The 576,716-nt window shown below is 38.1% G+C and overlaps 1 protein-coding gene and 2 pseudogenes across 22 annotated transcripts; all 3 read left to right on the plus strand.

The window, feature by feature from the left end:
* Nucleotides 1-23,836: 23,836 nt before the first annotated feature.
* Nucleotides 23,837-463,512, plus strand: THRB (thyroid hormone receptor beta). 22 transcript variants are annotated; one of them, XM_077129984.1, is made up of 13 exons: nt 25,122-25,223; nt 144,338-144,445; nt 144,895-144,981; nt 170,543-170,648; nt 204,075-204,146; nt 331,487-331,553; nt 367,426-367,686; nt 422,176-422,276; nt 427,332-427,479; nt 430,346-430,551; nt 441,471-441,617; nt 450,224-450,482; nt 458,169-463,507. In XM_077129984.1, the coding sequence occupies exons 6-13, from the start codon at nt 331,532-331,534 to the stop codon at nt 458,408-458,410; spliced, it is 1,386 nt and encodes a 461-aa protein (XP_076986099.1). In that variant the 5' UTR covers nt 25,122-25,223; nt 144,338-144,445; nt 144,895-144,981; nt 170,543-170,648; nt 204,075-204,146; nt 331,487-331,531; the 3' UTR covers nt 458,411-463,507. The 22 variants fall into 22 exon arrangements, with proteins under 22 accessions (XP_076986107.1, XP_076986102.1, XP_076986101.1 ...); XM_077129999.1 differs by lacking the exon at nt 144,895-144,981 and adding an exon at nt 209,337-209,456; XM_077129987.1 differs by lacking the exons at nt 25,122-25,223; nt 144,895-144,981 and adding an exon at nt 23,843-23,927.
* LOC143657504 (cell growth regulator with RING finger domain protein 1 pseudogene) lies at nt 61,229-89,681 on the plus strand (annotated as a pseudogene).
* On the plus strand, nt 452,186-455,843 carry LOC143658018 (BCL2/adenovirus E1B 19 kDa protein-interacting protein 3-like pseudogene; annotated as a pseudogene).
* Nucleotides 463,513-576,716: the final 113,204 nt, after the last annotated feature.

The raw sequence follows: 576,716 nt of genomic DNA on the forward strand, positions 1-576,716 counted from the left end.
AGGGATTATCTTAAAGCACCACACTTTAAGAACCAAGAATCTACAGAATTTCCTCCTTTAGCTGCATGACTAGGGCATGAGGAATTCCTGGTAAGGGAATTTTCCATGTAAGTGAAGTTGAATTTAGATGTGAAAGTTGCTCATTTTAAATCATTTTTGATGGAAGCTTTTCTAAAATGTATTATTTTCCTTCTTCCTCTGTGAACAAGGGCTGTTAAAGAAAATGTAACTTTTAATTTGTGACTGACATCATCAAGAAATTCATCTTGATTTCAAAAGGGATAAGAAAATATGCCCTTCAACTTTTGATCTTAAATCAACCTGAACATTTCTAGAATGTATTCCTAAAGGGACAGTCATGGATCCCTAAAAGAGAAAATGATGAAACTTAGGAGTGAATGTGGGTTTCCTGAGAATAAGTTATCAGACTACCCTATATTCTTTATTGTTATGATTGTTAGATCAGAAAATTTGGGAACTGGTCCAGGCATAGATATTGCACAAGCCAGGTAGACCAGGAAATACCAAAGGACAGGTGTCAACCTGGGTAGATTGTTCTTTTAGTGTGCCAGAGGGTTCTCTCTTCAGCCCTATTTTATTCAAAGTTCCTCAGCTATTGGAACAAGAACATAGAAGGTGAGCTGAACCAGAATATAACACATTAGCACTCCCCACGCGTGTTAAGGCATGGGCAGGAAGACCTGTTGATGGGAATTACAGAGAAAGAGTGTGGAATCCTGGAAGGGGGTGGGAGTGAACTTCGAGGTCCCTATCTAATCCAGAACTCTGTAGTTCTTTGTTAGTTAAGGTACTGTCATATATTACCTAACATAGGTAGGTAATTTCCTTAGGGTTTTTTTTTTTTTTTATCTTCTTTGCTGCTAGAATACAAAGTAACTCTAATTCCCAAAAATACACTTCTTGCCACCCACCCAACTTTTAATCTTTCATGTATGTCACCTTTCCCCAATCTGCTCTTGGATTACTATTTCAACTCTACAAAAGCATGTAAAACTGTATAACCAAACTTGACAACAAATATAAATGTGACAAGCGTAAGGAGACCAGTGGAGAGCCTCGAGACCATGTATGTGGTTTGACGTTAGGGTCTCAAAGGGTATTTTCTCTCACATTTATGCAACAGAAGAATGAAACTGCCCAACATTTGGTCTCCAGAACTGTCAAGTGTTGCTATAATAGGACAACCATCTATTCAATTGTCATTCACATCTCAGAGCAAATTGAATTGACTTTATTAAATGGTGACTTACAAGAAGTTAACTTCAAAGGACTAGAAAATGAAATAGCTTATTGCAATATATTCACTTTGAATATATTCAATTGTTCAATTAAATACGGCTTCAAACTCAATGTTAAACTAACTGCCTTGTATTTATCTACAAACTTTAATCTCTCATTTGCTGTTTCCAAGAGGATAACTCATAATGACAGACGAGAAATTGTCGTAAATAGAAAGGAGTTCAGAGAAAACTAAAATAATAATTCTCATTTTATTTCAGTACTTTGTTCCCCATCTTCTTTCTTTGAGTAGCACCATATTATTGAGGATCCTTTTAACAGTACATCAATTTTATTTGATAAACCATTTGATTTACACTTATTTTCCATAAACAGTGAGTCTCTTTAGTCAAGCCTAGATTGAAGTCAAACAGGCTTTTCATCTATCACTCATAATGACCTACAAATGTTCCAGTGACTTCAGTTTTTATTTCTGAGGTAAACATTTTGCTAACTAGTCATAGGCCAGATAAGCATGTCAGCTCTGCTAATTTATAATCACTGGGCAACTAACCCCCTTTGGATAAGCCAGGTCCTTTTTGCACTTATGATTTCATGATGTTGGCAGCTATAGAAACTATGTGTTACTTCATCTCATCCACAACCTGGAAAGATCAACTTTCTTTTTTAGGGTCCTTTCATCTGGATGAAGTTATTTTACTGCTGATGTATTCTGAAAAGATGAATTTTTTTTTATGCTGCAATGTTTCCAATACCCAAGAGTATCATGTGAGGCAGAAGAAAGTACAGGCATATTTTGTTTTATTGGGTTTTGCTTTATTGTACTTTGTAGATATTGCACTTTATATAAGTTGAAGGTTTGTGTCAATTCTGTGTCATGCAAGACTATCAGCCCCATTTTCTCAACAGCATATGCTCATTTCATGTCTCTGTGTCACATTTTGGTAATTCTCTCAATATTTGAAACTTTTTCATTATTGTTATATCTATTATGGTCACCTGTGATCTTTGGTCTTTAAATTACTATTGAAATTGTTTGGGGCACCATTAACTGCACCCATATATGGCAGTAAATGTAATAAGCATCATATGTGTTCTGACTGCTATACTGACCAGCCATTCCCTCCTCTCTCTCCCTCTCCTCAGGCCTCCCTATTTTCTGGACACAACAATATTGAAGTTAGGCCAATTAATAACCCTATTGGCTTCTAAGTGTTCAAGTGAAAGGAAGAATGCTGCGGCTCTCACTTCAAATCAAAAGCTAAATGATCAAATTTACTGAGAAGGGCATTTCAGAAGCTGAGATAGGATGAAAGTGAGGCCTCTTGCACCAAACAGCCAAGTTTGAATGCAAAGGAAAAGTTCTTCAAGGAAATTAAAAGTGCTAGTCCAGTGAACACGAATGATAAGAAAGCAAAATAGCCTTATTGCTGATTTGGAGAAAGTTTTAGTAGTCTGGATACAAGATCAAGCCAGCCACAATATTCCCTTAGGCCAAAGCCTAATCCAGAGAGCCTAACTCTATTCAATTCTCTGAAAGTTGAGAAAGGTAAGGAATCTGCAGAAGAAAAGTTTGAACTGAGCAGAGGTTGGTTCATGAGGTTTAAGAAAAGAAGCCATTTCCATAACATAGAAGTTCAAGGTGAAGCAGCAGGTGCTGATGTAGAAGCTGAAGCAAGTTATCCAGAAGATCTTGCTAAGATAATTGATGAATAATAGATAATTCTGTTTTATCTATTTTAATGTAGATAACTGCTACATTAAACAGATTTTCAGTATAAATGACATAGCCTTCTACAGAAAGAAGATGCCATCTAGAATATTCAGAGCTAGAGAGAAGTCGTTGTCTGGCTTCAAAGGAAAGCTTGCTCTCATTAGGGGCTAATGTACCTGGTGCTTTAAGTTGAAACCAAAGCTCATTTACCATGCTGAAAATCCTGTGGCCCTTAAGAATTATGCTAAGTCTACTCTGTCTGTGCTCTATAAATGGAAAAACACAGTCTTGATGACAGCTTATCTGTTTACAAGATAGTTTTCTGAATATTTTAAGCTCACTGTTGAGACCTACAGCTCAGAAAAAAGATCGCTTTCAAAATATTACTGCTCATTGACAATGCACCCAAGAACTCTGACAGAAATGTACAATGAGATAAATGTTGTTTCATGCCTGCTGACACGACATCCATTCTATAGCCCATGGATCAAGGGATAAGTTTGATTTTCATGTCTTATTTTAAAAATGCATTTTGTAAGCTGTAGCTGCCATTGTTTGTGATTCTTCTGATGGATTGTACAGAGTAAACTGAAAATCTTCAGGAAAGGATTCCCCATTCTAGATGCCATTAAGAACATTTGTGATTCACTGGAAGAAGTAAAAATATCAGCATCCGCAGGAGTTTGTAAGAAGTTGATTCCAACCCTCATGGATGACTCAGATGTTCAAGACTTCAGTGGAGGATGTAATTGCAGATGTGGTGGAAATAGAAAGGAGAGTAGAATTAGAAGTGGAGCCTGAAGATATGACGGAGTTGTTGCAATCTATGATAAAACTTGAATGGATTAGGAGTTTCTTCTTATGGATGAGCAAATAGTGTTTTCTTGAGATGGAATCTGAAGATTCTATGAACATTGTTGAAATAACAATAAAGGATTTAGAATATTACATAAACTTAGTTGATAAAGCAGTGGCAGGGTTTGAGAGGATTGACTTCAATTTTGAAAGATGTTCTACACTGGATAAAATGCTACCAAACACCATTGTGTGCTACAGAGGAATCTTTCATGAAAGGAAATGTCAATTGATTGGCAAACTTCAGTGTTGTGTTATTTTAAGAAATTGCCACAGCCACCCCAAACTTCATCAACCACCACCCTGATCAATCAGGGGCCAATAACATCAAGGCAAGACTCTCCACCTGCAAAAAGATTAGAACTCGCTGAAGCTCAGATGACAGTTTGCACTTTTTAGCAATAATGTATTTTTAAATTAAGGTAAGCACATTGTCTTTTTAGATATATGCTATTGCACACTTAATAGACTACAGTATTGTATAAACCTAACTTTTATATACATTGGGAAACCAAAAATTCATGTGACTTGCTTTACTGCAGTGAACTGAGACCAAACCTGTTGTATCTCTGAGATACACCTGTATAGAATTACAAATTAGTTACACTGGCTCTGCATTCTGAGGAATACAGGAAACAAGGCAATATTATAAGAAATTCAAATATTTTCTGGGTGTGCTATGTATTTCCTACATCATTAATTTCCTTTGCTACATTTTGAGGGGCTAACTGCCAAAGAAAAGAATTTGCAGGTGATTCATAACTAGTGAATGTGTTTTTGTTTTTGTTTTTTAATTTTTGTGGGTTTCATTTTTGGCAGCAACATAGCTGTCTATTCTTTGAAAAGCATTTTATTTGAAATATCATGCTTGCAGATTTTCTTCTTTTCCTATATTGTGAGGAAAACACTCAGGTTCTTATTCAACAAGATTTTTTTAGAATATAAATGGACTAAACATTATTAAAAAGCTCAATATTTTTCTCTGTTCTCTATAAGGTGCTGAAATACGCAAGTTGGCAGTTTCCTAATCTAGAAAACCATTTAAGCAGCAGAAGGAAAATTCAAATTTTCTGACAATGAAAGGCAATGGCCTAGATCGATGGTTCTCAAGTAGGGGTGATTTGGCTTCCTAGGGGACATTTGGGAATGTCTGGAGACATTTGTTTATTATAACTGAGGGCAGAAGAGAGATGTGACTGGCATCAAAGGGATAGATACCAGGGATGTCACCCAACTTCCAATAATGTAAAAGGCAGCCCTTCACAATAAAGAATTAACCTAGCCCAAAATGCCAATGGTTCTAATACTGATAGACCCTCACCTTGTTTCAAGTACAAATATAAATGAAAAAGATTGAGACATTCTGAACTTTACATAATGCATGGTGGACCTTTTCAAAGGACAGAATGTAGCAACCATAAGAAAGGAAATCGACCTAGGATAAAGGAAGAGAGGGAACATTTGTGCTCCCCTTCTCATTAAGAAATACAAGTGCAGAAACCATTTAATCACAGTGAATCATGACTATTTGTACATTAGTTCCTACAATTCATCTTAATAGCTACTCCTAGTTTGAAGATACCACAGAATCAGCATATGGCACCACTACATAAGATGGAATTAGTTCTTCCCTTTCCTTATGGCACATTAGCTGATGGCTGAATGTGACTTTAGCTTGTGAACATAAATGCTTACCATCTTCTGCTTTTTATTCTGCATATAGAGCACAGACTTTAAAAGAGGGTAATAATTTAAACCAGATATTATTCTTTCTAGGAAGTTGTCCATTTCATCTACATTGTCTAGTTTATTAGCATAAAGTTGTTCATAGTATCCTCTCATTACTTCCTTTATTTCTGTGGGGACAGTGGTTATGTCTCCTCTTCCATTTCTGATTTTATTTATTTGCATCCTCTCTCTTCTTCTTTTTGTCAACCTCGGTCAGGGTCCATCAATCTTATTGATTTTTTCATAGAACCAGCTTCTGGTTTTGTTGATTTTCTTGATTGTTTTCTTGTTCTCAATTTCATTTATTTCTGCTCTAATCATCATTATTTCTTTTCTTTTGCTTGCTTTGGGGTTAATTTGCTGTTCTTTCTCTACTTCTTCTAAGTGGATAGTTAATTCCTTGATTTTTGCTCTTTCTTTTTTGATTTAGGCATTTAGGGCAATAAATTTCCCCCTTAGCACTGCCTTTGTTGCATACCATAAATTTTGATATGCTGTGTTTTCATTTTCATTTGCCTTGAGATGTTTACTGATTTCTTTTGTAATTTCTTCCTTGACCTACTGGTTGTTTAAGAGTGTGTTCTTGAGCCTCCGTATATTTATGAATTTTCTGGCACTCTGCCTATTATTGATTTCCAGCTTCATTCTTTTATGATCTGAGAAATGGTCTTGTATGATTTCAATCTTTTTAAATTTATTGAGACTTGCTTTGTGACCCAGCATATGGTCTATCCTTGAGAATGATCCATGAGCACTTGAGAAAAAGGTGTATCCTGCTGTTGTGGGGTATAATGTTCTATATATGTCTGTTAAGTCTAGCTCATTTATCGTATTATTCAAATTCTCTGTTTCTTTATTGATCCTTTGTCTAGATGTTCTGTCCATTGATGAGAGTGGGGAATTGAAGTCTCCAACTATTATGGTAGACGTATCTATTTCTTTTTTTCAGTGTTTGCCGCATGTATTTTGGAGCATTCTGGCTCAGTGCATAAATATTTATGATTGTTATGTCTTCTTGTTGAATTGTTCCTTTTATTAATATGTAGTGTCCTTCTTGTCTCTTTTAACTGTTTTACATTTGAAGTCTAATTTGTTGGATATTAGTACTGCTACTCCTGCTCTTTTCTGATTATTTGCATGGAATATCTTTTCCCAACCTTTCACTTTGAACCTATGTTTATCCTTGGGTCTAAGATGTGTTTCCTGTAGATAGCATATAGATGAGTCCTGTTTTTTAATCCATTCTGCCAGTCTATGTCTTTTGATTGGGGAATTTAATCCATTAACATTTAATGTTATTACTGTATGGGCAATACTTTCTTCTACAGTTTTGCCTTTTGGATTTTATATGTCATATCTAATTTTTCTGTTTTACCTTTACTGATAGTCTTCATTTCTACACTCTTCTCCAAACCTCTCTCCCCTGTCTTTTCTTATATGTCTCTGGTACTCCCTTTAGTATTTCTTGCAGAGCCAGTCTCTTGGTCACAAATTCTCTCAGTGAAGTTTTGTCTGCAAATGTTCTAATTTCCCCCTCATTTATGAAGAACAGTTTTGCTGGATATAGAATTCTTGGTTGGTAGTTTTTGTCTTTTAGTATCCTAAATATACCATCCCACTGTCTTCTCACCTCCATGGTTTCTGCTGAGAAATCTATGCATAGTCTTATGGGCTTCCCTTGTATGTGATGGATTGCTTTTCTCTTGCTGCTTTCAAGATTCTCTCTTTCTCTTTGACATATGACATTCTGATTAGTAAGTGTCTTGGAGTACATCTATTTGGATCTATTCTATTTGGGGTATGCTGCACTTCTTGGATCTGTAATTTTAAGTCTTTCATAAGAGTTTGGAAATTTTCAGGGATAATTTCCTCCATTAGTTTTTCTCCTCCTTTTCCTGTCTCTTCTCCTTCTGAGACACCCACAACACGTATATTTGTGTGCTTCATGTTGTCATTCAATTCCCTGAGTCCCTGCTCATATTTTTCCATTCTTTTCCCTATATTTTCTTTTGCTTGTCAGATTTCAAATGTCTCATCTTCCAGTTCACTAATCCTATCTTCTGCCTCTTGAAATCTGACATTGTAGGTTTCCATTGTTTTTTTCATCTCTTCTACTGTGCCTTTCATTCCCATAAGTTCTGTGATTTATTTTTTCAGACTTTTGATTTCTTCTTTTTGTTCATTCCTTGCTTTCTTTATATCCTCCCTCAATTCATTGATTTGATTTTTGATGAGATGTTCCATGTCTGTTTGAACATTCTGAATTAATTGCTTCAACTCCTGTATCTCATTTGAATTGTTTGTTTGTTCCTTTGTTTGGGCTGTTTCTTCAATTTTCCTAGTATCATTCATTATTTCTTGCTGGCATCTAGGCATTTAATTACCTTAATCAGTTTATTCTGGAGATTGTGTTCACTTTTTTTTTCCCCTAGGATTTTCTTGCTGGATGACTTTGTTGTCTGTCTATTCTTTGAAATTCAGTTCAGTTTATTCTAGTACTCTAGCTTAGGTTTTGTTTAATAGATCAGAATTTTTCAGTTCTTATGGTTTTGTTTCTTGCCCTGCCTGTATGGTGCCTTTCCCCCACCCCTTAGGAGGGTCTACTTAGGTATTATAGACCCCAATGAGATTTTCCCAGATCAAACTGGTCCCTCTCAGGAGGAAAGAGTCACCTGGATCAGTTTTCCCTGAGGGTGAGACCCAGCAGATTAAAAGGCTTTCCTGTGAAGTCTCTGGACTTTGCATTTTTCCTATCCTGCCCAGTATGTGGTGCTTTTCTGCTTTCAGGTCCCACCAGCATAAGGTGATGGGGTACCTTTAACTTCAGCAGACTCTTACTGCTGGGGGCTTGGTGGAGACAGAGGAGAGGTTGTGGGCTGGTTTTAATCACTTCACTTTTCCAGACCCTGGGGTCTGAATTCCTTGAGGGAGGGAATCCACCTGAGCTGGGCCCCACCCCTCTCCTGGGAAGGCAAAGGCTCCAGACAAGCTCTCAAACAAGCTCAATTCTGCCTATGCCTGGGGCAGTGGAGCCCGAGGAGCTCTGCACTGTATCCAAAGAGTAATCAATTCGTAGAAACACAGCCATAAAAGAGAAAAAGAAAAGTCCTTTTCAGAGCAGGACCCTGTTCCTCAGGTTTGCCAGTCAAGAGCCTAAGTTGGCACGTTGCTCTGTGTATCTCCCGGTTCTATGTGCCCCCTCCTTTCCTGCAGGACCCAGACCTTTTCAGATCCAAAAACCTCTGTTTTTTTTTTTTTTCCTTTTCCTGTCTGCCCTGCCCCCTCTGCACCAGGACAAAAACCAGTGACCTCTGCTTTTACTCTAGGTTCAGCTGAGCTGGGAGCCTATTTTTAGTAGTCAGAATTTTTTCATTAATTCCATGATTGGAGTTTTGTTGCGCTCAGCCCTGGCTGCTGGTGAAGTCCCTTTCCTTTCCCCTCTAAAACCAAATATTATTCTAAACTACTTTTTTTTGTTGTTCAAATTCAGCAATGTGACAAAACAAAACAAAATTAGGAGGCACTGATGAGGCTTCAGGATAAAGGGCTTTCTATATTTCTCAGTGATTTAGGTGTTCTCTTTATCAGGACACAGCTTAGTGTATTTTTTTGCATTATAACTCTCTCTTAACTGTTACTTTAGTTCACCCTTTCTTATTTGCTCCTGGTTTTACTTTCTGTTATATAATATAATCTTTTCTACTACGCCTGTACTTGTCTTTCCTGAACATTTCTTTACACTGGTGACTACATTTGTAAAAAGGCCTTTCTGCTAGCTTAATAGTTAGGGAAATTATCTTACATAAATTTTCATAGTTTCTTACAAGTGTGTTTCCTCATCTGTAAAATGGGAATAGTTGTATCATTCTAAGAGGGTTTTTGCGTGTACTAAGTGGTTATTTAGAAGTTGCCTGGCACATAGTAGATTCCCAATAAATACTAGCTATTATCCATTTTATTTTTACAATAAATATCTCAGAAGGATATTGAAAGCAGTATTTATCAAACATTTATCTCCTCTGTGCTCAGTACTATTCGAGGTGCTTGGGATATATTAGGGAACAATACAGACCCAAAAACCCTGCCCTTATGGAGCTTTCATTAATTTCACTTTTCTTCTGAGGGCCTTATGCTAACAACACACACACACACACACACACACACACACACACACACACACACACAGACTCACATGGTAATAATAAAAACATTCTCTGGCCCTTCCCTTACTATTTCAGAGTTTACATGAGAAGAGTACTCCTCACTCCCTACCTTCCCTAGAAAAGATTCAATTGTCCAAAATGACATGGTGAGAATAATTTATAAAATTCTAAAGGAAAATTTTTCTTTCAAATATAATTTCTTTCAGATTTTTAGAAAAATGAAGGCATTTTTCCAGAAAAACATGAAAACAGTCTGTCCTGAGAAGAAAATCAGACAAAATGGCAATAGGTACAAAGGTGTGGGAGAAGAATGCATTAACTAGATATTAAAAGCTCCAAAAATCATTGAAATAGAAATATGTCCAAAGAAGAATTATTTATTGCTTTTGAATATGAAAGTAAATAATTCATAGATTGCAAACAGATAAAGTGAATGACATTGTAACACAATTGCTAAAAAAAAAAAAGGAGGGGAATTGAAATTCGTCACAGAATGCATTAGCTTTTCATAAATTCTGGGCAGGGAACTTTATTCCTTGCCTCACAAGCATTTATTTCATTTGTTGTCCACTCTGCCTGAAATACTTAACTCACCTCCCTTTACCCGGCTAGCTCTTGCTCAGCCTGTGGCTCTTAGCAGAAATGTCACTTTCAAAGGGAGTGAAACCTACCAATGTATCTAAAGTTCATGCCTTCACCACCACATTCCTCATACTTCTCTCTCTCTTTTTTATCTATCTTTCTATCTATATTCATCTATCTATCTATCTAATTAATCCCCCCCTCTCTGTGTCTCTCTGGATAAATATTTAAATGTCTTTATATGTCATTTGACAAAACTCTACAAAGAAAGGGAGCATTTTACTTTACTCACCATGATCTTTCCAGAGACTGATGCCTGACCCCTACTTTGCAATCAACAAATGTTGTATGGTTGAGATAAAAGCTACCCACTCAATATATTGAATATCAAAATTGCTAAGGGGATCAAAGTGTGTTTCCTTCTGTTCTCTATGTTAGGGTGAATATACCTGCCTCATCACTGTTCTGTGTACAAATACTTTGTATTATTTGGCCTATTTTTCCCTGTGTAGGTGGCATAATGAGGAGGGCGAGCTCTAACCTGTCAGTACGTGACAGTTTTTACCAAGACCAGTTCACAATGCCATATACTTCAATGACTTTTGCTCTGGGGTTTTGGTGTTGATCTCTGAAGTGCTGTGAAGAAGGCTTGGCTGGCCTTGACACAGAAAAAATTCTGGTATGGTGATGAGTCCCTTAAAGCTGAGCAAGGAAACAAGAATATTTGAGGGCCCCGTCGAAGATGTTGCTCAATCTCAAAAGCAGAACGAAAGGGATCAATTATTGTTCTCTCTTAAGACTTTTAAGACTCAATTACATCCTAGCAATGTAATCCTGAAGATCCTCCCCATTAACAGGTAGAGTCTATTTTTCCATCTCTCCTATCTGGATTGTATGTGTGGCTTGCTTTGGCCAATACAACCTTAACAAACATGACATAAGCAGAGACTTGAAAATTGTTTGTATTTGGGGGCTTGCTCCCTTGATGGGCTTTAGGCCCAGAGACTACCATATGAAGAAGCCAAGGACAGCCTGCTAGAGGATGAAAGACTTTGAGGAGTAAAACTGAGCCATCCCAGTTAAGGACCTCCCAGCCCAACCAATCTGCTACCGCCAGACAAGTGATAAGATGATCATAGATTAATTATCCAGCCCCAACATAAAGCACTGCCCATCTGACCTGATGAATTGGGAAAAATAATAAACAATTTATGTTTTAAGTTTTTGGGGTGGTGTGTTATGCAGCAAAAGCTAACAGATACAGTCGCAGATGGTACGTTGATATCTGACTGGCTGAAGAGGTGGAGGAGTGTCAGATAGCTATAATTCGTCAGTTTGGCAGTTTGTCAAACTCACTAGTCTGCTAAGATTGCTCAAGATATAAAGAGAGGATTTATGGTTCAAAAGATTGGGAATGCCTGCATTCTAAAGCATTTTCCACTTAGAGATCTGCTGAACAAATTAGCAAATTAAATAGTCTGAGAAACCATACAGTAAAAGAAAATAAACCTCCTAAAAAAACTTTGAGACCCATTTTTCCAAAACTTTTATGACCTCATGTCATCACAGTCTTGGCAATATAGCCATTCCTGAGGCCCTATTCTGAATGTAATGGTAAGGAAACTGGATGAGAACTATGAGGTCTGGGTTCTGGTCCTACATATAGCATCTACAGACTGTAGTACCTTGAGCAAATTTACTAGGTAAACGTAGGTAGAATGAGAACTGTAATTCCTACACTGCACTTCATCTAGGTCATTGTCAATTTATCCATGTCACTTGGTGTTCTAATTTGCAAACTGCTGGAATGCAATATACCAGAAATGGAATGGCTTTTTAAAAGGGGAATTTTTAAGTTGCAAGTTTACAGTTTTAAGGCTGTGAAAATGTCCAAATTAATGCAAAGCTATAGAAATGTCCAAGTTAAGGCATCAGAGGAAAGATACCTTGGTTCAAGGAGGCCCATGAAGTTCAGGGTTTCTTTCTCAACTGGAAAGGCACAAGGTGAGCATGGTGACATGTCTGCTAGCTTTCTCTACAGCCTTCCTGTTTCATGACGCTCCCCTAGGGGCATTTTCCTTCTTCATATCCAAAGGTCTCTGGCTGCATGGGCTCGCATGGCTCTCATGGCTCTCTCACTTTTTCTGAAAAGTTTCCTCTTTTAAAGGGTTCCAGTAAACTAATCAAGACTCACCTAGAATGGGTGGAGTCATGGCTCCCTCTAATCAAAGGTTAATACCTACAAATGGGCGTGCCACATCTCCATGGAGGTAATCTAATAAATTTCCAACCTACTGCATAGGGATTAAAAGAAAAGGCTGCTTCAACAAGATTGGATCAGGATTAAAACATGGCTTTTCTAGGGAACATAATCCTTTCAAACCAGTATGCTTGGGGTACAACTTTAGGGGATGCATTGATACTTTATGTTCCATATTGTGTTCTGTTTCTGATGGATCGTGTCCACTCTAAAGGGACAAAATCGCTCATTCAGGAAATCTTTGTTGAGTGCCTGCTGTATGTCAGATACTATTTTGAGTGTTGTGATACATTAATGACCAAGTCTCTATCTTAGCATAGCTTTCTAGTAGAGGAGATGGACAATATCTGGAAAGAAATAAATAGTTGCTATGTCAGGTGGTAAGAAGAATTATGAAGCAAAACAAAATAAAGGGCTAGATCAGAAGCTCTTAAACTTCATCAGAATCACCAGGAGGGTTTGTCAAAATGTCAGATTGCTGACTCTATCCCCAGGGTTTGATTCAGCAGTTCTCAGGTGGGGACTGAGAATTTACATTTTTAACAAATTCCAAAGTGATGCTGTTCGAATGACCACGCTTTGAGAAAGTAGACTAGAGAATGATAACAGTTTGCTCTATTATTTGGGATGGTCAGGAAAAGCCTCATTAACCATCATCAGAGACCTCTCTGAAGTGAGGGAGAAAGCAATGCTAGGACTCTGGGAAGAGAGTTCTAGGTAAAAGGCACAGCAGGTGCAAAGGCCCTGAGACAGAAATGAGCTTGTGTGTTAAAGGAATAGCAAGGACTAATTTCCTAACACTCATTGACATGGTAGCAAGCTGTAGTTCTTGCCATCCATCCCAGAATGAATTATAGGAGGCAGTCTTTCACAGTGAACCTTGCAGGGTTCACTGGGGTCCAGCTTTCAACCAAATTATTTTCATGATGACTCATATTTAGAAATATTAATAGAAAAAGAGGAACTTTGGGAATTGAGGAGTGTTGGTCAGATTAAGGGCCAAAAGGCAAACAGAGGAAACTGCTCATCTGTCATGTTTCATTTGTAGAGGTCTGCTGGTTTCAGTTCTGATATCAGAACTGCATACCACTTAAATTCACAAAGTCCCCAAAGTCTTACCCCGTCGTGCAAAGGGGTCTGTGATTTCTCATGGCAAGTCATATTATTTCAGGGTGCTGTCTTTGTACCTGTAGATTTTCCCAGAGAAAATGCCTCATGTCTTTTAGAATGTTCTATACTTGACAGGCGGTTTTCATATCCCTTACTTCACTGACCCTCACAATTTAATTTCATGATGCAGGGGAGGCAGGAATTATTATCCCCATACTACAGATGAGAAAATGGAGGCTCAGAGAATTCAACTTAATTTAGGAATGTTTCTCTCTTTCTTTTCACATGGTCTTTCTTCTGATAGGGAAAGCTCTGACAAGTACACGGGAAGTAGTATATGGACAGGGAACTGGAGGTCAAGCTAATTGTGTTTCCACCACTGCCTCTTTTGAGAACACGTGGTCTTCTCTGTCTACCATTTATGTGCATTTTTATCCTTGTTATCACTCATAAAAATATGTGGCTTCACTCAAGGAAAATCACTTATGAGAAGAAAAGGAATACTAACCCTTACTGAGCACCCAAGGGCCAGGTACTTAACACATTTTAAGTGTGGTCTTAGTTCTTTCTTGTTGTGTATATGAAATGATATTAAAGATCGTGAATCCCAGAAATATTATAAACATGCTGGCCACAATTATGACTGTAAACCAATTGAGGAAAGCATGTTTTTGTAACAAGTGATAACCAGGCATTCATAGAAGGATATGATATGGACTAACTTGATGCCAGTCAAGACTGGCGCTCCTTGGATAAAAATATCGACACCCAGACCTCTGAGGCAAAACAAAACAAAACAAAACAAAACAAAAACCCAATGCAGCGGCCACTTGGGTGAGCATCATGCAGAGGCAGGCTGACACTTGTTTGTTCTGACTCCTGGCTCCAATGCCTGGCTGTGCTGCAAGGCTCCTTGCCTCACTTGCTGCACCACTACCAGCACCTCCTGTGTGGGCTGCAGACTCTCCACTGACACTATACCACGGACTGGCTCTGAGACCTCTCCCTAAATGTACCGAACTGCCTTCTATCTACCCTGGCTGATGCGTTTAGAGACTCTGGTATCCTTCACCTTTAAATGTATTATGTGCCCTTGACCTGGTTGTCGTATATTGGCTATGTCGGCAGTTTGCAATTAAGCAAGTAAATACATTGTGTAGAATTTGCTTTCAAGTGCTGAATTTACTTTCAATTGGATCTGCTTTTTGTTTGTTATTACAATTACATTTACAGGGCAATTCCCTTGGCAATGAGGATTTCCTCCATTTTGTAGGTGAAAAAACTGAGGCTCAGGGAAGTTAAGTGGTTTAAGGGCAATAATGTGGATGACTCAACATCATTTCTTGTTCCCATGTTTCCTTGAACTTCAGCAGTCACAAAACCTTCTTTCAAATAATTATATTTAAGGCTGGAGGAAGAACCAAGAAGTGAGTGTGCACCTGACATGAATGAGGCATTTCCTTGTTGAGACAATTTCATGCCAATTAATCCAACAGTTTTAATCAAGAGCATTTACTGGAAAGAAAGGAAGGTAGGAAGAAAGAAGAATGAAAGAAATAGATGGAGGTGGGAGAGTGAGAGAGAGAGCGCACATACCAAAAGTGATGGAAAATTCACTCTATAGTTTATCTATACAAGCAAAAACAAAAGTGTCCTGTCATTTGACTTAAATATTCAAAAGGAAATGCTATTTGAAAGATGGAATACAAAGAGGTTGCTTTCCTATCTTTCTAAAAGAAACTGCTGTCCTTGATGGAACTTAAGACCATTTTATTTTCACCTCATAAAGGGGAGAATAAGACCAGATTTCCTGTGTTAGAAAAGGTTCTTTATTTAGTTAATGAATGCAAAAATATTGTTAACAATGAATAATAGGGAGTCCTCCATAAGATAAAGGTCCTTCTCTGGACATTGAATAGGGATACAATTGCATAGGATTTAAAACTTACAATTTTGGTGTGGGGAGGCAGTGGATTTTGGAATCACTTAGTTCAGTCCCTTGTATCTGTTGATGAGGATGAAAGGACCAGAGGAGAATTGACTAGACCAAGAGCACACAACTAATTATGAGCAGGGCTCAGATCAGATCAGCTTCAAATATATATATATATATATATTTTTTTTTACATGGGCAGGCACCGGGAATCAAACCTGGATATCTGGCATGACAGGCGAGAACTCTTCCTGCTGAGCCACCGTGGCCCACCCCAAATCCTATATTTGAAGACATCTGAATGACTCTAGTCTCACCTGTATTGGAAGAAAATTCCAGACATTCTAGAAACTGGATGTGAGAGAAGACCTTCTAAATTAAGAGTTAGTAGCATCAGGAAATGCTATAGGAAAAATACTTGTCATTTTCACTAAATGATCCCAATTAAAAGCAAGAACTAGATCAGTAAAGGAGTCTGTTGTTAGAAGTTATTTCTACAAGTCTGAATTCAGTCATGTATTTGGGTTTGTGAGGAATCTTTGCCAAAGCTTCCTCTTTCAGTAATTTATATTCTTTTTAATGACATGTAAATGCCCCAGGGGAGGGATTTTGTCTGTCTTGCTCACTGTTCTTTCTCCAGAGCCTAGAACAGTGCCTGCCCAGGTACTTAATGAGTTATGTATATTGTTACACATATCTGCAAATATTTGTTGAGTGAATTTGGAAAACAGTATCTTTCAAGATAAAATTTCAGCCTTCCCCATGTTTTTCTATTTTTAACTAGCATAAATTAATTTCTTACAGAAATAATAATGACATAATATCATTGACCACCTACTATGTGCCAGGCACTATAACCAGCGTTAGCCATCTATCAGCACAGATATTCCTCTTACCATCTCTATCAAGTAGGCTCGATTATTTTCTCTTTTTTTATAGAGGAGGAAACCAAGGCATAGTGAGGACGACAACCAAAATTACCGACAAGAAAGGACACCAACCCAGAACTTAAACTCTTAGCCACCACAATATCTGGCGTGAACCACGGTGGAGGGTTTCTCTAAATCTGCATAAGTGGAAACCCAGTCCTTTCTGGTTTTCCCAACTAGCTCTAGATTTATTTGCCCTAAATGTATCATATTATAGGTATGGGAAATACACTCTGCAACTGTGTCTGGAGAAGCTCTGTGACTAATACTTTGTGCAGTGCTTTGTAAACTTGGGATGAGGTGAGTTTATTGTACAAGAGAGCTATAATACATGAAAATAAGAGGTATCAATAAGATGTACATTGCCCTCAAATTGAGACTTTCATTTAAACTGACAAAAGCAAGTAAATTTGAAGGTGTGATTGCCACTCCAGATATGACTCATTCATATCTATCTACACAGGGATTTTAAAGATCTGAAAATAGCCCATAATCATAAGCATCACATTATATGTGTCATTGTACCTGGATAAATTAGAGACTTTATTCCATGAAAAAGAGTAAGATTAACTCATCCCCTTCATAAATAGAAAGGATATTTTCACTGAATTTTTAAAAAATTGCATTTCCATTTTTGATAAAAAAAAAAAGAAGTACACTTAATTGACATGTTTTTGGGAAGATGCATCTTGCATCACTAGCTTTCTCCTGTGATTGACAAAAAAATTAAACAACCTACAGTAGTTTGTGTGATCACCTAGAACACAGGTATTATGGTCCAATTAGCAATTATTCAGCTCATCTTAACCTATCTTTCAGACAGCTGAAAATTAAGATTTAATTTAGGAATGCATCGGTATTTTTACTTTCCTCTCCCCCATTCACCTTTTCCTCAATACACTTTAATTCATCAACATCTCCATTTTTGCATAGACTTTTAGAAATGTTTTGTGACTACAAGAAGAGCTTGTAATTGTTACATAAGGCAATACTGGTTTTGAATATTGATTATTTTGAGAATGTTAATACTTGTTCTAATTTGTTAGCTGCCAGAATGCAATATACCAGAAATGGAATGGCTTTTAAAAAGGGGAATTTAGTAAGTTGCTAGTTTATAGTTCTAAGGCCATGAAAAAGTCCAAACTAAAGCAAGTCTATAAAAATGTCCAAATTTAAGGCACTAATAAGAGGAGTTCTAAGGCCATGGAAAAGTCCAAATTAAAGCATGTCTATAAAAATGTCCAAATTTAAGGCACTAATAAGAGGTTACCTTCACTCAAGAAAGGCCGATGAAATTCAGAGTTTCTCTCTCAACTGTAAAGGCACATGGCAAAAATGGCAACATCTGCTAGTTTCCTCTCCAGGCCTCTTGTTTCATGAAGGTTCCCTGGGGATGTATTTCTTCATTTCCGAAGGTCTCTGGCTGGTGGATTCTGTGGCTCTCTCACTGTTCTGAAGCTTTCTCCAAAATGCTTCCTCTTTTTTTTTTGCATGAGCAAACACCAGGAATCGAACTTGTCTCTGCCATGGCAGATGAGACCTCTGCCTGCTGAGCCGTTATGGCCTGCCGAATGCTTCCTCTTTTAAAGGATTCCAGTAAAGTACTCAAGACCTACCTGGCATGGGTGGAGTCACAGCTCCATCTAATCAAGTTAATACAATTGGGTGTGCCACATCTCCACGGAGATAACTTAATCAAGTTTCCAAACTACATTATTGAATAGGGATTAAGATGAATGGTTGCTCCCACAAGATTGCATCAGGATTAAAACATGGCTTCAAACTGGCACACTTGTGACACTGAGTAATATTTACTAGCTGAAGTTAGACTCTAGTTGACTTATTATTCGTGATAGCTGTATGAATGAGCAGAAGTCAGGCAGAGCTAGTTGACCATCTTCCTGTTGCTCATAATTGTTCTAGTTCCTCAGAAGGCTTTAATAGAATGGTTGAGATATGAATAATCACCAGCAATTCCATTCCCAAGAATATTCCCAAGAGATATGAGCACATGTATTCACAAAAAGACTTGTTCAAGAATGTCCATAACTGCCTTATTTGTAAAAATCTAAAACTAGAAACAACCCATCGATATAAGGCATGAACAAATTGTGATAGATTCATATAATGGAATAGCAAACATAAATTAAAAATAGAACAACCTTCTAATCCATGCAATAATGTGCATTTATCTAAAAAAAACCAAGCATTCCACTGAGTGAAAGAAACTAGATATAAAAGAGAACATGCTTTATGATCCCATTATATGAAGTTCAAGAAATGGAAGAATTAATCAAAATTAGAAGTCAAAATAGTGGTTACCAGTAGAAGGGGGATGGCTATCTACAGAGAAAAAGTATAAGGATACTTTCTATGTTGCTGGAAATGTTTTCTGTCTTGCTCTGGATGATGGTTATACTAAGGTATGCAAATACAAAAATCATCAAATTGAATACTTAAGATTTGCCTATATTATTATATGCAAATTACACTTCAATTAAAAACTACCACTCAGCATTTTTTTTTAACCTAACATTTTGTTTTGGAGCAATATCCAAATGACAAAATATTTTATTTTTGAGCAACCTACCCAGATCTATTTCCTTATTTTAACTGTATCTATTTAAAGAAAAAAATGATTTATACTCTGATGAAGTTTGGCCTGGCTCACAGGTGTGTTAGAATAGCACTGACTACTTCAGTGAATAAACCCTCATATTTCTGTGGCTTAACACAAAAGAAGTTGGTTTCTCAATCACTGTAACAGTTAAATGTAAGTGTTCAGTTCTCCTCCACATGGTGATTCAGTGACCCAGGCTCCTTCCAGCTTGTATTCTTGCCCAAGGGCCTCAAAATCTTCTACTTCTAGTTGGAAGACAAGGGAAGAGAATGTGATTATAGAATTTTCTGGAATTGAGGCCAGAAAATAATGGAATAGCAAGCATAAATTAAAAGTTGAATAACGGGCGGCCACAGTGGCTCAGCAGGCAGAGTTCTCACCTGCTATGCTGGAGACCCAGGTTCGGTTCCAGTGCCTGCTCATTTAAAAAAAAAAAAAAAAATGGAATAACCTTCTAATCCATGCAATAATGTGGACTCATCTGAAAAAAAAACATTCCATCCAGTGAAAGAAACTAGATATAAAAGAGAACATACTTTATGATCCCATTTATATGAAGTTCAAGAAATGGAAGAGTTAAGCAATGATGATGGAAGTCAAAATAGTGGTTACCAGTAGAAGAATGTCTATCTATAGGGAAAAAGTATAAGGATACTTTTTATGTTGCTGGGAATGTTTTCTATCTTTTCTGGGTGATGATTACATGAGTGTTTGCAAATATAAAAGTTCATCAAACTGAACACCTAGATGGAGCTAAGGGGATGAATCATGACTCCCAGAACAGGCTCACATTTTCCAGCCCCATGTACCTATCCATGACTCCCTCTCTTGCAAACAGGCAGCCTGGTGGGGTGGTTAAAAATGTAGTCTCTGCTACCAGTGCTGGACCTGAACTTAGGCAAATCATTTGCCATCCCCATGCCTTAGCTTCCCTATTTGGAAAATGGAAAGCATAATAATATTGCTTCATGGAGTTCTTGAGCAACTTTTAAAAGATGTGTGAAGTATAAGGACAGTACCTGGAATATGATACATTTTTAATAAATGTTAGCTAGGTTAGATACTCCATGCTATAACAAGCCAGAATATCTGCTACACCCTCAAACATGCTCTATGCTTTCCACGACCAACAAGCATCAAGTTCTTTCTCCAGGACCAGCTTCAGGGGTGTGCAACCTCCCAGTTGCTTGGGTACTCATGCTCAGAGGCATCCCCGTCTTTAGGGCTTGGCACTGGTTTAATGCTGTGCTATTACTGTCTTAAAATTCCTAATAATTTTAGTTTTGAATCTGTGTTTTGTAAGTGAAATCTGATGGGACAATGGAACATGAGTGTGAGCAGAGAAGATACACACAACAGGCGTGACCCCTGCCAGTCTTTGTGGCTGCCTCACATTGAACATTCTCAAAGGCTCATGTGCACAAAATTCCGGAGAACACCCCCTACACAGATGTTCAATGAGACTCAAATATAGTACTAGATAAACATGTTACATCTACAAGTGAGTAAGTACGGATGGGAGTGCTGACAACCCCAAGAGGCCATACTTTCTTTTCCAACCAGAACTTGTTCTGAATGCAGAAAGAAGGCAGCAACTAAGGAATCCTATTCATGTCCTTTCTTATTCATGTTACTTCCCTGCATTATCTAACGACATATTCTGAAAATGATGATATAGATAGAGAAATATAGGGCAAGCCATAGTTCCTTTTCCTTTCACTTTTTCCTTACTTATCAGTAAGCCAAAGGTAAAGTATTGGTAGAACTTGTGTGTATCAAGAAGTGAAATAAAAACAGTTGAGTTAGTATTGTGCAATGTTTCCACTGTTTTAGTAAGAACAAAATCTGTATGCATGCTTGAGCTGTGAAATACACATTGTGCAAGTGCACTGATTTCCATATGAGTCCAAAGCTCTTATATTTGTCCTTAAACCTGGCATTGAACAATATAAGAATTAAATTCATGCTATTAATATAAAAGTTTTATTTTTCTTTGCTTAAAATGACATTAAATATAAATAAAAAAAACATGATGACAAGACCAAAGACAGAATGCAGAAGAAAGGAGATAAGCCTTATATTTTAGAACCATTAATGGCACTTTTTTGCTGCATCTTGAATAAGGGGCCCTACATTTTCATTTTGCACTAGTCCTTGCAAATTATGTAGCCAGCTCTGACTTTCCCTGTCAGACTTCCTCTCTCCAAAGTTCTACCAAGCCACCTTATACAGGAAGTCTTATCCCATACCCCCCACTATTCCTGGTCTATCTTGGCCTCCTTGCCAACTCTCACACAACAATTTATATTTATAGCTTTCTCACCCTTAAATTAGAGTTGATTTAAAATATATCGTCTCTCCTAACAGCCTATCTTTTCCTAATGGACAGGGCAGACTTTGCATTCTTATCTGGCTGGCCAGAATCACTGGAACCTTCACAGCAAAATCAAATTCCAGGAATTAACAATAAGTAGATAGAATCAGCATCTTCAGGGTTGGGTCATTCGGCTGCACAGCCAGCTTGGGAAGTAGTTATTGAATGAATGAAAGAATGCCAGTGGTTCTTGTCCCCAGAATGGTATTTCCTCAAGTCCCAACACTTTTTGGTAAAATTTGGCTCATCCCTCATGGACTGTTTAAAGTGCTACCTCCAATGAAATCTTCCCTGATTTTTACCCTCGGCTCTCACCCACATCTGTAATTCCCTGACCTCAATTCTCTTATTGTATATTAAATGTCTTTGACAATGAGCAAATTCTAACTTGAATTTTCCTTCTCTGATTGTACTCCAGTAACAATGAGTTGCACAGGAGACTGGGGACTTGGGTGAAGCAGACACTTACCTCTGGTCCAAAATTTAAGGGATGTAAAAAACTCAGTAATCAAGAGGCATAATATTTTAATGCAATATTTTAAAAATGAAAATTAATGCAAAAATTATCCATGATGAACAAAATATCAACATTGTAAACAAAGACAAGATCCAACCCAGTACTTTACCAATTGGCCTCACTCACTTCAGCCTAATCCCAGCCCTATCAGAACCCGTGTTTTCTTCATCTTACCCCAGGAGTTATTGAATGAATGAATATATGAATGAATTGCTTCCTAGAATTGAGTCAGGAGGATAAAACTGATAAGACTGGTAATGAGGACGGCTTTGGAGGGATGTAAGCGTACATCATCAAAACAATCTTGGTGCTCCCTCTCGGGTTGGCTGGATTGAGTCTCAAGTTTGTGTCTGGACCTCATGAAATTCTTTACTAGGGTCTCTGATAGTACAACCAGAAAAATAAATGCCATGCTGTGTTCATAACCCTTCTTAACAGTCCTGCAGCCTGTAAGACTGTCCTCAAAGGGCCAATTCAAGTGGGATCCTAGTACTTCATGTTGTTTTAATAACACTGTATTAAAATTGCTCTTTCCCATTGTTATATGATATTGTTATAATGAGTCTCATGGATTGTTTGAATAAGTTATTTATTTAATATTTTAATTTACTCCTTATTTCAGAGATTTCTAGGCAAAAGGAGATCAGAAAGACAAAGCCATCTGAACAAAGGGAAGCAACAATTTTTATTATACTTCATTCTCTGCATGATGTTTCCTTCATACAGGGCTCCAAGTTATACTCAGGAAGAGGAAAAAGTAAAAAGTCCCAGCAGGCTTTAGGGCCTAATCATCCATCTTGCGTTGGCAAGATTTGCACACACTCCCACCCACCCCAATTCCGTGTTCTCTTATTACAAAATTGTGCACGTGGGTCTCTAACCCCTGCAAAAACCGTTGTCAACTGTTGTGGCCTACCTGAGCAAAGTTTTTTCCTCATTGACCAGCTTTTTCACCTAGTTAGCCACCAGGGGGCCGCAAGTTTGTAACAAGTGGTGCCGACTCCACAGCTTTTCTCCAAACCAACCAAAACATCCCGGGCAGCTTTTGGAGCAAAGCCCGGGAACTCCACCGTAAGAGACAACTCTCCGGCTACGGAAACCTGCGAGTCCTACGGTACAGCCTCGTTACGAGTGATGAATAAAGCACTGATTTATCGCCAAGGACCGAGTGGAAATAGGGTCTGCGAAGTCTGAGGGGGAAAAGCCCCTCCCTCTCGCCAGGAAGTCTTGGAATCGCGACTTTCTCTTTTGTGGCGCGCTGAATCACTGTGCAGGGAAGAGCTTCCGAATTCTTGACTTTGGCAGTTGTTACTGCTGTAGGTAGGGGTGGTGGTTTCTCACCTCCTTCCTCGAACACTCAGAAGAAGCCAGTCGAAAACGCGCATGTCACACCGGCTAGAATTCTAGAAAACTCTATAATAAATTATTTATACATTGTCCAGACAGTTGAGGATATAAAGTGTCACAACTCTATTACATTGTGTGTTCTATGAACAAATGTATCTATTAATAATTATATCAGGATTATTTTAATATTACATGAAAAAACAATTGTGCTGTGGCGACGTAGTTTTGTTGCAACTATAGCTTCACGTCTACTACATTTTAGCTTTTTGGGTTCTCGGTCATTTTCCCAGTATCCAGCCCAGACCGCAGTTGTCTACATCTTTATTTTTCATACAACCTGAAACCCTGGCCTTCAGGACTTGAGATGCGGAGCGTTTCAGGAATCCTACATTTGCCCAGGGCAGGACGCTTCAAGAATAGGAATCATTTTTGTCTTCCGGGTTTTATTTGTACCTTTCTAAGGCAAAGACTCATTATTGGCGCTGCCCTTTTTGGAACCCGCGGAGTGCCTCAACATCGCACATACCTCTCCAGGGTATGCATAATGGGGGGAGGGTGTCTTTTTAAGTGAAAACTAGATATTTCTCCTTCTTATATCCCCAGGACGAGGGCGGCGGTAGCAGTGGGGGTGGCAGGGGTGGTAAGAGAATTGCCAAACGGCGGGCCGGCTGAAGGCCCCAGTGGGAGTCAGAGCGTCTGGTTCTGCCGGACAGGCGCCACAAGTGGTTTGGAGGCAGAAGGAGGTGCGCGGCGGCTTGGGTTGCGCGGGACTGGCCCAGGACGGAAAGGGCAGTTCTCTGGGGTGTCACCCTTTCCTGTCCTGCCTGCCACTTGCCCCCCACTCCTTCCTCTTCTCCAACTAGAGGAATGACGCCCAAACTTGAGATCTCGTGCGCCCGGCAGCCGGGTGGGTGGACGCGCAGCCACAGAACCCACGACAACGCTGTCACCTCTGAGAGGGCATGCTCGGTGGAGGGCACAGCCGGCGCTGGGAACTGGGGAGGCGCCCGCACCTGGGGAGGCAGGTGTGGCGGCGGCTGGCCCGGGGGTGGGGGGTACGAAGGAAGCGGAGTAGGGGTCGGCAAGCGTGGGATGGGGCGCGTGGCAGTGCGGTCCCGGAGGCAGACAGGAACCGCGGGTGCTGGACGAAGCGGGCCGGTCCGGCAGCTCCGGGAGGCGGCGGCGGCGGTGGTTACGGCTGCGGCGGGGCGTGCAGCCGGGAGGCCATTTCCTCGCTGCGCCCCTGGCGGAGCCGGGTTTGCTTGCTCTTGGCAGCCGCCGCCGCCGCCGCCGCCGCCGCGCGAGTCGGACCGCCGGGAGGGCCGGAGGGGAAATCAGGTCACCGGTTCGCAGATGCGGCGCTGAGCGGGCGCTCCGGTCCTGAGTAAGGCAGCGCCCGGGAAGCGGACTGGGGCGGGCCGGGAGCGCGGGGGGTTGCGGGGAGGCGGGGACTCGGGCGCCCGGGCCATACTCGCTTCCTACGCCAATAAAAGTGGAGTGACCGGGGAGGGCCGGCGCGGCCCTGGCTGCGGCCGCCTCTGTTCGACCGAGGAGTTGACATTTTGCAAGACTCGCGCGACGCCCCGTCGCCTGCGCTCCCCGGGACCCCGCCGCCGGGAGAAGGGGGCGGAGGAGGGTGGAGACTGCGGGGCTTGGCCAAGGAAGGCGCACATCCTCGGGCGGGCGGCCGTGACGCGGCGGGGATTAACTTTACATGAATAATGTGAGTGCGCTTGGAAAGGAGACCTTCTGCTCCCCCTGCTCGGGGCAAGCGCCCGCAGGCTGCCTTCCCCGGGCAGCGGCGCTCGACCCAGCCGGCTCGAGGGCACTGGTAATTTGGCGAGAAGACCGCGCGGAGGGAGGAGGAAGGAGGGCACAGACGACAGTTCCAAGTGTCCAGAAGGGTGGGCGGGATGGTGGCGGGGGTGTCGCAGGAACCAGGAGGGGTGCCGGCGGCGAAGCTTAGCGCGCGTGGGAGGCCATGGGAGGAGGGGTGTCAACCGTCTTATTACCTGTCTCCGCGGGGTTTCTGTGCCCCGAGTCTGGCAGGGGGTGCCCTCTCGTGCCCGGGCACGGCTGCAGCAGTCAGGGAGCCACAGCGTGGGCCGTGGTGGAGCAGGGTGGCTGTCCCCCGCCCCCCCCCCCCCCAATGCATCGGCTCTTTTCCCCAAACCCCAAGCCAGCTGTTGACAGGCTCCTTGTGAAATGGAGTTTGGCATTCTCGGCGCCGAACCCAGTGGAAGTTTCCATGATGAGGAAGTTGTGTGACACGGGGGTTCGGAAAAGGTTGGCAGACACGGGGTGGGGAGTGGGAGGGGGACGATTTAAAGGGACTGTGGGTCCGTCATTCCCGTTTTTTTTTTTTTTTTAACTCCCGGCCCGGAACTCTGAGGTTTGGAAAGGAGAAATATCCTGAGTGTTGGCGTGCGCTCTTGCCAGTGCCTGGCGACTGGGCTTCTCCCCGCCTCCTCAGGGAATCTGTGGCGATTTCGCTCCTCTCCTGGGTCGCGCTCCTTTGCTTTGCTTCTCTTGACGCAGCATCCTCTTCTGAGGCGGGTTGAGTTGGTTCTGGTAACAGGGGTTGTGCTGGTTATGCGTCCCCCACTCCTCGTGGAAGAACTAATTTGGGGTAGTTTTCATTCCTAGTGGATTTCGTCTTTCTTAGCTACCATTGACATTTTGGAGGAGGATTTCCCAAGGATCATTGTAGAAGATTATTAGTGCCAACTTTTAAGCCTCAAGATTTAATTGGGAGGTGGGGTGGGGACTGGAATGGGGTGAGTTTTGTATTTTTAATTTATTAGAAGTTAAATGTAGAATTGTCTCCAAATGGAACATTTTAAAGGAAAGAGCTAGAAACATAATTTGTAAAATCGATCAAACGAGAAGAGTTTACCTGAACAGCCAACTTCAAACACAATGTCCTCCATTCTCCACGCACGTTTAGAATTTATGAAGATTCAAACACTGTGCCTGATCAGTAAATACATTTGAAATAAATCATCTTTCGTAGTGTTTTATTGATTTTAGGTACTAGTGAGATTCAGTTTTAAAAACCGGTTTCCAAGTTCAAGAAAGTAAGCTTCCTGGACACAGGACCTCAGCATCAGAGCACAGCAGTTCTTATAGTAAATGGATTAGGTAATATAGACCTGTTGGAAAATATCTTTACATTATTTGGCCTTGTTTTAGTTTAGTATGCTTATTAATAGAGTAATAACATATAGTTTGCGCTGCATTTCAAAAAAAATAAAAATTGCGTTTTGCACTGCATTTCAAAAGAATAAAAATTGCATTTTAGTCAAATGTTTCATGATTCATTCTGAACATTCTTAGTGACTGATCTGCTCCCTTATTCACTTCTGCTTGCCTCTCTTATTATTCCAGCAAAGACAGGGATTAGGAAACATGAACAGAAATGGTGTTTCAATGGCAAGTATTGTGAACCATGGATTTTTTAGGAAAATGTAATGCCGTGGATTTTTCAGGAAAGTGTCATGCTAAGTGTTTTTATTGGTGAACAGAAACTCAGTAGTAAGTGGCTTCTTTGGGGTATTACATGTGAAGGCATTGGCGAATTAAACAACTAGTTATTAGTTGTGATTGTTCAACAGACTGTTAAAATCTCATTTTAAATGAATTTCAAAGGTTTACTACATTTTGTAAATGGGACCACCAGCTAGTAAATACAATTTGGTTTTACACGAGTGAAAGTAAATGACACTGACTATAGCCACGGAACTATTTTTTTTTAATGAAGCTGCTTGCTGACATTATAGTGCAAAGAGATCATTTTATTGACACTGAAATATTGTTATATACAATAACCTATATTATAAGAGTAATAAATACTTCATTTCTCCCCTTTTGCTTCTTTGTAGTACATTCTGATATAATTAGAGATGAATTAAGATGACTTGTTTTTTTTAATCTAGCATCTTTGGGAAGAGGTGATTTCTTAAAACTATCTTTAGAACAGAGAAAGTTCGAGATTCATTTCCTTCCTAAGGGCTTTTGTAGTTGTTTGAAGCATGGGGTGTACAGAGCTACAAATGTGACTGTACATTCTTTTTTTAGTAAGCTCATCTTTTTTTGATGAAAGTCAATGAAGGTACTCATGCTTTTTTTTTTTTTAGCTCCTTCTCATTCTATTATAAGATTGTGTTACCTTCTTAGAAAGCCCTTCCTTGACCGCCCAAGCAATGGCAGTCACCTATTCCCTTTTAGAACCCTCAAAGTTTTTATTTTCCTTCCTTTTCTTCAAGCTGTTTATACCTGAAATCTGAATTCTTCATTTCACTGTTTACCTATTGATTATGTGTGTCTCATGTCTAGAGTGTGGACTCCGTGAAAGCAGGAGCCTTGCCTCCATCGCTTACTTTTGAATCTTAACTGTCTAGAATAGTATTTGGTGCCGAATAGCTACTGAGTAAATATTTGTTGAATAAATGAATGGTTGTACCCAAACATTGTGTTCCCCTTAATACCTGTCTAAGCCCTCTGATTGGGTGCCAAATGGGTATGCCAAGAGTTTTTCCAATGTGTGTGTCTCCCATGAGTATATGGTACTTTGTTCATTTTTATCTCTTTGTTTTGTTTTTTGAAACAAAAGCTGCACCAGCCCCCATCCGCCTCCAATTTGATATAGTCAATGCAGGGAGATTTTGCTGTCCTCTTGGAGGCATTTGCTTTGAGTACCTGGAAATCCTCAGCAACAGAGTTTGTCTTACAAGTTTCCTTGATTCCTTAAAGATACTGACCTTCAGCTCCCTGGGTTCCAGCAGAATTTTTATGAGTTCCAGAGGCATTGTCAGTGCTAAGAGTAAAATTCCAGGGCACAGACATCACCGGGTGATAGCAATGCCTTCTCACTCAGCAGGTTCTGACAGTGCCTCTTGCCCTGGCAACCCTGCAGATCGAGGGTGGTGTGATATAACTGGGACTCCAAAAAGTGGTGATGGGAGGAGGGCCGAAATGAAACTGTCAAGATCTAATACAAGATATGAAATAATTCTTTGTAATACATTTGGAAATGTCCTCATAGTTACCTTATGTTGTAAGTTAAGTCAGTCAGCCTCTTCACTTTTGTACTTTTTCATAAACAGATTCTGAAATAGGTGATTGTGGGATATTGCATTAGCTGAATTTTCAAGTGATCAGGGTGGAAAATACCCAGGGGGTCATCTTCAAATTAGTTATTCATGGAAAATTTTGTGAATTGGGAGAAAAATACATTTGATATTTATGGTAACAATTTTTTGTTTATAGAGTATGGATTTTAAAAAATGTATCTGTGTAAATGCATAGTAAATATCCCACAAGACAGTAACATTGATAAAACTGGGAGAAGAACAAAGATCAAGATTGTGTAGAGAAGGAAAATAAGCTAAAATCCTAAGTGCATACTGCTTTTGAGTATTTAATTTAGTTGTGAGCATCTTAGCAGTCAAGTTAATAGAAAAGATAGGAACTGGGGATGTCAGGTATTCATTGAAGTTGTAAGGATAGATCAGATAACATGTAAGTACTTATTAGGTGCTTGGAAAATAAGATATTCTCAATGTTTTTATTATAATAAAATTTCTCTAGGATTAAATTGAAAGATATGTTCTACAGATTCTCATCAGAAATACCAAATTGCATAATGGACACTACTTGAACTTCAATTCTACAGAAAATTAAGTAATGTTCTTTATATGGTCATGTCTTTTACCAACCCTCAAAGGGGGAAAAATGCATGAAGCTTAAAGATGTAAAGTAATCTGATGTGAGTTTATCTTTGCAGACTGAGCTCCCATGCTCCAGCCATGGAGAGTCTGGTGATTATCTTCAATGCAGAAATAGAGCTCAGAATAACCTAGGGGAATGAATGGTTAACATGTTCTTCGGACTACCTTTCTCAGATATCCACTGTCTCAGCTAGCTTTTGCCCAGAGCAATCTGAGAGGCCAGGGCAGCCAGGAACTTGAAAATGACCCTATGGCCCTAGACTTCTCTGAACAGACAGCCTTGATGTTTTGTGCTTTCCTTTGTCTACCTCTTATCATCCTGCAGGGCTGTTTACTTGTTTCTATTTCTGCCTCCCATGCTACATTGTGATGAAGGGCTGCAGATTTATTCATCTTTGAATCCCTAGCATCCCTAGAAGAGGTTTTGGCACAAAGTCTCAGAGAAAACACTTGTTTGATGAATGAATGGGAGGGAAACAAAGGGTGGTGGCTCTCTTTCACTTCTGGTGGTGCTATTAAGTGCTGTCTTCTGACTTAATATGGCCCAAATTGAATGTTTACATGGTTTCATCGTAGGTCCATATCGGTTTTGCTAGGAGGGCTTACTTTAGTTTCCAAGCTTGTTGAGTAGTAGATGGCAAGTTAACTCCTTGATTCATTTAAAGACATTTTGATTCTTTCATTTGATTGCTCATTCTGCTACAAATATTTGTGTATCTTGTGTGTGTTTGGCCCTGCTGGTCATTTTGTAGCCCAACATGCAGCCCAGTGGCCTGTGAGACAATATACATATGTTAAATAAATGGGATTCTGAGATGATCTCCATTCTGATGGGACTGATACGTCTATTGGGGTTCCTCATACTAGATGAAATAAACTTACTTTATTTTAGAGGAGATTATCTTTTTGTGGTTTCTGTTGCCCACAGGTATTAGTGTAAATTTCAGTGTGATTCATCCAGGATTCTTTTGGTATCTAACTATTGTGTGGTTGACTATTTGTAGACCAATGACTTTGTAATTAATAATGTTTACTCTTGACTTTAAATTTCCAAAGTTGCTAGTCAATTATGGCATTTAAGCAAGTGGGGGAAAAAAGTTTCCAAATCACAGAGTCACAGGTAATGTACTTCCAGATCTTCCTCTCAGGCATCTAGCCAGAGTTCAGTACTAATGTTGTTTGGTCCATACTGTCCTCATTTTAAGGGACTTTGGAGACTTTATGTACTGGCAGCTCTATTTGTGCAGTACTATTTTTATTGAGTGAGAAACTGAGCTCCACTGTGAGCTTAAGATTCTTTTCCAAATAGCAAGTCGGGAAATCCTAGAATTAGGACCCAGGAGCCTTGTCCGGAGAGCATATTGCAGTCCTTTCATCCTGACATTCAGACACTCTAACGAGATAACTCCCTGGGAGATGTTTCTGTTGAAATTGGATGTGTTGTATAGTAGTAATCATCTCTCCTGCCTTAGATGCACTTAATTTCTCCAGTATATGGATCTGCCCTTAACAAGCCAGAATACCTACATTTGAGGCTCTCCTCAGATAATATAACCTTGAACTGTATGCTGGACAATGCTCATCAAAAATAAAATATTATTCAGTGGTAGAATGTTCGCCTTTCATGTGGAAGAGACCTGGGTTTCATTCTGGACCATGTACCCGAAAAAATAAAAAAAAAGAGGAAATGCTATTTATGGAGGAGTGTTTGAATGATAGGAAACAGACAAATTCATGGTCCAACTTCTTACTGTGAAGAAGCTTCAGGCCTTCATACCTGAGCTCTGTTTCATCTTCCTGATTTGGATGTTTTATTCTAATTTTTATTTTCTCTAATCCTGCTATTAAAAATGTATTCATGTTTTACTCTTCATCATATATGTATGTATTTATCATTCACGAACTAGGAGAGGATTGATCTATACGAAGTTGCTCATTTGATTTCTCAGCTCTGAAAGAGGGTCTTCAGGTGTTGTGACTTCTCTTCTATGATAAGTAATTTAGAAATTTATTCATAAATTCATAATGATGGGTGATACACTGATTGAAGCATAGGCATGGACAAAGGAATAAAAATTGACAGCAGGCATTTATTCTTTATTTGAGAAATACACTACTTGACTTCTCTGGCAGCTTAAGAGTATTTGTGATAAGGAAAAACTTAAAAAATACTTGTAATTTGTGTGTGTGTGTGTGTGTGTGTGTGTGTGTGTGTGTGCGTATGTGTGGCCTAATGTATGATTATGACATTTGGGAACCTATTGAGCATTCTGGGTTTTGTGACATATGTCCACTGGTTCTGAAGATGGTTCAGATATTCCTTTTCCCCCTCTATTATGTGTTTCTATGTGGACTCTTTTCTCCCAGATTTCAGTAAACACAGAATAGGTAACCAAAAAAAAAAGGCTGATGCTAACAATCATGACATTCCTGGGGCTTGGTCATCTTTTTCGTATTTCTCTCCCACATGCATATATATCTCACCAATCTGCATGTCTGTACGTGCAGAATCTGTCTCTGTGACAAGTTTGTATCATGTTCTCATGTATAGAGTGAAAAAGGCAGAGACAAGCTGGGCTTCCTATGCCCAGTTTTGAAATTACAGTGAGAAATGCCATAGTAACGCTGCTGTCTCAAACCACAAATCCAGTCATCATTTTCAGTACGTCTGAGTCCCTTCTCTGTGTACCTGAACATGTTTGCAAATCCTGGTCTTGTTCTACAATTCTTTATTTTACTTTTTGGTCAATGATATTTGGAAAATCCTGAGTTTAGCAACTTAATTCAAGAGTTTCCAGACACTATTTTTGTGCTAGTGTGTATTTTGAATCTCTAAGAAGGGTAACAGCACATAGTAAAACTTGATTTAACCACCATATTCTTTGATTTTTTTTTTTTTTTTGTCTGTATGGAGAATCTCAGGTGGCTAAAGTTCAGTGGAAGCAGTTGTAAGGAGCCATGTTTCAAGTTATTACACTTAAAAAAAATCAGGCTCCTTCGTTTTTACCTCTAACTGTATTTCAAAATAAGTTATAACTCAGAGGAGCAGAATACAGCCCCAAAGGGGAACCTTTTGTTTTTTCACAAAAGATTCTAGCAGTTTTTATATAACACTGGTAATATTGCTGTTAAAGTGTTTTGAAATGATATTAAAAACCATGCTGCATTTCTTTTACTTTGAAAGTATTTATAATCATAAAATAGATCCTTAACTTTTTTCTGATATTTAATTATATTAACTACATAAGCCAGAAACTGGTTTATTTTTGCTATTTGGGCTGTTTACTTTATGGATTTCACCTAAGCTTTTCACTTCCAACTGGCCTAGAATAATAAATTTAATCTGAATTGTAGCTACAAAGGAGGAAGTATAAGGTTGTATTTATTTGCATTATTTTATTTTTAATTAAAAAAATGAAATTAGCGGACCCTTACACAGAAAATCTTTGTAAAAGCACTTTAAATTATGACCATTGTGGATGATGAAGAATCAATTTATTCTGTAGTATGAGAGTTTTAAGGGATTTGTGAAATGTCTTGTCCCCTGGAAAACCTCGTAAAAAATAAAAATCCCAGGCATTTGGCTTAATTTGATCTCATGCTCTGTAGGTTCATAAGCAAATTATTGCTGAGGAGAAGGCATGCTCTGAAATTTACTCTGTATGCATTCATTTACTGTTTATTAAGAATGCACAGATTTATTTTTGTTGAAGTTGCTACACAAACCCAGTTTTGTAGTAGGTTAACCTATTCTTTTTCTTCAGGAATTTGTTCATTTATCCATCTGTCCATCTGTCCGTCCATCCATCCATCCTTCCGTCCATCCGTCTATTCATTATATTTGCATTGGGCATTTGTTCAGTGCCAGGTACTGTGCTAGGTGCCAACATACCATGGAAAACATTTCAAAGTCCTCACTGTAGAGATAAACAATATCTCGTGGATGATCCAAAGGAAATATTTAGGACAAAGCAGTTTTTCTCTATCTCAGCACTCTTGACATGTTAGGCTGGATAGTTCTTTGCCATGGGGAGTTATCTTGTACATGGGGGAATGTTTAGCAGCATCGCTAGTCTCTACCCACTAAAGACCAGTAGTAACCACCCCTTCCCCACATTGTGGCAACCCAAAATGTTGTCAGATGTTCCTGGGAGGCAGACTCACCACCATTGCAAACCACTGGTTATAGAGGTTACAGGGCTGTGGAGTGGGAACGTGGGGATCCATAGCCTGCCTTCACCTGGATTTGTTGCATGTTCTCAGATTCTGCATCTGTAATATTTGAAGATTAAATGAACAATGCATTGCTTGGCCCACATTTGTGTGCTCCTAAATATTAGTTATTAGTAGTTAGTGGTGGTAGTAGTATTAGTACTTTAGTGGGCAGTTACAGTCAGTAATGCTGGAGTAAGCACAAGGTAGAGTGGAAAACACATAGTGGGATGGAAGAGTTCTAGACAGAAAGAACACCATACGCAAAGGTATTGAGTGAGGGGAAAATAGAAAGAGTTGAGCAAATTTCAAGGATCCCAGTCTGGCTGATGTTCAAAGAGGGCATAAATGAGACTGTTGGAGCAGGTAGGGACCAGATGGCAAAGGGTTTTTCTGGTCACAGTAAGAAAGATGGACGTTAGCTTGAGATCATGAAGACACTGAAGAATGTTCAGCAAGATCCAATATTTATTTTAGATAAGTTCTTTTGAGATAGGTTTTGAGTTGGGGAGAGACTCAAACTGATGAAACTCTTAGAATAATCCACTGAGAAATGATGGTGACAGAAACTGAGTCAGTTACATCTTGCTGCTTTGGGGAACAGATTTCATTTTGTCCAAGATGTGACAATTTTTTCTAATATAATGCTAATAATGAATATTTTTAGCAAGCTAAGGTTATGTCTGGGGGAATTTCAAGTTTAATTTCAAAGCAGATTACATGATAAATTCTCTTTAAAACATCTTCAAATGACGTTTAATTTGAAATAAAATGGCTTAATTTAAACACCATCACAGCCTATTATAGTTGAACGTAAGGGTTTCTGTATATCAAGACCTACAGTTTCCATGTCTAACAGAAACATATGTCCACGCAACTATATTGAAATAGTATTGATATTGTTGGGTTGAAATACAGTACTTAATGTTAAGTGTTGAATTTTCTAATTGAAGAGAATTTTATTTCTTTAATGACCAAAAGTAGGTATGGCAAGAGGATATAAATGAACGGATGAATGAAAGAGTGGCATTATGGAAATACCACCTAAATAAGAATTAAAATATTTTTGACAAATCTCTTGAATCACCAGAGCTTTAATTTCTTTAGTCATAAAAGGATAAGACTAGTTAAATTAGATAATCTCAATTCTATCCTTATCCCAGGGGTTGGCTAATTTTTTTTCTCTAACAGGCCATGTATTAAATATTTTCAGCTCTTCAACAGAGACTGTTGAAACTACTCAACTCTGCCATTGTAGTGTAAAAGCAGCCATAGGCAATATGTAAACAAATGGACATGATTGTGTTCCAGTAAAACTTTACTTAAAAAACAAATGGTGGGCTGTTGTTTGCTGATCCCTGCTTAGCCCAGCACTGTCCAATAGAAATATAATGCAACCCACAGATGCAATTTAAAATTTGCTAGAGCCCCATTAAAAATAAGTAAAAAGTAACCCATAATATTAATTTCAATAATATTATTTTATTTTACCCAATATATTTAAAATGTTAAATATTTAATAATATAAAATATTGATATATTTTGTATTCTTTTTCTGTACTAAATCTTCCATATTCGGTGTGTATTTTACACTCACAGCACATCTCAGGATTATCCACATACTAAGTGTTCAATAGCCATTTGTAGCAGTGGCTTTTATAATTAGCCTTAAAAGTCGATTGTTCTGTTAGAGCCCATGCACAAATAAATCACATGCATTGAGAACCTTTTTTTGTTGTTGTTGTTTAGGGAGACACTATCTGTAGTTAAAAACAAAATTAAAATGCACAATGGCTCAAATAAAATAATTTATTTTTTGCTGTGAAGCTGAAAATAACTGTTCCTAATTGATTGGTGGCTCCATTCTACAGGGGTCCAGATTCCTTTTGTCTTTGGTGTCTTCGTTTTTTGCACATGGCTTCCAAGGTCATATGCTCTTTGCATCTGACCACGAAAAGGGAATGAGAGTGGAGAAGCACACATGCTTCTTAACCATTTGGCTTGAAGTGACACAAATCATTTCTGCTCACATTGCACTTGTGAAACATAATCATGAGTCCCCACCTAAATGGAGGGGGGTGGAAAATAAAGTCCCTGACTGGTCATCTACTTTCCAGAGGACTCTCTCTAGTGTGGAAAGGGGAGAAAGAATTATTTGTTGGACAGTTAGCCATCTTTGCTACACTGTGCTACTGTGTTTTCTTTATTCTTATGTGGCTTCTATCACTATATCACTGCCTTGTTACTCTGGCATTGGCAAGTGATGGAAACATCTTTATAGCAATGAGGTAGCTGAGCTCTGTTTTATGCTGTAGTGCCACCCTCCTATCTGACCTAATTCTGTTTCCCCACTTCCTTCTCATTCTATGGGATCATCTATAATCTTGCTAAACCTGGTTCTTCCTCTCAGTGTTTGTCATATGGATTTCTGTGTGTGTCATAATATGCATGTAATACTGTAAGCTTGCTGATCAATCCTTGTATCATTATTAGCACATCATTAATATGCTGACTTTTTATAAAGAACTAAAGTTTAGTATCAGGGAACAGAGGCCAGGGCTGATTCTTGACATGTTGACAGAGTTATTGGAGCCATTTTCTTGGAATAATTTTACAGAGCTCTAGACTGTTCAAATAAATGACTCATAACATAATATCTTGACTAAAAATACCAATTTTTTCTAGTATTTGTCCTTCCCCAAATTGTTTACTATAAGGAAGGTTTCTCTCTCTTTTTTTTTTTTAGTCAAAAAGGATGTTTGCTGGTTTTCTTCCCAAATTAGAAATGTGCTTTATCAGTTAGTTAGTAAGCCAGGTCTAGAGAAATACCTCACACGAAGGAAACATAAAAGGAGCATGAATGATAAAGGTAAGGTAAATGAAAAGAGCAAAGAAGGCTTTCCTTCCAACTATGCATACTTTCCTTCTTTTTTTCTTTTTTTTCACATGGACAGGCACCAGGAATTGAACCCTGGTCTCCGGCTTGGCAAGCAAGAACTCTGCCTGCTGAGCCACCGAGGCCCACCCTAACTATGCATATTTTACTTTTCTGAAATTCTTACTGTTTAATTATCATAACATGTCTTATTCTAAGAAGTGAAACAGACATAAAGGGCACAAGCATTTTGGTTTATTAAGATATAAGACTAATCAGTGATAAGCATCATGCTGAGGATGTAAAATAAAACACAAATAATTATATACTTTCATATTAGCCTGGGTAAGGCTATCTTCTGTTTCTAAGTCTGTTTTTTTTGTAAAATATTTTACAATATTTTGAAAATTAAAATTCACAATGTTAAGAAGTTAATCCTGATAATGCCCTTCCAGGCACAGTATCTAGCTAATTATCAAGAAAAGAAACAAGGCTCTTAACCCCCAGTTTGCTTCTGGCTTTCTCTTTGGGGAATCAGGGGTTCGGGGTAACCCACGCTGTATGGAATCCAGTGATAACCACCTGTCATCACAGAGTAGGGTGGAGAGAAGCCCCTTCCCTACTGGCATGGTGTATTGTGAGGAGGATGGAATCTGGGGGTCCTACATCCTGAGTTGGTTGGGAGCAAGAGCATTAGAGAGTACAGGAGTGTGGTGCTAGAATGGCAGATTTCCATATAGGCATTGAAAGGCAGACAGGTTGGATGCCTGACTATCCTGCCTCCTAACTGTGGAATCCCTGGCAAGTTACAAAACCTCCTTGAACTTCAGCCACCCCATCTGTGTAATGGAGATAATGTTGTACTTACTTCACAGCATTATGAAGATTAAATGAAATAATGGTCATGAACCGCTTAGCTAGTATGTGGTGCCTAAAGAGTGCTTAAGCATTAAACACAAATTTACCATCATTTTATTATTACAAAAGTTGTAAAATGCATTATGTTAAGTACATAACATAAGGTATGGGGTGTTAGTGTCCAAAAGACAAGAAATCAGAAGGACCCACAAGTTAGTAAAATCAATTTACTTATTTTGTGTCATTAGTTATTCTTTATTTAGTTTTAAATTATTGTTATGTGTATTGGGAGTACTCTCTATTTTATAAATAGCCTAGCATTTTCAGCCTCAGAGAGGTGTTCCATGCTCAGTTGTCAAAGTTGGTGTACCATGAGTATTTGCAGAAAATAAGAATAATAGATGTTCAACTTCCTAATTAGGATTTCAGCATCTTGAACACAACTTTGGTTCTTCCACTGGTATTGAATCAGATGCTTAAGCCAATTACCTTACTTCCTGTTTTCAAAGCAGCTATTCCCCTCGCTTGTTCTTTATGCTTTTATACTTTCCATGCTGAATGATATTTTTCGCTGCTTCTTTCCCTCAGTCAAGCTTCCCAACATTCTTTGTTTCAAAAGTTCCAGAAATCTTGCCCAATTACAATTGAGATAAAAATTCTCCCTGGTTCTGCCCTGCTGAAACATGCCACTTCAATTATGTTTCCCACACTCGTTTGTCCATAGGAAATATTATATGTTTTGACTTGCTGCGTGCATTTCTTCACTGTTCAGTGTCCAAAACTTGTATTTGTCAATGAGATGAATACTTTGGTGCTAGATTTTAAGTTCCATGAGGGCCGGGGCTGTGTGTTAAACAAGTTGAATATAATCTAGAAGGCAAGCCCATCAGGTGGGTGCTGAGTAATGTTTCCCTGCTGTTTTGACCAGCCACACGTAAGCAGTTTTCAAGTAATTAGAGTGAATCTAATTTTAAAATGAGGAACCGTGTGTCCTTGAATGACCCAGAATATACACTCACAAGGCCCTGCTGTCCTGCGTTATAAATAAGGGAATAGGTTGTTCTACAAAAAAGGTTTGCCGTTCTTTTTCCTTATGGAAAAAAAAAAAAGCCATCCACATATAAGAACAAAGTAAGAAGATCTCATCTCCTGAAGGAAGTTGACAAGGAATCAGGGCCCCAAAGTTGAATGTTCTCTGCAAAGGTGAAACCCGGTGGAAATCCAGACTCCAAGAAGAGTGGCTTCTGAAGGTTTGCAAAGAAACTCCCTTAAGAATAGCTGGCTCTTAATAGACCCCAAGCTTGACCTGATTCCTCGACTTAGATAAAATAAAGGATTAATTCCTTAGGTGATGGGTTCATGGTTCTGCAACGACATCATTCAGAGACTCAGGCTTTTCTACATTTCCTTTTTGCCAGTGAGCACCTTGGGCCAAAGAGTTGTCACAGCTTCCTCAATTCCTAACTTTTTTGTGGACTTTTTATTTCTCTGTCAAGGTTTTCAACGTTTGAGGATTACCATTGCATGGAAGATGAGTGATTTAAGATTGCCTTGAGCGGGTTTACAACATGTTTCTCTTTTCTGTCTAGCAGTGTTTTGAAGTAACTGTTTTATTTTTGCTGTTTTGTGGTTTTACATCCCCACTGGTAATGCATTAAAGTTTGATTTGAACTATGACAGTCGTTGCTCTTCATCTTTGCCTCGTCCCAGCATGATAGTAAGACCCTTTTCTAGGAGTCAAGTGTTGTTCTTTATTAGCAGAAGTTTTGCTTTAGGGGCATTTGAAATGAATAGGAATTAGGTTTGTATTCTCCAAACCATTTGATCCTTGCCATCCTTGAGCAAACAATGTGTTTTTGCTTATTCTCTTAATGGGAGAGAGAGAGGAATGTGCCTGAAGTTGCATTTCTGCTGGTCTGAAAGAAGTGGGACCAAAGCCTGCTGTTCAGAGGAACCTCTGATGATTCTGTGCCCAGAACCTCAAAGATGGCAAAACTGGCCCATCTGTAGTGATCTTTGGATCCTTCCTGAGGGTGGGCTACTGTGAACTCAGAGAGTTGTTACATCCAGGGACTTGAGGATCAAGTGGCTTTCCAAATATTCCTTTGAAATGTTTGTCTTGTTAGTTTGGGTTTCCCAGAAGTGGAATCTGAGGTGAAAATTCAAGTACAAGTTATTCTTTTGGGAGATGAAGAAGACACCAGAAAGGGACTGAGGAAGGGATGTAGTGAAGGGATAGTGGTCAGTGAAGGCACCTACTCCTGTGAGCAACTGAGCTTGGGCACACTGGGGAGCTCTGGGAGACGATGTGGAGCACATGCCTCTTCTTATCCCACCTGATGGCAAGGGACCTGGGTATTTATTCCCCAGAACCTTTCAGGCATTGGTTGAGGTCTGCCTCCAGAAGTGGTTGATGATTCCCAGGCATTTCTGGGCTTCCTCTTGGACAGCGAAGAGCAAGCCTCCAGGCAAAAGAATGCAGGTATCGGCAGTTGAAGGACAAGCTGGTGGGCACTGAAATGGTGTCCAAAGGGGTATGCTCAGGGCACTGGCAGCATCTGTTACTCTCTATTCTGTTTTATTATTGGTAAATAGCCATGCAGTACAACATACAACTCCCTTTCCACCTGAGAATCCCTGGCCTCCTTTGGACTTTTGCTTGGATCTCTTGAGGGCCAGAATGTCCTCAGGTGGTGCAGTGGAGCTGACCTCATCAGCCCATCCCCTCCTCCACCCTGGAATCTCTGCTGTGGTCTCTATCTCTCTTATGTCTCTCTCTGCCAGGTCTCTCTGTGGCATCTGGCATCTCTCTCCTTCCCTCTTTCCCTCTCCTACTCCTCTTCTTCTCTCTTTCCTCTCTTTTCTCCCCATCTGCATTGTGTACAACTGTAAATTACAAAATGCCTCTTTTCATTTCTGCCTCCTTTTTTAAAGGCTCTTGCTCAACTCAATAAAGCAATACTGTAATGGGAAATCAGCTAATAAAATAATATATTTTTAAGAAATTATGCTCATCCATTCATGCTTTTATCATATGTTTATCAAGCACTCGATATGTGCCAGGTTCATGCTTGGCAGACAGCACACTCCCTGTCCCTCCAGATGTGTATACACGTGAGTGTAAAATGACAGCCTCATGGAATGCAAGAATATTTCTCTGTTATCTATACCTGTATCTCCTACATTCTGGAGGCTGAAAGTACAGAAACCCAGTATGTACCAGAAACAGTTGCAATCACTGACCCAATATTTTCTAAATTGGAGATTCTGAACATATAGTTTAGATTTATGAAATCGTGCTCTGCATTATGAGATTTACTTCGGTCACATTCAGAAGTATTTTAGGAGTCCAGTCCTCCCTGACAAGTGAGTTTCACGGTTTAACAGGTTCCTTAAATGAAATGTTAATAAATATCTCACACAGTTGTCTGTTGGCATCCTCTTTTGGTGGTTTTAAATAACCTGTTCCTGCTTTGCCTTATCTAGCGGTTGTCCACATTTTTAGGTAATACACTGCAAAGCTGCTTTCAAGAGATCTGAAACAGGGTTGTGTTACCTATTCTTTTGTGGCTGGGAGTAGGTTATGGAGAAGGAAAATTGGGTAAAAGATCACAGAAGAAGGATTATGGAGAGACTGATGTCACTGGGAGGTCCATGGAAGGATGTTTGTTGCAGTCTTTTGCCACATTGTGCCGTAGGGATCCAGTGGAAACCCTTGGAGGGTTCTTGGCCGTAGGGTAGAGGGGATTAGGCCCGTGGTTTAGGCAGCAGTAGCTGTTAGGTGGTGGCGTGGTCCACACAGTAACTGCTGTTCCTCCTGGGCTCCTCAGACTGACTTCTCCACACCCACTTCTCAGCCCCCAGCACCCCATCTTCTGGGAGCTAATTAGAAATGCAGTATCCAGCCCCCACCCCACCCCAGACCTGTTAAACCAGAATCTGTGTTCTAACAAGATCCCTAGGTGATTTTTATGCCCATTGAAGTCTGAGAAGCACGTTGGGTCTACTACTTTTTTCAATTTTATCAAGTAGAAATATGCAGAATCCGAAAGCCTTAAAGAGTCAATGTGGTAATCTTTTTGTACATCGAGGAGCCCCATTTGTGTATTGTTTTTCAAATGTGGTTATCAATGCATGAGTGGGTTCTGAAATCAACATATTGAGTCACAATCAACCAAATTTTAAGTGAAAAAAGGCTAGAATAGAATAGGATCAGAGTATATCATGTTTTGTTTTTTTTTGGATTTAGAAGGAGCAGTCCACTTTTATTTAGTAAATGGAGTACAAAGACACCGCTTATCCCATCCTCCCTCAGCCAACCCCGTGATTCAGTTGTATTTACCTGATAGAGGCCAAGGGAAACTAAATGGCCTTTGGGACAGGGTTTGTCTTGTGTTGAGCGTGGCTACAGTGAGGGAGCTTGTGGAGTGTTGCCGAATCTGGAGGATTCCTTCCGTCCCTCCCTTCAACACAACCTGCTCTTAAAACTGGTCTCTGATTTTCAGTCTGTGAATTCGTGTACCCCTGGCCCAATCTTTGCATTCATTCCTCCTACAGCATGCATTTTCGGAGTCCAGATGGATGAGGAAATCACTTACAAATTTTGTGTCAATAGAAAGTTCAAAGCATCAGCAGACTTTTTGAAAGACACACTTGACAATTGAATGTGCTTCAATTTTTGAAAGTTGGATTTCATTTCACAACTTGCTGTATACACATTTATAGAATTATAAGAAGCCTTTTTGGATTCATAAAGCATCTTTTTTAATAGACCCATTATTTAATGATTAAATAATATCTACGTTCAAAGTCCAGTCTTCACTTTACAGATAGATAGAAAACAAAGACTCAGAAAACTAATTTGTCCATGGTCAGTTAGGAGTAAATCTAAGTTTTTTAGCTCCTAATTTATCAATTTATATGCTAAATTACACTGCCTCATTAGCCCTCTGGGAACATAATCCTGGAACCCTGTATAAGCCAGATAGGTTCAAAATTACATTTTCACACAGAGAAATTAATTGGATAATTTATCAAGAGTGAACGTAACATTAGAATATTCTGCACAGCTGACCAAGAACTTTCAAATAAATCCACTATAAAAAAATACCCCCTTTCCAGGCAAAATAAATAAGATTAAAATTCAGCGTAACAGATTTACGAACATTTAAAACTAGCTTAAAGTTTTACTACATTCCAATTACAACACAAATGTCATAACTTTCCCAAAAGAGTTTAAGACAACTTGATTAAAGCTATCCAATCGGCTTTACAGTGAGATTTTTCAAGAGAAAGCAAAAATCTAAACAAGTCTCATTACGTTTGTATACCACGTTTTTGAAACATTTGTTTCAGCCAAAAAAAATTTGTGTAAACCTACACATGCACACACACGCATAGACACACGTACACCTTTATATGTATCTCTGGGGCTGCAATATAAAACAGAATCCTGACTTGGATTACAATTTTTAAAAAAATTGAGACCCATTGACGTACAGACCCTAATGTATCTCTTTTTATATATTAATTACGGTTTCAGTGTTTTAAAGATCATATGCATGCATTTGATTCTTACCTGAGATAAAAGAGTATATTTTCTAACTGAGATCCCTGAATAAGATGTCTAAATAGCATGTTAGCATGAATATTTAAATTACCTCTAACAATAATTTTACTTTTTCATTCAGTTTCAGAAAACAGTGCTCTGAGACAATATCTTAAAAATCCTGAAAAAGATACCTTTAAGGAAAAAACTCATCTTAAATCAAGGGAAAAAAAAATCCTGTAGGCTGCCCAAGAAACGTGCATTAACTTGAAGGGAGTAACTTTGAACCCCAAAGAAATCCCCCACCTTATGGATGGTACGGGGTATCCCAAATGTCCTGATGCAGTTTTGAGCTTTAATAATTTCAGAAGCATAAATACCACAAACTTTAAAAATTTTTTTTATTTATTTAGCTTTGTGGCTTTTGAAAGCTAAGGTTTACATTTTGAGTTACTGTTCAATATTTGTCATTCCCAACCAGAAGGACTAAAATTTAAAAAATTACAGTTAAAATTGTATTATTAAAAATTCACAAAACTGAATGAGTGTAGAAGAAACTTTTTTAATGGAACTTTCAAACGACATTCTTTTGTTAAGTTTGTAACATTACAAACTTCTGAACTTATTAAACACCCAGTAGAAGGAAGAAAATCTCTCTTCCAGCACCAGTCTGACAGAAGATGAGACCAGGAGGAAACTTAGCGAGTCAGGTTTCACCACATGTGGGAAAGAACTAATCTGGGGTAAAACCGAGGTGCTTTGTGAAGGAGGGTGCTAATGCCAGGATGAGACACAGCTCCAGGGAAGTGCTTTCGCCTTTGCTGGCAGTATCTGTGCCAGACAAGGAGCTGTCTTTGACCCAGAAGTGGCTGTTGGGAGAACCGAAGAGTTCATTCTAAGCTTCCTGCCAGTTCCTTCTAGGCCCTTTCCGAACTCCCCCTTGACCTGTGGGGCCTCAGATTTTGAAAAATGATTGTTTGCTAGAGCATTCCCTTAGAAAGATGCAAGTGAGTTATTTAAAACAATATTTTATTAAACATGAATTCAAATATGCTTTTTACTGTAAATGTGTCTTCTTTATTTTCCCCTATAATTAGTAATCAATTATATAGAATCTTTGCTCTGTTAAAAATTTGAAAAGTGATGGTATCCATATTTTTTTAAGACTGCTGTGGGTTTGAGAGAATTAAAAAAAATTTTTTTACATGATATGAATGGTAATTACCATTCCCCCTCAGGGGTCAGTGTTATGGTATTTTTTTTTTCTTTATCCCATTTCTGTCTTCCAAAGCAAATCAGTAATAGTGCCATCTTTTGCTAGGAGCCAATCCTTTGAGAATGGATATGTGTATAGTCACAGTGTCATGAATTTTCGTACCCCGTGCCTAAAAAAACAGTCCTTAAAAACATATCTTAAGGTTCTCTAGACACACACACATACACACACACACACAAGCATTTGAATTGTATCATTTGAATTTCAATATATTGAATTCATATAATATTAAATATTTCCTATGAATTCAATATATTGATATTCAAATTATACAATTTAGGAAATATTTAAATTAGGAAATCTGATTGAGAAAGAATATTGGAAAGGTGGCATGATGTCATCAAAGGTAGCATCTATGACATCTTGCATTTATTTATTTCTAGATGGAATAAATTACAGCTCTTCAATATTGTGGTTTGATTTCCACTTTTCTCATAGTTTTTATTTTACCAAATAAAATATTAATTTGAGTCATATCAACTTGTAGTTATTTATATTTGTTATAAAGCCATTTTAACAATTTTTTTCTTGTTTGAAAGAGAAATCCTCACTGTCTATTCTGGGCTCTCACTTCTTGTTGCATGGTGGATAGAGCTGTATAAAGTAGCTCTGTTGCCCTCAAGCCTAATGAGAACATGACAAAAGTTGAGACCCATGCCAAATAGAACATTTTGATTTTAGAACATTAGCTGTAGGAAACCATATATTAGTGAAGTGGATTTCTTTGTGATATAGACGTTATTCTTTCAGTTATAAGAAGTGCAGTTCATTGTATTAAGTCATTCTGTATACTTATTGTGTTGGATGGATTTCGTATATACTTTTCAAATTAATAAGAAAAGTTGATGTTTCAACATGTACCAATCTAAGTCCACACAGTTGAGTAAACTGTGCCCATCTTTAAATGTTTGAGACTTGAATTTAAACCTATACCTCTAGTTTCACAGCTAGCTCTATGTCACATGCATGATCTCCACCAGCTTACTGATCCACCAATAAATCAGGAATTTTTTTATGAAGATCAAAGCCATAATCTTGGCTGAAAAGATTATGCATTTGAATTATTGTAGCTTTTTTTCCCCTTTGCATATGAAATTTAAACCAAAATAGTTGCTATTAATCCCGCAAATTTCAATAGATCTATATCCTAAAGCCTATTCTGGCAAATAATTTTGTACCAATTCCAGTGGGTTTTGGTGGCTGTTAAGATTGAAATGTTTGAGAAGAATTTTAAAGCCAAATCTCTGGACTTAGCATGTAAGAGTGTTGTGATTGGCTAGTGATATCTGCTGCTGAAGAGGAATGGAGCAATAGTCCGAATGTCATGTATTTTCTTCCCTTGTGCCTCAGCCTAAAGGGGACTAAATCTGTAAGAATGTTTCTTTGGGCCCCTCATTATGCCATTTTCTTTATTACAAATTATCAAGTATTTGGCTGAATTAATACTGAAATTTATATTCAGCTAGAGAAGAATTTATGATGGGGTTTCAAATGCTTTTCAAGAAAGTTTTAAAAAATAATGCCAAAACTGGGTGAGATACAGCAGATAGCATGTCAAATGTCCCTATGACACAGATGTTCTATAAAATAAACTTTGAAAGTGTTGGCATTTTTTTAATGGCGATACTGTGGCTTTCGGAGTGAAGAGGGAGGTGTCAAATAATGTAAATAGATGCATTAAGATGAAGTATTGTTCCTTGATTATGCCTTTGACTTGAACTGCTTTGTGCTTTTGAAGAGAGACTATGCTTGTTCTACAGACTTGTCCATTTTCTATTCAATGATAAATCAGAAAATTAATTTGTAAATCAAGGGGAGTATGTAAGGATGTTTCCTGATTGGCAAATTTAGTGTAATATCACACATAAAGCATACCATGAACTTTTTTATTGTCACTTTTGGTTTTCTGAGTCCTGAGATGCTATACGTAGAGAGGCAACATTAAAAATATTTGAGAAATTGAAATGTCAGAATAGGTGCACTTTTTCAAGAATGTGCTAAGTTCTCAAAATAAAATTGAAGGCAGTATTTACTATTATACTTTAAAGTGGTAAAATTATATTTATTTGTGTAATTTATCATTTTGACTTCAGGGTCTGCTTTATTTTTTAGTTCTAATACTCATCTTTTCTGCAGCTTGGATCAGCCTCTTGACATAGGGAGCAAGAAGGGAAAAGAGTGCGTGTTAGAAAATAAAGTAGATGGGGTATCACAGACAAGCTCTTGCTTGGTCTAATGAGTAGGAAAGAAATTGGCAAAGAGGGCATGAGAGTGCAAACCTATAGTTTGAAAGTAGGCAGGGCCTATGTTTCTTGATTTGTTAAGAAGAACTGAGGCTTCTGTCAATCAATTTGATTGGACTCCCTTGACATCTGCCTGTGAGAAGGCTTATGATATGTTCCCTTCCATTATTATTCAACTGTCTGCCAAACTTGAAGGCTTGTAATTGCTTACATTACATCAAATGACTATAAGGTCTTCAGAAATTGAGGATGTGAAGAAAGAAATCTTTTGTACAGTTGGTTTGGTGCTCAGACCTTAGAGAGATGAATCACCTGCAACAAATCCAGGATTTGACTTTGCCAAGCCTGGCAGAGAGAACAGTAAAAGACAATTGACTTTGTGTTCAAGCCCCTTGCATAGTTGACTTTCCTTTTTAGGAGCTGTTAGTCTCCAGGATAAAATGAGTTAACTTCAGATGTGTCTGCATATGTTAGGGGATTCTTGTAGAAGAGACTGAGTGCTACATCTCTATAGATGCTTCAAGATGCTACCATTTAGATAGCTGAGGTCTGAGTTGTTTTGACTATCAATAATTGATAATTGAAGAGTGGGTTAATAGGGTCTCAAAGAGCCTGTAAACATCATCTTTATTTGTGCTGTAATATACAGCCACTGTAGTATTAATATAACATAGCAGGCAAAATGTGAACCTTGGTGGTATTGGTGTCCCCCAAAACTAGCTAATATGACCTTGAAAAAAAATTACTTAACTTCTCTGAGTTTCAATTTCCAGTTCTATAAAAATGAGAGTAATTTTGCCTAACACTTAAGACTAAGGTGAAGAGTAAGAATAACTGGAAAATAAATTGTTAGTGTAAAATTAAAAGTAACTGGTCTTAGCAGAGTTATACTTTGAGTCTGATGATTTTAAAGGTCTGCATGATTGGGGGAGGAGGAGGAGGAGAAGGAGGAGAAAGGAAGGAGCAAAGGGAAATTTAAGAATATTCATAGATTCTCTTCTCATAAGGATTTTGTTTTCATTTTATCCATGGTTTTCAAGTAAAGCAAGTCTCTCGGGGTGTCGTCTTGGACAAGAGAAATAGACTGATAATGGTTAGGTAAACTCACAAGTTGAAAATCATATGCATGGAATGTTTTCATGAATTAGCATGGATTAGCATCTGGAGGGAGATGATCTGCCAAAGACTTCTAGCCTCTGCCCAAGTCCTTTCTCTGGCTATTGTGGATGATACCACTGAAGACATGGTTGATATATTTAACAAATGTTCAGGGCCACTAAGTTCAAGGAGAGAGCCAATATGCCCCCAAAACAATGAGTTTTTAAAGGCACCTTGAAAGGTAAGAATAGTGGGACAAATCAGGAATGCCTGAAGGAGGATGTTAAAATCCTACATTACATTAAATCTATGTTGGAAATGTGAATTCTAGGAGACCACCAGTCACCAGGTTAGCATGAGCTGATGAGCAGTGTGGGTGCCTTAACCCTACTATGGCCTTAAGTTCCATTTAAACAGTGGTTGTCAATTGTTAGGTGCATAAGAATCACTGGTTAGGATCGTATACATCGGAGCTAGATAAACCTGAATTTGACTGATAGTTCTGCTACTCATATATATTTAAGAAACACACCTGTGGTGCTTAATAAGTACTGGACACTGTCCAAATACTTTATACATATTAATTCATTTAATCCTCCTAACAAACTTATAAAGTGGGTTCAGAGTGGTTGAGCAACTTTTCCAAGGCCACATAGGTAGCAAATATGGAACTAGATTCAAATCCAAGCTGTCACTTGGAGTCCATGTTCTTAAATACTATTTAACGTTTGCTGGCTGTATGATGTTAATAACACCCCCAACTTCCTGGTGATTCAGTCCCTTCATCTTAAAATAGGGACGATCTTTTTTTCCATAGGGTTATTTGAAGAATCAAAGAGATGGCATTTGTTAAGCTCCTAGGCTGTGTCTGTTGTGCAGACTTGTGTGAAACCCAACAGAATTAGGGACAGTGGGTACAGTTAGCATGGGTGTGTGGCTTGGGGTTAATAGGACCTAACTGTTAATTCTGAGGTCCAAGAACAGGCTCAAGGCCTCAGCTGTGGTTGTGATTCTTGGTCTCCAAGGGTCCCTCCATAAGGACAGTCCTGAATAGAATCCACACCTTGTAGAGAAGGCTGGACGACCTCCTATTCTCACTTAGGAATTCTCGACTATGTAAAACGTTGACTTCATTCATCTGAAGTGTCACTCTTCATCAGCTTATTCAGTTGTTTCCACTTTGCTTACTTGAAGATTCATGCAGATTCTAAAAGATTCTGCCTGTCCCAGTTAAGGCAGGTATAAAAATAGATTACCCAAACTCTTTTCCATCCTTTGCTCATACTTGCTCTTTACCCAGCATTGACATCAGTTCATAATTTGTTGCCCTTCAACATTTTCCCCTAAATAAGTTTATAAAATGTACTCTGATTTCCAGTAGCCAGCTCTTGCCTGTTTCCTTACGCTTCAGTTTTCCTTAGGAACAATGTATTTTGACTTTTGCATGTATCCGACACCATCATGCTTTTAAAGAAATAGTAATCATTTTCCGCGATATTTCATTATACACCTACCTAAGAAGTAGGTTGAACTTTTTCCCTCATTAGCATATTTCTGGTAAGGAAAATGGAGACATTTGAGGAGAAAAGCTTGTCTGTGTCCACTGATTTTGGGGGGAGTTGCACAGCCAGTGGTGAGGCTAACATTGATGACAAAGGCCTTTGACTTTGGAGTTTCCTTGAGCTGCTTTCCCAGCTCCTTCTTGTGTGGCTCCTGCAAGTAGGAGCAGCTCCCCTAGCTGGGATGCCTCAGGAATTAATTAGTAACTCATGAATTTAGTGAGCTTAATAATATGCTAGTAACTATGCCAAGAGCCAGGGAATCCAAGGTGTATAAGGCCATTCCTGTCCTGGTTTTTGAGGAGGATTGATGTGTAAACTAATAATTACTGGGTAAGGGGATACCACCTAAGATAGAGGGAAACTCTAGGATCTGTGAGATTTCTCAGTCTGGGTGACCACTGGGGAGAACGTAGAATACTTCCTAGAAGAAGTGCTTGATCGGTTTTGAAGAATACCTGGTAGTTAGCCTGACAACAGTGTGTGCGCGTGTGTGTGCAAGTAGGTGGTTGGCCTGAGGGTCTCCAGACCCAGTTGAGATTGGGGGGTGTACTGAGAACTAGAAATGGGCAGACGTGTATACTGGACCCTGAGACCCCCAGATCTCCTCCACTGGGTTTCCAGAGCCTTCTCACAGAAGCCTTCCCTCTCCGAGCCATAGTTTGAAATGACTGGGAAATCAGAACAGAGAAAAATTTCCCAGGAAGGAGGGGAAGAGGATGGAGATAGCAAATAGGCGAAAAAAAGACTAGATTGTTAAAGGATTTGTTCGAGAGACCCAACACATCTTAATAGAGAAGTGTCAGGAGGAGAAAAACTGAAAGAAATAGAGAGAAGGAACTCATTAACAAAATAATTCAGAAGGGTGCATATGTTTGGTGGGCAGGGAAAGAAATGAACTGTTTCTTCATCCTCCACAGGGGGGAGAAAATAGATACTGCCTAAAACTGAAATGCCACACGAGACAGTCATGTGTTCATGGACATGGAGGGGAAGCCCCCTTTCCCATAAGTAAATGAAGAGCTTTCAAGTGGTTGTCTCTAAGGAGGGGGAAAATGGGAGGGATGGGAGTTTTTCATAAGCCATTTTATAAAACTATTTAACACTTTAAAATATGTGCGTGTAGTATTTAGTAAAAATAAAAGGCTTGGTGAAAGAGCACCAGACCTAGATAAGGAAAATATACTGAAAAAATAACAGATTAAAGGAAAAATCTAAGTCTTCTGTGGGATAAGTAAAAACAAACCCACACTTAGACTAACCATAATGAGAATATAGCCAATCAAATGTGAAAGAAAAAATCTTCAGTGCTATCTGAAGGTGTCTGTGGATAACATTATTTGCAAAGAAATCACAATTAAACGGCTAATTAACTTCTCATCAGCAATAGCAGACACCAGCAAAATGCTGAGAAACATTGTCAACCCCAGATTCTATAGCTAGCTAAAGTATAATTCAGAACTGAAGGAGAAGTAAAAGCCTATTCAGATAAATAAAATTGAGGTAATTAATCACTCTCAGAACCTTGCAGAAAGAACCTCTAAAAGAGTTACTTGAACAGGAAGAGAATTGAACCAAAGAAGGTGTGCGATACAAGAAATGATTGTGAGCAAGGAAACTGTTAAACATAATTAGTCATCTAAATAAGCACTGTTGGTAAAACAACAATAATAGTAGCTATTTTTGATGGGCGTTAACAATAATACTGAACTAAATGACAATTCCACACACAGCAGGTGAGGAATGGAAATAATATTCTCTAGTCTTTATAGTATTCTAGAGGAGGTAGAGATAATGATTTTCTTTAGATTTTGGTTGGTATAGAAATTTGAGGGTAACAGCTATAAAAATATAATGTTTGACTTCCAAACCAGTGGCGGAGAATAAAGAAAAGTCAATCTATCACCTCAACGAAATGGCAGGAAAGAAGAAGAATAAAGCACCAAAGAAAAACCATGACAAATAGAAATAAAAATGGAAACAAATCCAAATACATAGTTAACCGCAGTAAAGGTAAAGAAACTAGGCCCTCAAGTTAGAAGACACCAATGGGCAGATTGCTTAAGAATATAAAATCCAACTACATACTGTTTACAAGAGTCATACCTAAAACATAGTGACTCAAGAAATTAAAAAATAATGGGTGGATATAGATATGTCAGTTAAATACTAATTAAAATGTTGCTAAAGTATCAATATTAGCATTAGATAAACTAAGGTATTAAAGTGAAACAAACAAAAAAGCATGATCGTTTATGCTAAGGTTTAATGACCTAGATGTATCTTTATCTGTGCATTTGTTTTGAAGTGCACCATATTTACCAGTTTAATGCAACCATTTCATGAGGGTGTTCTTAGGCATTTTTGAAGTGTCAAGACCTCTTTCATGAAGGGTAGCATTTAACAGATTATGGCATCAGTGTCCCAAACGGTGGCATTGTGACCTAATGAGTAGTCTTGCAACGATGTGTGCTCATTAACTCCTTACAGAAGAGCTGGCAACACTTGCTAACTGACAGCTTCCAAGTCTGTCTTCCCAGTTCCTGGGAAGCTGTTTCTCTACCATTGAGATTAGTTCCAAATCAAGAATACTTATGAAGCAATTTTATAATCACAACGAAAATTTCCCAAGCAGCATATTTTATTTTTAAACTTGTTTCATGTGGAAGTAACATGATTACCTGTACCTTTACAAAATGTAGTATCAGCAGGGTCTTTAAAGAGACTTGTATCAAATTTAGAAAGAAGGTAGTGTAAGTGGGCCCTTTCCCCCACTCCTCTAACACTTTCTAGTTATGAAGTTACTGAATACAGAGTTGTTAATCTGTTTAACATTCTGTTAAGGTTTCAGATGCTTCTTTCTCCCTTCTTAACTAGCCCTTCATTTCAGGAAACAGTACCATTTTCTTCTTATTAATCAGAACAAAACAGTCTCTTATCTTTATCAGTAGCAGAGCCCAAATAGATACTGTAAGATGAGTCTCCTGACTGTCCAGGAGGGAAACCAACTTATGTAGCCTTACAGCAGTGAGGGGGGCAATGTGGTGTGGGTGGGAAATTGTTCTTTCTTGCTCTCACTTAGAAGCAGATCAGCTTTTGGGTACTCGCTCCATTCAGTGGGTGCCTTGCCCAGAAAGGGGTGGGACTGGTAGCCTGAGAAACTAGATATTTTTCCCAGACTTCTGGGTCACTGCTGCCGCCACTAAGATGTTTAAAAAGCACCTCGAGGAAACTTCTCACTGGCAACTGAACCCATTAGTTCCAGGGGAAGAATCCCAGCAAGAGCAAAAGAATTTTCACCCCTCTGTATTTTGCAGGGCTCATGTAAAAGTAGGATTTAACATATTAATTTTAGACACAGAGCTAAAAGGTAGTAGTTTAAGACATGTTTTGTTTTATTTTGATCTCAAGGCTTCAAGTAACAAAATTTCCTTACTACTTATTACCATGAAACTGTTTTAATCATGTAGATATTTTCCTGCCATTTAATAATTTGGATTAGAGTTATGACTTCAGCAGTGCTTTGCTCCTGAAATGCTGCAAGTGATAGTTCCAGTTTAATTCGAAGGACTTCAACTCTGAAAATTTTCTTAAGAAAACCATCTCCTCTGAATCTCAGGACTGTGGCTATCAATTGTGTGATTTTTTTCCTTTATTGGTTTGTTTAGGTAAAGTACAATGTTACCCTGTTTTAAAGATACAATGTATGCTAAATTCTGCAGTTTGTTTGTGAGCCTATATGTACGTTGAGCTCCCTACCCATTTCAAATGATTTTTTCATTTTATCCTTTTTAATTATCAAAGTAACAGCATTATTATTATTATTAAAAAAATTCAACAATGCAGGAAATGTTGAAAATAAAAGAACCCTACCCCAGTGTCATACTAGCCCACTTACCCTTGTGGGCTAGTATGAAAGAAAAAAAAATTTCTACAGCATCTGGTCATAACATCTGGAATTGTAAAATATCAGAGTAGAGAAAACACATAAGGATCATTTATTCAAACCTTCTCAATTCTAAGGAGCAATATTTGGTCCAGAGGAGGGAAGGTAACTTGTCTGAGGTTATCATTTAAACATGTGCACGTCTTGGTATCAAAGCCAAGTCCCTGCCATCTAGGACTCTATCTAGGGTATCACACTGTCGATAGTTTTAACATTTTATTGACTCATTTTGGGGGAAAGTTTTACAAATGAGAAGTCACCCATTTCTTCATTCATTTTTTTCAGTGCCTTTTGTTATCATTCTGATCACAGAAGTAATAAATGCTCATTGTAGAGACTCACCAATCATCTCACCACCCACCACGTAAATGTTGATATATTTCCTTCCAGGCACTTTCCTGTACTCAGTTGTGTAAAAATGGGATCAGTTTACACAGAGCTTTGTTGACTGTATTTTTCACTTAATATATGATGAAAATTATTCCATGTCATCAAAGGCTGTTCCTTAAAATTAGTCTGAACAATTTCATGAGAGTCTGTTCTACAGATGTACCATAATTTATCTAAATCCCATGATAACCACTTGGGAAGGCACCAGCTTTTCACCAACACTAATGCTGCTGTTTGAGCATAAATGAACATAAATTCTTTTTTATTAGAGAAGTTGTAGGTTTAACAAAAAATCATGCATAAAACACAGGGATTCCATATACTACTCTAAAATAAACACCTTGCATTGGTGTGGTGTGTTAGTTAAACTTGTTGAAAGCGTATTTTTATAATTATGCTATTAGCCATAGACCGTGGTTTGACTTAGGTTTAAGCGTTTGTGGATTGCAGTTCCACTGTTTTAAAAAAATGTTTATTCTTTTACCATATATACAACCCAATACAACCTTTCAACCACCCCAGATATATATTTCAGTGCTGTTAAGTATGTTCAAAATACCATTCTACCATCACCACCTTCCATCACCAAAACTTTTTCATTGTCCCAAATAGAAACTCTCTATATTTTAAGCCTTAATTCTCTATTCCTTACCAGCACCCCATCCCCTTGTAACCTATTTTATAGATTCTGACTCTATGAGTTTATTATTCTAATTATTTCATATCAGTGAGATCATACAATATTTGTCCTTTCGTGTTTGGTTTATTTTATTCAGAATGATGTCTGGTTTATCTATATTGTCAAATGTATCAGCACTTCATTCCTTTTTTAATGCTGAATAATATTCCATTGTGTATATATACCACAGTTTGTCTATTCATCAATTGATGGACGCTTGTGTTGTGTCCCTCTTTTGACGGTTGTGAAAAATGCTGCTATGAACATTGCTGTACAAATATCTGTTCAAACCCCTGCTTTTAGTTCTTTTGGGTATATGCCTATAAGTGGGATTGCCAGATCATATGGTAAATCTATACATACTATCTGAGGAACTGCCCAACTGTCTTCCATAGTAGTTTTGCCATTTTGCATTCCCACCAGCAATGATTGAGTGTAACTATTTCTCCATATCCTCTCCAACACTTGTAATTTTTTGGTTTTTTAACTGTAGCCATTCTAGTGGATGTGAAATGGTATCTTGTTGTGGTTTAGATTTGTATTTCCCTAATGGCTAATGATGCTGAGCATCTTTTTAAATGCTTTTTGACCATTGTATATCTTCTTTGGAGAAATGTCTATTCAAGTGTTTTACCTTTTTTTTTTTTTTGCATAGGCAGGCCCCAGGAATCGAACCCAGGTCTCCAGCATGGCAGGCAAGGACTCTGCCTGCTGAGCCACTGTGTCCCACTCTCTTTTGACCATTTTTAATATTAGGTTATTTGTCTTTTTGTTGTTGAGTTGAAGGATTTCTTTATATATATATTCTAGATATTAAACCCTTGTTTGATATGTGGTTTCCAAATATTTTCTCCTATTGTATAGGTTGTTTGACTTTCAAGATGAAGACCTGTGAAGTGCAAAAGTTGTTAATTTTGATTAGGTCCCATTTATCTATTTTTTTCTTTTGTTGTTTATGTTTTGGGCATATAGCCTAAGAATCCTTTGCCTAACACAAGTTCCTGAGGATGCATCCCTACATTTTCTTTTAAGAGTTTGATAGTTCTGGTTCTTATATTTAGGTTTTTGATCCGTTTTGAGTTGACTTTTGCACACAGTGTGAAGTAGAAGGCCTCCTTTATTTTTCTCGTAAATGGAGATCCAGTTTTCCCTGCACCATTTGTGGCAGAGACTTTTTGTCCCTAATTGAGTGGATTTTGCCCCCTTGCCAGAAACAGTTGACCATAACTGTGTGAGTGTTAATATCCGAGCTCTCAATTTTATTCCATTGGTCTATATGTATATCTTTATGCCTGTACCATGCTGTTTTGATTACTGTGGTTTTGTAATAAATTTTAACATTGGAAAGTGTGAGTCCTCCAACTTTGTTATTCTGCACATAAATTTTTACTTATTTCACATTCTGGATGAAAACCCTTAAGTATAGAAATCATAGTTCTATAATTTGGGAACTTCTTGAAAGGTCAGGGATTCTTTAAATCCCAGAATTTATTTATTTTCACTAGATTAGATTCCCTAAAGTAAATAAAATCAGATCACTTTAGGGAGCAAACCTGCTTAATTCCATCGTGGTCAAAGATGGCTTAATCATTGAGTTAGTTAGCTACAGCACTGATTTATTAGCCCAGTTGCAAGAAGTGTTAATATAATCTGCCTATTACTTGGCAGATAAAGCCTGTCTGTTCAAAGTGTTATTTTATAATGCTAATAAAACAGATCATAATAATGGCAATAGCTACTATTTATTGAAAGTAGGCAGGGTGCCAAGCATTTGCCATTTCACTTAATCTTCACAATAGCCCCTTGAGGTAAACACTGGTTTTATCTCCAGAAAGGAACTTTAGTTCAGAGAGGTTAAGTAATTTGTCTGAGGTGGCACAGTGAGTGATAGTAAAATCCAGATTTAAAAGAAGACCTGCCTCACTCCCAAACCCAAGACTTGGGGCCAACTTCTCCGAAGTGATTCTGTTGATCTTTTTTTCTTTATGATTTAAATTTCTTTATTAGCAGTGGTTCTTAACATTTTGAGGGTTGCAGACCCATTTGATTTTCTGTACCATTGCCTAGAATATGATGTTTATGAAAACATGCACAGTTTTGAATCTAATTTCAGAAGATGCAAGCCCCCAGCCTGAAAACCTGTACAATTGAGCAATTTCCCTTGGGTCTTTACAGTTTTCCATTCTTATAGAACCTTCTGCTAAAATGCAAATAACACTTTAAGAGGAAACCGTGAAGTGTTTATCAACTAAAATTGTGGCATTTGAGCAGGGGTAGACTGTTAGTAAATAGAAATAAAGATGCCACGAGGCACTTATTACAAATTTTACTTAGTCCTCAGTCATTTCTAGGACCACCCAATTCTGGATGGGACTCCTAAAAATGTTAGTTCCTGACACTTAATCATAACTACAGAATAGTTCCTGAAATATTATCTCACAGCCAGATAATTAACTCTCAAGATATTTAATAATGACTTTGTGAATTATGAAGTAGAATTTTTATGTTCTTTCCCCTTAGGTTAGGATCGATTAAGGGACTGAGAGAAAATTATTAAACATCAGTCTGTACATGTGTTAAGAAGATAAATTTAAATTTGGTGCAAAATAAAAAATCACACATATTACAAAACCAGCATAAGTGGTTTGAAAATTTTCTATGCCACTACTCCCTTCACTAATGCATGTAATAGAGAGTAAATTGTTTTTCAGTACAAATTTTTCTGATCATCTCAGAATTCTTTGTTGCCTCTGATGGTGTTAGCTTTATAATTCAAACAAAGTGAGTCACTATCCCAGTATGGTATTAAACAAGAAAAGAAATAATAATTTCTGCTTAATTTTAAAAAGATAAGTTCCAGTTAGATAAGCCTGTCATTTTAACCTCTCTGTTTTGTTGTTCAAATGACAGAGTTCTCCAAGTAATACATTCTGAATTGCTACCAAGAAGATGTGCTAAATAAAATCTCCTTGAAGTGTATAGAATACTCTCTTAAGGGTTGGTGAGAGTAAATGAATGGGGATAGCAGATCACTGTTAGGCACTGCTGATCTATATGGTTTGAAATGATTTCTGTGAATTGAATGGCTAAAATTTAACTGTTCTGCTCTACTTATTGAAATCTATTGTGAAATTAAAAGTGTGGCACTGTCTCCCAAATAAATACATTCTTAATTAAAAATATTTACATGACAGATACTTATATGACAACTAGGTACCATGAATTTTCCCTTTAGATTATTTATAATATGTGACATATTTAAGGATGTAAAGCAACCTACATGGACATCTGATGATCTATCAAAACATTATCTTTCCTATTATGTTACTGTTGCTTTGCAGCTTGGTCTTTCTCTTGAATCGTATAGTCTAATTTTCCCAGGGCTTAAATCACTCCTCAGTAAGTTGGGTGTTCATGCAGAAACATTCAGCCTTTTATGCTGCTGATACACCATTTACTGCACTGTGGGGGAAGGAGGAGTCAATTTTACCATTTGTATAAGGTTTGGTGGAGGAAATTGAAACTAATAGTTAAATTATTAGCAGCTACGCATTAACTAGTAGCCTACTGAGGGGCCTGAAAGGGTTGAAAGTGTTGCACTTCCTGACAGGCAATGATGCTGCTGATGGGGAGAAAAAAGCCCTTAAAAAAAAAAAACAGCACAAAAACCTAAAGGCAATTATTCTGCCTACAGACCATGATTTCGGTCTTCTCTAAGGGTTTCAGTGATATCCTCAACTATTCTTTGATTAAAAGTCTGTTCCGTGGTCTTACTTGTTCCAGCATTATCCAATGTAGCAGAGTCTTGAGCTTACTCATAGACTCCAAAGAGAGTTTGTAAGCTAATCAACGAAATTTGGTTGGTTGGTCTTTAAGGAATGAGAGGTGATGCTGAAATAGTTTGTCTGGCAGGTATGACTAACACATAGTGACTACAGTTTTTACTCCCAAAGGGTGGTTTACCTTGCTTTATTTCTTTAGAGCGTCGCTATTTAGAGTGTGGACCGTGGCCAGTATGGTGAGCAGCCCCTGGGAACTTGTTAGGAATGCAGAATCTCAGGCCCCACTCCAGCTCTATTGCAACAGAACCTGCATTTTAACAAGATCCTAAGGTGATTCACTCATGTTTGGGAAGCTCTGTCACCATCGAGACCTGAACAGTTCATGTGGTTTTCAAATGTGCCTAACCTTTCTCTAAATGTGAATGTCCTCACTGGGAAATTTGACAATCTACTTTGCAGAATAGGACTAGAAAGAGAATGTCTTAGGTGCCCATCTATTTCTCTGGGTAGTTTGATACTTAAGTGAGTTATTAGATGACCTAGTGATGTTAAAAACAGCTCTATTTTTATTTTATAAAGATGAAAGAAATCCAAGAAAACACTTGCACAGTTATCAAAAATGTAATATTCTCAGCTGTGTTCTTTTAAACCCGTGATTTCTATCTTTATACCATTAGCTTGTTGCCTTTTGAGACTATGTCAGACAAGTCCATATTTTTGGTCAGCTGGTGTATCTGCATACATTAAAAAGTGGAGATCCGCATACATTTTCTTATTTAGGAAGATGGTTTAAAATTTTAGAAAGTAGTTTTCCAGATCAGACTCAGACTAGAAGATTTATTCAAATCTATCATTCACTCATTTATCCCTCCTAATCATCATCTCTGTGATTATTTTTTTGATAATTAAAAATTAATAACAAAGACCAAAAGCAAAAAAACAAAAATTAAAGCAGTGTGTATGGAGGGGGGCAGGGGCTGATTGTCCTTAAGGAATTTTTGATTCTTATTTCAAACTGAAGTTCAATGACTTTATTGTAGTTACGTAACTCAAGACAGCGCTGTCTGAGATCCTCAGATGCTAGGCTCATTTTGATGGTAGGAGGGATGGCTTAGCTCAGGATGATTCCTTGGGCAGAATGCCTTTTAGGAGGGAAGTGGATAAGGGAATTTAGTGAGCTGGCCCAGAAAAGATATTAAGGAATGGTAAGGGTAGCTGAACAGTGAGTGTCTAATCTAAATGGGGCAGATACATCTCAGAATTGATGCTCTGTGGGAATGCAGCCTTAGAGTGGCTACATCTTCTTGTGTTTTTCAAGTGAAAAGAAATAGAAATCTGGATTTCTATGTGAAATCTGAAGGTTTTTAAATATTGACAGTTAATTAATTCGAATCTTTGTGAATCCTTCCTCATACCCTCCCTCCTTTCCTAATAGTGTGTAGTCCATCAAAGCTTAACTAGGAACACAAGCTGATGAGGCCTCCCAGTTGTTGCCACTTAAAAAACCCAATCCTTCATTTTACACTGATTTTATCCTCTGTTTCCCCAAACTGTTTCTAGAATGATAAACAAATCCGAAATTGGATGGCGTCACAATTCATCTCCTTTGTCCCTTTACTCTTTACCTAGGATAGATGCTAACAAGTGTCAAATGAATAAAAACCTGAAAGAATCAATAAGCCTAGATAGTATACAAACTGGATACTGAATGATAGGAAGATGGTTAAACACACTTATCACTATCCTACACAAATCTCTGATCTGCTGCATGTCCAATAAAATAGAGAGAAAGCTGGTTTCTTTTTTAAGACAATTTCTATCCAGTGACAGCCAGACCAGATTGAATGAACTCATTCCTATAAGCTTTATAAACACTTTCAACTTATTTTTAAATGCCTTGCTCTGAGACTCTAAAAAGACCGTATGCTTGCTTTCTTACTGAATTATGTGAGAAGAATGGTTTGCAGAGAAATTCAGTGAAGCAGCTGATAAAATGCTTTAGATATATATTTCAGAGAGTAGAGCAATAATTATATGTCAAACAACATCTTCATGTTCCCCGGCTCACTTTTAAATCAGTGCTGGGCCCAGCCATGACCATTTCTCATCATCGACCAGATGAAACGGAGTAGTAAAAAATCAATCCTATATTTCATTGACTCACGATACTCTTCTCTCTTCTCTGTCTATTAATAAAATATACCCCTTGGAATAAAACGAGTATTCTTTTAGGAAGTTTATACTTACTGAAAAGGGTAGGAAAAGTTGGAGAATGGAGGTAGCCAAGGAATATAGAAGTAAAAAATTAACTTTTGGGGTCAAAATGCATATCTCCACAGAGTGACCAGTCCAATTATTTTTCAAAGTATTGTGTCAGTACCAGCGTTATATATTGAATCGTAAGTCATGATTTAACTGGAGTTATGCTTGCTTCATCAACTCTGGTCAGCACTAAGAAGCAAAGTCACTTTTTAATTTACATTTCTCGCTGATACTGACAGAAGGAGATGTGGGATCATTGAAGACTCAAAACTGAGTGAGATCCCTGAGGATCTCAAAACCAAGTATTTGATAGAGAATCAAAGGTGGGTCTGTTATGTAGTAGTGGAAGACAAATGTTTTGTTGGAAAGGTTGAAGAAAGAACGCACAATCAAATTCAACATCACATTTCTGATGCCTTCTGTCTCTACTTCTGAACTGGTCAATGGCGGTGACTGTTCCAAGGGTTTGATGTCTATGAAGAGCTAACAGTTGGGGTTAGAGACTCCAAACATAAACTTCCTAGTCTCTCATCTCCTTTTTTTTGACTGTGAGCCTTGGTTCCCACAGTGTGCTGCAGGCATTCAGTCAAGACTTATTGAAGGAATGAAATTAAAAAGTAATCACTGTGTGAACTTCATTCTTTTCGTAGTCTGAACAGAATTCCTTGTCTGTGCATGAGGCTTAGTTGTAGAAACCTTTGAGTTGGGACTGTATTGGAAAGTGTCATTCACTACTCTGTATTGTGTATGGTGCTGTTTAAACATCATAGAAAGCTTTGCTCTGAGAAGATCTGATTCTCATTTTCATTATCTGTATAATCCTGGGAAAGATGTTATTCTCTTTAGGTCTCAGATTCTTTACCTTTAAAGTCAGAAATGACATAATTTTATGTCCCTTCTTTTTCTAAAACCCTCTAACTCAGTCTGAGAATTTCAATCTGCCTCTCATAATAGTGAGAGATACAGAACTAGGAATTATGAGAAAGGAGGGAGAGCACAGCTTCTCTATGAAAAAGTTTCATCTAAAACTTATCTTCTCTGCTCAAAGATAGATTTATAGACAGCCTTCGGTTGAGCTATACCGGTCCTTATAAATGATTACCATGGGTCTAATACAGTAGAAACTATATTCCATTCTTTAAAAAACAAAAAAACAGGTGAGATACAATTGAATACCATACAAATTCACCAATTTAAAGTGTATAATTCAGGGGTTTTCAGTATCTTGGTAGAGTTGTACAACCACCACCAATATAATTTTAGAGCATTTTTGTCATCCCAAAAAGAAGAACCCTGTAACCTTTAGCATTCATTCCCAGGTTCTCCCAATGCCTTCTAACTCACACCTCCAGCCCAAGGCAACCATTAATTATTTTCTGCCTCTATAGATTTGCCTAGTCAGGGCATTTCATATAAATGAAAGCATACAATATGTGATAGCTGGCTTCTTTTGGTTAGCATGACTTTTTTGGCTTGTTTTTTTTTACTTTCGTTTTAAAAAAATATTTTTATTGAGAAATCTTCACACACACACAGTCTAACCATATTATACAATCAGTGACTTACAGTATCATCACATAGTTGTGTATTCATCATCATGATCATTTTTAGAACATTTGCATCCCTCCAGAAAAAGAAATAAAAAAGAAAAAGGAAAAACTCATACATCCCATATCCCTAACCCCTCCCTTTCATTGACTACCAGTATTTCAATCTACCCGATTTTTTTACTCTTTATCCCCCCCATTATTTATTTATTTTTTAATCCTTATTATAATTTTCTTTGTACTAATCTCACCATACCCTGGATAAAAGAAACATCAGACACAAGGTTTTCACAATAACACAGTCATGTTTTAAAAACTTCATGTTTTTATACAGTTTTCTTCAAGAATCAGGGCTTCTGGAACATAGTTCAACAGTTTTAGATATTTCCTTCTAGCTGCTCCAATACATCATAAGCTAAAAAGGGATATCTATATAATGCATATAGGATAACCTCTCAACTCCATTTGAAATCTCTCAGTCACTGAAACTTTATCTTGTCTCATATCTCTCTTCCCTCTTTTGATCAAGAAGGCATTCTTAATCCCTTGGTGCTAGGTCCCAGCTCATCTCCAAGAAGTCATGTCCCATGTATGAGGTATAAAGGGGAAGTTTACCTGCCAAGTTGGCTTAGAGAGAGAGGCCACATCTGAGCAATAAAAGAGGTTCTCTGTAGGTGACTCTTAGGGATAATTAATCAGTAGGCTCAGCCTCTCCTTTAGCATAAGGTTTTTGTGGTTCATTTATGTTGTAACATACATCAGGACTTCATTTCTTTTTATTACCTATAACATTCAATAGCATGGATACACCACATTTGACTTATCTATTCGCCAGTTGATGGACATTTGGGTTATTTTCACTTTTTTTGAATATCATGAATAATTCTGCTATGAACATTTCTGTATATGTTTTTGTGTTGATGTATGTTTTAATTTCTCTTGGGTATATACTTAGAAGTGGAATTGCTATGTCAACTGGTAAATTTATGTTTAACCTTTTGAGGAACTGCCATATTCTTTCCCAAAGCACTGCTCCACTTTCCATTTCCATAAGCAGTGTGTGAGGGTTCCAATTTCTCCACAGCCTTACCAACACTTATTATTATCTGTGTTTCACATTTCACCATTGTACTGGGTGTGGAGTGGTATCTTGTGGTTTTAATTTGCATTTCCCTATAACTAATGATGTTGAGCATCTTTGTGTGTGCTTTTTTGGCCGTTTATATATCTTCTTTGGAGAAATGTCTAGTCATATCCTTTGCTTATTTTTAATTGGGTTGACTTTTTATTATAGAGTTTTTATATATTCTAGATAAAAGTACCTAGTCAGGCACACTATTCGCAAAATTTTTCTCCCATTTTATATTCCGTTCTTGAATGTGTTTATTTTTTTAGTAGTACTGGAATCCTAAAGAATAGATGCCTCAATCTCAGAATCAAATTGAATTGCCTTCTATACAGAGACGTTAAAATTTTAAGTCTTTCTTCTTAAAACATTTGTGAATGGCAAGAGCACATAAAACCACATGAATGGTTGGTTCAGCTGTTTCTTTATGAGAGATTTCACACCAGTGAAAAATCAGTCTCCAACTAAGTTATGAAGAAAAATGAACTTCAAAAGATATGTGATCGAAATCACCCATAGCTTATCACTAACATTTATTTGTGCAACACCACCCTGTATTGGAATTAAATAAGAATTAAATAAGAACAGCTGAGGGTTTGATTCTTATTTTTGTGGGGTTGACAGTCACAATGAAAATACAAGAGCCTAAAAAAAAAGCTGGATACACTATAAGATTTTTTAAAAATCATTTTTCTTTAGAGCTTTATTGGTTATTTCCTTCTAGATATTTTCTAAATATTGAATATTTGGTTTAATAATTTTTTCACATGTTGGAAATAATACATACACATATATACATATATTTATGTATATATATGTACGTAAATACACATATATAAAGCATCTCTCATACTAATCAGTGATGTTAATTACTTGAGCAGCCTCTTCACTTGATTTGTGGAAGTCTTCAAAAGAGCTATCCCACCAAAGCTAAACAGCAATATTAGGAGGATATAAAGGGTATAGGATATTTTTATTTGGAAGAAATGAGAATATTCTCATCTTAACTGTAGTGGTTAATGCTTAACTATGCGATTATATCAAGAGCCATTGATTGATCACTTAGGATGGATTGTATGATATGTGAATAAAAATGTTAAAAAAAAAAAAAAGAAAAAGAACAGAGGGAGAAAGGCCATATGGGATGTTTTGGGTTTTCTTTTTTTGAAGTGATAAAAATATTCTAAAATCAATTGTGCTGATGAATACACAACTATGTGTATTGTAAACTTTGGATGGATTATATGGTGTGTAAATATATCTCAATAAAATTTCATTTTGAAAAAAAAAAGAGCTTATCTCAGGGTTAATTCTGAACGAATTGTCATTTCATCTCCTATGTCCCAGACTCTGACTTAGGGGCCAGTAGAAGCACGGTGGTAGATGAAACAGACCTTGATTTATCTCATGGAGCTTACAGAAAATAAACCGGCAAAAATACAAATAGACATACAGTTACCCGTTGTTCCATAGCTATGAAGGAAAAGAAGAAGGTGCTAAGAGAGAAAAACAAAGAGGCCTGTTTTAGGCTGTGGGGTCAGGAAAGGGATCTGAGATCTGTGGAAAGTTAGAAGGGACCAGGCAGAGTGGGGGAAGAGCATTCCAGGTAGAAGGAATAGTATGTGCAAGTCCAAGAGGTAGGAAAGAGTATGCTGGTCCAAGAATCAGCAAGAAGGCCAATGGGGTAGAGAGGAGGTAAGTGAAGTGGAGGAGGGTGGTAGATGACATCTGAGCATGCTACGTAAGTCAGTTTACATAGGACCTTTTAGACCATATTAAGGAATTTGGAGTCTATTAGAAAGCAGTTGCTTGCTTTTGAGGATTTTAAGTAGAGGAAACGATCTGATATAAACATTGAAAAGATCTTGCTGAAAGCTTCACAAAGATTGATGTGTAGAAAGGGTGTGTGTGAAAATAGAACCGAGGTGACTGTTTTAGGAGGCTTTTACAGTTACCTGGGTGGATGATGATGGTGGCTTGCATTACGATGGTGGCAGTGGAAAACCAGTAAAGTTGATGGATTTGGGATGTAATTTGGAGGTATGGTGTAATGGCTAAGAATGAATGCACTAAAGCCAAACTAAGTTGGAATACTAATTCCTTCTCTTACTACCTGTATGACTTTGGAAAATTATTTTCTCTATGCTTCCATTTCTTTAGTAGTCACATGGAAGTAATAATAGGATCCATCTCGTAGAATTGTTATGAAAACTAAATTTGTTAATAATGCTCTGTCTGTATGCATTAAAAGAGTGCCAGGCACAGAGTAAATGCCTTAGTAAATGTTGCTGTTACTGCTGTTATTATTATTTAAATGGACAGGTGGTGGTGATGGAATGGGAACGGGGAGGGAGTGTCAAAGACAACCGTTTCTGGCTTGAGTACCAGGGCAGTTGATGGTGCCAATTTCTGAGATGGAGGAAAGTAGAAAGAAGCAAGGCTTGAGGGGAAGATCCAGGCTCTGGTTTCAGCTATATTAGTTTTAGATGTGAATGAGACATCTAAGCAGAGATGTCAGGCTGTCAGGCAGTTGAAATCTCGTGCTCAGAGAAGCCTAGGCCAGAGAGCTTACATGCCAGATTAAACCAAAATGTTTAAAACAGTCAGGACTTGAAAATAATTGTCCTGGACTGGCCAGTGGGCTACCAAAAGTGTCCTTTGAGACTGACTTTCTCTGGAAAGGTGGCAGATATGACAGAGGAGTGCAGGTGTTGTCTATAAAACTGTTCTGCATTAGAACTTCCTTCAACCATTCATTAATTGTCTAACCATGGAGAGTTAGAGGTGTTGGCAAAAGATTCGATGGGGAAAAAGAGGAGGAATCAGGGACCATTCCCAGTTTACTGGCTTAAGTGCTAGATGGTTGATCGAGTCAGTTCCTAGGATGGAAGAAATCAGAAAGAAATAGGTTTCTTGCTACTTCAGCTTCCTCAGCTGGAGATCAGTATACCTTCCTCATACGTGAAGATCAGAGGCCTGTGCTGGCACACAGTAGGTGCTCAAAAATGGTGGCCATTTTTTTTCTTGGATGACTTTGGGCTCTTCTGCACTTCTTATCTCAGTTGTAAGCATCTCCACACTTTGCATAGATCTGCTTCCATTTTTAGATTAAGATGTAAGGTGGGAGCGGTAAGGTGACCAGTAGGGCAGGGCCAGCACCAGGGTGAGGGGTAAGGTACTAGCCTTGGGTGCAAAATTCAAGCAGGTGCCAAAAACTCAGTAACCAAGATAAATAATATTTTAATGCAATATTAAAAAAAATAATAAAAATGAAAGCCAAAAATTTCCCGATGAACAAAACATCAAAATTGTATTAAAGACCGAATAAGTACTGTGGATTTTTCCTTTTGCCTTGGGGCTGCTCTAATATTGCTCCATATGGCACTGTGACCTGATGAAAACAAAGCAAGAAAACTTCTCCTCCAGCCTCCAGGACTCTTTTTTCATCTCTCCCAGAGTCTGTAGCTAAGGTTCAGTCAGGAGTGAGGTCTAAATGCTAAAGAATTAAGAACGTGTTCTAACCTCCTGCTAGGCACACTTGGAACTGGGCCTCCAGACCTCCTAGTAGCCCAGGTCTGACCCTCTTCTGTCAGTTGCAACATGGGAGTTGGAACAAGCTCCAGGTTCACCCCACCCCAGTAGGCCCAGACCCTTGTGCCCTGGAACTGTTGAGCAAACTCAGAGTGAATAACCCAATGCTTTATTAAAGGCTGGGGTTTAAAGGTTAGCTCCATGCTTATCGGCTGCAAGTCTGATTCACTCCCTAAACGACTCTCAGGGAGTTTTTGTGCTTGCAGCATGGACTGAGAAGATGATCATTGCCGTTCAGAGTAGGGGGAAGATTTGCTTGGCGAGTTGCTGGCCCTGCCAATAGGAAAACAGCAAGTCAGGAGTAGGAGGTTGGTGGATGGAGTTCCCTGTGCCAGAAACACTTCCTTCTCATTGTTGACTTAAAAAGCTAAAGGTACATGTGTTGGCTTGTGGCTTTCAGCACTTCCCCTCACCCCCCCAAATCAGAAAATTTCCCATGGAAATTGCCAAACAAGTTGGCAATTTAAACATTTCAAGCAAGTGAATAATGAGCAGTTAAAGGACACTATAATGAGCAGTCATCACTCAGATCTATCATGAAGAATCCAGTGGAATTTTGAGCTTTGGGCCAGTTTACCTGCAAGAAAAACTGGGCATGGGGAGCCAAATATTAAAAATTTGTTATTATTTAAATATTTTATTTCAAAAGAAAATCTTAACTTTTTAGGATATTTAGCTGCAAATGGGCTATCATAAAGTACACTCATGAACTGTGTGGGGTAAAACAATAATGAGTAAAGAGAAATGGTCACATTGATTAATCTGACACTGCAGCTACACCAACTGCGTGTCAATGGCACTTTAAGATTGCAACATTCCTTTTGCTGACCTTCATACTGGTTGACTGCATGTACCTTAATCTCTCTCTCAAAAAAAGCTGAGCCTGCTATAGATTGGGACAGTTGTTGTTGTTTTAACTCAGTTTTTCATTTACTTACTGCTTTATAGCTCCTGGTTTAATTTGTACAAAAGTATGAAGTTCAGTATTACGTAACTCTGAAACCCATCTTTGAGTTTTTAGGAAAAATAAGTTGCAAGGGTTGTCATGAGTTGAGACTGAAAGAAACACTTCTTAGATATATTGTGGTACACTCCTCACTGATAATAAAAACTGCTTCAGAAAAATTGAAGGAAATGTACACAAATTCCCAAAGAGGAAGCAGATTCCATTTTGTGTAAGGAGGTATCTTCCAGACGTTGCAACTCATAACTTAAAATTCAGAATAAATGGCAGGGATAAATGCTGCTTTTGTGCCCGTCTAGAGCAATCTCTTCTTGAGTATTTAGGCCTTATTTCTTAAGAATTAGTACATCGAAATAATAAGTAAATATTGCATGGTACCTGAGCAGTCATTGTACGGTATATCCATTGAAATTATTTTTCTTAAAGAATTACACAGATTTTCACTTGTATAAAGTGGGGATGTTAAATAATTAAGTTGTGATGCCTTGTGGATCTAGTTTCCTTCCCTCCCTCCCTCTTTCCTTCCTAGCTAACTTCCCTCCTAGCCTTCTCCTCCCCTACTTCTCCTTTTTTCTCCCTTTCTCTCCCTTCTTTTCATTCTTCAGTCATTATTATGTCCAGTTGAATGCATAGATGTTAGATTACCTTATTTCTACCTTTATGGTCATTATTTTAAAAGCAAAGTAGTAAGTCCCACAAAGAACCTAAAAGCCAAGTCAATTAGTATATATTTAACCACCTACTGTTTATCTGAACTTTATCTTTTATTATTCCCCATTATTTCACTTATTACTAAAAACATCATTTATGCAGAAAGTCTTATCTTGCCTCTTTTGAGTTCAGCTATTTTCATATATATAGTATTTAGCTAAAACATAAGGCTAATATTCTTTGGACTGGCATTATTATTTTGAAAAATTTCACTTCTCTGAAATATTTTTTGAATATTCATGGAATTTGTAGACAAGCATTATGCAGAAAACCATTAACCTGACTTTCAGGTTTCAGGAAAGAAAGTGAAAAATTCCACTGCAAATTAGAGCTGTTGGACTAAATGTTGGTTTATTAATAAGCAGGGAGAACAATTTAGCTACTTTCCCTGCTGTGCTAAAATATAGTACTGCTGTCTTCTTTCTGGTAGTTTTCTCCAGCATGGATTACTTGGTCTAGGGAATTTCCTGTCAAAAATGTCCAGTTTTGCCAATCAGCCATTAGACCTTCCTGAGAACTGCTAATGTGACAGGGGCATGGCATATTGAGTTTTTCTCTGCAAGTGACCTGCCCTGATTTCAGAAATGGGCCAAAGCATATGTGAACCCTTGAAAAAAGGTTGGGAGCAGATTTAAAATAGGAAAATTCGCCATGCTTGTACTGAAATAAGCCTGTAAGTAGTTTGCATTCTATATTTTGAAATCATTTCTAAAGAACTTCTGAGTTCCCTTTGTCCTTTGTTTTTCACTGAACAACTTTTGCATCTTCTACCTTGTTGCCTTCTAAATAGCCCCATGGCTTCCCTTCGCCCCCTCTATCAAATTCAGAATTCTGCCTTTGTCTTCAAACTCAAGCCACTCCTACTTTGCTTCCTTCATTTTTGTGAATGTCCTTTGTCTTTAACCTCATTTTGGCTGGTTTGTTTGCCATTTTCCAAATTCGCATCTCCCGGGCCTGTCTTTGAGTGGGCTCTTTTGTCATTTATTTTTAACTGGCGGCACATCGTCCTTCATGGTCATCTGCTGAGTTGCATTCTCCTTTCCCTCCAAGCTCAGACAGATCTTCTCTGAAAGGAGCTTCCTAGTTCAAATTTAGTTTTTGTACCTGGAATCTGCCACCCTTGACCATTTTAATATATGTCTAGTCAAACAACCTGCATGTATTATAAACTTTCTAATACTAAGGTTTTACATTTTTGTATGTTTTGTAACTTAACAGGTGCTTAATGGGGTATGTCTTAGTTCAGGAAATGAACTTCCAGGTTGTGGCCCTAGCAAGACAGGCCAGTATACAAGTCTATCGTAAAAAAAAAACATATCTTAAAGCTGTTTCTCTATCTGATGGAACAAACCAGGGCATAGGCCTCTTATCTGCATATTTCAGCTTTCCTAATTGATGGCGATTGCCTCTGGCAAATTGCTTATTTATATAGGATGATCAATAATATTATCAAAATTGTAAATTTCATTCTGTTTTCTTCTTGAAGTAAAGCAATAACCATTTTTCTAGGAAAGCTTTTCTTTTTTTGAAATTTTCAACTGCATTTTGACCCCTGACTTGTATGTGGTTATTTTAATTACTTCATCTATGTAAGTATTTATTTTCTAGTTATTATTCTAGTGATTTGTATTGTTGATTATCACTAAATTAGATTGGTAGTATTCATTTGATTTTCCTTAAAATCTCAAGGTCCTAAGGCATTCACGATTTGTCATATATAGGCAAAGTTTATCTTTTATATTTTCTTATAGGAAAAGAGAAAGATTTTGTGAAAAAAGAAAATGCTGTTTCATCACCAAAATATTTATTGCATTAGTCACTTCCCAGAATTAGACACATTTTGGGCATTTGTAGAAATTAGAAATAGTATTTTAAAATATGCAAATGATAGTTTTCATTATTAAAGTAATCATTTTGCAAAACATTTGGAGAATGGCACTAGAAGTATCATTCATAATTCCACCTCCCAAATATAACTACTGTTGGAATTTTGGTGTCTTTCTGTCCAGACTTTCTTACATACATATATTTTTATTGCACAGTTTTAATCATGGTATATTCTAAACGCCTCTAATAATCTAAAATGGAAAAGCTGCAATAGAAATTAAGGTAGCTGCACAAAGAACATGATTACATGCTAGATGAATCAAAGGCACCTTGGGAAGCACTTTGAGAAAAGCAAAGGTAACCTGTGCTTTGACATCAACGTTTTCAAACTCCTTGAGGGAAAGTTTACAAAGTTCTGCTGTTCACGTGACCAGGATCAGCTGGGAGTAGGCATTACTGAGGTCTTTGATAAGGCTTCGATATGAGCCACACTGCAGTTGGCTGTATTTATAGAAAACATATTTTCAGGTGAAAAGAAAGAAGGTTTCAAAACATGGGCACACATGCTTGGTATATCCTGTTTTCAGCTCTTCTGTGGAATCCGAGGATCCTTTTCTGATTAGCTTTTTTTTTGCCTGGGCAGGCATTGGGAATTGAACCCGGGTCTGTGGCATGGCAGGCAAGAGCCATTGCCTTGCCTGCTGAGCCACCATGGCCTGCCTTCTAATTAGCTTTATAAAATTGGGCTTCTGTTTCTTGCCGCTGAAAGAGACCTAACTAATCCAGATTACTTTCAACCTGTATCTGTTCTGTTTGGATTGTCTGAATCTTTACTAATCTGATGCTGATGCTTATAGTTTTGACATATGGTACTTTAACTGACAATAAGGGTGACCACAGTCATTCATTCCAAAAGAAGGGGCCAGGATGTCATTGATGATATGCAGCGTAAGTAGAAGTAAAGATATCCCTTTGTCATATCGTTGTGTAACTGAAAACTGACAGCTGGTAATTGAATTTAGAATTAGTATATTAACAGAACAAGGTGATACTAAACACATTCCCTCTGGGATAAAACATTCCCTATTACTGCAGAGAAGGGCGTGGCCTGAGAAAGCTTTCTCTCTTGAGTTTACTACAGCCTTCACTTAGACCTGTGTGAGTTGCTGAGAACATTTTTTTATTAATATTATTCGTCTTTATTTTATTACTTATCTACCCATACATTGGATATGTAGTGTTTTTACAATCACAGGGTCACGCGGTCACATGATGAAAGCTGTGTGGTTATACAATCATTATCAGAGTCAAGGCTACTGAATTACAGTTCAACAAAATATTTCAGGTATTTCCTTCTAGCTATTCTAATACACTAGGGGACTAAAAAGAAATTTCTATATAATGAGTCAGTAGTCATAATCATTTGTTAATTCCTAATTTCTCAACTACACCTTCTCCTTCTCAATAGCATTCCCTCAGTCTTCATGGATAGCTGGTCAATGACCATTTTAACATCTTGTTGAGAACATTTTAAGTTCAGGAGTTGAATTATTATTTTCGTTAATGGATAAACTAGTTAATTGTTACCGAATGTTAGATTGTGTAGAATATTCAGTAGTACTTGAAAAGAGTTGATGGGTTTTTCTCATGGTGATGCATTTTAATTTATAACATTGATTAATTGCTTTAGATTTTTTCCTAGTTGAATTTTTTAAGTGAGTATATGGTTCTCTGAAATTTGATTAGTTTAGTTAAAGAGCAATTGGAAAAGGGAGGCTGTTATCTATTAATTTTCTAATTAAAACATGTTGCTAAAGGTTTCATCTATTATAAAATTAGTTAATTTCTTATAAAAAAATCAATATTTGCATAATTGTGGTACCAGTGATCATGGGAGATTGGAAAGTTGTAAAAAAAAGAGTACTTTGCAAGGAGAACAACTATATCAACCTTTTGCAGCTAGACTAGAATATAGCTTATATGCAATTGTTACTTATTCCCTTTGGGAAAATACAAATGTAGTTATTACCCAGTAATATGCAGTGACCAAAAGATCCAGCTGTAGCACCGCACTATCTTAGAAGTCAAATAAATACCATCCCTTCCAGGGACCGTCAAACACTCAGACTGTGTAAGCTGGGGAGAGCAGTGTTGTAGAGGAGAGAAAGAGGGTCATGGCAGTAAAGGAGGAGGCTCCAGGTGTGTGTGCTGAGTTACAGTAAGGGTGACTGTCCCTTCACTGCTTTAAAAGTTCATACTCTTCAGGAAGCTGTTTCGGATGATATAATGTAGGGACCCTTCATTATTATAGTCTGGGACAATCAGCTTAATCTTTCAAGAACAGTGTTTATCTATTTGTCAAATTAGATTTAAAAAATCCTCTGTCTTCCTTTTCAAATACCTTATTTCTTATGAAAGTACATCTTCATCAGCTGGAATATTGATTGTCAATATTGTCTCATTGACTGGACTATTAACTCTCTGAGGGTAGACACTACTGAAGAATAGCTTTTGATGGGTCTGCAGGGTATCACATGTAAATAAATATAGCTGCCCTCTAGGAAATTAGCTTCCTATTGGTGAGATAGGGAATACCTCAACTAATACCTGAGAGGGTAAGTGAAAACACAAGGCAGTATGTTTCATATGTCATGTAATTGATAGAATTTCTCAAAGTTTGTTTAGAGTTGTTTTTTAAACTTTAAGTAATTTAAAGAACGACTTCATCCCTATATCTCCAGGGCTTGGCACCTGGCACTAGCAGGCATGCAATGTAATAAATATTTGTTGTTGTTGATAATGTTGATGTAAAAAGGCATCTAAAAGGTTCATGGTCAAGTGTACATATGTCATTAGGGAACTCTAAAATTGTGGCATATCTTATAGGACTTACATTACCAGTAACAAATTTTGGGAAAATTTGGCATGAACAAGAAATGCCTTAATAGTGATAAATGTTCAGTAAGCCTCCATAGAAAGAGGCTTTATATTTCATTGATTCCTACTGTATTATTTTCCTATTGCTCATGTAACAAATTACCACAGATTTAAAACCATGTAAATTTATTATCTTACCATTCTGGAGGTCAGAAGTTCAAACTGGGTTGGTTGGTAGGGCTGTATTCCTTCTGAAGGCTCTGGAGGAGAGAGTTTCCTTGCCTTTTCCAGGTTATAAAGGCTGCCCCCATTCCTTGACTTGTGACCTTATGTCACTCCAGCCTCTGCTCCCATCATCACCTCTTTGACTCTCCTGTCTCCCTCTACCTTTGTAGGGACCCTTGATATAATATTGGGCCCAGTCAGATAGTGCAGGATAATTACGCATCTCAGAGTCCTTAACTTACTTACATTTGCAGAGACTCTTTGCCATATACAGTGGCACAGTCACATATTCCGAGGATTAGATGTGAACATCTTTGGGGGCCCTTGTTCTTCCTACCACACCCACGTTATATTTCCCAGAACCCTAGGGAGCGCCTGATAAATGTATTGAATATTGTGAGGTGTTGAATGAGATGGTTTTACTGAAGCTCCCTGAATTTTGCTGGTGAAAGAGTAATAAACTTCTGATGTCTTCATTACAATAGGCCTTACCAGAATTTTCAAAAGCATAGATATTTTGAGAAATATCTCTCTAGGGTGGATAGTGTTATGAAATGATAACTTAGCAGAGGCAGAATGCATTTCTGCAGAAAAACACATCATCTCCTTGATAATTACCCAATATGCTGACCTCCCTCCATTCCTGCTTCCTGTGCTGGAATTGTTTTGTTGTGGCCAGGTTTCAAGTGGGAGGAAAGTGGAGGTTGGCAGAGCTGAGCAGGAAGAGGTCATAGTAGAAAGAGTAGAGAGGGAACTTAATGGAAACATGGCTTCTGGGATGATTCCTTTAGAGGATGAGCTGGCTTATGGAACACCCATTCCAGTCATTTCCCTGGGAGATAGTGCGGTAAAATTAGAGACACGAAAGATGAAAGCCACTGGAATTGCTACATCCTCATTTCCTCAGAAGGTCATGTCTAGTGTGTCCCCCTCCTGTTTTCTTTTTGAATAATTGTTTTGATTTTAAAATAGAAAATGGATTTTATTCTGCTATTCACTGTGGAAAATTGAAATGACCTACTCTAATACTTGGAGATAGCCACTGTAACATTTCGGTATGTTTTCTTCCAAACTCCTTATTCTCTGTGTGCATAGTGACATTACAGAATCCGGATTATCTTCAAGATATAGTTTTGTATCCTACTTACATTAACTTGACTGGGAGAATTTCCTCATGGCATTCATTATTCTTCAAAGCATGATTATTTAATAACTGTATAATATTGCACTTTTGGATATACCTCTACAGTTGAATGTTTACATTGTCTCCTAGAATGAATGATGCAGCCTTGAATAGCCTTGCACTGCATCTTTTGCCACCTTCTTAATTACTTATATTAAACACTTATTGAAGGTGTAATCAAAGGGCATAGACATTTTTATGACTCTTCTTATACGTGATCAAAGAAGTTAGTAATTTAGAGTCCTACTGGCAGTATATGAGAATGTCTATCTTGCCTCTCACTCAGTAGCATTAGGTATTAATCAATTAAAAACTTTTTCCCAGTTTAAAAAAGTGAATATATTATTTAAGCTAATTTGCATTTTGCTCAAAGTGAGGCTGAACCTGTTTGAATACTTATTGGACTCTTATAGATCTTTTGTAACTTGTTGTTCATGTTTTTGGCTCATTTATCTATTGAGATGTTAATATTTTCCTTATGAACTGTCTGTTAAAGATTATTAGTGGGTCATACCTGTGGGAAATACTTTCCTACTTTGGTGTTTGCTGTTATTTTGAGTATTGGGCCATCTGATATATGAACATTTTTTATGTTTATGAGTATGTCCAAATCTGCTATCATTTTGTGATGTATTCTACTTCCGTTATATCTAGAAATTCAATTCTTTGCCCAAATTCTGACAAATATCCACCTCTTTTTTTTATAATTCTTTATGATTTTATTTTAAATATACTCTGTAACCCATCTGTAATTTATTTAGATATAAAGTATGAGGCAAGGATATAATTTTTTTAACTATTCAAATAATCCAACACCATTTAATGTGCAGCCCCTCTTTTCATCAGTGATTTGTGATTAACTCTCTTTAAATTTTGGTATATATGGTTCTGTATTTAGGCTCTCTATTCTGTTTCATTAATCATCCATTGATTATTATAGCAGAACTATATTCTTTTCAGTATTATAATTTGTATAGCACATTTCTACTTCTGATATGGCAAGCTCTGACCACATTATTATTCTGTATTTTAAATGTTTCTTAGCAATTATCATCTGAACATTCTTCAAGGTGAATGTTGGAATTAATTTTCAAGTTAAAAGAACCCTGTTGGATTATTTTATGAAATTACATACTACCTACATATTATTTTGGAAGAATTTACATTTTTATAATTTGCAGGTATCTCACAGTATCTCTGTTTTTAAAAATATCTTTTGGTAGAATTCTTGCCTGCCATCCAGGAGACCTGGATTTGATTCGCTGTCTATGCACTTTCCAAAAATTAAACAAACAAAAATTCAGCATGGTGCTATAATAACAGAGTACTCACGTGGAAAAATAATGAAATGTGACTCTGCCATATAGCATACAAAAAAAAAAATCTATAACATTTGATGTCATAGAAAAAATGTTTCTTCATAAAGGTCCAATGTATTTCTTATTAAGGCTATTCTTAGCTATTTTATATTTTTAATATATTTGGGATTTTTTTCTATTGATTTCTAATTGGTTATTATTATTTGCTTGGTTTTGAATTTATTTATTTATTTGTGCTAATCATTTTTTCAATTAATTCCCCAAAATTTTCTTGGTAGAAAATCATACTATATGCAAATAATGATTCTATTAACTTTCCAAATAATTTATCTCTTATTTAAGAATCATGTATTGTAGCATTGTCCAGAACTTCCACAGGCATGTTAAATATATTTACTGAAATTCTTGTATCTGATTTGAGCAGCTATTTAGTTTATGATAGCTTTTCCTAACCATGTTAAATAAATTTTGTTTCAATCCTAATATGCTGAGAGTATTTTTATTCAAACATAGGAATGTTATCAAATGTCTTTTTTCCTTTGGCATGGGCAGGCTACAGGAATCGAACCTGGGTCTCTGGCATGGCAGGCGAGAATTCTGCCACTGAGCCGCCACTGCACCACCCAAATATCTTTTTGATTACTTTGACCAAATATTGTTTGTGAGGGAAGCAAAGCATAGAAGCCAAAGCTTAGTGTAAGAAGCCATACATACCAGAGCTCAGATCCCATGTTCTGTCTCTTAGAACTGTATAGCACTGAGAAAGTTATTCATCCCCGACCAATCTCAGTTTCTTACTCTGGTAAGATGATAATAATATGAATATCTTGTAAGGATATAATGAGCATAAGATGGAATTTGTTTATAATGCATTTAGCTCCAAACTTGATGCAGAGTATCATATTTTCTTTTAATATGATTGTGTAATCTTTGCCATTGGTCTGCTAAAATGGTGTGTCATAGTCACAGATTTCCAAATATTTCATCATTGTTTTTTATCCTTGGAGTAAAGCCTACTTCATCATGATGAAATGTTCTCTTAACTCACTGCTATCTTCAATATTTGTTTCCAATTATTGCATCAATTATCATAATGAAGTTGGTCATTAGCTAAGTTTTAAGCTGTCATCAATTTTGATTTTAAAATTTTATCAATTTTGATATTAAAATTTTATCAATTTTCATATGATTCGAAAGTTCTTACCTTTCTCTGTGTTCTGGAGTAATGGAAACTATACTATCCTTGAGAATTTTAAAGATGTTTCCTGTGAAATTGTTTGAGCCTGGATTATTTTTTATGTCAGATAATGCTTTGACAATTATTTCAGATTTTTTGTTTGTTTCTGTTTGTTGTTTGTTTTCTCTAATCATTGGTCTTTTCGGTATTTCTGCTACTTCTTGTGTCAGTGTTCTTGTACCACTTTTCTTAATTCTTATTATGCTAAAAATTGTCCTTTTTGATAGGATTTTTAAAATAATAAGCTTGGAGTTGAACACAATATTCTCTTAAAATTTCTAAGAGTTTTATATCTGTGCCTCACTTTCTTTTTCTTGATTTATTATGTAATTCTTAGGTTAAGTTTATTAATTTTTAAGAACTACCTCTTGGATCTATTCATCCTGCTGATTTTGTGCCTCTCACTTCTGTATTATAATGTCATAGTGATCACTCCTCTATTTCCCTTTGTTAGACCTTAGTTTGGATATACTTCTGACTCTGCCATCTCTCAAGTAGTCATTGATAGTGATCACTTACTGAGTGCTTCAAAAGTCTGTTGCAAGAGTAGCTAGTGCTGTTTTGTTTCCTTGGCTGTGAACTATTGTGTCCAGTCTCCCTAGATTCACAGCCCAACTCCACCAACAACAACCAGCAGAACCTCGGTAAAGTTACTTCAACTTTCTATGCCACAGTCTTCTCATCTGATTGGGAGTCTATGAAACTCTGAGAACAGTGTCTGGCATATAGTAAGCAGCCTTTAGCTGTTATCATTACTATACTTAAGAACAGATTCCTGGCCCCGCAGGCTGGGCTGGGTAGCTGGAGACAGGCTCAGCCTAGAAGGGGACCTTGATGGCAGTGGTTTTTCTGGTGACGCTCCATGAGCACTCCCCGCTTTTCAGCATCCTGGTGGGATTTACCTGCTTCATTGTGACCACTGGCCTGTTCTGGGATGGTTTGGTTGGGATGTTCCAGTAATTCTGATAAACTCAGAAGATACCCAGTTCAGCACAGGAGTTTTCAAAAAGCAAATGAGACAAGTCAAGAATCCTTTTGGCTTGGAGATTGCTAATCCGTCTTCAGCTTCATTCACAACTGGCATAACTTGACAACCAGTTGCCTTGGAGAGAGCCTCCTTACATGCTACTGGGGGTACAGTGTTCAAAACGTACATGAAGCTCTGCAGAAGCACATTTATTGTTTCAGAATAAACATTCCCCAAGCATCAGAAGATGTTTTAAAATAGCAAGTATCTTAAGAACAGTGTTTTATTAAAAAGGACAGCGGAGAAGAAATATATTGCCAATTATCTAGAGATACCAAAATTGAAGACTTTGGTACAGTGCCCAGATCTACTGGTAGTGTTGTTGACCTTAGCTGATGAGGATGACTGAGATATTTATGGTATTATTTCAATGGTGTCAGTAATTCATATTCCTGATAAGACTCTAAACTTTCCTGCAGAATATTGTATTGATATTTTTTCCTGGCTCAAGGTCAATTTTATGATCTTAAGCAATATTTCATGTCTGCAAGTAATATTCCACTCCCTCAAGCAATTCTTCTCCAGAAGAAAAAGACACAGAAGGAGGTTTGTTGGAAAGTCTAGACTAGCTGAAAGTGGAGTCACCTCAGGAGAACAGTAAGGACTGTGTTGTTTACCAGTTGCAATGATGAACTTGGCACTATTGCTGTGTCACTTATGTGATGGCTGTGTTAAGTATTTTCAGTAGTGCCCAATATGCAGGCATTTTTTTCAGGAATCTTTTGCACTTGAAGTCAAAAAGAGCAAGATAAAGACAAACCAAAAACTCTTTCAGGATGTTGTTAAAACTCAAAAGTACACTTTCCACTGAAGAGGCAGAAATTTGTGTTCTTGGAGTTAATCGTAACATGGGATCTACAATATTGACCTTCAATGAAAATTATATTTTAACTTCATATTTGTACAGGACATGGAGGATAAAAATTAATTATTCCTTCCTGCTCAGTATGGTAAATACTGGATACCGTATATGTTAATCATAAAAATTAATTTGACTATTGAGATGAAACATTTGCTCTTCTATCAACTAAAGAATGCCATATAATATTGATTAGAGCAATCTTTCTGAAAATCCACCCCAAATTTTAGAAAGTAAAAGTGTTAAGATTGCTAGAAGTTTTCCCTTTGACATATTCTGGCGTACAAAAACTTAATTCTTCATAAGTATATGTTCCAACAGTTTACAAAGGAGTTGGAAAGAGCTCCTCAACTTCAATTCCTTTCTTAAAATATCTGTTTTTATAAATATCCATTTGTTTGGTTTCTAATTTCCCTTATCATCATAGTTATATAAACCCAAGTCTTGAGTTTTAAATATAAGTTCTTAAATCATAAATGCAAGATATAATGCTTGACTGTTGTCAGTCTATCATTGATTAAAGTGATACTTAGCTATAGGACGCAGATAGAAAATTTGAATTATAAAACTTCTTGTTAAATGTGATTACTTGGGCAGAATGGCACATCTTATAAAATGGACTGTGCTCTACCAATGAAGAACCCTTTTCTCTGTGAGACTCAGTGAATTACTTTAGATTTCCTCCTGTAGAGTGAGTCCATCCAAACTGCAGGGGGTTTAGAGCCAGAAAATTCACTCCAAAAAAAAAAAATCCATAGAAATAATTAACTTTTCTAGTATTTTATTCTTCCAAATAAACCCCATGCCCTTCTGAAAAGTAAATTATTTTGTTCCTCTGTCTTGATATCCATAGAGGAGTTCAGGCACCTGATAGACAAAAAAGACCCATCTCCCACTCCAAGATGATTAAAAAAAAAAAAAAAGAAAGAAATTGAACCAGAGCACCCTGTCTCTTCAGTAGACATTACCTTCAGTTCTCCAAGAAAGTAGGTTATGGCAAATAAACTGTGATATTTAGGGATAAAAAAAAAAAGAAAGAAGAAAACCCCATGGTGGTTCTCAGGGTGGCAGTGTTTAGACACAGTTATCAATGGAAACTCAGAGAAGCATGGAGCATGAAAGTATTTTTATATCCAGTGTTTTGATGATAATTCAGCCTTTTGGAGAACTGAACTCCCTGACTAAATGATACAAGAGGTATTTAAATAAAATAACCTACAAAATTATAGTTAATCTGTTCAAAATTCTCAGTGGTGGAAAAGCTGCAGTTCTCATCTGCTTATCCTATCTGTGTGGGTCTTCGCATATCTGTAGACATCTATCTGTATTCCACAAGTCAGAGAATAAGATGTTTTCTTGAGGGTGGTAGCAATTTATAGGAAAGGGGCTCATGTTTTTATATATTTAGTATTAGATGAGAGGTTTCTGTTTCAGGAGGATTCTTTAATGGCACAACATATTTTTGTTTTTTCCTGATTGACTTTGGCATGTGAAGGGCCCATTTACTTATAATGGCATTAGGGCAAGGTGTAGTTTTGCTTTCTTACAGAAGTCATGTTGGCAAGTGAAATGTGAGTTACATTTATTGTCTAGGTTCATTCATGTAAGTTTTGTGCTCCTGGATTCCTTTCTAAACCACTGCCACTTGCACCGTTTTTCCTGTACCTCCCCAAAGGTAGAGGTGTCCTTTAATAAATCTCCATTGCTTTCAGGATGAAGTTTAAATTTCACAGCAGGACTTTATGGGGCTCTTGAGAACCCTCTCCTGCTACCATTTCTCAGTATGCCTCAGCCATGTTAAGTCATTGTGGCAGATGGAACTCACAGGGCCACCAAGACTTCTTTCCCCTAGGCACACGCCCTGTATAATCTTTTCCCCTGGATGCAGATGGAGCCTTTGAATATGCTGGGATAGTCACTCCTTCATTACTTTTTATTCTATGAGACTCTTGCTTAGCAGGCTGAAGGGAGAGAGTCTGTTGCTGGCCTTCAAGAAGCAATCTGCCTTAATGCAGGGAGGACATGGCAGGGAATGGGGGTGACCTTTTGGTGTGCGGAACAGCCCCAGCCATCAAGAAAGTGACACCGCAGTCCTACAATTGCAAGGAACTGAATTCTGCCCACAACCTGTGAGCTTGAAACAGTTCTCTCAAGTTTAGCCTAAGGAGATGCTGAGCAAAGAGCCCAACTGTGTCTAGCTCCTGAGAGATAGTAAATAAAACTGTTGGATAGTAAATATATGTTGTTTTAAGCTGCTGAGTTTGTAGTAATTTGTTACACAGCAATAGATAACAAATACAGTCATTGAATGTTGCATTCTCCTATCACCACCATTCACCTCTGTTTTTCTTGGTTCAGTTGTATTCTGTGTGCCCCTGTCCAGGGCTTGCTTATTATCCCCTTGGCCCTCTCAAACATGTCATCCTCTTCACGTGGAAGAAAATAACCTTCTTATTCTAACATCATACTGTTCATTTAACCTTTGTTTCTTTGTCAGTGCATTTTTTATTTTTTATTTTTTTGGCATGGGCAGGCACCAGAAATTGAACCCGGATCTCCAACGTGGCAGGCGAGTGCTCTGCCTGCTGAGCCACCATGGCCCACCCCTAATCTTTGTCTCTTTGAATTGCTTTTATTCCTAAAACTAGTATCAGCGTCATATTCTATTTTTCTATTCTAATAAATGAATGTAACGGCAAATATTGTATAAACTGATGGTTTTTCATTCTTTAAAAATCACTATGCCAGAATACATATCTGAAGTAGTGAATTCATTGTCTGATTTAGACAGTGTCTTGGAAAAAGCATAGATTAACCCTTGGGAGCTTAACAGTGGCTCCTGGGAAGCAGCACCATTTGTTAACTATGAGGACCCACCCTTGGCCCTGTCAAGCTGTTGTTTTTTATCAATCATTTTGGTGAGTATGTAGATTTTATATCATCAAAGTTGTGGCTAACATGACATCTAGAAGCATAACACATATTTTGAATAGCAGAATTAGGACCCAAACAGAATTTTGGTTGAAACAATGAGTCAGATAAAAAAAAAAAAAGGTGAACTTTTAAATGAAAGTGTAAAGACCTACACTTTTACTTAGAAAAAATAAACATCAACCTGAAAACTGTGGATGGTGAGACAGACAGCACATGCAAAACTATTTAAATTAGTTGTTTACCAGTTCAGTATAATCAGTGGTGTAATGGGGATTATGGTAGCGCTCATTTGAGTAACAGCTAATTTTACACTGCATTAATTAAACTTATGTGACCATAACAAGAAAAATAATCCTCTTCTACTCCCCATGGGTCACACACTCCTGGAGGGTTGGGTAGTTCTGGGCATCTCCTTTAATGGAGTCATGGACAAACTGGATTTTCTCCATTGGGAAGGGACTAGTGGGTGCGCGGATTTGAAATCGTGTCCTATGTGGTAGGATAATCTGAGTTGTGGATATTGAGCTGTGGATGAGAAATTATCTAAGACGTAGGCTTCTTTTCTCGTGATTTTGATGAAAGACAATTACAGGAAAATAGATTCTTGTTAGTATTGAAGAAGTTACTAAGTCACAGTTAATAGCAAAATAGAATGAGTTGCTTTTTGGAGTTGTTAAAGACCACTGTTACTGAGATGTATCAATAGAAGCTTGGATGGAGGAAAACAGATATGGGACAAAGTGTTTTATATGGCTTGTCACAATGAGATGGTGATTGACCTAAAGACACCAACACACATAGTTAGGGGCTACAAAGTTTTTTAAAGGAAAAGAATACAGAAACTTATGTTTTAGTTTCTCAACTGCTAAAACAAATATCACAAAATGGGTTGACTTAACAACAGGAATTTATTGGTTCCTGGTTTCAGAGGCTTTAGAAGTCTTGCTTCCTTCCAGGCTTGGTATCTTCTGGCTAGCTGGTAATCTTTGGGGGTTCCTGGGCTTTTCTGTTATGTCAGTGTACATGGCAATGTCCTCTCCTTTCCCTTCCGGTTTCCTTGACTTTCAGGTTCTTACTTCTTCCATGGCTTCTCTTACAGTGTCCAAATTCTTCTGCTTACAAGTACTTCAGCCAAACTGTATTAAGGCCCACCCTCATTCACTTTGGGCACACTTTAAAAATAACATCTTCAAAAATCCTATTGACAAATGGGTTCACACCCACAGGCCCAGGGTTTAGGATCTGAACATGCCTTTTGTGGGGGGTATGATTCAATCCCCAACATTTATAGATATGGTTTTATAAAGTAGGAGATAACATGGCATGACCCCAGGCAGAGATTGGCTCTCCAAGTTCCCCACAGTTCTCCATGAGAGGGCATCCAGCTCTGAACTCCACCTATATAGAATCCAGCTCTCTCTAGGTGTGAGAAACTACCTGTAGCAGAAGCTGTTGGTGCGCCATATAGATCTTTTCCACTGGGCTAATGCACTGTCCTCCAGCTATAGTAGGGTTTGGCTGCTAACTTCTCATATCTGCACCTTCCCCTGGAGAATTATCCTTGACCGATGACCTCTGTCTTGCCCATAGATGACTGGGAGGTTGCATCCCCCATCCCATGGGTGGTGACTGGTTGATGTGGAAGTACAACAGCCCAGCCTACTTACTTCTGTGCAAGGCAACCCCTGAGAAGTAACTGACCCTGCAGAGTTCCCTTTGGGATCAGGTTAGACTTTTCCTGATACCACATCTTCATTTGCCTTTTCCCTTACCTTATCTTGCTTCCATTATTCCCTCATACATTTCCCCTCAGTCCCTCAACCTAATTTGCATGGGAATTATCATCTCAGGCTTTGGCTTCTTGGGAGGCTTATATAAAATAAAACACCACCTTTCCACCTTTCTTTTGGGGGGTTATTTCCTCCTGTTCCTTTACCTGGAAGGAGCTTCTGCCTTTGTGTCTGTCCTTTTACCCCGTGCCAATAACTGGGCCAAAATACCATTCTTCTATGTTCGGATTCTGGGACTGAGTGAATACAAGGTCCTTTCCCCAAGAACACCCCCCAGGTCAGGCATTCCAGCCAATCCAAGGACCTCCTCAACAATGCTGGAATAGATGCCCTCTGAGGCCCCTCCCCACTCCCACATCAGTGATCCTGCAGTTCTCATAATACACTTAATCCTTTAAAGTGCACGTGCATGCACACATCCCTTCTTTTTGTTTCCTCTGACAATGGTAATGCTACCTGACTCTTATGGGGATGAAAGGATTGGAGGCATCATGTATCTGGCAACAGTGTTCCAGGGACTTGGCAGATGAGAGAAACACAAAGACCAATTGGTGTTAGTCTCTGTTTCTCTCCTTAACTACCTTATGTTTCTACTGCTTTGAACTTCTCTCTAGACATCCGTCTCCTAAAGGGCCCCTGGCTGACCTTCAGCCATAAAAGGTGGCATGTGCAAGGGGAGATGAAGCGTGGTGGGGGTGGTGAGGCGTGAGGGGGGGGACACACAACATGCCTGGCTTGGGAGTGTGGATTGATGGGCTTAACTCCTGATTCTGGAATTAAGTCACTAAACCTTTCTTAACTTTTATTTCCTCACATATAGAACGAGAACAACCTGCCTACCCTGCCTAACTGACAAACTTTTGAATTGACAGACAAGTGAGATAGTGCAGCTGAGAGCACCTTATAAAGTGTAAAGCCCTTGAAAAACAGGCAATATTATTCAGATAAGCTATTTAGATGCAATTTTGTCTGTGATGAGCTTGCAAAATAGCAGGAGAGCTGAGCTATGAACATAAATAAAGCTATTTAAGGTGGAGTATAATCTGTGTGATTAGCGAGGTCGAGTTCCATTGGAGTTCAGAGGAGGATGAGCCCATTTCCTGCTAGCAGCATTTGTTCTTTGGGCTCAAAACCATGTTCATTTTCTTCCCTTTATCTCTTTTCTGGCTTGGCATGTAGGACCCTGTTATAAATCCATAAAAATAATGAAGATTTTCTGCCCCTTTTAACACTGAATGGGGAAAAGGGCCTGATCCGTACACATTTGATTGGTGTATGGACCGAATCCTGTCTTTAGAATCAACTCACTGCAATGAGATTTAAAGGAGTCTGTTTTCTAAGTGGTTTTCACGGCACCAGCCAGACATAAGAACTAGAAATATTTCTCTATCTGTCTATTTTTAGCATGTATGAGCTGATTCTTTGATCATGTGAGGAGGTTCACATCATTTTTTGACTCACACAGAGGAGAATCCTTTCTGGTAAATAGGAAGTACCCAGAGCAGCTCAAGGAAGCTGGATAGAGATGGAGCAAGATCTTTCAGGCCACCCAATTCAGGAAGACATAACGGATGCTCCCAGCACAGAAATGCACGTCCTAATCAGTGCTCAGCGGAGCACTGAAGAACTGGGAGGCTCTCCTGATAACTCGAATTGTCATTATTTTTGACAGCCAGGCCCAAAGTGAAACTGAAAAACACATATTTCTCTCATTAATCTTCACAACATACTCAAGCAGATAAATACTTTTTGAAACTTGAGAAATAGAAACCCGACCTATGAGTTCCATCTTCCTTAGCCTAGTCATGGGACCAGAGCTTGTCTTGTTTACTGCTATATGTTTATAAACTGTGCAGCCCCTTCCCGAAAGCCTTACAAAGACAACCTAGAGCTGGGTACAGAGTTTTTGTACTGCCAGCGCTGGGCCTTTTTCTCTGTGACTCAGTCTCTTTACATTTTCCTTCTTCTGTTCTGTCTTATTTTTTTCTCAGAAAAGCAGTCTCTCTTTTGATATTCTCTGCATATTTCTTATTACATGAGAAAAGCACAGTACCCTACACTTACCCTCAGATTGATAATGACATTGTCATTCCAATATTATTTTCCCCCCTCTCTTTCCTCAAATAGGAATCTTGTTGTTTTCTGACTCACCCTGGAATCTGTCAGATCCCCTTCTCAGTATGTATATTTGTAACTCTCTTCCAGTCCCCCATCTCTAGCCACTGCTCTTAAAGGGGGTATTTAATGATTGTTGTGTGGATAAGCATTTATGTGGTTTCTTTGATTTCTCTAGTCACGTAAGCGGCAATTAATTTCCACTTCTGTGAAAGAGAATTAATTATCCTGAGGCCTAATCGTCTGTTCTTCCTGTACCGTTTAGAGGGACTGAGGAGGAGGGCAGTGGAGCATCTGCTTGCGTGCATAGTGTTGCGTGCTTTGGTTTCACTCCTGGTCCCTCATTACTCACAGCTTCCTATCTAGTTTTCTTTCCTTAGTACTTTGGGGGACAGATTTGGTTTTAAGTTTTTGAGTGGTTGTGGCTAGTGACTGATTGCTGCCTTACGGCATCATAAGAATATGGAAAGCCTCCATTACCCTCAGCTCCAAGTAGCAAACACACCCAACTCACCCTACTTTGTGCAAAGCAGTATGCTAAGTGTTACAAGAGTCCTCAAAAAATAATGCGTCCATATGGGAAAGCAGAGCAGTGTTCACCTCCACGTGGGAATGCACAGGATCTTGGGACTTTACTGTGGCTCTGTGGTGTCTATTTCTGTCCTTGACATCCTGGTGCATTTGGCACAGCTGACCAGCAACTCCTCTCTGTCCATGTTTCCCCCATTTAGTTTCTCTGACATCACTTTTGAAAAATGTCTCTCTGTTCACATGTTTCCTAAGTCCTTCTTCCTTCTTGGCCTCACTTTGCCTAAATGACACTGTCCGCTATGGTTGGGTTCTGCTTTTCTCTTCTCCCTCCAGCTACCCTGCTTCCTCCATAGAGGAATCCATTGTTGTCAGTCTAGAACCTGTGGTCCCAAGCATTGTTCACTCTTCCTCCACTCGCTTTTCATGGCTTGGCCAGTGATGTCACCACATACCTAATCAGCCAAGCCTGGAGCATCCAACTTGTTGTAGACCTCTTCTCTCAAACATCTGGTTGATTTTCAGTGAAAGGTTGCTCTGGTTCTGTGCCTTCCTTCTATCAACATTACCACAACCACTATCCCAGACATAGACAGTCACGGCATCCTGGATACCTCTATCAGCTTTTTATTGTTTTATTGTCTAAAACCCAAATCTGAACATGCTGCATCTCTAACAACAGTTATCTCTGTGATTGTTGAACTCTAGAAGGTAAATTGAGATGTCAAGCATATCATGCTCAATCCTGCAGATGCTCGTCTAGTCTTATCTCCTCCTATTGTCTTTCCCTTCCCGACTGAATGCCAAACACACTGAACTCTTGCTGTTTTTAAAGGATAGTTCTCTAGCCTTTGCACAACTCATTCCTTCTCTAAGAAATGTCCTACCTGACTTTTCAAGCTAGCAAGGAATGATTCTTCTTTTGAGGCCACCTGGTGAAGTTTTCAGGATGTCCTCATATTAAGTTAATTGTCCCTTTGGTTGCCAGCAAAGTGTTGTCCATGTCTCTGTCAGAACATCTCACCCCACTGTGCTTGTTTGAAACTGTTGTATTAAGCAAAAAAGCCATGTTCTTCTAATCCAATCTTGTGGGAGCAGAACTACTGTTGGGTGGGACCTTTCGATTAGGTTGTTTCCATGGAGATATGACCCTGCCCATTCAAGGTGGGTCTTAATTAGTTTACTGGAGTCCTTTAAAGAGCTCACAGAGCAAGAGAGAGTTTGGAGCTGACACAGAGAGCAGAGACGTGAAACTAAGACATGGATGTTTGGAAAATGCTAAACTAAGAGATGAAACCCAGAGTCTGCCCTGGAGAAGCCAAATGAGGAATCACAGATGCTTAGAGTGAAAACCACTGTAAATAGGAACTGAGAGAGTCATTTGAAACCAGAAGCCAGGAGAGAAGGATAGTAGATGTTGCCATGTGCCTTCCTATTTGACAGAAGAGCCCTGGACATCATCACCCTTTCTTCAGAGTCAAGGTATCTGTCTCTGAATGCCTTAATTCGGACATTTTCATGCCCTTAGGACTGTAAATTTGTGATTTAATAAATCTCCTTTGAAAAAGCCAATCCATTTCTGGCATATTGCATTCCAGCAGCTTTAGCAAACTGAAACACCCACATTGAGTTAAAAAATAAGAATGTTTTGCATTTACAGCATAATTTATAGATGGAGAAGCTTTTTCACTGACTTTCCCTCCATGATGAGTTGGAGAAAGTAGAGACATGAAAGGAAATGTGTGTCCAATGGCCCTTTGATGTCTGTTCTATTTGGGTTGTGTTGTATCCTTGTGTACTGTTATCTACCTTAGCAACGAGGAAAGTGTATCAAATGCCTGCCACTTAGAGAGGATAACAACCTGGGCAGAACACTCAGGGAGGGTGGCCAGCTAGCTCTGCTCTTGAAAGCACTAGCCTTGAATGAAAGACAGAAGAAGCCAAGGGAAATCTATATGGACTCTTAGAGCCAGGATTTTTTTGCTAAAAACGTTACTTTTTAAATATCAAATACTATTATTAAGCATAAATTTAGGCTAAGAACCTCTTCCTTTTTGTTTTCATCATGGAATCAGAGCCTGCCTAGGTAATTAGTGCCCAATGCAAAGCTAACCTGGGGGTATTTGGTATAGCTAGAGAATTCATATACCCACTATACAGTAAACCAGAAGAGAGGGACAGAGGGCAGACTCAGCAAGCATTTATTGGTCTACTAAGTATGCATATAATCATTGAGTTTTGGAATTGAAACCATCCAGCCCCTAAATTGTAGCTGAGATACAGAGGGTTGGAGAAGTGAGGTGCCTGTCAGCATTCTCACAAATAATGGCTATGAACTATTGACTCCTATCCAGAGTGATTTCTCCTTCACTAATGTACATGAAGGTAAAACAATGGCTTATGTGGGAAAATAACTGAGGAAATACTTACACAGTTGACTGTGAGGTCGAGCCTTCATTTCAGGTCATTAAGAGGATGGTAAAAATAATTAATAAAAGTCAATAACTTTTGACTGGTTTAGCGCATTTGAGCCTTACAAAAACCGTATGAAATGGTGTATTCGTTTTGAATGGATGCTCCAACAAATCACCACAAACTTAGTGGCTTAAAACAGCACAGATGTATTCTCTTCTGGAGGTCAGAAGTGAGAAATTAGTTACACTGTGCTAAAGTCAAGATGTCAGCAGACCTAGTTTCTTCTGTAAACTCTAAGGAAAGAATCTGTCCCTTTGCCTTTTCCAGCTTCTAGTGGCCCCTCATATTCCTTGGCTTGTGCTCCTTTCCTCCATCTTCAAAGCACATTACTCCAACGTCTGCTTCTGTTACCACATCACCGTCACTTTTGCCTCTTCTCCTCCTGTGTCCCTCCTGAAGAAACTTTGTGATTCTAATGGCCCCACCAGATGAGCCAGGATAATCCCCCATCACAGAATCCTTCATTTGCAGAGTCCTTTTTGGATATAAGGTAACAATTTTCAGATTCCTTTTTGCCAGATAAGGTTTAAGATGTGGACATGTTTGGGACACTTATTCAGCCTTCCACAGATGAGTGCTGTTTTTATCCCCATTTATAGCTGAGGAAACTAAAGTTCAGAGAGATTAGGTAAACTTCATAAAGTTAAGCAGTTGTGGAGGAGCAGTCATTTATTCTTTACCACTATCTTTGAAATTAAGGTAGAAGGAATGAAAAATAAATGATATAACTGAATTCAAGGTAAATATAACATAGTATTATTGGACTTTTAAAAGCAAAATACACTAAACCTGTTGTCAGAATTATAAAAGATAATCCTTTATAAGGAGATTGGACATCTTAAGCATAAAAGAAAGAAAGAAAGAAAAAGAAAAGGATAATAGTTTTTAACAGTTCCAGGAAGTTCTTTGACTGTAACAGGCCATCATTGTCAAAAATCTCCAGTTAGTCATCCAGCTATCTGCTGTGAGCTGATATTTTAATTTTTGAAGCTCAACTCAGCCTCACTACATTTCTATCCATTGATAGTGGGTGGCCCTTCTACATGCAGAATAAAGCTAAGTTTTTTAAGGGCTTGACAGCATTTCTTTTTAATTTTTGAAATCAGCTATCACATTTCGCCTAAGTTTGATCTTCTCTGAGTTCGGTAGCTCAAGTTCAAGTTTACTTAACCATTCACATGAAATGTATTTTTGGCACCCCAGCATCTGCATTAACTTCTCCAAGAAGATCTCTGGTTTGTGCAACATTTCTTATAAAATATGGTTCTAATTATTGGACATGATATTGCACATGTAGTTCAAATAGTGTTGAGCACAGTGAGAAGTTCCCCTCCCTTATTTAGAAATAATACCTCTGTAACCTTGCCCTGTTGACCTGGAATTCGTGGGAAGTTGAGCAGGCCAGCCCATTTCCAGAGAGAACCAAATTTTGAGCTGTAGTTTAACTGAGAACATGTTTGAAGTCCAGGTGGTGATGGGAAACTTAAAAGGTACCATACTGGCATTGAACTATGAGAAACAATCACCATGAATAAGAGATGGTGCTTTTTTACTAATGCGCTATGAAATCTTTTGATATGTTCCTAGAGAAACAGGTGGTCTGTGACATAAGTGAACTATGGAATGGTAGAACAAGGCTCTAGAGGAAGGCAAAGAGCCTTGGACTGTGTCTCTTTTTCTTTTCCATACTTTGTTTTATTTAATATTGGATATTTTGGGGATTAGGAACCAATTCAAAGAAGTAGGATTTTAACAATAAAGTGGAATATATGGTGTTTTTTATCGCATCTTCCTTCCTCCCTGAGATTGCGAATTTTGTATTTATCATTAAGATTTAAATTTTTAGATCTATTGCACTTATTTAATTTTCTTGATTTATTTCATTTTAGATTTATTGCATGTGTGTATATCTCCCCAAATAATATCTATATTTTTTAGATTTTACTTGTCCTTTGGCCTTATAAAGATGGTAGCATACCATATATACTTTTCTGTAACTTGTTTTTCTCATTCATCATTACGTTTCTGAAATTTATGTATCAGTATATAAAAGCTAGGGTTTGCTCATTTATCACTGCTGTGTTGGGTGACTGTAACCCAACTTATTTATTTGGACTTTTGGTTTAGTTCCAGTTTAGGGGATTTATTTCCAGTGTTTTGCTTTTACAAACAATGTTTCTATGAACTTTTTTGCATGTATCTCTTCGTGCACATGAGTAAGAGTTTCACTAGTAGTAGAATTTTGCATCAGAAAATAAACGCATTCTTTACTAGATAATGCCAAATTATTTTTCAAATATTCCCTTTTGTAGTGTATTAGAATTCTTCTTGTTCCATATACTCACAGACATTTAGTAATGTCAGGCTCTTAAATTTTGTCCACCTAAAAAGGTGTCTCATTGAGGCATGAAAAAGCATTGTGCTGATTACTAATGAGGTTTAACATCTTTCCATGTTTATTTACCATCAGTGCTTCTTTTTCTTTTGAAATACTCTTTATATCTTTGCTCATTTTTCTCTGGATTCATAGTAGTTATATACATATGTGATGTTTATGCATGTGTGTATTTTGGAGTACTAACTCCAAATGTTGCAAATATCTCCTCCTGATTTGTGGCTTGCCATTTCACTTTGTTTATAATATTTTTTAACTCTAAGTTCTTACTTTTAATATAGTCAGATTTATCAATGTATTTTATTGATTTTTTGTATTTTGTTTAATAAATCATATCCTCCTTATTTTATATTTTCTTCTAAAAGTTTTGAAACTTTATCTTTACATTTAAATCTACAGTTCATATGGAATGGATTTTTGTGTTATATGGCATAAGGTAATCGAATTGTTTTTCCATATGACAAATAATGACACTAGAATAATTTCTTGAATAGCCAATTATTTCCCCTTTGATCTTCAGTGCCAACACTCTCATATATGAAGTTTTCATATTATATGAGATTGCTTTTGGTGTTTCTCTTCTATTTCTTTGGACAATTTTTCTATTCTGTGTCAATACTACATGTTTGCTCTGTTTTCTCTCTTTCTTTTCCCTTCCTCTAGAGCCTTGTTCTACCATTCCATAGTTCACTTATGTCACAGGCCACCTGTTTCTCTAGGAACATATCAAAAGATTTCATAGTGTATTAGTAATAAAAAGCACCATCTCTTATTCATGGTGATTGTTTCTCATAGTTCAATGCCAGTATGGTACCTTTTAAGTTTCCCATCACCACCTGGACAACCATGGCTAATATAGTGAAGGGGGCACATAATCTGTTCAGTTTCCCTTTTCTCTAAGATCTCACTGCAATTTATTTTTTTCAGATTTGTTACCATATTACTCTGTTGAGTCAATATTTTTCTTTTAAGTTACTATCATCCAGTTCTCCCCCACCCAACACCCTGCAATTCCTAATTATAATCTTTATTTTAAATATAGTATCCTAAATTTTTCTCTCTAAATTTCATCTGATTCATTTGACCCATTTGTTCAGATTAGGTTTGAATCATCATTGCATTATCTCAACTGTCTGCACACTATCAACTGTAATAATAATCATCCTCTGTCTACATCCAAATCAATAAAGTTTTTGATAGAGCTCAATAGCAACCTTCTAAATACCATCTTCTCAACTGACGCTGACTGGTTGGTTAATGAGTTTTCTATCCAACCATTCATTCTTTGTCATTTAAACCATAGTTTATCACTTTACCTACAAGGATATCTTGCAAGACTCTCAAGTACCTTGCTGCAAAATGCATATGATGCAATTGGTATGCTAAATATCACATCCTACATCATATATTTATTTATGTCTCCTCCCATACCCCAAGCTAGCTCTTATTAATTACCTCAATGCTTTCTTTTATTAGTACTCATAAAACATGTATTTAAATATAATTTCTGGAATTGTGGTCTTTATGGGTACAGTGTTGTTTCCCATATCTGCCTTTCTCACCCATTACCCCAGGCCCCTCTTTGATAATCAGGACAAAATTTACTTTTCTCATATTAAAAAAAAAAATGCTTAGGTGTTGCTTTCCTATTTGTTTCCCCTATTACTTCTGAAGATATAATGTTCCTCGGTCTGAGGACTTCAACACCATTAAAGTAGCTGGGTGCTCACTTTCAGTCTTCTCACTTTTTTCAATTTACTGCAAACTTTCACTATTTAGGGCTTTTCTTTGCAGTTTGAAGAGCATTCTTCTTGACGAAAACTACAAAAGCAGCACAGAGTTGTTTGTTTCCTCTTTGTCGTATGCTAACATTGCACCATCTGGTTCAAGCTGTGGGTCGAGCCCTTCCTGTTCTTTTTACCCTGTACAGAACCAAAAATGCTTTTTTGATATCCTCAGCATTTCCTTTGCAAGCTCCACTCCACCCTTTGCTCCATTTTAATTGATTTTATTCTTACATCTGATGAAGATGCTGAAAACCAAACTAGGGTGGGATAAGTGAAAATAAATTGCCAAGACCTACCTTGAACCTGAACCTTGAACGCTGATATTATTGGTGACACTGGCAAATAGTTCAAAAGGGAATTGGGGGTTAGGAGATGGAGTTGATCATCTGATTAGAAACAAATACCCATGGACTCTGAACAGATGCTGCTATCATAAGACAAAGAGCATCATTTACCTAGTATCTGTAGAATGACTCTGAAATAGCATCTGTGCTGAAAATAGCAATCCTGTCCACTGTGCTGATCTTCAGTGCCTAGCCCAATGCCAGGCACATAGTAGGTACTCAGTAAAAGTGTGTTCACTGACACAATGAGAACATTACCTATAGGGAAAGAAGGAAAAAGAAGATTAATTTAGTGAGGGACTAAAATGGATTTAATATTTTATATTATGTTTGGACTGATTTGACATTTGTGCTTTAAGATTTGGAGTACTTTATTCCATAGAATATCATTAGTAGTGAAAATATGGAATGTGCTTCATGGAAAATGTACATTATTTCAGTAGATTAAAGATGCATGCATAGACTAGAGGAAGTATGGAAATCTTTCTTGTTTGAATTAAAAGGAATAGAAGCAAAGGAAGGAATTAATGGAGATTTTCAAATCTAAGGCTCTTTTTGATACTTTTTGGAAAAACCTCTGGGAGTAAGATAAGAAGGAGAAAGACTGGAGATATTGTAATACTAATTATTCAAATTCACACATCCCAGGAAGATATCTAATATTTTCTCTTGAATATTAGTAATTAAATTTGTCTTAATACTCCACTAAATTTGCAGGAAGAGTTAAGATCTTTTTTTAATTGCATGATTATTAAAATAATTTTTTGCTTTTTCATAAGGGCCAGTCAGTATATGATGTAGGACAAGACTTTGCAGAAAATAATAGTTTAACAATTCCCTGCTGGTATTACATGTAATAGTATATAAGTTTGCTCAAGTCCTTTTGGAAGAAAGTGTGGCCTAAATGATAAGTAATAATCAAGTCCCTGATTATTTGTGCTAATTCTGTATCTTACTATTCACACATTCTAAATATCCATTCAAATCAAAGCCCTTTTTAAGTTATTAAAAGCAGACAATGATATGATCTTTATTAACTGGTTACTAGCTGGAAGGAAGAGGTTTTCCTCAGCCACAAATCCAGCTTCAATGCAGGGTTTGCTATTTTTAATCATAGAATTTAGAAGCTTAATTCAGTTAAAAAGGGAGGAAGTTGTCAAGGGAGGGTTGCTAAAAGTTCATGCTAAATTTGCTTAGAACCAGATTGTGTTCATTAATATTTATACATCTATGGTTGGGAAGGGGCGATTATGCTTCTTTAAAAACACTGGGTATTCATTTTCCATGTATCTCACAGCCTTCCGATTAGAGGAGGTGGGTTTTCATTGTACAATCAACGGATATACAGATGGAAACCATCTGGTGCCTCATCCCCTTTTTGTCAAAACCTTGTCTTGTCTCTCACATGTCAATGATGAATGGAAGGATTTCAATCTTTAACTGAACAATGCCGTTTGAATCCCTCAACTAGCCAAGGGGTTCTTGCCAAGCATTGATGGGCTTAATACTTTGAAGAAACCAGCAATCATTTTAATTCATTAGTTGAGGCCTGTTGTTCTGGGCAGTGTTTTTGATTTGTATTTTGGGCATTGGCTTTGTTTTTTATTCACAAGCATACTCCATATGGGTATATTTTCTTTTCATACAGTGTAAATCATGAGGACAAAAGTGGGAGTTTTATCTGATAAAATGACCAAAATACTGAGAGGTACTTTTAGTCATCTTCAATGTTAATTATGATTCATATTAAGATTTCAGACCCTCAATTTTCCTGTTAACTGATATAGAGTACAAATCAGAATAGACAGAATTTAGTTAATCCAAGTGTAGATGATGGATCTAAAAATGGACTGTTCTGCTTTGTGAGAGGAGGCTTAGCACAAACCTGTCTTAGTGCACCTTTGGTACAATACTTTTGTGGCCTGTCTGCAGAAGGTGAGATCTTATGGTGGAAGTAAGTCATCGATTACATGGTTAGTTTTGACAGAATCCATCCAACAAAAAACAGATAGGTATTCCTAACTCCATGGTTAGTAAAAGGAGGTGAATCACTAGAAAGCAAGTTGATGCCAGTGACTGATTCAGAAACTCATTTCCAGAACATGTTGTGGTGCTGGTAGAGATTCAGTCCAGTTTCATGCACCTGCCAAGGTTATGGTGGCCTCTCTAGCATTACGGTCACCTCCCACCTCCCTACTGTTGTTTATGTGGGACTGTAGTTAAGAGAGCACATTTAAAAAATTTAATTATAATGATGCTTGTGATAGCATATATCGCTTTTAAATGCCTTATATATATTTTTTCATTCATTTAATCTTTACAACACTCTAATAGACTCTGTTATTATCCCCATTCTACATATAAGAAAACTGAGGCCCAGAGAGATTAAGAACTTGCCCAAATTGCACAGCAATTAAATGATAGAGGAGCAATTCAAATCCAGATAAGTTTGGAAATTTATGTGCTTAACCATTGTCCTATACTGTCTCTCACAGCAACCATATGAGGTAGAAGTTATTTTTATTATTTATATTTTAGAGATGCAGAAGCTAAGGTGCTAAGAAGTTAAATTACTTGCCTCAGTCTAGGCAACAGAGCTGATACCCTGTAGGTTTGGTACTCAGACTTTCTGAATCCTGTTCTCTTTGCACAATGGAAAATGCAGGACAATCATGCTGATACACCACAATCTTCAGTTGCCAGAGAAGGACTAAATTTTGTTCAGTATGGTACAGTCCTAGAAAAGAAAAATATAGTGATTTTAAAAAAGATTTGCAATAGTATATTCTGATCAAATTATGTATTGTTTATTCTGTTAACAAGAAATTGAAATTAATCCACTCTGATTCTATTCAACTAAGTTTTTTTACTATATGTTTTTCTTGTCTCCAAGTGTTGGTGGAAAGGATCCTTAATGTATAAAGAGCTTTCCTAAATCAATAAATTGAATACTCACATTTTCCAAAACATGTACAAAGGATAAGAATAAAGAAGAATTATGAATGAACTATATACAATAACAATGACAAAAAGAGTTAACCTCATTAAAGAAGAACAATATGAACCATCCTCGTACTAAATTGAAAAAATTTAGCAAATTGAAAAAATAAAGCAAAATGATAATATAAAGCACTGACTGTGATGCAAATGTATTGTCCTCATCCACTTCCAAGGGTGCAGATTTTTTAGAGGACAATTTCTCAGTATGTATCAATAGCCTTAAAAGGTGCATGTAACTTGATCCAGCAATACCACATATAAGGAATGATTCCCAAGAATGGCATCAGGATGTGAACAAAGTTTTTTTGTGTGTGTATTTTTTTTTAATAATGGATAAAAACAAACAGTGATTTGAAACAACTACTAAAGGATTTATTAAATAAATTATGGCCTGTCCATATGATGAGATACAATGCAATTTTGAAATTATGATATGTAAAAATATTTAATATAATAGTAGGATGTAAAAGAAATGTTTAAAAAAATGTTGTGTTAAGTGAAAAAACTAATGAGGTTATAAAATTATGTACAATATTATTTTTTGTAAAAAGCGAATTTATATCAAGATGAATATGATATTTCAAAGTAGTGTTTTGATTGATTTTTCTTTGTGTTTTGCCTTTTTATTTTAAGACAATGAAAATGAATTAAAGAATCAGAAATAAAACAATATATTTTATTTTTTGAAATTTTGTCATTAGACTTTTACAATACTGTGAAAAAAATCAAGATAGTTTGGCAAGTGAAAGAAGCAGGGCTCCAGATTTGTGGAAATTCAATTCAATATTAGAAGAATGAAGAGACAAAGAGTTATGCCCTTTAATTTTTATCAGGTAACACAGGGGTTCTCAAACTGTAACCTGCAGCAGAATGGCCTAGAGGTAGGCCCCACTCCTAGACATTTTGATGCAGTAGGTCTTGGCAGGACCTGAGAATCTGCATCTCTAATAATTTCCCCAGGTATTGCTGCTGCCACTCACTTTGAGGACCATTGACAAGGAGCCTGAGGCTGGTTTCACCATTTGGACAAGACTATAAAACTAGCAAGTGGTTAAAATTAAAACCCAAGACTGGTTCCAAAGCCATATTCTCAATGCTACCTGCACCCTGGAATCACCTAGGGAGCAAAACAATACTCTATCCCAGAACAATTAAATCAAACTTCTGCAGCTAGAACTGGAAGGATTCCAATGGTTCTTCTAATGGTCAGGCAGGGTTGAGAAGCACTGCACTGTACCACATCATACTTTCAAACTACCCTTTAATACTGTATTAATTTCATTCTGTCTTATATTAACTGAACTGTAAATACTTTGAAGATGCTTAATAACCAAGCCAGATAGTTTTAATAAAATAATTTTCCATTGACATGCTTAATTTGTCCCTAGAAAGCACAAATACCTTGTCTTCTCTGGGTTGCAGGAATACTTCTGCCAAGAACCTTTTATTGTGAAAGGCTTTGAGTAGGTCATATATACCCTAGTATACAATTTTAAATAAACAAATTACCAAACAAAAAAGCATTGATTAACATAAAATTGCCACAACCGTGCTAAGATACAATCAAGTACACATGTAATTATATGTCAAAAATAATTTATCTTCTTGGAATTACCATTTTAGGCTAACCCTAAATTACATGTTTGCTTTACATACAGCAGACTAAAGCATTAGTCTGACACATAGGTAAACATTTATATTTACATCGTATGTAGGTCAGGGATGAGTGCTGACGTACACTGAATAAGTTACCAACCTCTGAACAAGTTGTGATTTCAAACGTGCCTTGTAGGGTAATTCTTTGGAATGCAGAATTTATTTACCTATAGAAATAATAAAGTTCCTTTTAAAAAAAACTCCCCACACTCTGGCCGTGGGAGCCAGGAGAAATTGGCAGCAGAGTAGGTTTTGCCCATCAATTCTTTCTAGCTTCACTTCAAAAGTATTCTTCCTTCTACTATAGATCACCTTTCTTTAGCTATTTCAGTTACTTATTGCTGTATAATGAACCATCCCAAAATTTAGTGACTTCAAATAACAGTGATTTATTATTTCTTATGACTCTCTGGGTCAGCCCCTCAGTAAGTGTTGGCTGGACAGCTCTGCTCCTTGTGGTACTGGTTGAGACCACTCTCTCAGTCTTATTCAGCTGGTGGCTGGGCTGTCCTAGAAGGTCCAAGGACGTTTTACTTAAATATCTGTTGTCCTGGCACTCATCCCATATTTAGTTTGAGCTTTCTCGCAGATGGTGGCTTGAGGGTAGTCAGAGTTCTCCCAAGAAACCTGGATTCCAAGAGGGAAGAAGCAGAAGCTGCCAGTCCTCTTAACCCTTGGACTAAGAAGTCCTGAGACCCAGGACATCACTTCTTCCACATTCCTTTGGTCAAAGCAAGTCACAAGGCTATCTTAGTTCCAAAGGAAGGAGAAATGACTCCATCTCTCCATGGGGGTTGGCTTATGTGTGTAGGGAAAGAAAGAATTAATGGGGGCTATCTCTGGGGACTGTCTTCTTGATTTCCCCTTCACTGTTGGATTCTGGAGGGGATGAAATAAAAAGGCCTAACTTTCAAACTATGACCCACCAATATTGTCACATCCAAATGTAAGTTAAGTGGAGGTCACAGAGGTGAAAAAGCTTCAGCAGCAGCTAAAAGATTGATAGATTCATGCACGTCCCTCTCTTAGCTACCATTTTGTCATTACAAAGTAAAAAATCTCAGTTTACATCTGAGGGGAAAATTGGAGCAAGTAGCTGTATTGGGCAGGATTAGATTCAGCTGCTTGTATTAGAAACCCAAAATAAAAGTGAATTATAAAGAAGTTTATTTGTTTCTCATATCAAGTCTAGAGGCAGGCAGGGCAGAACTGTCAAGCTTTCTTTCAGCTCACAATGCCACTTCCAAAGCAGAACTGGTAAATAGAAACTCATCTGTAATTATTGCATAGGTAAAACATATCCTATCTCCAGTTCAAAACATCACACATTCTTCATTAATGAGCCTTTTACTCTGGTTGATTCTCTATCCATGCCATGAAGTTTTCTAAATGTCTACATTTTTTTTTATGGAAACAATGATAGCACAGCATACAGATTTTGTGAACAATGTCAAAATTTATAAAATTTGCCAAGCTCCTTAAAGCTACAAAAATGTAAAATGAATTATTTATCCCCTTGTTCTATTTGCCTTTTTAATGGAAACCACTTTAAATTATTTGCATAATCATTGGTGGTTGAATGAGGCATTTATACTCAGAAACAGTAGAAACAACAGACACATAGAGTCTACTTTAACCATATTTTAGTTGATTGGGGTTGAAGGAATATTGGACTGGAAATCCAGCGAGTATGAGACTGGACATATCATTGGATGTCTTAGAATCTTAGTTTCTTTACCTATAAAATGGAGAGGATGACACATGCTCTATAGTCAGGGTGCTTTAGGGGAAGGGGTCACTGAATGACATAATGAATGTTAAAATGTTAGAAAACGAGTCACCTTTACAACCTTCAGATATTTTGCTTTCTTTAATTTTATTAATAGCATCATCATCATTTTATGTTGTAAAATAAACCACTTTGCTTAGGTCTGAATTGTCCAATAAAGTAACTGAGAATGAAGATTCTGCTCACTTTACAGCCTTTTCACTCACTGGCACAGATGCCATGGCACTGCCCTGAGCAGCAGTTTCTGGGGAGACTCTCACAGATATGATTATATTGAATTAGTGAATCCTGAAGGTTTAGGAGATGTGCTAGGGAAATTGACATTATAGCAACAGCAGACACTGTAGTCCTCATTGCCAGGCACTGGGCTAGTTCCTTTTCCTGCTTTCTGTCACTTAACCTACCCTGGGTTCTGTGAGGAAGGGCTGTTAGTACACTCATTTACAGCAGAGGAAACCAAGGCTTGAGAGATTGACAAAGGGTTATGGTGAGTAAGTAGGATTTGACGCCAACAAAGCTCTAAGCATGTGATTTTTTTAAATGTAATTTTGAGATATATATTCACTACATATCAACCAAATTGTTCAGTGGTTCACAGTATTATCATATAGCTGTGCTTTCATCAGCACAATCAATTTTTGTACATTTTCATTACTCAAAAATAAAAATAAAAGTAAAAAAGAACACCCAAAACATCCCTCCCCCTATTGTTTATTTATTTTTATCTTTTTGTTTTTTCTTACTCATCTGTCCATACACTGGATAAAGGGACTGTCAGTTACAAGGTATTCACAGTCACATGGTCACACCTTAAAAGCTCTATAGTTATTCACTCATCTCCAAGAATCAAGGCATTTAGGTTATAGTTCAGAAGTTTCAGGTATTTCCCTCTACTTACTCCAATACTCCCCAAACTTAAAAGGAATATCTATATGTTGTGTAAGAATAACCACCAGAATGACCGCTCAACTCTATTTGAAATCTCTCAGCCACTGAAACTTTATTTTGTTTCATTTCTCCTCCCCCTTTTGGTTAAGAAGTCTTTCTCAATCCCATGATGCCAAAGCCAAGCTCATTCCTGGGATCATATCCTGTGTTGCCAGGGAGATTTATGCACCTGGGGGTCGGGTCCCATGTAGCAGGGAGGGCAGTGAATTCACCTGTGGAATTGGCTTAGCAAGAGAGAGAGGCCGCATCTGAGCAACCAAAGAGGTTCTCTGGGGAGTGACCCTTAGGCATAATAATAATAATAAGTAGGCTTGCTTCTCCTTTGCAGGGATAAGTTTCATAATGGCAAGACCCAGGATTGAAGGCAGGCCCATCAACTCTGAGTCAGTGATTTTATTCCCCTATTTACCATAAACCTATAGCCTTGGCTAAGCAAGACCAAAGAGAAGATTGGAAAAGGTTTACCACAGAGTCTCATAGTGTGCCCCAAACTTGGTTTACTATTCCATTAGCACCCATTTTGAAATCCTTAATAATCTTTAAAGTAGGAGACCCACCTTTTCATTTTGCACTGGGTCTTACAAATTATGTAGCTGGTCCTGGAATACACTAAGGAGCAAGAAAGGAAGAAATAGAATAATATGTCTTCTTTCCACAAGGTGACACATATAAGGCAAAGAGGAGAGGGAGCTGACACTTATTGAGTACTTATTATATGCCAGACATGTACTTTTGACAATTTTATATCCAGTAACTAATGTCACCTCCATAACAACTCTATGAAGTGAATAGGTTCATCATTTTATAGATAAGGAAACATCAGGTAGATTAAGTAATTTGCACAACATTACGCTTCTGGTAACAGGTGGAGCTGGGATTCAAGGCCAGGTATGTCTGGCTTCTTATTCTTTCAACTCCTCTAGATTGGTTCATCATCAAGATGAAAAGTGCCTACTCCTCATGGATGTATTATTATGGTGTGATCTCCCACATTTGCAGAAATAGGTTAAATATTATTAAAGGTATATCATTTATAATATGGGGAGTTGCTGTCTGCAAAATTTATTCCTGGTTAAGCCTGTCCTAATGAGATGTTCTCAGAAATTATCAAAGCTCCTATGTAAATATGATCAAGATATATCATCACAAATACTGGACAAAGGAATATGTAGTGTTACTTTGTAAATTAATTGCTTTAGAGTTCTTAGATTAATGAAGAGCAGTAAAGTTGGAGTCCAGAAATCTGAGTTCTACTATTGACTTTAAATAACCTTGGGTAAGTCTTTTGACTTCTTGGAGACTCAACTGTGAATTGAAAGAGGAGAATCAGGCAGGTTTGGTAAAATGGTTTCATCATAATTAGAATCCCAAGCAGATTTTTTTTTTTTTAATCTCCAGGGCAGAAAGCCCTGAATCAGCTTCCCATTCAGAGGGGACCTTAAGTGAGGGGGAGAAAAGGAAAGGAAAAAGAGGAGGGATCCTCTTTCCTAGTACCCAGAAGCTTCCTTGATTGGGATGGCTTCCTCACCTGTCCTAGGGCCTTTGGCTTTGTCTGACTCCAGCAGCAACTGACTCCCAGTTGCTGGCCTGGGATAGCAACCACGCTGCCACCAAGCTGGGCGAGGTTTGCAGGGTGCTTGTAAAGGGGGGAAAAGGGAGGGAGGGGACCCTAAATTTGGCCAATATTTCTCAATCACTATTTAACTCTTTTGCTTTCTCTCTTTCTTTTTTAATTTATTAGAGAAGTTGTAGGTTTATAGAAAAGTCATGCAGAAGATACAGGTTTCCCATATACCCCCTCCCCATTATTAACATTTTCAGTTAGTGTGGCACCATTGTTACAGGTGATGAGAAAATATTATAATGAATTTTCATGTCAACAACAGTCATACGGCTGTTTTTTTTTTTAATTTATTTTATAATCTACAGACTTTGTTCATAGTTTGGAAATTTTTCACTAGAATTCTTTATCTGAACCAGAATTGATTCTAGAATCATCATCACATTTAGTTGTCATGTCTTTTTTAGTCTCCTATAATCTGTAACAGTTCTCCCCTCCCCCCCTTTTGTTTTGCATTTCATGACCTTAACACTCTTCACAGTACAGATCAGTTATTTTTGAAGAATCCTTCTAGGTTGTTTTGTTTTAAATTTTTATTATGGTGATGGATATACAATCTAGAAATCCCCTTTCAACCACATTCAAATATATAATTCAATTACCACCATCCATTACTGAAACTTTTCCATCATCCCAAACAAATTCTTCACCAATTAAGTATTTACCCTCTATTCCCTGCCCCTGACCTGGCTGCTGGTGAGCTCTATTCTAATTTCTAACACAATGAATTTACTTATTCTAAATATTTTATTTCAAGAAGATCGTACAATATTTGTCCTTTTGGGTCTGGTTTATTTCACTCAACATGATGTCTTCAAGGTTCATCCATGTTGTCGCTTAAATCAATACTTCTTTCCTTTTCATAGCTGAATAATATTCCATTGTATGAACATAACCGCATTCTGTTTAACCATTCATCTATTGGTGAACATGTGGGTTGCTTCCATCTTTTGACAATTGTGAATAATGCTGCTATAACATTGGTGCACAAATATATGCTCAAGTCCCTGATTTCATTTTTTGGGGGAGTGTGTACTTAGAAGTGGGATTGCTGAGCTATATAGTAATTCTATAATCAACTTTCTGAGGAACTACTAAACTATTTTCCACAGACGCTACACCATTTTACATTTCCATCAGCAATGAGGGAGTATTCCTATTTCTCTACATAATCTCCAACACTTGTTATTTTTCATTTTTTAAAATACTAGCTATTCTAGTGGGTATGAAATGATATCTTGTTATGGTTTTGATTGGTGTTCTCTAATGGCTAATGAAGTTGAGGAACTTCTCATCAGCTTTTTGGCTAATTGTAAATCTTTGGAAAAATGTTTATTCAAGCCTTTTGCCCATTTTTTATTGGATTGTGTGTCTTTTTTTTGTTGTTGTGTTGTAGAATTTCTTTATATAGATATTAACTTTTATTGTATATGTAGTTTCCAAATGTTTTTTTCCCATTTTGTAGGTTGCCTTTTTAAATTTTATGATGAAGTCCTTTGATGCACAAACATTTAAAATTTTGATGACCTCCCATTTACCTGTTTTTTGATGCTTGTGCTTTGGGTGTAAAGTCTAAGAAGCCATGGCCTAACACAAGAAACTGAAGATGCTTTCTTATGCTTTATTTCAAGAGTTTTATAGCCCTGGTTATTATATTTAGGCCTTTTATCCATTTTAAGTTCATTTTTCTATATGGTGTGAGGTAGGAGTACACCTTTATTCTTTTACTTATGGATATTGTTTTGCCTAGTACCATTTGTTGAGAACGCCATTTTTTCCCAACTGAGAGGCTCAGCACCCTTGTCAAAAAGCATTGGCCGGTTTGATTTCCAGTGCCTACCCATCTGAAAAAAAAAAGCATTGGACATAGATGTGAGGGTCTATTTCTGAGCTCTCAATTTGATTCCATTGGTCTATAAGTCTACTTTTGCCACTACCATGCTGTTTTGATCACTGTAACTTTCATATTAAATTTTAAAATTGAGAAGTGTGAGTACTTCAACTTTGTTCTTTTTAATAATGTTGTTGGTTATTCACATAAATTTGCTGTCTGGCTTTTGCATTTCTATAAAGAAGCTGCTGGAATTTTTATTGTGATTGCATTGAATCTGTAAATCATTTTGGGTAGAATTCACATCTTGACTATATTTACTATTCTAATCTGTGAACATGGAATGTATTTCCATTTATTTAGTTTTTTACTGTTTTCTTTTAGTAATGTTTCCATGTGTAAGTCCTTTACATTCTTGGTTAAATTTATCCGTAGTTATTTGATTCTTCCAGTTGCTATTGCAAATGGATTTTTTCCTTAATTTCCTCTTCAGATTATTAATTAGAAGTGTATAGAAACATTCCTGATTTTTGCATGCTGATCTTGTGGCTTGAGAAGTCCCCAAAATTGTTTATTAGCTCTGGTAGATTTGTTGTATATTTTCCAGAATTTTCTATATATTGGATTATATATCTGCAAATAGGAAAAGTTTTACTTCTTTCTTTCCAAATTGGATGCCTTTTAATTCCTTTTCTTGCCTAATTTCTCTGGCTAGAACCTCTAGTACAATGTTGAATAACAGTAGTAACATAAGGCATCTTTGTCCTGTTACCAATATTAAAGGGATATTGTTCAGTATTTCACTGTTGAGTATGAGGCTGTCTGTGGGTTTTTCATCTATGCCCTTTGCACATTGAGGATGGTTCCTTCTCATTCGTGTAAGGAACTAGTGTAAGAAAGGGATGTGCAATTTTGCCAAATGACTTTTCTGCCTCAGTTGAGGTGATCACATGAGTTTTTTTCCTTTGTTCTACTAATATGGTGTATTACCTGAATTGATTTCTTAATGTTGAGCAATCCTTGTCTGCTTGAATAAGTCCCACTTGATGTAATGTGCTGTTGGGATCTATTTGCTAATATTTTGGTGAGGATTTTTGCATCTATATTCATTAGGGGTGTTGGTCTGTTATTTTTTTTTCTAATGCTATATTTATCTGGCTCTGTTATTAGGGTGATGTTGAGCTCATAGAATAAGTTAGAGAGTCTTCCCTTTTCTTTAATTTTTTGGCGGAGTTTGAGCAGTATTTGTATTAATTTTTCTTGAAATGTTTGTTAAAATTCACTAGTGAAGCCCATAGTCTTGGGCTTTTCTTTGTTGGGAGGGATTAGATGATTGATTCAATCTCTTTACATGTAATTTGTCTTTTGAGATCTTCTGTTTCTTCTTGAGCCAGAAGAAGTAGTTTGTGTATTTCTATTAATTTGCCCATTTTATCAGGGTTCTCTAATTTGTTGGCATACAGCCATTCAAAATATTGTCTTGTAATCCTTTTTATTTCTGTGGACCAGTAGTAAAATGTCCCTCTTTTCATTTCTGATTTTAGTTATTTGTGATCTTTCTCGTTTTTTCTTAGTCAGTCTAGTTGAAAGTTTGTCAATTTCTTTGCTCTTTCCAAAGAAGCAACTTTTGGATTTGTTGATTCTCGCTATTGTTTTTTATTTTCTATTTCCTTCCTTCTTCTTGATTTGGGTTTATTTTCCTCTTCTTTTTATAGATCCACCAGTTGTGAGGTTATGTCTAGAATTCAAGATCTTTCTACTTTTTAAATGTAAGCATTTAGAGCTTTACATTTCCATCTTAGCTTTGAATTTCCATCCTTTGCTGTATCCCATAATTTTTGTTATTTGTCATTTTCATTTACTTCAAGATATTTCTTAATTTCCCTTATGATACCTTCTTTTACCCAGTGCTTGTTTAAGAGTATGTTGTTTAATTTCCTCATATTTGTGCATTTCCAGTTCTCCTTCTCTTGTTAATTACTAGCTTTATTCCACTGTGGTCAGAGAAGATACTTTGTATGATTTTCATATTTTAAAATTTATTGAGTGCCAGAGATCTGGGTTCAATTTCCAGTGCCTGCCTGTGCAAATATATATATATATATATATATATATATATATATATATATATATATATATATTAATTCAGACTCGATTTAGGACCTAATATATGGTCCATCCTGGAGAATAATCTACATGTACTAGAGAAGAATATATATTCTGTTGCTATTAGGTGAAGTGTTCTATATATACATGCTAGGTCTAGTTTTTTATAGTATCGCCCAAGTCTTCTATTTCATTATTGATCCTCTGTCTAGATGTTCTGTCTTATTATTGGAAGTGGTATTTTGAAGTCTCATACTATTAATGTAGAGCCATCCATTTCTCCCTTCAAACCTGTCAATGATTCCTTCATACATTTTAGGGTTCTGCCAAATGCATGATATTGATGGTGCCTTTAAATGTCCTTTAAATGTACTAGACATTCGTCTGCCAATTTGCTACATGGTCTTTGTAAATCTTATACTTTTTTGACCCTCAGTTCTTATATTATTGCCAATATTCATATTTATTTGATTGTATTGTACCATTTTGAGTCCCTTGTCATATCTTTCTCTGTTTATTTTTCATATATTTTCGATGTGGGTACCATGAAGCTTAAATTTAACATCCTAAATCTGTATCAGTCATGCTTGATTTGATATCAACTTAACTTCAAAAGCATGCACTTAGTTATTCCAATACCGCTTGATCCACCACCTCTTTTGTACTTGTCATAAATTATATCTTCAGACATCATATTTCCCAAACCATAGATTTATTTGGGAAAAAAACTAGTTTTTATTCGTTTGAATTTTAGAAGGTATAAGAAGTAAAAAGTGGTGTTACTTATGAAAAAAATATGCTACAGTATTGCTAGCATTTATAATTATCCATGTTGCTACCTTTATTGGAGGTTGTTATTTCTTTCTGCCTTTTGGATCCACTGTCTAGTGTCCTTTCTTTCCATTCTGAATAACTCCTGTTAGTATTGACTATAAGGCAGGTCTCATAGTGATAAACTCTCCCAGCTTTTGTGTTTCTGGCAATATCTTAATCTTTCCCTCATTTTTGAAAGGCTGTCCCATCGTATATAAAATTCTTGGTTGTTTTTTTTTTCTGTCCTCACTATAAATATTTCATCACACTTCCTTCTGCCTTCATGGTTTCTCATGGGAAATGAGAACTTAATTTTATTGGGAATCCCTTTACATAGCACATTACTTTTCTCTTGCTGCTTTCAGAGCTCTCTCCTTGTGCTTGGTATTTAATAGTTTGACTGCCATATGTCTGGGCATGTTTTGCTCCATGTTTATCCTGTTTGGGGTTTGTTTGGATTCTTTAATATTGATATTCATATCTTTTAATAAGTTTGAAATGTTTTCTTCCATTATTTCATTGACTATCCCTTCCACCCTTTTCTCTGTTTCTTCTCCTTCTGTAACATATAACTTGGTACACTTGATGGTGCCTAACAGGTCTCTTAGGCTGTGTTCACTTTTCAAAAAAACTTTTTCTTTCTACTCCTCAGCCTGGATATCAATTGTCTTCTCTTTGAGTGAACTCAAAGAATGTTTCTTTTTCTGCCCAGCTCAAATAATGCTTTTGAAACACTCTAGGGTATGTTTCATTTCAGTTATTGTCCTCTTCAACTCCAAACTTTCCGCCTGGTTCCTTTTTAAAATTGCTCTCTTTATTGAGATCCTCATATGGTTTATTCATTGTTTTCTTGATCTCCTTTAGTTTTTCTCTGTGTTTTCTTTTATCTCCCTGAGCAAATTGAGGATTATATTTTGGAAGTTTTTGTCTGGTATATATGAAGTCTTGTCTTCTTTATTGATAGTTTCTGGATTTTTATCTTGTTCTTTTTGATGGGCCATCATTTCTTGTTTTTCTGTTGTTTTTTGTAATCTTTTGTTGTATACTGTTCATTTTAATATTTTTAAGTATTGGTTCTGTGATTTAGTCCCTGGGCTGTCTGTTCCATAAATTTGTATCCAGCTCATATTATGACTATAGATTTCCTTGAGTGTTAATAGCTAAGAAAACCAAACAACCCACCACCTAAAACACCTTTCACAGCAAATTGGCTCTACATTAACCAGTGCTGTTCTTCAGAGGTTAGCCCTTCTATGAAAAAGCTCACCCTGAAGTAAATGTAAAATATAAGGTCCGTCTTGTCCTGGGCTTGTAAATTTTAGTGGCCTTGGAAATTCCCCATTTATAAGAATACAAATGCCCCCTCTATGCTCTGTGGTACAGACTTTCTCTCTTCCCCTGGTGCTCTATTTTATAACTTCAGGCAGGTAATCCTTTGCTTTAGTCTTCTTTGACTTATCATTTTCTTATACTGCTTCATCTGTCTGCAAGTTTCTTCTGCCTACAGGGCAAGTTCTGGGAGAGTGTGCCTGGAAAGTATTTCCTAGTTCAGTCTTTCATGCTGCCTCTTAATTGATTGGCACTGACCTACAGGCACTCCAGTATGCACATAGGGGCTACTCCTCTGCTCCTCTGGAGCAGTGATAGTTCTACAATAGAAGCATAAGCTGACTCCACACTGGGCTGGTAGGAGATGTGTAGTGGTCAGCAAGGCTGATGGGAGCTTCTCCTACTGATTTCAAAGCTGCATTTTTTTTGATGCAGCAGTTGGCCATTCCTGCATACCTTTAGCTATTTTCTGTAGCTTTGAGGAAGGATACTGTGTTTAAGACAACTTGCTGCTTTTGCCTAAGGGGGGTTGGAACAATGACCTCCCTCAAAGCAGCCCCCAGCAATCTGAAATATCTGATCAAAAGCAGTGATCAGTGATCAGACAAACATTCTTGGATTTTGGAGGGCTAGGTCTTTATATCACACCCTGGCACCAGAAAGCTGTATCATGAGTCAGGACTGCAGACCCCACTTCTGCCTGCCTCGAGGCTAGATGATAGAGGATAGTAGCTGCTGTACAGAGGATGAAATTCACTGGTATTTACCACAACTTACCAGCCTCTTCCTCTAGCTCTTCTTTGGATGCTGAACAGTGTTCCATTAGACTCGAGAGTTTCAAAATGGTTGATTCAGATAGTTCCTGCCTCTTCAATAATTGTTGTGGAGAGGGGATTGATTCCTGCAACTTCCTAAACTGCTACCTTCCCTGCAGACCTCCCCTCTCTCTATTTCAGTTCTCTGTTGCCAAGGCCATGCCCTAATTTTGCTGAGGGATTGATTGGGGTGGGGGGGGTTCCTAGTCATGAGTCTGTACTTAGCTGGCAGGAGTGCTATGATTGATAAATCATGTCTGTCCCGGGCACTGCACTGATGGAAGTGATGGATGTTCATATCCCACATATTAGAGATTTGTCCTTCCTAGCTCAAGGTAGGATTTCTAGAAATATTTCCTGGATAACTGAACAGCCACTGCTATCATCACTCAGTTTCTTGTACATTTGAGGAACATTCCAGAAGCTGGCTAAGAAGATGCTAGAGAGTTTAAGGCCTTGCTTTATGTAAGCAAAAAATTTGGACTCTCTCTAGATTCTTTAATAAATATTTCTTAGCATGTGGTTCACTGATAAACTGCATCAGTATCATCTAATGAGCATGTTTAATTTATGGATCCTTGGGCCCCCATCCAGACTTATTAAATTAGTAAATTTGGAGTCTGAGACATAGAACTCTGCATTGTAAACAAGTTTCCTCAGTGAATAGATATGTGTGTGTTGACATTGAAGAACCATTGCTTCATAAGATTGGATAAGAAGAATTGCATGTTTAAAATCAATATTTTTATTTAACATCATAATCTCAACTAAGAAACCATTTTGCATACAGTGCCAGAATTTAGTAGAGGGTCATAAAATGCAAAATTTGATTAAAGAAATTTTTCAGTTTTAATTAGCTAGTCATTGAAAAGAAAGGTGTGGGGGATTTAGAGAAATAAAACTGAAGGGCAGATAAAAGGTATTTTAAAAAACATCTCATAATCGCAGTTTACCCGACCAAGAAGACTAGGTGAGGTCACAGAAATATGGTCTTTATTTTTTTATTCCCATATCTTTGATGGGTGTGTTTGTGTGTGTGTGTGTGTGTGTGTGTGTATACACACAAATATGCAAACCATAGAAGGGAACAAGGTCACAGAAGACTACAAAAAAGGTTAAAGTGTGGAATCTAATTTAAGCAATGGACAACTTTGGGGAGATAATTAGGCAGCAATCAATCGGTGTGGGTGGGAGCAGGGAAGGATAGGGGAATATTAGGAAAAATGTTTAGATGTCCCCTAGAAAAGATACTTCAGCTCAAACAGTCACAGAGGAGCAGGACAGTATTGTTAACAGGACACAGGCTTTGGGCTAGTCAACCTGGACTTGAATCTGACTCTTCTTCTTAATCAGTTAGGTGATTACGGATAAATTACTTAATCCCTGATTCCTCATTTGTGAAACTGAATAATGGTAGAATCAACTCAGCAAGTGGCACAAGTGGAGGTAACAGTAAACAAAGAAAACATGCCTGAAATGCTGATGCAAAATAACACTCAAGTAATAGCATTTATAGAAGAGAAAGTTACATTGACTTTCTCTTTTGAAGTGTAGCTAATCGATATTGCTTTTTTAATGTGGAGTCATCTTCCTGTGAAGGCATGTTTTAAATTCACCAAGGCTCAATTGCTCATACCTGAAGAAAGCCTATAAGTAGGGCAAGGGGGTTCCATACTTGCATCATCAATCACTAGAAATAACTTGGAGTCCAGAGATTCTTCCAGAAGCGGAGTCATTATTTTATTTCTCTAAAATTGGATGTTCCCAAAGTGTGCCTTTAATTAATCAGTTAACTCATTTAAGAAATGCGTTTTGAGTCTGAGCCTGTCGTTATATGTCAGCTCATAGTCCTTGCCCTCTAGTTGCTCTCAAGCTTGTGGGCATTGTAAACCAGATGTCACGGGAACATAGACTAACGGGCAACTAACTGATCTCCAAAAGCAGGGGACTTTATTGAAGAGAAGATATCTGAGTTTGGTTTTGAAGGATGAAGAGTAGTTTTCAAACAGATTCCAGGTAGGGAAGGCATGTTAGGCAAAGGGAAGAGTGTTTTCACTTGTGTAAACTACAAACAACTGAGAGATAAGTAAGAAGAAGTAGGTTAATTTCTTGATGTTCGTCCATACTTGTAGACAATGGGCAGTTTGGTTTGTGGTGAATGTGCCAGCCAGGGCTTCTGGATTTTAGCTTAATTACAGCAGACCTATGGAGGGGAGGGGTGAATAACTTCTCTTTAGAGAGGGAAATGATTAAATTCCTGGTTTTGTACCTTGCAAATGCAACCCAATCCAATGGTGGAAATGTTCCCATGAACTTCTTATCTTCAACCATCTTTTCAAGTCAAGAAGTTAGGAGGATTAGGTACCTTTTCCAGGAGTCCCAAACCAGAGGCCAGACAGGAGCAATGCTTTGTGGCACTGACATTCTATTCTTCCTTATTTATTTTTACTTCATAGTGTGTTCTAATAGACGTACTTGCCTATATACATAATGGTAAGTACTTAATGAATCCATTCCATAAGCGGCTCTAGAAAGTGTGCCTTGTAAATAGGCCATAAACTGTTAACTTGATTAAAAAGCATTAAGTTTTTAGAGTTAATCATTCAAAATAAAAAAGGGGATAGATCCCTTAAGTTATTCTTTCCTGTGAAGAAGTGTAAACTTGCAAGCTTGTGGTTTGCTTACCACTGTTTCATGAATACTAGCAGACAATATGATACTTTCGGGTCAGAGATAAAGGAACATTTATTCCTCATGTTAATAACTGTAGCCAAAGTCTCATTATTTTCTTGTGCTGATTACTTGAGTGCTGATTCCCACAGGGTTATGCACAAATGGTGAGGTGACACCTGTATATGCAACGGATTGTGTTACCAGAAAGGAGCCTGAGTTTAGGGAATCCAAATCTTTTACAATGTACTGTAAGCATGCCTGCTTTTTACTGTAAGAGAGATAGTGTATCTGTCCTCTAAGTCTGTTCACTTTACAACATCCTTGAAAAGCTTGTCTGGAACAAAAGCAGTTAATGACTGCTCATGAGATGTGCAAAAACTCAAGATACCCATGGATAATTGTTTCCTGGTAATTACCTGGAATATATTTTGCTCTTGAACACATTTATTTGAGCCTTTCAGGAATAGATTTCTTCACTGGGTTCCATTTCATTTTTGACATGCTATTATATATAATAGTTTCATGGGAAATCACTCTTTCTGTAAAAAATGTATACCATTGATAGAGTCATTAGCAATACAGTGTTCCTAGAACTCTGTTTTTATATATTTTCCTCCTAATATAATGCATCCATATTTAGAATATAGCTGAAGAGATGCCTGTTTCTTATTTACCCTCTTTGCTGATAATTTAGTGTCAAAGAACTTATGGCTGCTATATGTTTAGTTATTTTCAAGGACAAAATTCAAAGCCAAATTAGATGAGGAACATCTAAGCCCATCCTGAAGCAGAAATGTTTTCATTTTTATGTGGTAGGCTGTAAACAGTAAGTGATATATTGTTGGTGATGTTTATTCTCATTTTCTATGCTAACAGTTATTATTTGCCTGTTGCAACATATAACACTAGGGGGCACTTCTATGTTCAAGCAAATGTAGCCTACTTGGAACATGTTTTAGTTTGCTAATGCTGCTAGAATGCAATATACCAGAAATGAGTTGGCTTTTATAAAAGAGATTTATTAAGCTACAAGTTTACAGTTCTAAGTCCACAAAAATGTCCAAACTAAGGCATCCGGAGAAAGGGACTTTGACTCAAGGAAGGCCTATGTTGGTCACATGGGAAGACACGTGGCTGGTGTCTGGTGGTCCTTATTCCTGGTTGCATTACTTCTAGCTTTTGATTCTAGTGACTTCCTCTATAAAGGTCTTTGGGTTCATCCTTAGCTGCTCCGGGGCAAAACTCTGGGTTTCACCTCTTAGCTTATCTCCTGGGGCCAGGAATTCCTTCTGTTCGGGTTCGGGCTATTTCTGTGAGTTCTTGTTTAGCACCTGGGCTATTTCATCCTTGATCTCCAAATGTCTCTGTCAGCACTCCAGGTATCTCCAAAATGTCTGTGTCTATGTCAACCCTAAAGCAACTCCAAAGTGTTTCCCTTTTAAAGTAATCCAGTAAACTAATCAAGATCCCACCCTGAATGGGCAAAGTCACATCTCCAACTAATCAAAAGGCCACACCCACAATTGAGTGGGTCGATTTCCATGGAAACAATCTAATCAAAGATCCCACCCTAAACAATAGATCTGGCCCCACAAGGTTGGATCAGGATTGAAAGAAAATGTTTTTTTCTGGGATACGTAACAGTTGCCAAAGGCCACCCGGTGGCAGGCACCTGTCCTAGAGATTTCATGTTCCTTCTGCTCTACCATGACACCTCCTTACATTTGTCAGAGAATCTGGAGTAGCTCTTTCTCAATCACCATTTATAAGTGCCTACACCTCTGCTCCATCTAGGGAATACTACATTGAACGTCATAAGCATGATTCTGCTCTCAGGTTGCTGGCCAGTTGGAAGACTTGTTGAACGTACTATGGAAGAGAATAGTAAGGGGATCCCTAAGAAGACTTCCCTATTAAGCTGAGCCTTAAATGAAAAGGAAATTGATAAGTAAAAAAAAGCAACAGAGCTAGATGATTTGTTAGTAAGAAAGAAAGGCAGATGTGAAGTCACTAAAATGGGAGGACCAAAGGAACTTGAAGTTGCTGAAAGGCTAGTGGGGCAGAAGCACAGAGAGAGATGAAGAGTGGCACAAGATGAGGCTAGAGCTGGGCAGGAACCAGGTCAGTCAGGACCTTCTGGGCCACATGCAGAAGATAGGAACTTTATCCAAAGGCTAGCTAGGAGTCTGAAAGATTTTCAGTAGACAAGAGACAAATGCATTCATTTTGTGTCTATGAATACTGGCTACAGAATGGAGAGGGGTGTGGGTGGAAGCGGGTAGATCAGTTAGGTAGTACAGGAGCTATCCAAACAAAGATGATAGTGGTGATGTGTGGTACTTCCTACCCAGAAAGGGGTGACTTTCTCTGGAGTATCAAGATAAGACAAGCTGCTTCCCAGCAGGATTGTTGCTCCTTTTAGTTCTCCCACCCCTTCTTTGCCTCTTCTGTCCATGCTTCTCTTAATTTTGAACTGAATCCAAATCAGGACTGGCCAAGTCCCCATTCTTGTGTGTAGCTACCCTTGCAGCTGAGCACCGTCAGTCCTTTGTCATCATCTTGCTCTTGTTTTCTCCAAGGGAGGTTCAACTACTTGTATGATTACAGGAATGTCAGGGTATAAAGCTAGGCAGCAAACAAATATGTTTCATACCATTTGATTTGCTTAGCAGAGCTTTGTTTTGTTAGGAGATTAATATTATCATTTCTTAAAATAAATTTTTTTTTTGGATAAAACAATACATGCTCATTATAGAAAAAGAAAAAATTCACTCCAAAGTCTACAACCCAAATAAAACAAACTCTTGTAATTTGGGGATTTCTAGTGGGTTTTTTTTCTATGCATATTTTAACCTGGGCTCTCACCCAGTATGAAAAATGTGTATTCTGTCTTTAGAAAAATATTGCTAGCATTTTTGAGTGCTTATTATGTGCAGGACTCTGAACAGAGTGCTTTGCCAAAATTAACCCAATTTTCACTTCACAACAACTCTATGAGGTGGGATCTACTATTATCCCCTTTTATAGATGAGTAAATGGAAGTGCAGAAAGATTAAGCAACTTTTTTTAACAGCTTTTGAGGGATAAATGGCGTACAGTAGACTTCAAACTTTTAAAGTATACAATTTGACAAGTTTTTATCCACGTTTATACCCCAAACTATATCCACAGTCAAGATGATGAACATAATTGTCACTCCAAAGTTTTCCCTTGCTGCTTTGTAATATCTCCCACCTGACTCCATAGCCTCCCATACCTAGCTGTAACCATAGAGCTGCTTTCTGCCATAGATTAATATGCATTTTCTAGAATATTATATAAATGCAATCATGTAGAATGTGCCTTTTTTGTGGTCTGGTTTCTTTCATTGAGATTCATCCACGTTGTTCCATGTATCAACATTGGTTTTTTATTATCAATTATAATATTTAATTTTTATTGCTCAATGGTTTTCATTGCATAGACACCAAAATTTGTTTATCCATTTACCTGTTGATAACCATTAGGATTTTCCTCAGTTTTAAGGCTTTACAAGTAAAGCTGCTATGAACATTAGTGTTCAAATCTTAATATAGGCGTATATTCTTATTTTTCTTGGGTAAATATCTGGGAGTGGAATGGCTGGGTGACATCATAGGTTTATCCAGAATACATAATGAACACTGAAAACTCAATAGTAAGAAAACAAACAATGCAAATATAATTATGCAAAAGATTCTAATACAAACTTCACCAAAGAACCTATACATATGCCAAATAAGCATATGGAAAGATGTTCAACGTTATTAGTCATTATAGAATTGTAAATTAAAGCCCATTACACTCCTGTTAGAATGGCTAAAATGAAAAAGACTGATGATATCAAGTGTTGGTGAAGATGTGGAGGTACTAAAACACTTGTGCTGCTTGTGAGAATGTAAAATTGTGCCACCCCTTTAGAACTGTTTGGCTGTTTCTTAAAAGGGTGAACACATATCTACCATGTGTTTCCTGTGACTTCTATAACAACTAATTAACTTGGTGGCTTGAAACAACAGGAATTTATTCCCTTACATTTCAGAGGTCCAAAGTCCGAAATTGAGGGTTGACCAGGTCACACTGCTTCCAGATACTCTAGAGGGGAATACGTTCCTTCCCTTTTTCCAATTGAGGTTACATCACAATCTCTTCCTCTATCTTCTCATTCACTTCTGTTCTTCTTTGAGTTTGTATCTACATTTCCTCTGCTAAGGATATGTTTCCTCTCTCTACTAAGAGATACATGTGCATTTAGGGCCCACCTTCTTCTCAAGATCTTTCATTTCATCATTTGCCATATAAGATAATATTTACAGATTCTAGGGATTAAAATGTGACCATACCTCCATGGGTATACCATAATAGTGGGGTTCACTATTAATCCTATGAGACCTACCATAAGCAACTTTTAACCTCATGTTATAACACAAGGATGCATCCATTTTATTAAAATTCTTTGTAAATATCTTTTAAAATTGTGATGCATCCATCAATGGATACATTACAATGGGCTATCATTTTCACTATTATTGGAAATTTAAGGGATTCAAAAGAAATTTTCTATTTAAAATAATACTACAGTAAATAAATATCTTGGGGTGAAAGCTGCTTTTTCCATATTCTGAGATCACCCCCACCTTTAATTTTCAGAAGTGAGTTCAATGGATCAAAGCTATGATTATAAAGTCCTTTGATGTGCGTCTTCCAGAAGGGATGTACCATGTTATAAGATGTACCTGTAATATGAAAAAGCCTTTTTAACTGGTCTTACTTACTTAAGAGTAAAACCTTTGCAAATTGAAAATAATATCTTAATTTCCTTTTGTTTAAGCACTGGTAATTTTTTCCATATGTTTTATACAAATCAGACTATTTTTCCATTTTAAAATTGTCTGTACCCTCTGCCCAATTATCTATTGGATAATGCTTTTTTAAAAAGAAATTTCTTGTCAGAATTCTATAATAAAAAATGATGACCCTTTAAATATTTATGAATGTTTTTATGAGTTTGTTGTTCACTTTTGATATTTGATAATTTGGAGCTTTGACAAACGGAAGTGAAAAATTCTTTTAAATAGGGACCTTCTATTGACTGTTCCTTTCTTATCTCTCCTACTGCATTTAATTTTAGAATATCACCCCATATTCAGGGACCAGACAAGCATTCATCTAGTTTCTTTCTAAATATTTTTGTAACTAATCCATCTGCATAGAAAGGTTAAGATCAAAACAGTTTCAAACAATTAAACTAATATCTTAAAATCATTTTTATTAATTTATATTTTGACTAGTGCATTTCCTAATCTAACTTATGTAGATAGCTTGGTTGAACACCATAAGTACGTGGAACCTTGGGTAGAACATGAGATTTTGTTGGTTTGTCCAGAGTGATGCCCCAATGAATACCAGAGTGACTTGATCAGTGAGTGGAAAAGTATTTGCAAAGTCCCCTTCAGGGAATGGTGAGAATGGGGGAAAATTCAGCCTCCCTAAGTTGAATTCTTGATAGTCTCACAAGCAGTGTGGACAACCAAAGCTATAGGCTGAGCCCCCAGTCTTGAGTTTGTTCATATGGAATTTAACCCCACAAAGGATAAGCTAAGCCTACTTAAAATAAGGTCTAAGAGTCACCCCCAAGAGAGCCTCTTTTGTTGCTTAGATGTGGCCTCTCTCTCCAGCCAACACAACAAGCAAACTCACCACCCTCCCCCTGTTTACGTGGGACATGACTCCCAGGGGTGTGGACCTTCCTGGCAACATGGGACAGAAATCCTAGAATAAGCTGAGACTCAGCATCAAGGGATTGAAAAAAATCCCTAGAATGAGCTGAGACTCAGCATCAACGGATTGAGAAATCCTTCTCGACCAAAAGGGGTAAGAGTGAAATGAGACAAAGTGTCAATGGTTGAGAGATTCCAAATAGAGTCAAGAGGTTATCCTGGAGGTTATTCTTATGCATTAAGTAGATATCACCTTGTTATTTAAGATGTAATGGAGAGGGTGGAGGGAACTGCGTGAAAATGTAGAGCTGTGTTCCAGTAGCCATGTTTCTTGATGATGATTGTATAATGATATAGCTTTCACAATGTGACTGTGTGATTGTGGGAAAAAAAATCATTTTTATTGAATAATTCACTTTACTTCTGACTTGTGATGGCTTCTTTGCATATATATATATATATTTTATGTGCTTATATAATCTGGGGTCTGTTTGCAGGATATGTATTCTTTTCCATTAGTTTGTCTATTTTATGCCAATACTGGAAATTAAAATTATGAAATTTTAAGATATGTTTTAATATATAGGCAAATCAGGTCATGAAGTTATCATTTGTCTCTAATCAGAGAAGCCTTTTGCTTAAATACACTGCTATCATTGTATATTACAAAAACACATTGGTTAGCATATATATTATCTTACCAGTAATTTATATTAGCTTATAGTGCTGTAAATTAACACCAATCTTCTTTTAAAAGACTCATTCTGATGGAGTATTCTCTACATATAATGCTTGAATTTTCCCCTCTCCTGCTCTTATCCTGTCACCAAACCCATTGCCAGATAATATATTGTATTTAGAAATGTCCTTGAAACTTTCAAACTATTTGACAAATGCTCTTTCAGCAAGCTAGTTTCATTTTTGTTTTGTTTTTTTACCCCTTAGCTAGCCATAGTTATGACCAAATGCTACTCATTCGATCAAATCCCTGTATTCTGATTTGGTTATTTAGATAAGGGTTTCTCAGCCATGGCTCTGTTGACATTTGGGATTGGATAATTCTTTCTTGGGATGTGTGTAGGTCTGCAGGATGTGTAGCAACCCCTAATAGATGCTGGTAGCAGCATACCCCCAGCTGACCCTCAATCCCACCACCCCTGCTGCCCAGTTGTGAATATCCAAAATGTCTCCAGATGTTGCCATATGTCCCTGGAAGGACAAAATTACTCCCATTCAGAACCACTGATTTATATCAAAGCAGACATCATGGAGCAGTATAAATTTATTTTAATGTTTATTCATTTATCATTTTTTATAATCTTAGTAATATAATCAGGCTGAACCTAGAGAAATCTAATTAATTGCAAAGTGGTCCACAATAACTGGGCTTAAAAATAATCAACCCCAGGGCTTTCTGCTTGGCCCTGCAATTTAAACATGTCTACAAAAATAATGTCATTATCATTGCTCAAAGTAGAACATTTCAGCTCTAATGATTCATTCTTCCCCATTTAGCCTGGGCTGATGGTAAATGTGAAAAGTTGTCAATTTGATAACCATATTAATACATGTGATGAAGTAGGTCCAGAATTTGAATATTACTTGGTTTTTGATATATATATTCGATATATAGAAAATGGTCCAAACTCTAAGTCCACAATTCTTTGAATCATCTTGACTTTGATTTTAACTATAACCATCACTGAGTGAGCCAGTTAGCTCAGAAGAGTTTTAAAGGATGAGAATGAGGCCAGTATTGCAATTTCAGTTAGCTTCATAGAGGAAAAAACAACTTCCCAGCAGCAGATTGAATGCTGACCCCCTACCACTGTCCTCAGTCACTGACTAAAAGGAAGATGAACATACAGAATATGACAACCCAGCACTTCCAACACCATCCAGCCTGGACAAGCAAAACCAGCATCTCTTTTGATCATGAGTGACCACCAGTGCTATATTCTTAGAGCAATTCACTGCAGAAACTTGGGGAAAAAAATAGTAATTCGGAGCTGCCTTTATAGCCAATGTAGATAATTGAGGCAAGGGCTTTTTAATTCTTTTTTTTTTTTTTTTTTGGAATTAATGAATAGGAGAGCTGCAGTTTAATGAAGTATTTAAGCAACTCTTATTTTTGTTTTTGAGTTAGCAATTTTAACCATATACTTCAAGTAAGTATATTTTATCTAGTCATGAAATTATTTTCTAATAGTTCACTTAGAGGGAGGGGTCATTATAAGTATAAATTTACCTGCCACTACATAAACATAATGGCTATGTTAGGCAATGTTCAATGTTCTTTATTAGAATAGGAAGACTTTTATTAATAAAGGTCAGAATTGAGATTAAATTTTAGTTGTATTTAATATGGCTTTGAATTGGCAAAGATGTATTAACAAGGATACCTGTGACAAACTTCCTTAATATTAATTTATGCTTTGTATGAAATGTAACTACCTGGAAACACTGCTTGTGCATCTTTCCTTTATACCAAAGATAGGACTTTTGTTTGCTTTTTGAATATCTGCATTCCTCCTGCTAAAATGCTTCAGTAGAATTTAATGGATGCAGGTAAAGCTAGGGTGGTTTGGTTTACAGCCTCAGTTTCAGCATTGAGACAAATTTTTTTCTTTGCACTTTCCTCTGATTTTTGAATTCTGATCAAACTCATCCAATCCCAGGCCATGTTTGCCCAGTGGGTTTTATTATGCAGCTTAGTATCATCTGTATAATGGGTTTCCTTTCTCAATGCTAGTTAAATTGTTCCTCTGGCTTACTAAGAAAGCCACAGCAATTTTCACCAACGTTGATGGTATAGTCTGGTGATGAGCAGATGTTCAATTTTGGGCTCTTCCATTTAAAATGCATTCTTCTAGATGCAATAATTTGAGGAGCCTATGGAGAAAATAGCTTTTAGAAATTGATATTTACCAGCCTCATCAAAGATCTGCTAAACATATTGAGGCGCAAATGAGTAACAGTAGACAAGGCAAACAAATTGAACCTCAAAAGCAAGAATACCTACAGATGTTTCCATGGATTGTTTCTTAATGAATGACTTCAGGAGCCTATGGAATCCTGTTCTTTTTAATTGGTTCTACAGTTGCAACTGCATGGGTACAGGTTTTCCCATTTGTCTCTCTGTTCCAATGAGTGCTATGCTCAGAATCTCTTGTTTCAAAATGCATAACGTTCTCCTCTTATTTAATGAGGACTTCTGTGAGCGCTATATGTCCAGCGCTGTGCTAAGTACTTTCATGGATTATTACATTTAATTTTTTACCACGCCCCTGTGACATACACTAGATACTATTATCCTTACTGTATAGCTGGGAAAACTCGGGGCAGGGGGCAGGGGTGGGGCGGAAAGGTAGTTGTAGTCAAGGGTCATACAGCTAGCACTTCACAAGCCAAAACTTGAATTAGCTGTGTCTAAATACAGAGCCCATTCTCTAATCACCTGCCTCCCAAGAAATTATCATCACAAAGACTTGAATGTTTACTTCCAGGAATCATAGTATGATTTTATTTCTATATCACAAATAAATATTTTTCATGACCTCCAAACCTAGATTCCTACAAGATCATTATCCTGTTCACACTAATTTAACCCAGAGCTGGCCCTTTATCTCTAATTTTCTCGGGTCTTCAATTTGTAATCAGAGGCCTGTTTGTGTTCTCAGTCATTATATTTCATTCACTGTGACATTTTAGATACTTGAAACTTGTTCTATGATGTTTTAAAGCATGCAGTTTACACCACTTCCTTTAGAAGACTATAAATAAAAAATGATAGAAAGTGTCAAGCCATAATTATAATGACAGTTTTAGTAACCTCATAAACCACAAGAATGAAACACCAAAAAAAAAATTTCTTTTCAACTGCCACCATCAAAGTCTCATTTGCTAACTCCATTTTTGCAGCATTGATGGAAGTAATCTAGTTAGGCTGACATTTTTATAGAGGATTAGTTTAATGTTCAAATAAGACCTGTGTTATTTCACCTTTTTTTTTTTAATGGAAAGGTTTTTTTTCTTCTGTCATGTTTGAACTGTGCTGTAAGTGAATTTAATTGTGTCTTCTTGGTTGGATTATGACTCCAGCAGCCACATTTTAGTTGATGTAAAGGTCTTTGCCATAACCACAGTTGATGTTTACAAATACACAATCTTTCTAATTTTTAATATTGTTGTATTTCTTAATGAATCTAATCACAGAAAATGTGTCAAACAGAAAGGGAAGCTTGGTCTCAAACATATGCTTGGCTTTCTGTTAGCAGAAGACAAATGTCCAAATGTGATTGCACACAGCTCACACACATGCTTATGCATGTGCTCACGCACACTCAAGCATGGATCTAAGTGTGAGCCTGATGACACCATGGCACTTAGATAGAATAGTAAGCATATGTTGAAATTTGGTGTGATCGCAACAGCAAGAGTACAATATTATTTCATTCAGTCTGGTGCATGAAGAGAAGCCAAATGACAGCAAATCATAAAACAAATGTCATTCCCTTCTCAGAAATGTTATGTCTGAATAATTGAGGGAAAAATACGACCACTTTGTTTCAGTGCGACTTTCTTGTCATTGGTAAATTGATGGATAAATTTCTGTTTTCCTATAAGAGAGAATAGGCTGGTAAAATTTTAATGGTTGAGATATGTTAGATGAAACTGCTGATTGTAGGCAGTTTCTGCCCTGTAGGTCAAAATATATCTATCATTCATCAAAAATGGTATCAACAAATTCATATGGTTCAGTCTAACAAAAAGTACTTGCTATAGTCTCTTTTCTCCGATTGCAATTTTCTTTGTATCTGTGTTTTTAGAGAACTGACATTTTAAATAATATTTAAAAAGCAGAACTTTAAAATGGACCTTACTGGTTCGAACAGTATGCTTATGGGTCAACTATTGTCAATATATTATTACCTATTTGTTGCCATTTGAGAGCCACAGTTAAAATCATTCATCACTAGCAGATTCCACCAAAGATGAGAATGAGAATCCTTAAAAAAAACAAAACAGATTTTATTGCGCTATATTCACATACCCTACAATTTATCCAAAGTATACAATCATTAGCTTTTAGTATATTCACAGTTGTGCATTCATCACCACAATCAATTTTAGAACATTTTCATTATCCGAAAAAGAAAAATCCCATGCCACTTTAGGAGTCACCTCTCAATCCTTGTATCCTTCCCCAGCCCCACATAACCACTAATTTATTTCTGTCTTTATAGATTTAATTATATTTATGTATTATATAAATGGGATCGTACAATATGTAGCACTTTTCTTTTCATACAATATATAGCATCTGGTTTCTTTCATGTGGTGTAATGTTTTCAAATTATTATTATTATTTTTTAATTAGAGAAATTGTAGGTTTACAGAAGTCATGTGAAAAATACAGGGTTTCATATACCCACCTATTGTTGACACTTTGCATTAGTATGGTACTTAGTTACAATTGATGAAAGAATATTAAAATAGTACTATTAACTATAGTCCACAGTTTACATTAGCTGTATTTTCCCCATATACCTTCCTATTATTAGCACCTTGCTAATACAAGTGTTGTAGATTTGTTATAATTCATGAAAGAACATTCTTATACTTGTATTATTAACCCCAGTCCCTTGTCCACAGCAAGGTTCACTGTGGCATACGGTCTCATGTATTATCTTCCAACTTTCAAACTAGTAACATACATGACCCAAAATGTTCCCCTTTCAATCATATTCACGTACATAATTCAGTACTGTTAATTACACTCACAGTAATATGCTCCCATCACCACCATCCATTTCCAAACCTTTACAATCAACCTCAGTAGAAATTCTGTACAAATTAATAATCAACTCCCCATGTTTTCCCCCCAGATTATCCCCTGGTAACCTATATTCTAGCACTGTGATTTTGCTTATTATAATTAGTTCAAATCAGTGAGATCATAATTTTGTCTTTGGTGTCTAGTTTATTTCATCAGCATAATGTCCTCAAGGTTCGTCCATGTTGTCATGTGCATCAAGACTTCATTCCTTTTTACAGCTGAATAATATCCATGTCAGTATTTACCACATTTTATTTATCCGTTGCTTCCATCTTTTGGCAATTGTGAATAATGCCTGTATGAACCTTGGTGTGCAAATATCTGTTCCAGACTCTGCTATCAATTCTTCTGGGTATATACTCAGACATAGTATATGTGGTTTATCAGGTATGTGGCTTCAAAGTATTTTTTCCCCTTGAGTAGGCTGTCTTAGACACCATTGCCTAACACAAGATCCTAAAGATGCTTCCCTACACTTTCTTCTAGGAATTTTATAGCCCTGGTTATTATATTTAGGTCTTTGATCATTTTGAGTTAATTTTTGCAAGAGATGTGAGATAGGGGTCCTCTTTCATTCTTTTGCATATGGATAGCCAGTTCTCTAAGCACCATTTGTTGAAGAGACTATTCTTTCCCAACTGAGTGGACTTGGCAGCCTTGTCAAAAGTCAATTGCCTAGGGACATGTAACGGTGGCCAAGTGGCAGAGTTCTTTGCTGTGGTGCTGGAGACCCGAGTTCGATTCCCCATGCCTGCCCATGCACAAAAAAGAAGAAAAAAAAGTCAATTCCCTATAGGTATGAGAGTCAGTTACTGAACTCTCGAAGTTGGTTGATATATCTTTCCTTGTGCTGGTAGCATGCTCTTTTAACTACTGTGGCTTTGTAATATGCTTTAAAATCAGGAAGTGTGTGACTTCCAATTTCATTCTTCTGTTTCAAGATGGTTTTGGCTATTCAGGGCCCCTTACCCTTCCAAATAAATTTGATTATTGGCTTTTCCATTTCTGCAAAGTAGGGTATTGGAATTTCAATTTGGATTGCATTGAATCTGTAAATCAATTTATGTAGAATTGACTTCTTATTGATATTTAATTTTCCATACCATAAACATGAAATATCCTTCCATTTATTTGGGTCTTTGATTTCTTTTAGCAATGTTTTGTAGTTTTTGTGTACAGGTCCTTTTACATCTTTGGGTAAATTTACATCCTTGGATAAATTTGTTCCTAGATATTTTATTCTTTTAGTTACTATTATAAATGGAATTATTTTCCTGATTTCCTCCTCAGCTTGCTTATTGTCATGTATAAAAACACTACTGATTTTTCCATGTTGAACTTGTTAGCCACCACTTTGCTGAATTTGTTCATGAGCTCTAGAAGCCTTGTTGCCAGTTTTGGGGATTTTCTATACATATTATCTTGTTATCTGCAAATAGTGAAAGTTTTATTTCTTTCTTTCCAGTTTGGATGCCTTTATTTCTTTTCCTTGCCTAATTGTCCTAGCTAGAATTTCCAGTACGATGTTGAATACCAGTGGTGACAGTGGACATCCTTGTCTTGTACCAGATCTTAGAGGGAAAGTTTCCAGTCTTTCCCCGTTGAGTACAATGTCAGCTCTGGATTTTTCATATATGCCCTTTATCATGTTGATAAAGTTTCTTTTTATTCCTGTTGTTCAAGGTGGTTTTATCAAGAAAGGATGCTTAATTTTTCAAAAGCCTTTTCTGTATCATACTCTTTTTCCTTTCATTTTGTTGATGTAGTATATTACATTAATCGATTTTCTTATGTTGACCCACACTTGCATACCTGGGATAAAACCCACTTGAGCATAGTCTATAAATCTTTTGATATGCTATTGGATTGGATTTGCTAGTTTTTTGTTGAGGATTTTTGCATCTATGTTAGTAAGATCAATTGGTCTAATTTTCTTTTCTTGTGATATCTTTATCTTTAGAGTGATATCAGCTTCATAAAATGAGTTAGAAAGTGTTCCCTCCTCTTCAATATTTTGGAAGAGTTTGAGCAGGGTTGGTATTATTTCTTCTGGGAATGACTGGTAGAATTAATCCATGAAGCCATCTTCTAGTCTTAGGTTTTTCTTTGTCGCTTGGTTTCTGATGACTCATTCAATCTCTTACTTGAAATTGTCTGTTGAGATCTTCTAATTCTTCTAGATTAGTGTACATTGTTGTGTTTCTAGGAATTTGTCCATTTCACCAAATTTGTCTAATTTCTTGGTATATGATTGTTCATAGTATCCTCTTATGGTCTTTTTATTTGTGTTGTATCAGTAGTAATGTCACCCCTCTCATTTCTGATTTTGTTTGCTTGTGTTTCTTTTTCTTTCTTGTCAGTCTAGGGATTTATCAACTTTATTGATCTTCTCAATGAACCAATTTTTGGTTTTGTTAATTTTCTCTATTGTTTTTTTTATTCTCAATTTAATTTATTTCTGCTCTAATCTTTGTTATTTATTTCCTTCTACTTGCTTTGGGATTAGTTTGCTGTTCATTTTCTAGTGTGTAAGATCTTTGATTTTAAGCTCTTTCTTCTTTTATAATGTTAGCATTTAGAGCTTTAACTTTCCCTCTCAGCACTGCCTTCACTGCATCCCATAAGTTTTATGTCATGTTCTCCTTTTCGTTTGTCCCAAGATATTTATTGATTTCACTTGAAATGTCACCATTAATTCCTGATTATTTAAGACGGTGCTATTTAACTTCCATATATTTGTGAATTTTCCAGTTCTCTGACTTTTATTGATTTTCAGCTTCATTTCATTTATGTACAGAGAAAATTATTTCAATCTTTCTAAATTTATTGAGACTTGTTTTGTGACCTCACATGTGGTCTATCCTGGAGAGTGATCCATGTGCACTTGAGAAGAATATGCATCCTGTTTTGGGATGCCATGTTCCATATATGTCTGTTAGGTCTATTTCATTTGTCATACTATTCCAGTTCTCTGTTTCCTTATTGATCTTCCATCTTGTGTTACAGCTGTTGATGAGAGTGATGTATCCAAGTCTCTAACTATTGTTGTAGAAACGGTTATTTCTCCCTTCAGTTTTGCCAGTGCTTGCCTTATGTATTTTGGGACACCTTGGTTAGATGCATAAATATTTATGATTCTTATTTCTTCTTGGTGGATTGCTCCTTTTATTAATATATAGTATCCTTCTTTGTCCCTTAAAACAACTTTTGACTTAAAGTCTGTTTTGTCCAATGTTAGTGTACCACCCCAGCTCTTTATTGGTTACAATTTGCATGGAATATCTTTTTCCATCCTTTCACTTTTAACCTATTATTGTCTTTGGGTCTAAGGTGAGTCTCTTGTAAACAACATATAGTTAGATCATGCTTTTTTTAATAGGTTTTGCCAACCTATATCTTTTGATTGGGAAGTTTAATCCATTAACATTCAATGTTATTACTATAAATGCGGTACTTGCAATGCAGTACTTTCAAAAGCTCAGCCATTTTTCTCTTTTGGTTTGTATTTGTCGTATTTTTTTTGTCTCCCTTTTCTTTTATCGCAAACCTCTTTTCTGTATATTTGATCTTTTGTGATGTATCTCACAAATTCCTTTCTTCTTTCTGTTATTCATATATATATATTATTATTATTGTTATTATTATTATTTTTTTGCATGGGCAGGCATCGGGAATTGAAACCTGGGTTTCAATACACCTTTTCTTGTTCAATTGTATTCTGATTCTTAAATGCATTAAGGAGGACAGTTGCATATTGAGGACACATTACTATAGGATTTTGCATTTACTCATTTACTTACCCTTACTGATGATCTCCATTTCTCAACACTACTCCAAGCCACTCTCTCCTGTCTTTTCCTTTCAACTTGCAGAACTCCCTTTAATAATTCTGGTGGGGCAGGCCTTTTGTTGACAAATTCTCCTATTTCTGTTTGTCTGTGAATATTTTAAACTATTCCTCATTTTTGAAGGGTAGTTTTCCCAGATAAAGAATTTTTGGCTGAAACAGTTTTTCTGTTTCAGTATCTTAAACATATCATACACTGCCTTCTTACCTCCATGGTTTCTGATGAGAAATCGGGACTTAGTCTTATTGAGGATCTTTGTATATAATGAATTGTTTTATTTTTTGCTTCTTTCAGAATTCTCTTTGACATTTGACATTCTGACTAGTATGTGTCTCAGAGTAAGTCCATTGGAATTTATTCTGTGTTTCTTGAACAAATTGTGTTTCTTGAACATGTATATTTATGTCTTTCTTAAGAGTTGGGAAATTTTTGGTCACTATTTCCTCATATATTCTTTTTGCCCCTTGTCTCTTCTCTTTTCCTTCTGGGACATCCATGACACATATGTTTGTGCTCTTCATTGTGTCACTCAGATTCTTGAGACACTGATTAAGTTTTTCAATTATTTTCTCCAGCTGTTTTTCTGACTTTCTGATTTTGATTGCCCTGTATTCTAGTTCACTGATTCTTTCTTCTTCCTGTCCAAATCTACTGATATATGCCTCTAGTGCATTTTTAATGTTACTGTTTTGCCTTTATCCCTATAGTTTCTGTTATGTTTTTTTTATACTTTCAAATTCTTCTTTATGCTTACACTTGTCTTCTTAATATTGTTTATCTGTTTGTGTATATCTTCCTTCATCTCCTTGAAGTGATTTGCAATATTTGTTTGAACATCTTTGATTAGTTGTTCCAAATTCTGATTCTCCTCCAAAGTTTTAATTTGTTCCTCTGACTGGGCCATATCTTCCAGCTTTTTAGTATGGCTTGTAATTTTTTGCTGATGTGTAGACATCTGATTTTCTTGATTAATTAACCCTAAAGATACATTTCTCCCTCTTATCTACGGTTTTATTGTTGATTAGGTTTGTGTTAAGGCTATTCTTTGATGTTTGGTCTAATTATTCTAGACATTTAGAATAGCCCATGTTTAACTGTTCAGATTTTTCTAGCTCTTTTTCATCTGATTCTTGCCCTGGATATTTGATGCAGTTTTTAAGATTGCACTTTTTATGTAACTGTTCCTCCTCTGGAAATAGCTTCCTTTCCTTTGTTCCTTCTCTGGGAGTCTTGGGTCTATTTATTTATTTCTATTTATTTCTTTCAGACTTTTCTTCCTAATTCCTGTGATTTGTTTAAATTCTCTCCCTCACTCAGTGTCTCATTACCTTATACTTTTCAATTCTGGGACCTGACCTATCTTACAGCAGTTCAGTTCCCCCCTACCATCTTTTTTTTTTTTTTTGGCGATTCTTTTCTTCCTCTGATTTCTTGTCCTTTACTGTGTCCCAACCTAGTGAACCAGATGTGGTCAAACCAGAAAGGTAGGCCACTTCAGAAAAGTCCATTTTGCCTTTAGGTGGTCCAGCCAGCTGAAACTGGATTGATTGAGGGCACAACAGTTCTTGCCAGCATTTCTATCACAGGCTTTCTCTTCCTCACCTCCCTGTCCCCCAGTGGCCCTTTTGTATGCAAACTCCTCAGCAGTTCAAGTTCTGCCCAAGATCTCTTCAAACTTAGATCCCTGTACCTGGATGTGCTTAGAATTCAGACTTATTGCTCTGAGTCATTCTGTAGTCTCTGTCTGCTGTTGGGAGGACCCAGGTTGTGCTGGCTTTATGTGACTCCCAAGCTGTGGGGGACTGAGTGAGGGAGAGGGGAGTGGGAACAAACCAGCATCCAGGATGAATCCTACCTTATATTTTTCAGTTTCTTTAATTCAGCATTTGTGGGTCCTTTTCCAGTCTCTGCACTCCTCCAGAGTTCTAAGCAAGTGGGATTTGTCCTTTTATTCACTCAATCACTGGGGAAGTTTTTTCAGGGAATGCCTTATGTTAGCATGTTGATGACATCACTCCTTGAGAATGAAAATTCTTTTAAATGTCTTTTGATACCTTTGGCTAATGAACAAAAGATAATCCCACAGAAAATAAATGGTGGTAAGATTATAACATTTTTAGGAAATCCTTCTTTACTGTGTTAGAAAGTTCCAGAATTTACAGTTGGGTGGAATAGCTCATAGACTTATGGAATGGAAAGGCCATTGCAACTATCCAGCAAAACAGTTCTTGGCTACTGTGATGGTCAGGTTCATGTGCAACTTGGCCAAGTGGTAGTGCCCAGTTGTCTGGTCGGGCAAGTGCTGGCCTGTCTGTTGCTATGAAGACATTTCATGGACTTGAATCATGACCACATTGGTGGCATCCACAGCTGATTACATTTGCAGTCACTTAACAGGAGTGTCTTTTGCAGTGAGTGATGCTTAATCTAATCACTGGAAGGCTTTTAAGAAGGATTCAGAAGAGACCATCATTCTTCCTGTTTCAGCCAGCCAGCTTCTTCTGAGAGTTCATTAAGGACCTTCATTGGAGCTGCCAGCTCATGGCCTGCCCCACAGATCTTGGACTCTTGCATCCCCACAGTTTCATGAGACACTTCTATAAATTTTGTAATTACAGATATCTCCTGCTGATTCTGTTTCTCTAGAGAACCCTAACTAATACAGCTACCTAATGAGAGTGTCCAGACACACATGGGTAGGTTGCCATGAGCAGGAAGGTATGTTCTCTATGATTTTTCAAATGCTGGACATACTGAAGTTATCAAATTATTCTCTTCTTTTGTAAATTAAAATGTATTTGAAATTTTCTCTCTATGACTTCTATACTAAATGGCATTCCAAGTCAGAAAAAAATGGGACTTCAGCTGGTGGGTCTGATATGCATACATGTCCTTTGGAGATGCCCAGGAGATGATGTTTCCTAGCCAAAAAAAAGAAAAGAAAATATTTGAGATCTGTAGATCTAGACACCTCCTGCAGCTGTCCCTCTGATCAGCAGACCTTTCTAAATTCATAAGCAGAAAGCTGATAGAGCATATGGAGTCAACAAAGGGCGGTGGTCTGGAGGCCTTTCTCCAGGGTACGGCAAGGCCTAGGGCAGTACCTCCTCTGCCAATAGAGAATGCATTTCTCATAACTGGATGCTTGTAGTTCATGGACTCTGTGCCTCTTTTCTGTGGAGAGTGCCTGACTCTCACTGCCAAAGCTTGTTTTTCTCTGAACTCAGTTTATCTAAAGTGGCCATGCTCTAGGAGTTGACCTTTTCTTTCTTCGGATGTGTTAATATCATAGATTAAGCTTCACAGTTGATCTCAATCCAGTGGCTATTCCCACAGACTTCGGAGAACTGTTCATTAGTTCAGTGCTTGGGGAAAACCCTGTTCCTTTATCTACAAATTTTTTAATGGGCCAGGGCACCTCCCTGTTGCCCTTCTTTACTAAGGGATTAAAGTCTAAATCTGATTCTGTTGTTGTTGCTGCTGTTTTTAACAGCAGCATTGTGGTATATATCTAGAATATTTAGTGGGGCAAATTTATACAACTCATCCTCATTACCTGAATTTTACATATCCCTCTTTTGTGACTTATGGTTTGTATGAATTTATAATCTTAACAGCTATAACTATTCTAGGGATAGGAAAATAGATGTGATATTTCCAATTTTTTTTGGTTTACAGTATAAGACAATCCTAATAAAAATGACACAGAACCCCTATAAATCAACATCATAGGTGGAAAAATTCCAAGTAAAATGACAGCACATTCAGTCTAGAAAATCTTAAAAATAATACCAAACCATGACCAACAGTGTTTGTTTTTAAGAACACAAGGATTTTTAGTATTAGAAAAATCTGTTATTATAATTCATCTTGTCAGTAAGGTAAATGGGAAATAGGTATAGAAACAAATGAAAATAGATTGCCCAGAATTAGTAATAGTTTTAACATACATTGCAGATGAAAGCTCTCAGTGAGCTAGACATAGAAAGCTAGATCCTTAAAATGATAAATATTATTTATCTGAAATAAAAGTTAGGTATCAAATTTAGTTATAAAATTTTATATGTATTTACATTAAAATGAGAAACAAGAAAATTGCCAATGTATTAATTATTTTTCTCAAAATTGTAATAGAATATAGTGACAAGAAAAAAAAACAGGTAATGGAATTAGAAAGGAGAAATCAAGAAATCCCCATTAGTTTATACATGAAATTTAAGCTAAACAACTGAAAATAATTATAAGAACTGTTGAGATCAATATGGTATCTACTTATAAAAATAAATACTTAAAAATAAAATGTGTTTATTAGCCATAACCAATTAGAAAACAAACAGGAGAAGAGACCCTCATATCATGATAACAACCCTAAAATAGAAAGTAAGTAGAAACAGACATAACAAGAAATGTATAACGCCACCTTGCAAATAACATTTAAAATTTGGGAAAAGATGAGTTTCAATGGGGAAACATTCTATGTTCATTGACAGGAAATATTAATATTTTAGAAATGTAATTTCTCCCTCTATATAATCCAAAGATTTACTACAACTAAAGATATAGGGATTCTTTCAGTAATGTGACAAAATAATTTTAAAATTTACATGGAAAAAATAAGAAGCGAAAATCTAATAAATTATTCAAAGGACCAATGCACTTTAAGAACACTTCTCTTAAAAGAAAAGATTTAAAGTTGTTGCAGAAAATATAAAACTCTATACAAGGAAAAAATTATGAAAAAATTAAAAGACTATAAATGCAATGGGGAAACATCTGCAAGGTAAGACAACTATGTAAAAACAGTTAACAAATGTGCAGAAAAGATATAGACATTCTTCTAGAAGCCACTAGATCAGTAGTGAACAAACTTTTTTCTGTGAAGGACAGATAGTAAATACTTTTGGCTTTCCAAGCCCCACAGTCTTTGCTGCAACTAATCAATTCTGCCTGGCAGCACAAAAGTAGGTATAGACAATGCATTAAAAAAATGGTGTAATTGTGTTCTAATAAAACTATCTTTACAAAAACAGACAGCTGGCCAAATTTGTCCCATGGACCATAGTGTGCAACCCGTTCAAGAGACCATCTATGATTTGTTCACTGCCCAATTCCAGCTATACCTAGAAGCATGTATGGCATATGCAAAATGCTCAAAAAATATGTGTTGGATGAAAGAGTACATAAGTGAATAGAAAGAGAATAATTCACAAAAGAAAAAACTTAAATCACCAGTAAACATAAATTTGTTCAAATTTATGTAATGAAAAGAGGCAAATTAAAATCAGGATATATAACATTCTTTTACTCTCAGATTCACAAAGTTTTTTTTTCCTTTAATAATCATATCATTCTTGAATTTGGTAAAGATATAAGTTTACGGATATCCCCACATGCTGCTGGTAGGCATGGCATTTTCACTCTTTTATTTCTAATTATATGCATAGAGAAAAGTGTAGAAAATAACGTGAGAATCTGTATATTCACTTCCCAGATCAACCGTTCTCAAATTTTTTGTCTCGTAAAAATAATTGAGGGTGATGCAATGGTGGCTCAGTGGCAGAATTCTCACCTGCCATGCCAGAGACCTGGGTTTGATTCCCAGAGCCTGCCCATGCCAAAAAAAAAGAAAAAATTGAGAATCCAAAGAGATTTATTTATATTTATGATAGTAACCATATTAGAAATTAAAAGAGGAACTTTAAAAATGTGTCAATTCATTTTAAAATAGCAAGAATAAACTCATTATATGTTAATATAAATAACATTTTAATGAAAATATCTAGATTTTTTCCAAAACAAAATTTTTGAGTGGCATTTTTTCCATTTTTGCCAGTCTCTTTACTATCTGACTTAATAGAAGTCAACTTGGGTTCTCATATCTGCTTCTTTTTTATTGATATAAATGAAGAAACTCCAGTCTCATGTCACTATGTAGTTGGAAAAGGGGAGAATATTCTTATAGCCTTTTCAGATCACTGTGGAAATTTTGCTTTGATATTTTACCAAAACTCAACAAGTGGTCATTTTCAAAAGGATAGCTGTAATGTGGAATCTGAAATCACTGAACTTTTTGTACTCTGTTACATTAAAATCCATCAATTTATCTTGCATTTTGAATGGATAGTCTACCCATGTATGATTTGTAACATCATGCATTCATTGATCATTTGAAAAATATTGGTTCACTGAATAACCAGTATTTTCAGATGTAGACACATTTCATTATACAATATTCATAATTCTATTGATTAAATCTCCATTGGTCTCAAAGAACCCTTTAACTATTGGGAATATGTCAAGCTCACAATGGTGGATATAATAGGTTTCTAAAATTCTAATTTTCACTTGAACATTTTATCTTTGGCAACAAATACTATCCATTGGTTTCCTTGAAGTGACAGACTCTTCAGTCACTTTTGAGAAAAAGTTGACCAAACACCCAAGTCTAAATAACCATAGATTGTCTCTCAGGCATTCTTTTAAGAAAAAAAAAAAAGATGTTCTGTGAAGAAAACAGCTAGCTCAGCTCCAGCTCAAACAATCACACAAGCGCTTTTCCTCAAGACGACTATTGTACCTTAATGTGCAACAGAAGTGCTTTATGAGTATTTGTCATTTTGTTACTTAGAATATTTTTTAAAAACAGTACTGCAGGGTTGAGATTTATTCAAATTACCTAAGCAGCTTCATCAAGGTCATTCTTAAGTGAAACTGCTTTTTTTGTTTGGTTTTGTTTGACTGCAAGTGCGCGGCAATGAAGATTGTGATGATTACAAATTTGGGTACCACTGCTTTGATTCACGCTAAGGGGCCACAGTTTACCCATCACTGTTTTTATACCAACAGGACAAATCGCCACACAGTGTCAGAGACAAATAATGTCTTAGAATTCTTATGAAAATTATTTTGGCCCCCAAGGGTCTTGGGCCCCCCTAGGAGTCCACAGACACACTTTTTTTACTTAGTTTCTTCAAGACAAAATATTCTGGAACCAACTGGTCTAGTTTGCTAGCTGCTGGAATGCAATATACCAGAAACAGAATGGCTTTTAAAAAGAGGAATTTAATAAGTTGCTAGTTTACAGTTCTAAGGCCAAGAAAATGTCCCAATTAAAACAAGTCTATAGAAATATCCAATCCAAGGCATCCATCCAGGGAAAAATACCTTGGTTCAAGAAGGCCGATGAAGTCCAGGGTTTCTCTTTGAGCTGGAAGGGCACATGGTGAACATGGCGTCATCTGCCAGCTTTCTGTCCTGGCTTCTGGTTTCATGACGCTCCCAGGGAGATGTTTTCCTTCTTCATCTCCGAAGGTTGCTGGCTCATGGACTCTCTGCTTTGTGGTGATGCTCTCTCTGAATCTCCCATTCTCCAAAATGTTTCCTCTTTTATAAGACTCCAGAAACTTCTGAAGACCCACCCAAATGGGTGGAGACATGTTGTCACCTAATCCAGTTTAACAACCACTCTTGATTAAATCACATCTCCAGGGAGATGATTTGATTACAGTTTCAAACATACAGAATTGAATAGGGATTATTCTGCCATTTTACAAAATAGGATTTTGATTAAAACATGGCTTTTCTAGGGTCCATACATTCTTTCAAACCAGTACACCAACTAACTAAACCTCTAAACTTCTCCCCAGGCTCCTTGTCCAGAGAATACCCCGATTTTGAAATAAGTATATCCTTTCTGTCCATGTATTTATACTTTCCTTATTTATGTAATTACTCAAAACTGTATATTTCTCCTTTATGTTTTTTAATTTATGTAAATGATTCTGTTCTGTAACTTTTACCAACATTTTTCATTCAACAACATGACATTGTGTTTTTGAGATGGATCAGTGGGGCTAGTTTAACTATTTTAACCACCATGTGATGGTCATCTCTTTGTTCCTAAATTGTTGGGTATAGAATTGTTTCCAACTTTTTACTGCAATGAATATTCCCTGAAACAAAAGTCACTCTGGGTACCATGATGAGGGGTTTCCAGGTCTAAAATTGTGCAGTCACCTTTACATATCTATATTGCCAAATTGTCTCCAACGTTGCTTTATCAGTTTATAACCTACCATAGTTCTTAATTGGTACACTCTTTCTGGGGGTAGTTAGGCACTATGCATCAAAAACTTCAAAGCAAGGAATAATTTTTGAGTCAGCAATTCCAACTTTTAAAGAATTGCCCATAAAATTCATTTGACTCTCTGGAATGAATGCAAAGATTTTTGTACAAAGTTGTTTATGTTTTATAAAATATTTTACTATTAATAAAAGTTGAAAACCTGAAATCCAGCTTTTAAATGTTTAACGATAGGTGACTGCTTAAATAAATTATGGTATCTGTTTATGAACTATTAGGTAGTCATTATGTACTCTAATTTTATTTACTCGATAGTTTATTTTTACATAATTTCTCAAAATGGGAGATAGGAATACAGAAAAACTATTTTTTTGTGTTTCCTTTATGTTTTTTAATTTATATATATTTATATTTACCAACATTTTTCATTCAATAATATGACAGTGTGTGTTTGTTAGAAGAAATGTATTATATATCATATACATATGTAATATATTATTACAAATTTTTTTTAAAAACGAAGGAAGGGTTGGAAGATATATTTTGAAACCTCATCTCAAACTAAGTGTTAAATTAGGCCAAAAAAGTAGAATAGGGTGGTGCAACGGTGTTTCAGTGGTAAGAATTCTCACCTGCCAAGTTGGAGACCAAGGCTCGATTCCTGGAGCCTGCCCATGTAAAAAAAAAAAAAAAGGTAAAACATTTCCCAAATTTGATTGTGGCTCAAAGTCTCTTGAGAGCTTGTTGCAACCCCCAGAGATTTTTGGAGTGGTGGAACTGAAGTTCGATGAGGTCCCAAAGTGCATGGGCCTCACATATTAAAAAATACGAACTTAGAAGGTATAGTTAATCAGATATGTCAGCACTAGTGAAAAGTATGGAGTTTTGTAATTTTCAATATTCAGTGGACAAAAGAGAAAAGCAATGGCTGGGGGAGATTCCTGTCGTGCATCTCGTGGTGGCCCGAAGCTGAGGGCGGGAGTCTCAGTAACCACATTCTTGGGCAAGGAAGGAAGTCTTCTTCCTGAAAAACTGGTAGACTTGATTTCTTGGCCTCAGCTTAACGTGATGCCTCAGATTTTGCTTTCTTCACCTTAGCTTTGGCGGCCTGCCCTTAAGCAGCAAGGGGAAACCTGCAGGTGGTGGCTCCAGATGTTTGTCCTCAGTTTTGTCCCATCCCTTCTTTCTCCCTTCTCCGGCACCTGGGTTACCTCTTCTGGCAAACAACCCTTTTCAAATTTCAGTATCAGAGTCTTGGCGTGAGCTTGTTCAAATACATATTCCTGCACTCACCCCCTTTCCTCCCAAATTTCTGATTCAGAAGGTATGGGGTAGGACCCAGGAATTTGCATTTTGCTACTGCTGGTCCATGGACCACACTCTGAGTAGCACTGACGTAGAGTAGATCAGACTCACTGGAGCAAGCCAGCCAGGGATGCAAGGAGGCTAAGCAACAAAGGTTTTTCCCTCGAATTCCTGTTTGAGGGTCATTTAGTGTGATAAGTCCACTAAACTTAAGGCTATATCCTCATAAGGAAGCTGGATATTGGAAGTTATTGTTAGATGGAAGCAACAGTAGTAATAGTATTATTAGTAATAATGATATTAATAAGAATAGCAATAGTACAAGTAATAGAAATAATAATATTAATAGTAAGTTTAATGATGAAATAAAAATAAATAACTAAGCACTATTTTTCTTTCCATGTTTTGGTAGAAACTACTGAACATGGTCTTGCCAGAACAGAGAGACATGATTTTGAATGCAAAAATGTCATGAAATCATGAATTTCAAAAGTATCTCTTTAAATGGATACTTTAAAAACATACCAGACCCTATGATCCAGAAAAGTCTGTTTCTTTTCCTCCTGCAGGGTGTTATTTATCCTCGCCTAATGGATTCAGCCAAACCATTTTTATAGCCTAACATGGTATCAAAGTGTTTTTATTGCTCAACCTTACTATTCCTTTTCTCAACCTATTGCATTAATCCTTCCTTTAGAGGCCAAGTGTAAACTGCAGTCTAAATAAAAGGGACTTTAAAAATACCCTTTGTGTTTTTCCTTTTTGTGTTAAATTATGAATACAGTAATTGGCAGTTAATGAGGTGTAAGTGCTGCAGCCTTAGACAGTTTGGGTTACTCAATGTCTCTGCATCATTTGCAACTGGCCTTCATTTTCCAAATACCAGACCTGTAATTATGCCAAAATTTGTTGGAGCCAGAGAATGTCTTTTTTTTTTTCTCATTACTACCTACAGAGCACAAAGCCCTGGAATGCATTAGACTTGCAAAACTAATTTCAACTCTCCAGTGAAAATTTGGGGGACAACTCAATAAGATAAAATTAAAGGTATATGAATTATGCAGTGTAAAGCTCAGAGAGATATCTAGAAGGCATCTGAATTAACCCTTTGACTTTAGTACCAACCCCATTTTGCTGATGAATTAGTTGAGGCTAACCAAAATGAAATATAAATGGAGTTGGAATTCAAACTGGACATCTCACTGTCCCTAAAGCTGATAGCCCCAAGTCTTGTTGAAGGGGGTTGGTGCTTGGCCCCTGTATTTATATTGTGTTTTCTTCAAGGAATTGTGCTACTGCTGGCCTACCTTGAACTCTTTCATCATCTGGTTGTGTGTTTTTTGTAAGCTTTTAAAGCTTCATTTGTATTTAATCTGTACAGATTAAATGACTCCTATATCCTGGCTGTAGCTATTTTGATATACTAAATTTGCACACCTGAATGAAGAAGATACGTGCATTTTGCTTCTATGCCTTATGTTTATGATAAAAATGTCAGTCTTTGTTTCTAGTTGAGTGCTAATCTTTCTAAAAATGTCCCTCACACTGAAGGACATCCAAAAGGCAGTAATTTATTAGAACCTTGGGTTCAGATTACAAATGCATTTGGCCTGCTCAGTGTTGAAGTTCAAATTATCTCGGAATTATTTTAAATATTTGTACAGGAAGACTGATTAGTTTACTAACGTGTTGCTGTCTCATAACCATCCACTAATAACCATTTGCTGTATGGTGGTTAACTCCACAGGTTCAAGCAAGCTCTTGGCAGAGGTAGTTTACTTCAGTGTTTGAAGCTGTCATGTGATGTTTTTACCCTATGAGTTGGAAGTGTTGCCTCAGAAAAGGCATTTGAAAACCAAGTTTTAAAATTATTTTATTCTGTGCAGCCGAAGACTTCAAAAGGAAGTCCGATGAGGTAATGTTCCCTCCCTCCCCTTTTTTGTAGTTAATATTTTCTGATGATCTGTACTTAAACTGGAGACCAGCAACATGGTTTAGGATAAAGAACATTGGTGTGGGAGTGCCGGGGATTTAGTTCTGGCTCTGTCATTCAACTCATGACCTTGGACAAGTCATTAATTTCTCTGGGCGGTGGATTCTATAAATGAGAAAATGAGACAAGGTAATTCCAAAGATGTTTTCCGCCTGAAAGATTCTGTAAATGTGTGCTTTCTGCCAAGAGAAGCTAAACTTAGAAGACAGCAAACCAGTGCATGGGCTAGACGGACCCTTGCCTCATTTTATTTCTTACCTTTTGACAGGGCTGGCCTCCCGGGCATGCTTTTTGTGCAGTCACACAGGACCCCACGCTCAGGAGGGCTTTTGTTCTTGGTTTAATGCTCTGCTGTTACTGTCCTGAGATTCTTAATAATTTTTATACAAGGGCTTTGCATTTTCATTTTGCCTTGGCCCAGGCAAATTATGTACCCGATCCTGCCTTTTACAGACACGTTCCTTACCAGTGTGTCTACCAGTTGAGAAAAGGAGCCATCATCTCAAATTGGTCACTTTTACCACAGTAGTATCTTTGGGATAAACTAAGGAAAGGCAAATTTTGGCAAAAATGTAAATGTAGATGTTTCTACCATTTTCAATTATCTGAGTTTTGGGGTGCTACATTTTCCTTCCTCTATATTTCCTTGCCCTACCTCAATCCTATTTTTTTTAAAAGCTATTTTCCACCAAGTATTTTTTCTCTGCCCCAATATCATTGTCTCCATTGCTAGTCAATTATAGTACAACATAGAGGGTATTTTTGGTTTTGAATTATCACCATAAAAATAAAAATGGTTATGCATTTTAATTTTTTGAAGAAGCTGCAATTACAACAGTTTGGCAGACACTGGAGGAGAATTCTTCTTTGGTTTTATGTCACCAGTAGAGGGTTCTGTCTCTGTAGATAATGTGGGCTATTTCCATCATCAGGTTTGTTCTGACTCAATGAGTACCTCATCCCCTTTGGGAATAGAATGGCCATCCAGGACTGTGAGGGGTAAATTCTGTATAAAAAGAGGTTTGCTAAATATGCTCAAAGGCGCGCTCATACAGAGGTCAGCTTGATTATGCATGTTAGCAATGATAGTTTACTCTGTGAAAGCAAGGAACGTATGCTTTCTTGTTTTCTACATTATTGCATGCCAAAGGACAAAAGAGCAAAAGAGATAGAGTGTTGCTATGGACCCACTCATGACTGAATAGGTTTTATATTATAAATCTGATTTCAGAAACTTGAAGCAAATCTTTAAACAACCGAACAGACAAATTACATATCGCACGTGACAAGAAATTGTTTTGATGGGCCACTCCAGGGTGACTATTTTTAGAGCATTGAGATTGCCAAACCCATACCTGAACACGTCCAGTGTTCATAATCTTCCAAAATTCTGTCATTTTGCCGAGTTCATAAAGTTTTATTCCATTTACTTAAAAATTGATAGTAGTTCATTTTTTTATATTCAAAATGTTTTTAATATACTGTTTCTAGATATTAAATTAGTTCTTTTCCTCCATGAACTTTAATTTAAATGACAATCTCTGTGTTGATTTCTAATTGCTGCCATGGCTCCTGACTTCTAGTTTGGGAAACATCATTTTTTGTTGTATTTTTAAAAGCAAAAGTGCTTTGATTTACAATTTCCCTTAAGAATAGGAAAGGAAAGATTGGCAAATTTTTAAAAGGGAAGCAACTGGTCACTCAGCAAAGTTTTATATCTGGCACTGATAACCAGCAAAATGTAGTCATAACCACTATCGGTGGTTCCTTGTATCCAATGCATTGAATTATTCCAACAATACTATAAAAGTGGTGAAACTGTTGGCTTTTCAGATGAAAATAGGCAAAGCAGAATTCCTCAACTAATTTGGTAAGTGATTTGAATCCATGTGTTTTGTTTCAGACTACTGTTTTTGATCACTACTTTACAAAGATTGCAATGTAAGAAAACAGAAGCCTGAACAGTTTACCTGTGAAGAGAGAGGAAATCAGAGGTTCAGGTTTCTTAGTGTCCACCAGTAGTGCCCAGTTCTCCTCCTCAGTGACCCATAGTAGACAAGGACACACTGCAGTGTTTTCTCATAAGTGTTGGTTTCACCTGGGCAGTGACCTTAAAGATGCCAATAACCCTCATAGAAACAATTTGTGTCAAGGGTCTGAAATAACTCTTCAGTCCACAGATATCACCCAATGGGGCATTAGGCATGAAACACCTATGGCGTGAAGTGACATTTTACTCCTTAAAAAAACAACTCAGTGTTTGCACCCATGGCTGAACATTGGAATTACCTGGGCAAGATTGCAAAAAATAGTAATTCTGGGTCCTACCCACAGAGATTCTGATGTAATTGGGCTAGGCTGTGGGCCAGGCATTGGAATTTGAGGGTTCTTCAGGTGTTTTGAGGGGCATCCAAAGCTAAGAAACACTGACTGTCTAGAGTGAGTTTTTTTTTTTTAATGTAGCAGCTTAATTGAGATGCAATTCATATGCCATACACTTCACCCATATAAAGTGTACAATTCGGTGGTTTTTAGTATATTCACAAAGTTGTGCAATAATCACCACAATCAATTTTAGAACATTTCATTGACCCCTGCCCCACAAAAAAAACCCTGTATTCATTAGCAGCTACTCCCCATTTCCCCAGCCCCTGGTAACCACTAATCTCCTTTCTGTCCCTATGGATTTACCAGTGCCAAACATGTCACATAAATGGAATCATACAGTATTTGACCTTTTGTGACTGGTTTCTTTTTTTTTTTTTAAACTTTTTTTTTATTATTAACTAAAAAAAATTAACTAACAAAACATTTAGAAATCATTCCATTCTACATATACAATCAGTAATTCTTAATATCATCACATAGTTGCATATTCATCATTTCTTAGTACATTTGTATCGATTTAGAAAAAGAAATAAAAAGACAACAGAAAAAGAAATAAAACGATAATAGGAGAAAAAAAAAAAAAACTATACATACCATACCCCTTACCCCTTGCCTTCACCTACCACTATTTCAAACTGAATTTATTTTAACATCTGTTCCCCCTATTATTTATTTTTATTCCATATGTTCTACTCGTCTGTTGATATAGTAGCTAAAAGGAGCATCAGACATAAGGTTTTCACATTCACAGAGTCTCATTGTGAAAGCTATATCATTGTTCAATCATCATCAGGAAACATGGCTACTGGAACACAGCACTACATTTTCAGGCAATTCCCTCCAGCCTCTCCACTACATCTTGAACAACAAGGTGATATCTACTTAATGCATAAGAATAACCTCCAGGATAACCTCTCAACTCTGTTTGGAATCTCTCAGCCATTGCCACTTTGCCTCATTTTACTCTTCCCCCTTTTGGTCGAGAAGGTTCTCTCAGTCTCTTGATGTTCATTCTCAGCTCATTCTAGGGTTTTTCTCAGTCCTTTGATGCTGAGTCTCAGCTCATTCCAGGATCTTTGTCCCACATTGCCAGGAAGGTCCACACCCCTGGGAGTCATGTCCCACACAGAGAGGGGGAGGGTGATGAGACTGCACATCATATTGGCTGGAGAGAGAGGCCACATCTGAGCAACAAAAGAGGCTCTCTTGGGGGTGATTCTTAGGCCTAAATTTTAAGTAGACCTGACCTATCTTTTGTGGGTTTAAGTTTCATGTGAACAAACCCCAAGACTGGGGGCTCAGCCTATAGCTTTGGTTGTCCACACTGCTTGTGAGAATATCAAGAATTCAACTTGGGGAGGTTGATGTGACTGGTTTCTTTACTTAGCACAATTTTTTCGGGGTTCATCCATACTGTGTTATGTATCAGTACTCCATTCCTTTTTTTGGGGGGGGGGGGTGCATGGTCCAGGAATTGAACCTGGGTCTCCTGCATGGAAGGCAGGCATTCTACCACTGAACAACCTGTGCACCCCTCCATTCCTTTTTATTGCCAAATAATATCCCATTGTATGGATATGCCACATTTTGTAAGTCATTTCACCACTTGATCAATATTGGGTTGTACTACTTTTGGGCTATTATGTGTAATGCTGCTATGAACTATTGTGGATAAGTCTTTCTGTGGACAAATGTTTTCATTTATTTGGAATATGTACCTAGGAGTGGGATTGCTCGGACAAATGCTAACTTTATATTTAACTTTTTGAAGAACTGTCAGACTGTTTTCTGAAGCAACTTTACCTTTGTCCATTCCCATCAGCAGTGTACAAGGGGAGAATTTCTCCGCATTCTTGCCAGCACTTGTTATTATCTATCCTTTTTAGTATAGCCACCAAATGGATGTGAAGTCATATCCCAATGAGGTTTGAACTTGCATTTCCATGATGGCTAATAATGTTAGCACTTTTTCATGAGCTTATTAATCTATTTGCATATCTTTTTTTGGAGAAATGTCTGATTAGATCATTTGCCTGTTTTTTAGTTGGATTGTCTCTTTATCATTGAGTTGGTAAGTTTTCTTTAAATGTTCTAGATACAAGATATAGAATATGCAGATATTTTCTTCCATTCTGTGGATTGACTTTTCACTTTCTTGCAGATGTCTATGAAACACAAAGCTTCTAATTTTTTTTTTTCTCTTTTTTTCACATGGACAGGCACCAGGAATCAAATCCGGGTCTCTGGCATGGCAGGCGAGAACTCTGCCTGCTGAGCCACTGTGGCCCACCCCAAAGCTTCTAATTTTTATTAAGTCCATGTTATCTATTTTTTATTGTATTGTTTGTACATTTGCTATCATAACTAAGAAGAGTTTGCTTAACTCAAGAACATGAAAATTTTCTCCCATATTTTCCTCTAAGAGTTTTATAGTTCTAACTCTTAAATTTAAGTCTATGATCCATCTGAGTTCATTTTTGTGTATGATGTGAGAAAAGGGTCCAACTTTTTTCTTTTGCGTGTAGATATCCTAGAAAGGATTTTTTTTAAAAAAATAGTCTCCTTACCATTGGTTAGTAAACATCTTGCTGAAAATCAGCTGTGTGATGACCTTACTGGAGCATGGGACACCTACACCAAAAACAAATTGTCAGACAGTTCCAGTTCGTTCTGCTCTTCCCCCAGGGAACCCATACACTGATTGAAAGTCTAAACGCAGACACCTGGAACTACTAAAGAATATGTTTACACAGCCTCTGGTCAGTAAGTTTAGGTCTGCATAAGGGGCCACTTAGGAATGAAGTGAAGAATAATATCAACCACTAAAGTCTTCTAGAGGAATTGAGTTCACTTTTCTACACTGATCCTCACAAACACAAACTAGAGTGTGAGGTATATCAGTCAGGGAGTGCTTGGATAAATGGTGTGGCGCTATTTGGTGATGCCTCATTGCACAAAGTTCTTGTCTTTTTGATTGAAAGAAGGTTTCTTCTTAAATATTGTGAGTCAGAAATGACTTCTGGGAAGGTTATGAAATAAAAGAAATCTTCTCTGAAGATGCTTAAATAAAAAAGCAGTTAAACCATTCCTCAAAAGGTCCTTGAGTGAAATGTGATTCAAAGTAAATGAGCGCTTTGTCCTAAAGTCTCTAGGGGTGGATTAGGAACAATTCCACCAACAAATGGGGAAACCCTCAATTAAATCACCAGGCTGAGAGCACAAGTTTAGGAAACAAGTTAGGGTCCTTCCTTCTTTTTAGTTCTAAAAGCTCTGATGCTTTTATAGGTAGGTTATCTTCCACAAATAGCTTCTGCATGCTTCTAAGGAGGGAACATGAATGACAAATGTCTTTCTGTACTGCTGAGCTTAAGGAGAGCACTCTAGTGTATGCTTTGAAGGAGCATATCAAAACTTCTGTCGCCTCCTATAACCCTCCCAGGCAAATGACTGTTTATCCCAAGGAAGCAGCAAAGAAAGCAGACATAGAATTTTACAAAGTTGGGTCCAAATCTTGGCTCCACCACACAATCTGGGTGATTTTCAGTGAATTACTTCTCTTTGAGCCTCATCTCCCTCTTCTATGTTATGGGGATATAAAAATATCTATTAAAGGTCATTGTTCAATAAACTGGCATAGCAAATTTCAGATCCTTGGCTCAAGTTGGGTGTTCAATATATTTTACCTCTCTTTCCCTTTCAATCAGAGATATAGTGGGCCCCACTTGCAAAACTCATACCCTGAATCCAAATAATTTTACAAAAACAGAAGTTGATTTATGATTGGTCACACCAGATCCCACGCCTGTATCATTCTGTTCCTTCTCTGGTCTTAAAGCCCTTTTTCCTTGGCAGGCATTAGGTCCTCACCTCATGGCCACCTTAAGAAAAATATTGCTTCTCTCCATGACTTTGGTGATCCATCAGCATCCCAGCAAGCTACCCAGCTGTTTGAAACAGCAGGTATTTATTTTCTTTGGTCTAACTATGCAAAGATGAAATACAAGTGCTTATCTTTGGAAACCTTTCTTTATCTATGCCATTTGACTAGGTTAAGCAGTAAAATGCATTGTGACCTTGGCCTATGCACTGGCCTCTCCCAGGTACCCTAGAACTTATTTGTGCAGATACTTATGGCCCATGAAGCTGAAACAAAGCACCAGCTTTCCGAAGACACTTTCCTTTGGGGGAATTGTTCAAGAGAAGTATTTATGCCATTTGGCTAAGTTAAGCAGTGAAATGCATTGTGACTTTGGTCTATGCACTGACCTCTCCCAGGTACCCTAGAACTTATTTGTAGGAGAGAACATTTTCCCGTGACATGTGTGATCCAGTACAGAAGAAGTTATTATCAGGAGGCGTGAGATCTGGCTTGGTTCTTTGAGTGACCTTGAGTATTTAATCCTCTCAAGGACTTGGAATGCCTCTCCATGATATGGAAATGCTGATGTTTTCTTCCATGGGCCTCCTGCATATAAGGACTTTACTCCAAAGACAAGGTATAGATTCATGTCGTGGCATTTGAATTATTTGTATTCCTATGTTTGTTTGTTTTTTCCCTACAAAAGCTTCTTTAATGAAAATATGTCAAAGACTGGGGGCTACAAATTTGAGAACTACTAATGAATAAGCATGAAGAGAAACACTAATTTAATAATGAAGCTAGCATTTATTTTGTTAGGCTAAATTATCATATATATCCTTTTAAAAAACTTTGTGGATATTAGTAGATAAAATTGGAAAAATTACTTATTCTCCATAACAAGACATTAGAACAGAGGTATAAATAAATTCCAAACGATACGTATTCCAAATTTCTTAAAATCCTTTCTGGAATTTGGCCTGATATATATAAATCTAAACATTTAAGTACAAATATTACTCATATAAGTATAATTATATAAATCCTTAAGTATTTGATTTTGAAATGCAGTCAGTTATAAATTAAGATATATTTAAATATGTTCCCTGTTTTCTGCTTGAGTTCAGTATATCCGCTTGAGAAATGTAGGACTTTGCTTTATAATGGGAAAAAAAATAGATTACTATGGATTGTAACTACTATGGATAGTAACTCGAGGACAATTTACCATTGAGTATAACTTTTTAGGTAGAAGAGTCCTTAGTGTTACTTTAGATTAAATCTAGAATTAATTCTTGATTAAATTTAGAATTTTCATCTGAACAAGATGACCTAAACCACAGTAAATTCAACAATAATAAAATGTTAAATATTTCCCCCTAGACTTGGAAGAAATAAAATGAGAGTCTTCAGTCTAAACAAGATCTTATGTACAGCTTTAGTTACAGGAATTTAATGAAAAGGTGCACATAAGGGTGCTTTGGAAATGGCAGCAGACTTATCACAGTATGTTGAGGAGCGATATAGTATGATAATAAAGATCATGGCTTTGGAGCAGATTGATGTTCTCCAATTTCAACATGGATGCTCTTGTGCAAATTATTTGACCTATTTGTGCCCTAGTATCACATCTGTAAAATAGAAAGCATCATAATTCTCATTACTATAATGAAGAGTAAATGACTCAGCACATGTAAAATTCTCAAGACAATGCCAGGCACATAGAAAGTGCTTAGTGCATGTTGGTGATGATGATAATGGTGAAGGTGATGATGATGATGCAGATGTCCTTGGGGAAAATAAGAATAAGAGGGTAAGAAGTATGTTTTGAAAAATAGAAAATGGACCAATTACCCAATCAGCTTGAAAAGGAATAAACAGGACACTAGAAACCAATTAGAGTGGACCAGAATTGAAAGGAAACACTAAGTTCATGAATATGTTCTAAGTTAAGATAATTATCTTGGCACCGGTAGAAATATTATCAGGGACATTAAAAAATTAAGAAATAAAATATTTTAAGCAATCTTTGCACATATAGTATGGAACCATGGAGATACTAGTTTAAAACAAAATTTAACAAGGAATCACTGTCTCTGAATTTAACAGTGATCATTGTAGAGATTATGAAATGATGAGGTGGGATAATAAAAGGTATTATTGCCACAAATATGGGATGACTGCATTATCAAGAATGCTGGACAAAGCAGCCCTACTCCAAGGGGAAAGAGACATCTCTTCCCAAGACATTTTCCAAATCTTTTTGGGCCTTTTTCCAAATAATTCTAGTTATTCTTTATGCCTTTGAGAATATTTTGTCACCCATTTCCTAAGACTTAATGGCTCAATATTCCATTCTGGGAAGCAAGAACTACCTTGGCTTTATCTTCTTACGTCTGTGATATGTATCCCTGCTCAGCCCTGTTGCTGTCCGTAGATGCTTCCTAAGATATCTGGCTCTTCCTGCCCCACCCTCCCCCACCCACTTCCCTCTTGCCTCTGCCCAGCTGGATATTGAAATTGAACTCTGCCTGGGCGCATCTTCCCTCATTGCTGCCACAGGTACAGACTGGGCAAGATATTTCCTGAAGAGATTCATCTTTGCTTCTCTAGCAGCTGAGGGAAATAGTCAGTGAGGCCATCTCAGATCTGCCAAACTTATTCCAGCAATGCTTGTCAAAAGCAGGCTGTGAGTTGTTCATGCTATAAATGGAGAATTGGGACCACTATTCTTGCTATAATTGTCTTAATTCTAAGAATTTAAAAATAATATATATATATATATATATATTCAGGAAAAGAAATGTTAAAACAGCTGGGCATCTAGGCTGAGAGTTGGATCAAAACAGCAGCTGTGTTGCTCTTTAGCCTGAGCTGGTTGCATAACCTCCGGCAGGTACTTTATTTCTTTGAACCTTGGGCCTGAAGATTCAGGACCATAAAATTGAGCTAACAAGTGTTAAGCTACCTGATTTCTTGTGAGATGCACAAAGTAGAGTTGATTGTTAGTAGTTTGCAAGTGGAATGTATTATAGAAATGCTTAAAATAATACAAGGCTAATTATAGCACTTTCCCAGGTTCTTATGGACTTACAGTACATGCAAGACCTATCATGTCTATCAAAGAGTTGGCAGGATGTCTACAAAAGTAAACACTTATATATGGTGATATCTCATATGCCAATCAACATAATAAGTCTAGCTGGATAGTTGCTTTAGTTTAAGATAAACAAAGCAAGCATGGGATTGTTTTAAAACCATTTATGCACAGGGGGCTATACTTAAAGGATGTTGCATCTGGAGGGTAAGGAGGTGTAGTGTTATGCCTGTTGGTTTCATCACAGCACCTTATGATCATAAAATGCTTAGAACTATACATGAAAAATAGCATGTCTTAGTTTCCCACCTGCTAAGTCAAATAGCACACAATGGATTGTCTTAACAACAGGAATTTATTGGCTCATGATTTCAGGAATTAGAAGACTTGCTTTCTTCTGGAGTCAGTGGCATTTTGGAAAGTTGGCTGTCATTGGGATTCCTTAGCTTTCTGTTTTATGGCAATGTCCTCTCCTTGCTCTTCCAGGTTCAGTTAACTTCCAGCTTCTATTCCTTTTATATTCAAAAAGCCTCCATTAATAGGATTAAGGCCCCTTTCAGTAGGGCCACACCTTAACTAAAAATAACTTCTTCAGAAGATCTCATTTACATTAGAGTCACACCCACAGGAATGGATTAAGATTAAGGATATATGCCTTCTCCTACTCAGATTCACAATTCAACCTACCACATAACAGCTGATCAGTAAATCATTTTTTCCTTTCCCCCTAGCATATTGTTATCAGTGGGGCATGGCATGGGCGGGGAGTGGGGGAGGAGGGGAAAGGGGACCTTTGTGTACCAAGAGCACACAGTCTAAATAAAATCAATGGGTTTGCTATACAAATGTTGTCTTGAGGCAATATCTCTGATTCTTCCTTCTCACCAAATTGTCATCTCTATGTTGCATCTATGAAGAAATTCTTGAACTGCCATTGGTTACCTTTTAGTCAGTGAGTGCTCCAAAAATAGCTGTTGATTCAACTGCATCTCTTATGGAGATTATAGCATTCCAAGATTATAATTCCCCTTAGTGAATGCCATTTAACAGATTCCCCCTTGTTGAGAATTGCTTATTGCCAAAATTATTTTTATAAATACTGCCAAGAGCCTTTAATCGTTTCTCAGTTGAATGTATCTTTTGGTTTATGTTTTGTTGTTGTTGTTACAATTAACCTTTTGTTACAATTAACTGCAGTAAGAGGGGTGAAGAGGAAAAGGGAATTGAGTTAGGAATCAGTTCGCAGAAGGATCTTTGGAAAAACCCTTTCCCCTGCATTACATTTTGCATTCTATTAGAGAATGAGGGAGGGATTAAAAACAAAGCACAAATCTGGCTGGGAACCTGAAAGGCAAGTTTCAGCATGAGTGAATTTTTAACAGCTTCAAAGGTGGGGTTAAAATGAAATTCTGACAACCTTAACTACACTTCTTTCTTAAAGTATTGCTATAATGATAAAAGGTGAAATGTCAGCAGTCACATATTCTATCTAACAATGGTTGATAATTTTCCTCTGTGGGATTACTTGCCCTTTTATAGTCTCAACTCAGCGTTTTGATTGACTGCTCAAGGACAGCAGTTATTTAAGCTGTTTACCTGCACATGGGCAGTGCATCCAGGGCCACCTCTGCATTGCTAGGCATTTGCTCTTGACTTCAGCCACACAAAGGAGTTCTGTGATACGGGCTTCTTATAGTCTCTGAGTTTTACATCACTCCAGTAACCTGAAGCTATATTCAGCCTTTAACCTTGAAACCATTCTAATGGTCTTGTCTGAAAAAGGGAGCCAGCTTCTTTTTCTGTGTCGAGAAAGCATCTTCATACATCTAATAGGTCATGCAGAGTCTTCCTCAGGATATTCTGGAAGAGTAGACACTGCTTATGGTGATAACAAAGAGTCAAAGAAGGTCTTCTATTTTTATTTTATTTGCTTAATAAGTATGCTTAGAACTTGGCTTCAGACAGCCAGGTTTCAAATCCAAGCTCCACCATTTCCTTGTCATCAAACTTTGAGAAGTCGCTAAATCTTTCTGAGACCCTCAGTTTCCTTATCTCTATACAAAGGAAGATGATAACATCAAAGGGTATGGTGAGAACTAAATGAGTTAAAGTATAGAAAGCACTTTAGACTCAGTCCTTAGCACTTAACCAGTTTCATATTAGCTATTAGCATTAATATTATCATCATCATCATTTTTATTATCTAGTTCCAGAAGACTATCCTGTACTTTCACCAACCTGGGCATCTTCTGAGAGAGAGCTACCAAAATGACTGCCACACAGAACCAGCCTACAAAGAGGTTTACCATTTTTGGGAAAAGTCAGATGAGAGATATAAATTATTGAGAGAAGTAGACTGACCAAAGAAGTAGCTTGCCCTGAGGTAAGGAACTAGAACCTGGGATCAGTTATAGCCCATCATCTCAGAATATCTTCAGGGGCCTGGCAGGTACAAGAAATGAATTGTGGACAATGGTAAGGACTGTGGCAAAGTGGAGTGGGTGGGTGCCATTAAAAAGGAGCACCATCCCTCAACTTCAGCTTTTGGTGGCATATGCTAATGCTGGCCCACTGAAAACAATTCTAGGGACCAAACTTGGCCTATGGGCCAATTGTTTTCCCGTCAAAGTTATAGCATGTCCTATCATTAAATTTCAAACCATCTTCATTATTGTTGGTTATTGCAGATTGAATTCCATGTGAAGCAGGTTTTAAAACAAAGTTTACCCTTCAGGAGGTTTATTGGCTAGAATTGTTGAGATCAACACCAAAGAAGGAAGCAGATTTGGATACAGGGAGAAGTTGACTATGATGCAGTCTCCATGGAGCCAGGCCTTTATACCTCTACATGGACCAGTCATTTGATGGTAAGTTGCCTCAAGAAGGGGCATGACTTTGGTGGTGCCACTCTCTTAAGCCAATGAAATCACCATTAGAGAAAAGCAGTCTTCCCACATCTAGGAAGTCCATCCTTCATTCCTGAAGGTGATTTGGATGGATCTGTGCATCACAACATCCATCACAGTGGTAGGTAGTACTCCCTGGATTTGCTGCCAGGACTCTATTGTCCCTAAAAACAAGGACTAGGTCTCTGTCATATGAACTGGTCTGATATCACACATTAGAAAAGACAGTTGTTCTCATATTGTTTTCCCCAGTTCTGTCCTTTCTCTGGGGCTTGTCTTCTTCCGTGCTTCTTACAGGCCTGTGTGCCTCCCACAGAAGCTATTGAAACAGAATTCCTGAACCCCTTGAGGAATTCTTAGCCCCTTGACCCAACCTCAGAGCTGTATTAGTGTGGCCTAGAAACCATATTTGGGGCATTTGTAAGGAGAAAGGTTCAACCTAAGTGCATGGAGATGTAATGGAATGTAATGACTCACTCATTTTTGCAACATGTGCATTTTGACGGTCTGCTCTATGCCATGTACTGAGCTACTTTTTTGAAACAAAACATGCTCCCTGCATGTAATAAGCTTAGCATTTAGGTGGTAATACAGATGCATAAGCAAGCAATTATAGTGTGGTGAGTGCTCTCATAGGGGTGGGCACAAATGTCTTGGGAGGCGACTTGGACTAAAAGCCTCTAATTAGGAACTGTTATAATAGTCTTGATGAACTATGGTGAAGGTCGGAAGCAAGGAGAGAGACTAGGTTATGAAACATGTTAAGGAGGCAGAATATGCAAGATTCAGTGACTATTAGTATATGTCAAGAGTAGAGGGGAGCAAGGACTCTGTGTTGTTTAGGTTGCAGGCTTAAGTGACTATGGACTAGGAAGATGTAGATGAACGAGGAGATAACCAAAGAGATAAATGCAAAGCACCAAGTACACACTGCTGATGACTAAGATCATGTCATCAGCAAACAAATTAATAACTTTATATAGTTTATTCCTCCCTGTGAAGTAAGGCAGACAGTCAATAATTATTGTATATGTCATATTTTAATAAATATTATAATTAGAGCCACAGACAGGGTACTGTAGAAGGGCAGAGGAGAAGTCATTAATTCCAATTGATGGGAGAACATAGTCTTCTTGAACTAGGTAATAATAATGGTGGTGATAATAATATTAATGCTAATAGCTAATATGACTCTTGTTAAATGCTAAGGACTGTGTTAAAGTGCTTTCTGTGCTTTAACTCATTTAGTTCTCACTACACCCTGTGATATGCATATTGTTTTCATCCCCCTGTATACAGATAAGGAAACAGAGGCTCTCAGGAAGATTTAGCAACTTCACCAAGGTTTGATGACAAGGAAATGGTGGAGCTTGGATTTGAACCCAGGTTTTCTAAAGCCAAGGTCTGGTGTTTAACCATAAAAGTATACTGTCTCCCATTTGAACTTGATCTTGGAATAAATATGGGAGAGGAGAGCATTCTAATGCTAAGCTCCCTTAACATTCTAAGGGAACTATTTTTGCAAAGGTAGGATGATATTTTGAGTTTAGGGGAAACACAGGAATTATAACCAAAATATACATTACAGGTGAGGGAACATGGTTTGAAGATTAGTTTGGAAAACTAAGCTGGGTCTTCTTATAGATTTCTGTTGCAGAAATTTTCAAAATATTTTATTCTCCCAAGAAGCAGGCTAATGCCCAGTTTTCTTTTTCTGATCATTAATAAAAATTCAGCATTTCAAATTACATCCTCATTCTCCAGCAGTTATTGCTGGATCTCCGTCGTTAGGACCTCTGAAAAATATCATTTGTAATAGAATTCTTTCTATACTGTAGATTTCTTATTGTACCTTAGGAACCCCACTCAGATTGTGCTATTTATCTTATTAAAAAATAGTCTCCTCAATGCAGGCTCCTCCAGCCTTGCAAAAAAAAAAAAGTTTCACATTGACTTAAATTTTGTTTTAATCAAGGTATATTCATGAAGAGCACAAATCATAAATGTATGGCTTAATGAATATTTACATATGCATATACCTGAGGAGCCACCAGCCAAATCAAGTGATAGAACATTTCCAACACCTAGAAGAGTTCTTCCCTCATGGCCTCTCAAACAGTAGATACCACTCCACAAAGATAATCTCTAGTCTGCCTGCTGTGACATTGGTCAGGGGTACATGTATTTTGAGTGCAATATTTCCATATCAATAAATTCTGAGTTATATTTACTGGAGTGGACCGAATAATTAGGAAGTACTGACTTCTTTCCAGAGGTCATGGGTAAGAGGAGCTCTTTATATTCAAGTGACTAATCCCTGGACTTTTGTAATCAGAAATTGTACACTCTAATTATACTAAAGGTGAATTTTACCAAGGCTGGAAATAATACTGAGTGATTTTATGTATTTCTTTAAAAGAGGTCATAGATTTTCACGGAATGAAATCCCACTAAATTTTCCCCTCACCTCACCATTTCCCCATCTCTAAGTGTGTTAAAGACATGGTCTAAAGAAGAATGTTTATTATAAGTATATGGAACACTTTAGAGTACTTCCGGGTTTATCTCAAACTCCAGGAGTTCTTGGAGTTGTGAATATCCAACCCATAAGAGTAGAGAATAGTGATAAATGGACGTACAAAATCATCCCTCTTATTTAAGAATTCAGGAAAGCTGAAAACTACAGAGGCTGCTTTCCTTCTGATATACAGGGCTCAGGGTCATATTCTAAGCCAGAGTTGCCCACATTTAAAAATCAAAGGTCACATTTAAAAATGAGAGGTCTGAGGCCCACTTCTTAATTAAATCTGATGAATGAAAGGAATAACGCAGCAGCAGGAATTGGCGTGGCCGGGAGCACAGTTCTTGATCCTGTTGCTGAGAGAATTTTGCAAACTAAAAAGGCAGCCCATAGGCACTTGTCCAGAGGGTACTGGCTGTTAGGTTAAGTATAAATAGGGATCAAGAGTGGTTGTTATTTAAAAAGAAAAGTCTCCAATTGTTAAGAACTTGCCTATCCCATGTGTTGCAGGAGCTGGTAGTTCCATAAAAGGAAAATGATCTAAGGTGAATTAGGTTAACGAGGTTTCTTTGTTCATTAATCAAAGTCAAAGGAATCTGTTTCCTAGACGTTGTTCCTTTCTGTAAAAAAGGCTGTAAAAATGTGACAATTTACTGGGGGAATTTTCTAACACCTCTAATGAAAAAAAAAGTGTGTGTTTGCATGAGTATACAAACACACATAAGAATGCTCATGAAAAGATCTATTTACTCTATGCTTGAAATAGAACTGCATTCAATTGGCACAAAAAGAGAACTGTGTTAGTATGCACGTCTTTTAGAATCAAAATAGAGTCCTCGTGGTGGGATATTGATAAACTGTCATTTACCTTGGTGGACTGAAGGATAAATTTTTAAAATACACTTGATCTCATGTCATCAATTTAAAAGGTAGTAGTTTTGTTGTGATAAATTATTTTTTAGTCATAAATTATTCAGTGTACATAGTAAAAATGCCAAGAAATACAAATATGTAAAATAAAAAATAAGCCTCCACTCTCCCCACCACCACTCCCATCCCATCCCTACCCACAACACCAGTTTCTGGAGATGAACCACAGGTGATAGTTTCTTGTAGATACATTTTTTTCAAGCTTACAGGGAACTTTATTTTAAAGTTTTTGAAGTTTTTATAGTGATCATACATTACTGTAACATAAACAAGCAAATATATAAATATTTGGTATTGCCCCCTCTACTATCTTAAAATGAGAATCATAGCTAATATAAATCAAAATACCTTTGTATTTTATAATACAGTAGTGTTTTATAATATAAAATATTATATATTTCAAAATGCAAGTCCTTTGATATGAGTATGCTAAAAGACATAAGGAAAAAGTCCTATTTCTGAACCCATATGTAGAATCCTGATGTGATTGTAATCTTTGAAAGATTAAGCAACTCTTGGTAAAGTTCTGAGTAAAATAAAGCACAATCGACAGTTGCATTCCTGGAAAATTTATTGTATATTTAAATTACACAAAAAAATGCTTGATGTAAGGAAAATGGGCTCTAAGCTTAAATAATTATTAACAGCTTTCTTACTTCCATGAAAATCTTGTAGGACAAGGGACATATCTTCATCTTGCAGGACCATCTCACACATTGTTGTTCTCTAACCTGCCTCAGGGACTCCCCTACTCAATTTTTTTTTCTGTCTCTACAGATTTATTTATATTTATATTTTATATAAGTGGAATCATACAATGTGTAGTACTCTGTGACTGGTTTCTTTTGTTTAGCATAATATTTTTAAAAATTAGTCTTTTTTTAAAGAAATTGTCGATTTACAGAAAAGTCATGTAAAAAATACCAAATTCCCATATACCTCCCTATCGTTGACACTTTGCATTAATGTGGTACCTTTGTAACAATTGATGAAACAATATTAAATAGTATTATTGACTATAGTTCATAGTGTGCATTAGGTATATTGTTTCCCATGTGCCAGCCCATTATTTACACTTTGTAATACTGTCATAGGTTTGTTATAATTCATGAAAGAACATTCTTATATTTCTACCACCAACCATAGTCCTTAGTCCACAACAAGGTTCACTATGTTATACAGTCACGTTTATCTTTTCTTCTAGTAACATACACGACCCAAAACTTCCCTTTACAACCAGATTGAAAAACAATTCAACACTGTTAATTACATTCACAGTAATGTGCTACCATCACTACTATCAATTTCTAAACATTTACAATAAACTTAAAGAGAAATTCTGCATAAATTAAGCATCAGCTCTCCATTCTCTAACCCCATTCTATCTCTTGGTAACCTATATTTTAGATTCTAGCTCTATGAGTTTACTTATTATAATTAGTTCATGTCATTAAGATTATAACAATATTTGTCCGTTTGTGTCTGGATTATTTCACTCAATAGAATGGCCTCAGGATTCACCCATGTTGTCTCATGCATCAGAACTTCATTCCTTCTTACAGCAGAATAATATTCCATCATATATATGGAATAAACTGAATAAACCACATTTTGTTTATCCATTCTTTGGCTGATGGACACTTGGGTTGCTTCCCTCTTTTGGCAATTGTGAATAATGCTGCTAAGAACATCTGTGTGGAAACGTCTATTCGAGTCCCTGCTTTCAGTTCTTCTGAGTATATACCTAGTAATGGGATTGCAGATCATATGGCAAAGCTATTCTTAGCTTTCTAAGGAGCTGCCAAACTGTCTACACAGCAGCTGCACCCTTTTACATTCCCACTAATACTGAATGTGAGTTTTCCTATTTCTCCATCCAATACTTATAGTTTTCTGTTTTTTTAAGGGCCCTTTGTAATGAGTGTGAGATGATATCTCGTTGTGGTTTTGATTTGCATTTCCCTAATAGCTAGTAATGTTGAGCATCTTTTCATGTGCTTTTTAGCCATTTCCTCCTTGGAAAAATGTCTACTAAAGTCTATTGCCCATTTTTAAATTGGATTATTTGTCTTTTTATTGTTGAGTTGTAGGATTTCTTTATATATTCTGGATATTGAAACCTTATATAAATTATGTGGTTTCCAAATATTTTATCCCATTGAATAGGTTGCCTTTTAACATTTTTGACAAAGTCATCTGAAACATAAAAGTTTTTAATTTTGAGGGGGACTCATTTATCTATTTTTTTCTGTTAATTGCTTGTGCTTAGGGTGTGAAGTCTAATAAACCATTGCTTAACACAAGGTCCTAAAAATGCTTCCCTACATTTTCTTCTAGGATTTTTATAATCTTGGTTATTAGATTTTATAATCTTGGTTTCTGATCCATTTTGAGTTGATTTTTGTATGAGATGGGGTCCTCTTACATTCTTTTTTAAAAAACATTTCTTACTGTGAAGTATAACAAGCATACAAAACAAAGAAAGAAAAACCAATAATTTTCAAAGCACACTTCAAAAAGTAGTTGCAGAACAGATCCCAGAATTTGTCATGGGCTATCATTTCACTATTTCAGATTCTTCCCTCCAGCTACTCCAAAACACTGGAGACTAGAAGGAATAATAATATGGTGATTCAGTAGTCAGACTCATATGTTAAATTCTATATTCTCTATTATACCTCTGCCTTCTCCCCTGATCCCTCTTTGAATCTGTAGAGATCTTAGTCATACTTAGAGATCTTAGAAATCATACCAATTTCTTCATGTTGAGATGGCATTTCAACACTAAAGGTTAGAGGATGTAATCAAGCAATAATCCTGGAGAGGCTGGTCCCTCTGGGTTTCAGGATTTATCTGGCCTAGAAACCTTCTAGAAAATATAGTTTCTAGGAAAGCAGACTTAGTGCATGAAACCTTTATAGAGTCTCAGTTCTAGCCCTAGGTGTTCTTTTTCTTAAAAAAAAAAAAACTTTTTATATTGTATAGTATAACATATATACAAAGCAAGGAAATAAAAAAGCAATGGTTTTCAAAGCACTCTTCAGCAAGTGGTTATAGGACAGATCCCAGAGTTTGTCATGGGCTACCATAGGTTCCTCTCATATTTTTCCCTCTAGCTGCTCCAGAATATAGGAGGCTAGAAGGGTTAAGTACTTTCTTATCATTGCAATCAACTTTTTTTCCTTCTTTTTTGTGAACAATAACCTATATACAAAAAAAGCTATGAATTTCAAAGCACAGCACCACAATTAGTTCTAGAACATATTTCAGGCTTTGACATGGGTTACAATTTCACAATTTTAGGTTTTTACTTCTAGTTGCTCTAAAGTACTGGTGACTAAAAGAGTTATCAATTTAATGATTCAGCATTCCTGTTCATTTGTTAAGTCCTATCTTCTATAATTCCACCATCACCTTTGATCTTTCCATACCTCTCTTTGCGGTTGTTTGGGCTATGGCAATTCTAAATTTTGATAATTGGAAGGGTCTGTCAGTAATGTGGGTAAGAAGATGGAAGTATCTGATGTTCTGGAGAGGCTGAGCTAGGTTTCAGGACTTATCTGAACCAGGAACCTGTCTGGAGGTTGTAGGTTTCTGGCAAGTTACTCTAGTGCCTGGAATCCTTGTGGAATCTTATAAATTGCCTTAGGTGTTCTTTAGGCTTGGCTGTAGTGGTCCTGATTGGGGGATGGCAGGTTATGATAGGTAGCAAGGTCTACCTGAAGCTTGCGTAAGAGTAACCTCCAGAGTAAGCTCTCGACTCTATTTGAACTCTCTCTGCCATGGATACTCTATTAATTACACTTCTTTTCCACCTTTTGGTCAGGATGTAACTGTTGATCCCACGGTGCCAGGTCTGGATTCATCCCTGGGAGTCCTCTCCTACATCACCAGGGAGACTTTCACCCCTGGATGTCATGTCCCACGTAGGGGAGAGGGCAATGATTTCACTTGCAGAGTTGGGCTTAGAGAGACTGAGGGCACTTCTTAGCAACAGCAGAGGTCCTCCAGAAGTAACTGTTAGGCATGCCTATAGGTAATCTAAGCTTCTCCTCCTATCTACTTAAGCTTCACAAGAGTAAGCCTCATGATTGAGGGCATGGCCTATTGATTTGGGTATCCCTAAGGTTTGACACAGTATCAGGGGATTCCCTGATGATAACATTTAATAGTTCCATAGTCTTTCTCCCCTCCCTCAGGGGACTTTGCCAATACTTTTTTGATTATGTGCTTAATATACTCTGGGATGTTTCCAGGCATTACGTCCTAGGTGTTCTTAAGAGTGATGTTGGTTGGGGTTTAGCAAACCATGGCAATTAGCACTAACTAACTGAAACTTGTAGAAGAGTAGCCTCCAGAGGCACACTTATCCACTGTTGGTGGGAATGTCAAATGGTGCAACCACTGTGGAAGGCAGTTTGGCAGTTCCTCAAAAAGCTGAATATAGAATTGCCATACGACCCAGCAATACCATTGCTAGGTATCTACTCAAAGGACTTAAGGGCAAAGACACAAATGGACATTTGCACACCAATGTTTATAGCAGCATTATTTACAATTGCAAAGAGATGGAAACAGCCAAAATGTCCATCAACAGACGAGTGGCTAAACAAACTGTGGTATATACATATGATGGAATATTTGCAGCTTTAAGACAGAATAAACTTATGAAACATGTAATAACATGGATGGACCTAGAGAACATTATGCTGAGTGAGACTAGCCAAAAACTAAAGGACAAATATTGTATGGTCCCACTGATGTGAACCGACATTAGAGAATAAACTTGGAATTATGTCATTGGTAACAGAGACCATCAGGAGTTAGAAATAGGGTAAGATAATGGGTAATTGGAGCTGAAGGGATACAGACTGTGCAGCAGGACTGGATACAAAAACTCAAAAATGGACAGCACAATACTACCTAATTGTAATGTAATTATGTTAAAACACTGAATGAAGCTGCATCTGAGCTATAGTTTTTTTTTGTTTGTTTGTTTTTTGTTTTGTTTTATATATTTTTTGTATTTTTTATTTTAATTTTTTTCTCTATATTATCACTTTATTTCTTTTTCTGTTGTCTTGCTATTTCTTTTTCTAAATTGATGCAAATATACTAAGAAATGATGATCATACATCTATGTGATGATATTAAGAATTACTGATTGCATATGTAGAGTGTAATGATTTCTAAATGTTGTGTTAGTTAATTTTTTTTAATTAATAAAAAAATAAAAAAATATTGAAAAAAAAAAAGAGAGTATGAAAAGTTCAGTGATATGGTTTCAGAATCTATCATTCAACTAACCTTTAAGAGACAGTTGCAGAATTTGAGTATAGCACCAAAGACAAAAATCCATAAATATCTGAAAAGGCTACTAAAATATTCTTCCCATTTCCAAGTACATATCTTTGAAAGGTTATTGTTTTGTTTTTTTTAACATACTTCAACCACAACAACCCATCTCAAAAGATTGAAGGCAGAAGCAGATATGAAAATCCAGCTGACTTCTATCAAGCCAGTCATTAAAGAGATTTGAAAAGATGTAAACAATGTACCCTCTCTCACTATAGATATTTGTTTTAGGAAATATAGTTATTTTCATAAAAATATGTTATGTATGTTAATATAAGAGTTTGCTACTTTTAAATGAATTAATAAATATGTCTAATTTCATAGTTTTCATTTCTAATGTGGTACATATCAATAAACATAGCCCATATATTAAAAAAAAAGAAAGAGTAGCCTCCAGAATAGTCTCTTGACTCTATTTCTCTCTCTTGGCAGTATATGCCTTATTTTACACCTCTTTTCCCCCTTTTGGTCCAGAAGGTATTGTGGATCCCATGGTGCCAGAGTCAGACTCATCCCCGGGAGTCATGGCCTGTGTTGTCAGGGAGATTTTCATCCCTGAATGGCTTGTACCATGTAGGGGGTGGAAGGCAACAATTTTCCTTGCAGAGTTGGGCTTAGAGAAAGAAAGAGGTCACATCTGAGCAACAACGAAGAGGCTTCCTGGAAGCAACTCTTAGGCCTTGCTATGGGTGGTCTTAGTTTCTCCCCTACAGAAATAAGTTTCATAAGGGCAAACCTCAAAATCAAGCCTTGGCCTGTTTTCTTGGGGGGAGTCAGTGCTTGAGAGAGTACCCGGGATTTCCCAGATGGAAAAGTTTAATTGTTCTATATATATATATGTACATATGTTTTAATATATATATAGATTATTCCTCTTTGTACCCAAAAGGGACTGTACCAATAATTTGTAATTATCAGCCCACCAGAGTCTGAGATGCATCCTGGTATTACATTAAGCTATACAGAATTATAAGACCTTGTTCTTGTTCTGGACTCCAGGAATTTGGGTTGTTTAAATGGCTATCCAGACAGGTTGATTTAGATTATGTGTTATAGAAAATTTACGTTCTAGACATAATAAACCTCTCTCTGCCTTTGGTCTCATACAGTAGGTGAAGGTCTAGAGTATATACACTATCATCCTTTATGCTGTTCTAATTTACCTTAGATCCAGCCAAATTGGCTTAGTTTTTAAGCCTAATTGAGGCCTGATCCCTTTTTCACTTTCTTTAACTGTTATTAAATATAGCTATGCTAACTTTCAGGGCTGTAGCATCCAGTTCTGGTTCTTAGGTGTCACAGAGTTATTCAAAAGTTCCAGGGAAATACCAGTTGATACACATGTAGCTCAGTGACTTAGAATCAAGGAAGATATTTACAACTTCAGATTAAGTATGGTGCTATAAGGTTTTGCAATCTAGGCTCCAATTTTCTCATAGGTATTTTCTGAAAGAGGCCTTAGCATATCTATTCTTTTGTTTCTGGCTTATTTTTCACAACACATCATCCCCAAGATTTATTCATTTCATTGTGTGCCTTTCAACGTCCTTCCTTTTTGTAGCCACACCATATTCTATCGTATAAATGTATCATCATATAAATGTATCATAGTTCACCATTCTGCTTCTCAGTCATTGTATCCTTCAGTTCCCTCAATCTGTTGAGCATTATGGATAAGGTCCAAAATAAGCAAGCCATGTCTTAAAGTATCCTCACTTGGTTGTACAATCAGCAGCACTCTCAATTTTAGACAGTATCATTGCTGTAATAGCAACGGGGAACATTCCATATATACTAGTGAAGAAAGTATATCCTGGTGTTTTGGGGTATTGTGGTAGTTAGATTCAGTTGTCAACTTGGACAGGTGAAGGTACCTAGTTCTGTTGCTGTGGACATGAGCCAATGGTATGTGAACCTCATCTGTTCCCCATTGTATCTGCAGTTGGCTAAGAGGCATGCCTGCTGCAATGAATGATGTATGATTGAATTGGCTGGTGCTTAAATGAGAGAGAACTCAACATAGCACAGCCCAAGCAGCTCAGCATACCTCATCTCAGCACTCGCAGCTCAGCCCAGGCCTTTAGAGATGCAGAAAGAAATCACCCCGGGGAAAGTTGTTGGAGCCCAGAGGCCTGGAGAGAAGGCCAGCAGAGATCGCCCTGTGCCTTCCCATGTAAGAAAGAACCTCAGTTGAAAGTTAGCTGCCTTTCCTCTGAAGAACTAATGAAATAAATCCCCTTTTGTTAAAAGCCAATCTGTCTCTGGTGTGTTGCATTCCGGCAGCTAGCAAACTGGAACAGGGTGTAATTATCTATGTATTTCTGTTAGGTCTAATTTGTTTATAATTTTGCTTACATTCTCTATTTTCTTGTTGATTCTCTGGTTGTTCTGTCTATAGTGGAGAGTGGTATATTGATGTCTCCCACTATTATTTCTGAAACGTCTATAATGCCCCTCAGTTTTGCCAATGTATTTGAAGCTCCTTGATTGGAAGCGTAAACATTTATGATTATTTCCTCTTGCTAAATTGTTCCTTTTATTAATTTATAGTTCCCTTCTTTGTCTCTTCTGATGTCTTTACATTTAAAGTCTATTTTATTTGATATTTATATAGTTACTCCTGCTTTCTTTTGGTTACGGCTTGTATAGAACATCTTTTTCCATCCTTTCACTTTCAATCTGTGTCCTTCAGTCTAAGATGTGTCTCCTGTAAAGAGCATACAGACAGATTAAACATCTTAATCCATTCTGCAAATTTATATATTTTAATTGATGGGTGTTCTAGTTTGCATGCTGCTGGAATGCTATATACTAGGACTGGAATGGCTTTTTTTTTTCTTTTTTTGCAAGGGTAAGCACTAGGAATTGAACCCAGGTTTCCAGCATGGTAGGTGAAAACTCTGCCTGCTGAGCCACCATGACCCAGCCTGGGATGGCTTTTTAGAAGTGAAATTTAATAAGTTACAGGTTTTTACAGTTCTAAGCCTATAGATGTGTCCAAACCAAGGCATCCAGAGAAAGATACCTTAATTCAAGGAAGGCCAATGGGCCTGGAACAGCTGTTAGCTGTGATGTCACGTGGCTGGCATCTGCTGGTCCCTTGCTCCTGGGCTCCGTGCTTTTAGCCTCTGTTCCTATGGGGGTTCCTCACTTTGTTTCTCTGGGGATGGCTTTCATCTCTTGTCTTCCTGTGGCTCTCTCCAGGTTCTGACTTGCTTAACATCTCATGGCATCATCTGCTAGGCTTGAAGCATCTCCAAACATCCATGTCTCTGTTCTCCAAGTTTCAGAATCTGTGTCCGCTCTGAGCTCTGTTGCCTCTAAGGTGACTGTTGTTTCTGGGTCTCTCAAATGTATTTTCTCTTTTAAAGGATTCCAGTAAACTTATCAAGACTCATCTAGAATGGGTGGAGTCACATCTCCATCTACTCAAACTTCACATGCCCAATTGGGTGTGTCACATCTCTGTGGAGATAATCTAATCAAAAGATACACTCACTTATTCTTCCTTTGGTGTCTTCTCCAAAGTTTTAATTTGTTCCTTTGGCTGGGCCATATCTTCCTGTTTCTTAGTATGACTCGTAATTTTTTGTTGATGTCTACACATCTGATTATCTTGATGAGTTTCTGAAGGTCAGTTTCTATCTCTTGCCTAGGTTTTTATTGTGATTGGCTTTGTGCTAAGACTCTTCTTTAACAGTCAGTTCAACTTATTTGAGACTTTTAGAATTGTCTGTGTTTAACTGATCAGATCTTTTTCAGCTCTTCTTCATCCTATTCTTGCCCTGCATTTACACTATTTTTATAATAGTTTTGTCCCCATGAGAAAGCTTCCTTTCCCCTGTTCCTTCTCCAGAATTTTTTATATGCTCTGTTTGTTTTCATCTTACCTCTATAGTTTGTTTGTTTGTTTTTTCTACAATTCTTTTGTTGCTTCTAGCTCCTTTTGCCTAGAGAGCAAATTCTGGAAGGGCAACCTGGAGAAGAGTTTCCCAAGTCAGTATTTCCCGTCTAAAACAGGGCCAGGGACCCATGAATTGGGCAGAGACTAGGTTCAAAGAGTCCTGGGAAGAGGGTCAGGAAAGTTGCCAAAAGCGTTTTTGATGACTCCCTGAAGCTGCGTTTTCCTGGCATGCCCAGCAGATGGTGCTCTTCAGCAGACTTTTCCCCCCAATCCTAAGGAGGCACTGTGTCTTTAAATCTCCACTGCCTCTGCCCTGTTTGGGGTGGGGTTGAAGCAATTGCCATGGCCATCCCTCTGCAGAGCAGACTAAAACAGCAGCTCAAAACTGGAAACTAGCAATCCAAATTCACCAATGAAAAGCTTTGATCACTGCTTGGTGGTGCCTGATCCCTCCCCTATTATTCTTGGGAAGGAGGACTTCCATATCCTTCTCTGTTCACAGCAGCCAGCCAGGGGCCAGACGCTGAGGCAGCCTGCCTTGAGACTGGGGGATGGGTGCCAGCAACTGCTTCAGAGTGAGCTACTCAGGCTCTTCCTCTACTCTTCCCTGGATGCTGTACAGTGCTTCCTTGGCTCTTATACAGCGCCCAGTACAGTTGTTTTAGATAGTTCCTCCTGTCCACTAGTTCTTTTGGAGGAATGTGTCTGGGAGCTCCCTACTCTGCCGTCTTCTCTGGAAATTCCCCTCTTGTAGATATTTTTATTGCAACTACAAGATACATGATGGATGTGCTAATTGGCAGATTGACAAATGGAGAGACAAAGAAAGAGATACATAAGGTGAAATGCATTCATTTATTTGGTTTCTGAGCCAGGTTCTTTGTTGGGGACTCAATGGTCCCCACCTTTCATGGAGAGTATAGTCTAACAGATGGGAATATGTATTAATCACACACATATTGATGTACATTTAATAAGTTAAGTGCCACAAAAAAAAGTATGTGAGTTTCTCTGGAGAGTGATGATTGTGTTGAAATTTGAAAGATGAAAGAAAACTATGTTGGGTTAGAGGGAAATGTTCCAGGCAGAGGCCAGTGCAAGAGGCTAAACCAGAAGGACCACAGCTTATTCAAGGACCTGAAGGTGCCCTGAGTAGCTAGATTGCAGACTGAACAGAAGAGGGAGGAGTACCATGTTGGATTCCAGTTAGGAAGCCATTGTAGAAGTTCAAGTGGAAGGATGAAGGAAGCTTGGGCTATCATGAAGGTTGCTTGGGCTAGCATGCCATTGGAGAAACATGGGTAGATTTGTGAGTCTTTTGGAAATAAAGTCTATATGATTTAGTGTGGGTCAGATGTAGCAGAAAGGGGGAAGGAAGTAAAATATGTTTCTTTTGTCTTCTGTTCCTTTCTTCTTTCTCTTCTTTCTTTCTTTTTTCCTTTCCTTTACCTTCTCTTTTCTTCCTTCCTTCCTTTCTTAATATATATGGAATTAGCCTACACTTACTGTTCTGTACCTTGCTTTTTTCTCTTGATAATATATTTTTATGTTTTCTCCATTTCAGTAATATCTTTTTAATGAATACACTGTATTTTAAGTTATAAATGTGCCACTGTTCTTTTAACCAGTGCCTTATTCATGAGGTATAGTAGGTTGCTTCTGTTTATTTGTATATATTTGGGGAAAGGGTAGTTTTTTAATTTCAAACAATAGTACAGTTAGTATACATATACTGTGGATTTGAAGATTTTAGCAAATTATCTTTATGATAAATTCCCATCGGTAATTGCTGGGTTGCAAAACTGGTACACTTAATATTTGATAAACGTCATCAAATGGGTGTAAAACAAGGTTGCAGCAATTTACATCATCACTGGTTATTTATGAGATTGCTTCTTTCTCCATGCCATCAATAATGAAGTTTGTAAATTATTTTGGCAATCTAATTGATACTAAATCTTTCTGTGATTTGCCTTCTTTTAAAATATGGGAATGTGTATGTGCATGTGTATGTTGGTATAATCAGCGATTTAAAATTCTTTTTAGAGTGCTCAGTTTATTTATGGATTCTTAATCTGAATCCATTTGTTTGTTGAGTTTTTCTGTATTTGTGAACAATTTTTGTTAAGGATTTTTTGATATCTAGATACTATAAATACCAAAAAAGCATTTGATAAAATTACCAACTATAACTCTTTCCTCCTAATTTATTTATTATTTCTCCAGAAGTATTATTTTGGTATTCCTTTTGTATCCTGAGCTCTGCAGTATCTCTTTCCAGTACATTCTACAATCTTCTCAACCTGATCTTTACTTTATTCTTTCATCAAGCTCATCCTTTTAAATATCTTTTATGGTGCAGAGTATTTTATGGGCCTTTTCTTGCTTTATGATGTCTTTTTTTTTTTTCAAAGACATCAGTCTTTGCTTGCTACCTTTCTCTCTCTCTCCTTCCTTCTCTCCTTTTTTTATTCCTGTTTTTTTTTTTTTTTGGCATAGTTGCTCTGTGATTCATTTTTGTCTTTCTCACATTTAGTGTGGCTTTACTGTCTATTTTCTGAGATATTATGTATAGGTGAATCAGACCTGATTGTCATCCCATTGTCTCTGAAACTAGTTTATCTTCTCCTAGAGCTTAAGTTTGAGGATTGGGTATTACTGGGATTTTACTTTTCTTGAGAATAGGGAGGGGAGAAATCAGCTGGATTAGTCATATTTGGTAAATCTGGGCTCAGCTTTTTTTTGTAGTTTTATTTAGCATGTCATTCTGGGAGTCGTTATTTTAAGACAAGGGGATTTTCCAGCTTATCAGTGGGAACTGTTGGGTTTCAGATCATGCTATAATTTAGAGAGAGTTTTGATACTTTTGCTTTTAATAGAGAGAATTCTATGCACTTAATTCTCCTGCCACAGCTTCCTATTCCCAGGCATCATTTTTTGCCTTAGTGAATCAGTGTGGTGATGGTGGGCCAGGACTTCTACTTTAAAGGCTTACACTGTAAAACATTCCCAGCTTACCCTGCCTACTTTCCGAATGTTCCCCTCTGAATTGTGGGGCATTTGTGAGATTGCTCCAAAATCTGTCCGATTCTCCTAGAATTTCTTTCCTCTCCTAGAACTGCTTTGGAGATAGAGATAAATTAATCTACATTATTATATCTCTTTATTATTTTATTTCTCATTTTCTGATCACCATTTTTCAAATATTATTTTACTAAATTGTATCTCTTCCATTATTATAATGTTGGCATATTTTGCTTAATGTTTGAAATATTTATTCATCTCATTTGGTGGAATTTGAAGTTAAAGTGTGATATGGGAGCTAGTAATTTTTTTACTTTGGGATGAATCTTTTGAGAAAAACTAATGATCCTTTCCGAATTTATTTATATTTCTATAAAGCCTAGTATTTAATCATTTCATTTTTTTGTCTTTTAAATGGGGCTATGGTCTGTATTGAAACAGCTTTAAAGTAGTGGGAAGAGAAATGGACTTGATGTTAGAAGATATGGGTTCAAATTCCAAAAAACCTCAACATTCCGGGGCTTGAGAGTATCTTCTGAAAAAGAGGATAAAGTCACCAACTTTTCAAGGTTGTTATGATAATGTTGACAAAACTTTTCTTGTGATTTTCTATCAGTAGTTGTTTGAGAGAGCAGGCAGATTTAGGTTTAAGTGGCATTTAAGCATGGTCCCTGAAGTTGCTTTCTTTCTTTTCTTTTTCCATAGTTAAATATAATAATTCTAAAATGTGTGAACATGAAGTGCTTCAGTATGACAAAGCAACCAAATCCAAAATTATTATTTAAAAGAAAAGCATAGTGTGCTACTTTAAAATATGGCTGTTAGCACTTGGCTTTGCCTTACAGAAATTTGCTTTTCTTTTATTTTTTTTTAATCCTTCAGTCACCAAATGAAAGTAATGCAGAAAAAAAAAAAGTGTGCCAAGGAATTAGTGTATTTGCGTTTTGTATCTTTAGTGTTTAACAGTTTTATAATCCAAGTTTATAACTTGTTGAGAACAATAGACTATTTTAAGCACGTTAAGCTTTGCAAAAGATTAACGTTTGATATGCCTGACAAGATTTAAATTTTGAGAGTAATAGAGAGGATTATTTACTATTGCTGTGTTCTGAATTTTTTAGTAAGACTCTTACACCTATCCTTAATGTATTACATTAATTTGCAGCCAACGTGATTCAATCACTTTTTCTTAGTGCATATGATCTTAATAAAAAGGGAAATAGGGAGGCCTTAATCTAAATGTTAATTTTCGCTTCACTTTACTTTTCAGTTTTGTGTTGATTTTATATCTTTATTAAAATCTATAGAAATATAAAATATCTAAGAATCCATATCCTAATATATAACAGTATTAGGACCTTGATTACACAAATGCTTTCGTTCGTTTTCTATGGTTTGAAAATTTTATAATTATTTCATTGCTTTTTAAATGATAGTTTCAAACTTAAAGGCTTTTTATTGCAGCAAGACATGATATAACATTTAAGTAGTCTGAAAATGGACGTTATAAATACACACATAAATACGCATATATTTAAATACTTTATATGTACATGCACATATTTAAATACTTTAACATATAGCAGGAACACGCCTATGTGGTCCCTTCTTATGTAATTTTCCATTATAGGTTCAAGATGTGAATTTGCTTTAAAAGTATGTGCTCGAGCATAGGCCTGCCTTGCCAATAACAATAAAATGTTGTCTCAGAAAATATTTAGCTTTTAATATTTATTCTGCACAGACCCTAAGCTGGCATAGTATAGTGCAAATTAAATCTACACCATTTGATTCAGTGTCTCCCCTGTGTCTTTCTATTCCACTTGAAATAGTTGATTGCTTTGGCTAATTAAGAAGACTTTTTCCCTTAGTTTTTAATCTGAAATCCATCATAAGGTGACTGCATGATTTTTAGGTCTGAAAACCTACTGTTTGTTTATGGTTAATCCTAATCACCTTGTCTGTTTTCGTGGCAGGCTTGTCAGAAGTCTTTGTGGCCTATGACAGAGTCACCCTGGCCAGTGTGGGAAGAGTGGTTACCTTTGTGCACCCTTTCAAGCAGCCAGGAATCGTGGCTGGCCTCCAAGGTGTCAGCTGAGGCCTGGGAGTGCTTGGGTTGTTTGGGAGGTCATATGATAGAAAAATCACCAGTGAGGTTGCCATACATAGCCCTAAAGCACCCACTTGTTTTCAGAAAGGATCAGACTAGGAATAAAGGAGCTGTATTGACTTGAGTTTATGCACCTTTCTCCTTTTCAGTGTGTTTGCACACACATTATCTTGCCAGATCGTGAGAATAAAGCAGTCAGAAGTCTCCATTTAAACAACCAATATCTCACACCAAGGAGCCTTGTTTGAAAATTAACCATCTAGACTTTGGTCTTTACTGGCATGTTCCAATTTACGTTTTTTCTTTGAAAGATATAGAACCCTTATTCAAAAGAAATCTTAATCTGACACCCAGTGTATAAGACAGTTGATTGCCCAGGTGCTTTAATTCACAGCTGAGTAGGGGGTACACAGTTTTATCCTTATGGGCCCTATTCCCCTCCTGTGTCCCTGAGGAGCCCCCCAAAATCCCCTGACGCTCCATGGAGAATAGTGCGGAAACCACAGCAAAAACAGAACTTGTAGGATATCTGTTGGCCCACAGCATTCTCAGTTCTGAAATTCTAGATTATTTTCAGGCATATCCTGAATTTTCAGAAGTGATGGAAAAAGCATCCTGGTACAGTAGCAAAGTACCACAGTCATGACTCAGTCATCTCTGGTCATGACTCCAGTTCTAATATATTATGTGACTTTTGGCATGAGGTTTAATTTCCTGGATCTCAGTGTTCCCTATCTGTAAACTGGGGGTGTCAGACAATCATGGAAAATGCCTGGGGATCTTTGATTAAAAGATACCATGTCAGTGGGTTTATACTGAGAGGAACTGTTGATGTCTGAGTCATCCCAGTATAAAGGCATATCCCTGAATATCCCCAGGGCCAGCTTTTCTGGCCCATTCAGTTGTGACCTGGGTAGGGGCATCAAACCTGGAGTATGTCAATGTATGCAGAGGAAATATCTATGGCTGATTTCATCAGAAGGAAACTGTATATTGCAATTACGTAGCATCTTAAGACTTCCTCTTCAGCACATCAGGTTAGGCACTTGTTTTAAATTAACACCATAAATGTTTAATTTAATAGAATATAAAGAACAATGGATTAGGAATTGAAAGATCCAGTAGCGTGTTAGAGCTAGCTTGCCCTGGCTCAAAAGAGCCAGTTTTGCATGTTACTTTTCAACTTTTCATGTAGTAACATCATGTTGGTAGTTTTGTTGTGTTTTGTTTTGTTTTAGGGACAAATTGATCATTCTTATTTTTATTTTTTCTTTAATTTTTTTAAATTGACAGGCCAAAACAACATATAAACATGAACATTCATATACAAGCATTCCATGTATGATGTACAATCAATGGCTCACAATATCATCACATAGTAGTATATTCATCACCATGATCATTTTTTTAGAACTCTTACATCACTCCAGAAAAAGAAATAAAAAGAAAAACTTACACATACCATACCTCTTACCCCTCCCTCTCATTGACCACTAATATTTCCATCTACCCAGTATATATTAACCTTTGGTCCCCCTAATTTTTCTCTATACCCCTTACTACTCTTTCATTGATCCCTAGTATTTCAGTCTACTCAATTTGTTTTAACATTTCTTCCCCCTGTTTATTAATTTTTAATCCATATTTTTTACTTATTTGTCCATACCATAGGTAAAAGGAGCATCAGACACAAGGTTTTCACAATCACAGAGTCACATTGCGAAAGCTGTATCAAGAGTACATCTTCAAGAAACATGGCTACTGGAACACAGCTCTACAGTTTCAGGCACTTCCCTCTAGCTTCTCTAATACCCCTCATGTTGGTAGTTTGAGATTGATTATGGTAGAATTATTTAACCTAGAAATCAGCAAATTCTAAAAATTGTAGCTCTCTCTCTCTTTTTTTTTGGAGATCTCTTTTACCAGCATACCACTAAGTTGAAAGACTTGAATTGTAGAAGAGGTTTAAACATTTTAAGCCTCAATTTTCTCATCTATTAAGTGTGCTAGGCAATACTTGTTCTGCCTGTCCCGCAGATTGGCCATGGAAATCCAAATGGATGTGAAAGACCTTTCAAAACCAAAACAAATGCCAGTGGAAGTTGGAGCATCATTATTTCCAGTGTTTATGGGAAGGAGAGAGAATAGCATAATGAACATGAATCGAACTTTTTTCCTTCATGAAACACCTAGAATGAATGTCACTCATACCAGATCTTACAAACACAAAACTATATATGCTTTTAAATAATATCAATTGTCGGTTGAACTACCTTGAAGCATATTTTAGAGCCAATCTTTAAAATGGAGTTGTAGCCTAACGTAGAAAAATGTCTTTGGTGCTTCTAAAGGTTGGGACCACTGGTTACTGGAGGGATTCTGATGAGCACCAGCTTCAGAAGTGCCCTGATTCCATCCTGGGGATGCTTCTCCTGATATTCCTGTGACACAACGCAGGTGAGGAGATGGGGCTGGATTTTTCCTTACTGAAGATGCTGGAAGCTAGACAATCTCTGACCGTGTGGGTAGCACTCATGACGCTGCAATCTGGATGGAAGCGTAACCCTGAGTAAATATATCACTGCTGGCAATTTCCACAGGGGCTTTCAAATTAAATCTGAACACCAAATTAAATCTAAACACCCAAATAAATCAGTCTACAGGCAAATGATTATTATTAATAAGATATACTCAGTTATAACCTCTCTCTTTTTAGTAGGCTAACTATGAATATTATCTAGGGCCTCTAGTATCCTTGATGGGAAAAATATCTTCTTGAGTGGTATAGATAGACAAGTCATACCCTTCATTTTGTCCTTTGCTCTCAAGCTAAATTGATCACTTTGGATGTTTACCTGTCTTGGATAGGATTTTTACCTTCTCTATTGCTCAGAATGGACTTAGGAATTACACAGAACTGTCTTGTAGCTCCAGCTCTGGGCATCTACTGGTCCTCTGCCCTTGTAGAATTACTTATCCTCCCTAAGCCTCTGTCTCTTTATCCATAAAATGAAGTTAAAAATAGTTCCTCTTTCCTAGGGCTGACTTGAGAATTAAATGTAAACAAAGCTCATTTAACCTCTTGTCATTTACCTTTTGAATGAGATGAATGGAGACTTGGCCTAAAAGCCGGTGCTGACTTCAGTTGGGATCTTGACCAGCAACACCATGAAGTGAAGCTGGAGCCAGAGTGGCTGGAACTACAATCAGGCAACCACCCAGCTCTGGGAGCCAGGGGCTAGTTTGAATTTGTCAGAGGTAAAAGGGGCATTGATAAGGAAGTAGTGATATAGTGCTTTGTTGCATTATGCCCCTGGGAGGTTCCCTAGCACTTCCGGTTATTTTCCAATTTTGGTTCAGGGGGCTTTCCCAGACCCATGTGGTCACTGGAGGATATTCTAGAAGATTGAGTGTTGCCCCTCCCAGGAAGTTATTCTATGGATTATTAGCTATGTGGAGAGGTGCCTTTGATGTTAGAGAATATTCTTCTCCTGCTCCTTTATTATACTTATGTGTACACATTCACACACCCCTGCCGTGATCATCTTGACATACCTCTGCAATAAAGCTAGTTGCAGTGGGACTGAAAGAGGTAATGTGCATGGTAGAAGGAAGAGTCATCCTTAATTTAAAAAAAAAATCAAAGTAAAGATTCCAGGGCAATCGCGTGCCAAGAGGCCATGAGGGCACACATTGTAGAGAACTTAAAAACAATAATAAAACCGATTAAAATGCAGTTGGCTTTTTGTTATCAAAATTCCTCATTCTAAACAGTCTCAGTAATAAAATATACCTGAAAAAAATTTTGTTGCTCTGAGTTCTAAATAATTGCTGCAATTACTGTTCAGTTTTAATAGTATGTATTTCATCTTTAAATTAGCACAATTTATCAGTTATCTTTTAATAAGCATTATATCACATATGAAAGTTAATTTGGAAACTCCCTGTTATCCAGTCAGCCCCAGAACATGTAAACACAGTTTCAAGAGTTAATTTCCAAAGGTTTGGGACAGTGTTCAGTGCTTTGGGTTTAGTTTGTGTCTCTGACCCTGGGGTATTTAAATAGATTCAAAATGAACAACTATAGTTCAGTGATTGTGCAGTCAAAGAAATAGATCATGAGTTACTTCAGCTCTGTCATACTGTATAACCCTTGGAATTTTTATTTGTGCTTTAAATTTAAAATAGTGAAACTGTGTTCAGGCTTGTGACATGAAATATTTTTGTTTGTTAAGTGCAAATTTTAGTTAGACATGAAACATATTTGTTTTAGTTTATGGTTATTGAAAAAAAAATTGTATAGCAGAGGAAATTGTTAAAAAGTGACTCATCCTGAGTGTAAAATACTGTTCCAGTGTTAGTTTCAGACAAATGGATAGACCTCTATCTTCTGAAGTCTTACAATGAAAGTTAACTTTTTTCTACTCATCCTCCCTTTCTTCAGCTCTTTTGAAGTACAAACTTCCCTGTTAAGAAAGCAGTGTGTACAATGAAAGCTCCGAAGCCATTAGTGACCTGAACTGAAATCTCAGCTCTGCTGGTGGGATCTGGGATCCCTATGTTCCTCTCCATTTCTTCTTTTGAGAGAAATCTCCTGGCAAGTCATTGTGATGATTAAACCTAGGGTAGTTTGGAAACAGACACCATAGTGTCTCACATGGTGGATATAACATGAATTTCCCTCTCCCTTTCCACCTTCTCCTTCTCTTTCCAGCACTGGCATTGTTCGTACCTGCCAGTGGTCTTATCATTATAGAATTATGGCTAGTTGAAGTAATATGTACATGACATTTACAACGCTTTATATGCTCAATAACTAAGGCATGGTCATGTTTATAACTGCCCCGCCCCACCCCTTCCTCTCTTGATTCCAATTTAAAAGGGTATTTCGTTTTGCTAAAGCTGCCAGAAGGCAATATGCCAGAAATGGATTGACTTTTGCAAAGGGGATTTTAAGGGTTACAAATTTACAGTTCTAAGGCCATGAAAATGTCTAAATTAAGGCATCAACAAGAGGATACCTTTACCTAAGAAAGGCCAATCATGTCTTCTGTCATGTGGAAAGGTACATGACAACATCTACGGGTCCTTCTCTCCTGGTTTGGTTTCCAGAACTCTCAGCTCCTGTGGGTCTTCTGGCTTCTGCTGGGGCAGTTTCTTTCTCTATGCATCCTTCACTTCATGCATCTCTGCTCTTGGTGTCAGTTCTGAACTCTCTCTCTGTTTTCTGCATTTTATTATTGTCTTGGTTTGTTAATGTTGCCAGAAATGCAATATACCAGAGATGGAAAGGCTTTGAAAAAGGGAATTTATTAAGTTACAAGTTTAAGTTCTAAGGCCATAAAAATGTTCAACTTAAGGCATCCAGGAAAAGATACCTTGACTCAAGAAAGGCTGATGGGTCCAGAACACCTCTCTCAGCTGGAAAAGCATGTGGCTTATGTCTGCTGGTCCTTTGGCTCCTGGTTTCAAAAGAGCTTCCTGTAGGGGCATTTTCTTTCTTTGGAAAAGGTCTCTGGCTATGTCAGCTCTGAAGTTTTTTCCAAAATGGTTCACTCTTAAAGGACTCCAGTAAGCAATCCACCTTAAATGAGTAAAGACACTTCACCATGAAAACCACCTGATCAGAAGGGGCCCCCACAATTGAGTGGGTCACATCTCCATGCAAACAACTTAATCAAAAAGATCCCACCAACAATATTGAATCAGGATTAAAGAACCTGGATTTTTGGGCTACACAACAGTTTTAAACCAACCCAGTTCTTTTCATAGAGGAGTCCAGCAAAAGGATTAAGACCCATCTTAAATTTGTTGGGTCATATCTCCATGGAAACAACCTAATCAAAAGGTCCCACCCACAATAGGTATGCAAGTACAAATGGATAAAAAGAGCATAGATTTTTTTGGAGTGCATAACAGTTTCAAATCAGCAAAAACGGAAGGTTAAATTAGGGAATTTCTGAGCTACATTCCAGTTCTAAAATGCTATGTGAATCTTGCCCTGATGAGTGAAGTCATAATTGCACATACAAAGTGGGAAGAGGGAGTGCTTGTGCATGGTGAGTTGAGGTATACATGAATTTTCTTATCTTCATGGCCATTGCCAAGGAAACAGTGTAGTTAAGGTGCCATCAACACTGTGCGGAATCACAGCTTTTATTGGTTTGTGCAGTGAAGGACACAGATACATGGAAGAAAGGACACAATTAAGCCAAAACAGATCATCTCATTTTTTAAGGATATTCATCTGATGCTAGTAGTGACATCCAAAATAACAGTGTCAACTTTTCTTCAACCTTTCTATCAAGTTGTAGCATTGTGTCTAATCTTCTTTGGTTTATACCTAACATTAATTTTTCTTATGTTGTATGAGTGGAACATTCTATCAGTCAGGCTAAAATCTATTTTGTCTTTTACTTTTGTCATAGGAATTGGGTAAAGATCACATTAGATAATATATAGGAAAGATTTTATAAACCATAAAGCAATTATATATGTGAATCATTGTTATTATCTTATATAAGGATTAGTAAACTATGGCCTAATGACCAAAGATGGCTCTCCACCTGTTTTTGTGCTAACCTGAGGCTACTCTAGCCCCTTTACAGATTTTGGCTTAATATAGTCATCTCATGTTTAACTCCACCACCAGTATTGAGCCCCAGGCTTAATGTTACTGGTCCCAAGGCTAATTCACTATTTGCTTCTATGGCAATCATAGCTTACCCATTTGCTTTCCACTTACTGTTCTTGTTTTAGTTCATTGTGCCCCTTAGAGATTTCCTTTGAGACCAGCAGTTCTTTGAAAGTTTTGCTTGTTGTAATCTAGCTGTATCACCATGGGAAGTCCTTTAGATTATCTACACTATCATACCGACAGAAGTAATCTTCAAAACATGTCCCATGCACTAATACTCAGTGTAGATGAGAAGGCAGGAACATCAAGCAACTTGTGCCTGTCTGTCAGCTCTAACAGGCAGAACAGGACTTGTACCCAGTCAGTCTGAGTCATGAACCCAAGGGCTCACCTGCTATACTCTTGTTATAGTAACCTGCTATGTAAAGCCTGAATGTTGATATGCACTCTTTGAGGAAATAGGCCCAAATAATCACTAATTCATGTCTCAGTGTGGTCCATAAAGATTGCAAATTCTTCTTCCCTGGCTGCACTTTCCAACCCAAAGAACTGTTCATCTTTGCTTGATATATGAAAGTGTTTTAACATTCCTTTGTCTGAGTTGACCAAAGTGTTAAATCATAGTCTGATTTTGAAGGCTTCCCTGACCTCTTCCCAAGTGTGATTGCTCACTTCCTTTTCAGTTTCTTCTTTGAGCTCTGTTGTTGCTTCCTCTAATTCATTCTGGATTCCATATCTTTACACCCAATAAGCCGAAAGTATTCTGAGAGTGAAAGATTCCATGCCTTTACTATCAAAAAGCTGAAAGTATTTTCAGTGTGACCCCTCAAACCACTCAATCAGCTCAATCCCCGGCAAACAACTGGTCCTTCAGTACACGTTTTTTTAATGTGTCATCAGTTCTGCAAATGTTAGTTAGCATAATTTGAAAAGGGACAGCTGTGGTTATAGTCACAAAGAAAATGAATATTAAACCAAAAGACCCAATGAGTGGCAGTATGAATAACTTACCTTCTGGATCCTTAGAAAGATCAGAATTCACATTCTTTAGGAAGGAGGGAGACTGCAAGGTTGGTGGATGAAAACATAGGTGAAGAAAGCAGGGGGCAGAGGTTGGGCCTTGGCCTCTCACTCCTGCCCATTACTGTCAATTGGCCTTGACTTTACCTAAGCACAGGGAGAAAACTGAGTAGAAGTGGAGCTCTGGTTTACCCTGGACTCACCCAGCCCTAATCTAGAATTGGCACTTCTGTTCAAGTCACCAGCAAGTAAGGCAATGTCTACATTTAGGCCAAGTGGAAGATGCTTGTTTTGTATGTAGTGAATCGACTTGACTCAACCATGGTTGATAGCAAGTATCATTGATGTATTGTATATATAATTGACTGCTGAAAACTAGAACTGGGTAAGGTTCTGGGTCTTCAGGGGATTTGAATATGAATAACATATCTGGATAAGAGTAAGACAATGGTTGTAATAATAATTTGATCTGATTTCCCAAAGACAGTTCCAATTTCAAACATTTCATCCCATTGTAGTTAAGTATGCCTATACTGGTCAGACGCATACTGCATTTTAGTTTGGGAATAGCAATTATGCTTTGATGTGCAAATAATTTGTACTTAGACCAACTGATTAATATTGGAAGTAGCCACGTGAGCCAAAGTAGGCGAATAATTCTAGCCTTCCAAATTCATTACACAGATATTTAGCCAAAAAATGTGGTTGAGGTCAAAATACCCTTGGTTAAAACTTATCATTTCCTTCTAAGTTTGTATATTGTGAAGTTTCTTTTATATTGCTTTGTCAATACATTGAAATAAAGAGAAAGATATATTCTAAAGGAATTGGTATTTCTCATGAGCTTCTAGAACCAATGTAGTGAGTGGTCACCAAGGAAAGAAAAATATTTTATTTTATGGGACTGCCCCGAAGTGATAGTACCATGCAACTTTTAAATTTCCAAGCTTTGCAAATGAACGTTTATGAGCAAATCAAATTAACTTTTCTAGCTGATAAAAACTTTGCATATGGCAATTGACAATCTTGCTCACAGGCACAGTATTTTCGTGTGTGTGTGTGTGATTCCCACTATTTACAATTATGAGTGTTAATGGATTTACCCTTTCCAAATTCTCTCTTATCTGCAGCCCAAAGTTTCCAAAGATTAAACTGCCCAGGACCTTAAAAAGGCAGCCATATTATTAAACTTGTTTAAGCCATTCTAGCTGGTCAAAAAAGATTTAGTTTATTTGTTTTTTTATAAACTCCAGTGATACCAAGTTGGCTCCAGTCTCTGCAGCATTAATCATTTCCTCTCTGCCATCTGTCAGTTTTCAAACATGGGCAGAGGGAGTACCTGCTCAGTCCCCTGCCTGTTCCTGTACACTCTTGAGCACTTGCTGATTTGTAGGAGGTAAACTTGCCCCTCAGTGGATTGGTACACTCTTTCAAGTAACTCTTGGTGACCGTGGTAGGAAATAATGCTCCGGGATACAAATGGTCAGGCTAATAATGTAGTAGGTATATGGTTTCTCTTTTAAATACAAGGCTTAGGAATGTTTTTAAATGAGGCAATTTACCTCAAACATGCAGGGATGAGGAATCCTTCCCTTTTGGTATATTCTGAGCATATTTGGAATTAAGATGTCAAAGTGAATAAGATCAGGAAAAAATAGGCATTCTAGTATGGAAAGTATAGAAATTTTTATATAGATATGTTCATGTCTATGAGCTGTCTTTTCACTGCAAAGGGATGTAATTTGCTTATTTTTATTTCTCTAAAATAAATTTTAGGGCGGGCCACGGTGGCTCAGCAGGCAAGAATGCTTGCCTGCCATGCCAGAGGACCCGGGTTCGATTCCCAGTGCCTGCCCATGTAAAAAAATAATAATAATAAATAAATAAATAAAATTTTAAAATATTAAAATAACCCCATCAAGACTTTTTGAAGCCTACTTTTCACCTTAATTTGTTTTGTATAAAAGGTATAACCTGTATAGACTGATTTCTTTTATTTATGTTTTTCATCTTTGTATTTTTTCCGTGTGACACACCATTGGTAGCACTTTCCCTAGAGAGCAGTATAAGTCATATCTAATTATTATTTCTTTCAGACAAGTGACAAAGCAGAAAGGTTTTGGTCTCCAAAATCAGAACTAGGTTTGAATTCTGATTCACTTATTAACCAGGTGATGTTGAACAAGTTGTTTAAACTTCTCAATTCTCAGTCTTCTCATCTGTAAAATGGAGACAATATCTATTTCATAGGCTATCGTAAAGGATTAAAAATAAGTTGTGGGAAGTTCTTTTTATGTTGTAGGCACTTATTGGATATTAGCTATTATAAAAATATAAAGTAACTGACATATAATAGGTCTTCAGAAAATGTGATTTCCTTCCATCTGGAATCGTTACATTATCTTACTGAGGTTGGTAAAATTGAGTTATCAATCCAGTAATATATCAGATCACTGAGAATAGTGATAGGAACACTTTATTGTAACTGATCTCTCTTACTAGTCTTGTACATTTTCTTCATACTCCTGTTACCATTTCTAAAAATATCCTCTCTCCCTTTTTCTTCCTGTTGCCATATACTTTTCAAATATTTGTTAGCCAAGTAGCCTGAATGCATTAAGAATGACAAGGGCTTTGTAATTGAACTCAGGATCTATTTATTGTCAATAAGGCTTGAATGGAATTTTAATGCTTGTAATTCATGATAGTAATTCTCTCTATCTATCCATCTTTAGTAATAGAGTACACAATTAGGGATGTATATAAGGAATGGAAAATAATATCAAATTTTTAAAAGTATTTTGGTATATTAGAAAGCAGAATGATAGTATATATTCCTGATTTCTTTGTTCTTAGCATAGAAGTTCAAACTTACCCTTTAGACAAATAACACACAAATGATTTTTCTGGAGATTCCAAAATTTATTACTTGAAATTAGTGAACTTTACATGCTAGGTCACTAGTTTATTTCTTGTCTTTAAATTGTACTAAGGGCCTTTAAAAGATCTCACCTCTCAAGCACATCACTTGGTTGCCAAGAGGTACTTCATGCTTTTTTTTTTTTTTTCAGGCATCTTTCAAAAGGTGTTTGAAAACATTTTTTGTGTGTCCACAGGAGATGTTGTAATCTTCTCTTCCTTGAACTTCGCTTTTTGGTTTGGCCAAACACCACGCCAGTGAATGCTTTATGTATTAAGCACTTTGATTCCCTGAAAGCCCAGGCTGGAGTAGATTGCTTAATATTTACCAAGTGCCCCCAATGTTTTAGGCACAGTTGCCAGTTCAGGCACTAGCACTTGGCATGAGTTGAAGTCTATCTGATTTATTCTGGGATGATGAAATGTTGGAATGTTCTTTAAAAATTGAGTTAATGAATTATCACTAAAAGCCTTTAAGAGTCTAGTGGAGTGGTAATTTCCTACAGTGTCTTTGGACTGTTAATTTACTGCATCTGGCTGTCATCGGGTAAAATTCTTAAAACAACTTAAGGACCAAATTGGCCTTTGACTTAGTTTCACCCGAGAAAATATATCTTGCTTGATTTATATACCATCATCATCAATTCTTCAGAACATTCATCTCCTCAATAAATGATCATCCAAAGATGGTATCAACTCCCCTAGAAATTACCTTAAACATAGGAAACAATCTCAGCTCACTTTGGAGTTTTTCCTTCATTTTCTCATGGGCTCCCAAGAATTGTTCTTAGCATAGACGTCCCAACCCTACCCAATATAGTTCCACTTCCAAATTCTAATTGTTGCATTTTTTCCCCTAGAAAGGCCAAGAAGTGTAAAAATAACAGCAAAGTGGGTCATGAATTGTTACAAGGTGAAGTCAGGTAGCCCTAGCTACATTTTTTCTCTAGCAATTTCTGTTCTGTGCTCTTGGGTAAATTTAATATCTCCAAACTTCACACCAAGCATATATTGAAACAGGATAATTATTGTACCTATCTTTAGGATTGTTGTAAAGATTAAATTCATTCATTTTTTTCTTCCTAAAAATATTTATCGAGTTACAGCTATGTGCCAGCATTGTTCTATATACTGGAATACCACAGTGACCAGAGCAGAAGAAACCTCCTGCCTTTATGAAGCTTACAGTCTGGTGGATGAGGCAGACAATAAAAAATAAATAGGCAAAGTATCGGATGTTATGGTGTAGCCACTGTGAAAATAAGTTTGGTATTTCCTCAGAAAGTTGAAAGTGGAATCACCATATAATCTGGCACTTCCACTTCTTGGTACATACCTAAAAGAATGGAAAGTAGGGACTCAAACAGGTATTTGTACACCACTGTTCAAAGCAGCATGACTCACAATAGCCAAAAGGTGAAAGTAGTCCAAGTTCCATCAACAGATGGATGGATAAACAAAATATGGTACATACATACAATAGACTGTTATTCAGCCATAAAAACGAATGACGTTCAGATGTATGTTATTACATGGATGAACCTTGAAGACATTGTGTTGAGAGAAATAAGCCAGATGCAAAAAATCAAGACACCAGAGTGGGTCATGAATTGTTGCAAGCTTGAAGTCAGGTAACCCTAGCTTTTCTCTCTAATGATGATCTTGCTTGGAAAGAATACCTAGAAGAAGGAATTTCATGAATATACATTATAAGAACTAGAGTTGAAGGGTAGAGTGGGTGGAGAGAAGAGAGAGTTATTGCTTAAGGGGTGCAGAGTTTCTGCTTGAGGTGATAAAAAAGTTGGAGTAATGGATATTAATATAATATCGTGAATATAATTACTATTACTGAATTGTATGCTTGAAAGTGGTTAAAATGGTTACTACAATAAAAAGTTTTAAAAAATTCTGGATATTAGAAGGTGATAAGTGCTACTGAGGGAATACAAGAAGAAAGGGGGATATGGGGACCAGGAGATGTAATGTCAAGCAGGCTTGTCAGAGAAGTCTCACTGAGAATTGAGTCTAGTGCGTATTAGGGAGCAGAGTTTTCTAACCCAGGCAGCAGCTAGTAACTGAAGGTTCATGAGGCTGGATGGGATGGATTGAGAGTGAGGAGAAGAGTAGGAGGTGAGGTTAGAGAGGAAATGAGTAGGGATGAGATATGGGCATTTGGAGGACATAGAGCTTTGCAGGCTGTGAAAGGGACGTTGTCTCTTATGCTGAGTGATTTGTGAGCCACAAAGGGGTTTTGAGGAGAGAAGATCAAGGATCTGACTCCTTTTTAAAAGAATCAGTATGGCCTTTGTGTTAAGAATAAACACGTAAGGTATTTAGGACAATGCATGACCCATGGTAAACATCTGGAAATTGATAACTGGTTTTATTATTGGTGGTGGTGATGTTCTCATTCTTATATTCATTATTATTATTATTTATTTTGATGTTGATACTGCATCCAGCTTCTTGATCATAGTGAGACCAATGTAAGGATGGAACTATGACTATTAGGTTTTTGACTTTTTACCATCTTGCACCCATGTTAAATCAGCAGGAGACATTGCTAACTGCAAATTCAGCACCTGAGGCGTATTGTTCAAAACATCTTCGGCTACTGGTTCAAGCCCCCAGTGTGCTTCAGTCACCCTGCTGCAGCTTTGCTAGAGTCAGGCAAAGCAAGTCCAGACTTGAGCCACCAAAACCAGAGGGAAAACTTTTATTCTGGGCATTGTGTTTCTTCTGCATATGTTTATTTCTGCTTCTAGCCTTCCTTCTTGGGTCTCTTTTCCTAGGATTTGCTTTGTCACTGAGTGGTACTTAGGAAGTGGGTGGAAATTATGACAATAATGCCTTGCTCTCAAGCAGTACCTTTCTTCCCAGAACCTCAAAATGCCTCCTACCTGCTCAATTATACATCCCTTGGTTCTGTTGGCACATCTAGGCATTGTACAGAACACAAAATAAGACACAGATTATTATTCTCCATAATTTCACAATCTTTAGTTTTGACTATATATTATGTGCATTGATGGAAACGATATAGTGACTCTTTTTAGAGCAGGGATGATTATTCAGTGATTATAGCATGTTTTTCCAAAGGCAGTGGTAATGAGCAGGCTTGAAAGGGTCTTGGACTCCAAAGCACATTCCTTAATGGGGTGCATGAGCGTCTCATTTTTCTTTACACACAGACACTAGCAGCCTGCTGGTATGATTTATTTTGCGCTGAGTTTTCTCAAAAATCTGAATTTGTTGTCAACATTCATTTTAAAATTCCAGGTTTAAGGTTCGTCTTCAAAAATCAGAACATTTGGCACTCCTCCACCCAAATTTCTCCATAGCAACAAATTTCTCCATAATATCTATAGGAGACAACCCAACATTTCTCAATCTTGACTACAGAATAGAATCACCTAAGGTATGTTTTTAAAATGCTAATACCTGAGTCCCACAGCAGATCAATTAAATCACTATTCTCAACAACAGCAATAGCAGCAAATGTTTACTGAGAGCATATTTTTTGCAAGAAACTCCCCAGAAAAGAGAGTTGACATGTAAAATAGATTCATGTTGGGGACATAAGACATGCATATAAATAATGAAAAACAACCATACGTGATATGAGAAGCATAGTTTCAAATGAATGATATAAAGCTATGGTTCATAGAATTTGATGCCTCTTGGAATCACCTGGGGAGCTTTGAAAAATCCAGATGCCCAGATTGTATGCCAAATCAATTAAATTAAGTATGGTGGGGAGTGGAGGGGATGCGGAGACTGACTCAGGCAAGAGTAATTTTTAAAAAGGTCTTCAGAGGAAATTGGAGTTTCAGTGATAAAGAGCAGTGCTCCTAAACTTCAATATGCATATGCTTCAATTGGGATTCTTTCTCAAATGCAGGTTCCATTTTCCAGGTCTGGGGTAGAGCCTGAGGCTCTGCATCTCTAATAACCTCCCAGGTGATACCTGGGTTCACCAAACACACCTTGTCTTGCAAGGGGGGACAGAGTTAGCTCAGCTGCATTTTGACTCTGACCCTTGGGCAATTCAGTTAATCTCTGTAAACATCAGTGTCCTCAGCTTCAAAATAGGCATAACAATCCCTCCCCTTGAAATGCTGTTAGGGTTAAATGTCATAATAAACATGTATGTAGTGCCTAGCACCCTAGATAGTCCATAAATGTTGCTAACACTGAAATTTGGAAGAGCAAGGTATGACTTTGGACTGAGATGATCTGAGAAGGTTCCCAAGAGAGTTACTGGAGTTACTTTTTAGGAGTCCTTGAAAGAAGGCCATGGATCAGTAGAACAGCCAGCTCTGGATGATTTTTGTAGTGAGTGGTTGAGTTTTGCAGTTAATCCTCAAAACATTCACTTTTGGTTTTAGTTTCCTTTCCACCTTTCATCAAAATTGCTGTTAAATAACCAATTTGAAAAAAAATAAGAGTTTACCTTCTCTTCCCCTAAAGGAGACAAAAGTAAGATGTTAAGTGGCCAGGTAGGGATAGCAGAATGAATGGACAGGTAAAGACAAAGTCATGCTGAGGGCAGTGGCTGCCCCTTTTGTACATGGATAAAAAATACAACTTGCCTGAAAATTTCTTTTTAAAGTTTAAATTTGTTCTGCTTCTGCATCATATCAATGTCACCAGTGGCAGAAATCAGGGAGGTAGAAGGACGATTGTCATAAAAGTCATAAGCTATTAGATGAGTGAGAAAATTGTCTGATTTTCTCCTTGTAGAAGGTATGGTGGTTTTAGAACATGGCCACAAGTTCTTTGACACTCTCCCATAGGGAGGTGGTGTATGTCCTCTCCCTTGAATTTGGTGGTCTTGGGAACATTTTGGTCAAGAGAGTACATCAAAAGAGACACTGTGACATCTGAAGCTGGATTATAAAAGCCCATGCGGTTTCCCCCTTGTTCCCTAGAATGCTTGCTCTTAGGGCCTGAGCCACCTGGTAAGAATTCTAACTGAGGTTGCCAGGCTAACGCGGTCTCCTCTGTATACCCCAGGAGATAGTCCCAGCTGAGCTCAGCCTTGCTGACAGCCAAGGTGTGGGGCATGTGGGAGAAGCTGGCTTTTATCTCTTGTCCAGCCCGGCCACCAGCTGACTATCACTGAATGAACTCACTTCATGCTCCGTGAAAGCAAAAGAACCACCCACCTAAGCCTTGCTTGAATTTCACAAAATTGTGAAATGTAATAAAATGGTTGCTGTTTTAACCCACTAAGTTTGGGAATGGTTTACTTCAGATGACTGAAGGTAGCTTATCCAGATACCTGGACCAGAGGCTTAGTTTCATTGTGCATATATGAATCATCTTAATTCTTCCCATTGAGGAAAGTTCAATTTTATCTGTATATGTCAAGTGGGGAGAACACAAAGAACAGTCAGGAATTAAGAGAGCTGGGTTCTTATACTGATATCATTATTTTATCAATTCATCTATAAAATAATCAATAAAATAGAGGAGATTTTGGAGAGAGGGATAATTGGTTCTGGGCTTCTAATGTTCTTATAGAAAAATAACCCTATGAAAAGGGAGTAAAGAGGAGGGCCCAGTCTTTGATGCTAAAATACATTATAAAGCAAAGGGAATTAAAATAAACTAGTACTGACACAGGAATAGATAGGTAGACAAGCAGTATAAAATAGGGCCATAAATATGGCTAAGTATTTGTGAGAATTTAGTATATGACAAGGATGGCATTCAGAATAGTGAGGGAGAGATGGATTATTCTTGAGATGATGTTGGATCAATTGGCTATTTGGGGAAAAAAATAACAAAGCTGCATTCATAGCCACTACTTATGCCAAAATAAATTCCAAATAAATCAAAGATTTCCAAATAAAAACAAACCATTAAAATATCAGCTAAAAATAAATATGAAGTACATAGGCCCTTTTAGGCAAGACATAAAACCCAAAAACTATAAAGAACAGCTATATTTGATTATTTAATAATGAAACATTTCTGCATGGCAAAAAAAAAAATCATGGATAAAGTCAAAATAACATACACCATACTGGAAAATATATTGGTAGCACAAATGACAGATGAAGCCGCATATAATTAATATGTAAAGAACTTTTACTAATCAATAAGAAAAAACCAATAATCCAGTAGTAAAATATGCACAGCAAGCATTCATCAAATATTTATTGAGTACCTATCAGGAGCCAGGCATTGTTCTTCATGCTAAAGATATAGGAAAAATAAAGTCCAGATCCCATGAAGCATCTGCTCTAGTGGGCAGATAGAAGAAATAAAAAATAAATAAGTACCTCACATTTCAGGTGATCATGCATATTGTGAAGGAAGCTAAAGCAGGACAAGGGAATAAAGAATTTGTGTGGCGCATTTGCTAATGTAAGACATTTTCAGAAAAAGAAACAAGGGACAGAAATGTACGAAAAGATGTGCATAGTTAAATATATCCAAACAGTACTGTAGTGCCTGTAATTTCAAAGATCCACAAACAACCTAAAAGTGTATCATTATGGGAATGGTTTCACAAGTTATAAAATGGAATAACTACTGTGTAACCCATTTAGAAGAAGGCTCTAGATTTGTATTTATTGAAATGAAGAGTTCAAATTAAGAGCCAAACAAGACGAACAGAATAGGTTTATAAAATGAACTCTCTTCTATGAAAAATATGTATCTATATAGGCCAAATAAGTCTTTGTTGGTTAATGGTGAACAATTCTTGGGAGATCCACTTTACATGGCATGCTCTTGTAAGCTTTTAGTATTTTAAAATATCACATGTTTTATTTCTATTCTAAAATAATACTTTTCAAAAAAAGACCGGGATTCCAGTCCTGGCGTAGGCAATGACTTGCAGTTTAAGCCTAAAAAAAGTTACCCCACCTTTCCACTCTTCCATTTTCCCAACTGTGAAAAGAGGAATTGAACTAGATCATCACTAAATGTTCTTTCCAGCTCTTAGGTTTTGAGCCTAAAATATAGATATTCTTTTATAAATTATTTTGTACTAAGATAAAAATACATAAAACCAACTAGGAGAGGGAAAGTATACAGAATTGAATTGTGGCTACCACCCCATTTTCATTGATTTTGATCTTTAGAAGAGGTACCTTCACATAAAGACCTTACATTTTGGTTGAACTTTTGGCAATAGATCACTGAGATTAGTGGCTAGGTATTGAAAAACATTTAAGTATAAACCTCTACATGTTTCCAAAGGGTAATTTATTCTACTTCTTTATAATAGATTGAGTTATGGAGCCCAGAAAAAAAAGTTCTTAATCTTAATTCCATTCCTCTGTGTATGAACCCATTGTAAATAGACGCTCTTGGAGATGATGTTTTTAGTTAAGGTGTGGCCAAATGAATCCGGAGAGGCCTTAACACTATGGCATGAGGGCCTAAAGTCAGAAATCAATGGGAGCCCAGAGGAGAAAGGAAAAAACATTGCCAAATGACTGGAAAACCAAGAAACAGCAAAGATTGCCAGCCCACTAGATGCAAATGGTCCCTGGAGGAAGCAAATCTTCCAGCCTCTGAAACCCTGAGAAGATACGTTCCTATTGTTTAAGCCAACCCATTGTGTGGAATTTGTCATAGCAGCTGGGAACAAACACAACTTTCTATTCTTCCATGAAGAAAAACAACTTCCTGTTTCTTCCAAGAAGGCCTTTCAGAATTGTGGCACCCAGAGCCAATCCTTTGGGTGAGGAGTCCGAAATCTTTCTGTTTGGCTGTTAGGAGATTATAGAAACTCCCGTAACACCCCCAGCTGTCCATGCCGTGTGCTCTGTGTACATCCTTTCTCTCCTAAAATGAACATATGAGTCTCTATCACTAGTTAGCCTCACTCTTTGGTAAGGCTGCAGAGGTATTCCAGGGTGAATAAAATGGTGTTTCTGTGCCAAAAACTTTCTGTCACCCACTTTGCCGGGGTTTTTTTGCCCTAATTCCTAAATGCTTCAGCATGTATTTCTGAAGAACCAGGATAGTCTCTTACATAACCACAGCACAGTTATCAAGACTGTATCAACGCTGGTACGATATGATTGTTAAACAACATTCTATATTCAAATCCTGTCGATTGTTCCATAATGTCTTTTTTAGTTTTTTCCCCCCAATCCAGTATCACATGTTGCATTTAGTTATGTCTCTTTAATTTGAAACAGTCCCTCAGTCTTGATGTTGACATTTTGAAGGGTGCAAGCCAATTATTTTGTAAAGCATCTCTCAGTATGGATTTCTGATATTTTCTCATGATTAGATTCGGATGACGCATTTTTGGTGGAAATAGCACAATAGTGATGTGCCTTTCTCAGTGCATCATATCAGGAAGCGCAGAATGTCAGTTTGTTCCACCACTACTGAGGTTCCCTTTGATTGCTTGGTTAAGGTGCTGTCTGCCAAGCTTTCCCACTTACTCTTTCCCTCTTTGTAATTAATATGCTATTTGGGGGGAAATACTTTGAGACTATACAAATATCTCTTTTCCTCCTAAAATTTTTACCCACTAGTTTTAGCATTCGTTGAAGGTTTTCTAACTTCATCATTCCTTCTCTATTTATTAGTTGGTATTCTGCTCTAAGAAAGAGTTTTCCCTTCTCCCATATCTATTTATTCATGTTCATTTGGACTTAGAGGAAACCTTTCACCCTTAGATCTTGAGATTTCTGTGATCTTTTCCCCCTGGAATCACTGAGAACTGGCCAAAGCCTCCTTGTAATGTCTTGGAGTTGCCTGGGGATGGGTGTGTGGAGGGTGAATATGCAGAAAAGACTTCACAGTTGTAGAGGATTCTTAATCTTATTTCCAAACCAAGTTCTTCATGTAGCCATTGGGCTTTCTTCACTTTTACTAATTAATAGGTTGACACTATAATCCTTTCTCTGAGAGCAGGAATCTAGACAGAACATAATCTCCATCCCTACTTGGCTTCCGATCAGGCTCCCTTCTCTTGGCTCATTGCACTCAATGACTCAGGTGTCAGTTCCAAAAGTCAGCAGCAAATATCTTAGCCTAAGGACTGGAAGATGTTCTAAAATGGTGTAAAAGTTTACCTTCTCATGATAGGCAAGAAAACCCAATAGGTAGGTCCTAGTGACTTTTTGTGCCTCATGTTATTTTTTTTCCAATATTAAACATGTTTCTGTCCAAGGAGGTAGATTATATTTGACTTGTTAAAAATGCAGAGTCTCAGACCCCATTCCAGACCTCCCAGGTCAGAATCTGCACTTTAACAAACATTTTCCCATTCAACTTGTGATAGTACTTGAAGTTCCTTTAAAAACCTTTACTTAGAAACTTTTCATTGAGAAGTTATGAATGGCATAACTACTTATGGCAAGGCGTAACTGCCATTTTATCCATCCAACTTACTGAAAAACTGCTAAAATTTTTAGTGGAGTTTAGCAGCGGATGAAGATGGCATTGTTGCCAAAGTCTCAGTCTATAAAATTTCCTACATGGACATGCTTTATTGGATTTTGCTTTGTTTTATTTAAAAGAAGAGATGAAAAGCAAATCTCTTAATTGAATAAGTGCTTGCTAATGACAAAATGTAATGGGAGTTTTAATTTTCTTTGTTTTTTTATACCATATGGAATTATCTGTCTTATACATAAAGTCAGAGACATGAATGATAAAATAGATTAGCCCGCTTTTTTCTTCCCTGCATCTGCCGGTGCAGCACTGAGCGTTTGGTGATATACTGTGCTAACTGGCATGGTTCAGTAAAGTGACAAGTCAACAAGAAAAATGAGGATGCTGCACCATGTGCTGGTGCCTGCTAAACTCACTGTGAATCTTCTATGGTCTTAGCTTGTATGCAGCAGCCTCATTTTTTGCAGTTTCCTTTTCAAATATCTATAGAGTTTATTCTGCTGCTCACTTTTGTTTGTGGTGAACTGGATGACCTTACCAGCTGTAGGACAGGGCAACTATGCCAAGGGATTCATGGGTATGTGTGACATTTCCATGCTTGTGTGAATTTTCATATAGAGGACATAACCCTTTAATGTTATTTATGAATTACAGGTTTTAGTTAGCCCACACATTCCATATGAAAAAAATAGGTAATAAAAAGAGGGTTGCTGGTAAGAGTTTTTGTTATATTTTTTTAACTGATTTTCCTTCATGCGAATATGTCCTCATGTTTCACTCTTATTTTGCATAGGATTCACTAATGCAGCCAGAGTTCCCATTCTTCATATTGAGTTGGAAATTTAACTTCTGAAGTATCATTAAAGAGAAAATGTACAAAGTTTAATCTAGAAATTTATGAATCAGTGAATGAGCAAACTAGACTTTATAAAGTACTGTATCATTATATATTTTAAAACAGCCCTTATTTATCTAGGCATAAAGGTCATCAATTCACAAGAGTAGGAATTTTGAACAATAAAGAAAAGAATAAAGAGGAAATTTTATATCCAGCAATAATTTCTCTAGCCAGTGTTTATAGCTCCTCTTAACATTTTGGAGTGTTTCTTCCAAATTTTTTTCTATGCATATGTAATATATATATATACACATGCTTTAAAAATGTGGTAATTCCCACTCCTAAGAATATACCCCCAAAGAATTAGAAACAGGGACCCAGACACTTGTAAAGCAGTGTTCACTGAAGCATTGTTCACAATAGCTAAAAGGTGGAAACATTCCAGGTGTCCAACCACAAATGAAAGGATAAACAAATTGTGGTACTTACTTACAGTGGAATATTATTCAGCCGTAAAAAGGAATGAAGTTCTGATATATATAATGTGGATAAACCTTGAAAATATGCTAAATGAAATAGGTCGGACATAAAGAGACAAATATTATGTGATTCCACTTATATGAAATGTCAACAATAATCCCACTGTTAGAGACAGAAAGTAGATTAGAGGTTACAGGGGCTGAGGAGAGGAAGAACTGGGGAGTCATTGCTTAATGGGAACAGAGTCTCTGGGGTAATGAAAAAGTTTTGGTAATGGAAGATGATGATGATGGTAACACAACATTATAAGTATAATCAATGTCACTGAATTGTACACTTAAATATGGTAAAAAATGGCAAATTTTGTTATATATTTTTTGCCATAAAATATATTTAAAAAATTTTTTTATATATGAAAAACATGGTTAAGTTCGTAATTTGTGCATGTCATTTTTCATCCTGCTTTTTTACTGTGGTTATCTCTTAGAAGCTGAATTTGCAAACATTATTTTTAATGGCTGCACAATCAATTTTTTTAAAACCATTTCCCAAGTTTTGAACTTGTAGACTACTTTTGGTTTGAGACTACTAAGACAAATGTTCCAGTAGATCTCTGTACATGTAAATGCTGGCCTGTTTTTTTCTGTTATTTCCTTGGGAGCATCCATGTCTAAAACAGAAACAAACCTTAGGATACATTTCCTTGGGAAGAGGTGATCCTTTCTAGCCCTGTTACATTCCTGCCATTTTTGACCCATTTTTGCTAAAGAAATTACCAGTTATATTCATTTCCCTTCTTTAGCCAACAGCCCTGCCCTCACAAGGACAGCCTGATCAATCAGTACCACCAAGCATAGCCCACAACACGTTTTCCTTTTTTTTGGGTGTTGATGATAAGCCAGGATGGCAATTGGCCCAAAAGTCATCAAAGAACCTTTTGTAAGGAACGTTTTGTTTGATAGAGACAGATGGAAGTTTTTTAAATAAAAGTTTTATTAAGGTGAAATTGTTCGTGTTTTGGGAAGAGCAGGTTTATTCTCACATGCCTGAACTAGCCCCTTCCAACATGTTTGCTAGCTCTCTTCTATTAGACAAACAATTTCAATGGACTGAGAAAGACTTTACACCCTGAAAAGAGAGATAAAGGAAACTCAAGACCACGAACTCCTTTATCACAGCAGTGCACACAGATGCTCACACCATTCTTTATTGTCAGTTGCAGAACTCTTTGTTCCCTTTTCAGAAAGTATCTTTGTGTTTCTCAGAATGAGCTGGCTCACTCTCTCCCATCTGTCGGAAATGTAGAACTTCATTGAAAGCTGTAGACGGTCCCCTCACTGTGAGTTTAGAGGTGAGTTCCAGTTACTTAGTCACAGTTGCCATCTGCTCTTCCTGTGCACTGGTGCTGCAGACATGGTAACAGACGTGGCACAGGAAGCATCTCTCTCACATGTGTTGAGCTTCCTGTCCGAGAGCACAGACCAATGCCTTGGGATGACCTCTTCTCTTGCAGCTCAGTCCTGACTAATTTACTCTGTATCTTTGAAAGTGATTTTTAAGAACTTGTTCTGGAAAAGGTGACTTATAAAGATATGTACACTGCAATAATGTAACATAAATTAGAACAAAAAAGGTGTGAAGGAAACAGAAAACAGTGGTAGACACTAACAGTGACCTGGGGATTGGGCTAATAGACAAAATGCGTACCATTATTCATTCAATAAATTTTTATTGAGGGTCTACTATGTGCCAGGAACTTTGGAAGACAATGTTTGCCCAACTCAAATGTAACATGAAACCATCTTAATGAGTGGTCACCATTTTTAATGGATATGGAGGAGGCTAGAATAGAAAATATCAAAGGACACTGCATGAAGTGAGAGTATTATTTCATAAAATGCATGCTTCAAATTTATGTGTGTTTATGTACTGGATCAGGATATAAAATTTATTTCCCTCTGTGACCATGGTAAAGAAAGTTTGAAAAATACTGGCCTGAGGATGTATGCCAATTTTAGGGCTAGTAGAAGTCAACGAGAAGAAGGAAAACTGATTAGTACACAGTTCTTGGCACTCGGCTCCTATGATTGTAAGCAAGAAGAAAAGTTCTACTGTTCTTCACAAAAAGAAACATGAGTAACATGCTGAACAGCCTCGTTTTAGAAAATATTGGTAAGTGAAGGTTGTTTCTTGTAGCCTCCTCCCTCTCCCACCCTATACAGGGTGACAACATCACTCCACATTTTACAAGATGCCTGAAATTTACCCTGATGTGTGTGCTTTAGGTCTATTACAGTTTCCTATCATGTATGTCTATGTCCTTATATCTAAGTTGGAAACACACATGATATTTCTTAAATAACTTATTTGTTGAATCAAAACATACACACAGAGAAGTATGTAAATCACTAACACACAGGTAATAGATTTTTACAAAGTGAATATACCCAGGTAATCACCAACCACATCACAAAATGGAAAATTGATAGAAAAATCCCCCTCGTGCCAAAAAGAGTCACCATCCTGATTCTAAAACTATAGATGATTTTCTTTCTTTTTGAAATCTATATAACAGATTTATATGGAATGTACTTTCTTTTATCTATCTTATTTGGCTCAATGTTATGTTTGTGAGACTATTCATCATTATGCATAGTATTCAATTGTATGCACAATCACAACTTTTTATCCATTCTGTTGATGAACATTTGAATTGTTTCCAGCTTTGGGATATTATGAAAAGTGCAGCTATAGACTGATTTGTATAGGTCATTTGTAATATGTACACATTTCTGTTGGGTTAGGGGTATATTCCATTTTAGTAGATATTGTAGAAAAGTTTTCCAAAATAATTGCACTCATACCAGCAGTGTATGAGAGTTCTACTTTCTCCATATCTTCCCCAACACCAGGTTTTGGTTGTTTTTTGTTTTTTTTTTTTTTGTTTTTTTTTTAGTCATTCTGATGGGTGCATAGATATATTTCCTTGGTCTTTTAAATTTTCATCCTCCTGATGAATAATGGGGTTGAGCATTTTTTCCTGTGCTCATATTGGCACTTGGATGTCCTTTTGTGTGAGGATATTCGTCTCTTGACCATTTCTCTACAGAGTTGTTATTTTCTTACTGCCTTGTAGAAAATACATATTCTACATATGATTCCTTTGTCAGTCATATTCATTGTATGTTACCTTTTTTGTATGCTCAAAAATCCACCTGGACTTTATTTGTCACTATGATGTTAATTAAGGTACAGTTTCTTTTTAATGTGGCTATCCAATTGACTGACCACCATTTATTCAAAACACTACCCTTTCTTCACAGCAATCAAGTGTCACCTTTGTCACAAGTAAAATGATAGTATATATGTGGGTGCATTTCTAGGCTCTCTTTTGGGTTCCTTTGATCTATTTGTCTATCCTTGGGTCAATAGCATACTGTCATAATAAGCATCGATTTATAATACTGCGGCTGTAGTTTAATCCTCTGACTTGTTCTTCATTGATGCCTTGACTGTTCTTTTTGTGACTTCTGGGTATGGATATTTAAGTCCTTGGAATTCAAAATTTCTTCTTTTGTAACAGCTGCATTTAAATGTACTAACTTCCTTTTGCATCTCACACATTTTGATAGTTAACATCATCTTCATCGTTCAGTTCACGACATTGTCTGTCTTCCATTGTGTTTAGTCTTTGGCTCGTGTATTATTTGGAAGTGTATTGCTTCATTTCCAAAATTTTGAGTAATTTTTTCATTACTATTTTATTATTGATTGCTACCTTCATTCCACTGTGGTCAAAGAACATATCTATATGATTTTGATCCTTGAAATTTGTTCAGACTTATTTATTGCCCAGCATGTGATACATTTTGGTAAATGTTCCACATGCATTCTGTGTGTTCTGTAGTTGTTGGCTGTAATATCCTAAATAGGCAAATTAGGTCAAACTCATTAATCATGTTGTTTAGGTTTTTATCCTTACTCATTTTTAATATCCTGTTCTACCAGTTACTGAAAGAGGTATATTAAAATCTCCCAATGATTGTGGATTTGCTTCTTTCTTCTTTTTCAGTTCTGACAATATTTGCTCTATATATTTTGAGGCCTGGTTATTAGATACATACATATCTAGAATTGTTATATCTTCTGGATTGATTCTTTTATTAACTACCCCCCTTTGTCTCTTGAACTATCTCTTGTCATTAACTCCACTGTGTCTGATATTTCTAGAATTTATATGGTTCATCCAATCCTTTTTCTTTTGACTTTTATGACTTTATCTATAAAGGGTATTTCATTTATGCAGCATATAACTGTTTAAAAAATAGTGTCTTTAAATTGAAGTGTTTAGTCCATTTATGTTTAATGCAATAACTGATCTTTTGGGGTTATAATCTATTACTATTTGTTTTTTTAATTTTCCCAGTGTTTCATGTTTCTTTTCTACTTCTTGTCTTATTTTGGATTGATGAAGTATCTTATCTCTATTGTCTTGTTAGTCATATATTATTTCAATCCTTTAGTTGTTACCTCAGGAATTACAAATTAATTAATAAATTATTGTTTAGTTTGTATTTTCACTTCTACCACTTCCCAGAAAATATGAGGAACTTAGAATACTTTAAATTCAAATTATCTCCCTACCTTTTTGTAATTATTGTCTTATATTCAATTTTATAGGTGTTTTAAATTCCACAAGATGTTGTACTTATTTTTAAACAGTTCATATTCATTTAAATTTAAATGTGCTCATCATTCTTTCCTGTATTTACAACCTTCCATCTCTGAACTTTTTCATCATGTATGAAGTACATCTTTTAATATTCATTTAGTATGGGTCTACTGGTGAGATTCTCTTATGGTTGCTTGACTGAAAAAAACTTTTATTTCATCTTTATTTTTTAACAGCCTTGTTGAGGTACAATTGATATGCAGCATACCACATATATTTAAATTATACAATTTGATAAATTTTGACATATCTATGCAATGTTAAACCATCCCCACAATCAATGAAATAGACATATTTGTCACCCCAAAAGTTTCCTCCTCACCCTTAGTTAATACTTTCCTTCCACCTATCCATCCCCTCCCCATTTGCAGACAACTACTGATGTGCTTTCTGTCATCATAATTACTTTGCATTATCTAGAATTTTATATAAATGGAATAATATGTAATCATATTTTGTCTGGCTTCACTCACTCAGTATGGTTATTTTTGTATTCATTCATGCTGTTGCATGTATCAATAGATTATTCTTTTTTTAGGTTATTCTTTTTGTTGCTGAGTGGTATTCCAATTTATGGATAAACTTTTTTATACATTTATGTTTTGATGCACATTTGGGTTATGTCCAGTTTTCAGTTATTATAAATAAAGCTGCTGTGAATATTTATGTACAGATCTTTTGTGGACGTATGCTTTCATTTCTCCCGGGTAAATATCTAGGAGTGGGACCGTAGCATGATGTAATGGGTATATATTTAACATCTTAAGAAACTGACAAATTGTTTTCCAAGGTGGTTGTACCATCTTACATTTCCACCAGCAGTGTATGAGCGTCCCAGTTGCTCCGACATCTTCACCAGCACTTGGTACGGTTAGTCTTTTTAAATTTAGCCATTTTTGTGAGTGTATTGTAGACTCTCATAGTGGGTTTAGTTTGCATTTCTTAATGACCAATGATTTTGAATGTCTTTTTGTGTATTTATTTTCTATCCACAACTCTTCAAATCTTTTGCTGATTTAAAAAAATTGGGTTGCTTCTTTTTGGGTAGTTCTTTCCCCACCTCAGATAGTTTCACATGTATGTGCTATATGTACTCAATTGCATAATAGAAAAGGATCCTCTGAAGTCCTCTCTCTGTCCAGTTTTCTTCACTTCTGTTCTGTGCCCTGCAGACTCTAGCTGCCTTGGTATCCTGGACACCAATGCTGTTTTCTTAACTGAGAGTCCACTGGATTCTGCCTTCCCTTCCCTTTCCTACAACCTAGAAACTTTCTCCATGCTGTGAGCTGTGGCAGTCACTGGGATCACCTTGCTTGTTTCCTTTCTCTAAGATGTCACTGTCCTTACTTTATTGATTTCATTGACCTGAGAACCATTTGTTTCATATATTTTGTCCAGTTTTTCAATAGTTTCAAATGGAAGGGTAATTCCTGTCCCTAATACTCCATTTTGAATAGAAGCAAATTTCTGGATCACCTTCATTTTTGGTGGATGTTTTAACTGGATATAGAAATCTAAGTTGTTAGTTGTTGCCTTTTAGCACATCATTTCATGTCTTCTGATTTCATTGTTCCTTTTGACAAATCAATGTTCAGTCATTTTGTTGCCCTTTTGAAGGTAATCTGAATTTTCCTCTGGCTCCTTTTGAGATTTTTCACTTTGATTTTGGTTTTCATCAGCTTGGCTATGAAATACCATGGTAAAATTTTCTCTGTATTACTCCTACTTAGACTTCTTGAATCTATGACTTGATTCCTTTCATTAATTATGTGACATTTTTTGGCTAATAGCTCATCAGATATCACTTCGGTTTCATTAACTTAATCTTCTCCTTACTGGAGTCTTATTATATATGTTAGACATTTTTATTCTTTCTCATTTGTTTCTTATACTCTTTTTTGTATTTCTGTCATTTCTTCTCTCTCTGCTTTAATTATTAAATTTTGTATTAACCTATCTTCCACTTCATAGAGTCTCACTTCTCCTATGTCTGATATCCTACTAAAACCACATTTGAATTATTAATATCAGTTATTATATTTTTGATTTTTATTAATTCCATTTTTTGGTGAAGTTCTCTGAGTTTTCATCTATGTTCTTGAACATATTGATCACAGTTACTTTAAGTCCATATATGATAACTCTGAAATCTGGATAATTTACATCTCTTTGTAGTATCTGTTTTTTTCCTGGTTTTAGTTTACTGACATGCCCAGTAATATTTATTAATAAAGGTTAGTATTTAATTGATTAAATGTTATCCTCATGTCAACTCTGTGAATTTGATATTGCTATTATCCCCTGTTACTATTAAGGCACCTACAGCATAGAGTAGTTAGGTAGACTCTGCATGCCTGAGAAGGGGACTGAGGCTCATCAAAAGTATGACTCAGAGTATGACCATAGACATGTATCCTTGGCCTTGCAGTCATCTTCCACTTGGAGATTAGCTCATGTCTTAGCATTGAGCCTAGTGCCTGGCCTGTGTATGTGCTTAAGATACGTTGTTTTCAATCTTATTTTAGAAAATTGGGGAATATAGATAAGTATATAGAATAAAATTCAAATCACTAATAATACAATCACCCCAAAGATCACCAATATTAACACTTCATTGAATCCCTTTCTAGCCTTTTTTCTATTATAAATAGCACCACATAAACATCCTAATCACTGAATCTTTGTGTATAGCTGTGGTCATTTATTTAAGATAAATTTCGAGAAGTAGAAATGCTGAATTAAAGAACATGAGACACTTAAGGCTTTCAATGCACTTAATAATCACTTACAAGTTTGATAGGCAGTGGCAGGTAGATGGGTATACAGTAAGCAGATGAATGGACGGAGGGGCAGATGTCAATGTACTAAATGAAAGGATATTCCAGTACCAGAGTGAAGATAAGAAAGCCACCAAGGGGTCTCAGACATGACGATTCTATGGTGTCTTTTTGTCCTCTTAAAAAAAGAGAAAATATAATACAGTTTTTTTTAAAATAAATAGCTTTGTTTTGGTAGAAACCACAGAATTTGGAGATATAGAGTCTTCCATGTTTTTGTATTTTTTTTTCTTTAATTGTGTTACTCCAATTCTAATTGTGTTCACTTAATCAAAAGAATCATTACAAAGCCTGTACTTGTTTGTAATCTTGATTTACAGCCGCAATCCCGGATTCTGCTGTTGTTTCTTTACGGGTAGTGGTTTCCCTGCCACGCTTTATGTGGAGATCCTCTGGCGGCATGCTCCAGAGTGGTGAATACCAGCCTTGTTTTAAGGGGTAGGGGGGGCAGAATAATCTAATTCTACCAAAGAGAGGAGACAATAAACCAATATTATGTTTCCACTGCTGTTGGAAAAAGAACAGTAAATGACAGCAAAGTTGAATAGCTTGATATTTGGGTGGTATAAATTACCCAGTGGAAGAGATGTGTTGGGAGGGAAAGTGAGGATTTGATCCCTGCCTTTCAGTTTTCAGTCATTGTCAACCACGAAGTACAAAAGTTGGCTCAGCAAACCTCGGCTTCATCCAGGATACTAGGGAGTTAGCCAAGAGCTCTTTTTTCCCCCTAAGTCGCACAGGATTGGTCTTTTGTGGAAAGGGTTACATTGGTGGATAAAATCAGAGGACTTTGGTCATTTGCTACAGTAGTGTTTTCTAATTGTGTAATGCACCCTATCAGGGAGTCATGAAATCAATTTATCAAGTGTTTAATAACTTTTTATAGACCATTTTCCAAATGTTATTTGTTTGGAATTCAACAGATCAAACTTCGCAGTTTGGTGGTACGGGGAAGGTCAACAGGTTGATAAAGATGGTCAAAATCTAAGTAAAATAAAATTTGGTTTATCTGAATCTATCTTCATTATCGTTTTTAAAGCAACTCTGATAATTATACCTCTTTTTTTAATGTCAGATGGTGTATTTCCCAAAGTCCTTAAACTAACATAACAACATTCAATGCAAACCTTGAAGGGAAAATATAGTAGTAACACTATATATCTACTTGTTAAGAAGAATTTACCAGACAGTGAACCCATTAGTAGTGATTGTGACAACATGCCAATTTTAAAACTTTATAATTTGATCATAGATTAAGTTTTTGTTTATGCAGAGTTTTCCCCCTAATTCAGCTAAATGCAAAATGGTGTTAATCCTCTGAATTAACATTATCTAGATTTAAGAACTTGGGTAAGATCTAGCTAGTGATCTGACTGTATGTAAATTGCCTTTTTTTTTTTTTACATGGGCAGGCACTGGATATCGAACCCAGGTCTCCAGCATGGCAGGCGAGAACTCTGCCTGCTGAGCCACTGTGGCCCTCCAACTATATATAAATAAGTCTCTCATATGAGAAATATACATAGAAATGCACATATACATACCATATTAATATGTAATACAGTCTACCAAATAAACTCAATCAGTCATTGGGTACTTTATCCTTATAAAACTAAAAAACAGTCATTGCAATAAATACAAATAGTAGCTCTAGGCAAAGTCTTAAAGCAGAAATAGTGTGTGAGTTTCATCTTAAATCGATTGGCAGTGGCTGCCCGGGGTGCTATTTGAGAAGAATTTTAAGGTTCCATTTGGACTCAGCAATTTAAAAATATGTTTTGATTGGTGATATCTGTTATGAACTTGGGCAGGGGGCAGTGGTAATATAACTGATGGTATTTCTCTTGGAAATTTTCACTTCAGTGGATCTATACAGGATCTTGGAAACATGAGTTGCTTCCTCCATTTTGTAGGTAAAGTGAAGGGAACAGCAGATGGATGTTGCCCACAGTTGAACCTTTCAGTGTCTCTTGCTCTTGTTTTATTTCTATTCCTTTTCATCTAGATTATTTGTATATTGCCTCATAAATGTTCATCTGTTTCCTCCTTTCCATCACCACTGCCACTTTTGATCCTCATTAAAGGAATTATAGATGCTCTCTAGCTGGTTTCCCCACTGACTAGTGCTTAAAGTTTTTCATGGGGTGTGAAGTCATGGACTCCACTGAAAACACGTGAAAGCTCTGCATCAGCTCTCAGAAAATTAAATGCTTACACACATTTCTGCAAATTATTTCAGGAGGCTTGTGAATTCCCTGAGAGCTCCACTTAATTAATAACTCCTGGTCCAGTTCCTTCCCTTCAGATCCAGCCCTCAAATTTCTGTCAGAGTTATATTCCCAGAGCACAGTTGGCTCATATTACCTTCTGCTCAGAACCATTTGCTTTTCCATTGCCTTCAGAACAAAGTCCAACCTGTCTGGATTGGAATCCAAAACTCTTTCAAGCTCTGGCTTTGTTCAGGCCTTTGTACCATCCTTACTTACTCTCCAGCGCTTGGTCCCCAGCCCAAATACACAACTCTCTAAGCCAAACCAGAATATTTCTATTCCCCCATATTTACTGCACTTTCACACCTCTGAGCTCTCACAGTCATTGCTGCCTGAACATTCTCTCTCTCCCAGTTTCACCTATTTGGTCCTTTTCCAATCTTTAAGACCAATATCTATTCTGATTCTTGGTTACTTTTATGGATGTGGCACTCAGTGCTTAGTAACACCTTGTGTTCTGTTGGGGTGTTTATCTGTCTGCCCTCTTTTTTTTTTTTAATAAGCTTTTATTTTTTTGGCATGGGCAGGCTCCAAGAATTGAAGCCGGGTCTATAGCTCAGCAGGCAAGAATTCTTGCCACTGAACCACCATTGCACCACCCCTCAAATCACCTTTTCCCTCTCCCCTGACCTGCCTGGTATCACTAGGGATTGCCCACAGAAGGATGTGCTGCCCAGGTTTCTGAGTAAATTGGCCTCCACCTGGGTTCAGCCACTGGTAAGTCCTGCAGGGAAAGTAGATGACTGAAGCAGAGGAGAAACCATAGTATTTCTTCCCCACTCTCTATGCCTCAGACAATATCTCTGACCATAGTCATGTCTCCTGCATGGTTTCATTCCTACTGGCGAGGCCCAGTGAAGTGTCAACTTCTGCTGGGCAACCGAGGCCTGGGTTCTGGTACCAACACCTCTTTTCTTTGTCCTTTTAGCTTAGGGATTTCCTGCTGTTTTTGACCTTTTTCTTGGGCTTCACATCTTTTCCTTCAGCTGTGTTTTCCTTCAATTCCCTGCATTAAAGTCCTTCTGTTTAAATATTTAGACTGTCTTATAGTTTCCTGGTTGAGCTTTGACCAATACAGCTGGCATTTGGTGGATAGTTACTGCAGTTACTGAATTTTATTGACTAATTTTAAACCAATTTCTATGTGAGCATCTCTCTTTTTTTTGAATGAATGAATTAGGGTAAGTCCTGTATCAATTATCTACCTCCCAGTAAATTACTTGGGGTTACCTGAGGTGTAACAAATGGCCCCAAAACTCAATAATTTAAAACAATTAGTGTTTAGTAGTTCATGAGTCTGATGGTCAGCCAAGTGTTTCTTCCAGTACCAGCTGGGCTCTCTCATGTGTCTGTGGTCAGCTTAAGGTTAGCTTGGTGGCTCTGCTCATCTTGGCTGGGCTCTCAAACAGTTATAGCTTGGCTGATGTCGGCTGGTCTAGGGTAGCCTTGGTGGAGATAACTAATATGAGTCAGCTGCACTCCATGCTTCTCACCCTGACAGGATAGTGCAGGCATAGTCTCTTGGCAATCTCAGAAAAAAAAATTTAAAGCATAAACATAAGAAATTTTTCAAACCATGACATACAGCATATCTGCTAACATTGCATTGGTCAAAGTAAGCCATATGGCCATAACCAGAATCAAAGGGCAGGAAAACAGACCTCAGCCTCTTTAGTGAGAAGAGTCTCATGACAAACTGATGGACACAGGTAGGGGTAAAGAAAGTAGGCCGTTGATGCAATACAATCAGTTTATCTCAGATTCTGTAACATTCGACAAGTGGCCAGAGACTTAAAAAATATAAATAAATAGATGCATAAACAATCATTTTTGTCATAAATTTACCCTATTATAACTAAAACTTTGCAACTAAATACACGTTATGTATTTGCTGGTTTGTTCCAAACAGTTTCATTTGTACTTAGTTAACTGTCAAAAGAAAAAAAAAAAAAAGACCAAGTAAAGAGCCATTTATAAATAACATATTAAACTAAACCAAGTTAAAGGGACTTTATTTTTCCTTTAACCTTCAATTTGCATTAATTGGAAATAGTCATGGGAAATTATGCCAACCTCACCTCAGGTCAGATGCCTTAACAAAATGAACTGTTTCATGCCCAGAAATAAATATATTCCAAATATAAATATGAATCAGTTACAAAACACATGCCTTTGAAACTACAAAATAACCACACTGTTAATATATTTGTACCCCAATTAAAAATTCGTAAAGAACACACATTCTAGGCTAAAGTTGTCTCAGGGAGCAATTCTCATTTTTTGCTTTGAATCTTGTACAAACACAACTGGGCAGTCTCCTCTGAGCTGTGAGCAAATTCAAAGCTCCCTGTTTTCTAAAGAAGAAATGGGTATGTTTAAGTTGGAGGGGTGGGCCATGACCTTGGTCCTTTACATTTCTTTCATCACTGGGAAATCATTTTGAGTTTGTCTACCTAGAGAACTCCTGATTTGTTTTGTTCTTGGTTTGAGGGATACTGTGAAAGAGGTATTGTGTGTTTATATTATATCAAAATTAGATAGCCACCTGAGTGGTACTGCTTTTCATCTTTAAAATCTGAGGCTTTTCTTGGTAATTCAGAACAAGGCTGGTGACATTTAACTGCCTGGGTAAAATTCCTGGCTTGCCTGTCCTTCACTGGTGTGACTTTGGGCAAAATCTTTAAAGTTTCTCTACCTGTCCATTCCTTATCTGGAAAATAGGATTATTAATAATACCTATTTTGTGATCATTTTGAGGATTGCAATATGTTAAATTAAGTAAAATATTAGCACAATGCAGCCCATAATGTGTGCTTAATGAATGTTATGCATAGTAGTACTTAACATTATTAACTGTTACTTGAGAAATTTTAAGTTGTTCTCACTGAATCAGGTTCAAATATGTTCTTCCAAGTTTCTATCAGAATTGTATTTTCAAAAATATTTCAAAACCCAGCATTGTTTTTATATATAAGATTCTGTTTGTTTTTAGATATGTGTGTCAGGGGTAGCAATGTATATTTAATCATAATCACCACAAAGCCATAACAACAATAACAAATGCAAGCATCTTCAGTCCTTGTTAGTTGTTGAGAAAACTTTTCGAGTGTATTTCTTCTTTTTTTTTTACAAGGGCAGGCATCAGGAATCGAACCTGGGTCCTCTGGCATCGCAGGCAAGCATTCCTGCCTGCTAAGCCACTGTGGCCCACCCTTGAGTATACTTCTTAAATGTCTTGTTCTTCAGCCTCTTACCATCAGAGTCGCCAACTATCTAGTGAGCAACGCGTTATTATTGATGTTCGGTGTTTGAATATTTATGGCAAGAGAAGAGGAGAGGGACTTCGAAGAAAATAAAAAATAAACACAACTTCAAAGTCTTCCTTAATATTGTCCAAAAAGAGAGGAAAATTAATTAGCAGATATGTTTTGCCTTTCAACATATTGAGTGCCCATGGTGCATGGAGTCATTAGTATGGAAAGGCCACTATGACAAGAAGACATGGAGACACTGAAGAAGTTCAGGGACAAGAAGCATAGAAAATTCACACACACACACACACACACACACACACACACACACACACACAACCAACAATCCCTTTAATGGCATAACAAATGCTTTTACGGTACCATAAACATTGGATGTTGGACAAAAAGACAATGACTAAGTATATTTATTCAATGTGGCACATTCTAGATCAACATGGTTAAAGCAGACATATAATTTTGAGCCAAAATTGTCTAAAAGTGTCTCTGCATATATGTACATAGATTCATATCGTATAGGTAAATTAAAAATGTATGAACACTATTATCATAGATGCCTATATATATATATATTTATGTATATGTAAATGTAAAAAAAAAAGTGTACTGGAAGGATACAAACGAAATTCATGGTCTGGGCTTGGAATGAGGTTGTCCAGGCGCTTATACGTATGCTCTTTTTTTAAAAATAGAATTAAAAAAAAAACACAAAATAGATATGACAAAATGTTTACAATGGTCCATTCTAGTCATGGGGACCCAAACATGATTTCTAAGTTCCCCACAACCAAAACAAAAATTGTGGAACCGCAGTTAATAGAAAAGCAGCTTCTGGCTCTTGATGCAGACAAACCTTGGAGATATTATCTGCTGCATGAACAGATGCTACAATCTGTTTGGCCACCTCCTTCGTCTTGTTTATACCTGTGAGAAGTGTTCCCAATATATTTGCCTTAAAAAAATCCAGACAGCGCCCTAGCTTCATGCTCAGATATATCTCTGATGAACTGCCGATTGTTTCATTACAGGTTCCATATGGTAATGCCCCTGCCACCTGCCACAGCACTGTTGCAACTTTCATTTGTTAAGACCTTTCCAAGGAACTGCCCACTGAAAGGCAACCAGACCCTCTTTAGGACAAAATATCTAGATAACTTTAATTCATGTTTGCCTTTTAGTCATCTTCCCAGGCTTGGAATCCAAAACTCCCAGTTCCTGTCCCTGAGACTCCACAGAAAAATAGGACTTTCGGAACTACAAGAGTTGTCCCATGCCTATAATGTATTATTAGAATCCTTGTGTTAAAGTTCCTTTCTATAAAACCATCTCCCATTTAGAATGAGATTTCATCTAAGTCTATTTGCAGCTATTCAAAATCAGAGAAAGCTCTGAAACCAGACCCTACTTAAACATAGAAAGAAAAGCAGTTGCAGATTAATCAAATCTTAGGGAACTTAAAAAACAGCAACAATTTATACTTATCTTCTTTTGTTTCCTTTTTTCCAGATCTACAGTTTCCCTCCCATTGGCCATCCTGCGTGGGTGCCAAGTTCCACACATGATTTAATGGATAAAAAGGTCAGATGTCAAGCTTGCCTTTTACTGTTTGCAGGCTCATGATCTTTGCCACTAATTGTCATCTTTTGTGTGTTATGGGAATTATCTTTTAATTTGTGGGATTGCTGCTATTGTTATTTAGCATAGTTTTAATCTTTATAGGAATCAAGATTTAATGTTTAATACAAAACATCAAATGGGCTAAAAACACAATGGAAAGAAGAAATGCTACGAATTTACTTGGCGGAATAAGAGTACAAATAGGACAGTGAAAGAAAGAAGCCTATTCTTTTACTCATTGTGTAGGAAAGTTGTGCTTGGTGAAGATCCAACAGTGCCTCTCCAGTCTTTTTTCCTGGAATACTATAAAAGTTATAAAAATTAGATAACCCGATAATTGAGCAAGGCAAATGGGATATAAGGACCTGTGGCAGCAAAGATCCATTTTCTTTACTGAGAAGCCCTCTGAATTCTCCCTTTAGTCACAAGGCATTTTGTAGTATCAAGCAGCCTGTTTGGAACACTGGGTCATAATTTGGAACCCAGTTTGTTGACATTTTTATAACAACACAGTTTCAGCTTGTCTCTGCAGTTAAGGTTGTGTCAGCACTTTCCTTTCTGTTTATTATTTTTAGCAGTTTAAAAGTTAACCATGAAAAAGCCTCTCTGGCTGTAATGTGACATTCAGGCTTGGCCAGGGTTAGGTGGAGTCTATAGAAAGGCTCTCTGGCTGCAGGAGCTGGGTCTTTTGAATGAAGTCTTTATGCCTCGCCTTCCCATGGCCTCTGGCCCATTGTTCAGGCGCCTCAGATTGGATGGTGCTATCTGATTGTAACTGTGCTAATATTACAGCCCTCAATGCTCGGCCCTCACTGGGTGGAGGTGGGGGTGGGGGTGGGGGTTTAGGGGGGGTGTTGGTCTGATTGCCTCTGTCTCCCAGCCTTCTCTTGGGGAGACCAATCACAGCTCTCATATCAGAAAACACTACTGTTGTAATTTATAGAATATTAAAGGAGAAAGGATCACCAAGAATCATCCACACCTTTTTAAAAATAAAGACCCCTCCCCTTTCCCCAGATGAAATCCTACAGTGAAACTCCATTTGTAAGAGTTGGAAAAATAGAGCTGTTTTGTTTGAGGTGAGAAGGGTAGCTATAAATCCTACACCTCAGCCTCTTCTACATCCCAACCCCAATGAAGGTGACTTCTGAGGCCCCCTCAGGAAAACTTGAGCTCCAGAAAATGCTTGCACACTATTCTTCAGTACAATCCCCTCAATTTACACACAAGGAAGCTAAGAGGAGATTTTAACAGATGCTCAAAAGTGAGACTTTAGGCACAAAGTGTGAGTACTCTATTAATCTACTTATATATATTTCCAGAAAAAGCAAAACTGATCTGTGGAAATAGAAATCACAACAATAGTCACTTTGGGGAGAAGACAGGATTGATTTGGAAAGGGCACAAGAAAACTTTCTGGAATGTTCTATATCTTTATAGACATGTAGGTTACACTGGTATGTGCATTTTTCAAAATTCACCTGTGTTTTTGACTGCATGCAAATTGCACCACAAACCAAGAGGGAAAATAAAACATAAATAAATTAGGTATTTAGTGAACAAAAACACTGTGATCAGAATTTGAGTTTTATCAACTTTTTCAAAGCTGTGTAGACTAGTTTTTGAGTTGATTCTAACTTCAATATACAGAGTTTTCGAAAGATAGATCATGCTTCTCTTCAACACTTTGTTTTGCTCAATAATCACCAAAACTATAATTCACAGAGAATTCTGGAAAATGGAACCACTACATATCCTTTGGGGTCTGCTAGCCTATAAAGTGGTTAAGATGTGAAACATTTAAGTACTGGGAGCGGAGATCCCAAGGACTATACTTGATTTCCCTGACCACGGAAGCTAAGAATTATTGCCCTCCTACTGGGTAGCAGATAGAGTGTAAAAGACCTGAAATATGAATCCTTTTCCAGATAGAGCCCTCTGAGTTTTAGAGGTTTTGAGAAGCCCCTTAAAAGCCTCTGTTAAAGGGGTGCTAATTGATAGAAAGAATCTGGGTCCCCCAACCAAGATACAGCTTGTGGGCTTCTGCTTCAAATTCCATGTATATAAAAGCTTCCACAAGTGAAAAAAACAGTATGATGAACATTACATACAACATACATACATTATGGCATATATTATTTATTTACACAATCAGCCAAATGACTTGGAATGCTACTCTTTTGACTGCCCTGGGATTTTAGCTCCTGAGATTGTGCTGGCAGATATGGATCTATGTTAAACATAGATCATTTAAGAACTTAGAACATTTAAGATTGTTCTTCAGGATTATACTAATAATTATTGGTGGCTTCAACCCCCCCCCCCAAAAAGGGTCCCTCTGAGCCCTTTTCCAGAATTTGACCCAATCACAAATATGGCGAGAAAAAGGGAAGATCAAAACAAGCTTGAAATACTTGGGAGGTGATCAGCTTATAAATGGTCATTGTAGGTTCAAAAGAAAAAGGTCTAGAAAATGACTCTCCTTGGGCTCTACATCAAGTGTCATATTGATCCTTACCTAGAGAAACAAGGGACTTTAGTGAGACCCCATCCTGCAAGAGATCCAGAAGACACAGTTCTTTAATTTGAGATTTTTATAGTGTTCTATGACCTCTGTTTCACAAATGTAAACTTTTCATTTCCGTCATGCATTATTTTAACATGTATTGTTAGTAATACTGGGGGAATCTGTCACACCAGTTTTTAATAGTTTGCTCATACTCATCTAAATGTTTTTCCAATAACCTATGAAATGCAAGATTCTTTCTCATATATCTTAGCTCAGTAGGACTTCTGGTGACTGAGGTTAGAAGAAAGGCCTCAAGTGACACCTATAAAGCTGGCTACTCATAGATTTGGTTTTTTTGCTTTGGGTATGTGTCAGGTACTATCAGATAATGAGCTTTGTAACTAAAACCCCATAATAAGGCATTTTTGACTCTCTAAAAAGCACTTTCTTCCCCTGAAATACTTTGATCCAGCCCTATTTGAATGTTTCTGTGTGTGATTTAGAAGTTGGGCAGGAAGGTGGAAAGTGAGTACTGTGGTTGAAGTGCAGCTAAGAATATAGACCAGGGCATCCAAGATTCAGTGGCCAAGTCACCTATTAGAATTTGGTGGGAAAACTGGGACTGGAAAGAGCAAGGAAAATGTTTTTAGAAAGGAATTGATGGCAGCGCTAGGAAATGGCATGAGAAGATCATGTGGAATTGGAGCAGGAAGGATTTGAAGATGCTCAAATGTTGCAGCTTTGAGGCTATATTAATTTTCTTCACAAAAGACAGACCATCTACTACTTGAATGATTTCCAACAAAGGGCCAAGGCCTACGTATTTGATGACACAAATGAACATTAACAAAAATTTACTTTCCTAATGGAACTATGGTAAAACTGAATCATCCATAAAAATAAAAATAACCAGGACTTTTTTAACCCACGCAAACTGTGCTTTGCCTGGACATGCACACTAATTTCCTAATCAAACCAAATTTAATTTAGCAAAAGATTTTTATCCAACAAGCTTAGTTTAATGTGCATGAGAGCAAAATGCAATTATACAATGTAAGAGTTCAAGCATAATTTTCTTCTTTGCATTTCTGTGCCCATTTGACAAGAAATGTTTCTTTAGTCATTAAAATTCAACTTATCCAGATGGAAATAACCAAGATAGAAAGTCTATGTGCTCTCCCTTCCAGTGACTTTGGGCAAGTGACTCTTATGGAGCCAATATTCTTGAAATTTATTTATGTATTTGTGTAATATGCATGTATGTAGGTATTCATCTATAAATCTAAATACCTATATATCAAATGGTGTTAAGAAAATGCAGTATCTATGTGCTGAGACTTTAATTATTCATAAGAACAAGAGTGATGATAAAATGTCAATAACTGAAGTCCAATCAATTGACTTTTTTTTATACCCATTGACTTTAAAATCAATAACTTGACACTTTTTAACTACTAACTTTTTGTAAGAGCTGGTAACAAGTGGGAAAAATATCCTGATTTGAGATTTATCACCTTATTCTTTCTCCAACTATTTTCCCCATTTAAAAAAAAATGAGCAGAGCAATCTAAAAGAGCTCAAAGTTTGTGTGGAGAAAAGAGCAAGATGGTTAGAACCTGATTATGGAAGCCCTCAACTGCCAGGCTAAGGAATTTGGTCTTGATTTTCTAAGAATTAATCTTAAACATATTCATTTGGATTAGATTTGCCTATCCATAACAGAAAACCCTAAATGACAGTGACTTAAACACAAGAGATGTGGTCTTTTTCCTCTCGAGGACAGATGACATGGTTCTATGATCATCAGGGACTCATCACCTTCTTTCTTTCTGCATTCATATTCTCAGCGTGTGGCTTGATCCTCAAGATTATCTCCTGGTCCCAGGTGTCTTCTGGAGCTCTAATACTCATACATAAATTCAAGGCAAGAAAAAAAAAAAGATGGAGTAGGGTGGAGGGCAAAAAAGCATCCATTACAAACTGTGTTTCCCCTCCTTGGTGGGTGTTGGGAATTGTTTTAGAATGGAGTTGTCAGATTAGATGGTAGGTAGAAGTTATTGGGTGGTTCTGGTAAGGCCCCATCTTTTAGTTTCCTAGCTGCTAAATCAGACACCACAGGATGGGTTGGCTTGAGCAACAGGAAATTTTTAGCTCATGGTTTTGAGGCAAGGAGAAGTCCAAAACTGAAGAATCAGCAAGGCAATGCTTTGTTCCCATAGACTGGTATTCTGGAGCTGGCTGCTGTTGATCCTTGGTCCTTGACTTGTCTGTCACATGGCAGTGCACATGGTGATATGTACCTTTCATTTCCAGGTTCCGCTGATTTCCAGTTTATTGCTCTTCTCACAGCTTCTCTTCTGTGTACAATTTCCTTCACTTATAAGGGCTCAGCTATATTGAATTCAGGCCCACCCTCATTCAGTCTGGACACGTTGTAACTAATAACAGCTCTAAAGGTCTTATTTAAAAATGCGTTCACACCCACAGAACCAAAGACTGAGACCTGAACACGTTTTTTGTGGGGAGCATGATTCAATCCCCAACAGAGATTGAATTATGTACCCCAGAAAACATGTTCTTAATCTTCACAGCGGAGGTATGAACTTTTTGTAAATAGGACCTTTTGATGTGGTTATTTTTAGTTAAACTGTGGCCAACTGAATCAGAATGAGTCTTAATCCTATTCCTGGAGACCTTGCAGAGAAAGCCACAGACAGAAGCAGGAAACTGGAGGTCAACAGAATCCAGGAGAGAAAGGAGAGGTATGTGCATCCCCATATGGTGGAAAAGCCAAGGAATCCCAAAGATTGCTGGCCAGCCAGAATGCTGCCAGCCCCAGGAGGAAGTAAGCCTTCTAGCCTCTGAAATCATGAGCTAATAAATTCTGTTGTTAAGCCATCCCTTTATATGGTATTTTTTTTTTAGCAACTAGGAAACTAAAACAAGGGGCCTTACCAGAATTTCTACCCACCAACTTCTACCTACAGTCTCATCTGCCAACTCCTATTTGCAAAGCAGACTAGGAGATGTTCCTTGGTACTCAGAATAAATTGGGATTTGATCATAAAGGAATACTGGAATTAGGTAGCCATCAGGGACTTTTTGTAGAGGAAAATGATCAGGATGATGTTTTAGAGGAACTAACCTTAAAGCTAAATGCATAATGGATAAAAAAAGGGAACAATAGAAGGTAGATTTGAGAACTCCAGCTTCTGGTTATAAGCGTTATATTAGTGAGGAGGCATTAGGGACAGATGGATATGATAGAATTTTTGAAGAATGAATTGACCCAGGAAAAAGTGTTAATTAATTAGATGTGCAATTTAAAAGTATTTTAACTTTTAAAATCAGCTATAGTTGAGTAAGCGTATTTGATTTTCTGATTTTAGCCTCCCACTGATTGCATTTTAAAAAGATGACATGAGGGTGCATTGGTGGTTCAGTGGTAGAATGCTCGCCTTCCATGTGGGAGACCCGGATTCAATTCCCTGACCATGCACCGCCCCCACCCCACCCCTCCCCCAAAAAGATGATGTGAGCCCCATTTCTCATTACCAAATGTTAGTGAGGGACAGGTTTGGTTGGTACTGGCTGCCTGATACTCCAGGTGTCTTCTCATGCAGCCTGCCAAGGCAAGTGTTATAATTTCTGCTGTAACCTTCTGGACAAAGTCCCTCATTAAAAAGTAAATGCCTATACACTTACGTGGTAAAAGTATAAAACATGCATTGGAAAAGCTCACCAACTGTAAAATAGTGGTTAGCTTGGTGAGAGAGGGAAGGAGGGAGAGGAAAAACACAGAGGGATAGGTCTTTAGTGTTTTATTATGTTTTATTTCTTATAAAGAGAGAGAGTGGAGAAAGCAAATCTGAATGGTGGCTACATGCATGTCTGTGATATTGTTTTATATACACTTTGAATATATGAAATGCTTCATAATTTATTTATTTATTTTTATTTTGTGCAAATGTCTATCAGATAGGCAAATTTGTTTGAGCCCCTGAAATGAGATCTTTGCTGTTAGTTTTAATTAGGCTAAATTAATGTTTCTTAAAGTTGAGTGTGCATCAGAATCATTTGGATGGCTTATTAAAATATAGTTTCCTGAGTTCCACCTCCAGAGTTTCTGATTCAGAAAATCAGGGGTGGAGCCTGAGAATGAGCATTTTAACGAGTTCACAAGGTGACAATGATGCACTCTTCCAAGAATCATACTTTGAAAACCACTGGCCTAAGAATATTCTTCATCAAGGAAACTAGAGTTTGGTTGGCTGCTCACTTTTTTCAGTCATTAACCAAGTGTTTGCTATATGAATATCTACCTACTCCAGCATTTGAACTACATCAGGTGTTGTGCATAGAGATAGAAAAGATGTTCTCTGTCTTTATGGAACTAAAATCTGGTGGGAAGAAGGCAAGACTGACATGTACAGTTATGTAGGTTGGACACTGTGTAAATGGTGCCCACGGAGTATTGTGGTACACAACCAGCTGTATGTGGTAACACTGGGAGTCAGAGAAACTATGTTGTTCACACAACAGTATAATACATGTCATGATTTAATATATACCATGTTCTTTGAGAGATAAGCAGGATCCCTTTACCCCGATATAAATTGGAGGCAGAGTCAGGCAAGACTTCCTAGAGGGTGTCACACCTCAGTTGAGTTTGAAAAGGTGGAGAGAAGTAATTTGGGGAAACAATAGGCATAGAGAGTACAGGCAATGGAAATAGCATGTGCAAAGACACAGAAACATGATCTGTATATTGTAAGTAGGTTGTTGTGCCTCGAGTAAAGAATATAGGCTGGGAGGACAAGAGAGCTGAATAGCAGGAGTCAGATTATGGAAATAATTAAGGTGTTTGAGTTTTAATCTGACAGCAATGGAAGTCATTTAAAAATGTATAAAAAGTTGTGGTTTGATATAGTTTTATGTTTTAGAAAGAGTCTTATTACATACATGGGACAGTTGGATTGGAGGTGCAAAAGCAACTAGGCCAGGTAAGAAATAAGTCTAGGTATAAAAAACTGAGGGCCGAACTAAGGCAATTTCAGTGTGAATAGACAGGACAGAATGAATTCCAGAAATATTAGAGAAGTACAAATGATGGAATATGGGAATTGATAGAACTCAGGAAGCTGCAGAGAAGTCATCAAGGATGATGTGTGAGTTTATGGCTTAAACAATTGGGCATATGTTGGTGCCGTTCACTGAATTAAGACAAGAGGAGGAGGAGATTTAGGGGTTGGGGTAAGGAGAAGAGAAGATGAGTTTGACTTTGGACATTAGGAATTTGTAGTGTTTACAGAATGTTCATGTGGAAACACCAAATACTCACGGATATATCCTGGGCTAGAGACTTCAGTTTGGGTAATATTTGGGTATTAATCACTTATATATCATTACAAACAATGCTGCATTAAATATACATTAATTTTGTCTTAATTTTGACTTGTTTCTGTAGAAAGGCTGTTGATAAATATAGTCAAATTATTTTAGCCAAAATTTCTGTCATTTTATGCTTCCATTAGCTATGTAGAAGAGTGGATATCTCACCACCTATTCACCAAATTATTTAATATTCACAAATTGGATATCCCCATAGTGAGTTTGCTTTAATCTGTAGTTTCCTGATTACTTGTAAAGGAGGATGTATTTCACTTTTTGTTGACCTGTGTCTAGGGATTACCTGTTTGTGTCATGTGCCTGTTTTCTATAGGGTATTAATGCTTTTTCTCACTGATTTCCTCTATTAAGGATATTATCTCTTTGCCTATCTCATGTATTGCAAATATTTTTTTCAAATTTGTCATTTGTCTTTGCTGTAGCTATAGGACCTTTGCTTTGGCAGTAAGAAGTGAGTCCCTTCATCTGAAACACTCTCTCCCAAGATACCCACTGATGTCATGCCCTCACCTCTCATTGAGGTCTAACCACTCTCTTTAATATTTCACACTCCCAATCAGAGTTACTCTACTTTTCTTTTTCCCGTAGCACTTTTCACACACTGTATGATTTATTTTGTTGACTGTTCGCCTCTATCTTCTAGAATATAAGATACTTGATAACAGGAACACAGGGCTTTTCTTCCTGTTTACTAAAGTATCCCAAGCACCTAGAATAATGCCTGCCACATAGTAGGGGCTCAATAAATATCTAAGGGAATATTGATTACTTTTCTTTCCTTTCTGATTTTTTTCCATTGTTTTCATATTTAAATATTTTCCCCTTTTAAATATTAATTAAATATTCAGCTGTTTTCTTATTTTTTGTTTCTTTAAAATAATTACTCTTTTAACCATCTGACATTCATTCCAGTGCATAGTTGTGATGAGGCTCTATCTGTATTATCCCCCATATTATCGATTTCTCTCATTTTTCAAACTGCTTCATCCCTCCCTCGTTAGTAAGACTACCTTTCTAAAATTTTGTATTAAATTTATATATTAGGATCTGATTTGAGCCTATGTAGTTTGTTTCATTGTCCATTGGTGAATTTTCAGACCCTTGCCATTCGGACTTGCCAACAGTTTTCATTGCAAGTCTTCGGTTGAACTAGAAACAAAATTCAAATTTCTTCATTTCTAAATATACCAGTAGGGGTGGGAAAATGGGAGATAATACGGTTTAAGGAAAACTGTTATCTCTTTTGCAAAACCTTAAACAAAATTTTTTGCAATTGTTGATTGCTGTGTTGCCATTTGAGATGACCCCATTAATGGACAGCTTTTTCTAGAAATGTGAGGAGATCATACCAGGAACCAACAATTTCTGGTTTGGGATTGTGCTTCCCATAAATGATACATGAACCAGCTAGTTACCAGCTCCCTTTGGACGAATATGTTATCAAAAATATGTATTTATTAAGCTTTTCTCCGTGCAAGGCACCACACAGTACCAATGGAAGATGCAAAAAGTGCAGTCATTTATTCTTCCCTGAAGAAACTGAAACTTAATTGGGGAATCAAGATACATATACAGGAAAAAGTAAATATTCTTTTTAATTATTCATCATTATTTATGTCTTTTGACAAATCCAAATGAATGGAGCAGATACTGCATATTCAAGATGCCAAGACAAGAAAGGGATAGCTGTGGGCTGGAGTGGCCTATGAAGCCTGTGCTGAGGGGGACCAAGTCTAGAGGATAAGCAGAATTTTACTTTTATAGAAGCAGAGAAAGGGGGAGGGTGGGTTTCTAGTCCTAAACCTGTTTTCAACATTAAACCGTGGTTTTTTTTCATTTTTGGTCGTGGTGGTAGTGGGGTTCTAGGCAATGAGTGGTTTCATTTCTGGTTCATTGCTATCTTATGATTTAATTCATGTCTGAACATTTTTTTATTTCTACTTTAAACAGTTGAGACAATAGCATAGCTTTAAAGTTAAAATTAATCAATAAGGAAAATCTAGCAAGGATGGTTATATTAGACAGATCACCAAAAGGCAGCAGCAAGCATGCTCCCTGCTATTTTAAAACTATTTGCAATTAAAGAAGGTGGAGTATCACTTTCTTTAAGTGCTGGTTTTCTTCCTTTGAGAGGAAGCATTTAATGTGGCAGATATCATGCCAATCATGACTTATCCATGTTAGCAGGGTCAGAAGGAGCAGTGCTGTGCTGCTTAATCTCATGTAATCCAGAAACCGCTGTACTATAAAGGGCTCAACCTTCTTCTCACAGAAAATGTTTTGTGAAAGTGATTAATAAATCATAGAATTCATTAACTAGACTATGTATTTGACTTCTTTCTCTTCTTTTCATTGTCTGTAAAAGGATCAAAGACAGACAGGAAGCAGGAAGAAATAGGAGCTTAATCTATATTCTAAAGAGTCAGATCCTGATTAAACAGGAGACTATTGCAATTATTAATTTTATTCATTTTATCTAGCTGTTACTATATAATCCAAAGTACTATCATACATATTTTGCATTTTCTATTTAACCTGAAATAGTATAGTACATATTTTGCAGCTAGATAGACACAGCATTGGAATATTCTTATTGTAAAAGCACGTGCCTGCTTAATTTTCTGGCAATCTGGAGTAAGAGACAGTAAGTTCAGCATAGTCCATTTAGCAGTCAACTGCATAGATCTTTAGCTTTCTAGTTTAAACTTGGCCTTGGTTCATTTATACCTTGGACCTGTGGCCTGCTGCTAGTTTTACAACAATGGCCATGTTACTAAATGGCATGTTTATATTTTTATTTATTAGATTGCTAATTAAAAACAAGTGTTTTCCCTAACATTCAAAGAGGAAAAGTTGAAGGCAAAAGTTAATGTGTCTATATTTTTCTGTGTATGTATTATATTCAGAATAAAATGAAGGTAAAGCAGAAGAAGTAGCTGTACCAAGATGGGCAAGTGATATCTAATAACAACTAGCAGCAGAATTCCTCTAAGTAAACACTAAGTATGTGTTTGTTTGGAAAAATGCCTCGACCGAAATGCTTAGAGGGAAGTTGCCAAGGGATTTGGATGAGAGTGAAACTGTTCTGCTGGAGACAAGAGGAGACTTTGGTACTGCGGGGCAGGGAGAAAGGGAAGGGAGACTTAAAATGAATGGGAATGAATGAATGAATGATAGAAGACAAAGCCCAGAGAGATGACAGAAGGCTATAATGTTAGTAAAGTGACTCCCCTCTATGACCTCTCAGGTCCCCAGTGAAGAAGCTGAGATGTTTGATGCTTGTAGATCTGTGGTGGAAAGGACCTACCTTTGACTTAGGTCAACATAGGATGAAACTGAAGCAGGTTCATGTGCCCACAGGAGTCGTGTCCCAGGGCGCCATAAGGAAGGGGGGTGGGGGGTGACCGAAATCGTTCAGAATGCTCTGGAATGTCTGAGGCCTTGGAATGGGGGTTCAGACCAAGGTAAAAGGTTCTTAATGGATAGATGCTGCCAACTGTGGTGGTTTAGAACAGTGCTTCTGGAGCTTTAATGATCATATAAATCACCTGGGAATCTTGGTTACAGCTGATTCTGAATCAAGAGGTCTCGGGTAGGCCCAAGATTCAGTATTCCTAGCCAGCTCCCGGGTCAAGCCCCTAATGCTGACCAACAGACCACACATTAGAAAGCAAGGTTGCTCCAGGGCCAGATTTCATGGTTCTGATTCTAGTGTTGCCACATAATCTCTTTGTGGCCATGAGGAAATGATTTAACTTGTCATTGCTTCAGTTTTCTCAGCCACAAAATAGAGACAATAACTTGTTGGGTTATTATGCAGGTTATGAAATGTGTTAAATACATAAAATACTTAGAGCAGTGCACGCTTGGCACATAAAAAAGCTATCTAAGGGTTAGATGCTGCTGCTATCATTATTTACTTCGAAATAAAGAAACCAATCCTGGGAAGAGTTGAGAATGTCTTGAGATGAGTCTATTGCAGCAGTAAAAGCTTGTACTGTGAAGTCCCACCTCCATGACCTTAACCTTTCTAAGATGTGTCAAGCATGGTCCTGGCACGGAAACCCATCCACTTCCTTCTGTTTTTGCTGTAAGTTAAAATTCCAAAACTTGCTGAAAAGTTATCTAGGTATGCATGCTTTTTTTTCCCCTTAAAATTTGAGACTACCTAAGGAAGCATTTCCTTAGAACCAAGAAGCCAAAAATACCACCCAGGTAGCGATCCAGTCCTGCCTCTGGGCTGCATAAATGTTCATGGATGTCTCTGTGATATTTGTAGCCCCTCATAAATACCAAGCCAATCTCCTCACCTGACTGGGACTGTGAACCAGGCCCAGGAAGAGGCAGGTGTCATTTACCTCCTTAGTCCTCACACCCACTGCCAGTTTGTGGCACATAGTGTGCACAAAGGTCTCCGTTCATATGGCACAAAACGAACTGCCTGTAGTTGGGAGAGATAGAAAAATCATATGTATAAAAGTTTATCTCTAAGATTAATTTTGGCTTCCACTTAGTATACCTTATCTTTTTTTTTTCTTTTTAGAATTTGCCTATGTCATGAAATCGAATACTGGCATCGAATATGTGGCAGTAGACATACTTACTTGGAATTGAAAAATGATTTATCTAATGGAAATGTAACCGAGATATTAGGATTAATACTAGGATAAGGGATGATTTTGATTACTGAATCGTTATATAGAAATTCCTTTCTGCTATCTGATGAATTGGAGTAGACAGAGGGGAATACCTGAAATCCCTAAACTATAATTCTGTCCTGCTATATGAAATTATTGTAAAGCCCTTATCTTGTGCCTTTGTGATTGTAAGAGCTGTTACCCCCTTTATCTGGTCATTTTCTTATAGTAAGTTGTAGGGCTAAGGCCCTAATGCTAATGAAGAACTTGAAGTCAGTCATTAACTTATTCTAGCCCCTTATATTTGTAAATTTTATCAGCTAGACTCTGCTATTGAAAAGATAACTGCTTCCCTTCCTTCTGCGTACACCTTTACTAGTGAAATGATAACTCTGCCTCCCCTCCTTTCCACTTACATTTTCCTATCGAAATGATAACACTATCTCCTTTTCTGCTTAGAACTTGTATTCTAGTTTGCTAGTTGCCAGAATGCAATATACCAGAAATGGAATGGCTTTTGAAAAGGGGAATTTAATAAGTTGCTCATTTACAGTTCTAAGTTCTATCAATGAGTACTTGTATTTTGACTCTAGATTTTTTTTAGTATTTCTTGTAATAGGAATATATGTATAAGGGGTACATGGGTAGTTCAGTGGTTAGAATGTCTGCCTTCCATCCTGGAGACCACGGTTCAATTCCTGGACCATGCACCCCCCCCCCAAAAAAAGAATATATGTATATATGTGCACACATCACTAATATGGATTTCTCTCATTGCAAAAAAATTAGCATCCTCTCAGAATTCTAGATAACACTAAATAGTAGAAATTACACAATTGTAAACATAGTTTTAGACAAACCATAAAAATATGTGTTCTAGTTTGCTAGCTACCAGAATGCAATATACCAGAAACAGAATGGCTTTTAAAAAGGGGAATTTAATCAGTTGCTAGTTTACAGTTCCAAGGCTGAGAAAATGTCCCAATTAAGTCTATAGAAATGTCCAATCTAAAGCATCCAGGGAACGATACCTTGGTTCAAGAAGGCTGATGAAGTCCAGGGTTTCTCTCTCAAGTGAGAAGGCATATGGTGAACACAGTCAGAGTTTCTCTCCCATCTCGAAAGGCACATGGTGAAACCAGTCAGGGTTCCTCTCTCATCTGGAAGGGTACATGGCGAACACAATGTCATCTGCTAGCTTCTTCTCTTGGCTTCCTTTTTCATGAAGCTCCCTGGGAGGCATTTTCCTTCTTCATCTCCAGCGGTTGCTGGCTTGTGGACTCTCTGCTTCTCATGGCTATGTTGTTCTTCTCTGCTCTCTCTGAATCTCTTTCTTTTTCCAAAAGTTTCCTCTTTTATAGGACTCCAGAAACTTATTAAGACCCACCCAAATGGGTGGAGACATGTTGTCACCTAATTCAGCTTAACAACCACTCTTGATTAAATCACATCTCCAGGGAGATGATCTGATTACAGTTTCAAACATACAGTATTGAATAGGGATTCTTCTACCTTTATGAAATGGGATTTTGGCTTTTCTAGGGTACATACATCCTTTCAAACCAGCACAACTTGCTATTTGACATTGTAATGACCTCATCTCCCCTTGCTAAAATCCATAAAAATCTGGAACTCCTAAACTCAGGGAGACAGATTTTGTTCCAATAGGCCATCTGCTCTCCTACTTACATGCCTAGTAATGAACTCTTTCTCTCTTTGAAACCCCAGTGTCTCAGGAATTGGTCACTGGGCATATTAAGGGAAAAAGAATCTACCACCTTTGTCTGGTAATAGAAAGGCCTGTGTTTTGTGTTTACTACTGTTAGAAATGCAGAATCGCAGGCCCAACCTCGGATCTAGTAAATCAGAATCTGCACTTTAATAGTATCTCCAGGTGATTCCTATGCAGAATCAAATTGGAGAAGAACTGAGTCCATCCTCATTGCTCCTGCAGCTCCACATTAGCTGACTGCATCAATGGTGTGATTGTTTATGTTGCTTCCCTAGAGAACATTCAGAAATGGAACAGAGCTGTCAACAGCTCCCAACTTGTCTTGGAGAGCAGTCGTCACTTTAGAGGATAGACACACTACGCTCAGAAAATAAAAGGAGAGCAGGATCCAAAAAATATGCTTAGGAACTCTGGTTGTCTAGGGACTGAGTTTGCCAGAGCAAGTCAACTGGTTGACAAAAACATGATGGTAATTGTGGGCTAGTTAAAGCTCATCTGAATGGCATCATTTTATGGAAACCCTGAATACCAGTAGAGCTACTTCTTAAAGTACTTTCAGGGATAGAAGTGAATGGGAGACAATAGACATGAATGCAGTGCTCATGAGAAAAATGTGTTTATGACTAAATTCACTCATGAGTTCTTCATCTGCACAACTTGGGACTGGTCTGTCAAAGGGCAACCAGACAATGCTTACATTGCCAAAGGTATCAGGATATTAGGGAGAGGAAATGAAGCTAAAGCGTTGATCTTTTTTTTAATAGATAAGATGCAGGGCTTTGCAAGGCTATGCAATAAAACAAATGTGAGACTATACTCACCCATTGTTCAGCCACAAAAGATACAAGCTCCTATAATAAGAAATGGCTTTCATTAGAATATTATTGCTGAGAAAGAACCTTGAAAGAAAGAGGGAAAAAAAATCACAATAATGAGTTAACTTTGTACCTGGGCAACTGTACCTGAAGCAGTCACTCTTAGGGTCAAAGGGAAAAGCTGAGGAGAGATTGTGAAGCAAAGACCCCAAAGGCAAAAGCTGCCTTTTTAAAGCTCCAGGCAAAGAAGAGAGCATCAAGAGTCTCTCTAAAAGACTTTATACCTTTAATTACCCCTGTGAGGGGTCATAAAACAAAGGTGGGAGCTGGGCCTGGTCCAAGACAAATACAATAAACACTTTGTTAGTTGGCGGATATAGATTAGATTAACAAACAAAATGATAGTTAGCCCATTTATCTACTTTTCCCAGGAACTTGAAACATTCTGATTTCTATCTCTGTCTGAACCCCTGGAATCTACAGTTTTGATTTTAGAAGATAAAAGAATTTAGACTTCTAGTGCTGTTTTTTCCTTGGCTAAATGCTAAATGGAAAAAGTGAAATTTATATTTACATCATTGTTTCTCTAAATCAGTATTTTTCAGAAGTACATTTTTTTTGCCAAATTCAAGTTTCTTACTTTATATATGTGCTTTAAAAATATATATATAATTGTAATTTCTTGTCAATTTCTGAGAGTATTTTAGTTTTCTTGACCTTTACTTTAACTGAGCACGTCCACTAGAAATATGTGAGCCACAAATGCACTGTATTACATATGTAATTATGTAATTTTCTTTTATTTTAATAATACATTTTATATAACTCAGCATCTAAAATGTCATTTCAACATGTGATCAGTCTAAGAATTATTTAGATATTTTACATTTTCTTTTTCACGTTAAGTTGTTGAAGTCTGAGTTTTTATACTTCCAGCACATCTCAGCATATGAAAACCTGATGGCAAATGTGGACTTTCCTTCCAGAAAAATTCCCATTAGCACAAAATTCTATGTAAAATTTCAGGGAATTCATGAACTCCTTTGAAGTCCATCTTGAATTTTATGCTGGGGTAAAATAAGCCCAAACACTGTGATTCCATCATCAGTCTCAGAATTTTACTTAATGTTGCTATTTGGATATAAAGGAATTAAATATAATTTTCTGTTTTTAAATTTTTAAATATCATTTATGTAAATGAAAAAATTCTGACTCTATGGGTTTGCTTATACCAATTATTTCATATCAGTAAGATCATACAATATTTGTTCTTTGTGTCTGGCTTATTTCATTCAACATGATGTCTTCAGGGTTCATCCATGTTGTCACATGTATCAGAATTTCATTCCTTTTTATAACTGAATAATATTCTACTATATGTGTATACCACATTTTGTTTATCCATTCATTGGTTGATGGACACCTGGGTTGTTTCCATCTATTGGCACTTGTGAAAAATGCTGCTATGAACATCTCTGTACAAATATCTGTTTGAGTCCCTGCTTTCAGTTCTTTTGGGTATATACTTAGAAGTGGGATTGCCAGGTCATATGGTAATTCTATACTTAACTTTATGAAGTACCACCAAACTGTCTTCCGCAGAAGCTGTATCATCTTACATTGCCACCAGCAATGAATGAGTGTTTCTATTTCTCCACATCCTCTCAAACTTTATGTGGCACTTTTTGCTCAGTATAGCATCTGTGATGTTCACCCATTTTATTACATTTAGCAGCATTTTGTTCTTTTTTAAGAAATAATTTTGATTATATGACTATACCAAGATTTGGTTATTCACTCTCTGTTGGTAGACATTTGTGTTGTGTCTGGTTTTGGGCTATTTTTGGTGGACATTTTTCTTTGATCTATAACTAACAATAGAATTGCTAGGTCATAGGATAAGTATATGTTTAATAGAAATTTCCAAACAGTCTTCAAAAATGGTTGTACAAACTTACACTGCAACTAGCAGTGTATGAGAGTTCCAGTTGCTCCATATCCTCTCCAACACTTGGCAATATCAGCCTTTTTATTTCAAGTCTTTCTTATGGGTGAGTAGTAGTATTCCACTGTGTCTTTAGTGTGTGTCTTCCTGGTAATCTTTACAACTAAAATAAGTTAGTCATAAAAATTACTGAAGTTTATCAAGAACCTTTAATTTTTGGCTCAGGCCACATGTACAATGGTTACTAGTCCCTTTAAAGAATCCTTACTATTTCTCCTTCCTGAGATGTGATACCTAATTGTACAACTATTCCAGCTCTTTCAGATGTGAAAATTCTGCAACTCCACCCCTTGTGTGGTATCCCCAGGGTATGATTCTGATGAATGGTGCAGAGATCCAGCATTGCTCCCATAGGAGGCACCTGGCAATTAGTTTGCCTCCACAGACACAGCACAGCCTCTGTGTTGGATAATTATCCAATGAGCATGCATTCAGCACCAACTTTGTTCCAGGCCCTATGCTAGGGACTGTGGAAGAAATGGGGAACTAGGCAGTGACTCTCTCTCTTCAAAGGTATGTAGTGAATATACACTTATAATGCAGTATGACAATTACTTTGAGAAATATGTATGTTTAGGTGCTTTGAGGACCAGAGTAGAAATGCTTGGAAAGAGCAAGGAAAGACTTCCCAGAAAAAGTAATAACCAGAGTGAATATTTCAGGAAGGAGATGGAGGGCATCATAAGTAAGAGAGCTGCAGATGCAAAGGCCTGGAGGTGAGCCTCTTTGACAGTTCTAAGGATTACCAGGATAGCTGGAGTATGGGGCATGGGACTGAAGGAAATTGGCAAGAGTTAGGCCAGAATGTATATAGGGCCAATCATGAAGGCTGTTCTTAGATGAAAATATATTTTGTTGAATTTCAGCATAAAGAATCTCTTCCTTGGTTTACCTACAAGCAAAAGGAATCAAGGTTATCCTTTGGCTATTGTCTCTGGATACTGAGTCTAAACTTCTCCTCATCTTTTGATGTTAAATTGCATGCTGCTAGACTTCTTCCTAACTTCTTTTCTGAATGCAAACACATCTTCTATTGAACAGTTTTAGACCCAGTGTGTAACTTCCCATATCTGATAGCCTGAGAACTGTATCTTCTTACCTAGATTTTTTTTCTTCTATGTCTATCAGACCCAACTCCCTAGCCCAAGCAACAGCCCTGCGTATGGTATAAGAGCCACTTCTAGTTTTCTTGTGAAATTGAGTTTTATACTTATTGTTAGATTATGTCCTTTTTGATCAGAGTAGTAAGGCAGATCCTACTAAAGGATCTGTTTATTTAAACCACCCAGTCCTGAAGAAGTAGTTATGTGGTATATTCGAATTGCCTCAATTTTATTTAGCAAACACTCATGCAGCATTTATGCCTTACATTTCCAAGGCATTATTCTCTCTGTATTACACGTAGCAACTCATTTAATCCTCAGAACCACCCTAAAGTTGAACAATATTATTATTTCCAAATATATGGGCCACTGAAAGGTTAAATAACTTGCTCAAAAACACAGAGCTGGGATTTGAAGCCAGACATTCATGGTTGTAATCACTATGCTATGATGCTTCTAAATACTTGTAAAATATCCAGGAGAGCAATAAGGTAAATGAATTACCCTTCAGTTCATTCAGTAAACATGTATTGAGCAACTGCCTGGTAGGTGAGTCAGCAACACCTTTGCCTCAGGAACTCTTAGCCTATTTGGGGAGACAGATAGAAATAAATGTTTGCAATACAATATTAGCCAAGGAGGAAAGTGACTAACTTGGCCTGAGGAGGTAAGGGAAGGGTTTGGTCCTTACAGGCAGGGTCATCCTTCCTTATAGAGGAGTAAACAGAAGGAACAGGACTCAGAGTTTTTTTTTTTTTTTCTTTTTTTTAACATGGGCAGGCACTGGGAATCGAACCCGGGTCCTCGGGCATGGCAGGCAAGCACTCTTACCTGCTGAGCCACCATGGCCCCATGGACTCAGAGTTTGATGGGGCAAGGTTTGTTTGAGAACTCAAGGGAGGTTGGGATGGAAGGTGTTAAGGTGTTCTGTGGTGAATGGCAGGAGATAAGTTTGGTGGGAGGGTGATAGTTGGGGCAGATTGGCTGAAAGTACCTAGGAAGAAGCCACTGTGGGTTGGATAAGTAGAGGAGAGAGGTGGTAAACCACCTTCTGGAAAGAGCATCCTGAGTGACATTGCAATAATCTAGGCAAGAGAAGATGAGTGTTAGTGCAAGGTACGTGGAGTCTAGGAGTATCAAGTGGGTTTTCAGTAAAATATAGAGTTTGCATCGTAGCATGTGGTGGGGGGAAACAGTCAGGTTAGAACAAGAGGGAGAGTGGGAGAAAGGAAGGGGAGAGAGAAAGGAAGTGAGAAATGTCTGTCAGAAGAAAGGAGAGGAAGAAAGAAGGGGAGGAGGAAGGGAAGGAGGGAGGAAAGGAGGAAAGAAAAGAAGATATACCAGTACCTTAGAAAATTCATGGTAAAATATTACAGGCAAAATACCCATATGATTCAGGCCTTTTAAAATACTTGCTCAGCCAGATTTTGTTTTGCTGGTTCACCAGCAGTTATTTTCATGGCTCTATAATAGCCCAATGAGATTACTTCTATCTGAAGATAATTTGTCAGTTTTATGTAAGACTTCATTTAGAGGCCATTGCCTTGGCATGCAGACAGCTTCCAGACTTTACACACCAGCAGAAATATGTTATCTGAAGAATGCTTGAAAGCAAATTAAAGTCGCTGCCAGGTGTTCCAGCAGCAAAGAAGTACTGCTACATGGAGAATTTTAGAATAATCTCTTACCCAAAAAGAAACACATTTGAAATGCATCCTTACAGTTATCAGACCTAAAGCTTGATGAGCTTCAAACCCAAGGAATCTTCAGAAATATTGGAATCATAAGCATTATTTTGGACCGGATTGTACCTGCCTTCTTTGCTAGTTACAAGCAGATGATTGGGGAGTGAACTATTTCACTCTGTAATTATTATCATCAGGATTGAAGTTGGGAGGGGAGGAGAAGTTATAAGAGTAACAGGGCCTGTAGACACGGATAAGGTGGCATGTCAGGTGTTAGCTGTCCAGGTAGCTCCTGATGTTGGAGGAGTCTCATTTCACTAGAGGTTTCAGTTACCAAAAGCTTTACTCATCATCCTGCTGCAATTCTCACTTCTGGTAGATGGCTGGGAGGCATGGGGTGGAATCCCTAGCTAGAAAGAGTGGCCTTGAGTTGTGAGCTTTTAGTCTGCGGGGTGCGTTATGTGGGAAAAGCTATCCAGTTCATGACGCCAGCGAAGCGTTAGTCAACACAGGCATCTAAGATGCATTAAAGTCCGTAATTGGGAGAGCTCAGCCACATAAGTGCAGGACATAGCTTTGGGTTCCAAGCAGTTTATTTGCTCGGAAAGTCTTCATTCTATCTGACTTGGACAGATACCAGGAGAAGCTCATGCTGAGAGTGTGGAGATTTCAGCAGATCCTGAAAGCCCCAAGGATGGCAGGGTAAGTGTGAATGCTGAAGGACCTTTCATTACAATTACTCTGTAGAAAAGATCTGTCCATGTTCAGGCCTTTCAATGGCCAACTTCTCCTAGAAATCTAGTATGTCATTGCTAAGGGTGGGATTACACAAATGTACTTTTCCAGTGATTCTCATATATCTTGAATTGAAGTTAAAGGACAAGGCAAAGGAACTGTAACTCCTGGGTCTATGGCCTTCTTTGATGGTAAAGGGGGAGAAGTGCAGGAGGGCGAGGATTATAATGCTGTGTTTTCTAAACTTCAAAATGTTTAAGGAGACTTGTAAACAGAAAATAAATTATCTCTCCTTTCTTAACATATTGAATAAATACATAAATAGAAAATTACATTCAGTCCCAAGTGGCATACTTTGAAGGACATTGAATGCTAGAGTATACTTCCATAGAAGGTCTCCATGGAGGCTAGGGGCTGCCCCATTCATACAAGAACAGTAAAAAGAACTTGGAATGCTCAATCCGGAGAAGAACAGACAGCAGAAGTGATGACAGCTATTTTAAAATATGTGAAGGACTGAAATATGGAATAAGGAGAATAGTTATCAGTATTTCCAAGGGAAAGGGGTTTCTTCTGTTGTTGGGAGGGTAGGGTCATAGCCTTTTGAGAATCTGACCAAAAACAAAACAAAAAAGAACCCTAGACCTTCTCCCCAGAAAAATGCATTTATATAAATGCAAATTTGGCACAATTTCAGGGATGTCATAGGACTCTCTGAAGTCCATGTAAAGAATTCATGTTCTGGATATGCTACTACAGGATTTTTCTTGGTTTAAGGAAGAACTCTCAAGATGTACTACAGGGCAGTGCAATGGTAGCTCAGTGACAGAATTCTCACCTGCCCTGCCAAAGACCCAGGTTCAATTTCCGGTGCCTACCCATGCAAAAAAAAAAAAAAAAAAAAGTGCTTACAGTGTCATTGGGTTTTTCTTAAGGTGATTCACTCCCCATCACTAGGGTCTGAATGAATTGTGTAAGGGAAATATTGTGGCTTTGTTGTCACAAAGGCCTGGATTTGGTGCAGATTGGTGCTACTTCTAGCTGTGTGTCTTTGGACAAATGACTTAATCTTGCTAATATCCATTTACTAAGCTGTAAAATGAAGGTAAATATCTATCACAAGATGATTGGGATAATTAAATGTCAGAGTGTATATAAAAACTAATCCCAGGGCGGGCAATGGTGGTGCGGTGGCAAGAGTTCTCGCCTGCCATGCCGGAGACCTGGGTTCAATTCCTAGTGCCTGCCCATGCCAAAAAACAAAATAAAACAACAACAACAAAAAACTAATCCCAGTGCTAGGGGTAGACTATTAAAAAATAAACTTTTCTAAGTAATTCTCAAAGGTGAAAAGTTGAAAGGTAAAACAAGAAAAAATCTCATTTCTGCCTCTGCACAAGTTCTTTATAATTATGTTCCCTTTTTGCTCTTTAAGAATGTTATAGCAGCAGTCTTATTTTGTGTAGGAAGTTACAATAAATGTCTATCTCCAAATATGCACTAGATGTATATGAAAAATCTTTTAAAAGGATCTGAAAGGTGATATTATGGTATCTTAAAGTTAAAAAAAACTTTCAAATCAAACTTGAATGAGCATTGTAGAAAATGAAATGTACTTGAAATAATTCAAGTGGTTTCAATGAGAAGAAACTTATCCTGGGTTTCTATTTGATAGGTGAGGAAATGAGGTTGCGTTTTTAAGTAATACTCAATAATAGGAAAGAAAAGTAACTATATATCAAGTGAAAAGGGATAATACTAAGTAATAATAGAGTTTATAATAGAAGTTAAATGCCAGTCTTTACGATTCTAGTTTTCAGGCTTTTGTAATGGGCTTTTAGAAGTGTCCAATTGGTTTATGAACGAAAGGATATGAACATTTAGTCTCGTGGGTGGCAGGGTATTCTTAGCAGCTGCCAGCTCCAGGAAACAGCTCCAGAGTATTTGCTGCATGTGAATCATATTTAATTCAACAAGCAGCAAGTTTATATGGAGCAGCCACTATGTCCAAGGTTCTCTCTCAGGTATTACTGGATATGAAGGGGAAGCCCTCACCTTCAAGGAACATAATCCTGGTGGGGGAGTTCAGCACGTACACGAAAAGATGAGTGGTACAGACAATGATTTCCCAAGATGTTAAGAGGAAAGAGAAAAGGTTCTAGGCTGGAGTTGATGACAGCCTTCATAGAGGAGTATTGAGTTGGGCTTTGAAAATTAGTAGGAGTTGCTGTCTTCTCATATCAGGTATCTAATTCATTCATCCAGGTGTCTGATCCAAAACCCAAAAATCAGACTTGATTCTTCTTTCCTTCACTCCCAAGCCCAAACTCTCAGCAGCTACCACATATTCTACCTCTAAAATATATGTGAAGTCTGCCAACCACACTGGCTTCCTATGAGTCTTTGTTCTATTTAGATTTTCAATAGAAAACAAATGAATGTGAACACTATTGAAGGCTATGATGGGAGATCACTTCTCAAAATTAGCAGGAAGCTTGTTTTTATGACAATACCACCAAATATGGGCATATAAATAGGAAGAATAGAGAGTGTACTTTGATTTCAAGGAGCCCCAGGAAGGCTCCTTCTGCATCTCAAAATATATCTCCCTCACAGCTTCATTAAATTTCTCCCCAGGATAATATATTTCATTAAATTCCCACCAAGAAACACAGGCAATATTTTACTGTCACCCAGGTACTGTACTAGGTACAGGAGCTATGAGAATTTGAAAACAAATAGACATGGGGGCCCTACAGTCTTAGTGCTTTCAGGCTACTGGAGAACACAGACAATTACAACAGAAGATAATTGCAATGTGGAGTTTTACAAGGTGCCATGAGAACACTTGGGTGGGATCCCAAACTCTAGCTAGGGAGGTCAAGGAAAGCTTCCCAGGGGGAGTGATATTTTGACTGATACCTAGAATAGTGGGGAGAAGAGCAGAAGGCAGGGGCAACGGTTCTAAACAGGGGAAAGAACACTGCACAGGGATGGTAGTAAGAGAGAGCATGGCATTTTCGTGGAACCCAGAGACATTCAGGATGGTTGCAAACTTAATAGGAAGGGGAGCAGGGTAGAGAGGAAAGAAAGAACGTATGAGAGGTAAGCAATGGCCTCAGTATGTAAAGCCTTATAAGCTGTCTTAAAGTCTTAGTAGCAAATGAAAGATTTTAAGCAATAGAAAAACATGATCTGATGCATGTTTTTGAGAGCTCACTTCGGACAGAGTATGAGAATGGGCAAGTCGTGAAGCTGGCAGACCAATTGAAAGGCTGTTCTGTAATCCAGGAGAGAAATGACATTGGTATGAAATAAAAAGTATGGAGAAAAATTAAGAAGAGAAAATTAGAAAATTAGAAAAAAGAACCTACAGAACTTGGAGATGGACTGGATGAGGTTGGGGTGAGGAGAAAAGAGCAATTCATAAGATACCACCATGTGCAATTTCTTCCAGGGTAACATTTACTAAGATAGGGTCTCACATATGAGGAAGGGGACAAAGGAAGAAATCACACCTGAAAGTGAGATACCTTTCTTTTTTTCTGAGAGAATTTGTGTGTGTGTGTGGCATGGGGTCTGGGAATTCTGAAAATAGATGGATGAAAAAGCCTGTGAAAGATGGGGAGTAGAGACCAGAGAGCACCTAAGAGAGTCATTGACTCCTCCTTAATTTTGGTTAAGCCCCGACCAAGATGCCAAGTAATTTCTTCTGCCATTAAAAAATAGCATTTAAAAGAAAGATTGAGCCTTAGGTAATAGCTTCGGTCCTTTCCAACTCCACTACTCTGTGGTACCTGTTATTTACATTTTCTACCATTGAGGTTATGTCCAGAATCCTGTCTGCTTTGGACATGGTGGTGCAATCCCTTGGGAAATTAAGGTGTTTCCTCATCCCAACTGCTTTCACGTCCCTCTTCAACCACACACAGGTCTCATTTACATTTTGGATGAGTAAATGTCTGGGCAACCTTAATGGACATGTGAATGTAGGAGAGACAGACAGACAAAGAAAGATGTCAGTAGATATCTCTTTGAGACACCACCCAATTAATTTAATTTCTGTGACATCATCCCACTTTAGTTGAAGGCTTCTGAAATGAGTGGCCATTTGTTTTTCAAACTCTTGTTAATAATGTGCTTACATGAGAGAGAGAGAGAGAGAGAGAGAGAGAGAGAGAGAGTTCCTTTAAAGTAGCATTTCTCATCCTCAGTACTATTGGCATTTTGGACAAGAAAATTCTTTGCTGTGGGGACTGTCCTGTGCCTTGTAAGATGTGTATCAACATCCCTGGACTCTACCTACTAAGTGCCAGTAGAACCACTACCACCCCCAATTCTTTATGTCAGCTATGTCTCCAGACATTACCCAATGCCCACTGGTAGGCAAATCACTACCAACTGAGAACCGCTGTCTCAGAGCTGTGATTGTCAAAATGCGCTTATACCTGCAACAGCAGCATCACCTGAAAACTTGTTAGAAATGCAAATTCTCTCTGAAGAAGAAACTCTGAGAATGGAACCCAGCAATCTGTGTTTTAACAAACCTTCAAGGTGATACTAATGCATGCTCAAGTTTGAAAACCAATACTCGAGAGCAAATAAATGGTCAAAGTTTCAAGAGGAATAGTTATTTATGTTAAAAATGATTTTGAGATGGGGGAGTTTTCTCTCTTTCCTTTTCTCTTCAAGAAAGGAAATGAAAGCACACCTTTTTATTTTGAAAAAGAAGACTATTGATCAATGGTTTCCCATTATGGAAAATTCTTATCAATAGACAAAAATTTAAGAGGCTCATGAAGCTTAGTCACTCTGAATAGAGTTTTTTTTACCTTAGTTCACAAAGATCGTATTGATTGGGTATGAGATTTACAGTGATAGATTTTAAATAAATACCTGGAAAAACTTTGTGTAAGTAGAAGGGATATGTGATAGACATATCCAGTATGAATACACAGATTTCATTCAGGTTAGGTGTCTGCTTTCCTGCCGCAGTACTCAGCAGCTTTGGGGGAGCAAGGTTAGATGTCTGTATAAGGGAAGTCTTTCCTTTGTTTTCTTCTTTTACTTCCTTTTTCACTTGTTTGATCACCCACTTCTTTTTCAGTCCCAAAACAGAACTAAATAAGAGAGGGGATTTTTCTGATTTATTTAAACAGCATTCTTAAAATGCATCCTACAAATGATGAAAATTTGGGTAAAATTTCTATTCTTGAAGTGTATTTTCAATTTCTGTGAATTGCTAAGCAATTCAATGATGCCGATATCTTCCATGAAATGCCTGATGAGTCCCTGAATGTTAGATTGGTTTCATTTAGAAGTGTTATGCATGTGAGAAAACCTGACCAAAAATTCAGCTTATCGTAACATGGAAAAAGCCATGAAAGCTATGATTTTGAAAAGGAGGAGGAAGTGCCGGAGAAAAGAAGGCAATAAATGTTCAGTCAATTCAGTTCATAAGAATCAGCAGTGGAAAACCATAGCAACAATATAAGAGCCATTCACACAGAGTGTTTATCTTAGAAAATCATTTTATTGGAAAAGGAAATGATATTCCATTGAAATCATTATTTTTACTTAGAAGTACAAGTATGCCAAAATAAGGAAAGTAAATTTAATAATAATTTGCTTCTTAATTTATTCTATTTTTATATGTATTAAGTCATTAAAAATATTTGTATTTAAAAATATAATATTTATTATCTACTATGTGCTAGTGATGAAGACATCTCTGACATCAAGGAGCTTACAATTTTGTGTATGTGGCAAGAAGCAGAGAGAAAACAAATAAGCCATTATTCCAAATTTTGAATTGTATGCTTTTAATGGGATATGAGATACATTCAGTGGATGACAACCAGCTTTTATGATTGTTTAATGAACAAATTAAAATAAAATGAAGAAGCCAGGGCCTATTTACACTGCTTAAATAGTTATTTCATCAAACTATTGCTTTAGTTGTATGTATGTGCGAGAGTATAAATCAATGTAAAATATTTTCCAGTATGACTCAAAAAAGTTTGAGAAATATTAAAATGTTTTAAATTCTGAAATAAATGAAATGACTTCAAATTGTAATGTATGCTGTAATAGAAATAATGGAGCTGAAATAGATATAATGGAAATGTCAAGTGCTGGGAGGCAGAACAAAATTTAGCTGTGTGATCAGAGATTCCCTTTGATGAAATAGCACTTCAGATAAGACCTGATGGAAGAGAGAGCCAGCAGGAGAAAGTAGGAAAGAGCCTTCCAGGCAGAGGGAAACCAAGTGCAAAGATTCTTGGTATTTAGAGTCTGAATACCAGGGGGCGACAAACTAAATGGCAGAGGAAATGGACAGGTCACTTAGGAAAGAAAATTCTCAAACTTTTGTTTGTCAGAAGCACAAAAATGAAAGGGAGGTATGAACCTATTCCTTAGATATTGATGGTTTCACTTCTAAGATATGAGAAATTCCCAATTCAAATAATTCACAGAAAGAAAACATCTATTTAATTACAATTCAGCAAATATATTTATTGAGTTTTCAGCTTGGCTAGCACTTTACTTTATGGGAAATTTACAAATGAACCAGAGTTTTAAGATGCATGTGTACACATGTACACAAAAGACCAAAGATTATAATTTTCCTGTTTACAAAACATTGGCTCTCCTCATCTTTACAAAGCCTATCCCACATGCCTAAAATTTGTTTTTTGTCTATTTGGCTTTATAACAAAGATTTTATTCACCCCAGAATAGTTTCTGACTAATTAGCTACCTGCCCTGAGCTTTATCTCAAAAGAGATGTTCTGAACCCACTGGTGATTTCACATTCTAGGAATTCAAACTAATCTTTGCAGAAAGACGTAGAACCTGCATAACACCATAATCAGGCACCCTAAAGCTTTCCTCTTCTTTCATTTAATCCTTTTCAAAAGGCAGGACTTTGGTAGTAGTTATGCCTATGTTTGTAACAAATTTATTATTATTGATGTAATTGTTATTATTTTAATGTACTCCTTGCTATCTCAGTAAGTTCACCTGCCTAGAGATCCTTTTACAATGCTAACAGCATCCTTCTCTCTACTTTTCTGCCAACTTAGAGACTTCGGCTTTTTCAAAACTCAACCTCTGGGGTGCGAAGGTAGTTCAATGGTAGATTTCTTGCCTGCCATTCAGGAGATCCAGGTTCAATTCCTGGCCCATACACTTCCCCAAAGAACAACAAAAAAACAAAAAATCCCAAACAAAAATTCAACAAATGGTGCTGCAATCACAGGATACTTACATGGAAAAATAATGAAATGTGACCTCCACCTTACAGCATACAAAATAAGTAAATTAAATAAATGAATAAATAAACAAACAAACTCAACCTCCCACCTTCTTTGCCAGGTAGGCAGAATTTACAGAGGCTACAGGGATGGCAACTAAAGCTGTTTCAGTGGATGTCAATATATATTTATAGTCCTAAATATAATGAACTGTACAACCTCAGACCATTAGCAGATGGTCTTGAAACTCTGGAGACAATTTGGAATACTTCGCTGAAGGGAACTGGAACCCAGTAAAAAATCTTTGAGTAGGGACAGCGCAAAGTCACGGGCATTCTTAAGGAATCCTTTAAGCAAACCATTTGGGATAGCAATTTGCAGTGGTATCATGAGCCTACCATATGTTCATATTCCTTGAAGCAGTAATTTTTTTTAATCTTCTGGAACACCTCTGAAAATTTTTCCCAAAAAAATAATCCAGAATTCAGAAATAGATTTAGGCACAGAAATATTATTTGCGGCATTAATTTTATTTGAAAATCAACCAAAAATCTTTCAATAGGACAATGTTAAATTTATAATATTATAGCCATATGGTAGACTATTGGCAGTCATTAAAAGTGCTGTTTATGAAGACAGCATAGCACTGGGAAATGGTTTAGTTATCCTGTTAGGTGGTAAAGGGTAGAATTGTCATTTATGATACAATTTCAATTATATATAAAGCAGATGCATAGAAAAACTAGGGAGGAAATAAGCTAACAGTTGAGAGATCTGGGTAGTTGCATTAGTCATCTATTTAATTTATACTTTTCTGTATTTTTAATTTTTCTAATGTGAGCACATATTCCTTTTTATGTTCTAAACAAACAAAGTTTACCTCAAACATTACCATGCTATTTCTCTTCAATGTATATTAAAATAATTCATGTTTCAAATCATATCCAGCATACATATGGCACTGTGTAGAATATCAAAATTAGCTTGCCAACATCAATAAATGTATACTTGTTCAGTTTAATCACAAACTATTGCCAGGAAATAAAGCCACACTAATATTTTATAACTTACCGTCAGTAAGTTATAAAAAAAAAAATTCAAGAACTTTTATAGGAAACTTCCATTCTCTAATATGAGGGAAAAGAGAGTGGACTTTAATTGTGGTTTGCTTTTAAAATGTGACATTTTTAAGAACCAGAAATAATAGGGTAATTAGTTGCCTCATAATAAGTAATGTGTCTCCCTAACTGATTACTAAATTTTGTCAATTAATTGTAGGAGAGTGAGGAGAAAACCACATACGTGCAAATAGGTTTTACCTCTTTTTAGAAGTTTCATCATGGTTAGAGGTTGTGAAGTTGCATAATATGACCTCCAGGCTAGAGTAATGTGCCTATTCAGAAACTTTGAACAATGGACTGGAAGCATAGGATTTGAACCTGCCATTTTTTTCCTTCACCCAACTGTCATATCACTTGCTATGCTTTAGAAAAATGAGGCCAGCCATCCTGATCATCTTGAAAAGTTGGTGCTGCAGCTGCTTCCTTCTCGAGAGCTCATTTAGTCAGTTACATGCAGGCAAATACAAAGAAAACCCATGCTTCTCTTCTTCAGGAGAATTTTCCCCATTCCTCATGCCCGTTTATAATTTCTGCTCTCAGAGAGTCTGTATTTATGACAACTCAATATCTTGACCTGTGGATTGCATCTCAGCGTAAGGAACCAGAGCTGTCTGTGGAAGGCAGCTTTAGAGGGAAACCACACTGTTGACAGATTCATGCCTTCTCCCAGTGGGTGGTCCGGGGTAGGGAAATTTGAGCTTTCCAGAGCACGTCTTCCATGTACCAGGAAATTTAAATTCAGGGAGCTGCTATCTATTATTGACATGAGCTGCCCGAAAACCAGAATTACAGGTAACTAATATTCCTTCTGCATGCCAAAGCAAACTCCAAACCCTTAATCTCCAAACGACAGGGTTATTAATATTCAAACGGTTTCTATTATATAGCATGTGTACCATGTGTTAGTCTCTGGGCCAAAGCAATAAAAACATCATTGAAGGGCTTTAACTTTGGGGTGAAAGTTAGCATGCAGTGGAAGGGGGAAGGATATGTTATCTATTGGAAGAGACCCTTTGGGAAGGATTTTGTCCATTAAAATAGGGGATAGATTCAAATTTCTTGAGAACCAACTCGGTTTTCAAAAAAAGTTGTAAGAGATTTAGTAGGAGCCAAGGCAGGATTAAAACAAGGCAAACCTCCATGGAATTGGTGTCCTTGGGCAAGTTCCTGAACTGTTCTGAGCCTTTCCTTCTTCATCTAAAAAATGGAACTAGCAATGACTAGTTCCTACTTTCCACAGTGGCAATGGTGGGGGGTGGGGGGTGGGGTGGAGAATGAGATGATGGATGTGCAGTGCCTGGCTCCTGTGCTGTGCATTTTATATACCTCTTTACTTATTCTTAAAGCATATTAAAATGCTTCCACACCCTTGGAACCAGTTTGATCTTACAACAAAAATGTATTTGTTCTCATTTGGTAATTAATTAGAATACAGCAATCTGCAAGTGCCCATGTCTGTCTTAGTTTTGGATCTATTACCACAAATTATCTCTATCACATGTAGCCAGATACTAAAGTAGATACCGGTACCATCTGCCTTGACCCTACGCAACAAATACAACTTCTTTTGCCAACTGAGACCTTTCTAATAGGGAGTCGAGGCTCAACTTATCTTCAGAAGCTACCATGTACAGTCCACACTATCATATAAAACCCATACTCCATCTGCTAATTCATACTTCCACACCTTTTTTCCCTCCATGGAAGTGATTTTCCAGGCAAAAAATAGGAGCACATGTCTGGATGTATCTATACATGAAAAAGATTTGTTATGCAAAACAATTATTCTGTGAGCAAAAGATTGTATGGAAAAGTTTTTGAAATATGTTTGGAAGAGGACTGTGATGTTAAGAAAAGAAAGGAAAGCAGGCAAAATTAGAAAGCATGTTCCCCAAAATGAAAGCGAATGGTCTTTTTTGTATAAAAAAGCATGCCCGCTTCATTGACAGCAGTGGTTGTCAGACTTCAGTATGTAATTAAATCACCCAGAGGACCTTAGATTCCTGGGTCCCCACCCCTACAGTTTCTGATTCAGTAGGTTCAGGGTAGGGCTTGAGAATTTGCATTTCTTTCATGTTCCTAGATGTAGCTGGTCCAAGGAACATGCTTTGAGAACCACTGGTCTATAAAATTTGTAAAATGAATTTCGGAGTTTTTCAGCTTTTCCTGTGGTCTGGAATAGTTTAAATAACCTTGAATCATCTGCTCTTTAAAAGTTAGATGGAACCCAGATGTGAAACAATTTTTCCCTGGTCCCATTTTTTCCCTTTTTAATGATAGACATTTAATCACCATTTTAATCTCATTTCATTATATTTTTCAACTTTTTCTTGGGTTAGTTCACTTCTACTTCATTTTTTATTTCCTTAGGTTTTAAAATCTGTGGCAATAGGGTTATAGGTCTTGCTTTTTATAATTATTTAATTCTTTTTTACATGTTTGTGATTATTTCTTTTTCTCACTCCTATCTTATGTATTTTCCTGTCTTTCTCTTCTTTTCTTAATCACGCTCTTGAAATAATTATATTTTATCAGTCTTTTCAGAGAATCAGCCTTTGAATTTATTTTGCTCTTCCTTTTATTTTAGTGTTCTGTTGTATTTATTTCAGTATTTGTCTTTATTAGTCCTTCTTCTTACTTAATTTAGGTTTATATTGTTGTTCTTTATGGTATTTCTTAAGATGAGAGCTATGTTCATTTATTGTTAGTCGTTCTAATAGCAAAGCTACTATTTATAAGCTATACATTTTTCTTCTGAGAACAGCTGTAGCTTTGTTCCATAAGCTATGGTAGGAAATATTCTCCTTTGCATTGTTTCTAGATGTTTTATCATTTCAATTTTGGTTTTCTCTTTGATTCTAGAATTATTTTGAAGGATGGCTCTAATTTTTCAAGTGGCTAAGATTTTCTCATTCTTGCTTTATTTTTAATATCCATTTTATTGGTTTATAATCTAAGATGATGGCCTATTAAAATCATTACTTTTTAAAATAAGGTGTTCATTTCAGTTCCAAGAAAAAACATAAATCTATTTCATTAATTCATATGATGCAAGTTCTGTGTTCAAATCTATTAGACTAAATTTGAGGGTTAAGTTATTCAAATCTTTATGTTCTTCCTTGTGTTTAGGTTCCTTCATCAATTCTGAAATCATTTTCTGAAGCCAGCATAGCATTCATTTCACTTATACGTAGAGGTAAAATTTTAAAATGAAATGTTATTGAATAAAATCCAGAGACATATCAGAAGAGTAATACATTGCAAGCAAGGACTCATTCCTAGAATATATATATTGTTAAAAATCAGAAAATCTATCAAAATAATTTGTCTCATCAATAAACTAATGGAGGAAAATATGATTGTGAAAATATTTGTAAAATTCAGGAGCCATTTTTAATAAATACTTTAATCACATTCTGCTTCTCGCTCTAAATGTGATAAGAGACTATCCACCAAAAACTAACAAACAATAAAATTTTGAGCAGTGACACTCAAGGCCATTTCTATTACAATCAGGCTTCATGAGTGTATCAGTTATCTACAGTTACAATAATGCTGCATAACAAACAACTACCAAACTAGCATGTAACAATAAACGTGAATGTAGCTCACAATCTGTGGGGATCAGGTGATCTGGGCTGGACTTGCTTTATGCATTTGTGATCAGGTGCAGTTCGCCTAGGCAGTTTTGTGATCTTGACTGGGCATACCCATTAATCTGGGGCTAGCTGGCTCTGGGCTCTTCTGGAATGACCTCTGCTGAACAACTGGGAAAATTTGACTCTTTTATAACATGTTCTTTTCTTCCAGCAGGCTATCCTGGCCGTGTTCTTATGGTAGACGTAGAGGAGCAAGAGTGAGAAAAGCACAGTCTTACAAGCACTTTTCGGGCCTTTGCTTGCATTATGTTTGCTAACCTCCCATTGACCAAAGCATTCACATGGCTAAATCCAGACTCAGAGTATGATGGTACTGCAGAGTTTTTTGGCAAAGGGCATGGACACATGGAGGACTAAAAACTTTGCAATCTTCTATAGCTGGAGATACCTGCTTCCGTATTATTCATCAATTGAATTATTCATCAATATTATTCATCATTGTCTAAGCATCTCTCATGAATTAAGTGGGACAAGAAAGAATTAGCATAATTAATGAAACCAAAGGAATAGAAGAGACAAAATCGTTGTTTTCATGGAGCTGACAGTCTAGTTGTGGGAAATGGAAAATAAACCACAAATAAGTAAATAATAAGTCAAATGATGATAATGCTAACGGGAAAAATATAAAGCAATAGAAGTTTAGTAAATATTTAGCATGTGGGGTAGACTCTGAGTGATGGATGGTGTTCCCTTTTCTATGGGAAAATCAGGGAAGCTTCACTAGTGATAATAAGTGAGCATCTGGCTGGAGACTTGAGGTCAGTGAGAAAGCATGCAAGGCCCATACTGGGACAAGCATGTTCCAAATAGCAGGAACCGAAGTTCAAAGGCCTTGAGACAGTCTTCTGTTTATAAGAGTTCTCAATTACTAATGGAGATTGAATTGTCACTGTAAAAATACACATTGTTAATTCTTAGGAATATACTTGAAAATAAATAATAATTTAAAGAACATAAAACAAAATCCATAAAATAAAACCAAGAAAACTATTTTAAAAACAAAAGAGAAAGGTGACTTGCCTTACCTGATATAAGGACATACTAAAGTGACCTGTGTCAAAATAACATGATATTGCAAAGGAATAAGCAAATCAATAAGGATATGAGATTGTAGAATCCATCTAGACTCACAATTGTATCTGACTTCCTAATTGTCTTAGATTGCCAGGCTGCTATGACAACTATCACACAATGAGCTGGCATAGCAGCAAGCATTTATCATCTCACGGTTTTGGAGGCTGGAAGTCGAAAATCAAGGCATTGGCAAGACCATCCTTCCACCCAGAAGTCTGTAGCATTCTGGTGCTGGCTTGTGTCTCTGCCTCCTGTCATGTGGTGACCTCTCCCTCCTTGTGTCTGCTCTTCTGGTTTCTGCTGACCTCCAGCTTCTCCCAGTGACCTTCACCCATAGGCCTCCAATAATACACATTAAAGTCCACCACAATTCAGTTGGGCCATACCTGAATAGGACTTTAGAAGACCCTATTCACAATTGAATCCACACCCTGACTCATATAGGTAACATATTCAAAGATACTATTTACAAATGGTTCCATACCTACAGGAGTTTGGGCTAAAATTAAGAACATATCCTTTCCTGTGGTACGTAATTCAGTCTTCCACACCAACATATTCAAAAGTAAATTATAGATGGAATTTTTTTAAAAATTAAACATTAAACACATTTTAGTTTTCTATTGCTGTTGTAACAAATTATCACTAACCTAGTGGCTTCAACAACACAACTTTGTTATCTTACAATTCTGTAGGTCAAAAGTCTATCACGGTACTAGACAATGAGTTAACAGTAGAGAGTAGAGGGGGAAAACTAAAATTGCATGCTATGGCCAGTAGTTAATAAGAAGACATCATCTTTACTACCAGGGGCAATTAATTGGGGGGACGAGTGATAAGGAGTTTTGATTTGATCTGATATTTGGTGAGACTGTGTTTGTCGGTTCTTTGTCTGTGTAGACTAATGAAAATTCTCTAAAACCGAGGGTTCTGCTGATTGTACAACCAAACAAGGATACTGTAAGACATGGTTTGTTTATTTCATACCTTATCCCTGCAGCCCATTAGACTGAGGGAGCTGTAGGGTACAATGACTGAGAAAAATAGTGAATGGTGATGTATTTACATGATGGAATTTGGTGTGGCTACAAAAAGGAAGGACGTTGAGAGGCATGCAACAAACTAAGTAAACCTTGGTGACAGTGTATTGTGCAAAATAAGCCAGAAACAAAAAAACAAATATGCTATCATCTCTTTCAGAAAATACTTATAAGAAAATTGGAGCCTAGATTGTAAGCCCTTATAGCACCACACTTAGGCTGAAGTAGTAAGTGTATTTCTAGATTCTGAGACACTGAGTTATATGTGTATCAACTGGTATTTCCCTAGAAGTTTGAGTAACTTTGTAACACCTAACACCCAGAAATGCAGTCCTGCAGCCCTGAGAGTTAGCATAGCTGTATCAGTTAAAATAACTGAAAAACAGATCAGGCCAAATAAAAACAAAGCCAGGGGAGTGCAAGGGTAGTTCAATGGTAGCATTATCACCTGCCATGCACGAGACCCAGGCTCAACTGCCAGCCCATGCACTTCCCAAACAAACAAGCAAGCACACAAATGAAAAATCAAACAAACAAAAATTCAGTAAATGGGGCTGCAATAAGGCAATACTCACATGGAAAAAAATGAACTGTGACCCCCGCCATATAGCATACAACAAACAAACAAACAAAAACAAAGCCAATGTGGCTGGGTCTAAGGTAAATCAGAATACAGGGTAAAACATGATGGTGTATGTACTCTAAACCTTCACCTACAGTATAAGACCAAAGGCTGAGAGGTTTTTTATGTATGAACCTAAATTTTTTGTAACTCACAATCTAAATCAACCTGCCTGGATGGCTCATTTAAACAACCCAAACTCCTGCAGTCTAGAATGAGAACGAGGCCTTGAAATTCTGTACAGCTTAATGTAATACCAGGATCCCACACTATGGTGAGTTTACAATAAAAAAGTATTGGTAGAGTCCCTTGAGGGTTGAAGGAAAAAAAAAAAGTGGATCTATTAAACTTTCCCTTCTGGAAAACCCTAGCTACCCTCTCAACCATTGGGGACTCCAGGACAATAGGCCAAGCCCTTGATTTTGAGACTTGCCCTTAGGAAACTTATTTCTGTAGTGAAGAAGCTAAGACTACCTAGAATGAGGCTTAAGAGTTGCTTCCAGGAAACCTCTTTTGTTGCTCAAATGTGACCTCTCTCTAAGATTAACTCTACAAATAAAGTCATTACCTCCTTCCAACCTTGGGACATGACATTCATGGGTGAAAGTCTCCCTGCCAATGTTGTGCCTGACTCCTGGGGATGAGTCTGGCCTTGGCACCGTGGGATAGAGAATGCCTTCCTGACAAAAAGGAGAAAAGAAGTGAAATAAAATAAGGCATCCGTGGCTAAGAGAGATCAAATAGAGTCAAGAGGCTATTCTGGAGGTTACTCTTGTGCAAGTTTCAGTTAGATAGTGCTAATTGCCTTGGTTTTCTAAACCCTAACCAACATCACTTGTATTAACTCTTAAAAACACCAAGGGCTCAAACTGAGACTCTATAAATGTATTAAATTTGCTTTCCTGGAACCTATGATTTCCAGAGAGTTCCTAGGGCAGATAAATCCTAAAACTCGGAGGGACCAGCCTCTCCAAGATTATCAACTAATTATATCCCCCTATCCTTTAGTGTCAACATCCCTTCTCAGTGTGAAAAGTCAGAATGGGCATTGCCTAAAGATGCAATCAAAGGAGAAGGAGGAGTTATAACAGAGAAAGCAGGATTTAACAAATGAGTATGACTACTGAATCACTATATTGATATTTCTTCTAGCCTCCAGTGTTTTGTAATAGATAGGAGGAAAAATCTGAAATGGTGAAATGGTAACCCATAACAAGCTCTGACATCTGTTCTGCACCTACATATGAAAGTATACTTTGAAATTTATTGATTTTTCTTTTTTTACTTTGTATATGTGTTATATATCACAATAAAAAACATAACAAAAAAAAAAAGTCCAACATGGGTCTCGTTAGACTAAAACCAAGGTGTCAACAGGGATGCAGTACTTTCTGGATACTCTTAGGGAGAATCTGGTTCCTTGTGATTCCCAACTTCTAGAAGCAGTCCATCTTCCTTGGCTTGTCATCCATTCCTCCATCTTCAAAGCCAGCAACATTGCATCTCTGTGACTATTCTTCTGTAGTCACATTTCCCTATGACCACAACTGGGAAAGGTCCTCCACTTTTAAGGAGTGGTGTGATTAGATTGGCCCATCTGGATAATCCAGGATATTCTCCCATCTCAATCACACCTGAAAACCCTCTTTTGCCAGGTAAAGGTGACATAGTTCCAGGCTCTGGGCATGAGGATGTGGAGTCCTTGGGGCCATCTTTGTGCCTACCACAATGAAATTTTAGAGAAAATGTAGGAGAATATTTTTATAATCCATATGTCCAGGAAAATGTTTATAATCAATAAGGACTTAAAAGAGATAAAAGAAAGGATGGGCATTCTGTATCAAGTGATTTAGTTTCCTAGGCTGCTTAAGTAAATACCATGAAATGGGTTGGGTTAAACAATGGGAATTTATTCACTTATAGTTTTGAGGCCAGGAAGATATTCAGATCAAGGCATTATCAAGGCAGTGTTTTTTTCCTGAAAACTGAGGCATTTGGGGACTGGCTTCCAGTGATCCTTAGTTCCTTTGTAACATGGCCCAAGGAGATGTCTCCTAGCCTTTTCCTTTTCTTCTGAGTTCCATTTCAGTTTCTTGCTTCCATGGCTTTCTCTCAGTGTCTGAATTTCATTCTTTTGTAAAGACTCTTGTAATAGTATTAAGAACCATCCTGATTGAGGTGGGACACACCTTAACTGAAGTAACCTCATCAAAAGTTCCTACTTACAACAGGTTCACACCCATAGGAATGGATTACATTTAAGAACATATTTTCCCGGGGTATATATCCTGGGGTATATATATAGCTACAAACCACCACACCATGTAATATTTTTTTAATTGTATGAGCAAATACGCCATAAACAAACTCAAAAGCTATAGGCTAGAGGTGTTACAACATGTGGCAGGCAGTGTTCATGTCTGTGTTTTTATAGAGATCTTAAGAATTGATAGAAAAAAACACCTTTGAAAAATGAGAGAAAGAGATGACTAGATATCTCACAGATAATCAAATGCAAATGGTCAATAAAACCATGTGAAAGTTATGCTCATATGCAAATAGTTTTCAGGGAAATACCAGTTTATGATAACAATAACACGTCAGTTTCCTAGGACTTCAGTAACTAAATACCATTAATTGAGTGGCTTAAAATAACAGAAATTTGTTGTCTCATATTTCTGGAGATGAGAACTCCAAAATCAAGGTGTCGGCAGGGCCATGCTCCCTCAGAAGGCTCTAGGGGAGAATCCTCCTTTGCCTCCTCCAGCCTCTGGTAACTCCAGACGTATTTTGGCTTGTGATTGTATAACTCTAATCCCTGCCTCCATCTTCGCATGACCTTCTCTTCTCCCTGCCTGCCTCTCCTCTGTGTGTTCCTTATAAGGACATTTGTCACTGAATTTAGAGCCCACCTAGATAATCTCATCTCAAGATCCTTCATGTCTGCAAAGACAATTTTTCCAAATAATGCCACATCCACGAATTCTAAGGACTAGGACATGGGCATATCTTTTTGGGAGCAACCATTCAACTCACCATGATGAGTTTGTATCTTTCCCATCAAACTGGTAAAAACGTTGAAAGAGTGATAACACCCACCACTCTAGTAAATGAAGAGATGGAAGGAAAGGAAATGTTTATATATTACTGTGGTCTCGTGAAATTTTGAAGAGCAATGTAACAGATTTTATTAATATAAACTACACAAATAATATATTATGTGACTAAGCTTCTGGGAAACTAACCTATAAAAATAAAAGCACCACTAGTGTCTGAGACTCTGTATATAAGAATTTTATTGTATCATTGTTATAGTGAGGGAAAGAAGAAACTGGAAACAAAGTGAGTGCCCAGCACCTGAGGAATAGTTTTTAAAAAATTATGGTGTACCTGAATTATCAATAAGTAAATATATTAGAGATTTGAGAAATATATGGAAGGATAAATATTGGAATTTATGATGTGCAGGGTGATCAGTAGAGCATGCCAGAATTCACATTTAGAGGTTCAAGAAGAAAAGATGGCTTTGTTTTGCGTCACAACACCTGGAATAGTGTATCTGTTTTGCCCCTAATTCTTGGTATCGCCGGACTAAGTCACGTGTAACCAGCCTGTGCCTCAAGTTGCTCAACTTCAGGTAAAGAGGTGGTACCTGCTGATCTCTTAAGTCCATCAGTTCTGTCAGTATATGCTCTAAGTCCCGAAATAGCTTAGTGTTTTGTTTCTGTCCTTCCTGAGAGATAATGAGAATCCTGTTTTATGACTTGACTGATCAGATCTAGAGAAGTAATCAGTGGACAGTGTTGTTGCTGAGTTAGTGAGAAACTTTCTGTTCAATTTATCCAGGAACTGAGAGTCAGTGATGGAGATATGCAGCTCAAAGATGTCTTTCTCCTGCTTCCTGTAATCCCCCCCAGAATAGTTTGAGCAATAGAAACACACTGAAAAAGGTACACAGCTTCCTCCTCCAGAGAAAACCACATGCGTTTAAAGGCATAAACTCTGGTATGTTTGCTTTAAAAAAAAAAAAAAAGCACACTTGCCCAGAAACCTCAGGGCTTCCTGGAATTTCTGTTAAGAATTCAGATGCATGGATGATAAATTTCTTATACCATAATTTCAGCCAGTACTACTAACAAGTAGAAATAAAGGGCAAGACTGTATTCTTTGATAATAGGATCTGTTTTAAAAGGTTGCAGAGAAATGTAGTTATACACAAAATCTGTGAAAGCCTGAAATCAGATACAGTTGTTGAGCCTTTCAAATTGTTTGCATACTATATGACATGGAGCATCAGATCTGTATCACCTCCAGAATACTTAGAATCATGTTACTCACCTAAAATCTCTTGAAAAGCATCCAAAGATCAAGTTACTCATTCTCCTTATCTCCATGAGAGGCTGGAGACTTTCACAGCCCGAATTCTTGAAGGTCTCTCTTATATTTTTGTTTTTTATTTTTTGGCTTTTAAGAAGGGGGATTTATTAAGTTGCACGTATATAGTTCTAAGGCCATGAAATTGTCCAAATTATGGCAATGTTATGAAAATATCCAAATTAAGGCATTCAGGGAAAGATACCTTCTTTCAAGAGGGCCCATGATGTTCAGGGTTTCTCTCTCAGCTGGAAAGGCACATGACAATGTCTGCTAGCTTTGTCTCCTCATTTCATAAGGCTTCCCTGGGGGGTGTTTTCCGTCTGCTCCAAAGGTTTCTGGCTCTGGGGGTTCTGTTGGTTCTGTTGGCTTTGGTCGCTCTTATTTTTAAAGAACTCTTGAGCATTATGCAAGAGTCTTAGTTTCTTCTTATTTTCATGCCATATATATATCATATACAACAAACTTCCTTTTCTAATCAGAAATATATTTAAAAGCTCATCTACATGATTTGAGAATTGCTGTATTTTTGGAAGTCGTTGTTAAAGAAAGAGCCAAGTTAGTTACAATTCATAATCAGAATTTCACACCATCAATGCCCAGAGACACTTTCTCACCCTGATATTTATGGGAGATTAAACTTTTAATTGGTTACAGACGGGAGAGAGCGTGCAGAACCGAGGGAAAGGCCTTTGCAGACAGAGGGACGTGAGGTCAAATCTTGGCAAGTCACTTCATCTCTAGACTCTGTTGCCTCATCTAAGTGGAGATGATGTTAATTCTTATCCTTGCAGAGTTGTTACAAAGCTTAGGGTTAATATTATAAAGTGTTCGAAAATTACATCCAGGAACTGCCAACATATAAAAACCTTGGACAATATTTCTTTCTGGTCTCATGTTCTTCTTCTTACATGTTTAAAATAACAACAAAGGAGCCAAACAAGAAGTATTAGGCCATTTGTTCTCAAAATACTGTTGACCTCTTAATTTCCTGTCAATGATTATTTGCATTCAAATAGGCCATTTACTGCCAATGTGATAATAGTGCAAAGAAATCTTGAAAAGGTAGAAAAGATGTTAGGAGGCCTAGTTGTAGCTGCCTTGGGGCATGCGTAGTGACTAGAAGGGAAGACTTCTGGGAATGGTTTTTGATTTGGGTGCTGATTACACAGTTTGTAATCATTCATCAAGGCATACACTTAAAATATGTGTGCATGTCTGTAAGTGTGTTACACTGCTATAAAAAGTTGAAAGAAAAAAAGAAGAGCTGCCTCAGAAAGTTAAAATGCTCTACAAAGTCTTTAATGGACTTCATTCTTTTATTTTAATCTTTCTCACATCTCATATGCACAAAATCAAAGGAGAAATAGAAATTCAGTGCTTTAGAACAGGGGTATTCAGTAAGGGGTGGGCATCAGACTGGTCTTGGGTTTTTAAAAAGAAAAGATGAGTATCCTCCTTCTAGAGATGATGATTTAGTAGATCTGGACTGGGGCCCAGAAATCTGTAGTTATTTCACCTCCACAATTGGAAACCCCTGCTCTGAAGTCTGAAACAATAGCTCTTAAGCTTTGTTGCATGTTGTAGTGACCTGAGGAGTTTAAAATATATACTACTGGAGCTGGTTCCACTTCAGAGCTTCTGATTTAATTGGTCTTGGACATGACCAGGGTAGCCAGATTTTTAAAAATTTCCTTGGGTAATTCTAAGGTGCAGCAATGTTTGTGAACAGCTGTCTAAAGCATTGAGGAGACTGGAGATCTCTTATTTACAGGTGCTTGCCACCAGCAGGTGAGAGCAGCAAGAAACTTTCTTGGCATCATCTAACTGCCTCAAGTCAAATCTGCCAGCACCCGACCATTTACTCTAGGCTGACTTCCACATAAGGCAAATATTTATTGTGTGTTTCTCTAATAAGTATTTATATGTTTATAAGGTCTTAATATCTTGTCTGGGTCATCATCCTCTTTTCAGCCTGTAAATTTCTAAATGGCAGAGGCAAGGGCTGGGTAACTGCTTGTACAAGCAATTTAATGCTGCAATTAAATGGATGATCACGATAATGCAGAACATTCTTTCTGCAGTTTGGCATAGAGACAAACTCCAGCATTTTGCATTTCATCTGCTCCAATGACTTCATTTTATGGAGAAGAAACACAGGAAAATAAACTACTTCAGGAGACTTCCTCTGTCTGACAGAAGTTACCATTAGACTCTCAGAAGTAAAGTAAATATTCCAAGATTCAGTCACTCCGGTGATAAAAAATATATATTATTCCATTTTGATGTGAAAATCAGTGCTCCAGATAACTGCACTCACCATTTCTACCACTTCCTAATTATTTGCTCCTTTTGAAACCAGAAATTCCACCTTGTATACAGTACCTTCGAGATACGTCTCCCTCGGATGCTCCTTATGATTTCCTATACTTTGTCCAAAAGGAGGAACTGGATGAGATCGGAAGGGGTAGGGCCTCTCTGCATTAATTAAGGAAATGGAAGTAGATACTTGAAATGAAGATTTAGAACCCAAAGATTGAACTGTTTTACCTATTTGAGAAATAGTATAGCTAACGGGTTGTTGAGTGAGAGGCAGTGTAGAGTGAAGTCAGCACTAATTTCTTGCTTTGTTCTCTGAAACTACTCTGTAAACTGTATTGACTGCCGATTCAACGGGCATCCCTGAAGAAGCTCTTTGATGTCTCTGTGCCTTTGTACAGGCCGTGCCTTCTGCCAGAAATATCCTGCCCATTCTTGACGCTTGAACACTCCTGATCACCCTTCACATGACACCTCCTTTCCAAAAACGTCCCCATGTCACCAGGCAGGGGTATGGAGATTTGCCGTCTCTATATTCTTTTAGCACAATTATTCCCATATCGACTATAGGATGTGTCACCATGCATTATAAAGATTTATTCTCTAACCAATCTCTCCTGCTAGACCTGGGCTTTTCCTGAAGTGAAGGGAAACGTACTCATATTCCAAGTCTCAGACCTTAGTCCTATGCCTTGGCACGTGGTGAGGATTGTACCATGTAACTGCCATAGACAATGTTTTGCAAATGAATTGCCCATCTTAACAATGTGGCCATATTTATTAACAGACTGGCTATAATTTGGACAGTAAATCTTCTAACTGAAGCTAACATTATCCTAAAATAGGAGGCCACATCAGTGCTGCCTTTTGACTTCATAAATGTCAGATCTCATTCTATGCGAATAGCTCCTGATTCTCCAACTGAACTCTAATGGAAGATCAAAGAGGCTCTTAAGACCTGGACCTTTTATCCATTTCAAGAAGAGGGTTAATGCTGCAAGCTCATTCTAAGCTCTTGATTCTAAGCTGGAATGGCAATGGAGATGTATCTAACCTTTAATTCTAAGTGAAATAAAAAGTGGAGAGTTGTCAGAGAGGTGAATGTAGAAAGAGAAAAGCAAGCTCAAATTGAAGGTAGGAGGGGCAAACCACATTTACATGGAAGGGACCTAGATCAACTATCTGTGCTGTCCAATATGGCAGCCACCTGTCCCATGTGGCTATTTAAATTAATAAAATTAAACAAAATTGAATATTCAGTGACTGGATAGTACTGGCCACATTTCAAGTACTTAAAAGGCCTCTTGTGGATGGTGCAGATATAAAACATTGCCATTATCACAGAAAGTTCTACTGGACACCACTGGATAAATCCCATTATTTTACAGACAGGGAACCTGAGAGCTTGAGAAGTTCAGTGATTTGCCCAAGGACATGCCATAAACCTAGGCCTGGGACCCAAACCTTAGGACTCCCAGGCTGGCTTCATAACACTACCAGGCTGTGGGATCTGCTCACTCTCACTGTATAATTTGTGAAGCTAAAGGAAGTGAGGGAAGCTAATGAGTTGCAATTGAACTTGAAAGCACAAAGTAGCCATTCAATGCTATTACATTAAGCGAACTCACTGAAATAAAATTTGTAAGTAAAAAAATCATGATATGGTAATTGTCTTAAATGGGAAACTTGACTTCTGGACAAAACTTGTCCTTGTAAGTTTTATAGCATAAGTCAAAAGACTAAGCTATGTTATCATAAAAGCACCATCCAATCAACTTAGCATTATCATCAATAACCTCAGATACACACCTGTAACTAGGTATCTCCCTGCTGTTGTGTAGTAGTTATGCATTAGTGTGTAATAAAATAGTTCTAAATGAAAAACGTCCATTTGTATCTTCTGAGACTAATTCTAAGCTCTTGACTCTAAGGTGGAATGACAATGGAGGTGCATCTGACCTTAATTCTAGGTGAATAGGCCAGTGTATAACCACTTCTGAGTGTATATGCTAGTGCTCAGTGTTGTTGTCATCCACTGATGTGACTGTCTCAGCTTTTCAAAATGCTTCTTATACTTAGATGAGTTCCAATCTGTTTCTTATATTTACATCTTGAGTTGACTTCAATAGCATAATGCTGTGCCCATGTTTGACCTCCTAGAAAAACACTGGCTTCCTTTCTACATTTAAAGTGAGGTTCTTGAAACCAAGGTGGTAAGTTTTCAGACATGGAACAGCATCTAAAATATGAGTATTTGAGGAATTTGAGTTGGTGTCATATTTACAGGCACATTTTTTGGACATGGTATTTCAGAAAGCAGATGAGGAATTTATTGGAATCACATAATTTATCTTCTTATATTTGAGTAAAGGCCTCCATGTCCTGTTTCTTTCAGCACCTGGAATGACTGTGCTGAGAGCCAGTTTGTTATTAGAAAGCTGTGTACAGCCAGTGTTGAGGGGAAGCTTCCTCTCTGTTCACTGGAATCACATAATGATAGTGTTTGACTTACATGAGTGTATCAGATAGAAGGCTTTTTGATTGAAAATTACAGAATCCAGACCAAAAATGACTTAAAGGTGTATTACCTCACAAAGCAATAATTCTAGAGGAAATTCATTTCAGTGTTTGTTAATCTGGTAGCACAACAGGGTTCTCCAGGTGTCTTCCCTCTGGTTGCCCTGCCATTCTCCCCATTTGCCTTTCATCCCCAGGCTGATCCCCTCAGCATCACATCTCTTGGCATCATGTCTTCACATAAGTGCATCCAAGGCTGGAAGGGAAACTGAGTTTCTCCTCACTTGTCTCCTCATTACCGGAAGAAAAACATCTTCGAGAAGCTCTTACCACCTGAACCTCTAGCAAAGTCATTGGCCGTAATTGGGCTACATTCTCATACCTTAGCTATAAGGGACGCTTGGCATTTCAGTGATTCAGGGATGTTTGATAAACCATCCCAAAACTTAGTGGATTTAAATAACAGTTTGTTACTCTCATGACTCTGCAACCTGGGCTGGATTCAGCCAGATGGTGTTTTCACTGCACATGCTATCCACTGGGGCTCCACCATCAAAGATAGCTTCTTCACTTGTATGTCATTTACCTCAGCCTGGATGTGGTAGAATACCGGGTGGTTGGCCATACATCTGTCTGTCTTCATATGGCCTTTCCTTGTCGCTAGCATGGTCTTCCTCACAGCATGCCTGCCTTAAAGTAGTCTGACTTCGTACATGGTAGCTGGCTTCCAAAAGGTGTGAAAGTGAAAGCTAAAAGGCCTCTTTAAGTCTAGTCTCAGAAGCCACACAGTGACACTCCTGTGTTCTGTTGATTGACGTAAACCACAGGGTCAACTCAGATTTAGAGGGAAGGGAAATAGACCACACCGCTTGAGGAAAAGAGTGGTAAAGTCACGTTGTAGAAGACAGGTAGGATGGGAGGAATTGTTGTAGTCATTTCTGGAAACAGTACCACCCTGGGAAAACAGGTATCTGGCAGACTCTACAGAGGGAAGTGACTGGATGGTGGCAAAGAGTCTGTATAGGGGGTAATTAGCAGTGGACCTACACTCAACTTGAAACAACCTTCCCTGTGCCATCTGCTTTGCTGCACTTGTCAGAGCCCAGACACAGTCCATTTCAATTAAGCCCTGCAGGTGGCCTTTGGGAACGCAGTGCCAGTCTTGGCAATCTCAGGAATGGATACCCACCGCCTGAATTCCATTTCAGAGACCTGAGCTAGCCCAGCTTTATTTTTTTCCCCTCTAAAAGTAGTTGGTAAAAGGGTAGATTACCATACATTTATAGTAAACAATAAAAATGTGCATGTGAATGATAAACACTAAATTTAGAGCTGTGGCAAAATGTTAAGGTTTTAATCAATTGAATTTGGTCCTTGGGTTTAGTTAGATTGTCCTCTATGCATTGCTGTATTTTGACATAGTATATGATTTTAAAGAGAAGTAGTAGAGTACCATAGTGAGCTCAGGTTTTCTTGGTGCAAAGGAGAAGGGCATTTCGAGTGATTTATATTGCTTTCTCTATGACCAGGAGTTCTGTATAATCGAAAGTTCTCTCTTCCCAAGGGCACAGCCAAGGTTGCATGACACTGTTGGGTGTGACTCCAAACTCTGTGGAAGGCTCTGTAACTAGATTAACAACACATCTCAACATTTTCAAATCCACTCAGGCGTAGGAGTGAAGTCATGATACTCTTTCAGATCACTATAAAATAATGATATAAGAGCAATGTACCTAAATTTGGCTGAAATCACCTACTATTTTGTACTTGATTCTGAGGCAAGCTAAAGTACAAAAGCAAACAAACAACAACATAAAACTTTGCAGCTGAGAAATTCCATCAAATGGTGTTTTTTTCTTTTCAAGAAAATTAGTAAAATTTACTTAATTTGAAATAAATTTAAAATGTTCACTTTGGCCATAGTTCTCCTTCTGCATTGACATGTCTCCATGTAGCTTGTGGAGTACCAGTGTTTCGTAGCCGCAGAACCCCTGACATAGATAATCAGTGAGAGGGCCAGGAAGCAGGAAGGAACTGGTCCATATTTGTAGCTAAAATCCCATGTTTATAGTATTCTGGAATTGTTTTGTTGGGGTGCACTTATGTCATTATTTACAAAACAAAATTAAACATAGTACCTGTTACCCCCAATGGGTCACCATTTGAATCTCCTTACAGATATTTTCTCTTTTAACCTTCACAGCCTCTCTATAAGATGGGACTACAATGTTTCTCGTTTTACTGATAAAGAAACTGAGGTTTAGTGAAGTTAAGTAAATTAACTGAGGTTGCATAGCTAATACATGAGAAAGTTGCATTTAAACCTAGGAATGTCCGACTTTAAAGCTGCGGCAAGATATTGCCTCTCAAACGGAGATCAAAGGAAGCCCCTTACTCTGGTTAGTTGGCACAGGTCTTCAGGAACTTTGAGCTACAAAGACATCTATTTTCCAGGGCATTCTACCGGCTGTCAGCTACGAGGGTAGTTAAGTTCTTTAGCTGATTAACCCTATGCTCTTGATTCCTCCCCCATCCCTGTCAAATCCTACAAAGGAAATAATTTAATAAATCTAAATGAGCATTCTGCCAAAATTCTTTTTCCAGAATTTCCAGAGAAACAGTTGGATTCCAACAAGCACAGTTTTAAATCCTAATGAAATACATGTTACAGGAGCAGTTATCTTTTAACACACGAGAGAGGGAAGGTTTTTCTTTCTTTCTTTCTTTCTTTTTTATATTTTTTTAGTCAATCCTTAGCAAACATTCTTAACATACAAACATTCTATACATGGTGTACAGTGGCTCACAATATCATCACATAGTTGTGTATTTATCACCATGATCATTTTTCTTTGAACATTTGCATCTCTCCAGCAAAAGAAATTAAAAAGAAAAAACTCATACATACCATGCCCCCTACCCCTCCCTCTCATTGACCACTAGTATTTCAATCTACTCAATTTATTTTTTTTAACTTTTTTTTATTGTGTAACATAACACATATACAAAGCAAAGCAAGAAAAAAGTAATAGTTTTCAAAGCAGTCCTCAACAAGTAGTTACAGGACAGATCCCAGAGTTTGTCATGGGCTACCATACCATCATCTCAGATTTTTCCTTCTAGCTGCTCCAGAATATAGGTACCTAGAAGGAATAAATATTTTTTTATCATCACAATTGACTTTTTTTCTTGTTTATGAAAAAATAACATACGTACAAAAAAGCAATACATTTCAAAGCACAGCACCACAATTAATTGTAGAACAGATTTCAGAGTTTGGTATGGGTTACAATTTCACAATTTTAGGTTTTTGCTTCTAGCTGCTCTAAGATATTGGAGACTAAAAGGAATATCAATTTAATGATTCAGCAGTCATACTCATTTGTTAAACCCTACCTTCTCTGTATAACGCCACCATCAGCTTTGATCTTTCTATACCATTCTTTAGGGGATTTGGGCTATGGCCATTCTACCTTTTTCATGTTGAAAGGGGCTGTCAACAATATGGGGTAGGGAGATGGAACTAGCTGATGTTCTGGAGAGTCTGGGCCCTCTAAGTTCTAGGACTTACCTGGTCCAGGAACCCATCTAGAGGTTGTAGGTTTCTGGAAAGTTACCCTTGTGCATGGAAACTTTGTAGAATCTTATAAATTGCCCTATGTGTTTTTAGGATTGACTGGAATGGTTTTGGTTGGGGGTTGGCAAGTTATGATAGATAGCAATGTCTAACTGAAGCATGCATAAGAGTAACCTCCAGAATAGCCTCTCAACTCTGTTTGAACTCTCTCAGCCACTGATACTGTATTAGTTACATTCCTTTTCCCCCTTTTGGTCAGGATGGAATTGTTGACCCCACAGTGTCAGGGCCAGAGTTATCCCTGGGAATCCTCTCCCATGCCGCCAGGGAGACTTTCACCCCTGGATGTCATGTCACACCTGGCTAGGGGAGACTGGGACAATGATTTCACCTGCAGAGCTGGACTTAGAGAGTGAGGCTGCATCTGAGCAACAAGAGAGGTACACCAGAGGTAACTCTTAGGCATGCCTATAGGTAGGCTAAGCTTCTCTACTACCTTCATAAGCTTCACAAGAGTAAGCCTCAAGATCAGGGGCTTGGCCTATTGATTTGGGTGTTCCTAATGTTTGACACAGTATCAGGGCATTCCCTGATGGTAAAGTTTAATAGTTCCATATTTTTTCTCCCATTCCTCAAGGGATTTTGCCAATACTTTTTATCTGCATAATATATTCTAGGATGTATCTAGGCATTACATTAAGCTATACAGGATTAAAGGCCCTCATTCTTATTCTGGGCCTCTTTGTTTCATTTGTTCCAATGAACTAGCCAGACAGGTTGAGTTAGATTATGTGCTACAGAAAATTTAGGTTCTGGACAAAATAAACCTTTCTTCCTTTGGTCTCAAAGAGTAGGTGCAGTTCTAAAATATAGACATTGTCTTCCTTACCCCTCTGTTCTGAATTACCTTACTCCCGACCTGATCATCTTTGTTCTTATCTCTAAATAGAGAGGGAAGGCTTTTAACAACTGGAGAATTATGAAGATAAGCAAGAGACTAAAAGTTTTCCAAAGAGTGGGTTCAAGGACCTCCAGCTCCTTTGGAACCTACTCCTGTATTCTGAATGTTTAGTCTGGGTGTGTTATCTTGGTTACTCTTACTAACTGCTTCAAAGCAAGGTGCTTACCCCCTTCCCATGTTGATTTTTGAAATCCAGCATTTAAGGATACCATGTAGAGTTGTCTTTGAAATGAAGCCACTGACTTCTTTATTCAGTGAGGTTGACTTTGTGTCCAATATTTGCCAGGGGCTGTACTAGAAACCAGGAATGCATTAATAAGGAGAAGATGGGTGTCCCCAAGCAGTAAGCTTACATTCCACCAGAGGGATGGGCAGGCGGCAAGGCCCATGCCATGCAATGCACTGTTTGGGGTCAGCATCTACCTCCCAGTCCGAGCTTCATTTCCATCCAAAGTGCAAGTATTTAGAATTAGGTATATCCCTAATGCCCTAGGGGCTGAAAGCCATAATCTTTATAGTTACTATATCCATGGAAATCTTTTAAAAATTCTTTTATTTTTGTATGCTGTGTGGCGGGGTCACATTTCATGACTTTCCATGTGAGTATCCCGTTATTGCAGCACTATTTGCTGAATTTTTGTTTGTTTTTTGTTTGTCTTCTTGTTTGCTTATGGGAAATATTTTAATTAAAGCAATTCATGCTTATGGTAAAAGAAAATAATTTTAAGTACTTCAGAAGGACACAAAATGAAATATGAAGCCCCATCCCCCAACCCTACCCCCTAAAGGTGAACAGTAGTAACATTTTTCTTGTGCGCTTTACCTGAAATTTTGTAAATGCAACATTTATATCATATGCATATATATACATCTGTATATTTTTTACACAGATGGGCTCAGACCCTATATTTTGTACTATCACTTATTTTTTTCCCTAAATTGCAAAACTTTGACACTTTTCCATACCTCTCTATATAACTTTATTTCACTCTATGTTACACTTATTTTTTTAAATAGTCACATATTAGTCCATTGGATGGTTAGATGTACCATAATTTATTAACTGGGTTTTCTGTTAATGGGCATTTAGGCTGTTTCCAAATTTTTGTAATTGTACACATGCCACAATGTCTGTGTACAGAAATGTGGAATAAATTGCAAGATATGGAATTGTAGATTCAAGGAGTAATGCATTTGAAATTTGACAGATATTGCCAAAATACTGGACTGATTTTCCTCACATTGACAGTGTGTAAGAGAGCCACAGTTTTCTTTTGCGGGAAATATTCTTTAGAATCACCAGTATGATCGTAGGGTGTATGATCATGAGTTTTGAAAGCAAGGAGAAGTTGGCACCTCATCTTTGAAATAGAGTTAAGTAAAGCCCTGAGTCGTTTATTAGTAAAAGAAAGTGGCAGAGGCCGGTATTCAAAGTGCCTCCGATTTTCAGTCTTCTAAAGTCTTTAAAATGCCCTGTCATGGGATTTTAGTTTCCTTGAACTTTGGGCTCATGTACAGCTTGGCTTCTAATGGGAGGAAAAGGGTAACAGGAGCTTTATTTTGTGTATCCCTCTAGTAGGTAAGACTCTCAAGAGGTTAAGTAAGGTGTGAGTGGTGACATTTAAAGAAAACAAGGGGTGATTTACTGCTGTCTTTTGCTTAATTAATCACATTGTCCAAATACAGTGCTGTTGGGTCCTAGAGTCTAGGCTTAGTTAAAAGTGAATCTGCCTGGACCACTCCTTTTTGATGTGAAATTTTGTGGAAACAGGACATCTTGGGTAACTTATGCGACCTCCCTACCACCAGATGAGTCAGAAAAATCTCAAGAATCATTTTATGATCTTTTATGCCATGCCTGGCTGCACATAGAAAAATACTGGTGGCTAGGACTAGATAAAGGTTTTGGGATCTCTGAGTGAAAGGTTTCAAGGCCAGTCATTACTATGCAGCTCTGCTTCTGTAACGATTTGAACACCAGCCCAGGATCAACAGTTGTTAGAAAAATCAGTCCCGTGTCAGAAAGAATGTTCTTTTCTAATTTCTCATTAATTAGAGTATTTAACCCCTTAATTGTGTATCTTGTCTTTTGGAGCAGAAACCGAATTCAGTTGTCAGAAAAATCACCCTTTTAATGGCTAAAATCCTTTGAATATATCTAAGGGAAAACTTTGATCCATAATCTGTCTGTTTCAAAATGTTGAATATAGTTTTTAAAGTTTACAGCAAACATGCCTAGGATATAGCTAACTCAGAAGAACATTTTGTTTAAAGGATGCCTTGTGTCGGTTCAGACATGTTAGAAGGACCCAGAGAGTGGCTCAGACTAGTGACCTCTGCAGTCATTTGCACAGCATGGCACACAGCACGCCAAGAATTGTGTGACTCATGGAGAGAGCAAATGAATTGTATTTAATTATAGTAACTTACTAACCTTTCTGGAATATTTCTTTCCTCTGCTCCATATCTGAGAGGAACCTTAACTAGGCATCAATATTTTTCTTTCTGCCAGTGTTTTGGGGTTTTTCTTGGCTCGTTTTTTCCAGCTCAGACATTCTGGAAAACTTTATTGCTTTTCAGACATATTTCTGGGCAGCTGAGGAAATACGAAGGAAGCACAGCCTAGTTCATTTCTTTTCTACAAGGAAATAATATGCAGAAGAGTAAATGCTTTCTGGCACAGTGAAAAATCAGGAGGGTGAAGCTAAGCATTGCTTTTGAAAATGAGGAACTTATTTATGAAACATGTTTAGGGTTTTGCTGGGAATGGGGGTGGGGAGAGATTTATAGGTATAGTTGGAGAAATTTTAGATGTCAGTGTCATTGTATTGGGAATAGCCCAGTATTCTGAGTTAGATTTATTTATTCTTAGAGGAAAGAATTTTTAGTCATGTCAGTAAGTAAGGATACTGACATCAGTCTCAGGATATATAAAATATTTTAGAGGGATTTCATTAAAAAAAAAGTAAGAGATTTTTCAGATGTTTTGCCTAGGCTGCATTTAATACCCACTAACCAAGAAATTACTTCCTCAATAATTGGGTTTTCTTTAAGTAGAACCTGAAATAAATAGCCAAACAATATTTTAAGTTTCATTTCTGAAAGACAACTTTTATTTTAATCTTTACCCCTCCCCCCAAAACTAGATAGCTACATGAATGGAAAGATGAATAGATAGGTAGATAAATAGATATACACTGACAAACTATCTTTTATACTTGAAGAAAAATTGGAATGCAATTTCTTTGAAGACATAACCGTATGAAATTGCCAATTTTGGAAGTTAAAATAGCCAGATCTTGGCAATTTTTTTGTATTTCAACCTGATAGGAATATACTTCTCCAGCCCACTTAAATTTTTGTTTGCATTTACTAACCATTCTGAAATTTGCGCAAATCGCCTAGTTTATGATAATCTTTCTTAAATTGAAGTTGCATACCTGGAGATCTTGCTGGCACTTTAAATATTGTGTTTGGTTTCTTTAAAAATTCCTTACTCTTCATGCAGCTAAATAAGCGCCGCAATAAAGTTCTCGTTTGTCCACTTGCCAACCCTCCCATTTGGCCAGCTAGACTCTGGCTTGAAACCCCACACTGGGCTCTTGTCCATTTTTTGTGGATCTCTGTGTCCCCTCCCTTTTCTTAGCTAGCTCTCTGGAAGACAGAATCAGAAGGGCTTTATTTCCTTAAGCAAGTCACTTCTTTCAGCGTTCCTGGAATTGTTTTAGTGCCGTGGCTTTCAAATGGTTGACCACAGCCCACAGTAAGAAATTCATTTTACATAACAACAATTAGTGTATGTCTGTAACTCAAGCAAAAGTTCCACAGAGCAATTCCTATGCTTCAAAGCAGTGAACGCTGATGCTTTTCACTCTGTTTGGTTTCATTCTCTAAAATGTGCTGCTTGCCATCCACTAAATTGATTTCACAACCCACTTATGGGTTGGGACCCACAGTTTGAAAAACACTGCCTTAGTTAACTTGATTAGGCCCAGGAATTTTAAGTCTTGGCGGCCAATCACAGGCTTGCTTTTATCAGCAGAAAAAAGCACAACTATTCCTTGCTAGGAATGTAGTGAAAACATCCTTCAGAAGCCTTCAGATGATTTTTTTTTAATAACAGTGGAAATAAGCAGGTATTAAATCTATTAATGGAGGAAGACCTCAGCCAAAGCATAACAAGGGGTTAAAAGAGAGCTGCCACAGTCTCAGAGGCAGATGCAATCCTACAGAGCCTAATTCTAGAATTTTCAGCTGATAACAAAAGAGGTTGGCCTTATTTTCCAGGCAGTAAGGAAATGTAAGTACTTCACATACAGGCAGTGGAGGAGAAAAATTGTGATGTTGTTTTAAAAAGCCTGACTCTATGACTGCAATCATGCTTGGTCTCCTGTTGGGGCCACAAACAGAACCTTCTCTGGATTTCCAGCCACCTGCTTTCTCCATCCATCTCCAGGCCGTCACCTGGCTTTCCTTTCAGGACCTAAGGCCACAACTTGTTCTACTCTGGCAAACTAAAAGATGCTCTTAAAACTTGAATGAAATCATGTATCAGTGTTCCTGATACCAAGATGCATTGAAGTACCAAATCAGAATCCTATAGTTTGGGGGCTGCAGCTTTTGTGAAAGGTATAAATGTAGAGAAAATCCAAGCCAAGTGCCACAGTAAATTCATGCTTGGTAGTTTTTATTGTTTGTATGAGTAAATGTAGCTCCTTTCTGCCTTTGGAAACTGATGTTTCCTTTAAGCTTATGCTAAGGTAGGATGGGAATTTGTCAGAAGTTGGATTCCGTGTAACCAGTCCTGTAGCCTAAATTTGCTTTGTTTCCTTACCATGAAAGGTCCAACTTAATTTCTAAAGTGTCCACAGCAGCTGTTCTGCTTCCTACTTTCCCATTTCCCATACCCTCCACAAATACTTAAAAAAGCCATCAAGGGAACTTTCTAGTGATAGAGATTCTTGGGCATTCTCGAAGATTGTAGAGAGAAGCTGGGGCATCCCTCCCATTGACAGTTCTCAAATCTCTTGAACAGTTCAGGAAGAGAATTGGACCAGAGTGTCGGAACCCCTGAGTATGACTCTCATTTCAGTCACACACTAGGAAAAAGGTTATGTTTTCCTCTTCTCTAGGCTAGGAAAACCACTTGGCACACATTGTTCATGGAGTAGATGTGAGGTTCAAATAAGATAACACACATGAAAATACTTTGAGAAGCATAATAGTCCAACTGCTAAGTGCCTTTTCTGTTTTCAGTCAGTCCAGACCTACTTTCCTACCCTATTGAGAACTAAGTGTTAGTGGGAAGGATGTCCCAGCTTCCCTCTGCAATCTTCAAGGATGCCCAAGTATCTTTACCATCAAGAAGTTCCCTTGATGGCCTTTTTAGTGTTATGTGGATGATGTGGGGAGCAGGAAAGAGGAGGCGCTTTCAAGTCCCATAGCTCTAGGAGGCTGGGATTTTTATGGTAAACATTCAAGGCTTAGATCTGAATAAAGAAGAGGGAGTTAAACCAAAAGCACTGGGTCAGGGAAAGCCAGGCAGAGGTCTTCAGTGCCAAAGAAGAGAAGATGGAAAGGAACCCTAAGGTGGCTGTGTGAGAATCCCCTCATTGCATATACAGGTCATACAAAATATTCCAGAAGCTCCTAGGAAGAGCCTGGATCTCCACCTTAAATTGTAGGGCCTTTAAAGAGATGCTTGACAGTGGGTATGACCAATTCCATAGGCTGAGACGCCAATCTTGGGGCTCATCCCTGTGAGGCTTATTCCTTTAGGGAAAGGCTAAGCATACTGATAGTTATGCCTAAGAGTCACCCCCCGGAGAGCCTCTTTTGTTGCTTAGATATGGCCTCTCTCTCTAAACCAACTTGGCAGGTGAACTCACTACCCTCCCCCCACCCCCGCGTGGGCCATAACTCTCAGGGGTGTAAATCTCCCTGGCAACGTGGGACTGACTCCCAGGGATGAGATGGGACCTAACTTCAGAATGAGAGGTCTTCTTGACCAAAAGGGGTAAGGGAGAAATGAGACAAAATAAAATCTCAGGGGCTGACAGATTTCCAACAAAGTTGAGAAATTATCCTGAAGGTTATTCTTACGCATTATATAGATATTCTTTTTTAATTTATGGTATATTGGAGTGGCTAGAGGAAAGTACCTGAAACTGTTGAATTGTGTTCCAGTAGCCTTGATTCTTGAAGAAGACTGGATAGCTATATAGCTTTTATAGTGTGACTATGTAGTTGTGAAAACCTTGTGTCTGATGCTCCTTTGTCTGGGGTCTGGTCAGATGAGTTAAAAAAAGAGAGAATCAATGGAGAATAAATAAATAATAGGGGAAAATTACGGGTACAAATTGTCAATTGAAATGGTGTGGGTCAATGAGGGGGAGAAGGAAGGGGTGCAGGATGTATGAGTTATTTTCTTTTTCTGGAGTGATGCAAATGTTCTAAAAATGATCATGGTGAAGAACACATGGCTGTGTGGTGATATTGTGAGTCACTGATTGTATAATATAGTTGGACGGTACGTGTGTGGCTATTTCTCAATAAAAATATTTTTTTTAAGTAAGAGAGAGATGCTTGAATACCTACTTCTGTTGAATGCTGAATTTACCTGCTTCAGCTTCCATCAAAATCGTCTTTAGCTTCTTAATTTACCAGAACACACTGAAATTGAAAATAAGGATACTTTTCAATTCGTATTCTTATCTTCCTCCTGGAGTCCTACAAACCATCCCACACTGGTTAGTGGAGAGAATAGGTAGAATATGTAATTCCTCATTGAAACATGCTTGTTTACCAATGTAAGAAAGGTTAAGAAACATGTCAAGAATAGTGTTTCCAGTAGAAGCCAGACATATTGCAATGAGGAAACTTTCTTCTAGTCACATTCAAGGCATTAAGCCTTGAAACGGTTTGGGTTTCAACATGAAAAATAATAATAATAATAAAAAAAAACTGCTGGTGAAGTACGCTGAAATCAGAATACATTTAACCTAAGAATGGATTGACATTCTTCAGCTGTATCTATATGTAATCTAGTTGTTTGTCCAAATGCAGATTTTTTTTAGATATTTAAAGAAGAGAAGCCTAACAGTTGAGATTTAAACATTAAACTATTAAGCCTACTGCACACAAAATTCCTCCCTCACCTCTTAGCTGATGATGGTGACAGAGTTGCTCAGTGAAGAGATAGATAACATCTGAGATTTATTTTTTTCTTTGTATCTATAGGCATCTTCTAGAATCAAGCTGAAAAATAGTATAAAATATAATGCTTTCTTTGGAGAGGTATATTTTCTAACAATGTGTTGGTATCAGTGAACCCTGTATTGCTGATACAGGCTTCTACATGAGAAAAAGAGGCATAACTCTCAAGGTGAACATTAGAAGGTGTTAAAAAGCTTTTACCAGGGGGTGCAGGGGTAGTTCAGTGGTAGAATTCTCACCTCCCATGCAGGAGACCCGGGTTCAATTCCTGGTCCATGCGCTTCCCAAAAAACAAGCAAAACAAACAAAAACTCAACAAATGATGCTGCAATAATGAGATATACTGACATGGAAAAACAATGAAATGTGACCCTGCCAAACAGCATACAAAAAAAAAAAAAAGAAGCTTCTACCCTCAGTGGTCAATGTAATGCAGAATTGCTTTTACTCTAGATCAAGGGAGTTATAATGTAACAATTGTTTATATGATAATAAAAGTACTGTTCTCTTGGGCATTTTAATTCCATTTGAGATGTAGAAAATAATCAGGCAGTTAAGATTAGATGGTCAATCTTTTGGCAAGAAAGTAAGATATGTGGCATAGGAAATTATTTCTACAGCTTATAAGGAAAATAAATAGCATCTTTCAGCCAAGGCAACCTGGCGTTTTTAACCTTGTTTGTGCCATGGACCCCTTTGACCAATGGACCCCTTCTCAGAAAAATGCCTTTAAATGTATGAAATAAAATATATAGGATTACAAAAGAAACTAATTATGCTAAAATAGAGTTTTATCCCTGTGCCCTTTGGGGAGGGGAAATTCATGGACCCCAGATTAAGGTCCCCACATATTTAAAGCCCAAAATATGGGTAAAGAAGGATGAAATTAAAACGTGAAAAGAAGCAACATTTTCAGTGTGTTATGATTATTGTCCTACAAGATAATGTAGGGATGAAATATGAAGTTCTGAATTAATCTAAAAGTAACACAAGAGCTTATCGTAATGCTTGGGAAGAGAGAGCTCCTAAAAATAGCCAACGCTGAAACTAGAGAACCTATAGCTTCTTTTGTTGATTCTCTTCTCTCCTCTTTCTTAAGAACTTTCTAAATGTTTTTCAAAACTAGAGTATTTTTTTTTTCAATTGAGCAAGTGGACATGCCCACTTTTCTTATTATAAGTATTTCCAGTTTACTACATTTGGAATCAAAGTACTATTCAAATAATGGTCTGTGAAGGTTGAAGGTTAAAATATAAATATAAAGAATGGAGGATGCATATTTATTTAGTGAGCATTTCTGAGTAACTGCCATATTGGGTGCTATGCAGGTTGCACTTTGCAATAAGGTCCGTGCCTTGAAGTAACATCTGAAGGGAGTGAGAGACAAGTAAAATGACAATTTTAGTACAGTGGGATTAGTGATTTATTTAAACTTGTTTTCCAGATGTTGTGACTTAGAGGTTTGTTATATACTGCGCCTCCCTTTTCCATAATTCTGGGTTCTTTTTAAATGAAAAATATGCCATCCTTCTGTATTGATTAAAGTAAAATATTATTTACCTATATGAGAAGCAGAAGTGGGCTTTTCTTGTAGGTAGCTGAGCAGAGGTTTAAAGGCCAAATCTTTTATCCCTTTGCCTTTGGTCAAGATGTTCTCAAACTTCACAAAGAGAATGAAATCTGAATTTTTATATCTTACACAACCTGTCTTAACAAGTCTTATCAATCTTAACAGTGCTCAAATTATGTCTCACTTCTCATCCAGTTTCTTTTTAAGATAGCTTGTGCCCATTTCATAGTTCTGACTATGGAGTTTGACTAGACACCATAATAGCTTGTATATGCTTTGTATATTTTATTGAGCGAGTGAATGCATATACCTGGAAGGCATTAAGAGCCTTTTCTTGATCGTTCTATTTAAGTCCAGTCCCTTTAATTTTTCTGCATATCGCCTGTTTCCCAACATCATTATGAATTCCTTGAACTCACTTTAAATCCCCAAATCCTTCTCAAGAAGAGAAGAATAGAACAAAATTTCTACAATTTGGAAAGAAAATGAAGTTTCATAAAAATATATCCATTCATGGTGCAAAAGCCTTAGCATAAAGATTGCTAACTGAATTCACTACTAATATCACCCCTTAATTGGAAACATTGATCATGTGGCAGATGCCTAATGCCTGACTTGTTGTCACAAACTTGAATTTTAGAGGAAGTGACAGTAATTCTTTGAATATGACATTGATTACTCCCGACCAAGAAAGCCATTGAGGGAAAAGATGTCCAAGAGGCAGCAGCTGAAGTTTGGTGTGGCACATTGAAGACTTACTTGTCAAATTTAATGACTAGCCTACTCCTACACATTTCTAAATCTACTTAAATGGCCCTTATTGTTAAGTAATCGTAAACATAACTTTGGTAACATTCTACTCAAAATTTTATATAAATGAAACAAATTCACATAGCTCATAGATTTTACATTTGAAAACCAATATAGAGGGTCTATACGCCACTGGTTCTCTGAGTGGAGTTCCCCTAACGGTAACATCAGTGTCCCCTGAAAACTTGTTAGAAATGCAGTTTCATAGGTCCCAGCAATGAATCAGAAACTCGAGAGTTGGGGCCCAGCAGTGTGGGTTTTAATAACCCTCTCAGGTGATTCTCGAACAAGCTGTAGTATGAAAATTATGATCTAGATTAACAGTATTGAAATCCTGACCAGTTATTCTTTGGTGTGGGGGGGGACTATACTGTGCTTTGTAGGATGTTTGGCAGCATCTCTGGCCTCTACCCACCAGATGCCTGTAGCATACTCCCCGCCCCTCCCATCTGGTGACAGATGTCTCCAGATATTACCAAACACCCTGGGAGGAGGAATATTGATCCCCCTGTCTAGACCAACTGTTTTAGTTTGCTAAGGCTAAAGAATACAGCATACCAGAGATGGATTGGCTTTTAATAAAAGGCAATTTATTTAGTTAAAAATGTATAGTTCTTCAGAGGAAAGGCAGCTAACTTTCATCTGAGGTTCTCTCTTACAAAGGAAGGCACAAGACAATTTCTGCTTGGCCTTCTTTCCAGGCTTCTGGGTTCCAGCAGCTTTCCCTGGGTGTTTCCTTTTTGAGCTACTTGGGCTGTGCTGCATTGGTGTCTCTCATTTAAGCATAAGGAGAATTAAATCAAACATAATTCGCTACAGCAGGCACTCCCCCTAGCCAACCGTAGATGTAATCAGCAACAGATGAGGTTCATATGCCATTGGCTCATGTCCACAGCAACAGAACTGGGCACCTTCACCTGGCCAAGTTGACACCTGAACCTAACTACCACACCAACCAATCCCCCAAGACTGCATTCTTGACTGTATGAGTTCTTCTCTTCTCTCTTTGGAAGTCATGGAATAGATAACTTATTCCCCCCAAAAAAGGTGATTACTGGAACCTCAAACATTTTGAATGTGTTTTATTTGAAAGTACCCATTTAATTTTTATAAATGGTTTGTATTTAATCTTACAAGAGAAAAATAAGAACGATTTTTCAAAGTGTGGTTAATTCTTCATCTTTCTTCAGAACACATTACTCCAATATCATATCATTCAGGCTTCCCTAAACACATGCAACTTTCCCTCTCCCACCTGCTCAGAATGGACAGTGAATCCACCAGTACTAATTACCCAAGTACTAATTACAATATTGGTGTTGGCCTACTTCCTTCTGCATTCTTAAATCATCTAACCTATCCATTTGTGCGTCTTCAGAACCTAGCCTCGTCACTTTGATAATTCCAATGGCTAGCATTTATCAAGCAGTCGTCATGTCTGAGGCACTATGCTAAATGTTTTAAAGTTCATTTTATCACACCTACCCCAAAGAGGAAAGTTCTGTTATTATTCCTGTTTCTAGATAAGGAACCTGAAATTTTAAAAATTAGATCTTCTGATCAAGGTCAAAAAGTTAAGAAATGTTGGAGTCCAGATTTGAGCACTGGGGATTTTGAACCCTGCACAATTGCATTGATACTGCAGTATTGTGTTGCTTCATAAAGGTTTGATGAATGCATTCACACTTAAGTAAAGGAAGGATGGATAAAGAAGGAATGAATAATTGACTATGTAGAGCTAATGGTGAATGCTTTCAGATGAGTTACCAAAAAGTTCATTCATCAACAATGTGATTGTCAATTATCATGTAATAACTGGCAACATTTGGAGGAATAGTTTGGGAACTGCCATTAACATTACTAGTAGTGGAGTCATATACAACTAAGATAGGTAAATTTGGCCTTGAGCCTTTCAGTGTGATGGTGACTTAACCTAGAAGGCTGGTGTCTAGAAGAGCATGGGGAGGAGCATAATCAAAGAAACAGAAGCATGTAGGGAGACTTCTCCAACTTCTTTCTACTCCTGCAGTTCTCTGGACATTTTGGTTTTGGCAAATATGGCAGTTTAGAGTGAGTACAAAGCCCCTTGTGTGTCTCGTTTCATTGGTCATTCAGCCTCTGCTATGATTCGGATTCACGTGGAGAGAACATTTTCAAAATGTAGAGGGGTGCAGGGAGGCACTGCTGGATTGAATGAGACTCTCACAGAGCATAGCCTCATCTTTCGGGTGGTGTTTGAAGTCCCTGGGTGACTCAGCTGCATGCCACAGGTTGAAAACCACTGCATTGTCTTCACCCAGGCAGTTCATAAAGCCAAAATGGGTCAGAAAAGAAGTCAGCAGGAGTCACCGAGTTAGATGTCTAAAAGGTCACTCTCAAAAACGCAAACAAAAACACACATTTCCATCCTGCTCCAGTCAGAGACAAATAGGAAACAGAAATGTGGGCAAAACAGTTTGACACGATGATGTCAGTACACCAGGCTGTCAGAATCATCACCTCAAATGTCACCAACTTTGCCATGGCTTCTCTTTTATAAGAGAAACCATCCGACAATAAAATTTTCAGTAACAGGTTAAGTAGAACAAAAAAGTGCCCAGCTAACACCTTTCAAAACATATATTGTGGGCGGGCCGCGGTGGCTCAGCGGGCAAGAGTGCTTGCCTGCCATGCCGGAGGACCTCGGTTCGATTCCCGGCCCCAGCCCATGTAACAAACAAAACAAACAAACAAAATATAATAAAACAAGAAAATGTTTAAAGATGTTTCCCTTTCTTCCATCCTTCCTTCCTTCTCTCTGTCTTTCCTTCCCTTCCTCCCTCTCTCTTTAAAAAAAAAAAAAAAAAAAAAAAAAAACATATATTGTTAGAATGAGCCAGAAGTGTCCTCAGAGATTATCCATTTCAGTTTCTTCATTTAGTAGCTTAAGAAGGTGAGATCCAATTTGCTGTGTTGTGCAACTTTAAAAGTTTCAGTTAAAAAAAAAAGTTTCAATAATTTGGAAGTCATTGTTACTGAATAATTTGGGAAAACCAGCAGAGCATTTTTTTTTCTTTTTTAATGGCAGCCACCAGGAATAGAACCCGGGTCTCTGGCATGGCAGCTGAAAATTTTGCCACTGAGCCACCATCACACCACACCTGGAAGAGCATTTTTAAACATAAAGTTTAATTTAAATTTTATTAGTCCGTGACTATACTTTTTGCGCAAGTAACAAAAAAAATGACATTCTATTTATCACTGTGTGAATTTAAAATTACTAATAACATGCTGTTTTCTATATTCCTTTTCCAAATAAATATTCATATTTGGGTGGAAATCTGAGGTGCGAAGTTTCAAAAATGTTTGCAGAGGAAAGTACCAGGCAGGAACTGGACAAGGCAAGGGAAGATATGTTCTCCAGTCACATTTTCTCATTTGGGCATATCACTTAGGCTCCTTGAGTCTTGGTTTACAAATCCATGAACAATAAATTATGTGAGTGCAAAAGAATACAGTTCTTTGAATTAACAATAAGTCTGGTATGAAAATTAAACTTTCCCAGACTAGAGAATATTAGTGTTATAAGCAATTTTAGTCCTTGGAGATTGTTCCTGCTGGCAAAAACAGAAATGTAGATCCCCTGGTTCAGGATGTTTAAACTATGGGTTGTGACCAACAGTAGGTCAAAAAACCAATATAGGGGGTCACATGCAGCCAGCTTTAATGAATAATAATAGACTAGAACAGAAAATATCAGGATATATCACTTACAGAAAGGTTAAATGTTGTTTCATAAAACTTTTGTTTTCAAGCATGCTTGTGTGTATGTGTCTGTGGAGTCATAATGCAAAATGTATTTCTTATTTTAGATCATACCTTCAGTTTACAGATAGAAAAAAGTGGTTCAAAATGGGCCAAAAGAGGTTGACTTGCCTAAAGCTACACAATTATTTAATATAAACTGAGAAAGGAAAATTTAAAAAATCAACTGATTTTTAAAACACAACTGTACCACATATATAAGTAATAATTATTCTAATAATTTGCAAACAATAACACAAATTTTTCTTAGAAGAAAGACCCAGAGCATATTGGAGGACCAACATGGTTTTATTGAGCTAGCTGAGCCAGGCCTTGTGTTAAGTGCTTTGCATGCATTACTATATTGTTAAATTCTTTCATATTAAGATAGGTACTCTATCTCCATTTTCAAATGAGTAAACTAAGGCTCAAAGAGATTGCAGCTACTCCATTGCTAAGTTAAAAAGTGTGAATCCAGAACCTACTTTTACTTGCTTGATTGCTCTTTCTCACTTCCTCATCAATCAATAATTGGATGGATAAAGAAAGATATAGAGAGATGTCTAAATTCTAATTTATATGCATATATTTAGAGCGTTGATATTGTACACTTTATAAATAGAACCCAGATCATGCAGACAGCATAGAAACCCTTTCTCTCAAAGAAAAAAAATGGAAAAGGAAACAGAATATTAAGTATTTGAGTGAAAGCTTTCAAGCAGGAAACTTTTCTGTTTGGTTCAGTGTTCCCTAAAATTTAATTAACCAAAAACCACTCTGGGAAAACAACAAAGTAGTATTTTTGCAATGGATTAAGTATGATGATCTTTGTTTCACTTTCCCTAGGCAGATAGCCTGTGAATTGTATGTCACAAATTGCAAGTAAATGCTTTTGATTATAATAATAAAAAAGAGAAATAGATGAGAGAGAGAGAAGAAAAAGGAGAAATTATTCATGAGTCAACGAAACTGCCATTATGAAGGCTTTTTACAAATTATTTATGCAGTTATATACTCCTAGTTTCTTGAGATAGTTTTTTTTTAATTAATGATAATATGTATGTATGTGTCCCACAAATAAATCTGGAGGAACTTAAAAATAATTAACACTAATTTGCTTCTCCAGTTAACTTTAATTGCTGATTCCTTTGCTTTTGCTCTGAAAGTTCTATAGTAGGTCCATATAAACGGAATTTCAGTATAGTATATACCATTAGGCTTGTGTACGAGTCATCAGATGCAGAGAATTAGAGATAAGGAAAAGCTGATTAGCTGTACTCTCAATTACTGAATGGAAATAAAAATAACATAAGACTGTGCTCCCTAATCACTCTTAGAAAAACGCTTTTTGAAATTACAGGGCAGAGAAGGATGGAGAAAATCTCCAAAGGTAATCTAGTCTACCTCATCCCTCCAGCCCGGCCTGAGACTCTGGCCGTCAGGGACACCAAAGCTATTCAAAGTGTGGTTCTTGGACCAGTTTTCAGCATCACCTGGAAGTTTGTTAAGATACATGGAATCTCAGATTCTACCCCAAAGCTATTGAGTCAAAATGTAAAATTTAACAAGATCTTTAGGTGATTAGTGTGCATCTTAGCGAAGCATTGTAGGAGGAAAAACATCCAAGGCTCCACAGGAAACATCGAGATCAAAGTATAACCACAGTACTTAAGTAGAAAAGAAAACAAACAAACAAAAAAATAAGATGTAATTTGGTTATCATTGTGGGATATGTGAAGTACTTGAAAGGAGGTTGGTGATCTATCTTTACAAGTCAGAATGAAAGGAAATTGAATTGTCTTGGGAGAGATGAAGGATAACAGGTAGATAGGAAGAAACTTAAAATGTTTTATACATGACCCATTTCAAGGATAGAACATGTGCTAGATACTCCAAGTAGCTGGTTAGGTAGTTTAGGTGAACCAACATATATTGTTCTCTTTCTACCACATTGATTTCTCAGTGACCTATTTATAGCAACTGATACTAGTTTTCCATTTACAGCAGTGATCTAAAGTTTTCTTTTTAAAGAAGTTTTTTTCTATTTTATAAGTGAACTACAATAATAGAATAATAGTGCTGTTGGATCAAGGATGCAATGTGAGTGACTGGGAAGCAGTTCTGAAAGACTAGGTTATATCACCCTGAACTTCACGTTTCACAGATAGGCATCATTTTTAAAAGGAAATAGAGAGGTAGAATTGTGGGAAAATGGCAGAATAGGAAGTTCCAGGAATCATTCCTGCCACCAGAACAGGAATGGTCTGAATCAGCTATTTCCAGGAAGTAAATCCCAGAGCTAACATTTTAAAATATTAAAATTTACAGTGTGCATCAAAAGAGCAAGAGCAAAAAAAAAAAAAAGAATGAAAAACAGTAAATGATGACCCATCCAAAGGAAGAGAATAAAAATCCAGAATCAGTGAAGAAGACCAGACTGTGGACATTCTTGATAAAGATTCTTTTTTTTAATGATCTTAAGTATGCTCAAAGAGATAAAAGAAAATATGGAAATAGAACTGAAAGGATAATTAATGAACAATATGAAAACCTCAGTACAGTGATAGATATTTTAAAAAGGAACCAAACAGAGCTACTGGACTTAAAGGCCACAATAACTGAAATAAAAAATTCCCAGGAGGGCTTCAACAGCATATTGGAGCTGGCTGAAGAATCAATGAACTCAAAGACAAGACAATTGAAATGAGTCAGGCTGAGAAGCAGAAAGAAAAAGAAATTGTAAAATATGAAAATAACCAAGAGAACTCTGGAGCACTAGCAAGCATACCAGTATATGCATTGTGAAAGTTCCAGAAGGAGTATAGAGAAAGGGGCAGAAGTAATATTCAAAGAAATAAGGAGAGAAAACTTCCCAACTCAGCAAAAAAAGTGAAAATGCATGCCTAACAAATCCAGAGAACATCAAACAGGATAAACTTAAAGTCTGTAAAATACTCACCAAACTGTCAAATGCAAGGGACAAGGAGAAAGTTCTGAAAGCTGCAAAGAAAAAGCAACTTGTAATGTAGAAGGAGTTCTCTATTAGATTAAGTTTCAATTTCTCAAAAGAAACCATAGAGGCAAGGAGGCTGTAGGTTCAAACACTTAAAATGCTTAGAGAAAACAATTGTCAACCCATATTTTATAACCAGTGAGTGAAAAATTAAGACACTCCCAGATAAACAAAAGCTGAGGGAATTCATCACATCAACAACCCTAGAAGTGATGTTAAGGAGTTCGTCAGACTGAAAATAAGGACACTGGACATTGGTTCAAAGTGGCATAAATGAATAACAAACTCTAGTAAAGGTAACCTGAATTATAATTATAATTCAGGTAATTATAAATGCTGTAACTATTGTTTGTGTTTTTTTGGTATGTACCTTCTTCTTACATCCAACAGGTACTAAAATGCATAAAAAGCAATGAACCATCTATGGTTTTGTTCATACAGTATACAAAGATATAATTTGTGACAAGTACAAAAAAAGTGGGAGGGCAGAAGAGTATAGGAACACTGTATGTATATGGTATTGAAGTTAATTTGGTATCAACTCAAATATGATTTTTATATATTTAGGTCATTAAATGTTAACACCATGAAAACCACAAGGAAAAGATATAAAATATATATCCAGATAAAACCAAGAAGGAACTCAATATGGTACAATACAAAATCAAAATATATGAAAGTAGGCATTAATGGAAGAATTGAGAGAAAACAATATATAAGACTTACGAAGACTAAATAGCAAAATGGCAGAAAAAAGTGCTGCATTATCAGTAGTGACTAAATGTAATGGATTAAACTCTCCAGTCAAAAGGCAGAGATTGGCAGAAGGGATAAAAACAGCATGACCCAACTCTATGCTGTTGACAGAAGATATGTCTTAAATTCAAAGACATAAGTGGTTGATAGTGAAAGGATGGAAAAATAAACTTTAAGTAAAAAACTGTTATGAGTGATAAATGCAGCATTGCAAACTGATAAAGAAGCAAATTTAAGAAAATATAACAATTATAAATATATATGAACTTAACAGCAGAACCCCAAAATATGTGAAGCAAATACTCTCAGATTTGAAGGGAAAAATAGAAAATTCTACAATAATAGTAGGAAATTTTAATACACCACTTCCAATAACTGATACAACATCTAGACAGAAGGTTAATAAGGTAATGTAGGACTTGAAAAATGTTCTAAACTAACTAAACCAAACAGATATATGTAGAAAACATCACACAACAGCAGAATACACATTCTTTATGAGTCCTCAGAGATCGTTCTTCAGGACGGACCATATCTTAGGTCACAAAACAAGGCTCAGTAAATTCAATAATACTGAAATCATACAATATATCTTCTCCAACTGTAATGGAATAGATTTAGAAATCCGTAACAGGGGGGAAATGAAAATTCACCAATACGTGAAAATTACACAATGTACTCTTAACGACTATTTTAAAGAGGAAATCACAGAAAATTAGGAAATATCTTAAGGAAAATGGAAATGAAAATACAATATACTGAAACTTATGGGATGCAGCAAAGGCAGTGCTGAGAGGAAAATTTATAGCTCCCAATCTTATATTGAAAAAGACAGATTCAGGTCAGAGACCTAACCTCAAAACTGGAAGAACTAGAGAAAATAGAGAAAACTAAACCCAAAGCAAGCAGAATGAAGGAAATAACAAAGATCAGAGCAGAAATAAATGAAACAGAGAAAAAATAGCAATAGAGGAAATTAACAAAGCAAAAGCTGGTTCTTTGAAAAGATCAATAAAACTGACAAACCTTTAGCTGGATTAATGAAGAAAAAATAGAGAAGACACAAATAACTAAACTCAGAAATGTAAAGGAGGACATTACTAACAACCCCACTGAAAAAAAAAGGACTAAAAGAGGATACTATATACAACCATAAACTTACAAATTAGGTAACCTGGAGAAAATGGGCAAATTCCTAGAAGCACAAAAACTATCTACATGGACTCAAGAAGAAATAGAACATCTCAACAAACCAATAACTATTGAAGAGATCAAATCAGTCGTCAAAATCTCCCTAGAAATAAAGCCCAGGATCTGCTGCCTTCACAAGGGAATTTCTTCTGCAGATCTTATTGAGATATATTCACATACCAAATATTCTATCCAAAGTACACAACCAGTCTCACAGTATCATTGCCTGGTTGTACAATCATCACACTTAATTTTAGACCCTATTCATTGCCCCCAAAAGAAAATTATCAGATAGACATACACAGAAAAACACCCAAACATCCCAAATCCCTTATCCCTCCCCTATTTTTGGAACCCTAATATTGGTTTGGTGCACCTGTTACTGTTGATGAAAGAATATAACTACAGTTCTTTGCTTGCTGTAGGTAATTTTCCCCCATACCACTCTAACAACTCTTTGTACAAGTGTCATACATTTGTACTAGTTCATGTAAGAATTTGTATTTGTTGTGTTAATCAGTGACATACATGACTCTTAAACAACCCCATCAACCAAATTCAGTTACAATACAGTACTATTATTTATAATCCCAATAATGAGATACCCTCACCCCTATCCAGTTCCAAACATTTAAGTTCAACCCCATTAAAAATTCAGTACATATTAGATAACCACTCCCCCTTCTAGCTTCTGTCTATCTCTAGGTACCCTGTATTCTATGTTTAAGACGCTGAGTTTACATATTCTAGTTAGTTCACTTTAGTGAAATCATACAATATCTATCCTTTTGTGTCTGACTTTTTCACTCAGCATTATGGCCTCAAGGTTCATCCATGTTGTCACATGCTTCAGGACCTCATTCCTTCTTACTGCTGCATAATATTCCATTGTATGTACGTACCACGTTTTGTTTATCCACTCATCTGTTGATGGACATTTGGATTGTTTCCATCTTTTGGCAATTGTGAATAATACACCTGTGAGCATTGGTTTGCAAATGTCTGTTCACATCCCTGCTTTCTGATCATCTGGGTATATACCAAGTAGTAGAATTGCTAGGTCCTAGGGCAACACAATATTTAGTTTTCTGAGGAACTGCCAAACTGTCTTCCACAGCGGATGTATCATTTTACATTCTCAAAGGGAAATTTTACCAAATATTCCAAGATGAATAAACACCACTCCTGCTCAAACTTTTCCAAAATATTGAAGAAGAGTGAACACTCCCTAAATCATTCAACGAGGCCAACAACACTCTCATATAACAAAGTCAGATAAGGATACCACAAGAAAAGAAAACTATAGACCAATATTTCTTATGAATATTGACCTAAAAATCCTCAACAAAATACTAGCAACCATGATCAAGTGGGATATATGCCAGGTATACAAGGGTACATATAAAAAATTAATTAATGTAATAAACTTCATTAATAGGTGGAAAGGAAAAAAACTCTGATCATATGATTTGACCTGAAGAGGTACTGCAAAACCCAGCACCACTTCTTAATAAATCACTTAGAAAACTATGAATAGAAGGAAATGCCCTCAATATGATAAAAGGCATATATGAAAAACCCAAACCTAACATCCTACTTCACTGTGAAAGACTGAGAGTGTTCCCTCCAAAATCAGGAAAATGACAAAGAAGCCGCCCTGTCACCACTGTTATTCAACATTTTACTTGAATTTCTACCCAGAACAATTAGTCAAGGAAAAGAAATAAAATGTATCAAAATTGGAAAGAAAGAAGTTAAACTTTCCCCATTTGTAGATGACACGATCTTTTATACAGATAATCCTGAAAAATACACAGCAAAACTCCTAGAGCTAATGAATGAATTCAGCCAAGTGGTAGGATACAAGATCAACACCCCAAAATCAGAAGTGTTCTGTTCACTAGTAATGAACAATCAGAAGAAGAAATAAAGAAAAAAATTCTATTTACAATTGCCGACTTCAAGAATCAAAAATCTAGGAATAAATCTAACCAAGGACATAAGGGACTTGTATGCAGAAAACTACAAAACATTGTTAAAAGAAAACTTAAATAAATGGAAGGACATTCTACATGTTCATGGACTGGGAGGCTAAATATTGCTAAGATGTCAATTCTACCCAAAGCTATTTATAGATTTAATGCAATTCCAATAAAAATTCCAACAACTTTCTTTGCAGAAATGGAAAAACAGATCATCAAATTTTTATAGAAAAGTAAGGGGACCCAAATAGCCAAGGCCATTTTGAAAAGGAGAATAAAGTTGTAAGACTCATACTTCCTGATTTTAAAAATATATTACAAAGCCAAAGTAATTAAGACATCATGGTACTGGGAAAAGGACAGACATTTAGACTAGGAATTGAATTGAGAACTCAGAAATCAACCCTCACATTTATGGTCAATTGATTTTTTTTAACTTTTTAAATTGCATAACATAACATAAATACAAAGCAAAGAAAGAAAAAAGCAATAGTTTTCAAAGCACTCTTCAACAAGCAGTTATAGGACAAATCCCAGAGTCTGTTTTGGACTATCATACCATCCTCTCAGATTTTTCCTTCTAGCTCCTCCAGAATATAGGTGCCTAGAAGGAATACATATTTTTTTATCATCACAATCAACTTTCTTTTTCTTTTTTTGTGAAAAATACCATATATACAAAAAAGCAATAAATTTCAAAGCATAGCACAACAATTAGTTGTAGAACAGATTTCAGAGTTTGGTATGGGTTACAATTCCACAGTTTTAGGTTTTTACTTCTAACTGCTCTAAGATACCGGAGACTGAAAGAAATATCAATTTAATGATTCAGCAACCATATTTATTTGTTAAATCCTACCTTCTCTGTATAACTCCACCATCACCTTTGATCTTTCTGTCTGTCTCTTTAGTGGTATTTGGGTTATTGGGTTATTGCCTGGTCCAGGGACCCATTTGGAGGTTGTAGGTTTCTGGAAAGTTAACCTAGTGCTTTGAACCTTTGTAGAATTTTATATATTGCCCTGGGTGTTCTTTATGATTGGCTGGAATGTTCCTGGTTAGGGTTTGGCAAGTTATGATAAGTAGCAATGTCTAACTGAAGCTTGCATAAGAGTGACCTCCAGAGTAGCCTCTTGACTCTATTTGAACTCTCCCAGCTGCTTGTGCTTTATTAGTTACTCTTCTTTTCCCCTTTTTGGTCAAAACGGATTTGCCAAGGCTGGACTCATCCCTGGGAGTCAACTCCCACATCACCAGGGAGACTTTCACCCCTGGATGTCATGTCCCATGTAGGAGGGAGAGCAATGATTTCACTTGCAGAATTGGGCTTAGAGACAGTGAGGTATGGCCAGTTTATTTTTGACAAGGGAGCAAAGATCATTCAACTGGGAAGGAATAGTCTCTTCTACAAATGATGCTGAGAAAACTAGATCTCCATTTGCAAAAGAATGAAGGTGGACCCAACCTCACACCATACACAAAAATTAACTCAAAATGAATCACAGACCTAAATATAAGTCCCAGAACTATCATACTTTCTAGAAGAAAACCTAAGGAAGGATCTTCAGAACTTTGTGCGAGGTAATGACTTCATAGACTTTATACCTAAAGCACAAGCATCAAAAGGAAAAGATAGATAAATGGACATCATCAAAATTTAAAACTTTTGTGCTTCAAAGGACTTTATCATGACAGTGAAATGACAACTTATATAATGGGTGAAAATATTTGGAAACCATATATCTTAAGGCAATTAATATTCAGAATATATGAAGAAAACCTTCAGGTCAACAACAGAAAGCAGGTAATCTAATTTAAAAATGGGCAAAAGACTTAAATAGATATTTCTCCAAAGAAAATATAAAAATGGCCAAAAAGTCTATGAAAAGATGCTCAACATCATCAGCCATTAGGAAAATACAAATCAAAACCACAATGAGATACCGTTTACAACCACTAGAAAGGACTACTTTTTGTTGTTGCTGTTGCATGGACAGGCACTGGGAATTGAATCTGGGTCTCTGGCATGGCAGGCAAGAACTCTGCCTGCTGAGCCACTGTGGCCTGCGCAACTACTATTTTTTTAGGTCTTCTGTGATTTCTTTATTAGCATTGTGTAGTTTACACCATACATATTTTTTTTAAATGTTCAGCATTTTATTCATTTGTATTAGCAATTGTGTATGTAGTTTTGGTGTGTTTTTCCCATATTCTAAACCTATTATTAATACCTTTTATAGTCATGTATTTATTGTAATTCATGAAAGAACATTCTTGTCGTATTAACAATAGTCTGTCATTTATAATAGGGTTCATATGATCTTCAGAACTGTGTTTTATCTTTTAATTTTTTTTTTTTAAGACGGCATGTTAAGTGAAATAAACTGGGCAGAAGGATGGATATTTATGGGCCCATTTGAATGAAATAACTAGGAACATATAAGACCTAAATTTTCCCCTTTTAGCCAAATTACGGACATAATTCAACACTGCACAAAAATGTGCTACCATCACTGCCATCTATTTCCAGACCTTTAAAATCAACCTAAATAGAAATTCTAAACAAATTCGGCATCCACTCCACCTCTCTAACCCAAGTATATCCCCTGGTAACCTATATTCTAGATTTTAACTCTCTGAGTTTACTTACTATACTTAGATGATATTAGTAAGATCATGCAATATGTATCCGTTTGTGTCTGGCTTATTTGATTCAACATAATGTCCTCAAGTTTCATCCATGTTGTCACATGCATCAGGACTTCATTTCTTCTTTTTTTATTTTTAAAAATATTTTTATTAAGAGATATCCACACACGTACAGTTCAACCGTAGTATCCAAACAGTGACTCGCAGTATCATCACATACTTGTGTATTCGTCACCATGATCATTTTTAGAACATTTGCATCACTCCAGAAAAAGAAATAAAAAGAAAGAAAAAAAAAGAACTCATACATCCCATAACCCTTTTAGTCTACTCAATTTTTACCCTTTATCTCCCCCTATTATTTATTTATCCTTTTTTTTTTTCACTCATCTGTCCATACCCTGGGTAAAAGGAGCATCAGTTGCTGAATGGGGTAACGCTGACTTTCATAGCTTCACTGCTCTGACTCTTGAGTCTCGGGTGTCACATAAATACCCGAAGTTTCAGAGAATGACCAAGTTGTATACAAATCGCTCAGTATCTCAGAATTTAGAAATATGTTACAACTCCTGGATATGTGTGACTGCTGTAAGAGCTTACAATCTAGGACCCTTGAGGATATAGGCCCCAACATAACAGCTCACACCCTCAACTTCAATTCTCTGAGTTGGTATATTATAGTTATGCCATATGAGTGAGGCATGGTAATATTTGCTTTTTGTTTCTGCCATTTCATTCAACATATTGTCCTTAAGTTTCATTCACCTAGTTACGTGCCTCACAATTTCATTCCTTCTTGCAGTCACTCATAGTCCCTTGTATATAAACCCCCCAGTTCCCCCTTCCATTCCTCAGTCATTCTACCCTTAGGCCACCTCCATCCATTGGGAATCCCAAACACTACCGCCATAAACACCCACGTGGGAACACGAATGTCCATTCCTGTCTCCACTCTCAGTTCCTCCAGGTGTATACCTAGCAACAGAGTTGTAATATCATATGGTAACTCCACCCTTAGCCTCCTGTGGAACCACCACACTGCCCTCCAGAGGGACTGCTATTCTCACCTTCCCTACCAAGAGTGAATAGGTATCACTCTTTCTCCACATTTTCTCTAGCACTTGTTTCTGTTCATTTTTAGCCAATTTTATTCACGCATCCTACAATCCAACTTTAGTAAATAGACATGCCTTCACCACCATAGTCTATATGAAGACACTTCTTTTTCTTCCACATAGAATCTATACCCCTCCCCTAAGCCCCCCTGTTTGTTGACATTTAATTTTGGCATAATGCCCTTGTTACATTCAGTGGATGTGCATTACAATGTTACTGTTGACTATAGACCCTAGCTTGCATTGATTGTATCTTTTCCTCTATACCATCCATTTTCAACCACTTGCAATGTTGACATTCATTTGTTCTCCCTCATGCGAAAAACATTTTTGTATTTATGCATTTAATCACCATCCTTGTCCAGCCTAGGCATTCCTGACTTATACCGTGTATCTTTCCTTCTGGTTTATTGTGCCTCCAGCCCTTCATCAACCATACTCACACTCAGCTTCATTCAGTGTACTTACATTATTGAGTTACTATCAGGTAGCAAGCAGTGTGCTATTTCTGAATTTTTACAATGGGTTCTGTTGTACAATCTGTATTCCTTCAGCACCAAATGCCCAATCTAGAAACTTTTTCAATTTCCTGATAACCTGTATTCCTTAACTTCATTTCTCAAAGTTTATTCATTAATAAATGTTCATATTAGTGAAACCATACAGTATTTATCCTTTTGTTTCTGGCTAATTTCACTCAGCATAATGTCTTCAAGGTTAATCCACATTGTTACATGCTTTATGACTTTATTCTGACTTACTGCTGCCTAGTATTCCATCATATGTACCACAGCTTTTTAGCTGCTCATCCATTGATGGATATTTGGGCTATTTCCATCTCTTGGAAACTGTAAATAATGCTGCTATAAACATTGATGTGCAAATGTCCATTTTTGTCCTTACCTTCAGTTCCTCTGAATATATACCTAGTAGTGGGATTGCTGGATCATATAGCAATTCTATACTTAGCTGCCTTCCAGACTGCCTTCCAGAGTGGTTGTACCATTTTGCATTCCCACCAACAGTGGATAAATTTGTCTCTTTCTCTACATCATCTCCTGCACTTGTCATTTTCTGTTTTTTTAAAATAATGGCCATTCTAGTGGGTGTGAAATACCTCATTGTGGTTTTGATTTGTATTTCCCTAATAGCTGGTGAAGTTGAGCATCTTTTCATATGCCTTTTAGCCATTTGTATTTCCTTTTCTGTCTTTGCCCATTTTTAAATTGGGTTGTTTGTCTTTTTGTTGTTGAGTTGAAGAATCTCATTATATATTCTGGATACTAAACCTTTATCTGATCTGTGCTTTCCAAATATTGTTTCCCATTGCCTAGGCTGCCTTCTTACTTTCCTGACAAAGTTCTTTGAGGCACGAAAGTGTTTAATTTTGAGGAGATCCCATTTATCTATTCCTTTTGTCATTGCTGGTGCTTTGGGTGTAAGAGCTAAGAAACTACCTCCTATTACAAGATTTATAAGATATTTTCTTCTAACAGTTTTATGGTCTTAACTCTAATGTTAGGTCTTTGATCAGAATTGAGTTCATTTTTATATCAGGTGTGAGATATGGATTCTCTTTCATTCTTTTGCATATGGATATCTAGTTCTGCAAACATCATTTATTGAAGAGGCTGCTCTGTCCTGGGTAGGTTAGCTTGACTGCTTTATCAAAGATCAGTTGTCCATAGATGAGAGTGTTCTGAACACTCAACTGAATTCCATTGGCCAGTACCATGTTGTTTTGACCACTGTAGCGTCATAATATGCTCTAAAGTCAAGTAGTGTGAGACTCCTCCTTCATTTTTATTCCTAAAATAATTCTGTCTATTCAGGGCACACTGCCCTTCCAAATAAATTTGGTCATTGGCTTTTCTATTTCTGAAAAGTAAGTTTTTGGAATTTTAATTTGGTACTGCATTGAATCTATAAATCAATTCAGGTAGAATTGATACCTTAACTATATTTAGTCTTCCAATCCATGAACATGTTATACCATTCCATTTATTTAGGTCTTCCATGATTTCATATTAGCAATTCCTTATAGTTTTCTGTGTATAGATCTTTTGTATCCTATTTATTCCTAAATATTTTATTCTTTTCATTGCTATTGGAAATGGAATTTTTTTCTTGGTTTCCTCCTCAGATTGCTCGTCATTAGTGTATAGAAACACTACTGATTATGGGGTATTGATCTTGTACCCTGCCACTTTTCTGTACTCATTTATTAGCTCTAGTAGCTTTGCTGTAGATTTTTTGGGATTTTTGACATATAGATTCATGTCATCTACAGACAATTAGAGTTTTACTTCTTCTTCCAATTTGGGTGCCTTTTTTTTTCTTGGCTAATTGTTCTAGCTAGAGTTTCCAGTGCAGTGTTGTATAACAATGGTGACAGTGGACATCCTTGTCTTGCTCCTGATCTTAGAACAAAGGTTTCAGTCTTTCCCCATTGAGGATGAAGGCAGCTGTGGGTTTTTCATGTATTCATTTTATCATGTAGAGGAATTTCCCTTCTATTCTTATCCCTAAAGTGTTTTCATCAAGAAAGGATGCTGAATTTTGTCAAATGCCTTTTCTGCATCAATTGAGAGGATCATGTGGTTTTTCTGCTTTGACTTCTTGATATGGTATAATAATTGATTTTCTTGTTTTGCATCAGCCTTGCATACCTGTAATAAATCCCACTTGCACGTGGTGTATAATTCCTTTAGTGTGCTGCAGGATTCAGTTTGCAAGTATTTTGTTGTAGATTTTAGCATCTATATTCATTAAAAAAATTGCTGTGTAATTTTCTTTTCTTGTAGTATGTTTGTCTGGCTTTGTTATTAGGGTGATGTTGGCTTCATAGAGTGAGTTAGGTAGCTTTCCCTCTTCAATTTTTTTGAAGAGTTTGAGCAGGATTGGTACTAATTCTTTCTTGACTGCTTGGTAGAATTCACATGTGAAGCCATCTGATCCTGAATTTTTTTTTGGGGGGGGGGGCTTCTTAATAACTGATTCAATCTCTTTACTTGTGATTGGTTTATTGATGTTGTCTATTTCTTCTTGAGTCAATGTCTGTTGTTCACGCCTTTCTACAAAGTTGTCCATTCCATCTATATTGTCTATTTTATTAGCATTTATTTGCTCATAGTATCCTCTCATTACCTTCTTTATTTCTGCAGAGTAAGTGGTTATGTCCCTTGTTCCATTTCTGATTTTATTTATTTGTATCCTTTCTCTTTTTTTTTGTCAGCCTAGCTTAGGGTCCATTGATTTTATGGATTTTCTCAAAGAACCTACTTCTGTTTAATTGATTTTCTCAATTGTTTTAACATTCTCAATTTCATTTTTTTCTACTCTGATTTTCATAACTTCTTTCCTTTTGTTTGCTTTGGGATTAGTTGCTGTTCTTTCTCTAGTTCTTCCAAGCAAACAATTAATTAATTCCTCGATTTTTGCTCTTTCTTCTTTTTTGTGTGTGTGTGCTGTATGGCAGGGTCACAGTTAATTCTTTGTCCATGTGAGTATCCCTTTATTGCAGCACCATTTGTTCAAATTTTGTTTGGGTGGGTTTTTGTTTGTTTATTTACTTGTCTGTTTTTTGAGGAAGTGCATAGGCCAGGAATTGAAGCCAGGTCTCCCAGATGGCAGGCAAGAATTCTACCACTGAACTACCATCGCACACCCTCTTCTTTTTTAACATACGCATTTAAGGCAATAAATGTTCCACTCAGCACTGCCTTTGCTGCATCCCATAAATTTTGATATGTGATGTTTTCATTTTCATTTACCTTGAGATATTTACTGATTTCTCTTGTAATTTATTCCTTGACCCACTGGTTAAGAGTGTGTTGTTTAGCTTCCATATATTTGTGAATTTTCTGGCCCTCTGCCTGTTATTGATTTCCAACCTTAGTCCATTATGATCTCAGAAAGTGTTTTGTATAATTTCAGTCTTCTTAAATTTATTGAGACTTGCTTGGTGACCCAGTATCTGGTCTCTCCTTGAGAATGATCCATGAGCACTTGAGAAAAATGTGTATCCTGCTGTGGTGGGGTGTAATGTTTTGTAAATATCTGTTAAGTCTAGTTCATTTACATATTATTCAAAAATCTCTGTTTCCTTATTGAGCCTTGTCTAGATCTTCTATCCATTGACGAGAATGGGGAATTGAATTCTCCAATTACTATAGTAGAGGTGTCTACTTCTCCCTTCAGTGCTGTCAGTATTTGCCTCATATATTTTGCAGCCCTCTGGCTTCGTGCATAAATATTTATGATTGTTACATCTTCTTGTAGAATTGTTCCTTACATGGTGTCCTTCTTTGTCTCTTTTAATTGTTTTACATTTGAAGTCTAATTTATCGGATAGTAGTATAGCTACCCTGCTCTTTTCTGGTTGTTGTTTGAATGAAATATCTTTTCCAAACTTTTACTATCAACCTATTGTTGTTTTGGGGTCTGGAGTATGTTTCCTGTAGACAGCATATAGATGGGTTCTGTTTTTAAATCCATTCTGCCAATCTGTGTCTTTTGTTGGGGAGTTTAATCCATTAATATTTAATGTTGTTACTGTTAAGGTAATACTTTCTTGTGCCATTTTATCTTTTGCAGTTTACATATCATATTTAATTTTCTTTTCTCTTTTTACCTTTACTGATAGTTTTCATTTCTATATTCTTCTCCAGACCTCTCTCTCCTGCCTTTTCCTATCTGCCTGTAGTGCTCCCTTTAATATTTCTTGTAGATCCAGTCTCTTAGTCACAAATTCTCTCAGTGATTGCTCATCTAAAAATATACCACTGCCTTCTCCCCTCCATGGTTTCTGCTGAGAAATCCACACACAGTCTTTTCGAACATCCCTTATATGTGATAGATTGCTTTTCTCTTGCTGCTTTCAAAATTCTCTCTTTAGAGTCTTTGACATTTGACAATCTGATTAGTAAGTGTCTTATAGTATGTCTATTTGGATCTATTCTGTTTGGGGTACACTATACTTCTTGCATCTGTAATGTTATGTCTTTCATGAGAGATGGAAAATTTTTAGTGATTATTTCCACTGTTATTTTTCTCTTCTTCTTGAACACCACTTTCTGTTGTCATTCAGTTCCCTGACACCCTGCTCATATTTTCCTGTTCTTTTCCCCATATTTTCTTTTGTGTGATAGATTTCAGATGTCCAATCCTCTAGTTCACTAATCCTTTGTTCTGCCTCTTCAAATCTATTGTTGTAGGTTTTCATTGTTTTTTTAAAATCTTTTCTGTTGTGCCTTTCATTCCCATAAGTTCTGCAATTTGTTTTTCAAACTTTCAATTTCTTCTTTATGTTTGCCCAATGTCTTCTTTATATCTTTACTCAACTCATTGATTTGATTTTTGATGAGATTTTTTTTTGCATGTCTGTTCAAACATCCTGAATTGGTTGTTTCAATTCCTGTATCTCACTTGAAGTGTTGGTTTATTCCTTTGACTGGGCCTTATCTTCAGTTTTCCCAGTATGACTCATTTTTTACTGGCATCTAGGCTTTTGATTTCCTTAATTAGTTTATTCTTTAGGTTGTTTTCACTCTTTTACCTAGGGTTTTCTTGCTGATGACTTTGTTCTCTCTCTGTTCTTTGACATTTGGTTCAACTTATACTAGACCTCTAGCATAGGTTCTGTCCAACAGATCAGAATTTTTCGGTTTCTTGTCCTGCCTGTATGGAGCCTTTTTTGAGGAGGAGGAGGTGGAGGGTCCTCTCAGATATTCAAGACCCCAATTACATTTTCCCAGACACACAGGGCCCAAGTCTTAGGAGAGAGTAGCAAGCATCAGTTTTCCCTGAAGGTGAGACCCAGCAGGTTGTCAGACTTTCCTATGAAGCCTCTAGACGGTGTGCTTTTTCTGTCCTGCCCAGCTTATGGCGCTTGTCTGCCCACAGCTTCCCAACCACTTAAAGTGATGTGGTGTCTTTAATTTCAGCAGACTCTCCCTGTCAGGAACATGTGTGAGACAGAGGTGAGGCAGTAAGTGGGCTTTGATTGCTTCTGTTTTCCAGTCCCTGGGGCCTGAATACCTTGAAGGAGTGATTCCACTTGAACTGGACCCCACCCTCCCTTTTCTTGGTGAAGATACACCCTTTAGGGAATTAACCCCTTTTCCACCTAACTAGTTACTTTGTCTCTCAGACATGTTTTAGTTTTGCCCTTGCCTGGGGCAGTGCTGGAACCCGAGAGTGCTCCCTGTTCTATCTCATGAGCTCTTTAACAAGTAAAAATAAATGCAAAAAGGCTTTTCAGAGCCAGAGCCCTGTTCCTCAGGTGTGCCAATCAAGTATTCATGGTTCTATGTATCTCCAGGCTCTATTGCTCCCTTTTCTTGGTTTCGAACCCTTTTCCAATATTTTGTGCTGTCCAACTCAAAGAGCCTCTGGATTGTTTATGTTTTAGTTTTTTCCATCAGCCCCACCCCCTCTCTGCTGGGACAAACACTCCTAGTTCCTTTAGTGCATATTCCAGGTTTATCTGTACTGGGGGCTTGATTTCAGTAAGTCAGAATTTCTTAATTAGTTCTGAAACTAGAACTTGTTTGCACTAATCCCTTGTTACTTGTAAAGTCTGTTTCCTTTCCCCTTGGAGAATCAGTCTGCCATGCCCATGGGGGAGGGGCACCAGCCTCCTCGCCTCGAGGGACTTACAGTTCTGTATGGGATTTCTGCCATTGCAACTTGCCCAGACTGGTGTGCACTATGTGTTAGGTCACTAATGTTCCATTAGCACTTGTGCTGTACCATTCCTGGCTATTTACTAGCTGCTCTGGAGGACTAAGTAAATCCACAGCTCACTATGCCACCATCTTGCACCACCTCCATGGCTACTGGTCTAGTCTGCTAGTTACCAGAATGCAATATACCAGAAATGGAATGGCTTTTAAAAGGGGGAATTTAATAAGTTGCTAGTTTACAGTTCCAAGGCCTAGAAAATGTCCCAATTGAAACTAGTCTATAGAAATGTCCAATCAAAGGCATCCATCCAGGGAAAGATACCTTGGTTCAAGAAGGCCGATGAAGTTCAGGGTTTCTCTCTCAAGTGAGAAGGCACATGGTGAACACAGTCAGGGCTTCTCTCTCAGCTAGAAGGGTATGTGGTGAACACGGCGTCATCTGCTAGCTTTCTCTCCTGGCTTCTGGTTTCATGAAGCTCCCCAGGAGGTGTTTTCCTTCTTCATCTCCGAAGGTCACTGGCTCATGGACTCTCTGCTTTGTGGTGATGCTCTCTCTGAATCTCCCATTCTCCAAAATGTTTCCTCTTTTATAGGACTCTAATAAACCAATCAGACCCACCCAAATGGGTGGAGACATGTCATCACCTAATCCATCTTAACAACCATTCTTGACTAAATCACATCATCCAGGGAGATGATCTGATTACAGTTTCAAACATACAGTATTGAATAGGGATTATTCTACCTTTATGAAATGGGATTTTGATTAAAACATGGCTTTTCTAGGGGGCATGCACCCCTTTAAACCAGCGCAGCTACTATTTTTTTAAAAAGGGAAATTATAAGTGTAGGAGAGGATGTAGAGAAATAGATATATTCATTCATTATTAGTGGGAATGTAGAATTGTACAGCCACCCTGGAAGACAGCTTGGCAGTTAGGTGTTTAATATAGAATCACCGTATGACCTGGCAATCACACTTCTAGATCTTTACCCAGAAGATTTGAAAACAGGGACTCAAATAGATATTTGCACACAGATGTTTATAGTGGCATTATTCACAATTTTCAAAATGTGGAAACAACCCAAGTATCAATCAACTAATGAGTGGATAAGCAGAATGCAGTATATATAAATAATGGAATATAATTCAGCCCTAAAAAAGAATCATATTCTGATCCATGCAACAACATGGATGAACCTTGAAGACATCATGTTGAGTGAAATAATTCAGACACAAAAGACAAATGTTGCATGATCTCACTGATCTGAAATAATTGGGATAAGCAACCTCGTAGAGTTAGAATCCTGAATATAGACTACCAAGGTGTGGGGTGGGGTCTGTAGAGTATATGGGTTTAAGGCTTAAAATGTAGAGTTACTATTTGAGAATAAGGGAAAGTTTTCGTAACGGATAATGGTAATGATAGTACAGTGTTGTGAACGTGTAACAGCACTGAAATATATATTTGAATGTGGTTAAAAGAGGAAATATTAGGTTGTGTATATGTTACTACTAGAATAATTTTTTTTAAATTCCATGAAACTGCGCAACACAGTGAACCCAAGTTAAAGCACAGACTGTAGTTAATAGTGCAAATATAAAAATATGTCTTCAGGGCAGGCCACAGTGGCTCAGCAGGTAAGAGTACTTGCCTGCCATGCCCGAGGACCTGGGTTCGATTCCCGGTGCCTGCCCATGTTAAAAAATATATATATATATATATATATGTTTTCATCAGTTGTAATTAATGTACCACACCAATGCAAGGTTAGTTATAAATATGTGGTATAGTGGAACCCTGTATTTTTTATGTGATTTTTCTGTAATCCCACAATTTCTCTGATTAAAAGAAAGAAGTATAGGGGAACAATTTAGGATTGTCAGTCTTTCTATTTTATCAAATAATGATATTTAGAAACTGAACAAAACCAAAACTTATTATTTACTATCATCCCAGAAAAGAAGGAATATTTTAATATTCCAAAAAGCACAAAAGACAATATCATAATAAAAGACAGGCCTTTCCAAAAATATATGGTTGACAACCTTACAAAAATTCCTGCATACAGGTCTGCAGTCCCTTGTGCAAATCCCTTACCAGATGTGTTACCTAATTCAGATTTGGGGGGTTTTGCTTGTTTGTTTCGGTGGGGAGGGGGAGCATAGAATGCAAGGATTCTAGAAAGGTCGTGTAGTGTGGTTCATATACATACCCCAGTGACATCTGGGGTAATACCTGTATCAAATACATTAATATCCCTGCAGTGAAACATGAATATTCACACTAAGAGGAATCAATAAAGACTATAAAACAATATAACCGCTATGAAATCAGGCATGTTTTCCCACTAAAGAAGATATGAAAAAATCTTACAGTTTTCAGAACTTTTGGGATTTTGGAATACACATAAGGAATTGTACACTTATATATGATGTCATTTACAGAAATTAAGAATCCTTCCTTCATAGAGTTTACATTCTAGCAGGTGACAATTTGGAAGTCAATGAAATTCAAGTAGAATAATTAATATATATCATCATCATAGATTTGTGGTTATAATTGGAGAATAAGAAGAAATTATATTATCAGAGGCCAAATACACATTCCATGCATCAAGTCTGAGAATTATCTTATGTCAGATCTCAAAACTGTGTCCTTTGGTGATGAGGTGCTGGCTGCCCTCATAGCCCTTTTTCTTCTCATTTGGCTCTGAGGGTTCCCTATTCTGTTCACTTAGAATAGTGCCTGGCACATAATAGGTGCTCAGTATTTGTTCAAGAAATGAAAAACTTAGAATTAGCATCCTCCAGCAAACACTACAATTATTGTTGACAGCTCATGGAGATGAAGAGTTGAGTTGCTATTATGTGTGTATATCTATACCTTAATTCAGAGCAATCTGTTAAAATCTATTTGAAAAAAATAACACATGTATAAGTGAGTGCTTCACCCTAGTTCATGAGCTGTCAACAGAATTCACTTAAATTTTTTAAAATTAAATTTTAAGGGACGTTTCAGATGATGTCATATATTGTATCATCTGAAACTCTGAGTCAACACAAACAAGTATTTGGTACTAATGGCATATTTTTTAAACAGAATATTTAATTTTATTTACTACTTTGGATCCAGATGGTTTAAAAATAGGTAAGAGGTCAATGAACTTTTAATAGGAAAAGAGACCATGAGCACAGTAAAATAATTCCATAGACGAATATTTGCAGTCTAAAAATAAAAGTATTGCTCAGAGACCACAGAACAATTCAGTCTGTATGATCACAATAAAATATGATTATGGCTAGGCAAAAAGTGATGGTAGGAAGAAATTAATTTGGTCGTGGCCTAATACTATTCCAGAAAATAGTTAGTTTGGTTCTGTTCCCTTGACTTATATGGATATGGTTTTGACAAAAGTGTGATTAAATGAGAAAAATTCTTTTCCAGGGAAAAAATCATCCCTGACTAAGGGTAAGGCAATACCATTACCTTGAAGTGTAGGCAACATGTGAATACATCTAATTTATTGGAAGTCTTTTTCAGAACTATGCAAAATCCTATAGGCACCTACCAACCATGGTATATTTTGAATGGTCCAAGATACTGTCCATACAAAAACTGTAGAGCTCAATTACTAATAAGTAGCCATTACTTTCTAAATATAATGACCACCTGACCATCATTATCATTAGATCTGCCATTCAGTGAGTGCTTACCGTGTACTAGGCACTATCCAAGGTATTTGATAAATACTTTACAAGTTTATGAAATTGGTGTCACTATCCCCATTCCCACTTGACAATCAGAATTCAGAAAGTTCAAATAACTTTTGCCATGTTAAGTGGCAAAGTGGGACTTTCAATCATGGTCTCTCTGGCCCACATACTGTCCACTCCACCCTTCCTCTAGCTATATTAGTCGCATGAAACTCTTCAAAGGTATGGAGCTCTCTGGTGTAAAGGTAGCTCCCACCCTACAACGTTCAATTCCAATTATTATCTATAATGCATTTTTTTCTGTTGAGTGTTTTCATCTTTTGCCACTGCTCATGGCAATAAATTTAACAAATGGAAACCCTAAAGTCAAGAGCAATTCATCTTGGCTAATAATCTTTTCAATTTTCCATTATTTTCTTACCAGGTCTTGAAAGTGTGAGCTCTGAAATAGATTTGTGAGTTTTTTAATTGTCCAATTGTTTTCTAGTATTACTTTGTATTTTAATGAGACTTTGAGTTATCGTTTTACCAGGTACCAGCAGACAAAAATTACATAATTTCTGTAATACAAACACTTCCTATAAACAAAGACTCTCCATATGAACAAATCAAAGATGGGAACTCTTACCATAGAAGTCATGTAATTAAAATTGTAAATCATCAGTTCATTCCCTTAACAAATGTGTTGAGTATCCCTGATGTGTGTTGGGCATTGGTATAGGTTCTGTGACATGTAGACAATTCTATTTAATAAGAAGGTCCTGAGTCTTTGAAATGAAAAGGGCTTTTAGAAGTCTGATGTTTGAAACAAGACCATAAAGGCTAGAGAGTGTCCTTCGTCACAAGATACGTACAATGTAGAATATTGCCGTACTTCCCCAAATGAGGACTTGACACTCCAAGTGGTCTGGAAGATGATTAAGTTGTGCTCTGAAGGCCATAGGCAGAAGAGAACTTGGTATTTGACGTGGATGCACCCCTTATAATTCACTTTCAGTCCGATCACATCCAGGAGAAAGCCACAGTGTCTTGCTAATCACCCTCCAAAACTCTAGTCCCTTACCATCTCTTTGCAATAGGGATCCGGTCTGGAGGTACTAGACAACTGTATCTTGCCACAAATGTAATAACTTCATAGTAGTTTCTATATTAATGACAAAAAGTAATAATATAAAGTTGACTTTTTAAGGAATATAAGTTTATTAAAAATGTGAGTTAATTTGGAGGGAAATATCAAATGCAGGTGGAGCTCAGATGTGGCCAAAGTGATGAAGGCTGTACTTTGAATGAGTAAAGTTTGGAAATGCTCTGTTTAAGAATGAAGTTGAAAGGCCAGTGTTCTAGCCTCTGTTTTCCACCACCGAGCCCTCTGAACTCAAGCAAGTTGTTCACCCTCTAAAGGTCTCAGTCCCCTATAGTAGAAAGTTTGAGGGTTGAACTAGATAAACTGTAAGAGCTTCCAAATTCCATGAATGTGGCCAACTGTGAGGGTTATCTAGGGCTGGTCCTCATCTCAGAGCTATTTAGCAGATCTGCATTGCAAACTAGAAATTTATTTCCCAGGACAGCGCTGTGTTTCAATGGCATACTTTGGTTTTGTTTAAAACAATAGTTAAACCAGTTAGTTCCTATCGTAGAACACCTCGGTAACATAGAGAATAAAATAATACACGGCTTTTTAAGGAAAAATGACTAACACCTTTGCTTCAAGTTTTCGTAACATGAGATTGCCTGAGGCGTGTTTTCTGGCATTTTGTGTCGCATGGTGCCTTTAAGTGCAAGTGAGCTCCCTTGAGCGCTCAGAGATGGAAGATAAACAGTACCAGAGCCCTGTGCTCCAACTGTATTTTGGACTTCCCTGTTTCTTTTCATAACAGTTTGAAAAGTTATCTTTTACAATGCTATCTGTTCAATGCTAACGTTAGCTAAGAAAATGCCAGCGGGATTTTTTTTTTTTTTGTCATGCCTTTCTCTACATCCTAACTCAGCCAACGTCCCCACTTACATTAATTCACATTTTCTCTGTTGACCTTGAGAGTTCGCCAATGACCAGTGGAATTCCCTGGCTTCTTCAGAGGTTATGTAGACTGTGCAAAGAGCTGAAACTCCTGGAGCCCCCAGTGACAAAGCACACTCCCCTCCCCCCCACCCTACCCCCACCCCCGTGGTTCTACTCTCCCGTCTATTTTCTCTCTCCTGCTGATTTGACTCAGGTCCTGTGGTCTCCTCCTTTGTATCTGCTCCTCTACCATTTGCATTTTGTTTGTGCTCCTGATTTATCTCTCTGAATCATCTTTCCTTTTGCCTGTGCCCTTTTATTTCTATGCTGAGCTGAGCTCTCAAGCCTGACTCTTCTAGTCCTCTCTAGTAACTGAAACGCTAGACTCTCTCCTGTTTGAGCACTGGCCTAGCATCAACACATCTTCTTGGGTGGCTCCTGGGAGCAAATATTCATTCTGGCAGTGAGAGGGACATCTAACAAGCAGATTACAGCCCAGCAAAAATATTGGTCTTAAATATACCTTTTGCCGTTTTGCTCAAGGACTTATCTCTACAGCCTTTGACCTGTGCATGGCAAAGTGACATGGGGCCTGACTTTGTAATTTACACTTTGTTCCAGAAGGTTATGTTGGGTCTGGTGCAGGTTGAGTGGTGACATTGGCAGCCACTAGGAGAAGGAAAGGAAAAGCGATAAGGCTCTACTAGACAAAGATGTCAGAATGAGTTTCCTTCCTTCTCCAGAGGAGACCGTCCCCCAAACTAGCCGTGGAGTGTGTTCTTCCCTACATTTCATTACGAGTAGATTGTGCAATGGCTTGTCAAAATTTATCCAGAACTACAATCTAAAATGGCTAATATCTAATGTCCTAGTGAATTGGGAAAGAAATTCACACAGTTGCTGATCCCATCCTCATCATAGTATAACAAAGTGCCTGACTTTCTTGGGCCTATTTTTTACATCATTTGCACTGCCACTGAGAAGCCACAATCAATACACAGTAAAGCCTCAGTGACCTAGAATTAAAATAGCTAGGACTCTCATATGATCATTTCCCCTCTTGAATTTTTGTGAAAAAGAAGCAAATGACAGAAACTTGAGAACTGCAATTCAGCCCACTATTCTGTACCATCTATATTTATTCACTGAGAAGGGAACTTGAAAATACGGTGATAATGGTTAAGCATATTTATTATTCTGATATTCACATTTTTGAGACCCTGAATCACATCAGAAAGATTCAGTTTATTGTATTAAATACGAGAATTGAGCCTTTTCAACTCTCTGCCTTTATACCTTTATCTGGATCTCCTCTGGAGTGCTTATCTGTTTCTACCGTATTGAATGGCTATTTGTGTACAGTCCTATTTATCCTAAGGAACTTCAGTCTGGAGAGAAGAATTGATGGGGATCACTTTTGTAGCCCTCAAAGCCCTAAATGAGGTGAGGGTTTCAGCAGTGAGTTGAAACTTACTATATATTCACTCTATTGCTTTGCTGATACATGAGAAAGTCAGGTAGGAGAAGAGAGGAAGGGAAGGGAGAAACAGATGGGCAGGCAGGCACTTTAAGTGTGTAGGTAAGAAGGTAGAAGGTGGGAGGTAAGGAAATAAAGGGAAAATATTGTACACCAGTGGTTCTCCAAGTGAGGTTCCTGGGCAAGCAGCATCTGCATCACCTGGGAACTTATCAGAAATGCACAGGGAAAAAAGAGCAATTTCTGATTTGCTTGGTATTTTCATAAGTCACAGGCTTATAGGTTCGAGTACTAAATATCCTGTGTTTTTTTGTTTGTTTGTTTGTTTTGTTTAATGATGACTTCATTTAATTAAAAAAAATAAAATAGGAAGGATACCTGAATTCCAGGACTGAACATCCCTTGAGTGCATAAAATACTTTCAGTGCCTCAAATAAGTAAAGCATCCAATAACATTTTTATTCTGAGGAAACTGATGCTTAAGTTATTATCCGCACATGCCAGGGGAGGGCTGTGTTTTGGTTGTGTTTCTCTAACAGAAGAACTTCTTAAACCAGAGTGTTCAGGTGAAAGGGGCCCTTTGCTAGCACCGTTGACTCATACCAGTGAACCTTGTCAGGGTGGCTAGATAGGAAAACATTAGTTTAAAAGTCACAAAGCTTAATACAGAATCTTCAATGTTTCTGTGCAAGGTTGGATTTTATAATTAAAGAACATTAGTGAAGGAAAGGAGTTTAGTTATAAATTAACAAAACTTTTCCATTTTACAAAGATAGGTAAAGGGCAAAGAAACTTGCCCCAGAGCCCCTGGGTCATTAGAGGCAGAGGTGAGACTGGAATTTGCATCTGTGGGTTCCCAGGCCAGCGTACTTTCCAGGCTCTGTCTGGTTTGAATCTCCCTGACCTGTTGAATTGACCCATCATTAGCTGCTGCTTTAGAGTAAGTTCCTTTCAGACCCTTGTGAGAATTGAGCGGATGCTAGCAATGCTTCTATTAAGCCCAGCTGGATGAGTTGGGAAGTATCTAATTTCTCACTAGTCTGAGTAATGGCATCATAGACAGGTGCTCATAATGTTAGCACCCAAAACTGCCGGCTCACTTGACTAAATAGCAGCTTGGATCCCTTTACATTCTTGTTATTTCGATAATTAGATGGGATTTCCAGCTCATCTCTGACCTGACGCTTGTATTTCATTTTTAAAGTGAGACAGGGAGTGAGCAATCCATTGTACTTCTGCAAAACAGACTATACCTGTTGCACATTAAAACGTGTTTAAAGTTTTATAAAACTGTACCCCAACCAGTAATAAACCTGGTAAAGTTTCTAGCACATGCCTTGCATGGCCTGTTTGCTTTTCAAAGATGTGAAGCAAGAAAAAAATATTAAAAAGAAAGATGCAATTCCCCCTTTAGCGATGCAGTTATTATCATTATTTTTTAACCATTTGCCATAGAACCATCTGTTACCGTCTATGTTTCCAAAATATAAAACTCTGATCTGCATGGTCTCAATTTTTTTTTAAGTTTCTTTTCCATTTCCCAATCTGAGTAAATACCATCCATTTGTAGGAAGTTAAATGGCTTCGTTAATTGTTTGATGCTTTAACTACATTAGATGTTGCAAATAAGGATGAACAAAAACTATCCTACCAGAAATCATAAATGTAATATTAAAAATAAAAAAATTGACACAATGTCTTATGGATAAAATGGCATCGCTGTCAAATGTGAATAAACTAGAGATAGTACACAGAAGCTGATGTGTTACCCTTAATCAGAAACAATGTAAATATCCATCTTGAACCTGTGGGAACTTCTGCTCCTGTCAAGCATTGTTGACCCTTTCCTGGAGAGAGCATTATCAAATCGATAAAACTTTATTCCCTTCCCCCACCTGTATGACGTGTTTCTGTTACTTTAATTCAAATCAACAACATTGTTGAGTGACGAGGCAGTCAGTAGTTCATACTCGTGGAGAAATGACCGAGGCATACATGGGCCATGAGCATTGCTTGGATGTTGTTATACTTACGTGTCCTTGTGTGGCACTAGGTCATTACACATACTAGATGATGCCTGAGGCCATGGGCCTTGCCTGCCTGGATGGTGGTCAGTGCCACCAGGGCCCCTGCTCACCGCTGGAGTTTAAATAATAATGCCAGTGATCAAGGTATATAAGAAATCACTCTAATGTCATTTTTATAAAATGCAGTAATATATATTGTTTAATAGTTTATATAACAGAACGTAACATGCTATTAAAAGTCAAATGTAACAGAAAAAAATTAGAAGAACTAGGCATAATATCACCCAAGTTCTCCCACCCAGAAACAGCCAGCATTAACGCTTGAAGGGCATTCTTTCTATTTCTGTTTCTCCATGCAAATGTACAAAATAGGAGGAAAGAAGGATAGAGGAAGTATTGATAAGTAGAATAATTTTATAAAGTTGGGGTTACATTATCAATGCTCCTTAAAGTTAATGTTAAATTTAATTTTACTTGAATTTATCAGAAGAAACACTGAAGGGAGAAATTGCTGCATTTCCATGAAATGTTTCTTCACTCAAGGAATCTCTGGTCTCAAAGGATTCCTGCAAAATTACAAGAATATTTTTTTTAATTTTTGAGATCATTCCTTTTTATTTCCTGTTTCAACTTCCAACAATATTAATTAACTGTGCAAGAGCTCCTATTTTCTAAGGTGTTTTACATGACTTTCCCCTAGGCTACCTCTTCACCTCCCCCGGAATACTCCTTTCCAAGTCAAAAGTTATTAGAGATTCCCTGGACTCAGCCCACTCACCTTCATTCCTTTGTATTATCCCGGAGGAGGAGAGGTTAGAGTCACACTTCTGCAGTCCAAATACTCCTACTTTCTTTGGCCACCACTTTTTTGTTTTGTTTAATATTTTTATCGAGAAATCTTTACACACATACATTCTCTGCATGGTGCCCAATCAGTGCCTCACAATGTCATCACATACTTGTGTATTGTCACCGTGATCATTTTTTTAGAGCATTTGCATCACTCCAGAAAAAGAAATAAAAAGAAAAAACTCACATGTACCATACCCCCTACCCCTCCATCTCATTGACCACTAGTATTTCTATCTACCCAATTTATTTTACCCTTTGTCCCCTACTATTTATTTATTAATCCATATTTTTTTACTCATCTGTCCATACCCTGGAATTTAAGGAGTATCAGACACAAGGTTTTCACAATCACACAGTCACATTGTAAGTGTTGTATCTTTATACAATCATCTTCAAGAAGCTATGCTAGTGGAACATAGCTCAACAGTTTTAGGTACTTCCCTCCAGCCACTCCAAAACACCATAAACTAAAAAGGGATATCTATATAATGCATAAAAATAACCTCCAGGATAACCTGTAGACTCTGAAACCTTTCAGCCATTGAAACTTTATTTTTTTCTCATATCTTTCTTTCCCCTTTAGTCAAGAAGGCTTTATCAGTCTCTTGATGCCAGGTCCTGGCTCGTCCCAGGATTTCTATCCATGTTGCCAGGGGGCTTTACAATCCTGGGAATCATGCCCCACATAGAGGGGTGGGCGGTGAGTTCACCTGCCAAGTTGGCTTAGAGAGATAGACCACATTTGAGCAACAAAAGAGGTTCTCTGGTGGTTTCTCTTAGGCCTAATTTTAAGTAGGCTTAGACTGGCCTTTGCAGAAATAAGTTTCATAGGGGCAAATCCCTAGACTGAAGGCTTGGCCTATTGATTTGGATGTCCCCACTGCTTGCAAGAGTATCAGAAATACTCCAAATGGGAAAGTTAAATATTTCCTACTTTCTCCTCAGTCCCTCAAAGGGACTTTGCAAATACTTCTTTATTCACTGCCCAAATGACTCTGGGATATGACCTGGACAAACCAACAAAATCTCACACCCTATTCAAGATTCCATGTACTCATGGTGTTCAACTAAACTGATCATACAAATTAAATTAAGAAGTTCACTACCCAAAATATAAATTTTGCACCCAATAAACATCTCTCCCTTTGGTCTCACACAGATGTTGAAGTTTTAAAATATGGATAATATCATTCTTTACCCTGTATTCTTATATACCTTAGTCCTATTCAGATCAGCTTCACTCATATCTCTACTTGATGTCTGATCACTTTTTCAACTTTTTAAATAGTTCCTGTATGGGGTACTGCTGATTTTCATAGCTTCAAAGCTCTAACTCTGAGTCTCAGGTGTCACATAAGTACCTGAAGTTTCTGGGAAAGACCATGTTATATACAAACAGTTCAGTCTCTCAGAATTTAGAATTAACAGTTACAACTTCTGAATATGTGTGGCTGCTGTTAAGAGCTTACAATCTAGGATAGGCCTCAACCTGATCACCCATGTTCTCGAATTCAGTTCACCTAGTTTTTATATTATAGGTAGTTCATATGAGTGAGGCATGATAATATTTGTCTTCTTGTTTCTGACATTTCATTCAACATACACTTCTTAAGATTAGTTCACCTAGTTGCATGCCTCACAACTTCATTTCTTCTTGCAGCTGCTCAGTAGTCCATTGCATATAAACACTGCAGTTCCCCCTTCTGTTCCTCAGTCGTTGTACCCTTAGACCACCTCCATCCATTGTGGGTCACAATTACTGCCACCATAGACACCAGTGTGCCAATGTCCATTCCTGTCCCCACACTCAGTTGCTCCAAGTATATACTGAGCAATGGGGTTTCAGGAACATATGGCAACCCCACCCCTAGCCTCCTGTGGCCACCACTTTTTAAAATGAAGATGTGGGATTATACTCTTCTCTTTGTTTTATGGCTGCTGGCAGCATTTTGTTGTTTTGCTTTATTTTAATATATGTTTTTGTTTGTGCCGTTACATATTAAAGGAGGGAGATTCCATAATCTAAATTCACTCAATTATTTTTTCTCCCCATCATCTCAAAAACCACATTGGTTTCTATACAAAAAATAGTACTGAACCGATTTTGAAAGTTTAAGTGAAGATGAAAACTTACATGCCAAGTATTTGAAGTATATTTCATTATTGATTTTATGATTACAAAATGTGTTCTTTGAAGAAAATTTAATATAGAAAAACTATTATGGAGAAAACAGAAATAATCATTTTCATATTATTTTGGTGTGTTTTCTTTCAGTATTTTGCTTATCTGTATATAGCTTTTTTTTAAATTGGGTTCAAAATTCATAAATAGCTTTTATTTTATTGCTCATCTTTCTTCTAAAATACCTTAGGAATATTTAATATGGCCTTAAATATTCTTTAAAAAGAGGATTTATATCATTTGGAGGCCATCATATTATATTCACATAATCCCCTATTGTTGGACATTTAAGTTCGTTATAACTTTTATTAACATTAATGGTAGGGTGAACACATCACATGAATCTTAGTAAAACTGTTTATGATAGAGGCATTTCTAAGATAAGTATTCTTTGCTTTAGCAAAATAATTTTAGGGGCATTATTATAAACCTTAATTATTATACAATACTATGAAAATAGATGAGGCATCCTGTACCAGATTAAATCTTAGAACACAACATCTTGAATCAATTTAGGTATATGACTCTTAGTGCATCTTTCTCGTAAATTTGATATCTGAAATCATATGATGTCTGAAAGGCATAGAGACAGCTCCTGAATTGTTTACCTTATTTCCAAGCAGTACCATTTTTGCACTTGATCGGTGCCCTTTGGCTTTTCCCACGTAGTTCAGAGTAGCGTAGTAGTTCAGAGCTCCAACTCTGGGGTCAGAAAGACTTGAGATTCTCGTCTCCACTGTGTCACTTACATGATGTACTTCTCCTCCACACTCCTCATTCTTCGCTCCCCTCTTCACTGTGTTCCAGCCACACTGGCCTCGCTTCTTTCCCTTGAGTAGGTGACGATCACGTACACTTTGGCACCTGCTGTTTCTCCAGATGTAACACACTTCCTGCAGGCTACTCGGGGCTGACCCTTTCTCATCCAAAAGTCAGCTCTCTGCTCCCCTAATGTTCCCATTAACTATCCCCTTCAAGTCATTCTCTTCTGCATTACCCTGTTTTATTTTCTTTACAGTACTTAATATTCAAAAGTGTCTTAATAATGACTTTTATTGATGTATTATTGCACCCATAGATCCCTTCTCCCCCTCCTACTGCTCGGGTGGCCTTCTGCTGGGAAGGGTACTGCCCTCTTGTGGACTCTTTGGATATTGCGCCTAACGGCTCAAAGCCTGGTTAAATTTTTGCAAAACAGGCTTGTTGTTTGGGGATGTTCTCCACGTGTCTCATACTTGAGACTTGCTGATTTTTGTAGCGGGCTAACTAGAGTTTTTAATCTACCTGACATAGGAATGACTTAAAATGTGAAATGGATTTGGGTAATAATGATGGATACTGCTTAGTGAGTATTTTCTCATTGTTAGCCATTGTGCTAAGGGATTTTCGTATATTATCTCATTACACTCAGGCATTGACAACTTGGAAAACAAGGTGATAATCTGCGACTTTTAAAGAAAGCTTTCCTAAACCTCATGATAAAGCTGATCCTCTATGCCTAAGCTTTTTCTGCAATTTTACATACACACAGGCAAACAACTCTGAAATGATGGAATGATGTAGTTATTTTTTCCTGACTCAACTCTGACCCTAATTGTGATGTGATATTTAGAAGTTTATTTATCTTCTCTGGGCCTTAGTTTCCTAAAGTATAAAGTGATACTGAGAGCCCTTCAGATGTGAAATACTTTCCATATAAGGGTCTTTCCATATAAAACCCGGGCATCAATAAATATGCCCAGCCAATCCCAAGAGGGTAAAAAAATGTTGTGTCTTCATTCTTCCCCCAAAGTAAAGAGCTAACATCACTTTGGATAATGACATAGGACTCATGCATTCATTACAAGGTAGTATTAATGGTCAGTGGTCAGCCCCTCTGGTCTTTTTTTTTTTTTTTTTTAACTTTTTTGTTATATAATGAAACATATATACAAAGCAAAGAAAGATAAAAGCAGTAGTTTTAAAAGCACTCTTCAACAAGTAGTTGAACAAATCTAGAGTTTGTCATGGACGACCATACAATTCTCTCAGATTTTTCCTTCTAGCTGCTCCAGAATATAAGAGGCTAGAGGCATAAATATTTTTTTATTACCACAATTGATTTTTTTCTTTTTTGTGAAAAACACCATATATAACAAAAAACAATAAATTTCAAAACACAGCACTGCAATTAGTTGTAGAACATACTTCAGAGTTTGGCATGGGTTATAATTCCACTATTTTAGGTTTTCCCTTCTAGCTGCTCCAAGATACTGGAGACCAAAAGAGCTATCAATTTAATAATTCAGCATCATATTCATTTGGTAAATCCTATCTTCTCTGTGTAACTTCACCATCACCTTTGATCTTTCTATCTCTCTCTTTATAGGTGTTTGGGCTAGGGCAATTCGAAGTTTTTCATATTGGAAGGGTCTGTCAGTAATATGTGGTAGGGAGATGGAACTAGCTGATGTTCTGGAGAGGCTGGGCCCTCTGGGTTTTGGGATTTATCTGGTCCAGGGATCCATCTGGAGATCATAGGTTCCTGGAAAGTTACTCTAGCCCATGGAACCCTTGTGGAATCTTATATATTGCCCTAGACGTTCGTTAGGATTGGCTGGAATGGTCCTGGTTGGGGTTTGGCAAGTTATGATAGGTTGCAATGTCTAACTGAAGCTTGCATAAGAGCAGCCTCCAGAGTAGCCTCTCGACTCTATTTGAACTCTCTCTACCACTGATATTTTATCAGTTACACTTTTTTCCCCCTTTTTTGGTCAGAATGGAATTGTTTGATCCCACGGTGCCAGGGCCAGACTCATCCCTGGGAGTCACCTTCCATATCGCCAGGGAGACTTTCACCCCTGGACATCATGTCACACTTAGGGAGTGGGGCAATGATTTCACTTACAGAGTTGGGCTTAGAGAGACTGAGGCCACATCTGAGCAACCAAAGAGGTCCTCCAGAAGTAATTCTTTGGCATACCTGTAGGTAGATTAAGCTTCTCTGCTATCTACATAAGCTTCACAAGAGTAAGCCTCAAGATGAAGCAGCCCCTCTTGTTTTTTAAGATTATTACTTCTTTTAGGCTTCTAGAGGTAATCCTAATCGATGAGTGATAGAGTCTTTCTGAATGAAATTAATGATATATTAATATAATTATCCATGTCTGTGTTTAGTGTTACAAACATCTATTCCATACACATTTACTGAGCACCTGCTATCTCCCAGACCCTGGTGTCAGCATAGAGGAAATATCAGCAATACAGCAACTGTAACTACAAATGTCATGAAGTTTAGTGTCTAGTGGGTCATGAAGTCATTCCATTATCATCTTTATAAATACTTGGGGAGTAAAATTCCAAAATCCAAATGCTAGGCACTTGAGTATGTATGTCGGTGGCCCCATAATACAGTTTTTAAAGCATGGGCTTTGGGGTAGGACAGATTCCCCTTCAATCTCTTGAGCAAGCTGCCTTACCTCTCTGTGCATCTGTCTCCTCATTTGATGAACAGATATAATGCTCCCTAATTTGCAGTTGTTTTGTAAGGATTAAGTAAGAAAATGTGTAAAAAGAGTCTGGTGTATACACTGAACACACGGCAGCTGTTGGGTGAAAAGAACAGGAAAGGAGAGTAATGAAAAATTGGAAGCACTCCAGCAGACAAGATGGAGTAGGCAGAATGCCAAAATGGCCTGGTTTGTTAATATCGTTGAATACAAATAGCTGGGAGTCTAAAAGCTGAAGAGTAGTATTCTCTTCTATTATTTTAGAAACTAAAAATGGAATATTTTGCACCTATATGTCATTCTAATATTCATTGCTTTTCAATTCTAGGCCCAGATATTGTAGAAAGCATATTCATGGTCAGCCAACCATCTAAATTGACTTAAAGAAGATTTGCAAGAACAAAATACCACAAGTAAATTTAAGTATCTGTTATGTGCCCAGCACCTTTGTAAGTCAAGAGGTAGAACAGTGAAAAGAATAGGAAACATTTCCTGTCTTCATTGTGTATTCATCCTAGTGGGGGAAGTTGACATAAATAATATGAAAAAGTAAATCATCGAGTATGTTAAACAATGAAATACTTACGGAGAGAAAGTAGGAAAGAGTGATTGAGGGTGGGATAACGTCATTTGAAATAGGTGATTAGGTCAAATCTCATTGAAAAGGTAACATTTGAGCAAAGACTTGAAGGTGGCAGTAAGATTTTTACAATACCTGGGGCAGGAGCTTTGCAGAGAGGGCCCACTCATGGTCAAAGCCCCTCACAGCAGAGAGAGCCTGGTGTGTTTGAAGAAGAGCAAGGAGGTCAGTGAGACTGAGTGAGGTGAGTGAGGAAGAGCAGCAGGAGATGGAGTCACAAGTGGCGGAGAACTTTGGTTTTTACCCTGAGCAAGATAGGAAACCAGTGCTGAGTTCGGTGCAGAAGTGTGAAATGAACTGACACAGAATTTGACTAGACAAGTCATGTGATGTGATGTAAATTTTAAAAGGTTCACCTCTGGCTGATGCATTCAGGATAAAATGTTGGGGAGCAGGGATGAAAACAGGAAGAACGGGCTATTGCAATAATCCAGGTGAGAGACGGTAGCAGTCAGGATGGAGGTAGGAGGAATGTTTTAATTCTGAATCATTTACAATTGTCACTTATAGTGATTGTGAGGATGAAGGGGTAGAACAAATTGGTTTTTGAGGGGTATGGGGAAGGTCTATAATCTAGTTTGGGATGTGCCAAGTTTAAATTACCCTTTAGAGTAGGCAGTTAGGTATACAAATCTAGAGTTCAAGGAGAGGTCTGGGCTGCAGATATAAATTTGGGAAGTGTCAGCAAATGAATGGTATTAAATGCCATGAGACTGAATGAGGTCACCTAAGGAATGAGTACAAACAGAGAATAGAAGACATCCAAAGAGTGAGCCACCCACCACGTTCCAGTGGGTGGATGAGACAGAATCAGAAAAGACTGAGAAGTTGTCAGGGAGTTGGAAGAAAAATCAGGAAAGTGTCTTGTCCTGGAGGCCAAATGAGGAAGGTGTTCTTAGAAGGAAGTAGTGACTGGTAAGCCACATCCAAATGCTGCTGACAGATCAAATAAAATGGAACCCAAGAATTGATCATGGGATTTAGCAATGTGGGTATCATGGGTTCCCCTAGGGAGGACAAGTTCCTGGGAGTGGTGGGGCGAGACTTACTGAAGAAGTTTTAAGATGAAAGGGAGAGAGAAATTGCAGTCAGGGAGTAAGGACAACTCTTTTGCTGTGAAGAGGATCAGATAGATGGAGTGGGACTTGAACAATAGAAGGGAGAGATTTTTTCTAAGATCCAAGACATGATTATTATTTGATGGGACTGACTGAATAAAGAGGAGACAAGTGATGAGACAAGAGGGAGGGGGAAGAATTACTGGGGTGATGTTCCTGAGTGGGAGGGTTTGGGATCTAATATGCAAGTAGAGAGGTTGGCCTTAGATAATACCCTAGCCAGAGCACCTATAGCAGTGATTCTAAAAATGTGGTCCCCAATCCAGCAGCTTTAGCAGAATCCGCATCACCAGGAACCCAGAAATACGAATTCTGGGGCCTCAGCCCAGACGTACTGAATTAGAAATTCTGAGAGTAGGACTCAGCAATCTGTTTTTAATAAGCCCTCCAGGTGCTTCTGAGGCACAGTAAAGCTGGAGAAGCCCTGGTTGCGAGTAACAGAGTACATATCCATGCACACTGGTGGGGAAGTAATGCCGTGGTGAAAGTGAGGGGGATTCTCTTCTCCCTGCTTCTGTTTTCTCAGCAAATTAGGAAGGGAGGGCATCAGCTGAGAGTGAGAATGGAGAAGTTGCTGGAGACTTGAGGAGAAAGAAAAGTCTTTAAAGACTAATCTAGAATGGGAGAGCGGCGATGTCACATGCTCACGTAGCAGGAGAGTCTGGGAACGTTAAGGGCCCACCTGAGGCTCGTAGCCACATGTTGTTGGTGAGATGCATCAGCTTGATGGTGTCTTTTCATCCATGTCGAGCTGGAGATGACATGATAAAAGAGGAATGAGTAAAATGAGTGACGTTTCATAGATATGAGCTTTGTAGGTAAGCAGAGCTTTCCAGCACAGAAATTGTATTGTTTCCTGACAACCACCTTACCTCTTACCTCTTATTCGTATAGCCTGGAGGCCTAGCCTGGTGAAAGGGTGACCCTTTCCTGGTGAAAGGGTCAGGTCTATGGTCTCGTCACCCTGACCCAGTCTGTGTCCAGGCAGTACACACAGTGAGAGGGCTATGTGGCGAGTCAGAAGCCAAACTTGTCGGAGGGAAAGAAGGCACCCACAGCATGCCAGGACAGAGCCGTCCCTAGCTTCCTCACCTGCCTGGCATATTCTCCTTTTTGGACAAAATTATTATTTAAACAAAAACTTGCCAGTTACAAAAGGGCCACATGTGCTATGATTCCATTTAGAATAGGCCTATCTATAGAGACAGAAATAGATTTGTGGTTACCTAGGGCAGAGGAGGGTGGGGACGAGAGGGGGTGACACCTAAAGGACAAGTGTTTCTTTTTGAGGTGATGAAAATGTTCTAAAATGGACTGCAATGTTGTTCATATCCGTGAATACGGTAATTGTGAATATATTGAATTGTACACTTGATGTGGGAAATTTGTATGGTATGTGGATGATATCTCAAAAAAGCTGTCTAAAAACACAATTTTTAAAAATTGCACACCCACACAATTAATTACTTCTTTGCATAGATGAAAATCAAGGACTTGTTAAGGAAAATAAACCAAATCATTTAAACCTATGATTAAGTTATTTTACACCTAGCTTTAAAATATAGAAGAATTTACTTCAAATGCTAAGAACTTTCCAATATATGTTTTAAAAAAAAAGTTGTAATCTTTGATATGGAAAAATAACTAAATAACTTTCAGGAGTTAAGGTTTTAATTTAAAGAAAGGAAAGGAAAGAAAAAAGCCAATTCTCCTTTTCTCACCCCTGAGTTCTTTCGTGTGAAAAACTTGAACTACACGGTGCTGTTAATTCTGCTTTTCAAACTGCATCTTCCCGAAAACAGTTCAAAACAAATGCTTCTAGGAGTCTTTGGATGATCGTTTCAAAGTGGCATATGCTGTAAAGCACATATTCATTTCTCCTCGGTCAGCTTCGTGGCTGAGACGAACAGTGTTCTTAGTTTCATTTCTGCATTAAGTTTTTTGCTCTAAGCCTAAGGGAGCACACTTCTTTACATGCCATAGTTGAAATGTGCAACTTGTCCCTGTTTTAAAACATGCTGGCACTTATTTACCTCATGTTCCTGGAGATTTAAAGTGGCTCCTTAATCGTTCATCATGGAGAATTCTTTTTGGAGAAGAGTCCATCCAAAGACTACCATGGAGAGGATTGCTTTCCTGTGCCCTAAAAAAAAATTTTGTCAACAATGATCCTTCACTCTCTGTTTTTTGATAAATATTAACGGAAGAGGTATTGAATATTCTTGAGCAGCCTGAAACTCTGTAGTGAGGGCATGGGTGAAGCATCAAGAAGCCAAGTTAGCTTCTCAGCCAGTGGCTCTGTGACCTTGAACAAGCCATTTAATTTTCCATTTCCACATCTAAAAATAAGGAGCTGAATCAAATGATCTCTGTGGCTCCTTCCAACTCTAAACTCTGAGCTGGGGCCCCAGAGCCAGAGCAACCTGATTTAAATTCTTGTTTTGCTACTTACTGGTAACCTCATTCTAGTTTTTTAAATTTTTTGTGCCATAGTTACTTCCTGTCGAACAAGAGGATAATGTACCTGCTGCCTGGGTATAACCTGTAAGCTACTGATCACAGGGCCCATGACAGAGTAAAAAGTATTGTTGCTAAAGCTTATCTAGCAGCTGTATTCAACACAAAGGCAAAGGAGACACACGCACCAGGGAACAAAACTAGCATATGTGAAATTTTTAACCAAATGGCACTAAATACAAAGCAACAGTCTTTCAGAAAAGGTTTAGATGACACACAATGAAACTGGAGTTTCAGGGAGCTTAGCACAGGATGAGGAGTGCTGGTTAGGAGAAACCGTAACTGAAGCTCTGCATGTTTGTTTGTTTCCTTCCTTCCTTCCCTCTCACTCTCCCTAGTTTATTTTGGTTTTGAAACCAGGCCCACCCAGGGGAGCTCAGCGAGCAGCAGACCCTTCCGCCTTTTCCTGTCTCCATGACTCAGACTGCTGGGCCCTCCCATGCCTTGTTTCTCAGGCATCACTTGCATCCCTGGGTGCCCTTTGTAAGTTTTCCATCTTCTCCCAAATGATTTCTTGGCCCCAGTCTTGAGGCCTAATCCTGCCTCATAGCACACTTCCTTTCACCTTCTTCCTCTTCCCCACTCTGTCCAGACAAACCCATCCCCAGACCCGTGGTAAACAAATGAATATAGAGAGGTTTATCTCACCACTTTACATTAATTCGATTTATCACATCAATTTGACCTCAAGTGATTCTCCATGCAATCACTTTATTGTTGGTGCACTGTCTGATTTGGACGTGTTGCCCTGGTTATGAGGTGCCAAACCACATAACTGAGCTCCTAATTGCACAGACTTCTCTGCGCTGAAGTTGGATGGATGGCAGCTGAATGTTGGGCTCTGCTGTAACTCTCAAAGCCTACTCATGACTATGGGAGATTACCACGTTTATTTATAGCACTGTGCATTCACTTACTTTGTTAGTGTGTTTAGTGCTTTATAGAGTTCATTGCATGTAAATTGTGGAAAGTTCCTCATTCTTGGGGCTGATTAAAAAGATTGGACATTCCCCAACAAAAGAAACTGGTGTAATTCACTCTTTAGATCAGTGGTCAGCAGACCACAGGTCAAATCTAGCCCACCACTTGTTTCCATAAGTAAATTTTTACTTACCATTGTCTGTGCCTGCTTTCCTGCTAAATAGCATTGTTGAATAGTTGTGAAAGAGACTTTGGGGCAGGTACATGAATAGACATTTGCACACTGGTGTTTGTGGCAGCACTGTTCATGATTTGCAATAGATGGAGGTGGCCTAGGGTACATTGACTGATGAACTGAAGAGCCAACTGTGTTGTATACATATGACAGAATATTGAGCAACTGCAGGAAGGAATGAAGTCATGAGGCATAGGTAAATGAACCCTGAGAACATTATATTGAGTGAAATAAGCCAGAAATGAAAGGTCAAATATTGTATGGGCTCACTAATAAAAACTGACTATAGGTAGTAAACTCTGAGAATTGAATTCGAGAGCATAGGTTATCAGAGGATAGAAAGTGAGCAGAGATGGGCAATTGATGAGTAAGGAGTGCAAAATGTTCAATAAGGCCCATTGTAAAAGTTCCTAGATTGTAAGCTTTTATAGCAATCACATCTATTCCTGAGTTTTAACAGTTATTTCTAATTTCTGAGATGCTTTGCTCTTTATGTATGATCTGGCAGTTCCAGGGAATTTGGGGTATCTGTGTGATACCTAAGATGCAGAGTTCTGCAGCTCTGAAAGTCAGCATTACTCCTACAGCAACAGTTAAAGAAGTTGAGAAGAGATCAGACTTCAATTAGAGATATGAATGAAAGGGACCTTGTTAGGATTAAGGCAAATCAGAATGCAGGGTAAAGGATGATAGTGTCTGTATTTTATAACCTCAACTTCTGTGTGAGACCAAAGGAAGAGATGTTTATTAGGTCCAAAATTTAAATATTTTGTAGCACACTATCTAATTTAACCTGTGTAGTCAGTTTATTTAAATATCATTATTACATGGAACCTAGAATAGGGAATGAGATCTTGTTATTCTGCACAGGTTAATGTAATACCCTGATACATTCCAGAGTATTTGGGGCAGAAAATAAAAAGGTATTTGCAAAGTCCCCTTGAGGGACTGGGAAAAATGTGGAACTATTAAATTTCCCCACTTGGGGAAGTCATGATATTCTCTCAAGCATTTGAGACTCCCAATTTAATAAGCCAAGCCCTCAATCTTGAGGCTTGCCCTTATGAAACTTATTTCTGCAATGGTGAAGCTAAGCCTACTTACATTTATACCTAAGTGTCACCCCCAGAAAACCTCTTTTCTTTCTCAGATGTAGCCTCTCTCTCTAAGCCAACTCTGAAAACAAAGCTCAGTAACCTCCCCACCCCCACGTGAGACATAACTCCAAGGGTTATAGGACTTCCAGGGGTGTAAGTGTCCCTGGCATCATGGGACATTACTTCCAGGGATCGATGTGTGAATAGATGAATAGATGGATGGATGGTTCAACATATTTAATCCAAGACATGTGCTTTAGCATGTCGACTGATGGGATGAACAATTATAAAGACGTCTCATTAACTGTGAACATGGAAACGTAAGATGTTTCTGTCTGGGTGGATATCTCCATGCCACTCTTACACTTTTCCCAGGGATACTATATTTCTATGGGAAGATTATGATAACAAATACAGTTTGTATTTCCTACTACAAATATTTCCAAAATGCGAACTTGAGGCGTCTGATTCATATGTGTTGTTAGAAAAATCTGCGTTGTTACAGGCTCATAAAAAGTTCTGTATTTTTCCTCACTGTGATTCTACATGACTAATGTCATTAGCTGACCACAGAAACTGAGCCATTGGTCATAGGAAAATAAAAATAGTGTGCATGTTGGTTGTGTTTGGCACAAAGCCTGTGTTTGGGTGGATATTCGTGCCAAGGATCACTAGAATCCTTACAGCTGTCAATTGTGTCCAAAGAACTTGAGTCCTCACTGAAAAAAATCACCTTAGAGCAGTCACCTGAGTCCAACCATTGAACCCTTTACTAAATGCCCATAAAGCTAGGAGACTTGTACACAAGTCTTTTTAAACAGTTTCCTTGGAAGGATTCTTACTTATTTTAATGATACTCCTCTTATTCTGAATATTTGCAGCTCCTCTTTGGAGACTGTCCTCAAGACCCAGAGTACGTTACTTTTATTAAGCACATTCTCAGCCTCTTTGAGGATAGATTTGATCTTTGGAAAAAACCCAAATGTTATGAAGAATCAATCTGGTAAATAAAGTCAGGGATCAAGCTGTGTAACAGCATTTGACTCCAACAAGAGGTAACTCCAAAATGATAATAGGTTGTCTTGTGTGGAGAACAAAATGGATGTGAAGGGCCGACTGGGTCTCACTGAGGAGTTCCAGAAGTGTTTGGAGAAATGGAAAACATGCATAGTTTCATAAGATGACAGGACTTACAAGTTCTGGCGTGTTTGTTTTAAAACTCAATCTCATTTCTTTAGAGAGTTGAACTGGCCATCCACAGGGCCAGCTTTGGCCAGCAAGATGTGTTTTATTTGGCCAACATAGTGGTTTTATTTAAAAGTTGGGTCAGGATTTAAAAACCAAGGATTTCAAGTACAAATTTGGATTTCTGGTCTGCTCTGAAAAATCTGAAGATCTGGCGAAACTATTTCCACACTCCCACGTGACAGTCCCCTCTTGAAATGGAATATCCTCTGTCTCCTTTAGGAAATGACTAGGTCAGAGTTCCTCACTGCTTACTGTCTACCTCGACCTCACTATTTAAAATTGAGCTCCCACCCCCCCTTCATCATACGCCACTATCCCAAATGTTACTGTATTTAGTCTTCACAACAATTGTGTAAAGTGTGCACTATTTCTGAGTTTTCACTCAATTTTCTTATCTTTCTGTTGTGCTCACTTTGTTGTATTGTGTTTGTTTCATTCTTTTGAACATGCTAAATTCTGTGCAAGGTTCAGAATTCAAAATGTATTGAAAGGTCTGCAGTAAAAAGTCTTCTCCCAACCCCCATCCCTTAACTGTCCCCTTCTCCATCTCATAGATATTCCTTGCATAAGTACTTGCATATTCATCTTTTGTCTTTGTGTATACAGACATCTCATGCCATATACATTGTCATGCCCTTTGCTTTTTTTCACTTTATACTTCTGATTATTATTATCAACTCAGTTCCCTCATTCTCTTTACATTCAAATAGCATTCTGTTGTGTGACTATCATACAGTTTAGTTACCTAGTCACTACTGGTGTACATTTATGTTTTATATACCTACTTTTGTAGTTTTCACGATATGGGTATGACAGACATTTAAGAAGTGGGATTGTGGATGGTTTCTGGATTTTTGTCATAGTTAGAAAGTCTTCCTTATTTTAAAGCTATGGAACGATTCTCCCATGGTTTCTTTTTTCATTTGTTACATTTAAATCTTTCTTCCACTTGATATCTATTGAGTTATAAGGTATGAGTTATGACTCCAACTCTGATTTTTCTAGATGGTTTCTTGATTGTCTAATCTCCATGAACTGAATAAGCCTGCTTCTATCATATTCTGAATTTTTATAGAATTTAAGTCTGTTTCTGAACTTCTATTCTGCTCCATTAATCTATTACCCATTCATGTCCCAGTACCACATTGTTTTTATTATTGGGGCAGTCTACTATGTTTTAATACTAATAGGAATAATCTCCCCTCATTCTTCTACTTTTTCAAAATTTTCCACATATTTAACATCATGTCTAAATAATATCTATATAATCTTATTTCAGTGTGAGTATATAAAAAAGAGGCCGTGAATATTATCACATGCCATTTGATTACCATCAAGAAGATCAAATACTTTTTTAGTAAGTGGACTTATTACTGTGATTAGTATTATTAAAGTTCCTAATACTAAGCCTTTCTTGGAAACATTCTACTTTTTCTGACATGTTGTTCTTCCAATTTTCCTCAAAAGCTATTTGCTGATGTTTTATTTAAAATTTTGCTTCAATATAAATAAGTGATCTGGGCAGATTTCTATTTTAAGTTGTATATTTTGTATTTTTGTTATAAGAGTTGGCCTGGTTTCACAAATTAATTTGGAACATTTGGAACATTTCTTCTTTGTGCCTTCAAATTAAATGGATATTATATGTATATGCATAGTGCGTATACATTTCATAGACTATATATTTATGTGTCATAGAATATACATATACATATATTTTTAAAAATAATCTACCCATGAAGTCATCTAGAGTTGGCATTTTTGGGGGGTGGGGAGTTCTTTGATATTGTTTTCTATTTTCTTCCATGATTATTAGCCTATATGGATTTCTTTTCTTTGATTTATTTTGCTACTTCATATTTTTCAAGAAAATCAAACAACTCTTCAAAGTTTTCTATTTATTTTCACAGTTATTCAAAGTTGTCTCTTATAATTGTTCTGATTTTCAGTATTTATAAAATCAGATACTGATTGCCTTTTCTTATCCCTAATTTTGTGAATTTCTTTTTCTTTTTTTCCTTAATTGGTTAGCTGATAGTCTTTTAATTGTTTTGTTTTAATTTTTCCAAAGACTCAACTTCTGGGTTTCTTTATTTATCAGTCCTGTTATGATATTTTCTAATTATATAAGCTTTCTGCCTTTGTATTTGTTAATTCTTCAAAAAAAATTCTTTTATTTCATTGCTCTTTTTCTAACATACCTTATGTTAAATGCTTAACTCATTTGTTTTTATAAGTGATAAAAATTTAAATCGATGACATTTCTTTTAAATACAGCATTGATTGTTTCACTTAGGTTTTGACATTATTATTTATATCATAATTATTTTCTGCCTCTTTGGCAATGGTGCCTTTATTTATTCTTTGTCAGAGTTGTGTAGGAGAGAGTTTTCTTAGTTTTCAAGTGATTATAGCATTTCTTTTTGTATGCGCCTACTTTTCTTTCTCGTTTCTTTTTTATTTCTAAGTTAATTATATTGTGCCAAGATAATTTGGTTTCTATTATTTCTATTCTTTGACAAGTTTCTTTATCATCTATCATTGGTCACATTTTATAATTATTCCTTTATTCTGTTTTCCATTTATGAAATTTAATATGAAAATTCTTGATTAACATTAATAATAATATTGTTCAGATTTCATTTCTTATTTTTATCTACTTCATCTTGTAAGAGATGCAAGGTAGGTTGGAGTCTTCAACTACTCTCCTGTTTCCATTTACTTTTCCTTGAATTTTTCTGATGTTTAACTTCATATATTCCAATGTTATATTAATTGGAGCAGAAAGGTTAGTAATGGTTTTATTTCCCATGAGATAAATAATTTTAAGGCAGATGGAGATTAAAACATTGGACCAATAGTTAGTGGTACCACCAATTTATTTGAGAAAATCTCAAAGATAGAGACTTTTCAAGGGATAGAGGGAGTGAACCAAGAACAAATGTATGTAATAATAATATATTCTATTAATCAGGAAAAGTGGTGTGAGGATATACATGCTTGGTCTTTTAATTCCTTCTTCCTGGGGTTTGGTCCTACCAGCTATGAATTTTGCAAAAAAGGGCAGCAAATGGGTTTTATCTGTGTGCACAGCAACTGACACCTTTGTAGATGCTCTGGTATTAGTTGTAAAGGAAAGAATGAATGAATGAATGCAGAGGTAGTGAAATACCATATATGTGTTGAAGACCAGGGCAATTAACACAAGCATTTGTGCTGTCTCTCTGTCCAAAGATGCCAGTCCTTACATGGCAGACTGTTTAAATGCTCATAAATTTACCCAGGAGCCAGATTACAATGTAGTAAGAATTCCTCCTGAATGGGTACAGATTTCTTATTTACTTCGTGATCCCAACCAGGAAGGCACAACAGATACAGCAGAGATGGATGCCTGTAGCCCTGACTATTGTCTAGTTTCTAGGGCAGAGGTAAGCAGCCCCTGCTAGAGAGATCCAGTCCCAAAGAGATAGAGACAACATATCCTTGTGATGAAGCAAGGTCACACACTTCTTAGAATCGCGCTCCTCCTATGGCCATGTGAAAATACCAATTTGTTGTTTCAAAATAATAATTCTTTTAAAATATGTAGTAATATAGGTGGAATAAAGAGCAAAAAGAAGATGCCAAAATATTTCCAGTGGTTAATTCTAGGACACTTTTCTACTTTATACATGCTGTATTTGCAAGCATTTCCAAAGTGAGCAGGAATTATTTTTATGCTAAAGTAATATTTAAAATTTTGATTCTTTGAAGCCTTCCATTCCAATACTTTTCAGGTGGGGGTTGTAGTTTCTCACACATGCTCAGTTCTTGGCTGGAATTAATAATCTCTCCCACTTAGCATGAGCAGGTTCGTATCCACTCAGTGTTATTGTTTCTGGTGCTGTGCTGTTGTAAGTATTGATATATGGTGCAAGGCTGCTGCCAACATACCATGGCTGGTGTTCCAGGCAGGAAAACAAAATCACACTGAGTAATCTAGTACAGGGAACTGGTTATTGCACAGGTGTTAGAGCGCTGAAAAAGCAAAAAGGAACCTGGAGGTAACCCTGTTGCAGGAAGCAGCTGTCACCATTAAAGCTGGGGAACAAAAGGAAGAGATGGGTGTACTAGAATCTAAGTGCTCAGAAGAGCAGACCTGTGGAGTTGGTGCTCAATAACACTAAGGAAGGAGAGTGACCAGATGCTGCTAGAAGCTCCGAGGGGTGCAAAGAGATTGGTTCTAGAAGTACTAAAAGTAACAGGAGACTGGAGCCAACAGCCACTGCTGGAAGATGCTTTCCAGAACATTAAAAAGGAAGGGAAGGAAGTCCCTGTCTTTTCTCACCTTCCAGTTTCCCTCTACTGCCTCCTATAGGCAAAATTGGACAGAGCCAGCTGGCAAGGGACTGAGAAATAGTGTACAAAATACCAATCCCAGTATCACAGAGTAGAGAATTAGAAGGGTGGATTTGGAGCTGAGAGGCAACAGGTAACTAAGCGGAACCCAGCTTTGGGGTTAGAAAGTTGGTAGTTTTATAATTGGAAAGCAGCCAGCTTTGTCCGTTGTACAATTCCAAACTATTCCTTTACACCTACTGATGGCCCAAATTACTGAACATCTCCTGGCTTTTCAAGAAAAGAACCTTTTCTTTATTAGGGGAGTATTCACCAGTAATCTCTTTATAAGCTTTTCTGGCAGCATTAGTGTGGGATTGAGCTAGATAGTATATTAAAATGGTCTGGGACTTAAGGACAGTTCATTTTACATGCTACTACACAACTGGTACCATTTGCAAGGTTTATTCTCATGAACTCGGACCCCAAAATAATAGGAATGATATCCTGAATCAAATAGAGTAGTGATTATTAATAAAACTTCTAATTTTCTGAAAAACCATGTAACCTCTATTGAACTCAAAAAAATATCATGTCTAATAAGAAACGTCTGTCTGCCAGTTAGGTAAAGTGTCTCATTTATATGGGGGCTGGGTGTGTGAGAGTTTCAGACTCATCAAGAATTAGATTTTCAAATCATTTGTTTTAGTCTGACAGGGTCCTGTGCTCTGTACATTAAATCTCAGCCGCTTGATATTCTGAGCTAGAAATGTTATTTGCAAAGATATATGTCTGGTAGTAATATAAAACATTATTTTTCAAAAAAAAATTATTTGTCAGACCCTTCCATTCAGAAGGATTTCAACCTCAGATGTTCTTTGAGAAGGAAGTTGGTTAGGACGTGTCATTTTGAGTCCCAGCTCTCCCACATGACAATTGTCTATCCTAAGACAATTTAACGTCTGACGTCAGCTTCTCACCTGCAGAGGTAATGAGATGAGGTTGTGAGCATTGAATGAAATATTGGATGTAAAGAGGCAATATAAATGTGTATAACCGTTATCATTATTGCAGAAGGAAATCAAGTGGGATGTGATTTAGAGCACGGAGTCTGGGCCCACAAGACCTAGGTTCAATTCCTGGTTCTCTCACTTAATGTCTGTGCTACTTTGGGCAGGGGAACCACATCTCTAGCTTCAGTTTCCCCAGCTGTAAAACGGGATTGATACCATCTACATCACAGAATCGTTTCAAGTCATAAATGAAGTAGTATGCATAGAGCATTTAGCAGACTCTTAGCTCATAGTGAGTGCCCAATACATTTTTGCTGCTGTACTACTATTTCTTGTATTATTAGCATTATGATTATCCTTACTTTTTAGAAAACATATGCACAAGTGCAAGATGTGTGATGATTAATCTCTCTGAAGTGTCCTTGTCTTCTTTGCTCTGTACTCAATTTCACGGAACATGACCAATAGAAACTGTTAAAATTTCTTATAGATTGTTAAAGGTTTATTTTTTTCTAGTTGGTCTTGGCCTTGGTGTGAAGCAAAGGTAACTCTGGGTACACAGTCATGCATTTTGTGTGGGATCCTCATTATTGCTTTTGTTTCTTAGAAACTGGCTGATTCCTCTTTCTTTGGAAAACTTTATTTTCCAATCACATGAATTTTTTTTCTGGATGATCAAATGGTTCATTTTTACTTATGACAGGTAAAATCGATAATACAAGCTGATGACCAAATGTAAAATCATTTCCTTTTCATGTCAGAAAATAGATAGGTAAATGGTTTACACTAAATTTTCTCTTGACTCTGCAGATGGTACAACTGAAGTATTCCAAGTCACATCCATAAAAAAACTAACATTGTGGAATCAAAACTGTATTCTCTAAGGGAAAGTAGAAGTTGTGAAAAATATTGATTTAAATGTTATCCCACTGAAAAAAAAAAGCATTAGTTGAAGTCCCAACAGAAACCATCCAAAAGGGCCCCATTAATTTTTATTTTGAGAGGGTACATGGTCTGGGAATCGAACCCAATGTCACATGCCTGCTCTTCTCTCACTGTGCTATGAAATAACGAGGGCCCTATAGAATTAAGTCTCCAGTACCCAGAACTCAATCCTCCAGACCCCATAATTCACCAGGCATAACGATAACTCAACATTAATTGAGCGTTTACCAGGCACAAGGCACTGTCCTAAGCACTTTGCCAGTATAAACTCATTTAATCGTCACAGCATCACTGTAAGGGGCATGCTATTTTCTTCTTTTAGGACAAATGTCCAAGTGATATTAAAGTAAGCTGATGTGGATGCTCTGTCCAAGCATCTGATTGAATGACCAGAATGATTTCCACCCTATCACCTACGCTATGCATCACCCACATTCTGAAAGACCCATAACCAGAAGATTGGCATGGCACTGTGCAGAGATGGTGTGATGATTTGTGGGGTATCTGGGTTTCATAGAGTCTTTTGTCATTGTTTTTTAAGCTATCTTTCCCTCCCACACATTCCCATGGCCCTGTGCATTTCTGATAGAGTAGCAAATACAACGGCCTTTAATTAGAATTGTTTGTGTATGTTCTGTCATCTCTACCAGGCAGTGCTTGTGCCAGGGGGGGAAGGCGTAGGACTTAGTCATCTTTGTACCAGTCATAAACCCCACAGAGTGACATGCACAAAGCGGTGGGAGGCAGCATGACTTAGCAATTAAGAGCGTTCGCTCTGGATTGGCATACAACACCTTCTCTTATCCCTCTCATCAGCAAGGTGGCAACAGGCAACTTCTGGCTGTTGATGAGACAGTGGCTGTTTCCTCTTGGGAATTCTCCAGAGACACAGCAGCCATCCCCAAGATGCTTCTTGTATCACAGCTTTGCTCACACCTTAGGGATCCCCCTGAGAATGTTGAAACCGGGACTCTGGGTAGAAGAGAAACGGGCAGAGATGGAGAAAGGTATTCCCCCTTTACAGGCCGACTGAGTATGCTGCTATGCTCCATGGAAGGGAAAATAGTCCTCACTGAAGTGTTGTTATCCATCACTTTAATTGTAATGTGCTGTTATTATTCCATACCTGTTATTAGATAACCATAATATCAGCCAGTCGGGGGAAGGTTCACAGGGCTGCTGGCCAAGCAGCATCTCAGTTCACAGCTGCAGGCTTCTTTAACTCGGTGGCGTGTGGGACAATGGCCATCAGTAAATGCTAACTGGTGTCCACACAGCTGGAGTTTTTCTTGGCATTAAAAGATCAAAAGCGTGAAATCTATACAAAGCTCAGTTTCATGCAAAGTGGCTGCTTAGTTTTCTGACTTGCCTTCGGTTTCTGAAAACGATTGCAGAATTTTGTGAGGCGTGGAGGTCATTAAGGGAAAGCCATGTACTCCAAATAAAGACTCTCAATTTAAGCCTTGATCAAGAATTTTACATTACATTTCTTCATTGACCAATATATGCCTCGGGCAGCAAATCAGGGCTAGGGAAGTTTCTCCCACTCCAGATTAAGAATAGAGAACACAAACCGAAGCCTAAGAATATCCACGTGCCTGATAAGAAATGAAAGCCCATGTTTGTTTTTCAGCTTTATATTTTAACGTTCTGTGTGGTGCTTCAGTTAAGTGTGCATTTTTAACAGCTTTATAGAGACTAAATTTACATACCATAAAGTTCACCCATTTAAAGTGTACAATTAGTGGATTTTAGCGTATTTGCAGAGTTGTGCAGCCATCACTACAATCTAATTTTAGGACACTGTCATCACCCCCAAAAGAAACCCTTTCCTACTCATCACAGTGCCTCGTCCCCACACCACACCCCAAGCCCTAGGCAACCACTCATCTCTTTTTTGGCTCTAAAACTGTGGATTTTTAAAATCCATACTTTGCCTGGCAGTCCCTCCCCTTGGTTTATAATTAGAATCAACAAATAGGTGTTTCCTCAAGATCTGTAATTTTTTAGAAAATTCATTTTCTTCCGAGTCACCACCCTCCCAACATCTGATTTTTCTACCACCTGCAGAGATGACCCTGCATTCCTTCATTTAACAAGTATTTCTTAAGTGCCTACTGTGCGCCCACACTGTCTGAGCACTTGGAATAAACAGTGAACCAGACAAAGATCGCTGTCCTCGTGAAGCTGAAATTCCTAGCAGAGGGAGACAAAACAATAAACAGAAAATCCTAAGTATACTGGACAGACTGTTTTTTAAAAGATGGCAAATGCTATGGAAAAATGAGAAGTTTGAACAGGATATGGGGTATTTGAAAGGCCAGCGAACAGGAAAGAGGCAGTCAAGAATGGAGTGCTCAGGGTAAGTGTCCCCAGGAAATTAAGCTTCGCAAGATTTAGTGAAGGCAAGTGAGTGAACCGAGCAGGCATTTGGGGGACGAGCACCTCATGCAAAGGACAAATGCTGGTGCAAAGGCTCTGTGGTAGGAGCATGGATGACATGTTCAAGGAACAACTAGCACGACAGAATGGCGAACAGGACAGCTAATGGGAGCTTTTGCAGAGTTTGAGCAGAGGGGTGACATGAGCTGATGTACATTCTGAAAAGGACATTCTGGCTGCTATGTTGAGAAGACATTATAAAGGGGCAAGAGCAGAAGGAGGGCTACCATCTCAGAAATTATTTGAGAGACTACTTTAGGGCAATGGCTGTCAAGCTTGGCTGCAGGTCGGGGTCACCCCGGGAGCGCCACAAAACTCTGGGTTTCGAAACACTTATTGGTGTGGGATACAGCGTGGGCATTGGGATTTTTAAAAACTGCCCAAGTGATCCTGGTCTGCAGCCGAGGTTGACAGCTAGAGCTTTAGGCGCACCAACTTGTCAGTTTGACTTTGCAGCTGGGAAATGAAAACCCACAGAAGACCCCAGCCACTCCTTGGCAAAACTGCGCGTAGGTGGGGCCCAAGGTCTCGCTGCTACAGTGGGTGCTAGGCCTGGGACTGCAAACGGTGTGCAAACTGGGGAGGGACTGGCTGGAGGTCAATCCCATTCTTTGGCTGGACCCAAACATGAGCCTCTGAATGTGAGAGTCAGGTTTTCTCCCTACACCGAAGAGAAGGCTTTTTGTAACATATCAGGGCAGAATTGATGGATAAGGTTGAACCTCAGGAAGTGGGTATATGATTCACTCAACAAACATTTTTTTAAGGACCGTGTGCCAAGTATTGTACAAGGAGCCGCTGATAAAAAAGATACCTGCCTAATCATCCTTACCCTAGCCAAATGGCTCGAAGTGAATGCCATATAATATTTCAAAATGTGTTATTTGTGGGAAGGCTTTAAATAAGCCAAAGGGGGTGGGATATCCTCCAGTTGCATATCTAAGCTGTTGGCATTTTTAATTCGGAGCAATGAATAGAACCTTATTGTGTTACATCGGCACAAGTACAGCAGGGAAAAAAAAAAAGATGCTTGGAGCTGTGAGCTGAACATGAATCAGCAATCTCCTGCTATTGTTTGGAAAATAATCTCGATGCTGGGAGTATGGAATTTAAGAATCACACAGAAATTCCCTCCCCCAGCAGGAACAGACATTAGCTAAAGCATGGCATCTTCTTTTTGGCTTCCTGAGCTAAAAGAAATATAAAAAACTTGGAAAGAATTTGGGGAAAGCTAATTTGTAAATATGGAAAATACTACCATAAGAAACAAGAGATGATTTAGACCCAGTGTTGGCAACCTCTCAGACATGGCATGCCAGTGCAGTGTTTATTTCACATTCGTAAGCAGGAAGTATAACTGCCCCAGATTCAATAAATAACAAATGTTTCTTGAGTACCTACTATGTGCGAATCGCTGTGCTAGCTTGTGGGGGAGAAAGGGCAGGGACCCTGCCTTTTGAGAACCTTGTGATCTGTGGCAACGGGCTGGCTGAGAACACAAATTCCATAAGGCGATACTTGTTAGACTTGAGCAAGTCACCTGGGGGGCTTCTTCAAACACATTGCTGGACCCCGTCGCCAGAGTTTCTGATTCAGCAGGTCTGGGGTGGGGCCCTAGCATCTGCATTTCTAACAAGTCCCCAGGGATGATGATGTTGCAGGTCCGGGGACCACCCTTGGAAACCTGCTCTAAGGAAATCAATGTGGGGGGGGGGGGGCAGAAAAGCAAGGTGAGGGTGTGTTTATGTACCATAGAAGTCCACTGGAAAGATGCAATTGATTTGTTGGATCTCTGCTAGGTGCCACTTTTAAAATCTGTTCTCCAGTGCATTGCTAATGTTTTTTTTTTATTTAGCAGCATGCTCTGGATAAATCTCACAGGCTGTGGTTTTGCTACCACTCAAGGAAGGGTGGTCAGGATCAGGGAAAGAGAGTTCTCTGCAGGTCTGAAGAAATCGAACAGAGCATAATACAGTAGGACTGTGTCCAATAACTCTGAATTAATAAGGCTCACAGCAGCCGACTGATTTGTCTTATTCAAGTGCTTCTCTCAGCAGAAATTCCCAACAGCATCACTGGGAAAGCTCTTCACAGGTCCACATTGCTGGGCCCCAGCCCTGGAGATGATAAACTCCCCAGGTGAGTTTGCTGGGAACCCACCTCCAGTTCAGAATTGAGAGCCACTTGGTCTGCAGGCTCTATGGTTGTGCCACATACTCACAAGTGAGCAGAGTACAAAGCCAGCCTCTTTGAAATAGCAAAAGTCCTTCACTTACCATGTCTCATTTTAACTTTATTACTACAGGAGTTGAGTGTTCTAAATTTAGGGGAACCTTTTAAAATGTAGTGGCCGTCAGACAAGCTAACTGTCCATGTACAGAACTGGGTATCTTGGGCTGGAGTAACCACTTTATACTGGAAATCTAGACAGGCTGCCTGTGTGCTGATCAGGAATGGGAAAGTGGGGATGCCTGCCTCGCATCAAATGTAGCCTACCCAGATGGCATCTCAGTTCCTCTTCCTTATTCCTAAATGGCTTAAGCTTGTGGTTTTCAAATGGTGGTCCCTGGAAAGTATAGTCAGATCATCTGGGAGCTTGTTAGAAATGCAGAATCTCAGCCCCCAAGACCGAGTGAATCAGAAGCTCCGGGGCGGCGTGTGTATTGGGGCTGGGAGTAGGGTGTAGCAATCTGAACAAGCCTTCCAGGTGCAAAAAAGTTTGAGAACAACTAGTTTAGACCAGACCTTCTGACCATGCTGTTTATTGCTCTATATAAGTCAGAAATGTATCAGGAACTCTAGGTGGCCTGCCATTTGCAAATGTATTGTGACATCCATACAAGTGTTCTGGCGTGTTTTACATCTCATGCTCGACTGTCAGTTTTTCACCTAAAATCTTAAAGCGCTTGGTATCCAGCACAAATTCTTGACTACTGTTGGATACCTGTAACTCTCAGCAACAACATGATTGATTGCATCTCCCTTCTTAGAGGATGCAGGGGCTGTGTTCTTTCACTTTTTATAGATTTCATTATGACCCACCCCCCATATGACAGAGGTTCAGAAAACATTATTGAAGCATAGCCAAACCCAATTTATTCCCAGAGATGCTCTTAAATCCTGCAAGGATTTCACTCTGTCTCATTCTCTCATTCTCTACTCTGCAATAAGTCAGCCAGGCAGAACCAATTAGCAGTATGAAACATAAAGGTCAAATTATGTGTCCATAGTCTCATCAAAAGTGAGGGACAAAAAGAGATCATGCAAATCACACCTTTGAACTTTTCACTGATTTCCAAAACTGGTATGCCATGGTTCCCAAACTGTGAGCCACGGCACCCTGGGGTACCACAGCAGACACAGTGGAATGTTTTTAATTTTCCAAGGAAGCACAGCAACACCTGTCAGACACCATGCAAACTACTACTGTTAGGTTGTTTGGACCTAATTACTTAAGCAGAACTTTGGGGTACTTCTTTGGATCTAGGGGAACTGTGGAAAAACACTAAGGGTACCATGAACTGAGAAAGATGGAATCTCTTATAGTATCACTGTCTCCAAGTAGAGATATATTTTGAATAAATTAAGTGTCACTTTCTGTTCAGAAGCATATATTCAAGGCTGCATACTTAAGAAAATACACATTCTAAATTAAAGTTAAATATCAGGGGAAAATCGACAAAAGCATTGTAGTTACTCTTGCATCTGGGGTAGAGGGCTTCTTTTCATTCTCTCCTTCGTTCCTAGATCTATCCATCCCACCTCCCTGACTCATAGCTGAGACAGGCTTCCTGTGACTTTTAGAGAAAATGTATCAACTAACAACCTAAATTCTCATTGTGTTCTAGCCCTTTTCTCTTGACTTAAAAATAGATTAGTTTTTATAAATTTAAACTAGTATAGAGAGAGTTGCTCCAGTGCAGCCCCGAACACCAACTCTTAAAACACCTTATTAGGAGACAAAATCCAGCCTGCATATATGCTGAATTGTGCTCCCAACACGTTACTGGGAACCACTGAATTTGCTGATAAAGTGAGCCAAAGGACCTTTATTAAGCAGGAGCAAACAAGAACCTAATGAAGGGGGAAGTGGAGACTATAAAAGTTTCTGAAGTATATTTCTGTAGGAATGTTGCAATGTAGTTTCCCCCACCACCATTTGTCACTTCAGAACTAGTAAACAATTATAACTATATTTTTTAAGAGAATTTCATATTCATCTTCAATGACTTTTTAGGAGCAAATGTCTTCCTAACAATCCCTTAGGAAGATTATTCCTTTTATCCCAGAGTTTAAAAAGTCTGCAAGGAGCGCACTGCAGAGTCCAGAGGCAGCAGAGCACAAGTCAGACTGGGAGATGCCAGGTCCCCAGGACAAGATTGAATTTTTTTTTTTTAACCATAGATGATACCTCTGTCAAGTGGTCAATAATCACGACTTTTCTTATGGAGTTTTTGGGGGAAGGGAAAAGGGAGTGAGTCCTTTTCTGTTGCTGTCTTATTCATGAACAGCAAACACTTAAGAAGTCAGTAATAATTCATTTGCTTCAGCCCTAATGTTTTATTTTCACTTATCACTTGTTTTTTTTTAATGCATGTGTCTCAGTGAGTCACCCAACTGCAATTATATATTCAGACATCTGGTAGTTCTGCCTGGTACCCTCATTTCTCGGGAGTTATTTAATTCCCCTGACATGATGAATGTGTTTCCAGTCACACACACACACACACACACACACACACACACACACGCACACACGCACGCACGTTTTACTAAGCTTGGCAAAGGGAAGCTACACCACTCTCCACCAGGTGTCAGTAGAGTCAGTTTTAACCGCTAGCCTTGGCCCACAGGAAATCAGTTTAAGTTGCAATCTGTAGAGCAAGGCAGCTATGCAGGAAAAGGTGGCATACACATAACATAGCAGGCGGTCAAGTTGATCCTTTCAGAGTCAGCCTCACAAAACTTTTACTGGCTGGTTTCTTCTTGACTCTTCCATCTCTACATTTTGTGACTAAAAAGCGTTCCATGGTTCACCCAGTGTGACAACAAATTGGATGTAGTTGATGGTTTTTAGATTTGCAGGCTGCTTGTGTGTTTGTTTTTAAAGCCCACTCATTCCCCAAGAATCCCCCCACCTCTGCCACGGGTGATTAATCCTGAAAGCAGAAGCAGCATTCTACACAGAGCCTAGCACATACGGATGAAAGAATATTTCCATTTATCAAGTGCATTTCATCCTGTTTCATCCAGCCCCCATTCCTCAACCCCTTTGCAGTAGATGACCATGTCCCATTCTCAGAATGTGACCCCTGAGTCTTAATATCCCCCTCAGCATTCTGTTGGGGCAGGGCTAGGCTGTTTCTAACATGCCATGGTCAGCTGCCCTCAGAGAGTGATGGAAGAAGAAACGGCAGGAGGAAAGGAGGAGGGGGACAGTGGTTTGCTTGGAGGTGGGTTAAAGTGAAATGTAGAAAGGCTTTCCAATTTCTGGAAACTGAGTTTAAAAGGGTGGAATGGAAGTGAAGGCTAAATCATTCTACTGGAGAACAAAAAAATCAGCCACACCAAATGAAGCTCAGGTTCAACCACAAACCCTGGCCATACTGTCTCCCTCCCTAAGGGTAAAACACTTAGAGTGGTTGCCTAACATCTGAAACGAAACCATGGCTTTGCCATTCAGTGGTCAGTTACTCATGCCTGTTACGTGGGGCCCGAGTCTCCCGCCACTCACAAGGTGGAATTCTGACTCTCTCTTCCCCTCTGGGATGGGGGCCACGCTGCTAAGACCCAGGCCGCAGGACAGGCCAGAGCTTCTACTGGTTTTCCAGGTCTTTATTCACTAACATAGCGCTTCTGATCCTTCTGAACCGGTCCCACCCCCAATCTTTCTTCAACCGTTATTAATTCATTTTATTCGGTCCTAGATGCATGATTAAAACGCAAAGACACCAGGGAAGCACTCCTGGGGCTGCATCTAGCATGCTTTAGAGCTGGGGACAGAGTCATCTATGTGCTTCTTCATAACTCCCCACAGCGAGTTTAAGTGAATGTGAAAGGTAACCTTGAAGACTGAAAACAATTCCTCAAAAGGTAAAATGCAGTCTGAGAAGCAGAGAATGGCAGGTGGGGAGGAGCAGTGTCACTTCCATTTTAATCTGGTGATGACAATGTCTGGGGAGGTGGGCTTCTGTGCCCTCTCGGGTCTCTAAACCACCTCAGGGCACCTCGAATTGGAGACCAGGTGATAGCCCCAGTTCCCCACACCTTAGGCTGTGGTGAAAGATGAGTAGATCATAAAAATAGTGACTATAATGATGAAAAAATCTTCCGATACCTTATGTTGCTGTCGTACTTTTCAGTTTACAGAGCACTTTCAAATTCCCTCACCGTAACCCTAGAAGGGAAAATACCATGATTTCACTTTACAAATGAAGCTCAGAATGCAGAGAGGCATGTCTGAGATCCCCAGACTACTGAGTTGACCCTCGAAATGACCTGGAAAGACTCCAGGTCCGTAAGTCTTTCTCCCATACCTGGGATTGAATTTGTTCTTAAATTTGTTTCCCAAATGGACTTTTAGATAGGAAGGTGGGAGCAAAAGTTTGATGTAAATGGGCCCTTTCCTAACAGAGGATGGTGGAAAGAAGGGGAGACTCCAGGAAGGAGTTTTTCAAGGGGGACAAGAGATACTGGAAGGATTCACAACCTCATTGCCCACCTAGCAGGTGGTGCAGCCCCCTGTGAGGGGGTAGCCACTTGCCTTTACCCAGCTCTGTTTCCAGATGCCTTAGAGCAGTGGCAAGATCAAAAGGGAGTAGGGTAGAGTGAGGGATTTGGGTCCCATCCTATGAACTCCAGCAGTGCCCAATGCCTCCCCTCCACCAAATGAACATGGTAGAAACAGTTGCTTGCTATGTAAATACAACTTCAAAGTACATTCCCAAGCTATGCCCTCCTCTCATATCATGACCTCTAAAATCCTTCTATTTAGGAAGTCCGAAGAGGCTACTGATACTGCATCTTGTCGCATTTGCTCAATGCCAAAAGAGAGGATGGATCTGTTCTTCTCTGAGAGCCCCACTGGTGTTAATGGCCTCAGGGCACAGTGTGTTAGAACCTAACACTTGGACATCTGACCTCTGTAAACTGAACCAGGAGATTGGCTTAGAAAGGTTCTTACTCCAGCCACTCATGGCCTCCTTGGGCTGCCCATGAAGTCTGCTGAAGTATTTATAGAGAAACTCTGTTAAATCTCACTGTCCTGACCTGTCAGCTTGTATCACCTTCTGAAACCTTTCCTCCTATGAAAACCAAGGAGAAGAAAACTAAGGAAGATAGCCTTAACAAGTCCACAAAATGAGGCTCAAACAAAAAAAATTGGTATAGAGATGTGAGGGGAGAACAGAATTTCATTTTAATTACGTATAGATTCTATAAACAATGGCTTGCTAGGTCTCTATAGAAAAAAATTTTTCAAGGGATAAGTTTTACAGTTTTCCCCAGAATGTTATACAGTTTCTATAAGGAAAAAGGAAAAACAAGGGGAGGGTGTATCACCTGGGAGAGTATGCTGGATTTTCTCTTTGGTGTGTCCTCTCTGGCACTGGTCAAGCTCTGTGACTTCAAATACTAAGACAGAAAAATAACGGTGATCCCACCCAAAGAGGTGCTACCAAAGGGTTTAGCATCCTGAAGAGCCCTCTTTCACTCTATCGAAGAATTATTTTTCTGAAACAAAAATCAAATCAGGTCATTCCCTTAAAGACCTTGCACAGCTTCCCTTTTCCCATAGGATGAAGTCCAAATTCTGTAGCATCATTTCAAGACCCTTCATCACCTGGCCCCCAAACTTCACTTTTAGTTTCATTCCTGGCCACTTCCTTCAAGAAGCCCCTGTCTCCACCCAACACACACACACACACACACACACACACACACACACAAATCATAAATCTTGTGCCAAGATGCTGTACCTTTTGCTCTTTCGTTGTTCCTGAACCACACTTTTCATCCCCAACCTGGAAGAAATCCTGGCTCATTTTTCAAAGACAAGCTCAAAAATCTCCCTTCATACAGATAGAATTAATCACTCCCTCCTCCATGTTCCCAAGCGCATCTTTTATCCCTCTTATTCAGCTTATCTGCCCCTGAGTTGTGAGTTGATTCTTCATCTAAGCCCTGGAAGGATGGGCAATGTAAGTCATCTTGAATGATCCAACACCTGGTTTAGTGTCTGAGTAAGTGGGACAACCCTAGACCAAATTGTTGGGTTGCTGGATACCTCTAGAGTCTCCAGCATTGAGTCTCAGAGATCCATCTCTCTTCTTCCCACAAAACTATATACTGCTTCCGAGTCCTCTTTTTGTCGTTGACCAAAAACTTCTCATGTCTCCTATTAATTCCATTCACTAGACTGTATTCACATCAATTTGTATCCTTTCCACAAGCTATTTGTATTTTAATAGTGATCAAAGTTTGTAGCCAAAGCTTAATCTGGCTCTGCAGATGGGTTTTGTTAGAGTGGTGTGTGTGTGTGTGTATGTGTGTGTGTGTGTGTGTGTGTGTGAGAGAGAGAGAGAGAGAGAGAGAGAGAGAGAAAGAGAGAGAGAGAGAGAAACCCTTAAAATGCATGCCATGTTATTTGCCCATTTTTAAGGGAAGCATCTATAGCTTTCATCACATTCCTTACGCAGACCAGGACCTCCAAACAGTTGAGATCTGTCAAGCTAAAAGATGAAGCTTTAGAGGAGAATTTGAAGAGGGAGGATGGAGCAAGCCTTTATCGTGTTCCTGGAACCATATCACACATGGGCACCTGTATTATTGCAGAATAAAGTTGCCACTCTTCTCAGAGAACTTAATATATCCTGAGACATGAAGACGTTAAAGTGGTCATTCTCCAATTACCCATGAAGAGTCAGAGAATGATCAATGAGAAGGAGGAGGTGTAACTGAGAAATTTGGATTTAACAAATGATTATGACTACTGGCTCATTATATAGAAACTTCTTTTTAGTTTCTAGTGTATTAGAATGGCTAGAAGGAAGTGCTGAAATTATTGAACTGTAATCCAGCAGCCTTGACCTTTGATGGTGATTGTCTAACTATATAGTTTTCATCATGTGACGGTGTGGTTGTAAAAACCTTGTTACTGACGCACCCTTTATCCAGTGTATGGGTAGAGGAGTATTAAGGTGAAGACAACAACAACAACAAATAATAATAATAAGGGGGTATGGGGTATGTGTAGTTTGGGTTTTCTTTTTTCTTTTTATTTCTTTTTTTTTTGGAATATTGAAAACATTCTAAAATTGATTGTGGTGATGAATGCACAACTTTATGATGATACTGTGAGCCATTGATTGTATATTTGATGGATTATATGGTGTGTGACTATATCTCAGTAAAACTGCATGAAAATATATATATACTCAGAGAATAAAAAAGGCCACCAAGGTCAGGAGAATGTACCTCTTCTTAAACATAAGAAAGAGCAATGAAACTCCCATCCCCACAGCAGCCTCCAGCAGCATCTCTCTACCAATCCTTGTTCCACTGAACAAGCTTAAACTTTCTTCCACCTAACAGCTCCTCAGATATTTGGAGGCCACTATCTTACCTTCACATGACTCCTTCCTTTTCTGTCTCCTTCAACCTTTCCCTAACACATGGTTTCCATCGTACTGGGCAATCTCCAGAAGACCATCTCTTTTAAAACATTGTAGCCTAATGTGACCTGACCAGCACTTCTTCTGCAGACTATATTTTTGGCCATGACCCTGACAGCATGAGAGCTTTTGCCAGCCACAGCTCACAGTGAGTTATGTGGAAACCAACATCCTGCAAAGTCCCTGGACCTGTGTCCTAAGCATTGATGATCATCACACTTGGTGTTCACTTTCAGAGTGCTTCCACCATTTGCATTGTTAAAATATAATAACTGTGGTGTATATGTTTGAGAGGTGAACCCCTCACTTTTCCATTCTTCTAGGGGAATGAATTTCCCTTGGGGGACATGGCATCTGGACTGGGAATGGATAGAGTAGGTAGAGGAAGGCTTCAGCCATAAGTGATTCTCAGCACCGCCCCTTTGGCACATGTCATCCGAGACATATTCTTAGCTGCTCCCTGCCAGTGCTGTCTACCTTCCCAGCCAGCTTGTAAACTGGACTGCACATTCCTTGAGGGCAGAGAACAGATTTTCACCTATTTGCATCCCCAGTGCTTATCCAACAGTATTAAGTGCTCAGATCATATTCATCATCGTGTCTTATTATTTCTGTCTCCTAAATGTCACGTGAGTTCCTCGCCCTCTCTCCACTCTCCCTGCTACCCACCTCCCCTGAGTTCTGTCCCCTTTTTCTCTCTCCTGGACTATTGCCATAGCCTCCTAACTAGTCTGCTTCCCATACTGCAGCCACTGTGAGACTTTAAAAACTCAAATTACATCATATCACTCACTTTTTTAACACCTGTATTAATATTAAAGTTTAAAACCAAAGTTTCTATTTCTTACTGAGTGTCCATGTGCCCTTGGAGCACAAGGATGAGAATAAAGGATGAAATCATGAACTGGGGAGGGACCAATTTGAAATAAGGCCTTCAGGTCAAGGGTCACCTCCACTCACAAGCCTTTCGGAACAACCACAGGTAGAAATGACCTCTCCTTCCTTTGTATTCCACTCTATTCTGAAGAGACACATCCTGTAAAAAACCTGCACACATTTTTGCATTTATTTTTTAGCATGATTCTTTCCTCCTGTTGGAGTAAAAAGAAGCCCCTTGCGGGCAGACCACTGTATTGTCTTTGAATCCTTAGTGCTTGGGCAGGGCCTGAAGAGAGTAGGTCCTCAGTCAAGGTCTCCTGACTGACCGAACAAATGACTGACCCGTGGAAAGGGAATAGTTTCCACTTTAATAGTGCATGCTGTGCAGATAGCAAACTGAATGTCACTTTCTCCTTCTAGTGTGCTGAAGTGCTGGACTCTGACAGCCCCTAGTCCTGCAGACTTTCAGGATCTGCTTTACCTTTTTCTTCCTATACAGAGTGCTAATTGTCAGTCTTTCTAAAACGTAACACCGTGACTCTTCCTCCTCACTGGCGTACTCAGTAAAGCCCTTCACTGTGTGTGTTTCCTCTCTTGGTGAGTAAATAAACTCATCTTGCTTTACGTTAAGCTCTCTTGGACTTTGCCTTCTTCTTTGACCTCATGCCCAGAGAGCCCAGGTCCCCGCTGTGGCTCTGAGGAAGACTTTCCCTGAGTTTCCCCTTCTCAGTGCAAACCACCCGGCTGATACCCACCCACTGATACCCACTGTGTATTATTGGAGGTCTAGGGAATGAGGCTCGGTGACATCTGCCCACTGCCACGGATTGGGAACTTTACAGGAATTATATTTTTTGAACCTCCAGTGTTGTTGAAAGACAATCGCCGTTTTGGTACTAAATCTCGTAGTGATAAAGCTATTAGATTCATAAACCCTTAATAAGATATGTTTCCCTGTTCCTGGATAGTTGCTCCTTCACATACAATACTTTTCTGCGGTCCACATGCATATTCAAATGAAATTTTGAAAATAAAGATATTTTCAAAGTTGATGTGTGTAGCAAGAGTCTAACTGGGATTTTCTACCTTCATCTTCCAGGTTACAGAAAGAACACTCAAAACTGTTCTGACACATTTCTATTAATGTTAAATTTTAATAAAGGTGTTATCAGTCAGGATTCTTTGGGTTGCAAGTAATAAAAATCTTGCTCAAACCAGCTTATGTAATCGGGGGATATTTTATTCAAGATAGCCTAGAAAAGGTGGAGCTGCCAAGTTTCTTGTAGGGGCAGGGGAGATGCAGCTGGGTCCCGCGAGAACTGAACAGGGGTTGAGGCCACAGCATTCTCTTTTCTCCTCAGGTTCTCTGTGAGCATCAGTTTGATCCTCTCTCACCTTCAGATGGGCTTTTTATATGTGGGTAAGGCAGGCATGGCCTCCATTTTAGAGTTTTAACTCCCAATAAATTCTGCCATGCAAGAGGAATTAAATAGCCATTCTCTTTTCTCCCCCTTGTCCTCTCTCCAAATTCCTGGAGAAGGGCCTCACCCATGTCTCAAACCAGTTTGGCTGGCTAGAGGTAGGACACGGTGACTGGTCCAGCTTGAGCCAGGTGTTCCTTCTCCCCAGAACGTTGAGAGGAGCGTCATGGAAACATCCCAGCTTCCACAGGTCAGGGGAGGGGGAAGTGGTGATGGTGAGTAATGCAGCATAGCTCTTCAGAAACACGTCAGAGCCCTGGGCACTCAATTCCTTCGTGTTTACTTCACATACAATAGTGGTCTTACTGGAGGGTCTCTCACACCTGGCCATACTCTTCAAAACCCAGCTGGACAGGTGAATGAAGATGAGAGAAAGGGCTTGGAGGGTATAGGGGGGAGACACCTGAAATCCTTAGTAGTAGTAAGAATGAATTTTCCTAGAGGAGGGGGGCAAAAGTAGCTCATATTTACCTCTTTTTTTAGATGCCAATTCAGTTGGTTTATACCATGCCATATCAGCTTTCATTAATTTTGTCTTATTCATTTATTCAACACATGTTTGTTGAGCTCCAGTTATGTGTCTGCCACCCTGCTAGATGTGACAGATAAAAGGATGAGAAATACACAGTTCCTGCCATAAAGGGATTATAGTCTGGTGAGAAACACAGCCATGAGATAAGAGCTATAATCAAGGTATGAATTCAGTGCCATGGTGTTAGACATGGAGACAGAGAATGAATGTTGTAGACATAATCCTCACGCTATGTACTTCCTCTTTTCTAACCAGTTATTTACATCCAGTTATTTCGTCCTTGTCCAATGGCTTTCATGTGTATGGTACGTAATGTTTATCCAGCACATTCACTTACATCATTTTTAAACCTCAGCAGCGTCAGCTTTGTGAAGTAAATAGAGCAAGTATTGTTTTCCTCATTTTATTCACAGAGAAACTGAGAGTGCAGTGGTGTGAAATTCCCAGCTAAGATCCCATGGCAGCATTGACCCTGAAACCCATGCTTCAGGCTTCAGAGCTGTTCCTAATCCACCATGCTGTCACTGTCTTAGTCTGCCCTGCTGCTATGACAAATACCACACAGTGGGTTGGCAACCAGCATTTATTGGCTCACAGATTTGAGGCTAGAAGTCCAAAATCAAGGCATCAGCAAGGCTTGCTATCTCCCTGAGCCTGTAGTCCTGGTGCTGGCTGCTCGCAATCCTTGGCTTATATCTTTGCCTCCCATTACAGATCTGCTCTTCCAATTTCTGCTGACTTGGGGCCTCCCATGTGGCCTTCTCTAACTTCTGGCTTCCAATTCTTTCTCTGTATAAGGCTTTCAGGAATATAGATTAAGACCCACCCTCATTTCAGTAGGGTCTTAACTCACCTTAACTCAAAAGACACTTTCAAGAGGTTCTATTTGCAATGGGTTCACACCCACAGGAATGCAAATTAACAACATGCCTAGATTGGGATACATAATTCAATCTTCCACAGCCACCGTTTATAACTGAACAAGAATACCTCCTTTAGAAAAGGAAAAATAATCCTGACCCACCCCAACCGATATGTTGAAAGCCTCTGACCTGTGTCCATCAGTATCATCCATTGTGTGATGTCCCTCGCCGTTCTCCCCTCTGGTCACTGATGCGCCACCTTGCCTCCCTCCCCAGCCTGAGGACTAAGATGATCTATTGCTCTCCAGTCTCATTCATGTAGTGATCGTGGGGAGCAATTCAGGGCAGACTGGGAAGGAAAAGTCATAAAAGTAAAAGGGAAGATGAGAATATGGATTCAGTTCTTTAGATTAGTGTGTCTCAGACTTTACAGTACATGTGAATTACCCAGGGATCTTGTCCATGTGCAAATTGTGATTCAGTAGGACCCAAGATTTTCTGTTTCTAACATGCTATCTGATCCATGGACCACATTTTGAAAGGATCTAGACTGAAGATGCAAATACATGGTGTCCACTTTTGGGAGAAACAGCAAGTCAGTGGGCTGGTAGCTTTCTTAAAAACCTGAGATGGAAAAATAGTATGCAATCTTGGAAAATATATATTATTTTTTAAACATGTGTATAGAACAAAATAATGATTTAAAAATACTTTAAACCTCTAGTAAAAAGATTAAAAATGCCTAGCAAGCATTGAAACACTCAATAAAATATAAGATGTTGAAAAGATTCCAAGTGAAGATTTGTGACTCTAATTTTTTAAAGGATGTTATAATATAGCACTAAAAGTTGTGAAAATTGTGCAGCTGAGTCCGTGCATACCAAACAGCCTGCTTGCCTCATTTTCCATTAATAGACGAATAGGTATGAAAAAGCTCATGAGACTTTTTTTTTCATTTAAAATGAGATTTATTATTTTAAAAAATTATAATGCACATTTTCTTCTTCCCAATGCATCTTTAAAAAGTTCTAAATTTCTAATTTTTCTGTTGCTAATTTTTTATTGTTAAAATAGATTTTGAATTTAAGAGTAGATGGTTTCTTATCTACATTATTATACCTTATCTATTCACATTGCATTTGATGAAACTCGAACTCCTGCTTTTTTGTTTTAAAAACCTATCCTGAATATATTTAGAAGACAGCATCCTTACACGTTAAAACATGAAAGTATATAATTATTTTAATGCTTTAAGTATAGAGAACATATATGTATGTGATTTCTAAATTTTAAAGTTAAATCAATAAGCCTCTGAAACAGACCATAATACTTAATTTCTGTGACTCCCACATAGGTTTAAATAGAAATATGCTAAAAATCAGTCATATCACATAGAAGTTGACACCCAAGTCTTCAGCCCTTTCTTTAAGAAAAAATCCTGTCTGAGAAAGGAGGGATGACAGTGAGTTCTGATAGAAAGAACCCCGAGATTGAAATTTAGAAGTCTTGTAAACTTACACATATCACATAGCTTGCCTACACTTCTAATTCCCCAATTCTGAGTTAAGACTAACAAATCTTGCCTCTCAGGAATGTTATAAAGACAAATGAGCTAATTACAGCATGTGATATTGGTTTAGAACACAAATACCATGAAAAATGTGGTATTGTTACTATAACAAGTGATCTTTTAACCTGTGGGTATTTTTTTCTTTGCAGGAGATGTCAGTGATTTCCAGAATGATCCAGAATGATTACTAATCTATGACTCCCAACAGTATGACAGGTATCAAAATTCTTTTTTCTTTTTGTGTCGCCATTTTTGTTCCATCTAAAGTGAAATATAGGGTTCCAAAAAGGCCAACCTGAGAGTCTTAGGAACCATCATTTCCAAACCAAGTATAATTAGACTCTGTGGATGCAGCACTGCAAATATGCTTCCATCTTCTTCAGAATCTATGGCATGCATCATCACCAGAAAGGTGATGGAAAGGAATTGATCATTCTTAGTGTTAGCTATGCTAAGATCACCCTTTTACAGTAAAACCTTTGCTCTTTGCAGTCATTCAGATCAATATAATAAATCACCCTACACATGTAGCAATGCATCTTCCCAAAAGTGGATTGTTTATTCTGTTCAGTAGTAGACTCAGGATGGCATGTGATTAGATCACTTAAAGAGTAGGTAAGATAGAGACTCTTAGCAGGGGTCAAAGGAGATACAGAATGACTACCAGAGAAATATAAGCTGCAATAGCACAAATTCTTTCTGCAACAGGTAGAGTAGGGCTGCAAACTCAAAGGCTCCAGGGGCCAGGCAGATAACACAAATGACTGAAACAGACTGGGTACAAAGAAAAACAAAACAAGCAATCCACCAAAACTGGAAAACTCAGGTTCTTTCTGAAGGGAAGCCATCCCTCCACCCTAGGCAAGCACTGACAAGCTGGAATGAAGCCCAGTGTGTCCAGAGATTTCAGATTTTCAATAGAAGTTGGAAATCATGCTTTTAAATGGAAATTTTTAAATGTTAGCAATGAAAATTATAAAATATCAAAAACTCAGAATATGTCTGCTCACTAGAATCAAACCATGACCTTACTTGTATACTTCCAGTCTCACATCAGGCCCATGACTGCCTTTTGGTTTCCATTACAGCAAGACAGATAGATACCAGTAGATGTCTGCAAGACATGGGTACAGTCAGACTTGGGTGTTCCTCCTTTTGCTAATCCATGCGTATTACTTCCTAACCCAGTGAAGGACTAAACCCGAAGGAAAATTCCTTCTAGAACCCATTCCCCAGCCAACCTGAGAGGATGAAGCAACTGATAGATGGCATTCAGCCTTCCAGAAGTTTGGAAGCCTCCCAATGAACATGAACATTGCTTCAACAGCATTACTTCCCTGCCTTTCTCCCACCTGTGCTTGAGCTGCTGATGCTGCAGAAAGATAGAGGGCCTGGGCAAATGAGTGACAGAATGATTCACATTTGTAGAAAGTAAGGGCCTCAGAATCACATCTCATCTCCTTCTCATATTATTTCTCATTAACAAGCGCTAAAAAGTACTCACTCCCATTTCTCTTCCACTGCCAACTAGGTCAAAATTCTCCCACTTATATCTTACATCTCATTCAATGGAAAAAAAATGGTATAGATCAACCTTTGGCTATATCCGTACATGTTTATGCTGGTGTATGAGTGGGAATCTCAATGTCTTTGCATGCATATGAATGTGTGCACACACTCGTCAGACTGCAGGTAGCCACATTGCAAAGCCTAAGGAAAACGTCACCCTCCAATTAAGGTTATTATGGGATCAGGAAGTACGCAAGGGTGGTTCTGTATTCCAACATAATTTTCCAACCTGAAATAGTGTCCAAAGATAGATTCTCAAAGGACATACCCTCCTGTGACATAGGAGAATAGCAAAACTTGGCATAAGATTGGGTAATAACATGATTTTTTGCTTGCTGTGGAGGTTGGTTCTGAACAGAGTGCAGTTATGGCCCTCTATCCCAGGTTCCCTGAGAGCAGGACTCAGCAAGCTTTTGCTGTAAAGGGCCAGATAGTAAATATTTCCTACTTTGCAAGCCATACATTCTGGGTCACAACTACTGCACTCTGCCATGGTAGCGGGAAAACAGTCACAGACAAAACACGAACCAATGAATGTGGCTGTGTTCCAATAAGTCTTTATTTACAAAGGCAGGTGGCATGCCAGCCTGTAGTTGACTACCCCTGCTCTGAGTCCATGGCGGTTTAGAAAGTTCCCTTCTAATTCCAGACTATCCTATTGTTGAGTCTCTGAGTCAGCTCCAAAGCTAAGCTAGGAATCTGGGCTCACTCCAGAACAGTTTTAGACTAAGCCAGATTTTCTGCCGTTCTGGTGAAGTCATGAGTCTGTCCCTCGAGGATGAGCTGGAACAACAGGTGCCCCCTAGTGGAGGAGTGAAGTTTCGCTTCCCAGCATTTGCTTCATAATGTGAAAACTAGCATAGTTCTATGTTCAAAAGAAACTTACTACATGTACACATCTGCTCAGTATACGTTAATGGGCTCAGATGAAAATATAATTCTTAAGACACACTTGTTTATGTATGAAATAAATAGCATCCTTTTCCCCTCTTTTTTCTTTGTGCATATTTTAAGAAATCTACCGAGAAAACATTAAGTTGTAAGCCATCAGAAGTGTTTGTTTTAGGAGCAAAATTTGAAGGCCAAAAATGCATATTTTATGCATTGAAAAACATAATAGATAATATTTCTTGTGCAATACAGGAAATCAATTAACATTTAAGAACAGAAATCCATTTTTTAAAAATGAGCAGCAGTAAAAACATTGCATCTATTTTCCTAAAACCAAGTAAGCCAGCATTTCAGATAAAGAAGCCACATTTTGGTATACAGACTCTTTCAGTCAAAATGCTTATTAAATTTATGGCATTGTGTGTTAATTCAAATAGAAGATTGTTTATTTTCTAGGGTTATTTAATTTCTGTTTCCAGTGGAGTCAGATCTTGCCAACGTTTTCTCATTGCTTTACCACCTAATTTGAAATTAAGATTACTAAAAATTGGTCACTAAAAAATACTAATTCTTGAAGAAAGTAAGGAAGTTTCCTTAATGCTATATTTTATTTGTATGGAATTAAGCACTGCTTCCTAGGTAATCTGAGGGGAATTTTGCTAGCATTTATAGCATTAAAAGGAGCTCTATTTGCATAAAACCATGATTCACGAGAGAAAAGAGTTTGTTCTAGGATATGAATACTTACAAAGAGACTTTTGGCCTCAGTTGAAAAGGAAACTAAGAATTCAGACTCCTCTAAATCTGCTTGAAGAGGCAGGAATACGTATCCATTATGTTCATGTGCTTAACCTGGCTTTATAAAATAAGTATATATCATAAAGTTAGCAAAACACTTTTTAGAGTCATACTTTTATGAATCCTTTCAAAAGGAAGAATGTGTTTTTAATGTGAATAATGCATTTCTCAATCAGTTATTCAACTTGTGCTTTTTTGTTACTTGCTTGTTCATTTAGCTTCCCTGCTGTAGTATTTGTCCTTTTCTTTATTGAGGCATTATTTTTGACCATATCCTAGGTACCAGGAGAGGAATATTGGTGGGCGTGATGGTGTATTAGTTAGGGTTCTCTATAGAAACAGAATCAGCAGGAGATATCTGTAAATACAAAATTTATAAAACTGTCTCACATAACCATGGGGATGTAAGAGTCCCAGATCTGTAGGGCAGGCCGCAAGCTGGCAGCTCCAATCAAGGTCATCAATTAACTCTCAGGAGAAGCTGGCTGGCTAAAGCAGGAAGAATGATTGTCTCTTTTGAATCCTCCTTAAAAGCCTTCCAGTGATTAGATTAAGCACCACTCATTGCAGAAGACACTCTGGGTGCAGCCAACATGGTCATGATTTAAGTCCATGAAATGTCCTCACAGCAACAGACAGGCCAGCGCTTGCCTGACCAGGCAACCAGCCATCACCACCTGGCCAAGTTGAAGCATGAACCTGACCATCATGGTGGGCAGAGGACAGGAGGTTTCTGCTGTTGTCACGGTGTTTTCTATTGTGTTATCCTAAGCGCACTTTGGATTATTAGTTTGTTTACCTGCTTGCTTTGGGAGAGTATCCATTTGTTAGGCACAATTAACATTAAAGAGGTTTTTTTTAAAAAAATTTGTTTCTCTTAGTACTTATAAGTAATATTTTATGCATATTAATTGGTTAATTGCATTTCTTCTTTTGTGACTTTTATGTTCATATTTATTGCCCAATCTCCTATTGTGGTCTTTAGGTTTTTCTCATTATTTGCAGAGGAGTTTGACATATTAAGGATATTAACTAAGCAAGTCATTTAATCTCTCTTGACCTTGGATTCTTTATCAATTAAATGATAAAATTAGACCAGTTCATCTCTAGCTCCCCTTCAACTTTATCTATACTTCAAATTGGGATATTTATATCTATCATTTTTTCATAAAGGCATACTTACATTGATGGTTAGGTATGAAGAAAAAAAAACTCTGGAGAAATATATTTTGTGTTTTGAGACTATTCTAATGAACAAAATTTTCAGAGTCAAGCAAAACATTTGTTTGGAAATCCCATTATTTTTTTGCAAAGCCCATGTCATTTTGCAAAGGTGGACCTTCAGCTATTCTTTAAGCTCTTGGTTTGTTGATTATGCCCATTTCACACCTTCAGAAATAAAAATCACAATACTAACCACAGAATATCTTTTCATGCCAGAAGGTTATTACCAGCAAAATAATGATGCTGCCCAAAGATAACTATTGTTAGCATTGTGCATATTGTTAACATTTCCCATTGTCAATAAACACTCTCTCCCCACATGAATTTTTTTCATGGCTACTTAGTAATCCATCATGAGGATACAGCAATGCAATCCCCATTTGTTAGACTTTTCACATTGTTATTATAAATAATGTCATAATGAACTGCCTCATACATAATTTTGCACCTCACTGATTATTTCCTCAGCATAAATCCTACTAAGTAAAAGGAAATGTTGGATCGAAAGGACTGAACATCTTTTAAAACTTTTTCTGTTTCCAAGAATATTTGATAGCTAGATTATGCCCATTGTACCAGTTTGAAACTGTTAATGTACCACAGAGAAGTCATGATCTTCTCATCCAATCTTGTGGGTGCAGACCTTTTGTTGGGTGGGAACTTTTAATTAGGCTGTTTCCATGCAGATGTGACCCACCCAATTCAAGATGGGCCTTAAATCTTTTTACTGGAGGCCTCTATGAAGAGAATAAAAGGCAGGGAGCATAGAGAGACCTCAGAGCCAACACAGAGAGCAGAGAGATGAAACTAAGACACAGACATTTGGAGATGCAGACAGAAAATGCCCCAGGGGAAGCCAGGAAGACCCACAGAAGCTGAGAGAGCCATTTGAAACCAGAAACAAAGAGAGAAGGACAGCAGACCTCGCCATGTTCTTTCCCATGTGACAGAGAAACTCCCGACACCATTGGCCTTTCTTCTAAGCCAAGGTAGTTTCTCTGGATACCTTAATTTAGACATTTTCATGGCCTTAGGAATGTAAATTTGTAACTTAATAAATCCCCTTTAAAAAACCAATCCACTCTATGTGGGACATGATTCCCAGAGATGTGGACCTTCCTGGCAACATAGGACAGAAATCCTAGAAGGATCTCGGTCTCAGCATCAAGGGATTGAGAAAACTTTCTCAACCAAAAAGGGGAAGAGTGAAATGAGATAAAATAAAGGGTCAATGGCTGAGAGATTCCAAACACAATCGAGAGGTTATCCTGCAGTTATTCTTACACATTAAATAGATACAACCTTTTTAGTTAAAGTGTAATGGAGAGGCTGGAGGGAAATGCCTGAAAGTGTAGAGCTGTATTTCAGTGGCCATGTTTCTTGAAGATGACTGTATAAGATAAAGCTTTTGCAGTGTGACTGTGTGATTGTGAAAATATTGTGTCTGATGCTCCTTTTATCTACCTTTTTGAAAGACAAAAAACATATGGATTAAAAAGAAATAATAGGGGAAACAGATGTTAAAATAAATTTAGTAGATTGAAAAAAAACAGAACAAAACAAAAATACAATCCCTTTCTGGTATATTGCATTCTGGCAGCATTAGCAAACTGAAACAGATTTGGGGGCCAGAGAGGTGGAGTGCTGCAATTTGAAAATGTCAAAGATGCTAGAAGAGCTTTGTAAATGGATAAGGGGAAGATTCTGGAGGAATTAAGAAATCCTTGATAGAGGAGACCTTGATTATTTTGAGGAAACTGTAGGTAGAAATATGGACTCTAAAAATACTACCAATAAGGCCTTAGACAGAAATAATGAATGTGTCTTTTCAAACTGGAAGGAAGGTAATCCGTGTTTAAAACTAGCAGAAAAAAAAGTGGAGGAGAATTTGGCGAAATTAGAAGTATAGTAGGCTGGAAGGTAGAATTTGGAAGTGATGAGCTCAGATACCCAGCTGAGGAAATTTCCAAACTAAATGCAGCCTGGCTTCTCCTTGCAGCTTATAGTAAAATATAAGAGGAAAGAGATAAGCTGAGAAATGAACTCTTGCGTACAGAGAAAGCAGAAACTGAGGAAAGTTTTGGGTTTCAAGAAAGGGAGACCCCAGAGAATAGAGCCTCCTGTGAGGATTTAACCAAACTTGGAATCAGTCAGCCATTTCAGCACAAGCCAGGACTGGAGATGGAATTATCCAGAAAGGATTTGCAGAAACTCCATTGTTTGACGGTTGTGGACTGCATGCTGCATGGAAAACCAACACGTTTGTTATAAGATCTGTACGTAAGTCTGGATGGAAAGGGACCAAAAAGGGACAAATTGAAGGAAAAATTACTTCAAAGGCAGAACCATGGAAACTAAGGTCTGGAGCCAGGAAATCTTGGGCCAGAGATCAGATCTACCCATGCATTGGAGATGGTGTGTTTGCCCCAAAGGGAGAGAGAGGGCCTTCCTCCTTGATATTCAGAAAGAATTTTGCTGCCCCAGGCCTTAGAGAGTGTGGAGTATGTTCCCTGATGATTGGGCAGGGCCTGGCCACCACCACCCTGTTCTGAAGAGATAGAGTGTGTGCCCTGGAGATGGCAGAGTGTTCTAGTCTGCTAGCTGCCAGAATGCAATATACCAGAAACAGAATGGCTTTTAAACGGGGGATTTTAATAAGTTGTTAGTTTACAGTTCTAAGGCCGAGAAAATATCCCAATTAAAGGAAGTCTATAGAAATGTCCAATCTACGGTATCCAGGGAAAGACACCACCGATGAAGTTCAGGGTTTCTTTCTCAGGTGGAAGGGCACATGGTGAACATGGTCAGGGTTCCTCTCTTATCTGGAAGGCACATTGTGAACACAGCATCATCTGCTAGCTTCTTCTCCTGGCTTCCTGTTTCATGAAGCTCCCCAGGAGGCATTTTCCTTCTTCATCTCCAAAGGTCGCATGGCTGCTTCATGGTACTGCAGCATTCTCTACTCCTCCAAATCTCTCATTCTCCAAAATGTTTCCTCTTTTATAGGACTCCAGTAAACTTATCAAGACCCACCCAAATGGGTGGAGACATGCCATCACCTAATCCAGTTTAACAACCACTCTTGGTTAAATCACATCTCAGATCATCACAACAGGAGATGATCTGATTACAGTTTCAAACATACAGTGTTGAATAGGGATTATTCTACCTTTATGAAATGGGATTTTGATTAAAACATGGCTTTTATAGGGGGCATACTTCCTTTCAAACCAGCACACAGACTGTCCAGGTGCTACCCATATGCTTGAAGAGGGTGGGGCCAAGAATACCATGATCTCTCCAATGCTCACCGATGTTGCAATCCTCATCCCACTGTTTGGAGAGAGCACAACCTCTGCATGAGCACTTAGAAAGGGTGGAATTGCTACTCTCTCAAACCTTGAGGATGAGATGTCATTCTATAAATGATCTCAGACCTTGAAATCTAATGGAGTTTGCCCTGCTGGTTTTCAGAACTGTTTGGGTCAGGTGACCCCTGTTTTCCTTTTAAGTTTCTTTCCCCATAGAAAAGGAAATGTTTATCTTAGACTGTCCCTCCTTTGTTTATTGGAAGCAGATGACCCCTTCTAAGTGTCACAGGTTCACAGCCAGACGAGAATTTTGCCATAGGACAAACCACACCTGTAACTGATTTTGCTATGAGATTTTATACTGTTTTTTACTTTGTATTGTATTTATATTGTTACTGAAATGGTTTAAGGCTTTTGTGATAATGTGACTGAATGAATGTATTTTGTATATGGAAAGAACATGTCTTTTGGGGGTCCAGAGTATGGAATGTGCTGGTTTGCAACTGTTATACATCCCAGAAAAGCCATGTTTTTCTAATTCAGTCTTGTAGGGGCCACCTTATTATGGGTGGGATCTTTTGATTAGGTTTTTTCTATGGAGGTATGACCCATCCATTTCAAGATGGGTCTTAATCCTTTTACTGGAGTCCTCTATGAAAAGAATAAAAGGCAGGAAACATAGAGACCTCAGAGCCAACGTGGAGAACAGAGAGGTGAAACCAAGACACAGACATTTGGAGATGCTGACAGAAAATACCCCAGGGAAAGTCAGAAATACCCACAGAAGCTGAGAGAACTGTTTGAAACCAGAAGCCGAGAAAGAAGGACAGCAGAGATCGCCAAGTACCTTCCCATGTGACAAAGAAACCACAGCTACCATTGGCCTTTCTTCTAAGTTAAGGTATCTTTCTCTGGATGCCTTAATTTGGACATTTTCATGGCCTTAGGAATGTCCATTTGTAACTTAATAAATCCCCTTTGAATAACCCAATCCAATTCAGGTATATTGTGTTCTGACAGCGTGACCAAATCAAAACACCCATTTAATGATTCCACCTCTAATTTTGCATTGTTTTCTTCTTAGTCTGTTTGTTTTGCTTTTGAGTCTGTTTGTTTTTGAGGAAGCAATTTATTAGGTAAAATTTTATCATATCTTTTCAAAATTTTTCATTTTTCTTATATACTAAGTATATATATGTATATATACAACCCACCAATCCATACACACACATGTTGATGGGCCATGTATACTTCTTTTTGTAACTTACTGTTCATTTAACTTTTTTATTGCAGTGTTTATCTTTTTATTATGATTTATGTATTAAGAAATTAATTCACTGTCTATGCTATATATTACAAATATTTTCCTGTTTTAGTACCTGTCTTTTCTTTTTGTTTATGGCAATTTTTAGTCTTTTTTTTTAAGTTATTTTGAAATAATTTAATACATACAAAGTTACATAATTAGTATAAAGAATTCCCAGATATGCTTTGCTCATGTTCTCAAAATGTTAACATTGTGTACTTGCTGTATTCTTTTCTCTTTCTGTCTCTGTCCAGTTTTCAGTTTGAACCATTTACAAATATACTGTAGCCATAATACTATGATATCTTTAACCTACGATAATTGCTATACAATAATGTATAGCAAGGCCTAGTAAGGTGTTACCTTATGATTTATGTCTGTCTTCAACCTGAGAGATGTCTGCTGATGTGGACTTAGGAACAGAATTCAATGGACTCTGTGGGTAGAGTTTAGCATTATTTCATAATGTAGTTCTTTCTAATTAGACACAGGAATGACTTGGTTAGGGTTGAAGAGTCTCCTAACAAATGCCCTTTCACATTTACCTGCTATGCACCACCCACCCACCCAAAGTACCCCCACATGCACGCACACAAAATGCAAGTCACAAAACCAGATCCCAGACAGTGATGGAGGTTCTTGTGTCTTTTCTACTGAAGTCAGGACATAGATGCCCCCAGGTCTTTGAGCTGGTTACCCCTGCAAAGGAAATGACAACAGACATCAGGGGAACCCAGCAACACAAAGAGCCAATGTGGCACTCCATTTCCTTTCCCATATATGACTCTGGAAGCTAGGAGGCTCCGGGTTGATTTATATGTGCCTGTAATTGTTTTGAAAGGCATCTAGAGACTTATTTCACTTTATTTCAGATTCCTGCTTCTCCTTAGTTATGGCCAAAAATAAAGTATTGCCTTGGATTCCATAGAACCATCTATACAAGGTAAAGATATTCCCATAAATAGTTGTGCAAAAAGAAAAATACCAATAGCACCACTATTGATAGAGCCAATTACAAAAGGGAACTTTGATGTTCTTTCCATGTATTTAACTACTTGCAGTGTGGGCCTTTTTGCCTGCTCATCAGCAGTGTTACAAATCTCATTGCACGTAGACTAGAAAAGAAACACTGGTTTTGCAGAAATGCCTTGAGGGCAGAAAGGAAGCTGTTACACACATCACCCAGGATATCTTTAAACTTCTCCTCAGACATCTCTCCCCTCTCTTAGGATTCACTTCTCATGGAAGCTGCTGAAACCTTATGTCCTTTTCTCCCACTCTTCCCAAAGACTGGTAAACCTGGAGTGTCGCTGCTGAACTTACAGTTTCTTCTCTCTACACCAGTAAAGACTCTAGATCCTTCTTTTCCCTGCCTCTTCTCCTCATTCCCACCACCAAAACTACCTATTCATTTTGCTTTCTAGATTATTCGCCCTCTCAACTTCTCATGTTTGAATCCTCTCTAAAAGCCCACTGAGCACAATAAACAGATCTTCCTTTCCACTCCTTGGAAAACAAGGGAAGGAAAACCATAAATGTTTATGATTTTACCTTTTTTTTGATCCTTTCACACACAAATTAGAAGAGAGTAAAAGTTATTCCAAGGTACCCAGTCTGCTAGAGAGGAGACCATCATCTCAGACCATGTTTTTCACCAGTTTTCACAGTCACAATGGGGAGATCAAGAAAAACACACAAAAAAAGGCAAGTTTCTATGCAGTAACACATCACCTCTTCTTTAAGACAAAAGCCTATACTTCTTTTTCCCCAGAAAATAGGAGGAACGATGACCCTTTATACAGTATGATTGGGTAAAGGATGTCAGCTTTTGCCATAGATAGCCCACCTGAAGGACGGGCCATCCTGGTCTCCTCCCATCCCCTACCTTTTTAACCTCCTAAACTCCTCTTGGAAGAGAAACTTCCTATGGAAAAATTAGGGAGCTTTCTGTAGGAGGTCAAATTAATGACAATCCCACAAAATCCAGTTAAGCGAAGGACAACTATCCTTCAGAACTCCTGAGGCTAAGTAAGGTCATCAAGGCATACTACTGACTATTTGGAACATCAGTTCCCAAAACTTGGGAAACTATGGGTTAAATGACTTTAAAAAGTGATTGTGTTTAGTTTTTTGGTCTTAGCTGACATTCTTCTTAGTCTTCATTATGCTAATGTTCATGCATACTGACTCTCTAAAGGTGTATTAAGCAATCTTCTCTTACTAAAGCAGAATCCCCTCTTTGATGGAGGACCTAGCCCTGTCCTGCTCAAACTTAACTGCACATTAGAATCACCTGAGGAGCTTTTAAACATCCAGATACTCAGAACACACCCCAGACCAATTAAATCAAAATCTCAAAAGGAAGACCCAAGCTTCAGTATTTTTTTAAACTATGCATGTGATGATTAAGTGCAGGCCAAGCTTAGAATCTGTACACAGTGATTCTCAACCTGGGCTGCCCATTACAGTCACCTGGGGAGCTTCTTAGACAATGCCAAAACCTGGGTCCCACCCCAGAGGTTCCAATTTACTTGTTCTAGAATGGGACCTCTAGCTAATGTGTATCAGTATTGAGAAAAAAGCAGTTGTTCTCAAACTTGATGGTAGGTATCACACTCACTGGGGAATTTGGTGAAAAATAAAATAAAAACCAAAGAAACAGGCCTTGTCCTACATTAGACATACCTTAATGACAAGCCTGGGTGTCTTGTTCTTTGTTAGCCCACCAAATGACTCTGATGTACATGGAAGTTTGAGAACCACTAACTTTGAGGAGTTTCCCTCTCTTTGTAACACATTTTGGGAAATTTTAGTTTGGGGCATCTGAATACCTGCAAAAAAAAAAAAAAAAAAAAAAACATCTAAAATAGCCCCCTTTAACCTGGGCCTACCCTAGCTACAGGTAACAAATTGAAATGTAATTTAATGATCCTGTCCTGCAGTTGGTTACCTGATTGTGTTTTGTTACTTTTGTCCATGAAGGGCAGGCCACAATTCCTGAAACTGCATCTCTGGCTGGTACACATAAGCATTGTCACTTGACTAAATGGCACATTAGGGTAGCAATCTTTCCAGTTCAAATGATCAAAATGTCATTTGGGAATGCACTCCAAGGGCACTATTTTTCATTGAAGAAATGGAGCAGTCATAAAGAAATTTGTTTTCTGTCCTGCAAGTTATTTGTAAATGATTCTCTGAGACACTGAGCTTAGAATGCCATGTCAGGTTTCTTGAGTGGGTATTTTTTGGTTGTGTGGAGCTTTGGGTTATAGGAGGGTTTTTTTCCCCCACAGAAAGTTTTGTTTTGTCTTTTCTTTTCTTATCTCTTCTTTTCTGTTCTCTTCTCTGATCTTATCTTCTTTTCTTTTCTCATCTTTTCCTTTTCTTTTCTTTTCAAATAACTTAAATTACTTCCCTTTAGAGGCCTCAAAAGAATGCAGCTCCGTGGTGAGCAGTGTCTACGGGTTATACATCTCAACTTGAGTCAGTTCAACTCAGGAGAGGTAACTTTTAAAAAAGCCCAAGACTGAAAAAGCTGAACTTTTCACAAAGGATTGTAGGGAGGATGTTAGATTTACGTGAATCTCTTAACATAGGGTCTGGTGTATTGGAATACAACATAGAATAGCCATTGAAAGGGGGTACCTGGCACATAGAAGGTCCTCACTAACTTATTTAATTGTGGAAAATAGCCAATAGAATTATTGCACTGCAATGAATTTAACATGAAAAGAAAACCAGATATAATTGAGTGTTTACATGCTTGTTTGTTGGTGTCAATTTTATAGTTTTGCTTAATTCATTCCCATAATTCATATCCTTCTTTCAGTGTCATATTTAAATTTAGCATCCTATTTAGGATTTCCTACAAGAATTTTCTACAGGTTAAGGCTTTCTTTTACTTTTCTAAAAAATGAGAGAAACAAACAGACAAGCTATGCCTTTGTTATTCTTTCTTTATCATTTTATGGAAGAATTTTTTATGACATAAGATAAAAGCAAGCAAGTCACGCAAAAGAAAGTAGGTAATTTTTAATACAGTCTCTTCCCTTCTGCAGTCCCTAGTAAAATAAGATTCTTAAAAGGTTTGCTGGCATTATTATTATTATTATTATTATTATTACTTCATTTTAAAACTGATGCAGTTCCTATGCCAGGCAATCCAAAGGAACTATTTCACACAGTGTTTTCCTGAATGCTCATTATTTCCCAGAATGTAGGATATATAGCATGATACAACTGATGTGTGAAGTGACAGCAGAAAACAAGAGGGGAATGCACATCTCCCTTCTGCTGCCCATGAACAGAAGATTAAAAAAGGGACTGTTATTCAATAATTAGATTTCATTTTCCTTGTACAGTGTCAAATTGTGGTTCCCAACATCGTACTTGCCAAGACCCTCTTAATTCCCCCCACCCGCCTACCCCTTGAACCCTGGACTTTCTGACATTTTACCTACCAAACTGCATTTATTAAATAATTGAGTTCACTGACCTATTTTTAGTAATCAAAGCCATGCATAATTACTAATCTTCTATTTTTGGTGATGAAGGTAAAATAACCAATGTTTCACACTACCTAGGTATTTCTCCATATATTTTTTGCAAAAATAACATTTTCATGAAGGCTGCATAGGCTGCCTCATACCAATGTATAATTTCCCCTGAGTCTTTTCAAACTTTTTAAATTGCTCATAGTTTCCCCTGTGCCACTTTTATGAACCTCAAGTTAAAAGCCATTTGAATAAGAAAATTCTGACTATTCTTATATCACAAATTTCTCAACTATAAATAGAAAGTATACTCCTATATTATTTAGCTAAATGAAACTATAAATGAAGCCATCAGAATAACAATTACTGTTGGTATTACCTTTAGTCAAAAAAAGTCTCTCAATACTATTATAAAATTATCCTTCAATAATTAAGTTTATTTAAATGAGTATAAAATAGCCTATCATTCTCAGTGTTGCATAATGAAAATATTCATGAAAATTTCAGTCATTTGAAACTGTGCTCCAAATTAGTTCAAGAAATTATTGGCATAAATCAGAACATTAGTAAATTCTTAGAGTTTTTACAACAGCAAAATGCAAATTAAACTCAACTTTTTTTGAATACTTACCATACTTTGGATGCTAGGCATAAAGTGACTAAGAAATAGTCCTTCCCTGTGAGGAGCTCGTTGTCAAGGGATCACCATTTCTGAGCCCATCAATACATATACATATATATATGATTTTATTTTTTATTTTTTTTTGCATGGGCAGGCACCAGGAATTGAACCCTGGTCTCCAGCATAGCAGGTGAGAACTCTGCCTGCTGAGCCACCATGGCCCACCCAATGCATATATTTTTAATATCTGAAAGACTTGTGAACCTTCAGAGTTGGAAAGAATCTTACAGACTATCTGATCCAACATCCTGAACTTACACATGGAGAAAGTAAACCCCATGAACTTAGAGTAGCATGTATGAACACACAGTAATGCACCCACACAGATATTTGGTTGTTCTCATAGGTGATTCTTCACACCTTTCACTCTGTAAGCTTCCATTAACTCTGATTAGGTTTGTAAAGAAATTAATGATGTAAAAGATGGGAAAACAACTTGAAACCGTAAGGGATCTATTTGTAAAATAATGCCCTCTGCTGCAGCAGATGAGTCTCCAAGTCTCAGTGATTTCATACAACAGAGTTTTTATTTCTGGCTCAGGCTAAGTCCAGTGCTGCATGTTCTTGGTTAGCAGGTGGCATTTCACATGGGCAGTTGGGAACTCTGGAACCTTCCTTCTTAGATCCCCATCCTTCTCTAAGACCTCACAGTTTTCTCTATTCAACAGAAGAAAGGAAAAAGAAAATGAAAAAAAGAAAAACACTTGGGAGATTTATTATGGGCTAGACCAGAAAATGGTGTCCATGGCTTCCATTCACTCCATTGGCTAGAAGTCAGTCACGTGACCATGTCTTACTGCAAGGGAGGCTGGGAAATGCAGTCTAGCTGTGTGCCCAGGAAGTAGAGAACACAAATTTTGATCATGAGTCTGTGTCACAAAGGGCTATACAATTGCAAGATAATATTATTATGGCAGTCAAGTGAGGGCAGGAAAGGCTTGGTCTTACTGTTGTTTCAAAATGTCTGTTACAGTCCTCAGAACCTCCTCCAGGTGGTATCAGTGTTTCTAGACAGGGCTAGAATGAGCTGTTTTGCCCATCTTTTCTAGTTGCTTCTGGAGTTGGCATGGTGTAGTGAAAAGAGCATGGGCTTTGGAGTCATGTGTCCTTGGGTTAAACTTCCCATTGCCATTTATTAACCTGGCAACTTTGAGCAAGGTTGCTTAAGCTCTCAGAGTCACAATTTACTTATTGTAAAGGAGGACAGAAAGCATCTTAGAGTTGTAGTGAGAATTTAAATCATTCAATAAACATCCATTGGGAGACTCCGTGTCAAGTTCTGTGGTACCATTTGGGGAAACAGCGGAAATCAAAAGAAAGGTATTGAGCCTAGATCAAAAAATAGTATCTATAGTCATTGTCACTTGCAGGCATTCAGTAAACATTAGTACTCTCGCTTCCCCTCACTACCATTCACCACCTGCTCTGCAAATGTAATATGATTATTGTGGGGCCCTATGCATGTAATTTATGAAGACAGGTTTATTCCTAGAAATTCCAGATAGAATAAACAAGTAAATAATGGTTTATCCGTAAGATGGAGAAGTCAGTGGAAAATGTTTCAATTTTTCCTATTTGACACTGACATGACAGGTAAAAATTTTAAGAAGCCTGGTTAATTTGCAAGTACTTAATAACATATTGATTAGAGCCACAAACAAATACTTGTTCTAGTGCCAACAAAAGTAAACAGAGTCATCAAAGCAGAGAGCCCTCTTTAAAGGCTGGTGGCTGTTAGATTATTAAGCCTCATTTACAAATTCGAGGAGGGTCTTAGCGTGGGTTCCTGGGAGCTGGAAATCCAGGGAGGCTGCCACAGCTGCTCCTGTAAGCTGGCTCGGCAGGTAGAATATACAAGGCCTTCTAAGGGAACACAGATAACACTATGACTGCATTCCTCGCCTTAATCTTTCAGCCATTTCTTTCTTTTTTTTTTTTAAATTGAGAAACTTCACACACATACAGTCCATACATGGTGTTCAATCAGTGACTCACAATATCATCACATGGTTGTGAATTCATCACCATGACCATTTTTAGAACATCACTCCAGAAAAAGAAATAAAAAGAAAAAATTTCATACATCCTATTTTCCTTACCCCTCCTACTCATTGACCACTAGTATTTCTGTCTACCCAATTCATTTTACCCCTTACCCCCCTATTTATTTATTTATTTTTAATTCGTATTTTTGTACTCATCTTGTCCACACTCTGGGTAAAAGTAGCATCAGACACAAGGTTTTCACAATTACATTGTAAAAGCTATATGGTTATTCAGTCGTCTTCAAGAATCAAAGCTACTGGAACACAGCTCAAAAGTTCAGTATTTCCCTTTAGCCAATCCAATATACTGTAAACTAAAAAGGGATACCTATATAATGCATAAGAATAACCTCCAGGATAACCTCTTGACTCTGTTTGAAATCTTTCAGCCGCTGAAACTTTATTTTGTCTCATTTGTTTCATCTCCCTTTTGGTCAAGAAGGCTTTCTCAATCCCATGATGCTGGGTCCCAGCTCATCCTGGGATTTCTGTCCCAGGTTGCCAGGGAAATTTACATGCCTGGGAGTCATGTCTCACGTAGGGGGAAGGCAATGAGTTCTCCTGCCAAACTGGCTTAGAGAGAAAGGCCGCAGCTGAGTAACAAAAGAGGTGCCCTGGGGGTGACTCTTAGGCATAACTATAAGTAGGCTTAGCCTGTCCTTTTCAGGAATAAGTTTCATAGGCACAAACCCCAAAATCAAGGGCTCAGCCTATTGATTTGGTTGTCCCCACTGCTTATGAGAATATGAGGAATTCCTCAAATGGGGAAGTTGAATATTTCCTCCTTTCTCCCCACTCCTCCAAGGGGACTTTGCAAAAACTGCACAAATTACTATGGGATGTATCAGAGCATTACACTAAACTGTACAAACCAACAAAATCTCACATTTTATTCAAGATTCCATGTACTTAGATGATGTTCAACTAAACTGACCATGCAAGTTAAATTATGTAATGTGCTACCCAAAATATAAACTTTGTACGAAATAAACATCTCTCCCTTTGGTCTCATACAGAAGTTGAAGTCTTAAAATATGGACCATATCATCCTTTACCTGTACTGTGATCTACCCCAGTCCTATCCAGGTCAATTTCATTCATATCTCTATTCAAAGTCTGATCACTTTTTCAACTTTTTTAAGCAGTTCCTGTATGGGGTAATGATCCAGCCATTTCTGAGACAGTGGTCTTCTGGCTGAGACCCTCTCCAGAGACCCCAACCTGGGAAACCCTCACCTCTAGCCCTCTTTGACTCATTCTCGTCTCTCAGGTCTTGTTTTATTGCTCCCTATGATTTCCAAATAGACTTGTTTTCTTTGATAGTCTGCCTATTTTTTTACCCTCTTGCTTCATTCTTACCATGTAGCTCTGTTTTCTCTCTATTTGTTTCCCTTTTATCTTTTTCTTTCAAATTCAGATTAGGATTGGGGGAGGGAGTCAATTAATGAAGACAGAAAGTACTTGAAAACCAAGAAAGTACACATCAACTTTACTCCAGTTAGCCTAACACCAACCCAGTTTTTATGCCCCAAACCATATCTGCACTGCTGACCCTTTAATGTGACAGAGTGACTAAAGACACAGGTCCATGGTCAAATCCTCTAGGGTCCAGAGTTTCTCTGTTCCTTAGACTGGGACATTGGGCAAGTTGCTTTCCCTTTCTCAAAACTCAATTTCTTCATCTATAAAATTGGGATAATCATTATCTTTCACTATTAGCATGAGGATCAAATAAGATAATGTGTTTATCAACATGCCTGGCATGTAGTGAGCCTGAAAAAATTGACAGATGCCATCACCATCATCATCATTACCCTCACCATCACCACCTTCTACAGGCCAGATGAAGCTATATTGTTGTCTTGCCTCAAACACATCAGGGATGGATTTGGCCATGCCATAACCAAATACCATCCAACTGCCCTGAGCAACCCCTTCTACAGCCCAAGATGTAAGGAGGCATACATCTATAAGAAACGGGTATTCCAGGCTAATTTTTCAGAGCTGATTACTGAGAAATATCCAGTTATTTTAAATGTCCCTGTAGGATGTTTGAAGCAGAAGACACCACTGAAAATCTATGACTAAAGCTTTCAGAATCCTTTTGCTGTTGGCCTGCCTCCACAACATATCTGATTACCTTGCTCCTTCCTTTCCAGACAAGTATTTTCTAAAGATCCTTTCATGTGTGGTTGTTGCCCAGTCTTTTCTCTTAGGAGAACTCAGCAAACACTGATTGGGGTGAAATTAGCCTAAATCTCTGTTTTCAGGCAGGAACAGTTGTATCCATGGTAGGTTTCTCCTCTTTTCAGAGTACACAGTACATAGCATGTTTAATTAATTGCGGCCTGGGTAAGCTTCCAAATTTCCAAGATTAAGAGTATGCTTTGCCTCCTGACCCTGTCAAGCCCCAAACCCTCACAAAAATGTGTCATGTGCTATAAATTAGTTGAAGAAAAGCCTTTGATCTCTGTAGGTACTGGCCAAGGGGACAAAACTTAACTTAGCCAGCATATGGGCTCCTGGGCCTGGTACAGACTGACCCAGTCCGGTGATAATTTCACCAAATATACTTCCCCCATCCCCCTCAGGATACACTGCCATCAAAGGTTCTGATCTAGTTTACACCCTTATAGATACTCATCACTGTTCTCCCACCCCCATTGCTCACGACATATCACATTGCTAGACTCGCACAACCCACTTAGAGGATGTCATCATTCCCTCGCCCCAGAGGCACACTGATGTAGAACGTCTACCAGTTCTCTTAGCATAAGGAATCATCTGAATGGTTCAGCCCAATACTGTGTGACCCTAAATAGTCAGGACAAATTAGAGATACAGAAGCCAGAGGCTGCTAATCCTGGGAACAAGGAAGTTCCTTCATCTGGAAGAGAGCAAGCTGCCTTCACCCAGTTTCTCACTAGACTGTGCCATCAGCTCTCTCCCTGAATCACCTGGGAGGCTGCTGGTGGAACATCCTGTTGGAAGTTAGTATCCCAGCTGGGAGGGCCACGGCTTGGCTTGGCTTGTAACTGTGCAAATGGCCTTCAGCAAACCATGCCACCTTCCTGGACCTGATTTCCTTTTCTCTGTAGGAAGTGGTTGAGCTGTTGTGAGCAGTAAGTTCCCTTTTAGCACCCATTCTTCTCTGATTCTACAATTCAGAGCCCTTTGGATGAGGGCCAGTTAAACTCATTTGGCTGTGAAACTGGACCCAGGTTGTTTGGAATCTTGCTCTACATTAATTTGTCCTATGTGTCCCTATCTGCTGGTCAGAAAGGCAAAAGATCTGGAGAAAAAGGGAAAGTAGTTTTTTGAAGACATTCCGGGGTGGACTAACCAACTAGATTCACTTTGTTTGGCACCTTCATAAACTGAATGAAGAAGAGCAAAACCTCCAGTTTTCTAATCCTAAAAGTGAGAAGAAATTTGAAGCTCATCCCTGCAGGTTCATGCTATGTCGGCTTCACTTGCTTTAGATAAAAGCAACTGATAAAATCTACACATCATACCATATAAATATAGGTGTTCACAGCAGTCTAGAGAGAAGCCAGCCTGAGATTTATAGTCATGTGGCATTTCAAACGCCTAACAAATGGGCTCGATCCTATCAAAACCTACACACTAACGTTAGCAGCGAAAGGAAATGAAAATAAGCCTTCTTTGGAGGACAGGAAGTTTCTTATATTGTTTCTGCACTCACTGGGAAGCAATGTGATCAACATCAAGTGCAAATACTTGCTTATAATAAAAAATCATTCATTATTATATTCAAAATTGCAATTATGGTGTATGTGTATGATGATTTTAAAGGTAAGCAACATTATATAAATTCTGCCATTGTTCCCATCTTCCAAAACCAAGCATCATTGTTATTATGCCACCCTTGCTAAAATTTCAGATTGGAGAGGAGTTAAGATTAAATTAGTCTGTCATTTAAAATACAGGTATTCCTGCTAGAGCTGAATTCCTCAGTCATTCCTACCTTAGAGTGTATTAATTCCATTAAACTTTTCCCCTCCAGATCAGTCACACTGATTGGTGGGGAGGAGCTGAGAAGAGGTGGTGGCAGATAGAAACAGGGACCTCTAGTGCCAGGCAGTGGAGGGTGAGAGTGAAGCACTTTGAATCAGAAGCTACATGAGAGAAATCTCACCCATCTCACAGTTTTAGCCAAGCAGGGTTTCTCACTGATGAGATTTGGAGCTGGGTAATTCTTTGTTGTGGGGGTTCTCTCCTCTGCATTGTAGGGTGTTGAGCAGAATCCCCGAGTTCTACCCACTAGATGCCGGTAATACTCCCCCTCCAGAACTGTAACAACCCAAAATGTCTCCAGACGATGCCAAGCGTCCCTTGTAGGTTTGAACCTCTGATCGGGGGCCAGGCCCTAAAGTACTCACGGTAACTTTGGTTTTCGTTGGCTCTTTTTGAGTCAATGTACGGAACCAATGAATAACCCTCCTACCAAGGTGTCGTGAAACGTTTCTTCCAAGATGTCTTCCTGCTTTGGCGATTTTCTTCTCCTTTCCCTGCCGCCTCTCATCTTTGCAGGCAAATTCCCTAGAATTCGAAGCAGATGTAGACAGGGCAGCCCCAGGAAGTAAACGGGCTATTCTGCTTAGGCTAACAAGTTTGGATCATTTTGCAACACCTTCCACTAAACTTGCCACATTATCCTCAAATAAATATAACTATGAGAACACACAAGAGAAACATGCCACAGTTAGACCAGTGGGTCCCCAAAGGAGAACACTTTGGCATGGCCAGTTTAGCAGTTCATTCCCCTCTGCAGACACTGTCATCTCTAGACATGTACCAGGACAAGCAAGATAACTGCTGAAAGCACTATATTTTTTCTCGTTTTGGTTACTAATCAGTCAGGAAAATCTTATTCTAGACTTTCATAAAACTAAAAATGTTTATCTTAAGCTGTGACTTTCTTTTTAATTGCAAAAGAACATGTCTTTTAAATTCCCAAATATCATTGTTCTCAGACACAATTGCTTCATGGACAAAATCAGACCAGCCTGTCCATTTGGATATTAAGTTCTTTCCTACATTTCTAAAGACATGTGCTCTTTGCCTCCATTCTGTTTGAGGAGAGATGTGGCTTCCTGAAGCTGTGTTTCCTGAATAAATATGTGAACCTCTCAAAGCAGTATTTCTGCTAAGAGTTGGCCTACTTATACATCCTCAGGATATCCCATTTGCCAACTTGCCAAGCTTGGCCCATCTTGAGGAAAATTCCAAGGGCAGCGTTGCTCCTTTGTGACTTCGCTGTGTGACTAGCTATTCGCTATCTGTCATGTGGGGCAAAATCTGTAGCTCTCTCAGCCAGTTTTCTCATCTGTAAAATGGGGATAATAACAGCTTTTCCCCGACAAGGTATTTCATTGATTAAATGACGTAATACACAATGTGCCTGGCACACGGTACGCCTTTTATAAGGCATCCTCTCCCAATATCATAAACTTAAATTGAAATTATGCTTTTGTTGGTTCTAAATTATTTGGTGGCCTTTGAACCTTCCAAGTTGTCAGCTGAGAAACAAATCAGTTTCTTCATTACCTTGGTTCTTTTGTTTGCTTGTTGGTTTTTGCTTCTAAGTTTTTTTGGCCATTTGGAGGCAGAGCCTGACCTCTAAAAACATTCACCATTTGAGTAGTCATCACCAACAGCCAATGTGGGAAACAGAATCCCTCCTTACACAGCTGTCTCTTGTTTGATCATTTTACTGGAAGAAAAAATAATACTTTAATTACAAAAGCAGCTCTTAAAATTTGAGCTATAGAGTGAAAATATCAGAATTTAAAACATTGTTGAGATTGAGCAATAAATCTTTGCTGTATCCAAAAAACATATGTTTTCAATTAAAAGATCATGGGACAAAGAATCAGAAGACTCATCCCAGTTCTTCCACCATCTGCATGACTTTGACCAAGAACAGGACCTCTCTGAGCCTTAGTTGCTTTATTTTGAACCTCTAATGACTTATTTAAGTCTATAAATTTTAGTTCTTTTGCCTTTGATGATCTCAAATCATTCAGTATTGATTTTCCACAGAGATACAGGTATACCATGCTCAGCTAGACCTACTGGTCTTACTTAGATTTGGATTCTGGCTCTGTCATTTACCAGCTGTGTGACCTTGGGCAATCTATCTAACCCCTTTGTGCCCCAGTTTCCTTATCTCTAGAAATGGAGATAATATTTCTACCTTATTGGGTTGTTATGAAGATTTAATGTAAAGTGCTTCTGCTATTATCATTTTGTTGGATATCTCTAGAGAGGAAAACCTAGGGAAAAAAGAGAAATTATAATTAGAATTTTTCCATTTCAAGAACCAGAGGAAATAAAGACATTAAATACCTTCCATTAATTTCTGATGTATAATTTCTCAAACATGTAGTCCCTCAAATGCTACATTCACTTCTGATTTCTGAATAGGAATAGCATAGCTCTTATCTCTGGACAGTAAATAATAAAGCCCACCAAAGTATAAATTAGGTAGCATACATTTAACTATTTTAATCATGCACTTAACTAATTCTGTTTACTTTATTTGGAGACTGTGTCCCTAAAACAGGGTGTCCCAAACGTTTATGTGCATGTATATTACCTGGGGAACTTATTAAAATGCAGATTCTAACTCATCAGTTCTCGGGCCAGAAATTCTGCATTCCGAACAAGCTCCCAGGTGATGCTTATGCTGGGAGAAGGGGATATGGGATTCTCTGACTATACTTGGAGGCCTTTGAGATTCACAGCCCATTTTAAGAGGGAGGGGGAAGAGGGTAGCCCTGCCTTAGGTGAGGACAAACAGGATGGAGGCAGGCAGAGCTGTGGGAATGCATTTCTAGACTCCCTCCCTAGCCTCAGTCTTGTCAACTCCATTTTGAGTCATTGAAAAGTTTGAGGAAAAAAAATAAAAAGATATTTTTAAAAAACAGTAGAAACCCCACCTACTTCTCTCGATTTTCCTGACCTGTAAAAAAACATCATTGAACAGATCACACCACGCGAGGTGACCCATCTGCAGTGCTAAATTACCTTCTTCAAGTCATGCATGTAGAAAACAATTTAAAAAAAAACATTCCTGCTTTTGGGACTCGACCTGTGAGGTACAGATGTTAAATCAAACCCTCCTTAAGTGAGTGCTGTAAACACTGTGGGTAATTGTGTCATATCAGTAGGGCCTGTTTAGTGAAAGATTTATATATGTGTATATAAAATGGTGTTCTGAGAATCTGAAACCTCCCAATAGTACCTGATCTCAAAAAATTCTCATCTATCTGAAAAATCTCATCTGCTATCATAACCAGAAATAAGAAAACTGTACATAAAAGAAAAGAAAAACCTTTTCCAGATTGAAATGTTTCTTCTCTAAATGAAAGAAATAATTACATTGGTCTTGACCCTGGTTACTTATTTCTGGTGTATAAATATTGAAAATATTTTCCAGAAAAGTATGGAAAATGATAGTGAGAGTCTATGAAAACCTAGAGAAAGGGCAACCAGCAGGTCTAAAGTTGGTCTGCTTTAATACCAGCATATATTTTTGTCCATTTTGTTAATCACTGAATGCAATATATTGAAAAGATATATGTGTTTGACTGCCAAGTAATGAGACATCTTTTACAGTGTGATGTATAAAATCGATCTGATTGCCCAAGAGTCCCATTTTGTCTTTATAGTTGAGAAATTGTAAATCTCAAAGCGTGTTCTTTAACCACAAATTTATATCCTGGTCCCAGTTTCCAGAGTTAGAAAAGATTCTCATGAATTTCCTGTTTTTGGAAGGTGTAGTTCACATTTGGGAACATAAACTGGAGCCAGTCTTACATGCTACCTTATGTGTTTTGTTTTTCTTTTTTTTCAAAAATGTGGGTGCCCATGCTGGCAGCAAGAGTAAACATTGTGCTCTGAACTGTTGCACAGGAGAAATCTAAACCTGGCAATAAATATCTGTTCCCTTTTATGTGCATTTGTGGCTGTTTAATATGAAAATTTCTGCAGCAGCTGTGGCTTTTCTAATATCCTAAATGGAATCTCTGTGGCCTTGAGAGTAATTGCCTCAAAGTTTGGGTCATCCAACCTGAGGATTCTCTGATTAAATCCGGCATGAATTATGGAAAACCAGATGACCATTCCTAGGGGAGGATTCCATTGTGTCCCCCAGAAAGTGCTTTCTAAGTCTCTGGGGACTCTGGTCAGTGTTCCAAAAGTCAGGTATTCCTATGTGGTTAAATAATTATACGATGTTGTAAATGAACCTGGTCACTGCCATGTTTTTATGCAGCTAAGTGGAATTTTTACCATGATCTTTGGACTCAGGTTCTTTTATTGCTTTGTTTTTTGCTTCATTTCAGGCAAACATCAAAATAGATTAATGTGTATCCATTTAAATGTTCTAAACGCATACTTTTAAAAATTGCAATAGCTTTAACTCATTATCAGGATATTATCATTATAGTTTCTGGTTTCAGAATAATTATTTGAGGTTTCTATAGCCATGATGATTGTTTTTCATTAGGATAGTCATGGCTTAATGGAATATACGGGAAAACTGGAGAAGTAGGAGCAGCCTGATAAGGAAAAGATTAGTTTTTCTCTTAGCAGCTCCCAGATCTCACCCACTTAATGGATTGAGAATCCCTGCCAATGAAATCAGAGAAGCCCTCTGTGATAACAAACTTCAATTTACCTGCACTCAGGAGCAGAGAAGTCCAGTCTCAAAAGAGGGAAAATTAATGGGCAGGTACTTAATGAAAGCAAAACCAAACTATATAGCAGTGGAAGGGCATCCCACCTGAACAAAGAGGCTAATTCTGCAGGACCTGTCTACAAGAAGATATTCCTGGGGGTGCATTTCATTTACCTGGACAAAGGCTGAACAAGGTCCTCGTCAGACCCTGATTTATAAACTCAAGAGTGAAATAGCTGAGTTATTCTCTAGACGGTTGTACCCTGATTGAAATGTTTGCGCATGTACTTACCCCCACCCCAGTATATTTTTCATTCATTCATTTGTTCATTCATTCATTACATGCATAAATACAATATTGATAAAGGTTAATTTCTTATTAAATTTTTTATATCAATATAAATAGAAATTCATTATCTTCTTTCCAAATCAGTATCATCTTTCTTTACAGTCCTCTGTAAAGACATGTAACACTTTGAAGGGGGAAGAAGTAAAAAAGGAGTTTAGGGAAAACAATGCAGGGTCCAGGAGAAGATGCTGAGAAAAGGCACTTAACTGAGAGCAGGAGGATAGGACAAGCACAGACAGAGGCTGGAGGGAAGTTTGGAGGAGAGGAAAAGAGAAGTGAAGAGCTCAGATTAGATTCCATTCCACTCAAGTTAGTAAGCATCTATTTATAAATCAGGCCTCATCCTAGACACTGGAGCACAAAGCTAAACCAGTCCTGATCCTAGCTATTCAAGGGCTATAAATCTAAGCAGATCGATCCATAATAACAGTACATCGCAACACATTTTAAATAGAAACACAGGAACCAGTTAACTTCTCCCAACCCTTATTTCCTTATTTATTAGAATGCCAGAAACAATATGCATTTCTTGGTATTGTTATGCCAGTTAGATGAGCTAATGTATGAAAAACATTTATGGTGCTACCTGGCACATAGTAGGTGCTCAATTAATACTAATTTTTACTTATAGTGCCCAGGTCTAGTGGTCTGGCATGTAGTAAGAGCTCAGTAAATTTTAGCTGTCATTAACATTACTATTATTATTGTTATTGTACATGTAAAGTCACTTGCACGCAATAATAAATAGAGGTTTTCTTCCTTCCTGATCTTCCCTAATAGCAATTTCTTTAGAAGTCAGTGACCTGGTAGGTCTCCTTCCCAACTGTGACCCATGCTCCATGTGTCTTATAATGTTCAACATTCCGCTCAATCTTGCCAAGTTAAATTATGGGGAATATCAAAGTAGTATCTGGTCACAATTTGAAGAGCCAGCTGAGTCTTCATATTGAGAATACTGACATATGCAGATGAGATCTCATAAGTGATTCATGATTGTATACTTTCTTTGCATATAATAAGTGTTTTTCTAAAGAAGAGGAACTCACCACAGACTGGAATAGCAAGGGAACGCTGTGTGGACAGAACTCAAACTGAGTTGGGAGGTTCATAATGTGTGTGTAGGTTGAAAAAAGGTGGGAGCAGCAGGGTGGTGCCTTCCCACCAATTGATAATTATGCATTTGATCTCTATAACTATCAGTAATAAAAAAAAGAAGGGGTATACTTCAAGCACTTGTTATATTTCTGCTCAAGTCTAGGCCTTTCATATATGCTATCTAGTGTACTCGTCACGCCAACAGTGTGAGACTTTTCACTCCAGTTTACTATGAGATTCAGCAAAGCTCTGCCATCTCAATTCTTAAAAGTGGTACTAGTGATTCCATGCAGGAGACCCGGGTTCGATTCCCGGACCATGCACACCCACCCCCACCCCACCTCCCAAAAAAAGAAAAAGTGGTACTAGTGAATTTTCTTTTAAAAACTATTATTTGACTTTTCCTGTTTTGGAGGAAGTCTTCCCTCCCTTGCCCAAAAATCCCCAGAGACGCCTTCATAAGTGGAAGGGTGACAGAGGCTCTGAAGCTTCAGGCTACTGTTGAAGCTTCCCAGGCAAGGTAAAACCACTGTGGATGGATCCAAAGCATCGAGAAACTCAAGCCAGCAGCCTGCCCTCTGGTGACCAACCCACCCATCCCAGATGTTACTAGACTAACAAAAATATGACAATGTTTCAGAGGTCCTGGAAAGATGATGATGAGGCACCAGCAGTTTTACCCTGGCATCCCTTATGGAGCTATTTGCCAGACGCATGTCTGGGCAGCAAACAATGAGCTAAGCCTGTGGTTTAGGCAAACCGTCTCATGTAGTACAAATGCCAAAGTAAAAAAAGTTTGGGAGCTGGGAAGAATAGAGTCATTTAGCTGCCCTTTCTGTCTTCTCTGTTCGCAAAATGCATCTATGTCTGCTGCAGCCTGTGCTTATGGCTGAGCTGCCTTTTGTTGCAGAACGTTGATACTAAGCATTTATAGTTGACTCTGTCTTTTGCATCAAACACATTCTTGCTCAATGAATAAAGATTCCTGGATACATTTAAGACTGCATTGCTCTGTTGAACTTCAGGAATATTTTGATCTGCCTATATTATGTTCAATTACTTCCAAATATTACTAATTGAAGTTCTGTCATATTAATGCACTGTGCTGAGAGCTGTGGAGATTGAGAGATGGGTAAGTTGCCTGAAGTTCAGTAAGGGAAAAAAAGATGTGTACACCATTGACATAATACAAGGAGACTGTGGTTATTTCTTGCCTTAGTGAAGAGGTGTAGACAAGTATCATAGATATTCAGGAGAAAGAGCCAAAGTGATAGATCAATTTGTCCAAAGTTGCACAGCTAATAAATGGCAAAGGCAGAATTTGAACCCTGATCTATTAGTCATCAGAGTCCATATTCTTAACCAGTGTCCTATCCTGATCTAAAAAGCAGAGCAGTTCATTTTCACCAGCAGTTTTAGGGAGCTAATACTATTGGTAGTAAAATATCTGCTTTGAATTGGTTTCAGTAGTGATGAGTCCTCCTTGTGACTGACCAGTGTCTTCTTAAATAAGAAAATAGGCATGGAGTCTGTGCCTGGAAGATATCTTCTCTTTGCAAGCTACCAAGTTGTTAGGGCACAATAAATACTGTTTAGGACAATATGCAGGCACTGCGTTATAAAAAAAGAAGGAAATGATTCATGTATGTAAATAATTATATCATCAGGTAGCACATATAGAGAGGGCATTACATGGAAAGTATTATGGGAGTCTGGAGGGAGGACAGATTGCTTCAAAAAAGCTTAACTGATGTGCTAGGCTTTGAAGACTGAGTAAGGATCAAATCCATGTTCTCATTATTATGATGTTTGAACCACCAAGATAAGCCACATATGATGATCAGAAGGCCAATTTTAAAGGAAATGCCCAATTCACCCAAACACCTCTCCCACCTGATTTGCACAACAGCTAGGATTCCAATATTAGAGATTCATTAGTTGGACTGAATCCCTTCACTTTCCAGGCATTCTCTTTCAAACACAACTTCTGCAAAGAGGACTGATTTATTCCAAATCCTCAATCATTAGTATAGTGGTATGAAGTCATTTGTCAAACTGCTATCATTTGGTCCTGCTCTTTGAAAATCATGTTTAGAGGACACTTGAGTTTGGAGGATGGGTAAGGGAAAGAGGGGCAATTTTGTTGCATAAGTAAAGACCTAATACTTTGAGTTCTTACAGTGTGACAGGAACTGTTCCAAGACCTTTTTATGCATTAATATATTTAGACATCACAACGAAAGTATATTCCCATCCTATAGATGAGAAAAGAAGGGCAGTAGCTTGCCCAAGGTCACAAAGAGATTTATAAGTATGTGAACTGCCCCACAGTGGGGACTGAGCACCCAGGGTCCAACGTGGGAATAGCAAGTTCTTGGGAAGAGGAAGAGAGGGGAGGGTAAGGGAGTCAAAAAGGAAATGGGTGGGTCATCAGAAGCAACCCCATTGACATAAAGATTCTGTATAGCCCCAAGTTTTGATGGTAATGGAGGTGATGGCAGTGATGCTAATGATGGCAGAAGTATTGATGGTGAGCATGAGGTAGCTATAGCCACTAAATACAGATTTTTTATGAATAAGAATAATTTATTGTTGTATTAATACTATGTTTCCTTTCAATAGAAAGCAATATATATGGTCATGTACATGGTACAGATTAGTTGCACCTCTATCTATACCTGAATAGTACTTATTTACTAAATATTTTCACGTACAATATTTCACTTGATCCTTAGAAAAATCCCATGAGAAATATTATAATGCCCTTTTACAAGTGAGAAAAAGCAAACAGTGTTCTAGAGAAAGGATGTGATTTTCCCAAAATTTGACCGTTTATCCACTAAACAAAAGAGCTGGGACTCAGACTTCCCAACCTCCTCCACTCCTCTCTACTAAAACAGAGTTTTCTCCAGGGCCTTACAGGGTTCCAACCCATTATCTTTTTCCTTTTCAATTATCTTCATTGAGAAATACCACCCAATAGGTTCTTGAAAAGGAAAAATTCAACTTGCATTTTAAAAGACAAGAAAGGGGCAGGCTGTGGTGGCTCAGCAGATAGAGTTCTTACCTGCCTTGCCGGAGACCCAGGTTCGGTTCCGGTGCCTGCCCATGCAAAAAAAAAAAAAGAAAAAGGCAGTAGGGGTTTAGATCCTGACAACAACTCTTGGTATGCCAGGATTCTAATACTCATCCACGAGGATGGAGTCAGTGAGGTCGTGAAGATCAGAGCCTCCCTGTTTGGAATTTGGCAGAGAAAGCAGCTTTTTACAACAGATTTGCAGAGGTTAGAAGGTAACGGCAGTAGTGGGGATGGTGACCTGCTTGTTAAGTCAGAAAGGTCAAGCCTGTCAAGTAAGACTTAGGCTTAGCTGAAGAGAAGGTCCTAGATGGGGGAGCACAGTAGGAATAGGAATTGTTATCTAGAGGAAGCTTGGAGAGATTAAAAATTGTTGCTTTGTCTATCAATGGACTGTTTAGTTTTGCCTTAGGTATAAAAAAAGTGGACTCAAAAGCTGCTTCAATTAAACCTTTGCGGTTCTGCCCAGACACCAGGAGAGAGGCTGTCTTCTTTGAAATGATGACAAAACAGAGACTGGATAGAAGACCCCAAAGAAACCATTTTCTAAATTTTGCATGATTGAAAACCTTGAATAAGTATTGGCTCGTGAACTAATAGAGGGGTTGTGTGGATTCATGGGGTATTTTTCCTTCCTGCCTCTTAGCCTGTGAGCTCAAGTCTCTTTCGTACCTGCCTATCTCGTTATCTACTCACCTGAATATTGTCAGTGCAATTCTGGCCAATATACTGAGCCCACACATGAAGGGTGCTCTACTTAAACAATCTACTTTTCTAGAAGAATATTGAGAAGCACATCTTCAAACTTCCAGAGCAAACCATCTCCCTTGCTACTATAATGACCCCCTCCTATGGAAATACCGAAAGATACAAGGGATGAACCATTCTTCCAAAAAGCTTCTGAACTACATTGAAGCTTAAAAATCTTCACAGTGAAAAGCAGCTTTAACTCAACTATGGAGGTTTTAGAGTCAGAAGCCTGAGTTGGAGTCCAGATCCACCATGTGCACCCATGCCACTCTCTAAGCCTCAGTTTCCACATATGTAGCATGAGGCTAATAATTCTATCCACCAGCAGCCCACCCCTTGGTATGTGTAAGGTTCTATGCTAGGTGCTCGAGACACAGAATTGACCATAACAGTCCTGGTTGCTTTTCCACAGTGCTTGCATTTCTAGTGAGGACAGACAAGAGAGTTCTAATTGCTGATAAGCATTATAAAGTACACAAACTAAGATGACATGATAGAAAAGGGTTGGGGAGCTGCTTCTAAATTTAGTAGTGGTCAGAGAAACTCTCTCTGAAACCTAATTGGCAGGATTGTATAAGGATTTAGAAATATACTGGGATGGTCCAGGCAAATGAAAGAGCTTTCCCAAAGGCCCTGTGGTGGGAATGAGCTTCACATTTTAATAGACAAGAAAGGAAGACCATGTGGCTAGAGGGTAGAGAGCAAGGAGCATAGCCACGCGAGAGGAGCACAGGCAGAGTGGAGTACAGGCAGAGTGGAGCACAGGCAGAGAGGAGCCCAGCCAAAGAGGAGCACAGGCAGAGAGGAGCACAGGCAGAGAGGAGCACAGGCAGAGAGGAGCACAGGCAGAGAGGAGCACAGCCAGAGAGCAGCACAAGCAGAGAGGAGCACAGCCAGAGTGAAGCGCAGCAGGATAGGCCACACGAAGGGTTTGAGACTTTTTTTCCAAGAGAGATTTTAAGTCACTGTGAGGTTTTAAGCAGCAGAGTGATATGCACTGATTTATATTTTTAAAAGCACACACTGGTTACTATGTGAACAATGGATTGTAGGTGGGTGAGAGTGAAAGCAAGAACAGTTATGAATAAAAATGGGGAATTAGGAAAATGGAATGAGATAATAAATATAGTTTATAAAGATTGTCAAAGTACTCATCAAATGATAGTTACTAACTGATCAATGGCTACTCATCAAACTAAGGCAGATAATGAGGTAGGAAAGAGCAGATGAAGGGCTTCTGTGAACTTTAGGTTCCTTGTCAATCAAGCAGGGATAATAATGTGTACTTTCCAGGACATTCATAAAGATGAAATAGAAATGTCTAGCTCATATCTGACCCATAGTAAATGCTCAACCAAATGTCAATTTCCGTCTTTCCTACAAGACTCCAGAAATAAAAAGCAGTCGATATGTACATAGTCTGAGATTCAGCAAAGCTATACTTTATGGGTTGAAGTAAAACAATAAAGTGGAAATTAGAAAACTTGTTCTAAATAGCCTGATGCTATACAATAATAATTCTACACACTCCCTGGTTTTGCAAGCATTATATATGCAGCTCCCTAATACAGAATATAGTTTGAGGGCTCAATGCCTCATATTGATGACCTTGTAATGCAAACTAAACACTCTTAGAATGAATGCCATGAAATCCCAGCCTACTCAGCACCCGCCTCCCACCCTGCCCACTTCGTCATAATCCTATTTCCTCTGCTTTAGCTGTTTTCTAAGGTATGAGTCTGCATGTGTGCCCTGAAATACTTGAATATGTTAATATAATTCACCTTTTTGATGGAAAGATTTCTTTTCTATCATCTTTAATGAAATTTCCAGAGATAGGATGTAGGTAATTCTGTTAACGAGATCTATGTTTCTGTTTCTCTTTTGCGAAAGAATCCTTCAGTGCTGTGTCATTCAAAGCCCTTAGCATTTTGGTTGTCAAATGCAATTTTAGTCATTCGAATCTAAACTCTCTTGAGACACATAGACCAATGTGTATCTAGTTATTTTAATAGCAGTTCAGATGTCCCTAGCTAAGCAGCTATTTTCTTTTATTCTCTTTATTTATTAATTTGCATAATAGCTGACAAATTAAATTGGTTAATTGTCTTGATGTCCAGATGTGAAGTAGTACAAGCCAGATGTCAGCTGGGATCCATTAAAGAGAAAAGGGTTCATACTTCATGTGAAGAACAAGATAATATCATTTCTAGAATACCTCCCTTTTAAAAAATGTATTTCCACTACTGCATGCATTGATTTCCACGTAATCCTCAAAACAACAGGCTTTTTGAGTAAACGTGTTTACACCCATACCTGAAATCTACAGGATTACATCCATTTAACATCTGACTTTTAATGGTTCACTCACTAGACTTCAAAACAATTAATGAATGTTTGATTTATATTGCAAATTCACCTTAAGGCTGTGTCAAACAGAGTCTGAGAAGGAGACTATACACATATCCCAAACCTGCCAATAATTTGTTTTCCTACCTTAGATTTGCTACTTAACACTGTGGGTCTAAAACTCTATCAGGTATCAGACACCTAGAGAACTTGGTAAAAATATGAATACTTTTAGAAGCCTGGGCTATTCTCCTCAGGTGACTCTGATAACCACAGACGTTTGAGAACCATTGACTAACTTTTTGAGATCTTAATACTTTAGGTTTGAGTTGGGGGGGGGAACCAAACATTATGGATATTAGACATAGAAATAGAAGAAAATTCCTGAAAACCATTTTTGCTAATGATACACATGTGGGGGTGACTTATTCTCACTGGCCATGGCACCTCCGGTTGGCCTAAGCTAAAAAGGCTGGGGTAAAAGGTGTCACTGCCCTCCAAGGAAATGAAATCAAAACTGCAAGCACCCCCCTGTTCTTGGGAGGATAAGAATCAAGATTCCTTCTTGAATAAATCCCTGTTGTGTTTTACCATGACCCAACCGGGTCTTTCAATCCCCAGATTTCCCAGTAGTGCCCCTACCCATAAAACTGCCCATTAAGCAAATTGAATATCATTATCATGAATGTAATTACAGACAGTAATTATAAGCTTGTAAATACCTCCCATGAATGGAGCTCTTTTCCCAAACCATCTCAGCTGCCTTCTTAGGAAAGTGGAAGGCAATCCTATCCCTGCCTCACCTCAAATATAACCTAATAGGCTGTGCTTCAAGGGGGGAATGGTCTCTTGGGGCTGGAATCCCTCATCCAAGCATTGTTGACTAACCCCCTTCACTAGGAAGCAGTGACTACCCAGTTTGGCTGTGTTTCTTAATTTCTATTAGGATAGGAGAATTAATATCAAATTTTATGAGTTTCTACCAAAAATTCAAATGTTGGGGTTTCCACAAAATAGTGTGGGAACTTTTTCATAATTAAGATAGGACTTTAAAGAATATAATTTGTCAAGGATTGGGGGAGTCTCTGGAAATAGACATGATACAAATATGCATAGGTGCAGAGGTGTTTCATGTCTGTAGAAATAAAATGAATGTCTTTAGACTCGGGTTACTAATCACATTCAGTAGCTTTTCAGTTAGCTCATGGAAACTTCACACCCTCCTGAATAGTAGGTACTTGAATGGGTTCTACATAGATTTGTTTAGTCTGAAATGCAGTACAATCACCCAAGATCTCAGTCTGCTGTTTTCTATATTTTAACATGCACCACTAACTGGCGCAATTGAAAAGGGAAGATCTCAATCCAGGCCTTTTCAACTCGCCATACATTGAATAACACCATATAAACCCTAAGAAGAAAGGACCAATGTTTATTTAACTTACCTTATATAATGCCTGGCACAGCCCTTCACACAGAGTGAACTTTAAAGGCTCTTCACTGAATAAGACCAAGTGTTACATCCAAAAGCTAGAGCATTGTAGGATTTTTAAGGTGGGCTTCCTTACCAGTCAAGTTAGGCTATTTCAAGCCACAGCACTGCCGTATATTGTGACAAAGAATTCGTGTGCTAATTATTTGTTGTGGGGGTGCACATTCTTCTCCTGGAGTAGAAATATAAGAGTAAGTAAGTGGGCTTCAGAACTTTCACATGGTAACCTAAAGATCAGAAAGGGTAAATGCAGGGCAGTGCAATGGTGGCCCAGTGGCAGAATTCTCACCTGCCATACCAGAGACCCAGGTTCACTTCCCAGAGCCTACCCATGTCAAAAAAATAAAAAGGGTAAATGCAACTCCCAAAAGTGGCTGAGAATAGTTTGCACTTTTATTTCTCTATCTATACTTAGACACAGAAGCAGATATGTGATATGTTTCTCATAGGGAATTTTGTTCACAATGTTTTTGTTTGTTTTTTGGGGGAGTGCGTGTCTGGGAATTGAACCTGAGTCTCCTCCATGGCAGGCAACAAGTCTACCCCGGAACTACCAGTGCAGCCCCTCATTTTATACTTTTAGAGAAATCTTTCTAACCAACATCAACTTAGACATCTGGTAACTTCAGAGAGGTTGCTTATGAAAACCTAAAACACTTTTATCTCCTATGTTTAATTTAAAGATCATTTTGAAAGTTTGAAAGGCAAATTAAAATTTCTTGTACTATTCACAGCTCAGGATGGCTTTGTCCCTCCAAGCATCAGATATGGATATCCATGGTCCTTTGGCAATTTCAGCATTAGAGAAAATTCACACATAAATTATAGTCCTTCATTCACTGTATGTGGTCATTTTAAAAGTCAGGACTCTTTTGTATTTTATTTTTCTAATTTTGAAAGACAGTAGCCTGTGAATTTCTGGAAATATGGGTGACCAGATGGATAATGTTTTTTAATGTGTATTCTATGCATGTACATACATATACATGGAGGTGTACATATATACATGTATGTATATGTATGAGCTTGCTTGTTTTTACTCTCTACTTTATATCCATTTACAGTAAAGATATTCAAGGAGGTAAGATTTGCCACCAGAGAAAGTGTGAGAGACTTTTCATTTTACCACTCTACTTTTCCTGTTTTTTAGGACCCTATACATTGAATAGAAAAACAATAAAATATGCATAAATAATTAACTGCCTGATACCCCAACAAAAAAGATTTGGGGGCTTTTCACTTTATCACTTTTGGGCTTTTCATTCTATTATTGGCCCTCTTGATTTGCTCCAAAACCAAAGAACTGTCTACTTTCCTTCATCCAAACTTACTCGTTGCCAGTTTGGCATGACATTGAAGCCATTTACAAAGATTCTCATGGTAAGATCCAGTCCCTTTTTTCAGGCCTCAGGAACAGAAGGTGGTAAGGAGAACAGAGTCATCACCTTGGAGGGGCCACGTGAGCATGTCCCACTTAAGTAAGAGGGTGTCCCTCAGGTCAGGCTGTGATAAAACCCAAGTCAGACAAGGCTGAATCCTAGAGGTATTTTATGTCCTGGGGATCTGAAAATTGTTCATAGCCAGCCCTGACCCTCAAGACCTCAAATGTTCGTCTAAGCAGTAGCATAAATTGGTGTAAATGTGTTCTTGGACCATTGCTGTGGAAATGAGACCAGCCAAAGTACAGCCTTCCCATGGAGAAACTAGTGTCTTTCTAGGTTCTAAAAATAAGGGGGGAATGCGTTGGTTACTCCAACAGGCAATCCAACTGTGGTGGCTAAGTGCCCAAGGCTGACAAATTCTGCATCTTATCACTGTTGTCAAGTGGAGGTGCATGTGAATACTGTCAGCCCAAAAGAATTGAGAAACAACTTGCCTTCCAAATCTCTGCATCTCAACAAAATCTTGACAATGCCAACAGCTCGTCATCTCGTGTTTTTCAACCCTCCAGAAAATGGCCTTCCAGCCTGGGACAAACCGAAGCATTGTCCAGACCGAGAACACGACTGGAAGTTAGTAGGAATGTCTGAAGCCTGCCTACATAGGAAGAGCCATTCAGATAGGCGTAGCTCATTGAAAAATGAACAGTCATCGCCACATCTCATCCAGGCTACTTGGACTAGCTCAATATTCCATCTGGACAACGATGATGTGAATGATCAGAGTGTCTCAAGCGCCCAGACCTTCCAAACCGAAGAGAAGAAATGCAAAGGTAACCAGATTTTTATTAGAACATATTAGACCAAGTGTTTCAACAAAGAGAAACTATCTGTTATAACTGTGTACTCATTCCCTATGTATTCTGCTATATAGCATCCATATGTTTTCCCCAACTGCTCTGTTATGAGGTTTTTTTAATCCCCAAATCTTCTTTTACACATAAATAAATAAGTGGGTTCCAAAGGAAAGTAGTTCATTTCAGTTCCGTGTAATTGGAGAAGTGGGGAAGATGTTTTTATTTCTCTAATGAGCAGAAGGGTTGTTCGTTTTTGCCTTAATTCTGTTTTGGAATCGAAATAGAAACAGACATTGCTATAGTTATATAACTACTGGCTTAGAAGTGTGTGTTTGTGTGTGTGCATTTGTGGGAGGGCGGGTGCTCCGCTTTTCTCAACTGTTCCAGAACCTAAAGGGTCCTCAGTGCCTACCTTTAACATGAATAGATGGTTTATGCTCAAAAGACAGGCTTTAAGTTGTTTTCTTTTATTCATTAAATCCTATGTCATCATCCTGAAAGGAGAGATTATGGTGTTAGGAGGTTGTTACCTCATAAGCAACAACAACAAAAAAAATGGTAAACTGGCCTAAATTCCTGATTGTATTAGATTTAACTGGTCTTTACCTCAGGTCACCTCCACCCTGACAGATGTCTTGTGCTGATCGCTTTATTGTCTTAGGGCTCCCCCAAAATCTTTACTTCTTAAATCAAGTTGTGTGTTAAGATGTCCATATTCATGTAACTTCCCATTCTTTTGCCATCTAGCAGTTAAAAAAAAAAACAAAAACAGGAAAGCTCTTTTTAGTTTTTCTTTCAGGAACTTGATTCATGATAAAGTTTGAAAATGTGTATTTGAAAATCTGGTCATCAAATGCCAAGGTATATTAATGAAAAGTTTCTAAAGGCTCCAAAAATGAGCTGTGAAGGACTTTTACAAACTGTCCTAACTTGAATATAAACACATGATTATGTTTATCCCTCTTGCAAAAGAATTGATCCTTTAGCTTTTCTGAAAACACTTTAAAAGCTCTGTGGATCTACCAAATGACATAGGAAGTTATATGTGCATATTGTTTTGGATGAAAACAGGATTGTTCAAAAATAGTAAAGTAGTGGTATGAGCTCTGAGTTGAATGCAGTCAAAACTATACACGTTCTTTAAAAATGCCTGTGTTTGAACTCTCTTGTCTTTATTATTTAGAAATTTGAGAAATTGAAAGGGATTTTGAGAAGAAGAACAAAATAAGATGCTTGGGAGGAGTGAGGATGCAGGAGGTGCGTGCGTGTGTGTGTGTGTGTGTGTGTGTGTGTGTGTGTGTGTACATGTATTTGAAATACAATTGAGATTTAGTCTTAACATGTTTCCAGATTGCATCTTCAAATTTTATGACCTGACACCAAAACCGTATCAGTCCTTGATTACCAGTGTTAATGCCACCAGGAAACTGTAGTGTCCTCATGGCCTAAGAACCTTATGAACCAACTTTGATTTGTTCACAATGGATACCCATATTCATTCATTTGTGTGATCTGTATCTCTCTCATTTGCAAGAAATCTCAGCCTTTGGTACTTAGAATTCCTGACACTGCACGTTTCGGTTTGTTGGCATACCCTCAAAGCAAGATGGAACAGTCTCTATTCGTATCCAAGTCCCTAAGTATAGTACAATGGTTAAGACTACATTTTTGAATTTGACATATTTGGGTTAGAATCCTAACCCTGCCACTTTCTGTCCTTGATGAACTAACTTGTAAGATTATTGATAGAATTAAATAAAGTAACCTTGTTAAACATAGAGCATAGCATCTGACATATTATGGTCTCTAAGTGGCAGCTCTCATTATTATTGTAATCGTTATTATTAGCAGTGCATCATTAAATCACATAAATACCTTGGACTGCACTGTGTGCCTCATAAGGGGAGCATGACAGGTAAATATGGGGTGGGGCATGATGTTTCCAGGAGATCAGAGTTGATGATCCATTGTTCATCCATTCAGCTCTCTTTCACTGAAAGTTGAAGAATTATTTAATGAGAAAATACAATTGAGTTGTTAAATTCAAGTCTTTCTTCAAGATTCTAGTACTAAAAGGATGGCAACTGGAGTCAGCTCTTTCACAGTTTCCAGAGTAACTGCCAGGGTTCACCTTGACCTGGCTGCGAGGCAATGCCTTGATTCAGCATGAAATTGCCATAAGGAAACCCAAGTTGTCATGGTCTGGGAACCTTATAAACTAAATTTCACTCATTCACAATGGGCGCCTGTATTTAGTGAGGTGCCAGTGAGGCTAGAGAAACTATGTGATTAGTCAGTCACCCTTTTCTTCTTGGAGTTGGTTCCCCATCTGCTTTGCTTGTCTGCCACCTCTACATAATTTCTGTGAGGAAAGTTCCCTTTTGCTGTCTGTCCATGCTGAGAATGTATTTCCTGGCTGTCTCTTGTACTTCAAGCATGCTTGATACCTCCTTCCTGGGTTACAATCCCCTCATTCATCCTGTCAGTGTCTGTTGAGTGTCTCCTATGTACAGGATATTGTCCTTGCTGTCCAAGCATTGGGAAAGAGCAGCAGGGCCAAACAGACATCCAAGGAGGCTCATTCCAAAATGGAATGAAGAACCAAATGGTCCTTCAGGAAAGAAAAAGTTAAGTCTGAAATGCAGACTCCAAAGGAACAAATTTACTGCTTGCAGTTGCAAGCTAAGACCATTTCCCAAATCAATAATCTAGCCAGTCTAGACCAATGCACCTCTAAGTACGGTTTTTTAACCAGTATTCTGCATCCTGTTTATTACCACTCTCTGATAATGCAAGTGTAGAAATTGAGGGCAATGTTTTAGAAACTTTTATAGCAACTTGCCTTTGCCACTGACATCCAGAATGTGCCGTTAGTGGATTCATCTTGATATGGATGAGTTGAGCGTCATCCAACTTACTTAATAAGTTATGTGTGACCAGAGCTGGGTCAAAGTCTTGTGCAGTAGAACCATGGATTGGTCCATAATGGATTGGATATTTTTTTTTAATTGTCTTTTACCTCAGATAGTGTAATAATCACTGATATACACTTTTCATTACTTTTAAATGTTTTTCCTTTAGGCTTACTTTTTGGTATGTACCTGATGTAAGATTTTTATTTTCATTTGTGGTCTGAATACTGGTTTTGTTTTCATCTGCATGTACCTGTGTTTATATCTACCACTTCCTTATTCTAAGGAGATTAATTGGTAACACATTTATCTGGAATGAGAACTACAGAGCCCTTACATTCTGCTGCAGAGCCCACAGTGCCAATCTGCTTTAGTACCAAAAGCTATTTCAATCGAAAGTAGGATTCCATTCCATTCTTCAGCCCACCCTGTATACACTCCGCACCCACCCCTTGAACCCCACACTCCACCTCCTTGGAGTTTTTGTCACAAATTGAACGGATGCTCATCCTCCTACTCTACTGTCTACCTCCTCCTTCCCAGAATTGAGCTGATGTATTCAGAGCTGCTCCGAATGCAGTTCACCACCCAGTGCTAGCAGCACCCAGAGCTTGTTAGAAATGCAGAATCTCAGGTCCCACTGCAAATGTACTGAGCTGGAAGCTCTGGAGAGAAGCCCAAGAATCTCTTTAAACCACCCTATCTAGTAATCCTTAAAACCTGAATATAAGCAAGTACCTGAGAATATTCCCAAATTCTTAATATAGGAAAATATCTGACACCTAGTGGGCACTCAAAGAACATGCATTGTTATTCCCTTCCTTGACTACACCTGGGGACCCCCTGACTCTTACCTTTCTTGATTGGCCCTTTCCGTAGGCCTGGCTTATCGTAGTTTCCGACTGGATGGTCTGCTTAATTAACCTGTTTTAGTAATCCATTTCTGGAACTTGAAGCCCTTCTGAGATTACTGTTCTCTTTGACTGGGGCCCTGATCCTCGCCTAAGTTTTTTTTTTATTATGAAAAATAGCATACCTACAAAAAAGCAATATATTTCAAAGCACATCACAATAATTAGTTGTAGAACAGATTTCAGGATTTGGTATGGGTTACAGTTCCACAATTTTAGCTTTTTTCTTCTAGCTGCTCCAAGACAGCTAAACTAAAAGAAATAACAATATAATGATTCAGCAGTCATTCTCATTTATTCTACCCTATCTTCTCTGTTATAACTCCTCCTTCTCCTTTATTACTTCTCCCAATCTTTAGGGGTATTTGGGCTCTGCCCACTCTAACTTTTTCATTTTGGAAAGGGGTGTCAATAATTTGGGATAGGAGGGTGGAACTAGTTGATGTTTTAGAGAGGCTGGCCCCTCTGTGTTTCAGGACTTATTTACCTAGGAGCCTATCTGGAGGTTGTAGGTTTCTGAAAAGTAATCCTTGTGCATGGAACCTTTGTAGAGTCTCAGCTAGGTGTTCATTAGGGTTGGCTGGGATGATTTTGATTGGGGTTTGGCAAACCATGATAAATAGCAGTATCTAGCTGAAGCTTGCGTAAGAGTAGCCTCCACAGTATCCTCTCAACTCTGTGTGAACTCTGTCAGCCACTGATACCTTATTTGTTACCATTCTTTTCCCCCTTTTTGTCAGGAAGGCATTGTCGATCCCATATACCAGGGCCAGGCTCCTCCCCGGGGGTCACATCCCATGTCGCCAGGGAACCTTTCACCTGTGGATGTCATATCCTACATAGCGGGGAGGGTAATGGTTTTACCTGCAGAGTTGCCCTCCTAAGTTCTTACAGGGCTTCTCCCCCTCTGCCCTCTGTGTGCTTTCCTTGACAGCTTTCTGAGAGTCACAGGTTACCACCGGTCCCATGAGGTTAGGCCCCAGACAGATGTCTGGCCCCTGGAGCTGGATCTAGCCAGTCCTTCTGAACCCAGAAAGTCAGACCTCCATACTTTGAAGTTTGTCTGTGATGTAGATCAGGACCTTCCTGAAACAATGGAACCTGGGAAAGAAACAAGGCAGGGACCGACCCTAAGTTCCTGGTCACATCAGAAAAAGTGTAACAGCAATCTAGTGATCTCACAAAAATATCCTACCAGTCCACTTTATGTTTAATATCAAGAAATTTAAGTCTGATACCCAAGAAGACAAGAGACAATAGTCAAAATAATTTTAATAGCAAATTGTTGTTTTCTCTCCAATTAAGCCCTATATGGTTAGTGTAGAAAAAATGAAAATTTCCAAAAATTTCAACAAAAATAATTTTTAAAAATCATGCCATCCCCCAAAGACAAGCACTGTTAAAAGTGTTATTATAGTTCAGGTTTTTTCTATGCATATACCAGCTTTTAATGCTTAACAGTATATCTTGAACATTTTCCCATGACGTTAAATATTCTTCTGAAACCTGATTTTTATTGGCTATAGATTATTCTTGCTCATAGATGTACCAAAATTTATTAAACCAGTCCCCAAGATTTAAGACAAGTTTAAGTAATTTTTAAAATAATATATCCTATCAGCCAAGAGGCAGACTATTAACTCATGCTGTTCAGAGATCAAATGAATCAAATCAATGATGACAATTTAAAATGACACGCAAGTCTCATTTACCAAGATATCAAAGTGTCCTGAAAATGGGAGGCATAAAGTCAAGTCGTTGTATGCATTATAATCCTTCAAGTTAGACATTCACATTTTCAGTGGGTGATCACTGTCTTTGTCCTTAAGTAAATACAAGGACACCTTCAGGTGAAGAGTATTTTAGAGGTGGAGGATTAAAGAGCTTGAGCCCTTCTACCAGGAGTGCCATCTGTTCCGTCCATCTCCGCTCTCCACTCTGCCCCGACTCACTATACATCAGGGTCGGCTGTCCTCGCAGAGAGCCGCCAGCGTGATCCACACTCCTCAGAGGCACTCTGGAGGCTTAGCAATCAACATGAAAATAAGTGCTCTCTATCAGCTTCAGATATGTACGAGAACTGTGTGATTTGATACTTCAGGGGCAGATAGAAATAGAAGGGCAAGAAAGAAAAGTAAAGCTATCAGCTAGAGTGGAGGGGAGAAAAAAAATTAGAAGCAGTTCAAGGCAAAGAAAGGCAAAGATCAGAAATTCAAGGCTTTCCAAGGCCAATTTAGTAGGGTCTATCATAATGTAAAATGCAAATATGCTTGGACAGCGTTCCCTCATGCAATACTCCGTCCCATAGAAACCCTCACACGAGGGCACAAAGAGGTATGTTCAAAAGTGTTCTTTGCAGCTTTGTTTTCATTACTGAAAAAATTGGAAGCAATTCAAATTTGCATCCATAGGGCACTATTCAAATAAATTATGGTACATCTAAAGCAAGCACTAGAATATAAAGTTTTTTGAAAAGAAATTTTAAAGGAGTTGATTATAGGGATCCATAATAGACAGCAAGCATGCAGTAAGTATAGTGTGATCCACTTTATAGTTTTAAAAGTCTATGCAGTTATGTGTGCAAAAGTATGTAGAAAATATCCCTGGACATCAACCTCATGAAAGTAGATACCTTAAAGAGGGAAAGGTAGAATAAAGAAGGAAGCTAATATTGACTTGATATACAGCTGCATTCAAAATATTTTACAGTGAGAATTCATGAATGAATAATGTAATTTTTTAATGTTAAGATTATATGCTTTTTAGTCAGACAGGCTTAGGCTGACTTCTTGCTCAGGGAAAAAAATTTTAACATCTCTGGCCACTTAATTTTAAATAGGGCAATAAAATCCAACTTTCAGATTTATTGTAAAGATGAAACAATGGCATAGTGCCCAGCACTCAGGTGCTAAATAAAGGACAATAATGTTAGAATATAAACAGTATGTTAGCCCCTCCTCCAGCTTTTCTGACCTTGACATGCGTTGAAGAACTAGATAAAAATACATGAAGAGAAGCAAAACAGCACATCATGTACACAGCTGTCGTAGAGGCATATACAGTTGAAAATGAAGTCCATAGCAACAACTGAAGTATTTTTTTCAAACTCCTTTTAAAAATTAAAAATTTATATAAGAAATTGAGAAAAGTATGAAGCACTGAACTGGAATTCAAACTTAGGCAGCCTGGCTCCAGAGTCAGAACTCTTCGCTATTTATACTCTGCTGTTACCTAAAAGGTCAACAAAGTGCCAGGCACCCTAACAATAGTTCCTACTCAGGCGAAGCTGCAGGGCACTTAGAGCTACTGTAACGGGAGCAGTGGGACTCAGCACATATCTAGTTATACAGTCTAGGGTCAAATTCTGGTGCTGCCACTTACTAGCCATTAAGCCTCAGGTAGATCACTTAGCCTGAGACTCACTTTCCTCATCTGTAAAATGGGAATCAGTCTCTTCATCTGTACAGTGGAGGCCTACCTTGTGGGATTTTGGAAGGAAACAAGCCCTTGCTCCATCTCATGGGATACAATAAGTGCTTAATGAATGGGAGTTATTGTTATTATAATGAAGCTTGGAAAAACTGTGTAAGAAGCAGATTGGATTTCAGGGATGTAGGAAGCCCATGTGAAACTAATCAATAATCAAGTACTGGCAGGGCTGAAATTTCTAATACCAGGAATATTATAGATGCAGTGGGCACAGACATAATCACCAAATCCCTTGATGCTTCCAGCAGGTTGTTTTCAGACAAAATCGGGTACAGAGTGCATGGCTAACTTATTGGCCTTACATTGAAGTTGAAGAGCTATTGCTCAGAGGGTCAAACTTTCGAAGACATTGTAGATGACCACTAGAATTCAAAATCTTTCCCTTCCCCAGGACATATCCCACAAGTTGCCCTGAATGCCTTTAATTCCATTATTGTCCTTTCCCTGTGGTTTTTCAAAATGCAAACCTCCTGGCTGGATGTTTTATGAAGTCACTGGCATTTCCAAGTGAATAAGATAGATCAGATTCCTTTCTCCCTTAACAGGATCCAATAAAGGCAATGGAAGGAATAGGATTGGAAGGAGACCATGACAGGGGTGAGGATAGCAGGGAAATGGATGAGAGAGAGAAAATAAAGAGAAGCACTGCATGTACCTCTGTGCAGGTTGCTCACTGCACAGCAGGAACCATATGTACCTCATGTTAAGGCTGCATGTGATACAGAGCTCTGAAGACAAACATCACCTTTGCTTGCCAAGGATGACCCTGAACACAGGAAGAAACTGGAAACAAGTTCAAGCCAAATTTGGCCAAGTACATGACTGGCCTTTTGACCATGGCCTCTCAGGGTATTCCAAGAATCCCCACATTACACAGAGCCAGCAGAATCCCAACAAAAGCTATCAGCATAATTCATATTCCTCAGTTTGGAGCCTTCAATGCCAAATCTTAGAAACAGTGCCCAGCACATAGGAGGCACATAAAGAATTTTTAGAGCAAAACCATGGTTTGGTTTTGGAACTGACACTTATGAGTTATTTGCCCTCGAATAAATCACTTACTTTCTCCAACAAAGAATGTAATCAGAGATTAATTGACCACAAAGAAACCAAGGACATAAATCTACACTGTTTTAAAGTAGCTCTCCAATATGATAACCATGCTTCCAAATTAAAAATTAGAAGCATCTTCACTCATAGTTAAGTGTGTCTTTGTGGAGAAAACAAGACAAAGCACATTAAATCACGTGTTTTGGCTCCAAGGATCTGAGCTGTGATCAGCATAAGTACATAGTACCAACTCCAGAATAAACTGGAAAATTAATTGCCTAACACTCTTCTTCACTAGGGGACACTTACCCTGGAATATAGAAATGTTTAAGCTGTATAGACTCCTATTCGCAGTTCCCCAGTAAGTCTAGGCTTCTACCCCTTTGGTTTCTAAACACACACTCATGTGCCATAATAAACTTATTTCCTTGAACTTGTTAGTAACTGATATGGGCTTTTATCTCTTCCTCTCTAGGGAAGGAAGGTTTTGGATTTGAGAGCACCCTTGAGATACAGAGACTCGATGTCAAGGATAACCTCTAATAGTGGCAGATAAAGTAGACAAGTATATTGGGAACCATTTCGCCTGTACTTATGACTACCTTGACAGAGGTCTGGTTTCTCTCCTCTAAGAATAATAAAAAAGTTATTCTTTCTGTGTCTGATGCTAATGATGCTCTGCAGTGATAAATGATTCTTTCTGGTTCTGAACCAATTTAACTTCCTTAACTTGAACTAGAATATATATCGCCTGGATCCTCTATCCACAATGCAGGTATACCAGAAATCTAGAGCCAACTGAGCTCTGGAAATACAATGAAAGTCAGAAATCCTTCCTGGTCCAGCAATTAACCTGAAACAGAATTGTTTTGGGTGAATCTCTACCTCTATCATATTCACCAGGATTGGCTTACATAATAAACTTACCTTTACTAAACTTCGCTGCTACTTAACTCTAAATATGTCTGTCTGTTTAGCTCAATTTTCTACATTATAGAGTCACTCAACATTTGATTTTGGATTTTGTGTGTGAGTTACCAGTTTATTAATATAATGCCAATATTTGATGAGTGGCAAATTTTTCCCTAACTACCCAGAGTTGTCACTTAATGTCAGCTATGAAGGCCAGACTACTGAAACCAAACCACAGAACTAATGAAAAGACAGTTAGTTATTCAGTTCTTTATTTGCCTAGCTCTGGAAAGAGTGTCTTAGAATGAGCCTAAAATATAAAATTAAAGGTCAAAACTGTGTAAGTAAAAGAAGTTCCAGCCTTCAAGAAAAAAAATACATGTTCATTTTCACCGCAGTTACAATTGAATAAGTTTCCAAGGAAACAGGTGTCTGCACAGGCTTCATCCCACTTAATATTTATACCTGGACATAGAGAATGACACTTTTTTGTTCTCTGTCCCTGGTTATATATGAAATGCTCATGCTTAACTTTCTTTAGAATGGTCATTCAATACTTGAGTCTTATTTGTTCCCCCAAAAATGAAATGGAAGCCCATTCTAAACATTTCACAGTATCAAGAACTTAAGCCTGTTGATCATCACTAAGATATGAGAAAAATTATGCTACTCAACGTGATACTTTTCTTTTCTTTTTTCTTTCTTTCTTTCTTTTTTTTTTTTTTTTTTTTTAAAGACGGGGTCTCGCTATGTTGCCCAGGCTAGAGTGCAGTGGCTATTCACAGGCGCGGTCCCACTGCTGATCAGCACAGGAATTTTGACCTGTTCCGTTTCCGACCTGGGCCGGTTCACCCCTCCTTAAGCAACCTGGTGGTCCCCCGCTCCCGGGAGGTCACCATATTGATGCCAAACTTAGTGCGGACACCCGATCGGCATAGCGCACTGCAGCTCAGAACTCCTGGGCTCAAGCGATCCTCCTGCCTCAGCCTCCCGAGTAGCTGAGAGTACAGGCGCGCACCACCGCGCCCGGCTCAACGTGATACTTTCCTTGAATGAAAAGAAGTCTGTTTGATTTTACTAGATATATTGCAAATCTGCCTACTATTTGAGTTTGTTTCTGTTTTTAAGAGCTGAATTAGAAAAAAAAATTGATAGCAAAGAACTCACCAACTCTGCAAGTTTGAGCGAGTTGTGCACTTTCCTGGAAGATCTCCTAAGGCAGACCTATAAATTTCTTTTCACATTTTATATACATATATAGTAAAATTGCTTTAACGATATATATATATAAAGATATGTATGCATCTTTAGTGCAATTTCATTGAGCTATATTCACAAAACATGTAATCATCCAAAGTGTACAATCAGTGGTTCATAGAATCATCATATAGCTGTGTATTTATCACCACAATCAATTTTTGAGCATTTTCGTTATTCCAAAATAATAGAAATAAGAATAAAAACAAAAAGAACACCCAGAACATCCCTTACCCCTTCTCCCCACCCCCACCTCCATTATTTATTTATTTATTGTCTTTATTTTCTTACTTATCTGTCCATACAATGGATAAAGGGAGTGTCAATCACAAGGTTTTCACAATCACACAGTCACACTGTAAAAGCTCTGTAATTATTCAGTCATCTTCAAGAATCAAGGCTGTTGGATTACGGTTCAACAGTTTCAGGTATTTCCATCTGAAAGCTATTCAAATACCCTAAAAACTAAAAGGGGATATCTATATAATGCGTAAGAATAACCTGCAGAATAACCTCTCCACTCTACTTAAAATCTCTTAGCCACTGAAATTTTATTTTGTTTAATTGCTCTGTCCCCTTTTGGTCAAGAAAGCATTCTTCATCCCATCCGTGAGGCCAGGGCCAGGCTCATCCTCTGGAGGCATCAGATTATGATTATTTTATTTTTAAATTATCATTCCCTGAGCCTACCCAGGCTCAGGGAATCAAACCCAGGTCTCCGGCATGGCAGGCGAGAATTCTGCCCCGGAGCCACCATCGCACCACCCCACATTATATTTTGAAGTAATTTCAGGTTTACAAAAAAGTTGAAAGATAATGGAGAGAACACCCATAAATCCTTAACCTGGATTTACCAACTCTTAACATTTTGCAACATTTGCTTTGTCTTTCTCTGTGTTGGGTAGGTATGTGTGTTTCTGTGTATACGTATTTTTGGTGTGTATACGTGTTTGTATGTATACATATTTTTGCTCTTTTTTAAGAGCCATCTGGGAGTAAGTTGCAGAAATCATACCTGTTTAAATACTCCAGTGTATTTGCTAACATGGAGGAAATTTCCTTGGGAAACCATGGAACAGTTGTCAAAATCTGAAAGTTTAACATTGATGCATACTATTATCTAATCTACCAACTTTATTTAAATTTCCCGGATTGTCCTTTATACAAACTTGTTTTTTTTTTTCCCTAATCCACAATCCAGGCCAGGATTATACATTTCATTTAGCTTTCATATCTCTTTAGTCTCTTTAGTTTCCTTTAATCTGTGGAAGTTTCACAGCTTTTCTTTGTCTTTCCTGACCATGACATTTATGAAGGATGTAGGCCAGTTATTGTGGAGAATATCCATTAATTTGAGTTTGACTTGATGTGTCCTCATGATTAGACTCAAATGACACAGTTTTTGCAGAAATACTTAAAGAATAATGTTGTATCACATAATCTTTGCCTCTATAAAAATTCAAATGAATGTATGTGATTGGGAATAATTTCCAAATCTTCCAGACTACCTAAACCTTTACATAAGAAGGCCTATATCTTTACTGATGAGCTTGTTCATTATCTCACTGGATTGTTAGAATGTATATTGTCTAAAAGTCCATTCAGAGCTTTCAATGTGAATGTCTCAAGAGTAAAAACTTGTTTCTCTCTAACAGTTTTAAGGTTGGAATAACAAGATGATACATACCTAGGAGAGATACATTCTCTGTAGCAGGAATCAAAAGCAGAATCTCCACAGTCTAAAGACTTTTCTGAGGATAAAATATAGACCCTGAAACTTTATTCTCCTCCCACCCTCTACCTGAACATTCCTTTTTTTTTTTTTTCTTCCCTCAATTCAGTCCTATTCAAATACAGAACAACTGAGATTGGGGCATATGTTAAAGTAAATCTTGATATTTGCTTCCATCTCTTTCTGGAATATTTTGACATTCAAATCATTATTTCTAGATTTGAGTCTCAGGGCACCAACATGAAGTAGATCCTATTTTTGAAAATTCTCTTTGATTCTTCTCATCTTTGCAGGCACAGTTCAAATATCACTTCCTCTTGATTTCTTTCTCCATTTCACATCAGAATGAATCTTCCTTTGTTTATGCTGTCATGAAATTTTATTAAAGAATTTGCTGTGCTCTACCTTATGTTTTTTGTGACTTCTGAACATGCCTGTTTGATTTACCAGAGATTGTGAATTAATCTTGATTTATACCAAAAGTTTTCTTAGTGTATTCTATGTGCACAATGCTGTACTGTGTGCTAAGAATAAGTTAGAAACACATCTCTCCCTGCACAGGACTTTCAAACAGATGATTGGAAGAGCTTTGAGTCTAGACTTGAAATGAGCAGCAACTCTGTTGACAACCAAGCAATGATGAAAATGCTATTGGCTGGCTGGCATTAGTTTTAGACAAGAATAATGAAGAATTTAACCTATGCATCTTAAGAAATAATTATTTCATTTTACTCCATGTTCACTTAACACTTGAAATACTCAGCGTGTAGAATACTGTTTTCCCTTTGTTGATATGTCTTCTTCACTGGGTTGCAAATTTTAGCATGAAGCCCATGTCTTCTCACCATGTTTTACACGGGATCTGGGGCAATAATATACATGTTATTGACACACAATGATGTGGACTTTTTACTTTTTTAGCTTGATAATCAGTTTATTTAGCTTGATAATCAGCTTAATTAGTTCAAGCTATTTGTAATCCCACATTTATTTTTGTAAAGTTCCATTGAGGTATAATTTACATATCCAAGACTCTCCCTGTGTTAATTGTACAGTTTTGTGACTGTTAGTATAGTTACAGTTTTGCACTCATCACCACAATCATACTTGAGAACATTCTCATCCCACCAAAAAAGAAGCCTTGTACTGATTCGTAATCCTCCCCATTCCTTCCTTCAACCTAATTCAACTTTCCGTATCTACAAACTTGCCTTTTCTGATCATTTTACAAAAATGGAATCATTCAATATGTAGCCTTTTATGATTGTCATTTTTCACCTAGCATATTGTTTTTGCCATTCATTGATGTTGTAACATGTATCAGTACTTTGAACTTTTGTACTTGAAATTGTCATTAAGAATAACTAAAGGTAAAAAGGTAGAAAGAATAAGCTTTAGTTATTCTATACAATTTCAAATATAAGTGCAGGACTGGAGCTGTTAATGAATGAAAAATACATCTTGGAAAACTACATCAGTTGTTGCACAGTCTGGTATTTGTACTAGTTATTCTTGAAGGTGAAAAAGCAAAGTTAATGCAGATGACTCACTCACTCTTTCATTATTCCTATAATTAGGGAAAATCGTTTTAAAATTAATCTGTGCCTTGTTATTCTGGAATGAAGTATACTATAGCTGTTAGAAACCAAAATTATTCCACTCAAACATCCCCTTAACCTTGTGAATCAAGTCCTTCAGTGTGAACTACAATGAAATGTTAACTTTAACACATTAAACTAAGGGTAAATGCATCAACTTGCTATCAGTGATTAAATTTTAAAAATAAATAAAATGAATAGTTATATGATAGTCATACAAAGCACAAATGAATGATATACATCAAAAGCATAAAATATTGAAGAGCATGTATTTTTTTCTAGAGACAGAGGGAAACAAAATGATCAGAATAGACATACATGGTGGCATTAAATTAAGCACATTTTTGGAAAAGTAGGTCATTAGAGTGGTTTTTGAATTTGTAATGAAGCAAAGGATTAGTTACCCAGAACTTTCAAAGAATTAAAATAAGTGGGACAAGCTAATTCTAAAATAGAAATTCCAAGACCTAATTTTCAATACTAACACCATCCAAACTTCTTAATAGCTGTGTAAGCTTGAAAAAAATCAACCCCTCATTTTTCCACTCTGTGCAATGAATGGAAATAACTCCCCTACCAGTTGTATAGTTCGGTTATGAAAATGCCATGGAATAGACCACATCATTATTATTTAACCAGTGTTCTAATTAAAGTTTCCCCAAAACTGAATTTTTTTATTCATTTTTATTTTTTATTTTTTTTTTTTTTGCATGGGCATGCACCAAGAATCAAACCCTGTCTCTGGCATGGTAGGCGAGAACTCTGCCTGCTGAGCCACCTTGGCCCACCCAAAAACTCAAATTTTATTGAATATTTTCTAGGCTGTGCTGCCCGAACTATATCAGGCTCTATTAGAGACATTAAAGATTTAGCTTTGAATCAATGTTCATTCATGAAAAGGAACAGACTTAGAAAAGTCTAGCTTAGAAAAGAGAAGAATTTGATGATGTTAACAGTGGTCTGAAATATATTTCAAAGCCATACGTTTCTTTCAATTCACAACCTTAGGGACACTGTTCTGTATTCGCTTTTGTGTGCCCACATTTCTCACTTGGTCTGGATCCTGAGCCCTTTTTAAATATTGATTCATCCTTTCAAAGCACAGGGAGGTTAAAGATTTACCTTTAGTCTTAGAAAATATCAGTCAGAATAAAGCCCTTGATCTTCATTCTGGGTGCCTTTTTTATTCAGGACACTGTTCTAGAACTCTAGACATTAACCAACACTCTTCCATCCATTGGAAATGCTATGGAAGAGAATCCTTGAAACAGCACAAATATATCCTGGAATTTCAGGCCCTACAACCCATTACTTGAAAATGTAAATGGAACAAATATTCGCTTTAGACTGAAATAAGACTATACTTTATTTCTCAATATGCAAGGGAAAATTTCATGGACTAAACATCCAGGAAAGATGTTTTAGTAATATTTTTGAGTGCAAAAATTCCCATGTCTGAGATGGCTGGGCTTCTGGACCTTTCAAGGAGGACAAATGACAACCCATGAAAAATCACCTCATTTAAGTCTTCACAGCCCCTAAAGTACCCCACACCCCAATGTGGGCTATAAATGGCATAAGGGCAGCAAAATAGAAATATATTATAGCCATGTCTTATATTTCAACCTGTCATTCTGATTACATGGACGATGTACACAATGACTCAACAACCTGGAGGATTGCAAGTAAAGGTCTTTCAGCAATATAAACTATTCTCATTTATTAATTTGTTTATTAACAAATCATAAATGCCTAAATTAATGTAAATACCCAGAATATAAACACTTCACTTTTCTCTGTAATTTAAACACTGACCTTAGAAGAACCAAAATACTATTATACCGTTAATGCTTGATCACCAAAAACCCAAAGCAGAGGCCTGGAAAGCTGAGCTGGACTGACCACATGGCACACACTATTTTTCCTAAGTTAATTAGGCCAAAAATGTTTTGGATCAAGGACCAAGGCAGTCTATCTGCCAGGGACCAGGAGGAAAATACAAACGGAAGAAGACAAAAGGAGTTTGGGGACGCCCGGGTTCAAGGTGGGCGACAGTGAGTCTGGGAAAGCTGGCAGACAGTGAGACCAGCCTTTGGAATTACTTGAGCGTTCCTCTAAAGGCTCAAGTGGTCCTCAAGCTGTAGCCAGCATCCCAGTCCCCTGAACACTATTCACATAGATTACTGGCCGTACCCTCCAGAGATGCTGACCCAGTTGGTCTGGGCAGGGGTCTGAAGAATTTGATTTTCTAAGAAGTTCTAGGTGATGCGAATGCTGCTGGTCATCTATTTTATAATCTTTGTGAAATCACAAAGGAATATTTTCTTTAACCCACTCATTCTATAAAGTGACATATGTCATTTAGCAAATGGCTGTGGTAACTGGGCTTATGGTATCTTTTGCATGAATGTGCAAGGGCACCCTTTCCACCTTAATGAAATAAAACATACACTTTCCAAACATTCGACCTGGAAAGCATCCAAATCGAGTCGGCCACCAGTACTGCCTTAATGAGAGCCTTCTTCCTCCTGTATATCTCCCAGTTCAGTTACTGTGGCTGCTTCCAGTTTGAGCCCCTGTTCCCACTTCAGTTTTCCCATCAGCACTGTTTCTTTTCCATAGGAACAAATCAGAATCCATTCTTTTATACTAATAAACCTCATTGTCACTTTTTCAAACACAATTTTATAAAAGCAAATTCTGCTTTGTGATGGACTGTGAACAAAAGTGTCCTTGATACACTTTTAAGGAGCTGTAACAGCCTAAAATTATCAAAGAGCTTTTATTAAATACTAAACATTAGAAACAAATCCAGAGTGGACAAGATATTTTAAAAGAAGAGAGGTTTGAGTATGTAAGTTTCTATTCTTACCAAAATAGACTAAACCCCAGAGCCCAAAGGCCCTGGCCTTATTAGGCCTGCTGGGAATTTGTACTTCCGTGTGCCCAGCCTGTTTTTTCCCTAGAAGGTGTTTCAGTTTTCTGGCCAGTAGCTTTCCTTCTTGGTGATGGCCAAAAAAAAAACGGCCTTCTCACTTGGCAGTTTCCCAGACTTCTCCACTCTTTTCTTAGTGTGAAACCTGAAAAACATACCATTCTCTCAGGCCATATATCCTTCCTGGCAAATGACCTTAGTTCCAGCATAGGTCCAATAGGACAGAATACTGTGTTTCTGAAAGTGTGTTTCATGAAATGCGATTGTGCCAGTTTGAATCTGGTGGACCCCAGAAAAGCCATGTCTTTTAATCCTCATTCAGTATTGCTGGCTGGGAGTTTTTGGATTGTTCCCATGGAGATGTGATGCATCCGATTGTGGGTATTAACTTTTGATTAGAGGGAGGTGTGTCCCTACCCATTCCATGTGGGCCTTGACTGGAATCCTTTAGAAGAGGAAACATTTTGGAGAGAGTCCCTTTTTTTTTTTTTCTGCATAGGCAAGCACCAGGAATCGAATCCGGGTCTATGGCATGGCAGGCAAGAACTCTGCCATTACGCCACTATGGCCCACCCAGAGAGAGCCCCCTTTTTAGAATCACAACAGAGCCACAAGAACTACAGAGCCCATTCAGCCAGAGACCTTTGGAGATGAAGAAGGAAAACGCCCCTGGGGGAGCTTCATGAAATGAGAAGCTTGGAGAGAAAACTAGCAGATGCTGCCATGTTCGCCATGTGCCTTTCCAGTTGAGTGAGAAACTCTGAATGTCATCAGCCTTCTTGTACCAAGGTATCTTTCCTGGATGCCTTAGATTGGACATTTCTATAGGCTTGCTTTCATTGGGGTATTTTCACAGCCTTAGAACTGTGGACTTGCAACTTAATAAATTCCCCGTTTTAAAAACCATTCTGTTTCTGGTATATCACATTCTGGCAACTAGGAAACTAAAACAACTATTAACAGGTGTTACAAGATACACAGTGTGCTATGAACATGCAAACTTGGGAAACACTGAGTTACATGAAGTCAAACAAAGTTCAACCACTTTCTTCTGTGAATCTCCACTAGATAAAACAATGCATTGCTTCCCAAACCCATTTGACCATATAGAACCTCTTTTTGTCCTTTTTTTCCTTCACAGCATCTCTTAGGACTGGTATTATTGGACCACTTTTTGAACACTGTCTAAATATGAATCCCATGTCACAGTATTCATTTAATAATAATTGTACAATTACAGTAATTGAGGGAAGAGTAATTCATGCTGATTAACCCACCTAAGACTGAGAAAGTGAAAGGTTCTAAAATGGCTAGAGTTTGGCATGATCCTAGAAGCTCAAGGTTTTATATAATTTGGCAGGAGTTCAGAGGAGGGAGAATCAGTGCCCAAACCCAGGACATATCCCTTTAATCTCCTCCTTCCTAGAATAGGGAGACTGATATAGGCAAAGCAAGAGTATGTTCTGGTCAAAATAGCTGCCACTTGCTATGTGGTAATTCAAAGTCACTATCACTCTGGACTCAGTTCCCTCATAAATCACATAAAAAGAATATGGAATATATAGCTCAGAAACATCAGCTGTAAAATTCCAAGAGAAGAAGGCTAGGGGTCTAAGAACATAAATTTTCGATAAGTTCTGGGGAAGTGGGGAGTGCTATTTTAAGATAGACTACTTCAGTGGTACAAATAAATTGGCCCTTATTCAAAACTCTGGAATTGGACTACTTTTTCAAAAGCAGTCAGCTGGTCGACCAAGATGGCAGTGTATAATACTGCAGGGTGTCATTCCCACACAGAATCTTTGAACAACTAGCAAAACCTGGCAAAGCCATCTGTCTCAAAATTCCAGAAAACAGTTAAAGAATTTCAGTACCTGGACAAATACCAAATCAGGAAAATGCAACTTTAGAAGTGGTAGGAGGCACACATGGCACCCTTGCTGGACTTTCCTTCACCCCCTGCCTGGCACAGCATGGAACCACCTGAGCTCACATCATAGGTCCTTACTACCGTTTCAGAGGAACACAGTAATCCCTATGCATATACTGTGTTGCCTGCAAGTTCATGCCAACCTATGGGGTGGATGAGTGGAGGTAGCAATCAGAAAGACTAGACCAAAGTAGTTGGCTTGGCTTCCCTCCCAGAACTTGCCCTGTGGCAGAAGCAGCATGCACAGAGCTAGAGCAATGTAGAAACTATTAAGCCAAAGTGACCTAGGGCAAAAGATTATCTGCTTTAAGCCAACAATAGAATACCTGGGACCGGGAGTAAGTCCATCTCAAAGGGAGTAGACAGGGCATTCAAAATCCTATGAATGGGAAATTCCTAAGGCCAGAAACAACCACAATCTCAGGACCAGACACAATCTCAGAAAAGATGGAGAGGGCCCTGCACTTCACTTTCATCTTCGGTTAATCTTCCAAATAGGAGGGTTAAACTCTGAAGAGGACCATAAGCCAATGCACAGCCAATTTCCAAGACTGCGAAAAATGTTTTTTGTGTGTGTTGGTTTGTTTGTTTTTATTAGCTCCTCACATTCAAGGAAATCTATCACATTACTAGCTGAATAGAATTTTAAGAAACAGACAGCTCAGGGATGAAAACCCAGAGTTAGCACTTTGAAATATTAAAATGTACACTGTACAACCAAAGATTACAAAATAAAGCAACAGGAAATGATGACCTGTCCAAAGGGACTATTTAAAAATCCAGAAACCGTCAATGAAGAAGACCAGACTGTTGATATACTAGACAAAAACTTTTGAAAAATGATCCTCAAACTGCTCAATGAGATTAAAGAAAACATAGAGAAATAACTAAAGTATATCAGGAAAACAATGAGTGAATAATATGAGAATCTCAATAGAGAAATTTTTAAAAGGAACCAAATAAACCAAACAAATACTGGAGTTGAAGACCATTGGGTAATTATAAATGCCAGCATTATTGTGTTGTATTTTTAAATGTAATTCCACTAATGAAAAATTTCCTAGAGGATCTCGATAGCACATTGGAGCTGGAAGAAGAAAAAAGCAGTAAACTCATAGACAAAACAATCACAATGATTCAGGCTGGGGAGAAAAAAGAAAAAACTATAGAAAAGGAAACAGAGCTTAAGAGACTGTATCAAGTATACTAATATACATGCTCTATGAATCCCAGGAGGAAAAGAGAGAAAGAGGTATAAGTAATATCTAAAGAAATAATGGCAGAAAACTCCCCACATTTAATGAAAGACATGAATCAGCACATTCAAGAAACCCAACCAACTGCAAACAGAATAAACTCAAAGAGAATCACACCCGGACACATAGTAATGAAACTATACAATGTGAAAGGTGATAGTTCTGAAGCTGCAAAAGAAAAGAAACGTTTTATGTGCAAGGGAATCCCAATAAGATTAATCACAATTTCTCATCAAAAACCAGACACAGTGGAGGAAAATATTGAAAGTACTGAAAGAAAACAATTTCCAAGAAAGAATTTTAAATCTAGAGAAACCGTCTTTCAAAAGTGAGGGAGAGAAAAAGATGTTTAAGATCAACAGAAGCTGAGGAGTTCTTTACAATTACACCTTTAGCAGTGATAAAGAGAGTTCTTCAGTCTAAAAGGACAGAACACTAGACAGGGGGTCAATGCAGCATAAAGAGGTGAAAACCTCCAGTAAGGGTAAGTGTAATGGTTTGAAATTGTGTATACCCCAGAAAAGATCATGTTCTTAAATCTAACCAGTTCCTGTGGGTATATAGTTATTATGGGTAGGACCTTTGATTAGGTTATTTCAGCTGAGCTGTGCCACAGGTGGGTCTTAATCCTCTCACTGGAGTCCTTTATAAGAGAGGAAATTCAGAGAAGCATAGAAGAGAGAAAAGCTAGAGAACCTGAGAAAGCAGAGACAAAGCACAGCAACAGAGAGGAAGCCACTGAAGCCAGAAACTGGAAGCAACAAAACCCAGGAGATAAGGGGGAGACCAGCAGAAAGCACCATGTGCCTGGTTATGTGACAGAGTTGCCGAGAATCATTGGTCTTCAGGGAGAAAGCATTACCTATTAAAGCCTTGATTTGGACATTTTCACAACCTCAAAAGCTTGCAAGTTAATAAATCCCTGTTGTAAAAGCCAACCCATTTCTGATATACTGTATTTAAGCAACATTAGCAAACTAAAACAGTAGCCATATGTGTAGTTAAATGCCAGCATTATTGTATTGTACTGTATTTTTTAAATATAACTCCACTATTTATTTCTTACAAGTCCTAAAATGCAAATGCATTAAAAAGTAAAGATAAACTATCATTTTGTACTTACAATGTATAAAAATATAATTTGTAACAAGTACCACGAAAGGTGGGGGACAGTGAGGCATATGACCAGTATATATGTATATTATTGAAGTCAAATTGGTATCAAATCAAACATGATTGTTATAGATTTAGAATGTTAATTTTAAGCCCCATAGTAAACATAAAGAAAATACATGAAAAATATATACAGTATGAAATGAAAAAAATTAATAAATCAAATAAAAATGAAAGTAGGCATTAATAGAGGAATTGAAGGACAAAAAAGATAAAAGGCTTACAAACATCAAAAAAAAATGGCAGCAGAAAGTTTTGTATTACCAGTAGTTATAAGAGATAAAATAAATCACTTTATACTGATAAAAGGGTCAATTCAATAGACATAAGAATTTTAAACATATAGGCATCTAATGAAAGAACCACAGAATATATGAAGAAAATATTGACAGATTTGAAGGGAGAAATAAATCGTTCTACATTAATAATAGGAAACTTTGTACACCACTCTCAATAATGCATAGAACATCTAGACAGAAGATCAATAAGGAAATAGAAGACTTGAATGCTACTATACACATTGTTCTCTGGTATATATGGGTCACTCTCCAGGATAGACCATGTATTAGTTCACAAAACTAGTCTCAATAAATTAAAAAATATTTAACTCATACAGTGTATCTTCTCTGACCACAATTGTGCTGGTCTGAAAGTGTTATATACCCCAGAAAGCCATGTCCTTTAATCCTGATTCAATATTGTAGGGTGGAAACCATTGATTAGATTGTATCCATGGAGACTGAGTTGCTCAGTTGTGGGTGGGAACTTTTGAATAGATTACTCCATGGAGATTTTAAACACCCGATTGTGGATGTGGCCTTTTGACTAGATGGAAATGTGACTCTGCCCATTCAAGGAGGGTTTTGATTTGTTTACTAGAGTCCTTTCAATGGGGAGACATTTTGGAGAAAGCACAGATGCTTAGAGAGGCAATACAGAGAGCAGAGATATGAAAGCAAGTGACAGACATTTGAAGATACAGAAGGAAAATGCCCCAGGAGATGCCAGAAGCTGAAAGAGCCATTTAAAACCAGAAGCCAGGAGAAAAGGACAGCAGATGTTGACATGGGCCTTCCCATGTAACAGAGGAACTGAATTCATTCTGTGAAGTCAACATCATCTTAATACCAAAACCATCTAAACAGACCACAAGAAAATAACATTGTAGACCAATTTCCCTTATAAAAATTTATGCAAAGTCCTCAACAAAAAGCTAGCAAACCAAATCTGGCAACACATCTTAAAATTATGGAATTATATATCATGATCAAGTGAGATTTAATCCAGGTATTCAAAAGTGGTTCAACATAAGATAATCATATAATATCATATACCACATTAATAGAATGAAGGAAAAAAACACATAATCATTTCAATTGATGCAGAAAAGGCATATGACAAAATCAAGCACAACTTCTTTCCAAAAAACACTTAGACAACTAGGAATAGAAGGAAACTTTTTCAATATAATAGGTACCCATGAAAAATCCACAGCTAACATCATACTCAATGGTGAAAGACTGAAGGCTTTTCCTCTAAATCAGTCAGCATTGTTGTGCAACATTGTACTGGAAGTTCTAGTCAGAACAATTAGGCAAGAAAAAGAAATTAAAGGCATCCAAACTTTCCCTATTTATAGAGGCATGCTCCTATCTGTAGAGCATCCTGAAAAATTAACAACAAAACTACTAGAACTAATAAATAAAAACAGAAAAGTGGTGGGTTTCAAGATCAACATGCAAAAATCAGATCTGTATATAGTAGGAATGAACAATCTGAAGAAGAAATCAAGAAAAAATATTCCATTTACAATAGCAGCTACAATAGTCAAATATCTAGGAATAAATTTAACCAAGGATGTAAAGATCTTAGTCTTGAAACTATGAAACATTACTAAAAGAAATTTAAAAAGCCCTAATAAATGGAAGGGTATTCTGTGTTCATGGATTGGAAGACTAAGTATGGTAAAGATGTCATTTCTACTGAAAACAATTTACAGATTTTTCCAGTTTGAAGAGGTTTATGTACCCTAAAAAACTAATGCTTTAATCCTAAACAATCTTGTGAGAGCAGTGGTTTCTTCTAATCCCCATTCAGTGCTATAGGTTGGAAACTTTAATTAGATTATCTCCATGGAGATGTGACTCACTCAAGAGTGAGTGTTAAACTGGATTAGGTGGAAATGTGTCTCCACCCATTCCAGGTGGCTTTTGTTTACTTTACTGGAATCCTATAAAAGAGGAAACATTTTGGAGAAAGCTTGAGATTCTGAGAGAGTAGAGAATGCCACAGCACCACAAAGCAGAGAGTCCACCAGCCAGCGACTTTTGAAGAAGATGGAAAACGCCTCCCAGGGAGCTGGAGAGGAAGCTAGCAGATGATGCCGTATTCACTATGTACCCTCCCAGCTGAATGAGAAACTGACCATGTTCGCCATGTGCCTTTCCAGATGAGAGAGAAACCTGAACTTCATTGGCCTTCTTGAATCAAAGTATCTTTTCCTGGATGCCTTAGATTGGGCATTTCTATAGACTTGTTTTAATTGGGACATTTTCTTGGCCTTAGAACTGTAAACTAGCAACCTATTAAATCCCCCTTTTTAAAAGCCATTTTATTTCTGGTATATTGCATTCCAGCAGCTAGAAAACTAGAACACAGATTCAACACAACTCCGTTCAAAACTCCAACAGCTTTCATTGCAGAAATGGAAAAGCCAATCATCAAATTTATATGGAAGGGTAAGGGGCCCCAAATATCCAAAATCATCTTGAAAAAGAAGCATAGAGTTACAGGACTCATCTTCCCAATTTTAAAACATACTATGCAGCTACATAGTTATAACAGCATGGTACTGTCATAAGGTCAGGCATAGAGAACAATGGAATTGAATGAGAGCTCAGAAATAAATCTTTTGTTTTAGGCCAAATGATTTTGGACAAGGATACAAAGTTCACTTAATTGGGAAAAAATAGTCTCTTCAACTAATAGTGCTGGGAAAACTAGATGTACATATGCAAAACAATCAAGGAGGGTCCCTGTCTCACACTATATACAAAAATTAACTCAAAATGAATCAGGCCTACATATAAGAACCAAAACTATCAAACTCCAAGAAGAAAACATAAGGAAGCATCTTCAGAACCTTGTGTCAGGCAGAGGTTTCTCAGACTGTATACCCAAAGCATGAGCAACAAAAGAAAAAGTAGATAAATGGAATTTCCTCAAAATATAAAACTTTTGTGCATCAAAGGACTTCTTCATGAAAGTAAAAATACAGTCTGCAGAGTGGGAGAAAATATTTGGAAACCCACATATCCAATAAGGTGTTTCCTTTTTTGGGGGTTGGTGCATGATCTGGGAATCGAGCTCAGGTCTCCTGCATGGAAACCAGTAAGGTTTTAATATCTACAATATTAAACAAAAGGACAAACAATGTAATTTAAAAATGGGCAAAAGACTCGAGTAGATATTTTCCCAAAGAAGATATACAAATGGCTAAAAAGCACATGTGAAGATGCTCAACATCTTTAGCCATTAGGGAAATGCAAATCAAAACTACAGTGAGATACCATTTCACACTCACTGGAATGGCTACTTTTTGAAAATGAAAAACAACAAACATTGGAGAGGATGTGGAGAAATAGAAACACTTGCTCATTGTTGGTAAAGTAACATGGAGCAGCCACTGTGGAAAACAGTTTGGCAGTTCCTCAGAAAGTTAAACATAGTTACCACATGACCCAGAAACCCACTTCTAGGTTTGTACCCAAAAGAATTGAAAGCAGGGACTCAAAAAATTATTTGCACTTCAACGTTCATAGCAACATTAATCACAGTTGCAAAAGAGGGAAGCAACCCAAGTGTCCATTAACAGATAAATAAATAAATAAGGAAAATGTGATAGCACAATGGACTATTGTTCAGCCATTAAAAGGAATGAAATTCTGATATATGAGACAACATGGATGAACCTTGAAGACATCATGTTGAGTGAAATAAGCCAGACACAAAAGGACAAATATTGTATGATCTCACTGATAGGAAACCATTCGAATGAGTAAATTCATAGATTCCCAAACTAGATAATAAGTTACAGGGGCCATAGTTGGGGTAGGGAATGGGGAGTTAGTGCTTTATTGGTGCAATTTCCTTTGGGGATGATGGAAATGTTTAGGTCATGAGTGGCGGTGATGGTAGCACAACCTTGTAAACACAATTAATACCCATGAATTATGTTCCTTAATGTGTTAAAGGAGAAATTTTAGGTCTTATATATGTTACTAGAATAAAAATTTCAAAAAAGTAAACCCATAGGCTGGTGCAACACAAATAGTGAACCCTAATGTAATCTATGAACTAGAGTTAATAGTACAATTATAATGTTGTTTTATCAGTTATAATAAAGGTACCACACTAATGCAAAGTCTTAATAATACGGGAGTATATGGGAACTCTGTATTTCTGTATATATTTTTTGTAAGCCTACAACTTCCCTAATGAAAAAACAAAGATTAAAATAAAAAAGCAGTGAATCAGAATAATCCAGGCTTTCAAAAGATCAAGAAAACATGCTCAAAGAGTAACTCTTCCACTCTTTTACAAAAATATATTACATACATTCAGATATGCTTTTAGGACTTGAAATCTGGACTCCCACACCTTTATATTTATAAATGGAGTTTTCCTGTACTTTGGTAGCTCTTTCTTTTGGGGCTGAGATGATTGGCAATGGTAACACACATTCATGATTCCATAAGGGTAAGTTTAATAATCAAACCTGTCTCTGTTCTTTAGTGGCAATGATCTAAAAAGGCAAACAGACTCAATTTTATACAGATGTATGCCTCACAGGAAACTTGCAAGCCTCAGACAATTACATTTATTGCAATATGCAGATTTTTAAATGCACACAAGTCTTGGTACAACTTACAAAACAAGAGACAAAGTTATAATTTCCCTTTTTTTTCTGAAAGAAATAGAAGTCATTATATATATGATGAGTGTTCAGGGCCTTTAGGCCTAAAATGGAATCAAGACGCTCCTGAAATCTGGAAAAAGTGCCATTTAAGCTAAGTCTTGAAGGATGGAAAGGGCTTCATCTTGGGAAGAGCTGAAGGGAGGGCATTTCTAAGACAGGGGAGAGCATGTGCAGTCTCTGAGACAGGCAAGAACTTAAGACGTTCAAGGAACAACAAGGATGCCGTTTTGGCTGGAGTCAAGTGTAAAAGGAAGATAGAGTTTGAAGGGAGGTGGAAAAGGGACAAATTTTAGTAGAGGGTTCGGATTTCATTCTAAATGCAGTAGTAAGCTATCGAAAGGTTTTAAACAGGAAAGTTGCATGATCTGATTTGCATTTTTAAAACATTACTCCTTGGTCACTGTATCAAGAAAGAATTAAACTGAGACAAGGCTGTTTAGGAGACCAATTTGGGGGTCCAGTTAAGAGCAGTTTGGGCTAGGGTGATGGCAGTAGAGATAGAAGTGGTTGGATTTAAAATCTGTTTTGGAGAAAGAACCAATAGACATTGCTAATGGATTAGATATAAGTCATGAAGGTAAAAAAGGAGTCAAGGAGAATGCCAAGGTTTTTAGTTTAAGCCCACAGGTGGGTGGTGGTATTGAGATGGGAATACTGTGAGAGGAAAGGGTTTTAGAAATAATTAAGTTGCCAATACCAGCTGTTTGTGCAAATGGAAGTGTCAGGTCGGCACTTAGATATAAAATGCTGGTTTCAGAGAGATATCTAGGATGGAGATATATATTTGAATGTTATCAGCATGTAAATGTTCTCAAAAACTATGAGGCAGGATGAGATCACCTAGATCAGAGGTTGGCAAATTTTTTCTGTAAAGTACCAAGTAGAAAATATTTCTAGCAGATCATACAGTCTCTGCTGCCACTACTCAACTCTGCCGTTGTAGCCCAAAAGTAGCCATAGACAATATGCAAAAATATCAACATAGCTGTGTTTCAATGAAACATCATTTACAAAAACAGGTGATGGGCCATATTGGTTGAAATGATGTAGTGTTCTATCCTCTCACCTAGAGGGAAAATGTAGACTAAGGAAAGAAAGTAGCTCAAGACAGAACCTAAGGCACACTGATATTAATAATTATTATGTACATATAATTATATTACTATGCCAGTCACTAGTCTAAGTTCTTCACTTGTATTCACCCACTTAATCTTCACAACAAATGTATGAGGCAGGTACTGTTATCCAAATTGTATAAATGAGAAAACTATTACCTAAGAGAAATCTATTTCTCTCTCTTGAGAAATAAATGTCCAGAGCTAGTACGGCAGTTCTGTGAACTTCAGCAACCCAGACTTCTTCCGCCATCTTTAGAGGCTGGCTCTCATACTTGTGGACCAAGATGGTAGCTGGAGCTACCATAGATATCACCATTATCATACTTTATTGTATGTAGTTCTTTCCTGGCATGTCCCCTTGATTTATCTCCTCTTCTTGATTAAGTTCAAAAGCAAGCAAAGTCATATTACAATGTGGAAAGCGAATTTTTAAGAATTAAGGGAGTTCTTAAGAAAGAACTTAAGAAGAAAACAGAATAAATATTCAGGATATTCTGATCCAGAGTGAAGGGACTGGGGTCAGTCACCCAGTAGAGAGAGCCGTAGTCCTCAAAATTTGTGTCCCTGTGCAAATTACCTGGGGAACATAAAAAAATCTCGATGCTCAGTTTTCACCCAATATAGATTAAATCAGAATTTCTGAGGGTGGGTGTGCTTATTCGAATCTGTTATGTACCCCCAGAAAAGCCATTTTCTTCTAATCCATTCTTGTAGGGGCAGACTTATTGTAGGTGGGACCTTTTGATTAAATTGTTTCCATAAAGATGTGACCCACCCAATTCAAGGTAGGTCTTAATCCTTTCCTCAAGCCCTTTATGAGAGGGAGCTGCTAAAAGAAGCTAAGAAAGACAGTGCCCCCTGGGAGAAGCAAGAAGGATCCACAGGAGCTGAGAGAGCCATTTGAAATCAGAAGCTAAGAGAGGAGAACAGCAGATGTCACCATGTGCCCTCCTGTGTGACAGAGGATCCTGGCTGCCAGCTGCATTTCCTCCAAGAGGGTATGGTCTTGTTGGTGCCTTCATTTGGACATTTTTACAGCCTTAGAGGTGTAAATTTGTAACCTAATAAATGCCCTTTGTAAAAGTCAATCAATTTCTGGCATATCACATTCCAGCAGCTTTAGCAAACCAAAACAGCGGGACTGAGGCATTGGTGGTTTTTAAAGTTTTCCAGTTGATTCCAATATGTAGCCATGTTGGAGAACCAACACACTTGAAAATAAAGGGAAAAAGGAGGAGAGAGAGAGAAACAGTTTTCCCCTTTCACAGAACTTGAGGGTTTGTTGCTTACCTCTGAGGTTTTTCAAGCATAGTTTGTCTTATCTTTTTTAGGTTCTGTCCTTCCAGCCACAAAGATGTATTTATATAACAAATTGATATTGATTAAAACACTTCTAATGAGAATTATGAAAGCCTTCCTGAGTTTATTTAAAGCAGCTTGGTGCACCATGGGCCAAATAACTCTTAAGCTTCTCTTTAAAAGTAACTAAATTAGAGGGAAATTTTACCAAAGCTTACCTCATTTTGTGACACATAGATCGATCACAGGTGACAGTATGTGATTGCTTCCATCAGGGCATGAGGGGACATATTTCAAATTCGTTGTGAGTGTTGAACTTCATTTTCAGTTAACAGTAATTAGAGTTTTGTGAATTTATTACAAGTAAGGAATATTCCTACTGTGTAGAAGTATGAATTTCAAAAGTTTTGCACTGTACTGTTTTCTCCAAAAAGATAAAAGTTAGTGGAGGAAATCAGTTCTTTTAAATATGTTTTGAAGCTTTATACTAATCAGAGATTGCTGAAGTAATCAGGACTTTTTGAATTCAAGAAAAATCCTCTAGGCTCTCGGGAATTTTCTAAATGTTTATTAAAAATGAGAGAAATTTTTTTTTGCTAAAAATAAGTATTTTCATTAAGTTTTTCAGGAGCCATTCTTTCCTTTTTCACTGCAGAATATATGTCCAGTTCCAGAGGTTGGGGTAGGGGTGGCAGGATAGCACTCTGATTTTTTAAACATATTTTGAGATTTCTGAAAATTGTTTTCAAGTGTTCCATTGGACTGAAAGTTGAGCTTCTGGCTTTCATTGATGTGTTACTGGTGAAAAGCAAGAAATTGCTTGGATTTGTGCCTTCAATGAAATCAAGAGGCAGGAAATGCACTGGGCAGAATTGCAAAGTTGGATGGATTTAACATACTGCTCCCAATCAGAAAAAAAAAAAATAGGCTTTTAAACATATTTGCTTGCCAGGAAAGAAAACTGTTTTATTGAGAGGTAATTTTCAGATTAGTTTTGAGAAATTTGAGATAAAGAAATGAGATTAGACAAAAAAACATAAGGCCTGGACCCTTTTTCCTAGGGTTTTCAGAAAATAGTCATTGCTTCCAATGAAATGTTTTGACATCTTCAGTAGGAAGAAAATGTTAATTGTAATGTTACGTTCAGTGCTCTTAACAACACTAGTGAAGAAATCTTTTATTTGTTTTAAGAGTAATCAGAGAATAAAAACACTATTAAAATGTTAACTATGTTCTTTCCTCCTTATGATAATTTTTATGCTTTCCAGGATATTGCATTTAATTTTCCAGGTTCAAATAGACAAATTTCAGAAAGTTTCTTTATGTTTTTTTTATAGTTAAGTTGCAGTTTTTCATTACTAAACATTCTCATGGGTCTGCCTATGTTTCTTCCCTGACTTTGTTTTATTTTTGGCCTTTTCCCACTGATAACCATCTTCCCTGGGGTTGATGGCTCTTTTAATTCCTTTATAAAATCTAAATCACTTAAAGGCTCACTTGCACAACAATGGTCCTCTTGACTGTGCATATTTAATACATATGTATTAAGCTACTTAGTGAGAGAGTCTATGACTGTTTTTTTTAACAGCTTTCTCTGTAGCCATCACCTCCCTGCTTCTACCCGTTAGGTACTCCATAGATGCTTGTTAAGTGATTGTAATACCCTCCTTTCTCCTGAATTCCATGTTGCAGTTGACTGGAGCTTCATGTCCAAAGCAGAGTTCTCACTGTTGAATGCTACAATATTTTATTGGTCATGACACCTTAGAAGTGAAATACCAACACGTGTGGACCAGCAGGAGCCCAAATGTAAAAGTCACTCACTACCTGAGGCCCTGCCCTGCAAATTGACTCTCCAGAAGAAAGAGAAAGAATCTCCAGTTTAAAAGAAAGCAGTTTCTGTCCTTACTACTTTATAATCTAGAACACAAAGATGTTATGTGGACATATGCACACTTGTATTCACTGCCATTCACATAACAGACATACCATTAGTAAGCATGATGGGCTAATTTGATATTTGTTAGCTTTTTAGTTAAAAGATATGGTGATTATTATAGAAAATGCTTTTCCCTTTAGGGTCACAATCTTAAAATGTCAAGGGCTTGAATCCTACCTATATCATGTTAAGCTTGAGAATAACCTCAAAAGCAGATTTGAATGGGAATAAAACTTTAGACATACACAGTTTTCCATGTAGAAGTGATAAGAGGGCTCTTGAACACAAATGAAGGGGAAAAGCAGCTGTCAGTATAGTGGCATCCTTCATACAGGGGCCTTGGCACACACTCTGGTGCATTTGTACACAAAACATTAAGAGAATTGCGCAAAGTTAATTCAAGCTTTAGATCTCTTGTAGCTTGGGTCTAATGACTTGGCAAATTATCAGGTACAAGGAATATAATAAATGCAGCTTCCCTTGGCATATTCTTAAAACGAGTGGGATTTGTGTGTCATTGAAAAGATGGTTGGATCCTACTATTAATAAAGCCAATCAGTAGCATTCAACAACTGATTAAACCACTAACATTTGTACAACTAGATTAATGTTTTGGAGTCAGTCATCAGCTTCATTACTACCGAATTGTCTCTGGTTCATGCAAATAAACTAGATTATTGATTTTAGGATTTTCTGTGTTTCCGTGGATATTCTCTAATACGTCTTTATAAAGCTTCGTATTTAAATTGTCAACCGAAGTGACATAACAATGCACTAGGCGGAGTAATATTTTCTAATCATGTCGAAAGTGGTTAAAAACGGCGTCTAAAATGAATCTTCCCAGCCTCGGAGTAACAAGAACGTTCTCGCTGTCAGTCTTCTCGCTGGGTGCAGGTCATCCCCACCTGCCTACCATCTCTCCTGGGAATTAGCTGCAATCGCAGCTTAAGGCCTCTGATAATCATAAATCTGCTTTTCAGTATGTTTAAACGGCAGAAGAGCTCAAAAGACACCCCAGTCTAAATAGGATTTCAGCACATCAGGCGCTATTCCAAAGTAAAGCAGTCTGTGTTGTGTGCTGGGGGTGGTGTTTAATCATCTGACCTTGTCATTTCATGTGTATGTATGTCTGCTTCTAGGTGTATATGCCTGGCTCTCTGGGTGTATAGGGCCGGTGAATGCATGCATAGAGTGTGTGTGTATGTAAAGTAGAAACTGAAACAGGGTAACAAAATGAACTATTGTATGCAGGAAAGATATGAAGTGCACTCAGCTGCCGGCAGCAATTGTTACATGCAGTCCACTGATTACTACGCATTTTTTGAAGATAGTCCGGGTTACACTGGTTGTGATGCTCAGGTTTTGCCCAGTAACAACATATATATGGAACAGGCCTGGGCAGTGAATCAGCCTTATACCTGTAATTACCCTGGAAACATGTTTAAAAGCAAGGACTCTGACTTGGACATGGCCCTGAATCAATACAGCCAACCTGAATATTTCACTGAAGAAAAGCCTACTTTTTCTCAAGTGCAGTCGCCATCGTACTCTCAAAAAAAAGGTAGGGACCACTTTACTTAAATTTGTTCAAAGTCTCAGTGCTGTGTTTCCGTTTCGCTCTAAAATTATAGTTTGCATCAGCTTCATCAAATCTTTGGATCTGAAGGCTAAATGCTTGAAATTAAAACAGCAGTGGAGAGAGGTTGCTAGATGATTGAAGCAATCTGGGAACCCCAGAGATTTCCAAGCACTTTTTTTCTTTAGACCTGAAAGCTAGGTTGAGTTTCTGTCCTAGACTGCATTTTGCATGTGTATATAGTTTGCCCAACGTGAGTGTTGTCAGCTTCTTTGTTAAAGAAAGTATGTAAAAGAATACCCCTGGTGGGTTGACATTGTGGTGTTTGAAATGGGATAAAGTTCGGATTAAAATGTCACTTGACTTTTTCTTCACATTGCATAGCCAACATTTATTTTAGTTAACCAGAAGAATATTTTAGTGGTTTTTGAAAAGTATTATAATATTGATAAATCAGGATCTGTAAATGTTAATTTGAATATATTTACTTATCCACGTAAACTGTAAAGAATATATTTGTAACCTTATCAAACTGTAACAATGTAAAACTCAAAAGGAACTAATATATTTTACCTTACCATTCTGTCCCTAAAGTTTAACATGTCTGAATCATTCAAGTGCACTCCCTATATGAAAGCAAGTGAAATATCCTTCAAAATATTTAAACTATTTCAAAGGCAATATCCATTTATTTCAATAGACACTATTGGCTTACATTGCTGTTTAATTTTCTATCGGCTGAACATTTCTTGTGGTACCAGAAAAAGAAAAAGAAAGAGGCGAACAGGTGGTACTCGGGGAACTTAGTAGCAGCAGTGCGTTTGGAAACAGTTTAAATTTAAGAGCCAGAAATTCGTTTGTTCATCTTATGATCTATAGAATATTGCATAGGGAACCAAATTTATACATTTCTATTATTTGTAAGAATTTGATGCTCTTTGATCTACAACGGTGAATTTATTCTGTGAAATTAACCTTAAAACATACTGTGCTTTGTTTGATTGTGGCTCCTGTAAAAATTATCATTTGACATTAAAAAATGTCACTCTATAATTAAAAGAAGAAATAAAATAAATAAGACAAACTAAACCTAATATCCCTGTTTAGTTTCTATCATATGCAGCGTTTGTATTTTCAATGCTATAACTTGCAAATATGAAAATTGAAGGAGATTGCAGCAAAAAGCATATTCAGAATCTTTCATCTATATTTTCATTTAGTTTCACATCCTTAAAGGGCATCAGAATTTCTCATTTATTACAAGGAGTGCATTGTATAAAGTCCCCTGTAGGGAACATTGACAGATTGAGTGTGTGCTGTTTCACTTAATTATATATTTGTAAATAATTTATCTTTGAAAAGAAGAAATCAACATTGCCATATTGCTATATTAGACATCCCTGGATATGTCTTCCATAGCATTGCAGAGTCACAAGAAAATGCTGGGCTTTATGCTATTTTTAAAAATGTCCTGCAGAAGATTTCAGGCTCTTTTACTCTTTTGTCTTTTCACTATATTTTCTTCAATCAGTGCAGGGGAACATTTGCTTATAAAATGCTAATCCAGGGCCTCTTTACTAATTAGTTTGATGCATGAAATAGAAAGACACATTGTGTGAATATATTGATGTAATTTCTCAAAGCCATATGCTCTTGAAAGGTCACTTCCACCTGCCAAACTCACTAAATCCAACAGGCAAATATTCTTAAATGCACCATTATTTACTGTTAAAAGTCTTTAAGTAAATCCCAGTAAAACTAAACCCAGCTGTTAGCTGTCTCTTAGGACAAAAGGTCACACCCAGCATGTCTATCCTTATTGATCCAGTATTGATTTTTTTGTTGTTGGAAGACCTCAGTAGTATCTCATTAAGGCAAAATTAAGACTATAAGCAGGTTTTCAGTGGGGCAGACCTCATTATTTCAATTTTTTAAAGCTACTTTCATAAAATTCATAATTGCTTCATCTGTGTTTGTGTGTTGCTACAATTCTATAAACTCTTCAATAATAAAGCTGTCTTAGTTTTTCCTTTGTTTTTTAAAGCAAGGAATATTCTCTAACCTTCCAATGGAGTTTTCTAGTATGTACAGCCTAATCTTTAAAATATATATAATTATATGTGTAGGCACCCATAGATGAATGCAGGAAGGCCACACAACCCAGTGTGAATGGGTAGTTATCTTAATGAGTGGGACTTAAGTATGACTCTGTTTCTTTGTGTTATGTTTCTGTGTTTTCACCTTTGTAGCCAAGAGAGAAAAAAGTAATCGAATTCCTGAAACTTTGAGACTTAAACTAAGGCGTGTGAATCCAGTCCATTGAATCACAAATATAATAAAATTTAAAAAGTTAATATAATTTTCACATTGAGAAGGGCCGAAATGCAGACTATAGTGTCTGTTTTATTTTTCATCTAGAACACTAGAAAGCAATATGAAATATTTTAATTTAATTCTTTGTCTGACATTGCACATGTTCTCTTACTTTATATTGGTTGCTTGCTCAAAAAGTTATTCAAGTATTTGCATCAGAATTGACTATCACACCCCAGAGAGTAAGAATATCCTAAATTTGAGCCAGGATCGAGGATATGGGGTGTGTTTGTTCTGACTGTTTTGTTGTTGATTGCTAATGTTCTTTCTCTACAGCCACATTTTTAGTTTTGCACAAAGAAAAATTAATAACTGAAGTAGAAACTCCACATACAGTGGCAGTTTCTGAATCTGCTTCCATGGTTCTACTGTCTCTGGGACACTATTCTGAGTCTTTTCTCCTGTTCTGTAGCTCTGTTGACTTCCATGTGAATAATTTGTGTAGACATTAGAAATGAAAATTAAATGGTAGTTGCAGGGTGTTTGAGTGACCCCATCAGGAGGATTGGGTTAAAAAAATGAAAGAATTAAGCCCCAAAGAAATACAGTCTCTAATTAGAATTCCTTTGGCCTCTTTTAAAGTTAGGGAAGAATTGCTATGTGGTAGAGTTTCGAACAGGAAAATTCCAAAGCCTACCTAGAACAAAGAAAAAAAATTTTATGTAAGAAACAGTTATCCTTAAACCCTAGAATCACGCTCAGATTACTGAGAAGCAGGCAGGAAAGGGAGCCAGAAAAAAGGAAGATTTATTACACTGTTGCACAATCACTCCCAACCTAACTTGTGTTTCTCTCTCTCCTCTCCTTTCACCTCCATCTCTCTCTCCCCTATCCTCATTCCCTGTAATTGATTTTATTTACTTTAAACATATATGATCAATCCACCCAGTGAATTGCTGAGTATTACAGATATCATCTCCTTAAACTGCAACACTTAAATGGTTATTGCAATCATAGAATTTTCTACAATACTTATGCAATTTGTAATGATACTTATGTAAGGTTAAGATTTCAAATTAGGCACTGCTACCTATATACTATTGAGACAACACCACTCCAAAAAATAATACAATCATTTTCTTAAATACAGAACATGTTTGTGGATCAAAAGGTTAAATGCAAGTGCCCCTCAGCACCCAGAAACGGAAGCAGAATAAGGAACAGTAGTAGTTTCCACCAAGTCCAAAGGCTGACAAAAGCATAAGCTGAAGTTTCCTTTCCTTTCCTGAGAATTGGGTGACTGTCTTGTCAAAGGCATGTCCCTCAGAGATCTCACTGGATACTAAAACCTCATCCAAAAGCATTCACGATGCTTTCCTCTCTTCACAATGAAAGTTAATGGTAGAAGTCCAAGGCATTATGATCAAATGAAGTCAGATGCCTGGAGACTTGGGAAGGAATGGTGGTGCTGTTTATTTCCTGCCAACTGGATTCTCCTTCATGACCTCCCATCCCGCCTTGAATGCTTTTCCAAGCCCAAAGCTTTCCTCTTCAGCTCTCAGCACTTAGCTACATTCAGCCTGGGTTCAAGCTGCTTCCCATCCCACCATCACCCGGGCTGGCTTTTGTGACCCCATCTTGCTGTATGTCCGCTGCTTCCCTGTGCTGCTTGGTATCTGTGTCCTCCCTGTTTCCCGAGCCTCAGAACTGTTGACCTTCTGGGCGCTGTCCTTGGTACCAGTCTCATCTCAGCTTCCTCACGTCCTACTGCTTTAGAGAAATTCCTCAGTTCTAGAGACTCCCAGAATGTGCTTTTGAGGGGTCACCCCACCCTGCCCCCTTTCCTTATCTGTAGATACCTCTTGCCATGCGGTCCTATCCATCCTCTCTCCATGTTCTCTCCCTTCACCCCTCATGTCCCTCGGTGCCTTCTGTTTGCAGCCACTTGTAGCAGTTCTTCCCTGCCCTCTGCACTCTACCAGTTGGCTCCTTCTCAAAGTTTTAGACCCTTTTATGGGCCTTTCAGAGCAAACACAAACTCCACCAACTCTTCTTTCCCCTAAAGAGATCTACTGCCTTGTTTCTTTTTTGCTCTGCTCTAGAAATCTTAGCCAGTCACTCCAGATACCAATCTCTCTGCCCAACACCTCCCATCTCTGAATCAATGATGCCCTTTTCCAACTACTGCCCACTGCAAACCACATACCGATGTACTGCCCTGTCATTCTCAGCCTGTGTCTTTTCAGGCCACTGACTCAGCTCACAGCCCACCAGCCTCTTCTGTTTCATCAGCACTACCTCCTCCCCATCCCCTCCCCCCACTCTTGACCAGCTCTAGCTTCAAAATCCCTTGTTTTACACAATAGATTTGACTCGTTTGTGTAAATTATCTTTTTAAAATAAATTAAATTATATATAAAGTGTATTAGACAAGGGTTTCTCAACCTCAGCACTATTGACATTTTGGGCCAGATAATTTGTTGTTGTGCTCCCCTGTGCATTGTAGGATGTTGAGCAGATGCCTGGCCTCTACGTACTAAATGCCAGTAGAAACCCCCTTCCAAATCGTGACAACCAAAAATACCTCCAGACATAGCCAAATGCCAACTGGGGGGGCAAAATCACCCCCAGTGGAGAACCCCGCGTTAGACGAATTTACTATTTAGATATCTGAAGTAAATCATTTTGTAAAGAATCTTTATGTAATGTGAACATTCTCTCTTGGTTTTCAGATGTGTAAATTTAGATTTTTGTGTTTCATACATTGAGCTCTGTCACAAAGAGGTATACTTGAACATACATATACATAAATAAATGCAACACAATACTTAAATATATATGTTGTAGATTATTTATGCAGTCTAGATTTGGGTTCTTTTCATCATGTGTGTTTGTTAATGTCAAATCTATCTTTCCATTTGTCATCACCTCCCCAAATTATAAGCACCATGAACCTTTCTATTTCACACACTGTAAAGTGTTCATCCCCCACAACTACAGGATATACCTGCAGAGAGCTCTGGAGGGCTGATAACAACAATGATGTTATCCTGATGAGAAATGGAACAGCTCCTTTCCTTTAATATAAGATAAGGCTGAAGAGCTGATCACTCATATTTTTACAGCTATAACCTTAAATCTCATTCTAAATGGATTTTTCAGATAAAGAAACATTCCCCACTAGGATACTCATTTTCCTCAAGGATGCAACCAATGCTTAGTCTCAGAGTTGGGTACAATAAAGAGTGGGGCTAATTGCAGAGAGCTAGTACCTTTTTATTGGAAGGCGGGGACACCCTTCTCAGGCCACCTGTTTGTTGCCCTGTGAGGTTTAGGGTTTGGTATTGTTAGATATTCCAATATTTCAAGTGAAGCAAGAAGTCTGGATTGTGTATGAAACATCCTGGTTTTAAAATTGGCTCAGATTTTTTTAAGTCTGCAAGCCAGAAACACTGCCAGTATGTACCTGTTTGATTAAAATTTTGACTGAAACTCATTATACCAATCTATTTCCTTTCCTAGTGATTTCCATCTTCAAGCTTCTTAGCTCTAATTGTGGATTGAAAGGTTAGGTCTGCTACTAAGAATCCGAGTCATCAGGAACAGTGAGAAGGACCTTTATCTAGAGACTTTTTAGGCATGAAGCTATATTATGCCTTTAAGCTTGGTCTTAAAAATTAATATGTTTTATTTTCAGGAGGGTTCTTGAGTCAGCAGGAATAATCCCAAACTTGTTTTGTCCCTCTTTCTGCACTAGGAATTCCAGATGGTGGGAATCCAGAGTTTCTTGTCATCATGTTCTCCCCCCTTTCTGGATTAACACCCCTTACCTGCTCCTTCTTCCACTTCTCCTTTCCTCCTCCAACTTCCATTTCTCTGAAGCTCGCAGCGTTGGAGCTCCAGTGTCTCCTATCCTCTAGCACCAAGGGCTCAGGCAGCCAGAGGGCGAGGAGAAAGCAAAGCTGCTCCGATATTCCATGAGGGTGGAGTAAGAAGGGCAGGAAAGCAGTAGCTGTTTTGAGAAAAGATTGGTGAAATAGGAGCCTCTGGGACAACCCTGCTCTGAGATAGAAGTTGCAGAGGAAGATGACAGAGACAACCTCAGTGAAGAGAAAGTGGGATTTAAGACATTTGTGGGGAAGAGCGGGCAGGGGGATTGATAACAGTAATGAAGAAGGGGATGATGATGGTGATAACAATGAGGAGGAAGATGAAGGAGGAGGATAAAAATGTATGAGATCTACAAACCCTTTCAACAGTGATATTGATTACGCTTAATGGTAAACTAAAAATAAAAAAAAAAATAGAATGAGACTATCCAAAAATGTCATTTGGTTTTTCGAAACTAATGCCAATTAAAACTATTTTATAGCTAAGATATTTCGAATAGAGTCTAGAGGTCATTCTGGAAGTTATTCTTATGCATTATATAGATATTCCTTTTTGGCTTCTAACATTATTAGAATAGCGAGAAGGAAATACCTGAAAGAGTTGGACTGTAATCCAGTAGACTTGTTTCTTGATGGTGATTGTGTAACTAAATAGCTTTTATCGTGTGACCATGTGCTTGTGAAAACCTTCGACTGCTTCTCCCTTGTGTATCAGTCAAGTGTATGGGCAGATAGATGAGTAATAAAATAAAGACACACAAGAATAAATAATGGGGGGGTGATAAGGGTTATGGGATGTTTGGGTGTTCTTTTTTATTTTTATTATATTTTATTATTTTGGTGGCGGGGAGTAATGAAAATGTTCTAAAATTTGTTGTGGTGATAAATGCACAACTATGTAATGATACTGTGAGTCACTGATTGTATACTTTGGATGGAATAAATAGTGTGTGAATATATCTCAATACAATTGCACTTGAAAAACTGTTTTATTCATTTCCTGGACCATGCACTTAAAAAAAAAACTATTTTATAAGGTACTTACTATGGCAAACTTTATACAATACAAACTTTGTACAATCAAATACGGATGCCTCAAATTCTTTGTGGAATGACTTAGGATTAAGATAAAATTGTTAAAAATATTAAATAAGGTTCAGAGTAAACTATATTGTAAGTTTTCTTCGATCCGGTGATGTGGGTCTTTATCGTTTATTGCTTTTGTAGCCTGCAACTGCCTGGAAGGAAATGATTGGAAGTGCAACCTGGGCCCCTGGTGCAGCTTGCTGGTCCTAGGGGGCGCTATAAGGCCTTAGTTCTCCATAATCTGGGGGAGTGGGGGCTCAGCTCTGATCAGCGTTTTGAATCAGCTACTTCATATTGCTGGGAGCCAGGGATGGGGGCGAGGGAGGTGAGAGCATTGTTCCATCACTCCTTAAGCAAAAACAGCAATTCTCTTAAAGCAACGACCCTTCCTCAAAACTGCAGAAGACAGTGAAAAGGCTGTAGTAACCAGGCAAATGCCTAACCAAGAAAATGCAACTTCACAAGCCTAGTTGGAGTTCCTGGCATCCTCGTGGGCCTCTCCCCCACACCCTCACTGGCTTGGTGTGGAGCCAGCCTGCGCTCCCATTGTGGGTTCCTGGCTCTATTCCCCAGAAGCAGAGTAATCCCCATGCATATACTGCAGTGACTGTATATCAGTACCAGTCAATCTGGAGATAGCCTGAAAGACTGGCCTAGGAAATGCCTCTGACTCACCCTCCCAGAATGCACCCTCCAGCCCTAAGACACTTGGAACAGCTAAAGAAGTGTAAGAAACAGGTAAGTCAAAATGGCCTAGGGCAAAGGCACCCAGTGATTGAAGTCACTGGGTACCTTTGAATTCCTGTGAGCAGGGAAATTCTGTCACCCACCCGCAAGCAGAAGCCCAAGACAAGACACAGACTCTGAAAAATCAGGGAAGAACCTGCATTTCGCATTTCCTCATTTCGCTGATCTTGACAGGAGGGATGAAATCTGAAGGAGACCACTGGCCAATTCAAAGCTAATTTGCAAAGACTGTGAGAGATGTTTTTTGTATTGATTTGTTTGGATTTGTTAGCTCCTGGCTCTCAAAGCAGTATCTGTCATAACACAATCTGAGTACAAATCCAAGGAACAAGTCAGCTGAGGGACTAAATACCCTAAATACCAGCACTAACACTTTAAAATATTGAAATGTACAGTGTGCAACAAAACTGCTAATAAATGAATTCAGCAAAGTGGCAGGGTACAAGACCAACATGCAAACATTCCCAAATAAACAAAAACTGGGGAATTTTGCCACCACCACACCTAGCCTACAGGCAATTATAAAGGAAATTCTTCAGAATTAAAGGAAAGGATATTAGGCAGTAATATCTTGAACCCAGTGTGTTCCAAGAAGCCAAGCTTATTACCTTCTGCATAACTTGTAGTACAAATGTACAATACCTTCCACCTCCATGCACCAGGTCCCTGTGAGAAACAATTTTTAAATATTAGGTTAGCAACAACCCTGTGATTGCACTAAAAACTATTGATTTTATGTGTTAAGTGGGTGAGCATTTGGTATGTGAATTATGTCTCAAAATAACCATTATAACTTAAGAGTAAAAAAAAAAGTTAGTAACATTTTACTGTTTGAACCTATTTTACATGTAAAGTAATACCTAGCAATTAATCAGACATTGCCAAGTGTCACCTAAAAAAATCCCAAAGTACTTTGTTAAACAGGTGGTTGGAGTTTGCTTTTGTAAAAATATGCCAGATTTAATGGCAGCATAATTTATTAGCCTAAAAATAATCCATCTGAGCCAGTAAGAGCTGGAGAAAATATGTCAGCCTTGGACTCTCACATATTATGGATCATAACTATTTGCTGGGGGTTATTAACATTCTTTACCAATCATCTGGGGCAGCTTGCAGATACAATTCTTCAGATGCACAGTATAGCTTCCAGGGGTTGTGTCTCTCCTATTTGTTTCTGTTCCTGGATAACAAGCATCACAGAACCCTACACTGACAATATGTCAACCATCTAGTTCCATTCCTGGCAACAGCACTAGAGCTGCATGGGCATCTACCTTAGCTGGGCATATTGGCCAGCATGTGACTTACTTGTTGACTATATAAAAGGAATGAGGTGGAGACTCTGAAATTGCAGACAAGCAAGAAATAGCGAAGTTCTCTAGGAAAATTGATTAGCATGTGATTTGTCAACTATCTTCAATAACCTTAAGACAATCCCCACCTGCCTATTCATTATGTGTGGGATTCTTATTCCTAGATGGAAGTTACTTAAGGATAAATAATGGACTCGAGCATAATGATTGATGTGTCATTACCTGTGGTACTATTTTGGATAAATAAGATGGCTCAGAGTTAATATTTTAAAGAAAAAAAAAGAGGTGGGCAGCATGTTCATCTAAGCAACTAGAATGTTCATGTAAGCAACTGCTACCAATTTAAGAAATATTTTGTAGAAGGTTTGATGATTTCACTAAAGATATATCTAATCACCTCTTCATCTGCACCGCCAAGAAGAAAATGAGAAGAAATGAAAGCAAAGCAAACCACCTATCAGACTAGAAGTCAGAAAATGGAAGCAGCCCATTCCATTTGCTGGTTGAATTATCGCTGGTTCCAGAGTTCACGTGAACCTTAAAGGTCAGACTATCCAATAGTTGGCATTGATTGCTGAACTACAGGTTAAATGCCTTATGACCAAAGCGGAAAGATAGTGGTTAACTATAGTAAGATGTGTTGCCGTGAGGGGGAACCACCTTACTTCTTCCCCACCCTGGCCAATGTTCTAGGGCCCCACTATTGTGGCCACTTCCAAGGCATTGATCCACAAGTATCACACTGTATTACTGTTAGCTCCCTGACATGAGAGTAGAGGGACGTGACCTATCTTTCTCCCTTACCTCTCACGTCTGGACTTGACACCAAGAACACAAACATCTTTATTCTGTTGGATCAACTAGACTTAATCTAGTTAATAGGGTCAAGATGTAACTTTCCTGAAAATATCGATATGTATATTCCAACTGCCTTTACAAGGAAGGTCTTGTTTTAATAACTGAGTTATTTTGTTGTTTAAAAGTTACTTGTGTTTTTAGATGTGATGCATATACACACATGGCCACACTCATAGTAATTTAAGATGAACAGAAACAAAAATACTACAATGGTTATCTCTGGATGGTGAATTTATAAATAACTGTGTTTTTTGCTATTATTTCCAGGTTTTCCAAAATGAACTGCTTTCTACAATGAAAATTACTTGTGTCATGTTTTTTTTTTTAATTTTAAAACTCTGGATTTAATAGGTAATTAAGACGCACATTGTTTTTGATTCCTAAGGAATGACTATTCAAGTCCATTAGTCCAGAGCATCTCTAACCTTTCCACTTGGCCATCTCCCTACCCCAACCCAATTATGCATCCTAGGTCACTAGTTAGTTCTCTGGATACAGATCCAGTGGGAATTTTTAATTTTGTATTTTATTATGGATGGACCCCCCAAAACTGTGTTTGGAATGAATTTATTCCCGAGTTTTCCTATAGATTTTGTTATTATTCCTTATTAAATTTGAACCATAAGCAGGGAGATGGTGCATGGATAGTTCGGTGGTAGAATGCTCTCCTGCCACGCAGGAGACCTGGGTTCAATCCCAGCCCATACACACCCACAAAAAATTTTTGAATCATAGGACCATGAGTTACCTAGAAGACGATGGTATACAACTATGGGATTTCTCCATGACCATATAAACAAACAAAGGCTATTTTGAGTGTAATGGACAGTAGTTTACAAAACTCAAAGTAGAAAGTTGAGCGAGTTGTGTAAAACGCAGACCTCAAATATCTGCTTTTGATAATAGTGTCTTAATCAGTCTTGCCTGTACATGGAAATTATTCACTCCTGTATTTGTGAAAATGGTATTGCCCTTGAGCTCTCCTTAGTCCTGTGCCCAGCATTGTATTAAATCTAGTGATGAGAATAGAGCCAAAGAAAATGGAACCAAATCTACTTAATTAGTGAACATGCATCTCCAGATCAGTAGGTCTTGGATGAGCTTGAATCCGATGGATTTCCTCAAGAATAGGGGATCTTGATTTCTGTGCCAAAGTGCATACTTCCTAATGCAGTTTCATTAGGCCAGAAGTTTTGGCACCTGTATCTACATTACCACCTCTTGCAGAAACCCTTGTCAACGTCTTTAGCCTTCAAAGGCACACTTCCAGCCTTCAAGCCTGCCCACCTGTAGATTCCACATATAACCCATCTCCCTTATCTTCTTCTCAATTGGCCAGTAGCAGCTGTTTTAAATTTTTTACTTTAGTAACATCTATACAACCTAAAATTTCCCCTTTTAACCACATTCAAACATATAATTCAGTATTGTTAATTATGTTCACAAGTTGAATATCAGCAATTTTGAAAAACTATAATGCCATCCTTCCAAGGAAGCGGGTGCTAGACACTGGAGTTTCAGGATGAATGATAACAATCCTTGCCCTGTAGCTGAACCTATGAACCTGTGATTATGGTCTAAGGAAGGAAAAAGTTCACAGGTAGTTGCAGTGCAGATAATAAAGGACTGCTAGGGGGAAACAGAAGGAGCAATGGAAGCACCTGACCCAGACTTGGGGTGGGAGTGGGGGACAGGAAGACTTCTCAGTGTTTCCCCAGTGACATCCATGGGGGATCCTGGACATAGCCCTACCCTAATGCTTACCACATTATATGCAAATTATCTGTTATTGTCTCTTTTCCCCAACTAGACTGAAACCTCGTCCCAGAATTACAGTTTAGATATCTTTAAATCCTTGACACATTGATCCATATAAATGTCCTGTTTTCTTTCCTTGGTTTCTTTTTTTTTTAGTAACAGCTTAATAGAGATATAATTCACATATCATAAAATTCACCCACTTAAAGTGTACAAAATCCATGATTTTTAGAATATTCAAGGTTGTACAATCATTACCACTATCTAATTGCAGAACTTTTTATCATCCCCAAAAAGAAAGCCATACCCTTGAGCACTCATTCTCCATCCCCTCTTCCCCCTAGGCCCTAGGCAACCACTAATTTACTTTCTGTCTGCATGAATTTTCCTCTTACCGACTTTTCCTAGAGATGGAAACACATGATATTTGGTCTTTTGCATCTGGCTTCTTTCATTTAGCCTATATTTTTCAGTATTCATTCCTGTTTTAGTGTATATCACTACTTCATTCCTTTTTATGAATCAGTAAAGTTCCATTGTATGGTTACACTATATTTTGTCATCCATTCTTCAGCTGATGGGCATTTGGTTTGTTTCGTTTTTGGCTGTTATGAATAATGCTGCTATGAACACTCATATACAAGTTTTTGAGTGGACATGTATTTTCAGTTCTCTTGGGTATATTCCCAGGAGTGATATTGCTGGGTCATATAGTAACTCTGTGCTTAACTGTTTGAGGAACTGCCAAATTGTTTTCCAAAACAGCTGAAGAATTCCGTCTAGCAATGTACGAGGGTGAATTTCTCCACATTCTAACCATCATTTATCATTGTCTAGTGCTGTTTTTTTATTACAACCATCCAAGTGAGCGTGAAGTGGTATCCCATTGTGGTTTTGATTTGCATTTCCCTAATAACTAATGTTGTTGAGCATCTTTTCGTGTTCTCTCCTTCATTTTCCCTATTTCTTTCATTGGGGAATGACCAGGGCTGAGAAAGAGAACTCAGTTGCTTACACATATGCGTCTCAAAGGAAGGAACTGTGCCTTATTCATTTTTATGTCCTCAGCAGCTAGCACAGTGCTAGGTACATAGTAGCTGTGAAATAAATGTTTGCTAAAGTGATGACTAAATGAATGATTGAATCAACACACAAACCATTCCAGTTTCCTTTTTCTCTTGCTCAGCTCCCTCCCCAAATTCTTTTTTTTTCAAATGTTTTGAAACCTTGAAATGAACTCAACAGATGAATCATGAGTTGCATGATGCAAAAGTAAACTAAGAAAAGCTGTGATATTTAAAAAGATAACCCTGTTCATTACCAAATCTTACTTTGAATTCATTTATCTCCCACCCAAGAAGGAACATTTTCCTAAAATAAAGTCTAAGCAAAGTAATTTCTAAGAAATTGTGAAAATAATTCATTTTCTTTTGTATTCCTTATGGCTTTGTTCTAAAAAATAAACCCTCAGTGAACAAGTTTAAATTAAAAACCTGTGAAAATGTCATGGTAAAGCATACAGTTACATCATCTCTCATTTCAACCTGGCTAATTTCACTGAAGCCAATAATAGTCAATACTGAGTCACTGAACTTCATAAGGGACCATGGTCAGGAAAAAGAAGCAATGATTGCACCCTCTCCCTTCTTCACATCCAACAAATCATGCCTCCTTTTGATTTTTGGTCTTATCCAAAGCTATGTGCCTATATAGGAAACTGTTGAGAACTGCGAAACTGGATTTGCCCTTCTGAATCAGTCTTTTGTGTGTGGACACCATCAAGTGAAGGTGGAAAGTAGGCTGATTCTGTTCTGGGTTTTAAACTTTCACCTTCTGGGTCAAGGAAGTCACTAGTAAACTAATAGAGTTGTTATGTTTAGATTTTGTTTTCTCAATAAATAGAACTCTATTATTTCACATTACCCAATGTTGTTTTGTTTCATAATTTCTACAAGTTTACTTGCCTTTTCTTAGATGGCCCTGTTCATCCTACTTAAAGTCAATTCTGTTTTTAGAGAAAGACACATATAACTTATACTGGCTGACTAGAAGTTAGGAAACCTGGGTTTTCGCCTCTGCAATGAACTTCTAGTGTGACTTTGAGGAAGGCAGAGCCTGTTTCCTTCACTCAAAAGTACTTGAGATTGGCCAAGTTGGCAGCTTAGCAATGTGCGCATTTTAGTTCGTCCTCCAGAACAACTACTAAATAACCAGAAACAGTACAGAACAGCTCCCAGAGCCACATCAGTGACCAGACACACAGCATACCCCAGTCGGGACCAGCTGGACTGGCTGCAAGTGCCCCCAAAACTGTGAGTTCCTCAAGCCGCAGGGGCCAGCACCCGCCGCCCCTCCCCCACAGGCGGCTTCCCAGAGGGAAAGGAAAGAGACTCTAAACCTGGTCAACACAGAGGTCGCTCTTTGGGCTTACAGAAAAAGAGGAAAGGGGAGGAAACGGAGGCTTTAGTGGCTGTGTCTCTACGGAGACTTGGCAGCCTCTGGATTCAGTGGCGGGACTTCTCAGGCTGCAACTGCCCCAGGCATAGGCAGAAACAGGCTGCTTTCAGAGCTGTCTCCCACCTGTGCCTTCCCCAGGAGAGGGGTGAAGCCCAACTCAGATGGAATCCCTCTCTCAAGGAATTCAGACTCCAGGGCTTGGCAATTTGAAGCCATTAAAACCAGCCTACAACCTCTCCTCCATCTCCACCATGCCCCCAGCAGGGAAAGTCTTCCAAAGTTAAAAGTGCCACAACGTCTTTTGCTGGTGCAACCCACAGGCAGACATGCCACATACTGGGCAGGGTAAGAAAAACAGAGCCCAGAGACTTCACAGGAAAGTCTTTTAACTTACTGGGTCTCACCCTCAGGGAAAACTGAAGCAGGTGACTCCTTGCCCCTGACAGGAGGCCAGTTTAGTCTGGGAAAACCCGGCTGGAGTCTATAATACCTACGTAGACCCTCCTAAGGGTGGGGAGGGAAAAGGCACCATACAAGCAGGGCAAGAAACAAGAAAACAAGAACTGAAAAATTCTCCCCTGTTAAACAAAACCTAAGCTAGAGGTCCAGAAAAAGCTGAACTGAAGGTCAAAGAACAGATAGACAACAAATTCATCTAGTAAGAAAACCCTAGGTAAGAGAAGTGAAAATAATCACCAGAATGAACTAATTAAGGTAATTAAATGTCTAGATGCCAGCAGAAAATAACAGATCACACCAGGAAAGTTGAAGATATGGCCCAGTCAAAGGAACAAACCAATAGTTCAAATGAGATAAAAGAGCTGAAACAACTAATTCAGAATATACGAATAGACATGGAAAAGCTCATCAAAAACCAAATCAATGAATTGAGGGAGGATATGAAGAAGGCAAGGAATGAACAAAAAGAAGAAATAGAAAGTCTGAAAAAACAAATCACGGAACTTATGGGGATGAAAGATACAGTAGAAGAGATGAAAAAAAATAATGGAAACCTACAATGGTAGATTTCAAGAGACAGAGGTTAGGATTAGTGAACTGGAGGATGGAACATCTGAAATCCGACAAGATACAGAAACTATAGGGAAAAAATGGAAAAATATGAGCAGGGGCTCAGGGAATTGAATGATAATATGAAGCGCACAAATATACATGTTGTGGGGGTCCCAGAAGGAGAAGAGAAGGGAAAAGGAGGAGAAAAACTAATGGAAGATATTACCACTGAAAATTTCCCAACTCTTATAAAAGACCTAAAATTACAGATCCAAGAAGTGCAGCGTACCCCAAAGAGAATAGATCCAAATAGATGTTCTCCAAGACACTTACTAGTCAGAATGTCAGAGGTCAAAGAGAAAGAGAGGATCTTGAAAGCAGCAAGAAGAAAAGCAATCCATCACATACAAGGGAAACCCAATAAGACTATGTGTAGATTTCTCAGCAGAAACCATGGAGGCGAGAAGACAGTGGGATGATATATTTAAATTCCTAAAAGAGAAAAACTGCCAACCAAGAATTCTATACCCAGCAAAATTGTCCTTCAAAAATGAGGGAGAAATTAAAACATTTTCAGACAAAAAGTCACTGAAAGAATTTGTGACCAAGAGACCAGCTCTGCAAGAAATACTAAAGGGAGCACTAGAGACAGATACGAAAAGACAGAAGAGAGAGATGTGGAGAAGAGTGTAGAAAGAAGGAAAATTAGATATGACATACAAAATACAAAAGGCAAAATGGTAGAGGAAAGTACTACCCAAACAGTAATAACACTAAATGTTAATGGATTGAACTCCCCAATCAAAAGACATAGACTGGCAGAATGGATTAAAAAACAGGATCCTTCTATATGCTGTCTACAGGAAACACATCTTAGACCCAAAGATAAACATAGGTTGAAAGTGAAAGGTTGGGGAAAGATATTTCATGCAAATAACAACCAGAAAAGAGCAGGAGTAGCTATACTAATATCCAAGAAATTAGACTTCAAATGTAAAACAGTTAAAAGAGACAAAGAAGGATACTATGTACTAATAAAAGGAACAATTCAACATGAAGACATAACAATCATAAATATTTATGCACTGAACCAGAATGCCCCAAAATACATGAGGCAAACACTGCAAACACTGAAAAGGGAAATAGACACATCTACCATAATAGTTGGAGACTTCAACTCACCACTCTCATCAATGGACAGAACATCTAGACAGAGGATCAATAAAGAAACAGAGAATTTGAATATTACAATAAATGAGCTAGACTTAACAGACATTTATAGGACATTACACCCCACAACAGCAGGATACACCTTTTTCTCAAGTACTCATGGATCATTCTCAAATATAGACCATATGCTGGGTCACAAAGCAAGTCTCAACAAATTTAAAAAGATTGAAATCATACACAACACTTTCTCGGATCATAGGGGAATGAAGTTGGAAATCAATAATAGGCAGAGCGCCAGAAAATCCACAAGTATGTGGAGGCTCAACAACACACTCTTAAACAACCAGTGGGTCAAGGAAGAAATTACAAGAGAAATCAGTAAATATCTCGAGGGAAATGAAAATGAAAACACAACATATCAAAACTTATGGGATGCATCAAAGGCAGTGCTAAGAGGGAAATTTATTGCCCTAAATGCCTATATCAAAAAAGAAGAAATGGCAAAAATACGGGAATTAACTGTCCACTTGGAAGAACTGGAGAAAGAACAGCAAACTAACCCCAAAGCAAGCAAAAGGAAAGAAATAACAAAGATTAGAGCAGAAATAAATGAAATTGAGAACATGAAAACAATTGAGAAAATCAATAAAACCAGAAGTTGGTTCTATGAGAAAATCAATAAGATTGATGGGCCCTTAGCAAGATTGACAAAAAGAAGAAGAGCGAGGATGCAAATAAATAAGATCAGAAATGGAACAAGAGACATAACCACTGACCCCACAGAAATAAAGGAGGTAATAACAGGATACTATGAACAACTTTATGCAAATAAATACAACAATGTAGATGAAATGGACAACTTCCTAGAAAGGCATGAACAACCAACTTTGACTCAAGAAGAAATAGATGACCTCAACAAACCAATCACAAGTAAAGAAATTGAATCAGTCATCAGAAAGCTACCCAAAAAGAAAACTCCAGGACCAGACGGCTTCACATGTGAATTCTACCAAACATTCCAGAAAGAATTAGTACCAACTCTCCTCAAACTCTTCAAAAAAATCAAAGTGGAGGGAAAGCTACCTAATTCATTTTATGAAGCCAACATCACCCTCATACCAAAACCAGGCAAAGATATTACAAAAAAAGAAAACTACAGACCAATCTCTCTAATGAATATAGATGCAAAAATCCTCAACAAAATTCTAGCAAATCGAATCCAGCAACACATTAAAAGAATTATACATCATGACCAAGTAGGATTCATCCCAGGTATGCAAGGATGGTTCAACATAAGAAAATCAATTAATGTAATACACCATATCAACAAATCAAAGCAGAAAAATCACATGATCATCTCAATTGATGCAGAGAAGGCATTTGACAAAATTCAACATCCTTTCCTGTTGAAAACACTTCAAAGGATAGGAATACAAGGGAATTTCCTTAAAATGATAAAGGGAATATATGAAAAACCCACAGCTAGTATCATCCTCAATGGGGAAAAACTGAAAACTTTCCCCCTAAGATCAAGAACAAGACAAGGATGTTCACTATCACCACTGTTATTCAACATTGTGTTGGAAGTTCTAGCCAGAGCAATTAGACAAGAAAAAGAAATACAAGGCATCAAAATTGGAAAGGAGGAAGTAAAACTATCACTGTTTGCAGATGATATGATACTATATGTCGAAAACCCTGAAAAATCCACAGCAAAACCACTAGAGCTAATAAATGAGTACAGCAAAGTGGCAGGGTACAAGAGCAACATTCAAAAATCTGTAGTGTTTCTATACACTAGTAATGAACAATCTGAGGGGGAAATCAAGAAACAAATTCCATTTAAAATTGCAACTAAAAGAATAAAATACTTAGGAATAAATTTAACTAAAGAGACAAAAGACCTATACAAAGAAAACTACAAGAAACTGTTAAAAGAAATCACAGAAGACCTAAATAGATGGAAGGGCATACCGTGTTGATGGATTGGAAGACTAAATATAGTCAAGATGTCAATTCTACCTAAATTGATTTACAGATCAATGCAATATCAATCAAAATCCCAACAACTTACTTTTCAGAAACAGAAAAAACAATAAGCAAATTTATCTGGAAGGGCAGGGTGCCCCAAATTGCTAAAAGTATCTTGAGGAAAAAAAACGAAGCTGGAGATCTTACGCTGCCTGACTATAAGGCATATTATGAAGCTGCAGTGGTCAAAACAGCATGGTATTGGCATAAAGATAGATATATTGACCAATGGAATCGAATAGAGTGCTCAGATATAGACCCGCTTGTCTGTGGACATTTGATCTTTGATAAGGCAGTCAAGCCAACTCACCTGGGACAGAACAGTCTCTTCAATAAATGGTGCCTAGAGAACTGGATATCCATATGCAAAAGAATGAAAGAGGATGCGTATCTCACACCCTATACAAAAGTTAACTCAAAATGGATCAAAGATCTAAACATCAGGTCTAAGACCATAAAACAGTTAGAGGAAAATGTAGGGAAATATCTTATAAATCTTATAACTGGAGGCGGTTTTATAGACCTTACACCTACAGCAAGAGCACTGAAGAAAAAAAGAAAGAAATGGGAGCTCTTCAAAATTAAACACTTTTGTGCATCAAAGAACTTCATCAAGAAAGTAGAAAGACAGCCTACACAATGGGAGACAATATTTGGAAATGACATATCAGATAAAGGTCTAGTATCCAGAACTTATAAAGAGATTGTTCAACTCAACAACAAAAAGACAGCCAATCCAATTACAAAATGGGAAAAAGATTTGAACAGACACTTCTCAGAAGAGGAAATACAAATGGCCAAAAGGCACATGAAGAGATGCTCAACATCCCTGGCCATTAGAGAATTGCAAATCAAAACCACAATCAGATATCATCTCACACCCACCAGAATGGCCATTATCAACAAAACAGAAAATGACAAGTGCTGGAGAGGATGTGGAGAAAGAGGCACAGTTATTCACTGTTGGTGGGAATGTCAAATGGTGCAACCACTATGGAAGGCAGTTTGGCAGTTCCTCAAAAAGCTGAATATAGAATTGTTGTATGACCCAGGAATACCATTGCTAGGTATCTACTCAGAGGACATAAGGGCAAAGACACAAATGAACATTTGCACACCAATGTTTATAGCAGCATTATTTACAATTGCAAGGAGATGGAAACAGCCAAAATGTCCATCAACAGACGAGTGGCTAAACAAACTATGGTATATACATATGATGGAATATTATGCAGCTTTAAGACAGAATAAACTTATGAAGTATATAACAACATGGATGGACCTCGAGAACATTATGCTGAGTGAGACTAGCCAAAAACTAAAGGACAAATACTGTATGGTCTCATTGATATGAACTGACATTAGTGAATAAACTTGGAATATTTTGTTCATAACAGAGACCATCAAGAGATAGAAATAGGGTAAGATATTGGGTAATTGGAGCTGAAGGGATACAGACTGTGCAACAGGACTGGATACAAAAACTCAGAAATGGACAGCACAATACTACCTAACTGTAATATAATTATGTTAAAACACTGAATGAAGCTGCGTGTGAGAATGATAGAGGGAGGAGGGCTGGGGACATATTGAAATCAGAAAGAAAGATAGATGTTAAAGATTGAGATGGTATAATCTAGGAATGCCTAGAGTGTATAATGGTGAAATGTACAAGGTACAATTTTAAAAATGTTTTTGCATGAGGAGGAACAAAGGAATGTCATTATTGCAGGGTGCTGAAAATAGATGGTAATTAATATTTTAAAATGTCACCTTCTGTGTGAGACTAAAGCAAAAAATGTTTATCTGTTACAAAATTAATATTTTGACTAGTGCATTTCCTAATATAACTTATGTAGATAGTTTGATTGAACACCATAAGTACTTGGGATCTCAGGTAGGACATGAGGTTTTGTTGGTTTGTCCAGAGTGATGCCTCGATGAATCCAAGAGTGATTCAATCAGTGATAGGAAAAGTATCTGCAAAGCCCCCTTCAGGGAGTGGTGAGAACGGAGAGAAATTCAACTTCCCCAAGTTGAATTCTTGATATTCTCACAAACAGTGTGGACAACCAAAGCTATAGGTAGAGCCCCCAGTCTTGGGGTTTGTTCATATGAAACTTAACCCCACAAAGGATAGGTCAAGCCTACTTAAAATTAGGCCTAAGAGTTACCCCCAAGAGAGCCTCTTTTGTTGCTCAGATGTGGCCCCTCTCTCCAGCCAACACAACAAGCAGTTTCACCATCCTACCCCTCTCTATGTGGGACATGACTCCCAGGGGTGTGGACCTTCCTGGCAACATGGAACAGAGATCTTGGAATGAGTGGAGACTCAGCATCAAGGGATTGAGAAAAACCCAGAATGAGCTGAGATTTAGCATCAAGGGATTGAGAAAACCTTCTTGACCAAAAGAGGGAAGAGGGAAATGAGACAAAGTGTCAATGGCTGAGAGATTCCAAACAGAGTCAAGAGGTTATCCTGGAGGTTATTCTTATACATCAAGTAGATATTATCTTGTTATTCAAGATGTAATGGAGAGGCTGGAGGGAACTGCCTGAAAATGTAGAGCTGTGTTCCAATAGCCATGTTTCTTGAGGATGATTGAATAATGATACAGCTGTAACAATGTGACTGTGTGATTGTGAAAACTTTGTGTCTGATGCTCCTTTTATCTACCTTGTCAACAGACGAGTAGAATATATGGAATAAAAATAAATAATAGGGGGAAGAAATGTTAAAATAAATTTAGTTTGAAATGCTAGTGATCAATGAAGGCAAGGGGTAAGGGGTATGATAGGTATAATCTTTTTTTTTCTTTCTTTCCTGTGTTCGTTTCATTTCTTTTTCTATTGTCTTTTTGTTTCTTTTTCTGAATTAATGCAAATGTTCTAAGAAATGATGAATATGCAACTGGGTGATGATATTGTGAATTACTGATTATGTATGTTTTATTTTGTTTCTTACTTTTTAATTAATAAATAAATTTTAAAAAAAGAAACACTAATGATCAAAGAAAGGGAGTGGTAAGGGGTATAGAAAAAAATAGGAGAAACAAAGACTAAAATATATTGAGTAGGTGGAAATGCTAGTGGTCAACGAGAGGGAGGGGTAGGGGTTATAGTATGTATGAGTTTTTTCTTTTTATTTCTTTTTCTGGAGTGATGCACATGTTTTAAGAAATGATCATGGTGATGAATATTCAACTATGTGATGATATTGTGAGTCATTGATTATGTACCAAGAATGGAATGCTCATATGTTAATAATGTTCATGTTTGTATGCTGTTATGCTTAAAAAAAAAAAAAGAATTGATGCACCAATAACTTGGAAATTGCCATTTTAAAAACAGCTGGGTAAGCTTTTAACTTGACAAATAAAGTGCGTCATAAAATAAAAGTATAAAATAAACAAAAAAAAAGTACTTGAGATCTCCCAGGATCTTTCTAAAGTTCTCCGAATTTTCTGAATAGTGTCTTGATTCCAAAGTTAAACAAGTCTTCTAAAAACAAGTTGTGAAATAAGCCCTATGAAAGAGATTGTATTATCAGGAATCTTGTGGAGTGCACAGGTGGTTCAGCGTTGGAAAGCTGACCTGCCATGCGGGAGACCCAGGTTCAATCCCGGACCCATGCACCCCCAAAAAATAAATAAATAAAATAAAATAGAACCAATTTCTGGCCTCTCCACCTTAGCTATAGTGTGTCCTAGACTTTAGCATGCTATTGTTTTTTTTTTTTCACAAATCTCTTTTTCCTCCTTCACAGGGTACATACCCAGTTACTTAGACAAGGACGAGCTATGTGTCGTGTGTGGTGACAAAGCCACAGGGTATCACTACCGCTGCATCACCTGTGAAGGCTGCAAGGTAAATGCCCTGGGGCTCCCACTGCCCTCAACTCATTCCCATCCCAGGGCACAGTAGGAATACAATGTAACCTTTACGTTCAAATTCTGATCAAATCCCAATATTTGGGGCCACAATTATCCTGGTGTCTGATTACCCTCTTCATTTTTAACTGAAATGAATTTTTTTTTCTGAATCAGAAATAACTAAACGAGGTTTTCCAAGAATGTGATCAGTGTCTGGTTTCTTTGCCTCTACAATTGTTTTTAAAAGAGAGAGAAAACAATAAAACGTAGAAAATTAATAGAATTCTTACTCTGTGTTTAGACACATAGATATTTTATTGCATGTTATCATCCTAAGAAATAACTGTTTCTCCTCCTGTTTTATCTACAGCGTTTAAGGAGGCAGAGCTTGTTCTGCTGCAGGCTTTTTTTTTGCACTGTTAATCTGAGTGAATATGGTTACTTTTAAGGGTTCCATTAGGGAATATCTTTGAGGCTACTTAGGCTCACTTAGGCTCTGAAATTATCCAAATTGGCTTTTTGCACAGCCTGCAGTCCGTAAGTAAATTCTGGTCATCCATCAGCTAATTGTGTGCTCTACAGACCCATCTTCAGCACACTTGACAAGAGCACATAAGTGATCAACAGTCAGTTTGTTTCCCAAATGTGAGCCTAAATTTGCTTACTTACCATCTTCATCATGGAAATGAACAAGACGAGCTTTCTGGCAAAATAATTTTTGATCCAACAGCCTAGCCTAGAAAAAAATTCTACTATAAAGGTAAATAAGTTTAACCCAATACTGCATCCAGCTAATATAAAACGAGAAAATATTTAAAGTCCAGAAAGGACTTTTCCTTTTTTTTCTGTGATATTTTTAACTAAATTATTCACGAGATTTAAACCCCAAACGCAAAAGCAAAAATCATTTTAAAATTTACAAAACAGTCCCCCTTTCCTCCTACCCTTGATCCCAAACACCAAAAATTATCATGTTTGCTCCATTTCAAATCAAGGTGTACCCCATTTCCCTAGTGACAGGTTTTTGATGCCTATTCCCTACTTTTTATGTGTGAAATTAGGGAACATTTAGCAAATGCCTGCTAGAAATGTTGCGATGGTAATCCATTAAAAGAGACCATGTTTAAGCTCCTCACAGCCTTATATCTGCAAGCAGTTATTTGGAATATAGATGCAGTGTGTTTTCATTCATCCAAACCCATTGATATGGAATCGATAACGCTTTTTCAAAGACAGGGCTCAAGGTTACCATTACATCTATGAAAAAAAATCATTTGAGGGGTTTAATGGAGTTAGTTACAAATAAGTCCTGGCTATTTGTTAATGAAGAGATACAGAACCTCTCTTGAATCAAGACATTTTTATTGGCTTGATTTGAAAGTAATAAAATTGCATTTCTATAGATAGAGTCTCTCACTCCAAAAACTCAGTAATACAAATTGGTTTTTTTCTAAATTAGCCCCAATTCATAAGCCTCAACCTACCTGATTATTCAGCACTGAGATTCTTTATTAATCAGTTTCTGATGGCAAATTTTGAGTTCTGGAGGCACGCTAATGAAAATTCCATTTCATACTCAACTCCCCAAAGTGACACTAAAGACTGAATATGCTACAGAGGACTTAATCAAGGGGAGACTCAAGCCTCTTACCCATGTTCCTGTGTCACATATGTCTCCATAATAATCAAGAAACCCACAAGCCTATCTTCTGTAGTCACAAGATCACACAGGATTTTGGGGCCAGATGGCAGCTGTGGTTTTCTTAAAAGAAATCAGGTGGCAAAAGCTAGATTTCTCAGCTTCTGTGCTTTCTTCTCAAACCAGATCCTGTTTCTGAACCAGTTGCCTTTATCATAAAATCAGAAAGGAGCTTTCCTAGGGTGGGTTATGCTGCCTCACTTAATGATATGATAATGATAAAGAATATTAGGAAAATACAAAAGATTTTTTCAAATGAACGCAGTTTTTAAACAGCAGCCAAAGATGCGAAAAGTTACACTTCATGTATTGTTTATTCAAACCTGAATTTAAACATATTTCCACCCCATACTTGTAATGTATATGGAAGGAATCTTGTTTGACCATTTTTGCCCTAAAGACTGTGAAAATCTTTTGGAGATGTTTTCTCTGTGGTGATATGTCCAGTTTTCATGCATGTTTTGAGGAAAGAATGCTGATCCCATCCTCCGACAAACTACCTTTTTAAGGGACACGCAAAGTTTTTAAACAAATGCCCAAATATGTAACTATTTCCTCATCCCACTGACTAGTGCATCTTCTAAAACCACTAAGAAATCGATCCAGTTCTCAGAACGCAGTGCAGCGTGTCTAGTGTTGATTTATAAAGGCAAGACCTCTGGTCATCAAAAAACCATCAGTAAAATAAAATATGTCCATATTCATTCTTGAGACTTTTCTTCTGTCAGCTACTAGAGTCTATGAATTCACCTCTTAAAGGATTTCCTTTTTATAGGTTGACTACTTTAAATGTCTTCTATTAACATTCACTTTCTAGGAGTTAAATTTTGTCACTCTTTATAAACAGCAGACCTAGCATATTTATATACTCAAATGAAGTTATACCGGATCATGTGTAAAATATGCTTTCATTGTGGGTTAAAGGAGACTAAAATCTTAAAATGGATTTTGTCCATGAAGCCCCCAGAAAGAGTCATGAGAACTAGGTCTCAGAGCAGAGGGCACTATGGGTGGCAGCGCTAGCCACCTCAACTCTTTTTTTGGAAATATACAAAGTGTAAATTACTTAATTCTTTCTATTAAAAAGTACACAAAGGGTGGGCCACGGTGGCTCAGCAGGCAGAGTTCTCACCTGCCATCCCAGAGACCTGGCTTCAATTCCCGGTTCCTGTCCATGAAAAAAAAAAAAAAAGTACACTGAGTAGTCTTTTGGACAAATGGGTGTTACACTTTTGTCTGGTATGCCACACCTCATTCTCTTTTTCATTTTGTCTGATGCTCCAGTATGCTACCCACCTCTGGAAGTGTCAGTATGAGAGCATGAGTGAGGAAAGGGTCCAGCCAACTTCAGGTGGAGTAACCTTTCCTATCTTTATAGCAGCTGTCAGCATTCTCATTGGATATCCTTGGACTTCAGAATTTCCACCTCTAGGAAAGTTTTGCCTCCTCCAGAAGGAGGAATGCTACCTGCCCCCCATCTCTTCATCTGTGACATACACCTTGCCAGGAATCTCTGGGTTTCTTTGACCCTCCAGGCAAGCAAAACCTTTGAGAGGTGGATTAGACAGAGGGTAGTGGTGGTAAAAAGGGAGGTTCACAGGGAAGCAGGTTCTTCACTCTTAAGGCATGCCCTTACATTTATGCTTTGGCAGGATTTGGCACATAGAATACCCAGGGAAATACTGCTGATATCTCAAACATCTTTACCATATGTGATTTATTATATCAACACCACTCAAATTAATGAACTCAAATTTTTAAGTAAGCAAAACCCAAATATAATATGACAGTTTTTCTGTACAACTTAAACAATGGAAACAATAAGAAATTTGCAGATATGCCCCAAAATCAAGTCTATTGACCTCCATAATTGCTGGCATTTTTCCATTTTCTTTTGCTTTGCCCAGATAGAATCCTACCTTTGATCTTTTAATTATAAAGAAGAGCTCCTGAGTGTGTCTGAGTGAGGAATATGCAAGTGTAGGTATGTACATACATGCTCAAGGGCAAGGAAAATTAAACAAGATCATTAAAGTTTCAGCTTAACTAGGTCAGTTCGTATTTCAGTCCCACCATTTCTCTGACAAAGTTAGAAACCCCTTTTAAGTTTTAATAAAGAACATTCTTCAAATCTTGGTTTGTTTTGCTGTTCTGCTGAAACAAACAGAACAAAAGTTTTTTTGAGAGGTAGGAAGGAAGGTACTATTTATAGTCTGTTCATCTTAAACATTTAAATAATACAGTAAAATTGGCATAAGTTTATAGTATTTAATTAGTCAAGTTAATAAGAGATATGGAGTTTGATTGCTAGGTTTCAGGCTGAGTTCCAGCATGAACGTGCCATGTGATTTTGGGCAAATGATTTAACCTACAGCTTAGTTTTTAAATTCATACCATGGAAATATTAAGAGTACCTACCTTAAGACAGAAGAATATGGAATGCATCTACAGCACTTTGCAAGATGCCCCTCGCAATAAGGGCTAGCTGCCATTATTAATTCCTACAATACAGAAGAATAGTTGCCAAGACTTGAGGACCATATCCAGAAAGATTCTAGAATCACACACCGTTGATAAATGTATATAAGCTTCCCAAACCTGGAACTCAATAGTGTCCTCAGAGACCTTTACAGTGGCACTGGCCAGAGTAGCCTGTACCGTGTAACCCACATTTGCCTAAAAGTGACTTAAGATGAGCTTGCAGAATGTATGTCTACAGATACTGGAGAAAAAAAAATTTAGAAAAACCAAACCCAAATGCAATCAGTGGTGGAGAAAATTTGATAAAGGACCTGAAACTTTCTAATCCCCACGTACTATTGTTTGAAGGGCTTTCTGAGCTGCCATGTCCATCTCAAGTCAAAAATAAGAATTGAACTAAATAAGACAGTTACTGCATCCATTTAATTAGTAAGTCATTAAATTATTAATTAATAAAATATCATGATTGCCAAGCTCTTTTATTCCCAGTATAAAGTAGCAAGCTTCTTCATAGCTTAACTTAATGCAATTACAGGACCCTATGAAATAAAATACTATACTTTATTTATATTATTTAATGTTTAAGAAAAAAAAAGTAAGCACTAGCTTCTCACATTAGCCTCTTTTCTTTGAATAAATGCCAAAAGATAGTACATCTATAAACCTACGACATCCCCTTCAGCTCAGATTTTGAATTCTTTAGATTCCCTTTGGGCCAATTGCCCTGTAATTTAATAGGTAGAGCTAGAGGGTCATGTACAGGTAAAGTCCAAAGTAATTTCACTCATAGTTATGTGGATACAAAATTCTGGAGTCATTCATTTCAAGAACATCAGAAACTATTGTCCTGGGTCTTTCTTTTTCATGTAGGGTTTCTTTAGAAGAACCATTCAGAAAAATCTCCATCCATCCTATTCCTGTAAATATGAAGGAAAATGTGTCATAGACAAAGTCACGCGAAATCAATGTCAGGAATGTCGCTTTAAAAAATGCATCTATGTTGGCATGGCAACAGATTGTAAGTAGATCTTCATTTGCTTCTTATTCAAGGAGATTGGGGAAGGGTTTGGTTCAAGGAAATCAACTGGGCAGAAAAGAAAGCAGGAGCACATGAGGGGAGAGGGGAGGTGACCTGCTTTCCCACAGATCCCTCACTCCCTGCACCCAGGCATGCCCTAAAAGGGAGCCTAGAGGCCTTGCTAGATGGTTTCCATCCTACAGAACTCCTTTATTTTCCCACCCTTGTCAAGTCCTAACTCTCAAAGTACCCAGATGATGGATGAGGGAACGCAGTTAAATTATCCCCTATCATGTTTGCAGGACTGATGGTTAGCAACACTCCGTTTGCAGCAGAGACTACAAATGAGAGGTCTGTCCATTCACCTTGATAAGGTATAATTTTTACCCACAGCTGTTCATGTGGTGAGAGCCTCATGGACTGGTCTTAATTTTCCAAACGAGAAACAGGAATTTATTTTATGGACATTTTTGAGATAGAGCACACTGGCAGAAAACATTGTGTTCGGAAATTTCTGAAGAATGTGAAGTTGAATACGACTGCGTGAGTCATCCTGCAGTTGGCTGTTTGTTGTATTTTTAGCCATGAAGGCATTCCAAACAGAAGTAGTTGCCACCCAGTCTTCAAAGTGCCGAAGCATATGGTAGTGAGATGAACCTTACTGTCTCTTCTCCTCACCTTGTGAAAGGAGATTTATACCAGTCACTTCAATTAATCTAAGAATAAAAAATAATAATCATGATATTCAGGATGTGTGGCCTCACTTTTGCCAGACATCAATGTTAATGATTTCTCCTGACATAAATTTTTAGAATATCAATGAGGGATTACAACTTTTAGTTAAAAACAAAAAGAAGAAAGGGCAAGAAAGAAAAGAAAGAGAATGGAAGCAGAGAGGGAGAAGGAACGAAGGAAGGAAGGAGAGGAGAGAAAATGAAATGATATTTTCTGAAGAAAGAAAATAATCATGGGCTTACATTTATGCGATAAATGGGATTCTCTTAGAACAAGAAATCTATGGAATTTCCTGGTTCACCCAGGAAATCTCTAAAAAGGGAAGGGGTTATGTTAGGGTGTTAGTCTGGAAACATTGGGTTAATCCCTACCTCTGGCTGAATATGTTGTATGTCTTTATCTTGTAAAGACTTTTATCCCTGGATCAGGCAATATCAGGCAATATTCCTGATAAGGATATGTGAAAATTATTGACTTCGAACCAAATGTCTCTATAATGAACTGTTATTCAATATTCATTTTCATCATTTTATTGAGAAGTTAAAGATCTGCATGTCCATGAGATTTTAAAATTCTAGTCTCTGAGGAAACACACACATCTTACTTGCTTGGGGGGCATTTTAAGAGCTCAAATGTTGTAACCTGAGAAATCTCAGTTCAAGTCTGAGATCTGCCTACTTACTACCTGTATGAACATCTGAATGAAGCCTCAGGTTCATCTTCTGTGAAATTATCACCTACCACACAGGGCGGTTTTTAGGCCAGTGAAAAACCTAATATGCTGGGATCACCAAAAAATGGGAGCTCTGAGTATTGTTATACCCCTTCCTCTGCTCCCTTTAATAAGAAAATCAAAATGACTTAACAGAATGGATTCACACTTTCCACATTTATAAGCATTCACATGACTTTGGTTATTCAATGAAATCTCGATGATCTGGTTTTATTCTCTTTGCAGATTAGCTGGGCACCTTGCTTCTCTTCCTCCTGCTTTGTCTACTTTTTTCTCTTCCTACTAGTTACTACTTTGTCAGGAAATGGTTCTAGGACAGTGACTCCACATGGTTTTTGTAGGACTGGGTCAGGAGTCCTGGATCATGCATTGACTCTGCCATGAACTTTCTGTGTGGCCTTGGGCAAGCCACAGCCTCTCTGGACCAACATCTTCCCCTGTGAAGGAAGAGATTTGGACTAGATAATATCTAAAGTCCCTTCCAGTTCTAAAGTACTGTGACTCTTGGTGTAAAACATGAGTCTTTCCATTCTGCTGATAGTTACTAAAAGTCTGGTGAAATGGTTTATTGTAGATATTAACCATAGAAGTGTTTCCTGCCCTTCTTACCTCCTTTTTGCATAAATGATAAAAAGTTACGGCTGTGGTCACTGAGCACATGTGGTGCACCAGATGCGCCATATGCATTATTGCATTGAATACCCAATAAAGTGGGGGTATTATTGATCCCATTTTATATATGAAGAAATGAAAGCTTTGGGCATCTAAATAACCTGTCAGAGGTCACACAGCTAGAAATTGATAGTGTCAAAATGATATCCTGGATTCCAAAGCTTAGGTTCTTTAACCATCAATTAAGAGTTGACCAGGGAGAGAATAATGAAAGTAAGTACCTGTAAGGCCCAAAAGGGACCCAGTCACATTCATATTAACCCTTAAGGGAACCATGAAGAGTTGGGGCCCTTCATGCTTCCATGTACCACTCCAGAACTTTTCTTTAACCTGAAATTCTCCTTACTAAGAGCCATTTAGGGGGAAGAGAGAAGGAGCAGAACCCCTGGGAATGGCTTCAGATGACTGACTAGACAGATTCATTGGTGATGTCATGGCTGGTGTTGGGTTTTACTTCTCTCTGCTTCACTCTTGTTCAGAGCCACCTTCTGTGGAATTGGAGTGCCCAGTGTCCGAGTTCCCTCAGGGCTTTTTTTGGAAAGTAAGGCTAGGCTTTGGGAATTTAGCACCCAGGCTCCATGTTGGGCAGTAGCTGCAATGGGAGACAATGCCCCAGTGTGATTCCACACCCCTCAGTGGTCCCCAACCCTGAGGCTCCAAGACATGCATCTGCCATGTGTCTTGGGAGTATTTGTGTGTTTTGCCTCATCTTTCTCCTCCTCCCAGTGGTGCTGGATGATAGCAAGCGTCTCGCAAAGCGGAAGCTAATAGAGGAGAACCGAGAGAAGAGACGGCGGGAAGAGCTGCAGAAATCCATCGGGCACAAACCAGAGCCCACAGATGAAGAGTGGGAGCTCATCAAAACCGTCACCGAAGCCCACGTGGCCACCAATGCCCAAGGCAGCCACTGGAAGCAGAAGCGGAAATTCCTGGTAAGTCTCTCTTGCTCAACTGAATATTGGCTGCTGGCCAGGCATTTCCTACCTGAATTCATTTAGTCCTTACCACAACCCTGGGATGCTGGGATCATTGACCCCACTTTACTGATAGGGAAACCGCAGTTCTGAGGGGTCAAGTAACCTGCAGAGCCAGGATGTGAATCCAGGTCTTCATAGGAACAAAGGCCATTCCTACCATCTACTGCTTGTGATTCATGGAATTCTTCAGCAGTTTCTTAGGCCACTTTATCTTGGTTTGCTTTTGCTGTTTAACAAGGCCAGCCCCAGACCAACCAATTAGTAAAATTCTTTACTTGCCTGATTTCCATTTTTATACCTATTTCCTTCCCTTAGATGCCCAGTATATTCATGCTTATTCCCCTAACTCCCTTCAGAATATACCTTTTAATGTAACTCCTAAGATGCAATGTCAGATGCATCAAATGTATTTTTATATCAGTAGAAATAAAAATTTTTAACTTTAAAAAGTGGGCTCAAGTCCAGGAAGACAGTGGGAAGGGGAATGGAAAAAGAGGGTAGAGAAAACAGGCCTTGCTTGGATGAAATTATTATGTGAACCCCTTTTTGAGTACCTTACTGAGCTCTGGATTCAGATATTCTGCAGACTTGTGTAACCCCAGGGTGCGTTAGAGTATCTATAAAAACAAGAAGACATCGTGGTATTATTATCTTTGTTTCTCCACATCGCATTAGAATGGATAGTTTTTTGTTTGGTTTTTTTATTGATTTCTAGCTTATTTTCCTTTTTTTTTTTTTTAACATGGGCAGGCACCGGGAATCGAACCCGGGTCCTCTGGCATGGCAAGCGAGCATTCTTGCCTGCTGAGCCACCATGGCCTGCCCTCCATTTATTCTTTTTTTTTTCTTTATTTATTAATTTAAAAAAATTAACAACAAACAAACAAAAATATTAACATATCATTCCATAGAATGGAATAGTTCTTTAACTGTTAAAATCATTATAACAACAAAACTTAAAGGAAATTCTTTGAAAGAATAAAATTGCTCATAATTCACCTGTCCCCAAACATCTATTTCATTGTCAGTGAAGTAGAGTTTAATGTACCTTGTTGATGCTCCCCCCCAACAATCATGTTTGCAAACATTTACCATGTACCAGGTATGATTCTAAGTGTTCTGCATATATATTAATAGCCCATGCCAACCCTATAGGTACATGCTGTGAACATCTTCATTTCACAGATCAGGGAACTGAGGCAATGAAGTTAAATAAACTTACCCCAGTTCTCGCAGCTAGTAAGTGGTGGAAATAGGTACAGTCCAATTCCAGATCCAGGCCCTCAACCACTGCTCTGTGCAACTTCACCAGCTGCACAAACCCAAAAAGCCTCCAGAAGATAACAAGCCCTTTCAGGGGGGCAACCTCGTAGTGCCTTCATCTTGCATTCTCAACCTCATCCTGGTATATTTCCCAGGAGATTGGAAAGCACGAATTCTGGATAGACCAGTTCTAATACAGTATACTTGGGGCATACCAAGATAGAGTCTTACCTAATCCCAGGACTAAGCTTCCTTTCCCTGAATGTGTCAGCTATCAATGGACATTATGGAAACCACATCCAGGCCTGGGCTGTGCCCTCTGATTTCAGAGTAGTGACCAAGCTGAGTTCCACTGAGTTGGATGATTCAGGGCCATCCTAGACTCTTCCTAGGGAATTTACACTTTCATTTTCTTTACTCCCCAGAGAGATGTGATAATAGCCTAAGCAAACCAGTTTCACTGGTCAATAAGGTGCTTCTTTCCAGACTTTAAAGAAGCTTTTTTCTTTTGTTTCACAAATATGTATTGAGAAGTGTGATGGAATAATAGCCCACCCCAACGATGTCCATTTCTTAACCCTGAAGCCTGTAAATATATTATGTTACTTGGTGCCTTAGTCTCCTAGGGTTGCCACAGCATATTACCACAAGCTGGGTGGCTTAAAACAAGAGAAATTAGACTCACAGTTATGGAGGCTAGAAGTTTGTGATCAAGGTGCCAGCAGGGCCATCTGCCCTGAGGTTTGTAGAGGAGATGCCTTCCTTGACTCTCACTAGCTTCTAGCAGTTGCTGGTAATCCTTGGTGTTCCTTGATTTGTGGCAACATAACTTGAATTCCTGCCTCCGGATATACAAGGTTTACTTCCCAGTGTCTCTCTGTTCAGGTTTCTTCTTCTTATATGGACAGTAGTCATACTGGATTAGTAGCCACCCTAATCCATTTTGGCTTCATTTTAACCAATAACATCTTCAAAGACCCTATTTCATGGGGCTAGGGGTTAGGACTTGAATATGTTTTGAGGGGAAATTATTCTACCCATAAGATTTGGCAAGGGGGGATAAGGTTTGCAGATGAGATAGTCATCTGACATTAAAATGAGATTATCTTGGATTATCTAGGTGGCCCCAATATAATCACGAGGGTCCTTAAATGGGGAAGAGGGAGGCAGGAGAGTTAGAACCAGAGAGACTGGGCTGGCCTTTGCTTGTCTTGAAGATGGAGGTGCCATGAGCCAAGGAATGTGGGCAGCCTCTAGAAGCTGGAAAAAGCAAGAAAGCAGATCCTCTCCAGAGCCTCTAGAAAGGTGTACAGCCTTGCCAACACCCAGATTTTAGCCCAATGAAACTTCTGTTGGTTTCTGACTCGCAGAAATACAAGATAATAAATCTGTATTGTATTAAGCCACTAAATTTGTAGTAACTGGTTACCCCAGTATTAGGAAAGTAATACAAGCAGCTCTTCTGTTCCAGGAAATGAATAATATAGCCATAGTCCCTGGAGCTCATGTTCCAGAGGAGGGAAACAGACCATAAGTGTGAACAAACGTGATAAATTCAGGTAGTGGTTTAGTACAGTGATGGAAAAAATGAACATCATGATGGGACAGAGTCATTGTGAATTGAAAGTGGGAATGCAACCTCACTTCTCTAAATGGGTGGTCAGGGAAAGCCACTGGACAGTCTGAAAGCTGAGAAACTACTACATAGGGCGAAAAATATCATCAAACTTCTCAGGCCTCATGGTATCTTCAACAAAGATAACAATTTTTAACCATCCTTGAGGTCCACATCTGCAGTTCAAAGGCTTATGGTTTCATTGTCCTAATCATCTGAAGGAAAAAATAGAGAAGTTATCGCACAGAATGATTTCACATTGATTTTTTTGTTCAGGTCATGAGATTATTCATTTACAAGAGAGTTTCTTCAGTAGGTGACACATACAGGACAACTGTTTTACCCACCAATCCCTGCTCCCTTCCCCCTGTGGAGCTAAAATGAAATAGATATTTTGTAGATCCTTGATCTGTTCAAGAAATTCTTTCTATTGATCCAACTATCAAGATAACCACTCCTCTAGCCCATTTTTTTCTTAGAGGAGTATTGGAAGAGATAAAAACATCTTCACTGTCCCTTCTGTCTCTACCGTGAACTCCATTTCTATTAACCCATCCCTTTCTGTGCCTGGGATCACTACTGTGTCTTTAGGGGAAAAACCATATTAATTCACCATTATCACCTCAGTATCTATCCAGTGTATAGTTGAACCTTGTGGTGGTTTGTCTCCAAGTCTGTTCTTTCCTCCCTATAAACACAAGCTATTTTCTCCCATTAAGAGATGGAATCTATTTTGCTATCCCCTTGATTACAGGATGGCCTGTAATTCCTTTAAATAATGGATTTTGGCAAAATAATGTTTGGGTGACTTTTAAATCTAAGTCATAAGAAGCCTTACAGCTTCCAAATGGGTCTCTCGGATGGGGAAGCTACCTGGTCTCTCTAGGTGAAGCCAGTCACCATGTAAAAAGTGCAACTACTTGGCAGCCACCAAGCTGAGGAAGTCCAAGCCAGCCATGTGGAAAAAGAGATTCCCAACCAGCCCAGGCACCAGCAATGACTGTTACATCATTGATAACAGCTCTTTGAAGGACCCCAAATCAGAACCACCTAACAATGCTCATCAATCCCAAGAATTTTGAGAGCTAATAAAATTGTTTTAAGCTACTAAGTTTTGGGGTGGTTTATTACAGACGATAGATAATAGAAACAGAACTCAATAAATATTTGTTAAATTGAACATACAACTGAACATACAATCCTACCCCAAGCCATCCTCAGACATAGTACAGTACAGTTAAGCCCTGTGTCTCAGCCAGTTTACATATTTACACATCCCCTTGCAAAGGGTGACTCTAATTGAATATTTATCCTCAGGATGAAAATTTCACTCTTTCAAGTGGTGAATTATTCCTACAAGGACAAGAGAGAGTCCATAGCTGAGGAAGACTGCTTTGCTAAAGCAGTCTCCATTGCTGAATAGGCTTCTACATGCTAGGATTTGCATTTCTTATATGGCCAATAGCTTGTAACACTGCTACACATTATTTTATTTCTATGTGTTGATGTCCCATCGTGCTCTGAACAAGAACTTGAAAAGACATGGTACATTAATGATAGCATAGTGATATGTCTTAAGGGATTAAAACTCATATGTTGTCATAAAAGCTCCAAGTATTCATTTATCTGAAATGGTAAGGGCCTTATTCCCCCAAAGGAGCTACTTCATCATTGTTCACTATAAGACCAGGATCCAAGTCAGAAATACAGACTGGTGGTTTGATCTGGGTTTTGAATCAATATTTGTGTCTGAGAAAATGAAAGTCATTGGCAAATGAGGAACTTTTGCAAAAGCCATGAAGATTTTCATAATAAATCTGAAGCCACACTTTAAAACTACTGCCAAAAGCATTTAAATAATATAATTTTCTAGTGTTCTCCAGTTCACTCAAATCTCTGGTGCTGTAGAAATGTCCAATTTAACCACCAACACTATGCATGTGATGATGACAGGGATGATGAAAAGTAGATGAGGGTTGGGCAGGGAACATCTGAAAAGTAGCATCTGATGCCAAACGAGGTCAGATAGTGTCTCTCCAACAAGGACAACTTGCTTGCACACCTCCCAGGAGTGGTGAGACATTTGGTTTGGCTGATACTCCATACCAGCAAACATTATTGTCTGCTACCATTGAGTTATTATTCTGTTCCCTTCCTTCACATGCAAAGGTGGCTTTGGATGGCTTTTCCAACGAGGTATAAAATGTGACCACTAGAGCCACAGCAAACCTGCTCTTTTTTTCTGTTTTTCCTGGCAGAACAACTGTCTTATTTCATACATTCATGTTTGGGGTAGCCTCAGAGAAGGGACAGAAACAGAAGGGACAGGTAGGGTGGGTGACCTGGCCATGTGCAGTCTGTGTGAACAGGTCACAGTACCAGTGCAGTTACGTCTAGAAGGCACCTATCACCCAAAGTTATTATAATGACACCAGAAGAAGGCAGGGTAGTCTAGAGTTTAACTGCATAGAAATTGGAACAAGACTGCTTGAGCTTATTGCCTGCTTCCATTGCCTTTTAGATCTGTGGTGTTGGGAAAGTTACTTCACCCCTCTAAGGCTCAGTTGCCTTATGCCCTTACCAGGTAGTATAAAGTAATAAATGTAAGGGGCCTAACAGTGCTTGGCACATCATTAACAACCACATAAGTGGTTGCTATGTACACCATCTCTTACCACCACCACCCTCATCATCTTAACCCTGCTCACCCTGGGAGAGGGTGGGCCTGCAGCGGTGCCCAAAGGCCCTAGGACCTCTAGTCACTTTCTGTCCAATTCTTCCTGCTCACCCCTGCAAAGGTGCAAGATGTCCTGTGAACCAGCTGAGGGAGAGGAGCACCCTCCCGGCCCTGCCTTTCTCTGTATGAGCCAAACATACAAGAAGTCTCTGGCTCTGAGCCAGCCCCTCTGGGAAGAGATCAACTGGCAGCTTTTCCCACTAGCCTTGAAAATACTGATGAAAGAGTCAAAGCAAAAAGCCAAGGAGTTGTGATTTATGTAACACCAACCTCCCCCAGAGCTGAGCTGGGTTGGTGCCCACACCTGCTCGTACACCTGAATCTCTCCATTCACACCCATCCACCTCCACTCCCCCAGAAGAATCACTCTGGATTCTTTACTTTCTCCTACTCCACATCCATCCATCAGAAATCCCAGTCTTTGGTCTCCAAGATAGGCCTCAAATTCTTCCACTTCTCTCCACCTCTACCACCACCCCCATAGTGCAGCCCACTTCAGCTCCTGCCCAAACTACTGCTGCCACCTGTCTCTTTCTCTCTTTGACTCTCTACATCCCTTCGCCATACAAAAACTGTAAATCTTGTCATGCCACTCCGTGTTTAGTGAACACTCCTTCAGTGAATGTCTCATTGCGTTTTAAATGAGCTCATCTCCTCTCCATGATGTGCAAAGCCCAGTATCATGGCACCCTGCCTGACTCCCCACCTCAAGGCTCAACCACGTGGTCTTTCTAGGACAGCCTCCTTTCCAGCCTCAGGACTTCGCACTGGCTCTTCCTTCTGCCTTAAGTTTTCTTCCAGTTGCTCTGTGGAAGACTGCCTGCTTGAAATTTTTCAATCTAAACTCACATGTCACTCCTCAAAGGGGCCTTGGCTGACTACCTTTTCTCCAAGTACTATCATATCACCCCAGACTTATTCACAAACTGAAATTATTGCATTCCATGAATGAATATTTCTTAATTATTGTTGGTCTTCCCTCACTACAATGCAAGTTCCTTGAGGACACATTGTACATTGCTGTTACCTCAGCGTCTAGAACTAGCCCTGGCCCATAGTAGTTGCTCAATAAATATTGGCTGAATTAATGTATAAACATATAAAATTAATATAAACCTATATTTATTCACTAATTCTATCTTCCACCAGTTGGACCCAATGCATTGTACACAAGCAAAGACACTCAAGGTTTATTCCACCCCTCCACAAGAAGTTTATGCCTTAGATGTATACCCACATAAATACAATAAAAAATGGTAGTAACAAATGCCATTGAGTTATATACATGAACCAGACCATCAGGCATGTTAGGATGGGGAGACATTATTTCAAACTGAAGTCATCTGGGAAGACTTCAAGGAGAAGACAGAATTTGAATTGGGTCTTGAAGATTGGGTGTGGTTTAGAATGGGCAGAGATGACACGTTGAAGTCGAGGCTTTAAGGAGGCAAAACGCAGGAAAGAAGGCAGCAACAAAATTGAAAAGTACAAGGCAAGTCATGAAGAGATCAGCTGGGCTGGCTCAGGTGGTTCATTTAGGACAGACAAGATGAGGGTGGAAGGAAGTCAGAGTGAGAATCCAAAGTACCTCCATGAGCAAGTAAAGGTAGTTCAGTCCAGAGAGGCACAAAGCAGGCTTTCCCCAGTTATCCTTACAGGTGGAAAAACTTAAGGGAAGTCACAAAATTGCATTGTTCAACCTTAAGTTCTCATACCTGATCTTCACTTGAGTCAATTCATATATTTAACATAGAGATGTAAAATCTGTGATTTCTATTACTCAAGATCCATTAGGAAGATAAACCTTAAAGATACAGAAAAGAATACTTACTTTGTATATGGATTTACATCTAACAATTGTATTTGCCATTAAATACCCAGAGGCTTAAAAGGAAAGTTTTTTTATGCTCTGACATTTATTTTTCAGAAGAAAAACTTAAGAGGTTGTTACATTTGGGGGATTAATTTTAATTAAAATTGCTACATTTCCTTGCATGATTTCCTTCCTTTCTCCATGTATTTTAGAGGCATGAGTCATAGCCTCCATGCATCCACAGGTGGATGAACATTATTAATGTCAGTATTAACCCACTGACATCTCAGAAGACACTAAATACCATTTAAATACAATCAGATTAGATCTTTCAGTATTCAATGAGGAGATGTTTGGATTCTACAAGGCCAAAACTATGTTAAATAACATATTCATATTTTATTTTTATCTCTACAAAACAATGTTCACCCTACATTAGACATAGATAGATAGATATAGAGATATATAATGCCCTACCTTTTTGAATGTATGCTCACATTCCTTTTATCAGTTCACTTTCTTAACAGAGTCAGAAAGTAGGTACTACAGATTAGATGAGCCTCATCTTCAGGGGTGAGAAAGAAATGTAAAGAGCAGAAAGAATTTCTAAAGAGCAGGGATAGTAGATGCAGTTCCTATAAGGGAGCAACAGTACCCAAAGTTCTGAGTGGTGTGCATGCACACGTGTGAGAGAGAGACAGGCAGACAAAGACAGAAAGAGACAAACACAGAGAAAGGAACTATACATGTGATTATTCCAATCAATTCCAGAAAGCCATAAAAACAGTAGCTTTCCATGGGTTTTTCATGCCAACTGTTGCCTCAAAACATCATCATTGATGATGAAAACACAACAGAAGCCAGGTTTCCTTCCCATCCACTCACTGCCACAAAAAACAAACAATAAATTATAAACAGAAGAACCTGCTGCATAATCCAAAATAGGTAAATGCTGCCAGAGTTTATTGTGTGGGATGTTTCAGTGTCCTCCTATGAGGCTGTAGCCACAGATTCTGCCCTGGCACCCTGGCAATCAGAGAATAAAACAATCATCTTTTGCTTTTACTCCTATTAAGATTTAGATGTGGGAAGTACTAGGGGAAATGCAGGGAGAAATATGGTAACTGGATTAGTCTGAGCTAGATTTGGTTACTGCGGGCCAGTGATCCTCAAAGTGTGGTCCCCAGATCTGCATTATCAGCGTGACCTGGAAATATGTTAGAAATGCACATTCTCAGGCTCCACCCCTGAGGGATGCATCATCAGAAACTCTGGGAGTGGGGCCCTGCAATCAGGTGATTCCGATGCACAACGGAGTTTGGGAACCACTTTGCCAAGTCAGAGTTCTGTCACTGGCAGTGCCCTCCCTGTCCTGAAAGTGAGGAATTCAGCCTTGCTTGGTCTGCTTATCCTATCACTTCCTTCCAATCCAGCCCTCCAGCCCGTCCAGCCCTCCAGCCCGGCCACCCTCCACCCCCTGAACCTTGTTCCTGTCTGTTCCCTCTGGCTGTAGGCAAAGATGGTTGTCACCATCACAGGCCTGAGTCTCCATGATTCCCATAATAATATTCCAGTTGGAAGGCAGTTGGAGAGGAAGGCAAAGGAACTATTAAGATTCTTGAAACTCTGTTCCCTGCTGTCAAAAAGAGTTCAGGATGCGGCTTTATTCATAATTGCCCAAAACTTGGAAGCCACCAAGAGGGCCTTCAATATGTAAATGGATAAACGAAGTTTGGTACATCCATACAATAGAATGTTACTCAGTGATTTTTTTTTTTAAAAGGACTGTCAAACCATGAAAAGACATGGATTAAGGAAACTTAAATGCATATTACTAAGTGAAAGAAGACAATATGAAAGGGCTACATACAGTATGATTTCAACTATATGACATTCTAGAAAAGGTAAAATCATAGACTCAATAAAAGAATCAGTGGTTGCCAAGGATTCAGGGAGAGGGAGAGGAATGAATTGGTGAAGCACAGGGGATTTTTAGAGCAGTGAAACTATTATTCTTATTATTCCATATGATATTGTAATTATGCATTGGTCAAAACCCATAGAACTGTACAACACAAAGAATGTACTCTAATGTAAAATATGACTTTAGTTCATAGTGTATAAATATTGTTTCACTAATTGTAACAATGTACCACACTCAATGCAAGATGTTAATAAAAGGGAAACTGTGTGGGGGTCAGGAAGAGGGTTAAATGGGAACTCTACTTTCTGCACAATTTTTCCTGAATACCTAAAACTGCTCTAAAAAGTAAAGTCTATATAAGTAAAAATAAATCTTGAAGTGTGGATTGGAAAGCATGGTGCCCCTGGGAAATTGCTAGTGGTACAAAGAGCTTGTGTTTGGAGTAAGGGCAACCTAGAGTCCAGTCCTGGCCCACTGACCTCAGGGGATTATTTTAACCTAATCCATGCAGAGAGGCTGACTCTCTTGTAGGGCAACAAGAAAATGATGGTTGTCACTGTCACAAAGACAAGACAGGACAACGAAGAGGAATGTGAAGCACTGGTGAAGGCAGGAGATTCGTTGAGAGATACCATGCCATGCAGGTCACTGGATGCCAGGCTGAGGAGCCAGAGGGCTGCAGTGAGCATGGGGAGCCATGAGCCACTCAACCTGTAGCCTGCACAGGATCACCTGGGGCTCTTGTTCAAATGCTAATTCTGATCCATTCGGGGGAGGGACCTGAGCTTCTGCATTTCTGACAGATTCCGAGGTGACTCCTGCACTGCTACCACACCCTTGCATCAGGAAGGATTGCTCATGGATTATTCTTGAGCAAGTGAATGGCAGAGAGATTCGCTGAGGATATTAAATACTCATAAATCCCCCACCCTGCCGTAAGATTTGCCAAGGTTGCCCAACAGAGTTTCCTATAGGGCGGCCCAGGGATCTTCTCCCTCAGTCTGCTGAGACAACCTCACATTGGAGTCTGTAAGAGTAGAGAGGAGCTTCGAGCCCCCAGGAGCTGTGCCAAAAGCACATCTGAATCCTCGGGGTACCGTATGCCAGGGCTCCCCAGTCACACTCCTGCACCACTGCCCACGCCTTGCCCACCTCCCTACACAAAGACACACACCAAATGGGCACTGCTCTGAAAACACCATCCCAGAGGCCCTAGAATTTACCTCCCCTGGCATCAGTAGCCACCCTTTGGGCATTCCAAACAACCCAAATTCCTGTTGACGCTCACTCTCACTTCCACTCTCGCTCTCACTGTCTCACTCTGCAGCAACAGTCCTGTGAACATTGGCGCTGGGGAACTAGTAAAACAGTGCCATGACCTGTATCTTTGCTCAGGAAAATACATGATGTGAGAACTCTACAGGATGTCAACTCAGAGGAGATTTTCTGCCACAAGAAATATGATAAATAAAGAACCCCTCAGCATTTTTTTATTTAAATCTTTCTTCTTTCTCCTCCTTAGCCTGAAGATATTGGACAAGCACCAATAGTAAATGCCCCAGAAGGTGGAAAAGTTGACTTGGAAGCCTTCAGCCATTTTACAAAAATCATCACACCAGCAATTACCAGAGTGGTGGATTTTGCCAAAAAGTTGCCTATGTTTTGTGAGGTGAGGAAACTGGTTCTCCTTCTGCATTATTTTTTCATTGTAGTTCCATCAGCTTCCAGGAACATTGGGTATTATTTGTAATGTAATATTAATTAATAGGGATTTTGTCATGTGACAGCAATGTCATTACAAAATGAAAATGCACTCTTTAATCTTTATTTTCCCTTCGTCTCTTTTCAGTCATCATTCATTAGCTTATTCACATAAGATCCATCAAGATTCTACCCATCCACATGGATTTAGGCATAAGGAAATAATGATAGCAGTAGCTTCCATTTATGCAGAACCTACTGCTTCCTATTTACCATACATAGTGTTGCCACATTAAATCCAATCATTTTAAGTTTTTCAGGGTAGCTATTATTAACCTCATTATACAGATGGGGAAAATTAAGATCAAAGAGATTAACTTAATTTACCCAAACAAGGCACAATGGCTTGAACCTAAGTCTATATTTTTTCTACCACAAAACCCTACTTCCTTTATCCCAGCAAGATTGCTGTGTGGTCATTTCTTTTTTTTTTTTTTTTTTTTTAACATTTTTTAAAATTGTGAAATATATATACAAAAAAGCAAAACATTTCCAAGTGCATTTTAACAAGTAGTTTTAGGACACTTTTAAAGTTTGGTATAAAAACTGTAGTTCCACGGTTTTTCATTTTTTCTTATAGCTACTCCAAGACACTGGAGACCAACAGAAATATCAATATAATGATTCAGGAGTCATACTCATTTGTTAAATCCTATCTTCTCTGTTATACTCCTTCTCTTTAAATAACATATATACATAAAAGCAATAAATTTCAAAGTACATCGCAACAATTAGTTGTTGAACAGATTTCAGAGTTTGATATAGGCTACAATTCCACAGTTGTAGGTTTTTATTTCTAGCTGCTCTAAGGTACTGAATACTAAAATAAATATCAGTATAATGATTCAGCAATCATACTTATTTGTTAAATCAGATATTCTGTGTATAACTCCACCATTACCTCTGATCTGTCTCCTACACTTGGGATATTTGGGCTCTGCCCATTCTAACTTTTTCATGTTGGAAGGTGCTGTCAATAATATGGGGTAGGCGGATGGAACTATATTCTAGTGAGGCTGACCCCTCTGCACTTCAGGATGTACCTGGTCCAGGGACCCATCTGGAGGTTGTAGGTTTCTGGAAAGTTACCCTAGTGCATGGAAGCTTTGTAGAATCTTATATAATGCCTTACAGGTATTATATCTTATAGGCACTCTTTAGGATTGGCAGGAATAGTTTTGGTTGAGGTTTGGCAAGTTATGAAAGGTAGCAGTGTCTAACTGAAGCTTACATAAGAGTGACCTCCAGTGTAGCCTCTCGACTCTATTTGAACTCTCTCAGCCACTGATAACTTTATTTGTTGCACTTCATTTCCCCCTTTTGATCAGGATGGCATCAGGTTTTTTTGTTTGTTTTTGTTTTTTCATCAACTAAGCTTCACACTGTGTTTTGTATTAAGCCATTGCTACTCTTAAATTAACAACCAGACTGAATCAACTTTTTTTGGTCAATGGAGTGCGGATGAAGAGAAGTAGATGGAAAATATTTTCCCAATTAGCTTCCTTACCACAATGTCTTCACTCTCTGGGAATACATTATTCAGTTTTTGCTCATCATATTTGATTCTTCCTTCCAGATTCCTAAAATCAACTCTGTCATTTATCAATACCAGTGAATATTTGCCCATTATTATTAATATAGACACCTAGCCACAGACTTCTCCTCTTTCCTTACACCTCCCAACAAGGTTCATCCAAAACTGCTGTCTCATAGGATACTCCTTGATATTTTTAAATCCAATGACCTGTACATAGGTTCCATTTAAGAAACATGTACTGGGAATGTATTTGATATTTTAGTCTCCTACAGCTTCATTCCCCAAAACTTCAATAGCATCTGTTACTCTGCTTCTGATGAATATATCCCTTATTCTCTCATTTGTTACCTAACACTTCAAACTTATCAGAGCTCCTTCTCCATATTTTATTTCTTTGCCCAAAATCTATCAGCCCAGCTGACTTCACTTCATTTCCAATGCAGACAGTTTTCATTAGAACTTTTTTCCTTTTTTGTTTATTTTGTTACTTTCCAATTTTATTGAGATATAGTCACACATTGTATAAACCATCCAAATTATATGGTTCACAGTATCATCACATAGTTGTGCATATATCCCCATGATCGATTTTACAACATTTTCATTACTGCAAAACAGAAATGGGAATAAAAAATAAAACCCAAACATTCCATATCCTTTATCAACCCCTATTGCTGACCCATAGTATTGTTGTAGTAAATTTGCTTCTGTTGATGAAAGAATATTAAAATATTACTGTTAACTCTAGTCTGTGTAATAGTTATGTTTTCCCATATACCCATCTATTATTATTTTTGACATTAGTAGTACTTCATAAAAGAACTTATTTACATACATGAATTTAAACAACTACCTTCAATCAAATTGACCTAGAATACATTTCTGTTACTTATAATTCTAATAAACCAAATTCTGTATTTCCTCCAAACTTCTTCATTTGATCATATGGCTTGGCCATATCTTCTAGTTTCTAATGTATCTTGTAATTTTTTGTTGATTTCTGGCCATCAGACTATGTTGACAAGATTATTTTGAAAGTTGGTTTCCCTCTCATCTACTATTTTGTTGTTGATTTGGATCATAATTTTACTTCTGAGACACCTGTAATATGTATATTTTTATGCTTCATGTTGTTAATCATTGCCCTGAGACTCTGCTCAGATTTTTCTATTTTTTTTCCTCCATTTGTTCTTTTGTGCATTTTAATTTAGTCGCTCTGTCCTCTAGTTCGCTGATCCTTTCTTCAACATCTTCAAATCTGCTGTTGTATGTCTAAGAGCTGAATCTCAGCAGCCTCTCACTTCCTCTGGCCCTCCTGTGGATGTTCTAGCTGTCCACTATTATTCCAGGGTCACTACTTGGTCAATTCTAATTCCTTTTTCAGCTCATTTATTTTTCTAGTGGAGAGACACACCTGTAAAAAGCCCTCATGCCACCATTTTGCACCTGTGCTCAGGATGACATTGTTGATCCCATGGTACCAGGGCCAGGATCATCCCTGGGAGTCATCTCCCATGGGTGGTCACTTCTTAAACCTCAAGAATAAATCATGATGCCTTCATGGAGCAAGTTTCTTAATTTCTCCTTAAATCTTGCCTCTTACAAGCTCACCATTTCTTATCCCTTCTTCAGGAAGGCCTTTGCCCTCCAGAGGTCATATACTTTCCCTTTAAGACACTTCATCCCTAATTTTAGCTGTCCTACTGCTGGGGTTACATGCTCTGCAGCAGTTCCATGGACAAGCTTGACAAATTATTTAACATTCTCAAACTTTGATTACATCATCTTTAAAATGGGAATCAAATTAGTATCTACTTCTTAGGGCTATTGGAAGAATTAAATGGGATATTATATATAAAGTGCTTGGGACAGAGCCTGAGTCATTATTAGTATTCCATAAATTTTAGCTGCTAATACTGCTGTTATTCCATCTATTGCATTCTATCCTGCCTTTGATTTCCCTTCTTTTACTTAAGTGGGGTTGACCGTGTTTTCCCTTTGACAAACCATATCAAGTACCAATATATTGCCCTTCACACCTCCAAGGGAACCAGTAAAGACCCCAAATACAGAGGGCTGCTTCAGAGGTGAGTCTCTTACATAAACTGGCTCGTTTACTTTCCTAACTGCTAAAACAAATACTATACGATGGGATAGCTTAACAGTAAGAATTTATTGGCTCATGGTTAGTGGCTAGAAGTCTTGTTTCCTCTCAGGGTTGGTATCTTCTGACTGGCTGGCAGTATTTGGGGTTCCTTGGCTTTTCTGTCACATGGCAAGTCCTCTTCTTTCTCTTCTGGGTTCTGTTGACTTCCAGTTTCTAGCTTCTCATGGCTTCCTCTTCTGTGTCCAATTTCCTTTGCTTATAATGACTTCAACCATATTTGATTAAGGCTCATCCTCACTCAGTCTGGGCATACCTTAACTAGTAACATCTTCAAAGGTCCTATTTACAAATGGGTTCACAACCACAGGACCAGGGGTTGAGAATGAACACGACTCTTGTGGGAGATGACTCAATCCCACCACACCCGGTAATAAGTGGGTTTGAATCTCACTTAGAAAGTAGTTGAGTTTCCTCACCTGGAATGACCCCTTCCAGCCTTGGTTTCCAGGTCAGTTATGTCTTTGAGTTTGCAATAAAGGGAGCCCAGCGGCACCAGACACTGACGAGGACTTTTCTCATTTACTGTTTCTGAGCCTCCACAGAAGTCATATCTGTGAGGACAGGGCATTGGGCTTCGGGATGCAGGTATCTGACCCCTGGGGCCTAGCTGGGACAGAGCTCTTTCCTCCCTTGGAACCCCCAGCTTCACAGTGGCAGGAGCCAGGGTACCTGATATGCCAACCAGCAGCCCTGCAGCAGGAGCCGCTCATATGTCCTAGAGGAGCCAGTGAATCTCAATGAAGGAATTTTTCACTTGTATCTATATTTGAACTTGATCTTTCTGTGCCCTGGATGATCTTTTTTAAAGAAAAATTAACACTTAATTGCATTTGGGATGATATTACAGAAATAATACGTGTTCACTGAAAATGTATACATTATAAAAATAACCACCCATGGTAACAGTATCAAGACCTAACACTGCTAACATTTTGATGCCTATTTCAGTCTTTTTTCAAATATGTGCATGTGTGTATGTGTGTATGTGTGTATGCACATATAGATACGTGTATACATATATATGTATATGAATTATTCTAATGTAATATATACCATACACATATTTTCTATGTATAAAACCACTTATTTTAACTTTTTTATTGAAGAGTAAAGATCACATATCATAAAGGTGCACTCAATGAATTTTCACAAACTAAACACACCCATGTAATCAGCACAAGATAAAGAAACAGAGCGTTACCACTACCCCGTTGTAACTTACTTTTTGCCCTCCACTATAGAACATATCATTTAAGTATTCATTTCACATTGAAATGACCACGTAGTGTGCCAAAGTATAAATTTGGGTTCTCTGTTTTCCTTGGCTCTTTAGTTCATTTCCAGTTTTTCCCTAATACAGATGTGCTGCAATGAACCTTGCACTAATACAGATGTGGCTATGCCTTGCTCAGTGACTATTTCCTAAGGGTAAACCCCAGAAGTGGAATTTAAGGACCTCTCAAGCTTTCCATATGTGTCACAAATTGCCCTTAGGAAAGGTCGTGCCCTCTCACGACCGAGAGAGCACTCATTTCCCTCTAGTCAGCTCTAGGTATCATCTTTCTTCTTTGTTTGTTGGCTTAGTTTTGTTTTCCAGGGCCTTTCTTAGTCTTTTTTCTCTGGGCTGTCTCTTGGGTGCTAGACCTTAATGTCTGAACAGAAACTTTTATCACCCCTGCAACTGGAGCCAGCCTGCAGTCAGCTGTCCCCCTCTAAATGCCCACCAAACCTGCTTTTTAAAATATAAACCAACCACTGAAGAGAGATTTCAGGCAAAAAAAGAAAGAACAGAAGCTGCCTCCACCACATACAGCCCCACCCTGCACTTAACGTGCCCGCGGTGAGGGCGAGGGGTCAGCATGAACCTTTTCAAGCATGTCTTGGGGCAAGCTTATCTCTTCAAGTTTCCCTCAGAAATTGAAGCCTGCTTCGTTCCATGATTTGGTCTCTCTTTCAACCCTGAGATTCTGTAGTCTAAATACTATGGAAAGTACTGTTTTGTTTCCAATGTCATTTGCGCAACTTTTAACAGCAGAAATGAAGAGTTTTCGGTGTTTGTGGCTCTTGGGGACTTGTAGCCTTTTACACTCTCTTTTGAACTCTGAAGGGGGAAAGGAACCATGTAGGCCCCTGAATGACCTGCAGAGTGGGCTGGAGATTCCAGGTGGTCTCGGGAGCCAGGGATTCCTGGCGTCTGCTGTTCAAAATGTGCCCGTGGTAATGGTTGTGCTAAGATCTACACCAGCCACCTAGCAAGGTTTGTGTGAGGCCCAGGGCTTCACAGGACTCTAACCCCACTGCTGTCAGAGCTGCCAAAACACACATGAGATCTGCCATGGGGCCTGCCTGTAAAAGCAGCTCTTTAAGACCCCATGGGAAGCAGCCTAGACCGCAGGGCACTGTCTGTGCTAGTCAACCTGAGTGATGTCTGCCTTAGGAGACAGGAAGAGTTCGTGGAGGATCCCGGCATCTCTGCCTTTCCAGCCTTTGTTGAGCATTCCACCCACAATGAGAGCATTTTGGCAGGTGACAGAGACGTTATTTGCCAAATCTCACCTGGGCCTTGTAAGCCCCTTTTAAAGGAAAAGGCATCCAGCATAGTTTTTAAACCATTGGTGATCCTTGGCAAATACTTATTTGGCTTTTATTTAGCTTTGAACTAGTTATCAGCAGATGGTAGGTTTTAAAAAGGAAACTTCTATTTCCTCTGTAATCAGATTTGGCTACAAAGGTGGGGCCTAGCCAAGTGTACAGACTTTGTGACAATTAAAAAAGCAAATGGTTTGATCTCATTAGTGATTTGTCATTGCTTTTCTATGCCTGAGGCTCTCAGGAGAGGGGTCCCTGAACCCAGCATCAGCTGGAAACTTGTGAGAAATGCAAAGTCTCCAGCCCCACCCCAGACCTACCAAAGGAAAAGCTTGGGGAGAGGGGCCTGGTGTTCTGTGTTTGACAAGCCCTCAGGTCATCCTGATGGAGCTGATGTGAGAACCACTGTCCTCAGCATTAAAGCCATACTCTGCCACTTTCTTCAGCCAATTACCCATCTCACCTGTAGCGGATTTATCCAAGTGTGTCTTTTCTTTTCCCTGCCACATTCTTGGGGCAGGAGTCTAAGGATGTAATTAAATATACAGACTAGAATGCTAAACAAATGCAAATCACAGTGATTTTTTTTTAAATAGGAGGAAACAGAGATTAATATTTCTGATTTCAGAACCAAATATGAAGGACTTTTATCCTGTAGAAAAAGCTAAGCAATTTGAAATTAAATACTAAGGTGGCTAGGCTGAGTTAATGAAAAGTATGAAATACTCAGTATTTTAAATGTAGTTCAGTAATATTATTTTCAGGTTTATATAATAGCCTAAGTTGGACTAATTAAGTGTTGCCGAGAGCTTTTTCCAAAAAGGGTTTGTACCTGCTTTAATGAAGAGAGAGAAATAAAGTGTAGTTTACATATTCATTGTTTATGGAAAGTTAGTCATATCTAAAGTACTTCAAAAGTTGCTGTTTGCTTATTCTCTTGGTGTTTAATTCTAACCAATCAAACCTTCAAATCCTAGCCTCACCCACAAAACATTCATGAGAATCCTAGCGTGTTATTTAGTTAATAGCCTTTGAAACTCTTTTGATGAGGACATTTATTTAAAACATTGTCCTCCTCCCAAAAATAATATTTTGGTTTTTATTATTTTGCTTATCAAGTCCCTTTTCTATATTATTATTATTATTATCATCACATAGTCATAAATTCTAACTAACAGGATAACCAAATAAGGTTAAAACTAATTGTCTACTAATTAGCATTATTCATACCAATATTTCTGTTTTATAGCTCCAGTTGCCAACAGATGACTTTACAGTTCAGCTGGCACCTGGGCTTCTCTTTGTTTTTTGAACCAAGTTTTCCCCTTGAATTTCGTAAAAGGCATAGAACTAGAAGGTCACTTATAAGTGCTTGTTACCCGTGAGATACCAAGATGCTAAAGAGCTGGTCCACAGTCACCACGTGAGTTAGGGGCAGGGGTGAAAGCAGAACTCAGACCTCCTGGCTCCTAGGATGATGTTCTTTTCGGTACTTCAGACACCAGTTTTACTCAGTTTATGGGCCTTTCTGCCAAATGTTGAAATCAGAGAATCCCAGAATGGCAGCATCTCAAAATAAACCCTGGTACACATGAGGCAGGGGTGGGGGGGTGGGGGTGGGGGTTCAAAATCGGTAAAGTCCACACAATGTAATGATTAAAAATTACTCTATAAAATTTAGCATTTCTCTAAAATCTTTTCCTACCAATTATAAGAGTCTTGAAATGTAGCAGACTGACCACTTTTGAGTATTTCTTCCTAATGGAATAAAAAAATGGCAGATGTTTCACTCAACATATATCTACACTTTATTCCAACTATAACAGGAGTGGTGCCATGTATAAGAGAAAATAGAGGTAAGCTTAGCCTAAATTCTGCCCTCAAGCAGTTATCAAGGGAAAGGAAGAGGCAGGGATAATACAAGCCCCAAACTAGGGGGCTATAACACATGACTGCAATTCCAGGTGGAGCTATATAGCTTTCATAAAAGGAGTGCAGACTCCTAAGATTAAAACTGATGAAGAGTACAATGAATTTGAGGTACTGAAAATGGTTGCCAAGAGTCTGCAGCCAAGTAGGAAAGGAAAGGACATGGGCTCAAGGAATCTAGGACTAATGTTGATCACAGAATGTTGTTTCTGTTGCATTGAAGACACTGCTTGCTCTTCCTGACTCACATTTGCCCACTGGTTCTTTGCTGATGTGGGCTGATTCTTTTCAGCTGCCATGTGAAGACCAGATCATCCTCCTCAAAGGCTGCTGTATGGAGATCATGTCTCTTCGCGCTGCCGTGCGCTATGACCCAGAAAGTGAGACTTTAACCCTGAATGGGGAGATGGCAGTGACGCGGGGCCAGCTGAAAAACGGAGGCCTTGGGGTGGTGTCGGATGCCATCTTTGACCTGGGCATGTCCCTGTCTTCTTTCAACCTGGATGACACTGAAGTGGCCCTCCTTCAGGCCGTCCTGCTGATGTCCTCAGGTGAGTTTGGACAGACTCATTACTCGTCATCAAAAGAGATGTTTCTTGTCTGGTACTAGCGCAAATCATTTGATGAGTTTTCCATCTCCCTTTAGCTTCAGAACCTCAGCCCACTCTCCTTCAGCAAGTAAGGAGGGGTTGCCAATGGCCCGGGACTGAAGGAGGGTATGAGATGTCTGAAGCTCTATACAGTCTCCCAAGGTAGTATGGGAAGGAACCACTGGACTATTTATTTTTTGAGGACAGAGACGTGTCTAATTTAATTGAAATTCAGGAATGTTTACTGGATCAATGACTGAATGTCTGGGCGAACTTTCAGTCAGGGATATAATGGGAATCCTCTGTAGAGCTGATGCTTCCTAATGAACTAAGAATTATTCTTCAGGAATTAAAACTTTTAGCTTATCCACTTGTGTGACGTTGGGTGTACGCCTTAGCTTCTCAAGGCTTCAGGTTCCTTTAGAATAAATAAATTGAACTGAGTGGGAGTTATAATCTTGGAGGGTCTCAAGGTGATTTCTTTTTTTTAGCAGAGATTTTACTGGTACAAAGGCACTTTTAGATAACATTGAATCACATAGTGAGAAAGCTGTTTCTTTTCTATCTCCTTAAAAAGGGAAGGAGAGACATTCAGTCTGGTACTAGTCTGCCTTTAACACCTAACTCCTGCTAACTTCCCTTTAAACAAAAAGAGTGGATCTTAGGTACACTTTTCAGCAGGAACCTTTAGTTAGAATTTAATAAAATCCTTTGCAATGCATCTATTTTTGCAGTTATCCTCTATTTATGGCAAATGGAATTTTTATTAATGGAGTCATATGAAATTTTCCCTGTAGTGAGTCCATTTTAACAAATTAACAAGTCAGTAAACTAAGTAAGGAGTATATGGAGATGGCAAAAATTGTGAATTTGATACCAAACACTATCAAACCCTTAACTGAATGATTCTTCCAAATCTCTAATGTTATGGGGCTGTTGCTGCCTGACATCCACATGAGGTATTTAATAACTTTTAAAAATTTTTTCCACTCAAGTGATCTGGACACTTTTATGCCCAATGAAAATACTACCAGAGACTTTACATTTGGCAAATGATACTGACCCATCAGAGTTCCAGCATTCCAGTTCCTCCTCAGAGTTGTCCTCTAAGCTCCATATTTTGTTCGCCGCTTCAGTTACATGGTAAATTAGACCTTTACATGAGAACCTCTTCCAGGAGCTACCACCTCTAAGTTCCTGGGTCCTGCAGTGATTAGCAGAGAGTTAAAATGGAAATGATCCAAAAGATAGTTCTTTGAGAACTTTTACCATGAGGCAATAGAACCCATCTTTGACCTTTAAGATGTTTTTTTCTCCTCATAAACATGTTTAGTCCAATTTCAGCATTGTCTAAATGTCAGTTCATTTTCTCTATATCATTTATTCAGCCACCTTATCTTAATTTCTCTTCAAAGTATAGAGTTTCAAGGTCACGAAACCCATATTACTTCTCCCCTCTGAAGGAGTTCATCCAGAGAAATATTATGTTGATATTTTGCTTGGATCAAAAGTTGAAAGGTCCAATATTAATGTCTTCCTGTTTGTTAAAGTAATATCATATAATCCAAAAATAAGTATTTTATTCAAGCACCATTTAGGGATTTTTTTATTATTTTTATTTTGTAAGTTCCAGTTTAAACAGTTAGGACTGCTTTTCTGTTGGAGGGATTTATCAGTTTAAGTAAACAGAAAGTCCAGAGTAGAGGGCTCCCAGGGTTGGTTGACCAGCAGCCCAACACTCGCATCACAATCCTATTTCTTTCCATTCCTCTGCTCTGGCATGGCTGGTGTCTCCTTCTACCAGAGCCTAATAATTCCCCTCACTATAAAGACCCATCATTGTCTAGGCAATCTTCTAGGTATGTCTAAGTTTGTATAGTGTGTGTGTGTGTGTGTGTGTTACTTGTGTATTCAAAAATGTTAAAAAATATTTTCAAAAAAAAAAAGTTAAAGGGTCCGGCCAAAAAGGGAGCATAGGACCTGGCTTGTCATGTTGCTGCATGACCCAGAGATGGTCCTGCTGCCACCACAGCTCGTGGCGCTGCCACTCTGCCGGCCTCAGCAGTTCCTGGAAGAGGTCCCGGTAAGCAGCAGCAGAACAAACAGGAAAACTGGGGACCTTGAACGTGCACCTTCCTCATCCTCCACCCACAGCGGAGACATGGAGAGGATTCTTTTGGGTGCACAGCCAGAGTCAGGACAGGGCAGTGTAAGGGGCAGTTGCCATCTGGCAGCCCTTTCCCACAGGAAGAGGGACAAATGATGTTCCATGTGGAAATGCACACCAGCAGGGGCTAAAGCGCTCAGTCGGAAGTTTGGAGGAGAGAAAGAAGTCAAGGCTCTGAAGGAGAAAGTGTGGGCTGGGTGTGCAGCTGGTCCAGGAGACCTGAAAACATTCCCCCTAAGGAGTTTCGCTTCCGGCACCCGAAACATTCTGCTTCTCTACCCCTGAGAAAAAGTGGAGTCCTGAAGAAAGGAGGTATTTCCTCGGCAGAATTTCAGGTGTTTATCCCATCTTTCTTCTCTTCTCATGTTTTGGCTTTGGGACTAGGCATCAGTATTGGAAAACAACTGAACACAGCTTCTGCCAGCAGCTACTGTGGCAAAGAAAAGCCCCTGGAAATGCGGGTGACCTCTGAAATGGTTTTATTTTCAAATTAGTTTATTTGAGCCTGAGACCTGCTGCCTGAACTTACATACCCAAGTTCCAGTAACTCTCTCAATCCAGTATTTTATTCAGACTGTTGAGACCTTTTACTAACCTCATTCCCTTTTTGGCCTGTAAGACACGTTAGAATTTCCTAACAGAGTTTAATGCTGTTTAGAAATTTGCAAGGGCTTCTTTTCTGCAGAAGCCACCAACAGATTATAATTTTGGCAACAAGCTATTATCTCCTTTTAATACCACCAGACTTAGACCTTCATCATTCATGGTATAAATTTTATTTATAAATTTTATTCTTGCTATATAACTACCATTCCTCTCTTAAAACAAGATGAGGTTAGCATATGATACACAAGCTTTTTTTGTCAAAACAAAGGCAAGCTTCCTTAAGCCTGAGTTTACAGTTCTTTAAAAAGAACACACATGCACACACAAAGACAAGACACAAGGAAAAAAATATTCTGAGCAATGAAAAATTATTTTAAATCAGCCTTGGAGTCATGTTCTGTCTGAGCCTCCTAATAGAACCTTTTAATTTGTAGGAGGCAGGCTGTACAAATGATAGATAGAATAAGAATTAAAATCAGCAGCAGCCTTAAATCTAGTAGGTTTAATGCCATCTTTTCTATGGTGTAGAACCTAAATTCCTGGTAAGGAATATCTCAGGCCTAAAAATACATGAAATTGTTTGGGGGATTTTTGTGTTTGGGATTTTTATGTTTATTTTACCTACATGTGAATTTTTCATGACTCTCTTTAAATTTACTTCTTTTTTTTTTTTTTAATCTAAGAAGAGGCTTTGAAATGAGTTCACATTTGTAGTATAAATACTTGTTTTAGGAAGCATTATTTATACTCAGAAGCCTTTTAAACTCTGCAGATTATTGTTTCAGAATAATTCCAAGCACTTGTGCAACTTTGAAAAACAGACTTGTGTTGTAGGAACAGTTGACAAAGTTCTGAAAAGATGCCATTTGTTTTCTTATGATCTCTCACTTATTAGCATTTGCTGTGCAGTTTTCCCAAGGTGAACCTTATGATTCTACAAACACGGATTTTCTCATGTACCAGCTTTTCACTTATGTTAAGATCTTGAAGTTCCAGAGCTCTCAGCAACTTCTTTCTTCACTGACACCATTTTTTTTTTCTAAAATGTAAAGTTTTAGTAACAAATTGCTGGAAAGCATCAGGATTACCAGTTATCTATAGATTTTGTAGGATTTCAGAATACATCACATGACTCTGAAGGATACTACATGTTTTATGTGTAAATAATTAGTTTGTGATATAGATATGACTAATTGAATATTTAGAGAACCAGTTGCTAATTTTTAAACTAGGGGTCTATTCAGTAAACAAATTGCATCAAGTTGATTTGCATGAAAACAACTTCATTTGTTGTTGAGCGATGAGTTGAGAGGCTATTCTGGAGGCTACCCTTACACAAGCTTCAGCTAAATACTGTTAATTACCATGGTTTACCAAATCCCAAGCAACACCGTTCTTGTTAACCCTAAAGAACACCTAGAGCTCTATCTGAGATTCTGCAAAAGTTTCTGCAAAAGTTTCTATACTTTTCGGAAACATACAAGCTCCATATAAAGTCCTGAAACCCAGAGGGGCCAGCCTTTCCAGAACATCAGCTAGTTCCATCCCCCATCCCATATTATCAACACCCCTTTCCAGTATAAAAGGTTAGAATGGGCAGAGCCCAAATGCCCTAGACATTGGGAGAAGGATCAAAGGAGAAGGAGGAGTTATAAAAGAGAAGAACAAATGAGTATGACTGCTGAATCATTAGGTTGGTATTTCTTTTAGTCTCCAGAGTCTTGGAGCAGCTAGAAGGGGAAACTTGAAATTGTGGAACTATAACCCTTACCAAACTCTGAAATCTGTTCGGCAACTACTTTTTTTACAGTGTACTTTGAAAGTTACTGCTTTTTTATATTTGTATTTTATTTCACAATAAAAAATGTTTAAAAAAACCCACTATGACAACCAGGTTTGTTGATTTGGAGAAGTTAACTCTTTTCTCACTCACATCAAGTTTTACAAAATTGATGTTATAGTAGAAAATAACATACAGGATAAATAAAAATTAATTTCTGACTCTTCTTCAAGAATATAGCTGGGTACCTTTAAGAAAGATGACATATCCAAAATTGCTTTTTGAATTATGTTTTTTTTTTAGCATTTGATGTCCAGATCGTTTTAGACATCTTTTTATTATACCTTGTTTCTACCTTAATCTTAAATCTGGTAACACTTGATTTGCCCTCTATGACCTATTTATTTCAAGTGTTTATATTTGTGTTTCTTTTGAAAGAAAGTAAATCTGATATGCTCTGATGTTGAAAAGCCAGAATAAAATTTTAAAAGTTGGTAAAGTTAAGAGAACTACAGAGCTACACCTTATTTTGTATTACAACTGACATCATGGGAAGGAAAAGTAAAGTTATACTTAAAGGAATATCAGCTCTTTGCAGACTTCAAATTGCCCCCTTTCCAAACTCAATACTGATTATATCAGTAGTGTGATCAGACCTTGTGTATATTTACAGTTTTTTTCAACATTAAAAATAAATTTGGGGGGCAATGGTGGCTCAGTGACAGAGTTTTCACCTGCCATGCCAGAGACCCAAGTTCAATTCCCGGTGCCTGCTCATGCAAAAAAAGTAAATAAATAAAAATTAAAAATAAATTTAGTTCTGCCCCGTTCTTAAAGTAACTGTGAAATTAAGGAACATTATTCAAAATGTGAATGCATAATCACAGCAGAACTTATAAGATGAAATGCAGTATTTATTGCTAGCCCTAACATATGGGATGAAAGTTTATAGTTCCTACCCAGATTTGCATTGAACAGAAACAGATTGTATGATTGAAACGGAGAATCAACAATTAACAGTTGAAAATTTTAAGATTAATATTTTAAGAGCTTTACATCTGTTTACAGTTTGGGACCAAAAGGCAGCTTCGTTTTTATGTTTGAAGAAAACTGGCTTAAAATATTTGCAGAAGGAATCAAGAGCAAACATGCACAAACTTGCACATTGAAATGCAACAAGTTACCTTATTGCAGTAAAAATATTTACTACTCTAAAAATTGGAAATTGAAGATTCAGTCAGTCAGATGATTTTTTTAGATAAACCATTGTGGTAGTTAGATTCAGTCTTCAACTTGGCCAGGTTAGCGTGCCTAGTTCTGTTGCTGTGGACATGAGCCAATGGTACTTGAACCTCATCTGTTGCTCATTACATCTGCAGTCAGCTAGAAGGCGTGCCTGCTGCAATGAATGATGTTTGAGTTAATTGGCTGGTGCTTAAATCAGAGACTCAACGTAGCACAGCCCAAGCAGCTCAGCGTACCTCATCTCAGCACTTGCAGCTCAGCCTAGGCCTTTGGAGATGTAGAAAGAAGTCACCTCAGGAAAAGTTGTTGGAACCCAGAGGCCTGGAGAGAAGGCCAGCAGAGACCATCCTGTGAATTCCCATATAAGAAAGAACCTCAGTTGAAAGTTAGCTGCCTTTCCTCTGAAGAACTAACAAAATAAATCCCCTTTTATTAAAGGCCAATCTGTCTCTGGTGTATTGCATTCCAGCAGCTAGCAAACTAGAACAACCATTGTTAAAATTATTAGATTTAACTGAGCCAAAGTGGTTATGCCTTCTTCATCTATTTAGCTGACTCTTTGTATTATCATATATAGTTTACAGTACATATAAAACTTTAGCTATAAACATTTTGTGCCATTAAAGCTCTCTCACACACAGAAAAAAGAAAGTTAAAGGATCCTGTGAATAATTCTTACACCCTCAAAGAAGAGACGGGAGAGGGGAAAAAGAGTGAGTGAACAGATCCATGCAGCAGCATCTTCAGATAGGGAGGAAAATACAAAATAAAAATGCACAAATTGCAATTTGAGCTGTCTAGAAATTCCAAAAGCCCATCTATTTTGTTTCAACACAGGAAAGGGGACTGAGGCATCAGCCTGGATCCTTCCTTTCAGATTAGAAAGAGCCCTACTCAGATTTCTAGATACTTCAGTGCATGGACAGTTGAAATGTAAATTCATTTGTTTGGAGCTACAGAGAGCAAACTGCTGGGAGACCTGGGCAGGGGATTGGCTGGGGTTCATGAAGCTAGATGAGGAATCCATCCAGGTTTACAAATTACTTTTGTAACACAAAATGTTGCCACCTGGATGTTCCCCAGTCCTCCAGCTTTCTCTTGTTATCCCTTTATTCTTTTCTCCCAGTTGGCTCAAATCCCCTTCCTACAAGTTGTAGGGAGACCAGAGAGCTTAACATGGGCCTGTTTTTCCATTTTGACTCTCCTCTTCTCTGCTAACGGTGATCCCAGCATGGCTCACAGTCCCTTTCCTTTTTCCCGAAAGTACCACCCAGACAAGGCTGCTAAGGGTAGCAATTGTACTAAAGGTATATGAGGGAAGGGAAGAGTTGGTACCTCACAGACTGCCAACCTACTAAAACTTGGATATTGTGCTCCCTTGTCTTCTAGGGTATCTCCCATTGTCTGACTTTCCTCCTTTGGGTCCCAGGCCTCCTGAGATATTCCCCACCTTTTCTAACAGCTCCTTCTCTGCTTCTCATGCCTGTCCCTCCCTCCCCCGGGCAACCCGTGGGAACTCAAAATCTTTCCCATCATTAACAGGGTTTTTCAGCTCTCTATATTAGGCTTCTCCTTCTGCACTCTAGGAGAGAAGCATCTCCTTTCAAACCCAAGGAGGTGATTGTCTAAACCAAAGATGTTTATTGAAAAAAAGCACTGATTCCCTTCATATAAATGATACCACTCCCTTGGTATCTTTGTCCCTGATGCCCCAGCGTTTCCATGTTACATCCAGGCTCATTCCTTGGAGTGGATAAGTCCCCAGACCTGCTTCCTTCCCCTTAAAAGGCTTGAATCGGACCAAGTGCAGCTTCTCCTCAGAATTAACATTCATCTCTCTTCCCCTCAGATCGCCCAGGGCTTGCCTGTGTTGAAAGAATAGAAAAATACCAGGACAGCTTCCTGCTGGCCTTTGAACACTATATCAATTACCGAAAACACCACGTGACCCACTTTTGGCCAAAACTCCTCATGAAGGTGACAGACCTGCGGATGATCGGAGCCTGCCACGCCAGCCGCTTCCTGCACATGAAGGTGGAATGCCCCACGGAACTCTTTCCCCCTTTGTTCTTGGAAGTGTTCGAGGATTAGACTGACTGAGTTCATCTTCATAACTCCTTCAGCACTACTGGGTGTCATTTCATTCCATTGCCTAGCTCTTCTATTGTTTGTTTCTTTGTGTTGCGGGTGGGGGATTCTTTGGGGGGAGAAAGGGAGGCAGTCCTTGGTATAGACATGGATGAAATTGCCCCTTGGATGCGGGTACTTGTAATTATTGCATTTTGTTCTCCAGTCCTTTGATGTGAATACTTGGGAGGTTTTGCTGTTGTGGAGGTGGGGCGGGGAACAGTCATTCATTCACCAGCACCAAGCCATCACCAGCTCCCATCTGTCCCCGGTCAGACTCCAGCCAGTAAAATGGCACTGCAGAAGACTATGGAAGCCTTAAAACCAAGATAATATTATGATCTTGATCCCATCTTGATTTTTGCAGGGCTCAAGTTAGCAGGGCACAGAACATCCTCTGATTAAATGTGGCTTTCTGCTTTTTAGAACGAGGTCTATTCAAGGGCCTGCAGTTTGGGGCACGCTTCACCCTCTGCTAGAAACATAACTTGGAATGTACAGGAAGATTTGTGTCCTGTAAACTCAGCTATCCTTTCAACATAATTTGTATAACCCTCTGACTTAAACTATACGAGAGCATAACACACTGTGAGAGTATCGGACTGGTTGAGGCCAACAAGGCAAAAAAAAAAAAGATTTTCAGTGAGCTCAAAGAAACTTCAAATCTTCACCAATGTCAGTGATATGTCATTTCCCAAAAATTCTCACAGTAAACGCCTCAAAATAGGAAGGCTTCTTTACAGCTTAGGCTCAGAGGAAATTTCCACACAAATCAAACATTTACAGAGTGTTGTCACTTCCCAGTGACATCTGATCTGTCATCTCCTAGGATCCTGAAGTTATTTACTCTGCATCTTTGCTGAGCTGACAACAGATTTCCCAATGGATCATATCTTCTAATCAAGGCCAGAAATCTGAGTCTTGCTCTGGAAGAATTCTGAGGATATATTAGTGTACTTGCATTCTGAGTTGAAGGGTAATTGCAAAGTTCTGGGGGTCCCTTCAGGTATTGATGATTTGGGAATGCTTCCAGCCAGTCTTAGATCCTCAAGCTCCTTGCTTGACTCAATATGTTTCCTAGTCTCCACCGTTTAGCTTGACTACAGAGACAGATGATACTGTTAGGTCCTGCCACTGAACCCCTCTGCCCCTCTCGTAGCATTGCCCTGACAGATATTCAACAGCTATGCCTGCAGACGGGGTGCACAGACACACTCACCTTCCTGACCCCACTGCCTCTCCAGCAGCATATGCTGAAATAGCTTGTGCCCAGAAAACAAATGCTGACACCCCGTCACTTCAACTTTAGAAAATAGGCAAAGAATGTACCCATGCAATTGAATGTATCTCATCTCTCACCGGCATAGTAGACATAAACTATTCCTTTGCCTGCCTTGTACTGCCTTATCCTGGAAATAATGGGGAAAATAAGCCATATCAGTGAGAGTCGCCTAAAAACAAAGGAATGAAAGGCACTGTGAAAACCAAGTTGACTAATTTTGGTTTTGTTTGGTGGGGCATAAATGGCCCTAAAAGTCAAAGTGCCCAAATTCTGTGCTCTTTCAGCTGGTAGATTTGGGGCTTGGTTTTCTTGCCTGTTGAATAAATCATTTGGATTAGATAATCTCAAAAACCTTCCCATCCTAATGTTCTATTAATTTCAGGAGGAAATTCTGTTGTTTTTGATGGTTTCATTCATGTTTAAATTTCTAGCTTTATTACACAAAAAGTATGGCCCTATTAACAGTTAAGGAAACTGTATTTGGTGTTGAGTCAAAACAATGTTCAATAAGTCAATACAATGTTCAATAAGTCAATAGAGTACTAGTCAATTAGTACTCAACTAGTAGAAGAATACCAGTTTTGAAAATCCAAGCATGATTGAAATAATCTGGGGCGGGTGAAGTGGGGGGATTATATAATTGCTGAAGCAATTTTTACAGGCTTCTGGAGAAAAGGAAACAAAAACATCACTTAACTAACCAGAGAAAGGAAATAGGTGAAGAAATTAAATTATAAGCATGAAGTTCATGAGCAGATTATCTGCTTTGACCTTATCTATAGATTTTTTTTATTTTTCTTTTTCTAATTAGCCTCTAACCAATCTCCGTAAGTGCTTATTTTTTTTAACATCTCAGCTCCCTCTGTTTACTCTCCTTGAAGAACCTCCATGAGACATAAACATTTAAGCACCTTCTGTGCTCCAGGGTAACTCTGAGAGGCTTTGCAGGGTGAGGGTGGGCAGGGGTCATTTTCTCACCAGAGGAAATAAGAGGAAGGTCCAGCACTTCCGGGTACTAGATTTGGTGGCAGATTCCTTGGGCCTCAAACCTTCCTGAGGAAGTTCCATCATTTTGTTTGATGAGAATCCCCAGTCCATCAGACATAGCCAGATTCAAAAGTAAGTACAGATCCCAATCTATATGCTTTGGGGATCAACCATGATTGGAAATTGGCGAAACCATACAGTGTAGCTACAGTAATCCAGCCAGCTCCAAATAAGTCCTGCTTCATCCTCGACCCTTTAAATGATTGCCTTAAACAGGCAAGGCACTGGTCCAGAACTTTTGTTGCTGGATGAATACTTAATGCGGAGTAGGACAGACCTTAGTGTACTTCAGGTAGAAAGGAATGGCTCTAAGGACTTAAAGGATCGTGACTCTGGTAGTCAAATCAACTAAACTCATTCCTTCTGGAACGGATTGAGGTACTTACAACATCTGAAAACTCCATCTCATAACACTCAATTGTGAGGGATTTGCTCTGGAATTTTTTAAACTTTTTTTTGTCTTATATTGTCAGGACTTTCAAGTCAAGTGTGGACCTCATTGGAACACCCTTCCCACCCACCCACCACAGTGGGGCAGATGTCCCAGCAAGGGAGAACATTTCCCACAACTGGGATGCTTATTTACAAATCACTTAACTTTGGTGGATGAGTGGTGTGTGTTTGTGCATATGTGTATGTGTGTGTGTGTTTATAGACCTCAAGTGTACTTTGCTCTTCAGTTTAGATGTTCAGTATTTCCAGAAATAGTGAAAAAAAAAAAAAGTAAGATCTTTTCTTCTTTATGATTCTGCTCAAAACACCATGTGCCGCCTTAGAGCTTTTTCTAGTCAAACGAGCCTTGGTCCTCAATTGATGTATTGACGTCTCAGCCAGTGATGCTCTCGCACCTGTCCCCAAGTGATGCCCTTCAGCCTCCAGTGCAGCCGTCGGGTGGACAGCCAGGGCCCCTTCCACCCCACCAGTGCTGGTCCAGTTGCTCTTCCGTGAACAGGTGTGCAAGCCTTGGCCCCCCCCCGTCCCCCCGACACTAAGCCCCTCCACGGACTCAGCCCCATGGGACTGCTGAGCACCCTCCAAGCATGTCATTGTCAGTGATACATTTTTATTCTATGGAACTCTAGCCTATTCATGTCATATTGACCTTTTGCTGCATGAGTCATAAATTATGAAATCGGTCTTATGGTTTTTGAAATGTAGCCAGCATTTGTAAGGCTAAACCTTTTTCATGAACTCAATTTAAGTGAATAACCAAGCCACATTTCCTCTCCAAAAGGAGAGTGATGATAGACATTTGAATCTCTTTTGCCCCTTCCAATGGCTATGGCATCAGGTTTTAAAATAAGCTCATAATTTTTCCTGTTATTTTAATAATATGGAAATATTAGCATAGTGTTTCTTTTGATAGTGATAGACTATAATCCATATTTAAATTTTATAGAGAAGAAATTTTATTGTACTGTGATGTAGATATTTATTATCCAGGTAAGGATCTGCCCGGTGTGTATTTTTTACAATTGAAACATTTTACTTTGATCTTTAAAAAAAAAAAACTTAAAAACACACACAAAAAAAAAACAGACTAGAGGGAAAAAAAGGTTTGGCCTTATCACAGAATTTTTACTGTGCTGTAAAAATGTTTGCAAATGCAAAAAGTGTGCATTTCTAGTGTGATTAATGTGTCTTCAAGAGCAATATCGTGCAGATAAAACGCTGTTTGTGGCTTTCTGTTGCACAGTTAAAGCTGACCCACCTTATGCACAAGACAATCAAATATAAATCGCTCCTCCTCAGGATGCAGATAATACTCATGTAAATTATGGAGCACAATGTAAGACAAAAGAAGACACTTTAATTATACATGTATTGTTGATAAGGAAAATATCAGGGCATGAATGAGCTGACGTTATGCCATTTCTTTCTTCTTTTGGTTCTTCCTAATTAACTTAGCATTTTTTTATTTAATTATAGAGCCAAATTAAGTCATCCTTTTTTTTTTCAGAGAAAACACTTTTTTCCCCCATAATGTGTTCATGCCCTGAGAATTAGAAACGTACTACAGAATAGGAAAAGAGTTACAGTCATTGGAATATTTTTATTTTGCAAACAGTGTTAAGTGATATTGCTAGATTGGTAATATTTTTTTTTCAGCCTAAACCTTTGTTGAAATCTGTGATTAAAATGTTTTAAACTATCCAAAAAGAAAATTTGTATATTTGGGAAAAAATGGATTTTTACATAGCTTTTGTATGCAAATATTAAATTGTAATTATGAATATAGTGGGCATAGATAAACTCCTAAGCTTAAATTCTGAAAGAGAAAAAAAGAAAAAAAAAAAGAAAAAGCTTATAACTGATATAGTTTTCTGTCTCTTTCTTTAAATATTATTATTTACTTAATAAGCACAGGGTTACCTGCTCTTCTCACTTCAGCTGTTGCTGGAAGTAAAGGAAACTGGGCTGTAAGGCCATTTGTTTATTAAGCAAGTAATAGAAAAAGCAAATTTACTTAGGAGGAGAGCATGGGTGGAGGAGGAAGAGAGAAGTAAAGGGTTGATGGGAGCTTCCCTCATTGGAAGAGGCCACAGAGATGAGAAAGAAGGACGAGTTAAGCTTTTGCAGCTCAAAATGTTCCAGAATATTATTAGTGGAATTGTACTAACATTAGCCACCAACATATAGCTCAGTTCCCATTGCCCTAAACATGTTAGTTAGGTCTCTTTCCACAAATAACAAAAGCCTAAGTCAAAATTGCTTAAGCATAAAGGAATTTATTGGCTTTCAAATCTAGGAAGTCTGAGAGTATTATTACTTCAGGCACGGCTGGATCTGGGTGTTCACTCAGTATTGTCAGGAGGTGCCTCTCTTTGTCTCCCTGTAGATTTTCTTCTGTTATGATCTCCTTCATGTAGGTTTCATGCCTTCCACTTTATGGTACCCTCTAGTGACTCTGAGTTTATCCTCACAGCTCCAAATCCAGTGGAGAGTTCTTTACCCCAACAGTTCCAGTGAAAATCCTGAGCCTAATTCTCATTGGCCCAACTGGAGACATATGCCTTATTCCTGAACCAATCACTGTGGCGAGGAGCATGGACATGCTTATTAGCTTAATAATCCTGGGAAATACGCTTAATCCTGGAACTGAGTCAGGGAAGAGAGGGCTGATTAGCCTTATCTAAACTGCAGACTAAGAGGGCAGGGATAATCGCTCAAAGAACATTATAAATTATGTTACTGCAAGAAGTGAGGGAAAATTGTGGACAAGCAAAAGCAACAAATGCTGACAATGAATGGTAAGTCTGAAAGCACATTTGTTTTCAGTACCGTGATGGAGTCTCCCTACATAGAAGCAGTTCAGCATGATTTGGCCAGGACATGGAGCAAATAAACAATCTCCAAAAGAAGTGTTTGATTATATCCTCCCTGTTTCATTACAAAGACCAATCCAGGTAAGGTGGAGCAAGCATTTTTTATTTCCTTGGACTAGATTAGTTCAAAGAACTATTTTAATTTTTATACTTATCTTTTCTCAATATTATGTACCACCCAAATCCACCCCAATGAACAGTTTCCCTTACCCAAGAAATTGCTTTATTCATTTTATTTTGGAGAATGATAGATGATACAGAGAGAGAGAGAGAGAGAGAGAGAGAGAGAGAGAGAGAGAGTTCTGCACTGTAAATCTTGTTAAAATGGATATTATGTTAAAATGAGAAGAGAGCTATCTTAGGGTTCCCCAGAAAACAGAGCTTATGTGCTACAATTTTATTAGGGATAGTAGCCCCGTGGAAGCAGGAGTGAAGGAGAAAGGCAGTGAGTCAGGGAGGGCAAAAGAATAAACTCAAGGATAGATTTCTGACCAGGCCACACTTAGTATCAAGCACAACTATGCACTCAATTGTGCAATGGATCATGTTGCATCTCAGGCTGGTCCATCCAGGAGTGGGGAAAGAAGAATTTATCTAGTGGATCTCATCCCCCATTATCAAAGAAAAGGTAACTGCCCTCCACTTATAGTTTGTACATGCCTGGCCACAGGGCGGTCATGTGGTGCCTCACACTTCAGAGGCAAAGGCAATCCCCCAACTAGGGATAGTCAGTCATCATTCCACAGCTGGGCAGAGCCCACCTAGATTATGTGGCAAGTGGGGTGAAAACAAGTGCTTATGGGCCCTGGGGAAGTAGATGAAGCTCAGATGAGCTACAGCAATCTGATACAGGGGTGCCTCCAGCCGACAAGCTCTTCTGATTATATTGAGAAAAGTCACTGGCTCTCAAGTTCCAAAGAGAATCACTAGGTTTAACAAATAACCAAAGCTATATTTCAGTATATCATGAATCTGTATGTATAGGCACTTTTAATTTAATGCAAACTGTTTGTGTAAACTGGTTGGCCCACTTGGTTACGTTTTCTTGCAGGGGCTTGAAAAAATTAAATACATAAATAGATTAGTCATTTAATTATGGCATATTAGTTTTTCTTACATTGGTTTTTCATCTCAAGGGCCTATTTGCTTTCTATGTAAATAACTATCTGAAATTTTTGAAGAAGTCCCTGGAAATTTTTTATTGTTCATACAAAACATCACTTGGGGCAAACATTTTTGGAAACAATGTATATGAAAAGTAAAGTCAGGTGGCGTTGTAATGAACACCCCTCTTCTTTCAAGACATCCTGATAACATCCTCTTTATTTTCTTTCAACTTTTTTGTACATAATACCCATTGCGATGAGTGAGGCTGATCCATGTAGAGTAAACCATCCTCTAGATAGCAAATGTGAAATTCTTGTGTGAGAAGAGGGGAGAAGGATCTTAAAAGAGTTGAGGATGCTTATACAGAACTGAGGGCTCCAGACGGGAAAGCAACCAATACAATTCCTCTGAATCCTTCCCTACCCCCAACTCACAAGCTTTATGAGAAAATATTTCTCAATGAAAATTGTTATAAGAAATATTTAAATATCATGGAATTAAGCACAAGCTTACCTCAGTGATATCATTTACAAATGACTTACTTCACTTTTTTCAAGTGCTCTACCCTGAGTTTACCCTTTCGGGAATCATATATTAATGTATTTCTGGATAGAACTTCAAGAAACGTAGAGCAACAGTAAAAGTTACCTGGTTAAACTACTCAAAAAATTCTACAGGTGTGACGTCTACTGTATAGTGAAACAAGCAAAAAACATTCATACAAGGCTAAGGACCAATGATCAAATCTAAGAGGAACAACCCAGGACAAAAAAAATGTTCCAGAAGAAGGAGGATGGAGTGGGGTAAGGACCTGGAAAAGACCAGCTAAAGGTTCACAGATGAGTGCAAGCAAACTGCATTTTAAAAGACTGAGAAATAGACAACAATTGGAAGACAAGAAATAAACTCTCAAGTTTTTGAAAGATGGCTGTCAAATATCTAAGCGTCTGTCATCAAACATTTTTTTTAAGTTGCCTAGTTCAGGGATGAAAGTCTCCCTGACAACGTGGGACATGACTCCCAGGGAGAAGCCTGGTCCCAGCACTGGGATGGACAATGCCTTCTGGATCAAAAGGGGTAAAAGAAATGTAACAAAATAAGGTAGCATGGCTAAGAGTTCAAATAGACTCAAGAGTATATTCTGGAGGCTACTCTTATGCAAGCTTCAGCTGGATATTGTTCATTGCCAAGTCTGCCAAACCCCCACCAACATCATTCCTGTTAAACCTAAAGAACACCTAGGGTTCTGAGAGTCTATAAAAGTTTCATGCACTAAGTCCACTTAGCAGAAACCTATAACCTCCAAAGGGTTCCTAGGTCAGATACGTCCTGAAACCCAGAGAGGCCAGCTTCTCCAAGAAAATCAACTAATTCCATCCCCCTATCCAATATTGTTGACACCCCTTTTCAAATGAAAAAATCAGAACAGGCATAACCCAAAGACCCCTATAGATTGGAAGAAGGTTCAAAGGAGAAGGATAGGATTTAACAAATGAGTATGACTGCTGAATCACTATATTGATAGTTCTGTTAGTCTCAAAAAAAAGGGTGCATAGAAGCTGAGCACAGCAGAGGATGCTGCAAAGACACAAGTAAGTCATCAGAAGAAAGAATCAGGGTTACAAAAGACACTCTTGCTGAGCACTCCAAAATCGCATCTAAATTTTCATTAATTCAACTGTTTCAACGAAATTAGAGTGCCTCTTATTAACACTAAAAATTCATTCGTTTATTTAACATTTCTTAAATGCCACCTCTGTGCAAGACAAGTTCTAGACACTGTGACACGGCAGTGAATGAGTGTGGCAAGGTCCCCATTTTCATGGTGCTGACATTCCCGGAGGGGAGACAGGTAATAAATAAGAAAGTAAATAAACAAGATGATTATCAATTGTGAGAAGCACTGTGAAGGAAATAAACATGGAAATGGTCTCAGTTAAAAAGAGACACAGATGACAAGGACCCACTCTCATAAGATCTCAGGGAAGAGCTTTCTGGACAGAGGGAATAGCAAACCCCTGAAACATTGTGTTAGTTTGCCAGGCTACCATGACAAATAGCACACACTGGATTGGCTTAAACAACAGGAATTTATTATCTCATGGTTTCAGAGGCTGGAAGGCTTGCCTTTTCCTCAAGTCAGCAGCCTCTGATGCTGGCTTCCCATAATACTTAAGGTTCCTTGGCTTGTATCTGTGCCGCATGCCTCATGGTGATGTCCTCTCCTTTCTTTTCCAGGTTCCTTTGACTTCCTGCTTCCAGCTCCTCCCCATGGCTTTTTCTTTATAAGGCCTCCAGTAACCTGATTAAGGTTCATCCTCATTTAGTTGGGCCCTATCATAAGTAAAAATAACTTCTTCAAGAGGTCCTCTTTATGACAGGTTCACACTCACAGGGACAGAGACCAAGAATAATAACCTGCTTTTCCTCCCGGGGTGTGAACCTTCAGGGGTCCCAAGTCAAAGCCTAGGATATTTACAGAAGCCCTCCCACCTTTCCAGACGCTGAACTCCACTTTCCACCTCCCTAAAACCTTGACAAAGGTAGCAGCACTTACCTTCCCAGCCCATGAGAGGTCCCTTTCCACAGCCTTCTTGACTTCCCAACCTGCACCGCTTAACAAATCAGTGGATGCCTGAAAGGGGAAATCACTTATTTATACTTCTCTTTTCTATAAGATCTTTATTATTTTTTTTTTTGTATACTGTATGGCAGAGTCCCATTTCATTGTTTTTCCATGTGAGCATCCTGTTATCGCAGGACCATTTATTGAATTTTTGCTTGTTTTGCTTCTTTGTTTTGTTTTGGGGGAAGTGCATGGACCAGGAACTGAACCCCAGTCTCCCACATGGCAAGCGAGAATTCTACCACTGAACTATCCTTCTACCCCTGCTTTTTATAAGATCTTAACTCCTCAAAGTCCTAGCTGCCTTGGTTTTCCCAAGTTCCACCTGGTCTCCCTGCCCCTGTGACATTGCCAAAAGCTCTTCTCAGCTTCTTTGCCTCTTGGCAGTAACTTTTTGCTCATCACTACTTATGAACAGACAAATGCCCTGAAGGGGGGAAATAGAAAAGAATTTCAGCTCATCTTAAAAGTTTCCCATCTTTTTGGTGTCTTGGATCCTCAAGTCCTAGCTGCTGTGATTGCTCTTAAATGACTTCAAAGAGATGATTATTTTAATTTTATCCAGCTGTCTGGTTGTTCCTGGTGAGAGAACTGGTCTGACACAGGTCTGCCCATTGTAGCTGGAAGTGGAGGTACTACTCCAATTTATTTTCACTTGCTTTCTTTCTCAAACTGTCATTCTGTTTCTATTTTTCTCATTTTGAATCTCTTAATTTTATTTTTTACTACATCTCTTAGGATCCAGAAGTATGTTATGTTACATTTGATGTTTCATCATGTTGCTTCCTTGTTTATTTTTATTTCATTCACTTTCTCCAATGCTGTAGTTTTTCAACTCTTGTAAACTATAATATTTAATAATATTTTATTATTTTAACATTTCATTATTTCTATTTGAATATTCATATTCTATTTTAATATGTTTTCATTGTTCTTTTTAAATATTTTTACTTTTTGCTCTATCTATCTTTAAGGTTTTATATTTTGGTGGGTCAAATTATTGTTTTAAAATTTGAGCTTCTGGTTTTATATCTGCTTCATTTTAAAATTCTTCTACTTTAACATTTGACAATCAGGGAACAAATCAAAAATTAAAATATTAATTTTTAAAACAGTGACCCCAGAGTCTGAAAAAAATTATAAAAATTTCATTTCTTGTGAAATCAGAAATAAATGATAAGTATATTTGACTATTAGCAATTCATTAAAAGATCACTGAAGAATACCATAGTTTTTAGTAGAAAAGCAATACTATGATAAATAGGAGGAATGGAAATCATATTATTTGAAGATTGACAACATTTATCAATGGTTAAAGGAAATACATGATTACTTAATTTCTTTTAATAGAACATTTCAAAGTGATAGGGGAATGTCACCTAAAGGAATAAGCAGGCAAGAATACAAAAACAAATGTGGCATATTTTTTAAAGAGGTGTGATGGTTTAATTTCCATATGTCTAAAACACTCATAATATTAAAAATTATCGAAATGTATGGTAAGGAGGTCTAGAAATCTAAGAAACATAAGAATAGTGTGATGATTAGGTTCCGGTATCAATTTGGCCAAGTAATGAGGCCCAGTTGTCTGGTCAGGCAAGCACTGATCTGACAATTGCTGCAAGGATATTTCATGCTGGTGATAAACTGGAAGGCTGGTGTGTTAAATCATCAGTCAGTTCATTGCATCTGTGGCTGATTACATCTGCAATCAACTAAGGTTTGTCTCCCACAATAAGATAATCCTATCAGCTGGAGGCATTTAAGGAAGAAGAGAGACTCTTCCGGTGAGCTTGTCCTGTGAAGTTCCTCCAGACCTTTCATCAAAGGGTGCCTACCCTTCGGATTTTGGACTCTTCCATTCCCACCGTTGTGTGAGACACTTTTATAAATCTCCTATTTACATATAGCTCCTCTTTGTTCTGTTTCTCTAGAGAACCCTGGAGTTTGGATTCAATGCAATACAACAAGCTACAAGTAACAGAAGACTGGGAGCAATCAATATTGCCGTAGAATTCAAATGGATCTCTGCTTTATACCTGTGATAGGTTGAATTATGTATCGCAATTTACTTATGTTCTTCTTCTTGATCTGCATCCCTCTGGGTATAAACCCATTGTAAACAGGATCTCTTGAAGATGTCATTGTAGTTAAGCTGTGGCCCAACTAAATGAGGTTAGGTCTTAGTCAGGATTGCTAGAGTCCTTTATTTGCAGAAAAAAATCAGACACCAAGAGAGAAAGCAATGGGAGCAACCAGAAGTCAATGGAATCCAGAAGAGAAAGAAGAGGACATCACCATCTGATGGGAAAGCCAAGGAACCCAGTCAGCTGGAAGGCTACCGACCCAGGGAGTACTCAAGACTTGGACACAAGCCTCATAACCTCTAAACCATGAGATCATAAATTCCTGATGTTTAAGCCAACACATTGTGTAGTATTTATTACAGCAGCCAGGAAACTTAAGACAACACCACTAGTGGTAGTCAACTCCAGGGTGATCCAAGAAATATACAAAATTCTTTTAAAAATAGCAATGATGAATGAAAATAGTGATAGACTTTATTAATAATTAGACAAAAAAGCACTATCAAAAATGACAGTAAATACTTTAAATAAACATGTAAAACGTGCACAATTATTATAATAGAACTAATATTAAAAGAGAACTGTATGTAACAATTATTATAGGCACAAGATTAGTATCTAAAATATATAAAGATAAAAGGCACTCTATCTTCAGTATATTGCCAAAGAAGATAGGCAACAAATTATCAATTAGAGAAATGCACAGCTTCATAATAAAAGAAATATAAATTAAAACAATAAAAATAGCTAATATTTATTGAGCATTTGTCTTGTGCCAGGACCTGTTTTACCTATATACACTTTGCATGTATATGCTCAGTTAGCCCTCACAACATACCTGTAAGGTATATATTCTTAATAGTTAATAGCTCCAGGGCAGGCCATGGTGGCCCAGTGGCAGAGTTCTTGCCTGCCATGCTGGAGACCCAAGTTCGGTTCCTGGTGCCTGTTCATGTAAAAATAAATAAATAAATAAAAAACCTGATTTCCCAAAAAAAAATAGTTAATAGCTCCAGTTCGCAGATGAGAAAAATGAGGCTTGGAAAGGTTACAAAGAACTTACAGAGCATTCTTTCAATTAACAGGTTGATTACCAATGTGTATCTAGTGAACTGAATAAAAAGAATACAATATAACTCAATGGTGGATAGGCTATTAGAATATAGATAAATGAATACTTTGCTATTGCCCAGTTCATTAGTTCAATCCTTCCAGAGACTAATCTGGCAAACTATAACAAGAGCTATAAAAATGTTAAGTCCTTTGATAAAATAATTCCACTAGAAATGAAAAAAAGAACTCATACAAAATTGCTATATGTGATAGTTATAAAAGTAAGACTTTGGAGAGAACTCAAATGCCCACAAATTAAGAAATAGCTAAATATTATATATTAACCTCATGAAATATCATGTATTTATTTTAAATGCTAAGGATAAGATCTATGTCCATACATGGAAATGCTACAGAAAATATTTTTAAAATAGAATACAAAATAAAAACGCCCAGAGAATCCACATATGTAGAGAAGCATACAAATGAACACTATACTTCATCAAGTCTAGGAAACTGAAGGTCATGAGAGAATAATGTGGACAATGCCCAGGGCTCTAAATCACTCAAAGGTTTTATTGGTGCCCACCAATCACAATTGATGCAAAGATATGAAAAACATTCCTCATTTATACTCTGAATCTAATCTGTCACAGATATGCAGGTACAATTGAATTCTAAGGATTTTATAATTTTTCCAATGGCCATTTTTAGCCTTGCAGAGAACATGCGGGGATTTCTTTCCACTACATAAAGTCAAAGCCAGATAGTGTCTTTGTAACAATAAACTGTATCAAAAGATGAAAAATCTGGTAAACTCCAACAATTATTCATTAGTAAATGAACTGATTGTAAGAATCAAATTTCAGAAAATCCACCTCCATTTTCTCCAGCACTTTGACAAAAATCCTACTCCTGAGTCACTCGCCACTCAAGAGTCCCTGAGGCCACCACAAAGGAGGTGGTGGGTGTTTGTGCTGCCTTCCAGAGCTTTTCACAATCATGTTGCACTAAATAATAACGGCCCACCGTGTAATGAACATGTACTCTATGCCAGGAATCGTGCAAGGCGCTTTACCTTAGTCCTAATCCTGTTAACTAGGTTTGACAACGGGAAATCGAGGCTCAGTAAGGTAAGCAACATCTCCAAAATCACACAGTTAACATGTGTCAGAATCCGTGGGATTCCAAGAACTGTGTTCTTTTTACAACCTGCAGCAATAAGACCAGGCCTTAACCTCTGAAGAAAGAGAAGAGGCAACTCCCATCTTGTAATGTTTACCATTCCCCTTCCTTAAAACAATCATCTACCCTAATGCAAAACATATTTGTATCCTGAAGGTAAGTTACCTCATCCCTTACGTCAGCTGTGTCTATTGCATTATCACTCATTGGCACTGCAGGATTAAAGAGTAGTTTCTCTTTGCAGGGCCTATTTATAATCTAGCTGGCTTCTACAAGTGTCATTCCAACAAGAGGACATTTCGTTTTACTAGGCATTTGGAGGAGATCTAGATCGCACTGTATAATGGAAGGAGAAGAATTTACAGCAATGAATGTTGGGGGAGGGAAAAGCAAAGGAGATGACAGAAGCACTTCAAGCACTTTTAAGACGGGATCCCATGCTGTAACCCCTAAACTTTAGGTGATCAACTTAAAACAGGCAAATGCATGGTGCAGATGAGTTTCTTATGGAAATCAATGAGAAGGGGGCATTGGAACAAGAGAACCCCAAAGCAAAGGGGATCTTGGTGATAGCCAAGAATTCATAGAATCCTGGAAGTTACTTTGTCTAGTTTCAAATAATTGGGAGAAGAGTTTTGCAAAGCGTTTTCACGTATCTCCAGCCATTTTTTTTTAAAGAGAAGTTAAACTATCTTTATTCAGCAATGTCATAATATCTCATATAGAAAATCAAAATCATAAGGAGTAGCTAACAAATAGTTTCAACATAAACAATTAATATACAAAAACCAACTGTGTTTCTATCCGCTAACAATAAACTCAACAAAAATACAATTACATTTACAAGAATTCCATTTACAATACCATTAAAAGGACAAAACACTTAGGAATAAAGTTAAGGAAATGTAAGACTCATATGTTCAAAATTGCAACACATTGCTGAAAGAAGTTAAAGAAGACCTGATAAACAGATATACTGTGTTGGTTAATTGAAAGACTTAATATTGTTAAGATGACACTACTCTCCAAACTGATCTACTGGTGCAGTGCAATGTCTCTCACAATTCCAGCTACAATTTTAAAGAAATTGACAAGATGATCCCAAAATTCATATAAAATGCAAGGTATCCAAAAAGGCCAAAGCAACTTTCAGAAGAAAATCAAAGTTTTAGGCTCATACTTTCTGATTTCAAAATTACTACAAAGCTACAGCAAATAAGACAGTCTTCTCCAGCCAATTTCACCTAGATCTAGCTGGTATCTAGTAGATACATTTATTTAAAAAGCTACACATAGACATGAGAACAAATTAGTAAATTGAAGGTCCTGGTGGAATTTTCCACAGGAAAGCAATATAAACCTTTCTTTCTCAACTACACTCTCACCTGCAATCACAGATAAACAACAGAAGTCTTAGATAAAATATTAGCAAACCAAGTCCAAATACTTTAGAGAAAAATTTTATGAGAAAATGTTTGTAATGACTGAAACATCACAGGGAGGTTTTGCAAATCAATAAGTAAAAGTCATAAAACGCAATAGAAAAATTGAGCATTCACAGAAGAGAAACACAAATGGCCAACAAATATATGAAGAAATCCCACCTCACGAGTAATCAGAACTAGGAAAATTGACACCATTTTACACCGCAAATTAAGAGGACAGAAAATACCAAGTGTTAGCAAGAATGTAAGAAGAGGAGGCCCTCACATCCTGCTAATGAGGTGTAAACTGACGTAGCCCCTCTCTAGCATCTTTAAAAAGGAGTTCAACAGTCCTGAACTAACTGAGGCTTCCCTATAACCAATGATGCTATTACCAGGCTTCCCAATCCTGGCAACATACACAGAGAAACTCTCACATAGGTCTACAAGCATCCCAGTACTTGCATTATCATGGAATTGAATTGAAGCCAGGGAAGAGGAGAAGAATCCTTCGGTGGAGGGATTAGAAGCATTGAGCTTTCAGCAAAAAGTGACACATAAGAAACAAAACAAGACCTTTAACACAGTACTACTAATGTAAGCAACAAACACATGCAAAAGGAATGCCATATATTTTACATAGAAGCATAAGTAACTGAGGACACCAGTCAAGCACTTTAGCCTAGGGTGCCTACATGGATGAGGTGAAGACAAAAAAAAATGAACCAGAACAAAAGAACCATGACAGGCTGATGATTTCAGCCAACATGAGCTGAGGAGTGTGATTATCTCAAGGGCCTACACCTGAGATACCCCAAAGGGCTGCCAAGTTTTAATCACCTCTTTACTATTCCTTCCCGGAATCAGCCATGCTATAGTGTTTCCTACAGGGCAGTGGGTGTTAAATGGTTGAACAACAGAATCCCGATGACATCATCTACAGCCTCAGTATTAGGGAGATGAAATCAAAGAAGGCCTGGAGATGGCTAGGGGAAGGGGAAAGAAATCAGTAAGTGGTCCTGATTGATAAATGTCTTCCAGCTACATAACCTATCTTTCAAAACAACACATATGATGTGTTATAGAGAAAGGAGAGGAAAGGCTCTGGTTGAATAGGTCTGCCCATTCAGCCCCTCTCACCCCCCACCACTACCCCTAAATTCCTAGAGCAAATCTGTCTCTAGGATCCCTAAACTTCCATCCAGAGTTCAGGAAACCTCTCTTTTAAAAACTCTTGCATTTATTAGCCAAGTAGGAAGTGATGAGTAGGTGGGTTACATTTATTTAAAGGGAAAGGGTAGAGCTACTCCCTTATTATCCATTAACAATTTGCAGAAATACTATGTCTGACCCTAAGGGGATTTTGCTTGGAACAAGAATGTGGGGAACCTAAGAGATGATCTGTTGGTGCTGTTACTCCTGATTTATCCCCTGAGGCCAAATAAATAAGCCCTTTTTTATTTTTATGAGACTGCTATTGAATGTTCAATTTATGCTATGTTAGCAGGTTGAACAAGTTTACACTGTCTCTGTCTCTTCCTACTTCCTGTAGCTAATTCAAGGAGCTTATGAACCAGGACCCAAATCATTTCATATGGGGGAAAACCCAAAGAGTTGGAAACATTTAGCCTGTAGAAGCAGCTGACATTGAGATGACATTCTAGCTCACACCAAAGCTAGCTGCCGGGTAGAACAGGAGATCAACGTGTTCTGTGTTGCTCCAAAGATCATAGCCAAGATTAATGAATGGAAACTACTAAGAAGACAAAATCAGCTCAAAAAGGAAGAACTATGTCACAGTGAAACTATCAACTAGTGGAAACAGAGAGTTCCCCATCATTCGAGGTGTTCAAGTCGAGAATAAATTCTCATCTGATGTTGAGGCTGTAAGAGGACTAGAAGTCTCAGGGCCAGTGACCTCTCAGATTCGCTCCAGCCCCACATCACAGCATGACATCCTGGGGCCGCTGCTCCCTGCCCTTGCTCTGGCTTTAGGTTGCCCCTCGTGCTGTATTTCAGGTTTTCCATAAGGAAACATGTAAGAAGAGCCACAGTCAGTTTCGACTTCCGGTGCCATATACTTTGAATGTATTATCATTCCCTGCAAAAGCAAATGAGCCAGTAAAATGAAGTCTCCCATCTGTCTCTCCAATTTTTTTCCAACAATTATCCTACTAACTCTTGAGAAAACCTTTTCTGTGTAGCCTTGAATTGGACAGGCTGATTCGAAGCCATTACCAGAGAGAATATGTCAGAATGAAAGAGCAAATCTTACGTGAGAAAAAAATATATAGCAACTACATCCTAAGATTGTCTGACACCCTGGCAACATTACCTTGCCATTGGTTCATCAGGATCACGTCCAATACCGCAGTCATAATTAAGAGTCTCCATTATAAAATGAACCTCGGTTTAATTGCCTTTAGTTGAGACTGCATGTTGGTTGTATGTCCCAGGCACAAATTTATTTTTATCAAAATTAATCTTAATCAGCTTGACTGAGTAATACTGTAGCCAAAAACACAGCCAGGGGGCAGTTTGAGAGGCCTCGCCAAACATTCATAGATTAGAGAAGAACAAATTAAAAAAAAAAAAAAGTTTTGCAAGGAATTAATCTCTCACCTACATTTAAGAATGCATTTATTCAGCTAATTAATGTTAGAGAACGCCATGGTCATTCACTGAGGAAAGGACTCTGGGAAATGAAAAGTACACTGTGGATGAAACTGTGACTTAAACAGTCAGGGGGCTCATATTCTGAAGTTCTGCTATAAGATATCAGCTGTTTCTCCGTGGTCCTCTTCTGACAGGGCTTACTTCAAATGTCTATCAGAAGTAGGCATAATTAGATTCTGACCACTCTAAATTATGGCGCATTATCGGCAAGACTAAAAATGTGCTTGTACAACTTTTTCCTCCAAAATAATGATTACGAGTCACATATTTACAGGGATTGATGATATCCTGCTTGTCGTAAAAACATTTCAATTGCAATCAGCCTCATCATTCCCAAGTATCCTTTCACTTCACAAGCAAATGCGGCCTTTTTTTTTCTCCAGAAAAAAAAAAATCTCTCTCCCTGAAAAAAAAAAGGCAGAAATACATCTCACACAGATGGAGGTACTGGGGTGGGATGGGATAGCACCACAATTCCAAAAGCATGGCATCCATGGGGCATAAAAATCAAACTATTGACCCCAGAGATTAACATGACCCCAAGGAGCACTGGAAGTCAACAAATTTTTTTAGTTAAAAATTTTTTAATTTCCCATTTCAACCCAAAGGTAATTTTAAAAACTTAAAGCCTATTTTTGGTTCTCTAGATCAGCTTAAACCTAAATACAAAATTCCAACCATTTGTTTGCATTCATGCTTACACAATGCCTTTGATGGTGAGTAATACACTTTAATTATTGCAAGCTAATGAGGTTAAAAAAATGCAGACTTAATATATAATTTAATACATAATAATGATGCATCATATCCAAGCCACAGCAGCATGAGCATACTGAGCACTCAAAAAGCTTTCTGGTAACTCAACTAGAGAAAAGTAGTGGTGTGGCAACTTGAGTTATTACAATTAAGGATGTAATCCAAGGCTTACCAAATTTGGGGCATCTAAGAAGCACTGGAGAGACACTTGATATACATGCAGACCACCAATTCTAGGTAAATTTCTTAAAAGAAGATATATTACAGTCTTAACATCTCTTAATTAATAATAAGAAAAAGTAGAATAGTTCTGTCCGTGAAAGAGAAAATATGTTTACAATCTTTACCCGAGGTGTCTTTATCTATCTTGATGATGGATAATGTGTGCTATAGGAAAGATTCTTCTGAAACAACACAAGTGTTCTTGCCTGAGACTAGAAAATATTGTCTTTATTGTTGAGACAAGAAAGAGTAGTGAAGATGAGTGCAGACTCTGCTGGGCCCTGAGAAAATATCCTGAACCTGCCCTATCTAGGAACCCAGTGTAGGAAAAGAAACTTCAGTTAAGTTTGGGGGAATCTGAGAGCACGGGGGACTTAGGCTCCGATTTTTGGGCTGAAGCTATGAAGACAGCACAACCCCATAAGAGAAATGGACACATGGTTTAGAAGTTCCCCAAATCTCAAAGTAACAAGAAAATGGCAGAATAACTTTATGACCCTAAGAGAGGCCCCTAAGTAGCCTGAGTTTAAATAACACCTCAAACTTTTTTGTAGCCCACCTTGATATGGGAGCAGAAGAATCATTGTGTGCACACCTGAGAAGGGCATAGAAATCAGCTGAAATTAACTGAAATAGAAATCCAGAAATTAACTGGAAAGAGTGGCCAGTCAGCAATGAGGGACAAGTTGGCTGGTTCTGCATCAATCAACAAGGGAAGACCAGAGGTCTCAGCAGATGCCAGAGTGGGTTGAGGACAAAACAGACCAGCTGCCCTTACTCATTACCTGAGTTATTCTCAAATTTTAATAGCCCTTGGAACTATCCAGAGGATGGGTCAATGCACAGATTGCTGCCCCCCACCCACCATTCTTCCCGTAAGGTCTGGGATAGGAACCGAAAATCTTCATGTCTAACAAGTTCCCAGGTGATGCTGTCACTGCTTGTCAAGAAACCACATTTTGAGAACCGCTGCTCTGATGCCTCCTAGCCCCCTAATTTATATGAAACCCAGATGTAAGCAGGAACTCCAGCATAATGGAGTCCATAATAGAAATTTTATTAATGGGAAAATAAAGTTACATGTCTCCTACACCTGCATGTGGGGCCTAAGATTTGTATCTACCATGGCAAGTAGAGGTCAATGGCCTCCTAAATCTCTATTTGGCTATTTTCTCTTCCAGAAAGCATTACTTCCTATGGTATTGCAGCAGTGGATGTAATTATTAATTATACCTAATAACATATTAGTTATTTAGTTCTCCAATAACTAAAAAAAGGTCATTGAAGGTTGGGACCCACTGTCTATTGTAAAAGAATTTAAATAAATCATAGGCAGGGTAACAATGATTTTCTAAAATGTGTTATGTCTCTTCTCCGCTCAAAATTCCCAAATAGTGCTCCTGCAACTGAAATAAAATCTAAAGGCTGTCACAGCATGGCAGCTAGCCCTCTGTCCTCCTTTCCTACACTCCCAGCTCACTCACCCTGCTCCAGCTACAGTGGTTTATCTGCTGCTCCTGAAAAGTCCAAGCACAATCACAATTAGGACCTTTTGGGCTGTTCCCTCTGCCTGGAATAGCAGCTCTTTCCCTTCCTTCCTTCAGATCTCTATTCAAATGGCACCTACTTAGAGAGGATTTCCCTTTTCACCCAATAAAAAAAAGGCACCCTCCCCTGTACCCCCATTATTCTCCATATGCCTTGTCCCACATTGTTTCTCCTCATATCACTTATCACAATGACAGACTTTATTTTATTTATTTTTTTTACCTTGCAATTGTCTACCAGAATGCACACTCCATGAAAGAAGGAAATTTGCTTTGTTTTATTGCTATATCCCCAGTTCCTAGGAGTTGCCTGGTACATGGCATCACTTAGTAAATAATTGATAAATGAATGAACAGAAAGAAAGGCCCAGCAGGCCAAAGAGATAACAACCCTACTCCCACAACTCCCAGAGACATGAGAGAAGTTTGTCTGACTAGGGCTCCCCCAGTTGCTTTTGTATGCCCAGCTTTCCCCTTTCTCGCTCATCCCCAAACACCCACCCACCGGCACTAAGAAAGAGGTATATATGGGATTTGTAAGAGCAAAGGAGGTAGTAGCACAAGGGCAAGCCAAACTGCAAATTGGAACGCCAAGGAGAAAGAAAGAATTCCTTCTCACCTACATAACCCAACCACAGGTGAGGACACAAAAGAAAGAATCACCTGTAATCCCACAGTCCAGAGACAATCAGTTAACATTTTGGAGTATGACCATCCTTCCAGACCTATTTATATAGAGATATATACCAAACATATTCAGTGTTTTTCAACTTTCAATGTAGACTTGATTTCAGGCATAGATTCCTAGGAGGTAATCTATAAGAAATACAAAATCGTAAGACTAAGTCAATAGAAGAGATAAGAATGGGATGTAAAGAAAAGGTTTAAACTTAATATTTTCCTTAGGATTTCTGGAAGAAGAATTTCTCTGCAACAAGGTCTACAACCATAATTGTTTCTGATAAGTAATATATTTAGATGAGTGATGTCAAAGAGGTCAAAATGTTTTTTTTTTAATTTTCAGCTTTTATCAGAAATATCTAAGTACCACAATTTAGCCCATCTTCCTTGTAGACATTTGAGAAAATGTTTGTCCTTTCATGATAGAGAGTTCAAATTAAAAGAATGCTTCCAAAGAATCATGATGAAATTTATTTCAAGTGTCTTTTCACATTTGGGCTTTTAAAAAGTTTGAGTTTCTTCTGAATAAAAACGTATCTTTGTCCTTAACGCGATTATACATTTCTTAAAAAGCTGCCCAGGTGTGCTGGTTTGAAAGGATGTATGGCCCCTAGAAAAGCCATGTTTTAATCTAAATCCCATTTCATAAAGGCAGAATAATCCCTATTCAATACTGTGTGTTTGAAATTGTAATCAGATCATCTCCCTGGAAGATGTGATTTAATCAAGAGTGGTTGTTAAGATGGATTAGGTGACCACATGTCTCCACCCATTTGGGTGGGTCTTGATTAGCTTCCGAAGTCCTAGAATAGAGGAAACATTTTGGAGAATGAATGAGAGATTCAGAGAGAGCAGAGAAGAACGACATAGTCACGAGAATCAGAGAGCCCACGAGCCAGCGACCTTTGGAGATGAAGAGGTAAAACGCCTCCCAGGGAGCTTCATGAAACAGGGGGCCAGGAGCAAAAGCTAGCAGATGATGCTGTGTTCGTTGTGTGCCCTTCCAGTCAAGAGAGAAACACTGAACTTCATCGGCCTTCTTGAATCAGGGTATCTTTCCCTGGATGCCTTTGTCTGGACAGTTCTATAGACTTGTTTTGATTGGGATTTTCTTGGTCTTTGAACTGTAAACTAGCAACTCATTAAATTCCCATTTTTAAAAGCCATTCCATTTCTGGCATATTGCATTCCAACAGTTAGCAAACTAGAACACCAGGTTACACTTCAATGAAACCAAAGATCCAGAGAAGCCACAGAAAAGAGATTGAAGTGGCTTTCAGTTTAAATAGATTACTCCCACAACTCCCAGAGAAAAGCAACTTTCTGAATTCCAAAACTCTACAGCCTCTAGTTTTGATTTTGGAAATTTACAACACTGCTGTGCTAAGTGGCACTGAGGGATTCAACTTACTGGCATATTCTTTTTTCTTAGTTTTCTCTTCCTTTCTCTTCATGCTTTCCATCCATTCCTACCAGAGTCAAATACATTGAAGACTTTTAGTAATATTTATAAATAAATGAATGACTAAATATCTTTATATGTGCATTAGAAATCAGAAACCCCACTACCTTCTAGTAATTTTTAATATCAAGTTTGCATTTGTATCTTGATTCATTTATCATTGATTCATTTACCAGGGTTGTGTTTGCAGTGAGTTACCCTGAGGGATGAGAAAATGTTTCCCTCTGGGACAAAAAGCAGGTTTACTTACTATTTGCTATAAAAGCAGTGAATTCTGCAAGCTCAAGCTTCCTCAGCTATGACACAAACCTACTGCTGCATAGTATCTGTTCAGAACTGTCTCACCTTGTGACAACTCTTTGAGTGTTGCCTTCTCTTTGAGTGGCAAAGAGAGCTGCCACAAATTTGCTGATGCTTATGCTGTTTGCTGGGCCAGGAGTAGTAAAGTCCTTTATCTCTGACCCAGGAGGCTCATGTCTTCTACCAGCATCAGAAATAACAGACTAACAGTCACTAGAAAATCCATTTTAAACATTAACAGGCTAACTTATTAGCTTGTAGGTAGGGTAAAGTCAAATCCCACACCTAACACTTTGTAGGGCTGCTGAAAAATTAAAAGATGTACCCTAAATGAAACACTTGGCACAGAGTAGGCGTTAAATGCACACACACATACACACACACACACACAAAAGTTAACATCTTATTTAAATTTTCTTAATTATTTGAGATAAATAGTTTTTGACAAAATTTTGGTGACAATAAGGTTGTGCTTTTACCACTCTTCACCATTCACTTTTCCCATAAAAGTTCACTTGCGTCTTTCTAACACGTCATGCTAAAGATTTATATTCACCTGTAGGACTTACAGTAGTTACCTCTCTGGGGTATATAAGTGCTCGTAATGGGGAAAACTCTTAAATACTGAGCAATATGTAAGGCAGAAGTCTTTAATAATGGAATTTCAGACCTGAGTGGGGTGTTGTGGGGCAGACTACATCTATACTTTGCAAATCCCAACACTACATGCCACCTTCATCACCCTTATGTCCCAGCAGTGAATCCTCTGCACTTCACATCAGGAAAGGTGAAGAAGGACATTTTAGAAACAGAGTTTGTTAAAAAAAAATTATTTTCTGACAACTGGGAAGATTTCCATGATGCAAAGGGATGTAACAAAACACACACCTCACTGGATGCTTTTTCATCTGGCCTCCAAGCACAGCTTAGAGTCCTTGAAACAAAAAGGTATCTTGCTCTCTGTATTAGCTTTCTGTTGTTGCTGTAACACAGATTACAACAAATTTGGTGACTTAAACAATACAAATTTATTATTCAACAGTCCCAAAGTCAAAAGCCCCACACAGGTATCACCAGGCTAATGCCAAGGTATCAGGTATGAGTGGGGCTGAATTCCTTTCTGGAGATTCTAGGAAGGCATCTGTTTCCTTGTCTTTTTCCAGTTTCTAGTATCCACCAGCTTTTCTTGGCTGTGAGTGCCCTTACCCCACACCTCCAACTACGGTGGACTTGAGTTTTTCTCACACCTTGTCTCCCTGGTACTCTGTGGCCAGGAAAGGTCCTCTGCCTTTAAGAGCGTGTGTGATTAGATTGGGCCCACCTGGGTAATCCAGGATGCTGTCCCCATCTCAGGGTTCTTAATCTTAATCATATCTGCAAAAACCATTTTTCTAAGTAAGGTAAAATATTCATAGATGCTGGACATTAAGACATGGACGCCTCTGAGAGTGACCATTGTTTGCCTACCATACTCTACTTCTAGGAGCCTCCCCAGATTTGCTAATTCTCAAGCTTGTTCATCCTGAACATTTCCCTAAAGAGTTTAAATTTTTCTACAGGTGAAAAATCTCTTTGAGGAGAATGAACAGTGCCAATTCATAGGGCACTTAAAATTTTTGTTTTAATTTCTACCGTTATCAGGGAAAAAAAATAATCGGAGGAATGTTCCTGAGATTCTAAGAGAAGCCGCTCTATGCCAGTAACCATGGTGATGTAAATGCTGAGAGGAATGTTAACTTCCTTTATGTGGGAGCAGATGCAACCAAAGCCTTAGCCTACCCCACAAAGCTTTAACTTTAAGCAACGTGCTATAGGGATGGAGGCTGAAGCACCAGCCTGCTTTTACTGGAAACATGCACTCTGCATGTAACCAAAATGCTCCCGTTTCAACAGCTTCCACTTTCATTGTTCTCTCTCTCTCTCCATAGTCTTGACTCTGCTGACAAGCATATGTAGCCCATCAAGGGGAGGAGTTGGTATGCATTTCCCATGCTTGTTAATCCTGCATTATACACCACGTAGAAAACATTTATATTACAATAACTACTTCAGTTTCTGTGACTTAAAGTGGTTTCCCAGGCCTTTTCCTGGGTTACTATATATTGAATTTACTTTAGTAAAGAGGCCCATTGAAAGAATTCTTGTTGGGACTCTACTTTGCTTTAGGGTAGGAGGGAAACCTCTCGGCACACACATTTCCGTGAGACAGACTAACTGACAGTGGCCATATTAAGCAAACAGTCTGCTCAGTTTCCAGGGTGGAGACTGTATTATCAGGAATTCTTAAGAAAAGATGGGCCACTGACCTATCGTTGTCATCGTAAGAGGGTTTAAAGAACTGCTCGCTTTTAACTATGGATTCCCTAAGAAGGGTCCCAATGGGAAAGCATCCCGGGAAAAATTCATACATGTGTAGCATAGACGTCACCCGGGTTGTCATATTGCCTACAACGATTCTTCACATGCACTGGGACCAGGAGAGTTTATTACATTTTGAAGGTCAGAGCAAGATTCTCATAAGTACAGGAAGGGAGCATTCTTGGAGCAGTGGGACTATGATTCAGTGTGAGGCATGAGGTCAATTATAAGGCTGTTATTTTAAGACCTTCAAGGGTTACACAGAATGAACTGCCATTGTTCCAAGGAATTATAAAACGAGCTTCCCATTTGTGCAAAAGTCAGAGTCATATATTCATTACAAAGCAATATGTGGTACCTGTCAGAATATCATAATGTTTAAGAGTGTGATACCTATAACCAGACTAGCTGGGTTTGACTCCTGTCTCTGCCATGTCCTACACTCTAGACAGTTTGAATCTTTTATAGTGATGATATATTCATATATTATTTATACACTTTAAAATTTTTAAAGGATATGTTGATTATTTTAAAGGAGGAAACCACATATAGCAGAAGTAAGACTAGATACTAAAAATAGTTTAGATGAACTGAGTGATAGGTGGTAGATATTACAATAAACTATAAACAAGCAGAACGCCCACAAAAAATGCGAGCTGTATGAAATAATAAACCCACTATTATATAATAAACTTAAAATAAATACTGCTAAAATAAAATTTTAAAAATTGACAGAACTTAACGGAAGATCTGAAGCAAGTGCACAAATTGGCAGCCAGGGGCAATTTTGAAAGGCCATACGTCTAGTCAAGTGATATACTTGGACTCAGGGCAAACAGCTGAGTACTGATTGCCTTGCACTTAGCCTATTTCTCACATGCTGGCTGCCTGTATAGTTCTTGCAGACTTTTGATTTGGGGGACCCCTAACCCTGTGACAATATGATAAAAGCAGAATTACAGTAGCATGACTGTAGCAATTGTAAAAATAATCATCATAGTCATAAGAAGTGGTTAACAGTTAACTAGAGTATCATGGTAAAAAGCACTGAAATCCATAATTTTTAAAAAAGAAAGACAAACTAAAGAAATACTGACAATTAAATTCAATATCTGATACTGGATGGGATCTAAGAATAAAGGGAAAAGGCTCAAAAGGACATGGGGCATAAGAAAAATTGGAACATAGAATGTTAGCTTTATACCAATGTTAAGTTTTCTGAACTTGGTAACTGCATTTAAGATGATTACATAATCGTCTTGTTCATAAGAAATGTTCATGGAAGTACAACATGTGTTCAAGGATTGTGCTGTGTGCAACCTCCTCTTATATGTTCAGGAAATAGGTGATAGATTGGATGTATAGACGGATGAATGGATGGATGGATGGATGGATGATAAATAGTAGAAGTAGAGAAAGGTAGACAGAGAAACAATGATACAGCAAAGGTGGCAAAATGTTAAAATTGATGGCTCTGAGTGGATTAGACAGAGTCCTCTAGGGAAACAGAACTGACAGGAGATATCTACAAACATCATGAGATTTTTATAAGAGTTGTCTCACATGACCGTAAGGATGGGTAAGTCTATACTCAAGGGGCAGGCCACAGGCTGGGAACTCCAATGAAAGTTTTCAGTGAATTCCCCAAGAGAAGCTGGCTGGCTAAAGTAGAGATGGACATTCTCTCTCCTGATTGCTGAAGTCATCACTTCTGCATTTGAAGCCTTCAATTGATTGGATGAGACTTCTCCCATTATTGAAGGCAATCTCGTTGGATTGTAGAAGTAATCAACCACAAATGCTATCAACTTACTGATTATTTAAGTCCACGGAATATCCTCACAATAACAATGAGACCATTGCTTCCTTGACCAAACAACTGAACACCATAAAATGGCCAAGTTGACACATGAACTTAACTATCACACTGGGTGTCTGGAGGAATGGGAGTATGTTGGAGTTCTCTGTATGGGATCTGTTTTGTGTTTGCAACTGTCCTCTAAGCCTGAAATTCTTTAAAAATTAAGTTTTTAAAAAAGCATTGAGAAATGAAATAGTCGTTAAAAGCAGTAAACCATAAAAAATAAAAATCTAACAGTGAATTAATATATCCCAAACAATAGCTGAACACACAAAATCTGAAATTCAAAAAAAAGTATGAAGAAATAAATTAAAATTGGAGATCTAACTATCTGTATTAGTTAGGGTTCTTTAGAGAAACAGAATCAACAGGGAACACTCACAAATATAAAATTTATAAAAGTGTCTCATGTGACCGCGGGAATGCAGAGTCCAAAATCCGCAGAGCAAGCTGTGAAGCCAACAACTCTGATGGAGGATCTGCACGAACTCCAAAGGAGAGGCTCACCAGCCGAAGCAGGAATAGCCTGTCTCTTCTGAATCCTCCTTAAAAGCCTTCCTTAGATTAAGCATCACTCATTGCAGAGGACACTCCCCTTTGGCTGATTACAAATGGAATCTGCTGTGGATGCAGCTGACATGATCATGATCTAATTCTATGAAATGTCCTCATTGCAGCAGACAGGCCAGCACTTGCCCAACCAGACAAACAGGTACCACAACTTGGCCAAGTTGGCACATGAACTTGACCGTGACACCTCCCACTATAAAAGTAGCAAATTTGCTATGCACCTGGGACTGCATTAAGCACTTTATTTGTGTTATCTCATTTAGTCCCCACAAGTCCACGAGATGGGTGCTGTTCTTATTGTTTTCCCTATGTTATAGATGAGGAAACTGAAGTTTAGAGAGATCAAGTGCCTTTCCCAAGAAAATCCAGCTAGTAAGCAGTGAAGCTGTGCCTTAGACTCAACTCTATCTAGCTCCAGAGCCCATTAACTTACCCACTGCATTGTGCTGACTTTCAGTATGAAATATTAAATTATCAGAATGTGAAAAATCAATAAATAACAAATTAAAAAGGAAATTATGGAGTTAATCAATAGCATCATAAGATAGACAATGGAGAGAAGCAAAAAGGTAGTAGAAGAAAATGCCTTATTTTTAAGAATATAAGGATCTCAGAAAAGTTCATCAAATTAAAGATGAAAGGAGACCAAAAGAAGCCAGAAAGCCTAGTATTCCACAATATTAAATATAAAGAAATTAAAAGTGCAAGCAAAATAATATCAGCTTTAGTCATACTAGCCTAAAACAGGAAACAACCCAAATGTTTACCCACTGGTGAATGGATAAGCAAAGTGTCATGTAAAAGGATAAACCAGACAAGGACAAGATACAGTTTACAATGCATATAACCAATAGAGAAGTGGCATCTAAATATATAAAGAACTGTAAATTTTTTGTACATTGGAGTACAAATCAACAATAAAAACATTCTATTGATGTATGGAATACATGGATGAATCTCAAAAATATTATATTGATCAAAAGAGGCTGAAAACATTGACTACATACTGTATGATTACAATTATACAACATTCTATTAAAGGCAAAAACTCTCGGGACAGAAAAACAGATTGGTGGTTGCCAGGATTTAAGGTCCTGGTTCTGGCTTCTGAGTTGTGGGTGCACCCCCACCCCCCCCTTTTTCAGGGCACACATGCCTTCCAACATATTTACCCCTTCATCTAAATAGTTTGAATTGGGAAAAGATAACCTGCAATTCCATCTCTGCAGACTCCTGCCCATTTCTACCCATGGTTCATCTCTAGGTAATTTCGTTCACTCTTTTCCCACCCACCTGCCAGGAGACAAAAAGTTGTTCTTGGTGGAAGGGTGGCTTTGATTTGTTTTCACTATCTGCTAAAGATTCCCACACAGGTACTACAATAGAGAATATTTCAACAGGGAAAACATGAGACCACCCTGAGTATGTCAGTCTCTGTTTCGTATTTCTAATGATCTACAACTGTCTGTCTCTCAGCCTTGCAATGGGCACGTTTATGATGGGGTGGGAACCAGGTCACCGTAAATGACAGACTTTGGCTATAGTAAAAACAAAGCCATTGTCTTACTGCAAATTCTACCTGCATCCTTAAAACTGAACTCTGGTTTTCACAAAAAGATGTGAGATTGGAAAGAGGACTACGGTGGAATTTTCTTGAAGAGAACATTTTGTTTTAAAGCAGCAGTTCTGGCCCTGAACCTGTCTTTGTCCTTGCTGTTACAGTGGGTTTAAATGTAGCCTAAAATAAACGAATTGTGCAAAAGAAGCTTTACCTTTGTCATTACTCCATCTCTGACCTCATCTTCAGTTATTTATACTTCAGAGATAGTTCTGTGGCACTAAGAGAGAGGCCTTGACGCTTTAATGCTAAGACACTTGAATTGTTTTCGGTAAGAGTAGATCAAATAGCGGCAACATGCAAGCTGGAGAAGAAATACATGGCTTTCAGAGCCATGTAAACCTGACTTTAATAATCACAATAAGCAGAAGATTTAAAATTAGAGAGGCTTGAAGTAAAATATCTGATCTGGCACTTAACTGCATCAGTAACTTTGGATGACTTTGGATGAACCCCTTTAAATACCTGGGCCTCAGTTTCCCCTTCTGTAAAATTAAAAAAAAAACAGTTGCAAAGAATGTTCTAATGCATGTTTCTTCGTGCATATATATGAGAGTTTTTCTAAATCTAGGGCAGGGGTCAGCAAACTTTTTCTGTAAAGGGTCAGATAGTGAATATTTTTTTATATTTGCAACTACATGGTTGTGTAAGCCAGGATTCTCTAGGGCAGCAGAACCAACAGGAGATACCTGTAAATATTATGAGATTTTATAAAATTGTCTCATGCAATTGTGGAGATGCACAAGTCCAAATTCTTTAGGACAGGCTGCAAGCTGGAAAATCTGATGAAGGTTTTCACAAATTCCCCAGAAGAAGCTGGTTGCCAAAGGAGAGATGAAAACTCTTTCTTCTGCCTGCTGAAGTCATCACTTCTCCTTTTAAAGCCTTCAACTGATTAGAGGAAGCATCTCTCATTGCTGATGGCATTCTCCCTCGCAGATTGTAGATGTAATAGCTGTAAATGCAATCAAATTAACTATGATTTAAGTCCCTGAAATATTCTCACAGTAACAGTTTAGCCACCGCTTACTTGACCAGATAACTGAGCACCATTACCTGACCAAGATGACACAGAAATCTAACCATCACAATGGTCTCTGCTGTAACTACTCAACTCCGCCATGCTTGTGTGAAAACAGCCCTAGACAGTATGTAAACAAATGAGAGTCCTGAGTTGCAATAAACCTTTCTATACAAAAGCAAGCAGTGGGCCAGATTTGGCTTAGGAGGGGGGCATAGTTTGTTGACCCCTTATTTACAGTATATCTAGAAGCAGAATACAGAGAATGTTCATCTTCACTTTTGTTAGTTACTATCATTGTCTTACTCCAAAATACTTATACCTGTTTATACTCAGAACATATGAGTTACTGTTTCTCTACATCCTTGCTGACATTGGTGTTATTGAACTTCTTAAATTTGGCCAGTTTGATGGGGATGAAATAGTATCTTATTGATGTTCTAATTTGCATAAGCTTAATTACAAATGCAGTTGAGCATTTTTTATACGTGCATTGGCTATTCAGGTTCCTCATGCCTGAACTGCCTATTCATATCCTTCGCCTACTTATTTATTGAGTTATTTGCCCTTCTCTTAAAAATTTGTAGTTCTTTATATATTTAGATGCCACTTCTCTATTGGTTATATGCATTGTAAACTGTATCTTGTTCTTGTCTAGTTTATCCTTTTACTTTTTCATAGTAGTGTTGCTGAGTGGAAATTTTTGTTTGTATTTTAAATGTTCATGGATACATTAATTCTTCTTTTTGTGCATGTATCCTTTTTATACTTCTTCTTTCCCTACTCCTTTTCTATATTTCCTTCAAAATATTTTCCTTTCAACATTCAGCTTTTAGTACATCTGACATTTATCTTGACATATAATATGGAATAGTTATCTGATTTTATCCTATCCATTTTAGAGTCAGTTCTCTAAGACCAGTCCATGTACGTGTTACTCATTAATAGGCAAAGCCATCTTTGACTTAGCATGAATTTCCACATATTAGGGATCTGTTTCTAGGCTCTGTATTCTGCACTTTGAGTCTGGTTGGCTATTCCTAGACTAATACTACATCATTTTAATACAAAAGTTTCATAAGTAATCTTATCATCAGATTGGATAAATCGCTCCCCTATCCCCAAAATCTCTGAAATTCTTTTGTCTAGTCTTGGCCTTTTCTGTTGCATATGAATTTTAAATAAATCCCAATTTAAAGATTAGGAAATTAAGATTTAGACAATCTCAATAACTTGCTGAAAGTCCCATAACTAGTAAGCAGGGGAAGTGGCATTCAAACCCATGCAGACTGATTTCAAAGCCCTAAGTCACTACATCTACAATAACACCTCTATATTTCGCTTATGCAGTGGTAGAAAGAGCTGATTAAAGGTCAGTAAACCTTGAGTTCTAAGCTTGTCTTTTCCACAAACTAGTGGCTGGAATAACTCTCTAGAACTAGTTTCTGCATTTGCAAAATGGTTCCAAAAATAACTCATCTCAGGGCTGTGAGTGTGCAGTCACTGTGAGTTGTGAAGCATTGATTCTGTAAAAGCCCTTCTACCTTTTAAGATTTGGAGATGAAAAATATGATCTGTTTCTAAATATCTTTTAGTGGATGTAGATTTGAGGATCTTCAAGGAAACCATTGTGCTCTATTTAAGATAAAAATGGAAGTAGAGGTAAAACTCTCACTTAAGGTATTTTGTCTCTAAAGATAATATAGAAAATGTTCTGAAACTTGAAAGTGCCCCCATGTTGCTGCAATGCCACGCTCAGTCAGTCTCATGTCTGCAGGAAGCCCAATGGCAGATGAGTGTGGGCCCAGATGAGGAAGAAACAATCACTCTGATACAAAAGCAAATTTCAGATGTGCACAGCAGGTTAAGAAATTATGAATAAGACCCATCAATTTTTCTAGAGCCAATCTCTTTGGAAAAACATCCAAGCAGAAAGTGTTCACTGTGGCTTTTCCATACCAGAGTTAGGCTGAGCCAAATAGAAACAAAGTATCCGCAGTATAACTACTCTTCATTTGTTTCTCTCTTTTCCAACTTCTGCTTAGCCCAGAAATAAATGAGCAACTAAAAAAATCACAAAAATAAAATAAAATTTACTTTTTCATGGTTCTGAAGATGCAACACAAAAATGTGTGGGATGTGTTTAGCTTAAGTATAATTGAGAGATGGATTTTCTTACCCCTTAACTTTTTCCTTTCCATCTAATTTTGCTTTATGTTTAGATGTTGTCTTGGACTCTCTCAAAAACAGACCCGAGACAAGAATTCAGGTGCAAGTTATTTATTTAGGACAAAGTCCCAGAAGAAACCTGTAAGGAGGGGGGAGTGGGGAGGAGTGGACAAGCTATGAGCAATCAAGACCCATTGAAAATAAAGGGCTTTCAAACTCTTTCAAATATTGAAGAGGAGGGTACATTACCTAACTTATACTATGAGGCCAACATCACCCTAAAACCAAAGCCAGACAAAAAAATTAAAAGAAAAGAATACTACAGGCCAATTTCACTTATGAATTTTGATGCAAAAATCTTCAACAGAAAATTAGCAAATCCAATCCAACAGTACTTCAAAAGATTTATACATCATGCTCAAGTGGGTTTTATCCTAAGTATAGAAGGGTGGGTCAACCCAAGAAAATCAATTAATGTAATATGCCACATTAGCAATATGAAGGGGGAAATCACATGATCATCTCAATTGGCACAGAAAAGGCATTTGACAAAATCCAGTAACTTTTCTTGATGAAAACACTTTGAAAAATAGGAACAGAAGGAAATGTCCTCAATATGTTAAAGGGCATATAAGAAAAACCTACAGCTAACATCATACTCAATGGTAAAAGATCAAAAGCTCTCTGTCTGAAATCTGGAAGAAGACAAGGATGCCCACTGTCACCACTGTTATTCAACATTGTGCTAGAATGTCTAACCAGAGCAATAAGACAAGAAAAAGAAATAAAAGGCATTCAAATTGGAAGGGAAGAAGTAAAGCTTTCACTACTTGCAGATGACATGATCCTATAGGTAGAAAGACCTGAAAAATCTACAACAAAGCTCCTAGAGCCGTTCCTGCTGTGGCAGTGGTAAGCTGAGGTGGAAGGTGGAATCTGGTTGCAGCACCAAAGGCCACAGTGGCCACAACCCCCCGGCTGAGCTCGCGGGACCCCTGCTGTCTTGGTGATCCAGATTAACAGCCAAAGAGCATAGCAGCTCAGCTCCTGGAGAGTGAGGGCTGAAGAAAGCGGAGGGCAGCTGCCAGCACTCACCGGCTCCCATTAGGCAAGTCCTGCAGCAGTGCCTGGCAGCCTTGGTCAAGGCCCTGCCTGGTTGAGATCCTGTATTGCCTGCAGTGGCCACTACCCATCCCCTTCAACCCCACCCAGTGGGTTCAGCCTCTCCATGTTCATGGGCTTTTAGCTGCTCAGCTTCCTCCTGAAGCAGAAACCTTACCCGATTTGTGCCTTGGTTTTCCTGGCAGCCCTGTTTCTCATCTGCTGCAGCTGCTGGCTTCCTGCTTCCAGAATTGGTGCATGACCCAGACGTGGTGGCACCTAACAGCCCACCCCATTAGCTTTCCAAGGAAGAAGATGGGAGGGGAGGCATTGAAGTAGGTCATAAAGCATTGGAGTTTAAAATCCCACAGCCCTGCAGGTGTCACATTTCTGACAATGCCCTTTGGCCTATGATGCTTTATCCTTATAACGTGTATAATGGCACTGACCAGTGCTCCTAATGTTCAGTCCTCTAGTCGTGGGTGGCCTTGTGGTTGTGTGTTTTCTGTCCCCATCTCTGTCCCCAGCTGGTGGGATGGTCACCCCCGTCGCCTCCTTCCTGCGAGGAGTCTGCACCCATCCTGGTAACAGCCCTGGGGTGACTGAGGCAGATAAAAAGCCAATCTCATTGTCACCTCTGTGATCCCCTCACTATCAGGGTTTCCTTCCTTCCCAGAGTGTTACTGACTCCTCAGTCCCTCTCCTGATTTCCCCTGAGTTCTCTTCTACCCCTTTTCTTTTTGGGGGGAGAATCTAAGACAGGGTTCACTTTTGCACTTTTCTGGAATTTAAAGAGATTGCCGATGCCTGAGCGCTGTGCTTTTTCATCCTTTTTTCTCTGTTCAGCAGGCTAGACAGAAATATTCCTTGATTGTTTGTTGTCCACAAATTCCCAGTAGTTTATTCACTTCATTTTTCAGGAAAAAGCAACAGGTAGATGTTCTTTCACCTGGAGTCTGGGCTCAAGGCTTCCCAGCCCAGCCTCATTTCCTTTGCCCTCTCTACTGCTCTCTTGATTATTCCGAGGAGGGGCCTCATTGTGTCTCCTGGGCATGAGCTGTAGGATTGAGGTGAGGTGTGTTCATGAGCATCCAGCCGTCCCCAACTGAGTGGACGGAGACTAATTGTGTGTTTCATAAACAGTCATGCTCTCCTTGGTGCGTGTTTGGATAATTTTTGGTGTGCCCTGTGTTCGTGTGTTTGTATAAATATATGTGTAAATTCCTTTTAAAGAAGCTTCATTAAAAGTGTTCTGATTTTGAGGTTTAGCAATAACTAGCTATCGTAGATGCTATTACAGTTTTCATTTAGCATGAGGATTGCAGAGTGACACTGGACCAAGGTGGATCAGAGAAGACAGAGGAGAGTGCAAGCCGTTGCTCTCATGCCAGGAGCCTCTTTGTTCCTATGCTCATAGACTGTATGTTATGAAGAACGCACAGGAAAACTTGTAACTGTCCCTTGCTTTTCTCATTTTCTGCGCTTCAGTAACAAGCATTAACAAATGAGACTTCCTCCTGGCCCCTCCCCACTGGGGATTGGCATGATTGTCCTCCCAGTCAGAACCATCCATGTTCTCTTGACTGACAGGCGAGGGAGGTGGGCCAGTCAGAGGACAGAGCTGGAGGCACTCTATCTAAGGAATGGGGTGGCAAGGCCACAGTGTGATATCTTTAGCCCGCTATTTTAGAGCTTTTCTTTCTGGTGTGTTTGTTGCGCAGCTGTTTGCAATGCTTTATTAAGCTTTATAAACTTTATTTTAAAAGTGACTAGAACTAATAAAAAAGGTCAGCAAAGTGACAAATACAGGGTCAACACACAAAAATCAGTAGTGTTTCTATTCATTAATAAGGAGCACTCTAAGGAGGGAATCAAGGGAAAAAATCCATTTACAAGAGCAACTAAAATAATCAGACATCTAGAATAACTTTAACCAAGATGTAAAGGACTTGTACACAGAAGACTACAAAGCATTGCAAAAAGAAATCAAAGATGACCTAAACAAATAGAAAGACATTCTTTGTTCATGGATTGGAAGCCTAAATATGTTAAGATATCAGTTCTACCCAAACTGATTTATAGAATCAATGCAATCTTAATCAAAATTCCAATAGCCTTATTTCTGAACACTCAATTCGATTCCATTGGTCAGTATATCTATCTTTGCACTAGTACCATGCTATTTTGACCGCTGTAGCTTTGTAATATGCTTTAAAGACAAGTGGTGTGAGACCTTCCTTCCCACTTTATTTTCTATCTCAAGATATTTTTTAGCTATTTGGGGCACCCTGAACTTCCGAATGAATTTGGTTATTTGTTTTACTATTTCTGCAAAGTAAGTTGTTGGAATTTTATTTGGTATTGCATTGAATCAATAAATCAGTTTGGGTAGAACTGACATATTGACTATACTTAGTCTTCCAATGCATGAACGCAGTATGCCCTTCCATGTATTTAGGTCTTCTGTGATTTCTTTTAGCAATTTCTTGTAGTTTTCTGTGTATAGGTCTTTTGTGTCCTTAGGCAATTTATTCCTAAACATTTTATTCTTATGGTTTCTATTGTGACTGGAATTGCTTTCTTGATTTCCACTGCAGATTTTTCATTTCTAGCATATAGAAACACTACTGATTTTGGGGTGTTGGTGTTGGTACTTGAGAAAAGTGTGCATTCTGCTTCTGTGGGGTGTAATGTTCTGTAAATGTCTGTTAAGTCTAGTTCAGTTATCATACTATTCAAAATCTCTGTTTCCTTATTGATTCTCTGTCTAGATGTTCCGTCCATTGATGAAAGTCTCTAAGTATTACTGCAGAGCTGTCTATTTCTCCGTCCAGTTATTGTCAGTGCTTGCCTCATGTATCTTGGGGCACTCTGGCTTGGTGCATATATATTTATGCCTGTTATGTCTTCTTAATGAATTGTTAATTTTGTCAATTGATGCCAGTCTATGTCTTTTTTATTTTTATTTTTTGCATGGACAGGCACCAGGAATCAAACCCAGGTCTCCAGCATGGCAGGTGAGAATTCTGCCACTGAGCCACCATTGCACCACTCTTATAAATTTGTTGTTTTGTTAGTGCTTACTTCAGGTTTATCTATGCTCAGCACCTGTTTTCAGCAGTCAGAATTCGTTCATTAATTCCACAGTTGGAGTTTGGATAAAATATCTTCCTTGCTCCTAGTAAAGTCTGTTTCTTTATCCCTCAGGAACAATCTGCCATGCCCATGGGGAAGGGGTCAGCCTCAGCAGCTTGAGAGACTTACAGTTCTCTGTGGGACCTCAGCCATTCCACCTGTTCCAGATAATATGTGTCTGATCACTGATGTCCCCCCAACAGTTGTTCCATTCGGTTCCTGGCTATTTACTAGCTGCCCTGGAGGACAAACTAAATTTCACAACTCACTATGCTGACATCATTTCCTGCCTGGTCAACTGGTTTTTGGCAAGGCTGCCAAGTCCACTCAACTGGGAAGGAACAGTCTCAACAAAAATTGGTGCTGAGGAACTGGATATCCATATGCAAGAGAATGATGAATGACCCCTATCTCATACCTTATACTAAAATAAATTCAAAATGAATCAAAGGCCTAAATACAAGAATCAGTACTATAAAACTCTTAGAGTAGGGTGGTGTGATGGTGGCTCAGTGGCAGAATCCTCGCCTGCCATGCTGGAGACTCAGGTTCGATTCCCAGTGCCTATCCATGCAAAAAAAAAAAAAAAAAAAAAAAACTCTTAGAGTAGAAAATTGAGAGAAGCATCTTCAAAATCTGTGGTAGGCAATGGTTTCTTAGACTTTACACCCAAGGCAACAAGCAATGAAAGAAAAAGTAAATAAATGGGACCTCCTCAAAATTAAAAACCTTTGTGCGTAAAAAGACATTGTCAACAAAATGAAAGACAACCTACTCAATGGAAGAAAATATTTGGAAACCATATATCTGATGAGGGTTCAATATCCAGAGTATATAAAGAAATCTTACAAATCAATAACAATAAAAAAACAATTAAAAATGGGCAAAAAACTTGAATAGACGTTTCTCCAAAGAATAATACAAATGACTAAAAAGCACATGAAAAAAAGTTCAATATTACTAGGTATTAGGGAAATGCAAATCAAAGCTACAGTGAGATATCATTGCACACCTACTAGAATGGCTACTATTTAAAAAAAAGAACAGAAACCTGGAAGTGTTGGAGAAGATGTGGAGAAATAAGAACACTCATTCATTGTTGGTGAGAATGCAAAATGGTGCAGCTACTGTGGAAGATTGCTTGGCAGTTCCTCAGGAAGCTAAGTATAGAATTGCCATACAATTCAGTAATCCTAATACTAGGTATAAACCCAGAAAAACTGAAAGCTGGGACTCAAACAGATATCTTCACACTGATTTCATTGCAGAATTATTCACAATTGCCAAAAGATGGGAGCAACCCAACAGTCCATCAACCAATGACTGGATAAACCAAATGTGGCATATGCATATGATGGAATATTATTCCACCAGAAAAAAAGAATTGATGAATGTAATGAAGTCCTGATGAATGCAACAATATGGATGTCTTCAAGGTTCATCCATGTTGAGTGAAATAACCTGAATCAAAAGGACAAATATTATATTATTTCACTATTATTAACTAATTATAAAAAGCAAATTTGTAGAGTTAGATTCTAGACTATAGGTTGCCAGGAAATAGATTGGGTTAGAGAATGAGGAGTTGATTTTTAACTTATACAGCATTTCTGTTTAGGCTTATGCTAAAGGTTTGGAAATGGATGGTGGTGATGGTAGCACATTACAGTGAGTGTACTGAACTGCATTGGTGAACATGGTTAAAAGGAGAAACTTTAGGATGTATGTATTACTACAACAAAAATTAAAAGATAAAACATATGACTGTACAACATAGTGAACCTTATTGTGGAGAATGGACTGTAGTTGATGGTGCAACTATAAGAATACTCTTTCATGAATTATAACAAATATATGATATTAATATAAGGTGTTCAAGTTTGCTAATTGCTGGAGTGCAATATGCCAGAAACAGAATGGCTTTTAGAAAGGGGAATTTAATAAGTTGCTGGTTTACAGTTCTAAGGCCGAGAAAATGTCCCAATTAAAAGAAGTCTGTAGAAATGTCCAATTTAAGGCATCCAGAGAAAGATACCTTGGTTCAAGAAGGCCAATGACGTTCAATGTTTCTCTCTCAGCTGGAAGGGCACATTGCAAGCATGGCAGCATCTGCTGGCTTTCTCGTGACTACGATAAAGGGACTGTCTCCAAAATATTTCCTCTTTTAAAGGATTTCAGTAGGCAACTTCACCTTCAATGGTTGGAGACACACCTCCATGGAAATCATCTACTCAAAAGCTACCACCCACAATTGGGTGGATCACATCTCCATGGAAACAATCAAAATGCTCCCACCCAGCAATATTCAATGAGGATTAAAGGACATGGCTTTTCTGGGTTCCACCATAGGTTCAAACCAGCACACAAGGTGATAAAAATAGGGTTGTGTATAAGGGAAAATGGTATATAGGGGAAAAGACCACCTAATGTAAATAATGAACAATAAATCTATTTTAATAATCTTTCATCAGTTACCTTAACAGAGGTAACTACTAGAAAAAATAGTACAATTTATTTTTTTAAAAAGTGCTATCGGGTGGGCCATGGTGGTTCAGCAAGCAGAGCTCTCACCTGCCATGCTGGAGACCAGGGTTTGATTCCTGGTGCCTGCCCATGGAAAAAAAAAAAAAAGTGCTATCATTAATAGTGACAAATGTGCCACACCAATGCAAGATGTTGGAGGTAGACTGGTTTATGGGAGTTCTGTATGTTATGCATGATTGTTCTGCAATTTCACTTTTCCAATTTAAAAAAATGGAGGTTTCTACAATATACAGGGGGCCCTTAAAATAAATAAAGAAAAGACAAACAATCCAAAAGGAAAATGGGAAAAATTATTAATAACCACTTTACAAAAAGCCAAATCCAAATGGTTAACAAATATATGAGATGATCAAATTTTACTTGTAGTTAGGAAATTTAAATTAAAGTAACAATGACATACTACTTTACAACGTTTAGACGGATAAAATTAAAATTAAAGCCACTCATTGATGGTGGAGATGTGAAGTATTACAAATGTTTTAGAAAGGCAACCTGGAGATGATTTATGTCTATGTTTACATTTATATTTATATTTATATTTGTATATCTCTCCTTTGACTCAGCAATTCCAGTAATGTATAAAGGCATAATAATAGGATATCAATTTCAGCACTGTTCATCAAAAAACTGAAAATAAAATGTGTGTCCACCAATATAAGAATGACTAAATAAATTATGACGCATACATGCCTTGGAATTTTATACACCGATTAAAAAGAATGAATTTAACCTATGAAAAGAAAAGATGGACGAGCTCTGATAAACATGCACAGCTGTAAATTAGGACCTCTGAAGGATTTCATGCTAGGAGTAAGATTGAACCTAAAAAACCAGTCTTTACAAAGACTGAGACATAAATCAGCTCAGTGACTAATTAGATTAAAGCAATGCGCTCTGATTTTAACTGCCTAACAAAAACTAAAGAAATCATTTAGTGCAGATAATATCACCTGTGATGGTCAGGTTCATGTGTCAACTTGGCCAAGGGGTGGTGCCTGGTTGTCTGGTCAGGCAAGCACTGGTCTGTTTGTTGCTATGAGGACATTTCATGGACTTAAATCATAACCATGTTGGCTGCACCCACAGCTGCTTGCATTTGCAATCAGCTAAGGGGAATGTCTTCTGCAATGAGTGTTGCTTAATCTAATCACCAGAAGGTTTTTAAGAAGGATTCAGAAGAGACCATCAGTCTTCCTGTTTCAGCCAGCCAGCCTCTTCTGAGAGTTCACTGAGGACCATCTTGGACCCATATCCCAGGGTTGTGTGAGACATTTTTATTAATTTTATATTTACAGGTAAATATAAAAGTTTACTCAGTGCTCTGTAAAACTCTCTAGAAGTAAAAACTATTTACTCTGAAAATGTTTCCAAAGTACTATGAGTTTTTCTTAACTACTAAATATGTGTTGCAATCTCACTTCTTTACTCCATTTTTTTAATTTCCAATTTATTTGAAGTGTTGGGAGAAGAGTATTGGGGAAAGAACTCTTCAGATTCCTCCACTGTATTTAAATGTCTCTAAAGTAATTAGCTTTTGTGACTTTCTATTCTGGTCAAGCAACAGAATGTATCATAATAACATATCCAGGACTCTTCAAGAAGGATAGATTCCACATAAATTAAAAATCCCTGTAACACTGCTTTAACACACACACAAACACCACCAGCACCACCAACAACAAGTTTTAATCCATTTGGATGAACGTCTTTGGAGCAGAGGGCTCTAACAAGCACCAGTGGCATCACATGGTGCAGTCTGAACTCACTAGCAAGAAGGCAGGAAATGAGCACAGTAATCATTCACTTAGCATCCTTAGGTGAGGCCCACTTAGACCAAGAACAGCATGAATACAAATTGATGCGGTGCCGTAGGGGATGTCTTCCAAACCTTTACTAACTGTCCTTTTATAGAAAAGATATGGAACTATCTTGCAATGGGGACAAACTGTCTGAATTTGAGTGCCACTTTTTCTGGGCTGTGCCACAATCATCAGCTGCCCAGCACTTGGACACTCTGTGGGAAGTTGTGTTCATGTCTAGTCCCTCCTACTGGAAGGAAAAAAGTCCCTCGGATACAGAAGGCTTAATGCCAGGATGCCTGCAGAGTTATTCAGGAAGAAATCGTAATGGAATCTTCGATTTTTCTAAATGACAAATTTTTTGCCATCTTATACAAAGAATGCTGTCCCTTTTGGAATTTTGTGCCTATTTTTGTGTTTTTTCTGTGCCCTCCCCTGTTATCAGCCATCACTTCTCAGCTCTCAGAATGTCAGACCTCAACAGTACCTGAGTTTCTCATTTTCTGGGGACTCAGAAACAAAATAATCAGGAAGGTTGAAGTTATGTGTAAAATAGGTTAAATGGCTTCTCAATGAGGGGCTGAGAAGCACACCTGTAATAACAGATACGCAAAATTGGACCTGGTAATACCCCTCTAGACCAGTAGCTTTTCTTTTTGTTCTTTATTGGACAGGTGGTTTTTAAAGTGTGTCTTGGGGATCTCTGAGAGTTCTCAAGACCCTTTCAGGGGAACCCTTGAATTCACAACTATTTTCATAACAATTGTAAGATATTATTTGTCTTTTTCACCTTCATTCTCTCATTAGTATACACTGGAGTTTTCCAGAGACCACATGACATGTGACAGCATAAACACAGACTGAGTGCAGAAGCACATATGAGAATTCAGCTGTCTTGTATTAAGATATTGAGATTTGCAAAAGTGTACAACAATGCCATTCTTCTCACACACAAAAAAAAATTGGGGAAATTATAGTTGTTTCCTAAAAATGTATATTATCTATGTTAATATGTGATTATTAGATGTTATTTTTAAATGCATTCATAAAGAAATACTTTTTAATTTTCTCAGCTTTAATTTCAAATACAGTACATATCAATAGATGCAACCCACATAAACAAAAGCTCTTTGGAATCCTCAATAATTTTTAAGAGTACAAAGCATTCCTGAGACTAAAAAGCTTAAGAATTGCTGCTCTAGACAGCTTCTTTAGAAAAATACAATATATTTAATGCCTTCCTTCAACATACTAAGAAATGAATCACAAAATCTTGGCCTAATGGCACATCAGAGTTTCTTTTAAAATGCTTTGATCCATGTTAAATACTTTATAACATAATAAAAGAAAGGATATGTTTGGGTGTTGCACAATCAAATAAAAAATAAGATGCACAACTTAAAAAGGTCTGGGAATTACTTTTCATAGCTATTATTTTTCAAATGCAGGGTTACTTAGCAAATAACTTTAAGGATATCAAAACTCTACTTATCCTGATACTGTGTCAAATATTAGGGACACCAAATCAATAGGCCAGGCCCTTGATCTTGGGACTTGCTCTTGTGAAGTTTATGTATGCAGTGGAAAGCTTAGCCTACCTATAAGTATGCCTGAATACTCCTTCTGGAGGACCTCTTGCTGCTCAGATGCAGCCTCTCTCGAATGCCACTCTGCAAGTGAAAACATTGACCTCCCCACTATGTGGGACGCGGCATCCAGTGTTGAAAGTCTCCCTGGCAGCATGGGAAATGACTCCAAAGGATGAGTCCAGCCTGGCACCATGGAATCAACAATGGCATCCTGACCAAAAGAGGGAAAAGAAGTGTAACAAATAAGTTGTCAGTGGCTGAGAGAGTTCAAGTTTAGAGGCTACTCTGGAGGTCACTTTTATGCAAGCTTCAGTTAGACGTTATTACCTATCATAACTTGCCAAACCCCAACCAAAACCATTTCAGCCAACCCTAAAGAACACCTAGGGCATTATATATATAAAGATTCTACAAAGGTTCCATGCACTAGGGTTACTTTCCAGAAATCTACAACCTCCAGATGGGTCCCTGGACTAGATAAGTCCTGAAATGCAGAGGGGCCAGCCTCTCCAGAACATCAACTAGTTCCATCCCCTTATCATATATTATTAACAGCCCCTTCCAACATGAAAAAGTTAGAAAGGGCATAGCCAAAATACCCCTAAAAAGTGGGAGAAAGATCAAAGATGATGGCGGAGTTATACAGAAAAGGTAGGGTTTAATAAATGAGTATGATTGCTGAATCATTATATTGATATTTCTTTTAGTCTCCAGTATCTTAGAGCAGCTGGAAGTAAAAACCTAAAATTGTGGAATTGTAACCTATACCAAACACTGAAATCTGTTCTACAACTAATTGTTGTGATGTGCTTTGAAATTTCTTGCTTTTTTGTATATATGTTATTTTTCACAAAAAAAGAAAATATATATTTTTTCTAGGCACCAGTGTTTTGGAGCAGCTAGAAGGAAAAATCTGAAATAGTGGAATGGTAACCCATAACAACCTCTGAAATCTGTTCTGTAACTACTTGTTCAAGTGTACTTTGAAAATCATTGCTTTTTCTTTCTTTTATTTGTATATAGGTTATATTCAAGAATAAAAGAAAAATAAATAAAAAACTCTATGTGGCCTCTCAGGATGACCACATACAGTATAAGCTATTGATTTTTTTAACTAACATTATTATCTACATAATGGAAAGAAATGTGAATGCCCTTTTCTCTGAGGGTTCTGTGTACCTGGAGTCAACCATGACACTTGTTTCCTTAAACCCTATACTCTCCCTTCACTACGGTCAGAGAAGCTCAGTGGGATTTGGTCATTTGTTTCCATTTCAGCAGCTGAAACTTTCATTTCAGTAATTGGATTTGAAATATAGGATTACTTAAACAATTGGTTTACCTTCCCTAAGAAGTATGCCAACAATGAATTTGCTCTTCACAAGTAAATGTTTTATTCATAAAAGAATAAAAATATGTATATATAAAGCCTACCCTGAAACCAAATTATTACAATCATATTTAGCTTATAAACAAATTATAACACTACTCTTTGGATGAATTGAAATAAACGTTGTTGAACAAAAAGTTATTTTATGAATCACTCTTACTAAACAGAAACACAAAATATAAAATTCATTAGAAAAATTCAGTCTTTCTTCAGAGGTAAGTGACTTAATCAGCAATCTTAACTATTCAAAGAAAAGGCAGACCCCAGAAGGAAACCCTTCAGCTCCTCTGAGGAACCAAACCTTTAATCCCAAACTCCACATATCTTATTTATGGAAAAATTCTTTAGGCTCTCACTTGGAACCGATTTAGTCTAAAGTTAGACAAAGATCAGGAAACTAAGGCCTGTGTGTCAAATCCAGACTGCCACCTGTTTTTGTAAAAAAAAAAAATTTGTAAATAAAATTTTATTGGAACACAGCTATACTCATTTATTCGCATATTTTCTATGTCTACTGTTGTACTATAATGGCAGTTCAACAGTTGTGACAGAGACTCTATGGTCTACAAAGCCTAAAATATTTACTGTCTGGCTTCTACATGAAAAGTTTGATGACTTCTGATTTAGAACAAATTCTTTAAAAAATGGGGAATCATATTTTCCAAACCACTGTAGATTGGAAACAGCAAAGCAGCAGGGCGAAGGGAATATCCGAAAGCTGGGCATGCTGAGCTCAATAGGCAGTGACCATTTTCAGCCTGATATTGAGGAAAATGAGCAAAAAACTCTAAAAGATGCTCCTAAAATCTGAACACCAGGTAAGTGGATTTAGGGTTCCCCCTTACCTCAATGGCAGACAACTCTGAAGGGCCAATCCTGCTTCAGAGCTCCCCCCTAGGATTGCCTGGAGCCTCAGTTGCAGCCATGGTCAGCTCAGCTTGCCCCTCTGCCCAATTCTGCCTTCCTCACTTCCTTACAGGTATATCTCTCAAAACAATCTTCATGCAAATACCCATTCCCAAAACTGTGTCAGAAGAACCCAATAGGACCATGTATAGAGCACCATGACAATCGATGTTGACCTAAGTCATTAAGCAAAACCTCAATTATCTCAACAAGCATGTATTAATCACCTCCTACGTTCCCGGCACTATACTAGGTGTTACAGGGATGGGTAAGGTGAGTAAGGTGCCATCCCTTCCCTTAAGAATCCAACAATTTAGTGGAGAGAATAAAACTGCACAAGGTATTATAAAATGAGGTTTGTCACCACAACCACAAGATGGCTAAAGAGAAGAGAACTAGGAATGGAGGTTGGATAAGCCAATCAAGGTCTAATTGAGGGAAATAACCAGCTGTCATGAAGGATGCAGCACTTGGTCAGAATAACAAGTGTCTAAGATAGAAGAGGGGTTTGATACGGGTGAACAGAACAACAAACATGGGAAGCAACATAAGGAAGGGGCTAGATTCAGGAATGGAAAGTGCAGCTTATGTTTTAGAGATTCAACTAGAGCCCAATTTGTTCGAAGCTTGGAGCCTGGAGGGAGATTTTGTTTGAAACACAAATTGAAACCAGCTCATGGAGGCTCCTCACATCAAGTCAAAGAGTTTGTTTAAAACAAGAGCAATAGGAAAGATTTTGAGCATAAGGTAGGGAAGCATTTAATTTTTCTTCCAAACTATCAATTGGGGGGGGCGTGTAAAAATGTTTTATTTTTAAATACTTTTAAACTTATGGAGCAGTTACAAAAATTACACAAAACCTACACAGAGAATTCCAACATACCCTTATTCCCCCAGATACTCAAATCTACTAAATTTAACATCTTTCCACAAATTCTGTATCAGTCTGTCATCTATCCAACTGTCAATCAGTTTGTGAACACTTGAATTTAGATTTTATACATCATGCCCCTTGAACACTTAATTCTGCCATGTGTATTTCCTAGGAGCAAGTACAGTTCCTACTCATTTATGAACCCACCTTAAGTGTAGTTTTTATGTTCAAGAAATTTAATATGATGTAAAGCTCATATTTTTCAATGAGCAGTCAATACTCAAATTTTTCATATGTCTCAATAACATCCTTTCGAAACATTTCTCCTTCCTTGTTAGATCTCTTCCATGATCATGTATTGCATTTAAATTGTCATTGCCTCTTAGATTGCTCTTTTTTTAATTTTAATTGTGGGAATATATAAACAACAGAAAATTTCCCATAGCAACCACTCTCAAGCATACCACTGAGTGCGATTAATCATATTCACAATATCGTATTATCCTCACCCACTTTCATTATGAGAACTTTCCCTTCACCCCCAACTGAAACCCTATTCCCTTTATGAATTAATTCCCCCTTTCCCCTGTCCCTTAATCCTTGTAAGAAATGTCACAGACATCTGTTAAGGGGCCATCACCCAGACCTCATCTACACCCACCTCCTTCTCTGGGGAAGCCACAAACACATGTTAAGCAGCCATCCCCCCCGCCATCCACTACCTCCCAATCGTTTTCTATTATGTGCCTTTCCACAACCTGGGGAATATATTAAGTCTAATGAAAAGGCCCTACCACACCTCAAACCCAAAAACCAGGATCTAGCAGCCCCAAATGCTTATCAAAATAGGAATTCTCATTGGCAGGACCCCTCACCCAGAGGTGGATAAAAAACACATTCAAACAATATAGATTGGTATCTCTTCTCTGGGGTGAAGTGGGGCATGCTGAGCTTGTCATTTATCAACCCCAACCCAGAGTAGTTTTCAGCCACATTGGGAGAGCAGCCATGATCAGGCTTCTCCCCCTGCTCTTCTGGACTCTGTGCAAGTTGAAAGGAGATTCATCCTTTCTGAAATCCTTATTCTGTGAAAAAAAGGGATAATTTTATGCCCTTTGTCTGCATTTCCACAATGTGCCTATGTAGTACCTCATTATATACACCTGCAATTTCTGCCTCTTTGTGCCTGCATATTCTCTGGTATTTCCTTTGTAGTGACCACGAGGCTTAAATTTAACATCCTAAATCTATAACAAACTAGTTTGCTTTGATACCAACTTAACTTCAGTGGTATACATCTATACTCCTCCACCCACTCCCTTGAGCTTTATATAATTCTTATGACAAATCACATGTTTATCCAGTATGGACCCAACATCACATATTTATCATTACATTTTATGAATTTGCCCTTTAGATCCTACAGAAGTAGAAAGTGGAGTTACAAACCAAGAGTACAATAGTACTGTCATTTATATTTACCTAAGCCATTATCCTTACTGGAGATCTTAAATCTTCTAACAGCTTTGATCTATTTTCTACTGTCCTTTCCTTTCAAGTCTTTACAATCTGCAATCTCTTGTACTCAGCTTTTTTTTATAATGTCTCCCTCATTTTTTAACATTTTTATTGTGAAATATAACATATTTACAAAAAAAGCAATAAATTTCAAAGTATGTTTTAACAAGTAGTTATAGAACAGATTTCAAAGTTTGGTATGGGTTACAGGTACACAATTTCAGGTTTTTTCCTTCTAGCTGCTCCAAGATTAAAAGGAATATCAATTTGATGACTCAGTAGTAATACTCATTTGTTAAATTCTAACTTACTGTTATAACTCCTCTTCTCCTTTGATCTATCTCCCAAACCTTGGAGTTATTTGGGTTATGTTCATTCTAACATTTTTCATGTTGAAAAGTGGTGACCACAATATGACATGGGGGATGGAAATGGTTGACATTCTTGGAGAGACTGTCAGCTCTGGGTTTCAGGATTTACCTGGACTAGGAACCATTTGAAGGTTTAAGTTTCTGAAAAGTATCTTAATGCGTGCTACTTTTGTAGGATCACAGAAAGAGCCTTGGGTATTCTTTAGGGTCAATAGGAATGATGTTGGTTGAGGGTTGGCAAGCCTTGGCAATTAGCAGTATCTAGCTCAAACCTACATAAGGGTAACCTTCAGAATAGCCTCTCAACTCTAACTGAACTCTCTTAGCCACCAATACCTTATTTTGTTACCTTTCTTCCCTCTTTTTGGTCAGGAAGGTGTTGTCAATCACACAGTGCCAGGGCCAGGCTCATTCCTGGGAGTCATGTCTCATGTTGCCAGAGAAACTTTCACCCCTGGACATCATGTGCTATGTAGCAGGGAGGATAATGATTTTTCCTTGCAGTGTTGGGTTTAGAGAGAGAAAGGCCACATCTGAGCCACAAAAGAGGTTGTCTGGAAGTAACTCTTAGGCATAATTATAGGTAGGCTTAGTTTCTCTGCTACAGATAGAAGTTTCATGAGAGCAAGCCTCAAGATTAAGGATGTTGGGAGTCCGTAGTGTTTGAGAGAGTATCCACTGTTTCCCAGGTGGGAAAGTTTAATAGTTCCAATTTTTTCTCCAGTCCCTCAAGAGACTTTGCCAATATGTTTTAATTATCTGCCCAACATACTCTAGGATGCATCCAGGAATTATGTTAAGCTATACAGAATTACAAGCCCTCAATCCCATTCTCTGCTCTATGTATTTGGTTTGTTTAACTGAACTATCCAGAGGAAGATTGGATACAGAAACTTTAGGTTTCAAGTAGAATAAAACTCTCTTCCTTTGGCTTCATACAGTAGGTGAAGTTGTAAATTACAGACACTGTCATCCTTTACCCTGTATTCTGATTTACCTTAGTCCCAACCAGATCAGCTTCGTTCTTGTCTCTAATTGACACCTTGGCTCTTTTTCAGTTTCTTTAGCAGTGGTTGTATGTAGCAATGCTGACTTTCAGAGCTGCAGAACTCCAACTCTGAGTCTTAGGGGTCAAACAGGTACCCAAAGTTCCAGGGAAATACCAAGTTATACATATATATAGCACAGCATCTCAAAAATCTAGAAATAACACTTAAAGCTCAGGAATAAATGTGACTCTGTAAGAGTTTTTCTTATAAGTATTCTCTAAAAGAGATTTATAATATTTGTCCTTTTGTTTCTGGCTTATTTTACACAATGTAATGTCCTCAAGGTTCATTCACCTCATTATATGCCTCACAACTTCATTCTTTCCTGTAGCTGTGCAAGATTCCATCTTATGTACACACCACAGTTCACCCTTCTGCTTCTCAGCCATTGTACCCTTCAGTTACTTCCATCCATTGAGCATCAATGGATAATGTCCAAAATAAATAATCCATGTCTCACAAGATCCTCGTTTTGTTGTGCAATCATCATTCTCAATTTTAAACAATTTTCATTGTTCCAAAGAGTAAAATTAACAGATAAATACCCTATCACCCAAGAGAAAATCCAAAATTCCCCTTAACTCTTGTCCCTCTTCTGCCCCCAATTATTTATCCCTGTATTGCTGCGGAACTGGTGATATTTCCCTGTTAAATATATGCCATATCATGCATAGTAATTTTCTCCCTATACCCCTTTATTATTGACTCTTTGTACTTGATTCATACCTTTGAAATGGTTCATGCAAAAACTTATTTGTATTTGTAGTATTAATCAGTGAGATACATGGCTCTATACAGCCCCTTTCAATCATATTCACCTTCAATATGGCACTATTGCTTATAAATCCACTTATGAACTGCCATCATTTCTATCCATTCCCATACATTTAAGTTCAACCTCATTTGGTGCCTATTCACTTATCTTTAGCTTTTGTGTATCTCTAGGTTCCCTATATTCTACATTATAAGACTCTGAGTTTACCTTTATCAGGGCCATATTAGTGAAGTCATACATTATCTTTTTGTGTCTGGCTTATTTCACTCAGCATTATTTACTCAAGGTTTATCCATGTTGTCATATGCTTCAGGACCTTGTTTTGTCTTACTACTGCATAATATTCCATTATATATATATATATATATATATATATACCACATTTTGTTTATCCACTTATCTGTTGACAGACATTTGGATTGTTTCCATCTTTTGGCAATTGTGAATAATGCCTCTATGAACATCGGTGTGCAAATGTCTGTACATTTGCACAAATGTCTGTACATTTCAGCTCTTCTGGTATATACCAAGTACTGGTATTGCCAAGTCTCAGAGCAACTCAAAATTTGTTTTGTGAGGAACCACCAAACTGTCTTCCACAGTAGCTAAACCATTAAACATTCCCACCAGCAGTGAATTAGTGTTCCAATTTCTCCACAACCTCTGCAACATTTGTAGTTTCCTGTTTGTTTAATAGAAGCCATCTTAGAGGTGTGAGATGATATTTCATTGTGATTTTGATCTGCATTTCCCTTATAGCTAATGAAAATGAGCATCTCTTCACATGCTTTTTAGCCATCTGTACTTGCCCTTCAGAAAAATGTCTATCATATCTTCTGCCCATTCCTTAGTTAAGCTTTTTATTCTTTTGTTGTTGAATTGTATGATTTCTGTACATATACTGGGTATCAAACCCCTATCTGATATGTGGTTTCCAAATATTTTCTCCCATTGAGTTGGCTGCCTCTTCACCTTTTTCAACAAATTCCTTTGTGACACAGACACGTTTAATTTTGAGGAGTTCCCATTTATCCATTTTTATCTTTCATAGCTTGTGCTTTGGATATAAAGCTTAAAAAGCTACCTCCTATTGCTTGGTCTTGAAGAGGTTTCCCTATATTTTCTTCTAGGAGATTTATGGTACTGGTTCTTATATTTATTAGTCATTGATCCATTTTGAGTTAATTTTTGTATAAAGTACAAGGCAAGGGTCCTCTTTCATTCTTCTGGCCATTGATACCCAGTTCCCCCAGGCCCATTTATCGAAAAAACTATTCTGTCCCAGTTTATTGGATTTGGAAGCCGTGCTGGTTTGAAAGGATTTATGTACTCTAGAAAGACATGTTTTAATCCTAATCCCATTTGGTAAAGGCAGCTGTTTCTTCTAATCCCTATTCAATATTATATGTTGGGAACTTTAATTAAACTATCTCCATGGAGATGTGACTCAATCAAGTGTGGGTATTAAACTTGATTAGGTGGAGACATGTCTCCACCCATTCCAGGTGGGTCTTGATTAGTTTACTGGAATTCTTTTGGAAAAAGCTTCAGAATGCTGCAGAACCACGAAGCAGAAAGTCTGCCATCAACTTTTGGAGAAGAAGAAGGAATACACCTCCTGGGGAGCTTCATGAAACAAGAAGCCGGAAGAGAAAGCCATCAGACTTCGCCATGTGCCCTTCCAGCCAAGAGAGAAACCCTGAATGTCATCAGCCTTCTTGAACTAAGATATCTTTCCCTGGATGTTTTAGATTGTACATTTCTATAGACTTGTTTTAATTGGGACATTTTCTCAGTCTTAGAATTGTAAACTAGAAACTTATTAAATTCCCCTTTTTAAAACCCGTCTGTTTTTGGTATATCGCATTCTGGCACTAGCAAACTAGAATAGGGGTCTTGTCAATGATCAATTGATCATAGATTTGGTGGTCTATCTCTATACTCTAAAGTGAATTCCATTGATCAGTGTTTCTATCTTTGTGCCAGTACCATGCTGTTTTGACCACTGTGGCTTTATAAGAAGATTTAAAATCAAGAAGTGTTAGTCCTCCCATTTCATTCTTCAATTTTAGAATATTTTTGGCTATTCAATGTCTCTTTCCCTTCCAAATAAATTTGATAACTAGCTTTTCCAAGTCTTCAAAGTAAGTTGTTGGAATTTTGATTGGTATTAAGCTGAATCTGTAGATCAATTTGGGTAGGATTGACATCTTAACAACATTTAACCTTCCTATCCATGAGCACAGAACGTCTTTCCACCTATTTAAATCTTCTTTGATTTCCTTTAGCAGTTTTTTGTAGTTTTCTGGGTACAGATCCTTTACATCCCTGGTTAAGTTTATTCCTAAATATTTGATCTTTTTAGTTGCTATTCTGAATGGAATTTTTTCCTTATTGCCTCCTCAGTTAGATCATTACTTGTTGTCATGGTCAGGTTCATGTGTCAACTTGGCCAGGTGGTGGTACCTGTTTGTCTGGTTGGGCAAGTGCTGGCCTGTCTGTTGCTATAAGGACATTTCATAGAATTAAATTATGATCACGTCAGCTGCATCCACAGCTGATTCCATTTGTAATCAGCCAAGGGGAGTGTCTTCTGCAATGAGTGATGCTTGATCTAATCACTGGAAGACTTTTAAGGAGGATTCAGAAGAGATAGGCTCTCTTTCTGCTTCAGCCAGCAAGACTCTCCTGTGGAGTTCATCCAGACCCTCCATCGGAATCCTCAGCTTCACAATCTACCCTACAGATTTTGGACTCTATGTTCCCATGGTTATGTGAGACACATTTATAAATATTATATTTATGAATATTTCCTGTTGATTCTGTTTCTCTAGAGAACCCTAACTAATACATTTGTGTATTGAAAAATTATTGATTTTTGCACATTAATCATATCCTGCCATATTGCTGATTTTGTTTATTAGCTCAAGTAGCTTTGTCATAGATTTCTCAGGATATTCCAAGTATAAGATCATGTCATCTGCAAATGATGAAAGCTTCACTACTTCCTTTCTGATTTGGATGTTTTTATTTCTTTTCCTTGCCTGATTGCTCTACCCAGGATTTCTAGTACAATGCTCAATAATAGTGGTGACAGTGGGCATCCTTGTCTCATTCCTGATCTTAGGGGAAATGCTCTCAGTTTCTCACCATTAAGTATGATCCTGGTTATGGGTTTTTCATATATGCCCTTTATCACATTGAGGAAATTTCCTTTGATCCTTACCTTTTGAAGTGTTTTTTGTCAGAAAAGAATGCTGAATTTTGTCTAATGCTTTTTCAGCATCATGTGATGATCATGTGATTTTTTTCCTTTTGATTTCCAAACTATCGATTTTGAAAGTTAAAGAGGGCACTATTAATTGCTATGACAGAACATATATATAAACCAAGTCAATCCCAGGCAAACCAAGTTGGTCACCTGAACAGAAAGACAATGTGATTAGAGCTGTTCTTTAAGGGAATCAATAAGATAGTATATCAATTACCTATTGCTATGTAAAAAATAACCCCAAAATTTAATGGTCTAAAACAAAAATAATGTATGAGCTCACAATTCAATGAGACAACAACTTAGGCTGCACTGTGTTGAGCATTTCTGCTGTTCTTGCCTAGCTCACTTGTGGAGCTGCAGTCAGGTGGTGGCTGTCTGGGAGTTGATGGATTTAGCTCACATATGTGGTGGTCAGTGATGGGGACAGAAAGTGCTTATCTTCTCTGAACTATGTGTATTCAGCAGGCTAGCCAAGCTAATTCTAAAAGTAGCAGAAAGATTCCTAACAATAAAAGAGAGCAAGCCTCAATGAATACATTTTCAAATCTCTGCTTGTGGCACATTTGCTATTGTCTCATTGGCCAAAGCAAGCCACATGGCCAAGCCCAAAGTCAGTGTGGGAGACGACTACAAACATATAGAGACAGAAAGAGGAATTTTTTCTGGCCATTTTGCAAGCATTCTACCACTGATTGGGGGGTCTTAGTTGAATTGAAGGATTAAGACTAACTGTGGAGACAATTCAAAGGCAATTATGATAGCGACAATATTCCTTAACATTTATTGAGTCCTTACATTCGATGCACTGTACACTCATTAGCATATTTAATTCTTACGTGTCCCAGTGAAAGTAGTAGTGTCCCCATTTGTTTTAGTTTGTTAATGCTGCCAGAAATGCAATATACAAGAAATGAGTTGGCTTTTATAAAGGGTATTTATTAAGTTACATATTTACAGTTCTAAGGCCATAAAAATGTCCAAACTAAGGCATCCAGATAAACATACCTTGACTCAAGAGAGGCTGAGCTGAGAAGGCATGTGGCTTGCATCTATTGGTCCTTTGGCTCCAAATTTTAAATAGCTTCCCCAAAGGCATTTTCTTTTTGCATCTCTGTATCAGCTCTGAAGCAATTTTTTTTTCTCCAAATTGTTTCCCCTTTTAAAAGACTCCAGTAAACTAATCAAGACCTACCTTAAATGGGTGGAGTCGCATCTCCATCTAATCAAAAGTCCACACCCACAACTGGATGTGTCACATTTCCATGGAAGTTTTCTAATCAATAGATCACACCCACAGTTGAGCAAGTCAGTCTCCATGGAAACATCTAATCAAAGGTTTCCATCCTACAATATTGAATCAGGATTAAAGGACATGGCTTTTCTGGGGTACACAACATTTTCAAACAAGCACACCATTTTTCAGATGAAGCTTAAGAAGTTCAGTAACTTTTTTAGGCCATGGCCACTCAGTAAGCTAATAGTGGTGAAGCTAGAATTGGAACCAAACCATTCGGAGTCCAGAGCACAGATACTTACCTACTACACCACACTGCCACCTCTCCGTTAGCCAAAAAACAAGGGATAATGACAGTCTAAAGTAGAATATTGGCAGTGAGAGAGGAAAGGAGGGTTTGAGAAGCAAAATCAATAGAACTTACTAATTGAATGTGTAAAGTAAAAAGAAAGATGGCTCAAAGATGACTCAGATTTCAAACCAGCAGGACAGAGGAAAGCATGTGAGACTGCATCTTAAATTAGAAATTTCGACTAAGGCACCAAGATATGAGAGATATCATATGCCAAAGGGAGATATGTGAAATAGACCAGTTATACACAAATTTACAAAGAAAATAGCCAAGAATGGTTAACATCTCTTGGGGGGGGGGGGGACAGAGCAAAAATATAAAAGATTCAACAAGGTATAAATCAGAAAATTTGTGAAAATTAATTTGGAAAAAGCTCTGCTGTGAGTAGCACGGACGTTCCTCTAAGGGTATACTGGGTACTTTCCCTTCATCCCAAGCCCAGTGAAAGGGGCTTCAATGGCTTCTCTTGAGACTCTTGCATGTGATCCTGGCAGTTAAGGGACACAGGGCACAGGTTCCAGATTCCATCTGAGAAGACTAGGGCAGCCTGAGGCAACAGAGTAAAGAGAGATTCCTGGGTAATGATTGAATTTTCCTGGGACCGAAGGTACATGAATTCTGGGGATCAGATGTAGAACCTGCAGCAATAAAGTGAGCTCAGGGTCATTATAAATGGGATCTTGCTGAGAAGATGGCCTATAGTGGCAAACGGGACCCTGGCAATAAGAAACTGAGGAACGTCCCACTGCAGGCAGAGCTCAAGATGGGATCAGCAGCTGCTGATTGGGATGTTCAGAGAGCCCACAGGAGTGCCCACAAGAAAAAGAGCCAAATTTAAACATTAGCTTAGCCCAGAGAGCATGAAGATATGGCAGTGTCCACCAAGTAAAAACATTCCTGTTGGGCGGGCCGCGGTGGCTCAGCGGGCAAAGTGCTTGCCTGCCATGCCGGAGGACCTCGGTTCGATTCCCGGCCCCAGCCCATGTAAAAAACAAACAAAATACAATAAAACAAGAAAATGTTTAAAGATGTTTCCCTTTCTTCCTCCCTTCCTTCCTTCTCTCTGTCTTTCCTTCCCTTCCTCCCTCTCTAAAAAAAAAAAAAAAAACATTCCTGTTTCCCTTACTTCTCCTCTCCTGTCCCCTTCAACTCTGGCGAATCCTGGAGTAGTAGCCAGGAAGTCTGGAGGAGGTAAGAGAGAAAAGAAGTACGCCTTCTTCACCCCTTCCCCAGAGGCCCATGGGCTATACCTAAAGCTGGCCCTAGCTGGAGGAAGGAAGAGTCCTTGAATATTTTCATGTTAATGTATTAGACTGGACTTTGTAATTTCTGTACCAAAACTATGTTTTGAGACTAGGGTTTTCTATTATCTAAGAATGAATAGAAAAGCTGTGGACCTGTCCTGCCCAGAGGCAGAAAATAGGCCACCTTTTCAGGATAGGTAAAAAGGAGCAGAAAGTGATGGAAAAAATAACATATTAGGTTTATGCTCTACAAATGATGGCATTTTAACACATCAGTCAACAGAAATCAGAAGAGAAAGAAAAGCATTTGCCTTGGGGGTGAAAAGATTGTAGAAATGAGTTCGCAACTTGGGAAAGAGGTTCAAGATAGTAACAGAAAATTTAAGGGTCAACTGCTCAGAAATGGTAGTTGATGCTGGGAGAGTCATAGGTATTAGAAGGAGAAGTAGAGAGAAGAGGGAAAGCCAAAGTTTTGACTGAGGGTTTATGGAAATTATAAAAGATTTGGAAAAGCCAATGAGGAAAACACAACATAACATCAAGAAGACACTGATGGGGGATAGAAAGTATGCAGAGATTGGGCAATCCATAATTAAAGGGTCTGGAATATTCAATCAGGTGCATTATAAAGGTTCCTAGATTGTAAGATCCTATAATAGTTACATGTATTCCTGAGTTGTAACTGTTATTTCTAAATTCTGAGATGCTTTGTTCTTTGTATATAAAGTTTCTCTGAAACTTTAGGTATCTGTGTGACACCTGAAACTTAGAATTCTGCGACTCTGCAAGTTAGCATTATTTCAAGCAGCAACTGTAAAATAAACTGAAAAGATCAGTCTTCAGTCAGATATATGAATGAAACAGACCTGATTAGGATTAAGGTAAGCCAGAATACAAGCTAAAGGGAGATATTGTCTGTATCTTAAAACCTCAATTTCTGTGTGAGACCAAAGGAAGAGATGTTTATTTGGTCCAAAATTCAAATTTTCTGTAGCACACTATCTAATTTAACCAGGGTGGTAGTTTTATTTAAACGCCATAATTACGTGGAACCTAGAAAACGGAATGAGATCTTGCTATTTTGTACAGGTTAATGTAAAACCCTGATACATTTTAGAGTATTCTGAGCAGTAAATAAAAAAGTATTTGCAAAGTCCCCTTGAGAGACGGGAAAATCTGGAACTATTAAACTTCCCCCCCTGAGGAATTCCTGAGATTCTCTCAAGCATTAGGGACTTCCAATTTAATTCAATCTTGGGGCTTGCCCTTATGAAACTTATTTCTACAATGGTGAAGCTAAGCCTACTTATAATTATGCCTAAAAGTCACCCTCAGAGAACCTCTTTTGTTGCATTGATGTGGCCTCCCTCTCTAAGCCAACTCTGCAAATAATCTCACTACGTTCCCCCCTACAAGGAATATAACTTCCAGGGATGAGCCTGGCCCTGGCATCTTGGCACTGAGAATGCCTTCTTGACCAAAAGCAGGAAAAGAAATGAGATGAAATAAAGTTTCAGTGGCTAAGAGATTTCAAATAGAGTCAAGAAGTCATTCTGGAAGTTACTCTTTAGGCAAGCTTCAACCAGATATTGCAAATTGCCACCATGTGCCAAGCCCCAACTAAAAGAATTCATAAAAACCTTAAAGAATACTCTGATCTCTATCTAAGACGTCATAAAATTTTACTTAGTAAATTTATTTTTTCAGAAACTTAAGGCCTCCAGATTGTTTCTATGCCAGATAAGCCCTGAAACCCAGAGGTACGTCTCTCCAAGAATATCAACTAGTTTCATTCCTCTACCCCATAAGGTTAACACCCCTTTCCAGCCCAAAGAAGTTAAAACAGCCATTACTCAGATATCTCGGATGATTGAAAGAATGATCTAATGAGAGGGAGTAGGTATAATTAAGACATTAAGATTTCACAAATGGTTATGATTACTGACTCATTATACGGATTTCTTTTCAGTTTCTAGTGTATTAGAAAAGCCAGGAGGAAATACCTGAAATTGTTACACTGTAATCCAGTAGCTTTTGATAATGATTATATAACTGTATAGTTTTTGTCATGTGACCATGTGGTTGTAAAAACTTTGTGACACACTCCTTTTATCCATTATAGGGGTAGACGGGTAATAAAATAAAGACATGCATGAAAAAAGAGACACAGTTGGAAGGGCTGAGCACAGAAAGAAGGCATTTGTGATGCAAATAGTCTTTGTGGTCTTATGCCTTCATCCACTAAAGCTGGTAATGGGGGTACACCCAGGTCTAAGCATTGTGACATCATAGAAATGCCTGACTCAGTACAGTATAGGCAAGTCAATGGACTAGTGAAATGGGAAAGAGACTAATGTCAAGAACTCACAACGAGGATGCAGAGAAAAGTCTTCAGAAAGGAGATTGTGAGAGAAATGGAAAATAGCTATGGTTAAGAGGAGAATTCCAAGTATTAGATCCTGCAGGGGTATCTATTTCAAGTGACGATGAACTGGCCTGGGGTTATGAGGACAGAGGATTGGGGCTTCAAGGGTAAAGAAGGGCCACTCAAAAGAATACCAGAATCACCAGGTTATGGCATGAGCTTGATCAAGGAGAAAGATCATGAACTTTAATCTAAGGTCAACCAGTTAGGGTACTGACGTATAGAATTTAGTTCATCCTCCAGAGCAGCTAGCAAATAGCCAGGAGCTGTATGGAACAATTGTTGGGGGGACATCAGTAATAAGATAGACATCATAGTCTGGAACTTGTGGAACAGCTGAGATCTCACATAGAACTTTAAAAAGTCTCCCAATCTGTGGAGGTCAGTGCCCTTCCCTCACAAGCATAGCAGGCTGGTTCCTGAGGGTAAAAGAAGCAGACCAAGGAAGGTAGTTCAACCAAGTTCCAATTGCAGAATGAATTAACAAATTGGAACACCTGAAAACAGGCCCTGAGCGCAGATAAAATTGGAGTAAGTACTAATGGAACTAGGAGCTTTTACCCCAGCAGAAAGGTGGCACAGCTGATGGAAAAAACAACAACAGAGGCTTTTTGAGTTAGACAGCACAAAATACTGGAAAAGGGCCCCAAGAAAAAGGGGCACATAGAGCCAGGGAATGCATAGAGCCATATACCAGTTCCAGCTCTTATTCAGCAAACTGGGGGAGCTAGGGTCCAGAGCACAAAAGGCTTTTTTACCTCTTTTTTTTACACTTCTTAACAGCTCATTAGATAGAACAGCACTCTCAGGCTTCAGCACTGCCCCAGGTAAAGGCAGAATTAAGGCACGCCTGAGAGACAAAGCAACTATTCAGGTGAATGGGGAGGTTAATTCTCTAAAGGCTGTATCTTCCCCAAGAAAACAGGGAGGGGGCCCAGCTCAAGTGTCTGCCTGCTTTCAGGCCCCAGAGGCTGGAAAACTGAAGCAACCTAATTCAGCCTCCTACCTCAGCCCCTGACTCAATCCTGGGAAGAGAGGCTGCTAGGAATAAAAGACAGCACATCACTTAATACTGATGGGAAACTGCAGGCTGACAAGTGCCACAGACTGGGAAGGATAAGAAAACCACAGAGTCTAGAGGCTTCATAAGAAAGTCTGACAACCTGCTGGGTCCCACCACCAGGGAAACTCGATGCTGATTACACCCAACTCTTGAGACATGGTTCTGTCTGGTCTGGGAAAATCTGGCTGGAGTCAATCATATGACCCCCCTCAAAAACAACTTCCATGTAGACAGGGAAAGAACCAGAAAACAAGAGCTGAAAAATTCTGATCAGTTAAACAGAAGCTGTGCTAGAGGACTAGAACAATTTAAACTGAGTGCCAAAGAACAGATAGAGAACAAAGCCAACCAACCAGAAAACCATAGGTAAAAGATTGAAAATGACCTCCAGAATAAAGTAATTGAGGAAATCAAATGCCTAGACACCAGCAAAAAAATAAGAAATCATATAGGAAAATCAAAGATATGGTCCAGTCAAAGGAACAAACCAACATTTCAAATGAGATAAATGAGTTGAAACAATTAATTTAAGCTGTTTGAACAGACATGCAAAATCTCATCAAATATCAAATCAATGAGTTGAGGAAAGATATTGCAAAAGAATTGAAGGATATAAAGAAGACATTGGACAAAAAAAAAGAACTTGAAAGTTTGAAAAAACACATCACAGAACTTATTTATGGGGATGGAAAGCACAATAGAAGAGATCAGAAAAAAATAAAAACAGTGGAGACCTATAACGGCACATTTGAAGAATCAGAAGAAAGGATTGGTGAACTAGAAGACAGAACATCTGAATTCCTATATACAAAAGAACGGATAAGGAAAAGAATGAGAAAATATGGGTTGGGTCTTAGAGAATTGAATGACAAAATGAAACACATGAGTATATGTGCTACGGTGTCCCAATGAAGAAGAGAAGGGAAAAGGGACAGAAAGACTAATGGGGGCAGTAATCACTGATAATTTTCCATCTCCTATGAAAGACAAAAAATTACAGGTCCAAGAAGGGCAGTGTACCCCAAAAAGAATAGTTCCAAATAGACATATTCCAAGCTTCAAGCCAATTACTAATCAGGTTGTAAAACGTCAAAGACAAAGAGGAAATTCAGAAAACAGCAAAATAAAAGCAATCCACCACATGCAACAGATGTCAGATAAGACTGTATGTGGATTTCTCAGCAGAAACCATGGAGGTGAGAAGGCAGTGGTATGATATACTTAAAATTCTGTAAGAGAAAAACTGCCAACCAAGATTCATATAACCAGCAAAACTGTCCTTCAAAAATGAGGAGGAGTTTAAAATATTTTCAGACAGTCACTGAGTTAGAGACTGAGAGACCAACTCTACAAGAAATACCAAAAGGAAAACTAGAGGCAGATAGGAAAAGACAGGAGAGAGAGAAGTCTGGAGAACAGTGTGGAAAGGAAAACTATCAGTAAAGGTAAAAAGAGGAAAAAATATAAGATATGACATATAAAATTTGAAAAATAAAATGGTAAAAGAAAGTACTGCCTTTGCAATAATGACATTAAATGTTAATGGGTTAAACTCCCCAATCAAAAACACAGGCTGACAGAATGGATTGAAAAACAGGGTCCATCTTTGTACTATCCATAAGAGACTCACTTTAGACCCCACGGTGAAAAACAAGTTGAAAGTGAAAGGCTGGAAAAAGATATTTCATGCAAACAACAACCAGAAAAGACCAAGGATAGCTATACTAATATCTGACAAATTAGACTTTAAATGTAAAACCATTAAAAGAGACAAAGAAGGACACTATGTATTAATAAAAAGAACAAAGGAAACAGTCACAAATATTTATGCACCAAGTCAGAGTGCCCCAAAATACAGGAAGTGAACACTGACAGCACTGAAGGGAGAAGTAGACAGCTCTACACTAATATTCAGAGACTTTCATCAATGGATAGAATCTAGACAGAGGATCAATAAGAAACAGAGATTTTTAATAGAATGATAACTGAACTAGACTTAACAGATATTTACAGAACATTACACCCCACAACAACAGAATACATATTTTTCTCAAGTGTTCATAGATCATTCTCAAGGATAGACCATATGTTGAGTTACAAAGCAAGTCTTAATAAATTTTATCTTTTTTTTTTTTTTTTTACATGGGCAGGCACCAGGAATCGAACCCAGGTCCTCTGGCATGGCAGGCAAGCATTCTTGCCTGCTGAGCCACCGTGGCCTGCCCTCTCAATAAATTTTAAAAGACTAAAGGTATACAAAGTACTTTCTCAGATCATAATGGAATGAATTTGGAAATCAATAACAGGCAGAAGGTCAGAAAGTTCACAAATATATGTAGTCTTAAGAACACTCTTAAACAACCAGTGGGTCAAGGAAGAAGTTACAAGAAAAATCAGTAAATATCTTGAGGCAAATGAAAATGAAAATACAGCATATCAAAACTTATGGGATACAGCAAAGACAGTGGTGAGAGGGAAATTTATTGCACTAAATGCCTCCAATAAAAAAGAAGAAAGAGCAAAAGTCAAGGAATTAGCTTTTCACCCAGAGGAATTAGAGAAAGAACAGTATACTAACCACAATGCAAACAAAAGGAGAGAAATATCAAAGAACAGCATACAAATAAATGAAATTGAGAATATGAAAATAATGGAGAAAATCAACAAAACCGGAAGTTGATTATTTGAGACAATCAATAAAATTGATGGACCTCTAGCTAGGTTGACAAAAAAAAATGAGAAAGGATGCAAATAAATAAAATCAGACATGGGAGAGGAAACATAACCACTGGCCCTGCAGAAATAAAGGAGGTAACGAGAGAATATTATGAGTGATGATATGCTAAGAAACTAGACAACATAGATGAAATGGACAACTTACTAGAAAAGCATGAACAACCAGCATTGACTCGAGAAGAGACAACTTCAACAAACCAATCACAGATAAAGAGATTGAATCAGTCTTCAAGGGGCTCCAAAAAAATAAAAGTCCAGGACCAGATGGCTTCACACATAAATTCTACCAAGTGTTCAAGAACAAATTAGTACCAATCCTGCTCAAACTCTTCAAAAAAAATTGAAGAGGAGGGAAAGCTACCTAACTCATTCTAATGAAGCCAACATCACCCTAATATTGAAGCCAGGCAAAGATGCTACTTGAAATTACAGACCAATCTCTTTAATGAATTAGATGAAAATGCTCAACAAAATACTTGCAAATCGAATCCAGCAGCATATAAAAGAATCATACACCTTGACCAAATAGTATTTATTCCAGGTATGCAAGGCTGGTTCAACATAAGAAAATCAATTAATGTAATATACCACATCAATAAATCAAAGTAGAAAAACACATGATCATCTCAATTGAGCAGAAAGGCCCTTAACAAAATTCAACATCCTTTCTTGATGAAAACACTTCAAAGGATAGGAATAAAAGGGAACTTCCTCAACACAATAAAGGGAATATGTGAAAAATTCACAGCCAATATCATACTTGATGGAGAAAGACTGAAAGCATTACCTCTAAAATCAGAGACAAGACAAGGACACACCCTGTCACCACTGTTATTTGACATTGTGCTAAAAGCTCTAGTCAGAGCAATTAGACAAGAAAAAGAAGTAAAAAGCACTCAAATGGGAAAGAAAGAAGTAAAACTCTCACTGTTTGCAAATGACTTGATACTATATGTCAAAAATCCTGAAAAATCTACAGCAAAGTTACCAAAGCTAATAAATTAGTACAGCAGAGTTGCAGGGTACAAGATCAACACCCAAAAATGAATAGTATTTCTATACACTGTTAATGAGCAATCTGAGGGGGAAATCAAGAAAAAAAATCCTATTTAAAATAGCAACCAAGAGAATCAAGCATTTAGGAATAAATTTAACTAAGAACATAAAAGAACTATACATAGAAAACTACAAAAAATTGCTAGAAGAAATCATGGAAAAACCTAAATAAATGCAAGGGCATACCATGTTCATGGATTGGAAGACTAAATATGGTTAAGGTGTCAATTCTACCCAAACTTATTTATAGGTTCAATGTAATACCAACTGAATCCCAACAATGTACTTTGCAAAAAACAGAAAAACACCAATAACCAAATTTATTTGGAAAAGAGCTCCCCCAAATAACTAAAATTATCTTGAGAAAGAAAAATGAAGTGGGAGGTCTCACACTACCTGACTTTAAGGCATATTGCAAAGCTACAGTGGTCAAAACAACATGGTATGGCATAAAGATACTAACCAATGAAATTGAATTGAGTGTTCAGAAATAGATCCTCTCAACTATTGGCAATTGATCTTTGATGAGGTAGTCAGGCCAACCCAACTGGGAAAGAGCAGCCTCTTCAATAAATAGTGTTTGGGGAACTGGATATCTATATACAAAAGAATAAAAAAAGACCCATATCTCACACCCTATACAACAAAGATCAAAGACCTAAACATTAGAACTAAGACCATAAAACTTTTAGAAGAAAATGTAGGTCAATATCTTATAAATCTTGTCATAGGAGGTAGTTTCTTAGACCTTACACCAAAAGCACAAGCAATAAGAAAAGAAATAAACAGGACCTCCTCAAAATCAAACACTTTTGTGCTTCAAAGAACTTTGAAAAGAAAGTAAAAAGTCATCCTACACAACAGGAGACAATATTTGGAAATCACATATCAGATAAGTGTTTAATATCCAGAATACATAAAGAGATTCTACAATTCAACATCAAAAAGACAAAACAACCCAATAAAAAATGGACAAAAGACATGAAAAAAACATTTTTCAGAAGAGGAAATACAAATGGCTAAATGCATATGAAAAGAAGCTCTACTTCACAGACTATTAGGGAAATGCAAATCAAAACCACAATGAGATATCATCTCACAACCACTAGAATTGCCATTATCAAAAAAAAAAAAAAGACAGAAAATGACAAGTGCTGGAGAGGTTGTGGAGAAAGAGCCACAATGATTCAGTGTTGGTGGGAATGTAGAATGGTACAACCACTCCAGAAGGTAGTTTCATAGTTCCTCAAGAAGCTAAGTATTGAACTGCCATATGATCCAGCAATTCCATTACCAGGTATATATTCAGAGGAACTGAAGGCAAGGACCCAAACTGACATTTGCATGCCAATGTTTATAGCAGCATTATTCATAATTGTCAAGAGATGGAAACAGCCCAAATGTCCATCAATGGATGAGCGCCTAAACAAGACATAATATGATGGAATATCATGCAGCTGTAAGAGAGCATAAAGTCATGACGCTTATAATAATGTGGATGAACCTTGAGGACATGCTCAGTGAACAAAAGGACAGATTCTGTATAGTCTCACTCATATGAACTAGCATTAATGAGTGAACTCTGAGAGTTAAAATTAAGGATACAAGTTATCAGGAAATAGAAAGAGCGTAGAGATTGGGCATTCAGTGCTGAGGGCATACGGAATGTGCAACAGAACTGACTGTAAAAATTCAGATACAGACAGCCCAAAAGTATCTGATGGTAGCACAATAATATAAGTACACTGAATGAAGTGGAATGTGAGTATAGTTAAGGAAGAAAGGCTGGAGGCATGTATACACCAGAAGGAAAGATAAAGGACAAAGACTGGGAAGGCACAACTTAGGAATCCCTAGCATGGACAATGATGGTAATTAAATGTACAAATATAAGAATTTTTTGCATGAGGGAGAACAAATAAATTCAACATTTCAAGATGTTGAAAATGGGATGGTATACAGGAAAAAATACAATCAATGCAAGGTAGTTTCTATAGTCAACAGTAACATTCTGATTTGTTCCCATTGAAAGTAGCAAAGGCAATATGCCAAAATTAAATGTCAATAAGCAGGAGATATGGAGGAGTGGTATTGGATTCTTTGCAGAAGAAAAGAAAATGTCCTCATATAGAAGGTGGTGGCATAGGCATGGCTATTTGATTATATGGGAACCACTGATGTTTTTATTTAGGTTGGAGTGTATGATGTGCGAATAAAACTGTTCAAAAATGAAAAGAGACTTCCGGAGAAGATGGCGGCTTAGTAAGACGCGCGGGTATTAGTTCCTCCTCCAGAAAAGCAACTAAAGAAACAGAAACAATACGAAACAGCTCCCGGAGCCACGACAGAGACCAAAAAGACAGCGTACCCCATTCTGGAACGGCTGAACGGGCAGGGAAAATCCGCTGCGGTAAGATACCCGAGGGGCGTGCGTTTTCCCCGCCGGGGCAGCTGGCGACTGGGGTCCCCTCCACACACGTGGCTCCCCGGTCTGACTGGGAACGTTGGAAAGCGGGGCCCTCCCATCACGCTTGGCGTCTAGGGCCAGCTGGGCAATTTGGACCGGCACTCCCCCAAGCCGCGGCAGCCAGCGACGCCCGCCTCCACGCGCGGTTTCCCGGGCCGACTGCCGTGCAGACAGACGAGCGCCACGAGTGCCACCTACTGGGCAGGAAAAGAAAAACAGAGCCCAGAGATTTCACAGAAAAACCTTTCAACCAGCTGGGTCCCACACCCAGGGAAATCTGATCAAATGCCCAGACACCAGCAGAAAATAATGGATGACGCTCGGAAAATTGAAGATATGGCCCAGTCAAAGGAACAAACCAATAGTTCAAATGAGATACAGGAGCTGAGACAACTAATGCTGAATATACGAACAGAAATGGAAAAACTCTTCAAAAACCAAATCAATAAATTGAGGGAGGACATGAAGAAGACATGGGCTGAACAAAAAGAAGAAATAGAAAATCTGAAAAAACAAATCACAGAACTTATGGGAGTGAAGGACAAAGAAGAAAAAATGGAAAAAACAATGGATACCTACCATGGTAGATCTAAAGAGACAGAAACTACAATTAGTGAACTGGAGGATGGAACATCTGAATTCCAAAAAGAAACAGAAACTATAGGGAAAAGAATGGAAAAACTTGAGCAGGGAATCAGGGAACTGAATGACAATATGAAGCGCACAAATATACGTGTTGTGGGTGTCCCAGAAAGAGAAGAGAAGGGAAAAGGAGGAGAAAAACTAATGGAAGAAATTATCACTGAAAATTTCCCAACTCTTATGAAAGACCTAAATTTACAGATCCAAGAAGTGCAGCATACCCCAAAGAGAATAGACCCAAATAGGCGTTCTCCAAGACACTTACTAGTTAGAATGTCAGAGGTCAAAGAGAAAGAGAGGATCTTGAAAGCAGCAAGAGAAAAACAATCTGTCACATACAAGGGAAACCCAATAAGACTATGTGTAGATTTCTCAGCAGAAACCATGGAAGCTAAAAGACAGTGGGATGAGATATTTAAATTATTAAAAGAGAAAAACTGCCAACCAAGACTTCTATATCCAGCAAAATTGTCCTTCAAAAATGAAGGAGAAATTAAAACATTTATAGACAAAAAGTCTCTGAGAGAATTTGTGACCAAGAGACCAGCTCTGCAAGAAATACTAAAGGGAGCACTAGAGTCAGATACGAAAAGACAGAAGAGAAAGGTATGGAGTAAAGTGTAGAAAGAAGGAAAATCAGTTATGATATATATAATACAAAAGCCAAAATGGTAGAGGAAAATAATATCCAAACAGTAATAACACTAAAAGTTAATGGACTGAATTTCCTAATCAAAAGACATAGAATGGCAGAATGGATTATGACCCAGCAATACCACTGCTAGGTATCTACTCAAAGGACTCAAGGGCAAAGACACAGATGGACATTTGCACACCAGTGTTTATAGCAGCATTATCTACAATTGCAAAGAGATGGAAACAGCCAAAATGTCCATCAACAGACGAGTGGCTAAACAAACTGTGGCGTATACCTACAATGGAATATTATGCAGCTTTAAGACAGACTAAACTTATGAAGCATGTAATAACATGGATGGACCTAGAGAACATTATGCTGAGTGAGTCTAGCCAAAAACTAAAGGATAAATACTGTATGGTCCCACTGATGTGAACCGACATTTGAGAATCAGCTTGGAATATATCATTGGTAACAGAGACCAGCAGGAGTTAGAAACAGGGTAAGATAATGGGTAATTGGAGCTGAAGGGATACAGACTGTGCAACAGGACTAGATACAAAAACTCAAAAATGGACAGCACAATAATACCTAAGTGTAATGTAACTATGTTGGAACACTGAATGAAGCTGCACCTGAAATTTAGTTTTTTGTTTGTTAAAAAAAAAAATGAAAAGAGAGATACAAATGCTGGAGGAAATGTGGAGAAAAAGATGTGCCAATTCACTGTTAGTTGGGAAGCAGAGTGATGCAGCCCTTCCAAAAGTCAGTGTGTTGGCTCCATAGGAGGCTAGGGTTGTGGTTGCCATATGATCCTGCAATCCCTTTGCCAGATATATACCTGGAGGAACTGAGAGTGGGGACACAAATGGACATTTGCACACTGGTGTCTATGGCAGCAATGCTCTAGATTCCAATGGCTGGAGCTAGCCTAAGGGTATATCAACTGAGGAATGGAAGGGGAAACTGTGGTGTATACATACAATGGACTACTGAGCAGCTGCAAGAAGAAATAAAGTTGTTGCGGCATGCAACTAGATGAATGAAACTTGAGGACAGTATGTTGAATGAAATCTCAGAAACCAAAAGACAAATATTATCATGCATCACTCCTATGGACTATCTATAATATAACTCAGAGAACTGAAGTCAAGAGCATGGGTTAAAAAGTTGGGGCCTATTGTAAAGGGTCCTAGATTGTAAGCTTTTATAGAAGTCACATCTATTCTGAAGTTGTAACTGTTTTTTCTAAATTCTGCAATGCTGAATTATTTATGTATAATCCTGTCATTCCCTGGAACTTCAGGTATTTGAATGACACCTGAGACTCACAGAACCCTGAAGTTTTGAAAGTCAGCATTACCCAATATAGCAACTGTTTTAAAAGTTCCATACAGTAAATATTGAAAAAGTGTTCAGACATCAAGTAGAGATATGAATAAGATAAATCAGAATACATGGTAAAGGATGATACGGTCTATATTTTAAAACTTCAATTTCTGTATGAGACCAAAGGAAGAACTGTTTATTTTGTGCAAAATTTATATTTTGGGTAGTGCATTATTTAACTTGTATGGTCAGTTTATTTGAACACAGGGAGTGAGATCTTGTATAGGTTAATGTAATGTCCTGACATACCCCAGAATAATTAAGGCAGAGAATAAAAAAGTATTTGCAAACTCCCCTTAGGTTAATGGGGAGAAAGATGAAAATGTCAAACTTCCCCATCTAGGAAATTCCTGATACTGTCTCAAGCAGTAAGGACAACCAATTCAATAAACTGAGCCCTTGTTATTGGGGCCCACCCCTATGAAATTTATTCCTGCAAAGGATAGGCTAAGCCTACTTAAAATTATGTCTAAAAGTCACCCCCAGAGAATCTCTTCTGTTGCTCAGATGTGGCCCCTCTAAGCCAACTCAGCAGGTAAACTCACTGCCCTCTCCCTCCACACGTGGCACATGACTCCCAGGGGTGTAAATTTTCCTGGCAATGTGGGACATGATTCCTGGGGATGAGCCAGGACCTGGCATCATGGAATTACGAATGCCTTCTTGACCAAAGGGGTAAAGAGAGAAATGAGACAATATAAAGTTTCAGTGGCTGAGAGATTTCAAGAGTGTTAAGAGGTTATCCTGGAAGTTATCCTCATATATTACGTAGATATACCTTTTTGGTTTATGAGGTATTGGAGTGGCTGGAGGAAAGTATCAGGAACTGTTGAACTGTATTCCAGTAAACTTGATTCTTGAAGACAATTGTATAGTTTTTACAATGTGACCATGTTATTGTGAAAACGTTGTGTTTGATGCTCCGTTTACCCAAGGTATGGACAAATGAGTAAAAAAATAAGGAAAATAAATAATAGGGGGTGGGGGGTAAGGAGTTTAAAAATTGGATAGATTACAATACTAGTGGTCAATGACAGGTTAGGGGTATGAAATGTAAAGGTTTTTTCTTTTTTTCCTTTTATTTCTTTTTCTGGCATCATGCAAATGTCCTAAAAATGATCATGATATACAACTGTGTGATGATATTGTGAGCTATTGATTATATACTTTGGGTAAACTGTATGATGCGTGATGATATCTCAATAAAAATTTTTAAAAAGTTTTAAAAAGTTAAAGGAGGGCGGGCCACGGTGGCTCAGCAGGCAAGAATGCTCGCCTGCCATGCCAGAGGACCGGGGTTCGGTTCCCTGTGCCTGCCCATGTGAAAAAAAAAGAGTTAAAGGAGCTTCCTTTCTGTAGGACTTCTTAGAGCTTGTATCATACCAATGTACAATATGAAGGGGAATCTGTTTTGCTGGATCCCTAGTGGAAAGGACCATGAACTCTTTGTTCTTAGAAGGCCTAGTCCTACTAATCTTATAACTATTCCCAAATTACAATATGTTGGCTCCCTGGGCTGCCTCGCATATCCAGACGAGGCACTAAAATCCTTCATCAAACCCCTTGCCCTGATTTTTGTTTAGAAAATAAAGGTCAGTATAGCTGTCCAAAAATGTACCAAAAATAAATAAATAAGTAAAATAAAATCAACCCGTTTGCCTGATGCTTTATTCACTTTGTTTAAGAAGGCAGAAAACTACGAAGCGTGGTTTTTAAAGATTTCCATTTTTAAAAATGTATGCAACCACGGTTCAGTAGTACAATGTTTGCCTTCCATATGGGAGACCCAGGCTCGATTCCCGGACCAAGCACCCACCCCCTCAAAAAAATGTATACAACCTTAAAATTGAAAGCATTAAAAGGGTTAAATTTCCATCACCTGCAAAACTAATGTTAATGGAATTCTTATTCCCCATATAACACTGGAAGATATAAGCATTGTCAGAATCTTAATCCATTTTTTAAGAACACCTGAACTGACAGATAATCTGGGAAAAACTATGAAAGAATCAAAACTCTAAACATCCTTGATCATGGCAAATTAAAACTGAAGAATGTACAATTTTGAATTTTTCTTGGTTTCAAATTTCAGTGATCTTTGAGTGAATTATCATTCATTTCAGATGCTTAAACTATTTGTTGCGCTCCTACTATGTGCCAGGCATATAAAGACAAATAAATCTTAGGGAAAAAGAATTTAGCTCCCCAAATCCCACAGAGATTTGAATCCAGGCTAGGATTGCTAGACTTAGCGATTAAAAACACAGGATGCCTATTTAAATTTGAATTTCAGATAACAAAAGAAAAAGAATTCAAGTATAAGTATGTTCCAAGTACTTTATGGAGTATTTATACTAAAACTTACTTGTTATTTATGTGAAATATATCCTGTGTTTTCTCTAGCAACCCTAATCCAGGTCCTTTTTTGTCTGCAAGAAAAAAGGCTTTCACCAGAGAACATCTTTAAAGCAAATAGTGAAAGAAACAATTAAAAAGTATGCTTTCCTTGTTTTGTTGACTTTTTCTACTTGTTTCATTTCCAGAGAACAGAAATAGCTCTTTCTAACTAACCTTTACTCAGATAATCTCCCTAGTCATATGTCCTTACAGCACACTATACTTTCCATCAAGGTTCTCTCGTATTAGTTTAGGGTGAGAGCTAATCTACCCCAACCACTGGGCAGGTAGGGGGCCACCGGCAAGACCATCCTCAATGCATAACTTCCATCTCAAGGCTCAAGATTTCTGCTCAAAATGCTACCATTTACCAGCCAGAGTAGAAAGTGGGGGGGCAGAATCTCAAGGGCAACCTGCTTTCATATTAAGGGCAGGATGTGTAAACTGAGTGGGTGACTTCCATTAACTTCAACTGGATCACATGACTGGTCCTAACTGGAAGGGACACTGGGAAATGTATTTTCTAGCCGCATGCCCGGTTACTTCTCCAGGAGACATAGTTACTAAAATGAAGAGGAGAGTGGATGGGGAGGGGGCAGTTAGACGTCTCTGCCACAATTTATCACAATGGTAATTAGGCAATTATTTGTGTAATTATTCATTTAATGGCTCCTCCTTCCCCATTCGACTGTAAGCTCTATGAGGGCAGGGTATCTAGTACACCACTCTCTCGGCAGGGTTTAAGACAGTGTCTAGAAATGCTCCATAAACGTTTGTGGAAAAAAGGAAAGGATTGAGGATGAAGGGGAATTACTTGTTCAAGGTCTTTGCCCTCCTGCATCCTTGCTTGCTCCAACAGGGAGCTCTGTGAGGCTCTCCCTGGCATCTGAGCACTGCCCTCTCTGAGGATTCGGCTCTACCCTTACTCTCCCTCTGCCAGGACCTGCCTGTTTCTGGGGATGCTGCAGGATGACATCTGCTCTCAGCCGTGTAGACCCAAAGTGCTCTTTGTGGCTCCATCTGTCCACATGGGCCAGATTTGCACAGGCCTGGCCAGTGACCATTTTGTATTTTTGCTGAGGGCCAGCCTCCTAAAATTTTCACATCTGTTTTTCATTTACTTATCTCTCAAAGGAATCACTGTGACCCTTTTACACAAAAGATTTCTCATTTTTGTCTTGGGCTGTGTGGTACCAGCCCAGATTCCATCTCCAGATAAGGGGCTGAAACCTCCCCAACCTATACGTCCCTATCTAAGGGCAAAAGGCCGTGTCCTCAGATGATGTGCCTTGTTTTGAAAGGGCTAACAGGATACCCCAAGTGGCACTTCATGTGCTAACATTCTACAATGGGCAGATGTACAATGTTATTGCCTAGAAGAGCTGCAATGATTAATATTTGAGACAAAGTTTGAGCCTTTCAAACAATTTTAAAACACTTGTTAAGCAGCTTAACAGAGCCAACAAACATTTGACCACAGTCATAGGTTCAAATACCAGCTCAACTGCTTATTTACTGTGTGACTTAAGACGAATTACTTAACCTCCCTGAGCCTAGATTTCTACACCTGAAAAACATAATAATAGTACTTACTTCATAGGGTTCTTGGGAGGATTAAATAAGATATTTTATTTAATGTGTGGTATTTTGTGTGTGATTTTTTTGAAATCGCCACAAATTCCCTACCGTGGCCCCCATTGAGGGGTGGAGTATATGTCTCTTTCCGTTGAGTCAGGGAAGGCTGCTGACTACTTCCATGGATATATTACAGAAGTGACTTCTGAAGCTAGACCAGAAAAGGCCATACAGATTCTGCCTGGTTATCTTAGGATGCTTTCTGGAAGACGTGAGCTTAATATAAAAAGTCTGACCAACCTAACATCACCGTGATGGAGAGGACACAAGTGGAAGCTCCAAGTAGCAATCCTAGCTGAGCTCACAGCGGGCAGCTAACATAAACTGCAAGTCACATAAAAGAGACATCTTGGAGACCCAACCCACTAAAGCCTTCAAAAGGCTTTACCATTTAAAGATCGGACTGCAACCCACACGTTCCAAATGTCTGACCCAAAAAACAATGAGGAAAATAAAACGGCATATGCCACCACATGTCGGACTAGTTTGTTACACAGCAGTAGTGACCAAACTGTGGACAATAGTAAATGGCAGCAAATATTAATATTAAAATAGTCTCTAAATTGCATAAGCCCTGGAATCTGGCCTTCAGCTTTCCAAGGTTAGATAGAGTATGGAGCGGAGGGAGGTTGTCACAGCTCAGAATCCCTCTGGCTAAGTACCTCTACACTTAGCATTCCCTCTCTTCAGAGCCTGGTTTCTTTCAATTCTCTGCTAGGCTTTCTGTCTAACTTCTAGATCAAGAAAGTCTGGATAAACTTCAGATAAACACTTTAAAATTATTTCCTGGAAGCTCACCAAACTGAACATGTGAATCCTCCCCAGTCTGCACAATTGAAAACAAGTTACATAATTTCTGTTTCTCGGGGCGGAAAGGGCTGTGCAAAATAGAGAACACTGGGACTGTTTTCTGTCGTCTGGAACCACATTTTAAATAAACAGACGAAGTGCACTGCACAGGAACGACGAATAATGAAATGATAGAAATAGAAATTAAAGAGTAATAGGGACTACATTAGCTATTTCTGTCTCTCACTAAGAATTCATAATGACTTAGGCTAGGTGTTTATTGCTAAAGGAGTGGATTATTTTTAATGTCTTTGAACATAACGCCTCCGTGACATCCATTATTTCCAAAAAGCCTACAGTGTTCTCATATCTAAACGTCACTGAAGGATGGAGGAACAGCTTGAGGTTCACACTGAATGTGTATGTTTTTCCTGCAGCTATTTGTTCCATCAGCTAGCTCAATTATTTATGGAATTCATTCCCCAGTGAAGAATTATTTTCTACAGAAGCTGGAATTAAGTTAGACCTTTTCTTTCCCTACTTTCTGCCTTCTTCACTGGTCACACTCTCTAGTCCATCCATTTAGGAAGGTATCATCTGGATGGCTTTCAAATCTTTTAGAAGTGGAGAAGAAACAGAGATCAGCTTTAAACCCCACAAATAGTACATTTGTGACTGTGTCTTTTCCTCCTACTCCACACTCTCAGGATGCCTTGTGGCACATTTAAGAAACATTTGCAGATGTGTAAGTATTTTTAGAATGTTCAGGATTCTGAAATCTTTATGGCAATCACTGTTCTTAAAAAATAATTAAAACGTGGCTATCGAGAAAATTAAAACTTACATTGTTGATGCCATGGACTCTTGGTTCCTAAACTTGGCTGATTACCAGAACTACCTGGGGAGTTTGTAAAAATGCAGATTCCTGGGATTTTTCTCAGAAAAGTTGCAAACGAGTCTCTGAGAGTAGGGCTCAGGGTTCATATATATGTATCAGAAGCTTCCAGGTGACTCGATGACCAGCCAGCTTCAGGAACCTCCGCCCATTTGCACCTACACCTACCATAAAACAACAGGAGGTAGAAGCTGTAGCAAACAGACAAATTATGAATAATAGAAAATTAGGTTCAGCCAGAAACTTCCCAAGACCTGGATATAACTAAATAGGCACTGCTCTCATTTATTCAACCAACAAACATCTTTTAAGGGTCTAGTAGGAAAGAATTATAAGATGGAAGGGTGCCCAACCAAAACCATTCCTGCCAACCCTGAAGAACACCTAGGGAGTTATATGACATGCTACAAAAGTTCCATGCACTAGGGTAACTTTCCAGAAACCTACAACCTCCAGATGGGTCCCTGGACCAGGTAAATCCTGAAATACAGAGGGGCCAGCCTCTCCAGAATATCAACTAGTTCCATCCCCCATCCCATATTATTGACAGCCCTGTCCAACATGAAAAGGTTAGACTGGGGATAGCCCAAATACTCCTAAAGAGTGGGAGAAAGATCAAAGGTGATGGTGGAGTTACACAGAGAAGGTAGGGTTTAACAAATAAGTATGATTGCTGAATCAATATACTGATATTTCTTTTAGTCTCCAGTATCTTGGAGCAGTAATAGTAAACACCTAAAACTGTGGAATTGTTATACCAAACTCTGAAATTTGTCCTACAATTAAGTGTTGCTCTGTGCTTTGAAATGTATTGCTTTGTTCTATTTGTTATTTTTCACACACACAAAAGCAGACTGGGTACACAGGTGGTTCAGTGGTAGAATGCTCGCCTTCCATGCGGAAGACCTGAGTTTGATTCCCAGACCAATGCACCCAAAAAGAGAAAAAAAGTTTGTTGTGATGATAAACGTACAACTATATAGTGATACTGTGAACCACTGATTGTACACTTTGGGAGATTACATGGAATGTGAATATATAATATATCAATTTTAAAAATTTTTAAAAATAATAAAATGACTTATTCTCTGCCATCAAGAGGCTCAGAGCCTCAAATTTTTATTTTGACTAGTGCGTTTCCTAATATAACTTATGTAGATAGTTTGATTGAACACCATAAGTACTTGGAATCTTAGGTAGGACATGAGATTTCATTGGTTTGTCCAGAGTGATGTCCTGATGAATCCCAGAGTGATTGATCAGTGAGTGGAAAAGTATCTGCAAAGCCCCTTTTAGGGAGTGGTGAGAATGGGCAGAAATTCAACTTCCCCAAGTCGAATTCTTGATATTCTCACAAGCAGTGTGGACAACCAAAGCTATAGGCTGAGCCCCCGGTCTTGGGGTTTGTTCATATAAAACTTAACCCCACAAAGATAGGTCAAGTCTACTTAAAATTTAGGCCTAAGAGTCACCCCCAAAAGAGCCTCTTTTGTTGTTCAGATGTGGCCTCTCTCTCCAGCCAACACAACAAGCAATCTCACCACCCTCTCCCTCTCTATGTGGGACATGACTCCCAGGGGTGTGGACCCTCTTGGCAATGTGGGACAGAAATCCTAGAATGAGCTGAGACTCAGCATCAAGAGATTGAGAAAAACCCTAGAATGAGCTGAGACTTAGCATCAAGGGATTGAGAAAAACTTCTCCACCAAAAGGGGGAAGAGGGAAATGAGACAAAGTGGAAATGGCTGAGAGATTCCAAACAGAGTCAAGAGGTTATCCTGGAGGTTATTCTTACACATTAAGTAGATATCATCTTGTTGTTCAAGATGTAGTGGAGAGGCTGGAGGGAACTGCCTGAAAATGTAGAGCTGTGTTCCAGTAGCCATGTTTCTTGAGGATGATTGAATAATGATACAGCTGTCACAATGTGACTGTGTGATTTTGAAAACCTTGTGCCTGGTGCTCCTTTTATGTACCTTGTCAACAAACGAGTAGAACATATGGAATAAAAATAAATAATAGGGGGGGAAAAAAGAGGCTCAGAGTCACTCATTCATTCCCCAAATATTTATTGAGCACCTGCTATGTGCTAGGTGCTATTCTAGGCACTTGAGATACAGTGGTGAACAGACATAGTTCCTATTCTGATGAGATATGGTATTTAGCACATTTTCCATTCTCTTTTAGAACAGTAAACAGGTAACATATGAGCATGACTTTGACAAGTGAATCAGGCAGCTCATTAGACAGAAGACATACAGCACTTGCAAGAAGCTCAGAGTTAGTGCCTCCTTAAATTCTGCATTCTAGACATTTCATTTGCCTCACCCTAGTCCCAGCCCTGGGTACAGAGGTGTCCTAGATGGGATCATCTTGTACAAAGGCAAGAAGACAGTAAAATGCATTACATTTTCCTAAACTGGTGAATACTTCAGTGTGGCTTCACTAGCGAATACACAAAGTAGATGAAGTGGCTGATTTTGCTTCGAGTGAAGTGATACTCAAGCTAGAGTCTACAGCTAGTCTGTGAATTTCCTGGCATAACATATATCTCTTCTCTGCCTATCTGATAGTAATATAATTCATTTATTATTTCTTAGAACGATCACACTGATGGCAGTATAAAATGAAAGTGAGTCAACCAATGAACGGATAAATAAAATTTGGGATAGCCATAAAATGGAATATTATTTGGCTGTATAAAGGAATGAAGTTCTGATTCATGCTACAGCATGGATGAACCTAAAGACATCATTTTGAATGAAATAGGTCAGGCACAAAAGGACACATATTATATGATCTCACCGATAGGAAATAGAATAAGCAAACTCAGAGAGTCAGAATTTAGAATACAGGTTACCAGGGGATGGCATGGGGATAGGAAATGGGAAGTTAAAACTTAAAATCTACAGGGTTCTATTATGCTGAGTGAGACTAGCCAAAAACTAAAGGACAAATACTGTATGGTCTCACTGATGTGAACCGACATTAGAGAATAAACTTGGAATATGTCATTGGTAACAGAGTCCAGCAGGAGTTAGAAACAGGGTAAGATAATGGGTAATTGGAGCTGAAGGGATACAGACTGTGTAACAGGACTAGATACAAAAACTAAAAAATGGACAGCACAATAATACCTAATTGTAATGTAAATATGTTAAAACACTGAATGAAGCTGCATCTGAGCTATAGTTTTTGTTGTTGTTGTTGTTGTTGTTGTTGTTTTTATTTTTATTTCTTTCTATTATCGTTTTATTTCTTTTTCTGTTGTCTTTTTATTTCTTTTTCTAAATCGATGCAAATGTACTAAGAAATTATGAATATGCATCTATATGATGATATTGGGAATTACTGATTGTATATGTAGAATGGAATGATTTCTAAATGTTGTTAGTTAATTTTTTAACTAATAAAAAAAAAAAAAAAGAAATGCCAAGACCAAAAAATAAAAAAATAAAATCTACAGGGTTCTATTTGGAACAATGGTAATGTATTGGTAATGGATGGTAGTGATGGTAGCACAATATCTGGAATGCAATTAATGGCACTGGAATATATGTCTGAATGTGATTAAAAAGGGAAATCATGGCAACAGAATAATTTTTTATTCAGTATATATGGCCACAGAATATACATAAATGTTTCATATGTAGTGTATATAGCAACAGACTTAATTTTTTCAAAAAAAAACTTTTAAAATACACTACACAAACTGTGAACCCTAAGTTAATAGCACAATTATAAAAATGTACTATCAATTATAACAAATGTCAATGCAAGATGATAATTATAGGTGATAAATAGATCCTGCATTTTATGCATGTGATTCTGTAAACCCAAAACTCCTCTAATAAAGAAAAAAAAAGGGCGAGGGGGAAAGCTTTGGAGACCAAGAAACAAATTAGCTACTATAATATTACCAGAAAGATAATAAGCACCTGAATTGAGGCAATGGCTTAAACAGAAAGATGCTGGTACTCAAGACCATAGGGATGCAGGTGAGAGAAGAAAACTCTACAACCATCCAAGCTGAGAAGTTTAACAACACTCTTCACTATAGGGTGAATGAGAAATAAACAAAAAATAAAGGAAACTTGCCTGTTTCATCCTTGGCACTGGCTGAAGAGGAATTGCTTCAGTTTGCTAATGCTGCCAGAATGCAATATACCAGAAATGGATTGACTTTTATAAAGGGGATTTATTAAGTTACAAGTCTAAGGCTATGAAAATGTCCAAATTAAAGCACCAACAAGAGGATACCTTCTCAGGGGGAAGGCAGCATCCGGGATTTCTCTGTCCCAAGGGAAGGCACATGGCAATGTCTGCTGGCCCTTTCCTCCCAGCTTTTGTTGCTTTCACCTCCTGGTTCCAGCAGTCTCCTCTCTGAGCTTCTTCTCACTGTCTCCAAGCACCTGAACCCTCTGCTCTTTGGGTCAGCTCTTATAAGAGCTCCAGTAAACTAATTAAGATCCACCTTGAACAGGTGGGGTCACATCTCCATCTAACCAAAATGTCATGCCCACAGTTGGGTGTGTCACATCTCCATGGAAACAACCTAATCAAAGATCCCACCCAAACAATAGGTCTGCCCCCCCAAAACTGGATTAAGATTGAAAGAACATGGCTTTTCTGAGATACATAAGAGTTTCAAAACAGCATAAGATTTTTTTTTTAATTTTTAAAATTCATTACCACAGGGGTTTGTGGTTCAAATTCATGCTGACTATGTGATGAGACACACACACAGTCATGTCAAGTATACCATTATTTTAAAGTTACTCCACAGTTTGCAAGATGCCAAAGAAACCAACACAAACTCCCTCTGGAGTAATATCATCAACCTCAGCCTCACAGATAAAGTTTTAAGGAAAATGAACAGCTCACAGTCTAAAAACAGTGTGCCATGAGTGAGGGCCAGAAGAAAGAATAGGCCACATTATCAACCCCATGAAAACTTCAGCTATTGGAACTATAAGATACAAAATAAAAAATGGTATTTTATGTGTTTAAGAAAATAAAACAAGTTTGAAAATATGAACAAAAAACAACAGATTATAAAAAATAACCAAGATCAGAAATGCCCATTGTCTGCATTCTAAACCAGAGCTGCGAGGCTGAACCTCGAGTTCCTTCTTTCCTTATTCTTTCTCACTGGCTAAGTCGCAGACATGTGAAACATGAGTGAGCAATTAGGATCAACATCCAAAGCTGGGGAAGAGGACATGATCAAGACTCTTCCCACTGGTTGGCCCCAAACTTGCTGAGCAGCCCAATAATGAACTACCTCAGTAAGACAAACTGCCAGCTGAAGTTATCCTTCAAAATTAAGGGAGAAATTGAAATCTTCAAAGACAAAAAAAGAGCAAGAGAACTAGTCAACAAAAGACCTACCCTACAAGAAATACTAAAGGGAACCATGTCAGCTGAAAAAAAAGGACAGGAGTGGGAGGTCTGGAGGTGAGCACAGAATTAAAGAGTACCAGTAAGGGTAACCTAAAAAGAGAGAGTGGGAAAAGAATACATAGATCTGACAAATAAAACCTGAAGAATAAGATGGTAGATTTAAGAATTATCTTTACAGTAATAACCTTGAACATTAACGGACTAAACTCACCAATTAAAAGATACAGATTGGCAGAAGGATTAAAAATATAATCCATCTACATGTTGTTTACCAGAGATGCATCTTATACCCAAGGACACAAATAGATTGAAAGTGAAAGGATGGAAAAAGATGTTCTAGGCAAGTAGTAACCAAAAGAAAATAGGAGTAGCTATACTAATACCAGAGACTTTAAATGAAAAGACATCATAAGAGACAAAGAGGGATATTACATATTAATAAAAGGAACAATTCACCAAGAGAAAATAGTAATTATAAATGTTAATGCTCCCAATCAATGAGGTCCAAAGTATATGAGACAAACATTGGTAAAATGGAAAGGAATGATGGGCATTTCAACAATAATAGTGGGAGACTTCAATACACCACACCCCAGTATAGACAGAAGAGCCTGACAGAAGACCAACAAGGAAGCAGAGAACCTAAACAATGTAATCAACAAATCAGACCTAGTAGACATTTATAGATCATTACACCTCAAAGCACTAGGATAGATCATATGCTGAACACAAAATAAGTCTTTATAAATTTAATAAAGTCAAAATTATCCAAAGCACTTTCTCTGACCACAACAGAATGAAGCTGGAAATTAATAATCACCAAAGAACCAGAGCGTTCACAAATATAAAGAGATTAAACAAAACACTTTTAAATAATCAGTGGGTCAAACAAGAAATTGCTAGAGAAATCGGTAAATATCTAGAGACGAATGATAATGAGAATACAACATACAAGAATTTATGGAATACAGCAAAGGCAATGCTAGGAGGGAAATTTATTGCCCTAAAAGCCTATATTTAAAAACAAGAACGAGCGAAAAGTGAGGAAAACTGCTCACCTGGAAAAAATTAGAGAAAGAACATAAAACTAACCCCAAAGCATATAAAAGAAGAGAAATAATGGATTAAAGCAAAAATAAATGAGCTAGAGAACAAAAAATAAATAAATAAATAAATGAAAAGAATCGATAAAACCAAAATTTGGTTCTTTGGATGGACCACTAGCTAGACTGACAAAGAAAAAGAGAGAGAGGACACAAATAAACAAAATCAGAAATGAGAAGGGAGTTGTTACCATGGATCCTGAATAAATTTTGAGAATCATAAGAGAATACTATGAAAAACTATATTCCAACAAACTAGACAACTTAGATGAAATGGACACATCCCTAGAAACACACCACACCTACATACTGACTGGAGAAGAAACAGAAGATCTCAACAAACTAATTGCAAGTAAAGAGATTCAGTCACCAAAAATCTTCCCACAAAGAAAAGCCCAGGACCAGACAGCTTCATAGCGGAATTTTATCAAACATTCCAAGCAGAACTAACACCAATCATGTTCACACTCCTCAAAAAAATTGAGGAAAAAGGAATGCTACCTCACTCATTTTATGAAGCTAACATCACTTTAATACCAAAACCGGATCGAGACACTACAAGAAAAGAAAACTACAGATCAATCTCCCTAATGAATATAGATGCGAAACTTTTCAACAAAATACTAGTAAACTGAAACCAATGACACATTAAAAGCATTACACATCATGATGGCCCCTCTCTCCAGCCAACACAACGAGCAGTCTCACCACCCTACCCCTCTCTACATGAGACATGACTCCCAGGGGTGTGGACCTTCCTGGCAATGTGGGACAGAGATCTTGGAATGAGCGGAGACTCAGCATCAAGGGATTGAGAAAAACCCTAGAATGAGCTGAGACTTAGCATCAAGGGATTGAGAAAACCTTCTCCACCAAAAGGGGGAAGAGGGAAATGAGACAAAGTGTCAATGGCTGAGAGATTCCAAACAGAGTCGAGAGGTTATCCTGGAGATTATTCTTATGCATTAAGTAGATATCACCTTGTTATCCAAGATGTAGTGGAGAGGCTGGAGGGAACTGCCTGAAAATGTAGAGCTGTGTTCCAGTAGCCATGTTTCTTGAGGATGACTGAATAATGATATAGCTTTCACAATGTGACTGTGATTGTGAAAACCTTGTTTCTGATGCTGCTTTTATCTACCTTGTCAACAAAGGAGTAGAACGTATGGAATAAAAATAAATAATAGGGGGAACAAATGCTAAAATAAATTTAATTTAAATGCTAGTGATCAGTGAAAGTAAGGGGTAAGGGGTATGGTAGGTATAATCTTTTTTTTTTCTTTCCTGTGTTCGTTTTATTTCTTTTTCTGAATTAATGCAAATGTTCTAAGAAATGATGAATGTGCAACTAAGTGATGATATTGTGAATTACTGATTATGTATGTTGTTTTATTTTGTTTCTTTATTTTTTTAATTAATAAATAAATTTTTTTTAAAAAAAGTATTACACATCATGATCAAGTGGGGTTTATACCAGGAATGCAAAGTTGGTTCAACACAAGAAAACCAATCAGCATAATAAAGTACATTAACAAATCAAAAGGGAGAAATCACATGATCATATCAATATACTGAAAAAGCATTCAACAAAATTAACATCCGTTACTGATAAAAAACACTTCCAAAGGTAGGAATCAAAGGAAATTTCCTCACTATCATAAAGGGCATATACGAAAAATCCATAGCCAGCATCATATTTAATGGTGAGAGACCGAAAGCATTCTCCCTGAAATTGGGAATGAGACAAGGATGCCCATTGTCATCACTGTTATTCAACATTGTATTAGAAGTACTAGCTGGAGCAATTAAACAGGAGAAAGAAATAAAAGACATCCAAATAGGAAAGGAAGAAACAAAACTTTCATTATTTGCAGATGACATGATCCTATATTTAGAAAACCCTGAGAAATCTATGACAAAACTACCTGCACTAACAAACAAATTCAGCAAATGGTGGGATACAAGATTAATGTACAAAAACCAGTAATGTTTCTATACACAAGAAATGACTTATCTGAGGAGACAATTAAGGAAGCAATTCCATTCAAAACAGAGACCAAAAGAATCAACTATTTAGGAATAAGTCTAACCAAAGTTGTCAAGAATTTATATACATAAAACCATAAAATATTGCTAAAAGAAATTTTAAATGACCTAAATAGATGGAAAGACATTCCATACTCATGGATAGGAAGACTGAATGTCATTAAGATGTCATTTCTACCCAAAGTGATCTACAGATTCAATGCAATACCAATCGAAATCCCAGCAACCTACTTTGAAGACTTGGAAAAGCAAATTATCAAATTTATTTGGAAGGGAGTGAGACCTCAAATAGCTAGATATCCTTAAAGAAAAGCAAAGCGGAAGAACAAACACTTTCTGACTTTAAAGCTTATTATAAAGCCACAATGGTCAAAACACCATGGTTCTGACATAAAGATAGAACTATTGATCAATGGAATTGAACTGAGAATGTGGAGTTTGGAGACCACCGAATCTATGGATAGCTGATCTTCAATAAGGCCCCAAATCCACTGAACTTGGACAGAACAGACTTTTCAAGAAATGGGTATGGAAGAATTGAATACCAATAGCCAAAAAGAAAAAAAGAGACCCCTACCTTACACCCTATACAATAATTAATTCAAAATGGATTGTAAGAGCCATTTACATTTGCTCTTACATGTAGGCTCTTACCTAAATGTAGGAGCCAGTACCATAAAACTTGTAGAAGAAAATGTAGGGAAACATCTTCTAGGAGGTAGCTTCTTAAACTTTATACCTAAAGCATAAGCACGGGGAAAAAAATAGATAAATGACAACTCCTTAAGATCAAGAGCTTCTTTGCCTCAAAGGACTTTGTCAAAAAGGTGAAGAGGCAGCCAACTCAATGGGAAAAAATATTTGGAAACCACATATCAGAAAAAGGCTTGATATCCTGTGTATATAAAGAAATTATACAGCTCAACAACAAAAGAACAAAGAATATAATTATAAATTGGGCAGAGGATATGAACAGACACTTTTCTGAAGAGCAAATACAAATGGTTAAAAAGCACATGAAGAGGGCGGTGCACCGGTGGCTCAGTGGCAGAATTCTCGCCCTCTGTGCCGGAGATCCAGGTTTGATTCCCAGAGCCTGCCCATGCCAAAAAAAAAAAAAAAACCTAAAAAGCACATGAAGAGATGTTCATTTTCATTAGCTATAAGGGAAATGCAAACCAAGATTTAATGAGATATCACCTCTCACTCATTAGAATGGCTACTGTTAAAGAAACAGAAAATTACAAATGTTAGAGATGATGTGGAGAAATTGGAACACATTCACTGTCGGTAGGAACGTACAGTGGTGTAGCCATTGTGGAAGATAGTTTGGCAACTCCTCAGAAAACTAAATATTAAGTTGCCCCATGACCCAGCAATACCAATATTTGGTATATATCCAGAAGATCTGAAAGCAGTAACATGAACAGACATTTGTACACTAATGTTCATAATGGCACTATTCACAATTCCCTAAAGATGGAAGCAATCCAAGTGCCCATCAACAGACAAGTGAATAAACAAAATGTGGTATATATATATATATATATATACACATATGATGGAATATTATGCAGCAGTAAGATGAAATGAGGACAATGCGGATGAGCCTTAAGAACATAATGCTGAGTGAAATAAGTCAGACACAAAAGGACAGATACTGTATGATTTCGCTATTATGACTCTGGTAACGGTAACCTCTGAGGTTTCACTGTAGAATATAGCAGACCTAGAGGTACACAGAAGCTGGAGTCAGGGGAAAGGTTGCCCAATGAGGTTGAACTTAAATGCAAGGGAACGGATAGAAGTGATGGTAACTAACTAGTGGGGTTAAAAGTAACATTGCCATAATGAAGGTGAATATGATTGAAAGGGGATGTATAGTGCCATGTGTTCTACCGATTAAATCTACAATTATAAACTTAAAAAAAAGAAGACTAGGTGAAACCATGCAAGCTGTTCTTATGTTGGAAATGTGACTCCTTAAAATATCTCAATCAAGATATATAATTTTCCCTCAAATCCAAAAAAGAAAGAAAGAATAGAATAAAAAATCAGATGGGGGGAGAAATTCCAGAAATAAAAAACGAAATTGAAATTAAAAATTTAGTAAATTTGTTTAACACCAGATTGGAGGGCCAGCCACAGTGGCTCAGCAGGCAGAGTTCGGAGACCTTGGTTTGATTCCTGGTGCCTGCCCATGAGAAAAAAAAAACAGATTGGATACCATTAAATAGGTAATTTATATATTCAGAGATGTACAGAAAGAAATGATGCAGAATGCATACCAGAGAAGCAAAGAGAGATAAAATAAGGCAGAGCGGTTTGAAGATAAGCAGAACAGCATGAGAGGATCCAATATGTCTAATTACAGGTCCAGGAAGAAATAATAAAAGAATGGGCAAGAACTTCTATTTAAGGAAACCATGGCTGAGAGTTTTCCAGAACCGTTGAAAGACAGAAATCTTCAAATCCAGGGTGTTTTGTTTGCTTGTTAGTTGTTTGTGTTGTTGTTTTTTTTTAGAAATTCTCACCTACCGAAATCAGTGAAGCTTCAGAGCGCCAAAGTAAAAGAGATCATAAAAAGAGAGGAATCCTCCCTGAAGCCGACCTGATCCTCTTCGCCCCTGATTTTCCAGGTGCTCCTTTTCCGGGTGTGGCTTACCCCAGGCTGCCTGGCACCGTATCAGGCCATTGCCGGTACTCACGAGCACCCGGGACAGGGAACAAAACTCAGATCCGCCCCTTCTGTGGCTTCCTGACCTCCCGGCCATGCGGGACGGCCACCACCTCGTGGGTGTGGCACCTGCGTGGCAGAGCTGACCTCGGGCAACGGGGTGTGCAATGCGAGGCTTTGCGAACAGCAGTCGCTTCCTTCCAGAATCTCCTTTTGTGCCCGCTCCCTTCCTGTTCTGACTTTGAGGAATGTTTTCAGATCCCCCTCGCTGGCTTGAGGATAAAACCTGAGGTTCATTATCAGTTCTTCTGTTGACATATACAAACCTCTCTGCATTTTTGGGGGGAGAGATCAGAAATGTAATTTAACTGCATACTCCGAATTATTTGTAGAGTGGAAGAAAGTGACAGACGATATCATTTTGAATGGTACTGTGAATGGGACGAGATTGTGCCGATTTCCTGAATGTCCTGTGTGGTGACAGCCCCAAGGCCCACATGGCCAGCCTTCCTGGGGGCAGAGGCCTGATTTTACTGCTGGTTGTTACTCACTGCGGTGCAGCTACCTGGAGAAGAAAAACCCTCTTGCGGTTTGGTCCTGAAATGTCCCAAGCCTTTGACTCATGAAGACACTTGAAATGGAGAGCAAGACCTCCCCCAGGTAGGACCGAGCAGGGAAGGGCAGCGTTGCCAGCGCGGTGAGCTGGGAAAGATCATCAGTGCTTCTGCCAGAAGCCATCATCTTTGGGTTTTCAAATGAGCTTTTGGACCCTGAAAAAAAAAAGAGTGAGTAATAAAGATCTGCAAAGGAATGGCAGTTATGCTGACAGTTGAAGCAAAAATGGAAAACAAAAGATAGTGAAACAAGAGTAACTTTCCAGAAAACTACAACCTCCAGATGGGTCCCTGATTCAGTTAAGTCCTGAAACCTAGCCCAGCCTCTCGAGAACATCAGCTAGTTCCATCTCCCTACCCCATATTAATGACAGACCTTTCCAATGTGAAAAATTTAGAATTGCCATAGCCCAAACACCCCTACAGATAGGGATGGAAAGATCAAAGGTGGTGGTGGAGTTATACAGAGAAGATAGGATTTAACAAATGAATATGAATGCTGAATCATTAAATTGATGCCTCTTTTAGTCTTCAGTATTTTAGAGCAGCTAGAAGTAAAAACCTAAAATTGTGAAATTGTAACCCATGTCAAACTCTGAAATATGTTCTACAAGTAAGTGTGGTGCTGTGCTTTGAAATTAACTGCTTTTTTGTATATATGTTATTTTTTACAAAAAAAGAAGGAAAAAGGGTCGATTGTGATGATAAAAAAAGTATTTAAGCCTTCTAGCCTCCTATATTCTGGAGCAGCTAGAAGGAAAAATCTGAGAGGATTACATGACAAACTCTGGGATCTGTCCTGTAATTACTTATTGAAGAGTGCTTTGAAAACTATTGCTTTTTTATTTCTTTGCTTTGAATATACATGTTATACTATACAATTTTAAAAGTTAAAAAAAATAGTGAAACAGTATCTTTAATGTAAAGAGAGATAATACCTGTCTCCTTAGTTTTTTTTATATCCAGGGAAACATCTTTCTAGAACAAGTAACAATTAAAGACATTGTCAAACATACAAAAACTAAACAAGTTTACCACCAATAGACCTTTGATAAAGAAAAGTCTAGAATGTACTTCAGGCCTAAAGAAAAAGATCCCCAGTGACAGATCTGAAATTTAAGAAACATGATGGGCAAAGACGTTAATAAGTACATGAAGAAATTTAAACAAACATTAACTGTAGCAATGATAAAGTGTTATCTATAAAGGAGGGCAGGAAAGAATTAAAATACTGAAAAACCATAACAAAATAAAGAAATAATCAGATTTATGATATTCAATGGTCAGTGTTAGGAAGGAAGGTAAAATTGTTGATTAACTTTAGACTTTGTTAAATAGGCATGTTAAAATGTAAATGGTAGGGTGGGCCACGGTAGCTCAGCAGGCAGAGTTCTCACCAGCCATGCTGGAGACCTGGGTTTGATTCCCAGTGCCTGCCCATGCAAAACAGAATGTAAATGGTAACCACCAAAATAATAGACGTAATGACTCCTAAATAGAGGGGGGAAAATGGAATGAGGAAAAGGGAAATATGAACATATACATATATACATACATATGCATTTGATCCTCATTATTCACGGATTCCACATTTGCAAATTCTCAACTCACTAAAATGGATTTGTAACTCCAAAATCAATACCTGCAGCATTTTTATAGGCATTAGTGGACACACACAGAGTGATGAAAAGTTTGAGTCACCTGACACACACTCTCCCAGCTGAGGTCGAACACAGCAGCGTTCTGTCTTCTTGCTTCAAATGTCCTTTTTATGATCTATTTAATGACGGGTTTTTCACATTTTTGTAATTTTTGTTGGTGATTTTGTTGTTTTAAATGGTCCCCGAGCATAGTGCTGAAGTGCTGTCTAGTGTTCCCACACAAGAAGGCTGTGTTGTGTCTTTACAGGAAAAATACATGTGTTGGATAAGTTTCCTTTAGGCATGAATTTCAGTGCTATTAGGCATGAGTTCAATGTTAATGAATCAATAATATATATTAAATAAGGTGAATTTAAACAGAAATACACATATAACAAGATTACATATTGATAGGTTGATGAAAATGTTTTTGGCCAGAGGCTCACAGGAATCTAACCTTGTACTTCCGCTAGGAACAATGATTCAGTATTCACTAATTCAATATTTATGCAACTTCATAGACCATAACTACTGTGACTAATGAGAATCAACTGCATAGATACACACATACATACAAAAACAAAATTTGTTTCTTTTGCATGCATATATATCTTGCATATATACAATTAGTCATAATAAATAAGCGTAATTAAAGATTGCAATTAAAAGATAAAGATTGTCAAATTAATTTTAAAGCATTCAGCAATATGTCATTTTACATAAATGAAAATTATCCAGTACAATATAACTTCTATCTTCATCTACAATATAATTATTTGAAATAATAAGAGTATTTACAATAGCAAATATATAGATTGCCTAAGGTCAGTGGAATGTATGATGTAAATGACCTTTACCCTTTGCTGAACAGATTAGACAAATAGGCCAGAGTCACATAAGAGAGACTAGAAATAGATCATGCAAATTAATGAAGAAAGGATGGATTATTTTAATAAATACTGCCAGAGAGAAATTGAAACAGGAAAAATAAATAAAATTGGATCATGTTTACTGGAGCTGCCATTACACAGTACCACAAACTAGGTTGCGTAAGACAACAGAAATGTATTGTCTCACAGTTCTGTAGGCCGGAAGTCTGAAATCAAGGTATCAGCAAGGTTCTGCTCCATCTGAAGCCTGTAAGGGAGACTCTTTCCTTGCCTCTCCCAGCTTCTGCAGTGAGCCAGCCACCCTTGGCATTCCTTGGCTTGTAGATGCGTCTCTGCCTCCATCTCCATGTGCCTTGTCTTCATCTTCATGTACTGTTTTCTCCTGTGTGCTTGTTTGTGTCTCCTCTCCCCTTCTTATAAGGATACCAGTCGTTTTGGATTAGTATCCACCCTAATCCAGTCTGGTCCCGTCTTAACTAATAACAACTCCAAAGATCCCATTTCCAAAGGAAGTCACACTCACAGCACTGGGGGTTAGGACTTGAAGATGTGTTTTTGAAGGGACACATTCAACCCATAACACATCGCTGCCTCCCACTATACACAAAAATCAATTCCAGTTTGATTAAAGACTTAAATGGTAAATATGAATCATTGAGAAGACAGGACAACTAAGTCAGCTTATGGCCTTAGGGTAGGGAAAGATTTCTTAAATAAGACACAGCAACTGCTTAACTCTGTAGGAATCAGTCAATTTTACTACATCAAATTAAGAATTTCTGTGCTTGAGATTTGCATTGATTCTGTCCGGTACCTCCGTAACAGAAGGACAAATCATCCCTCATTAGAAATGTCTCAGCTCCTTTCCAAGGCTGGCTCCTCCAGCCGCAAGCCAGATGCCATTCCGTAAATTACCTCTCTCTTACTCTCATCTTCAGGCTCTATGACTGCAAAGGTTTCTTTGCAGCCTTCGGACACCACCAACCCTTCCCTCCTCCCACTTCCATTATAAAACAACTTTCCCTTGACCTGGGCCCCTTAAACTGATTTGTTTATTTTGAAGAAATGATTTCTGATCACTGTCTCCACATTCATTCCTCAGCTCCCTGCATTCTGGCTTCTTCGCCCCATGTCCTTCTCTTAAATACACACACACACACACACACACACACACACACACAGGGACACACATGAGTGTGTGAAATATTAATTTATTTAAATTAATAAAATGAGCCCCTGTGTATCCAAAACCCAGGTTAAAAGAAAAAATAAATCATTTACAGTTCTCATGTGCCTGACCTAATCTGCCTCTCCTCCTTTCCCAGTTGCCCAGCAAGGACTACCCTCTGGAATTTCGTACCAATCATTTCTGAGCTTTTAGTCCTACTTTTACCACGAATGTTGTTCCATACCAGCACAACCCCGAGACCAAAGAACACAGCAGACCAAAGATTACCCATGAGTTTTAATTAGGGGCTTATGGACCAGAAGACACTTCCCAATGGCAGCTGGTTGGAAATGAAAGCCAGCACTCTGCCCCAAGAGCAAAAGAGAAAAGGGAAAGGGGGAAGGGTGAAAGGGGGTGCCAAGCTTATAAAGTGAGTCCAGCAAGGTTAGGTTTGTGGTTTCAGCAGACTCTCAGGAGACGTGATTCAGCACAACTCTGGTGAGAGTTGGTGTATTTTACATTCTTTGACTTTTAATGTCTGAACCCTTCACGTGGGTGGCGGTGTGCAATGACTTGCTTGCAAGATAGAGGGGGAACTGGGGCGGGCCACTGGGTTCTTACAGACGGATTCCTAAACAAGATCTTCTTTAGTTTTGTTGCTCATCTTTCTATCAATGCAATACTCTTACCAGTCTTCCTTAACTTGCTTCTCTTAAGAAACTAATGCTATGTTTTTAAGACTCATCAAATTGACACATATACTGGTAGTTTATTCATTTCCATTGCTGCACAGTATTTCATTAAGAGAAAATCAAAACAGATCCCAAGCATGAGAAGCTTATGCCCTTTTCACTGGAAAGAGACAACGAGGACATTACTGAAGAATAGGGCTAAAGCAAAACAAGTCATAAAAGAGAGAAAAACTAAGCAACTGTTGAAGATTAAAGTGACTAAAGAGATATGACAATGAGATATAATATGTGAGTCTGGATCTTTTTTTTTTGTTTTGCTACAAAGGACAAAATGAGGGGAATAAGTGAAATTTGAATAAGGACTAAAGCTTAGATAATTGGTTAATTTTCTGCTTTTGATAATCTACTGTGCTTTCATGGACTGTCTGTGTTCTTAAGAAATTATTTAGCAGTAAAAGGGCAATTGATTCTCAAACAGGTAAGGAAAAAATTACACACATAAGAGATGAAGACAGAGAGAATGGTCAGATCAAAGATTTATTTTGGTTTTCCTGGGGAGGAAATGCTCCGGCGATGACACAAACCCGGAGGGAGGGGAGAAAACAAGCAAGAGAGCCCAGGCGAGCGAGACCGGCGGGCGGAAGGCGCGACAACGGCGGCCACTTTGCGGGGGGCTGCCCAGGGCCCGCGCCGCGCTCCCCGCTCTCCGCGCCCTTCCCTGGCTGCGGGGCGCGGCCGGACTGGGAAGGGTAGGTGGAGGGCGCCTCCTGCGGCCGGGCCGGGGGCAGGGCCGCCCTCCCCGACCACTTCCTCTACCGCCCCGACGTGGCGGCTGCGGCGACGGAGCTGAAGATGGGGAGCAGCGCACGGCGCTGGGGCGGGGAAGGGGATGGCCGGATGGGGACGCCGTGGTCAAGGCATTCGCCGAGGAGCTGGACCAGTGGGGGGAGCGGCTGAACTGAAGCAAACAGCTTAAGGAGAACCGAGTGCAGACCCGGCGGGAAAAGGCTAGCGAAGTTTTAACAAAAGAATCAAATGTGCAAGAGGGTCTTTGTCCTACGAGCTGGAAGATGTACATGGTCAATCCCAGGATGTTATGGAACACTTAGAATTAGCGAGAAAACACCAGACACAAATTATCTATTCATGGGCAACTATGCTGACTGTGATGGTTTGGTGCTTTTATGGACCCCAGAAAAGATCATGTTCTTAAAGCAAATCCATTCCTGTGTGCGTGGACCTATTGTTGGTGGGGCCTTTTGGTTAGGCTATTTCAGTTGAGGCATGCCTCAGGTGGGTCTTACTTCCTCTTATGGGAGTCCTTTATAAGAGATGAAATTCAGAGAAGCTGAGAGAGTAGGACCACAGAAACAGCAAGGAAGCCACTGAAGCCAGAAGCTGGAAGCAAAGCAACCCGGGAGAGGAGGGAGGGGCCAGCGGATGTCACCTTGTGCCTTGAGGGTAGGCTGTCTTCAGTGTAAAAGACTCACCTGCTGATGGCTTGGTGTGGACATTTCACAGCCCCAGGACTGTAAACTTGTGAGTTAATAAATCCCCTTTGTGAAAAGTCAGCCCATTTCTGGTGCATTGCATTCCAGCAACTTCAGCAAACTAAAGCATTGACAGAGGTTATTATTCAGTGGAGACTGTGACATTAAATGTGGGTTATCCAGAATGCATTATAATATTGAGAGGAAATCATGAAAGCTGACAAATGATCCAATTAGCTGGCTTTTATGATGAATCTCTACAAAAGTATGAAAATGCCAGTGTTTGGAAACATTTCACAGATCTTTTTTATTTTTTTTCCACTTAACAGCTTTAGTAGATGGACAGATATTCTGCCTCCACGGTGGCCTCTCTCCATCCATAGGTACACTGGGTCATATAGAGCCCTGGATGGTTTATAAGAAGTGCCACCTGAGGGCCCATTGTGTGATGTGCTGTACTAATGATGAGCATTTAGCACAATTGGAGACTGAAATTCAGCACTACATTATGTTCTAGATTAGTCCATCTTAATAGTTTGCTTGCTGTATTTATAGTAACCATTTTTCTCTGGACTATTCAAACAAAAATAGTAACTCCTTTTTCTCCTTTTTCACGTATTTGAAAGTTTTAGTTAAATGTTTAACTGACATAGATTACTAGAGTTGGAGTTTATTTTTAAGGAAAATTCACACAAGCTAACTTCCACTTAATCCATTATTATCCTTTGTTTTATTGACATGTATAATTAACTGAAGAAAAGATACTTTTTGAGAATACATCGCCATAATATTTAAAGAGATTTCCCTTCATTTAAACTAAATTACTGTTTTTCATTAATCTACATATTTTTGTATATCATGACAGTGTTTGCATCCTATTTGGTGTACTGAGCAAACAAACTTTCCATTTTAAACAAACAATATATTTTGTAAGTGGAGTTAAAAGAACTTGCTGATGATTATACATGGTTGGTTATTGGAAATGCAGATTCTGGCCTAGCAGCAAATTGGTGTTGCCATTTAGTAAATAAGGAAGGATAAGTTTTAAGGGTTTGAAGAAATCAAGAATTGTTTTATCCATATAGTAGATGAATTGATTATCGCAAATTTCCACACTTCCCTATAGCTACACATTTTGCCATATGAATTTATGCAATTACTTCCACTAAAGAGGCAGAGGATTTTTCCTCACCCCTTAACTCTGGGCTCCCCAGTCTCTTGACTTGCACTGGCCATTGGGTGGTCATTGGTTAAAAGAAGTGACACAATCAGAGGCTTTCAATGGGCTTGTGCACCAGGGCTCAGGTTCTCTGGTCTCTGCAGGTCCCCTGAGTAGGCTATGTACTGGCATGCCCGCTGATTCCAGGAAGAGGATAGGACATTCGTGGAGCAGAGCTACTCCTAGCTGAGCCCAGGCAAGATTAGGCTACCCACAGCCCACTGAAATTCATGCAAGGAAATGGTTGCTGTTTTCAGCCACTGAGTTTTTCAGTGCTTATTATACAGCATTTTATAGGCGATAGCTAATAGGCACAGGCTATGTGTTTCAGTTTGCTAAAGCTGCCAGAATGCAATATCCCAGAAATAGGCTGACTTTTACAATGGGGGGTTATCAGCTTGCAAAATTACAGTTCTGAGACTGTAAAAAATATCCAAATCAAGGCATCAACAGGATGATACCTGAACTATGTAGGGTGGCTACTGGCAAGCTTGGGCCCCTCTGTCACATCATAAGGCGCATGGCAACGTCTCCTAGTCCTTCTCCCCCATCTTTCATTGCTTTCAGCTTCTGGCTACTCCAACTCTCAGCTTCTCTGGGTACTTCTCTGAATTTTATCTCTTAGTTTCTCTGTGGCTTTTTCTGTGAGATTCTCTGGGTTTTCTGGGTGTCCTTTATCCTTTTATAAAGGGCTCCAGTAAGAGGATTAAGGCCCACCTTGAATGAGGTGGGTTACCTCTCAATTACAATAACTTAATCAAAAGGTCCCACCCACAACAGGTCTACACCCACAGGAATGGATTAAAAGAACATGATCATTTCTGGGGTACGTAATAGCTTCAAATCAACACACCACGTTAGATTTGAGACATCTAATTAGACGTCTATGGGGAACTCTCAAGGAGGATGGATATATGATTTAGAGCTTAGAAGAAAGGTCACCTTCAATTCACATTTAAATATGTGTTTCTAGAGCGTTCTTCTTCACTTAAGTCAGGTTGTTTTCCCCTGCAATAGTTAAATCATTAGGTCTTTGTTCTCCTTTTTAAAAAATATTTACACACATATTATGTGATCACCTGAAGAAAAATAGAAAACACAGATAAGCACAAGTGAAACTCCCACTTTGCAGGGATAACTTCCTTTACTATGTTAATATTTTGGAATATACCTTTGCAGACTTTGCAAATATATATGTGTAACTATGTATACATATAACTATGCATATTTACACAAATGGAACTACCCCTCCCCCTCTTCAGGAGGTCTGGGATGGCAGCTGTGGAGGACAGGTGATTCTCAGCTTCAGGGATCAAATCGGGGCTCCTCAGAGCTGACAGCTTCTCTTCTTCTCATGCTGTTTCTAAGACTGGTGGTCCAGGGGATCTTACTCCTTGGAGGCCATGTGGACCATAAAGTCTGACACCCTATTGCTGTAGCCAAATTTTTTGTCATGCCAGGAAATGAGCTGGATGAAGTAGTTGTTGAGGGCAATGCCAGTCCCAGGATCAAAAGTGGAAGAGTGGGTGTCACTGTTAAAGTCACAAGATACAACCTGGCCCTCAGTGTAGTCCATGATGCACTTTAGGGGTCCTCTGATACCTGCTTCTCTAACTTCTCGATGTCGTCACATTTGGTCATGGTATTGGCTTACTAAATGCTGCCAGAATGCAATATATCAGAAATTGAATGGCTTTTAAAAAGAGAATACATTACATCACAAGCTAACAATTCTAAGGCCATAAAAATGTCCAAACTAAAGCATCAGAAAGGTACCTTGACTCAAAAAAAAGCTGATGGGTCTGAAACACCTCTCTCAGCTGGGAAGGCACGTGATGTTTCTCCAAAATGTCTCCCCTTTACAAGGACTCCAGTAAACTAATCAGGACCCACCTTGAATGGATGAAGTCACATCCCCATCTAATCAAAAGGCCATACCCATAATTGGGTGTTTTGCTTCTCCATGGGGTAATCTAATCAAACGGTCACATCTGCACTTTGAGTGTGTCAATCTCCATGCAAACAATCTAATCAACGGTTTTCACCCTACAATATTGAATCAGGATTAAATGACATGGCTTTTCTTGGGTACAAAATACTTTCAAACCAGCACAGCCACTTTCTTTGGATGGCAGGTCAGATCCACAATGGACACATTGAGGTTGGGACATGGAAGAACATACCAGTGAGATTCCCATTCAGCTCCAAGATGATCTTGCCCAGGTCCTTGAGGTTGCTAGAGATGCAGGAATGATGTTCTGGGCAGCCACATGACTGTCATGCCACATTTTCCCAGAGGGGCCACCCATAGTCTTCTGGATGTCAGTGATGACATGGACAGTGGTCATGAGTTCCTCCACGATGCCAAAGTTGTCACAGATGACCTTGACAAGGGGGCCAGGAAATTGGTGGAGCAGGCAACATAGCTGACAGTTTTAAGGGATTTGTCATACTTCTCATGGTTCATTTACAAACATGGGGACTGTTCCTACCCAACTTAGCTCCAAGATCAAAGAACACATGTGGCACAGAGTTACCCATGAGTTTAATTCAGGAATTGCAAACAAGTGAAGATTCTTCCTGATGATGGTGGGTTGGGAAATGGAAGCCAATGTTCCACGCAAAAGAGAGAGAGAGAGAGGAGTACTTTGGGAGTGGCTTATAAAGGTTGAGGTCCACAAGGTGTGACAACAGAGTTAAAGCAGGGTCTCGTGAGACTTGATTGGGGGAGGGGAGTTTTAATGACATTCTTTCCCTCCTGTGGGGACCTTTAAAGTCTGTCCCAGTCATGTAGGCTGCCATGTGAAATGACCTGCTCTCAATATTGTGTGGAATCCCAGACCCTGGGTTTTTCCTGATGGTGGCCAGTTGGGAAATGGAAGCCAGTGGTCCATGCAAAAGATAACTTGTTTTCTAGTGTCACTGGTCTGCAGATGAAAAGGGAAACAGAATTGTCACCAACCAAAATTCTTCCCTTAAGGCAACAACTCTACATACACACATCTGTTATAGTTTGAATTATGTACCCCAACAAAAGGCACATTTTTATTCTTAACCCACATTTCTGTGGGTGTCTACTCACTTACAAATTGTATCTTTTGAAGATGGGATATTTTCAGTTAAGATATAGCAAACTGATTCAGGATATTCTTAATCATAGCACTAGAGGCCTTATAAAGAAAAGAAAGTGGAAGCCAGAAGTCAGAGAAGGCCACACAGGAGAATCCCGAAATCTGCAGAAACCAGAAGAACAGACCCAAAAAGAGAGAGATTACCATGTCATAATCAAGAAATTAGTATTTAAGGGATGATTATGATTACTGAATCATTATATAGATATTCCTTTTTACTTTCTGGTATATTAGAGTAGACAGAGGGAAATACCTGAAATCTCTGAACTATAATCCAGCTGCCTTGATCACTAATGATGATTGCCCTTTATCTTGTGCCTTTACCATTGTAAAAAAACCTTGCAACTCAAATTCACTTGTACCCACTTTATCTGGTTTTTCAACTTTGGAGTCTTGTGATCAGTAGACAGCCCCTAATGTTTGTTAATGAAGGGTCTTGGTCAGCCCAGAACTAACCCATCCCAAGTCCAAAGTTATCTTGAAAACCGAAGCTAGAGCTAACCAAAATGGACCCACCTGACATGCTCAGTAGCTTGAACTTTAACCTATAAGTTACCTATACCTATTATAATACTACAAATCATGCCTATCATCATATTAAGGCAGCCATTTTCTTACATACGTTCTGTGACTAAGCATGCAATCTGTGCATGCTCAATAATTAGATCACCTCTAATTACATCATCTAGAGTCATTGTGCTCATTATCCTAAAACCTGCTCATCCTTTGATACTACAAAACTATCAGAATTACTGCAGTTCAGGGAGACAGACTTTTAGGCCGATAGACCATCTGATCTCCTGCTTTGCCCCTATCAGTAAGCTCTTTCTTTGAAACCCGGTGTCTCAGGTTTTGGTCATTGAGTGCATCGGGCAGAGAATCCACAACGTTTGTCTGGTATCAATGTGATGAGAGACAGAGATGCAAACCAAGAAAACTCAAGGATTGTGGCAAGCTGGCACCAGGATGCACCAGACTTTGAGGAGAAAGCATTTTCTTGTCACTGCCTTGATTCTGAGCTTCAGTCCTTTAAAACCATGCAGAAAAAAAAAAAAAAACGAAGCTGGAGGTCTCATGCTGCCGGACTTTAAGGCATATTATGAAGCCACGGTGGTCAAAACAGCATGGTATTGGCATAAAGATAGATATATCGACCAATGGAATCGAATAGAGTGCTCAGATATAGACCCTCTCATCTTTGGACATTTGATCTTTGATAAGGCAGTCAAGCCAACTCACCTGGGACAGAACAGTCTCTTCAATAAATGGTGCCTAGAGAACTGGATATCCATATGCAAAAGAATGAAAGAGGACCCGTATCTCACACCCTATACAAAAGTTAACTCAAAATGGATCAAAGATCTAAACATTAGGTCTAAGACCATAAAACAGTTAGAGGAAAAGGTAGGGAGATATCTTATGAATCTTACAATTGGAGGCGGTTTTATGGACCTTAAACCTAAAGCAAGAGCACTGAAGAAAGAAAGAAAGAAATGGGAGTTCCTCAAAATTAAACACTTTTGTGCATCAAAGAACTTCATCAAGAAAGTAGAAAGACAGCCTACACAATGGGAATCAATATTTGGAAACGACATATCAGATAAAGGTCTAGTATCCAGAATTTATAAAGAGATGGTTCAACTCAACAACAAAAAGACAGCCAACCCAATTACAAAATGGGAAAAAGACTTGAACAGACACCTATCAGAAGAGGAAATACAAATGGCCAAAAGGCACATGAAGAGATGCTCAATGTCCCTGGCCATTAGAGAAATGCAAATCAAAACCACAATGAGATATCATCTCACACCCACCAGAATGGCCATTATCAACAAAACAGAAAATGACAAGTGCTGGAGAGGATGAGGAGAAAGAGGCATACTTATCCACTGTTGGTGGGAATGTCAAATGGTGCAACCACTGTGGAAGGCAGTTTGGCAGTTCCTCAAAAAGTTGAATATAGAACTGCCATACGACCCAGCAATACCATTGCTAGGTATCTACTCAAAGGACTTAAGGGCAAAGACACAAACGGACATTTGCACACCAATGTTTATAGCAGCATTATTTACAATTGCAAAGAGATGGAAACAGGCAAAATGTCCATCAACAGACAAGTGGCTAAACAAACTGTGGTATATACATGCGATGGAATATTATGCAGCTTTAAGACAGAATAAACTTATGAAGCATGTAATAACATGGATGGACCTAGAGAACATTATGCTGAGTGAGACTAGCCAAAAACTAAAGGACAAATACTGTATGGTTCCACTGATGTGAACCGACATTAGAGAATAAACTTGGAATATGTCATTGGTAACAGAGACCATCAGGAGTTAGAAATAGGGTAAGATAATGGGTAATTGGAGCTGAAGGGATACAGACTGTGCAACAGGACTGGATACAAAAACTCAAAAATGGACAGCACAATACTACCTAACTGTAATGTAATTATGTTAAAGCACTGAATGAAGCTTCATCTGAGCTATAGTTTTTTTTTGTATTTTTTATTTTTATTTTTTTCTCTATATTGTCATTTTATTTCTTTTTCTGTTGTCTTGCTATTTCTTTTTCTAAATTGATGCAAATGTACTAAGAAATGATGATCATATATTTATGTGATGATATTAAGAATTACTGATTGCATATGTAGAATGGAATGATTTCTAAATGTTGTGTTAGTTAATTTTTTTTTAATTAATAATAAAAAAAAAAATCTGCTGGCCCAAGGAAAACTGATCCCTACTTCTTAATTTGGAGCAGCTCCGCTAAACCAGAGTAGTCCAGGTCCTTAACTACTTCGTTTCCATTTTCCCATCCTCAGGGGTATCAAAAGCTCTCTGTGAGGTTCAAACTGTATCCAGAGTAGGTAGCAGATTTCTCTTTTTTCTTCTTAACTACTTAAAAGAGGTATCCTGAGATGATTTACAAAACAAAGAGATGCAGCTTTTTTTATTTCATTAAAACATAGATACCTTAGTTTTTTTTTCATTAAGTTATGGCTAATAATATAAATAGCCAATATTTGCAGTTTTTCAACCTTACTAGAAAACTCAAAGCTTGCCTTATTTCCCTGACCCCAATTTGTAAAAAGGAAATTTGATCAATTAAAACCTATAAAATCAAGCAAAGGAAGACTTAGGGTTGAACCTTATTTTAATTCCATTTAAATTCAAATGTCACTCCAGAAATGTATTTAGTAATTAACAGCAGTTTAATCATAAATCTAGTAAAAGTTTTTTTAAAATAAGGGCAAATTTTAGCTTAATTGATGTGCCCTTTGGGTATTAAAAGTGCTAGTAACATGCTAAGATGTTTTATGGCACATTGGGCTCAATAATGTGCCCTGATGAGGTGTCTGTTTCTAGTTGTATTTTTCCTTAAATTTGTATAGTGCAGTAAATCACTTTGACATATTAAAATAAGTTTGGTGAAATTAATGCTGACATAAATAACCTTCTCTGACTTGGCTCTATGGTAGCATTTAGTGAAACTGCAATGACTACGTTACAAAATGTTCAATGAAATTTTTTTTGACAATTTGCATTACCATTACATTCACATTTACAATTTAAATTTTTATGGCTATTTACATGCAAAATCCAAGATAGTATAATAGAGAGAATATTGTTAGAATAGAAAGGATAAGTAGCTTTCAGAAAATTTTCAGATGCTAATGATTGTGGTAAAACTAGGCTGCGGATCTGTTCCATTTATAAGCACCTCATTACAGGACAGTTACTGACCCTATAAGGGAAGGTGCTTTCAATTCAAGAGATAGTAGTAAAGAGCCTACCTATATAATGAACAATGATTTAAAATTTTAAATTAAGTTCATTACATTGACACATTAGAGTTAACAAAATTTAGATTCTGAAAAAAAAAAAAAAACCATGAGCCAGTAAATTCCTGCTGTTTAAGCCAGATAATTGTGTGGTATTTTTCATAGCAAACTGGCAAACTAAGACAGCATTCAAAACTTAGATGCTCCCTAGGGTGAGAGGCTGGGCAGGGACAGGGAAAGGAATTCAGAATTTACCGTTGGTAAATCTGAAAGGGCTGTGGAAAACACATCTATACTTGAGGAAAAAAATCAGTTGCTAAATTGTTTATAGTTAAGTTGAGACAGGAGCTCAAAGTTTAGATGAAGTTGAGTTCGTTTTAAAAAATGGAGGGAGGAATTCCATTTTTTTCACCTTCCTAAGTACATGGCTCGCATATTTGTAATAGCTTAAAATAACATAAACATTTTTACATGTGATTAATATAAATGTTCAATCACATTTTAACTGGCTGCATGACATTCTATTATATGAACAAACCATAATTTATTGAATAACCTCTGATATTTAGGTTCTCATTATTTTATTATGTAAACATGTATTTCCATATACATACGTACATGCATATTTTACCATTGTTTAAATACTCACTGATGATAAATTCCTAAAGGAAGAATTATTGAGTCAAAGGGGATGTACATGTTGACACACAGTGTCAAACTGACCTCCAAAAAAGGCTGTCATGATTTACATTTCTACAAGCAGGGTATAAAAATGCCTATTTCTCCAATTCTTAACCACAGAGTGTTATCATTCTTTTTTATTTCAAATCATTATTTCACAACTTAATCCAAGAACCTACTCAATTTGTGAAGTCCACTCTCTGATCAAAGGCAGGAGAAGAGCCAACTTCCAGGGCACTTTCCATATCTTCTCCAGCAGGCTCCTCAATTGGTGCTTATAAGCATCAGAAGCCATGGAGAAGAGTGCCCAGGCTGGGCCACAGTTGTTTCTGTGTGATGCACATGTTTTGAGTGGTGTGGTAGATTAAATTATAAGCAAAAGAAATGTTCTTAATCTTAATCCATATTCCTTTGGGTGTGAACTAATCCATATATAGGATGTTGTGAAGATGTTATTAGTCTCAAGAGTAGCATAAGTGAATCTCAGTGAGTCTTAGTCCCTATTATTGGAGGCCTTATAAGGAGAAGGTCATAAGGAGGAGTCAGAAGCTGGAGGTCAGTAGAAACCGGAAGAGCAGATACAAGGAGGCAGAGATCACCACGTGATAGGAGGCAGAGACGTAAGCCAAGGAACCCCAAAGACTTTGACAAGCTCGCACCAGAACACCATAGGCTAAGGGGAGAAAGCATTTGACTTTTAGCCTCTGAGACCATGAGACGATAAATTCCTGAGCCAACCAGCATGTGGTTTTTGTCATAGTAGCCTGGCAAACTAAGTCAAACAGTAAAGAAGAGTGGGCCCAGCGCTGCCCATGAGTATGCAGGAAATTTCAAAGGCCCAAGAGACACTTCCTCATCTTTGGATGCTACCTGGTTTACTAAAAGCTCATTAAGCCCAATAGTTTTAATGTAAAAGCTACTGGAGTTCAATCATAGAGGATTCTGAGGTCAATATTAAGATAATGGGTCCCAAAAAAAGTCTTGCACCAAAGAACATTAATGCTTTTTGCTCTGCCAATAAAAAGGTTCTGCTCAAAGGGCAAGATACTTTGCAAATATTTTCCATCAACTCCAAGGTATCTTATTCAATTGTAATAATGTGTTTCAAAGTTTAAAACAACAAAAATTGGCTTCTTCAGTATCAACTATCTAAACAATATTCAGTTTCCATTTTCTTGACTCACAACACATCATTCAATCTGTCCTTTAACTTCAAGGAAATAAAACACAACAAAATAATTACTATAAAAACAACAGTAAAATTTCTAACCAGACAAAACGAACTCATTCAAGGTTCAAAAACCACTTTCCCTATCCCTTATTTAACTCAAGTTGAAATCAATTTCAATTCCTCTCCTTCTCCTTTTATTAACTAATCATCCTCTCTCCTAGATTACTGATTCATTTTCCTCTGAGTATATTTCATTATTCTTTTTGAATCTCATTCTGGCTCAAAATAACAAGGCAAAAATACAGTAAAATCTGGCAGCTGAATTCAGATGGATAAAATATCGCAATAATGAAATGTAGGCATTTCATTTCATATATGTACAATGCCTGGAATAAACTAGGCACAAATGAATGACAAACAGCAAGATTAACTTGTGCATCCATTCCCATAACCCATTGCCTTACTACTTTCATATCTGGCACATATGCATTTCAGTCTTGGAAGGCAGGGCAGGGGTAGAATTTGGAAGTTGTATATTAGCATTGAGAAAGAGAAGGGAGATCCAACTTAAACACTGCCCACTCTTAGGACCAAAAGTCTATAGTAATGCCTAACTAGAGTATGTCAATATGGGAAGAAAAAAAAAAGCCTGGAAATTGGAGAAGGGGATGAATCTTTCTCCCATTTTCTAATATTTGAAAGAGGTTCTTGTTCTTAATCAAGTGGGGCCTCAGGTATTTATAATCTTGATATAATGCCAAAATGATAATAACACAGTTACTAAATAACTGGCCATGTTAAGCAAGTGGAAACCAAGTGCTTTCAATTTGCATCTCATTGAAGGCCCATAACTATACTGCAAATGAGTATTAATATGTCTTTTTTACACCTTCAGAATGACATGTTGTTCGTCAGATGAGACTACAGCCTGCTAAGCTAGCGCAGTTCTTAAACTTCTTTGTGTCATGGACCCCTTTGGCAATCTTGTGAAGCCTACAGAAGCTCTTCAGAATATGTTTCTAATGCATAAAATAAAATATATGTGGCTAAAAAAGAAACCAGTTTTTTTAAACACAGTCCTGTCCACGGACCCCAAAGAACCAAGTTAAGAATTCCTGGTAGACAGAGAAAGATGGTTCCATAAAAGCATGTGTTTAGAACAGGAAACACCATTTGCTGCACAATCACCCAGACAGTGCTGGCATGCACTGGGCGAAATGACAGTGTATGAGAGAGAGAACCCAATGAGTTGAGTAACTAAAGAGTGGGGACTAGTCTGTGTCATTTATGTACACCTGACATCCAAGGGCCAAAGACCAAGCAGGTGGAAAGCCACTGTTAGCCTTATCCCCAGGCAGCATCTGTGGCCTCCCTCCTTTGATTAAAGGGCCTATGGGATGACACCTGCCCCCACAGGTGTGGACTAGAATGACTGGGATGATGCAGTTCGTCCCGGATAACCAAGGAGTAAACTGGAAGGAAGACACCAGAGCAACCAGACTGCTTCTGCTTCAATAGCAGTATCTGTTGGAAGCAGCAACAACCAAATCTGGTTCTTTGAGCAAACGATAGCATCCGGTACTGGCATCTGGAATGGAGAGCGTAGTCCCTAGGGGTCCTTTAGGATTCACAGGGGAAGGCTCTCTATCAGTCTGGGTCCCAGCAGGAAACTGATAGCACCTCAAATGGACCAAGTGAGGGGAGTTTACTAAAGACACTATAGTATTTATAAAGATGATGTAGATGGGTTTAAGAGAAACCAAAAAGGGTTGAGTGTACTGGATTAACTGGAGATATGTTTCATTACCACCCTTCAAGGGGCAAGGGAAAGAAGCAGGTATCAGAATCCAGAGAAAGAGGCAGAAAAAATACCCTGTCTTCATTGTCCTCCACCCTCCAACTCTCTGGGGCTTCCCCTCAGCTAAATCCAACAGGAGCCTGAGGGAGGAGAATTGCTGCTTTCCATAAAGATCAGCCTCACTGGGCTCTGAGCAGGGAGGAGAAGAATGGATAGTCGGTCTAGAAAGGCGATCAGACATCAGCCATAGACACTTTTCACAGGGAACGGGTAAAGGTGATCAAAGCCGTTCAATTTGATAAAATAATTCTTACCTCGTTTTGTACCACAACATGTACCAACAAGAGATAGCGGTTATATCCGTTTTACAGATAACAAAACTGAGCTTCAGGGACTGTAAGTGACTTAATAAATATGAATAACAAATAATAAAAATGAGATTCAAATTCAAGTCTGCTTGACTACAGATTTCACACACTGGGTTTCTCTGCCATACTGCCTCTAACAAGCCTATTTTAAAAGTGGAATTCTCAGACTGCAGTAGGACTTGGATATAATCCAGTCTCATCTCACTGCTCAAAATATTTTTTTCCAAAGCGATGGCATATGGACATTTTCGTGTAAAACCCTCTATGAGAGAATTATACACCCTTTTACAAGGACAAGCAGTGCAGAAAGTAGTCTATGTTTGGAAATAGTCAACCCAAAATAAAAAATAAATTAACGTTTGAAAGGATGGAGTTGTTTGTCTCCGTCTGGGCATAGATTTGGTTTTTAGCAATCCATGAAAATTAAAATGAGGTCTCAGAAGAAGCCAATGTTGCTGATTGTGTGAAAGCTCAGAAAGCAAGGCTGATTAGGCAAAATTCCCTTCTGCAGACTTTATATTCAGTGAGCAGTGGGTAAAAGGAAGTGTTCTTTTCTTTCCATAGCAATTTTTTTTTTTTTTTTTTTTTTTTGGAAAGGAATGAGTTCTGTATCTACTGCACACCAAGGAGGAAAATCTAGTTCAGGAAACATAATCACTTCCTTTGTTTCACTAGATTAAGGACATTTTATTCTGTTCTCAAGTTCTTTCCTGTTCTCACAATCCAGCAAAGACAAGAAATGTCACATTCCTTTTCACACTCATAGCAGGTATCTCCATCCATTTATACATTTCCACATACATATTCAAGTAAGTTCAGGCCTTTGTAGATTCTGCAGCAGAGAAGATCCTAGAATTAATGCTGAAAGGTACTTAGCAGGCCACCAAGCCAGGCACCACAGCTCAACCGAGTCAAATCTGAAGAATTTGTCTCTGCCATCTTGGTGTAGACAGAATGAGAAGCAATCCCAGGCAACCACACCCAGTGATCTGCTTCTGGAGTACCTCCTTTCTCTCCCTCCTAAATGCTGGGGTGGAAAAGAAAAGGAAATAGAACAGTATCTCTTACAACAGATGCTCAGTAGCTCATGGCACCCCTGGGACACAGTCTTAGAGGGACCTGGGAGGACCTCCTCGCTGCAGGTTCCTAACCTGGAAGCTCTGGCCCCAACTCAGCCTCTCCCTTTCCCCTCTCAGCAATTACCTGTGGCAGTGCCTCCAAAGCAGCTCTTAGCTGGAGTCTCTTTGCCCAGCAGGCATCTCTCTTGCCTTGAATATGGGCAAGCTGCCTCAAATCCAAGGACCTTCTACAGGGTCCTCTTGAGCCAAAGGAAACTCATGCCACTGCTGTCTTTATCTTTCATGCCACTGTTATCTTTCTCCAGTTTTCTTTTGTCCTGCTCAGGTAAGCCCAAGACTCGTCATCCATTCCACTCCCTTAGCAGCATCCCATCTGAGGAATGGGAAGCCAAGCTCCTGTTCTTACAGACACCTCCAATCCCTGTATTTGATTCTCTTGGAGCTGCATCCTTATTTGGTTTGGGTGAAAAGGGGAGCAACCATGGGAGGGGATAAGAATAGTCACAGTACTTCCCACCAGACTGACAACCTGTGATTCCAAAAGTGGCCCCCTCTAAAACATGCTTGGTTGTAGCATTTCCAAGTCAGCTACCCCCCAGCAAGCACTGGGGTGTGGTATTAGGTCCAATTGTTAGCAACCTTAAACTATGAGACATATTGAGCCCTTCTTGAAAATTCTAGACAAGAAGTCTCTCTCAGCTTCCTGTTGCACAAGGGAAAAATTTATTAAAATATAGCATGATTAGCAGTGCAATAGAGATATGCTGTGGATCCCTAACCTAGGCTTGAGGGAGTGTCCCCAGAGTAAGTGATTTCTAAATTGAGTCCAGTAGGACAAATAGGGTTTATCTAGGCATAGCGTTTGGAGAGAATGTGCTAAGGAGAGAAAACGACTCATGTGGAAGTTTGGAGGAGAGAGAGAAAGTGATTCTTTTCAAGAATTGCAAGTCATTCTTTCAACAAATATTTACCTCAAATACTTACTTCAAAAAAAACATTTGCAGGGCGGGCCACAATGGCTGAGCAGGTAGAGTTCTCACCTGCCATGCCAGAGACCTGGGTTCGATTCCCAGTGCCTGCACATGAAAAAAAATAATTTGCAAATATTTTGTATCTACAATGTGCTAGGCATGCTCATAGGCGCTGAAGGTTACAGCAGAGATCAAAGCACCACAAAAATCCCAACCCTTAACAATGCTTACTATTAAGTGAAAAATATGAAGCAAAGGTGGGTATAGAGAGAGATGAGGCTACAGAGAAAAAAGAGGGCAAATTACAAAGGACCTTGTAAACCCACCCAAGAAATTTAGACTTATCTTGAAGGCATGGGAATATTAGAGAAAAATTTTAAGCAGAGGAGTGGTATAACAGATTTGCATTATATTACCCTATTCCAAAACATAGTTTCCTTTGTCTTTTTCCATAAGAATCCTCCTCACTCATTTTTCAAGGGTAGCATAATCCTGTTACTATATCTGACAACGATGTCCCTTCAAGGAAGATGCATTGTCCAGCTGCTGGGAGTGCTGTCAGCCAACAGCCTCCAACCATCCGTTGCTTCATGGATTGCCTCAGTTTCAGAGATAAGGGTGACGGAGGAGACTAAACAGAGTAGTGTCACCTATTGGCCTCCCCAGAAAGCAGAGCCAAGATGGAGTTTAGTGTGCAGAATGTTCGATAGGGCACAGCCTGGGGAGTAATACCTATGGAAAGGAGGGAGTGAGGAAGCAGTGGAGCAGAGGTAGAAGTGAAGGTACAAAGCAGGCCCAACGACATCTTCAGCCACATCCAAAGTGAGCCCAGGAGCTAAGATGGGCCATTAGAGATGTCCTATTAGGGCTGGCATGGCCAAGCTTTAATATCCCCTCTTCCATCTGCCATTGGATACGGGCCTCCAGGAAAAGGTATGCCCTCAAACTGAGGCAATAGTTGAAGGGGATGACAGCTGAAGACTGTCTGCAGACAGCACTCCCAATAATGGGACAAGTACTTCCTTGACAGGAGATTTATGTGGCATATCACTATGTCCATCACAAACCAAACACAGGGATTTGATTGAAAGTCCACAGAAGGGATGGTAAAATCTCAGGGTTCTACCTCTTCCTGACTCCTGGAGGAAAAGAATGATTTGCCCTCTTGAGAAACGTACCAGGAAGGCTCCAGCTCTGGAAGACCAGGAATGGCGGAAAGTTAGAGTGAGGCACTGGATTAAAGGCAGTGGATTTAGTCACAGGCTGGCTCCTGAATGAGATACCCTCCTTCCTCAGCCAACCTCCCAGAACTTCCACAATCAAGCTAGAGAATCACCAAAGCAGGGGATAGCCTTCAATATAAAATACAGAGAACAAAGCAAACAAATAGCAAAAAGAAACAGAAGAAACTGAGCTATGTAAGACTTTTGAAAAACCTTAAAATTGATATGCCAAAGTTATGAGACATTGTCACATTCTTGAACCAAAGGTAGGCTGCTGTCTTGTTTTGTTTGTTTTTAGTTCTTTTTCAACATTTTTATTGTGAAATATGACATATATACAAAAAAGCAATACATTTCAGAGTACATTTTAACAAGTAGTTATAGAACAAATTCAAAGTATGGTATGAGTTAACAGTTTCAAAATATAAGGTGTTTTCTTCTAGCTACTCTAAGACACCCAAGACTAAAAAGAAAAATCGATATAATGATTCAGTAGTCATACTCATTTGTTAAATCCTATCTTCTCTGTTATAATTCTTCCTTCTTCACTGATCCTTCTCCCAGTCTTTAGGGATTTGGGGGCAATGACCATTCTAACTTCATGTTGAAAAGGGGTGTTGACATTATGGGGTAGGGAGATGTAACCTATTAATGCTCTTAGAGGGACTGGTAACTGGCTTTTGGGGCTTATCTGGCCTAGCAACCATCTGGAGATTATAGGTTTCTGAAAAATAAACTTAGTGAGTGAAACTTTTTATACAGTCTCAGATAGAGCGCTGGGTATCCTTTAGAATTTACAGGAATACTGTTGGTTGGGACTTGGTGCCATGGTCAAGGACATGTGTCAACTTGGCCAAGTTGTGGTACCTGTTTATCTGGTTGGGCAAGTACTGGCCTGTCTATTGCAATGAGGACATTTCATAGAATTAGATCATGATCACTCAGCTGCATCCACAGCTGATTCCACTTGTAATCAGCCAAAGGGGAGTGTCTTCTACAATGAGTGATGCTTAATCTAATCACAGGAAGCCTTTTAAGGAGGATTCAGAGGAGACAGGTCCCATTCCTGCTTCGACTGGTGAGCCTCTCCTGTGGAGTTCATCCAGACCATCCATTGGAGTTGTCGGCTTCACAGCCTGCCCTGCGGATTTTGGACTCTGCATTCCTGCGGTCACGTGAGACACTTTTATAAATTTTATATTTGTAAGTGTTCCCTGTTGATTCTGTTTCTCTAGAGAACTCTAACTAATACACTTGGCATATATGGCAATTAGCATTTTTTTTATATTGCTGAAGCTTGCATAAGAATAATCTCCAGAATAGCCTCTCAACTCTATTTGAAATCTCTTGGCTACTGATACTTTATTTTGTTACATTTCTTTTCTTCCTTTTGGTCAGGTAGGAATTGTCAATCCCACAGCGCCAGGGCCAGGCTCACCTCTGGGTGTCATGTCCCATGTTGCCAGGGAAACTTATATCCCTTGATATCATGTACCATGTAGGGGAGAAGGTAATGATTTTCCTTGCAGAGTTAGGCTTAGAGAGAGAGGGCGGCCACATCTGAGCAATAAAAAAGGTTCTCTAGAAGTAACTCTTAGGCATAATTATAGGTAGACTTAGGTTCTCTGCTACAGTAATAAGTTTCATATGAGCAAGCCTCAAGATCAAGGGCTTGGCCTATTGACTTAGGAGTCCCTAATGTTTGAGAGAGTATCAGCGATTTCCCAGGTGGGAAAGTTTATTAGTTCCATAAGGACATTATGTTGGGAAAAATAAGCCAAAGGACAAATATTTCATGGCCTCTTTTAGAAAATACCTGTAAGAAAATTGGGGCCTAGATTGTAAGCTCTTGCAGCAGTCACATTTATTCCTGAGCTTTAAGTATTATTTCTAAATTCGGAGATGTTGTGCTATATGTATATAACCTGGTAATTTCCTGGAACTTTGGGTACCCGTTTGACACCTAAGACTCAGAGCTGGAGTTCTGCAGCTCTGAAAGTCAGCATTCCTACATACAGCTACTGTTAAAGAAGCCAAAAAAAAGAGATCAGGCCTAAATTAGACATAAATCGATCTGGTTGGGACTAAGGCAAAACGGAATACAGGGTAAAGCATGATATTATCTGTACTTAAGAACTCCACATACTGCATGAGACCAAAGAAAAAGAGGTTTATTTTGTCCAAAACATAAATTTCCTGTAGCATACAATGTAATAACCTGTTTGGCCAGTTTGGTTATACAACCTAAACACATGGAGCCTAGAATTGGGAATGAAGTCTTGCAATTCTGTATAGCTTAATAAAATACTTGGATACATTCCAGAGTATGTTGGACAGATCACTAAAAAGTATTGGTAAAGTCCCTAGAGGGACTGGAGAAAAGCTATGATGAAGAGGAGGATGAGGAAAGCAAGGAAATTGGATGGCAGAGTGGGGTGGGGGCTCAATGTTTATCTATCATAGAGGAAATCAATAAATCAATAGAAAATGTTTAAAACTGATGAGCCCAGAGACAAATGAACCAACGTGAGTATTGAGAAATATGAGTGTTTAAAGTCCCAGAAGGAAAAGTTAAATGAATGGAAAGTGGCTGCCTCTCAAGAGCAGGATTGGGGGGGGGGGGGGGTTGGAAGGAAGGGAACTATTTGTTGTAAAATTTTGCACCCTATTTGGCTTCTTTAACTTTGATAATCAAATATATTTAAATTTTAAAAGTAAATAGAAGCCGGACTTCTTTGGGGAAGATAAAGACATCATTGCCCCAGCTCAACCAAATAGAGCCGAGAGAGTAGTATCAATTCAGTCTAATTACGGACTCTTCTTTTTCTGGGCTGTGTTTGAAAATCAACATCTTCCCTTCAAAACAAAGCCCAGCTTCAAATTAATTAACAGCTGTGCTGGCACACACTTGCATTCAAGTGCTTTCTTCAAGTTCAGTCTTAATAAATGACACTATTGCACTTTAATTTCATGTGTCTCATCTTTCACAATTATTTAGTCAGCCTTCTTTGGACAGAGATTTACTCTCTGGCTTTCAATATACTTGTAAACACTTACTCCCACTCTGCAAAAGAGGAAAGAAAGCAATCTATCAGCCCATGAGGGGCCTCAAGGTGAAACTCTTATCTATCTAAATCAATTTTTGATTAACAAAAAGCTAACTGACTGGAATGGGCAAATCACCAGTCTTTTTTTTTTTCTGTGCTCCACTTTTTAGAGGAAATTGCACGATCTATCACACCCACAGGAAGAGCTGATATTAGAGAAAGAATCCCAGAAGGCAAGATTCAAGACAAACCCTGAGGTTAGTGCACGTTAGGAAGCCCTGCGGTACTCCAGCCCACAACGCTGGGCCTCCTCTCCCACCTCAGGACTTTCTGGGTCTCATCGCACCTCACTCTGGCAGTGCCTCATGTCAAGCATGGGCTGGGACTTCTCCAGCTCTCTGGGCCCCAGAGGATCCATCAAGCATTCATGTGGGGCAAACCTCAGCTTATGAGGGAAAGGAGCGGATGGATAAATACTTCTTCCAGTCAATGCTCAGGTACACTGTTCCGAGAAGTTTTCTGAACACCCCTCGGAAGGTCCTGGGCAGGACCAAGCCCCACTTGCTCTCAGCACTAACCTAGTCAATGCGCCTTTTCCTTCTTCCCTCACTCTTGCTGGCTCCTCACCTCTGCTCCCTGGCAGTCCCTCCCACATAAGCCATCTGCATCCAGTCTCTGTCTCAGGCTAAGCTTTCAGGAATTACTCAAACTGAGAGTGAGGAATACCAACTGTCCCAGTTTTCCCAGGACTAAGGCATTTCCCAGGATATGGGACTTTCAGTGCTAACACCAGGAAAGGCCAAGGCAAACAAGAACAAATTCACCCTAGTTAAGACAGTGGATCTCTGTCCAGTCCCTGATACCTATGTTGCCGATAGTTATATACATTAAGAATTAATGTATATTAATCACGTATTCATTGATCAATTCAGTCAACATTTATATTAGGTCTTACTCTATGCTGTCACTGGAAATGAAAATGACTAAGGCACATTCCGGAACTCTCTGGTCTGGTGGAGAAAACAAATATGTAAAAATTAACCTGAGTACTGTGCAGTGGATGCTCTGGCAAAATAACACATGGGACACCCAGGTGCATAGAGGGAAGGCCTAGTTTTGTGGGGGTTTGGAAGAGAATGCAGAAGAAATTGGTGAGCTAAGTTATAGAAGAATGAGTGGAAGTTTCCTAGGTGAGCAAGGAAGGCTAGGTGTCCCTTGGATAGTTTTAATAATTTACATATTTTCATTAATCTACTCTACTTAGGCAAGAAAACGAACTAATGGTTGTCAATAGAATTGTTCAACAGCAAGGTTTGGCATGAAAAGAGCTTCAACAGAACCTGGAGTCAAACAGGAAATTCAGTTAACTGCAAAATTCCTTACAGCAAGATTGATGTTAGTATACTTTTAAACGCAGTGGATTGAAAACTCCTGAGGAAGTAATAGGATGTTTCCCCAAATGTCAACTTGGAACTTCCTAGAATCTATCTTCATCTCTGAGATTATCCTCAAAATCAGATTTGGCTCCTGCAATAGTAAATACATCCAGATTGAATATGATTAGAGGGGAAAAAACAGAATTTAGGCAGAAGAAAAAAATTTCTCTAGGGCAGAGGAAGAAAAAAATTTATTTTTAAAACTGAGATAAAGAGAAGGCTTCCAGTCAACCAAGATGGTGGTATAAGATGCTCTAGGGTGCCATTCCACCTATAGAATCTTTAAACAAGTAGCAAAAACTGACAGAACAGAAAAAACTTTTTAGAACTCCAGAAAACAAGTAAAAGATTGGGCAAGTGCCAAGACAAGAAAACACAGCTTTAAAAACAGTAGGAGAGGGTGCATGGGTAGTTCCGTGGTTAGAATGCTCACCTTCCATGTGGGAGACCTGGGTTTGATTCCCAGACCATGCACCATCACCTCAGAAAGAAAAAAAAAACAGTAGGAGAGGGCGGTACAAAGGTGGCTCAGTGGCAGAATTCTCACCTGCCATGCCAGAGACCCAGGTTTGATTCCTGGAGACTGCCCATGCCAAAAAGAAAAGAAAACAGTAGGAGAGTTCTGGGAAGATGGCTGAATAGTGTAGGTCAGGTTCACCCCTGCTCCAAGGAACAGCTAGAGAAGTGACAGGAAGATGACTGTGACAGTGATTCCAGGGTATAAGTGACCTAGGAGGGTCTTCTACACCACATAGGGAGCCCTGGTTGCAAAAGCTGAAGAATTAAGACACAGAGAACCAGAGACCACCCAGCTAATGCAAGGAGCCTAAGGCGCCCCTTTCCAAAAAGAAGCCTGGAGCCCTCAGGAGTTCAAGGGCAGGGAGAAGGGGACTTGGAGGTAAGCCAAGCTGCGGTCTTTAAACATGCTACCTTCACATGTGCCACCCGTGCCCCATGACACCCCACTCCACACACCTGAACCCCTTCACCCACCACCCCTCCCAGCACTCCAAGCCCTCGCATGTCGACCTCACCCCACAAGTCCCCATCCATACTCCTCCCCACGCATGCGAGCACCCCGCCCCAGCCTGACACCACTCCCACCCAAGCGCACAGTTTAGCCCTCCCACTGCATCTAGTCCTTAGACCCCCACCTCCCTGCCCTCTGCAAGCAGTCGCCTCCACATCCAGGCTGCAGGCGCTCACCTTCATGTCCAGCCACACCCGCCCGGAGCCCCTACACTCACACAACTCGGCCACACCACCCCTGAGTTCTGTGCACACATACCTTGGTGTCTGGGCTCCCCCCACCCCCAGATTCACACACAAGCACACGCCCACCCTGCCGCTCCCCCAGCTCTGGTCAAGCATTGACATGCACACCCGGGCCACACCCGCCCTCAGCCCACACTCTGCTCCTGAGCTCTGCACATTCGCACACCAGAGTCCTGTCCCCCAGACCCTTATATGTACAGCCATACCCTTCCCACTGGGTGCCCACGCATTTGTGCACCAACCTCTTGACCCCTGCACCTCAACCCCCTGCCCTGCACACTTGCACATCCTTGCCTCACCCCCCTGACACAAGTCCCCTGCTCCCATGCCTGGCAGGTGCTCACGTGTGCATCTGTGCTACAAACCTCTGCCCTGCACACGCATGCACCCCTACCCAAACCCCCCACACACATCTGCACATCCATGCCAGGGTCCCCCATCCACCTGACCTCACCTACCCCGACCCACATCTCACAACCCTGCCACCTGTGCCTGCCCCCTATATACTCATGCATCCACATCTCAAACCCCCTAGACACCTCCCTCTGTGCAAGGACACACCTATGCCCTACTGTCCCTGTGCCCCAACCTCTGTACCCATACCCACATGCTGCCTGTGCACCAGCCCCTGTGCAGCCACACAGGCTCCCTCTCTGCCTCCCACCAGGCCTTACCTCTGTGTTCCCCATGCCTCATCCTGCTCCTGTGCTCCAAGGCCTGCCTGAGCTGCACCTCCATGCACAGCCCACGTATCACACTTCCACAGCTCTGCACTCCAAACCCCTTGCTCACACGCACCAGTATAGCATCCCCAACCTATGCCTATACCAGCACCACAAGCCATCACCACACTGTTGTGCCTTGCCCCAAGCCCTGCATCCTGCTCCACATCCATCCCTCAAACACAAAGCTTTAGCTTACTGAAGGAAATCAACTTCTAAAGTAATTCTATCAAGATATCTACATGCCTCTAAGGCAACAGAAGATCACTAAGTATATCAAGGTGCAGATAGATATAATACAGCCTAATGACCAAATTAAAATACCAGAGGAGACACAGACTTTGGAACAACTAATGAGAGATGTTCATATAACTCTAGTAAATAAAACTCAATGGATCGCTAATGACATAAAGGAGATCAAGACACTAGAAGAGCATAAAGAAGGGTTTGAAAAAATAAACAGAAAAATAGTAGATGTCATAGAGATTAAAGGTGCTGCAGGCAAAATAAAAAATATACTAGGGACACACAATAGCAGATCTGAAGAGGCAGAAGAAAGAATAAGTGAACTAGAGGAAAGGACAAATGATTTTGAACACACAAGTGAGCAAATTGCAAAAAGATGGAAAATTTTGAATTGGATCTCTGGAAAATGATGGACAAAAGAAAGCATGCAAATATAAGAATCATTTGTGTCTAAGAAGGAGAAAAGAAGAGTAAAGGGCTAGGATGATTAGTTGAGTACATAATGAGAGAAAACTTCCCAACCCTTATAAAAGACATAAGTATGCAAATCAAAGAAGCCCAATGAACTCCAAACAGAATAAATCCAAATAGTCTACTCCAAAACACATACTAATCCATCTGTCAAATATTGAAGAGTAGCAGAAAATTGTGAAAGCAACAAGAGAAAAACAATCTACTACATACAAGGGAAACCACATAAGACTGAATTTGAACTACTCAACTGGCACTATGGAGGCGAGAACGCAGTGGTATGATATATTTAAGATCCTGAAGGTGAAAATATTCCAGTCAAGAGTTCTGTACCCAGCCAAATTGTCCTTCAAAACTGAGGGAGATAATGAACAAAGATGCAAAAATTCTCAACAAATACTAGCAAATTGAATCCAACAACACATGAAAAGAGTTTTACACCATGACCAAATGAGGTTTATACCAGGAATGTAAGGATGATTCAACACAAGAAAATCAATAATGTAATACAGTATATTAACAAATCAAAAGGGAAAAATCATATGATCATCTTGATCAATGCTGAAAAAGCATTCGACAAAATTCAACATCCTTTTCTGATAAAAAAAACACTCCAAAAGGTAAGAATCAAAGGTAACTTCCTCAATTTGATAAAGAGTATATATGAAAAACTGATAGCCAACATCGTACTCCATGGAGAGAGACTGAAAGCTTTCCACCTAAGATCAGGAATGAGACAAGGATGTCCACTGTCACCACTATTATTCAACACTGCACTAGAAGTTCTAGCTAGAGCAATCAGGCAGGACAAAGAAATAAAAGGCATCCAAATTGGAAAGGAAGAAGTAAAACTTTCATTTTTGCAGATGACATAATACTATACTTGGAAAATCCTGAGAAATCTACAACAAAGTTACTTGAGCTACTAAACAAATTTAGCAAGATGGCAGGATATAAAATTAATGTGCAAAAATCAGTAACATTTCTATACACAAGCAATGACCTAACTGAGGAGTCAGTTAAGGAAAAAATTACATTCAAAATAACAACTAAAAGAATCAAGTACTTAAGAATGAACTTAAATAGGGACATAAAGGACTGTACACAGAAAACTACATAACATAGCTAAAAGAAATCAAAGATCTAAATAGGTAGAAAGACATTCCCCGCTCATTGATAGGAAGGTTAAATATAGTTAAGATAAATATATGTAGTTAAGATGTCAATTGCACCCAAATTGATCTACAGATTCAATGCAGTACCAATCAAAATTCCAACAACCTACTTGGAAGACTTAGAAAAGCTAGTTACCAAATTCATCTGGAAGATAAAGAGACACTGAATAGCTAAAAGCATCCTAAAAAAGAAGAAAGTGGGGAGGATTAGCACTTTCTGACTGTAAAACTTATTATAAAGCCACAGTGGCCAAAACAGCATGGTTCAGGCACAAAGATAGAAGTATTGACTAATGGGATTGAATCAAAAGTGCAGAAATAGACCACCAAATCTATGGTCAACTGATTTTTGACAAGGCCCCCAAATTCACTGAACTGGAAAGAAATAGTCTTTTCAATAAATGGGTATGGGAGAACTGGATATCAATAGCCAAAAGAATAAAAGAAGTCCCTTACCTTACACCCTACAAAAAAATTAACTCAAAGTGGACCAAACACCTAAATATAAGAACTAGCACCATAAAGCTTCTAGAAGAAAATGTAGGGAAACATCTTCAAGATCTGGTAACAGTAGGTAGCTTCCTAAACTTTACACTCAACGTATAAGCAAAAAAAGAAAAAGTAGATAAATGGGAACTCTTCAAAATCAAATTCTTCTGCACCTCAAAAGACTTTGTCAAAAATGTGAAGAGGCAACCAATTCAATGAGAGAAAATATGTGGAAATCACACATCAGACAAAGATTTGATATCCTGTATACATAAAGGAATCATACAACTCAACAACAAAAGAACAAAGAACCCAATTATAAAATGGGCTAAAGATATGAATAGGCATTTTTCTGAAGAGCAAATATAGATAGCTAAAAAGCACATAAAGAGATGTATCATTTTACAGATGGTTATAAAGGAACTGGAGTTCAAGACTACACTGAGATACCACCTCACACCTATAAGAATGGCTGCTATCACATTATTTACAATTGCAAAGAGATAGAAACAGCCAAAATGTCCATAAACAGATGAGTGGCTAAACAAACTGTGGTATATACACACGATGGAATATTATGCAGCTTTAAGACAGAATAAACTTTTGAATTATGTAATAACATGGATGGACCTAGAGAACATTATGCTGAATGAGACTAGCCAAAAACTAAAGGACAAATACTGTATGGTCTCACTGATATGAACTGATATTAGTGAATAAACTTGGAATATGTCGTTGGTAACAGAGACCATCAGGAGATAGAAATAGGGTAAGATATTGGGTAATTGGAGCTGAAGGGATACAGACTGTGCAACAGGACTGGATACAAAAACTCAGAAACGGACAGCACAATACTACCTAACTGTAATGTAATTATGTTAAAACACTGAATGAAGCTGCATGTGAGAATGATAGAGGGAGGAGGGCTAAGGACATAAATGAAATCAGAAAGAAAGATAGATGTTAAAGATCGAGATGGTATAATCTAGGAATGCCTAGAGTGTATAATAATAGTGAAATGTACAATGTACAAATTTTAAAAATGTTTTTGCATGAGGAAGAACAAAGGAATGTCATTATTGCAGGGTGCTGAAAATAGATGATAATTAATACTTTAAAATGTCACCTTATGTGTGAGACTAAAGCAAAAAATGTTTGTTACAAAATTTATATTTTGACTAGAGCATTTCCTAATATAACTCATGTAGATAGTTTGATTGAACGTCATACTTAGAATCTCAAGTAGGACATGAGATTTTGTTGGTTTGTCCAGAGTGATGCCCTGATGAATCCCAGAGTGATTTGATCAGTGACTGGAAAAGTATTTGCAAGCCCCCTTCGGGGAATGGTGAGAGCGGGGAGAAATTCAACTTCCCCAAGTTGAATTCTTGATATTCTCACAAGCAGTGTGGACAACCAAAGCTATAGGCTGAGCCCCCAGTCTTGGGGTTTGTTCATATGAAACTTAACCCCACAAAGGATAGGTCAAGTCTACTTAAAATTTAGGCCTAAGAGTCACCCCCAAGAGAGCTTCTTTTGTTGCTCAGATGTGGCCTCTCTCTCCAGCCAACACAACAAGCAGTCTCACCACCCTCCCCCTCTCTGTGTGGGACATGACTCCCAGGGGTGTGGACCTTCCTGGCAATGTGGGACTGAGATCCTGGAATGAGCTGAGACTCAGCATCAAGGGACTGAGAAAAACCCTAGAATGAGCTGAGAATTAACATCAAGGGATTGAGAGAACCTTCTCAACCAAAGGGGGAAGAGTGAAATGAGACAAAGTGGCAATGGCTGAGAGATTCCAAACAGAGTCGAGAGGTTATCCTGGAGGTTATTCTTATGCATTAAGTAGATATCACCTTGTTGTTCAAGATGTATTGGAGAGGCTGGAGGGAACTGCCTGAAAATGTAGAGCTGTGTTCCAGTAGCCATGTGTATTAGTTAGGGTTCTCTAGAGAAACAGAACCAACAGGGAACACTTGCAAATATAAAATTTATGAAAGTGTCTCACGTGACCGTAGGAACGCAGAGTCCAAAATCCACAGGGCAGGCTGCGAAGCCGATGACTCCAATGGATGGCCTGGACGAACTCCACAGGAGAGGCTCACCAGCCAAAGCAGGAATGCAACCTGTCTCCTCTGAGTCCTCCTTAAAAGGCTTCCCATGATTGGATTTAGCATCACTAATTGCAGAAGACACTCCCCTTTGGCTGATTACAAATGGAATCAGCTGTGGATGTAGCTGACGTGATCATGACCTAATCCTATGAAATGTCCTCATTGCAACAGACAGGCCAGCGCTTGCCCAATCAGATGAACAGGTACCACAACTTGGCCAAGTTGACACCTGTCCCTAACCATGACAGTCCACCCCTTGTCAACTTGGCACATATATACATATATATATATATCACCTTAGACCATACTTAATTTCCAAATGAAAACAAATAAGCGCACATTTTTTCTTTTACCTGACAATACTCAACTGTCCTGCATATAACTGGAAACACATTAAATCTCTCCAGAACAGCGTGCAAATCCTTGGGCAACATTCATTCTTAAACTTGATATCTTACAACTTAAATAGTATAACAC

Source organism: Tamandua tetradactyla, chromosome 15, assembly GCF_023851605.1.
Source record: "Tamandua tetradactyla isolate mTamTet1 chromosome 15, mTamTet1.pri, whole genome shotgun sequence".
NCBI lineage: Eukaryota > Metazoa > Chordata > Mammalia > Pilosa > Myrmecophagidae > Tamandua > Tamandua tetradactyla.

What these genes read in the sequence shown, in the direction of transcription:
- THRB (XM_077130006.1), top strand. Translation starts at nt 399,433, where the DNA reads ATGAACTATTGTATGCAGGAAAGATATGAAGTGCACTCAGCTGCCGGC. An exon ending in TCACCTGTGAAGGCTGCAAG is followed by an intron (nt 422,277 to 427,331) that starts GTAAATGCCCTG and finishes TTTTTCATGTAG; the next exon opens with GGTTTCTTTAGAAGAACCAT. An exon ending in CGTCCTGCTGATGTCCTCAG is followed by an intron (nt 450,483 to 458,168) that starts GTGAGTTTGGAC and finishes TCTTCCCCTCAG; the next exon opens with ATCGCCCAGGGCTTGCCTGT.